Raw genomic sequence first — 576,716 nt, 5'->3', positions numbered from 1 at the left:
TAACTACTTACCATGACAGGGAGGGCAGAAGACAGAGGAGGAAAACTAGATTTCTGCCAGTTCTGAGTCACAGCTCAGACTGTGGGTGAAACTTGCACTTTAATAGTATCACTGTTTGAGAATAGTAGAGAATGGTACCCCCAAAGATAAATCAGGGCACTAATATGCCGTTAAATGTGTTGCCAAAAAATTCCTCATGATGAAATCTTATGTCTGTAAAGTGGTTTTTATCATCTCAATAACAAAATTTATTCACATTTTATGAATGAGCAATATAAAATTTAGCAAGATTAAATTCAAAATCACATAGTGAAAAACAGAATTGGAGCTTTAATTTCTGTTTACCACTCTAAAATCAATATTCTTTCCACTATGCAATTCTTCCAAGTCTCCTGCTCAATAGGAGTAAGAGACCATTTTTCAGAGTGTGAAAGAAAAGCATTTTACTAAAAGCTTGATTTGGACAAATGCAAATATATAGTTTGATGTTCTTACTCATGTTCCTAATATTAAGATGGACATCAAAATAGAAAGAGATATTAAGATCACAGTGCAAACATCTTACAGACAACTCCCTCCCCTAACCCTGGTCTTTCAGCCTATAAACTCCTCCCCAGCTAAAGACAAAATCCACAGGTAAGAAACAGCTACCTCCTCCTGTACAATGGTCATAACATTACCATTACAACAATATCCCTGGGAGAAAAGAGGCAAATTTCATCCAGAAAATTAATCAGCTATAATGACGATCTTATTTACTATCCCTGGCAAGTGGTGCAAATCCACATAAAACTCCTGACAATCTTCCAGTGTTCATTTGCAGTAAATAAGAGCACAGATCTATTTTAGGAAAATAATTTTTTCCAAACCAAAATCACAAACCTTCTATTCCTAGAACATCTCATTGAAAGTACCAACTTATCACATGTGCCATAATTTGTTTTTGAAAAATTGCTTATATATGTGATCTTTCCATGTATCAGTTCTCAAAGATATCTTATTTTTTACTGACTCCTTTATTATCTATTTGTTACTACAGATTTATGTTCAGGAGAGATATAACTTAAGAAGAAGAATGTGAAATAAGAGTACAGAATAATGAGACCCAAAGGAGACATATTTGAAAGAAGGGGAAATGTGTATTTGTCATCTTCCCTATGCATGAAGCTCCCACCATTTTAGGGAAATCCAGTGTGGGCAAATACCAGCCCAGGTGGAAGGAACAAAATTTCATTTCACTGGGAAGTAACAGAGTATAGTAGATAAAGCTGACTCTTGAGTCAAATAAACTAGTATTTAAATCTTACCTCTGCTGATTGATAGCTGTAAAATGGTCAAGTGTCTTAACATGCTTTAATCTGTCTGTTCATCTAAAACAGAGATTGATAAAACCCCAATTTTCCAAGATTCTTGGGAACACTAGAGATAATATATCTCAATTGCTTGACACACAGTAGATGGTCAAAAAAAAAAGCAAATGAAAGCAAACAATTGCTGTTCCTGAGGCCCTCTATACAGTCCAGAGCTCCTGGACATTGACTACTCAGTCATTTCTGATAGCTTTGAACCTGGACACAGGGTCTGGTTCTTGCATTTACCATGCTGGAATCCTGGCACCTAGACACATACTTTCCTGATCCTAATCCAAGATATGACTCCTCCACTCACAGGTTATTAGTCATGAAATCCTCTCATTCACATTTGATCTTCTTTGTGCTTTCATCTTAGCCTTGAGAGCTCACATTAACACCTCCTCAATGTCTTCATTCATGTCAAAATGAGAGCCATAATGCTAATAGAAAGAGCACTTAAGTGCAACGAGATCTAGAGGAAAAGGCAAAATAGATTGTATTAACCATTTGCTGCTCAATACCTTTTTTAAAAAAGATTTATTTATTTTTATTTCTCTCCCCTCCCCCCCATGTCTGTTTTCTATGTCCATTCACTGTGTGCTCTGTGTCCACTTGCATTTTGCATTCTTGTCAGCAGCACCAGGAATCTGTGTCTCTTTTTGTTGTGTCATCTTGCTACGTCAGCTCTCCATGTGTGCAGTACCACTCCTTGGCAGGCTGAGTTTTTTTCACGTGGGGCAGCTCTCCTTATGCGGTAGACTCCTTGCGTTTGGGACTCCCCCAGATGGAGGACACCCCTGCATGGCATGGCACTCCTTGTGTGCATCAGCAGTGCGCGTGGGCCAGCTCACCATATGGGTCAGGAGGCCCTGGGTTTGAACCCTGGACCTCCCATGTGATAGGCGGACGCTCTATCAGTTGAGACAAATCTGCTTCCCAATACCTTTCTGAACCCAGTATTACAGTGTCAGTCTATCTGGTGGAAGCTTAAAGTCTGAACAAGGAAACTTCTCTTGGTATCACCATACCAGAATTTGCGTTGTCCTTATAGAACAGCTTGCAGACAGTTTAAGAATGACTAAATTGAAGTGGCTTGGAACAAAGGAATACTTACAAAGTGAAATAAAAATACCTATTAAGTCAAACAATACAGCATCCAGAAGGGGGCGAAAGCCTATTTCAAGGGAGTAGAGGGGGCATTTGAATTCCTGTAAACTGTAAATGGGGAAATTTTAGGATAAGAGTAAACATAAACCCAGGAAAAGAAGCAGGTTCCAAGCTGGCTCGGATAAGATGAAGAGGACCCTGAATTTCATATTCACCCCAGGCAAATCTTCTTTTTATTTTTAATTATTTTTTTTATTTTTTAAGAAGCTTTAGATTACATGACTCTTACAATAAAATATATAAGGTATTCCCATATGCCCTGCTCCCTCCCTCTCCCACACTTTCCCACCTTAGCAACATCCTTCACTAGTGTGGTACATTTTATACAATGAATGAAAACATATTGTAGTATTGCTAGTAACCAGGGACTACAATTTATATTATAGTTTACACTCTATCCCAAGCAATTTGGTAGGTTATGACAAAATATACAATGGCCTGTATCCATCACTGCAATTCCATGCAGGACAAACTCCAATATCCTAAAAATGCCCCCATATTAAACCTATTCTTCCCACTTCCATCCCTCAGAACCTCTGGTGGCCACTGCCTTTATATCAATGACAAGAGTTCTTCCACTGCTAGAATAATAAAACTATAGTTGAATAATAATATTTCCATTTTAGTCCATTGTTCATTCCCCAATCTTGAGGATTTTGGGAATGGTGATGTCCACTCTGCTTCTAACTGAGAGGGAGCTTAGATCATATGGGGTAGATGGATGGAACTATCTTGCTTGCAGTTGCAGACACTCTCTGTTCCTTGGAACTGGCATTGTCCCTCATCATCTTCTTGTTAGTTTTCCTTGCTGAGTCCAAAATATGGAAAAGTAGGTGTGGTGACTCTGCTGAAATTCAGGCCTCAACTGGCATATGGAGAGACCAAAGATTTCAGTTTCTAGGACATATATTTATCAAGTTCAAATAAAAAGGGCTGAAGAGCCATGTGTGGAGAATCTATAAAGGAGCCTAACTCTATTATACTGGGGAGCATAAATTCCAAATTAAGGCCCACTGACAGTGTGCTGAATTCCTGAGCTGTCTGCCCTGCTTATAGTTTCTGGATGTCTCTAGAGCCCTCAGGAACTGTGCTATTTGAAGCACTGTTTACTGAGGCAGTCAATGAGATTCTGCTGAGACTTTCATAAGATAACCTTGGGAATGACCTCCTGAGCCACTTTGAAATCTCTCAGCCATAAAAACTCAATTGTATTTACCATTTCCCCCTTTTAGTCTAGATCTTTTTCCAGATACATTGCTAGTTGGCACCTGGTAATAATCCCTTGGTGCCAGGGAAGCTCATCCCCAGGAGACATATCCCAAAATGGGGGAAGGCCGTGCATTTATATGCTGAGATTGTCTTCACGAGAGGTCACATTTGTGCAACAAGGAGGCTAGGAGGTAACTCTTAGGCAGTGTAATACCAGCCTAGGTTTCAGTTTCACAAGGATAGGTTCATAAGTACAATCATCAATATCAAGGGCCTGGAGTAATGATCTGTCTTCCTTCACTAGGCACTGTCCTTGTATTCAGGGGCCATCCTATTAAAGAATGTAGCAGAACTCTCCAGGATGGGAATTCAATATTCTTTCTGTTATTGTGTGGCTCTCCATCCACAAAGCCAATACCCTATGAACACCTGAACATATTCACATGCCTTAGAGGCATGCCTCAGGTGAACCCCTTCCCACGCATCCCCCCAATACTGACACCCTGCATCAGTGACCCTCCCCTGTCACTGTTGTGATCCTTCTGTGATCCAAAACCTCTCCAAAAATGAAACCAACAAAATAACCAAATAAATGTAAAAAGAAAATGAAATAATAATTTTTAAAATAAGCAATAAAACAAAATTTTCTAAAATTTACAATAAAAAATTTTAGACATTGTATTTTTCATCACTGTGAGAACTGTTGTCTTCTATGTACAGTGACATTTTCTTCCATATATTCCCCCAGTATCTTATTTTTCTCATTTTATCTTCAAAGAAGCTTTAGGATACAGAAAAGGATTCCCTTATACCCAATGCCCTCCCCATTTTCCCCTCTCTCCTATTAATATTTTACATATGGATGGTACATTTGTTACAATTGATGTACAAATATTGAAGCATTGCTACTAAACATGGTTAATGGTTTACATTATGGTTTACATTTTGGATCATACACTTTTATAGGTTTTGATGAAATTTGAAGTGGCCTGTATCTGTTATTGCAAGATCATGCTGAACAATTCTAATACCCTAAAAATGCCCTACATTCAATTTCTTCTATTCTTGAAAGGACAGCTAAGCTATAAAGGACAGCTAAGGAAACCAACAAGCAAGACAGAATCAATCTGCAAAGACTGAAAGTGCTTTTTAAAATTGCTTTGTTTGTTTGTGTTAGCTCCTGGCCCTCAAGGAAATCTCTGACATGTCAATAACTGGATACAAACTAAAGGAATACACAGTTCATGGACTGAATCCCAGAGTAAACACATTAAAATATTAAAATGTAAATGTGAAAAACAAAAGAATACAAGACAAATAAACAGGCAAAAATCCAGAAACCATCAAAAAACCATCAAATAGTTTAAAAAATGATCTTCAGTATGCTCATGAAGATAATGTGACACATGAAGAAAGAACTAGAAGATATCAGGAAAATGATGACTGAACAATATAAGAATCTAAATAGAGACAAATAAATTTCTAAAAAGGAATCAAACAGGAACACTGGCGTAGAAGACCAAAAGAACTGAAATGAATATTTCCCTAGAGGGGTTCAGCAACACATTGGAGATGGCAGGAGAAAGAACTAGTGAACTGAATGACAATAAAATTGAAATGATTTAGGCTGATGAGCAGAAAGAATTTTTAAAAGCAAAGAAAATTTCAGAAACCTGTGGGACACCATCAAGTATAACAATATATGCATTATGGGATTCCCAAAATAAGGAGAAAGAAAGAATGGGACAGAAGGAATGTTCAAAGCAATAATGGTATAAAGTATCTCCAAATTAAGGAATGATATGGATATGCATTTTAAAGAAGCCCAACAAACCCAAAAATAGGAAAAACTCAAGGATAACCAGGCCCAGCTGTGTACTAATCAAACTTTGTAATGCCAAGAACAAGGAAAGAGTTCTGAACACAGCAATAGAAAAGCAATAAGTTATGTACAAAAGGACCCTAATAAAGTTAAGTGCTGACTTCTCATAAAAAAACTATGGAGGCAAGAAGGCAGTGAAATGGCATATTTAAAGTGTTGAAAGAAAATAATTGCCAACCAAGAATTTTATATTCTGTGAGACTTTCTTTTAAAAATGAGGGAGAAATTAACACATTCCCAGATGAACAAAAGCTATATCTGCACTACAAGCAAGACTACAAGGAGTTATTCAAGCTAAAAGGGAAGGACACTAGACATTGGATCAAAGCAGCATCAAGAAATAAAGACTTCTGGTAAAGGTAACCATATTAGTAATTATAAATTTCAGTACTACTGTAATGTATTTTTTGTATGTACCACTTCTTTTTACTTCTATCAGGATCTAAAATACAAAGGCATAACAAGTAACAGTAAATCTATGGTTTTGGATATAAAATGTACAAAATTATATTTGTAGCAAGTACAAACAAAAGGTGGGGGACAAAGGGGTATAAGAAGTCTATGTGTATGCAATTGAAGTTAAGTTGGTATCTAATCAAATGTGATTGTTATAGATTTGATTAACTTTAAGCCTCATGGAAACTACAATGAAAATATCTGGAAAATATACACAGAAAGAAATTAGAAAGGGTACAAAATAGTACAAAACAAATAATAAAATAAATGTGAAAGTAGACATTAATGGAAGAATTGAGGAAATGTTCATGTATAAGACTTACAAAGCCAAATAGCAAAATGGCAGAAGTCCTGCGATATTAGTAGTTACAATAACTATAAATGGATTAAACTGTCCAGTTAAAAGCAAAAATTGACAAAATGGATAAAAAGCATGACTAACCATATGCTGTTAAAAGAAACTCACATTAAATTCAATGACACAAGTAAGCTGAAATTGAAAGCATGGAAAAATACATATGTACTGCCATTAGCAACCAAAGAAAGCTGGGGTGGCTATACTAAATCAGATAAAACAAATTTTCAGTCAAAAATTCTTAAGAGGGGCAAAGATGGTCACTTTATACTGTTAAAGGGGTCATTTCAATGAGAAAAAGTAACAATTATAAATATGTATCCACCTAATCAGAGCCCCAAAATATATGAAGCAAATATTAACAGATTTGAAGGGATAAAAAGATGGTTCTACATCAATTGTAGAAGGCTTCAATACACCATTTCAATAACAATAACACATCATGGCAGAAGATCAATAACAAAATAGAAAGTCTTAATGATCCTCCAAATGAACTAGAATAGAGGTATATAGAACATTTCAACCAACAGGAGCACATTATACATTCTTATCTAGTATACATGGATCATTTTCCAGGAGAGACCATATGCTACATCACAAAAAAAGTCTCAATAAATTAAAAAAATATTTAAATCATACAATATATCTTCTCTGACAACAAATGAATGAAGCTAATAAATCAATAACAGAGAGAGAAATGGAATATTCACAAATATATGGAAATTAAACAATACACTCTCAAATGGCGAATAAGAAATCACAAGGGAAATTTAGGAAGTATTTTGAGGCAAATGAAAATACAACATACCGCAATTTATGGGCTGCAGCAAAGGTAGTGCTAAGAGGGAAATTTATAGTTTTAAATATGTACATTAAAAAGGAGAAAGATCTCAAATTAAAAGTCTGTCCTCATAACTGGAAGGTCTACAAAAATAAGAGCAAATTAAAGCCAAAGTGAACAAAGGACAATATAATAAAGATCAGATTGGAGATGAATGAAATAGAGAATTAAAAAAACAACAACAGAGAGAAGCAACAAAGAAAAAAAAAGTAGGCTTTTTAAAATAATCAATAAAATTGACAAAACTTTAGCTAGAATGACAAAGAAAAAAGATAAAGGACACAGTAACTAAAATTAGAAATGATTGCTACCTACCCCACAGAAATAAAAAGGATTGTAAGAGGATACTATAAACAATTATATGTCAACAAATTAGATAATCTTGAGTAAATGTACAAATTCCTAGAAACACACAGACTAATATCACTGACTCAAGAAGATAAAAAAGAGTTCAACTGGCCAGTAACTAGTGAAGAGGTTGAACCAGTAATCAAATATCTCCTAACAAAGAAAACCCCAAGACCAGATGGCTTCACTGCTAAATTTTACCAAATATTACAAGAAAAATGAACACCAATCCTGCTCAAACTTTTCAAAGAAATTTAAGAGAAGTGAACACTCCCTAATTCATTTTATGAAGCCAACATCCCTGTAATATAATGGCCAGATAAATATACCACAAGAAAGGAAAATTGCAGGCCAATATCCTTTATGAGAATAGATGCAAAAATCCTTACCAAAATACTAGCAAACTGAATCCAACAGCACATAAAAGAATTAAACACCAAGATCAAAGGGGATTTATTACAGATATGCAAGAGTAGTTCAACACAAGAGACTTAATTAATGTAATACACCTCATTAGGGAAAAAGGGAAAAATGCATGATCATCCCAATTGTCACAGAAAAGGCATTTGACAAAATTCAGCACCCTTTCTTGATTTGAAAGAAGAACCGTCCTCAACATGATAAAGGGCATATATGAAAAACCAATTGCTAACGTCATACTCCATGTTGGAAGACTGAAGGCTTTCCTTCTAAGAGTAGTAACAAAGCAAAAAAGCCCACTGTCACTGCTGTTTTTCAGCATTGCACTGGAAGTTCCAGCTAAGGCAATTAGACAAGAAAAAGAAATGAAATGCCTCCAAAGTGGAAAGTGATAAGTAAACTTCCCCTATTTGCAATAACATGATCCTAGATATAGAATATCCTGAAAATTTCACAACAAAGCTAAGAGAACTAATAAACAAATTCAGCAGAGTGATGGGGTACAAGTTCAACTTGGAAAAATTAGTAGTGTTCCTATACACCAGAATTGAACAATCTCAAAAGGAAATTGAGAAAAAAATTCCTTTTTCAATAGAACCTAAAATAGTAAAATATCTAAGAAGTAATTTAACCAAGGATGTACACTGAAAACTATAAAACATTGCTAAAAACAAGTTAAAGAAGGCCTATATAAATGGAAGGATATTCCATGTTAATGAATTAGAAGATGAGATATTTTTAAGATGTCAATTCTACACAAAATTATTTACAGAATCAATGGAATCCCAATAAAAATTTCAACCTTCCTTGCAGAAATGGAAAAGACAATCATCAAATTTATATGAAAGAGTAAGGAGCCCAAAAGAGCCAAAACCATCTTGAAAAAGAAGAATGAAGTTAAAGGACTCATATTTCCAAATTTAAAATTTATTATAAAGCTACAGTAACCAAAACAGTGTAATACTTACGCAAGGACAGACATAAAGAACTATGGAATAGAACTGAGAGTTCAGAAATAAAAGACCAGATCTATTGCCAATTGATTTTTTACAAAGGCACCAAGTCCACTCAAAGGGGAATAGTCTCTTCAACAAATGTTGCTGGGAAAACTCAACATCCATATGCAAAAGAATGAAGGTAGACCCCTACCTCACAACATATAGATAAATTAACTCAAAATCATTCAAAGAACTAAATATCAGAACTAAAGTTATAAGACTCTTAAAAGAAAATGTAGAGAATGGTTTCTTATCATTTACACCCAAAGTGTAAGCAAAAAAAGAAAAAACAGATAAATGGGACCTCATCAAAATTAAGAGGTTTTGTGCATTAAAGAACTTTATCATGAAAGAAAAATTGTAACTTATAGAATGAGAGAAAATATTTGGAATCTACACATCCAATAAGGGTTTCATATACAGAATCTATAAAGAAACCCTTTGATTTAAAAACATAAAGATAAATAACCTAATTTAAAAATGGGCAAAAGACTTCAATAGATGGTTCTTCAAAGAAGATTTACAAATGTCAAAAATAAAAAATACACATAAGATAATCAACATCATAGCCATTAGGGAAATGCAAATCAAAATCACAATGAGATACCAGTTCTTAATTGTTAGAATGGTCGCTATAGAAAAAATGGAAAATAACGAGTGATGGAGAGAATGTAGAAAAACAGAAACACTTATTCACTGTAGGTGGGAATGTAAAATGGGAAAGCTACTGTGGTGTTTCTTTCTATAATTATGTATAGAGTTACAATATGGCCTAGTAATCCCACTTCTAGGTATATAGTAAAAGAAGTGAAAGCAAGGACTCGGACAGATATTTGCACATGGATGTTTATAGTAGCATTACTCACATTTTCCAAAAGATGGTAGTAACCCAAGCATCCATTAACAGATTAATGGATGAACAAAATATTATTCAGCTGTAAAAAATGAAGTTCTGATACATGCTACAACATGGTTGAACTATGAAGACCTCATGTCAACTGAAATATGCTAGACACAAAAGAACAAATATATGATCTCACTAACATGAAATAATCAGAATAAGCCAATTCATAGGGTGAGAAACTAGAATACAGGTTACCAGGGGCTGCAGTGGGTGTTGGGATTGGAGAGTTAATGCTTAATTGGCACAACATTGTTGGAGGTGAAGAAAATATTTTGGTGATGGATGGTGATTATGGAAGCACAACATTGTGAATGTGATTAATACCAATAAATTATATATTTCAGTATAGTTAAAAGGGAACATTTAGGCTGTATTTATGTTACTAGAATAAAATTTTTTTAAAAGCCAAAAGACTGTACAATACAAACAATGAACTCTAATGTAAACTATAAACAGATACTAGTATAATTATAAAAATATTACTTCATTGATTTTAATAAAATTACCACAGTAATGCCAAGTAGTAATAATAGAAAAAACTCTGTGTGAGGGGGGTTATATGGGAACACTATTTTCTGCATGATTTTTCTGTAAACTAACAATTTCTTAAGAAAAAAATGATATTGTTAACTGCTAATATTTTAAGCATTGTGCATGTGAGTTCTGAGCAGTGCCACATAGTTATGAAGCTAGAGAAGCTGCTCTTTCATTCTCTAAAATTTCATTTTGAATGCAAAGAACAAATCACTGAAGTGTCTGAAGTTCTTAGGAATGTAGAAACATGCATCTTCATGGGCTGGCAGAGGGCAGAAATAAATGCTTACCAGCAATAATACATGGGATAAAAGGTTAGTGATTGGAGTTAAGTGTTTAAAGTGGGGAGTGGATGTGCCTCAGGCGATTGAGCACCTTCTTACATGGCAGGTTCCGCGTTCAGTTGCTGGTGCCTACTGAAAAATAAAAACAAAAAAATTAAAAAGTGTGTAAAGTCCTTGTATTGAGTAATAATAGATATTTTCAAATCATATATGTTTCAAAATTTGACGAAACTGGAAACGGTAGAGTAGATTTTAAAAAACTATCATATCAACGTTAAATCTGAAGTTGTTAAATATTCTGTACTTTCATCACAGAATTGTCTTATTCTTTAAGGTACACACAAACATATGTAGGGTTAAAGGATCATTGTGTATGCAATCTAATCTTAAATGTTTCAGAAAAAATTGTATCTGTATCTATATTTCTATCATATATCTGTTACCTATCTAATCTTTCTTCTGTCTCACTGCTTACCTATATAGAGAGAAAGGACAAAGGGAGACAGAGAAGAGAGAGAAAATGATAAAGTAAATGGGGCAAATTTGCTACCAGAAAATGAATTTGGATAAAAAAGTATCTGTTCCATATATATTCTTACAACATTTCTTAAGTTTGAAATTATTTCCAAGTAAAAAGAGAAAAAAGTCTAAATTTACCAGGAAGATATAATAGTTCTAAACTCATTTATGCTCAATGGAAGTATATTAAAAATTGACACAGACAACCAGCAAGATGGTGGCAGAGTAAGGAGCTCCTAGAGTCAGCTCCTGCTACAGGGCAGTTAGTAAGCACCCAAAACTATCTGGAGCTAGCTGAAGCACCTGTTTGGGGAATCCAGGAGGCCAGAAGAACATCCTGCAACATACTTGAAGGAATGGAAGGAGGAGACTGCCCATCTGCAGAGAAGACTCCTAAGTAGAGCACTCCATGCCAAGGAGGTTGTTGTCCATCCTCCACTGGAAGCACAAGCCACCTTGGAAGCTGTTCTGTGACTGTAACTGAAAGCTCCACTTCCCAAAAACAGGGGAGAAAGAGACAGGTGGGCAACAACTTCAGCTACTGATGAGTAAATTCAGTGGGCTAAAGTATAATCCTGAGAACAGCTAAAGTTTGAAATTGTTCAAGTCAGAAAGAGGCCGGTAGCTGCCATCTTAACTCCACGCCTGGTGCAAGGGGAAGTGGGGCAGACTGAAAATCACAGTGCTGGTGGAGACCAGCTTCCTTACATCAAGATCAGATTGCAGCTCTAGCCTAGGCCCCAGAGCCTCCTCCAGCAGGAAGGAGGCTACAGGGACCTGTGCCAGCCTCTCTGGGAATTTATCAGCCAAGCTGCAGAAGGTGGTGATTATCCTACTCTGGCAGCATGAGCCACCCCAGGAGCAATTCTGCAGCTGGAATTGGAAGCTCCATTTTCCAAAAACAGGGGAAGAGGAGGTGGTTCGTTGCCAATTTCAGCTAGTGATTGGTAGACTCAGCTGGCTAAGGCATAACCCTGGGAACATTTGGATGTGACTCTGTCCAAGTCAGAAAGAGGCTGGTGGCCACCATTTTGACTCTGCCCTCAGCCTAGGGGAAGCTCGGTTGATCAAAAATCAAAGTGACTGTAGGAACTAATTTATTTCACCCAGATCAGCCTGCAGCCCTAGACTGGGCTTCAGCCCCACCTCTGACAGGGAGGAGGCTGGCAGGCCCCACACCAGCCTATCCAGGTAACTGCAGGTACCTTTGGCTGGCACAGACTGAATAATCAGTAGTCTAATGGGGCAACTGCAATCATCTTGGACCTGCACTGCATATATTGCTGCCCACATCTGCAGCTCCATCCCCGCCCCAGGCAGGGGAGAAAGGGCATGAAGCTTCATCAGTCTCTCTAGACAACTACAGTCTAGGCCTGCATGACTTGGATTATTCCACACAGCTGTGACTATTTCCCTATCCCGGGCAAAGGGAGTAAGTTGGGAGAAGCTTAATTGGTCCTTGGCACAATAGGGGCAGCTTGAGCCTCCACAGCTTATAGCACCAATTAAAATGTTGGCTCCTACTATTCAATCAGCAAGGGAGGAAGAAAAGGAAGCCCTTAATAAAGAGAAAAACTGCACACAGAATAAATACTCTAGTAAGCCGGATGCAAGGACACAAAAAGTTAAAATCCACACCAATAAACAGGAAGCTATGGCCCAGTTAAGGAAAAAGACAAGCCTCCAGATGACATAAAGGAGTTGAGACAACTCATCATAGATGTTCAAACATATCTCCTTAATAAATTCAATGAGATAGCTAAAGCTTTAAGGATTTTAAGAAGACACTGGATGAGCACAAAGAAGAATTTGAAAGCATATATGGAAAAATGGCAGATCTTATGGGAATGAAAGGTGTAATAAATGAAATTTAAAAACCATTGGAATCGTATAATAGCAGATTTGAGGAGACAGGAGAAAGGACTGGTGAGCTTGAAGAAATGGCCTCTGAAAGTGAACATACAAAAGAAGAGATGAAGAAAAGAATGGAAAAAATTGAACAAGTTCTTAGGGAACTAAATGACAGCAAAAGGTGTGAAAACGCATGGATGTCCCAGAAGGAGAAGAAAAAGGAAAAGGGACAGAAGGAATATTTGAAAATTTCCTAACCCTTTGAAGGACATAGATATCCATGTCCAAAAAGCACAAAGTACTCCCACCTGAAAAAATCCAAATAGACCAACTCTGAGACACATACTCATCAGAATGCCAAATGCCAAAGACAAAGAGAGAATTCTGAAAACAGCAAGAGAAAAGGAATGCATAACACATAAGGGATACCCGATAAGATTAGGTGCTGATTTCTTACCAGAAACCTTGAAGGCAATAAGACAGTGGTCTGATATATTTAAGATACTACAAGAGAAAAACTTCCAGCCAAAAATCTTATATCCAGCAGGACTGTCTTCAAAAATGAGGTCAAGATTAGAATATTCACAGATAAACAGAAACTGAGAGAATTTCTAAGCCAAGAGACCTGATTTTCAGGAAATACTGAAGGGTGTACTAGATCCTGAAAAGAAAAGAAAGAAAAGTGAGGCCTGGAAGACAGTCTGGAAATGAAGATTATATTAATAAAAGTAACTAAAAGTGCCAAAATCATGGTGAAAATAAAATATGACAGATAAAACTCAAATAGTCCGGAATAAATTTAACCAATGATGTAAAGCACTTGTATTCAGAAAACTGCAACTCAATGTTAAAAGAAATCAAAAAAGGGCTAAATAACTGAAGAACATTCCATGCTCATGGATTGGAAGACTAAATATCATTAAGATGTCAATTCTACTCAAATTGATATACAGATTCAATGCAATCCCAATAAAAATGCCACCAGCATTAAAAAAAAATTGAAAACATGATCATCAAGTCTATTTGGAAGGGTAAGGGGTACTGAATAGCCAGAAACATCATAAAAAGGAAAAACAAACCCTCATCTCCAGACTTTAAATCATATTTCCTATATATAGTGGTAAAAACAGCATGGTACTGGCATAAAGACAGACACATAGACCAATGGAACCAAATTGATGTTTCAGAAACAGACTCATGCATGCATGGTTGCCACAGGAATGAAAAACTCACACACCAAAACTCATATGCATGGAGGGCCCTGTCTGGTTTATTTCTCTTGCTTATATATCATGTATTTTTGGACTTGGCCAAGAGCTGTGGTTAAAGTTAAATTTCCCAAGGATATTTTGTCTTTGAACAAGAAACCTTGTCTCTAGACTCACATCCTATCTAGCAGCAGAAAGGGCAAGAAGAAGCCGTTTTCAAACTTCAAGTGAAAAGAGATAGCTTGTTGAGAGATAAGCAATGACAGAGCTATTTTCGCTCTGAAGCAAGAAGAGATGAGCTTTAATTATCATTTAACCATCCCTTGCCAAGGTGGAAGCAAGTGATTTTGGTCAAGTGATTTTTGACTAGCCTGTCAAACTCGCAGCTCAGGAAATATAGTCCGTTCAAAAAATGGTGCTGAAAGAGTTGGATATCCATAGCCAAACCGTATCCAAAATGTAACTAAAAATGGATCAAAAACCTAAAAATAAAAGCAAGAACCATAAAACATCTAGAAGAAATTGTAGGAAAATATCTTCAAGACCTGGTGGTAGGTGGTGGATTCTTAAAGGAGATAAAAGGAAGACTGAGATGGACTGCTGATGTTTAATGTATGTAGAAGTTTTAATTAGCTTTCCTGTAAAATTGTGGAAATGTTTAGAGTGGATGGTACCACATATTGAATAACAGCTAGTATGTAAATGGGGACGTGGCTGAAAATGGTAGTCCTGGTATATAAGTGCCAATTGACAGAATGCTAGAGAATAATCTAGGAACTGAATAGCACAGTAAACCAAGAGATGGATGAGAATTGTGGTTGATGGTATAAATGCAAGAATGTCCTTTGTGAGCTAGAGCAAATGTACATCACTACTGCAGGGTGTTGGGAATGTGGAGAACCATGGGAAAAATACAGCTGGAGAGACCTATGGACTGTGGTTAGCAGTAATAATATAATATTCTAGCATCTATGAGAAAGTTGTACTGTGTTGATACTGAGGCAGTATGGAAAATGTGAGCCAAATGTACCTCACGGACATGGTAACAATCAGATGATAATATCTTATCTGTAGCAAATGTTCCACCACCATGTGGTGTGTTGATGGAGGGGTGTTTTGGGGAATTCTGCACATGTGCATGATTGTTTTATAAGTTTACAACTTCTGTCATAAAAAAATATATTTAAAAAATAATAATAGGGTGTGTTAGGGGAAAACACACCAAATTTAAGATAAGGACTATGATTAGTAGTAAGATTTTGACAATATTCTTTCATAATTTTTTTCTCTCCCCTCCCCCCCCCAGTTGTCTGCTCTCTGTGTCCATTCACTTTGTGTTCTTCTGTGTCCACTTCTATTCTTGTCAGCAGCCCGAGAATCTGTGTCTCTTTTGGTTGTGTCATCTTGCTGCATCAGCTCTCCATGTGTGTGCAGTGCCACTCCTGGGCAGGCTGGACTTTCTTTAGTCTGGGCAGCTCTACTTATGGGTGCACTCCTTGCACGTGGGGCTCCCCTATGTGGGATACACCCCTGTGCAGCATGGTACTCCTTGCACATGGCAGCACTGCACATGGGCCAGCTCCACACGGGTCAAGGAGGTCCTGGGTTTAAACCACAGACCTCCCATGTGATAGGGAGATGCTCTGTCTGTTGAGCCAAGTCCGCTTTCATCTTTCATAATTTTTAACAAACGTCTCACGACAACACAAGGTGTTGGTCGAGGATTGATGTATGGGACCCCTGTATGATGTTATGCATGTTTGCTTTGTAAGTTCACAACTTTTACTATACACTTGTTTATGTAAGTTCATACATAAATGATATAAAGATAATAATAATAGGGTTTAATTGTTTATGTAAGTTCATATATAAATGATATAAAGATAATAATAATAGGGTTGGTTGGGAGAAAAATACTTTGGTTAGTAGTAGTATTTTGACAATGCTCTTTAATCATTAGTTAAAAAGGTTTAACAACAATGCAAGGTATTGGTGGTACGGTGAGTTATGTGTCCTGTATGATGTTATATATGTTAGTTTTGTAAGTTCACAACTATTATCTTACACTTATTATTTATGTATGTTTATGTATGAGTGCTATACTTCAATAAATTAATTTTTAAAAAATAAATGATAAAAATATAACTTTTCAAACCTCTTAAGTTTGGGGATTTTGAAGTTATTCTGATCATGATGAAAATTCTTATAGCTCAAAATAGTAAAATACTGAATATCTATTATATACCACATTTGCATTTGTGAAATGAATAAAGAATGATATTAGAAGGAAATTAATAGCCTTAAATTTTTAGTTTGTTGGGGAGGGGATTCGTTGTTGAAAATTAAGGCGTTAACAATCTACCCTAATAAGTTGAAAGAGGAACAAAAGCTATACACAGAAATATTGAAGAAAAAATACACTTAAGAACAGATTTTCTTGGAATACTAAACAAACATAAAATAGAACTAATCAACAAAGTCAAAAGACATTTTAAAATGAACAATATTTGAAACCAAAATGGGTTACATTTAAAGACAAAGTGACATTGAAAAGATAATAGAAATAATATTTTTGTAAAATTTTGTCAATAAACTTGAAAACTCGAACAAATTTAAAATTGCCTATAAAATTGTTAAACATAACTTAATAAGAAATAAAAATTGGAACATAACTGAAACCAAAAATTGACTTAGTACTTAAAACTCTAATCAATACTCCTTCCTCAGAAAATCACCAAGGCTTGAGGGCTTACTGATAATTTGTACCAAATAGTCAAATGTTTTACAAACTCTTCCAGAGTACAGAAAATAAGGAAAGCTTCAATGATTTATTTTACAAGGCTAGCAAAACCTTGCCCTAAAATCAGACAAGAACAGTTATTGAAATGAAAATTATAGGTCAAGCCCTCTTAAAAAATAAAGCATATATCCTAAATGATATGCTGGCAAGACAAATTTAAATATATAAAAACATATTTCACCATATACAGCCATAATAATCAAATTGGATGTATAGTAGAGATGCTAGAATGATTTAACATTAGAAAATCTACACTAGAAAAGTTAGTATAATTTTCCACACTAAGAGTTTAAAGGAGAAAAAATATATAGTCATCTCAATAGACAGAGATAAAGCATTCAGTAAAACTGAACACTGTTCATAATAGAAATTAAGTCTAGAAGGGAATTTTTTCAATCTAATAAAAACATATCTATAAATACCTATAGTAAACATACAATCAATAAAAATCCATTTTTAAAATCAAGAATGGGACAATATGGAGACCTCATATTTTTTTAACTTTACATTAAAAAATAAATAAAAAAAAAAGAATGGGACAAATATGGTGCAAATTTGATGGTTTGAGTCAATCTTCTAAGAAAAATTTTAAATAGCAATAAACAAACAAATATATAAAGTAGTATAAGAATTGGAGAACTTAAGGGAAACTGCAGAACAATTGTAGAATTTATAATTTAGTTTAGCAAATTTGCGGAATATAAGATCAAAACATAAAAATCTATTGCATCTGGCATACTGACAATAGTTTGAAATTTTAATCTTTAGAAAGATACTTGTTAGGGTATAGGCTGAGCTTTTATAACAGAGAGACCCAAAACAACAGTGGCTTAAAAAAGATATGATTGCAGCTCTCTCATCAGACCAAGGCTGATGACGTGGTTAGGCATCCTCTACATGCGGACTCCATCGCTAGGTACAAGGTGGCTGCTGTACAGCTAGCCATCTCCCACACAGACAGAAGTGGGCAGAAGCATGTAAGCTCTTTACATTTGGGGGGCGTTGCCTGGAAGAAGTGCACTCCTCTCCTCTTCATATCTTAATAACTGGCATCTGATCATATGCCAAGCCAAGCTACAAGGGACAGGGGTAAACAATCTCTAGCTGGGCAGCCTGGGCATAGATGTTCTATTATTAGAAAATGGGAGAATTGGTATTGGTGGACAACTAACAATCTTTGTCACAAATATGTGTGTGTGTATACATATATAAATGTTGGAAAACAGATAAAATATGTGGGATGCTTTTTGAACAAAATTATAAAACTTTAAAAATGTACTAACGACATACAATTATAAATACATCATGTTTATAATTATAAAGACAGTAGTTAAAGATAATCTTCCTAAATTAATCTATAAATTTACACAATTCCAATCAAAACCCTGACAAAGTTTTTATGGAGAATGATAAGCTAATTTAAAAAGTTGTATGGAACAATAAAAGATCAAAAATACTTTAAAAAATGAATAATTAAAAAGGGAATGTTACCCAACCATTAGCAAGATTTATTAAACCAAACTAATTTAGACAGTGCACTTGTAGTACAGGGATCTAAAAACAGACTAATACAATACAATACAAGGCACAGAATCTAACCTGCACATATAAACAAATGTGATATATAACAGAGGTGTCATTGCAAATCAATGGGCATTGCAAATAAATGGTGTTGGAAAAATTTCACACATACAAAAGTGAAACTGGATTCCTACCTCACACTACACACAAAACACAATTCCAATTACACGAAAACTGTCAATATAAAAGCAAAACATGAACACTTTAAGAAAGCTCTGTCACCTCCCCTCCCTTGCCATTCCTTTTGTGTGCTAGTTTGGCACTGACCTGGCACCTCTTTTGTGAAACAGCAGCTGAAACTACTCCAGCATTCAACTTGGCCAATGAAAAATCCACGTAAGGAATAAAGAAGAAGAATCAAGTTAATTTGATGTGGCAGGAGAGGAGCTATGATACAGTGTAAGCTTAAGATTTTATAACACTTAGTAAACTCATGAAAACATACTATGAACAATAGGGCTCGTCAATGAGATAGATCAGCTCCTGAGTTGGTAGACAGTCAGTCACCTACAGACCTGGAAACAGACACACCTGCAAAGCTGGAAATGGAGAACAAAAATGCCATTGGTGCATTCTAGCAGCAGACAGGGGGTGTCTACTAAATGGAGAAAGAACTTGCTAATTTTCTCTAGAATTGTGCTCCTGTGAAAGACAATGTATTCTCAATTAGAAAGCCATTACCTGGTTTCACGCATTTTAATTCTATGGTATGTTTTCTTTAGTATTTTATTTTCCCCATTTCCAATCCTTTTTTTGTACCTAAAGTAACTGATATACGCACACAGGTGCGTTGCATTTTATTTGAGAACTAGACAATGATACTCAAGCCCTTAGAACAGGGGTTCTTAATAACCTTTTTTGTTCTACAGACCCCTTTGCCAGTCAGGTGAAAAGCACAGACCCCTTACTAAGTCCACCCTACACTGTGTATTATTTAATAAATATGTCACACCCACACCAACATGTCCCCACAAGAATAATGATTTTTTGAATTTCAATTCAAGCTCATGGACCACTTGTTAAGAACCTCTCTGCCTGAGAAGTTCTGATGCAACCCTCATTCCCTCAAGCCTTTGTAATTAGTCCTTCCTAAACAATTCTCCTCATTATCCTAATTTGAATGTGGCATCTGTTTCCTCAGACCCTGTTTGGTATGCCCTTTTTTTTTGTTTCAGGCTTGGCACTAAATCAGGATTTTGGGTGGCAAAATCTGTGTGAGGGTCCACCAGTTAACATAATCGGTTCTGGCTGAGGTCTGTAATTCTAAATGCTCAGAAAAGAAAACAGAATTTGATAGCTGGCAGCCTTGCAGCCCAGCCCATATAAATCCATAAGTGTGTTTCTAGGAAGTAGAACAAGAGACAATGAAGTAAGATCTTAAGTAACACTGTTCTATACACAGGAAAACATCCACATAAAACTTACTTTTATTCCATAGATTGCAGAACGGAAGCAGGTATATTAGTTACCTGTGTATCCCAGTAACAGCCAGATTTCTCTCTTTCTTGCATAAATTTGAAAGTTATGCAAATAAATTTTCGAATCTTTTGGTATATGAAGAAATGTGTTAATAATGAGGAAATACATTCATAAAGTTATAAAATTTCATTGTTCATATAGATTTTTTAAATCAAAACAAGGAAACTAAAATATTTTTAATTAATAAAATGCTGTATTTCTCTAGTCTAAAAGGCATTTTAACCTTCAGACACTGAAGACTCCTCATATGCTGTGATTGCAAGATCAGGAGACCACTGAGGTGCTAATCCGCTGGAGGCTAATGAAGCTCAAAAACCTGATGCTCACACATCACAGGTGGGAGGACTTGTTTTGTTTTTCCTGCTTTCAGATAGTTGAAGCATTTAAATTATATTTTTTCATACCCTCTGCTCTTCTCCCAGACTGTGAACTTTTAAAAATTTATTTCGAATATTAATAAAAGAAGACATTTCACAAGAAAACTCCAATGACCTCTTCAGGGTCCTCTCCTATCTCTCCGACTGTCCCCAATCTCTCCCTTTTCCCCCGCACACCATGAATCTTGGTAGTCCCAGCGTCCCTAGTGTTGCTTACAATTTACACTCTCTTGACAATGTACCTAATATCCCCTGTATCTGGAATGTCTTTCCTCCTGTTCAAAGACTTTTTAAAATGATTTTGTTGACCCTCAACTCCCACCTGCTCCTTTATGTTTTATTTCCACACCTTTTCATGTTGAATTGTCTTAGGGCTTTGGTATAATCAGGGAACAGAAGTTCCTTCTATTCTTCCTATGTACTCCTGGGCAGCATTGTCTGTCCTGCCCGGAAATATTGTATTAGCTTTTACAACCAACCTACTTTGATGTTGCAAGAACCCATTGTATGCCAGGTACCCGTCTAAGTTATGGCAATAGAAAGATTGCTACTGAGACAGAGCACAGAAGTTGGGAGGTGACAGGCACTTGGGCAAATATCCCTATTGTGACGATCTACTCATGGAGGCATGTACAAGTGAATGTGGCTCAACTGATAGAGCGTCCATCTACCATATGGAGGGTCCAGGGTTCAATCCCCAGGGCCTCCTGACCATGTGGTAAGCTGGCCCATGCACAGTGCTATCGTGCACAAGGAGTACCATGCCACACAGGGGTGTCCCCCGTGTAGGGGTGCCCAATGCACAAGGAGTGTGCCCTGCAAGGAGAGCCATCCCACATGAGAAAATTGCAGCCTGCCCAGGAATGGCGTCACACACACAGAGAGCTGACGCAAGATGATGCAACTAAAAAGAGACGCGGTTTCCCAGTGCCACCAGATAATGCAAGTGGACACAGAAGAACGCACAGCAAAGAGAGCAAACGGGGGGGGGGGGGGGGGGGAGGGAGAGAAATAAATAAAATAAATCTTTTTAAAAAGATACAGTCAGAAAAGAAAGGGGGGAAGTTATGACTGACCCACAGAAATAAAAAGAATCATAAGAGTATACTATTTTTTTTTTTTAATTTTTTAAGACTATAAGAACGCTGATGCTGAAAAAAAAAAAGATGCTCAAATACAGTGGGCAGGAATGAATTAACACATTTCCTTCTGGTCCAGATCTGCAACTTTTTATTGTAAAGTCACATTTAGTAGTTTCTGCTCATTTATGACCGAAAATAAATAAAAGGATCTTAGAGAAAGCCATCTGTTCTCTGGTAGATATTGATGTTCCACAGCCTTCTCTTCCTCCCCAAAATCACATGGAAAGGATTGTTCTCCCTTTTGAGAACACAAGATCCCCTTTGTGACTGTATCAAATCCTCTTTGCAAGGCTCATTGCACCAGGTCTCTCTCCCTCCTAGCACTTGACATAGCTTCACTTTTGAATTTTTTAAAAACATGATTACTTGATTTTTCATAATACTGGACTATAAAAGCAACTGGGCCAGGTCTGTACTTGTTTTTCCATCTTTGTCTCTTCAGCCCCTAATACAATGCCTGCCACATAAAAATGCTCAATAAATACATTTCGAAAAGAAAGCCAATAAATGTCAATATTATTACCAGCTAACTAGTTACCTATATTTATACATACTATCTCATGTAATCCTCATAAATCCTACTAGAAAGTTGAGATAACTGAGCTTTCGAGTGCTGGAAAATGGCAACTTCAAGATTTGAACCCTGGGAAGCAGATTTGGCTCAACTAATCGAGTGTCCGCCTACCACATTGGTGGTCCAGGGTTCAAAACCAGGCCCTCCTGGCCCGTGTGATGAGCTGGCCCACATACAGTGCTGATGCGTGCAATGAGAGCCATGCCAGGCAGGGGTGTCCCCTGTGTAAGGGATCCCTACACGCAAGGAATGCACCCCGTATGGAGAGCCACCCTGCGCAGAAAAAGTGCAGCCTGCCCAGGAGTGGCACCGCACACACGGAGAGCTGACACAGCAAGATGACGCAACAAAAAGAGATACAGATTCCTGGTGCTGATGACAAGCTGACACAGAAGAACACATAACAAATGGATACAGAGAACCGACAACTTGGGGTGGGGGAAGGGGAGAGAAATAAACAACAACAACAACAACAACAAAAATATATATATAAATGAAAAAGATTTGAACAAATCTGTCTGGCCTAGCTACAGGCCGCACTCTTAGCCTTGAGCTACACTCTCTTATAATAAGATCCATCTTCTTACTGGAAAAGGGGGAAGATGTTTGGTACAGCACATTTCCAGAAATAGCAGGGGTTGGGAGCAACAGGCAGAATGAAGAGTCAGTCTTAACAAGTCCACCCGTCACGGTGAAGTGCTGAATTCCTACTGCTTCCTATTCCACAAAGACATGTTGGAAACTACTTAAATATCTAAAATAAGAAATTTGTTAAGTCAATTACAGTACATCTGTGTGATGGAATACTATTCAGCCACTGAAAGCCATGTTTTATAAGAGTATCAATACCATAGGAAAATGTTCAAGATACATCATTTTACCTTGTACCATATATCTCTATATATCATGGTCCTAATTTAAAGTATGTGTTACATGCATATTTTAACAAATGGTGTACATCACTCATATTTTAGAAGAATATAGACCAAAATGGCATTAGTGGTAGTGTGTAGTAGAGTTAAGGTGATTTTATTTTTCTATTTTTTATTTTTCTCATATTTTCTGTAATTATCACACACTACTTTTTAAATCTTGCAAATATGAGTTATGGTGAATCTATGGATAAAGTAAATGAAGCTAAACATAATATTAACAGCAATTACCTCTTGATGATAAAATCATTATTTTATTTATTAATAACCTTTCTGTATTTATAAAATTAAAGCGATGAAAATAGTCCCCTAAACAAGCTTAACAACACGCAAGCTGCAAATAGAATTGCCTACTCTTCCCTCCTACTCTTCCCTATATAATTCTGCTTCTCAAATTGGTGTTTTTAGATAATTGTTCACAACATATGTTCATAGTTGCATTAAAATTTGAAGTTGTGGACATCTGTTTAATAGTGATATCTTTATCACTATATTATATACTGAAATATATATGCCAAAAATATGGACCCTCGAATAAGTAAAGAAATCGTTTGCTTCCATAGCATTGCTAACTATCCCAGGATCAAAATACTGACAAAATACTAAGTTTATTTTCACAGCCAGATTTGCCTTTTGACTGCCCTGGGTCCTGGCCTCATTTCCCGACTGGGTCTTGGCTCCTGCTAGTAGTCAACTAACTGCTGAAAAAGCCGAGGCTCTAAAAGCCAAAAGACTGGAAAAAGTAGAGCTTGAAGAATGCGCCAGCCTGTCAGCTAGCCAACAGTTGTATCTGGCCCAAGAGGGCAAAACAGAAGCCCCTGCCAAACATCATGCGGATTCCAGGGTGGACCACAGCACATCTGGGACAAGCTTTAGGGAGTTTAGGGGTGGGGACTGTTCCAAACCTGAATCCTGACTATGATCTAATTGTGATTCTTTGCATTTGATCAAGTCTCATTAGTTTCTCGCTTTTTATCTCTCAGATCCCTGAGACACTGCTCAGTTTTTCTGTTTTTCCTTATCTTTTCTTCGGATTGATTTTCTTCTGTATGATTTCAATTGTCCTCTCTTCTAGTTTGAGGATTCTTTCTTCTGCCTGTTCAAATCTGTTTTATATATGCTCTCATGTATTTTTAATCTCTACTCTTGTGGCTTTGATCCCCATAATTTCTGTTATGTTTTTTTTATACTTTCAAATTCTTCTCTGAACACATACATTGTCTTCTTAATATCCTGTATCTCTTTATGCATATTTACCTTCATCTCCTTGAACTGATTTAAGATATTTGTTAGAACACCATTGATTTGGTGTTCCAACTTCTGAGTCTTCTCTGAAGTTTTCATTTGTTCCCTTGGCTGAGAGATATCTTCCTGTTAATACATCTTGTAATTTTTTACTGATGTTTAGGCATCTGATTATCTTGTTAACTCTGAAAGTCCTTTATTTCTATCCAATTTTTTATTGTTGATTGGTTTTGTATCAAGGCTCTGCTTTGGCACTTTGTCCAACTTATTCTAGATCTTTAGAATAGCCTGTGTTTGTTCATTTTTTCTTAGCTCTTCTTCATCTGATTCTTGCCCTGGATATTCAGTCCAATTTTTAAGATTACACTTTTTGTGCAATTGTTTCACCTCCAAGAGAGAGCTTCCTTTCCTCTATTTCTTCTATGGGAATTTTGATCTGTTCCATTTGTTTTTGTGCAGACTGTGTGAATCCCAAGGTGCATGGGACTGAGTGATGGGGAAGGGAACAGTAATCAATCAGAGTTCCAGAATGGAGTTCTTCTTCCTGAGATGTTTCTTTTTCTTTGATTCAGAATTTGTGGAGTCCTTCTCCAGTCTCTACCACCCTCTAGAGTTCTAAGCAAATGGAATTTGTCCTTTTATTCATTAAATCTCTGGAGAGGCTTTTTCAGGGGATATCTTATATTGCCATGTTGATGACATCACTTTTCAATACTTTGCTCTTAATTTAACCTATGCCAAACATTTGATTTAATACTACTTTTCTTCATTTGCTGGGACATTCTATATGTCTAAATATTTAAAAGTAATAAATCCATAAGGGATCCTCATGCTACTGCTGTTATTCAATGTCTTGACTGTGGTGTGGTAAACACACAAATCTACACAAGTGATAAAATGCATAGAACATAACACACACACACACACAAATGAGTACAATTAAAACTGGGGAAAGGTGTGTAAGATCAGTGGACCATATATCAATGTCAATTTCCTGGTTGTATTATCATACTATAGTTTTGTAAAATGTTAGCATTGGAATACTCTCGGCAAAGTATACAAGGGATCGTTTCATATTATTTCTTACATGTGAAACTACAATTATCTCAATTTAAAAATTAATCTTAAAAAGCAATAAATCAAGCTAGCAACCTGATGAATATAGCTTTTATCCTCCTAACTTGAAAAATGTACTTCCTAATTACCTGTAATGCCAGGTTCAATTTTCAAACTTTTTGACTCCTTGGAGTTTTGCACTAAAATATCACTGCCCTAGGAAAGGTGCATCCGAGGTGTACCCCTCCTCTCTTTTTACCTGGGTCTCTACCTGCACATCATGAGATGTCTGAGACACACATTTGTGAACACCCAGCTGAGCATAGAAGCTCCATTCACACCCCTCCCACTCTACAAGCATCCCCTCCTTGGTCACTCCATGCAAGCCTGGAAAGCAAACTCAGGGCCTTATAGACATGAAATCCTGGGGCCTAAGATATCCTGAGCTTGGTCTGTGGGGAAGTAGAACAGCAGCTTCAGATTCTGGGTGGGCATATTTCCTGGGCCCTGCTGACTCTTCATGTTCTGCAGAAAGGCACAGCCAGGAAAGCATCAGCAGGGCCCAGGGCAGGATTTCTCTTGTCAAAGTCTAATGGGGTAAGTGGATTTGACCCAATGGATAGGGCATCCACCTACCACAGGGGAGGTCCAGGGTTCAAACCCAGGGCCTCCTGACCCGTGTGATGAGCCGGCCCATGTACAGTGTTGATGCATGCAAGGAGTGACGTGCCATGAAGAGGTTATGATGCACTGTTTTGGTGTAAAATGTCCATTAGGAACTGTCTTCAAAGAGTCCACAAGGTCTTTCTTATATTTTGCAGCTGTCAAAATTATGAGTGGGATATACAAGTTGCCTTTCTTTGGCCTCGTGTCCTTCATTTGACGGTACAGATTATTATTTGATATTGAATTCAATTCAACAGACATTCATTGGGAAGTTGTACTACAGTATTTAGATACTTATTATTTGCAGGGTCAGCTCATTAATCTTGGTTTATGCTGGTGCCAACCCAGCAGGACATAAAAAATAGATGCTAAACTTATCTAAGTCCATTATTCAGAAACCATTATAAAGAGTAAGTACTTTGCCAAGCATTTCTGAGACACTTCTGGAGTCTGTTGCATTTTTCATTACCAAGAAATTTCTCTCTAATTCTTAAAGAAAAATTAAGTGGGGAGGATGAAGTACTCACCCCATCCCCGCCTTCCATTGGGTGTGAATATGGAAAAGAGATAGACAAGAGGAAGGAGGACTGGGAGTGAAGTGCAAGTGAAGGACAATAACAGAAAGCTGAAGAGTCTTTAGAAATGCTTTCTAATTTGTCAAAGACAGTCCTCCAACGACCTCTAACTTCTCAGCTTAAAAGCATGCCAGATATATCCTTGTTATTTCTGGCCAGAATGGCCCAGTCTGGCCCTTCAGGTGTTCTCAATATTTCCTGCTGATTGAGTGGATTAGACAGATTGGGACTGACTCCACTTCATCACAGGTTAGTGCACTGAGAGGGCCGTCCCAACAGCTGGGGAGAAGCAAATGACTCTTCACACTCACGGAGAATAAGATCCCTAGAAAGAAGAAAGGAGGGAAACTTCTCCCTTTCAAAATGTATCTTGGCAATTTATCACGTACTCTTCTACTTGCCATTTGTGAATATCAGGCTGTAAGGGGAAACATGGACTTTAGGGCATGGATTTGGGACTTCTTTTCTAGCGGCACAGAGGCTGACTCTTCTGGATTATCTCCTGCACTCCATTTACTGAGGTTTGGAATCAGAGATCTCCAGATAAGAAAAAAATTACTGTAATAAGCTATAATCATAAAAATTTAGCAATCATTATTTTACTTCTCAAAACATGCTGATTTGTTTGCAAAACCCAGGAATGCTAAACTACTTGAAATGGTGAAGAGAATTCACCTGCAATATTTTCTCCAGTGTTAAATATGCTGGATATGAACAATATTAGTTAGTGACATGAGCTGGATCTTGAAGGATCGATATGACAATAATTAGAACAGTGAGATAATGCCAAGAAAGGGGATCAGAGCAAAGTTAATGAGGCAGGAATATGTGAGATGCATAATAGTGAATCTTCTGAACTGAACAGTTGCAATAGTGCCTCATGGCCTCTTGCCTCCATATTTGCCCTACTCCCTTCTATCTTGAACACAATGTCAGTCCCCCCAGGGTTTCCCATCACACTTAAAATGAAACCCAAAGCCACATGGCTTGCAGGATCTGGGCCCTGACCAGCTCTTCAAGTGCTTTTCCTACCACTCTCTCTGCTACTTTATTCCACTCAAGCCACTTTGCCCTCCTTGCTATTCCACAAATATCTCAAGAACAGTTCCACTTCAAGAAACTTGAACTTACTATACCCTCTGCCTGGAATGCTCTTTCCCTGCATATTCACACTACTCTCTTTCTCTCTCAATTATTCAGTCTCTATTCAAATGCCCCTCCAAAAAATCTTCCTTGACTATCTAAAATAGCACACATAATATGAGGTGCAGAGGTGCCCAAAGATGTACTTACCAAATCCAATGGATGTGTCATGATGATGGGAACGAGTGTTGTTGGGGGGGGGGGGGGGAGAGGGGGGTGGGGGGGTGGGGTTGAATGGGACCTCACATATATATTTTTAATGTAATATTATTACAAAGTCAATAAAAAAAAAAAAATAAAAAAAAAAAAAAAAAAAAAAAAAAAAAAAAAAAATAAAATAGCACACATATTCCCCTAAATTGTTCTTTCTCCTCCTATCCTTCCTATTATTTTTCTTCAAAATGATGGTTATTAACTGATACTGCGTTATTTTATTTTACTTTAAAATTCACGAAAGCAGGGCATTTTTCAGATTGCTTTTGTGTGTGCGGTGCCTACTATAGTACCCAGCAGGTGGAAAGCAAGAATCTTTAGAATGAATAAACGAGGTGGAGTGGATGATTCACAACAACTATTATGTGGGAAGTAAATCTTCCCAGGTGGGTGAGGTTAAATCATCTAAAGACTTTTAACATAGAATGAGTTTAGATGTCGATGCAATAGTTTTATAAGATCAGAGTTCAAGCCAGAGGACACAGCATACTTCCTGGCATGCAGTGGCTTTCATTAAATGTTTCATGAGGATGTTAAGTTGGATGTGAAACAAAATGGAGGAATCCACTTCTGTCCCATAGAAGGGCAAGAAGAATATACTCACCCAGATTACAAGATTGACATTCTCTGAATTCCTCCTCACCAGTATAGAATATGGAGCCTTCTGATATTTCAGTTTCACAAAATGTAAGAACTTCTTGCCTTCTCAAGGAGTCTACTGAGAACCCTACCCTACCCTACCCTGGGTGAGACAAAATGGTAAGTGGGATGGAGGAGGGGAGAGTTAACAGGGGTGTTTGCCTTAGACACACTGGCTATAAGTCACCTATTTATCATGGAGACAGCTAGTATGTGGACCCCATTATAAGTGCCCTCTGGAGATGCATTATGGGAAGAGCATCTAATTTCCTTTGGGACAAGCATCCAGATTTCAGTGTTACATTTTCTCACAGATGAGGAAGTCTGTCCTCATCTGCTTGTATCAGTGTTCTAAGACACTCTAAGGAAAGCATTTTAAATTGCTTCCCTGATCAGAACCATATTTTGACCCAACGTGTTGTCTGCATTTTTTTTTTTACTACAAAGAATGTGTAACAATTTAGTAGCCATAAAAGTTATTAAGATTAATTTTAAAATAAGGAAAAGCAGGATACATATACATATATGTGTGTGTATGCATGTATATCATTAAGGTAAATATGTTTAAAATCCATTATAAAATACCTTTAGTAAATAGCAAGTCATCAACAGTGGTTATATTTGAGTGTTGAGAGCTAATGCTTACTGAATAGTTATTGGAGCCAGAAGATTTACCTTAATAATTCATTCAATCTCACAGCAACCTTATGGTATAATTACTATTATCTTCTCCATTTTATAAGTAAAGAAATTGAGGCACAGATAAGTTACATTCCCAAAGACAGTTAGTAGATATCACAGCAAGAATTTGAACCTAGTCAATTAGATCCTTGAAATTATTTTATGAATCCCAAAAAGAGAAAGACTCCTGTGGGTGCGAGACATTTTTCATTTTGACTATTGACTACCTCAGTTAAGCCTTTACCCTTTTGCTGGGTCTGATAAAAAAAAAAAAAAACGGAGACACACTGGGAAAGAGAGCTCTGCCAGTTTGGATCCTGCCACGTGACAGAAAGGAGAGGCTCAAGCTGCTGAGGCCCCAGGGAGAGAAGAGCCAATTGCATGATAGCTTGCAGCTGAAATTGGGAAGAAAACAAAGCAGCCTCTTTCTTCCTGAGAGAAGAGGCCTGGTAAGAGAGAAGCCCCTCTTATAGTGCCTTGAGTTGGACTTTTCACAGCGTTGCAGCTATAAGCCTTTACCCCAAATAAATACCCTTTATAAAAGTGAGCACATTTCTGGTACTTTGCCTCAGCAACCCTTTGAAAGAAAACAAAGACAATCCTAAAGTCTGTGCTCTAAAAACCATTACATGCACTATTAAATTTATGGGGTTTTATTCTTTCTACTTCTCTAATTTTTGTATAATAAGCATACACTCCTATCACAATAAATTTTTAATCTCCATATTTCTTGTTTGTCATGTAGAGAAATAAAATTGTATTTATGGAATTTACCAAATTCAAGGTGATGTACAAAATGTATCTTAAAATTAGAGCAAGTTTTATAGATCTCTGCCTAGCATGGATAAAATTCCATGGCCTATTTCTTGCCAAGACTGAATTTAGAAAACAGTCAACTACATATATCCTTAGGGAATAACCCATAACTTAGAAAGATAACCTGGTGTGATGGCATCTTCAGTCTGAATCTTAATATTCAAAAGAATTCAACTAGAAAAAATAAACCTAGATGGCATAAAACATGCGATTTGAAGAAAAAGAATTAGTGCTGACAGCATTTTTTCTTTTTAAATATTCTTTAATGCTACCTAAATATTGTTTCTGTAAAAAAAAAAAAACCAACACCATTTAAAATTAAGCCTTTTTCATGGGACTGTATAACACAGGGAACCCTGTGATGGAGGATGGACTAAGTTAACAGAACAACTATGAGAATGTTCTTTCATGAATGATAATTATATAATATTAATAGAGGATGTTAATAATCGGGTCGGCTGGGGGATAGATACACCAAATATAAGATATGGATTAGGGAAGTGGACTTGGCTCAATGAATAGAGCACCCACCTACCACATGGGAGGTCCAGGGTTCAAACCCAGGGCTTCCTGACCTGTGTGGTGAGCTGGCCCACAAGCAGTGCGGATGCACGCAAGGAGTGCCGTGCCATGCAGGGGTGTCCCCCGCAGAGGGGAGCCCCATGCACAAGGAGTGCACCCCATAAGGAGAGCCGCCCCACACAAAAGAAAATCCAGCATGCCCAGGAGCGGCACCGCACACACAGAGAGCTGACTCAACAAGATGATGCAACAAAACCAGATACAGATTCCCAGTGCCGCTGACAAGAATACAAGCGGACACAGAAGAACACAGTGAATGGACACAGCAGACAGCTGGGGGAGGGGAGGGGAAAGGGAGAGAAATAAATAAAAATTAATTTTAAAAAAATAAGATATAGATTAGAGTTAATAGTAATATTCGATGATGCTTTCATAGTGTATAACAAAAGTTTCACAACAATGCAGGGTGTTGGTGGTGGGGTGATATATGGGAGCCCTGTATGATAGTATACATGTTTGCTTTATAAATTCACACCTTTTACTATATACTTATTGTTTATATATGTTCCTATAGGAATGATATACTTAAATAAAAATTTTTAATGAAAAAATAAGACTTTTTAATGTTATAATTTTCTAAAAGAGATACTGATCTTCTAAGTAAGAAAAATTAAACAAGCTGTCATGGCATCAATTGAAACACTATAATAATAAAGCTTTTTAGAAAGAAATTTAAAGAGAAAGGAGTGTATTAGAATCTGTATATGATGCATACTCTAAGAATCATTAAATATAAGTTCCATTTTACACAAGACCCAGTTTAGATACTGATCTAAGAAAAACACAATTTGGGGTGAATTCTGGTAGTACAGCCAAAAGATATTATATATTCTATACTGCTGCTGTGTCTCAATTGCATATTTTACATAATCTTAAGAAGGAGATTAAAGGCTTTTTTAAGTTTACATCCCCAATTCAATGTTACATCAAATGAAATATATACATATATTGGAGACTGGATAGTAGCTTTTTAGTTATTTACTTAAATATTTATTCAGAGTTGGAAAAGATACATCTGACTATTCTTCTATAAATAGTGTATCTTGCATAAGCAGATAGTTTACAATGACTGTTACTTTCTTTTCTCCTTGCTGTTAATTGCTACAGAGTTGATTAAACTACAAACATAAACTCCACCTAGGTATGAGTATAAAATAAAATCTTTCCAAATGACAACCAAGGTTGTAATTCTTAGAACTGTAGAAAACCAGTTTTGTTTAATTAAGATGGATTCCTCCTTATCAGATCATGACAGGACGTACTTAAAATGTCATAGGCATAATTATAAATTTAATAGTTTTTAACTATTGTGATGGTTAGGTGTATGTGTCAACTTGGCCAGCTATTAGTGCCCTGTTGTTTGGTTGAGCACTGAGGTAAGAACCAGATATAAAAGGCATCTAAACTGGAAAAGAAGTGGAAAAATTTCACTATTTGCAGATGACATGATCCTATACATAGAAAGCCCTGAAAAATCTACAACAAAGCTTCTAGAACTTATAAATGAGTTCAGTAAAGTTGCAGGTTATAAGATCAATGCACAAAAATCAGTAGCATTTCTGTACACCAATAATGAGCAATCTGAGGAGGAAATAAAGAAAAAAATACATTTACAAAAGTAAATAAAAAAATCAAATACCTAAGAATAAATTTAACTAAAGATGTAAAAGACTTATATACAGAAAACTACACAACACTGTTAGGGGAAATCAAAGAAGACTTTAATAAATGGAAGAATATTCCTTGTTCATGGGTAGGAAGACAAAATATCATCAGGATGTCTATCCTACCCAAACTGATCTACACATTTAATGCAACCCCAATAAAAATCAACACAGCATTTTTAATGAACTGGAAAAGCTAACTATGGAATTTATTTGGAAGGGAAATAGGCCCAAATAACCAAAGACATATTGAAAAAGAAAAAAGAAATTGGAGGAATCATACTACCTGACTTTAAAACATACTACAAAGCTATTGTGGTTAAAATGGCATGGTATTGGCACAAGGATAAACATAATGATGAATGGAACCAAATTGAGAGTTCTGATATAGATCCTCACATGTACAGTCATCTGATATTTGACAAGGTCACCAACCTACTCAACTGGGAGAGAATGGCTTCTTCAACAAATGGTGCTTGGAGAATTGGATATCCACATGCAAAAGAATAAGAGAGGATTACCATCTCATACCTTATGCAAAAATTAACTCAAGATGGATCAAAGATCTAAATATAAAATCCAAGATCATAAAGACCTTGGAAGACAATGTAGGGAAGCATCTTCAGGGCCTTGTGATAGGAAATGGTTTCATGAATTTCACACCCAAAGCACAAGCAGCAAAAGAAAAAATAGATAAATGGGACCTCCTCGAAATTAAAACCTTTTGCACCTCAAAGGAGTTTATCAAGAAAGTGAAAAGACAGCCTACCCAATGGGAGAAAATATTTGGTAACCATATATCTGATAGGAGCCTAATAGCAAGCATATATAAAGAAATCTTATATCTCAAAAATAAAAAGACAACCCATTCAAAAATGGGCAGGAGATTTGAATAGATGCTTCTCCAAAGAAGAAATACAAATGACTAAAAAGCACATGAAAAGATGCTCAACATCACTAGCTATTAGAGAAATGCAAATCAAAAACTACAATGAGATACCATCTTACACCCATTAGACTGGTGGCTATTAAAAAAAACCAAGACTACAACTGTTGGAGAGTATGTGGAGGAATGGGATCCCCATCCACTGCTGGTGGGAATGTAGAAGGATCCAGCCATTCTGGAGGATAGTTTGGAAGTTCCTCAAAAAACTAGCTATAGATTTGCCATATGACCCAGCAATTCCTCTGCTGGCTATATACCCAGAAGAACTGAAAACAAGGACACAAACTGATATATGCACACCAATGTTCAGAGTTGCATTATTCACTATTGCAAAAGTTAGAATCAACCCAAATGCTCATCAATAGATGAATGGATAAACAAAATGTGGTATATACATACAATGGAATACTACTCAGCTATAAGAAGGAATACAGTACTAACACATGGGATAACATGGATGAATCTTGAGGCCCTTATGTTGAGTGAAGCAAGCTAGGCATTGAAGGACAAATACTCCATGACCTCTTTGATATGAATTAAGGAAATTAATCTGTCTCAGAAGGCTAGAGACTGACGATGGGCTTACAGGAAACAGGGGGGAGAGAAAGGTGTGAGCCAAAACCCACATGTGTGAAATCTATGATAAAATGGAGGTAAGTAGTTGCACAGTGAAGGGATAAGACGGGGGCATAGGGTTACTATTAGCTTTGCAGGCTTGAGGGGGGGCTAGGGTTGGAGGATGGGTCAGATGGTCCATGGAACTGGGGGGAGGGTTTGGGGGAAGCAGGTGAACACGAGAGTTTGTCAGGTATGTGGTTGAAACTATAATGTTGAGAAAACTCTTTAGAAGATATAATAGGGGGAAAGGATGTGGTTTAACCAATTAGGATCCCATCTACCATATAGGAAGTCCAGGATTTGATGCCCAGGGCATCCTGGTGAGGGCAAGGTTGCCCAATGGATAGCCAGCCCATGCAGGAATGCGGCCTAATGCAGGAGAGCCACCCTGTCTGAGAATGCTGCCTAGCACAGGAAAGCCACCCTGCACAGGAGTGCTGGCTGACACGGAGAGCTGGCACAGCAAGATGACACAATAAGAGGCACAGAAGAGAGAAAATAAGAAAACATAGCAGAACATGGGAGCAGAGGAGGTACAAGAGAGTAATCGCTTCTCTGCCATTCTGGAAGGTCCCAGTATTGTTTCCTGGAGCTACCTAATGAGAATACAAGCAGACACAGAAGATCACACAGAGAGCAGACAACGTGGGGGACAGGGAGGGGGAGAAATAAATAAAAATAAATAAATCTTAAAAAAAAAAAGAAAATATAATAGGGAAACGTTACTTGTTTAAGGTGTTTGATGGGGTGCATCTGGCAGAGGGTGCACCTGAGGCTGGCTTCTAGGGAGCGTGTGAGTGCTCATCAGGCCATAGTGTGTTATATCGCTGGGTGGAGTCCCATACAATGAGTGGGAAGGTTTTGTACCCCCATCCTGGGGAGGCCTGGTGTTCTCAAACAGAGGAGAGGGTGTCTCTCAAGAGCATGGGTGGCTCCCAATAGGGGAGGACAGACTAGTGTGTCAAGCCCTCAGCATTGTTGCAAGTGTATGAATCTTGTCCTTCAAGCAGTGAAGCTTGGTTGTCACTGTGGGCCCCGAGGGGAGGAGAAGAGAGGAATAGAATAGATGGAAGAGAGGGTAACTGGGGGGCAATGGAAGTGTTCTGCAAGATCATGCAACGATGGATATAGCAATGTTAAATTTCACCAAAAATATATAAAAGTGTATAGTCTAAAATGTAAACTGTAATGTAAACCATCATTTAGAAAAATGTACAATCTAAAATATAAACCATAATGTAAACCATAACAGAACCATGGTTAGTAGTTATGTTTCAATATCTGTAGATCAGCTGTAGCAAATATAACATCCATGTGTAAAAAATCATTGCTGGGGAAGAGGGAAAAGGTTTTGATGTTGGTTATATGGGAGTCACCTATATTGTATATGTGACTATACTGTGGTCTAAAACTTTTTTGAAGACAAAATTAAAAATTAAAAAAAAAAGAAGATGTAAACCCTGAGGAAGAAAGAATGGAAGAGACTGCCTTGCCACCGTACATATAGGGCAACACCTATTATAGTGATGAAAGGCAAAATGTCAAAAACAAAGTTTTATGATATTTCTCATTTTTTAATACCCCAACTTATTTTTTACTTTATTTTAGTTTTTCTAAATTATTATGTATTCTATTTCTAATCTTTAAACCTATCATTACTATTTCATTTTCCTACTGCCTATTGCCAAATTGAGTTTGGCAATATATTAGGCTTCATTTTTTAAGAAGTTTTGAATCACAGAGGGGTTCAACTATGGCAAGGGAGGGGCATTGGTGTGGGGTGTCATTGATGGGGGATGCATGGGTGGGAGGGAGTTCCCCAGGGCCTGTATGTAGGGTATATAAATATGTTCAGATATTCTTTGGGTATTGTCATAGTAGGTAGAGTTACACACGACAACTGAGGGAGTGCTGAGTTCCTAGATGGAGGAGCTCTGTCGCCTTCCACTTGGAAGAACAACAATCCCCAAGTGCAAGGGCCAAGACCAGTGAAGAAGGATGATCCAATGATGGGCCCTTGATACTGATGACTATGCTTATGAGCCTGTGTGCTTGAAATTTCAGATAGGTCTAGAGCTGCCGGGTGCCTAAGAATTACTTCTTGAGAGCCTCCATGTTGCTCAAATGTGATCACTCTCTAAGCCAAACTCAGGATGTAAATGCATTACCTTCCCCCCAGCATGAGACATGACCCCCGGGGATGAGAGTCCCTGGCACTGAGTGATTACTACCAAGCACCAGCTGGTCATGCAACTAGAAATAAACTTAAATAAAAGGGGGAAATGGAAAAGACAAATGAGTTTATATGGCTAAGAGACTTCAAAATGAGTCCAGAGGTCATGGAGTGGTTGCCCTTATGCACATCTCAGCAGGATCCCAGAGAGCCAAAGTAGATACAACCCCAGGTAGGGGTGCTCCTGAGGGCTACGGAGACTCCCAGGTCCTATGGTCAAGGCAGGTGGCTTTGGAGTTCAGTGCCTTGCCAGTGGGCCCTACTTTGGAATTTGTCTACTGAGTGTGATAGAGTTGGACTCAGATATGACCTCTCTACATATGCCTCTTCTGTCACTTTTACTGAACATACAGTTGGTGCTGGGATTGGTGTATGCTCAGGAGACTTGAATCTCTGGACTGTCCATGTGCCAGCTGGCCCTGAGCCTCAACAGAGTTGCAACACCTATACTTTGGTTTGTTGGACTTACCCAAGTCAGCTAGCAGTGAGGTGAGGATGGTCAACCACCATACCAGGGAACTGAGAGAGTCTACAGCTGCCAGCAGGAGAATCACATACTTCAGTCATGTGGAATCTAAGCCCCCTCTCGATTTAGAGGTGGAATGGACCTCACCATTCCAGGATCCACAGGATGGAGGAATAAAGCATAGATTAGAGTAGACTTATTTGTATTCTACTATAGATCTACTGAGACTCTAGCAATGGAAGAAATTGTATCATTGATGTGGAGACAGTGACCACGGGAGTTACTGAGGGCAAGAAGAGGTGAGATATTGGGGCATTTTCAGAACTTGGAGTTGTCCTGAATGATATTGCAGGGACTGACACAGGACATTATATATCCTGCCATAACCCATTGAATGGAATGGGGGGGAGTGTCAACTACAATGTAAAGTATAATCCATGCAGCATAGCAGTGCTCCAAAATGCATTCACCAAATGCAATGAATGTGTGACAGTGATGAAAGAAGTTGATGTGGGAGGGGTGGGGGGTGGAGGGGGTGGAGTGGTATAAATGGGAACCTCTTATATTTTTTATCGTATCATTTTGTGTGATCTATGTATTTTTTTTTAAAAGACAATAGAAAAATTTGCTAAAAAAAAGAAATTACTGGGAGGAGTGGCTATAGCTCAAGTGGTTGAGCACCTGCTTCCCATATACAAGGTCCTGGGTTTGATTCCTAGTACCTCCTAAAATCAAAACAAGCAAAAAAACCAACTCTCACTGGGGAGTGTATGTATCTCAGTGGTTGAGCACCTGCTTTCCATGTATGACGTCCTGAGTTCAATCCCTGGTACCTCCTTTAAAAAAAAAGCACTAGCCTAATGCTTACTATGAGGACATTTTGTTGACCTAAATCATTGAGAAGCAGAATGTGTCCATGAGTGATGTAATAACTACAATCAACTAAGGAGATCAACTTCAGCAATGAGACATGTCTTATCAAATCAGTTGAAGGCCTTAAAAGGAGAAGTGATGATTTCAGCAGTTAAAAGAGATAGAGGGAGTGATTTAGCTCACCTGATAGAGCATCCACCTACCACATGGGAGGTTCAGGGTTCAAACCCTGGGCCACCTGAACCATGTGGAACTGGCCCACATGCAGTGCTGATGTGTGCAAGGAGTGACATGCCACGCAAGGGTGTCCCCCATGTAGGAGAACCCCATCCTCAAGGAGTGTGCCCCATAAGGAGAACCACCCTGTGCAAAAAAAAAAAAAAAAGTGCAGCCTGCCCAGGAGTGACACCACACACACACAGAGCTGATGCAGCAAGATCACGCAACAAAAAGAGACACAATTTCCCAGTGCCACAGACAAGAATACAAGCAGACACAGAAATACACATAGCGAATGGACAGAGATAGCAGACAACTGGCGGAGGTGGGAAGAAGGGGAGAGAAATAAATAAAATAAATCTAGAAAAAAAAGAGAGAGAATTTTCATCTATAGCTCACCCAGCCATTTCTTCATGGGGAATTCATTGGGGACCTTCATTAGAATTCCTGGCTTGTAGCATGGCATACAAAATTTGGACTTGTACACTCCACAGTTGCTTGAGAAATCTTATAAAATCTCAAAATATTTACAGATATCTCCTGTCAGTTCTGTTTCCCTCGAGATCCCTGACTAACACAGCTGTGAAATGAAATTTCAAACTTAACTATACATATTAATTCTCGTGTCCATCTTGCTATCGTACTATGAAGACCTATGAACAACCTGTAAAACTGATATCTGGTTATGTGAAAAACAAATGGAACATAATCTGTATCCTGAATCCTGTCTTACTCTGACTATAAAAAATGTTAATCAATTTACTAAACCAATTTCAATCAATCGAAAAAAATCCCAAGATCTCATTAGGGATGATTTTCCAAAATTATGTTGCATGTTACGTTTAATAATTAACTGAATATATTTAGAAGAATAACGTAAACTTTTATTTTAAAATGTTGATTTTTTTCAAATACAAGATTTTTTTTCAAGTTTTTAATCTTAAGTGTCTGTTTTAGTTTGCCAAAGGGCTGCTGATGCAAAGTACCAGAAATGGGTTGGCTTTATAAAGGGGATTTAGTTGGGGGTAAAGCTTACAGTTCCAAAGCCATGAAATGTACAAGCCAAGGCACCATCAGAGATACTTTCTCACTAAAGTCACCTACAGTTGATCTCTGCTGAGGCCCCTGCCTTCCCCTCCAGAATCTACCATCTCCTGGAGCTCAGTCATGGGCAACCAAGCATAGGGCTTGTCTCTTTCCAGGTCTCTTCTGTCAGTATCTACTGCTCTTTCTTCCCAAGTTCAGCTACAAGCTATCAGGCATATGGCTCATCTCTCCCTGAGCCTCTCAGGGGTTTCTCTTTTCCTGCCTTCCTATGTCTCACATGGCAGGATCAATAGATTGGCTTCCTCTTTCATTATGTCTCAGTTCATATCGGACCCAGCCAGAGGGTAGAGATCCAAGCAGGCTTATGCATCACAGATGTAATCCAATCAAAAGGTTCTCACATGCAGGAATGGGTTGTTTCAAAAGCATAATCTTTTTCTTTTTGGGATTCATAAAACAAATTTAAACTGTCACAGTATCCATTTTAAAATGCCTGGGCATTGGGAGTGGATGTGGGTCAAGCATAAAACAAATGAAAAAACCAACATAGGGAAGCTGATGTGGCTCAGTGGTTGAGTGCCAACTTACTACATAAGAGGTCTTGGGTTCAATCCCCTCCCCCTGGTACCACCAAAAAAAAAAAAATTTCAGGGGGGAATTTAGGGGGAAAACAGTGCAGAACATTCCAGTAAAGATTTTTAATGTAATTCTTAGTGCAATGGAAAGTCCTTAGAGGCTTATAATGAGGTTCCTGAAGTGAGAAGATTCATACTCTAAAAGATCATCTTGACTAATATAGAGAAAAAGTTGGGAGAAGAGGTAGAAGAGCAAAAGCAGAGAGATAGTCAGAAAGAAATTGTAGTAATCTTCAAGAGAATGAATGGTGGCTCAGACAATGGTGAGAGCTATAAAGACTGAGAGAGCTGGGTGGCTATGACATGTATTTTGGAGATAGAACCAACATAACTTACTGATGGGTTTTATGTAGACCAAGTGAGTCAATGGAATAACTCAGAGGTTGTTGTTCTGTTTTGTTTTAATTGAGCAATTAGGCAGATGGTAAAGTAATTTGATGAGTTAGGAAGACTGGGGAAGGTCAGAGTCAAGTAGCCTATTGTATATGAGTTTGAAACTGATAGACATAAGAGCTGGAGATATACATTTGTGATTTATATACATTATAAGTTTGAGATTTATCAATGTCAGATAATATTTAAATCCATAGGACTAGATGAAACCACCTATACAGTGACAAGGAATAAAGAGGAGAACCAATTGACTAAATCCAAAACACTCCATTATTTGAGGGTTGGATAAAGGAGGGAACACCTGTTAAGGAGAGCAAAAAGGAGTAGCCAACAAAGTAGGAGGAAAAACAAAAGTATAGAATCCCAGGAGCCAAAGGGAAAAATCTTTTCAAGAATAGGTTCATTAAAGTCATTATCTGAACCATACTTTATATCTGTCCATCCCTGAAATGTGTCATTTAGAGCAAAAAGGTTTAAATAAGAAATAAACAAATAATTTTGTAAAAAAGAAAAGAAGGGAATAAAAAGTGAAATCATTTGGGTGATGATTAAAGGAACATTTAACCCTTTTATTTGTTAATCTAATATTTATTAACCAGTAATCAAGTTTGGGCTTGAAAACCTGAGACCAAGAAGTAGGAAGTCCAGAAAGCTTTTATCAATTCTCTTGGTAGGCCAGAATCTTTGAGAACAATCCTAAAGAAGCCTCCTCCACCTGCACAACAGTAGTTACTTGAGGTCATAACTAGAACAATTAGTGCCAGGTTTGACATTCAGAAACATCAGAAAAAGACAAACCAAAAATAAATAAAATATGGAAGCGGTTGTGGCTCAACCGATAGAGCATCTGCCTACCATATAGGAGGTGCAGTGTTCAGTACCCAGGGTCTCCTGACCTGTGTGGTGAGCTGGCCCAAGCACAGTGCTGCCACATGCAAGGAGTGCCAAACCATGCAGGGGTGTCCCCCACATAGGGGTGCCCCATACGCAAGGAATGCACCCCACAAGGAGAGCTGCCCCACGTGAGAAAAGCTCAGCCCACCCAACACACACGGAGAGCTGATGCAGAAGATGATGCAACAAAAAAGCAACGCAGTTTCCTAGTGCCATATGACAAGAATGCAAGTGGACACAAAAGAACCCACACAGCGAATGGATACAGAGAGCAGACAATGGGGAGGAAGAGGAGATAGATAAATAAAATGAAAACAGCATATAAGTGAGATGAAAGCAGTGTTCTCTCTTTCTCTCTCTTCACCAATCCACTCAATTACCATAAATATTTGCATGAAGCAATGAGAGAGTATATATCCATTTACCATTTAAGTTAGCAATTTGCCTTAAAATTAAAAACAAAAAGTTCTCTTACTTGTGAAAAGAGGTTCCTACCACCTGGTAAAAAAAGAAAAAATAAAACATTGGGGACACTGAAATTTTGTACAAATAAACATCATGGATTTTCAATGTATTGGTCCTAGGCAGATAGCATTCCTTGTTCTTTTCCATAGTCATTATTTGATTTGGAAATATGTGTCTATGTTAAATAGTGAGATGAATTATATAGGATAATAAAGGCATTTATATTAAAGAAAAAGTATATTTTTTAAAAGCCACTTTTATCCAACAATTTAACAAATAAATCCTGAGTACTTCTGTATTTCATTTGTTGAGTAAGCAACAGGCTAACCAAAAAGACTAAGACAGCCAGTCCTCCTAAGGTATTCAGAGTCTAGCTGGGAAGAAAATTTGTACATCTTTTAACTTTTGTATAAATGAATAACAAGAAGAAGGAATGTCTTAATTCTTATATGAATAGTTTGTAGTTTCACAGGTTTTTATAGTTATTTTGCTTTAATTTCATACTTTAAATATTTTTCCAACTATGATGTGACTGGAAACCAAAACATTAAGTTCTGAGCAGAAACTTAAAATGTAAAAATTTCTATGTGTCTAATTCATGGCGAATAGTTTTTAATAATGTGAAAATCTAGCACAGAAATCAGTAAAATTTTCTAATGGAAAGTGTGGCAGTTTGAGATATTTATGAATTCCAAAAAGAGAGATTATGTTTGTAAACTGGTCAGTTCCTCTGGGCATGATACCCTTTGATTGTATTAGATTCAGCTGAGATGTCTTTGATTAAATTATGTTATGATTAGGGCTTTGATTTGACCAAGTCATTAGGGTATACAAGGTTGAGTCCCTGTACTCTTGGTGGGCTATGTAAACAGAAGCTCAGTCAAGAACACAGCAGAAGTAGATACACAGAGAAGATACACAGAAGAAGAAAAACAACTTCATAGACACAGCAGAGGCCCCAGGAAGAGACATGAGTCATTTGCCTGATAATTTACAGCTGTCCTTGTGAAGAGATCAGAGCAGCTGAGCCCAGAAAGAAACGAGCCCAGGGAAGAGAGAAGAGCCTATGCCAGCCTACAGCTAAAATCAGAAGAAGCTGGACCCACAGAGCCTTAAGAAGGAAGAGGAAAGCTGAACCCTCACAGACGTCACTTGCCATCTTGCTTGAACATGTGGCAACAGAGTTTGGTCATCTTGAGTTGGACTCCTTAAGGTCTTGTGACTGTAAGCTTTTACCCCAAATAAATACCCTTTATAAAAGCCAACAGATTTCAGGTACTCGGCATCAGCATCCTTTTGGCTGACTAATACAGAAAGTTTGAAAAGAAAATTTAATTTGAAGGCTGGCCAAACTCAACTCCTTGTCTGTAAGCTAAGATGAAAAATTGGAGGAAATATTACAAACGGATGATCAGTCTTCTAGTTCTCCTGGCCCCAAAACGCACCTAGTCAAGTTGACTTCCCATTCCAAACAAGAAATTATTTTCTTAATCAAGGATAAAGACATTTTTAAAATATGTGAGTGTCCTAAAGTAGAGCCACAATTGTTAGGGTATATGGCACTTGGATTTTCTACTTTCTAAAACTGTGAAAAGCCTCATGTACAAAAAAGCCTCATTTCACGTCACATTTGTACAACTCTGTGCATCTAAGTGTGGGAAATAAAAGATCTTTGGTGTCTTTCAGATAAGAGTTTGAGTTTCTCCTCTATCATTGTACATCCTAAGGGAATGAAAGTAACAATTCCAAATCCTGTATGCCTCATCATGAAATCATCATAAAATGTACAGTGCTATTATGAGAATGCAAAAAAAAAATTAATGCACAGGACATGATAAAATACATAAACTTCCTAATTTGAAGTAGGAAATCATTAAGAATTCATTTCCTTCCATTCTCATGAAAAAACAAAACAAAACACTATATTATGCAGTATAGGTTTATGTCTTAGTTTCCAGGCTGCTATGGCAAAGACATACAATGGGTCAGCTTAACAACAGAGGCTGGAAAACTTGCTTCTTCCCTAGATCGGTTGCATTCTGGCTGGCTGACAATCCTTGGATTCCTTAGTTTTCCTGACTCATGGAGATATTCTCCTTTTTCTCCTGGGTTCCCATTAACTTCCAGTTTCTGCTTCTCTCCATGACTTCCTCTTTCTATTCTGAATTTCTTTTGTTCATAAAGGACTCAGGTAAACCAGATTAAGGCCTAACCTCATTCATTTGGGCCACAGTGTGTAATATCATCTTCAGGAGACCCTATTTATAATGGGTTAACATACCCACAGGAAAATAGATTAAGAACATGTTGAAATTGGAGTATGTCATTCAACCCACCACAACGAGGTAAGCAGTTTTTAAAGTCTTAAAAATTATTGAGACCATAAAGAGCTTTTGACAGATTATACCTGTCACTATTTACCATATTAGAAAATAAAACAAAATTTTTTAAAAGATGTGTTTATGAAATAACTTTAACATAACAATAAAATCCCACTACATTAAGAAAATTTTAATTAGATTTTGAAAATCACCTATATTTTCAAAAACTGTGAGAAAACTAGCCTTGTTTTATATTTTTGAAAATCCCTTTAATATCAGACTTAATAGCATATGACTAGATTCTCCTATATGTTCCTCGTTCATTGTGGTTTAACATGCTGTTTTGGTTGAAGTATATATAGAAATTCTGTCTTAGCACAGATTTTAACTGTCTTTTCGGATAATTATGGATATTCTTCTCTGATACTACACCAAAGCTCAATAGTTGACAGTTTATTTAGATCAGTTACAGTGTTGAATCTGAAACCATATCAATTAACTTTTCATACTGTTATAATCCATTGACTGATCTTTCACTTTGAATGGATCTTTTTTCATGCACAATTTTATAACATCCTATGCTAATCAGTTGTAAAATATTGGTTCACAAAATTATGTAGATCTTCCAAATGACATATTTCATTATCCAACATTAAAATAAAAAATGTATTTGTCCTTATTGCTATGAACTTATCAGAAGAGTCTTTAAGTACTGGGAAGCTGGCTAATTCATGTAGCATATACAAGTTTTTCAAAATTCTAATTTTCACTTGAAAACTTGAATCTGTCATTGGCAACACATATTGTCAGTTGTTTTCCATAAAGTGACAAGTCCACTTTCTTCATTTTTGAAAAAATGTCTGCCAAATACCCAAGTCAGAATAACCATAGCTATCTATCAGTCACTCTTTCATGTAAAAATGGTGTTCTATGAAAAACGTGACACATTCTTTTCACAACACAATCACCCAAGTGCTCTTCCTTGAGATAGCTATCAGACTTCAGTGGGTAGGGGAAGTATTTTATGTGTACTTCTTATTTTATCACATCAAATATTTTAAGAGATGTATTTAATGGTAAGATTTAATAAAATTAATATATTTTAGTCCTTATCAAGAACATTCTTAAGTGAAATTGGATTTTTTTATCGTGAATAAGTGATGGTGAAGAACAAAATGATTATTAGCATAACTTGGTGGTAGTAAAGTCTGGTAAACTAAAGAACTATAGAAATGTAATATATTATTGCGCTGAAACCTATTAAGGATAATATCCTAGTTCTAACCCATTTTATAATAATAGGGGCAATTTTAATGATCCTAATAAATTAAAATCTAATATTAAATGATATGATGCATATGGTTTACTTCAAAATAATTCAGAGGAAAGGAAGTGGAGGACATTATAGATGAAAAAGATTTAGATATGAGGGAAGCAGATGTGGCTCAAGTGATTGGGCTCCCATCTAGTATATGGGAGGTCCCAAGTTCGATTCCCAGGGCTTCCTGTTGAAAGCAAGCTGGTCCGTGTGGAGACATGGCTTGCACAGAGAACTGGCCCGTGCAAAGAGCTGACTCAACAAGACAACACAACAAAGGACATACGGGGGAGACAATGAGAGATATAGCAAATCAGGGAGCTGAGGTGATTCAAGCAATTGAGTGCCTCTCTCCTACATCTAAGGTCCCAGGATTGGTTCCCCTTGCCTCCTAAAGAGAAGACGAGAAGAGAAGACAAGCAGACACAGAGCATGCGAATGGACACAGAGAGCAGACAGTGAGCACAGAAACCCAACGGGGGTAGGGGAATAAATAAATAAATAATAAATCTTTAAAAAACAAAAGAGTAGATATGAACTGATAATTAGCATTCTTGGTGATGGTTGCATGTTAATTAGATTACCCCCTTGTATATATTTTTTAAATTTACAATAATATAAAGTTAATATATGTTATTTGAACTCTTCCATGGAGTCCATAAATTTTAAGATTTTGCTTCTGGGTCCTAATACAGATAATTAAGAACCACATCTTTCTTATATTTAATTTAATGGTTTAGAGAAGTAAAAAAAATCTATCTTTATGGACTGTTCAGGGCTACACAATACCTTGACTTCTCATACTCTTCTCAAGTAGAAATTTTCTTTTATAAATACCACCTAAAAGACTTTATCCTTACCTTTAGTCAGAACTCAGAAATCTGAAAAAGAAATTATTATAATACCATCTATAGTTTACAAAAAAAAAAAAGCAAACTGTTTAATATATAGTCAAACTTTTTTTCAGTATTCGATTTTCATTCCAAATTTTACATAAAAGTATATTTTCTTTACTTGAGGAAATTTCAAACTTTTCACAAGTACATCTGTTGAATTGTTGTTTCCTTTAACCCAGAAATTTCTTTTGTTCTCAACTTAAGAAAATAATACCAACACAGTTTTTTATGTCTTAATGACATCTTTGCCTTTTAAAAAATCAGATAATTTATCTATTGAATTTCAGACATTTAAAGGAAAATTTTAAAAAGATGACTCCCCACACCCAAAACAGCACTTTTTTTAAATTGGAGGATTATTCTCTATGCTTTCTAATCTTTATATAGAACTGATAGCTAGTTAAAAGTATTAGTTAAGTAAGGTGGGAAAGAGAAAGGTTAATTTGTGCTCTTTAAGAATGTTCTCTGCCGGTATCATAAAGAACTCATGAGATTTTATACCTTTTAAGTTTAAAGTCTTACCGAAGTGTATAAATAAAAAGTAAATAGCTCTTCTATATGATTTGTGCACTTCTGTTCCAAATGTTTTTTTAAAAGATATTTCTTTAATCTTCTTTAATCTAGAATAGTTGCTCAATCTTTTTTTTTAACTTTCGTGACTTTGATATTTTTAGAGTCCTGGCCAGTTTTGCAATGTTTTGCAAAATTTCCCTCAGTTTGGGTTTGTCTGAGTGCTTATGAATAGATCCAATTTAAGGGTTTTGGGCAGAAATTTGTACTTAGGTAATGTCATGTTCTTGTAGTACATCTTACCGGGGCAGAAAATGGCAGTTTGTACTTTATTGGTAATGGCAAGTTTGATCATTTGTAAAGGTGATATCTGCCAGACTTCTCTATTGTAAAGGTAACTTTTCCCATTTTAATTAACTGTTTGTTAAGGTTTATATAACTTTAATGCAATGATTTTAACATCCATTGATGACTCATTCCTGTATCAGTTATTACTATGGTGGCTATAAAATGGTTATTTTTCCATTTCCATTACACCTTCTACATTTGATTAGCATTCTTCTCCAAAGAGCTCTCAAAACCCCCAACTTTTAGTTTATTTTTAGGTTATTATAACTATAGACTCATGAGTTCTTTTTTTTCCTTCAATGAGCTATGACCAATTTTAGTAATTATTCATTCAATTATCGATTTGCCATATCTGGCCCTGGGGCCCTTTTAAGTATCACCTCTTGCCACTTTCCCACTTCTGAAGTTCAGGCAGTTCTACCTTCTCCTTGTGCTTTCTCTGTCCCAACTCTAGAATCATCTATTTCTCCAAGAAGCCCTGGACCCTTTTGGTGAAGAATAGTATTTCTAAATAAAGATCTGGACACCAGGTGTGCATATGGCTGCTGGGGTATAATTTATTCTAGGTCCTTTGAGTGGATAGAAATAGGAAATATATTCCTTTAATACCAACACAACACTACAATGTTCTAACCCTCCTTTCCCCATTTCATATTCATATATGTAAGAACCCTGAGTCATGGTTTACTCATTTGCTTTATCCAAAAATATATGCAAGGCATACCTGATATGACTATTTGAATATCACTATCGTGATTTTGTTCAGGATAGATCTGTAGTTTTCTTTATCCTTAGAATGGAAGTATGTCTAGTCAGAGTATTGTATTAAGAATAAATTATTTCTTTTTTGGGGGGTGGTTATATTGTCCACTTTATATGTAGTTATGTTCTTTTCTTTCTGATTGTAATTAATTTTAACTTTACTTTTTTATCCTTATTTTTAATCAGCATTATTTTTTAAATACAGTATGTAAAACATTTTGTTGGTCAGAAAGCCAAAATTTATATTAAAAAGTAAACACAGAAAAGTTTTGTTTTCATCTTGTTCCCATCCTTCCCATTTAGGTAACCATTTTCATGAGTTTCTAGTTTATAAGTCCTGTTTCGTTTTTGACAAACATATATATATGTATTTATCTTTATTCCCCTTTCCTTCTTAAACAAAAATTTTTCTGTAATATAATCTTTTATACTTCTTTTTTTCAACTTAATATATCTGGAATTCATTTCATATCATTTCCTAGAGATCTTCCTCAAATTATTTTTTTAGCTGCAAATTACTCCTTTGTGTATATGTGCCAAAGTGTATTCAAATAGTTTCCTTCAGATGGGCATTAAGGTATTTCCAGTCTTTTGTGTTTATAAAAATGCTGAATGAATATAATATTTTGTTGCACATTTATGGAGGTGGATCTCCAGTATAAATTCCTAGAGTAGGTTTGCTGGGTCAAAGAATAAATGAATATGTAGTCTTATTAAATACTGCCAAATTTTCTTTCCATCAGAATTCTACCATTTTTGCATCACCACCAGTGAAGTATGAGTGGCTGTTTCTCCACAGCCTTGCCAGCAAACGTATGGTCAAACTTTTAAAAATTTTTGTAGGTTAAAAATGACACATCAGTGTTGTTTTACTTAGCACTCCTCCTATTATGAGTGAAATTGAGCATATTTTATATGTTTGAGGACAATTATAAATTTTTCTCTAAAAATTCTGTATTCATATCTATCTTTGTCCATATTCTACTAAGTGTTTGGTCTTTTTTTCTAGTTTTAAAAACGTTTTATTTATTAAGGAAATTCATCTTTTACCTGGAATATATTTTGCAAATATTTTGACCCAGTTTGTCATTTGACATAACTATGACTTCATTTTAACATGCTAAACATTTGTTGGTATCAAATCGATTTATCTTTACTTTTATTTCGCTTGGATTTAGAGCCAAAGATAAAGATAAAGTTATATAGGAATTCATCTTAGTTATATAAAGTTTAAAGAAATAGACCATAATTTAAAAGGAATTCATCCAAGTCTTCTCCTAACACATGACTTTTTTTAACTTTGATATCTCTGATCCATTTGCAGTTGTTTCTTGCGTATGATACCGACGTAGGTACAATTTTACTTTTTTTTCCAAATGACCACCATCACCATAATACCATGTATTTTTAAATCCATATTTTCCCCACAGAGATTTAAGAAACCATATGTGGCAGTTTGACATTATGTATCAATTCCAAAAAAAAATACTGATTATGTTTATAAACTGATCTGACACAGATTTCACTTTTACTTGATTAAGTAATGATTAAGGCTTTGACTGGGCCACGTCAGTAGGACATTGCATCCCCACCTTGGTGGGCAGGGACTCACAGAGAAACTGCACCACAGAGAAAGGAGTTTGGGGTTTTGATCTTGGAGCCCCGGAAGTAAACACCCAGAGAAGCAGATACGTGAGGAAGGAGAGAAGTCTCCATTAAACACAGGCAGAAGCCTCAGAGAGAGAGACAGAGCAGTTCGCCTGTTAGTCTACAGCTGACCTTGTGGAGAAAGCAGAGCAGCTGAGCCCAGAGAGAAATGAGCCCCGGGAAGAGAGGAACCCAGGAAGCCTGAACCCTGGCAGATGTCGGCAGCCATCTTGCTCCAACATGTGGCAATAGACTTTGGCGAGGGAAGTAACTTACACTTTATGGCCTGGTAACTGTAGGCTTCTACCCCAAATAAATACCCTTTATAAAAACCAACCAAGGGAAATGGATGTGGCTCAACTGATAGGGCATCTGCCTACCACATGGGAGGTCCAAGGTTCAAACCCAAGGCCTCCTGGCCTGTGTGGTGAGCTGGCCCACATGCAAGGAGTGTCGTACCACGCAGGGGTGTCCCCTATGTAGTGGAGCCCCACACACAAGGAGTGTACCCCTCAAGGAGAGCCACCCCATGTGAAAAAAGTGCAGCCTGCCCCGGAGTGGTACCACACACACGGAGAGCTGGCACAGCAAGATGGCACAACAAAAAAAGATACAGATTCCCAGTTCTGCTGACAACAATACAGGCAGACACAGAATACACAGCAAATTGACACAGAGAGCAGGCAATGGCGGGGGGGGGGGGGGGGGAGGGCGGGGATGGGGAGAGAAATAAATTTTAAAAAAACTTAAAAAAAAAATTTTCTGGTATTTTGCATCAGCACCCCTTTGGTTGACTAATACACCTTACTTCAGTCTCTTTCTGGATTTGATATTCTCTCTTTTAGTCTGCCTATTATCCACAAGAACCATGATGTTTTCATTATAGAATCTTTTTAATACATTTTAATATCTGGTAGGGTTAATCCCTCTCATTGATTTTTTTTAAACAGGGATTTCATAATTATTCTTGTAAGCTTATTTTTCATATAAACCTTAGAATCAACTTGTCTTATACCAGAAAGGCTTGTGGTATTTTCATTGGTGTATCATTAAATGTATACTGACTTGAGGAGATTGACAGTTGTATGTCTTAGAGACATCCTATGCATAAAGATGTCTTTCCATTTGTTCAAGTCTATTTTTGCTCTCAAAACTGTTTTAAAGTTTTCCTTGCATGGAATTTGCATATTTCTTGTCAGTTTTTTCCTTTAGTATTTTGTCTTTTTCATTGCTATTCTTAAAAAAAATATTTTTCTTTTATTAAATCTGCTGTGAATAATAGTTTAAATGTCAAAAGCTGTATGTTACATTTCTCTTGACATGCTTCAGTAAAATAATTTAATTCCTCCAGGGAAAATGGATGCCTATGGCTGACTAGACACAAAATTCACAAATCGTACTCTAGAAAACAAAACAGAACATCTTTCTTCCCAGAAAGTTAGCTTGTTTGATAAGGCCTTTTCCGATCATTTCAGTGCCAGAGTGACATCTAGTGGCCCACTCTAGCATAAGCACTGGTAGATCCAGTTAACCTATTCTGTTAACTACATGTGCACAAACATTGCACATGTTTGAATGTTAGGTGATTTTTTAAATAGTTAACTCTTACATAATTAATGGTAAGAACAATATCCTCAATGACTGTATATTAATAAAGGATCATTGCTCTAAGCAATACAAGTTTTCCCTTTGAAAAATAATTTATAAATATTCACCGTTTCAAATGTTTTACTATCTCACTTCTTTTTACTTTATTTTTTATTTTTATTTTTTTCTTTATTAGAGAAGTTGTGTGTTCACATAATAATCGTGCATAAAATACAGGATTCCCATACACCACCCCACCATCAATAACTTTCAGTGGTGTGGAATATTTGTGATAATTGATAATAACATATTTTTATAATTGTACTATTAATTAGGGTTTACTGTATAGTGTAGTTCCATGGATATTTTAAATCTCCCTTCTTTTTATTAGTTCCCTGTCTATAATCAGTAGTTGACGATTTTTTTCAAGAAGTAAAGTAAATAGAAACAGCTCCGGTTTTGCAATTAGACAAACTTGATTTACGTCCCTGGCCCATCACTGTGTTCTCTTAAACAAACTACTTATCCTGTATGACTAGTTTTTGGGGGGAAATTGAGGAAAGCAGTTTTTGTCTCACATCTGGGTCTTTGGTGACCACAAGAAAGAGCAATCATGGAAAGCAAGATATAAGTGAGATCAACAGTTCAGCAGGAATCAGGAGAGTGGAGCCAGAGGTGGTGAAAAGAAATGTGAGCTACCCACCACTCTCTCCCATGAAGAATTCTCGGAGAGATGGTGGGACTCACTGCATGGGTGGAATTTTCAATCAATCTTAGGCAAATCTCAAAAGGACATTTAGCCAACATCTGGATGACATATATAAAGTACCTGACTTATGATAAATCCTCCATAAGTCTGGTTCTGTATCCACATTTCCTTCATCTTAATGAATGAACTTGAATAAATATATAAATTACTTTGTTGTTTTTCATGTCATAAGCCATAAAAGGCCAGAAAAAAGTAATGTAAATAATTAAAATATCAAAGAACAAATTTTGGAAGATGATGGAAACCTCTAATTAAGAAGAACACTCCTCGTTCTCACAGTAGCGTACTCAGTGCGGGAGATTGAATCACGTACTCCAACAACAGACACTGCCAAAGAAAAACTGCTCGGCAACACTATACAAGCAAGGGTGACTTTGTATTCAGGAGGCTGCTGTAGCAGGGAAGAGTAGAACTCAATTCAGTCTAAACTTAGGACAGCAAGCTTTTCAAGGGCAGGGAGTGGGTTGGAAGAAAAGCACTGGAAGATAGTAGTGGAGCTTGGTCTTCTGAGGTAGGTGAGGGATTTACTGAGATTGTACTTAGGACAGTTTGATTCCAGGGAGATAGGTGAGGAATTTACAGACGTTGTGATTAGGACCACCTGGGAATGTTTTCCTTTGCAATAACTGGGCCACCTGGAGTCTGTAAGGGCTGGGAGAGAGCAGGGAGGAGATAAGGAACTGGGTGGTTGGGAGCCTCTCAGATGCCTCAGTAATAAGGGCCAGGGTGAGCTGGAGAGGGAATGAGTTTGATATTTAGAATAGTTAGGGTCTGAAGTTGTCTTCCCCCCTTTTTTCCTGCACTCCGAGTTTGTTTGTTTTCTGCACTCCCTCAGCTGCAAGATTAGTTTGAAGGTAGTCAGAATGGGGGGAGGTTGTGGGTGGGGGTCCATGAGGAGTAAGGCTGGCAACTTGGTCAAGAGAAAGAAACAAATTCTTGGTCAGCACGTTCTTAATCTTAACCCACACGCCTATGGATGTGAACCCCTTTATAAATAGGATATTTTGAGAATGTTATTAATAGTGATGGTGTGGCAAAATTGAATTGGGGTGGGTCTTAATCCATTTTACTGGAGGCCTTCAAAAACCAGGAAATCTAAAGAATATGAGCAGATGCCACAAGCTGACACAATGAGCTAATGCAACAAGAAGTGAGCAGATGTGGCTCAAGTGGTTGGGCACTCACCTCCCATGTGGGAGGTCCTGGGTTCAGTCCCCAGTGCCCCCTAAAGAAGACAGCAGACAGTAAGCGGACACATGAACAGACAACAAGCACACAACAAGCAGACAGATAAGGGAGCCATCCCAAGGGCGGACAAAAAGAAAAACTTGTAACTTAAAAAAAAAAAAAAGAAAGACAGCAAATCCAGGTAGTCTGTTGAAAACACAAACTGGAAGAAGACAGAAGACAGAGAAAGCCACAGGAAGAGAGGATGAAACAGATTGCATAAAATGGAAGACTGTCATTACCAGAATGCTACCCATTCTGGGAGAAAGCATGGCCTTGCTCACATCTTGCTTTTGGTTTTCTGACCTTCAAAATCATGAGACAATAAATGCCATTGTTAAGCCTATTATGTGGTGTTGGCCATAATAGCTCTGGCAAACTGGACACACACATGTGCACATGCACACCTGATCTAAAGTACACAAATGAAGAGTCCTTAAAAGAGGGGGAAGTTGGAGGAGAACGAAAGGATGCTGATTTTAAACAGTGGAAAAATATTGTCAATTCTGATGAGACTGATGGATGCAAAAGACATATTGCTTATTTGCGAGATGACCCAGCATTCTGATTTGAGTGGGAAATTTCTTGAGTATGTAATCTGCGGTCAGCAGATTGTCACCATGGATGACTTCGTGAAGAGATGCTGCTCTAAAATAAAGAGATCCCTCACATGACCCAGAAAATGGTCATGCATTTTAGGTTATTTGTGAATAACAATATATTAATTGAGTCCTTTAACAAATGTAATTAATTTGCAAGAGAAAAATTCACAAATTATCCAGAAAGGTGCATTTCTCAGGCAGGCAGGGATATAGAAAAACATGATCTGGTTTTTTCTCCCATTCTGCCTATCCTGGCCCTTATATTAACAGATGTGCAATATTACCTATTTATATGTGCATTATCAAAAATAACCTAACTATGAAAGGAAGGCTAGCACGCCTTGCTTTCTACAGATCCTAAAATGTCAAGGTGACACATGCAGAATGGATCTGGCTCCCACTTCTTTAAGAGTTGTAAGAGAGTTGGAACTTTAAAAATAAAGTTCTACCTCAACTGGGTAGAAAGCAGAATGCTTCCCAAACACAACCAATTCAGGGTGGATCCCCACATTTGAATAATGGGATCAAGATATACTACAAAATGTAAATTTTCAAGAAGAATCATAGTTTGTGAATTAGAAGAAATACTTGTCGTTTGTCTTGTTAAAGAATAATTTTTACAGTATAATAATAACTTTCATACAAATGTAAGATATACCTTGTCAAAGATTTTATTTAATTCATTAATGAATGAGGGAACCAGTAAGTTTGTATAACCTGTTCAAAGGAGAATTCAAAGAACCATACATAAATAGTCAGGTAAGGAATGGTGAAACGAAATGGATCAATAATCAATTACATTACAGCAGACACAACTTATTTGCATTTCTATGGACAAAATCATTGTGTTATTATAAGTTTTCTACTGATATTTTACAACTCTCCTATTTCAAAAGTTTTGAAAATCAGAGATAACCCAAAAGAGTGCATGAGACAAGAATCATGGTAACCCGTTTTTTCCCATTTCAAAGTCTTCCAAAATTTTTTCTGACAATTTCCAATTGATGAATGATTACTGATTAAACACCTGTTATATACATATACAGTGTCAGACTAAGTGAGGAGAAAAGAAAAGAAAGTTGCATACCCCAAGGGACTTAAAATACATTTGATAAAACAAAGATAATGCCTGAGCCAAATCCTTTGTAATATCAACAGGGTCTTTATAATTCCTTCCTTCCTTTTCCCCTTTTTCCTTTACTTCCATCGAATAAACTCTACTGATTTCATGGTAAATTTACCATATTTCCTGGTAAATACTTCCTAGACACTTGGTATTCAACATGAAAGAGAGACATGCTTTCTTCTCTTCTCTTGTGGTGTTTTTCTGCTGGTGGGGGAATATGGACAATTAACAGATAACTAAAAATTCAAGGTGGAGGAAGTAGTTGTGGCTCAAGTAACTGAGATCCCATTCACCATAGGGAGGACCCAGTTTTGATCTCGGGACCTCCTGGTAAAAAAGAAAAAAAGAAGCTATTTTACATAGGGACTTGAACTTTGGTGGCTAGCATATATGGATGCAAAACAAAGTTGCAGAATGCGGAAGAATATTTGATGAAAATTAGTAAAGACGTGACATTTTTTAAAGCATCCTTGGGGTTGATTGAAGTCTAATGAGGATTTTGATGTTCCTAAATGGCAGCCTCATTTTGAATGAGGCTGTCTTTTGAGAGACCAGTTGGCTGTGAAGTTCCTTCCAAGGGCTCATACCATGAGCTTAATTTTGAAAAAACTGGCAATGAAAATCAACCAGAAAAAGCCCTTCATTTTACAGACATGGAAAGGAAACATGCACATGTGATCTGTTTTTATTGACATTGATTTTTAATTTTGTAAATGGATAATGAAACTTTACGCAGGTTAATATGTAGATAAAAGTCAAACATTTTCGGTTAACCTTACTCTAGAGTCACAAGCTATTAACAATTTGCTAAAGGTGAGAACCTAGTAAATGCAATGCCACTTTAAAATTGTAGTTTGAATAAATTGAGAAGCATGTAAAGCAAAAAGAAAGAAAGAAAAAAGTGTCCCAGACCAGTGCAGAAAAGGTGCAGGCCCCCACCGTGCAGTAAAGACGACGCACCAAAAAAAAAGATGACACGATGAGATAGAAAAAAAAAAAATCAAGGTGGATATTCCTTTGATACCTTGATCTGACAATTTCTCAACTTTTTCAAAACCAATGACCTTCACTTTCTTACTCCTGATGTTTCCCACCTGTATAGAATCTGGTATTAGATTGATTATTTTCAAATCTTGGCTCCACCTTCTACTTAAGCATGTTACTTAACCACGCTGTGCTTCAGCTTTCTTATCTGTTAAATGGGGATATTGGTATCTACCTCATAGGATGAGTATTAAAAGGATATTATATGTATTTGTGGCAAGAATGTCCAACACATCACTCAGTGCTTAATAAAAGTTAGTAATGCTATTAGTATTACTATAACCTTGAATTTTATCACTTCTTGGAAAATCTTGAGACCTACAATTTCCCTCTCTTGATTCAATTTCAGAATCCACATGTATTGTTCATGCATTTATTCAACGAAAACTTTTAAAGTATCTATCACATGCCCAGATATGGTACTAAACACTATAAATACAAATATAAGGAAGGTTTTAAAATGCACAAAAATAATATGCACGCTGTGTTTGGGAATCTGCCAACAGTTAAATGTGACTAGAGTATAAGGCGCAAGGTAGGAAAGCTGAACAAAAGGTCTATACACAATGCCAGAAGTTATATTATGAAAAAAATCCTCCAAATCGTGTGTAAGATATTGGGCATTTTCCCAAGTATTATGGGAAGCCATTGAGATCTTCAGCAGAAAAATGACATAATCTGATTTGTGCCACAGAAAATCAATCTGGTACCCGTGTGAAGAATAGATTGGAAATTAGAGAAAGACAGAAGGTGGACTCCAGGTTGAAAGGCTGGCACAATAGTCTAGATGAGAAATGGCGAAGGCCTAAAGTAGGCAGTGATATGGGAAGGAGAGAGAAGGAGACAAATTTAAGAAACAGCTAAGGAAAGTGAGTATCTCCAAACCTCACCAGCCTGTGGATACATATTGATGCACCCTAACTCATTTTCTAATTTGCTAATTTGCTAGCTCCAAGTCCCACTTGCTCAAACAGGATTTTCCTTTCTTTACATTCCCTCCAAAATATTTCTTGGAGTTCACAATAGATTTCTTACATGTACTTACAGAACAACAAAAACACAGGCTGCCACTTGCTACCAGCGTCTTCTGCTAGTTTGCCCTGGCAACTGGTACATTCAGTCCTCCGAGTGCAATCTCTTTTGAACTGAAAAGGAGTGTCCTCCCTCCACCCCCCACTAATGTATCCCATTGGGGGTCTGTAGAGCAGGTTAGTTAGAGCTCTGATGTGTAATACTTTAGTGCAAGAGGTCTTCAAGACACATGCCTTCCATATCTTCCAAGGGAAACACATACTATCAGAATAGTTGGTGTTTTAGTCTGCCAAGGGGGAGCTGATACAAAGTACCAGAAATCTGTTGGCTTTTATAAAGGATAAAAGCTTACAGTTACAAGGCCCTCTGAGCAATGAGGTGGAGACTTTACTCTCCCCAATCTATGGGGAACAGGCCCACCCCCACCAGGGAATGTGCTCCACCCTCTCTGTAGGGAGGGCGACCAAATTCTCCATGAACAGTGGACTGGAACATCCACCCATTTCAAATGCCAGTATAAACTCACCATCTCCATACACATGGGTGGGGTCCCTTTCTTGGCCCAATGAGATGTCTTAATTTCAGATCTCAGCTTCCACAGTTTTTCTCTTAAAGCTGTTTTCGCTTCCATCTATTCCCTCCATGTCCCTTTTAATCCAGGCTGACAGTGGTTTTATTTCATACAGGTTTCACAAAAAGCTTGTTGGTTTAGCATGCAGGAAGCAGGGGTCCAAGCCATCAGACAGTAAGACTTTCCACAAGTCTTTCCTGGAGAACTGCATTTTCAATCCTGGTGTACACATTCTAAGTTTAGTTAATTCCTTGAATGGGGCACTATTGTATGGGGGCTTGGTTTCTAGAAGCTTGGAAATTCCAGAATCAGTATCATTTCTTTCTGCCCAACAATTCAGTTCTCAGCTTCTCTCTCTACTCTTGCATTTTGCTGTAAGCTACAAGGAGAAGCCAGGCCACTTTTTCCACATTAACTTTGGAAATCTCCTTGTCTAAATATCCCAGTTTGTTATTTTCAAAGTGTGCCTTCCATGTAACATCAGGAGTTAATCTTGCTCAGTCCCTGCAATGTTAAAACACAGTTCACCTTTCCTCCAGTTTCCAATAATATTTTTATCATTTCCTTCTAAGGCCTTATCAGAAATAACTTTAGGCACCTTATTCCTAACTACAGTCTCTTCAAAGCAATCTAGGCCTTTTCCATCAAGCATCTCACAGTTCCTCCAAAAATACCCCTTACCCGTTTATAAAACCATACTAGCATTTTGGTAATTACAACAGACTGTACCCCACTCTCCTGGTACCAAATTCTGCCAAAGGGTGCTAATGCAAAGTACCAGAAATCCATTGGCTTTTATAAAAGGTTTTTATTGTGGGTAAAATCTTACAGTTACAAGGCCCTAAAGAATCCAACTCAAGGTTGTTTTCTCACCAAAGCCAGTTGCCACATGTTGAAGCAAGATGGGGGTAAAAAAAAAAAAGAAGCAAGATGGTTGCTGATCTCTTCAAGGGTTCAGTCTTCTGTTCTGGGCTTCCTCTCTCTCAGTTGCAGGCTGGCATAGGGCTTGTCTGTCAGGGCTTCCTCTCTCTCTTGGCATAGGCCTCATTTCTTTCCAGGTTTTCTGTATCAGTCTCAGCTCTCTTCCCAAGGTTAGCTATAAGCTATCAGGCAAATGGCTCATCTCTCCCTTAGTTGTTGGAGCCTTCTCCTTTCTGTCACATGGTAGGATCAAAATAACGAAGTTCTCTCCTCTTCCCCTGTGTCTTCTTGAGTGAGTGTCTGTTTATATCAGCACACCAAGGGGCCAGGACTCAACCTCAGTCATGCCTTACTGATGTGGGCAAATCAAAGCCCTACTCTTAACAGGTAATTTAAGCAAAGACCCCTCAACTGAACCCAGTATAATCAAAGGGTATCACACCCAGAAGAATAGATTAGTTTACAAACATAATCTTTCTCTTTTGGGGATTCATAATCTCAAACTGTCACAGGTGGGTTGGGATGGTTTCATATACCAACCACTACCCTGAACCTGAGCCTTTCACTGCTCTGACCCTCAGGCTTTGAGGTTGAATCAGAAAGTTCATGCTAGATACCTTTTTCCCTAAGAATGAACTCTACCTTTGTGAACCCATTTTCCATGCCTACAACCTTAGTCTCAATCTGGTAGTCATGTCCAAATGCAGGAAGGGTTCATGCTTTGCATGCTTTAGTGTACTCAGTGCTCATGGAAATCAGTCAGTGAGAACAATTAGAGGTCAAGGAGAAAAGGGGGAAAGGACCTAGTTCTAAACCAGCTGAAAAGCCTGTTATGCTTCTGACAACACAGACACCATTAATCAATTAAATGCAGGGTCTGAGGGAAAGTTAATAGGTAAGGATGATGCCAAGGTATGTTACTTTGGAGATTATGAGGTTCCATTTAAAAATAAGAGAGAGAATACAAGTGGAGAAGCAGATTTTGGGAGTTAAGAGGATTGATTCAGTTTGAAAGATATCTTAAATTTAATGAGGGTAGTGGAAGATTCAAGTGGAAATAGCCAAAGAATTAGAGATTCTTCAACTATGATGTATATCAAAATCACCTGGGAGGCCTTTTAAATACATCTGGGAAACTTGTGTGGGGGTTTTTTGTTTGTTTGTTTTGTTTGTTTGTTTTTAGGAGGTACCAGGGATTTAACCCAGGACCTCATATACGGGAAGCAGGTGCTCAACTACTGAGCTACAGCCACTCCCCAGTGAGAGTTGTTTTTTTCACTTTGTTTGTTTGTTTTTAGGAGGTACCAGGGATCAAACCCAGAACCTCATACGTGGGAAGCAGGTGCTCAACCACTTGAGTTACAGCCATTCCCCAAGACATCTCCATTTTTAACAATTTTCCCTAGATGATTCAAATGTCGGGAAAAGATGTGGGAAAACATTGGTTAGGGCATGAGACCTTAGTGAAAAGCCATTTAGTGTATAATTTGTGAAGTGGATTCTAAGCAGAATTACTTTCTAACTCTGTGATATAATTTGGGGTTTTTAAGACAGGTCTTTACTCCTAAATAGTTATTTCCCTCATTACATTGTACTTTTGTCCTTCAATATGCATATTGAATTAATATAAATATATATATATGACTACAACATTTAATTAAAGGCATCAAATAATTACAAGTCCCCTTAAAATTCACCATAATGACAGTGGTTGTCTCTGGAAGTGAGCACTTCAGGCAGGTTTCGCAGTTGTAAGCAGAGAGAAAAAAAAAACACAGAAAAAAATAACTATAATTTAAACAGAACAGAGATTTATTTGAGGAGGATTTTAGATAAATCTTAAAATCATAAGGACTGGGGGCGGGGTCACAAAGGTTTAAGACACCAGCTCAGCAAACCAGAAGCTATGTTCAAAATCATCCCAAACCCAGTTCAGTCAAGTTTCCACTAATCCAGACATTTTCTGGAAACTATCCCAGTTGCTGAAAGATATAGATATAAAGATCCAAGAAATTCAATCAACCCCAATAGCCCCAATGTCCTGGGCAATGGACAGGGCAGCTAGAACGACCAGAGCCACCTATGTCACTCACCATGCTGTCTCAGAAGCCAAAGGTGATTACCACTCTGCTGTGGCACTTCCTACCAGCGTGGATTCTCTTCTCCCCCTGCTTTCTCTTCCTAGTTTTCAAATGCAAGCCTGTGGCACAGCCTCAGGCATTTGCCACACTCTGCCCTGACTCCAGACCTCGCAAAAAGAAGTAGGGAAAAAGGCATTTCTACCTCCACAGAGACTGGAGGTTCTGATTGTGGGCTGCAGCAAAGAATGAAAAATGCTTAGAACAGTAATATTTTAAGTGATGTTTTCTTATTCTTTATGATTTTGCATGTACATGTGTTCTACATTTCCTACAAAAATAGTATTACATAACCGGATAAAAAAATCGTTAAAAATTAACTTTTTATCATGGAATTCTTTTTCATCCTTTCTTTTACCATGTCTGTCTGGTATCACCTCCCCACCTAGTGGAGATAAAGAGATAATCAATGACTTGCTCTTCTGTCTTCTGATTTTTTGTGGAGGATACGGTTAGAGTTAAATGGACAAATAAACTTCATAGATGAATAAACTGAAGCTGAGAGATAAGAGACATGATTTACTAAAAATCACATGTAAAATTAATGGTTAGAGCCACCCCTACAATCAGGATATCTTGATTTAGGCTTCCATTTTATCCACTCTCACACACTATAAAAGGCAGCCTTATGGCATGATGGGGGATGAGGGAGAGGGGCATTCAGAAATCCTGCCTCGACCCCCTGTTTTCTTTTTTAAGAGAGAAAGAATGAGATATGGCTGAAATAGAAAGTTGGATTCAGCAGTTAGCACCAATGTTCCATCTTCTATGAAAATAAATTAGAGAGGAAGTGTAGTTCAGTGGTTAAGAGCACAAACCCTGAAAGAAAACATCCTGGATTTGAACCCCAGCTCTACCATTTGCTGGTGTATGACCTTTGGTAAGTAACTTAATGACACTTTAGTTCAGTTTTCCTGTTTGTAAAATGGGAACAATAATAGCAGTTTCCATAGGGGTTATTTAATAAATGAGTTAATATTTGCAAAGAATATAGAACAATACCTGGTAACTAGAAAGCATTAAACCAATATTTACAAAATAAAACTTAGTAAGATAAAGGACAGAGGTCTCACTTTATACTGACCTGATCTTTGCTGAAGCGTTAAAAAATAATTTAATGACTGACTCTTCTATCTTCTGATAATGGAGAAGTAGCTTGGATATCAAACTACCCACAGATATAAGATATAAAATTTGAACAAATATTTAAAAAGAAAAACTATTTGTAGGCTTTGGAGAGCAACTAAAAGCAGGTAGAAACTGGATGGGAGTACACCCTTGAAAAAACAGGCATTACTCCCAGTAAAATTGGGCAATTTGCAGCAATCTCTGATCTGCACAGTAGCTCAGGGCAGCAGAGAGCCTAACCCTTCCTGATTTGAAATCTAAGAGGCCAGAGGTTAGGACTTGGAGAGCAGCTAAGGGAGAGTTTTAAGGGAAGGATCCACACAGGCGAAGAGTCCCAAAATATGTAACCAAAATTAGTCAAAATTGTTGGCTGACTATTAAACCAATATTCTCAGAGGAACCATAAACAAACACACAAACAAACAAATAGAAGTAGCAGCTGAAAACTAAAAGAGCTGAGAAAAATATCAAATACTGATTCCAAAGGAGACAGTTTACTGTCAACTAGAATAGAAGTCACTTTTCCAAGTGTCTATTATGCATTATTATAATATCTAGTATCCAATCAAAATTCAGCCAATATACAAAGAAACAGAAACGTGTGATCTATATGCAACATATGTGCCTCGCAATAGAGGAGGGAAAGTCAGATAATGCTGAAAAAACTGGATAATCGTATAGAAAAATAGTGTGTCAACTCTGCTTCATGCCACACAAAAAATTAATCCAAAATGTACCATAGTCCTATATGTATAAACTAAAACTATAAAGGTTTTAAAAGAAAATAGAGGAGAATATATTTGTTATGTGGAAGAAGGTGAACATTTCATAGGCAGTACCCAGACAGTAATAACCATAAGAGAAAAAAAAAATGATAAATTATACTTCATCAAAATTTAAACTTCTGGTTACCAAAAGACATCATTAGAAAATTAATAGGCAAACTTAGTGTCATAGAAAAAATCAAGAAATCTTGATAGAAATATAGGCAAAAAGTACAGTCTCTGTCAGTGCCTCTTGTTCTGTACTTAAATCCATTTACACAATTGCCCAATGATCTGAGAACAATGTAGCTGTGACTATGCTGCTCACATAATTTATAAACACACATCCACAAACACACAAGATCTTTGATGCACAGGTCGACAGATCTGTGAGTGGTATAGAATAACAAAGAATTTAGAAATAAACACAACTTCCTATGGGGCTTAAATTCATTAATAAAATATTGTTATAAACGGTAGAATGTTAAAATTGTAGAGAAAAGATAAGTTATTTTATAAATAGTGCTGAAGCAACTGGCTAGGCTGTGAGAAAAAGGGGAGAAAAGATGGATTACTGTGTTGTGTTTTAGAACAAAAATATCACCACATTAATTCATACAAAATAAAAGAAATATAAAAATAATATAAGAAAACATAGGAATCCAAAACAAAAGATAAATAAATTAGAATTTTGGCATAGAAACAAAGTTAAAAGGTAATTATAAACTGGGGAAAATATTTACAATACTCCATAATGACTAATTTCCAATATATAAACAGACTGTAGATTGGGTATATAATTGGAGATCCCCATAATCAATTTGGCATGGTCAAATAAATAAATATATTGGGGATTCCTGGTTTTCCACTGTTGGAGAAGGGAGTTACAAATCCAAAAAGGGAAAAAGCTAGCATTAACCTTGTCACGTTGGATTGGAATTGGAAATACTGTTATGAAATAGATACAGATGTACTGTGTGCATATATGCATCCATACTTACACTCCCTAACTCTGTCCTTTGGGAGCGCCAGAGAAGTGAACCTCAATCAATGAACACACTTAGTGTTCAGATCTTGAGTTTCTCAATGCCCTTCTCAACTAAAAGGAATCAAGTTTCCTTTGAGAAATGGCTGATTCTAGGAATGGGTCAGGGAAGATACAAGATGAACCTGGAATAACTTTTATGCCAGAAGTAAGGACATGCTCAAAAAATAATGGAGAACATGTCAAAAGGACACAGAAGCAGCTTATATCAGTACCCACTAGAAAAATCAGGGAAAATTTAAGTATCAAAACAAATAAAGATAGTAATGGATTATAACCCATAAAACAGAAATTGAGTTCTTTCTCATATAAAGAAATGAAAACTTTTAAAATTTTTTAGTGGTCAGCCTAGAGTTTGAAATATACATTTACAACCAATGTCCACTTTTAAAGTAACACTATACTGCTTCAGGGCAGTACCTTACAACAGAATATTCCCAATTCCTTCCTCCCTTCCTTCCCTCATAACATTGTTGACATTCATTTCATTTATCCATATGCTATAATCATCCAATACATTGTTTCTATTATCACTTTGAACAATTAACTATATCAATTAAACATAAGAAAAATAAAAGATTTTATTTAAGCTTCATGTATTCCTTCTCCAGTGCTCTTTCTTTAAGTAGATCCAAGTTTTTTACTTACATAATTTTCTCTTTGGAAAACTCCTTTTAAAATTTCTTGCAAGGCAGATCTACTAGGCACAAATTTCCTCCGTTTTTGCTTGAAAAAGTCTTTATTTCACCTGTCACTTTTGAAGTATAATTTTACTAGATATAGAATTCCAGGAATTCTAGGTTGGTGCTTTTTTTCTTTCAGCACTTCAAATATTTCATTCTATTCTCCTCTTGCTTGCATGGTTTCTGACATGAAACCTTATATAATTCTTATCCTTGTTCCTCTTTAGTAAGGTATTTTTTTCTTCTCTGACTTCTTTCAAGATTTTCTATTTGTCTTTGGTTTTCTGTAGTTTGAATATGGTAAGACAAAGTCTGTCTATCTATCTGTCTGTCTGTCTATCTTTATAAACATTTTTGTTTTCTTTCTTTTTTGAGGTACCAGGGCCAGCGATTGAATCCAGGACCTCATATGTGGGAAGACAGTGTTCAACCACTGTGCTACACCACCTCCCCCAAGCTGGTTTTTCTCATATGTTTGTTTTGTTTTTAGATGGTACCAGGGATTGAACCCGGGACCCCATACATGGGAAGCAGACACTCAACCACATGAGCTACATCCTTTTCCCAATTTTTTTTTTTTTTTTTTTGTGTGTGTGTGTGGTAATTATCCTGTTTGGTTTTCTCTGAGCTTCCCAGATCTGTGTTTTGGTGTCTTTCATTAATTTTGGAAAATTCTCAATTCAAATATTTCTTCTGTTCCTTCCTCTCTTCTTCTGCTAATCCAATTAAGAATATGTTATACCTTTTATAATTGTCCCACAGTTCCTGAATATTCTGTTCTTTCACTATTTTTTCTTTTTGCTATTCAGTTTGGGAAATTTTTACTGACATAACTTCATATTCACGATTCTCTTCGCAGCAATGGCCAGTCTACTGATAAAGAACTCTTCATTTCTGTTACAGTATTCTTGATTTCTAGCATTTTCCTTTTGATTATTTTTTAGAGTTTCCATCTCTGCTTACATTATCTATCAATTCATATATGTTGTCTACTTTTCCATTACAGCCACTAACATATTAATCACAGTTATTCTAATTCTGCTATCTGACAATTCCAGTGTGTGTTGTATGTGAGTCTGATTCTGATGTTTTATTGTCTCTACAGATTGTGGTTTTTCTCACCTTTTATCATGTCTTGCAATTTCTTTTTGAAATTTGGACATTTTATATTGAGTAATAGGAACTGAGATAAATAGACTTTAAATGTGAAGTTTGTGTTAATTCAACTAGGAACTGAGCTATTTGTAAAGTTTACTTTAGCTGTAAATGCCAGGGTCTTCAGTTTCTTCTAGTGTCCTCTGCTGGTTTCGTATTACACTCAGGAGTTCTTTTTAAATAAATTCTGCCTGGCAGCTCTGTTTATTGTAATCCATTGTCATTATGCTATAGAGCTGTTGATATGTTGGTAAAGTGGGGGTGGGGCACCATTTTATAATCTTATGATTAAATTTCAGTCTTTTGTTGGGTCTAAGTCGCCGGGCTGTAACCTTCAGAAGAGTTTCTTAGCATTTTTTTTCTCCCCTTAGACATGAAAGGATAAAAGGTCTAGAGTTGGCTAATTGGCCTTCCACCAGTCAAATAGAGTTCCAGTAAGTGATTTCCCTTGGAAAGTAGGTATTTTTATGGAGAACACTCTTGGAATATTTCTGAAGTAGTTTCCCTTCCTCTACCCAAAACATGAAGGATTTGTAGGAGATAAAACCTCAAAAGTTTGGGGACTCCTTTAAGTCATGGCCCCCAGGAGTTTTCCATTCTCAAAACTAGTCCACATTTATCCTCCAACAATTTATTGAAATTGCCATCTAAGTGTTCTTATTAGTTTATGGCTCAAGCAGCTTAAGCTCCAAGTAAGCAGATCTCAGCTGTGGTTCTGTTTATTAACATGTCTCTCCAGATTTGGAGGTTGTGTCCTGCCCTTTGATCTCAGTTCTTTGATGGATCTAAGAAAAGTTACTATTTTTCAATATGCTTAGCTTTTCTCTTATTGTGAGGAAAGTAGTGAACAGATCTACATGTTACATTTTACATTTATCAGCTGTCCAGTATCATTCCATCCTTCACTGTTTTCAAATCTCCTCCTCCAAAACTCCACTCCCCATTTAGATCTTACCCCTATCTCCATTCCACCAAAATAGGTAACACCTATCATAGACATCCTGGTCAATGAATGCATAGAAACCCAAAACTCTGATGACTTCTATTTACTATTTCCTTATTCTCTGCCACATTCTGTTGTCCCATAAATGAGTACATCTTGCATGCTCTAAGTGTGTATATAACAATAATTTGTCTGTCTCCACTGCCTATCAATTCTACTTGACCTCATGATCGGTGCTCCCAATTTTTACTCTGCATAGAAATCACCTTGTTAACATGCAATTCTGATTCAGTAGGTCTGGAGTAGGGCCTGAGACTCTGCATTACTAACAAACTGCCAAGTGATACTGAGGATGCTGGTCCCAGACTATACCTTGAAAAGAAGAGATCTTTTGTATTGAGGTTATATGCTCCCAAGAGGAGATAGTCCGAACACATAACCTTATCCTTAATCTCACTCTCCTTTTTCTCTGTTCTTATGCTTGATGATCTCTCCTCTTACCTTGCCTAAAGCAAAAGATTGTACAAGCTTGGACAATCAATATAAAAACTCCCTTTGAGAATATTACATCCTGGTGATTTTAAAACTTGTTACGAGTCATTTGACAATCTACCCATCAAAAGGGCAAAAAGGAAAGTCTGAGTCCCCTCTTCTGGAATGTGGAGCCACCTTAGAAACTCACTACAAAATAGTAGAGAGTGAAGGAAGCAATGCTGAGTAATATCCAAGACTAGGCCACAAAGACTAAGTCGGAAGACTTCCAAGACTAGGACATCAAGAGAGCCAAACAGAAGCTGGGCTTATGTAGGCTTATGCCTTTGGGGCCCTGGTTCATCAGGAAAGATATCTGCTACCCTGAAGCTGCCAGGCTGGAGAGAACTCAGAGATATAGACACATGAGGGCCTTCAGTTATTCCAGGTTTTTGAGTCCTCCCAGCCCAAGGCGCAAGATAAGGCCTTCAGAAGATTCAAGCAGCAGCAGCTGTCTGGAAGCAACTGCACAAGCAATCTAGAGACAGGACCTCCCAGTTGAGCCAGAGGTAGCCCACAGAGCTATAAGATATAAACTATTATAATAATAAATGATTGTTAGTTCTTGAAGTTTTGAAGTGGTTTGTTATGCAGCAAAAGAGAATTGGAATGTATCACATTCCCACTTTGCCCTAAACTGCCAAAACCCTCAGAACTAAATTTGACACATAATCACTCCAACCATACTAGGTCTTGTGGTTATCATGTTGCTTCTTCCTCTCTTCTAAATGCTGATTTCTTTCTCTTTTTATTAACTTTTTTTATTCCTGGGCCCTGCTTTGTAAGCTACTGCAAGTTCTTTTAGAAAATAGACAAGGTATAAATAAACAATGATTTTCTCCTTGTCGCCTGTTTGCCTCTTCATTCTCATGTCTCAAGTTATTTCTTTCATTCTTTTATGCCTCAGAAAAAAATAAATGTCCTTGTTTCTTTTCCCTTTTCCAAGTATCTTTAATGTTTGCCACCTTGTCTCCTTGCCATTTCATTGTAAATAAGTACAAAGCTCTTCTATCATTAAAAACACAAAACAAAACAAATACCTTTACTCCTTCACAACTACCATATTTATTACCTTTTTTCATAGTCAGTTTTTTGGCAAATGCTTCACTTCTATTTTACTGAAGTTCAAACCGAGTTTGTACTGGTATATCAGTGTGTGAATTTCAACAGCTTCTATAAGTAAACATGTGGGTAGAGTTGGTGTTCCAATATGAAACGGGAGAATATCAATAGATTGCTTCTTTTGTTACACATAAAAAAAGATTCCTTGGTCAGCATTCAAAAACACCTCTTTAATTACTGTAGGTATCTACAGTGGGCATTGCTTGCCCATCTATTCTTTAGCAATTTGTGAAAGTATATTTTATCAAAATACTGTTAATTCCATCTCCAGCATTTATCCACACAGACATAAAATTATAGATCTTCCACTGTGTAGTGTAGTATATTATCTTTGCCAAACAAAAGCATGCATGACAGGAAAAGTGACATTTCTCGTTATAGGTTGTATGTATGATAACACCATAAATACTCCCTCTGTGATACTGTCATAACGTATTACAATTTAATGTCTCCTCATGCTTTACTATGACAACATCAGTCCCCAAGACTGATAAGCACAAATGAGGAGTGCTGGGGCTTGTTTCTGAGTAGAGAAGGGAAGATCTATGCAAAACCCAGTCTAGAACCAGAAACAGGTTTTACAACATCTATGGGAATGGATGTCGTGGATTTCAACAAGAATATCAGATCACATACTCACATCTAAAGAGTCTTGTCTTTTGGAGCCTTTACTTTGAGAAGATGATTATTTATTCCATAATGCTATTTTTGGAATTATTAAATCTCTCTTTAAAACCTTTCAATGGTTATTATTCCCCTCAGTGAGATCCTTGGCCTGGCCTACAAGATCTGCCTTATCCAGTCTGATCTTTGCCTGTTTATCTGCTTCATCCTCATTTCCCAACTGACAGGCAGGCTTATTCTGTTTCTGCCAAACTGAACTACTTGTTTGCCCACAAATGCAAAACATTCTGTTTCATACCCAAGCTTTGTAGATGCTGTTCTCTCTGTCTACCTTTCCCTCTCCTATTCTTACTCCCCACAATCTGAAGTACCATTTGTCTGATTATCACCTATTACCCTATCAGTTCTCAGCTGGGTTGTCAACCCTCCAGAATGCCTTTCTGACTGCCCTTGCCTGTGTTAAGTACCCTTCAGTTAGACCATCCCATCATATGACTATACACACCACACTGAACTTGACTTCTCACATGTCTGCCATCCCTATGGAGTCCCTCTGAGGGCTCGCTGAGGAAGGGACCAAGGTTTTTACCTTGTTTCCCTGCACCTCAGAACTCATCACAATCCTAGCATATGACACAATGGCAATGAATGTTATGAGTTGAATGAGAACTGCATGTTCATTCTTTTCCATATCTTAACAACAGGACATTTTATGCCTTTGAAGGTAGAAAGTAAGTTTGATTTTCTGAAGTAGTCAAAGTTATTTGGATTTTTAGAGCACAGGACGTCTGGGTTTGGAGTAAACTCCTGTGTAGTGTGCAATGAGAGAGAGATTTCAAAATGGATGATATTGAGAAGGGCAAGAAGATTTTTGTTCAGAAATGTGCCCAGTGCCACACCGGGGAAAAGGGAGGCAAGCACAAGACTGGGCCAAATCTGCATGGTCTCTGGGCGGAAGACAGGTCAGTCCCCTGGATTCTCTTACACAGATGCCAACAAGAACAAAAGCATCACCTGGGGAGAGGAGACACTGATGGAGTATTTGGAGAATCCCCAAAAGTGTACCCCTGGAACAAAAATGATCTTTGCTGGTATTAAGAAGAAGGCAGAAAGGAGAGACTTGGTAGCTTATCTCAAAAGAGCTACTAATGAGTAATAGTTGGGCACTGCATTATTTATTACAAAACAAAAATGTCTTATGACTTTTGTACATGTACCGTATTTAAATTGATCTCATACACCAGAATCCAGATCATGAATGGCTGATAGGATATTTTTGTTGGACAAACCTGAGTTAAATAATATTGGCTTATAGTTAAATGTATATGATCAAGCTTTTTGAATTTTGATAGTAATTCTGGTCCAGCAAGTGCTATCACTGTTTCCCCCTTCTAAAGATATAATTGGACTCAAAGCTAGGTTGCATTTGTAGTGTTCAACTTTTCACAAAAATGGAGAATGCCAACTCACAACTTATAGGAGATTGGTTTTATATTTAGATTTATATAATGGTTTTATGAATATATTTAAATACTAAGGGAAATCCCTTCACTGTCTCATACAGCAAGACTGACCTTTGTTTCAATTGGTGTTCATCAGCCTGTTTAAAGGCAGGTGCTGAAAATAAGGTTGCTATGTCCACTTTATCTGTTTGGTCTTAACTGTATCAATCTAATTAAAATTCCCTGTATCTGAAATGTCACCTTTCAGTTAACAAAAGGCATTTTGGTTTGGTTTATGTAAGTTACCAAATAATGACTGCTGAACACTTCTTACATTAAAAAAAAAAAAGTTATTTGGATTAAGTAAGATAAATAAAGAAAATTATCACACTTAATAAAAGCATTTTGGAGGGAAAACAATATAACCACTCCCTCCATCCTCAACTCCCCCCCCCCAAAAAAAAATTTCAATTATAGAATAATGAGACTAACAGGGACTGAGTTTATGACCTTGGGAAAGACTCTGCCTTTTGTTTCCTTCCCCATCTGCAAAGGGATGGACTAACAGGTGCTGCTTATCAGGGCATCACTGCCCTGTGGGCACCTTGGCTGGGCACTGAATGCCAAGAGCAATCCCAGTCATGGTGTATCAATCAAGGCTCATACAGTCAACATTTGTGGGGACTGAATATATAGGATTTATTATAAGGAATAGGTTCTAATGATTGTGGGGATTAACAAGTCCAAATTCATAGGGTAGGCCAGAGACTGGAAATCCTAGGGAAAGTGATATTGTATTTTAACTTTTAAAAAATTAGAACAGCTATAGGTTTATCTAAAAATCAGATGTTGAATTCTTGAGTCCAAATTCTTTAGGGTGGAAACTCAGGGAGGAATGGAAGATGTGATCTTGAGGCAGAATTCCTTCTGATCTCTGGAACCCTCAATTCTTGCATCTCCAACTGATTGGATGAGGTCCATCCACATTATTATGGGTAATCTCCTTTACTTAAAGTCACCTGATTGTAGATGCTGACCCCAGCTACAAAATACCTCTACCAGACAACTAAGCCAGTGTTTGGCCAAACAACTGAACAATATATCCTAGCCAAGCTGACACATAAAATTAACCATCACACTCTGTGACAACTAAAATGCCCCAGAGCTGCTCCCAATAAGGAACTACTGACTGAAGATCTTTAAGTCCCCCCCCATTCTGTCACTCTGCAAAAGAAAAAGAGACTTTTTTAATTTGAGTAGACTTTTTTATCAGTCACTTTTGTTTGCACACATGAGAGGTCTCAGGAGTTTGAGCAAATCAGATTCCTTTCTTGAAGGTTAATCTTGTTTATCATTTTGGTCCTGTTTTGTGATATCTGAATTTCATCACCAGATTCTTAATCTGGGTTTAAACACCAAGATTTTAGGACTCTTGTGCATGCATTAGAGCCCCCAAGAGACTCAAATTATTGACTTAAATGGAGATATGTTGTTATCTGGTGGGAAAGAAGGGCTCATCAATAAGGAAAAATAGTTTAAGATTGAGAAGTGTTTGGTAAGGTTTTGGGAATTAGAAAATACTTCCCTCTTAGGAAAAGAGATGAAGACAGTATGCAGAGGCCAGCTAGTGCACCATCTCAAAATGCCTTGATCCACAGCTAAGGGATGCAGAAAAATTCAATACCTCTGACCTTTCCTGGATTATATAATGGAGAATAAATAGTTAAAATGAAAAGACAGAGAGGGTACTAGGGGAGCAAAAAGATCACTAGAGCCAAATGTTAACTGGGGAGAACTTCTTCCTAGACTTTCACACTATTGTTCTGTAAGAGAGTAGTAGGGTCTTATAAACTGCCCATTGCCTTTTCTTCAGAAGGTAAATATTAGTAGAGGTTCATTAAATATTTGTTGAATGAATAAAAGAGCCTAAACATTTCTTTTTTTTTTTTTTTAATTTTTTTATTTTTTATTGACTTTGTAATAATATTACATTAAAAATATATATGTGAGGTCCCATTCAACCCCACCCCCCCACCCCTCCTCTCCCCCCCCCCAACAACACTCGTTCCCATCATCATGACACATCCATTGGATCTGGTAAGTACATCTTTGGGCACCTCCGCACCTCATATACATTGGTTCACATCATGGCCCATACTCTCCTCCATTCCATCATGTAGGCCCTGTGAGGATTCACAATGTCCGGTGATTACCTCTGAAGCACCATCCAGGGCAGCTCCATGTCCCGAAGACGCCTCCACCTCTCATCTCCTCCTGCCTTTCCCCATACCCCCCGTCCATTATGTCCACTTTTCCCAATCCAATGCCACCTCTTCTATGTGGACACTGGATTGGTTCCTAAACATTTCTTGATTGTGTACCTAAATGAATAACAGGAAGGAATAACTCATCAGCACCATTGGCCTATGAGGATAGACCAATGAGAAAAATTGAGACACAAAGCTCTCTCTGATGAAATGGGATTTAGGAAGGGGAAATTAAGGAACAGAGTGCTCTCAGGGATTCAGTAAGTTTAAGATAGAGAAAAATAAATAAACTGGCTGAAAGATCCCAAAAAGTAAGTGTTACACCAGCTTCTCTCAATTGACAAGTTTGTCAACCAACCAGACCTGCTAATAAGCCATTTCTGGCAATACCATTCTATGGTGACCAAGGAGATTTGGGCTTACCCTTAATCATTTCTTAAGTCCTAACTCAAAGTGATGTAATTTAATAGATATGAAAAACCTATAAATCAGTGGACTAAGCATAAGTTTTGGTGTTCGGCAGATGCAGTTTTAAACCACAAAGAAGGAATGGGCATCACCATGTTGCCTTCACCCACTTTATACCTGCCCACCCTGCCCCCACTTCAGGAGCAGAGGTATTGCATTGGAGGAGCCTAATCTGTGTGATTATAGCACTTATAATTTATCTTTGTGCTTAATTTTTATCTTTATGAAAAATATGAAATATTATGATAGTCTCAAAAATAGAGCTTTACTAATGTTTTATATATAGGGTGGTATTTGCAATCATGTATGTATACTCAAGTACCATCACAATTTATTATCACATTCTCAATAGTTATACTTTTTCTCCCTTGGGCACATTAAGAGGTGATGTGGTGTGCCACACTGGAAACCGGGGTGGCAGCGTGAGGGGGCATTGTTAAGAGGAGCTTGTGATCACCCACTTCATCACCAACACCAAGTTACACCATTACTGAAACATTGTACTTACATGACCCTGCGTATATTACGTAACCTCTCTGAGCCTCAGTTTCCTCATTTGTAAAAGGGAAATAATAACTTTACAACAAAAACAATATATAGAGCTTGGTATGTGTTAGGTCGTACTCTGAATGCTTTACATTACATTTCCTAATCCTTGTAACCCTCCCAGGTTTATAGAAAAAGAAACCTGTGGTCCAGATCATTTAAATACCTTGCCCAAGGTAACAGAGCTTTAGGTAGGGGAGGCTGCCAGTGATGGTTTGAAGCTTTGTGTATCCCAGAAAAGAGTGTTTCTAAAGTCAATCCATCTCTGTGGGTGTGGACCCATTTAAGTAGGACCTTTTGGTGAGTAGGATCTTAAAATGTGACTCACCTCATTCTGGATGGGTCTTAATCCTCTTACTAGAGTCCTTTATAAAAGAATGAAATTCAGACCAAAAAAAAAAGCCATAGAAGCAAGAAGCTAAAAGCAATGAAACCTGGAAGAAAAGGGAGAGATCAGCAGACGCCACCATGGGTCTTGCCACATGACAGAGGAGTCCAGGATTGCTAGCAGCCAGTCTTTGGGAAGATGCCTTAATTTGGGCATTTTTCTCAGCCTCAAAACCGTAATCTTGCAAGTTAAAAAATTCGCTTTGTTTAAAGCCAACCCATTTCAGAGTATCTGCATTTTGGCAGTGTAGCAAACTAGAACACTGCCCTACTTAACTGCCTAGCTCTGGGGTCCAAGTTTTTAGTCACTGTACTACAGCTACATCTAATAAATCACAGAAGGCAGTGAGATGATATGATAAAAGCACTTAGCACAGTGCCTGAAACACAGTGGACTCTCGGAGACTGGTGGTTATACTGTCCAGACCAAGTTTCAACCCTTCAGAAAGGCAACATGATATAAAGGAAAGCATAAGGGCTTTGAAATTAAATGGCCCCTGTTTAATGACCAGCAATATGGCTTCCTAGGTATACGATATTAGGCAAACTTTGCTCTTTTCATATTTTTATAATGGGATGATAATACTCATTTCTTAAGATCGTCCTAAGATCTAAATTCAAGATGATGCACATGGTGTATTGAGTACAGTATAGAAACACTATGTAAAAGGTGTTCTGCTGGAGAGCTGGGGTACCCCAGAGACTCTGTAGGCCATTTCTCCCCATTTGTTCTCACCAACCTCCAGTCCAAATACCTTGATTAAATGAATAACTGAGTCTGAGCCAAAAACCCAGTTCTTTCCTAAATTAGTAACAATCACAGGCCAACTTAGATACAGAAAACGAGTACTTTTGCCTCCACTCTTGCTCACCTCCAAAAGAATATCATACAGCAGTCATTACAATCAAATTCTATTGTTACCCTATTTTAAAACCCCACAATATGGGTTAGGGGAGAAATACACTAAATGTAAGATATTGGCTATAGTTAGTAGTGATGTTTTAATGATGCTCTTTCATAGTTTGTAACAAGTGTTTCACAACAATGCAAGGTATTTGTTGTGGGGTAATGTGTGGGATTCTATATGATGATATGCATGTGTGTTTTGCAAGTTCACAACTTATAGTATACATTTATTGTTTATAGATGTTCACGTATGAATAATAAACTTCAATTAAAAGGAAAAGTTAAAAAAAAAACTTACAACACTCATGCTGCTTGGGGAAAATAATCAAATTTTCTGAAGTTTCTAAAGATAGCCTATGCAGTATACCAGAAACGGACTGGCTTTTATAAGGGAATTTATTAGGTTAAAAGCTCACAGTTCTGAGGTCATGAAAAATGTAAAAATCAAAGCATCATAAGAGATGCTGTCTCACTGAAGGTCAGCTGCTGGCAATCCTGGACTCCTGCTATGTGGTAAGACGCGAGGGTGGCCAGGCATGTAAGTGCTCTTGCCCTTCTCCTCTGGGTCTTGTATTTTCTAGGCTCCTGGGGGTTTCTCTGTCTCTGCTCTTTTTCACTGTGTGTCTCTGCTTTCAGTCCTCTGTTTATAAAGGACTCCAGCTAGAGGACTAAGACACACCCTGGGTCACACCTCACTGAGGCAAGCCAATCCAGTGTCCCCAACTGAATCCAATCAAATAAAAGGGTCCAACACCCACATGAATGTATTAGTCCTAAGAGCATAACCTTTTTTGGGGTCCACAAAAACTTTCAAACTGTCATGGGCCCTGAATGACCTGATACTGCCTGCATCTCCAGCCTCTCTCACTCATACAATTCATATTCCCTGCTAACACTTCCTTGGATACTTTCTCCTATATATAATAAATATAAATATTATAGTTTAGGAGCAGATGTGGCTCAAGCAGGTGGGCACCCGCCTCCCAAACAGGAGGTCCTAGGTTTGGTTCCCAGTGCATCCTAAAGAAAATGAGCAGACACAATGAACAGACACAAAAAACATACACAATGAGCAGACACAGAGAGCAGACAACAAGCAGAAACAATGAGCAAACAATTAGAAACAAGGAGCAGACAGACAAGGGAGCAATCTCAGGGTGGGGAAAATAAAATAAAATGAAGTAATACCATCTTCACAGTTCTGACCTTTAAAAAAATATTATAGTTTAATCAAAATAGGATCACACCAAACATATCATTGTGTTGCCTGATTTTTCTGTTTAATAATGTATCATGAACATATTTTCAAGTCCATACATACACTTTTGCAACCTCATTTTTGCTACAAAGGAACTTAACTCATCCCCTACAGTTGAACTATCATAAAAACATTTTTATTATTATATGAAATACTGCATCAAGAATTTCTTTGTGGCTAAAACTTCATATAATCCTTAATTTTCTTAGGAAATTTTTCTAAAGTTTAAATTATTGACTCAAAGGATGTATACACGTTCAAGGCATTTAGTACATATCACAATTGCCCTTCAAAATCATTTTACTGATGTTCATCTGCATTAGCAAAACATATGTGTGTATGCCTTTTCAGGTTGTCATCAATGTTGAATATTATCCTTCTGTTTTATTTTGGTCAAATTGATAGGCCACAAAAAATGAACTATCCAGCATGCTGTTTAATTTTCATTTTATTTGAATATTAGTGAGAACAGCTTTTCTTTTTTTTACCCTCCCCCTCCCCTCCCCCTCCCCTTCCTCCTTACCCTGCTGTCTTTGCTGTCTGTGTCCATTCACTGTGTGATCTTCTGTGTCTATTTGTCTTTTTGTCTTTTCTTCTTGTTTCTTCTCCTCTAGGATTCACTGAGATGTGGTCCTGTGGACCTCTGATGTGGAGAAAGTTTCCCGGTCACTTGCACCTCTTCAATTCCTGGTTTCTGTCTCGCCTCGCCTTGCTCTTCCCTTTGTCTCTCTTTTGTTGTGTCATCATCTTGCTGTGTGACTCACGTGCATGGGCAGTGGCTCACTATGTGGGCATTCCTTTTTTTTTTTTTACCAAGAGGCCCCAGGGATCGAACCCAGATCCTCCCATATTGTAGGCAGAAGCCCAATTACTTGAGCCACACCTGCTTCCTGAGAATAGCTTTTCTTATATTTATTAGATATTTGTGATTCTGGGCAAAATGCCTGTTTATTCCCTTTGATTATTTTAAAATTGGATTATTTGTCTTTAACCTGTTGGTTTATAAGACCTCATTTGTTTCTTCATCAGACATCTATTTAGCATGTATACCACTTACGCTGGCATTGTAATACAATTGAGTTTATGAACTTATAAGAAATCATGCAGATACCAAATGATTATTGAGAAAATGAAAATTCTTTCATAATCAATTCCATTCCCATTCACTTTCCCACCCTACACAGACCAAGATAAGCTCTTTTGTTTGTTTTCACATGAGAGAGGTATTTTATGAGCCAGAGACTAGAATTATCAAGGAAACAGCTGATAAATTTTATTGTGTATAATATAAATCATCTGCACAAGAAATCCATTATAAACAAAGTTAAGTGCAAATAACTAAGCTGGAAAAATTCTTTCATCTCATGTTAAAACTTATTATGATCTGGGATGGTGTCAGTCAATCTGGGATGGTCAGCCAAAAGGGTACTCATGTAAAATACCAGATATCAGTTGGTTTTTATAAAGGGTATTTGGGATAGAAGCTTACAGTTACCAGGCCATAAAGCATAAGTTACTTCCTTCACCAAAGACTGTTGCCATGTGTTGGAGCAAGATGGCTGCAGATGTCTGCAAGAATTCAGGCTCCCTCTTCCTGTCTTGGCTCCATGGTCCCAGCTTCTTCCAATCTCAGGTGCAGGCTGAAGCAAGTCTCATCTCTCTCCCAGGGCTTGTTCCTCTCTGGGCTCAGCTACTCTGTTCTGTCTACAATGTCAGCTGTAGACTATCAGGCAAATGGCTTGTTGCTCCTCCGAGGCCTCTGCTGTGTCTAATGGAGCCTTCTCTCTTTCCTCAGATATCTGCTTTTCTCTGTATTTACTTCCAGGGCTCCAGCTCAAAACTCCAACCTCCTTTTTCTGCAGTGCAGTTTATCTTAGTGGGCGGGGACTCAACACCCTACTGACATGGCTCAATCAAAGCCTTAATCATTATTTATTCAAGTAAGAGTGAAACCTCTGAATCCAGTACAAGCTAATGTATCATTAACCCAGAGAAACAGACCAGTTTACAGACATAGTCAGTATTTCTTTCTTGGAATTCATCAATAATATCAAACGACAACAGATAGATTAAAGATGGCAGCAAATTCTTTGTGATTCCTCCATTCCATTTAGAGGTAGAGTTTATTTCCCCTCCCCTGAATCTGGTTTGGCCCTGTGAAAGCTTAACTAATAGAAGTGGCAGAAATGACACTACCAGTTTTGGGCCTAAACCTTAAGAAGGCTTGGCGGCTTCCATTTTTGTGCTTGACAAATCCTAAGCTGCCATACAAAAACTTCAACTCTTTTCTGAAGAGAGAGTATGAAGAAACCACATGGAGAAGCCAGAGAAAGGAAAGGCCCTGAGACTGCACAGAGAGAGAGAGAGGACCAGGCGTCGAAGCATACCAGTCAAGCCAGCAGGGATTCCAGTCCGAGATGCTAGTGGATTGAACCCTTGTGGGATACCCCAAGTGAAACAGCAGAACTACCCCGCCGAGCCCAGGCAACCCCAGAATCAGGAGAGATAATACAGTGAGTGAGGTTTAATGTGGCAATCAATAACAAATGAGATTGCGTAGCAAGACGTGCTGTTGTAATAATAAGCCTAAAACAGGTAGCATTTGTGTTGGGACTAGTTGAGGGGCCAAAGCTGAAAGGATTTCAAGGAAATTGTAAGTTTTAATTCTAAAAGTAGAAGGAAAAGGAGGAGGAAGAGAAGGAAGAGTGGGGAAGAAGAAGACAGAAAGAAAGGGTGTTGAGGGAGGGGAAATACATGGCTAAAAAAGTTCTTTAGCATATCTAAGTTTTAAAGATTTACTAATACCTCTGAGAATTTCATGGTTTCTTTTTTTTTTAAACTTGTAAATCTTTAGTTCATTTGAAATTCTCATTCTTTAAGATACAAGTTAGGATCTAACTATATATTTTTATAAGTGGTTAACTGGTAATATAATTTTAGTTATGCATTTAATTTGCAAATGAATATTTATTAAGCACCTACTATGTCCTAAGTACTCTGGTACTCACTGAGCATACAGTGGTAAAAGAAATGAGATCAGTCACTGCCATAAAGAGCTTTTAAGAGTCCAGTGGTAGAAGCAAGTAAATAAGCAAATGTTATATGCACAAGGTTGATATATGCCATAAGAGGAAAATTGGGGTCTGTAATGAGAAAACAGGGAGGGAAATAATGGTAACAAAAACTTAGAACCAAACAAATTTGGAATAAGAGTAGAATCAATTGAGTAGATTCCTACACAGGAATATGAAAGGATAATTTGGTGGATAAAGAGTGAGAAAATGGGAGATGTGTTTGTTTGAAGCTGTATGTGTCTCTGAAAAGCATGTTGTTAAGCTACTTCATTCTCGTGGGTATAAACCCATTGTAAGTAGGGCCTTTTGATGAGACTACTTCAGTTAAGGCATGACCCACTTCATTCAGGATGGATTTATTACTGGAGTCCTTTATAAACAGAATGATTGGGGGTAGAGGGTGGAGTAAAAGCCACAAAAAGAAGAAACTGAAATCAGTGAAACCCAGAAGAAAGGAGACCAAGAGATGCCATCAAGTGCCTTGCCATGTGGCAGAAGAGCCATAATCACTGGCAGCCAGTCTTCAGAAAGAGAGCCTCACCTTGATGATGTCTTGATTTGGAAATTTTTCTTGGATCTAACCATAAACAAATTCCCATTGTTTAAGCCAAACCCTTTCATGGTTTTTGCCTGGAACAGCCTAGGAAAGTAAAACAGGACATAATCTGGATTAGTTCTGAGGATGGAATGTTGAGAACTGAGGAGAGTTTTTAGTATCCATGGAATGAGCTGGATTCAATTAAAGGGCCAAGATATGAAAGATAATATAAAGGAAAACACTGCGTAGGATGACAACTAGGACTCTCCTAAAAATGATGACATCATGCAGAATAACTGAAAGTAATTCAAATTCAAAAGCCATGATTTCTATATGATACCCTTTTCCTGTTTTTCATACATCTTCTCCTTTCATTAGATTGGTTAAAACAAAATATATGAAAGTTTGTTGAAGTAGCTATATCCAAATGTAAGACAGTGTTGCTGTTATAAATTGGAGTTGAGTTCTCATTCTTGAATTGATTTTCTCAGGATAACAAATACAGTACTAGGATACTAACTATAAACTATTCCTTGACTCTTTCTGGAAGGTTAATATAATTAAGTTCTGGTAATTAACCTTCCCTTCATGTCAGAGTGTGCTAAAATCCTTGGGACAGTTTTCTTCTGGAAACTTCCTTTTGCTGTTGATTAAGTAGACAATGTTGCAGTCCTTTATATAGACTGCTGCGGAGAATTCACACGGAGATGCAAAATCTGAACTGCATCTGGATTTTTCATTCTATAACATTGTCCCAGGTAATTATTCTGCTCTTACATGAAGCACTTAAAGCATAGAAAATAACTAGGCTTGACCTCATATTTTTCATAATGTAATTTAAAAAAATAAATAAATAAATAATTTAAAAAAAAAAAAAAAGAAAATAACTAGGCTTGGTCACTGTTGTAGTAACAACTTGAAATTGCTTCAATGTTCACTTTTTTTAAGACCAAAATTGTTATCATTTAAAAATATGTTGACTTGTGTTTTCTTATTTTGCTTTCAGTATAGGCACTTCCAAAACATGAAAAAGAAATGCATTTGACCTTGAAATCAGATGTTAGAAAAATAGCCTGTCTAAATGTTGCTTTTTACCTAAAATATTATATTAGAGGGTTGCCCAATAGAACCGTTATAATTAAGAATCTGCCATCATTCTTTTCAAGTCAGTTTCACAGACTTAAAACTTCTTTAAAAGTCAGACCAAGGATCTTTAAGCCCTCTGCCTATTCAGAAAGGAATACACACCCACACACACACACACATTTATATAAAATTGTTTATGTATACAATTTTCATTTTTTAAACCAAATGCTGCTCCAGATATGTGTTTATAGAAACATTAAGCCCTTGATTTGAGTAATGAGCAAGATGTTACTAGCATGGATTCAGCTTTTACTGAAGTGGGACAGAGTGGTGGGAAGGCTACTGAGCTAAATGGTTTCTATTTGAGCCCGGTTCTCTTCTAACAGATTGAACAACCTTGAGTAAATTCACTAATTATTTAGGCCTTCTATTCTCCTAGCTAAAAATGTGGTGTTAGATTTGATAATGTTTAAAATTATATAATTTTTTAATTAGGGCTTTAGCTGAATAGTATGAAAATTAAAAGTCCGTGATTTCTGTCCCCAATGACTGATCAGATGGACAATTTTTCAGTCTCTACAAGTGGTCATGTTGCCGGGTATTTTCATCATGTTGATATTGCATAGTCTTTGTTTGAAGGGTGATAATCTGGTGAAAGAATGCATGTGAAATGTCAACAGTCAATGCTAAATTCTTATTATCCACTGGCAACTTTAGTTGCAAACAACAGAAACCCACTCCAGAGGTTTCAGCAGAAAAAGAATTTATTTAGGTATATTGTGAGAACTGCCAAGGTAAAGAAATAACAGTTTGGAACTATTTGGTGAAAACATGAATGGCACTGCTATTGGGCACAGGCAGCAGATCTCTCACTGCTGCTTGCTGGGCACTTGGACCCTATCTCTAGATATACCACCCCTGTTGTCTCTGGAAGCAGAGGTCTCTGCTACTAAGTCGACTGAATTCTGCAAGGCACGTACTTAGTTAGTGCTAAATTTTGTCTCACATGGGTGCATAAGATTGGTGAGCCTAGATCACATGCTTGAACCTGGCTTCAAGGAAAACTGGTTAAAAAAAGTTTCTACTATTCTCTTGAGAAGGTAGACATGAGTAAAGTGAGAAATTTCTCCCAAAATAGGAATAACGTTCCAGTAGCTTGGGAAGCTCAAACAAAACACAGGCGGAAGACTTGGCCCAGTGGTTAGGGCGTCCGTCTACCACATGGGAGGTCCGCGGTTCAAACCCCGGGTCTCCTTGACCCGTGTGGAGCTGGCCCATGCTCAGTGCTGATGTGCACAAGGAGTGCCCTACCATGCAGGGGTGTCCCCGCGTAGGGGAGCCCTATGCATAAGGAGTGCACCCCGTAAGGAGAGCCGCCCAGCGCGAAAGAAAGTTCAGCCTGCCCAAGAATGGTGCCGCACACACGGAGAGCTGACACAACAAGATGACGCAACAAAAAGAAACACAGATTCCCATGCCACTGACAACAGAAGCGGACAAAGAAGAAGACACAGCAAAAAGACACAAAGAACAGACAACCGGGGTGGGGGCTGGGGGCTGGGGGCTGGGAGCTGGGGGGTAGGGACTGGGGGAAGGGGGAGAGAAATGAATAAATAAATAAATCTTTAAAAAAAAACAAAACAAAAAACCCCCCACAAATGTCCACTACAATCTTCTTATAGCATATTTTTAGAATGAATTTTATTCACATCTTTCCTTCTTTTTTTTTAAAGATTTATTTATTTTGTATTTATTTCTCTCCCTTCTCCCCCCGCCCCCCCCCCCCCCCAGCCATTGTCTGCTCTCTGAGTCCATTCGCTGTGTGTTCTTTTGTGTCCACCTCTATTCTTGTCAGCGGCATGGGAATCTGTGTCTCTTTTTGTTGCATCATCTTGCTGCATCAGCTTTCCGTGTGTGTGATGCCATTCCTGGGCAGGCTGCACTTTCTTTTGCACTGGGCAGCTCTCCTTACAGGGTGCCCTCCTTCTGCGAGGGGCTCCCCTATGCGAGAGACACCCCTGTGCAGGACAGCACTCCTTGCACACATCAGCACTGTGCATGGGCCAGCTCCACACGGGTCAAGGAGGTCCTGGGTTTGAACCGCAGACCTCCCGTCTGGTAGGCAGACGCCCTACCCATTGAGCCAAGTCCGCTTCCCTTTCCTTATTTTTTGCTAAACGTTTAATTTTGAAATAATTTCAAACCTATATAACAGTTGCAAAAATAAAACAAAACCAATATAGAGGACTCCTATATACCCCCTACCCAGATACCCAGTTTACCAACTCTTAACATTTTGCCACATTTGCTACATAATTCTATATCTACCAATCATCTATCTGTCATCTTCTAAATATTTGAGAATATGTTGCATACACCATGCTCCTTGAATACTTAATACTTCCATGTATATTTCCTAAGAAAAATATATAAACTTACATTTAAGTACTTTATTAAGTACAGTTACCAAGTTCAAGAAATTTAATGATATAAAGCATACAGACTGTATATTATTTTTTCAATTGTGCCTATAATATCTTTTTGGGCCTTATCTCCTCCATTATTAGATTCAGTCCAGGATCAAGTATTGAATTCAATTGTCATAGTCTATTTAGTCTCTTTCTTTTTTTAATTATGAAAACATAAAAATGTAAAATTTCCCATCTCATCCATTCCCAACTGTACAATTCAGTGGTATAAACCATATTCACAAGGTTGTCCTACCATCCACTACAAAAGCCCTTCCATCACCCCAAGCAGAAACCCACACCCATTATGCATTAACTCCCTCATTGCCCCTTTTCCCAACCCTAGTAGCCTATGCCTTACTTCCTCTCTCTGTTAATGTACATATTCTAGTTATTTCATATAGTTGGAATCATAAGTTAGGTCCCTTTGTGTCTGACTTATTTCACTCAATATGATGTCTCCAAGGTTCATCCATGCTGTAGCCTGTATCAGAAGTTCATTCCTTTCTATGGCTGAATAATATTCCATTCTATGTATTTATTCATTTTCTGCTTATTCATTCATTTTTTGATGGACACTTTGGTGGCTTCCACCTTTTGACTACTAGGAATAATATTGCTAGGAACATGGGTCTACAGATAGCTGTTCAAGTCCTTGTTTTCAATTCTTTGGGGCATATAACTAGAAGTGAAATTGTCTAGGTCATATAGTAGTTCTATTTGTAATTTTTAAGGAAACACCAAGCTGTTTTCCAGTGCAGTGGCACCATTTTACATTCCCAACAACAATATTTAGAATTCTTATTTCACTGTATCCTTGACAGCACTTGTTATTTTTTTTTAATTGTTTTGTTTTTTCAAAAACCAGCCATTCTAATTTAAGTGTGAGACAGTATCTCAGTAATTTTGATTTGTATTTCCCTAATGGCTAGTGAGGTTGAGGATCTTTTCATGTGTCAATATTTTCTTGCACATAAATCTTAGCTGGTATTATTTTTGTTTTTTTCTTTTTTCATTTTTGTTTTTTATTTTTATTTTTTATTTTTGCATTTCTAGTTTCTTTTTTGTATTTTTTAGCTGTTATTTTCATTGTAAGTGTGATATGAGTGAAATTAGAATTTACAACAAACTTGGGCTATATTTTCTTTTTCAAAAAACTAATGTTAATTTAGTACTGTTTCTTATTTGCTTAATATTTTAGTGCTTATTTTTTCCAGTGTTCACACAGACCCATCAGTTGTCTGTCAACCATTTTCTAAGAGCTCCTACAGATCAAATAATCTGTCAATTCCACTTTTTTCCCCCACTAGAGACTCTCTACTATATCCTTTTATTTCCTTCCAGTGTGGACTGGCTGCTTTCTGGACTCAGAACACATGTCTCGTTCTGGGCTTTCCTTTCACCACTTTTCCATGTTGACTCCCTATTCCCATAATTCCTGGGTATCCTATTTCCCTACTTCTTGTTTCATTTCCTTATTTTGCTGAAGATATCTTCCATGAGGTCCTAAAAAGTATGTATGGCAGGTTTATTTAGTCTCATATGTTATGAGAACGTCTTATACTTGTTTGATAATTTGGCTGGATATAGAATTCTAGGTTGAAAATAATTTTTCCTCAAAATTTCCTCAAAAACACTGTTTTCTAGTATCCAATCTAGTATCTAGTATTGTTTGCTGAAAAGTCTAAGACAGTAAAAGTCTTCTTTGTAGGAACTTCTCCTTTGAAGCTTTTAGAACCTGCTTGTCCTCCCCAGAATTTCATAACTTCATAATAACCTAACTTGATATGCTTTTATTTTTTGCTTTCATATGGATTTTTGGCAGAGACTGCTGAGCACTGTCTGTCCACTGCCACCTCCTCTGGACACAGAACGTCCAGTGATGGATAAAAATGATCTGGTGCAGAAGGCCAAACTGGCTGAGCAGGCTGAGCAGTATGAGGACATAGAAGCCCGCATGAAGTCTGAAAATGAGCAAGCAGTTGAATTATCCAAGAAGGAGAGAATATTCTCTCATTTGCTTATAAAAATGTTGTAGTAGTTTGTAGATCATCCTGGAGGGTCATCACAAGTATTGAGCAAAACACAGAAAGTGCTGAGGATAAACAGCAGATGGCTCGAAAATAGAGAAAATTGAAACTGAGCTAAGAGATATCTGCAATGATGGACTTTCTCTTTTGGAAAAGTTCTTGATCCCCATTGCCTCACCAGCAGAGAGAAAAGTCTTCTATTTGAAAATGAAAGGAGACTAAGGTGGTTACTTGGCCAAAATTGCTACTGGTGATAATAAGAAAGGGATTATGGATCAGTCACAACAAGCATACTGTGGCAGTTTGAGATTATTTTATGAATCCTAAAAAGGGAAAGATTATGTTTGTAAACTAATCTGTTCTTCTTGGTGAGACACCCTTTGATTACATCAATTCAGCTGAGGTATATGATTAGATTGCCAGTTAAGATTAGGGCTTTTGATTTGACCATGTCAAGGGGCGTAACTCAGGTTGAGTACCCAATCCCTTGTTGGGTCTGATATAAAGGGACGCTCACAGATAGACAGACGCACAGGAAGAGAGAGCTCATTTATTTTTTATCTGGCCATGTGACAGAAAGAAGAGGGCACAAACAGCTAAAGCCTTGGGGAGAGATGAACCATTTTGCCATTTACAGCTGCCCTTGGGAAGAGAGCCAAGACAGATATAGGAAGCCCTATGCCAGGGTGCAGCTCACACCAGGGAGAAGCTGGGCCCACGTTGCTTCAAGAGGAAAAGGAACCCCGGAGAGGAAGGCAGAGTCCAGTCAGAGATCAAGACCATCTTGCTTCAAAACGTGGCAACTGACTTTGGTGACAAAGCAACCTTGAACTGGAATTTTTATGGCCTTGTAACTGTAAGCTTTTACCCAAATAAATACTCTTTATAAAAGTCAGCATATTTCTGGTACTTTGCATCGACAGCCCTTTGGCAAACTAATACATATAAGAAGAAGTAGCTGAAATCAGTAAAAAGAAGAGAATGAGAGGTAAAGATTTGTCTATTATTATTATTATTATTATTGAAATAATGAAAATGCTCTAATAGTGATTGAAGCGATGAGTGCACAACTATGTGATTATGCCAAATACCATTGGTTGTACACATTGGATGAACTGTATGCTTTATTAATATTTATTAATAAAATTGATTTGTTAAAAAAAAAGAGGAAAGCATTTATCATAACAATAAAAGTATTTAAAAAAAGGAAATGCAATCAATGCATCCTATCAGATTGGATCTGGCCCTTAACGTTTCTGTGTTCTATTATGAGATTCTGAACTCCCCAGAGAAAGCCTGCTCTCTTGCAAAGATAACTTTTGATGAAGCCATTGTTAAACTTGATAAACTAAGTGAAACGTCATACAAAGACAGCACACTAATAATGCAATTAGTGAGAGACAACCTAACATTGTGGACATCAGATACCAAAGGAGATGTGGGAAAAGGAGGGGAAAATTATCCCATCTTCCAACTTTCATCTGCCTCATTCTAAAATTTACGCAGTAGGCCATTTTTCATCCATGCTGTCCTATAAATATTTTTTTGTTTACAATTTATGACAGGTTTATGTTATTTCTATTGGAATTTCTATATTTCCCATGTGGTTTTTATGGTTAATATTAGGGGAGTAGGACCAGTCAATATTTAGGGAGTTATCTGTTTTCATCTTGAGGTGGCCAATATGGGGATATAGAATTTTTATACAAGTTATATATGTTTGGCATAGTACTTTGGGTACAATGTGGCTTCACAAGGGCCAGTGTTAAAACTGCTTTCCTGTCTAAGCAAACTGCCTACATAATGATCTTTTGGCAGGGAACAAAAATAATTGGTTCCAGTCACAAGTGTAGCTGTTGTAGGTACTTTAAGGTTTGGAGCATTTTCAAGGCTGTGGTAGAAATAGATATCCCATGGATATTACATGGTGAACCATGTGTATCTATGGAATACATAATCTGAATGTACACACCTTTGAATACAACTGCAGAAGCGTTCCTTTTTGACAAAGTTATGAACCAATTTATTCTGGGCAGGGTGGAAACGGTTCACATTCCATTATTTGTAAAGTTACCTACTGTTTGCTTTCATAACATTTTTGCTACACTCATTTTATTTGAATTCAAATGTTTTAGGCAACTTAAGAACAAATGGGGAAACGGACTTTGGCCCAGTGGTTAGGGCGTCCGTCTACCACATGGGAGGTCCGCGGTTCAAGTCCCGGGCCTCCTTGACCCGTGTGGAGCTGGCCCGTGTGCAGTGCTGATGCGCGCAAGGAGTGCCGTGCTACACAGGGGTGTCCCCCGCGTAGGGGAGCCCCACGCGCAAGGAGTGCGCCCATAAGGAGAGCCGCCCAGTGCGAAGGAGGGAGCAGCCTGCCCAGGAATGGCGCCGCCCACACTTCCCGTGCCGCTGACGACAACAGAAGCGGACAAAGAAACAGACAAAAGAAACAAGACGCAGCAAAAAGACACAGAAAACAGACAACCGGGGGAGGGGAGGGGAATTAAATAAATTTAAAAAAAGTAAATCTTAAAAAAAAAAAAAAAAAAGAACAAATGTACAAGTAACAATGCAGGAAAAATGACTTGTTTGATATCCATTACTTCATGTATATGAAGCACAACAATTAAAAAAAAAACATGTGTTTAGCATTTTTTAGGCTTTTTGCTTTCGTGATTTTTTTTTTTGATACTTGCCTAATATGCATGTGTGGTAAAAATAGTTAACAAGAAAATAACTTGATAAAGGCTAGCTTTCTTTAATGTCTTAAGAAATTTTCATGAATAATCCAAGCATAATTGTTAAGAACATGTATATTAAATTGATATAAGTGGAATAAAAGTTTTATGAATGAACTTTTCAACTACTTTTGCTTATCATGTAAATTAGTCTTTTGGTTCTGAGACTTCTCTAAAAGAAATTGTGCCTTTTTGGAAATTTATTCCTTATTCCTTTTTGTCAGCTAATGGGTATTTACCAAGTTGAAATATAAAATTTATCAAAAAGACAAAAATACTACTCTTGTACTACTATTCCCAACCATGTCCCATACCCTTTCTCACCCTCCTTCTCCTCTCCCCGCCACAAAAAAAATCATTTTCTTTTTTTGAGGGGCAGGCTGTCAATTGGATAAAAGTAACACGTTCCTTTTAAAATTTTTTGGTATATGGCATTTTCTAACTTAGGAAGCAACAAGCCACAATGTTTTTGATCCATTATGATGTTGGGTAACACTGAACTACCCAAAGTTTTATGCTTCTACTTTTGGTTTTTAAAAATTTCTTGATACTCTTGTATCCTTTATTCTATTTGTCAGGTGCACAGGATTACCTTCCTTTTTTTAGGCTTCTTCTGTCTCATTCCTACTTAATGGCCCGGTATTTGGAAAAAGGTAGCATGATCTCTCTGGCTCCACTCAATGTCTAAGAAACTACCCTACTTCCTTTGCTTGCGTCCCACAACTATTTCCCTCATTCTATTTACTGCAACAAATGTCTTCTTAGTTGATAAGATTGTTTATCTCCCTTTACCTATCTTGAATTGTCTGTCATTGTCTGCTTTAAATCCTTCTTCTTCCTCTATTTTCTAAATAATTATGGGGCTAAGTTATATCCAAATTTCACCCTACAGACTAGTTCCTTAGTACCTTGCAGAAAACACCAAACAAAAATAACATTTTTAAAAGAGGTGTAGAAAAGCAGATGTGGCTCAACTGATAGAGCATCCACCTACCATATGAGAGGTCCAGGGTTCAAACCCAGGGCCTCCTGACCAGTGTGATGAGCTGGCCCATGCACAGTACTGCCATGTGCAAGAAGTGCCATGCCACGCAGAGGTGACCCTGTGTAGGGGAGCCCCACACGCAAGGAGTGCACCCCACAAGAAGAGCCGCCCTGCATGAAAAGTGCAGCCCGCCCGGGAGTGGCAACCGCACACACAAGATGTGATGCGGCAAGATGATGCAACAAAAAAAGAGACACAGATTCCCATGCCACCTGATGAGAATGCAAGCAGACAAAGAAGAACACACAGCAAATGGACACAAGAGAGCACACAAGGGGGGGTGGGGGGGAGAGAAATAAAATCTTTTTAAAAAAATAAAATAACAGAGGTGTATTTTTTTCTTTTAAAATATAAGCTCCCCAAGAGCAGGGACAGTGTTTTCTGTGTGTTCTATTATCCCTAGTACACTGTAAATGCTCAATAAACATTGAAAATGGGGAAAAAATAAGGATTTTTGTTTGTTTTCTTTTTAATGATATTAGTTGAAGAAAAAAATTGGCAACCCTATGTTTGTCTTCCCTATATACAGATAAATATATATACATATACTGATCTATGAAATCTTAAAGTTTGAGAACTGCTTAGAGCAGGAATCTGCAGCAAGCCATTTATGATTGGCTGGTCCCCTAGTCTCAATGTTAGGAATCTCTAGACAGTGAAAATTCATAGATATACACATTGTGATCTCATAAAACCTTGTAGAAAGGAGAGAACCTGCCCTGAAGAACAAGGCACCTCCCTCTAGGCATTAGGTCTGCAGTTTTAGTGTCTAGTCTTGGTCACTCAAAAGGTGGTTTGTTACCTAGTCACCTATTAACAAGCCAGAGAGAGAGAAAGAGATACTCCATCTCTGTGCCTCTGCAGAACAGAATTATTTTAATAATTCTGATGTTTCACATGTGCATATTGCTTACAATTTACAGGTGGCATTCCCTCACAGGTAAAAATAATGTATTTCAGAACGATTGTGTGATGCTTATACTCACATAGCTAGTGGCCAGTCCAAAATTCACAAATCACAAACCTCTGGCTCTTTTCTTGAATTTTCAGTAACTTCAGCTTCTTAAGAAAAGAAAGGTTCTGTTGAGAGAATTTTCTGAGATTATCTGCTGAGACACAAAAAGTGTAAATAATTTCAAATTACTATTGTGATGACTGTACAAATGAGGTACCTGACCCTACTTTTCTTTTTTAATTTGTGAAATTTTATCCTGGTAGTATATTCCTTAATATGATCCCTGGACTACCTGGGCACTGAAGTGTTTTGCATTCTTTTGTTGAGTTATATTACACTGGAGATAAATACATTCTGGTCTTACTACTTAATTCTGCATGTTTAAGTGGATGTCTCTCTAATTCCTAGCTATATATTTTCAAATTTACATACAGTAAAATTTACACTTTTTGGAGTACTGAGGACTTCAGTTATTAGAAGAATTTATATCTCTATTTCAGCTAGCCCATTTTTCTTGGGGAATTCAATGATCAACTTCAATGGCGTTTCCAACTTGCAGCATGCCCTACAAAATTCAGATGTGCCAATTCCCAGGGTTTTATGATCCAATTCCTATAATATATTTCTTCCTATTTACAATATGTATTTACAAATATATATCTTGTTGATTCAGTTTCTCAAGAGAACCCTGACTAAAACATATCTCTTAGAATGATTCTCTAGTTTTCTTATCTTTTCTTTCCCATTGCCAATCACTTTAACTTTTTCATTTACTTTCAGAAAGATGGTCTTATCCTGATTTCTCAACTCTTCCATTAAAATGGATACTATTTTTACATTTTTAATTTTCAAAAGAACTTTTTCTTTATTCCTTTTTGAAAAATGTAATGTCATATTCTTGTTTATAGATGCAATTTCTCTTTTCCCTAACAATACTTTAATATAGTTTTTTGAAATTTTATTTTGCTTCCTGAACTGTCTCTGTGTCTTTCTTTTCTCTCTTCTGGTTGATATGTTTTAGTCTCTTTCACACTGGAAGTTTTCATTATGATTTTGGCAATCCTTTACTTTTTATTAAGAGAGAAGACCCTAAAAACTGAGTGGACATTATGTAAGAACTGGACTTGTCAAATAGTGACCTTAACAATCAAATGGGGACTCACTTTAAAAACAAACACATTTATAAAACTACAAATGTCACTATCTTGATGCCTTATTCTGGGAACATTCAATTTTCTTGTGAAAAAAAAATACCTCCAAATGTCCTTCACAGGGGTTAAATCTCTGGCTGTCAGCTTTCTTACTGCTCAATGCACCATCAGAATGCTGGCATTCCTGTTCATTAAGTAAGTTTTGGCTTAATATTCAGTATGACTTTCATTGGTTGAGCAGAACCTGGAATTTTTCTGTACCTATTGTTGGGAGTGGGATGGGTTTGGGGTGGGTAAGAATATTACTTCTACGCAAACTGTCAAAAGAAGCTATTGGGAATTGGGAATTGTGGGAAGATGGTGTTGGATTAGACAGATAAGGCTCAGCTCTCTCATAAAAACAACAGAGAAAAGAACCAAAAAGCTGCCAGAGGGGCCTGCTTTGGGGGCCAGCAGACCAGGACATTGCTTCACAGTCCCCAGGCAGGTGAGGGACAGAGAGACAAACAAGCTGAGACAACAAACTCTGATTTTCTAAACCTCCTGGCTTTTGGAAAGGGCTCCCCTTCACCACCCTTGAAATATTCAGTGGCAGTTAAACCTCTGGCTCGAGGCAGCTAACTGAGAGGGTATCATTCTTCTTCCTCCCTGCCAGCTGTTACAAGGGAAAAGGGAGGGGGAGTCCAGGGCTTTTCTTCATTGAATTCAGCCATTGCAGCCTGCTTTAAATTTCGGGTCTAGCTAGACAGAACACAAGAAAACTGAGAGAAACACCTCAGTGAACCTGTGTGCCAACAAGTACCATCTGCTGGTCAATCTGGAAAGTACAAGGACAAAACCGCTTTTAGAACTCTCTTTACCCCATACCTGGGAGAAAGTCTGCACCCCCACAGTGAGTCCCTGGCATGATTTTGGTAAGTTAAGCTGAGCAATCTTAAAGACTTAGGATAAGTTAAGCCAAATATCAAAGAAGAGCTGTGAAAAGATGACAATAGATAAGAGAGAGAAATTGGCCATCAGAGTAAATTAACCAACATATCAGATACCTAGACATCAGCAAAAAATTCCAAGCCATACTAGGAAACAGGAAGAGATGGCCCAAACAAAGAAACAAACCAAATGTCTTGAAGAGATCCAGAATTAAAACAATGATAATCACACAATTTTCCTAAATTACTTCAAAGAATTTAAAGAAAATATGACTAAAGAGATAAAGGATATTAAGACAACATTAGGTGAGCATAAAGAACAATTTGAAAGTCTGCAAAGAAAAGAAACAGACCTTATGGGAATGAAAGATGTGATGGATGAGATTAAAAAACACTAGAGACAAGTAAGATCTGATTTGAATTGCTTGAAGGTAGAATTAGTGGCTTTGAAGACAGAACATCTGAACTGGAAAAGACAGAAGAACAGAAGGAGAAGAGAACAGGAAAAATAAAACAGGTTCTCAAGGAATTGATTGACAATGAAAACGCAAAAACATATGCATTATTGGTATCCCAGAAGGAGAAGAAAATAGAAAAGGGGCAGAAAGAATATTTGAGGAAATAATGACTGAAAATTTCTTTCCCCTTACGAGAGACATAAATATGACTATTCACAAAGGACAATGCAACCCAAACAGAATAAAACCAAATAGAACTATTCAGAATGACAAATAGCAGAGACAAAGAAAAGATTTTGAAAGCAGCAAGAGAAAAGCAAAGCATCACATACAAGGGAACGTTGATAAGATTAAGTGCCAACCTCTCATCAGAAACCATAGAGGAGAAGGTGGTATGATATATTTAAAATAACAAAAGAGAAAAACTACCAGTCAAGAATTCTGAATCTGGCAAAGTTGTCCTTCAAAAATGAAGGGGAGTTCAAAGTCTTCACAGAAAAATAATAACTGATAGAATATGTTACCAAAAGACCAGAATTACAAGAGATACTAAAGGGAGTGCTGCAACCTGAAAGGAAAAAGCAAGAGGAAGAGACTAGGAGAAGAGTATAGAAATGAAGATTATTAGAAAGGGTAAATTAAAGGGTAAAAAAGATATTACAACAGAAAGCCAAGGGTCAAAATGGATGACATAAGTAATGCCTTTGCTGTTATAATATTGACTGTTAATGGCTTAAACTCCCCAATCAAAACACATAAACTGGTAGAATGGATAAAAATATGAGCTATCTATATGTTGTCTACAAGAAACTTGTCTCAGACATAAGGACACAAAACCAGGTTAAAAGTGAAAGGTTGGAAAAAGGTATCCCACACAAATAGTAACCAAAAAAGAGCTGGAATCATGATACTAATATCAGAAAAACTGTTATAAGGGATGAAGAAGGTCTTTATATATTAATAAAAGGGGCAATTCAACAAGATGTAATAACTATTCTAAATATTTATGCACTTAACCTTAGTGCCCCAAGATACATGAGGCACACAATGACAAAACTGAAGGGTGAAATAGACATCTCTACAATAAGAATTGGAGACTCAATACACCACTCTCAGTATTGGATTGAACAACTGTACAGAGGATAAATAAAGAAACAGAGAATTTGAATAGTATGAAAAAGTAACTAGACCTAACAGACATCTATAGAGCATTGTACCCCAAAACAGCAGGTTATACCTTCTTTTCAAGTGCTCATGGATCCTTCTCCAAGATAGACCATTGCTTGTGTCATAAGACAAGTCTCAATAAATTTAAAAAGATGGAAACAATACAAAACATTTTCTCTTATCAAACATAATGAAGCTGGAAATCAATAATGGATAGAAAAAGGGAAAATTCATAAATATATGCAGATTAAACAACACCCTCTTAAAAGAATCAGTGGGTCAAAGAGGAGATGTCAAGAGAATTCAGCAAATGTCTTGAGACAAATGAAAATGAGAACCATTACATATCTAAACCTATGGGACACAGCAAAGGCAGTGCTGAGAGGAAATATATAGCCCTTACTGCTTATATTAAAAAAAAAAAAAAAGGAAGGAGCTAAAATTGATGATCTAACTGCACACCTGGAAGAACTAGAAAAAGAACAGCACACTAATCCCAAAGCAAGCTGAAGGAAAGAAATAGTAAAGAGCAGAGCAGAAACAAATTAAATCTAGAACTAAAAACAATAGAGAGAATCAACAAAACCAAAGTTGTTTCTTTGAGAAGATCAACAAAATCAACAAATCCTTTGCTAGACTGACAAAAAAAGAGAGAAGACATAAATAAATTAGAAATGTGAGAGGGGACATTACCACTGACCCTGCAAAAATAAGAGAGACCATAAGATGATACAATGAACAACTGTGTGCCAAAAAACTAGAAAATGTAGATGAGATGGACAAATTTTGAGAAAAACATGAATGACATGCACTGATTTAAGAAGAAATAGAAGACCTCAACAAACAACAAGAGATTGAAACAGTCATCAAAAACCTCCAAAAGATGAAAAGCCCAGGATCAGATTGTTTCATAGCTGAATTCTACCAATCATTCCAAGATGAACTAATACTGATCTTGCTCAAGCTCTTCCAAAAATTGAACAGGAAAGAATGCTATCAAACTCATTCTATGAAGCCAATATCACCCTAATATCAAAACAAAATAAAGATACTATGGAAAAAAATTACAGAACAATATCTCTAATGAATATAAATGCTAAAATCCTCAACAAAATACTAGGAAACTGAATCCAAAAGCACATTAAAAGAATTATACGCCACGATCAAGTGCATTTTATCCCAGGTATGCAAAGGTGGTTTAATACAAGAAAACCAATTAGCCTAATAAACTGCATTAATAAATTGAAGAAGAAAAATCACATCACCCTTTCCATTGATGCAAAAAAGGCATTTGACAAAATACAGTATGCTTTCTCGATAAAAACTCTCCAAAAGATAGGAATATGGTAAATTCCCAATATGGTAAAGTGCATATATGAAAAACCTACAGCTACCATTGTACTCAGGGATGAAGACTGAAAGCTTTCCTGCTGAGATCAGGAACAAGACAAGGATGCTCATGTCACCATTACTATTCAATATTGTGTTAGAAATTCTTGCTAATAGCAATATTATAGCAATATAGGCTAGATAAAGCCTATAATAGCAATATAGGCTAGATAAAGAAATAAAATGCACCCAAGTAGGAAAGGAAGAAGTAAAACTTTCACTATTTGCTAATGACATGATCCTATATCTAGAAAATCCTGAGAAATCCACAAGAAAGCTACTGGATAATAGACAAGTTCAGCAAAGTAGCAGAATATACAAAGTAGCAGATTAATATACAAAAATCAATATCCTTTCAATATACTATTGATGTGCTATCTGAGGAGGAAAACAGAAAAAAAAATCCATTTATAATAGTGACTAAAACTATCAAATATTTAGAAATAAACAAGGATATAAAGGACCTGTATTTGGAAAACTACAAAACACTGCTAAAAGAAACTGAAGATCTTTTTTTCAAAGATTTATTTATATTTATTTATTTATTCACCTCAATGCAATCCCATAAAAATCCCAACACCTTTTCTGCAGAAATCAAAAATCCAATAATCAAATTTATTTGGAAGGGTAAAAGGGCCCTGAATAGCCAAAAAATGTCTTTAAAAAAAGAATAACAATGTTGGAGGACTCTCATTTCCTGACTTTAAAGCATATTCCTTAGCTTTGGTGGTAAAAACAGCATGGTACTGGTATAAGGAGAGACAGATTGACCAATGGAACTGAATAGAGAACTCAGAAATTGACCCTCACATCTACAGTAAAGTGATTTTTGACAAGGCTGTTAATCCCTCACTCCTGGGTCAGAACAGTCTATGAACAAATGTTGCTAGGAGAACTGGACAGCCATACCCAAAAGAAAGAAAGAAGACCCCTTTCTTAAACCTTATTCAAAAAATTAACTCAAAATGGATCAAGGACCTACATATAAAAGCAACAACCATAACTACCAGAAGAAAATGTAGGAAAACATCTTCAAGATCTTGTGGCAGACAGTAGTTTCTCCGATGCTCCAAGCACGAGCAACAAAAGAAAAAGTAGATAAATGGAACCTCCTCAAAATTCAACACTTTTGCACATCAAAGGACACTGTCAAAAGGGTGAAAAGGCAGCTGACTCAGTGGGAGACAATATTTTCCAATTACATATCTGATAAGGGTTTAATATCCATGATATATAAGATCATTCAACTCAACCAAAAAAAGACAAAGTATCAGATTAAAAAACGGGCAAAAGACAACTGTCCAAAGAAGAAATACAAATGGTGAAGAAACACATGAAAGAATGTTCATCATCACTAGTGATTAGGGAAGTGCCATTCAAAACTACCCTGAGAAATCATTTCATACCTATTAAACTGGCCAGTGTTTAAAAATCGGAAAGCTCTAAGTGTTTGAGAGGCTGTGGAGAGATTGGAACGCTTATTCACTGTTGGTGGGAATGTAGAATGGTACAGCTACTGTGGAGGACTGTTTGGCAGTTCCTAAGAAAGTACAATACAGACTTGCCATGGGACCTGGTAATGCCACTGCAAGGTATATACTCAGAAAAACTGAGAGCAGTGACATGAACAGACATCTGCACACTGGTATTCATAGTGGTGTCCATCAACAGATGAATGGATAAACAAATTGTATTGTATACACACAATGGAGTATTATGCAGCATTTAGAAGAAATGAGGTCATGAAAGATATGACAATATGGATGAACCTTGAGGACATTATGTTGAGTGAAGCAAGCCAGACACAAAAGGACAAATACTGTATGACTGCTGGATTATGAACTAAATAGATTTTGTGAAATATAAATATATTATGTGACATATGAATATGGGTAAATTACATATATAAGGCCATTTTTCTTTAAAGATGAACAAACATAAATTAATTCTACAATGTTAATATCGGACAAAAAAAACCCACAACCATACTAAGTGAAGAGACCAGACACACAGTACTACATATTGTATGAGTCCATTTATATAAAATATAAATATAAATCAATTTATAAAGATGAAATGAGATGAGAGGATATGTAGGTGTGGGGAAGGAATGCTAAGAGGTGTGCAGCCTTTTTTTCTTCAAGTAATGAAATTGTTCTAAAATTTTTAAGTTGATGAATGTACTAGAAAAGACATTGATTATAAACTTTGAATAGAATAGCCTAAAATAGCAGCTATGTACAGTGGGGGAAGCACAGAGAGATTAAAAAGTGAGGAAATATTTTGTTCATTTGTCTGTTTTTTGTTTATTATTATTATTGAAATAATGAAAATATTCTAATAGTGATTGAAGTGATGAATGCACAACTATGTGATTATACCAAATACCATTGATTGTACATTTCAGATGAATTGTACACTTTATTGTGTCAATAAGATTGATTTGTTTAAAAAACAGAAAAAGAAGCTACAAAGAAGAATTGCCTAAATCTAGATTTTGAAGTAAAAAAGGGAATTATCAAACTGATTAAAGTGCGTGGAAGGCAGGAATAAGTAGAGAAAAATTTGCAGGTGAATTATCTGTGTAGAATCGGAGAGCTTGGAAGAGCATGGTCCATTTCTGAAGCAGTAAGGAGCTAAATGTATCTGGTATTTAATATGCAGATCAGGGAAGAATATTAACATGTCATCTGGTTTAAAGAAAAACATATGTAATCTGTTTTTATTTTTAAGTATCTAAGTCATTTGTCTTTAAAATTATAAATTTAAAACTTTGTTTTCTTAGTTCAGTCTATACTGATCAATGTAGTCCAAATCTACCAATTGCTACTTTTATCTAATCATTTAACATCTTTGATCTCAATTTTTGCAACTTTAAAATGGAGAAGTCTACTTGTCTCTGTCAGAGTTTTTATTTGTATGCAAAAGAAAGCAACACTAAGCAGAGTAAGATTTCATAAAAGGATACTGGGGGAAGAGGATGTGGCTCAAGGAATTGGGCTCCCATCTACCATATAGAAGATCCAGGGTTTGATACCCAGGGCCTCCTGGTGAAGGCAAGCTGGCCCGTGTGGCGACCTGGCCCACGCAGAATGTTGCCCTGTGCAGGAGTGCTGCCCCATGCAGTAGTGCTGGCCCACACAGAGAGCTGGCACAGCAGGATGACGCAACCAAAAGAGACACAGAGAAGCGGTAATAAGAGACGCAGCAGACCAGGGAGCTGAGATGACACAAGAGAATGATTGCCTCTCTCCCACTCTGGAAGTCCCAGGATCAGTTCCCAGAGCCACCCAATGACACAGAATAACACACAGCGAATGGACACAGAGAGCAGACAATGGAGGGATGAGGGAATAAATAAATAAATAAATAAATAAATAAATAAATAAATAAATTTTTTTTTTAAAGTAAAGGCTTCAAAAAAAAAAAAAAAGGGATATTGGATCTCTCTTAGGAAATGGAAACCAAAGTGTTTCTATGTCCTCTGTGCAGTGGACTACATAAAAGTAAGCAACAGCACTGCTTTACAGCTTCAACTGGAGGAAATAGACTCTGCATCATAAAGGGTGGTGGGGATTTTCCAAACCTAGGAAATAGGCAGATACTAGATAGTCAAAAAGAATAACAAATGTCCACATAGTCCAAGCTACCTTGTAAGGTTTTTGGAAGATAAGCAAGCCATGGTAATGCAGAAATTCTGAAAATGACTGAGATAATTAGTATTATTGTCTTTAGCACATTATCAGGGAAGTGTTCTGAATACATTCTGTATTAGTTATCTATTGTTATGTAACAAATTACCCCAAAACTTAGTGTCTTAAAACATAAGCATTTATTATTGCAGAGTATTCGTGGGCCAGGGATTTATAAGTTATTTAGCAGGGCCTACTGGTGAGATTACAGTCAAAGTGCCGCTGGGGTTGTAGTCATCTGCAGGTTTGACTGGGGCCAGAGCCTCTATTTCCAAGAAGACACACTCATTAGATTGTTGGTGGGAAGTCTCAGTTCTTTATTGAATGGGCCTGCCCGTAAAGCTGCTCAAGAGTCCATACAACACGTCAGCAGCTCTCTTGCAGAAAAACTGATTCAAGAGAAAGAGAGAACATGATGGAAACTTTGCAATATAGCTTTATGGCCTACATTTGATAGTTACTTTCCATCATTTCTACCATATTTATTTGTTAGCAGGGAGTGACTACATATAGTCTACACATGAGAGGAGGGGAATTAAATGCCACCAAAGGGAGAAATAGCAAAAACTCTGTACACATTAAAACGGTCACAAATTATTTTTTATTATTTCATAAAATTGGACAAACTAATTTCCTCAGGCATTATTTCTATTCTTTTTAAAAAAATTTATTGAGGTGAAATTTACCGATCCTAAAATTAATCATTTTAAAGTCAACAGCTCAGTGGCATTTAGTACATTCCCAATGTTGTGCAACGACCCTTTATTTAGTTCCTAAAGGTTTCCATCACTCCAAAATAAAACCCCTTACCCATCAAGCAGTTTCCCCTCATTCCTCCCTCTACCCAGCCCTTGGCAACCACCAATTTCTATTCTGTCTCTATAGACTTACCTATTCTGAGTATTTCTTATTCATTTTTGTATTAAAGTGTCTCAGAGAATCTATTCTGAATTAAAGTTAAATTGCCACATCCCTCCAAGGATATTTATTTTATCTGGCAAAAATCTTTCAGTGCTTAAAAATGGGAGGGGGCACACTAGAAAGTGTCTTATCACCAAAGGAACACATTTCAATTATAAATGAAATATTTGTCCTTATGTTCAATCATATGAATCCTACAGTAGAGAGATAACAGATTATAAAGTAAAGCAACATTGCCTGGTTATCCCTATTGATGTGGTGGGAAAAAAAGGGAGAGGCATTTTGTAATTCAAGGAACTATTCTGACAGCACAAAAATATTTTAGGGACACAAACTTAAATTTCTTCATGGGCCAGATGGGTAATAGAAATCGGTGAAGAGTAGAGGGAATGGTGAGGCCTGTGACATTCAAATTCAATTAAAAGATATGATAACAGAATTTTAAAAAAAAATTAAATCCATGGAACTACACTACACAAACAGCAAATGGTAAGTTAAAACATGGACTTTAATTAATACTATAGTAATTATAAAAGCGTGCTATCATCAGTTGTAACAAATGTTCCACGCCAATGGTATTGGTGGTGGGGTGGTATGTGGGAATCCTGTGTTTTAGCATGATTTCTCTGTAAACTCACAACTTCTCTAACAAGGAAAACAAAAACAAAACAAACAAAAACCCCCACAGCAACAATGCTATGAGACCAGCCAAGAAAATAATCCGGAAGGGCCCAATTTGGCCCTCAGCTGCCTGAGTGCTCTTGTTGCTGAAGTTTACAAGCTCCAACTTGCTTTTCTTTGGTAGAAATAAGGATGTGAGGAACTACTGAGTGAAGAGGATCCTTTCAGTCCTCCCTTCAGTCCTACCCTGAGGATCAGCCACACATCCCCTCCCATCAGCTGCAGAGATGGGCTGAAGGCTCTCCTCATCTTCTCCCATCTCTGCACTAACACAGTGCTCCTGACCAAGGCAGTTGGTCCGATAAGGGCCAACTCTAAGAGCATGTGTTAACAACCACTTGGCTGCTTTGAATAGGCTATGATTACAGGTTAACCATTCAGTCCAGTTTTGATCATGTTGTGTTGTCTGCTCCTACTTCTGCCTCGACAGTAAAAAAATATTCACATACTGGAAACAAAAATGGATACAGGACTTCCAGGAAGATGGCAGACTAAAAAGACACAGGACTCTCTTCTCTCCCCCAAAAATAGCTACAGTACAGGCTGAAACGGTCTGGAAAAAAATCTTCTAGGGTTTAGGACATCAGGAGAAGACTGATGTCAGAAGAGAGAGGGACAGAGGAAAAGAATCGCCACAGCGAACTGGTTAAAACCAGCAACTGCTACAGCGGGCACCCTCCCCACACTAAGCACACTTTTGAATTCTCAGGCCTCTGGATCAGCTACAGACAAAGGGGCCCCAGGGAGCCACCACCCCAGGAAAGTGGAGAGAGAGGTGCACAGCCTAAGGCTGACTCAGCTTTTGCCCTACAAGCGGGTCTGCTGTGTCCCAGGAGCCGTTCCAGGCAGCATGGAGCCATGCCCTTGTTTGGCTTGGGAACAGGTAGGGCATGGAGGGGAGTGAGAAAAGGGAGGGGGCTGCCAGCAAAGACTAGAGACCTGTGTCTCAGAAAGTTTGAATTCAAGGCTCTTAGTCTCCAGGCAGGAACCTCTATCACATTGATCTGGTCCTTGTTGCAGGAGACACTCCCACCAGGCATTGAATGGAGAGGGCGGTCAAAGAGTGCCATCTGCTGGTAGACCAAAGAAGTGTACCTGAAGAAATTAAATAAGAAAGGCTTTCTCTGGCCTTTATAGCCTCCCTCCCCAATGCCCTAGGAAGCAGGCCTCATTACTGGACACAGAGTCCAGTTTTGAGCAACAAACAGGGACAATTCTAAAGATCCAGGTTGAACAAAAAAAAAAAATCAAAGAGCAGCAGTAACACAGTCTCCCACCATTAAATCCCTACAAAAGAGAGAGAAATTGAGCATCTGAGTAAACTACCACCCTAAACAGATGCCTAGACTTCAACAAAAAATTAAGAGCCATAGTAAGAAAATGGACAACATGGCCCAAGAAAAGGAATATATCAAAGCCCCAGAAGAGACACATGATTTGAAACAACTAATTAGTGAGACACACAAATTTTCAAAATCAAATTAATGAGCTGAAAGACAATACCGCTAAAGAGATAAATGGCATCAAGAAGACATTGAGAATCGATTGGGTAGTGTTGTGTGCGCCCTGGCCCAGGCCTGAGCTGCGCCAGATGAGGGACGGACATTCACGGTGAATGGGACCCCTCCCCTCACTCTGCCCGCGGGCGCCTCGCCTCTTTCCCTGCCTGCTTGGCGGGTGTGGGGATGGACAGGGTGTGGATCGGCCGTCCGACCGAGTGGCCTCCCCTTGTTTACCTGTCGGACTCTGCTTTTACGCCTGGCCGTCTGCACAGTGGCAGGGGCCTTCTCGCTGTTGGGCAGGCAAATGCGGCTCGCCAGCCCTCGCGGTGCCCCTGGAGCACTCCAGGTTGTGCCCCAGGTGCCCAAGGCCGAGCAGCGGTGTTGTCCCCATTCCCAGGTCCCCTTCGGCGGCCACTGCAGGTGCTCTTCCCGTGTTGTGCCGGAGAAGTCGGGGGGTTGAGGGTGGCAAGAAGCACTCCCCTGCGTGGGAGGGTGCCTGCGTGCGTCCCCGTGGCAGGGCCGGGGCCAGCTTCTGGCCGACTGCGAGGGCTCTCCCACCTTGCCTGAATTGCCTAAGGGCCCCCCCACACACACACGCACGCACGCCTGGTGTCTGCCAGAGCTTTAGTGTTGCACCTTCCCCTAGAAAATGCGTGAGGGTGGACGGGATCTGCGTGTGGTGTCTTTGGGTGCCAGGGGTGCCCTCGGGGTTCCTGTCGCGGTCCAGCCCGCCACATCGCGTGGAATGGATAGGGACCTCAGTGATCCCGGAGGGCCATGAGGCACCACGCCGAGTAGGAAGAGGTGTCATTCCTCTGGGCCTCTTGATGCCCTGGCAGAGCACCTCTCTCCCTCGTTGCCAGGCTTATTTTAAGAAATTATCCACATGCACCGGGGAAGGCAGAGAGAGAGAAAAAAAGAAGACATTGAGAGAGAACAAAGAAGAATTTGAAGTCCTGAATGGAAAAGGAACAGAACTCATGGGAATGATAGACACAAGAGCTGATTTGAAAAACACATTAGAGCATACAACACTGGACTCAAAATGATAGAGGAAAAAGTGATACCGAAGACATTGAAGAGGGAAAAGAACAGGGAGCAAAGAATGGAAAAAATCAAAAAATTGAGCAGGGCTCAGGGATTTGAATGACAACACGAAACAAACAATGTATGTGTCATGGGAGCTCCAGAAGGAGAAGAGAAGGGAAAAGGCAGAAAGAGTATCTGAGGGAATAATAGCTGAAAATTTCCCAGCTCTCATGAAAGAAATGAATTTACATGTCCAAGAATCAGAATAAAGGCAAGCAGACCTACTACAAGACACATACTACTCAGAAAGTCTAATGTCAAAGGTAAAGAGAAAATTCTGAGAGCAGAAAGAGAGAAGCAAACCATCACATACAAGGGATAAGGGATGCCCAGTAAGATTTACTACAGATTTCTCATGAGAATCAATGAAGGCAAGAAGACAGGGGTATGGTACAATGAGGATACTGAAAGAAAAAAACTGCCAGCTAAGAATTCTTTATCCAGCAAAATTGTCCTTCAAATATGAAAGTGAGTATAAAACATTCACAAACAGACAGAAACTGACAGAGCTCATAAAAAGGAATCCAACTTTGCAGGAAATATTAAAGGAGCCTTAGAGCCTGAAAGAAAAAGACAGGAGAGAGAGGCTTGGAGGACCATATAGAAGAAAGAATAATCAAAATAGTAAAAAGACAGACAAAAATATGATATATATGAAAACCAAAAAATAAAATGGTGGAAGTAAATAATGCATTTACAATAATATTATTGAATGTGAATGGATTAAACTCCCCAATCAAATGATATAGGTTGACAGAATGGATAAAAAAACATGAACTATCCATAAGCTGCTTACAAGAGACGCACCTTAGACCCAGGGATACAAACCAGCTGAAACTGAAAGATTGGAAAAACATATTACATGCAAATAATAACCAAAAATGAGCAGGGGTAGCTGTACTAATATTGGACAAAATAGACTTTAAATGCAAAGAAGTTACAGAGGCTACTGAAGGCCATTATATATTAATAAAAGGGACAATCCACAAGGGAGATATATAACAGTTATAAATATCTATGTACCTAACCAAGGTGCCCCAAAATACATGAGACAAACTCTGGCAAAACTGAAGGAAGAAATAGACATCTCTACAATAATCATTGGAGACTTCAACACACCACTCACATCATTAGCTAGAACAACTAGACAGAAGATCAACAAGGAACAGAGACCTTGAACAATGATAAACAAATTAGACCTAACAGACATATATAAAGAATGTTGCATCCAAACTCAGCAGATTTATACATTCTTCTCAAGTTCCCATGGATCTTTTTCCAGGGTAGACCACATTTTAGGGCACAACGCAGCTCTCAATAAATATACAAAGATTGAAATTGTACAAAGCACCTCCTCAAATCATAACGGAATGAAACTGGAAATCAATAATAGACAGGGAATAGGTAAATTTACAAATGTGTGGTGGCTAAACAACACACTCCTAAATAATCAGTGGGTCAAAGAAGAAATTGCAAGTGAAATCAGTAAAGATATTCAGACAAATGAAAATGAAAATACAATTTATCAAAACTTATAGGATACAGTGAAGGCAATTTTGAGAGAGAAATTTATTACCCTAAATACCTATATTAAAAAAGAAGAAATGACTAAACTCAAAGATTTAACTAAACAACTGGAGAAACTAGAAGAACAGCAAACCAATCCCAAAGCAAGCAGAAGGAAAGAAATAATAAAGATTAGAGCAGAAATAATTGAAATTGAGAACAACAACAAAAAACAATAGAGGAAATCAACAAAACCAAAAGCTGGTTCTTTGAGAAGATCAGTAAAATTGACAAACCCTTAGCTAGATAACAAAGAAAAAAAGAGAGAAGATGCAAATAAATAGAATCAGAAATGAAAGGGGGGAAATTATGACTTACCCCGCAGAAATAAAAAAGATCATAAGAAGATATTATGAGAAACTATATACCAACAAACTAGACAACCTAGATGAAATGGACAAATTCCTAGTGTTTTAGTCAGCCAAAGAGGTGCTGTTGTAAAGTACCAGAAATCTGTTGGCATTTATAAAGGCTATTAATTTGAGGTAGAAGCTTACCCTCACAAGGCTATAAAGTGTAAGTTACTTCCCTCACCAAATTCTGTTGCCATATGTTGGAGCAAGATGGCTGCTGGTCTCTACAAGGGTTCAGCCTTCTTCTTCCTCCCAAATGTGTCTCTCCCCAGGACTCATTTCTTTCCAGGCTCAGCTGCTCTGTTCTCTCCACAGGTCAGCTATAGACAATCAGGCTCGTTGTTATCCCACGGTTTCTGCCATGTCTATGGAGCTATCTCTATTCTTCTTTGTTCTTCTCCTGTGTCTTTACTCCCCGGGACTCCAGCATCAAAACTTAACTCTCTCCTCTGCTGTGTCATTTTCTCTGAGTTCCAGCTCATCCATTGGTTGGGAACTCAATATCTTACTGAAGTGCCCAAATCAAATCCCTAATCATAATGTAATCAAGTAAAAGTGAAACCTCTGAATTTAATACAATCTAATATGCCCAGAAGTACAAATCAGTTTACAAACACATTCCAATATCTATTTTTGTAAATCGTAAACAATACCAAACTACCACACCTAGAAATGCACAAATGACCTACACTGACACTACAAGAAATACAAGAACTTAACAAACCAATCACATTTAAAGAGATTGAATCTGCCATCAAAAAACTCCCAAAAAAGAAAAGTCCAGGACCAGATGGCTTTATAGGTGAATTTTACCAAATATTTTGAAAAGAATTAACACCAATCCTATTTAACCTCTTCCAAAAATTGAAGAGGGGGGAAAATAACCCAACATATTTTATGAAACAAACATCACCCTAATACCAAACTGGGTAAAGATACTACAAGGAAAGAAAATTACAGACCAATCTCTCGAATATAGATGCAAAACTTCTTAACAAAATAATTGCAAACCAAATCCAACAGCATATTAAAAGACTTATACATCATGACCAAGTGAGATTCATTCCTGGTACATAAGGCTGTTTCAACACAAGAAAATCAGTCAATGTAATACTTCCCATTAACAAATTAAAGGAAAAAAGACACATGATTATCTCAGTTGATGCAGAAAAGGCATTTGACAAAATCCAACATCCATTCTTGATAAAACCACTTCAAAAGATAAAAATGAAAGGGAAATTCCTCAATATTAGAAAAGGCATATATAAAAAACCCTCAGCCAACATCGTACTCATTAGGGGAAAAGATGAAAGCTTTCCCTGTAAGATCGGGAACAAGACAAGGATGCCCAATGTCACAATTGTTATTCAACATTTACAGAAGTTCTAACTGCAGCAATTATATGAGGGAAAAAAGAAAAGGCACCCAAAAAGGGAAAGCGGAAATAAAACTCTATTTGCAGATGACATGATCCTATATTTAGAAAATTCTGAACCATCTATGACAATGCTACTTGAGCTATAAATGAGTTCAGGAAAGTGGCAGGATACAAGATCAACATGCAATAGTCAGTGATGTTCTTTACATTAGTATTCATCAATCTGAGGAGGAAATCAGGGAAAAAATTCTATTTACAATAGCAACAAGAAGACTCAAATTCCCAGGAATCAGTTTAACCAAAGTAGTACAGGACCTATATGCAGAAAAGTACAAAACAACACTAAAATAAATCAATGAAGACCTAAACAAATGGAAAGATATTCCGTGTTCATGAATTGGAAGACATCATGAAGATGTCAATTCTACCCAAACTGATTTATAGAGTCAATGCAATACCAATCAAAATTCAAACAGCCTTCTTTAGAGAAATAGAAAAGGTAATTATCAAATTCATTTGCAAGGGAAAGCACACCTGAATAGCTAAAAACATTCTGAAAAAGAAGAGCTGTTTAGGAGGACTTTCACTGCCTGAGCTTGAAACATTACAAAGCTACACTGGTCAAAGCAGCATGGTACTAGCGTAAAGACAGACACATTGATCAGTGGAATAGAAATGAGTGTCCAGAAATAAACCCTTACCTCTAGAGCCAACTGGTTTTTGAGAAACATACCAAGACCATATTAATAGGACATAACAATCTCTTTAATAAATGGTGCTGGGAGAACTGAGAAGCTATAACCAAAAGAACGAAAGAGGACCTCTATCTCACTCCCTATACAAGAATCAACTCAAAATGCATCAATGACCAAAATATCAAAACCAGGACCAGAAAACTACTAGAAGAAAAGGTAGGGAAACATCTTAAAGACCTTGTGGTAGGTGGTGGTTTCTTGGAACTTATACCCAAAGCACAAGCAACCAAAGAAAAAAAATAGGTAAGTGGGGCCTCCGCAAAATTAAACACTTTTGTACCTCACAGGACTTTGTCAAAAGGGTGAAAAGGCAGATGACTCAATGAGATAAAATATTTGGAAATCACATGTCCAATAAAGGTTTAATATCCATCATATATAAAAAGATGTAACAACTCAATTATAAAAAGACAAATGACCCAATTAAAAAATGGGCAAAAGACTTAAATAGACATTTGTCCAAAGAAGAAATATAAATGGCAAAAAAAACATGAAAAAATGTTTGACATCATTAATGAATAGGGAAATACATATTAAAGCTACAACGAGATATCATTTCACACCTTTCAGAATGGCCACTATTAAAAAGACAAACTACAAATGTTGGAGAGGATGTGGAAAGATAAGAGCACTTATCCATTGTTGGTGGGAATGTAGAATGGTATAGCCATTGTGAAGCACTCTTTGGTAGTTCCTAAAGAAGTTGAATATAGATTTGCCACGTCACCCTGCAATACCACTACAGGGTATATACCCAGAAGAACTGAGAGCAGTGACACAACAGACTTCTGCACATCGATATTCATAGTGGTATTATTCATGATTGCCAAAAGTTGGAAACAACCCAGGTGCTCACCAACTAATGAATGGATAAACAAACTGTGGTGTATTCACGTGATGGAATATTATGCATCTATAAGAAGAAATGAAGTCGTAAAGAATATGAGAACATGGATAAAATTGGAGGACACTATGTTGAATGAAGCAAGCCAGACACAAAAGGACAAATACTGTATGATTGTGTTATCAACTAAATATATTGTGTCACATTTTGTATGATTCCATTTATATAAAATGTAAATATAAATCTATTTATAAAGATGAATTTTGACTAGTGGTTATGTAGGGCTAGGGAAGGCATGTTAAATGGTGTGGAGTTTTGCTTTTTGGAGTAATGAAGTAGTTCTAAAATATTTTGTGATGATGAGTGCACAACATTGTGATTATACTAAAAGCCATATATTATGCACTTCAGATAGCTCACTCACATACTTCTCAATAAAACTGCTTAAATAAATACATAACTGTCCAAAAATAGCCAGAAATAACAGCTATGTACATCAGGGGAAACAGAGAGAGATTGAGAGGTGAAGATTTTTCTTGTTTGTCTGTTTTTTGTTTACTATTATTGAAATAATGAAAATACTCTAATAGTGATTGAAGTGATGAATGCACAACTATGTGATTATACCAAATACTATTGATTGTACATTTTGGTTTTTTATTTATTTCTCTCCCCTTCCCCCCCCCCCCCACTACCCCCAGTTGTCTGTTCTCTGTGTCCATCTGCTTCATGTGTTCTTCTTCCATGTCTGCTTGTATTCTTGTCAGCAGCACCAGGAATCTGTGTCTCTTTTTGTTGTGTCATCTTGCTGCATCTGCTTTCTGTGTGTGTGGCACCACTCCTAGGCAGGCTGGACTTTCTTTCACATGGGGCAACTCTCCTTACCGGGTGCACTCCTTGCGTGTGGAGCTTCCCTACATGGGGTACACCCCTGTGTGGCATAGCACTCTTTGCGTGCATCAGCACTCACATGGGTTTGAACCCTGGACCTCCCACGTGGTAGGCAGACACTCTATCAGTTGAGCCAAGTCCACTTCCCTGTTGTACACTTTGGATGAATTGTATGCTTTTTAATATGTATCAATAAAATTGATTTGTTAAAAAATGAATATAATTCTGTCTTTCTTTCCTAGCTGCTAAAACATATACCATACAATGAGTTGGCATAAACAATGGAACTTTACTGACTCAAGATATTTGAGGCTAGCAGTCCAAAATTGAGGCTTCATTAAGGTTATGCTTTGTCCCCTAAGACACGTGCTCTGGGGCTTGCTGCTGGAGATGCTCCGGCCCTTGGCTTCTCTTCTCAGGTGGCTTTATCTCTACAAAGTCTTCAGTAATAGGATTAAGGCCTAGCCTCATTCAGCTGGGCCACACCTTAACTAAAAATAACATTTTCAAAAGATCCTATTTAAAATGGGTTCACACCCACAGGAATAGATTAATATTAAGAACATGTCTTTTCCTGGGATATGTAATTCACCCTGTCACAAATACTTTTCAAGCAATTGCTAAATTTCTGGGGAGATAATCAAGCTGTGGGTTTAGGCTATTTAGTATTCTGTTGTTAAATGGAGAAAAAATCTTTTCAGAAATTTTAGTTTGGATGTTGCAATTTAAATCTTTTGATAGACTTTATTTTTTAGAGTTGTAAATTTATAGAAAAATTATGCATATTCCCTCCTTACAAATACAGTTTTCCCTTTTATTAACATTTTGCATTATTAGTGTGGTACATTTGTAATGTTTGATGGAACAATATTATATAAGTATATTAACTAAAATCCATGCTTTACATTAGGTATCACCATTTATGTTGTATAGTTCTATGGGTTTTTTTAAAAAAGGATTTCTTGTGATAATAATGTATATAACATAAAATTTCCCATTTTAATCACTTCCAGGTATACACTTCAGTGGTGTTAATTACATTCAGAATATTGTGCTATCATCACCAACATCCATTACCAAAAGTTTCCCATCAACACAAATAGACACTTTGTAACCATTGAGCATTACATTTTCATTTCCCACCCCCCCTTTGGTAACCTGTACTCTACTTTCTATCTCTACGAATTTTCATATTCTGTCTATTTCATATAAGTGAGATCATATAATACTTGTCCTTTTGTGTCTTATTTCACACCACATGTTGTCTTCAAGGCTTATCCATGTTGTTGCATGTTTCAGAAACTTTTCCCTTGTTAACAACTGAATAATATCCGAAGTCCTTTACATCCTTGGTTAAATGTATTTCTATTTAATTCTTTTAGTTGCTATCATAAATGGAATTGATTTGTTGAATTCTTTTCTGGATTATTCTTCATTGATGTATACAAAGACAGTTGATCTTTGTGTGTTAATCTTTTATCCTGACACTTTGCTGAATTTTCTTTGTTTGGAGATTTTTGATTAATGATTCGATCTCTTATCTTGTTATAGGTGTGTTGTTATATTTGTTCTTGAGTCAATGCAGGCAAGTTATGTCTTTCTGGGAATTTGTCCATTTCCTCTAGATTATCTAATTTATTGATGTAACCCTTTGTTTTAGTTTTCAAAGGCTGCCAATGCAAAATACCAGAAGTGGGTTGGCTTTTGTAATGGGAATTTACTAGGGTAAGAGATTACAATTCTGAGGCTGTGAAAATGTCCAAACCAAGGCATCAACAGAGATGCTGTCTCACCAAAGGTTGGCTGCTGGCAATCCTGGACTCCTGCCACTTGGCAAGGCAAAATGGTAGCTTGTCTCTGCCTTTTCCTCAAGGCTCCCTTTCTCCCTGAGCTCAGCTGAGATCAGGCATATGACTTGGGGTTTCTCTGTCTTCCTGTAGCTACAGGCAATATTGGAGTCCCCTCTCACAAGGGAGGGTAAAATGGCAGCTCTCTTTCTCTGTGTGTCTCTGCATGTTTCTCATATTTATAAAGGACTCCAGCAAAAGGATCAAGACCCACTCTGGGTCATGCCTCATTGAAGTATTCCAATCAAAAGCCCCCAACTGAATTCAATCCAATCAAAGGGTCCCATGTCCACAGGAATGGACCAATTTAAGAACACAATTTTCCTGGGTCCACAAAAAACTCAAACCAGCACAGCCTTTCACTATTTTCTGGAGCTCTGAGAAAGATGGAGCCATCAGCTTTTGCTAGATTTTTAAAAGTTCTGTAGGGAGATGGACTCTACCATCTTGGTGACATCACTCTCACGATTTAATTTTTTCTCTGTAAAGGATACCTCTAGGTCAGCTTTTATTGACTTCTTATTAGCCTAAGGATTAAGATTGGTAAAAATTAGGAGATTTATGTGCTTCAAAATGCAGTTAGGTATACATTTTTTCTTTCATTCAGTATTTCATTCACTACTTAACAAATAATTATTGAGTAATTACTCAGTAGCTAAATTCTATGCTAGTAAGTGGAGATAGGATGGTGTACAATCAAATACAGTCTCTACCCATCTGAAGCTAATGATAATCTAGTGCATTAAATTAGCAAACACTACAAATTTGTATATTTAATCCTCATGCTAGGATCAGAGAAATTGACTTTCTCATACACTGTTGCAAATAATGGTTTTAACTCTCGGAAATCAACTTGGAAAGATATATTTAGAGGCATAAAAAATGGTGATACATCTTGACTTAATAAGTCTGCTTCTTGGAATTTTGCCTCACAGAATATTCAACACAGTATATTTTAGTGAAAAATTGGAAACAAATGCCCAGCATGTGAGAAATAGGAATATTATGAAACATTTACTTGGTGGTCTAATATGTAGCTATTAAAAATGAAGACAATGTATCAATATAGAAAATTTTTTGTAGTGTAGTATTATAAAAGTATATCAATTGTATCTCTATAGTGATTATAAATATGTAAACAATATATTACAATCAAAGAAAAACATAATAACATAGAGTTAGTGGTTGTTTTAGATTGGTATGACTGGAGCTATATATTTTCCTCTTCCCTATTTTTTATATTTATTTTCAAGTAGTTAAATCTTAGAAAATAAACACATGATATATATATAGCCAATTAAGAACTTTTAAGTTAACCTAGGGAGATTACAACATTTTATTTGGTTGAACCAGAAATAATATTGCATATCATGTGGTTTGTGCTTTGCAGTTTAAAAATCTTTTCCAGTTATAGTATCTTATCTAATTACACATGAATCAGAAACCAGAAAGGTAGACCTTTACCATAACCAATAGCTACTATATCAGAATCAGAGAAAGACTTATAGATCAATGCACAGTTAAACCTTCTTCCTCTTTGTGGTGGGCTTTTAAGAAAGATCATTTGAAGACCTCCATTTCATCCCATAAACCAGGCACAGGAAATGATCCCTACGCTTTATAGATTAAACTGGTGGATAAGTCATTCTGCCGTTGCTACCTACTGACCGGCCAGGGGCAAGAAATTCTGCTTCTGAATGCATTGGTTTTGATCCAAAAGGGTCTTGGTCTATATAATCCAGCTTCTCCACTTAACAGATGAGAATCTGACCTGGTGCCCCGTTATGGTTTTTGGGGGCCCTAGGGACTTTTGACTTCATGGGCCCCTTCCTCCATTAAAAAAAAAATCTAATAAGTACATTTTATGATGCCAAATAAAAAATAAATCAGACTTAGATAAGGAGTCTGATTTATTTGAAAAGAGTGGAAAAAAACTATTGCATTGGGGCAATAGGGGACAGTTTTAACTGGGAGAATACTCTGATCCTGAGATACGCAAGTATCTTAAAGGTTAGGCAAAAAAAAAGCATTTTCTTTTATTTAGAGAAGTAAACAACAGTAGAAAGAACCACTGGAGAGGTAGTGGGATGACCAAGGGTAGTATGATTTTGCTGATCAGAGTTTACCCTGAGGTCAGCCTGTTCTCAGGTGGGGCAGTATGCTGGCTCAGGCTGAAGGAAGGAGAGGCTTATCTAAAGTTTGGTCAGGTTAAGTTGGCAGGTATTTGTCAGATTGGTAAGTATAGACAATTCAGCCAATCATTTATGATGCGAAGAATGGGAATTGGGAGAACCCGTGCCTAGCCCTGTCATAAGCGACTTTTATCCAAGTCATATGGGGAAGAATTGTTCCTTGCTGTAAGCCATCTCTGGAACAGAAAGGGGTAGGGGGATTTTTTTAAAAAAATCCTTTTGTTTTCCAGGATGATAGGGCTCAGGTAAAGTTCACTACCGTCAATGCCTTCATTGGTATTGCACAAGGAAATGTGAAGTGTAACCTCAGAGACCTGAATTTGTGATCCTCCCACTTAGGCCTGGCCAAATGTCCTCAAGATTTGGGAAGACAGGTATTATGAAAAGGGAGTGGTAAAAAATCTCTCCCCACCTGCTTCCAGGCGTCTTAGAATCCACAACTAGGAAGCCCATACGGTTAGTAAAGTAAAATAACTGAAACCCTGAGAAAAGCAAACAATCCCTGCCATTTTTCTGAACTACTCAGGCATGGTACTCGGCCCACCGAGGCGGGCTAAGAAGCTGGTTTCCGCGTTGAATGTTTTGTTCACCCTAGATACCAGGAATCGCACTCTCCAGGGTAATTTCCTCCCATCCCTGAAAAAGGTCTTGGGGCTTCCAAAAGGCAGTGCCCCGGGGTCAAGAGTTCACGCTCCGCCTCCACTTGGGCTACCAGGATTTTTCCCATCCCAGCTTGGTTTTATCTAGTCCCGGAAGGCGGGGCACTTGACCGCCCGGCCGGGCCAGCTCCTGGAGTCACCGCCAGCCTGGACGCAAGGCGGCCCGGGCCGGACAGAACCAGGGCGCGCGGTGGGAGGGCCGGGGCGGGGTCGCGCGGGCCCGCGGCGCCTCTGAGCGCGGCCGGCGAGCGGCTGCCCCGCGCTTGCTGCTGCGCTGCGCCCGCTCGGCGGCTCGGGTAAGGCGGGCTCCTTCCGCGCTGCGGGCCGGCCTCCTCTTCCCGGGTTGCGGGTGTTTGGGTGCCCTGGGCTTCTGCGCGCTCGGCCTCCAGCTCGCAGAGCCCGGCGGTGCGGCGGTCTGGCCTGACCCGGTGTTTGGAAGCCCTGGGGGCGCGGGAGGAAGGTGGGCGCAGTGTAATAGCTGCTCTAACCTCCTCGTTTCGCATCGAGTTCTTGCACGTGGAAAAGTCCCTTTTCAGTCTCTTTTCTAGATATCGCACCGGCAGTGAGCGAAGCCGCGCGTCTGTCCCCTCGGTCCTGTCGGGGAGTTTGCGGAGTGGGGGGCGGGGGCGCAGCATTCCTGCCTGCGGAACTGGGAGGCGCCTGCGCCGGGTACTTGTAGGGACCTGCCTGCCCCGTTTGGGAGAGTTTCCTGGGACCCGGGACTTCTGTGGAGTTGGTTGAGTTGTTTTCAAAACTGAGTTCAGTGACAGCATACTCTCTGTCCTGCAATCCCTGTGGCTGGAAGAGAGACGGAGAGTGGGCGCGGGCCGGCTCCGGTGTGCCAGTCCTCTTAGGGCTGAGTCCCGGCGGGCCCCGGGGGAAACTTTCTGCCGCGCGCTTGCAGCAGAACCAGTAAAGACTGTGGACACGAGGGTTTCGTTATTTGTAAGCTTGGAAGGGGAGAAAGTTGGCGTTGATAAAAATCTACAAGAGGTGACCTAGTGAGAATATCCCCTTCGGGAACGGGTGCTTCCTTACCCCCCTTCCTCCCTCTTGCATTTTTATGCTACGGGAGTTCAAGGTCACTTGTGGGAGACTAGGTCACCTGTTGGGAATATTTGTACCTGAAAAAAAAGTTTAGAAACTTTTATTTGCTCCTTTCATACTCTTCCTATGCCCCAATACCAGATGCAGTTATTCTCTACCTACCCTCCTTAATCCTCACCACTTAAAAACCAAGAAGCAAGCACTTCTGTTATTCAAGTATGTTAATTTGGTCTTGTGACTTTTTTGTAAATATCACTTCTTCCTTAGCCTTCTTTTAGTTCCTTCAATATTAAAATATACCAATAATGTTTTCTGTAAAGAATGCAAAGGGTTGGAGGAAAAAGAGAAGCAATTTTGTCCTGAAGTGGCCATGAAGAGATTTCAGAGCACACCCCCACTCTCAAATTAGTACTGTGTTGAGTTCTAATATTTTCACCTCTTTACAAAAAGATAGTTTAAAATTTCAGTTATTTTATCATGAATAAAATATCAATTGTTAAGCTTCTCCATGTCAGTGAAATCTTATAGTAACAATTTCTACCCAATGGAGTGAATGCTTTCAATATCTGAGGTTCTAGTTTATAGAGACCAGTTGGAATGGAAGAATATATTTAAGCTATAAAATAATTTAATGGAACCATGAAAGTAATGGTATCAGGAATTTACAAGGTTTCAAGATTGCCACCTTCAGATATCTTGTGGCTTGACAATTCATTTATTCTATCTGCTACTTAATAATGGTGCACACAGTATGGGGCAATTTTTATTAAGAATTGTCAGCATATCTTAAAAGACAGCTCTTTGGAGTTCTGTTCTAAAGGTATGGTTATTTTTTTTTAATAGTCCCCAGTTTTTAAAAGTTTTACATTCAAGTCTGCTTTAGGCTGAAGTAGAGAGAGGGAGATGATGTGGAGACTGGAACTGAATGTTATCTGTGGACAGAGTTCTAGCTCCAGATCAGCTTTCGAGACCTCGCAAGTTCCTTCATTAACTTTGGGGTTCCAGCAAATCACTTAATTTCAGTGTGCCATTTTTCTTATTACAGAATGAGGGGATTGGTCAGAAAGGGCAGTAGGAGCCTTTTGGACTTGGCTAAAAATGATAATCTTCCTTTCTAGAGCTAGGTGTTCCTGCTCTGGATGAGTGTCACCTCTAGGGTTCGCTTTAATTTCCGGAGGATGAGCTAACATGTTGGTCACCCCTGATGCACCCAAGCAGGAGGTCCGGTGGAGCAGCATTTAGAGTGTGAGTTTTCGAGACTGAGGGTCCTGTCTCTAGCTCTGATCTTGGGCAAGTACTTATGTTCTTTAAGCCTCATTTTCCTTGTATTTGGAATGCAGATAATAATAATGCCTAGGGTCATTATGAAGATCAGATGAAGTGAAGCACATAATGTAACTGGCATAGTGCCTAAAACATAATAAATTGTCAACAAATGGTAGTACTGCCTGATTTCCTCTAGGTTCTTGGCTATGTTACATAAAAGAATTTAAGAACATGCCGGTTTAGTTAGACCAGTAGTTTATTAAGGAAATGAGGGAAGAGAGTAGAAATGGGAGAAAATAACAGATTACAGGTTCCCAAGTATCCTTATGGACTAGTTCAGCCAGAGAAGGGAAAAAAGAGATAATTTTGCCTCTGCACTTGCTTTTTAAACCATTAATTATTCCTCCCACTTGCTAATGTTTAGGAGAAGGGTTCCAATTGTTTGCTGTTTTGATTGACTACCCCACCTGTCAGTTCCCCTGGGTAGGGGTAGGGGAGAGGCAATAATAAGATCCTTTGAGAATATCCGGGGCTTTTTCTTAATCGAGGATGAAATCCCATTCTCAATGTGGGCAGGGTGGGGGAGTTCTCATGGGTTCGTCCAGCAGCTTTCTTGTGGGGCTCTTTCTCTCAGAGGATTTCCAGATGGAATTCAGGGCCACCCATTCACAGCGGTGGTTTTCTGCTAGGTCCTAGATATATCTTTTCATTCCCTAAATTAACCTGCCTTAGTAGTAATTTGATTCTTCAACACTGACATCCCTACTCTTTTTCTTTCCATTAAGATGCTATTTAACTCTGAAAAATGTAACATCCTACACATAGGTGTTTAGAAAAATAAGCAAGTATGAGATGAGGGAGTTGTAACTTATTGAACCATTTATCTCATTGGCTAATTGACTATATTTTCTGTGGGTCAGCTTTGAGTTTTGTAGACTTAAAAAGCTGTTATGATTTCAGGCTGCTTTAGTAGAAATTAGCATGCATGTGTATAGCTGAGTATATATATTTTTTATCTGCCTTTTGCTCTTTGCAGAATTCAGAGTTACATTCTTCCATTTACAGACTGGTTTGTCTTTGGGAATGAGAAGTGACTTTGAAGGCATAACAAATAAAGATTTCTTCACAATGAATTCATAACAATAACATTAATTCTATGATTCCTCCTTATATTTATTTTTAATACCTTGTTATGGATAAAAGTCCCTGCCAGCAGAATGCAAAAGAAAGGGAACAGGTTCCTGCCCTGGCATTCACAGTTCAATTATAGTTCAGATAACAGACTCAGGGTGATAAGTGCTTGGATATAGGGAGATAAAAGAGTGCTGGGGAGAAAAAGGAGAAAAACAGTCCTGGGAGTTAAGGAGTGCTGAATAACAACCAGGGGAGACTGAAAAGAAGTTAAAATTTAATTCCACTTTTGAAGGTTGGGTAGATTGCTAGGAGGAATTCTAAGGAAGAGCATCCAAGGCCAAGGGAAAAGTTTGCAGGGAAGGTATGATAGGATGAGAAAGAGTGCATGACAAATGGAGACCACAAATCACAGCAGGCTGTCCCCAAGCTGTCATGGCCATATACTTTACAGGCTACTTGACCTTGGCAAATTATCTTACCTCTCTGAACTTTAGTTTCCTCAAATTTAAATTGGGGATCATATTGTTATTTTTGCATTAATGGGCACTAATTTACTCTTCAAGTGTATCTGAAAAGGGTGTCTGCCTCGCATCATTGTTGGAAGGTTTATTCCCATGTAAAACGCTAGCCTGTCAGATGCACTCCACCTATATGGTCCACTATACCTCTCTCCTTTCCTTGATTAGAAACAAGGGAACACTACTCTCAATCATCCTTGAGTAATGAGAGGATTTACAGCTTTCATGCATATTATAAAAAGCAGAACAGAAAATGTTTTAGAGTGAAGTAGGTATGGCATTATCTAGTCCATCCATCACTACCCCTGTTCCCCAGCCACTACAGGCTTTTCTTCATGTAAGGCAGTGGAATTAGCTATTTTAGGGCAATATTCTGACTGCCCACTTTTGAGTGTTCTTTTGCTGAAAAAGTCTACATTTTTACATTTGCATGTTTAGGATCTCAGACCGTCTTAGGCCTTGTTTCAGGCTTTAGTCATTGTTTCAGTATGAGTTATTGAAATGAGTCTTAGAAAAAATTTGAGTGTGGAAATTAGGGGAGTGGATATGGCTCAAGTGTTGGGCACCTGCCTTCCACATGGGAGGTCCTGAGTTTGGTTCCTGGTGCTTTCTAAAGAAGACAGACAATGAGCAGACATTGAGCAAAAAAAAAAAAAAAAAAACCAAGCAGACAGCAAGCAAAAATGAGCAAGACAATGAGCAGACAATGAGCAAAAAAAAATAAAATGAGCAGGGAGCAGATATGACTGAAGTAGTTGAGCACCCACCACCATGGGAAGTCCTGGGTTCAGTTCCTGCTGAACCTAAAGGAAAAAAAACCCACAAACAGACAAGAAACAGACAAAGAGCAAACAGATGAGGGAGCCATCTAAGGGGGTGGGGGGGAGGAAAGAAAATTAGTTATATTGGGACACCAAAATGGAAATTAGGAGGAATTTGTTATAATATTTTGCACTCTTTAAATTTTTCTTTGGTGGTGTTAATGCTTAAAATTCTTTGACATATGGAAAAATTTGCCTTAAAATTCTAACTTGATTATGCATGAGTCATCTCTCTTGCAAACATTATTGTAAAAATGTGCAGAACAGTTAAATACCTAGACTTTTCCCCATAGGTACTTTCTTCCACATTGGTTTCAAAGGAAAAACCTGAGGCAACTTTTAATTTTTGTTTGTGTTTGTTGTTGTTTTTGCAATACCTATAGAAACCCTCATCTATATTTAACTTAAAGGTGGAAAAATTCTATGTGCTATGTGGGAAGGAGCAGACAAAAGGGTTTAATCACTTCAGCTTTTGGTCATTGTAGGAAAAAAAAATAGTTGTTTAGGGCATGAGACCAGGGTGGTGGACAATGGAAGGCCCACACAAGACGGTATTGAAATCTTACCAGGCCATGAAGCCTGGGCCCTAAAACCTTTTTAGGGAGTTGCTCTTTTTGGTCTTACGTTAATTCATTAACTGAATACTTATTTTAACAAGCGTTGAATCTGTGCATGGGGAGGGAAAGTGTTGAGACTGAATCTAGTTCCTTGGCTCAAGGATAACAGTTTCTAACTTGAGCTTGAATGAGGATCTCTTTGTAGAGCTAGTTAAAAAGGCAGATTCCTGGACCCTATCTCAGAGGTTCTGATCCATTACATCTGATTTTGAACCTGGAAACCCTGCATTTTAATAAGCCTGGCCGGTGATTCTGATGGTGATCTGAAGTTTTCTTCTTTCAGCCAGTGTTCTTCCAGTGTTGGTGTACAAATTTACATAGGCTTTTGGGAGTACTGCCCGATCCCTCTGCCCAGGCCTCCTCCTCGCTCTTCTGTTGTCTAAACAAAATCAGGCTGGTCCCCAGGGCTGCTTTTAACTAAGTCAACTTACTTTTCTGTTGCTGTTTTTAATCCATAAAATAGGGATTTGGGCTAGATTACTATGAAGTTCCACACAGCTCTTTAATTTGATGCTTTTGTTTCTTCTGAATCTAACATCCAGATTACACTATAAGAATTTTTGAGCACTTACAGATTAAGGTCCTTTTTTGAGGAAATGAACTGTTGAGTGAAATTTATCCCAAGTCCTTTAAAATCTTTGGATTCTTCAGGGTATCAGTACATCTGATTTCTTTATTGCCGCCTTCTTAGGTAGCTGTAATGGAGTTGTGACTTCAGTATGAAGGTGGGAAGTTTTGGTTTATAAGAGACCTGGTTAGAGACTGAGTTCCTTTCTTATTTTTGATTTCAAGAATTGTGGATGTAAATAACCAGCCAAATGGGTCAGTAGTTGAACTTCCCTTTGAGAAGCCCTCGCCAGGCAGAATTGAGCATGGCCTCCCCGTGCTCTCCAGGCATCCTGTGGGAACGAGGCTGCATCCTTCCTCTGTGATGGAGGTTTCTTGGTCTGGCTGCGCTGTCCGCATTGTGCGGCAGGAATTGGAGCCTTCATCTCAGTCTCCCAAGTGGTGAGCAACGTTGGGTACACAGAAGATGCTTGATAAATATTTGTTAAGTGAATGAATATTAACTGGCACTTTCAAAACCCCTGTTAAAACAGGCCAGTTATTTTCTGTAATGAATTTCATAATTTTCTTCTCCTTTTGTAAATGTGAAGAACTCTATTAATTCTTCATGCCTGCTTTTGAGAAATGCAGTGCATTCAATTGCGGTTGTTATTTAGAAGCTGAAAATAAAAGGAATTTTAATAGCATTGTAATTTTCTTTTAGTTAAGGGAAACAGTGATTGTGGTTGTGATTAACAGCCCATGATACCACACAGATAGGGAGATATTTATTTCTCCTGTTCTTGAGGCACTGGGAGGAGAATATGTGAAACATTTTTTTATGTGCATTTTGATTTCCTATTGAACAAAAAACACAAACAAAAGGAGCTTCCTTTTTTTTTCCCCCTAGATAAACCAACTTAGAACATCTCTCTTGAATAGCTAATGTCTGTCACCCAGCGAAGGAGAAAATTATTTTCTGCCCTCTATGTTGATGTGTATAGAACATGTGTTGTGAGTAGCTGCTATTTTCACTGCCTCTTTTTCCAGTTGAGGTGCAACATAAACTATTTTAATTAATATTGTGTCACCAAAAGGGATTGAAATAGCCAATTGAATTCTGCCAAGATAGAGTCTTTTGATGAAAACATATCTTTATTGATTGTGGACGAAGAAAATCATTCTTAAAATGAAATCCAGAGAAAAATCATATCCCTCAGAGAAAATTTCTGAGTGGCAGGCCAAGATTAACATCATAAAATTGAATTTGTGCTGCAAGCCTTTGATGTAATCAGCAGCTGGGAGATGGTGTTGCCCTTGCCGTGCTCCCTCTGATTGTGGTGAATTATTGTGTGGAATGAAATAAGTGTTTCTTGTGTCCCTCCTCCAAGAAATACAAACAAGGTATTACTAGGTAGTTTCTTGCTAGTTAAAATGGGCTGGATCGATTCCAGGCCTCTCAGGCTCTCCCACACCCAGGAACTATAGGAGTTGGGCATTTATTTATGCCAGAGACAGAATTTTTGATATCACTGGACGATGCTTTCTTCGGTTAGGAGACACCTGGCAGAGCAGAGACCAAAGGAATCCCCCTTACCAGGGCCTTTTTTTTAGATAAACAGAGGCAAGGACCTGTTAGAACATGCCACATCTGTTGACCTATAGGTCCAGTCAAGCCAGTGTCTCCCTCTGCTAGTTCTTGTAACATACACTGCATTGAAAACACTGTGATGTTTAAATTTCACTGTGTATTGTGAGTCTAGTTCCATGACACCAGTGCTACAATGGGCTTTTAATCGTTTTCTATTTAGTCCCGATGCTTTGAAAACACTCTTGCCCCTGTATGTACTCCCACGCATGTAATGAGTAGGTTTTGTGGATTAAGTAGAGAAAATCTGTCTGTAGCTTTACCCTCTGACTAAAAGAGTGATTTGACACCTTAACCACCCTGTAGTTGAACCTGAGGCTTTGTTTTTGTTTTTGTTTCTAATAGGTGGACTGGCTTGTCTGAGTGTGGAGTTGCAAACAGGTAGTGGTGTCGTTATCCTGTCCACTCAGGCCCTTTGAAGAGTGGGATGGGCTTTGAATTCAGACAGCCCAAGGGATATTATCCTAGCTGAGACATTTAAATTTACCAGGCCTCCTTTTCCTAATAACACTAATGTGGGTGTGGAAATAAATGAGACAATGCATGGAAAAGCCCCTAGCACATTGTCTGGAATACAGATAGCATTCAGAAAACACTTGTTGAATTGAATTTACAACACTGGCTTAAGGCTAGTTAAAAGGGGAAATGAGAATTAAAGCAAAAAAGTGAGGATATGTTCTGGAATAAGGAAAAGTAGGAGGAGCTAGGACTAGCTAATGTTGAGTAATGAGATGAAATGGTAGAATAAGAAAAGTAGGTGGGGCTTACAACAAAGATGAGAAGAATGGTTACAAACTGCCTACCTTCTGTGTCCTGAATTCGTGTTAGAACTGACTGGACATTCCAGAAAATATCTTCCAAAAAAACTAAGCATTCAGGTAATGCTAAGATTCCTTTGGATTATGATCCTCATGTTGTCTCTTCCTAGCCTTCTCTCCAAGCTACCCTGGAATTTTGCCGTTGCAAGTGTGTTGGTTTGAAACTGTATGTACCCCAGAAAAGCATGCTCTTGAAACTAATTCATTCCTGTGTGTGTAAACCCATTGTAAGTAAGACCTTTTGATGAGGTTATTTCAGTTAAGGCATGGCCAGGGCAGGTCTTAATCCTTTTACTGGAGTCCTTTAGAAACTGGATGAATGCAGAGAGAAGGCCATGGAAGCAAGAAGCTGAAGAAAGCAGGGAAACCTGGAAAAAAAGGGGGAAGAGACTGTGGGCAAGCCGCCGACGCCTTGTTAGACGTAGGAAAACCTCTCTAACTATAAGGCCTTTGGGGTTCCACCCAAAAGATGGTGCCAAGGCATGCGGCGGACATGCCTGGGCATGTCCCTTGGAAATCTGCCTTCCTCCCAGCAACTAGAGCACATGAACCAATCAGCCTCGCTAAATTACCATAGCCAGTAGGCTGCTTGCACGTTGCCTCATGGTCTATAAAAGCTACTACACTTCCTCAGTAAATTGGACCTGCGCCACCAGCCTGCCAGTCCAGAGCTGTTAGTGTGTGTTGTCTTGCTCTGTTCGTCCTTGCCTCTTCAGGAGCGGAGCCACTGGATGGAACCACAACAAGAGACCAGCAGATGCCACCATGTACCTGGCCATGTGGCAGGAGTCCAGGATTTCCAGCAGCTGGGGAAGCAAGCATTACGTGATGATGCCTTGATTTGTACATTTTTCTCAGCCTAAAAACTGTAAGCTTGTACACTAATAAATTCCTATTGTTACAGCCAACACATTTCATGATATCTGCTTTGATCACCTTAGCAAACTAAAGCAACAAGCCTTCCAGACGTAAATCAGTTTTGACCAAACTTCTCCTTGGATTCCAGAGTGCAAGAGGGTGATTAAACCAGCTTCCCTGGCACAGGTATCCTTGGTTGTTTGGCATGGTTGGAAAGCACTGGAATCATGGGCATTAGGGAGACTTATGCCTATGCTATGGGCAGGGGTGGGGGCGGGTATGGCATGGGCCACGAAGGCAGATAGTCCTACCTGTGAAAGTTCCTTTCATCTAGGAGGAAAAGATTGTCATAATGGCCATGGACTGACTACTACTGTCATTTATCCTGAAATTGATAAGAAGGAAGTAGATGTCAGGACTAAGGAAAGAGCTAACTTGCCCCCCAGAAATACAAGGAATTTTCTGAGAGAGTAGTCGGGTTGTAAGGGATGCACCATTGTCTGCTATGGGAGTGAAGCTCACTTTGCTGATGAACCTCTGAAATCCTTATCCCTCCTACTTTAACTCAGTGAATTAAGTACCCAGGATGTATAGGTTGTGAATTCCTAGAGAGCAGGACCATGTGTTTTTCCCTCCTTCGTTCAGTAGGGCCTTAGTAAATACCTATTGAATGAATAAATGAATATTTTCTCTACTCAGCCTATAATGTGCATGGAAAGGATCTCTATTATACAAAAGAAATAGAGAATAGAATTTGATATATGACTAACTGTGTGATTTGTACTAAAATTTAAGCATATATTTCTTATTTAGATGTATGTTCTAACTAGAAAAAAGCAAAATCTGGCAGATGGGAAGGTGGTAGAATTTGTTTTACTTTGCCAATTTCATGCCTTTGAACTCTTCATTTTCCCTGTTTAATTCATCTAGTAGATAGGGTTTACTATAAATTATGAATAATAAAGCAAAGGATTATGAATGACAAGGACTCTACTCATTGAACCACGGTTTACTTAGCAGAATTTATACTCAAATATTGAGATTACAAAAAGCCTTCCAATAATAATGCGTAGCGTTTTTTGAATATTTACTATCTGATGCTTTCAATTGGTTATCTAATTTAACTCTCACATTAACCCTATTAGATTGGTATTTTATTTATTCCCATTTTATTGATGAAGGAACAGAGTCATCTATAGTAGTGGAGTTGGCTCTTAAATACAGGCTGTCTGACTTAAGGACCTAATCACTAGCTATATGCTGCCTTACTCTCATTACAGCCATGTGAGATAGGTATTATTTCCATTTCATGGATGAGGAAATTAAAGTTCAGAGTAACTAGGAACAAGTACATAAGATTTGGGATTTGAACATAGATATTATCTACCAGGGGAAACATATTTTTTCTCCAGATACTCTTGCATTTATCCTTAACATAGTGGTAATCACACTGTGTGGTAAACCAGGATGTGCCTATCTCCTTAGTAGCCTTTAGCAGGATGGATCTAAGCTCTTTGATAATTTGTCTTTCTTGTCTACATCTCCAGCATCTTGCGTATTCTCTGGCACATGGTAGATACTCAATAAATATTTGTTACCTGAGTGTATATAAATAAAGGCAAATGGGCAATAGAACAAAAGAGACCAGTTGAAGATACCAGAAAGAAAGTTTAATAGAGGGTATGGCAGTTTGAAGCTTTTGTGGACCACAGAAAATCCTATTCTTAAAACTAACCTATCTTATGCATATAATAAACCTATTGTAGATGGGACCTTTGGTTAAATTCAATTAAGAGCCTCTGGGTTAGATTGTGTGACCCAGTGTAGATCTTAATCCTCTTATTGGAGTCCTTTATAAATGGAGGAAGAAAAAGCCACAGACACAGAAAAAGAGCTGCAGAGATACAGAGAAGATACGGAAGCTGAGAGGAAGCCACTTTAGCCGGAAGCTAAAAGCACCATGTTCCAGAGGAGAGGGGAGAGACTAGCAGATGCTGCCGTGTGCCTACCGGCACAAAGCTGCCCTTTTTCTCATGATGCCACCATTGCCTGATCACCTGCAGCCACAGTTTGGGGAGAAAGAATCCCTGACGATGCCTAGATTTGGACACATTCACAGCCTCAGAACTGTAAGCTTGTAAGTTAATACATTCTCATTGTAAAAGCCAGCCCATTTCTGATATATTCTCCCAGTAGTCTTTTGCAAACTAAAACAGAGGAATTAAGTGAAGTAGCAAAAGATGAAATCTGGGGCAAAGACAAAAATGTTATTGTACACATATTTCAAAAAGATGGGTTAAAAATAAGGAAAAGATACAGAACGTTGAAATGCTAAGAAGAAGCTCATGCCTGAATGCCTTGATTTTCTTGGTTAATTAGAAGGATCACTAGCAGTTCATGGTGAGGTGTAGGAATTGTTTGGGTTCGGGTGGGGATTTGAAAAGGTGAAGAAGAGTATTTGACTGTGGGAGAAGGTGAAAACAAAGTTTCCCAAGATTTTAGGTGGTACATTGAAAACATTTTTTAATAGGTAAGTGATTATTTTAATGTGCATTTTGAAAAATATAACCATTGCATCAGCTATCATGTTTTTGTGGGTACTAATGATTAAGATGATTTTAAAGGAAATACTTATATAATTTCTACTTAATTTAATATATAATTAGCTCATTTTATAAAGTGAGTTTTTAAAGAAATGTACTAAGCAAATAGTTTTACAGTGGATATGGCAAAGAAAAATATGACTAAAGATTGGAAATAGTTTTATAAAATAATAAACATACAAAAATAAACTCTTTCATACAGTAGTGTGATGGTTTGATCCCAGAAAAGATTATATTCTTGGAACTAATCCATTCCTACGGGTGTGGGACCCTTTGATTGCGTTAGGTTCAGTTAAGAAACTTTTCAGTTAGATCACTTTTATTAGATTGCTTTAGGTCCTTTCATTGGACTATGCCAGTGAGGCATGGCTCTTGGTGAGTCTTAAACCTTTTACCGGAGTATTATGTAAATAGAGACACACAGAAAAAGAGAACTGCAAGCCATTTTGATCCTTTCATATGGGAGAGAGGACTCCAGGATCGCCTATAGCTGCGGAAAGTCAGAGAAACTCTGAGAGGCAGAAACAGAGAGGCTGGAGGCTGGAATCAGTGGAGCAGCCCAAAGCTAAAGAGACAGGCCTGGGAAGAGACAAGTCATATGACTGATCTCCCACAGCTAAGCTTGGGGAGAAAGTGAGCCTGGAGGAGAAAGCAGAGGTTGGCTGCCATCTTAATCACCAGAAGCTGACCTTTGGTGCATTGGAATCTCTGCTCATGCCTTGATTTGGACATTTCATAGCTGTGAACTGTAAGCTTTTGCCCTAATGAATTGCCTTTATAGAAGCCAACCTATTTCTGGTATTCTGCTCCCAGCAGCTTTGGCAAATAAAACAAATGGAATGAGTTACTTTGTTAAAACTTATCAGAAGATGACTAAGTTGTAAATACTTTGAAAGGGGCATGGTGTTTTTCTCTTCTTTGTATTCTCTGCAACCCAATCAACCATCTTGAATATATTTGGTTTTCAGTAAATATTTGCTGAATTTAATTAACAGTAGGTTAGAACTGTAGAACTATTTTTGTACGTGTTAGACACCTCAAAGTCAAACAAAACAAAACAAAAAAACCCTGAGACATTGACTATACATATTCAAATAGTTAAATGTAGTCTAAGCTAAAAATAAAATACAAGCCTCTTCAAAAGCCTAAGACTTTGAGGTTTTAGGATAGAAAATTATAGTTCCTGAAGTTGTTCACTGATTGAATATAAATAAAAGTGAAGGAGGCACCCAGGAGAACATGAGTTGTCCTTCTCATGTTCTTTACCACCCTAAAACTCATCTTTTTGACAACTGTAAAATTGTAAATGAAATGTACTTGGCATTAATTTGGCAGTTTTAGCTCTGCCCACTGCAGCTTAATGAGCAAGGAGATTGAAAATGCTTTGTGAAAATCTTTGACTCACAGGGCTGGGAGAACAGTGAGTTGTGATGGAAGCCTCATTGTGACAGAATTTATAGGATGGATTGCCTGGCCAACTGATTTCTTCCTTGTTTTCTTTTATAAACATTGTAAATCATGGGAGTTGTAGTTCAGGTATTAATTGGCATATCTGCTAAACTTCTTCCATGATCTCTGGGTTACTTATCATTAACATTACCTGTCAAGATAGTCCCTACCTAAAATACATGGCATTCCAGAGTTTCTTAAATGGCAGCTAATCACTCTGTAATAATATTTTGGAGGAGCTTAGTTTTGCTGCTGGCTAGGGATTAATTCTGAAATAGTCATGCTTCAGTGGGTAGACCAGGTAGAATTTTGTGTGTTATTCAAAAACCTCTTGGGCAGCCTTTGCGTTTGTAGAAACAAATTTTTACCTCTTAAAGGAGTGATCTTATTACAGTCTGTTGATAAAATAAGAACATTTTCTTCAGGAGCATCTGAAAACAGACAGCTTTGGGGGACTGGGCTTCTACTGAAACCGCTCCGGCTGTGCGTGAGCTCTAGGTTTCCTACGGGCTCCTGAGGCGGCTTGCTTCTTACTCCCCAAAGGCTAAAGTGGTTCTCACTCTGGCTTACTCTGGTACCCAGTTGCTTTTCCTCCGTCTTTAGTTTATTTCTGTTCCTTGATCCTCCTGAAGGCCTCTTTTGCCTTTCCCAAATTTTTTACTGTCACTTACTAGCTAGCAATGTGATGCTGACCAAGCTCCTTTACTCACATCTCCAATTTCTCCCTCTACCTGTTTTTTCAACTTTTTAAAGGTATAGTCTGCATACAAGAAACTGCACTGAAAGTGTACAATTTGAAATTTAATAGCCCAATTTCTTAATCTCCAAAGTTAGAAACAAAACTCCCTCTGGTTTCAAGATTACAAAATATTATTCATTTTTGTCCTACATAATGCCTAGGTACGACTTTGGAAAACAGTAGGTGGGGGTGGTATTTTGAAGCTATATGTACCCCAGAAAAATGTGTTCTTTAATCCACTCTTGTGGGTGTGAACCCAGTGTAAGTAGGAGATTCTGAAGAGGCTACTTCAGTTGAGGTGTGAACCAGCCCAATCAGGATGGGTCTTAATCCTGTTACTGGAGTCCTTTATAAGTGGAAGGCAATTCAGACATACAGAGAGAAAGCCATAGGAAGTAAGAAGCTGAGCATCACTGGAGTCCAGGAGAGAACAGAGAGGCCAGGAGAGGCTGCCATGTTCATTACCATGTGACAGAGCAGCCAAGACAAGAATCACCAGTGGCCAGCTCCAGAAGTCTAGTCTTTGGGAAGAAAGCATTGCCTCGATGACTCCTTGATCGGGATTTTCTTTTAGTCTTAAAACTGTGAACAAATAAATTCTTCTATTGTTTAGCCATTTCATACTATTTGCTTGAGCAGCCAAGGAAGCTAAAGGATGGGCTACAAAAAGGTTACACAACTATAAGGGAGAAATCTGAGATTCACACCCAGGTCTGTTGTCTCCTGAGGCTCATATTATTAACTATTACACTGTTTTTACTTTTATTTCATTCAGGTGGTTTTTGTCAATTCATGCTTTCTAGGTGAGGATTCATTCTTTGTATTTTTTTTGTTGTTGTTGGCTGTCTTCAGTCAAGGAGCTTGAGATTTGTCTGTGAGGCTGCTGTGGCAGGGACTTGGTTCTGGATGTGTCTCTGAAGAAAGCTATTTTTGACCAAACAATTCCAGTGTTTAGTAGACACCAGCCACAAAACCACACTTGTATCACACTCATTATTCTTTAGTCTCAGACAAGTCACAAAGTTAAAAACAAATTGTTATAGGGAAGAAGATGAAGGTAGGAAGGAGAATGGGAGCTGTAATGATGTGTTGACCTTTCTTGGTGCTTGCTAGGTATTGTATTTCTGTAGAAAGTACCAGGGAGTGTAGGCCAGCTTTGAAGGCAATACATGCCACATTGGAGCCTGGATGACTACGAGGTTGTAATTGTTATTTTGTTTGACTTTTTGATAATTTTTTTAAAGAACAGTCAATAACAATGGAAGGTTGCCTTGCAGATAACCAAGGCTTTGATGGTGAGGTCTGAGCAATCATTGTTATGTGCAGGGCAGGGTTGGGTGGCCGGGTATAGTTGTGGATGGGTTGTCAGGAGTCCTGATTCTGATTCTGGTTCTGCTACTATCTTCTTGGGTTACCTTTGCCAAGTAATCAACCTTCCTGATCCTTCATTTCCTCATCTGTGAAAGGGTATGTGTGTGTGATTGTGTCCCCAAGTTTCCCCATTTTTTTGTGTTTTTTTGGCTTTAGCCAAGGGCCAGTGGCCCTAGGACACTTAAACAGGATGCTAAGTTAATTTGAATTTCATATAAACAATGGATTTTAAAAAAATAAGTGTGTCCCAAGAAATAAATAGTAATTACATTTTTAGTATAAGAATGTCCCAAATATTGCTTGGGACATTCTTAATACTTAAAAAAAAAAAGTGTTTATCTGAAATTCAAATTTAACTGGGCATCGTATATTTTTATTTGATAAATCTGGCAACTCTAATTTGGCCTGAAGTCTTTGGTTAAAGGATCATCATAGAGGGAAGTGGATGTGGCCTCTGCCTAACATATGGGAGGACCCGGGTTCGATCCCTGGGGTGTCTTGGTGAAAAAGGAGAGAAAGTGACTGTGCGGCATGCGAGTGCCCACTCAGCGAGCCAAGTGCCCATGTGAGTACCTGTGTGGTGAGTCAGTGCCCACACGGTGAGCCAGTGCCCATGCAAGTGAGTCATGCAGCAAGATGATGATGCAACAAGGGAGAGACAAGGGCAGAATCAAGGTGAAGTGCAGCAGAGACCAGGAACTGAGGTGGTGCAATTGACAGGGAACCTCTCTCCACATCAGAGGTCCCCAGGATTGAATCCCAGGGAATTCTAGAGAGGAGAAAGATGAGAAGAGAAGACAAAAGGAAATAGATACAGAAGATCACACAGCAAGTGGACACAGACAGCAAAAACAGCAGGGTGGGGGCGGGGGAGGGGAAGAGAGGGGGAAAAAATTTTAAAAAATCATAGAGTTTAGAAGTTATAATAGTATATTTTCATGACCAACTGTTCTAGTATATGCCCACAGTATTTTTGAGAAAATAAACTGTCATGGCGAAATTATTAAAGTGACAGAAGGAAATCTCACACCAATAGAGGTAGATTGCTAGAAAGCAACAGTGACAATCTCTATCCAACAGTGTAAAATTATAACTAATTTTATTCAGTAAAACTTAGTGCCAATTATGAACGGGATCACCTATCTTCACAATTCACCAAGGTAATTACTATCCCCACTTGATAAGAAACTGAGCCTGAAAGAATATTTGCAATCTAGTAAGCAGGGAATAAGACCAAGATTTATCTGACTCTTTCCTTTATATTTTCTTGCTTCTTTTCTTTACAATAAAAATACGTTTTGAATTATGTTAATGGATACTGTGGTATACTGGGTACAACCTAATGGCCAACCTGGGAATTGGAAACCTAATATTTCCACACATTTTTGTGGAGTACAACATGGGGAATTAGTGTGTTTAATTTCCCTAGAATGTAAATTCCACCAGAACAGGAAGATTCTCTGGTCTTAGGGAAGTCATATCACCTTTCCTCCATTTCCTACTCAGAAAATAAGAGTTGAACTCCACATTCTTAAAGTTTCTTCTAGTTTCTAGTGAACCTTGCTCTGTTTTCAAGGTTAAATACAGTCACTTAAGAAATACCTATTGAATGTTACCTATGTGACAGGCAGTGTGCTAGGGACTATGGATCAGAGATGAAGACATATTCCTCCCTGCACCCTATAATTTGCAGCTTTGCAAGGCATTTCCTCACTGTTGATTTAACAGCCCCTATGGGTTCAGGAGGTCCTCACTGACATTGTTAGAGTTGGTAGCCATTGCTATTTCTATTTAAAGATATATTATTAAAGAAATATTTCTCTTTAAAATGAAGGGGTTTGTTAGCTTCCAGGTGCTCATCATGATAGTTTGTGCAGCAGTTAGTGGCTGTCAACACGACAGCATCACCAGAAGGCTCATTACTTAGTTGCAAACATTGAATGATTTGAGCTTTACATTTTTATGTTGCTACACAGGTTTTACTTAATTCAGTGCTTCCCATCCTTCCCAAGGCCTAAACAGTTGATGGTCATCTTTGTCCACATATTGGGTTGAGTGTCTTCGGTATCTCCTATCACTTTAAGAATGTGGAGTTCCACTTTTTATTTTGCTGATGAGAAAATGGAGGAAAAGTGATGTGACTTTCCTAGGACCGGAGAGTCTTCTTCTTCTGGCCGAATTGATGTTCTGGAGAAATTAACCACACTAATTCCCCTTTTTGTGTTCCGCCAAAGTGGATGGAAATATTAGATTGCTGTTTCCTGGTTGGCCATTAGATTGTACTCGTGTAAACTACCATGTGCCTTGGCATACCACTGGGAAGCTCTGATTTATTAAATTTATTTCATAGTGGACCACTGGTTATAAAGAAGAAACAGGGACTCTATTGTTGAAATTCTGTATTAGTGAGAATGAAAACAGCAAAAATTCTGCAGATTCACTTCATGAAGGTGGGCCTTAGATCTGTGAGGTATATTCATCTGATAAAGTTTCTTATGTAGCCACCACAGGTACTTTATAAATAATATATATATATATTTTAGATTTATTTATTTTTCTCTCTCCCCTTCCCCCCTGCCCCAGTTGTCTGTTCTCTGTGAATATTTGCTGCGTGTTCTTCTTTGTCCGCTTCTGTCGTTGTCAGTGGCACGGGAATCTGTGTTTCTTTTTGTTGTGTCAGCTCTTTGTGTTGTGCGGCATGATTCCTGGGCAGGCTGAACTTTCTTTCGCGCTAGGCGGCTCTCCTTATTTGGCGCACTCCTTGCGTGTGGGGCTCCCCTACACGGGGGACACCCCTTCGTGGCAGGGCACTCCTTGCGTGCATCAGCACTGCGCATGGGCCAGCTGCACACGGGTCAAGGAGGCCTGGGGTTTGAATTGCGTACTTCCCATGTGGTAGACGGATGCCCTAACCACTGGGCCAAGTCTGCTTCCCTATAAATAATATTAAAAAGGGTGAAGTCATAAAGATTTCAATGAATATGGGTATTTTTCTTAAAAAAAGTAAAGGTATTTGCAAACTTCATGTTGCATTGACTAAGAAGCATTTGCAAGTAACAGCTTGAAACCTTCTACCCTACCACTTAGAGACAAAATGTGGAAATTATAGAAATGAACAATTGACTACTTCAATAATCAGAAAAGGGAGGAAATCCAAACATTATGTCACTAATATAGGTTTGGTCTTACTCGATATATACCTAATCTGTACTTTAGTATGTAATATTAATATAGCATGTTTAAACTTAAATTATACTTTTCTCTCATAGTTAATGCATAAATTGAATTTGAATTTATACATAATGAATATATTTAAACTGTATCAAACCTGATTTATAATGCATACTTTATTGATAACTAGAATCTAAAATGACTTTTTTCCTCTAAATTATTTTTTCATTAGACCATTCAGAAATGACAAATAATACATATATATGAAAAGGGCATTGAGAGACTATAACTGAAGAAGGGGACAAAAATCAAAAGGATGAGAAGGCTAATGAAACACTGGCTACTCTCTGTACATCTCACCACACTCTCTGACTGTGTTCCCATAGCACTTAACCAGAGTACTTGATAGACAGTATTAAAGCCACTTTGGAAAAAGTGGTGGGGTATAAGTAAATGCACCTGCATAACTAGCAAGTAAATCATTCACATGTCGTATTCTACCTGCAGGCTGTGAGCATTTTTTTTTTTTTGCCTTCACTTTATTTTTTTAATGTTAAATTAAAAAAATATGAGGTCCCCAAATACCCCCCCAACCCCCTCACCCCACTCCTCCCCCCATAACAACAACCTACTCCATCATCATGAGACATTCATTGCACTTGGTGAATACATCTCTGAGCACCGGTGCACCTTTGATCTCATCCTGGGAATCCATTATGGTATCTGAGTACACTACAGTCAGAATTTGGGTAGCAATTGAAAGTCACTTAAGAGTACAGTTTTATCATTGAGTAGACTTCACCGGTGAAGTCATTTGGGCCTGGAGTTTTCAGTGTGGGGACATTTTTAACTACAACTTCAATTTCTTTAATTACTTTAGAATTGCTCATGTTCTTTACTTCAACTTGAGTGATAACTGTTTGCATCTTCCAACAATAAGTTAGTCCGTTTTTCTAAGCTTTATTAATAAAAAAAAAAACAAAAAATAAAGAATACAGTTTTATGTTTGTGGGTCTGTGTGTCTGTGTTTATATATAATTACTTTAATAGCTATATTGCTTATATGATAAAATAGTGATTATATTGCTCATGTAATTAACAATGCATATCAAAATTTTAAGTTGTACTTGGTGCTGTGACTAGATCCCAATGAGGGAAATTTATTTGCCTTTGACAGTATAGTCTGTAACTGTATCCCTGTCTGTGGAAATGCTTCTTTTTAATGTCCACTTTTTTTTTTTAAACTGAAGTGTTTATTTTTAATTATCTTTGGTATAGACCAGATTTAAAAACCATTTAAGGACATGTAAACATATATCCATTGTACACTTGTTTTGGGCATTTGAAAATAACATTCAGTCATTCATATCTGAGATACGATAATTATAATTTGGGACTGTGATGGAGATCTGTAATTTCTTTCTAAAAATTTTAAGGCTTGACTAGACACATAATTATTTGAAATGGAATAGCTAGACTCTGTCATGGGCATAACCTTCTCCTGAATACTGGGTTCCCTTCCAATGCAGAGAGCCCACAATAAATGGTTTTTATCCTTGAGGTTTATTTTTAATGGAGATTTCTGGTAAGTTGTAAAGAATCTCAGAAGACATGAATTCACTTTGATGACCAGGAACTATGTTTCTGCAGCTACCTTTTTGACTTTTCTGAAAAAAGAAAGAAAAAAAAAAAAAGAGCCTTGAAAAAAACAACTTCTGGGATGTACGACTTTTTAATCAGCTGCTTATCCTCCCTGTGCAATTCATTTAGTCTCTCTCAATCTCAGAAGTGATCTGAAGAATTATTTAGGCCACCCTGCTTATTTTCAGCTTTCTTATAAGTGAGAGGGATTGGATTAATCATCCCCAAGGCTACTTCTAGCCCTAAATTCTAGAATTATGGGGTTTAATAAGCTAATGTAATGATAGCATAAATTTATGTTTATGCCTGTATGCTTTTATTTACATCATTCAAATTATTCCTCATACAAATACTGAGATGTAGGTAGCACAGGTGATATTATACCAGTTTTACTATTTACTACTTTTAGAATCTCGCAATGCAGGTAATAAGTGGTAAAACCAGTCCTAGAACCAGGTCTTTGAATTCCAGTTCTGTTTTCGTTTAACACTTAGCAATCTGGATTGTTCAGGATGAATTTTGTTTGCAATCTCATTTCTTGTGGCTTTGGCATTGGTGTACCTAATTTGGTGTATGTGCTTGAAATCCTTTGGCTATTAAGGGTTATATGAATGCAAAGCAGATAATTTTAAGGGAGATGCAAAACTAGAGTAATACATAGTGGCTGGTTTTTGGGTAGGTGATATCACAATGATTCAAGTAAGAGAGGCTAATTTTCCAGAAAAATAGGAATATAAATAACTAGCCTCAGGAATTATCTTTAGCATAATGTTAGTTAATGATTACAAATACATTCATTCCCTAAAATATTTTCTCCTGCAGTTCTACTTAGCAGGCTAGACAAATTTCCTTGACGACAGGTTCCTAGGTAAAGTGAAAAAGGTGACAGGCATGTCCTTGAACCCGAGCCAAAGTGCACAAACAATTCTCAGTTTCCTTTGGAGCGACGTGACCACCAGCACTCCCTCTTTCTGCCTCTCCTAGGTTCTGAGATGCACACGTTAGCCAAGCCAAGAGTGGTGGTCAAAATGCAAGCGAGGTTTGAATGGTGATTTTAGTTATAATATAAGCTATAGTTAAGAGTCATGGAAAGTCCAGAGTAGTATTGCTTAGTAGCAGAATATTTATACCTGTACATGTAGGTTCTTCCTCATTACTTCTTTGCAATTTTCAGTTGTATCACATTTGTCTAGCAGTCACTGGAATGAGTTTTTCCCCAAAAGTGAATTTTCCTGATAAATGAAACATGTCATCTATTTAATACTTTGTCTTAGAAGTTGCTACAATTAGGTTTTCTGCTTTCCTACATTCTTTAAACATATATCTACCATCTTGTCATCTTTTATTCAGCCAGGTAAGAGCCATTATGGGCAGTGATTGTCCTGGGCTTGGAATACCAGTGGAACCCTCCATAGCGGTAGAGATTTAGATCAATTTGCCCTTACACTAAGTGCCCCAAGACTGCCAGACACTAAAGACAAGTTTTCTCTTATGTCTCAAGTCTTTGTCTGCTCTGATTTACTTTTTTCCTGTACTTAACTTCAGTTGGAATTCGTTATGTTCCTACTTCCGTTGCTTCTTACACCCTCCCTCTTTCTCAGCCAGTGTTTTTAATATAAGTGAGCTGTTAAATGAGCAGTCATTTTACTTGGCTGAATTATCTTAGGCCTATCCTATTTGTTTTCATATGTAAAATGTACCTGCTAATTTCCTAAGATTACATACCGCAATATGAAGTTTTTGCTAAAATGGGTATATTATCAAGATTGTTGCACATGACTATCATTTAACTTCCCTTGTGTTAGTCAATTTCAGTCAGTCTACATAGTTCTAAATTCATTTTATTAGTGTTATTGTATACACACCTAGACCTAGAGACTGTTGGGGGGCATTTCTCAATGACATGTAATTTATTAATTTATAAATGCAATGTCTTAGAATAATAGTAAAGGTGATAGTAACTAAGGAAAAGCAAATTTTAAAAATTCATTTAATTTCTGCTTCATATATAGAAGCTCCGGAGTTTTAGATTTTCATGGAACCAGACTTATCCATTTTTGTATGGTTTCTATGAGGTTTTGTCTAGTAAATCCTTCCTGTCCCATTGTCTTAATGATTATCTCTTATATATCCTATTAAAAGTTTTTAAAGTATTGTCTTTAAGATGTACCTCTTTATTCAGTATGATATCAATTTTTATGTATGTAAGCTCTGAGTTTTGGGATTAATTTTATTTTCTCATGTGAATTGCCATTTCTCCTAGTCAGAGTAAAGGAATAGTAAATTTAATTTCTCAGTGATACATATGGACATCTTTGCCATATGCCAAATTATCACCCCCCTGCCCACATGCTTTTGGGTTCTATTATTATATTCTGTTTGTTAGTCCACTTGAAAACCTCTGGGCCTGTACCACATGATTTTAATTATTGTAGCGTCTCCTTCCTTTCCTTATTCTTCTTCAAAATGTCTTTGTTTTCCTTGCCTCTTTACTCTTTGATATGAATTTTGGGATAAACATCAGTTTCCTTAACAAAAATCTATTGGGAATTTGATTGCAATTGGTTGAATTTATAGGTGAATTATGGAAAATTGCCATCTGTGTGGCACTGAGTTTTCCTTTCATTAATATAACATTAAATGTTAAATTCTTTCATTGATTAAAGTCTTTATTATTTAAAGACAATTTACAATTTTACCTCTAAACACCTTGCACATGTTCTGTTACATTTATTTTTCAGGACTCTATAGCTTCTGTTGCTCTATATTTGCTCCTTATTTATTTAACAGCTTTTATAACCCAAAGTGTACCATAACATTCATTGGTTCTTAGTATATTCAGAGTTGTGCAACCATCCCCACAATCAATTATTGAAGATTTTTATCCCCTCAAAAAGAAACTCTAAGATGTGCTGTGGCATCTATTTTTATTTTAGCCTCCTTAAAACTTATGGCTTCTTGAATATAAGTTTTCATGTCTTTGAAACTTTCTGGAAAATTGTCAGCGGTTAATTTTTTAAATAATTTTTGAAGCAATCTCAAACTTACAGATAAGAAGCAAGTAAAGTAGAAAGTACTATTTTCCAAAAACTGTTTGAGAATACATCACCAACCTGTTACCCCAAATTCTGAGAATACTTTAATGTATATTTCCCAAGAATAAGGACAGTCTTCTACACAATCATAATAAAAAACATCAAAATTAGGATATAACATTGACATACTACTACCTTCAATTTTTAGGCCCCATTCAGATTTTGCCAGTTGTCCTAGTAATACAGTCTAGAATCTCTAGAGTCACATGTTGAATTTAGTTCTCATATCTCTTTTTTTGTCTTTATTTTTTTAATGTTACATTCAAAAATATGAGGTCCCCATATGCTCCCCACACCCCTCATCCCACTCCTCCCCCCATAACAACAACCTCCTCCATCATCATGAGACATTCATTACACTTGGTGAATACATCTCTGAGCACTGCTGCACCTCATGGTCAACGGTCCACACCATAGCCCACACTCTCCCACAGTCCACCCAGTGGGCCATGGGAGGACATACAATGTCCGGTAACTGTCCCTGCAGCACCATCCAGGACAATTCCAACCCCCGAAAATGCCCCCACATCACATCTCTTTCTCCCACTCCTTACCCCCAGCAGCCACCATGGCCACTTTCTCCACACCAATGCCACATTTTCTTCCATTACTAGTCACAATAGTTCATGAATAGAATATCAGTAAGTCCACTGTAATCCATACTCTATTCCTCCATCCTGTGGACCTTAGAATGGTTGTGTCCACTCCACATCTATATCAAGAGGGAGCTTAGATTCCACATGGATGCTGGATGCAATTCTCCTCCTCTCAGTTGTAGGCACTCTCGGCTCCCTGGTGTGGTGGTTGACCTTCTTCACCTCCATGTTAGCTGAGTGGGGTAAGTCCAATAAACCAGAGTGTAGGAGTTGCAAGTCTGTTGAGGCTTAGGGCCTGGCTATCACATGGTCAGTCCAGAGATTCAGGTCCTCTCTTGAATCTCTAGTTGGGGAGCAGTTCGTTAGTCTTTCTTTGGCTTTTATGATCTTGAAGATAACAGGTCGCTATTTTGTAGTGTCACCTATTTTGGGTTTGTCATGATTAAATTCAGGCATGCATCTTTGTAGGAGTATACAGAAGTGATGCTGTGTTCTTCTCATTCCATCTTATCTATTGGCACGTACATTTGATTTGTCTCATCACTGGTGACATTAACTTTCATCACTTGATTTTAGATAGTGTCTGCCAGGCTTTTCTACTGTAAAGACACTCTTCTCTCCCATTGTAAGCAATACATATTTTGTGGGGAGATATTTTGAAACCATATAAGTACCTCTTTTCTCATCTAACTTTAATGTATATATTTATTTTGCATAAGTGTGGACTCATCGTTTCCTATTTTATATAGGAATTATATAATTTGTTACTAGCATTTTAATTTTGATTCTCAAATTGTCCTCGATTTGACCAGTGGGTACCCCTTCAAACTGGCCTCTGTGTCCTTTTGCTATATCCCCTTGTCCTTTGGAGAATTTTTTTTGCCTTTAACATGTTCCAGGCTCATCTTGTGTTTTTCCTGCTCCAGGCCTGTAATCAACCGTTTTCCCCAGAAGCTCTGGCTCCTTTTAATGAAGAATAATAGTTATTAGAAGGTAAGATTAGGTGAGTTAGGTGAGCCCATTATTATTGGGGTGTGCTGGTCCCAGGCCCTTTTAGTGAATAGAACTAGAGAATGTGTGTGTGTGTGTGTTTACCTCTATGTTTATTTCACAACAGTGCCTTTGATTTTACTCCAACACCACAGGGACTGGGATTATTCCAATTTTCTCCCTTTACGTATTTCTACCTTCCTTTTCTGACAGTAAGAAACTTGCTTCCTGTTATCCTTAATATCTTAGTTACTTGCTCAATTACACTGTATGTGACCAGTCTCCCACAGGTGCTACTGCTCCATCCTCTATACAGATGCTCTCCTTTTCATCCCCTGTGGAGCTGCCCATGACCACACAAGTGAATACCCTCCTCATCCATCTGTGTTCCAGTGTGTTGTTGTACTTTGGGGCAGTAGCCCTCCTTACCCCACCAGGACTCTGAAACCCTGTGCTGAATGTCCTCCAGTGTGATGGCCTTCCTCATCCTCCTTGGACACCAGCACTCTGTGCCCAACTGTCCTTGTAAATGGAAGCTCCTTCCTCACTGTGCTCAGGCTCTGAATCCCCTGTGCCAGTGCCTCCTTACGTGGAGTGAACACCATCATCACGCTGTTTGAGTTTCTGTACACCTTCTCACACAGGCTCTGACATGCCATGTCACAGGTTCTTACCCCTCTGAGGCTGTTGGCAGCCCTTGTTGAACCACCCCCTCATGGAGCCTTCCCTTGATCAGGCTCCAGTATCCATTGCTTTACTATCTTGTACATATTATCTCTCTTTACCCTGGTTGGGCTCTGAAACTCACACTGGACACCCTACCCACCCTTCCTGGGTGCTGACTCTGCATGCCGTCCTATGTGGATGTCCTTTGTGCTCTATTCCAATTCTGCTACTCTACTTCTGGTCCCTGCTGCATCTGGTCCCTCTGCTCTACCTGATGGCTTTAGGACTGCATTGGTTAGGGAGAAGAGATCTACCCTTTTTTGGCACATTAATATTAAATAAAAGTTGGTTCTTTTCATCCTATCATCCATATCTCTTAATTTCCCTTGTTAATCTTTCTAATTTTTATATTCAGCATTTTCTATTCCTCTACCTCTCCATGCTGTATTTTGGATAATTTCCTGAAAATTACTTTAAAGTCCATTGATTCTCTCTTCTTGTGAATCCATTTGGGGGGCAGGGTATATAAAAATAATAACAAAAAAAATGTCGTAATTCAAAGCAGAAGAGATCCAAGTTAAGGTTACAATGTTAATGAAATCAGAACTCTTTGGTTAGTTTAGTAATATGGTTAATTTTTGTGGTTCTGTTATTTTGAAATGGAATGCTGAAGCATTTTTCTATAGAAACCTGGGTTCATGGTACTTGGGTACTATAGTAAGAATAGTACAGGTAACTATAGGTTAGATAGACTTGTGAACTGGCTTAAGATGTGAACTTTGGGAAACTAGGAACTAAATTCCATAGTATAAGTACAAATTTTAATTCAACCAGTTTGTGGGTTAGGCAATACCCATATTAAATTTGTGTTAATGTTGTCAGTGCTTACACATGTATGTATATTTATGGATATATATGTGCATAATAGAACATTAAAAATAATATGCACTATAATTTTTTTAAATTTACATTGGTATTCATACTTTATATGCTTCAGTATCTAGAAGTCCTGCAGGACAGAAGGGTTTCAATTTCCTAACTTTCCAAGGCAAATGTGGGGTGTAAGCCTGTACTTCCACCTCTTTCCTATTTGACAGATTTAATGGGCTTAAATATGTACTGCTAAATTACAGGAGAAAACCTACTAATTTATTCTGAGGACTTAAGGTAGTATTCATCCCAAAATTATTTCTGTTTCAGAAAAGAATTCTTATGTGGACAGGAAACTTAACTCAATGTTTTATAGAATGGACTGCAAATATTACTGGCTGATATTTCAGATCATTTTGGGTGGTTCACAGAGAAACTCTTTTAGTAATTATTTTAACACATGAAGCTAGTGATCTCATGAATATTATTGTTTAGAAAAATGTCATCTACAAAAATGGATCTAATAAAAGTTATTAAAATTGTTATTTAAAATAGGACAGGTAGAACATGAATATGGCAGAAATCATGACAGTCATACCTGCGTCTTTGAAGACCAGGAAACTCTGTTATGAAAAAGATTTAATAGCAAACTTCAGGCATTAGGCACCTAGGTGAGGTGACATTATATTATGTAGACACCTTTATTCTTGAAGGACCCCACTGCCCTTCAGAACAGGATGTGGTGAGAGCTGGGTATGGAGTGAATAGACTATTCCTATCCTTCTCTTCATCAACATCAGCAATCAGGAGTTGGAAGAACAGTCCTTCCTCTGGGATCATTAACACGGGGCATGGTAACTTCATTGTCTGATGGTTATTTTATCTCTTAATTTATGGAAGAGTTCCAGGAGAAAATCTTGTTATTAAAGTTTGTGTCCTCAAATATCTACTTTGTAATATGTTCCGTTTCCTAATATTTAAGGATGACGACCTTGTATCCATTTGACCATGTTCTCTTCTCTGTTTGTCCAGATTGGCCCAACATGAGGTCCTCCCTGCAGGCAGTGGCGCTATGGGGAAAAATGGCCCCACTTCACAGCATCACTGCCATCATGATCACCGATGACCAACAAACGATTGTCACTGGAAGTCAAGAGGGTCAGCTCTGTCTCTGGAATCTCTCATCTGAACTAAAGGTTAGTGAACCCTACTGATAATGAAATGCACAGAGCTCACAAAATAAGCACACCATGCTTCTACATGCAATGACATGAAAGCTTTGCATAATTGTTAAAAATATGTTTACTGAAGTAATAAATTGATTTTACTTCTGAATTTGGAAAAATATTATATGCTGGATCAAAATAATTTATGAAAATGATATTATGAATATTGCTAATCTTAGCTACCTGCTAGGTGTTATCATCCTCTAAACCATGCTGAGTTTTTCTATTTTATATCCTGAATTATATGTTTAAGTAACTGAACTCAGACATTTAAGTGTAATTCTGAAAATTATGGCTCATTGATCTAAACAAAGGGCATCCTTGAAAACCACTATTAGCTAACTGAGTAATATCTTAATTATCTGAGTGTTTCTGTCAGTTTGGCCTTCTTGCTATTCTTTTAGTTGTGCTTGCCTGTGATTTTTACAAGTTGCATCAAAGCTCTAAATCCAATTTACAATTGTCTTTCTTTTATTTCAGAACCTGACCTCACCTAGGATTTGGCTCATTGATTAGCAATTAATTGTCCCTGTCCCAAGTCATAAACATTTAACATATTGGAATAGATATTTGCTTAACTCTAGCAGCCTCTAGACCCAATTTGAACATTTAAACTAATGATGTACTTAAAGTATACTGCCCTCATTAAGTAGCCTTTTAAAGATCAAAGACTATTTTTAGCCTTTAAAGTTTGTCACTTTAAAACCTAAATTAACAATTAATTGTAATTCTATTTTATAGTGTAATTAATTAACATCTTCTATTACTGAACAGTTCTGCTACAGGACTGCCAAGAACTGCATAGCACACCGGCTCAATGTTTGTGAACTATCTTGAAGGAAACATTGCAACAGTTGTGCTTTGAATATGGTGGCCCTCACATTTAATTTTCTATTACAGTGTAAATTTAGACTTCTAAGTGGTTTAAAATGTCTTGCTACTCTTTAATGTTGAAGCAGTGTTTTCTGGTAGGAGAAGTTATTTTGTAATATGTAGGTTTCTATTACTTTAAGAAATTTGGAATCCTAGTATCTGTATCTTTTTTTATATGTTCTTGGTATTTATTCAGCAGGGGTTTGTTCAGTGCACAGTTTAGGTTAGGCAGTATGGTAGGTGCCTGAGTTCAAACATGAGTGAGAAGCCCGTGATTGGCTACCAAGGAAGTTGCAGCATAGTAGAGAGGAAGGACATAGACTAACGATAGTGAAATAATGCCAATAATACAAGGTATGGCATAGCACAAAGTAGGGAGTGATCTGCAATGCATCTTCAGTGGGGGAAGTTATGCCATACTTCTCGTAGGAGCAAATCTTATGCTTGGGATTAGAGCATTGGTTCTTAATGGAGAGACAGGGTAGAAGGCTGGGAGAGGGTGTTTTTTGTGCCATAAAAGACATTTGGCAATGTCTTCAGACGTTTTTGGTTGTCACAACTTGGGTAGTGGAGGCCACTACTGGTATCTTAGTGGGTAGAAGCCAGCCAGGGATTCTGTAAATATCCTACTGTGCACAGGGCAGACTCCCATAACAAATAATTATCTGGTCCAAAATGTCAGTAGTCTCAGATGGTGATAAACCCCTGGATTAGAGATATAGAGTGGTAATGGAGACCAGCTAGAGTAAGAGAAAGACCATTTCACATCAGGGAAGCTGCAGGTGTTTGAAGAACTGTGTCTGTTGTTGGAGCCTAGGTGTAATCAAGGCTAAGAGAGAATTGAGGCCCAGAGGGGGCCTGGTCATAGAGGACTTCGGGAAACAAAGGAGTTTGGATAGAGTCCTCTAGGTCAGTCAGATGAAAACCACGGACCCTTTTCTGAATAAAGTGGCAGATAGTTTTAGGCCTCTCAACATCAGAAGTCAGAGAAAATAAAGATAAGTTGATTTTTTTTTTCCATCCAAGCTCATGGACGCCCTTAAATCTTTACACAGACCCCTGTGGGTCCCTGGACCCGGTTAAGAAACCATGCTCTAGACAAAGAAAGCCATTGACATTTAAATAGCTGATGGGATAAGCTTTGTGTTTAGGAAATAGCACTGTAGGGACATTGCAAAAAAGTCAACAACATGAATAAGACATTGATTTGTTTGAATGTGAGATATGCCACACAAAAATTTTCCTTGGTGTTTTCTATGGCCAACCATAGGACCAGAATGAATAAACATAGCTACTCTTGTTTTCCCATGACTCTCACCCCTACCTGACAACTAGTCATACAGTAGAAGGGAAAAACTCCTGACTTTTCAAAAACTCAAGGTCAATTTTGAGTTCCCAACAAATATTTTTCTTATCCGTAAAAAGGTCAAGTGAGTGTTCCATAATTGTGATTTTAATGTTTGTGGTTTAATTTGATTTTTAAAAACTGAGCGTTTAAAGAAATAATTTGGGCAAAGGAGGAAGAAGATAGGGCTTGAGAACATGGGGACTGTAAAAGGAGATATGATTGCCCATGGTGCCTTGAGTGTCTGTAAAGGGGAAGGACAATAAAAAAGGGAAATCGGAAATTGTAGGGCAGCAGGATGTAAAGTGAACTGGGAGCCATTTATTTCCTCATCCTGTAAATTGAAGAGCCTTCTCTCCTTTCAAAAAAGGTTTAGAGAAAAGAATACATGCAATTCCATGGTCTTTAACACTTACCACCATGAGCTGTAAAGTAGAAAAACAAATCCAGGGACTTTAGTTTATTCATTCATTAGATAGATTAGATAGGAGGTTTTGGTATATTCTAGGCACAGGACACCCCTTCAAGTTGCACAGTGTCTCACATAGGAGACACACTTGTACAGAGGAAGTCGTAAAGCAGTGCCATCAGTGCTGTCATAGGAATTGGCTGAAGAGTATATAGTACAGTGAAGGAGCACATCACACCACCTAGGAGATCAAGGAAAGACTTTCTGAGGGTGGTTCTAGAGCTGAGTTTTAAAGGGTGCCCAGGAGTTAACAGGAGGGAAAGGTGGGAGGAGATTGTAGGCAGGGGAAATGATGTGTGTGAAAGTTAAAAGCCTTTGCCTTGAGGGAACTGTAAAATAGTTGGGTAGCCCTGGACCAAAGAGGGTAAGTTGGGAGGTGATCAGCGTGTCTGCCTCAAGCTGCACAGGCCCAGTGGAATCTGCCACATTAAAGGGTTAACGTATTTTAATTAGCAAAGCTAACACCAGGTACTAACTAAAAGCGGGGGTGATATTAAGGGATTTTGATGTTTTAAGCGAGGTGATGAAAGAATACTATTTTATTATATTCAAATTTTAGAATATCACTTGGTGATATTGGAGAGCCTATGAAGTGAGGGAGAGATGAGATGAGGGAGAGGGAAGAGGCAATGAAACCTGGAAAGATACTTAGAAGAGAAAAATGCACAGAACTTAGTAACTGACTGGCAGTGGGGTAAAGGAGAAGGAACAAAAGATACCTTCCAGATTTGGGGCTTGGGTGGTGGATGGGATTAGTGTAATGATGGTATCATTTATTTGTATAGGGAGTCGAGGGGATTAGAGAATAGGAGTAGGGAGAGAAAGAAGGTGATTCAAATTTCTGAGCATCTTAGAGTATCCAGGTATTCACTAAAGTCTTGTATACACATCTCCGTCTACTCTTTGCTGCCATGGGTGGTGGGATGGGAGGGTGCAGGAGAGCTAGGAAATGAATGTCTCCCTTGCCTGGGCTTCTCAGCACATACATGCTGACTCCAGGTCCAGGGTCTTTTGATCACATGCCTAGGGTCTGCACGCTGCCTCTAGGTCCATGGTCTGGCTTCCACAGAACTTTTCTCTTTAGAAGCCTCTCTACTTCGTGTGTTAGGAACTTCCTCATTTGGGAGTTTTTCATCTTTGTGATGGTAATTGGTGGTATTCATCATTACCAATAAGCTTAGAGGAAGGTAAGGTGAGCATTCTCTCAGGCATATTTCCTTAGTATTGCTGTGTTCCATTTTCCTCCAGTCTAATATTCAGAAGAAAACACAAAGACAAAATCTTTGAACACCAGCAATGTTGTGTGAGACATTGGGCAAATGACTTATCATCTTTGAGCTTTAATTTCATCATCTGTGAGTTGGGATTTAAACACCATCTGTGGAAAGTTGCACGAGTGCCTGGGATAAAGTAGGCACTATATTGATGCTCATTGAATTGTGTGTCCATTTCCTCTTCCCCGTTGTGATACTAAAAGTTCTTAGGGGGTGGGGTAGGGAAAACCAGTACTTCACAGAGGTAGAGTCAATGAATAAAAGAAAAGTTCCCCTGGATTACATAATAATAATGCCAAAGTATGGTAGTAGATTTTTTCAATTTTGTTATTCTTTATAGCAGCTCTCGAAGATGGTAAAAGGAGGTTATAGTAAAGTGACCCAGCTTGATCCAAGTACAGGTGGGGATTTATTAGCAAAATGAGGGCTTCATACGAAAGACAACGGAGTTCCATTCTATGTATCCATAGTGAATCGGAGAAAATGTCTTGATATACCCTGATTCATTGCTCAGTTCTAATTCTAATAGATTAGAAAGGGGTTGAGTTCACAGGGGTGTGAGTCCCCAAATTGATGAAGAGGGAAAATTGTGTGCTATTTTCTGAGGTAGAATCTTCTGGATTTCCCAGGAGAAAGACAAAGTCAGAATTTTGGCTATAAGTGATTCTAATGGACCACAAAAAGTCTGTTTATACCATTAAATATTTAACACAACGAGAAACTTTTTAAAGAATTATTTTTGGTTATGATCAGAATAATATAAATGCAGAGAATAATTATGATGTAAAATAGTTTGTAGTCATTGATATGGTTTGGTAATCATTTACATATATACTTGCATAGCTCAGAAGAAAGCATAGTGAATATTAATTAATTTGGAAAAAGACTGTCATTACCAGTGTGTTCTGGCATGTTTTCTATTTTGTGGTTGTTTTTGTAAACTTGTTTTACTTGATAATGAGGAGCAGACTTTTTCATATTTGAGAAAATGGAAGAATGAGCTTTTAATATCATATATTTTCAATTCACATCTAAGTGAAAAACATTGATATTTTAAATGATAACTTAGTTAAAAATTTTTCTTGAATGTTCAAAAGTTAATTTTCCTATTTCTGAGACAAGAAGCTAAAGAAGGTATTTTAATGGTTACAAAGAGGTTAATATTTTCTCTTGTATTATTTGGTAAACTCTTTTTGAATTCTGAAATTTGCATGTCAATATGCTACTATTATTTGGGGACCTTTTGTGAAAAATAAACATCAACACTGACTTATTTGTATTCAAAACTTGGATGTTGTAAAGCAAGTCTGGTAATTATCTAGGTTTCATGATGGCTATGAAACAAAATGAAAAAATGTGTACAACACAATTCCTTTACCTGAAAGTTTATTATTTCATGGATTTTGATATGCCATCCATCAGAGTTTTTCTGAAACTTAGGTATAGTAAAAAATATAATGGGGTTTTCTGAGTAGAATTATGAATACTGTTTAATATGATATTTATGTTCTTCAACTAAAAACAGTTTACAGTTATTTAAGAGCTTGCTGTCATCATTTTCAGATTTCAGCTAAAGGACTTCTATTTGGTCATTCGGCTTCAGTAACATGTTTGGCAAGAGCAAGGGACTTCTCAAAACAGCCTTATGTCGTTAGTGCTGCTGAAAACGGGTAGGTAAGACTTGTAGAACTTTGTCCCCTTCTCCATTTCTGCCACTCTCCCCGCCCTTAAAAATGATGGTGGGATACAGAATTTTATGGCTGAAGGAATCCTTAATTATCAATATGATATTAGATCTTCAGTGGCTGAATAACTTGTGTGACAGCCCCAAGGAATGTAATTAGTACTGTGATGCCTAGCGTAGGTGTCATTTTGTTGGATTGGGGCTGTAATACAGCCGAGTACAGGTGTCAGGCCTGTGGCAGCCTCAATGTGTGAAGGGTACTGGCAAATGCCATCGCTCTTAGCGGCTATTATAGAACGGGAAATGGAAAGAAGCCTGGGTTCTAGTCTTTTTTTCACATTGTAGCTCACTTTGAATTCTTAATCAAACCCATCTGAGCCTCCATAGTTTTGTAAAACAATTCAGTAGTTAACAATCTCCATGTTGCACCTTTGTCTAATGTCATTATAAAACTAAGGAAGGAGAGGACTTGGTTTAAAGTGGAATGTAGGAGAGAGAAGGGCAAGGAACAGAGATAGTGGTTTGAGTATGGTATCGTGGAAACTGGGATTGCTCCAGTGAAATAGGACTTAACTGTGGGGAAAAGCCCCACTGATGGAAAAACTTCTATGTGCTATGTGCTTTACTCTGCTGATTAGTTATTTGCCAACGTATACTCAGGAATGTGGCATCTATTCAGCACTCTTTTGTGAATAAGGGATTGGGTTGCTGGTTGAAACAAGAAAACCTCCTCCTTTCTTTTTTCAACTCAAGGAATAATTATATGATTCTGAATTCTGAGAACCTAAAGAATATTGAGGAATCAAGTGTCCTAATTTGTAGAAGCAGAATGGCAAGTGGGATAGCTTTCAAAGAGGTACCTATTCTCATAGCTTAGAGTAAAGGAATAATTGTTATATTTAGAGAGATTGAACTTTGGATAAGTCTAAATTGAAATGCCCCAGTACACTCTTTTTTTTTAGAATTTGCCAGTAGCCTTCAATCGCTAGGGCTGCCACAAAGCCTGCTACACAATCTAGAGGATTTGGCAGATGATGTGAGTTTTCTGGGATTACTCAGTCGAGAAGAAAGGGCTTAATGGTGAAGTGAGAATCAGATCTGAAAAGTAGCTGAGGGGAAACGGACTTTGGCCCAGTGGTTAGGGCGTCCGTCTACCACATGGGAGGTCCGCGGTTCAAACCCCGGGCCTCCTTGACCCGTGTGGAGCTGGCCATGCGCAGTGCTGATGCGCGCAAGGAGTGCCGTGCCACGCAGGGGTGACCCCCGCGTGGGGGAGCCCCACGCGCAAGGAGTGCGCCCGTGAGGAGAGCCGCCCAGCGTGAAAAGAAAGAGCAGCCTGCCCAGGAATGGCGCCGCCCACACTTCCCGTGCCGCTGACGACAACAGAAGCGGACAAAGAAACAAGACGCAGCAAATAGACACCAAGAACAGACAACCAGGGGAGGGGGGGAAATTAAATAAATAAATAAATCTTTAAAAAAAAAAAAAAAAAAAAAAAAAAAAAAAAAAAAAAAAGTAGCTGAGTCCCACTTTGATGATTTTGCTCACAGTGGTCTAGCTCCAAAAAGATCCTAGGATTAATGGGCATGCGCTCAATGATGGATGAATTCAAAACTGTATAACTCCTATAAGAATGATTGTTAATGGACCTGAGAGTCTAGGTTGGCTGACCACCATCTTTCTTTTCCAAGATGATTTGAATTTTCTAAAACTTTGTTCCCTTGAGGTCCCCAAAGAAACTTTCTCTACTGCTTATCTATCAAATCCAAATTTAATCTGCTGAAAGTTATTACCCTTACTAAGTTTGGCCTACATATCCCCCAAACTACAATAATTTTTAGCTTTGAGAAGTCCCAGTAAGTGGCTGTCGGTTTAGCATTTTTGCCTTCAGGATGATCAGAAGAGACTCAAAGTTGTTTCAAGGCTAAGCTTTTAAATTTTTTTCACAAAGTATAATTTAGGGATATCAAAGAATCACTGAGGATTCAGACATCCTCAGATTCAGGAATACTAGTGAGTTCTAGGGTAAATGAAAGGAAATAAACACTTTAAGATCTGACTTAAAAGTTGTGAGTCAGAAAGGGCAAGTATTTACAAAGGGATGAAAATTAGACTGAAAGTTGACTCAACAGTAAAAAAGGAAACCAGCTTCAAAAAGTTGAGAGAAAATATCTGTCAAATTAGAATTTATGTATCCAGCGAAAATATCTTCCACAAATGAGGGCAAAATACAAATACTGAAACTACAAATATGGAACAAAAACCCGGCAAATTTTTAGAAAATCCAAATGAACACAGACTATAAAACATAAATTTATACGTACACACACAGTCCTAATTAATAATAGCATATAATAGAGTACTGATCTGATTCCACATGTTCTGGTGTTCTAGATGCATGTAGAGATATTGATTAACTTCAGGCTTTAAGTTAGTTATACATGTTGCCATTTCCAGGGTAGCTAGTAAAAGAAATAAAGTATATAACTTCCAATTGAAAAAAAAAAAAGGTGTTTAGTTCAAAGAAGACCAAAAAAAAAAAAAAAAGGCAAAATGAGACAAATAGAAAGCACAAAAACAAGATAGTTCAAATAAATATGAATAAAACAGTAATCTCAATTACATAAAGAGATCCTCCAGTTAAATCAGTTAAATTGCATAGATTGCCAGACTGAATTAAAAAACAAAACCAGCATAAGGACAAGAAAAATTTAGAAGTGAACGGTTGGAAAAATTTTTATCAAAAAAATACTGAGCAGAGTAAACTTGGAGTAGCTGTATTAATATTTTATATTAATGATTGTAAGTACTTAATAAAACTTTAGGCAGAAAAGCATTGATACTAATAAAGAGAATTACTACTTATTAATAAAAGTTTCAATCACCAGCAAGAGATGAGGCTAAAGAGATGGGCTAGAGAGGTAGGCAGGCTTCCAGGACAGTGGTTCTCAAACCTGAGCATTCATTAGAATCATCTGCTTGTTTAAATATAGATTTCTGGGTGCTACTCCCAGAGATATTGGCTTAGTAGATTTGGGCAGAGCTCTGAGAACTTGTGTTTCTACGGAGTTCTTGTTTAATGATGATGCTGGTCCAGAGACCCTACTTGGAGTAGCAAGTAGGCCACAGTTCAGGCAGTGAGAGAAAGTGTGGGGTCAAGAATGACTTGGGAAATTCATTGGTGATGATACCATTCACTGAGATAGGAAACAAAGTAGGGAAGATGCTGTGTTACATTTTGAACATAATGACTGTGAAGTTCCTGCAAGTCATCAAAATGAAGGTATCTATGAACTAATTACATATGGAAATCTACAGCTCAGGGAAGAGTTCTGGCCATAGAGGTGGATGAAGACATAGGAGTAGATAATCCAATGAGGGAATGAGGAATGAGAATATAAAAATGCCTAAGACATGAAGATAAAATAACCATTTAAGAAACAGGCTGAAGAAGAGGAGTATAATGGAAGAAAAGGGAAAGAAAAGTATGAAGAAAGTCATGGATTTACAATTCAAGATGGTGAACCAAGCATTCATGTTTATTTCCTCTTCCTCCAGGCATTTCACTATAATTTGAGGGAAGCAATAATAATATTATAAATAGAGAATGGGAATGTAGCCAAGAGAAAGTGTATTTCTGAAAGATGGAAGATGGTTGAAAGAGTGGTAACTGATCTATTTGTTATCCTTTGCATGAATTGTTAGTGAGGTGCTGAGGTGGAAATGTACAGATACATACAACAAAAGGCCCTTTTTCAAGGAACTTGTTGTAAGAATTTGACAATTAACAGTTCTCTAATTTTATATAGCACAGATGGTTTCCTCTTTATTGAAATAAAAATTTAATAATTAAAATTTGGTAATCATTAAATGTCATTTATTTAGAATCAAAGATAATTTAATTTCTGTAAAAACTTTGGAAACAATATTTGAAAAACAAAAGGAAGAATATACATTTCAATAGATTTCATTTCTTACTCCTTGTTAGGCATGTCATTTGTGTAGTTCCATGTAAAATACCAATGCTACCTTTGAAACAGAGAATTTGCTTTCTTAAATAGAATTGATAGGCAAAGAGTCCATGTTTATTTGTGATATTTTTGTATTTTTTCAAATTTATGATAGGAAATAAGATGATAAACAGAGAAATTATTCAGAATCCAAGATGATTTAAAAACATTAGTATCACTAGGGGATCTTTTACTGATGCCCAGGCTCTAATCCTAGAAAATGTGGTTTAATTAGCCAGACTTGAGGTCTGGATTAGGTCCCAGACATCAGGATTTTTAAAAAGCTCCCTGATGACTGTAGGCTGCCAGAATTGAGAACCACTGGCTTCGAGTTAGACCTATCTAGAGACTGGAGGGTTCAAAACCACACATGCAAGATTCCAACCCAGAGCTGTGGAATTAGACTCTCTGTAGGAACCAGAGAGCAGTGATTTTTGAAATATTCACAGGTGATTGTTGATGCACAGAAAGTTATATAAACTCCCAAATTTTATGTTGATGGCTGCTTAATGTTCATTTAAGTCGTATAATATCTTCACTGTTGAGATATATTATTTCAGTTTCTACCCTTCTCCCAGTCTTCCTTTTCAGGTACCCATACATGTACACACATAATTTTTCTCCTGATCTCTTGAATTATGTATCCTTTCATCTTACCTCACATCCTTTTTAGAACAAGAGTAAATATAAACAGAAATTTAAAAAACGTATGAATTGTTGTTTTCTGTATCTAGACAGGGTTTCTTCACCCGTGAAATGAGAGGTTGGCCTACCTGATTTTATCAGTGTGTGTCTTTTAGGCAGGGGTTTCTCAGCTCTCTGTTGACCTTTTGGACCAGATTACTTGGTGTTGTGGGGGTCTGTCCTGTGCATTGTAGGATGTTTAGAGCATCCCTTCCCGCTATCCACTAGAGCCAGGACTAAGTAACTGCCCAGTTATGACAACCACAAATATCTCAAGACATTGCCACATGTCCTTTGGGAGGTAATATCACCTGAGAACTACTGATCGAGAAGAGCGAGTTCCAGTGTTTGGTTAGAAAAAGAAAAGAGCCTACAAATCACCAAATGCATATAATATTTAACATTATTAGTCTTTTGTTTCTTATTAGTAGCTTCTTCCTCAAAGCCAATAAGGCTTTGATTTTTCTTCCATGGAAGTTTTTGTTTTTTTGTGTCAAACCTCTCAAAACTGAAGAATATTGCCCAACAACTCTGAAGCAGCCATTCTGGGTTTTGTGAATGTAAATAACATAGATTTAAACTCTCTCCCCCACTGGGTGTATTTTATAACTGTATCTGCATCTTTGTAAACAAGTCAGAGTTTTCTAAACATAAGAGTTATAAATATTAAACAGCAAGGATGATTTCAGGATCAAGTAGCGCTTTTATGTTTGAATGAGAAGCAAAGAAATAAAAGGGCCAGCAATCCTGAAATCATCCTTGCTGTTGAATGGTAGACCAAATATGGCCTCTTGGTGGCACTGTTTATTTTTAACAAAAATGAAACCTTGGCTCCAGACATGCTGCGTTTGATGCATTATGCGTTTCAGAGTATGTAGTTTAAGTTCAGTGAAATAAATCATTTTCAAGAGGATGTAGTTTCCACGGAAGGACTGTTGTATTGTCACTCGAATAGACTGCAATGGCTGTATCCCCACAATTTGTTGTAGGCCAGATTGCCCTTAAAGTAAGTTTTGCAAGCTGGTGGCAGGGTATAATTATCCAAACAAAAAAACTACAGATACAGTATGTCATCCCCTGCTAATGACCACAACATTTTCTTGCCCAGTAATCTGTAACAAAAAGCCACATAAATGATCGGGCTGCACTTAAGTGCAGCACTAAAGAAAAACTTGGTGGCACAAAAATTATTCCAGCCAATTGAGTGGAAATGACCGAGAATAATTCGAAGTTATCTTTGCTAGGGAGATGTGTGTTTGGAATGTCACCAACGGGCAGTGCGTGGAGAAGGCCACACTTCCTTACAGGCACACAGCAATCAGTGTAAGTATGCTAACTTCCTGCAGAACATTTGCTTCTACAAATCATTTAGAGATTTGCTCTGCGCACATTTAAAGAAATGTCTTTGGAGAATATTCTTTCCTTAAATTTTTATTTAGTCAGAAGAAGGTATTATCAATCATCATCTGCTCTTTTGGCATCTTGATTTCCCAAAAGTTAATACTGAAGCAATTTTTTTCTCAATCTTTCTTTCATTTCTGTGTATTTCTAATATATATAAATTTGAGGACAGTTTCCATATATTAGTCACATGCACACATACATGTAAATACACAGAAAGATTCCATTTTAATGAGGTTCTGTTTTATGAAGCAAAAACACTTATTTCTCATTTTCCAACTCAGCCTATTTTTTGATGCATACTTTTGAATTTCTGAATTTATTATTTATGAAAGAGAGCAAGTAGTCTAAAGATTACCTTTGTAATCACTTTCCAATATTTAAATTTTTGCTTTTGGTAGATGGGTCCCAAGATACATGTAAATTTAGTTACATTATTCCAATAGTGCTGATGGTGTTTTTCCTACTTAACTGTTTGTGTTTAGAGTTGATGGGTTGCATTGCAACATTCACAAACTACTTTTTATTCTTCTGGCACCAAACTGCACAGTGAAGGAACTCATGAAGGGTAGAATGTATTACTCCATCTTTTATAAGAACCACCAATACCTTCATTGACAGTTGATAAAACCAAAATTCAGAGAAGTCCTCAGCACACCCAGGATTATGGTAATTGCTAATGATGGAATTATATTTTTGCTTTCGAATTCCATTTGCATAGTATTACCACTGCTCCTTCCGGATGACAGGAGAAGGCTGGCTTCTGTGTTGTGGAGAATATCAAGATGTCCTCATAATTGATGCCAAATCTTTGGCTGTTGTTCACACTTTTACATCCTCACAGTCACCCGACTGGGTCAACTGCATGTGCATTGTTCACTCCATGAGAATTCAAGGTAATAAGTTGGGTAAAGTATAACATTAGAGATTGCATATAGTATCCACTTTTGAAACATTCACTAAAGCATGTTAATTCTTTATATTTATCTGTTAGTGGGGTTAGCTGTCTAAACCATATCAAGTAAAACTAAGAATACCAACCAGTGGTTTAAGCCATTATAAAGGCAGCAAGAGGGTAAGATGAAGGAAGTGGAAAGTGGAGCATCTTGGTCCTCATAACCCAGTTCAGCTTGGTAAACTTCAAAAGTGACAAGTGGGTATTTGCTGTAGATTAACAGGACTCTTGGAACTTTCTCCCTACTGCATCTTCTGGATGTGGTGATGAAGATAATTCCATTTCTGTAATGAGTGACTAGACAGGAAAGAGAAGGCCCCTCTGTTATTCCCCAAATTGGAAGGCATGCTATCACCAACATGATGGCTCACAGTATGGTTTTGCTTTTAGTAGTGCTTTCTTTTTACATGGGCATCCATCTGAAATATTAAAACAAATTTGAAACATGATCAAAAACATGTCTTATTTTATTTTAAAAAACCACAGCTGAATATTTACCACCTATACAGCCTTGCATAGTCCTTAAATGACTGTGAAATGATTGTTACAGAAACCAGTTTCAGCAGTATTTGGCTCATATGTGACTTTTGTTCTTTTTACAGAAGATTCTCTCTTGGTGGTAACAGAAGCTGGTGAGCTGAAAGTATGGGATCTCTCTTCATCTATCAACAGCATTCAGGTTGGCTTGTGATACTCCCTTTTTTCTCCTATTTGAAACATATTTATTAAAATTTTTAAATTATAAAAGCATTATGTGCTCACTGTTAAAAGTGCAGTTACACAGAGCTATGTACATTTTACTGTCATGTACTTCCCCCATCCGTCTTCCCAGGGGTAAGCAATTAGTGATATGGATAGTATTCCTACCTTTTCTCTATGCATACACAACTGTTTTTATTTACATACCCATTACATTGATTACATTTTTAATTTTAAAAAATTACCTATCTTAGCAGAATACCTCTGTCCCTTATAGCAGAAGATACCTTTTCTTCTGGGTGTGTGTGAGCCGTGGTAGGGAGATGGTTTTGAGTAGGTGGGGTCATCCACTGGGGTTCTCTAACATGTTTACCTGCTCCCTGGCCTCAGGTTTCCAGTCAAGGTGATGGGTAGAACAGCAACTGTATTTGTGTTGGTGGCAAAATTGTATCAGCTGCCCCATGGAGCTCTGGGGTCTTCTTAGGGATTTCTCTGTTGAAGAAGCCTAGGAAAATTGTGTTAGGATGCTGAGCTCAAGAAATACACACCCAATATTATCAGAGACTTAATGGGAATATAGTATTCTATGTATTCTGTGACAACTACTCTTTTGTCTTTAAAAAGCACTTTGTTCCTTTTTATATTTTAGCAATCAAGGTATTGCAGTGTTTGATTTTTGCTTTTTTTTGAGGTACCGAGAGCAGGGATTAAACCCAGGATCTCATATGTGGGAGGCTGATGCTCAACCAATGAGCCACATTGGCTCCCCTGAGTTGGCCTCCTCATCTGTTTGTTTATTTGCTCATTGTTAGCTCATTGTTTGCTTGTTTGGTTTTGTTTGCTGTTTTCTTGTTGTTTTTGCTCATTGCTTGTTGTTTTTTCCTTGTCTGCTATTGTTTTTATTTGTTTGTTTATTTATTTTCCTCCCTTGTTGCTTACTTGCTGTCTGCTCTCTGTGTCCATTTGCTGTGTGTTCTTCTGTGTCTGCTTGTCTCCCTATGTGGCATCATTGTGCTACGCCAGCCCTCCACAGGTGCAGGCCGTCAGTTCTCCATGGGTGTGGGCCATCAGCTCTCTGCAGGCCAGCTTGCCTTCAGAAGGAGGCCTCAGGACATAAACCCAGGACCTTCCATATGGTAGATGGGAGCCCCATCGATTGAGCCACAGCTGCGTCCTTCGTAGTTTTTGCTCGTTGTCTCCTTGTTGTTGTTTTTCTCATTATCTGCTCATTGTTTTGCTCATTGTATGTTTGTTTTCTTTAGGAGGTACTGGAACTGAACCCAGGAACTTCCATGTGAGAAGTGGATGCTCAACTTGTTGAGCCACATCTGCTCTTTTAAAATTTTAAAAGTCTTGTTTTCTCTTACTCTTTCTACCTTGTATCAAAGTTAGCAACTTATTATCTTTACATTCTCAGCATCTATTATGGTCCCCCACACAATGTTTGTTTAATTATTGTATATAAAGAGTCCTTGCATCCAAATAGGTTTCCTGCTCACAGCTTCTTTTGCAAAGTAACTTTTTAGTTCAGAAAACTCAAAAGGAAACTGGGGTACTTTTCATTTATGATAGTGGTGTGATCTACTTCAAGTATATGTGGAGCAGATCTTCCGATGGTCATATATAAATTATTTAGAACTAGTACTAAAATGTTTTCATTCCTTTTGAAGGAAAAACAAGATGTCTATGAAAAAGAATCTAAATATCTGGACTCCCTGAACTGCCAGACAATACGATTTTGCCCATATACGGAGAGACTTCTATTGGTGGTATTTTCCAAATGTTGGAAGGTATTATAGAATAACATCACAAATACCAGTGATGTAGAAATGTAGTCTTCTTTTTCTTGTTCAGTGTATCAATTAAAATAATATTGTTTAAATAAGACACAAAATCTTGATGATATTATTATAAGAGCATGAAATGACTTCTCAATTTTATGATTGTTTTGTAAGCTTTCCATTCACTGCATTCAGCTGTTTTGCTTTCCAGTATATGTTCAGTAGTAAATCCTAATTTGATTAATAACAAAGTATAATAATAATGAACGTTTTTCTCTCTACATAAATTATTTTCAAAAGTTGATGCCTGCCTTTCAGAATTAAAAAGAAAAGTAATACTTTTCACTTGCATAGATTAATCTTATTGAATGGGGTTTTCTCTTCTGCTTGCTACATTTGTTTCTTGTGAATATAAATGCTTTTCTTGTGAATATATTCATTAAATTCTACAAGAAGAAAGAAAAACTAAATTACCATCAATTGATAATGTCTTTTTTCTATTAATGTTTCATTTAAATGGCTCAGTTATCAAAAATAAACTCTCTTATTGTATGGTGATTTTATATTTCTAAATGAAAATTTAAAGGTACATGGCCTAACAAAGGGTTTCTGCTTTATAAACATTTTTTTGTATAGTAAATTTTCAAATGTTAAATTTGGATTATATGCAAAAATATAAAATTATATAGAAATGTTGAGAATTCAGGTCTCTGTGCTTCATTGGCACGTCTGAAATGGCATTGCCAGGTATACTCTATCTACTGGAACCTACCTTAGAATAATATGAGAAAATATGTGCTAGTAAAATATCATTTTGATACACGAATACAGTATAACTTCTTAACACTTAATATGCTGTTGCATTAATATTGCCATCGGAATAGTCTTTACAAGCGTAATTTATCTCTCCTCTCATTGGCAGATTGGATTTTAAACTTTTATTAATGTGCTTCATTAACTTTGTATTTAGGTTTATGATTATTGTGATTTTTCCCTCCTGCGAACTGAAGTTAGTACAAGTGGGCAGTTCTTTGCTGGTGGAGAGGTGCTTGCTGCTCACAGAATCATCATCTGGACAGAAGATGGTCACAGTTATATCTATCAGCTGCTGAACAGGTGGGCTCAGATGGGAGCGGCATACAAAACAGTCAGGTAGAAAATGAACTTTGGGAGGTTTATTATGGAAAAATCCCTGCATGCGGCCTATGATCAAAAACCAGAACAAAACAACTTTGGCACTAGAAGATTTACCCTGGGCTTGGTAGGCTTCAGCCTTTGTGTAAAACAGCAGGGGATGAAGGAATGAGATTAACCATGTATAACTTGTACAGCTGGTGCTGGGTTTTAAAAAAGTCACTTGTAATTATTAACCCAACAATTTCTAACTAGAGTTAGAAACTTGGTTCTACCGGGCTCAGAGAGAGAAAAAATACAAACGAATAAAGAACCCCAAAGTTCTAAACTTTGCTTTTTATTTTTGCCATGCAGTGGGCTTTCAAAAAGCATATACCCTGCTGATGGAAGAGTACTTAAAGAGACCGTTTATCCTCATTTACTGTGCTCTACTTCTGTGCAAGAAAACAAGGTAATGCAGGAAAAAGAGTGACTGCCCCAAAGCTGTTTTACTTGGTTTCTTAGATAAGTGTTGCTTTGTTTGTAACATAGTCAGACTTAAAAAAAAATTGAAGCATCACCTCAAGTAGTTAATGAGAAAATCAACTTGATTTTCTTACTAATGGCTAGTGAAAAGAGAATTTTGTCTTTAAAAATTTCTTATTTTTAGGTCTAGCTAAATGATCTGTGTTTTTTATGGAAAACTATAAAGGTTGAAAAGGATAAAGGAGAAATAAAAAAACTTGACCCCAGCACTATAATGCTTTCACCATGAATATTTTTTATTTTGTTTGGAACATTTTCAGATAATTGGAAACAATTCATAAATAGTACAGTGATCACTTATATCCCTTTCACGTAGATTCATCAGTCAATATTTTGGCACATTTACTCTCTATATATTAATATATCTTTATATATATACACACATGCACTCACAAATAAACATACACATATAGACTACACACTAATTTTTTTTTTTCACTGACCCTTTTGATAGATAGTTTGACAGATCATTGTTAATGTTTTGATGTATCTACTCCAGTTTGAAACTTTATGAGATGGTCTATATCCTGTTTAGTTTTTTTTTTTTTAACTTTGCATTGAGATCATTTTTACATGTATTTAGCTGTTCTTCTGAATAATTTATTTGTTTAAACAAATATAATTAAGATTCCTGGCAGAGGCTTGGGGATATAATTGCAAGATTGTTACTTGACTGAAGTATACCTTTTGACATTCTATGAAGTGTGAAAATATAAGCAGTTTTTTTTTTATTTCAGTAATGTTACCCAAAGGTAGTTTTTTGTTTGTTTGTTTGTTTGTTTGTTTGTTTGTTTGTTTTTTACCTAGTGGTCTTAATTGTAAGTTAATTATCCAGAATGGTATTTTGTGGAGATGAAAGGATTTTGAATTATTGATGTATCAGCCAAGAAAGCATGTTGCTTTTTACAGAATGATGGTTTGCTTAATTAGGCAGCATAGATGTTAGAAAACTTAATAATTCAGTTTTTGTCCCTTTAACCTATCCAGGAGGTTTTGCTACAAAATCTTGACTAAGAAGGTGTTGGCCAAAATTTAGAGCTCCTGGGGCCACAAGGGCATAGGCAAACTTTAGAATTATGGCATATGGATGGCAGTGGAGCCTTGTTTTGCTCTTGATCACACCAGAAAGGTATTTTTAGTTTTATTTTATATTTTAAAAGACTGCCCTTTCCTCTTTTATAGCTCCAGAATGTATTTATACAAAGTACAGTTTATTAGTCAGGGCTCTATAGGGAAACAGAACCAACAGGAGATAATCTGTAAATATTATCAGATTTTATAACATTGTCTTATGTGACTGTGGGAATCCACAAGTCCAAATTCCATAGGGCAGGCTGCAAGCTGGGAACTCTGATAAAGGTTTTTGTTGAATTTCCCAGGAGAAGATGACTGACTGATGTAGAGATGGAAATTTTCTCTTCTGACTGATGAAATCATCACTGTTCTGTCTCATTGTTGAAGGCAGTCTCCTCAGTTGATTGTGGATGCAGTCAGCCATAGATGCAATTCAACTTACTGATGATTTAAGGTCAAGAAATGTCCTCACAGTAATGATCAGGGCAGTGCTTGATTAACCAAACAACTGGGCACCATTTCATGGCCAAGTTGATACATGAACCTAACCATCACATGCCATTTGCCCTAAAATATGATGCTAAGTCCTATCCTTTAGGAGCTTCTAGTCTGCTGCAAGCATCAAGATCTTTTACCAATAATTCTTTTTTAGATAGCCACAGTTGTTTCTGTATCTCAAAAGTGGGAAGTGCCTGGAAGTTATTAAAATATGAATAGAATAATCTGAAACTAAACAAACTTGGCTTACTATGCTTAGTCCCATTCCTTTGTCCAACCAAGGAATTAAAGTCATTCATTACTCTCCTCATTCAAAATGTCACCACTATCCACAAAATATAAGATTTCCTAGTCTCTCTTGCAGTTAGAAGGTAAAGAAAGCTTTGTGGTGGGTGCAGAAGTGAGATTGATAAAATGAGCTTAGGAAAGGGTATTTTGAAAACATGTAGTAGTGACCTGATTTAGTTTTTTGAGAGATACCATAAAATTAGTTCTCATTGTTTCAAAGTACCATATTCCTAGTTACAATTTGTGATGCCCGGAACCTATATGCTGATCGATCTCTAGTAGCAGGAAGGAGGATTTCTCCTGTCTTCAGTAGCTTTTTGAGGGTCTCTCTAGCTTCAAATCAAAGATGGGGGTGCTGAGACCTGTGCCAGGCGTACTGGCTGTTGAGCTGAGGAACTGGACAAACTAGGGTCAAGGAGTGAGGAGGAAGACTGCAGTGCTGAGGTGGGAGAAGCTGGGGTAGAAAGAGCCTGAGGCTTCGAGATAAGGAATTTGGGTGCATGTTGATAGCTAACTTGTACTGAGCCCCTGTTGCTGTCAAATGTACTTTTTAGCTCATTTACTTTAGTTCCCACCATGACCCCATTTTGAAACTGCTGCTCAGTGAGGTTAATTCCTAGGACCTGAACCCTGGCAGTTTATGCCCAGAGATTGGTAACAGATCCTTGGGTTGAAATGTTCAGTTCCTCTGAGAAAAGGATGATAAGAATAGTTAATATTTATTACACACCTACTAAATGCCAGGCACCATTCTAAGCACCTTACATTTATCATCTCATTAATCTTCATAACAATACCATATATTAGGTGCTTTATTAGCCCTCTTTTACAGTTAGGGAAAATGAAATGTAGAGAGTTTAAGTCAATTGCCTAAATTAAGTAACTATTTCTTTTAATAGAGCTGGTTTGTGATAAAACCAGGATTTGAAACCAGGCATTTAGCCCCTTTAAGAGACTTACTCTTAATCACTGTATTTTATTGCCTCATAAGGGATGGGTTCTCCCTGTGATGGACACTGGGTACTGTGGTGAAAAATCAGAATTCATATGGGTAAGGGATTATAGGGGGTTTTCTGCTGTACTGGGAAAAAGGTGTACAGAGAGTTCAAGGAATGGGTAATCACCAAGTGAGGAACAGCTGTGTGCACAGTGATAGCAGAGGGCAGAGGGGGACAACAGCAGTCCTGGGGGGCATCAGCTCTGTGGGCAGAGCACTAGGCTGGGACGGAAGACATGGCACCAGCCTGGGCGACCCACAGTCTCTCCGAGGCTTCATTTCCATATCAGAATAATGAGGGAGTTGGATGAATAAAGTCTGTGGTTCCTAAAAGGCTGGGAGTTTTAACAAGCTGATTTAACCAAATTTTATCAAGGCCATTTCTAACACCTACCAAATCATGGCCTTGAGAACTGTAAGACCCCAGAGTGCCTTCTGAATATAAAAAAAGAAAGGAAGACAGAAAAGTATTTTTTCAGATAACTGACTTTATTGGCACTGTTTTCTCTTTCGAGTGGTTTCATTTCTTGGGACTATCTTGGTTAAATAGTTGAGTGATCTTGGCCTTGTTTCTTATCCTCTTGGTGTCTTAGTTGTCTCATTTCCATGACAAGGATAATAACAATACTTATTTTACAACATTGTAAGGATTAAATACAGCAGTATTTTGGCCCTTAATATTCTTTGGAGATGGATTATAGAATCTTTATATTAATATATCTAAATCTTGACCTTAAAACGTGTATTTTCAGACTAGGAACCAGCATTTTTTAGACTTCTTTAATTCAGGCAACAGCAGTTAGTTTTCTTTTCAGAGTACTTTTTATTTGTACATCAAAAGGTGTTTTTGTTTTTCTAATCACTTAATCATTTTGGTCTCTTGTGCATAATCTTTATATATGAGCTTGTGCAAGCAACAACACTGCACTGAGGTGCTTGGCAGATTCTAAACATTTGAAAACACTTCTTTCAAGGCATTTGTGACCAACATTCACACTCTGCCTCAAGAAAATTATAAATTATGGACTCATTTTTCTTTGTGATCACTTGGGAAATTTGAAATCAAGTATGTTAAACCTGAAAAGTGCTATTGGTCAACAGAAAGTGTAAGCATATTAACACAAAATTACCATACCAATATTAATTGTTGGTAATTAATAGACAATGGGAAGTGCAAGGGACTTTAAGGAAACCAAGCTTCCTTGGTGGGCAGAAGAGTATTGCCATTAAAATGTGGCTTATCACTCACTGAATGGACTGAGAGAGAGTATAAACTACAGTGTAAACTATAATCCATGCTGTGTAGCAGTGCTCCAAAATGTCATCAAATGCAATTTGAATGTGCCACATTGATGAAAGAGGTTGTTGATATGGGAGGAGTGGGGGTGTGGGGGGGTGGGGAGTGGGGCTATATGGGAAACTCCTATATTTTTTAATGTAACATTTTTTTGTGATCTATGTATCTTAATAAAAAAGATAATTTAAAAATCTTTAAAAAAATAAGTAAAAAAGAGTTATGGACTTAGATCCCAGTTAATGGACTTAGATCCCAGTTCTACCCCTTAGTGTCTATATCACCTTGGACAGATCAACCTCTTCACTCTCAGTTTACTTGTCTGTAAAATGAAGACAACTTTAGAGGAATGAGGAATATTGTGAGGTGTATTTAACCAAGTACATGTAAAGCCCCTGGTGGTATGTGTAATACATACATAGAACATGTTTAATAAATGTTAGATATTCTTATTAACTCTTAGAAGTATAGCTGATGACTTTGCTTCTTGTTTTTTAACACATTTTTATTTTATTTTATTTATTTATTTTTATTTTTTTTAGGAGGAACCTCATATGTGGGAAGCAGATGCTCAACCACTGAGCTACACCTGCTCCCTGCTTCTTGTTTTATAAAGACTCCTTTTTTGTATGAGTCAAGGATTATATCATTTAATTTACTTGGACATTTTGAAACAACTTGGAAATAAGTTGAAAAGATTTAGTTCAGCTATGAAGTCTTATACCTCAATTTAAAAACTTGCTGGTAGCCTAAACTTTGTAGTTTGATATTTTCCTACATAAGATTTACCTCTTTGTTTCTGACCAGCGCCTTCCCTTTGTTATGGGCTACATGAATGAAAGGAAAGAGCCTTTCTATAAGGTACTTTTCTCTGGAGAAGTCTCAGGAAGAATTACTTTGTGGCACATCCCGGATGTTCCTGTATCCAAGTTTGATGGTTCTCCTAAAGGTAAGTTTCCATTTCCAATCACATCTCTATTGAGAATTAGTTTATAATTAATTCACTGTTCTTCTAAGTTGAGTAATATGCTATAAACAGGAAAAATTTTCTCATGTACCACTATGCATTAAATTATTTTAAGTGTAATGTTGTCTAATATATGGAAATATAAAAATGGATATAAACATAATGCTTATAGATCTTAAACAACCAGTATAATTCAGATTAACATCAATTTAACATAACAAGTCATTTATTGAAATGAAATGAATGCTGGTAATATGAATATGGGATAGGCTGATACACAATCTTCATATTTTTGAGTTGATCAGGTGAGTACCCTGTACCTCTTTTCAATCAATTTCTCCATTGGAATTTATGACAGTTGCTTGGAACTGTCAGCACAAAAATAAACTTGGCCACTAAAACACTTATTGATTGTCCAGATGATTTTATATTTGCTTATTTTAATTTCTCTTGGGTTACAGAACTGAAATAATCAAAGTAAAATTATTGCGGCAAATGATCAAATTCCTGAGGATATGTACTCCAAAATGAGGAATCCAGTGCTGGCTCCTGGCTCTTTTCCCTTTATTCCAGAATAAATGAGTTGGCAGTGAGTCTTCACTGTCTCGGGGCACAGCAGAAATAGCAGAAATAGCAGAAATTTTCCCCATTACTTGAATTTCTAAGTACACATTCCCATTAGTTAACAAGTTTACTGATATGTCTTTTAGTTTCTCTCACCCAAATGTTTTCAGAATGGTTCATAATATACCTGGATTACTAAGAAATGGATCAAGAAACTGACTTAGAACTTGGTATGGCATGTAGAAAATTTTCTTACAAGTTCAATTTTAGGTTTAAAAGTTAATGCCAGCCCAATACTGAGGTTGTTTGATGATGCTGTAGGGTTTCTCATGTCTGTTTTCCCTCTAGAAGCAGAATTAAGGCTCTACTCAATCTTATGTATTTTTAGAAGTCTGTGACAACTCTTAGTGCTAGTCTAAGATTGGTGGTTCAAGTTTTCACAGTCACTGTGGCTTTCTATTGCAAGTGAGGTCGTTTCCCGTAGAGAGGCAGGTTGACTTTAACTTGCTTCCTTAATTCCTGGATGACCAGCCTCTCTCCTTTCCAAGACCTAGTTCAAATGCCTAGGTGGTCAACCAAGTAAAATGATCACTCTTGATGGTTACAGATGGTTGCCTGGGGGCTCAATATGATTTTGAGATTCTCAGATCTTTGACGTTAAAGAATAAATTTCTTCTATTTACCTTATCTAACTAAAAGACACACAGTTTTCCCTCAAAACATGCTAAGGCAAATGAGATTGGTCCACCAGTTGACATCACTGCAAGAATTTCTCATTTTGTTTCAGTTGGCCTAAGTCTAAAATGAGTGTGCTAATACACACCTGTTCTCAGTTTGTTTCTGTTGGCCCAAGTTTAAAATGAGTGTGCTAATACACACCTGTTCTCTGGGGTGCCTGAAGGATGGAGGACCAGTACAATGGAATTTTGAGTGAAGACAATGGATGGCAGGAGGGTTCTCCTGCTTACAGACCACTGTTAGGATGGCAAGAGAGCCTTGATAATATTTACTGTATCTATGATGTAATTAATAACTGAAATTTTCCATTTTTGTGTGTTTTCCCTTTAGAAATACCAATAACTACCACTTGGACCCTTCAAGATAATTTTGATAAGCATCTTACAATGTCACAAAGTATTATTGACCATCTCTCTGAGTGTAAAGGTGGAGCAGGAACTGCAATAGTCACTTCATCAGAGTATGTTCCAAGTCTTGATAAACTAATCTGTGGCTGTGAAGATGGGAGAATTTTCATTACACAGGCTTTGAATGCTGCCAAAGCAGGACTCCTAGACGGCGGTTCTTTATTAAAAGGTCGTTGAATTTTTATGACCCTATTTATTTAATTTATCTAAGCTTCAACTTCATCAAAGTGTAGTAAATCAGCTATTACCTAATTAAATGAAGATCATTATACAGAGGCTTAAAAAGTTTGCTGGCATTTGCTGATAAATTTTTTCCACATTTTGATTTTAAAGTAAAACATACATACAGTTTTTTTTAAAGTCAAGCAGAAGGTTATATAGTGAAGTATGTTTCCTTCCTTGATCTTCCAGTCCCCTTCACAAAGGCAACTACTAATAAGGCTAACTTTCTTTATACCCTTCTTGAAGTTTTTGTGCATATGCAAGCATATCAGCATAGAAGTATACGTTCCTTTTATTTTGTTACACAAATAGGAACATACTCTACAAACTTTACTGAAACTTCTTTAAAAAAATCTTGATATGCTATCTAGGAGCTTATTCTTTATGAGCTCATTTCAAATGATTAATAATAATCAAAATTTAATTTTAAAAATACTTCCTTTTAATAGGTATTTAGATTTTTCTAGTCTTTGGCAATTGTGAACAATGCAAAACTGACAATATTTATATATGTATCTGAGTATATTTGTAGTATTAATTCCCAGGTATAGAATACTGGATCAAAATTTATGTGCATTTTTAATTTTGAAAATATATCTAAAGTGTTCTCCAAAGGGCTGACATCAGTATATATGCATGTCTACTAATAGCCTATGGAAATGCCCTTTTCCCTAAACCTTGCCAATTCTGTGTGCTTTGAGATGTTTTAATCTCTGCCAATCAGGAGAAAAATGGTATCTTTTAGTTTCAATTTTTATTTTTTTGTTAATCAAATATATATATGTGTGTTTTTACATATATTTGTACATCGTCAGAGCTAATACCTAATTAAATTAAAGATCATTATGCAGTAGGTTGTCTTATATAAGGGAAGAAATAGAGGAGGTGATTGAGAAAAAAATTGTGTTCCATTCTCAATTGTGTTTTCCTCTTGGACTGTTAAGTCTTTAAGGGTATAGACCTAATCTCAATTAAATTTTTTTTTGTTACTTTGCCTACTATGTTCTGAACTTACTTTGGCTACAATTAAATATTACTGATTTACTGATTGAAATAGGGGAGTGAATGGCAATGAATCATAGAGAGAGAATTTACTGGTATAGAGCTAAATGGCTGCTGTTAAAACATAGAGAAAAAGCTTAGACCTTAGCATTTTTTATCTAGGTAGACTTATCTTAATATCCAGGAAATAGAAACCTGCATTTGTTTCGTAGCCTCTGAATTACCATTCGTCATGGTTTCCTGAGGGATACAAAGTAAAGGTGTACATGATAGAGCAGAAGTAACTAAAGTATAATGATGCTTTGGGATTCATTTTCAACTTGAATAGATTGTGGGCTGTGATTCTTTTCAATATTTTTTAGGCTTAGCTAATGATAAAGGGAAAAGCAGTATGGTTAGTGAAAAGAGTAATGAATTGGATGTCAGAGACTTGGGTACATGGTTGGTATAAAATGCCCATGTGCCTGCCACGTACCAGAATATTAGTGCTAAGGAAATTTAGACAGTATCTTATTTATTCCACACAACAGTCTTGTGTGAAATAAGGACTATTATTCCAATTATTTGGACTTTGTACCTGTGATTTAGAGAGAAAAAGTAACTTTGCTCTTGGTATTACACCAGTAAGAGATAGAACCAGAAAAACAAAGCCAGATTTGTTTAATAGCAAAGCCATACTCTTAAACATTCGGCTGTGCTTTTCACACTTGGATGCAAGTCACTTCTCTGAGCCTCAGATACTTATCTTTAAAACAAAGGGGTAGAGCTAGGTAATTTCTGTCTTCTTTCAAAGCAAAAAAGTTTTATGAAACTTCACTTTTCTTTTGGTCACACTATTAATAATTTAAAGAACAACGGTAATTCTGAGCTTATTTTTGTGGAGGCAAAATGTTTGAATTTTTCACTCTTTTACAACAGTGTTTACTATTTCATGACCAAGGAATTGGTCACTTGCTGATGTCATTAAAGAATTAACAGGCAGCCTTTGATCAATCAGCTTTAGTGCTTCATCAAAGTATGGTCTGGTTTATGATAAGGAACTTGGCTTTTGAGATGATCCAAAGGATGTTCTTTAATTTTCTTAGTCAAGTACATAGCTTTAATTGTGTGTCGATTTCTTATATTAAAAATTATAAAAGAAAATCTCAGGACAATTTTCTGCACAAAAATAACTTTTTAGTTAATTTTAAATAATTCTTTGATCCATTAATTTTCCAGATTCCCTCCCTCACAAAGTTCTTAAAGGCCATTACCACAGTGTTACTTCATTGCTATATCCACATGGTCTTTCTTCAAAATTAGACCAAAGTTGGATGGTTTCTGGGGACCAGGACTCATGTGTCATCCTGTGGGATATCTTTACTGAAGAAATTTTGCATAAATTCTTTTTGGAAGCTGGTCCAATAACAAGTCTTTTGATGTTACCAGAGCACTTCAAAGTAAGTTAAGACAAAGAGTGAAACATAACAGAGAAATCTGAAAATTATGTAATATTACAAGAAGTTTAGAAGACAGAAAAATTGATCCATATTCTCAAAGAAAAGAAAATTATGTGTACCCATCCATAATACAACTGGATGATTTTTAGTTATTCCTTTTGAATATTTTATTATTACAGTTTATATTACACAAATAATTTGGTTCTAAAACAAAGTACTTACCTATTTTTCCTTTCCCGCCTGGTTATTTTTCATGGAATTTTTCATGGAATTATCTCCCTGAGATGGCTCCCTCATCTGTCTGCTCTTTGTCTGATTGCTGTGTCTGATCGTTGTGTCTGCTTGTCTTCTTTTGGAGGCACTGGGAACTGAACCTGGGACCTCCCATGTGGAAGGCAGGCGCCCAAGTGCTTGAGCCACATCTGCTCCCCTCTTTTTTTTATTATGAAAGTGACAGATATTTGATATAAAAAAGTTCATACAATACTGGAATCTATAGATTAGAAATTATCTTTAGCCTTCAGCAGTTTTCTCTAATATGGATACATTGTCACATTCTTTTTTAATTAATTAATTTTCTTTTATTTATCCTAACCCTCCCCCCCTCCCCCCACTGCTGACTTCGCTTGCTGTCTGTTCTGTGTCCATTCACTGTACATTCTTCTGTGTCTGCTTGTCATCTCTTCTTGTCTTCTCTTTAGGAAGCACGAGGAACCAATCCTGAGATCCCTGACATGGGAGAGAGGCATTCAGTTGCTTGAGCCACCTCAGCTCCCTGGTTTACTGAGACTCTCATTGTCTTTCCTCTGTGCCTATTTTCTGTTGCTTTATCTTGTTGCATATCAGCTTGCAGGTTAGGCCAGCTCTGCGTGGCATGGGCCAGCTTGCCTTCACCAGTTGGCCCCGGGAACCAAGCCCAGGACCTCCCATATGGTAGACGGTAGCCCAATTGCTTGAGCCAAATCCACTCCCTTTTTTAATTTTTTTAAGTAAATTTTTACTTGCTCATTCATTTATTTAACAAATAATGAGTATCAACAAAGTTATGAGTGTCTTGTGCTGGGCAAAATGAAAAATTTAGGTACAATTTTTCTATGAAATGTCAATTTAAATTCACCTTCCAAGTTGAAATATCTCTATTAAGACCTGACCATGTACCCTACTCCCCAAACCCCACTCCTCCCACATCAACAACTTCTTCCAATTGTTTATCAACAACGTTATTATCTCATAGCTACTGTGGGTCAAGAATCCCAGGCTGGCTTCCCTCGGGGGCTCTGGCAAGGCCGCAGCCAAGGGGGTCTGCCAGGCTGTCTGCTTACCCACAGCATCCTCCAGGGAAGGCACCGCTTCCATGCTCACATGTGCTCTGAGCCAACAGCCAAACCTTCACTCACCACGAGACAGCGCAGGTCTGCCAAGCCTGCCTTTGTTCAGCCTTGGTCTGACTATGCCATCCCAGTCTCTGGCACCTACCCTTTCTCCGCAGCTGTGGGCTCCCCTGCATTCTGCATCTTGTCTCTCCTGAAAGGACAGTCTCTTCTGTAAATGAAGGCTCATGCTGACCTTTTATTTTAATGTATTTGTTTCCCACCCCCCCTGCCCAAGTTATCTGCTTTCTGTGTCCATTCGCTGTGTGATCTGTGTCCGTTTGTATTCTTGTCAGCAGCACCCGGAATCTGCACGTGGAATCTCTGTCTCATTTTGTTGCATCATCTTGCTGCGTCAGCTCTCCGTGTGTGCGGTGCCATTCCTGGGCAGGCTGCACTTTTTTTCGCTCTGGGTGGCTCTCCTTCTGGGGTGCACCCCTTGCGCGTGGGGCTTCCCTATGTGGGGAACACCCCTACGTGGCACAGCAGTCCTTGTGCGCATCAGCACTGCACATGGGCCAGCTCATCACATGGGTCAGGAAGCCCTGGGTTTGAACCTTGGACCTTCCGTATAGTAGGCGGACACCCTATCCACTGGGCCAAATCCGCTTCCCCATGCTGGCCTTTTGAGCAGCTGCATAAGATGCTATAGTAAGAGCTGCTAGAATAAATGGCTTTTGGGCTGTGATGCCAGGCTTTGTATAGATTTCATTCCACAAATCAAAGTGGCTAGGAAATACATCTGAATTTCTAAATAAAAAAAAAGACATGACCAGCTAACGTTTGGGTTTTCCTTGAAATAAAAGCACATGGTTAACAAAAAATGGCATTGTAAATTAGTTATTTGGCTTATAAAAACGACTTCTCTATTAGTAATATAAAAAATTAACTACAAAGGAAACTCAGAGAAAGCATATATTTTTTTCCCACCTTGAGGGAAAACAGTATTTCAGCTACACAAATGATTAAACAAAATAGTGAAATAAAGTTAAGTAATGTTTTAAAAACTTGAATGTGATGGTTTGAGATACCTTGATATGCCTTTTATTCTTTAGGCAAGATTCCTCTCCTCCTTCTTCTTTTTTTTTTTTTTAATAATTTTTTCCCTCTCGTTTCCAGGACACTAGTCCAAGTCAGTTCTTGTGTTGACTTGGAGTAGACACTCCTTCCTTGCCCCTTTTTGCCTGCCTACCCCCTCTTATTTCTTAGTCATGGATGATTTAACTGTAAGAATCAGAAGCCCATTTAAACTAAGTCAAATCAAAAGGGATTTTTTAAGACCTCCTTATACGTTTCAAAATACCACAAACAGGCACACAGTGGATCTTGACCTATAAATTCAGAAACCAAGGTCATTCTTCAAATCATTCTACCCCAAAGTGTCTGCTCTTCTGTGATTGCTTTAGTCTTATTTCTCCCTGTATCTTCTTACTGCTTCACAATTTCAAATTCCTAGAAAACAGAATAATCTGATTGGCCTAGTGAGAGTAATTAGTGTTTGTCCACTCCTGGCAACGGGATTTGTGTTTACTGTGTGTGTGTCTCTGTGTGCTTGTGTGTGAGGATCCTGAAGCACATCAGGCTGCTTGTTCTAGAAACTGTGAGTTGGGCCTGTTCTCCAGGGAGGTAAACAATTATGTCTGGCCCCTTTTACAAATTTAGGTTCCAGATCTGTCACACCTGCCATTTTGTAAATTTTTTCTCAGCTTTCCTATAGTCTCTCAAAAAAGTTAGGAAAGATAATATGTTCCTCAGTGCCTCGCAGAGAGAAGTTAATGATAGATAATTGGGAGTCTCAAGGACTCCCTACACCTGCTTAAAACATAGCAGCCTTAGAGAAAGTAGGAGCTTCCACCTGGTAAGGAAGTCAGAGAAGATGCAGGTTGAGAAGAGACATTACACCGTCCCTCTTCCTGTGCCCCCACTAATGGGCTAATAGGGGGGCCTCATGGTGGAGGACAGAGCTGCCCTGTAAACTACTCGCAGCTTCATCTCAGCAGCACCCAGCATGGAAGGTTATTGTCTTAAACTCTGCTGGAGGTACCATATGCTACCTATTTTTAGAGTATCTTAAGGATACTTTGTTCCTTGTATCTTTGAGGCTGTACATTCAGTTGGAACTACCTAATGCTTACCTTTTTTAGATTGTGTCTACACTGAATTTCCTGTTTGGATTAGAATCTGTATAGTTCTGGGAACAGCACCAAATCACAATTTGAGGCTGTAAGTGGAAAATATCTGTTTATGATACCCTTGGGCCTAAGCTTGTGTCTACAAATAGCTTCTTTTTCTGGCAACAAATTAGTTCTGGGGTTTGCTTTATTCTGCATTATTTCCGATGTCTGCCTTACTGCCTGAATTCGCTGAGTGATGGTGAACCCTTCATTTATCTTATAAGTAGATCGGGCCTGGAATTCTCCTTTTTGCTTGTGTCTCTTGACCTTCCCGATAGGTTGTGGAGTTTAAAATCTACTTGGTATTTAAAGCTCCTCATTAGAGCATTAGGTGGAGAAGTGCTGTACAAAGCAGAAATGCTTTGTAAATGGAGCTCTGAACAAAATTTCTTTTTATTACTGAGGAAAAAAATCTGATATAACCACGAAGAACGCATTTGACTATTTGCTTACAGAAGAATGCTGTTTTCTTCACAGCTAAGAGGTGATCAGATAATTTGCTGTGTGTGCAGTGACCATTCTGTGGCACTCCTCCACCTTGAGGGAAAGAGTTGTCTCCTGCGTGCCCGGAAGCACCTTTTCCCTGTGAGGACGATAAAATGGCGCCCTGTTGAGAATTTTTTAATTGTTGGATGTGCAGATGACTCTGTTTACATCTGGGAAATTGAAACAGGTAAATTGAAATTTTATTCCCTTTCTTCCTTTGTGTATTTATGGCACCAAAGCATTTGGCAGGGTGGAGGATTCCAAAGAAGGTACAGTAATGACCTCATTTGCTTTAACCTTTGGTTGGACTACATTTAATGGCTTCAATTGAAAGCATGTGGATAAAATAAAACACAATGACCACTAAGTCAGATCCTGACCGACCTGATGATTAGCTGACAGGGCAGTGCACAGGAATGAGCCGGATATTTCTGGAAGCTATAAATAAAAACATAAGTTATCTACTTTAATTATTAACAAGAGAAAAATTTAGTGTCCTACCAGTCTCAAATTATCATTAAATTCTGCTTTCTTCAGTATGCTCACCATCTCAGCAATATTTTGAGCTAATTGATGATCCGTAATAATGGAAGGTACTTAATTATAAAACTCCAGAAAGTTGAGTCAGGGAAACAAAACTGAGTGGCTTAGTTAAACTTTTGATATCATAGGGTAGAAAATGTATAGTTTGAACTTCAAAGTTAAAAAAAAAAAATTCACTTTATAATTGAAGATTGACACTAACACATTTCAGGCAAATGCTGGCAACATACCAAATAAGGCAAGGGAGTTTGCCTGAGAGTCCATTCCGTGAAACTCTTGCATGAATTTTTATTGATCAGTCGGTGGTTTTATGTTGGTTGTGATTAACAGACTGGATAGTTTATACTATTATAGTTTAATGCCATACTTCACTAAAATAATTGCTGTTTTCTTTACATTTGACTCACATGTGTTAGTGTTGATTGCTAAACGTACCAGCGTATTGAGGATGCAATGTAATACTGCCTTACATTGAACCATTCTTTATGGCTTTGAAGGGCTTTCATGTTCATTTTTTCATTATATGTTCACCATTTCTGGGGTAGGCAGTAGAGGTGTTATTTCTCATTTTATTGGTGAGGAATCTGCAACTCTGAGAGGTCAAGTAAATGTGCAGGATCATAGAACTGATAAGTGCTGGAGCCAATATGAGGGTCGCCATTTGTTCTTGACATGATATACACAAAACTAAGAGATTTTTGGGATTTTTGGATAATCTGTTAACCTGAAAGGCAGTTGAGTATACTGATTAGAAGTACAGAATCTAAAGCCTGACATAGCTACATGCCTTTCTACATGCCAATTTCCTCATCTATAAAATGGAAGTAATGATACTGCCTTTCTGTCAGGATTAAATGAGGTAATTGCTGTGATGCTTGTAAAGAGCACCTCAGTAATAGTTAAATATGATTTCACTATTAAATTTTTTTTATTATCAAGGACTGCATCAAAATCTTGACTTTGGTTTGTGCAAACTGTATTATAAAACACATGTACATGTAAATGAGTGCCAATTTCCTCTGTGAAAATTTGGTAATCTAAGATATTTTCCTTGCAAAGTAGAATCCAGCAAGTCTAAAGAAGTATATGGACATTTCTGAGTGTTCACAGTCCCATTTCCCCATTAGAAGCCATTTTTCAGGCAAGGCAACTTTCTATGTGCTTTTTGATAGAGTGGAAAGTAAAAGAGGGAAGACAGAATGCTATATTATCTCTTGAGACCTTTATTCCCATTTTTAATTTTAATTTTCTTATTTCTCTTTTTACTCCCCAAATCAACCAAATGTTTTAGAACATTTGAAAAGTATAGAGAAGCATCAAGAAAAGCAAATAATCCTATCTCACCACTTAAAGATAACTGGGATAAATATTATTATTTACGTTCTGTCAGAAATCTGTGCATGTCAATAAATAGATGTTTGTATTGTGTATCAGTTATGGTCCTGGCAGGAAACTGAATTCAATGCAGCTGGGTCAAATGAAGAAATTTTAATGAAAAGACTATTTACAGAGGAATTAGGGAACAGACAGAAATGGATGGCAAAGCCCTGAGCACTCAGGCACTGGTGCTTTCAGAAAGTTCTGACCAATTCTAAGGCTGAAGGGACAAGGGCCAAAGTATAGGAGCAGAGGTCATGGGAGAGAAATAGCTCCTGCAGGAAATGCAGGCTGAAACTCGGAGGTTGCATAGGAGAAAATCTCTTCTCTCTTCTGAAGATGCCTCCATTGGTTTACTCCAACTGGAAGCCTGAGGGTAGGGGAGGCAGTTTTAAGCGTCAGCCTCCACATATACAGGGCAAGACAGTGATGGGTGGAGAAAGGATGGAGAGGGTTGTGAGATGGACAATAATAAGTACAATGGCCATTATGGACATGCATAATTCAATTCAAACATCTCATAGTTGGTTATCTGTATTGTTTCCTATACTTCATCAGCTTTGGAGTTGCTGTATCAAATATTATGCACATGTTTAGTACCAAATTACAGTACAGAATATTTGTTTCAAATGGAGCTGTTTATCTCTTGGTTATCTATATTAATAGGTTATAAACAGCCTCAACGCAACTCAAGATGGAGATTATACTTGGTGATAGTATTATTAACAATTGTTTAAATGCCTTTACATTTGCAATGTACCTCTTCAGATTTTCAAGACACCATTCCATGGGCCAACTCATCTGAGCCCCCTGACACCTGATGGCCCTACTCTCCTCACCACAGCTATTCCTTTTGAACAAGTTTAAGTTGTTCCTTTTTGTCTTGTGTCTGATATTGGCTTTATTGTGGGGGTTACTATTAACCTCTGCAATTCCAATTTTGCTTAAGATTTAATGAACTAAGCAATTTTTTTCAACAAGCCAATTTCAGCTGGCTGAAAAGCTCCCATCACGCTTACCCTACTTGATTTCTATTCTCTCCTTTTACTGCAAAGGTGGGAAAAAATGCTGGGCCCAGGAAGTCTTTCCATTTATATTTCCCATAAAGTTAGGGGAAAGAATTCAATTGAGAACAGAAAAATTAGACAAAATCTTTATGAGGGTATGGAATGTGACTGCTCACTGATGTGCCTGGTATATGAATGAATGAATGTGAACAAATGAATTAACCCAAATGTTCTTGGTGCTCAGTAGATTTAGTACAAATGGGTTTGCTTTACATTAGCTAGCGTTGGTAGCTTCTAGATTTAAGATGTGTAAGTGTAGTCCTTAGCTTTCTCCAAGTCTCTCCTAGGATTTCTGGGTTTCTGGAGTTCACAGAGCGTGTCTCACCTCCTCAGGTGTAAGTCTGTGCATTTTTCACTCCAGTCAATTTTTCATGGGCCACCACTTCCTCTGCCTTTTAGCTTTGCTTATGGCTATTTATTTTTTCCATAGGGTTCAAACAGTTCCGTGGCGGAACAGACCTTTTCTTTGCTTCATTTTTCCAGTACTCCTTCCATATATACATGAAGGAGACTTAAATTTACGCTAAGAGATCTTTCAGCACTTAGGGAAACTCTAGGGATAGGGATTTTGGGGAAAGGGACCTAGAAAGAAAAGGCAGGGGAAAGGGCTTAAAGCTAAGAATAATTAATTCTCAACCGTGCCGGAGGACTGTCTTGGGAGGGTAGTGAGGAGGGCTGGGTTTTGGGGTCAGTCCCCAAGTCACTCTCCCCTAGGTGTGAGGGATAGGACATGAGACCTCTTCAGTTTTTCTCAAATGCTTCGTATCAGCCTCTTTTTGCTTTATTCATGAGTCTCTTTGTTAGACTGCACAAGCATATTCTAGAATCACACCTCCCCCCATGCCCATTTTATATTGAAATTGTCATGGGTGCTTCTTTTTCTGTGACAGATAGCATAGTTAGAGACGTGCCAAGGTATAGTCTGGGACCATAGGTGGGCATGCCAATCTCACTGCATCCGCGAACAACCAAAGTAGAGAAGTGTTTGTGAGGTGCTGAGGGCCCTCGTCTTCTGGCTAAAAATGCAGCACTGCCAGGTTGGAAGTGATGAGGGCATCCAGTTTTGCTTATTGATTTGTTGGGTATCCCATGATGTTTGGGCCTGATTAGGAAGGAGAAATATTGGCGATGTCATTTTGATTAATATTTGAGCTCCCACAGTGTGTTTGGCACTGAAAACTCTGGCAGCTTTGTTCCACCATTGCTGTGAGACACAATAGGGATAATACATTGCTGATTTTTTCCTCTCTAAAATATACACCATAAATAAATCTCAATTCTGTTATTCTTTTAAGAATTGAATTTAAAATAATTCTGAGAACTTTTCTGTTCACAGTAATGGATGTACATAGCTGAAAATTTGTGTAATAAATTTCTTGTGTGCTAATTATATAATAATTATTACTATTTCTGTTAAGCTTATGGACTGTGCTGTAAAATATGTTATATTAAGTCCCTGGATTTTCTTTGTGGGGAAGTGAACCCTTGTTTGCTTTCAACTAAAACATTTCTTGGTAAGATAATCAGGAAAACTTTTAATGTAAAGGGCGAGATAGTAATTATTTTGAGCTTTGTGGACCAGTATCTATAGCAACTCTTTTTCTCTGCCATTGTAGAACCGAGGAAGCCATGGGCAATATGCAAAGGAGTAGGTAAGGTTTTGTTCTAATAAACCTTTACTTACAAAAACAGGCAGCCAGCTGGGTTTGGTCTGTGGGAAAACCTGTGTAGATCCCTGAGACTAATGATAGTTCTTTTAAAGACCATTATTTTCATAACAACTCATTCTTAAAGCAGTTTATAACTTTTAATACATTATGCCTCACTGTATCCGTATGGATACAGGGTGGGTATGATTATACCCATTTTATTTTTGAGAAAATGGGACACAGAGAGGTTTTGTGAGTCTGAATTTCCCCAGGATAGCACTAGGACATGTATTGCCCTCTTTTTTTCCAGTGTTTTCTTCATTGCACCGTACAGCAAGAACACCCCTTGCAGATGGAGGTCAGCTTTTTGAGACTGTCAAGCAATGAGTCAGATAAGAAAACCTCTGAGAATAAAAGAAATGGCTGCCAGGAAACCTCTATATGCTCTCCTGCAGGAGAAGGTCTCTGGCTATCTCTCAGAGCTTGGCTCTTAATTTACACACAGTTCTAACAGCTCTGGTCATCTGATTTCTCAGATGACAGATTAGAAACAGCAAATTACAAGTGGCGAGGCCGTTAGTGGCAGGCACTCAGATAGGAGAAGCAATAGCTGACAGGAAGGGATGAGAGGCACAAAGCTTTGTATCACTGCTCGGCAGTGCTTCCTGTGCTCATACGAAGACAGTTGCCCAAATATGCTGGAATTGTTTCCAATGTTCAGGAAGCTCTTGCTTAGTGGCTGCGCATGCCATGGGCAGCTGCCAGTCTACTTCTCACGACTCGACTGGGCTTCTTCCTTTCTGGGTTCTGCTGGGCTCCAGGAGATGATTACTCAGAGGTGGTAAATCTAGGGTATATTCTAAGACCCCAGGAAATCTTAGACACAGCTTAGGGCCTAGAGTTCAAGGTCGCTTAATTCTTGGTTCAATGACTGGGAAGAACTTGGGTCCATGTGAGTCTATTTTTCTTCATTCCTTCAAGTCCTGCTCAGTTAATATGAGCTTTGTGACCTAGAGCAGAGAGCTTGACTTCCATAACAAGAAGACAAGAAGGTAGATAAGGCGAAGATAATGCAATTCCAGAGTTATTGTCATGACCCATGTTAAATTTCCTGTTAATTTCTTTTTCTTATTGGAATTAGCTGCAGTTTACTAGAAAATTATTCTGTCTTAGAATATCTCAAGTGTTTAATGTTCTACTATAGGTTTGAGTTTGCTTTAATTGTTTAGGGTGAAGGATATAGGGAATGTATACAGGACCCAGTTTCCCCGAAATTTACAGTCATATTTTTCCAAATAGAGTTGTATAGTTAAATTTTTATTTTGCCACACTGAAATGTCACACAAGATCACTACATTGAGAAATAATTTTCCAGTCCACAAATCTTACTAGGCCACCTTCTTGTAGAATACATATATAGTCTAGTATAACTATATAGATGAAATGAAATTTTAAAAATTATACTAGTTATCAACTGTACCATTCTGAAGGACGATTTTACTTGGTTTTCTCATCAGGGTCACCACTTTGTAATGTAGGGGTAAACTTAGGTCTTTTGACTGCCTTGTCAGCACAGCCACTGTACAACAACTTTCATTATATACATGTTAAAGGCAGATTTTGGATATGTAGCATCCAGCAGGTAATAGACCTTCCAGTATGTCATTTTCTCAAAACCACATTATTTTCTTGTGGTAGGTTACAGATGGAACCCTCTTGGGATGATTGTTTTTAGAAAAGAAAAATAGGATGCATTAAAGTACAGGGTGGGGTTTTTCCTATAGCACCTTTCCCAAGCCCTTTTCTTCTTTATTATAATAATTACTGATGTTATTACTCAACATGTGTTTTCAGTTTACTCCAGCCCTTGCTGCCTATTTTTCAAATCTTTATTTCTTCCTCCTCGCCCCTGGTTATTACAGCTACACTATAATTTGTGATTTTGATTCATGTAGTATTTTGCACTTGTATATACATATGTGCTTGTGTATATGAAATTTATCATCAGTTTAGCTATTAAACCATTGTGATGGTTAAAAATAATTCTCTTGAGTAGTATGTAGTATATAGAGGGTTTATGACCATGAGCCCTGTGAGTCAGACTACCAGAGTTTGAATTCTCGTTCTACCCCTTATAATCTTTATTACCTTAGTCAAGCTTTAATGCTTCCAAGGCTCACTTACCATATCTAAATGTCACATAGTATTGAATAAATATTAACTATTTTGTAGTACAAATCCATATATTACCATGCCAGTTTGTACTGAAGCTTCCACTGTCTTCTCCCTTCTTTCTCCATCTTTCCATTTCTAGTTGAGCTCAACAATTATTTCTTACTTCATGAAATGCATACAGTTGCAAAGGATTCTACAAGCATCACATGTGGCCATACTTCTTAAAGAGCTTCCAATATAATCACAGAAAATTTATGTTTTTGAAACAATTTAAAAAATATAGGGCAACATATAAAAAAATGGTATATGGAAAATACTTAAGTGCCCAAATGTACACAATATTTGTAAAAAAAATGAAATAGGTTATTATATTTAAGAGTGCTGACTGTATTTATATTAATTAAAAACTATATATATGCTATATGTTTTCTATAATAAAAGGAAACCAAAAATGCAGAAGGTATAAAGAAGATATTTTAAAAAAGCAATAGAGGGGAGCAGATGTAGCTCAAGTGGTTGATGCCTGCTTCCTACATACAAAGTCGTGAGTTCAGTCCACGGCCCAGTACCTCAGGAAAAAAAAAGGCAATAGAATCCCAACATTTGCAGATAACCATTATTCACGGCTTGGTGTATATTACTTTCAGTGTTTTTCTTTCTTTCACACACTGAGTCTTTTGTAGAGTGTTATCCAAGTATCAATTCATTATTTTCATTACTAATGTAACATCCCGGGGGATATAATGGGTAGGTTTATAGGCCATTTTGCTTCACCTGGGTGCCATAAGTCCCTTTTTAAAGGGTTTGTGAAGCTTGGATTGGAAAAAAATTGCATCTTCATCTATACTGACATCTAACTGAAATTAGGCATTTCCTTCAGTTTTGAATGTAGGGAGCACATAACAGCAGGATTTGCAATACCTCTGGTTTTGTTACCAATAGACATCAGATATCTTCATTTCTCATTAAAGTTGTCACTGATTTCTCAAACTATCATTTATGTTCATAAATTTGTAGCTCTTTTTATTTAATATATTAATAACCATACATTTAATTTTTAAAATATTTTGATTATATTTCAATATAACTGATTACTTTTGTAGTCCTATGTATTTTCTTTAAAACGTTTTAAACCATTTTTTTTGTGGGAAGTCCTTCACTGACTTCCCAGAGTGCTGAAAGGATTTATGGCATAATAAAGGTTAAGAACTACTGTTAGTCTAAAAGAATTTTAATGTGGGTGACATGGAGGTTGCTCAGTGGTAGCAGTACAACTCTGGAGTCTAAGTTGATATCTGCTTTTTCACTTTCCAGGATGTTTGCATTTGCTCTCATATCTCCTTCTAATTCTTTTTTTTTTTTTTTTAACAGAGCAACTTTACAAAAAATAATACAGAATTTGATCTTATTTTTTACCTAATTAAATCCAGCAGTTAACACTACATCATTGAAGAGAAGTACATAAATCTCATTATAAAATGAGGCTCTTTTTTTTTTGGTCCTTCAGTTTAAGGCCCTGGTTGACACCTGTGCGTGCATATTGATGCAGACACACATGAGTGTGCACACATGCTTCCCACACATGTGTAGAAGCATGCTCCCCTCACACACATGTGGACACACCTGCGTACACGCACACTTTTCTTCTGTACTCCTATTGGGAAACATGAGTCTCTCAACTTGGGTGAAATTATATAAATGTAACTTTTGGCCTTATAATTTTATATGCTTTTCAAGGTGAGGAAATTCCAAGGATGATGTAGTAAAATTAAAGAAAAAGATGATTTGCATCGGGCAGTTTCTGCTGTGCCTTTTGAAATCCAGAGATCACATTGAAAGGCTATTGACAAAACAAGCACAAGTAATACTCTTTTCCCAAATTTGGATTGTTTCTTTATTAGTTATAAACATTTAAACAATTATCTACCTTTTAATTATGTAATCCTACTTAAAATGAACATACTTCTATATTGTTTTTAGATAACCGTAGCTTTTATCTTTAAAATTCTACATTATATGTTTAAATTTTATTGGGTGAAACACTCAGGTTAATTGTCTGTTTTTGTGCCCATTTTAATTTAGGTAATATTCAATTTCATCTTTTCTTGATCTCCTGGCATCTTGATAAACATTAGGCATATTTTTGTGATATTTTCAGGATATCTTTGGAACACTTTGTATGTTCAAAAAGAAATATTAAAATCAATACAGCCTCATTCTAGCGATAAAAATATTTTCTGCTCTTAAAATATGTAGACCAATTAAATCCTACCCTTCACTGCCTTTATTGAGTCCTTTGGCAGTTGCTATCATCCTTATTTTTCCTTCAGTAAAGAAAATACCTGCTCTAATGAGCTTTAGCTGATTCCTATGGTCTGATGGACATTCGGATCAAGTGCTGGCTGAATATGTTTGTTAGGTATCTGCATTTAATATTCAAGGGGGCCTATTCTACAGCAGCAGAAAACAACGTATCGGGATGGGTGCTCTGGGACTCCTCCTCTTTTATGCCCCATTTTGTATGGGCATTTGGATCTTCAGTGGGTTTCACAATTGCAATGTTTCGTGGAAATAAACCCGAAGGAGCCATCTGCCCTCTTCACGCTTCCTCCTTTCAATTCCCTAGCCTCTTCCCAGTCGCCAGCTGCCACAGACACGATTGGAAAAGCAAGACTCAGTGGGCTGTAGTGATTGTTATTCACTGGGAAAGTAGGTTTTCTGATTTGTTTGAGAGTTAAAGGATATTGGATGTACTTGATTCATCTGAGTATATCAATAATATCCAGCTTCTACCTTTAACTTACTTGTTAGGATTTTATGGGAAAGGTCTTTGGTGTTTCTAGGGATGAACCAGATGAAAACAGAGCCAAAGGTCAAGTCCTTGACTTGGGAGAGTTGAGGAGAGCATTTGACTATGGGAATGTTGTCAGATGTTACTTTGTGTGCTTCAAAAAAATGTTGGTTGTTAATCTCACCCTTGTCAATAAGTCCTGGATATGGACTAACTCACGACTTTCTGCAGTCTTTTTTGCATTTAAGTGCAAGCAGATTCATTTCACTTTAGGCTCATGTTAAGGAGAATGTGAGGCTGTTTTTTTCAGCCCTTTAGAAGCATCGGAGCATCAGCAACTTCACTGAGGGACACAAGATGTCAGTGTCACATCCTCAGGGATTTCCAGGCCATCATCTGAGCAGATAGCAGTGTGTTATTTTAAATTTCTTAAGTGAGTTGTACCTTATGCTGATACATTAAAATTGAGAAAATGTAATCTCAATTTTACAGGAAGAGAATTGGAATAAGATGTTGTAAAAACAATTCACTTTTGACCCATGATTTGCACTGGAAATTATCTTTATTTTATCACATTTTGCTTATTTCCAGAAGCATCAACTCTAACTCTAGTTGGCAAATCACACTCTTACATATTACTTTTTGTATGTCTATCATTTTTTAAGAAATGTCTTTGTGCAAACAGGACAGTTTTCCCAAGGTTGGTCTAATAGCAAAATTATCTCTTATCAATGATTTTCTAAAAGAAATGACATAGGCATAAAAGTCATCCAAACTTGGAGTTTAGAACTGGATGACTAAGCATTACATGTATACATATAAAGTGAAATTAAATGCATTATCTGATAGCCTGAGTTTTAGAAAACTGAGAGCATCATGTTATTCCAGAGAATCTCTCTATGGTTAGCTCTGACTTCCCATTTACCAATTTTTTAGTATACAAGTCCACATTTCCTTAGCCACATTTAGAGATCCAAAAAGCTCTGAGGACAAAAGTTTTTTTTTTGTTTTCAGTGTCTGGTAAGCCAATGAAACTAGACGTTAACTCATATGAGGTCATTTATTCTACTAAGTATGGATATTCTCTTTTTTTTTTTTTTTTTTTTTTTTAATTTTTTTATTTTTTATTGACTTTGTAATAATATTACATCAAAAATATATATGTGAGGTCCCATTCAACCCCACCCCCCCACCCCCCCTCTCCCCCCCCCCCCCAACAACACTCGTTCCCATCATCATGACACATCCATTGGATTTGGTAAGTACATCTTTGGGCACCTCTGCACCTCATATACATTGGTTCACATCATGGCCCATACTCTCCTCTATTCCATCATGTAGGCCCTGTGAGGATTTACAATGTCCGGTGATTACCTCTGAAGCACCATCCAGGGCAGCTCCATGTCCCGAAGACGCCTCCACCTCTCATCTCTTCCTGCCTTTCCCCATACCCTTTGTCCATTATGTCCACTTTTCCCAATCCAATGCCACCTCTTCTATGTGGACACTGGATTGGTTGTGTCCATTGCACCTTTATGTCAAGAGGAGGCTCAGATTCCACCTGGATGCTGGATGCAATCCTCCCATTTTCAGTTGTAATCACTCTAGGCTCCATGGTGTGGTGGTTGTCCTTCACCTCCATCTTAGCTGAGTGTGGTAAGTCCAATAAATCAGATTGTAGGTGCTGGAGTCTGTTGAGGCTCAGGATCTGGCTATCACATTGTCAGTCCAGAGATTCAAATCCCCTAAATATATCTTAAACCCCAACATTAACTGCACCTCCAGCACATTAGCATGAAAGTCTTATGAAGGGAGATCCCATCTGAGTCCAGATTCATCACACATAAACACCATTTCCAAAGAGGGGCCATCTGCCCTGGTAGTTAACCCCATCGGCCATGACCATAACTCCCATGGGTCTCTTTAGCCCTCAAAGGAACCAATATCTGGGGGTTGTATCTGCTTTATCTGTCTCTCTGACTCTGCTCAGTTGTGCATGAGGGCAAACCTTCTGCCAGCCTCCAGACTCTTTTTTAGAAACTCGTAGCCATATAAACTCATTTCTCCTTTCCATTTCCCCCTTACTTTAGGTCAAACAGCATTTTAAAGTCATGGTATTTTATGTAGACATGGATATTCTGCTGATCCGCATTGAACCTTCCATATAAGGTCATTTTCCAGTTGCATCATCAGTTGGTAGTTGATAGTGGTCCCTCGTTGCCAGGGAGGCTCATCCCCGGGTGTCATGTCCCACGCTGGGGGGAAGGCATTGCATTTACATGCTGAGTTTGGCTTCGAGACTGGCCACATTTGAGTAACATGAAGGCTGACAGAAGGAAATTCCCAGGCACAAAGTTGCTCTAGGCCTTGTTATTATTTTGGGTTTATCAGCTCACAAGCATAGTCATTAGTATCAGGGGCTCACTGTTGAACCCTCACTCCCTCCCGGTCCCCACCACTGTACCTGGGAGACTGTCGCTGCTCCCCTAGGGACCACGACAGAGCACCACTGGCCGGGAACCCAGTACCCCCCCTACTGTGGTTTTTAATTGTTGCCACTATGAGTATATCCAAACATTACCATGCACCCTGGACATATGTTCTGTACAGCTCCCTGTCAGTCATATATCATCTGTCATTGGTATCCCATACCAGTATCCCTCCATTGCCATTGTTGAAACACTCTGTGATCCAGAACTCCCCGAAATTTGAAGCCCAATATAATGTCATGGTCCCTTACTAGGGAATGGCATATAGCGATGAGTTTAAAGGATAGATAAAGAACTTGGATAAAGTTAGATAAAGAACTTAGATAAAGAATGTTGACTTGAAAAAATTCCACATCCTATTTTTTTTTTTTTTTCCCCCCCCCCCCCCTAATTATTCAACTTTTCTTCACAGGAGTCCTAGACCACAGCAATGTATATATATAATATACAGCACTCCCACACATCCACCAGAAAACCTTTTCCCTTCCACAGTGATACTCTTACGCCCTATTCATATCATATTTACTTAAAGTGATGTACAGAGTCTGAGACATTAGCTTTCTAACAAGGTGACATCTGTATTTACATTATGGTGCATACTTTAGGATACACAGTTCTTTACATTTTTAGTTATCCTATGTTTTACATTATGGTTTACATTATCAGTCTGTCATCTCCTATATGTTATGGTGTAATATTACATGTTTTATATCCATCCTTGTGTACTCTCAAGAAACTCCTCTCTTACCCCCCATTTACTTTGGTTCCACACATTTAACGTCCATTTTCCCTTCCACCTTAGTGCCCTCAGTGATAGCCAACCTCCGTTTCCTGAGGAGCCACTTCCAGAGATAGATGGAATAGTGTTCAGGGCCTAACTTGCTCAACTGCCCCAATGCCCTGGGAGCCACCCTTTCTCTCGAGGGATACAGTTCCCTCTATTGGATGGCATTAGTCCTCCCCAGGATGTGGGTCCACCCCCACTCTCACTACTTGGGTTTCTACCCCATGGTGTCACCCACTCTGGCAGAATGAGCATTTAGACATTCCCCAGGAGCCCGTCCTGCATCAGACCCTCCCCTCCGAGCATTCTAAACAGGTAACCCTCTTTATTATATTTTGATATGATTTGCTCGGCATTTTACTCTCCACCAACACCTGACCCTCTCCTGGTTCGTATGCTACCCCTCCCTCCCCCCACTTTTGGGCAACGTTACCCACCCGTCCCTCCCCAGCCACCCTCAAACCCGCAAAGCCCCAAGCAAAGGCAACCCCTTGCCCCCCTTTTATCTCTTCTTTGTGTTCATACTTACCACCATCTCGTCTTAAATTCCACCCCTGCAGACATCGGCTCATATCCTTCCTCCACCCTCCGATTTCCTGCAAGCCTATCGTTCAGTCTCTTGCTATCTAGGGCAGCTTGTTTATTTCATATCATTGAGGTCATGTAGTATTTGTCCTTCAATGTCTGGGTTGCTTCACTCAACATAAGGTTCTCAAGATTCATCCATGTTATCACATGTGTTTGTAGTGTGTTTGTTCTTACAGCCGAGTAGTATTCCATTGTGTGTATATACCACATTTTATTGATCCACTCGTCTGTTGATGGGCATTTGGGTTGATTCCAACTTTTGGCAATAGTGAACAATGCTGCTATGAACATTGGTGTACATATATTGGTTTGTGTTCTTGTTTTCAGTTCTGCTGGGTATATTCCCAGCAGTGGTATTGCTGGGTCATATGGCAAATCTATGGCTAGTTTTTTGAGAAACCGCCATACTGTTCTCCAGAATGGTTGGATCCTTCTGCATTCCCACCAGCAGTGGATGAGTGTTCCCCTTCCTTCACATCCTCTCCAGCACTTGTATTCTTCTGTTTTTTTCATAGCTGCCAATCTTATGGGTGTAAGATGGTATCTCATTGTGGTTTTGATTTGCATTTCCCTGATAGCTAGAGATTTGGAACATTTTTTCATGTGCTTTCTTGCCATTTGTATTTCTTCTTCGGAGAAGTGTCTGTTTAAGTCTTTTTCCCATTTTTTAAATGGATTGTTTATCTTTTTATTTTCAAGATGTAGGAGTTCTTTATATATGCAAGTTATAAGTTTCTTATCAGATATATGATTGCCAAATATTTTCTCCCACTGTGTGGGCTCCCTTTTTACTTTCTTGACAAACTCCTTTGAGGTGCAGAAGGCTTTAATTTTGAGGAAGTCCCATTTATCTATTAGTTCTTTTGCTGCTCGTGCTTTTGGTGAGATATTCATAAATCCATTACCTATTACAAGGTCCTGTAGATGTTTCCCTACACTGCTTTCTAAGGTTTTTATGGTCTTGGCTTTTATATTTAGGTCTTTGATCCATCTTGAGTTGATCTTTGTATAAGGTGTGAGATGGTAATCCTCTTTCATTCTTCTACATATGGCTATCCAGTTCTCCAGACACCATTTCTTGAATAGGCCACTCTCTCCCAGTTGAGAGGGTTTGGTGGCTTTATCGAATATTATGTGGTTGTATATGTGAGGTTCTATATCAGAGCTTTCAATTCGATTCCATTGGTCTATATGTCTCTCCTTATGCCAATATCATGCTGTTTTCACCACCGTAGCTTTATAGTATGTTTTGAAGTCAGGTAGTGTGATTCCTCCAATTTCGTTTTTCTTTTTCAGTATGTCTTTGGCTATTCGGGGTCTCTTTCCTTTCCAAATAAATTTCATAGTTAGTTTTTCTAATTCCTTAAAGAAGGCTGCATTGATTTTTATTGGGATTGCATTGAATGTGTAGATCAATTTTGGTAGGATAGACATCTTAATAATGTTCAGTCTTCCTATCCATGAACAAGGAATAGTCTTCCATTTATTTAGGTCTTCTTTGATTTCCTTGAACAATCTTGTATAGTTCTCAGTGTATAAGTTCTTTACCTCTTTAGTTAAATTTATTCCTAAGTATTTGATTTTTTTATTTACTATTGTGAATGGTATTTGTTTCTTGATTTCCTCCTGATCTTGCTCATTATTGGTGTACAGAAATGCTACTGATTTTTGCGCATTGATCTTATAACCTGCGACTTTACTAAACTCATTTATGAGTTCTAGAATCTTCGTTGTAGATCTCTCAGGGTTTTCTATGTATAGGATCATGTCATCTGCAAATAATGAAATTTTGACTTCTTCCTTTCCAATTTGAATGCCTTTTATTTCTGGTTCTTGCCTCAGTGCTCGAGCAAGTACTTCTAAGACAATGTTAAATAGGAGCGGCGACAGTGGGCATCCTTGTCTTGTTCCTGAGTTTAGAGGGAAGGAGTCTAGGATTTCTCCATTGTAAACAATATTGGCTTTAGGTTTTTCATATATACTCTTTATCATGTTCAAAAAATTTCCTTGTATTCCAATCATTTGGAGTGTTTTTATCAAGAAAGGGTGCTGTATTTTGTCAAATGCTTTTTCTGCATCAATAGATATAATCATGTGATTTTTTTCCTTCAATCTGTTTATATGGTGTATTACGTTGATTGATTTTCTTATGTTGAACCATCCTTGCATACCTGGGATGAATCCCACTTGGTCGTGGTGTATAATTCGTTTAATGTGTTGTTGAATACGATTAGCAAGTATTTTGTTAAGTATTTTTGCGTCTAGGTTCATTAGAGAAATTGGTCTGTAATTTTCCTTTCTTGTGATGTCTTTGTTTGGCTTTGGTACTAGGGTAATGTTGGCATCATAGAAGGAGTTGGGTAATGTTCTTTCTGTTTCGATGGTTTGGAATAGTTTCAGCAGGATTGGTGTCAGTTCTTTCCGGAATGTTTTATAGAATTCACCTGTGAAGCCATCTGGCCCTGGGCTCTTCTTATTTGGGAGATTTTTAATAACTGATTCTATCTCTCTGCTTGTGATTGGTTTGTTAAGATCATCAATTTCTTCTTTTGTCAATATGGGCTGTTTATGTGTTTCTAGGAATTTGTCCATTTCCTCTAGATTGTCATTTTTGTTGGAATATAGTTTTTCAAAATATCCTCTTATGATAGTCTTTATTTCTGTGGGGTCAGTGGTGATATCGCCTTTCTCATTTCTTATTTTGTGTATTTGCATCTTCTCTCTTTTTTTCTTTGTTAGTGTTGCTAAAGGTTTGTCAATTTTGTTAATCTTCTCAAAAAACCAGCTCTTGGTCTTGTTTATCTGTTCAAGTGCTTTCTTATTTTCTATTTCATTTAGTTCTGCTCTTATCTTTGTTATTTCCTTCCTTCTTCTTCCTGTTGGGTTACTTTGTTGTTGTTTTTCTAATTCCTTCAAATGTGCAGTTAGTTCTTCAATTTTTGCTCTTTCTTCTTTTTTGATATATGAATTTATGGCTATAAACTTCCCTCTCAGTACTGCTTTTGCTGCATCCCATAAATTTTGGTATGTTGTGTTATCATTATCATTTGTTTCAAGGTAGTCATTGATTTCTTTTGAGATTTCCTCTTTGACCCACTGTTTTTCTAAGAGTGTGTTGTTTAATTTCCAAATCGTGGTGTGAAATCTGGGCTTCTTTCCCTTGCAAATCTCCAGCTTGACTCCACTGTGGTCAGAGATAATGTTTTGTATGATTTCAATCTTTCTGAATTCGTTCAGCCTTTCTTTGTGGCCTAGCATATGATCTATCTTGGAGAATGATCCATGTGCACTTGAGAAAAATGTATATCCTGCTGTGTTTGGGTGTAGCGATCTATATATGTCTATTAGATCGAGCTCCTCTAATATACTATTCAGATGTTTTGTGTCTTTGGTGATTCTCTTTTGAGATGTTCTGTCCAGAATTGATAGTGGTGTATTAAAATCCCCCACTATAATTGTAGATGTATCTATTCTTTCACTTAGTTTTCCCAGCGTTTGCCTGACGTATTTAGAGGCACCCTTGTTAGGGGCATAGATATTTATGATTGTTCGATCTTCTTGACAGATTTTCCCTTTGACTAAAATGTAGTATCCTTCTTTGTCTCTCACAATTGTTTCACATTTAAAGTCTATTTTGTCTGATATTAATATAGCTACTCCTGCCTTTTTTTGGTTATTGTTAGCTTGTATGATTGTTTTCCAGCCTTTCACTTTCAATCTCCATGCGTCTCTGGGTCTAAGATGTGTCTCTTGTAGACAGCATATGGATGGGTCATATTTCCTTATCCAGTGTCCCAGTCTGAATCTTTTGATAGGTGAGTTTAATCCATTGACATTCAGTGTTATTACTATCAAAGAATTATTTGTGTTAGCCATATTTTGATTGGATTTGTGTTTGTCATATTTTGTTTGTATATTTTTTTTTGTCTTTTTTGTTGTTGTTGTTGGTCTTATACTCTCCTCCAACTTTGCCTTTCCTGTTTTTTCCTTTCTTCCTGCAGAACTCCCTTTAGAATTTCTTGAAGGGGAGGTTTCTTGTTGGTATACTCTTTCAGTTTCTGTTTGTCTGCGAATATTTTGAACTCTCCATCATGTTTGAATGCTAGTTTAGCTGGGTAGAGTATTCTTGGTTGGAAATTTTTTTCCTTTAGTACCTTGACTATATCATACCACTGTCTTCTTGCCTCCATGGTTTCAGAAGAGAAATCAGCACTTAATCTAATTGAGCTTCCCTTGTATGTGATGGTTTTCTTTTCTCTTGCTGCTTTTAGGATCTTCTCTTTGTCTTGAGCATTGGATAATTTGACAAGTATATGTCTTGGGGTGGGCCTGTTGGGGTTTATGACTTGTGGAGTGCGCTGTGCTTCTTGGATATGTACATCTGTCTCTTTCAGTAGATTTGGGAAGTTTTCAGTCATTATTTCCTGCAACACTCTTTCTGACCCCTTTCCCTTCTCTTCACCTTCTGGAATGCCTATAATACGTATGTTTGAGCGTTTTGCATTGTCATTCAGGTCCCTAAATCCTAATTGGATTTTTTCTATCTTCTTATTGACCCCTTCTACTATCTGTTTGATTTCTGATGTACTGTCTTCCACATCACTAATTCTCTGCTCTGTCTCTTCTAGTCTGCTGATATTTGCTGCAAGTGTATTTTTGATTTCTTGAACTGTGGTGTTCATTCCCATCATATCTGTTATGTTTTTGCGTATGTCTGCAATTTCCCCTCCAAGTGATGTCTTCATGTTGTTAACCTCTTTCATTACTGCATCAAATTTGTCAGTGATAAATGTTCTGAGATCTTTCATTGCTTGTGCCAAGTTTTGCTCCCCTTCGTGATTATTGGTTTGTTGATTGGATTCAGCCATGTTTTCCTGATTACTGGTTTGGTTCGTAGATTTTTGTTGCTTTCTGGTCATCTCTTTATTTTGACGAATTTAATCAGTTCCTTAGCTTCTTTGTCTGCTCTTGGAGGTTAATTAGTTGTTATTTTTGCACAGGTGTTATATCTTCTCTTTGTCACTTTTTTCTTCTTATTCTAGTTACTTGTTGTTGGTTAAGTTCACTTTAGAGGAAAGTATTAGTGTTGGGGAAAGGCAATTGTGTAAGCAAGGGAAAAGTGTAAAGTTGTATTGGTGATGTTTGTTAATAAAGCAGGAATATGAGATCTGGAAGGATGGAGGTTAGATTCATGTAGATTGTATAGAGTTATAGCTGTAGGTAGAGTACCTTTTATGAAGTTGATGACTGAATTTGGGAGGAATATGGTATGAACTACACAGCTATTGTTTTCATGAGAGAGGGAAAAAGAAAAGAAAGGTAATAGTTTCAAGAGTGGATAATAGACAGAAAACAGAACAAAGGTATTAGAAATTAAGAGTTAGACACTTTGTGGATCAAAGAACGGGAGGTGGGGGGTGGAATATAGGAGAGACAGTAGATGATAGTGGATATCAAGATGCAGGGGAAGGGGGATAGTGTAGGTAGCCTAAATCAGTTCACACAGAAATGAGGCAGTGGAGGATGGGAAAACCCAGCAAATGTGAGGTGTTCCCTGTAGCACCTATTGTATACTTGAATTAAAGTAAAAATAAGTGGAAGATGAGGGACAAGAGGGAAAGAGAAAACCGAAAAAAAAACACAAACAAAAAAAAAAAAAAAAAAACAAACTAATTATAATAGAGAAAAAAGAAAGGCAAGAAGAAAGGAAGAAAAAAAAAGAGGATGGGCAAACGGTGGGGAACGGATAGGGAGAAGAGAGATACAGGTACACACGTGTCACAATTGCAACACTATCTAAAACAACAACTTCCCCCCGCTTTGCCCTAAAACCCCCCCGTCTGTCTGCCCAAATGGGTCTGCAAGCACCTCCCTTCCCACAAACCCCCAATAGGCCGCCCAGGGCCCACGAACTCCCCAGTACTGCAGATGCTCAAAAAAAAAAAAAAAAAAAAAAAAAAAAAAAAAAATTTAAGTAAAATTAAAAAACAAACAAACAAACAAACAAACAAACAAAAAAAAACAGAAACCCCTCCGCAGGCCCGGCTCCGCCCGCCGCGGAGGCTTGGACCGGCTCTGCCCGGCTCCTCACGCCGCCTTGGCCTGGCCTGGCTCCGCCCAGCTCCGCTCGCTACAGCGGCCCAGCCGGCTCCGGCATCCACCTCCCGCCACCGCGGCCTGGACCGGCCCTGCCCGGCTCCGTACCTGCCGCGGCCTGACCCGGGCCCGCCCGGCTCCAAACGCTACCGCGGCCCGCAGCCGGGGCCTGAACCGGCCCCGCCCGGCTCCAAGCGCTACCGTGGCCCGCAGCCGGGGTCTGCACCGGCCCCGCCCGGCTCCAAGCGCTACCGCGGCCCGCAGCCGGGGCCTGCACCGGCCCCGCCCGGCTCCAAGCGCTACCGCGGCCCGCAGCCGGGGCCTGCACCGGCCCCGCCCGGCTCCAAGCGCTACCGCGGCCCGCAGCGGGGGCCTGCACCGGCCCCGCCCGGCTCCAAGCGCTACCGCGGCCCGCAGCCGGGGCCTGCACCGGCCCCGCCCGGCTCCAAGCGCTACCGCGGCCCGCAGCCGGGGCCTGCACCGGCCCCGCCCGGCTCCAAGCGCTACCTCGGCCCGCAGCCGGGGCCTGCACCGGCCCCGCCCGGCTCCAAGCGCTACCGCGGCCCGCAGCCGGGGCCTGCACCGGCCCCGCCCGGCTCCAAGCGCTACCGCGGCCCGCAGCCGGGGCCTGCACCGGCCCCGCCCGGCTCCAAGCGCTACCGCGGCCCGCAGCCGGGGCCTGCACCGGCCCCGCCCGGCTCCAAGCGCTACCGCGGCCCGCAGCCGGGGCCTGCACCGGCCCCGCCCGGTTCCAAGCGCTACCGCGGCCCGCAGCCGGGGCCTGCACCGGCCCCGCCCGGCTCCAAACGCTACCGCGGCCCGGCCCGGCCTGGCTCAGCCCCACCGAGCGGGGCTAGATGCCTCGTCTCCGCCTACCCAAGAAGGGAATCCTCTGCAGGTAGCTGGGATCTCCGTGTATATTTCACAGACGAATCCTCTCTGTTACCTTCCCTCCAAATCGATGTCCAGACACCTCCGGACCAGCAAAAATCCCGAAACAATCCGGTCCCAAAGAGTCTCCAACGCCGCCCAGCCGATTCCCTGCAGAAGACTCTAACAGGGATGTTCACTCAGCCGCCATCTTGCCCCCTCCTCCGACTATTGTCGATATTCTCTTTTTTTTTCCTGCAAATACATTAACATGTTTGATTACCATCTGCTATTGTAGACCCTGCTGACAGTGATATATAATATGCATGTATGCATTATGTAATTGCTCCAAATTTGAAAAACCCTGCCTTCTGAAACCCTGTGGTTCAAGTGTTTTCAATCAGTGATTGGAGGTATCTTTATTTGTCTCTGCTATTTTGTCTAATGTAATTGATGGTTTTCTACAAAATGTCATTGATACTTTTTTTTTTTTGCCTTCCATTCATTTAACACATTTTAATCTGATTTCTATCTCACTGTTCCAGTAGAACTGTTCTTGAGCTAACCTCACTGTCAAGTTCAGTTGTCATTCTCTGGGTCTCAGATACTTGACGTGTCTGCAGTCACTCCATGCTCTTCTTTTTCCCTCTCTCTCCACCTCAGCCTTTCATGATATTGCCTTCTTCTGGTGGCCACTGGCCACTCTTTCTCAGGTTGCCGTACTTCTTCATGCTTCCTCCATACTTCCTTTTTTTCTCTCTCAATGCACTTTTCTCTTTATTCTCTGTATTTTTGTTGAGCTATCTTATCAACACATGTACTCTTCACCACCATCTGCACATCGTGACAGGTAGAGTATGGTTCATTGTGTCACAATAGTAGCAGCTACCCACACTGGGATCTTTACCAGGCAGGAGGCCACAAAAGGGAGGAAGGGTGGATTGATTCTAATTCAGAATAGGTTTGGACAATGACTGATGCCAGGAAACCTACCTATATTCTACAAGACACCTTCCATGGTATAAGGTATATATCACTGTACACAAGCCAGCTAGAGGAAGTGGCCACAGGGACTATGAACTACAGAAACAGTACTGGTGGCGAGAAGGAATAAGATAGAATGTTCTGGCCAAAGAAGAAGGAAAAGGAAATGGTTTTAAGAGCTTATGAAAGGCCCCTGTCTTTATAGGAAACCTATATAGCCATTCAATGAAAGTCCTAATCAAAAACTCTATAGGCATTGCAGTTTCTTAGCCCCAATGTTATCAACAGTGTCTAGTGATGAACTTGGATCCATTTGAAAACTAAGTCATATGCTGAATTTATTTTGCAAATCCCAGTAAAACAGGGAAAAACATTAAAAGAAAAACATTTTAAGATCCATTGGATTGGGATCATCATAGTTCATATGAATATTGAATATTCTCCTAACTGATTGCTTTACCAGTCAATTTCTTTCTTCAGTTCTCTACTCCATATGGCCAGCCAAACATTTTCTCCTTTAAATCCAGCCCTGAACATGGCAGTCCCCAATGTCTGTGGTAGAAAGCTAAAACCATTGCATGACATTAAGACCCTTTCCTAACTTTTAAGTCAAAATACCTTCTCCATCCAGAGAACATACAAATAGTCTATCACTTAACCTTTCTAAACTTTTATTTCTCTGTACCTTGCTGGGTTTTATATATATTTTAGCTGAGAAGTTGTGACTTTACAAAACAATCATGCATAATGTGTAGAATTCCCATACAGCACCCCTCCACCAACACCTTACATTGTTGTGGAACATTTGTTACAGGTTATTAAAAAACATGATCAGACTATTCCCACTAACTATGGTCCATAGTGTACATTTGGCATATTTTTTCCATACCCCCTATTATTAACACAATACGTCTTTGGCATTGATGCAAGAATATTACAGCATTGCTGTTAACTGTAGTCCATAATTACATTAATTTTATTTTTCCCATGCATCTCCATATTCTTACACCTTGTAATAGTGATGTACATTTGTTCTAGTTCATAGAAGAACAATTTTGTATTTGTACTATTAGCCACAATCCTCATCCATACCCAGATTCTTGTTGTTCAGTCCCTAGATTATTCTCTGACTTTCTTTCAATTGACATTTGCATCCCTTTAAATTAGATATATGTTTATAAGTGCAAAGCAAAACACCTTAGCTTTCAATTAGTTTAAAAACTATTCAGTTAATGGTAGATAATGGCAATTTTGATGATGATGATAAATAGGGAGGAGTAGCATGAGAAAACAATATCTTATTTCTTACATATGATTTTATCTTAAATATTTGAGTACTTTTAAAGGCATTTTCTAGTGTGGTTTCTGATCATTCAATCACCAGCTATTTAGTGAGTGTCTGCATGGTCCCGGTACTCAGAGTGAGGGTCAGAGAAGGGGTTATAAAAGAAGTATTCAATGTCTAACCAGCCTTTAAAGTTATTTGTTTTTATGCAGTTATGTATTTCATTATTTATTTTATTTAAGAACCAAGACTTTCACATATAAAATAGTGATACAAGAATAAAGGATTTGAGGTCCAGAACTGTGGACCACAGTACAAGTACTACCTCAAATCCTTGGCTGTATTAGTTTCTTATTGCTGCATAACAACCACAAACTTAGTGATTTGAAACAACACCCATTTATTATCTCACAGTTCAGCAGGTTAGACCTCTAGGCAAGCTCAACTGGGTTCTCTGCTCAGGGTCTCTGAAGTCAAGGTGTCAACCACCTGGGCTGTCATCTGGAGGCTGTGGGGAAGAATTCACTTCCAGCCCATTCAGGTTTGATTCTTCGTGGCTGTGGGATTGAAGTCCCTGTTTCCTTGCTGGCTTTGCATGGGGTATGGGGTGTGGGAGTATGTAGAGGGAGGCTCAGCTCCTTGATGCTGCTCTCTGATTCTTGCACATGGCCTCCTTCATCTTCAAAGCCAGCAACATTGCATTGAATCTTTCTTATATCAAATCTCTGACTTTCCTTTCTTCCACCAACTGGAGAAAACTCTGCTCTTTAAAAGTGCTCACCTGATTAGGCCTATACCTTGATAATCTACCAGTTTTAAGGCTACCTGATTAGTAACTTTAATTACATCTACAAAGTTCCATTTGCCTTGTATCATGACATAATCATGTTATATTTATAGGGAAGGGTGTAGTTCACTGGGGATCATTCTTAGAATCTGCTTATCATAGTAGTTTTCAGGTAGGATGGTTTCTGGAGGTCTCCATTGGCAATTGAGTCCATGGAATGGGAGCAAATAGATGGGAGAGCCTTTTCAGGTCATTGAGTGCAGCAGACATGTGGCATGGAATGTAACAGGAAGCATTGAGGAACCAAGACTACAGTGAGGCTAAATTTGCTGCTTTCAAAATAAGCTCTGAAATGCTTGCTGGAACTTTGATCACCCATTATTTGCCTAAGACAAACTACTGTTATGTTCCAAGTGAAAACTGATCGTGGTTAAAATGTTTTTGTCCTCCCATCTCCATCCCCTCCTCTAAAAAAAAAATTCTCATTTGACTTCATCTCTTATCCAGCACCTCATTCAGGAGACCCTACTCCAAGTCATGCTTTGCTACAGTGCTCTTCCGAGGAAAAGCAGTGTGAATTATAATAAATCAATTGCTGCCTCAAATTTATTCATGTATAATTTTTAAGTAAATGAAACATATATAGTATGATAAAACGTTAATCTATCTGGGTGATGTTTTTGAATCTTAATTTACTCTTGATCATTTGCAGATTGATTCCTCAAGTGACTAATTTCTTTTTTTAACCATTTCTTTCCCTGTTGGAATAGTACATATTCCTTTCTTCCCAGACCTACTGGATTCAGGCATTAGTTTGTAGAAAGAAGTTTTATCTGACTGGGGTTTAAATATATAATTTAAATTCATCCATTGGTAGTAGGCTATAATAGTTTTGCTGATTTGGGGGAAGCAAATATCATTGGGAGCTGAAAAAAAAAGTATGGAAACTTTGCAAGGAGAATAAAATCAAGGGGGCAAGAATTAAGAACAACTCCTGGCTGTTTGGAAGGGAATTAAAGAATTTATTTATGTATAAGTTCAAGTCTAATGACATCTGAAAGCATATTTCATCACCTAAAAATATTTTTTTTATCCTCTGTCTTGCTTTTGTATCACATTTGAGGACACTATCCTGGCTTATATATGTATCTTGCTTTCAGACTTTAAAATCAGATTTTATAACAGGCACATCACAAAGTAATTATTTGCCCTATTTATAAACAAAACAAAAAACAAATGAGCAAAAGACTGTAGGTGCCTGTAAATATTGACAGTGCTAATGCATTAAAATATAGCTGTATTAACAACAACAACAAACTAAAAAGAATAGCTGTATTTTATTGACATGCTGATTTACAACAGGCTCTGCATCTTTCTACTCTCCTTTCCTTTTTATGTGCAGAAGCTAAAGGTTTTGTGCTGATGTCTTTGCACATCTCCCAATTCTCTTAGAGGTGGCATTCTTGCATTGGAATTTAATCCTCACCCACCTGCTGATAATGCTTCAGCTTTTATCTTCCTGCTCTGATCTCTATCTGGAACTCTATATGCTTCAACTGCTAACTTTGCATCTTTATGTGGGTGGCCTTTTCAGCAATAGCAACATCTCTTCTGTCCTGTCTTAATTAGTGCCCTTTTGGTAGCCAGCAAGCATTAGAAGCCAAGCAAAGTTGACTGAATCAGAAAAGGGCATTTATTGTGAGGGTGTATTGCAGACTTCAGAGTCAGTAACACCTCCAATCCATAGGAAGGGACTAAAAACAGAAAATGGAAAATTGAAAGGTCTTTTTTTTCCTCCTCCATCTTTTCTCTCTGTCTCTGTCTCATCCTTCTATCTCTAGCTCTTTATCTCCTTCTCCCTCTCCTTCCCTCTCTACAGTACAATACCTCCTTCCTTCTCTCTTTCCTTATTACTGTCCCTTCCTTTCTCTTCCTCTTTTCTTCCCTCTCCCTCCGTCTTCCATCTCTGTGTCTCTGTGTGTTTTCATTTTTTTCTCTCTGTAGACTCACATATGTTGCTTCTTAGTCCACTGGGTAAGTGGTGGCTACTCCACATGTCAAATGAACATGTCACATCAAGAGATTTGGCGTGCTGCTTCCAATTCCAAATCCTAGGGGAGATCAGGAACAAGCTGGCAGTATAGCCGAGAGCTGGGACAGGTACTGGGGATGTGTATACTACTCTCCAGGTATTGGCCCCTCTGTGCTCTAGGGTCTGAATTTATAAGGGGTATAGTGTGCCAATAGCTCCTGTGACACTGCGACTTTGGCATCTTTTGAAGTTTTTATAGCAACATCCTTTCACTGCTTTCAAGGAAAGGGACCAATTTAATTTGTTCATTTAGTGAACATTTATTGTGCCCTGCTTTGCACCAAGCACAAAAAATACATACTTGTGCACAAAGACTTTAGCATGTGGTAGGGAAGCAGCCTTGAATCTAAGAAAGCAAATAAAATGCAATAATTACAAATGTAGTCAATGCAATAAAGAAAGCAAAGTAACTGAAATAGAAAACAAGGAAAGATAGAGAAATCTACTTTAGAAAGGCCTCTTTGAGGACCGATGTTAAGCTACTACCTCAAGGATAAATTGCAGCTAGCAGAAAAGAATTTATTTTCAGGGAACTTAATAAAAAAAAAAGATCACATTTGTGAGCAAGGAGAGAGAGTGAGCAAGGGGAAATGACATGGGAGAAAGCTGGAGAAATAAGCAAAGCAAGAATGTGACATGTAGGTCAAGGAGATTGAATTTAATTGCAGATGTAAAAAAACCATTGTCCTGGTTACCGATGTCTTGTAATTCATTAGAAAATATTTATTTATCACTTCATTTGTGCCTCATTCTTGTTTACTGTGGAGAATTAAAAAAAAAAAAAGATCTAATATGTAATCCTATTCTTTATTTTGATTACAGCCTAGCCTGAGAGGCAAGGGTGATTGAGGAGGTATAACTCTTAAGTATAAGGCAGTGGGGCCTGCGCTGGCCTTAGGTCCAATAAACTTGGCCCTGGGTGTCAGACAGATTCTGGAGCCACAGAGCAGAGGACATTTGTTAAGTTCTCACAGGGGCTGAGTGAGAACCCCTGATGTATGTCAGAATGGGCTCAAGGAAGGTTCAGCAGTCTCTCATTTCCAAGACAGCAGTTTTAGGAAGGCTAGTAGGCCATGAGGACCACGTGGGAAAGGTCCTCTTTATTTACTTAGAAAGTACCTATGTAGCATAGCACTCATTGTGTGCCAGAAACTTCTCTACACTTTTCAAATATATACTCAGTCCACATAATACTCTGTGATGGAAAAACTGTTATTACCCCCACTGTACAGATGAGGAAACTGAGGCACAGAAAGTTTAAACCATTTGCTCAAGCAACACAACTGGTAAGGATAAAACACAGATTTGAGCACAGGGCAATCTGGCTCCAGAGTGTATGTTCTTATCCACCATGCAGTGATGTCTTCTTGCTGTCAGCTTGACAGGGAGACAAGACAACAGTAGACTAAGGTTTCTAAATGGCCTCATAAGGCTCTGGTTTTTAAAAAAACGAGTGATTAGGCAAGATTTGGACGGTGTTAAGTTGGCAGTGAAAACAAGACATTTGAGTGAAAATATTCTCACTATGGGCCTTGGTCTCTACAAAGAGGAGTTGGGCTGCTGCTTACATTGCTGTACTCTGGCTTTTTTGAGGAATAGGCCCTTTTGGATCAGTGTTAACTGCTTCAAAGGCTTGCTGGGGCTGCCTTCCCTTCACCTTCTATCAGGATTAATTGTTCTACTCTCTCTTTTCTTATGACTGGCTCCCTTCTCTAATGTATTATTATTATATAGTTTAGGATTGAAATAAATTATAGCAAAACTCATCCTAATAAAATGAGTAATAGGAAAAATGCAAAACATTTACTGAAAAGCCTTTTTATACAATGAAGATTTTGCTTTGGGTAGATATAATGGCATTATTTGCATAGCATCTGCTTTGAAGGAGGAAATGGTATAACTATCGATAATATTTAACACACATATATTTCTACATCTTTGCTTATCAAGTACATTCTGGTTCAGATGAAGAGGAAAGAGGAAATGTATGTTAACTCATATTCTTGATCTAGCACAGTGCAAAAATAATTCTAATTGTCCTTGAATTTGCTTTGGAAAAAAAAAATTATCCTGAAATTGAAAGTTGGATCAAAGCAATTTTGTAAACTTTCACTTTTTTTTTTTTTTCATATCAGGAGGCAGTGACTATTCTGTCTCTTGACAAAGGGAGCTTGTTATTTTAGTATTGCTGAGGCAACCTCTGGTGGAAATCTTCCTCGTGGTCATATCCTCCCCCAGTTGGTTAATGTTTTTGTTACAGAGTTCCTGGAACAATTTGAATAGCTCCCTCAAGTTATGTAAATTCCATTGGTTTACCATGATCGGGTTCAAGGTAACTTTGTGCAAATGAAGGGCCTTGGCCATCACCCTCCATTACACAAAATTTGGAAAAGTACAAGGTGCAAGGCATTCTTTCATTAACCAATTACAAAGGTTGTTAATGATCCATTCTTTACGAGTGCCACAGAAAAGCATGTCCTTAAACCTAACCATTCCTGTGGGTGTGAACCATTGTAAGTAAGACCTTTTGATAAGGTTGCTTCCCTTAAGGTGTGACTCATCCCAATCTAGAAGGGTCTTAATGCTATCACTGGAGTCTTATATAAGCAGAATGACATTCAGGGATATAAAGCCACCAGGAAACAAAAACTGAAAGTCAATAGGATTTGGAAGAGAACAGAGAGGTCAGGAGAGGCTGCCGTGTGCATTGCCATGTGATAGAGTAGCCAAAGGCCAAAGATCACTGGTAGCCAGCCCCAGAGTGCCAGTTTCTGGGAAGAAAGCATCACCTTGATGGTGCCTTGATTTGGACTTTCTTTTAGCTTCAAAATGAGCTAATACATTCCCATTGTTTAAGCCAGGCTATTGCACGGTATTTGCTTGAGCAGCCAAGGAAACTGAAACACCTTTGTTTCTTTCAAGGACAAATTAAAGTTATAGGTAGGTTGTTTTCATTCCAGTTCAGCACCATTATCCACATAACTAAATCTAGACCTTAGAAAACCACATTTAATCTGGGTAGTTGGCTCTTGTGAGGTAGATGGTAAAGCAAACTAAAAATGTTTTTGCTACTTTCTTCCTCAGTCACACCCATTTCTGATTTAAGGAATTTCACCTACTATTTTGGAAAGAAAATTAAATATAACAAAGAACTGAATACAGGGAATTGGCTAGTAAGAAGTACAAGGACTTGTAGATATATGGGAATAGCAGATATAAGGGGTGGATACTACCCCTAGGTCTGAGATAGCATGCCCAAGGAAGAGGACCCCTCCCCCAGGGCTAAGATCCTGACTTGTTGGAGAAAATGAGGCGGTGGCTCACTGGATGTCAGAGAAGCTGCTATAGCAGTGCAAGTGGACCCTGCCAGAAATATGTCCTCTAGGGTGCCAGGAAAGCTGGTCTTAGGAGTTGTCTTGCTGGAAGCACTCTGCTACAACATTGCCCAACGTGTGTGCTAGGGGCATCTGCTGACTGCTGGGTGCTGTTGATGGCTGTGTACTGTAGGAACTGGGTACTGGAGGCATCAACTGCTGGGGAAGCTACCCATGCTGCAGGAACTGGAGATGCTACCCATGGTGCTGTCAGAAGCATATCAGAACCAAGGAGGAAAATCTCTTCCTTCTACTATGTCTTTCTAGCAACTCTCTGCCCACCAAGGTGAATGTCAACTGGCAAAGGAGCCCAGACCCATTTTCACAGAGCAGGCAATAAAGGATGAGTCTAGAACTGAGAAGCAATAAATTGATAAGTGGCAGAAACAAGAAACTCTATCCATTGTCAGGGCTTCTGAAAACTGTTGTCCTGAACTTAGTGCAAAATGAACTCATTGTTTTGAACTTTGAGTTTACATATGTCTGTCTATGATACCTTTTGAAAAAACTGGTTCTGATCACCTAAGTCACACTTGTATTTCAACAGTTCCTTTGAAGCAAAATAATAGCTAATCATTTTGTGAATATTTCATAATTCATCATGTTGAAAACATAATACCAAGTGCCCAATGTTTTGTTAGAATGGGAGATTTTTAGTTTTGGTTTGAAATAGCTTTTGCTAATATTATAGTGAATTAGTTTTCAGATATTTCTTGCTTTTGCTCTGCCATTAGATTTCAGGTAAGCCTCCAGGAAGACTTATCTGATCTTGCTTACTGTTACATTGTTAGCTTATGCCCAATGACTGGCACATAGTAGATGCTCACACAGATTAGTTATTTATATATGAGCAAAAATGAGTTAGTATTGCCAAATTTTATAAGTAAACGATCCCTCACTGAAAAACAAAAGAGGGGTAGCAAAATGTCTGAAATAATTCTGTTTGTGGAAGACATTAGGTATAGAACAAAACATGTTAAATATCTAGTATAAGGCACATACACATGTGTTAAGCTGCTATAAACGCTTGCGAGAATTTTCAAAATATTGTTCAAATATTATAGTTGGAGAAGCCACAGAAAACATGAGAAGAAAATACCTATGATGATGTCATATTCAAAGAGAAATTTCTCAGGAAGACAGTGAATTTTCTCAGGTGCCACAGTTGCAAGTTCTGGAATACTGTCATTTTCAGGAATCAGTAATAACTATTATCTTTGGTATGGGAAATTCTTTTCCTGTTGCCTTCCTTGAGGGGAAGGGTTTTCTCGATGTTGAGGCCAGTTTCATTTGTTGAAAATGTATTGGTCTTAGTGGAAAGGAAAAGCTTAGAGGAATAACATGTTTATAAGTTTTATATGTTAGAAATGTTTGTGAATATAGAAATATTATAATGAAAAATATTGTTGTTAAGAGACTAGAGACTAAGTTCTACTTAATATTTTAATTGTTACTGATCTGGAATCCAGTGCACCAACTGATAGTAGTTTAGTTGCTGTAAAAAGATAAGGAAGAGAGAGAAGGGGAAATGAGAAAGGATTGGATATTTATAATCTTGAAATCACTCTCTCTCTCTGTCTCTTTCTCCCCTTTTCTCTTTCCCTATTAACCTATCTATATTTTTCCTGCGTAAGAGACATAGTTGTATGAAATTATTATTTATATATCCTTATTTTATTATCAAAAGAGTTACTTTAAATGGATATTTTCTTACTATTATTAATGATAATAATCTTTCTTCTTCCTAACAATGGTATACATACTTTCTCATTAGTAGCCAAGGGATTTAAATGAAATCTGTTTTTAGGTATTGTATATCATGTTAATTTTTCTTAGCATCCTTACTCAGCAGAATACGTTTTATATTTAACATAGTATAAATAATGTAAATGAACTCATCACTGATATGAGAGACAGTGGTCATCATTAATTCATATTTATTAGGATTTCACTGAGCTGGGCATAATATTTTATAAAAACAATGAACTATTTGTGAATTACATTTACTCTTTTTTATACTTGTTCCTTTTAACTTTCAATTGAATGTCCCAGCAACTCTAAATTCTGAAACTGTGAAAGAATGGACAGGGAAGGGTGCAAAGGTTTTTTTTTCTCCCTATTGGTTAAGAAATCTAACAACAACAAAGGCAATAACAAACCAGTTAGCCTGCATTCCTGCAGCACTGGTGGCACTCAGGGAAGAGAGGTGGCCATACAAAGCATTTGTGTTCTTACTTGCCCTACTTATTTAAATTACATATTACTAAGAGAAACATTTTGAGCCTGGGAACCCAGGCAAAATACTATAGATTCTCCGTTGTTTTTGAATTGAGACACTAGGGGTCAGCACTAAAATATTCCATAGTTGTTTGTTATTGATCACTTGCATAGTGTATAATAAGTAAAAGATTTTACTGTTAAAGACTATTGAATGTCCTGTTGATTTCAGTAGTTGAGAAAGCACAGAGAGGAAGATGAGATTTCCAAGTCTATAATTTCAGCCTTTGTAAGAGGATGATTTGAATAATTGAGAGAAAGCTCCCTGGCTTTTTTTTTTTTTTTTTGGTTGCAAGAAGGTAGTAAGGCATAATCATGTAGAGAATTTTGATTCATCTATTGAGTGTTTTATTTTGTCTTAGAATAAATATTTTGCATACATTTTTTTATTTCTAATCTTGTTTTTCAAGGCACTTTGGAAAGACATGAAACAGGAGAAAGAGCAAGAATCATTCTTAGTTGTGATGATTCATTGTTTCTAAAGCCTGAGCCTGTACTTCCAGTTACCTCAGAGCCACATAAGCACAAAACGGTGGAGCAGAGACCCTCCAGCTCCTACCATCTTGGGCCAATAACTTGTCCTGGTCCACAGGTGGAGTCTTCAAGGAAGGTAAGTTCAGATCAGGCTGATGTGCTTACAGAACTTTACCAGTACTAATAAGAATTAATATGCCTTCATAATAAAATAAATATCAGCAGAAAAACAAGAACTCAGAGGTGATTCATTTGCCAGACATTTGTTCCTAGTGACCATGGTGAATTGGGATAACTTTTCAAGTGACTATTATTCTACAGCATTCTTTAGAATAAAATACGTTCTGGCTTATCAAGTTTTGAGCCAATTTTGTTTTAATTCTTGAATTCTAAATGGTTCTCCATGAGGAGGAAGAAAATATTTCTGTGGTTTGGATCCATTTTTATTTTTCAGTTGAGACCATTTGTTTTCTTCTTAAAATGCTTAAGACAAACAACTGTATTGGAAGAACTGAACAATTTTTTTAATCCTGATATACTTAGCTTCTATCTATAGGACCACTAGCTCTTTTGGATTTCAAGCCTCAGACAATACACAGTGATAGAGTTTGTATTTATTTTCCTAAATCAAGTCAATCATCTCAGTAGAAATTTGGGTTAGCTTTATTACTATTTAGTTCTAAGCATGATACAGTAATTTAATCTGATTTCTCTAAGGGACTCTTTTCCATTGTTTTGTCTTCTGTTCTTCCAAGTGTATCCCTTCATCATGTTGGCTAACTATGCCATTTGCATACACATATTTAACATAGTATCTTTTTCATGTGAACATAATTTCATAATATTATCCAATACATAAATGATACTTTTTAATGGCTGTTTCGATTGTATTCTTTGCATATACTCTTGTTTATCTAATTTATGTTCCTATGGCTCAGTATTTGGATTGTTTTTTATAATGTTTCAACTTTGATGAATAACACATTTATGAGCCTAAAACCATTTTCATATCATAGTATATAATAGGATATACTTCCAGGTATGAGATTTTTGAATCAAGGTGGAGCTGATTTTTAATCACATATTGTTAGCATTTTCTGTTATTATAGTGATATTATCAGGGCTGTTGAAATACCATTAATAAGGATTTTACAGAAGACCCTGTTTTATGACACGTATACATTTTATAGTAAGAGGCAGAAGGATGTGCCATCATCCAGGAAGACCACAGGGCTGCTTAAGCCAAGCCTTAGAGTGGCAGTTGAGAACAGGGTCATGCAAGAATGATCTTGACCTTTTAAGTTTAGAGATCTGATTTAGATTTTTATCAGTGAGGCCAGGTGTGGTAGATTGAATTGCATTTCCCAGTTTAGATCTGTTCTTGGTCTTGGTCCTCATTATGGTGGGTGTGGACCCATTGTGAATAAGTTTGCCTCAAGATGTTCCTTCAGTTAAGGTATAGCCCAAATGAATCGGGTTGGGTTTTAATCCAGATTTTTGGAGCCCTTTATAAGGGGAGTGAGAGTTAGAAATAGAAGCCACAGGAAGCAGCCAGAACCTGGAAGTGAATGAAACCTAGAGGAGAAAGGAGAAAACATTACCATGTGACAGAAAAGTCAAGGAACCCCAAAGATTGTCAGCGAGCCAGAAGATATACTGACCCCAGGAGGAACTAAGCCTTCTAGGATCTGAAGCCTTGAGCCAATAAACTCCTGTTGTTAAGCCAACCCATTGTATGTTATCTGTTTTAGTAGCTGGGAAACTAAAACACCAGAGTTTTCAATCTTTTGAGAACTGAGCCACTAGTGTTACTCAAACCCTGAAGCCCCAAGCTCCTAAGAAAAAAATATATAGACTAAAATGATATTTCTTTACTTTGCTATGATATATATAATTGGAATTCTGTCCATTGCTCAACACATTCCCATAACAAAACTGCAGAAGGAAGGGTAAATTGTAACAGTGGGTACTTGCTGAGCATGGTCTCATGAGCAGGGGTACCTCCTTGGATGAGCTTATATCATGAGCCCTGAGAGTTGAATGTAGTCATCTCTTTCAGCCCGACAGTGTACCATCTACTTGGTCAAACTGATGTACATGGGAAAATTCCTGAACTTTGGATATTTCTTTTTAAAATCCTGTTTAGACTGCCCACTTTGGTTTATGCTTTCCTCCTTGAGATACAAAGACCAGTGATGAGGCTGCAGCTTTTGTTTGCTTCCCTCAATGAGTCAAATTGTTTTTAGATTTCCAAAACCTGTTCATCTTTTTAACTTGAAAGAGACCATGTCTTTTTTTTCCCTCTCACCACCCCTCCCCCAGTTGTCTGCTCTCTGTCTCCATTCACTGTGTGTTCTTCTGTGTCTGCTTGTATTCTTGTCAGTGGCACCAGGAATCTATGTCTCTTTTTGTTGTGTCATCTTGCTGTGTCAGCTCTCCATGTGCACGGCGCCACTCCTGGGCAGGCTGGACTTTATTTTGCGTGAGGTGACTCTCCTTATGGGGTGCACTGCTTGCACGTGGGGCTCCCCTATGTGAGGGACACCCCTGCGTGGCACGGCACTCCTTGTGCACATTGGCACTGCACATGGGCCAGCTCACTACACAGGTCAGGAGGCCTGGGTTTGAACCCTGGACTTTCCGTGTGGTAGGCAGACGCCCTATCCGTTGGGCCAAATCCGCTTCCCAAGACCATGTCTTTTAAGGACAATTATATACATGGGATGAAACTTAACCATTCACAACTGAACATGGAAAGTGATTTGGTCTCAGTATCCCAAAACAGGAAATTGAATCAAACTTACATACTATAAGTTTGCAGTAAAGCCCAGTAAGTAACTGCACTGACTGCCTAGCATCCACATCTTCATGTAGCTTTGTTGTATTCTATGTGTGCATTTTATGGTTGAAATTATATGTTACCATAGTAGATGAGAATTTGGGAATGTCTCCTGACTTGTGCATTTAAGAGGGTCTGCAGGGACAAATCTTAATTCATCGAGTCTAGTTTTACAGTTTAATTCCCAGATGGTAAATTGATTGCTCTTTCTTTCAGCTTCTTGGTGTAGACCTCAAAGCTACCATTTGTATAGTGATAATAGTATATATAAATTTCATTTTCCGTATGTATGTATGTGTGTATGTGTGCATATTTGCTTTCTTGACTCTGGAAAGCAATAAAATCCCAACATCTTGTTTTCTTCTCTTAGGCTCATACCAATTTTATTTTCTAGTTGCTGCTTTTTACTTTAGAGGACTACAATTTCTAATTTCTCTACATAGTTGGAGAGGAACTTAATTAGACAGGACTATTGCCTCCGTTGTTCTAAATGCCGTACTTCTATTGATATTGAGCTTACTGTTAACCATAGCTATTTTTATTTGCGCTGCTCCTAAATCATATCTTCTCCAATCATGTACTAAATATTTTCATTGCATACCATACATTTGTCCTTTTAACATTGTTTAATCTTAGCTTTCTATTTACAAGTCTGAAAAAGCATAAAATTTCAAGGTAGTTTGTTAAGTTCTTCATTCCCTTTGTTATAAATATTTTAAAATTCAGTATGAGTTTTAATAACAGACAAATCAGTTTTAAAGAAGAGCATTGGAATCATTACCAATTTTATGGCTGGGAAAAAAATGAAGGACAGTAAAGTATCTGAAAATTAGATCTGTTTATGGTTACGTTTGCATTTCAGGATTATTTTTAAATTTCTTATCACAGTAATATATATACATCTCAAAATTACCCATTTTAACCACTTTCAAATATACAATTCAGTTTTATTAATTGGATTCACAGTACTGTGCTATCATTACCAACATCCATTACCCCACCTTTTCCATCATCTCACACAGAAACTCTACATCTGTTAATACTCCCTTTTCCCCTCCCCCATCATCTTCCCCCCAACACCAGCCCCTGTAATCTATAATCTGCTGTCTGACTCTAGGAAATTTGCTTATTGTAGATATTTCACATAAGTGAGATCATACAATATTTGTCATTTTGTGTCTGAAATAGGATTTTCCATTTGAGTGTATCAGTGAGATACAAGAAAATATTCTCCAACATAAAGTGAACTGTTTAAATGGAGGAATGCATGTAAAATCTATATAGTGAACTCTGTTTTTGGTGATATTTGTATTTTATTAAAATGCTGTATTCACTTTTCAGCTTGCGTTTGAAGATGGCATATGGATTTTGGAAAAGGTTTTAAAGGGGGCAACAAATACAGTAAAAACATGTTGAAAATATGTCTAATTTGAAATGCTAGAGGAGTTGAATTTGTGCAGCTAGACAAAGAAAAATCTTTGGAGTAGGAGAGGTCCAGAGTCTTAAAGGATTTAAAGGAATACAATATCATATTAGTGATGGGGAACCACTTTTCTCAGATTCTGTTGAGGATAAAACAAGATACAACCTTTTTAAATTGCACTGGGAGGAATTTAGCTTCTGAAGTAGGGAATAAACAACCTTGCTAAAACTATCCTACAGGGCAGACAGCTTGGTAGCTTCTTCAAATTTTAAGGAGGAAGGGCTTTTTTGGTTTATTGATTGGTTGATTGGCTTTAACTTCTTTCTCTGGACTTTTGTCTATAAAATGAGTAAAAGGATAAACAGGATTAATTTAACTGCCACAATTTCAGCTCATTAGAGTGTCGTGGGAATACTTTTTAAAATTTTTTAACTTCAATTTTTGAAAAACGTTTAACTGGCTTTCTGTAGAATGGGTGCCCTAACAGCTCTCCGTGGTTGATATTTAGCGCTGCCCTACCAATAGCCATATGGTGGTCATTAGCCACATGCAGCCATTGAATACTTGAAATGTTGCTAGCTCCACAGGCTAAAATGATAATATTTTGGCTATATAAACTTAAATAAAATGTATTATTAAAATCAGTTTCACCTAGTTTCTTTTAGATTTTTTTTAAAAAAATATGGCTACTGGACAATTTAAAATTACATATGTGGTTTGCATTATATTTTTATTGGACAATGATAAACTAGACAGGGATAAGCAAACTTTTTTTGTAAAGCTCCAGATGGTAGGTATTTTAGACTTTGCAGACCAGCTCTTCACTGTTGTTCTCTGCTGAAGCAGCCAAAGATAATCCCTATACAAATGAGTGTGGCTGTGTCCCAACTTCATTTACAAAAACAGGCAGTGAACCAAATTTTGGCCCCCTGGCAGTATTTTGCCATTTTCTGACCTAGATGGTCCTCTCTGGGCTTGGAAATAATGAGATACTACGAGGAACTGGCAAGATAGCCAACATTGCCCTTTGCCCACCTTATCTGGAGTTTTTAACAAAACAGATTTTCCCAACTTCCTCTGCTCTGTGTGGAATGTAATCCAAAAGACCTCATAACAAGTCTTTTCTCTGAGAGAACCCATGAATTCAAATGTGTTTGGCAAATTGCCCTTTGTAGACTGACAAATATGCACATATCCCCAATTCAAATTGCATATTTAATGGACTTTCATTTAAATAAAGCACATATATATGCATCTTTTTCTAAACATATGAAATTGATTATAAATCAAGAATGCATTTACATTCCAGCTGAGCTTTCTAGAAAGACAGTTGTATTTTTTTTTTAACCTTTAGCTAACCTTAGGGTGGTGTCTATTTAGTATTATTTGCTGAAAAATCTTACTAGAGCTTTATCCTGCTACTTCTCCTAAAACACAGATGGTACACTGATAGGCCACCAATAAAAATTGGATCCTGCTTCTATCTCTTACCTTTCAGAGCAAAAAGTTAGTTATTTTATATTTTATAACACACAAACAGTACCCAAAATGGAACATGTATAGTTTCTAAATTGTGAAACTTGAAAATTTCACCTACAAATTTTACATGTAAGTTATTAAATAATAATTCATTGTGACAACATTATGTGTTGCAGGTTAACACTTCACTAAGCTATCTATATTTTTATTAAAATTTCATCACCACAGAGAAGATCATATTATATATTTGAAAACAGTGACTTTTATCATGTAAGATAAATTCTCAATGTTGAATGGCACTTTTCAATTTTAATCAGTAGTTAGCTTTTGGTATGTTCATTTTAATGTGTGGAAAATATTTTACATCAGTTTTGTATAATTTTGAAAGAAAATATATTTTTATTATTAAACATGTCGGTAATTTATGAAAATATATATGTATTTCCCCTCTGTGAGCATTGGATTAAGATTTTTGTTTTGAGTGTTTTGACCTAGTTGAATCCCAACTTGAACGCCTAACCAGTAACACCTGTCCTGGTAGGCTAGTCTAGTGGAGAAACATACAAAGCAATTTGCGTTTTGAACACCTGTGAAGTGATGCAAGTTTTTGATAGTGTATTACTATTTCTCAGAAGCATTTGATATGTATTTTAACTATTGTAAGTTAAATGAAAATGATTTCATTGTACTCTATAATACTTTGTAGCTGCTTTGTAAAGAATGCACCTTTTCTCACTTTGTTGCATGATTTTAAACTTTTTTTTGATATAAAGTTACCTCCATGATGAGGAAAACTATGAAAAACATATTACAGCTTTGTTTCAAAACCAATTCAGGAGGTCTCAGAGTCACTGTGAAAAGTAGGAAAGAACCATTAAATAACCCCAGCTGTCTGCCCCTTAGACAGAAGCAACTCTGAATTTCCTCACAGGACTTCAAAGCCTTGCTTGTATCTAAACATTCGCTGGCCATGTAAATTAGAGGCACAAAAGGAGAATATGCGTGTTTCATGGTGTGCGGCTGGTTTAAGCCCGCTTTGTGCTGCACGTGCCGGTGGGGAGTGCCAGCAACAGAAGGGCACTGTTCAGACTTGTGTGACAAATGTAGTTAACACCAGATCCATATTAATGTTGTCAAGTCCCCTTGATGTATTTAAACAGGTTTTAATTATTTTCAGCATCCAAAGGCCTGAAATATATAGCTTAATAGTTCTTCAAAGAAAGCTTACTTAATGTGTGAATGTAAAACCTCTCATAAAACGAAACTTTTATATTGGCCTTAGTCATTGACATAGGTTATTCATCAAGTCAGCAATTTGTGTGGCAAAGTGCCATTTGAATAGTGTATTGTTAGGATACTTATGGTCCACTTGACAAGGGCTCTTGCTGTAAATAGTGCAATTTGACTCCAGCTGTTAAAGAGTGGCTTTGACAGCAGCCAAATAGAAAGGAGATGCTTTACTGCACCACCGAAAAATCAATATTGGGTTTTTGTTCATAGTAACCTGTTCTTTTCTCTTCTGTAGATTTATAAAGGACTATCAAGGGTTTATAAGTGGAAGTTTAAATATTATTTTAAATGTGATTCATTTTGAGTTTCAAATGAAGACTTGTGATAAATGGTACAAGGGCTGAGTTTTAGGATATTATTCCATCCCCTGGTTCATGTTTAGTCACAATTACAGTTGAGTTACATTCAGATTCTCTAGCCTAAACACAAAAGAGGTAGTGTAAAACACGGACTCAAAATTGTGAACCTATTGTATATTGCCAGTGCAATTATTTCTTTTTGATTTTTTCCCCATCAATTTATCTTGTGTGTCCATCTTTTTGTATAGATGCAGGGTTCTTTGTGGCTGTGCCCTTAGCAACACTCACAGATGTGGACAGCCAGTAATGTCCCTGGTGTTGTCATAGGTTTTCTTAAAGCAGAGTCTTGCTGGTTTTGAAGAGGTTTCTAGCAGTTTTCTGCAATACAAGGTTGCTATGATACCTGACTGGTGCAATAGATATTGAATCTCTTAATTACAATAAGTACACACAAGGGTTCTTTTTTGATCGGATTTCTCTACTATTGGTAGCTTTCAAGTTTAAGATAAAATGTAAGAGGAAGCAAAATTATATATTCAGAATGAGAAAAAAAGTGTTGCCGGGGTTTAACTTGAATTGTCATATTGAATCAAAAGAAAGAAAAAGAAAAGTTTTCCAGTTATAAAAACAGTTTGATTGACAGAATGGAAGAAATAATATATTTAAATCATTGTAGGTTTGACCAAATTTGCTTTTTAGTTTTCACTCTTGTTTATTTATCTGAGATGCTTTAAGTCTTTGCCTAAGGTGTGCTGAGTAAAATTTTTAATAGTCATTTTTAACATATGGAAAATGCTGCTATAAAGTGTATATTCTCAAATGCCTTTTTCAGTGAAGGCTGTTAAAATAACTATCTTCCTATTACTGACAACTCTGCATTTATTGAATCTGTGGCTTAGATAGCAACTGAAAATTCATAAAGCTGATAATATAATTATACAAAGACCTTTAAGGCTGATTCTAGGTCACTGTTATAGTCTTTCTAATTGCTGATAGGCAGTTGTGATTTCTACCAGAGAAAGGTTTGTTCTGTTTTGGTTTTAGCTAGCTTCAAAAACTGTAATATCTTCTGTTAATGCTAAAGACATCTTTTTTCACTGAATAAATGTTTATATCATTTTTCTAGTACTATATTTAGCCTACAAAGAAAGGACCTGTTGTGCGGGCAGAATTTTACTGAGTCAATGTTTACCTCAAAACCTACTCCTCCCTCCTTCCCTCATCCTCATTTCACCAACCCTGGAAAAAACATGGAGACATAATATTATAACTTTCTTCTTGAATTAAAAATTCTGTTTAAAATAAAATCATCACTTGACTGGACAAGGTGAGGGACTTCTCACCATAGATAAAAATTAAACATACCAGGCATTTCGATTTTGAATTTAGCTTAATCTAGGGACAGTACTAGCAAAACTTATCAAAGCATGTCTTAGATCTGCTCCATTTACATTAATTTTATATAGATATTTTAGAAACTATGAATTACATAACCATGTGCATACCATACTATCCACCTATTTCTAACCATCTAGGTACTTTGAACCCTTATTTCTTATTTCTTTTCCTTTTCTTTTTTGTTGCAGTTATAAATCGTTTTTGGTTTTCATAAACCTGTTACTTTTCAAAATTTGCTAAGATCTTGCTTCTTGTGGGTCCCAAAGGATGGACCTATTGAGCCTACTGAAAGAGATCTATATTTTTATATTCTGATACAAATTCACCCTAGTGGATTTGGATGTACTTTTAGTGAGCAATTTGCTAGCTCTAATTAGAAGGTGGTGATAAATGTTGTCACCCCTTTCAAGAAATTTAGAACTGTCTTAACAATTAAGCCATTATCTTACATCAGGACTATCTCATGTTTATAGTCTTTTTTTTTTTTTTTAATGAATAAAGCATTGAATGATAGTTTCAGGAGTAGAAAGTGAAGTTTGGTGAACTTCAGATATTGAAGTTAATCAAAAGGGTTAGTTACTTGTAATAGGAAAGAAAAAAGGAAAATAAAATCTTTCTTCTTGAAAGCTGTTAATATCACTTATTGATTGAGAGTACCATCTGGACCCATTTAAAGGAATCCCAACAGGAGTACTATTTCTGTACCAGTGACTTATGTTGAAACTGGCCCTAAGAGAACAGCAAATGCAAAATAGTAACAGGAAGCAGTTCTCAGAAATGAAAGCATTTATTCTCATAGAATATTTTCCCTATAATGTTAAAAACAAAATGTGTTAAGACTTTCATTTTTTCATTGGAATTCAGAGCATGAATTTATTAAAAAATTTATCCGGCTACTGTTTCCATTCATTTTTCTGAATTGAGTTTTAATCGTGACATCCTGACAGCACCATCAGTTCTCTGCAGCCCCAAATGACATTCACTTTTTTGTAATAGTCTACATACTGTAAAGCTTGTATTGCTCTGAAAACAGCTGTTTTAGTCCTAAATTAAAATATTCTGCATAACCTTTTGGTTCAGGTATTATTTCTGCCATGTATAAAACTATCTTATGAGGATGTGTGAGGGGTTTTCTTATGCACATATTTATTGCTGTGTACATGCAGATAGAACTGAACATTTTAGTTGTTTTTTGTCTTCACATGTTGTGCTAAACCTGAGGGTTTCCAGATAGCCATTATGAAAGTTTATGCAAGGAAGAGTCTTGTTCACCTTCTTTACTTTCTTCACCACTCCCACTAGAGGTCTCTGGGCATTATACAAAACTTGGTTTTCTCATTCCTTCTCTTATAGTAATTGTTTTCTTTTACCTTTTGGTCCTTTTTTTTTTTTTTAAGACTTATTTATTTATTTCTCTCTCCCACCCTGACTCCACCCCTTTTGTCTGTTCTCTGTTCATTCACTGTGTGTTCTTCTGTGTCTGCTTGTATTCTCATCAGGCAGCTCTGGGGATCTGTGTTTTTTTGTGTGCGTCATCTTGCTGTGTCAGCTCTGTGTGTGTGTATGTGGCACCACTCCTGGGTGGGCTGCGGTTTCATGTCAGGTGGCTCTCCTTGTGCAGGGGCCACTCCTTGCGCAGGGGGCACCTTTATGGAGGGGCATCCCTGCGTGTGCCAGCACTCTTTGAGTGCAGCAGCACTGCATGTGGGCCAGCTCACCACACGAGCCAGGAAGCCCTGGGTATCGAACCCTTGGACTTCCTATATGGTAGGCGGACGCTCTATCTGTTGAGCCACATCTGGTCCCCCCTTTTTAGTCCTTGAACTAAAATAGTATCTTGACACATTAAGAGTAGTGATTGATTAGAGTGGCTTGCTGATATTCTATTCATGAACTATTGTGATTAGTAATCAAAGAAAGTGTGGCATTGGTGTGGAGAAAGTGGACATGGTGGCTGCTGGGCGTAGGGAGTGGGAGGAAGAGATGTGATGTGGGGGCGTTTTCAAGACCTGGAGTTGTCCTGGGTGGTGCTGCGGGAACAGTTACTGGACATTGTATGTCCTCCCATGGCCCACTGGGTGGACTGTGGGAGAGTGTGGGCTATGATGTGGACCATTGACTATGAGGTGTAGTAGTGCTCAGAGATGTATTCACCAAGTGCAATGAATGTCTCATGATGATTGAGGAGGTTGTTGTTATGGGGGGAGGAGTGGGGTGAGGGGGATGGGGGGTATATGGGGAACTCATATTTTTTTAATGTAACATTAAAAAAATAAATACAAAAAAAGAGAGTAGTGATGTAGGGGTACAGTTCCCTCAGAACACTTCATCTCTGGTTGTAGCAATATAGATTGTTGGAACTAGAAGTGGTTTAATTACCTATCCATTCCATTCCTTTCTTAAATTCCTTAAGAGGACTTTGGAGTCCAGCCTTGATGAAATCGTTCAATGAGGTTTAGAACTAGAACTGAGACTCCTTGGTTCCTGCTTCTGCTCTCTTTGTCCATGTTATCTGAATCCACTAATGGAAGGACCCTATAGCCAGGCTTAGGTCTGCCAAATTTCTCTCACTGCTGAGTTTCCATGTTATCCTGTCTTTGCATCCCCACCCTATTTTCTTGGATGTTCATGGTCAAATAGAAGGCCTATACAAACATTTAGCTCTGGATGTTTCTGTAGTCCCAGAATTTCAGCCTTCCCTGCTTTTGCAGTGATGAGCTGATAGGATTTAAGTTCTGCTGGGAGCTGGGCTTTCCTCTGCCTATTACTCTGCTTAGTATAGCTCTTCCTTTGGGATGGCCTCTCTAGCATGAGGTTCCTCATCTCACAGCTATCACAGAGGCCTGCCTTTGCCTGGAACCTTCCAAACGATGGTGTCTTAGTTTGCTATTGTTGTGTAACAAATAACCACAAGCTTAGAGGCTTAGAAAAATATTATATTGTATCATAGTTTTCATTGGTCAGGAGTCTGGTAGGGCATAGCTCAGTTTCCTTTGCAGTATCTCACATGGGTCTTGGACCAAGGTCGCCATTTTCTTGCTGGCTGTCAACTGGGGGCCACATATTCCTTGCCACATTGTCCCCTTATCGTCAAGCCAGCAACAGAGAAGCGTCACTCCCCCTCGTGCTTTAATTCTGACTTCTCCATCTGCCACCTGCCATAGAAAATTCTCTGCTTTCAAAAGCACGTGATTAACTGGACCTTAATTACATAAGCGTAATGTCTTCACAGCAGTAACAAACCAGGTTTTGCTTGAATAACTGGGAGAAGGTGTGTGTAAACCAGGGGCCAAGAATCTTGCAGGCAATCTTTGAATTCTGCCTGCACTAGCAGGGTAGGCATTTTAACTCAGGCTGACTGCTCCCTTAGGAATTTACACTGTTCTCCTGGTTCTGGAACATTTAACCTCTGCCTGAGTCCCTTGACTGGGTGTCTTGATTCTAATCATTTCTAAAATTTGAACCCAGACTTCTGCTTCTTGGGACCTCTTCAGCTTGTCTGTTTCTGCTGGGGAGTTTGCATGTATTGTGGCAGGTCTGTCTTCGCCTTGCCTCTCTGGCCAATGTCTCTTTTAAAGTAGTCATGGCATGGCACCGATCCTGTGATGGTAGAATGTAGAAAGAATAACATGGATCCTTTGTCTTACTGCATGATTATCACGAGGCTTAAATAAGAGAGTTATTTGACGGTTAAAGTGGCTCTCCATTTCTAAGCTACCTGAATCTAGGACTTTCACAAAGTGTTCATATAACTGACAGTCCAAATCTTTAATTACCAAGGACTCATCCTTATATAAGGCATGAGACCAGGCAGAAATACTCAACCCTGTCAATTGTAGTTAGCCAAGTTTACAGATGGTAACAAATTGTTTGTCTTTAAGATCTCTTAAACATGTTTTTCCTTTATGCTTTTGACTTTAGTACTGTTTAGTTATGTTAATGATTAGCCATCTTTAGAACTTTCATTACCTTAGGCTTGAAGTTTCTGATATTATTAAGGATATCTATGATACAGAAGAAAACTCCCAGTTTTGAGTGCATTTTGTAATTATTTTGTCTTTATGATAATTGCATTAATCATAATAAATTATGTCCATAAATATACATTTGATTTAAGTGATCTACTTTCCTATCTCTGTCAAGGTAATGGTTGGAGTCAAATATAGAAATTTCCAATGAGTGGCACCATGGTAAGTGTCTGGATAAAGAGAAAGTGTCCAACACCCCAGCAGGTAGTTTGCTTTGCTGCTCTTACTGGCCCATGAGAGAAGGCCTGGCTGTGGGGCCACAGCTTGGCATTTTTGCCTTCACCTAATATTCAGTGTTCATTGATTCTAGGAATATGCTCTTACATTTTTAAAACATTGTGGAAACAGATGTGGCTCAAGTGATAAGGACCCTGCTTACTGTATGGGAGGACCCGGGTTCAATTCCTGGGGCCTCCTGGTAAAAAAGAAAATAAAGCATGCCTGCATGGTGAGCAAGTGCCTGCTTGGCAAGCCAGTGCCCCCATGGTGAGCTGAGTGCCCACGCAGTAAACTGAGTGCCTGTGCGGTGAGCCAAGTACCCGTGTGGGTGCTGACGCAGCGAACTGAGTGCCCACATGGTGAACCGAGTGCCCATGTGAGTGCCTATATGGCAAGCTGAGTGCCCACGTGAGTGCCTGTGTCATGAGCCAGTGCCCCCACAGTGAGCCAGTGCCCTGTGAGTGCCCGTATGGCAAGCAGTGTGCCCACGCAGCAAGCCAAGTGCCCACATGGTGAGCCAGTGCCCACGCAAGTGATCCACACAGCAAGATGATGATGCAAAAAAAGAGAGACAAAGGGGAGAGTCAAGGTGAAGGGAGGCAGAGATCAGGAACTGAGGTGGCACAATTGACAGGGAACTTCTCTCCACATCAGAGGTCCCCAGGATTGAGTCCCCGTGAATCATAGAGGAGAAAGATGAGAAGACAAAAGGAGAAATAAATGCAGAAGATCACACAGTGAATGGACACAGACAGCAAAAACAGCAGGGCCGGGGAGGGGGAGAAGGAAAATAAACCATTGCATTATTCTTTTTTATGAGAATTCTGTTTCTTAACAGGAAGTAATTGTCAAAATTTACTTCTCCATCAGAAATGGATAAAACCTAACGATGTTTGCCCTTATTTTATCTATCTGCAAAAAGGGCCATAATAAGTAGGTGCTTAATTCATAAGCAAATCATTAAGTTTAATAGAACCAAGCAAGATAATCTACAAGATTCTAAGCACTTCATTATATATGTATGATACATCATATTCCCTTAAAGCTTTTGTGGCCCTCTTGCGGTTACCTAATATCTTCTTGATAAATCATTTAATTTGGTTGCTTTTAATTCCCATTTTCAGTATATGCTGAATTCAGAGTAAACATGTAACATCATATTATAATTAAAAGTTTCCTCACTTGAGAATTAGAGCATGAGTGAAACATGGGAAAGGATTTTAAATGAGTTTTCCTTTCCATTTTCTCCTTGTGACTTTTTGTTTTTTTCCAAATTCTGAATGCCTTGATATATAATCAAAACCTAGGAAATATCCCCTTTAATGTTTTAGAATGTTTTTAAAATTCAAATTGCTAGCTACTGTTATTATTATGTAATTTTTATTTTATCTCCTGAACTGGGAAATATATCTACTTTTTTCTTAGAAAGAATAGCTTCTGAGTTGTAAATTTGATTTTCTACCTTTCTTGGGGATAGAAGGAATGTTCTGTAAGTATTACACATATTCTTCAGCTGTATGAGTTCCTAGTCTTTGAACTCACATTACAGTTAATGAAATAGCCTTTGCGACTTCCACCAGCATGACCTGGATGGGAAGAAAAGAGCCTAGGAAATGGACATTCAGTTGTTATTAATCTGGGTGTATTCATCCTCAGAGTAAAAGCCAAAATTATAAAAGCATACATGAAGAAGATATTGAAAAGTGTTAACTGTAGATTTGAGACCATTTGAGACCAGATATTTAATCCCCAGGCATTTGGCCTCATTGAAGGAACTCAATATTCCAGCTACTACTAGTCTTCTGCCAGAATGTTCTTCCCTGATTTCCTCACCATCAAGTCATAGCCTCAGTGTCACCTCCCCATTACAAAGGTGTCCCCTATCTCCCATTATTCTCCTCCACATTCTATTTATTTCATTTTTTAATCTTCCCCACTTTCCTCTAAAGCATGAGCTCAAAGAAGGCAGTGACATGACCTGCTTATCATGGTACATTCAACACTTAGCGTATGTCTGGCATGTGGTAGGCATTCCACAATAATTATTGAATAGACACAGGGACTAAAAACTAATAAAATCTAAACATGAAAAATAGATGGTAAGAAAGTGGGAGAAACTTCCATTTTTTAATTGTATGGGACAAAAAAGAAAATAATAACTACTAGGAAAAAAAACATGTATTGATTTTGCCATTCAATTGCTCCAAGTCCATATTGGGTTTACATGTGACTTGATCTTACAGAGGGGAGTGACCTAGCAAAAAATAGTCAATAATAGGAAAGATCCTATTGAAATACAGCAGTCACCCCACTGGTATTTAGACACCAGTCTCAATCAATTCAAAAGTTTATAAGGCATATCAATATTTAGACCAGTCCAAATCAGTTTAGAAGTTTATAAGGAAAAAAGGTTATTAAATACCAGTGATGAAATTTAGGATGTTTGGCCCATTAGCAAGGAATGATACACAAAAAGATGAGCACAGCAGTGAGCTGAGAAACATTAGGAAGATTAAAAGACAGTGTGGTTATAATTGCACCTTAGACCAGCAAAGTTTGCATTATTCCTGCATTTGCTTGCCCTTAAATCTTAGATTCTTTTTTCTAGTAACAGTTATCTAAAATAAATACTCAAAAATAGCCTGAGGATTGTACTGTATATCATAAGCCCTCTGCTTCCACCAAATAATTACTTAAGTAAGCCCTTTTCTTTCCTCAATATGAAACCCCGAAGCCAGCAACACCCTAATCAACAGGTTTGTAATAACTTTCAGATATATAAGTGTAATAAATATGAAGAGGCCTGATTTATGTTTCATTTCCCAGATGTAAAGTCTCTGGCACAGATCTGCATCCCTCAAGTGGCAAACATAATAGAAGCTTCTTGCTTTTGCAGATCATTTAAAACATGCTTCCCTCCTCCTTTCCCCAGAGGAGGGTGAGGAGAGGGCTAACAGTGCTCCATGATGTATGACCTTACATGCTTTTAGGTAACTCTTTATTCTGGGAACACAGGGCAACATGCTAGAGTAGCAACCCCAGGAGATGCCCAGCCTCATAGGATTTATTTCTTTTCCTGTCCTTTAACACCCCATTTTGATCCCAGCGAGGAGGCTTCTCAGGGATTGCAGGTCAGCAATGCTCCTTGGCTTGGCTGGCCCTGCTGACTCTGCTCTCCATGCTTCTCTTCTACCTAATTCATATTCTTTCCACTTAGTCAAATCCTACCCTGTACCATGCTGTCTGACATGCATGCTTGTCAAATACTTGAAAAATAAATATGAATTCCTCAGTTATTTTACAAGTATTTGTCTAATCTTCCCATTTTGGCCTCAAGCTCCTTGAAAGCAAGGATTGCTATGTTTTTTATGGAATACAGAATAAAACACTACTCATTCAGCAAATATTTTTTGGGCACCTACTATGTGCCCTGCTCATTTCTTGATACTAGGAATTTCAGCAAGGTCCTGACACTTATAGGGCATACACCTCAAGAGAGAACAGACAGATCATTAAAAAAAGGTAAAAAGTATATCAGTGTCAAATAGTGATAAAGGCTTAGCAGGTAATTAAAGTCAGGTGATGTAATAGACAGTTCCTGGCGTTTACTGTAGACTGAATACTCAGAAAAGGCCTCTTAGAAGATGGAGCATTTGAACTAAATTTGCACGGCAAGAAAGAGCCAGGCCTGTGATGGCTGGAGAGGAGAATATTCTAGGCACAGCAAATGGCTACTGAAAATGGCCTAACATGGGAATGAGCCCGATGTATTCAATGAAGTAGAGGCTGGAGAAAAGTATATGGGGGAAATAATTAGGAGTCACTATTGGAGAGTAATATAGGAACAAGAATATGTATGGTTTGATAATCTAGAGAATGGAGTTTGAGTTTTATTCTAAATACAAAGGTATTTCATGTTTTACTCAAAGAGAGTGATCTGATCTGATTTATCTTTTGAAAAGATTACTTTGATTGCTATGTGGAAAATTAGATTAGAGGAGGCTATTGCATAGTTGAAACAAGAGAAGGAAATTGTTGGTGTTGAGTTGAATTTTTTAACATTAAATTGTAAAAGTCATGATATATATGACATCTAGTAGTACAGCATATATGCACCTCTGGAAGTCCAGTATCTCAAAGTGTGCCTGGAGCCCTGTAGATGGAGGCCAATTGTATCCATAGAATGCAGGAAGATATGTTGGGTCTAAATCTTGATAGATGAATCGGGTTTTACTGTAAGGAACTGCAGGGCCAAAACCCCCAAAACATAAAGATGGGTAGTGAGTAGGGGACTGATAAGAAGTTGATCTGAGTAGACATAGAACTCCTACAGGAAAATTTTAGGAAGTCTTTAACCTTAGAGTTGAACTTCTGAGAACAACTTTTATTTGTCGTGGAAGGTCACACAGTGACAAAAAATAACCAAGGACCTCTGTTAAAATGTAATTTACCAGAATCAAGAAGATTTTATACTTTAAATTGAACACTTTGTTTTTGTAGTTTTGCCTACAAAAAATGTTTTTATATGCATTTAATCTCCCCATTAATTTAGGATAGGGCAGCTGTCTACAAACTTTCTCTAAAGGACCAGAAAGTAAATCTTCTTGGCTGTGGGGGTCATACAGTCTTTGTCACAACTACTGAGTTGCCTTTGGAGTGCAAAAGTACATAAAAATATGAGCATTGCTGTGTTCCAGTTAAATTTTATTTATGAAAAGAGGTGGCAGACAGGACTTGGACTATGAACAATGGTTTGCTGACCCCTGCAATAGGCGATACTGTGATTAGATTCTGTAATAATTAAGTGAAATAGGTCACAGGAATGGGAGTGTAAACTTTCTACCAGAAAGAACTGTATTCGGCTATTTTGTCATCAGCATATTTTCTTGTTTTGTTCTTTCTTTGCTAAAAGTTCCCACTCTTTCCACTTAACTTTAGAGTCTTAGTTTGTGAAATCAATTTCAGCTTTTTAGATAAGGTTTTTGTTTATTTCCCCTGCTTCTTATTTCTTTAAGATAGTTCACAGACTTAGTATAGTCAATCAATTTCCAGAGGTGTGAGAAGTTATTGTGGTATGGTCCTTGGAAAATACCCACATCGTCAGTTATGCTCTTCATATTCTTTAGTTTAAATTATATACTTTTCTTTAGGTGAGAATACTTTTTAGACATTGATTTCAATTTAATAAGTATGTGTTGCATTGACTAAAGTATCTGGTGGCCACACATAGACATATGCCTAAAATAAATGCTGTGGCTGGATATTCTTTATGGAAATACACATAAGAATCATTCTGAAGGGAAGCAGCACTTTTTCCCCCTTTTGGTCTACCTAGAGAAAAACCAATTTTGACTAAGTTATTTTTCCTGCAGACCCTTTCTGACCTTTGGCCAATTATAAGCTTATTAGCATGATGTTTAAAAAGAATCAACATGATACCTCTGACTTACATATCATAGTTGGCAAGCAAAGGTGTTTGGAATAAGTCAAATTAGCATATCTATGGCACATCTCTTTTAATTAGTTTTCATCCCTCAGGAGTGAGTGCAGAGTGATTTAGCAACACATACTTGTTACCTTAATTGACAATTATATACAGAAAAAAAAGGTAAAAAAAAATTAAAGGAACAGTTGCTATTAAAGAGAGCATATAGAACTAAGTATCTTTCTCACCACATGTAATTTGGCTTTTTAATGAAATTATTTTTGAATGTGAGATTGAGTACTTTCTTTTTCTGTTCATGTCAATGAATTTCTTGTAGGATACAGATTAAACCAAAGTGTGTGTTTAAGAAGTTGCCAGCACCTGTCAGAAAATGAAAAAGGTAGTGTCTGTGTCTTCTAGTAGTTGCTAGGGGACAAAAAGCAGGTGGGCATGAGAGACCCTATTTTATGTAGTGGAAAGAGCCCTGAGAATAGGCACTGTATTTCCTGATTTCAACCACCCTTCAGTAGTTTGGCTGATTAATGAACGAGGGTTATGACTTTGAATCGCTCACCTAGCCTATTTTTTTTCCTTTTTTAAAAATTATTATCTTTAAAGAAGCCTTCGATTATATAAATATTACATCAAAAATAGAGGGGATTCCCTTATACCCCACCTTCTCCCCCTCCCACACTTTTCCCCATTAACACCACTTTTCATTAGTGTGGTACATTTGTAACAATTGATGAACACATATTGAAGCATTGATCCTAATCATGATCTATAGTTTACATTATGGTTCACCCTTTGCATTACACAATGTTATAGGTTTTGACAAAATGTATAATGGCCTGTATCCATAATTGCAGTGTCATGCAGAACAAGTCCAATGTTCCAAAAATGTCCCATGTTATAGCTTTTCTTCCCTCTCTCTCCCCCCAGAACCTCTAGTGACCACTGTCTTTATATCAATGTTACAAGTTCTTCCATTACTAGAATAATATTGTCTACTTTAGTCCATAGTTGCCTTCCCTGTCTTAGGTTTGTTCATTCCTCGATCTTGAGGATTTGGGGATGGTGATGGCCACTCTGCTTCCTGTTGAGAAGGTTTAAATCCCATGGGGCAGAAGAGTGGAACTGTCTTGCTTGCAGTTGTAGATATGCTCTGTTTTGGGGGATGGACGTTGTTCATCATTATCCTTTTGTTAGTTGTCCTAGGTGAGTCTGATGAATTGGAGGGTAGGTGTTGGCTGCAACTCTGCTGAGAGTCAGGCACCTAGCCTTGACAGTTTCCCTGTCTATTCATCCATCTATTGTTGGAAACAATGTCTACATCAGGATAGGCTAGGTATATACTTTTGTCACACACAAAGATGCTCTAAATCTCAGTAGCTAAAAACAGTGCAAATTTACCTCTCACTCACTCCATGCATCCATCTCACACAGAATTGACTGACAGAGCAGGAACCATGCATTGGGAAGGATAAAAAATGGAAGTATTTGGTAAATGAACTACTGATTGCACAGATAATAATCACTAAGACCCTTTATGTCTAAATTTCTATGACATTATGTGGGAAGGCGTAGTTTCTTTCAAGACTCCTTCAGAAAGTTAAATATCTTCCTAGAAATTGTGATTATGGGTGATTTTAATTTTCTTTTTATCTGTAATTTCTAATACAGTATAAATAGTATTAATATTGTTTATTAAAGGCAAAAGTGATATAACAAATTGTTTTTTTTAAGTTAAGGGTGTCTTTTAAGTGCCGCTTATTTATTATACTAACTTTTAAAATTGATGAATGTACCTGTAGTCTCTTCCATAATTCAGGATTTATTAACTGAGCTCACATTTAATCTTCTGTACTATTTGTCATTTTATAATAAGTGGATGTATCTTTTTCAAGTTTCCAGACCGAGTCATATTATTTTTTTAGTGGGTCTGTGTACAAAGTAATTACACCACTTTCCATTTTGTTCTTGAGATGTGGTCTGATACAACCAGCATTCTCATCAGAGTCCTCACTGTACTGCCCTAGGATATTCCCTTCTATCTTGCTTTTAGTACTGATGATGCCCTACAATTTGAAGGAATTAGCTTCAGTAGAATATTAGGGAAATTTTATCAGAAAAGAACTTGGAGTTCCTACATCTCACCCATTAAAAAATAATAAGTTAACTATTCTCCCTAATTCCTACACCTCAATTTGCTTGCTTTTAATTTTTTTTTTTAAATGCACTCTCTTAAGAGTCTTTTTCCTGTGACTTTGACATTTCACTGCCGAGAGAGAGAAGTTATCTGGAAATTTCACTGGGCATCCCCTTTTCAGGATCATTTTTAAAACCCTGAAATGTAATTTCAATCCTTTCCCAGAAGTTAAGGTTGTAGTTCTGTTTTCGTAAGGGAGGGTACATTTATCCTTGCTGGTTGCCAATCCAAGATGTCCTGAAACATTCTTTCTGACACCTTAGTAATTTTGTTTACCCTTCTTCCTCTCTCTCCCTGACTTTATGAATTTTTCAGCAGTGGTGAGTGGTTTATTTTACTCTAAATCAATTATTTTTATTATTTCTCACTTCCCTGCAACTAAATTTGTCACCTTATAGAAATTTAGTTGATTGCTAAGGGATTATTTTGGAAATACCATAACAACATGCTAGTTGCATGGACTTCGTAAGCACAAAATATAGAAATACATGTGGATTACTTAGTAAAAGTTCTCATAATGGGGACTTTGGTTATTTTTAAAATTTTGCTTCATATAAAAATGTTTTGAGCCTTAGAAGTACTAACCAAATTGAACCTGAGAATTAAAAACAAAAACAAAAACAAAAACCTTGCATCTTATTTTAGTCATTTAAGAATTAACTGAGGGAGTTATCATAGGGATTTATAGAACAATAGTTGCATTTCAAGAGCAATACATAAACTGACTTTTTTTTAGTAAGCATACTCTGTCACAGTCCTTCAAGGTAGGGCAACCACACATCCACAGTTGCTGGAGTAGTCCTGGTTTATGCCTGCTCCAGTGTAGTTGAAATATGCACTATATCACTCTCAAAATGTCCTGTTTTGAGTGATAAATTATGTGTTCACTTTACTGAAGTAAATGTATATATAAACTTACAATCAAACTTAAGAGAAAAGGTATGCCTAAGGCAAATTAAAATCTTCATTTTTACTTCTTCCAACATTTACAGTTTCTTAGTTTTTTCTGTATATGGCATAACTTTCTTAGTGCATCATTAATTAAGAAACAGCACGCAATAAGATCATAGCAGAATAAATATATACTGCATTTAAAATTGGTTATTTTTATATTAATTTAAAATGTAACCAATTAATGCTTACTCATTCTTTTCAAAATTCTGCCATTCCTCAGGCTTTAAAAAAAACAAAAACCCTACAATTAGAAAAGAAACATTTTGTCCATTAGCTGGGGTCAGATTATGTACTTTAAAACTGAAGGTTTTGTAGGACACACTAACAATATTTTACACTCATAAACCAGTTTAAAGCCTGAAACACAATTTCATTTATCTTTATATTCTAAGCTTTATAGTGTCATGGAAAGTATCCATCTGTTCAGCTGAGATTGCTTCAAATAGTGAGTGGTCAGAAAGACTTAGATTGGAGAGGTCAAAGGAGCCTCTTGACCCCTGTGATACTTGCCAAAGCAATTGGAGCATTGGGGCTGATATACAGTTAGATACAGTTCTTTAAAGCAGACTCCACTTTAATTGGTAATGATAGCAAGAATACACAGTAAAGTCATTGCTGAGAGAAAACACAAAGTATCCAATATAGTAATTTATTACCAGTCAGTAGGTTTCACGCACTGGGTTGTTTTACCCCTGCCGTGGCAAGAGAAAGCAAAAAGGTACTCTAACACTTAGCTGAAAATGGATGCCCTGCTGATACCCAGGATGTGTAGTGGCCCCATGATTGCCTGTGCCATTAGCTTCCTAATGCTGTCTCTATTGTAAACTCAGCTCCCCACGTTCTTCCTGTACATCAGCGGCAAATTGAAGGCTTTCTCCTTTGTCCTCTCTCTGTGCTGCCAGTCATCGTGCTGCTGTCCACCCAACCCATTGGAGATAAACAGTTTTTACTACCAACAACTCCCTCCAGTTACCTAGGACTCAAAAGGATCTACAAAGGAATGGCCGGCACTTTCATTTACACCTTATTGTTTGATTTATGAGTTGCTAAGATATTTTTTCGTTCTTATCATTCCACCAATGGTGCCCAGATTTTTCATATCTCTGTAAGACGTATGCTTTTCCAAACTGGTATATCCTTACCTGCTTATGGTTTTCTATAAAATTAAGTCATTTGTTATGAATGTTGAAATATATTCAGTGCAATATGAGCAAAGCCCTTTGTAGATCTTTTTCATTTAGTCAATCAATAAAAAAAAAATCCTTTTAAAAATAGTTACTGGTTTCTGTCAGTGAAGATAAAATTCCCATGGAAAAATATAAATGAGCTCTTTTCAAACTCTAGAATTTTTTTCCACAAGAATACCTTAAGATAAAGTGTATAGCACTAAGAAAAGATAGATTAAAGCAGAGAATTTCTAATTGCAAGTACAGACAAGGTCAAATAAATCCTATTTCACATTTTCTATTGTAAATGAGAGGTTTAGTGTGTGTTTTTGGTTTGTTTCTTTGTCAGCTTTGAAATAGCACCACTATTATAGAATGGTAAAAATTTGTAAATTTGTGTATAATTTTACTTTCCTCAAACAGTTGCTTTTAATTCAAGGATTATTTCATGACTGATGGGCCACCTCTTTCCCCAAATCATGTTTGAAATTTATCCCTGAAATAATTATATAGAAAGCAATATTAATTTATTTACCATTAAACACAAAACTTAAGCTTGATTTTGTTTCTACAACTGAGGGTTCAGGTAGTGTATAAAAAAATTGTTACTATATGTATTTTAATGGATAAAGTAGTTTTTCATATATCTAGGTTGCATTATGAGATGAAATGACATGCAATTATTGTAATCTTTTACAGAAATATGTTTTCAATTAAAGATTTAAACATTTTAAGTTAGATCATGGAAATGAGTAAATTGTTGAGCAAAGTATTATTTTCTCTCTCTTTGTACGCTCATGTTTGGGTATGTGTACATATTCAAATACTCTTTCATACAAACTTGTTTCAGCTTTCAACTTCAGCACTGTTCTGAGATAACAACCTGTTCTGTGAGGAGCTAGAAAAACTCCAAAGCACATTAGCCTCTCTTCTGCAACTGCTTTTTTTTTTTAAACTTTATTTTTATAGAAGTTTAAATAACAGAAAAGTTAACAGAAAATAATATGGGATTCCCATATACCCTCCCCCTCCCCCTCTCATATTGTCCCCTATTAATAACATCTTATATTATTGTGCACATTTTCTGCAATTGAACACATTTTGAAGCATTGCTACTGTGGCAGTTTGATGTTGTTTATGAATTCCAAAAATAGATATTGGATTGTGATTGTAAACTGGCCAATCCCTCAGGGCATATTAGATTATATTGGACTTATAGGTTTCACTTTTACTTGATTAAGTAATGATTAAGGCTTTGATTGGGCCACATCAGTAGGACGTTGCATCCCTACCCTCTTGGTGGGCGGGGACTCACAGAGAAATGGAGAAAATAGAAACAGAAAACAGAGAAAGTTTTGATTCTGGAGCCTGGGAAGTAAACACATAAAGAAGCAGGTATATGAGGAAAGAGAGAAGGCTTGATTGGACATGGCAGAGGCCTGGGGAAGAGAGGTGAGCTGTTTGCCTGATAGTCTACAGTTGGCCTTATGGAGAGAGCAGAGTAGCTGAGCCCAGAGAGACAGGAGCCCTGGGAAGAGAGGAACCCAGGAAGCCTGAACCCTGGCAGGCATCAGCAGCCATCTTGCTCCAATATGTGGCAACAGACTTTGGTGAGGGAAGTAACATGCTTTATGGCCTGGTAACTGTAAGCTTCTACCCCAAATAAGTACCCTTTATAAAAGCCAACAGATTTCTGGTATTTTGCATCAGCTTTTGGCTGACTAATACAGCTACTAACAATGGTCTGTATTTTACATTATGGTTTACACTTTGCAACATACAATTTTATAGGTTTTGACAAAATGTATAATAGCCTGTTTCCATCATAGCAGTATTTTGATCATGTTGTCAGTAATATATTTGGTTACCCCAGAGGCAGATTGGTGGTGAGCATGTCCCAAGCAAGCTCCCATCTATCTTAGAAATCACAGTGCTTTGGGCTTTAAAACAACTAGCAACTTTAGTTTTGTTGGCTCAAATGGAGCTTTATCTACTTTCTAAGGACAGAGGAAAGCATTTTAGAACAGGAAAAAAAATCCTGATAACCTGTTTCTGTGCTGTGAGTGATTTTTTGACCTGCTGAATAAAAGTCTTCTATGCAATAAACATTTGTTATTATTACTTTAATTAATGTTAATTAATGAACTAATACACTGCTGGGTTGGAGACCAGGCACTCATTTCATAAATCCTCATAAACCCGAGAATTCTTAAGTCAATATCTGGCTAAGCCCTGAGTTCTATTTTTCAGGCCAAACAGTCCAATATGAGAATATGAGATTTCCATGAAAGAGTTTAAACACTGGATAAATGTTAATTCATTGTATTAGTCAGCTAAAGGGGTACTGGTGCAAAGTACAAGAAATCCGTTAGCTTTTACAAAGGGTATTTAGTTGGGGTAAAAGGGTTACTGTTACAAGACCCTAGAGTCCAACTCAAGGTTGCTTTCTCACCAAAGTCAGTTGCCACATGCTGAACCAAGATGGTTTCCAATCTCTGTGAGGGTTCAGCCTTCCTCTCTTTCAGCTACAGTCTGACAAAGGGCTTGTTTCTTTCTGTGCTTTCTCAGCACTGCAAACTATCGGGCAAATGGCTCATCTCTCTTCCCTGGGTTGCAGGATCAAAGTTGTCTCCTCTGCCTTCTAGGGAGCTCTCTCTCCTCCTGTGTGTTTTCCTGAATGAGTGCCCTTTTATATCAGCCCACTAAGGGTGCCGGGACTCAACCTGAGTTGTGTTCTACTGACATGGTCAACTCAAAGCCCTGATCTTAACAGGTAACTTAATCAAAGATATCTCAGGTGCATCTAATACAGTCAAAGGGCATCATACCCAGAGAAACAGACCAGTTTACAAACATAATCTCTCTTTTTAGGGTTCATAAATAATCTCAAACTGCTACATTCATCATTACATTTATTAAGAGTTCTTTCACTTTTTTTCTAATATGCGCTTTTTTTTTAACCTTAGAATCAGCAGTAGGGTAAGACAGTAGGCTAAGAATAAGAATAAGAGCTTGTTCTTCAGGGTGTATGTCTTATTAAGAAAATGGCTAGTATCTTAGGAAAGAGGGTTAAGGAGAGGTAAACCAATATAGGACTCTCCATCAGCTAATGGAAATGTGTATTTTAAGGGAGGTAGCAGAGTTCCCAGAATAAGTTGGATCCCAGTTGTAAACAGCCTTCAGAGACAAGAAGGGAGATAGGTAAAATAGCATTTAAGTTGTACTTTCCATGAAATTTTTATGTGGTTATATGTATTAAATCCGTTAAAGTAGATGGCATGTCTTGATGCATTTGAGGGGGGAAATATAAAAGCATTTTCTTTTCCTGGATATCATGTCAGTAATATATACAGTAACGTGACTTTTCAGGTATAGTTTATGTTGCAATTTAAGACTCTCCAAAATATAATGTAGAAGTATTGGTTTTCATGTATCACTAATGGATCAGGCTGAATTTAGGAACTGAGTGCTTGACAGTACAGGGAGGACCCTGACAATTATGGATAGTAAAGAAATCTCTATGACTCTTTAAACCATAGCCCTCGGTTTAGCTTCTGTTATTTTGATGCTGTTTATATATTCCTTTCTAGACTATAAAATAAAAATGTGTGATATGTCTGTACGTGGGTGTGTATGTAAATTTCTTATATATATTTATATAAGGAGATGTGATTATACTATATATTCTGTTCTGCAACTTTGTTCAGTTAAAAATATTTGGCAGACATCTTTCTGTTTCAGTACATATGTTCTACCTTGATTAGATTTTTAGCTAAGTATCCAAAAAATACTATTTTAGTTTTCTCTTTCAGAAAATCTCGAAGGGGATAGTCTTTTAGGATTATATGTTAATATGCAACTGTTACCAGCTTGCTCTATTAAAATGGACCTGGTATTCTGTTGTTAACCTGATATTATTGCATAAATAAAATGTAAGCAGTAAGGATTAAAGAGGGATTGTTATTCACATAAGTGGAGCTAAGAAAAGCATTCTAATTCATCTAATATTAAGAAAATACAGAGTTTAAAAAACAGTAATAATCATACCAATTGCAATTTCAATAATCTTCCATCCTCATGTTATTTACCTTTTTTTCTGGCAGGTTTTTTTTTTTTTTTTTTTGCAGATGTCATAAGGTAAGGAAAATAAGAATAAAAGTAGACAGAATGAGAAAAAATTACTGTTACTCAAATATAGCAATAGTGGATTCTCTATATTAAATGTAATAAAACTTAATAAAATTAAAAAATAAAGTTAAGCATGGTGGTTGAATGTGAACAAAACTCATATGCTAATATATATATATATATATATATATATATATATATATATATATATATATATATATATAGGCTACTGGTTAAAAAATATAATGAAAATAAAAATTCCATTTATAATGGCAATAGAAATGTATACAATTCACCAGAAATTCCAAAACCCATATGAAAATATGTTTACTAAAGGGCTTAAAAATATTTTGTAGTAACTTAATGTAGTCACAGAGTGAAAGCACATTTTAAAGATTTTCATAATCAAAAAATTAATCTATACATTTAATAACCACAACTCAAAATCTCATTGGTGGGGAAACGGACTTTGGCCCAGTGGTTAGGGCTTCCGTCTACCATATGGGAGGTCCGCGGTTCAAACCCCGGGCCTCCTCGACCCGTGTGGAGCTGGCCATGCGCAGTGCTGATGTGCGCAAGGAGTGTCGTGCCACGCAAGGGTGTCCCCCGCGTGGGGGAGCCCCACGCGCAAGGAGTGCGCCCGTGAGGAAAGCCGCCCAGCGTGAAAAGAAAGTGCAGCCTGCCCAGGAATGGCGCCGCCCACACTTCCCGTTCGGCTGACGACAACAGAAGCGGACAAAGAAACAAAAGCAGACAAAGAAACAAGACGCAACAAATAGACACCAAGAACAGACAACCAGGGGAGGGGGGGGAAATTAAATAAATAAATAAATCTTTAAAAAAAACTCATTGGTGGTTTTTGAGAAGTCAGTGAGTTGATTACAAAATTCTTCTGGAGAAATAAACACGTAAAATGAGCTAAGAAAAATTAGAAACTATAGTGATACGGGGTTGCTTCCTTCTTGGACATCAAACATTATGGAGAACTATAGTTTGGTTTGGTACTGGTTCAAGAATAGACAAATAGCGCAATGGAAAAGAAAAGAGAGCCCAGGTATGAGCATGTATAAAAGTCATAATTTGCTCTTAGAAAAAGATGGCACTTACTATCACTGAGAAAAGTTAAGTTCCTTCATAAGTGGTATTTGTATAATCCTCTGTAATTTTTAGATAAAGATAAAATTACATTTTTACTTACTAACTTTCAAAAAATAAACTTCAGATGAATAAATTTTAAATACTAGATTTAAAAATTTAAATAACAAATTTTAAATTGCTAGAAGAAAATATTTGATGATATCTTCAATAACCAGATTATAAGGAGCCTATCAAAATATGGAAAAATTACCAAAAGATTCATGGCAACATTTTAGTTTTGACAGCTTAAAAATGAAAAATAAAATTGTTTCACAAAAACTGCAAAACCCAATAATGTAACTTAAAATCCTAATGACAGACTTGAAAACTGTTTGCAGTATATACAACAGAGGGTTACTATCCTTACAAAGGGGCTCTTAAAATAAGAAAGGAAAAGTTAAATAGTAAAATATGGAATTGGGAAGATTTCAACACTTAATTCACCAAAAAATACAAATCATCATTAATTTGTTTACACTTAATGAAAATGTCCTATAGTTAGATTAATATTAAAAGAAATGCCAAACTCTTTAAGGAAATGATAAAATGGTATCTTGTCTAGAATTACTGTTGTTTAAAGAGTGTTTTGACACAATCTTGATGGAGCATTGTCTAATGGATTTTTTTTAACAACTTGCTTTTATTGATATATGCTAATAAAGCATAAATCCATGCAAAGTATACAATCAGTGCTATTCAGTATAATCATATGGTTGTGCATTCATCACTCCATTTTTAGAGCATTTTCATTTTTCCAGTAATAATAATAATAGACAAAAACCAGCCAAACAAAAACTCATGACATCACAATCTCTCTGTGCTTCCCTTGCCCTATATAGCTGCTATTGTTTCCTTCTCTCTAGTATATTTTGTATTTATATTTTGTAAAAACACTTTTATATATGCAATATCACTCTTTTACATATTTTACGTTAGTTTTCACTAGGTTATACATTCCCATGTTACATTTTTTAGCTTTCCTTCTAGTAATATAAATATCCTTAGGCTTTCCCTTACAACCACTATCATACCTATATAATATCTCTGCTAGTCACAGCTTGATATGCTCTCACCATTTCCATTTATTTTCAAAGATTTATTAACAATCTTTTAATCAATTCTGCACTGAATAACTGTCAGCTTTCCATTTTCTACCCTCATTCTATTTTCTGGTGACTTGTATTCTAATTATTAATTCCGCAAGTTTACATAATATATTTAGTTCATAATAACACAGTCATACAGTATTTGTCCTTTTTGTCTGGCTTGCTTCACTCAACATAATGTCCTCCAGGTTCAATTATGTTGTCATATGCTTCATGATTTCTTTTCTTCTTACTGCTGCATAATATTCCATCACATATATACACCACAATTTGTTTATCCACTCATCAGTTGATGGACAGGTGGGTTGTTTCCAACTTTGGGCTATTATGAATAACATTGCTATGAACATCGGTATGCAAATGTCTATTCGTGTCACTGCTCTCAGTTCTCCTGGGTGTATACCTAGTAGTGGTATTGCCAAGTCACATGACAAGTCTATATTCAACTTCCTTAGAAACTGCCGAACAGTTCTCCACAGTGGCTGTACCATTCTACATTCCCACCAACAATGAATAAGCATTCCTATCTTTCCATGTCCTCTCCAACACTTTACAGTTTTCTGACTTAATAGTGGCCAGTCTAATAATAGGTGTGAAATATCTCATTGTAGTTTTAATTTGCATTTCACTAATCGCTAGTGATGTTGAACATTTTTTCGTGTGTATCTTTGCCATTTGTATTTCTTCTTTGAACTATTGTGTTCAAGTCTTTTGCCCATTTTTTTTTAATGGAATAGTTTGGATTTTTATTGTTGAGTTGTAGTTTCTCTTCATATATCATGGATAGTAACCCTTATTGGGTATGCAATTTCCAAATATTCCTTCCCATTGAGTTGGCTGCCTTTTCACCCTTTTGACAACATCCTTTGAGGTACTAAAAGTGTTTAATTTTGAGGAGGTCCCATTGATCCTTTTTTTCCTGTTACTTGTGCTTTGGGTGTAAGGTTTAAGAAACTACCACCTACCGCATGATCTTGAATATGTTTTCCTACATTTTCTTCTAGGAGTTTTATGGTTGTTATTTTTTTTTTTTTATTAATATTTAGGTCCTTGGTCCATATTGAGTTAATTTTTGTATAAGGTATAAGACAAGAGGTCCTCTTAAGTTCTTTTGGATATGGCTATTCAGTTCTCCCACCATTTGTTGAATAACTGTTCTGATCTAGCTGGGTGGGCTTAACAGCCTTGTCAAAAACCTTTGACCATAGATGTGAGGGTCTATTCTGAGTCCTCAATTCAGTCCATTGGTCAATCTGTCTTTCTGCCAGATTTATGCCCTAATAGTTGAATCAACATATTAAAGGTCCATATCCTTTGATCCTCTAATTCCACTTCAAAGAATTAAGAACTAAAAAATGGTTAATGATTTTAGTTATATTATTTGGAGTTATGAAAATTTGGAAATCACATTAATGTCCTTATGAGTGTCCTTGGTTACATACATTGTTTCATGCATAAATATTAGTTGCTAAAATAAATATCTAGTTAAAATAGATACTTCTAATTATTATGGAAATATGTCCATATTATATTCCTTAGTGCAAAAAGCAGTCTACATAGCAATAAATATATATAAAATTATCTCCTTTACGAGCTTATATAAAAATGTGTGTACATGTAAAAACAGTTATGTGCAATTTAAAAAAGATCAGGAAAGTTTTAAATGCATTGTCAGTAGTGGTTATCTCTGGAAACATGGGGATAGCGACATGATGACAGTGATAACTTTCAACATTTACTCTGTCTCTTATTTTTAAAACCTTTTACTGTGGTGATGTATATACAACTCGTAATTCCCCATTTTAACCACTCTCAAGTGTACAATTTAGTAGTCTTAATTATATTCACAACATTGTACTACCATCACCAATATTCATTGTCCCAAATTTTTCATCACCTCAGACAGAAACTCTGCAAAAACTGCCTCTTCACTTTATCCCCATGCCTCAATAAATATATTTTATAATACGTTTGCAAGAATATCAGAATAATATTTCCATTTTAGGTGCATTTTATTAATAAGCATTTTTCTCAAGCCTTAAGTTAGCTTAAAACACGTGGAAATTATCTATAATTTAGAATTTCACTTAGAAAATATTAGAGTTCAGAGAAGGGATAGAAAACGTGGCTCTTTTGTAATCTATGGATAAATGGTTTCTATAGCAATTCTTTTGTTCTTTTCCAAAGTAACCCAAATTGTGTATCAGGAAGATTTTGAGGAGAAATAGTTCAAAGTCAGGGCAATGACATCTGAGTATACCAGGACCCAAGATTTGGGGCACCGTCCTGAAGCTCCAGGTCATGGGCACATGCTGATGAAGGCAATCTGTTTATACAAGAAGGTGGCTCTTGTCTGACCTTTTAATTAGGTGCTTTCATGAGATGGAGATGTGAAACATTTATTTTTCACTAAGGCGACAGTTTTTTAAATGAATTTCTCTAGTCAGACAGACGTTAGAGATGGGCCTACCAAAATGTACAACTCTAAAACCCAATTGCTAAACACTAAGTTACCATAGACAAAAGCATACTTAGTAAATGAAGATGTGCTGGCTTTAATTTTTAAAGAGAACTAGAATAGCATCTTCAGCCATTATAGTTCTTACTGGGTTGTTACTAGAGGAGAATGCCATTAAATCAGGAAATGTTTGTACCCAGTGGTTATTTGACTCATTTATCTGACACTTTTTGCTCAATAAAGCCTTTTATTAAAAAAAAGCCCATGTATTTTGAACACTTAACAGATTCCTGTTGCCGTGATGCAGTGAGGTTGAGGCACACTCAATGTACTAGAGTTTAGTGTCTGCGAAGAATTATGACAAGTTATGATGATGACAACGTAAATGTCGGAAAAGAAAAAAGCATCATATAAAGCCCAGTGAAGGCAGGATAACAGCTGAAAGGGGAGATTTAAAAAGTTTTATGGATGGGAAAGCAGATATGGCTCAAGTGATTGAGCTCCTGCCTACCACACTGGAGGTCCCGGGTTCAGTTTCTGATGCCTCCTGGAGAAGTCAAGCAAGACAGAGTTGGCATGACAGTCTGGCACAGTGAGCTGATGCAACAAGATGACACAACGAGGAGACATAAAGAGGAAACACAATGAGAGACACAACAAAGCAGAAAACTGAGGTGACTGAAGCGACTGAGTGCCTCTTTCCTACATGGGAGGTCCCAGGTTTGGTTTCTGGTGCCTCCTAAAGAGAAGAGGAGAGAACACACAGCAAATGGACACAGAGCATAGACAGTGAGCACACACAATGAGGTGGGGGGGGAATAAACAAATAAAATCTTATTTTAAAATGAAGTTTATGGACGGAGGTGTCTTGACGAAATGAACTTTATTTTATCAGGGTTAGAATTCCTGTAGATGGCTATTAGGATATTTTCAGCATGAAGAGAGACCCAGAGACAGAAATCAGAAAAGATTATAAGGTCAAGTCAAACTGTTTCTAGAAGAGTAATCAGGCAGCTGGACCAAGCAAATAGGAGAAAAAGCTGGGAAAGATTTTGAGTGAGATAAATTAGACTGAAAGTTGCGTGCTTCAGGGAGTGTGTCTGGCTCACTGATGAGTCTTCCACACATGGAATCAATTCATGATTGGTTAAAATGAGTAAAGGGGGCATGTGAGAGAAGCCTTGAAGAAAGGGAAGGCTCCTGGAGAAAACCATATCCAGACTTAAGCCTGGTTGCCTAGAAGAATGTTGCTGCCATTATAAGCAGCGGAGATGTCTAGAGCTGGAGTGGACTTTCTTAGTGAGGAACTAAGTGTTGCAGTAACATAGTAGGCACACTTTAGAGTACAAATAAGATGTTGTCGATATTTAAATTTAGAAGCATTTTCTGACTTTTCAATTTACATCCCTATAATTTGGTGAAAGGCCAATGTGCCAAAGCAATAACATGATTAGAAGGAAGCATACAATCCTGATTACAAACCTAGAAGGATATTTTATTTGTTGAAATACCAGTGACTAAATGTCACTTTTCTTGATTTCCTGGACCATGTTTGTAGACGTCGTTCCTATGTCAACATGGAGTAGAAATCTGTCATTGTTCTTCCATGTCATTTGTTTCTACTCTAGGGTGACCCTCTGTTTTATGAATGGAAGTAAATCAAAGCCCTGATAGAATGGGAATTAGACCTAAGAATCACTTAGTTTGCTAAGGCACTGGGAATATATGGCAATGATGGAGCTGCCTGTAAGGATTGCCTCCACTGTGGTTTTTTTTCATTGCACCTCTGAAATAAGATGGCCTTATGGTATAGCTAAGAAGTTGGACACACTAATCTTGAGAATTATTCTTAGCTCTTTTATTGTGAAGTGGTGATAGAAAAGTTTTCATTTGTTCTCTTCCTGTCGTTGAACTAAAGGGAAACAAACTGCTTCATTAATTAGTTCTTTATCATGCCTTCATTGTTCTTGTTGTGTAGGAGTTGTAAAATTTTTGCCATTAGTGAATTTTCTTCAGCAATACTGTTTGCAAAGTGTTGATTTGGGAAGTCCCCCCCCACCCCCCCCCCAAAAAAAATCAGCTATGAATCTTGCTCTCAAATAGTTCACACTGGAAGATATAATTTCTAGATATAAGGAGCTTTACTCCTTAGGGAAGATTAAACTTTCACGTATGAAAAATTCTGTGACTGCTTACTTGTGGAAATGTATGAGTCATAAACAATCAATTCAGAACAGAAGTTTGACTAGAGGAGTAGCTGCATTAGATAGCCAAAGGAGAAAAGACTTGACTGGAAGTCTGGGTATGCCAACCTAACAAATTTGGACTTAATTCTGAGGGAAGGGAAAAATTAACTTAGATTATCTGGCAGTGCTGTGCAGGCTAGGTTTGAGGTAGGCAACAGGTAAAGATATTCTAGGGAAACCATATTAAATGATAAAGGTCTCTGGACTCAAATGGTAAAATGAGAAAGGAAATGTTTTCGCTAAGAAGAGATCTAAGATCCTCATGTTACAGATTTTTGTCTTCAAATATAGGATTATTTTCCTAGTGTACAATTAATTAGGGATTTAGCAATAAAAGAGAATATAAGACTGATACATGGTACAACATGAATGAATCTCAAAAACATTATGCTCAGTGAAAGATGCACAAAAGTCTATATATTGTATGACCTCATTTATATGAATGTCCACAGAAAGTAAATTATAGAGAAAAAAAGTATAGTCATGGTTGCCTGGAGCTGGGGAAGAAATGGGGAGTAATAGCAAATGGGCACAAGAGATCTTTTTGGGGTGATGACAATATTCTTGAACTGGATTGTGGTGATGGTTGCACAGCTCTGTAATTTTAATAAGAATCTTTGACTGGTATATTTACAAAAAATGAATTTTAGAGTATGCAAATGATACCTCAATAAAGACATTTAAAAAGAAAAAACATGTATCATGTGACACATGAGCTTGGAGTTAGGTTTACTTGAATTTGAATCTTGGCTCTACTAAATGTTACCTGTATGACTGTAGATTAGGACAGAAAACTAAGTTTCAATATTCTTCTTAAATATAACCAACAATACCTACTACTTCATTGGGTTTTTTAAAGGATTAACGACTTGAGCGTAATAAGCTCTCATGTGGTGGCTTCTAAAAGTAAAATTATATCAAGAAGGAGATTAGACAGTTGATTTAGAATTACTTAATCTCAAAGCTTCATTTTATATATAATTTATAATATAACATGTTTATAATTCATATGTTGTAGAAAATATGGTAACATATTTAATTGGGAGAATATTTTTGTTTCAATATACTTAATTTGGATATTCATTTTAAAGGTTTATCTGGATACTTAATTTTAAAAACTTATTTTGTCTTTATAATCACTTGTTTTGCAATTTATTGTGTTTTGGTATGGTAGGTCAGGTTATGATGGTTATAGGCACTTTCAACTCGATTTCTAGTACTCTGTGTTGACAGTGAAGTAGCCTTAACAGGAATGTTGATATAGAAAACTTTCCCCTTTATTGAAAAGACTTATTAAAAATGAATGGCACATGACTGCATTTGAGACTTTAATAAAAGTTTGTCCAAACTAAGTAGTAGTAAAGTTTAACTTAATGCCTGGCCTCATCAATAGATGCATTGAAATAATAATTTAAAAAATAATAATAACATGCAAGCAGTTCCCAATATGAAAATATATTACCAAAATTTGCCTGTAAATTGTTGCTTGGGGCTTTGATTGTATTTTCCCTAAGAAACATTGACTAAAGGGTGAATTGCTTTTTATCACTTTCAACTCAAGTTGTAAATGACACACTGCTATTAACAGCAGCCTTTTAAACTCTACCAAGCCACCCCTTATAGTGAAGAATCTTTTAAGAAAATTTATTCCAAGGCCCTCCCAAGGAAAGCAGGAATTCTAAGTGCTTCCCATTTTCCTGGGTGTATGGTTAGTAAAAATGGCCCCAGGACACCATGAAATTATCATTTTCATAAGGGAAAGGATCTCCCTAAGTTTGCTTCCTAAGCTGAGTTGTTCTGATGGAAAAATTGCCTCATTGGTGTAGGTGTGTTTCCTAGGCTCTTTCAGTGAGGCCTACTTTTTGGTCTACTCTGGTACATATCCAGGCTTCTCCCTCTGGCTGAGGGAAGGTGAAGGATGGTAGAAATAAAATGTCTGTGGTTTTGGCAATTTCTCCTTATAATTTTGACTTTTTGATCCTTTTACGTTTCTTTTAATACAAAAACTTTATTTTTAAAGAGGTTTTAGACTACAGAACAATTAAATATAAGGGATTCCCAAATACCCCAACCCGCTACACATCTTCCCCTATTAATTAATATCATCTTACAATTGTGTGGTACATTTGTTTCAGTTGAAGAATAAAGATTAAAGCATTGCTACTAACCAAGGTCTATAGTTGAATTGTGATTTACACTTAATTCCAGTGCCCTGAAAATGCCCTATGTTCCACCTGTTATTTCCTCCTCCTCCCCTCAGAACCTCTGGTAATTAACCACTATTTTTATATCAGTGAGAAGTGTGGAACGTTTCACGGATTTGTGTGTCATCCTTGTGCAGGGCCATGCTAATCTTCCCTGTATCATTCTAATTTTATTGTAGGTGCTACCGAAGCAAGCACTAATCTTTTTATGTTTTGATTATTATTCCCTAGAGTTTTAGAACTACCTTTTCTAAGATGGGAAAAAAGTTATCATTTTTTTAAATGTAGTTAATATTAAATATAGCTCATCAACTCCTGCACTTACATATTTATTTATACTGCACCTTCTCTGTGGTTCATTTTCTAGTTAATGTTTCAGATAGAATCTATAGATAGTAAACTTCCTTAGGTTTACAAAAGTCTGAAAAAAAGTATATATTTTGCCCTCATTTTCTTGAATAAATATTATAGCTGAGTATAGAGTTCTAGATTGACTTAATTTGCCTCAAAACTTTGACAATAATTTTCCAACATTTTATGACCTCCAGTTGATGTCATTAAATTTAGTCATTCTAATTGCCAAATTCTTCAGGTAATTGCCTTTTTTCTGATAGCTTTTAAAATAATTTCTCTTTAAGCTTTTAATATGTGCATTTTCAAGATGCTGTGTCTATATGTTCATTTATTTTTATTTATCCAGCTTAGTATTGTCATATAACACTTCCTGTCTGAGGACCAATGTCTTTCTTTAATTTTGGAACATTCTGAGCTCTTCTCTTCTCTTCCCTTTAGTCTCTTTGGGGATTTCTGCTGAACTTATTGGATCCTTCCAATTTCCCCTCAGTGTCACTTACTTGCTTTTTCATAATTTTTATTTCTTCATGTTTGTGCTGTGCTCCGTGTGACTTTTTTAGTATAATTTTCTAATTCACTTATTTTTCTTCAAATACCATCTATTGTACTTTTTCTTTCTTTTTTTAAATTCACCCTTTTAAAGTGTACAATTTAGTGGATCTTATATATTCACAAGTTTGTGCAACTTTCTCTACTACCTAATTTTATAATATTTCATCACTCTAAATGGAAACTTCATATCCATTAGCAGTTACTCCCTCCTCCTGTCTCCTTCACAGCCTCCAGCAACCACTAATTCACTTTTCTGGCTCTATGGACTTGCCATTTCTGGATATATCTTATAAATGGAATCTTAAAATATATGGAGAGAGGGGGGTAAAAAATATATATATATATATAAATGTATATGGACTTACATTTATGGCTTCTTTCACTTAGCATAATATTTTAAAAGTTCATACATGTTCTAGTATCTTTTTGCTGAATAATATTCTATTATATGGTATAGTGAGTTAAGTAGTATCCCCTGAAATTCACATCTAACCAAAACTGCAGAATGTGACTTTATCTGGGATCTTTGCAGATGTATTTAGCCAAGGATCTTGAAATGAATTACCCTGGATTTAAATGACTCATCACCACAGTGTCTTTGCAGTGGAAGCTGAGAGGATTCAGTGATCATGTATTGAAGGCTAGGACTCAGGAATCTCTGAGAAGGAAGATTATTTATGACCAGCCAGGGCCCGCGGACTCCTGTTCAAAAAGCCGAGCCCTGAGTAGGGGTTTTAGGTTATTTTTATACAAGAAACACATGGGTGGGAACAGGAGAGGTTTAGGGGTTCGTTTAAATACCAGCTAAGCTTGAATTAACGTATTGCCCACATTCCAGGTAAGCTTGAATTAACATATTGCCTATGTTCCGTCTGGATGTAACTTTGAATACACATTCAGTTTACATCCTTTCTGAATATTTAAAGCCTATAGGTCTTGTATTACTTAATTGGCTTTCTAGAAACTAGACGCTCTTGGATACAGAATTAGATAAGTTTGAATTCATGCACAGGCTATATTATCTTTAGAGATTAGTATAATAAACTTTGTTTTCTTAGGAACTAAGTTTTATATGTAGATTTCATTGATTCTACATATCTCATTAAAATATGTAATTAAAGTTTTACAGTGCACCTGGAAAAAGAAAGTTGAGAACAAATAGAGATATAATAGCTGGAAAGCAAATCATTCAGGTGCTGGGAGTAAAAGTGTAGAAAGTAGAAATTACTCTACCAGTGGTCAGAGGGATGAGAGAGCACTGGTTAATCTGGCTTGTTGAGTTGAGGTTGGATAAGAGAAGTGAAAAAAAAATTTACTTAAAAGCAAAATTAAAAATATGAAAAATTTAAAAAATTTTATAGTATCAGTTCCTTAGAGAACAAAAATATGAATATTTGTTAAATATTGTACATTTAACAAAATTTAAGTTATGATTACAACTAAGCTCAAATTCTTTAAATGGCTAAAGAATGGATCAAGTCAGTTTTGTTTCAGGTATTTTTTTCTAACTTAATTATATGATACCCATCTTTTATTTCATGTTTGAATTTTCAAAAGGAATAATAGAAAAGTATTTGAAGGATAGTCAAGTTTTCCACAGGCCTCTCTTGCACATTTTATATTAAATTATTTTTCATTTGAAGCATCTGAGTTTATTTTCTTCATTTACCAACTGTTCTCCCTCTACCAGATTATTTGACAGTGGCATTGGCTGTGATTCACATAGTTCTTCTATAAAATTGTCAAGGACTTTGTGAAATCCTACCTCTTTAATAGTATTTGAAATCTACTTTGCAATTGAATTACACCATTTGATAGTCAGAGACAAGACTATTGGACAAATGGAATAGTCCTTTATGTAACAAGAGGAGGAGTATTTGGGTACTAGATTTTTTTTTTTTAATTAGAGAAGTTGTTGATTTACAGAAAAAAATCATACATAAAATATTGAGTTCCCATGTATTACCCTATTATTAACACCTTGAATTAGCATGGTACATTTTTTGCAAGTGATGAAAGAACATTTTTATAGTTGTACTGTTATTGTAGTATATAGTTCAGCTTAGGGTTAACTGTTTGTATTGTACAGTCCTTTGGATTTCCTTTTTATTTTTATTTTAAAATTTTTATTCTAGTTACATTTGTGCAACCAAAATTTCCCATTTTTAGCCATGGGTACTAATTTTATAAGTGATCAATTCATTAGTGAATATTTTCATGTGACAACTTTTTCTTCACTATATAGCTTTGTGAATTTGGTGTCTCATTAAAGGAATACTTGGATAATGAGGACCCCTTATATGTCTTAGAAATAATAAACAGGAATCATCATTCTAGTCTTTGAAGAGTTTAAGTGGAGACTGTCATGTGTAAAATAGTTGAAAAAAATAAAAAAATTTAAAAAACAGACTTGGAAATCCCTAGCTTGGCTATTAACTATATGGATAACAAGTCATTTCATTTTCCGGGTCTCACTTTCAGTTAGCTTTTTTTAAAAAATTTAATATTTATCTATCTATATATCTATCTATCTATCTGTCTGTCTGTCTGTCTGTCTGTCTGTCTATCTATCTATCTATTCCTCCCCTTCATTGTTTGCAGTCGCTGTCTGCTCTCCTGTGTCTGTTTGTTGTCTGCTCTTTTTGCCTGCACATCATCTTTTAGGAGGCACTGGGAACCAACCTAGGACCTCCCATGTGGGAGAGAGGCACCCAATTGCTTGAGCCACATCCTTTCCCTGCTTTTTGTACCTCTTGTGTTTCCTCATTGCATCATCTCAATGCATCAACTTGCCTCACTATCCGGTTAAATCAGCTCACTGTTATACTCATTTTCTTTAGGAGGCACCAGGAACCTGACCTGGACTTCCCATGTGGGAGGCGGGCACCCAGGTGCTTGGGCCACATTTGTTCTGTCACTTAGCTTTAAGAGGATGGAGTTAGATTAGATAACTTCTAAATTCTTCTTCCTCTAATATAACTACATGTCTGAAATGCTTTGGTAACTATTATCTGCATGTGATTTCACTGAATATTTAAAATGTTGGTATTAAGTATTGTTGCTCAAAGTTACAAAAGTGAAAAGATGAGGATAGTTTTAGGCTTCAGTCTTATCAGTGTTCTGTGGGGGTTCTAGGACTGGCCAATCAAACCCTTCAGTGCCAAACTTAGTGGGGGATCCAATGTTTTTTTCAGAGAGTAGTTCTGTCTGAACATGTTTTCAAAAGTAAGTACATTTCCACCTTCAAAGGTGGAGGGTAAAACATCTTGTTCAAACATTTTGTCTTTCTGAATCAAGTAGAAAAGAAAGGGATGCCAGTTGAGTACGATTAAAGGGAAAAATAATGAATAGACCTTTTTTTTTTTTAAATGAAGGTGTTAGACTTACATTTTCACACCTATTCTTTTTTCCCTCCCACCTTCTGGGTCTTTTTGTTTTCCTTTTTATATGTCTGTTGGGTCACTGCAAATGAATTTTATGTTGCTCAGTGTAGTTTTGTCATTTTTTCTGGGTTCTTGAGGAGAAGGGCAAAGGTGTAGTGGAATAATTTCTGCCCACCGACCATCTGGGATTTCACTTGCAGGCTTTCTGACTCAGCAATTTTTCCGAAATCTGTGAACTTCAGACAGAGAGCTCCACTTTTTGTGCCTCTTCTTACTCCCACCTGCTGTTTACAGCATTCAAATGTAGATGTATCCACCCAGTTTTGCTTCCCAACCCCACTGGAGTGCCAAGGTTGGAATGGATCATTGAGCTACTCCTTACAGCCCTCAGGGCGAATACCACCTCCTCTCTGGCGTCAGTCTAGAACGTCTTAGTAGGACTAAAAATGATGTTAAATTGGAGAAATTATCAGCACCTTCTCTAAGTATGCAAAGCCAGGAAAGCACATTTTGGGGAGTGATCTGTCCAGCAATTAGATAACGTTCTATACCTGAACTAATGGACTAATACCTAAAATTTATTTGCAGTGACACAGTGACCGAAATACTTTTTGTACTTGTGCTAGACTTTTTTATTGTAACCAGATTGATGAAATGCTTACAAAGCTCTTTTGTTATATGATGTTTTAGATACATTGGTTCACTTTAAAATTAATTTATATATGTTTTTTCATATCAGTCATGACTTAACAGGCTACTTTTAATAGAGTCATTGTCTGAGAAATATATTGTGTATATTCAAAATAAATAAAGTTAAGATATATTACATCCCTTGCTCAGCACTACTAAATATTGGGAATGCCCAATCTACACATAAGAACTCAGGAATTACATTATAAGCATTTTTTTTGGTCATGTGTTCTATTTTAATTATATTCAAAATAATGGTAACTATTGCCTTCAAGCCGTATAATTTAAAAACTATACCCCCTATTTCTTAATAGAATTTAAAAATTTCAAACAATTATGACAGTCTAAAATGATAATATTGTATCATTTTGGTACATTAAAACATAATAATGGTTTATATTCCAAATGGAAACCAACTTTGTTGTATGTTGAATGAATTTAGAATAGCATTTATGATTTGGAAATAACACAAAATGTCCAGTTATTCCTGAGGCTAATGGTGAGCATATTAAGTGACAGAAATTTAGGATTTTTATTTACTGTAGTGAAGGCTTGTTGTTCCTGTGTGGATCATAAAATAAGAAAATGAGAGTAAGGATTGTATCCTGTTGCTGAAATCATTGCTGTGATTTTGGTTTTCCTGCTAATTGAGGAGATCTGGACTGTGAACGGAAAGGATTGTAGCTTTGGGGATGTGGAGGTGTAGGGAGGCCCAACCCCTGTTTGATTAGGCAGTAATCCAGAGGAAGAAACTACCACTTTGTTTTGAATAGGTGACTTTCTGGGTTAGATACCCCTTCGAGGTCATAACTGCTCCTAGTATACATTTGAAATGCAACAGAGTTTACAAGGCTCTGTATAATCTGCCTCTTTCTCCTGTCTGGCTCTTACCTCTACACTCAACTTATTCTGTGCTCCATACGTGCTCTAACTTTCTCAGCCATCTTTCAGGTATGGTCTTGGGTCTTCTCAAGCTCTTCCCTTTGCCTGTAATACTCTGCCTCCCAGGATTCTTTACTCCATTGTTCCTTAATCTTTCAGATCCTAGTTTTGTTGTCATTTGTTCTTACAATCCTTGATGCCTCAAGGCTGAATGTGGGGTGCCTGCTTCTCACCCTTTTAATTTCTTTTTTTTTGCCCTTACAGTGTTCTTATCCAAGCCATGTGCTTTTTGCTTGGTATTTCTCTCTTGCTTAGTGTAAAGGGTATAAGCTGCATCAGTGTGAGTACTGGGTCTTGCTCCCTATTGTGTGGTCAGGTACTCACACAGTGCCCTACTTCATAGGCACCCAGAAAGGACCTTTTGAATGAATGCTGAATAAATGAAGACAGGGACAAATCCAAAGAATGAAACTGGAAATAGTGGCCTCTAAGAACATGAAGTAGCATTTGGATTAGATGAGTTAGTGCTGAATACTTTTAAGGCCTTTATGTTCCATTCTTCAGTGACCTTTCTAATGAGTATTAGCTGATGTCTCACTGTGATATTGTTTTTCATTTCTCTAATGGCTAATGCTGTTGAACACCTTTTCATGTACATATTGGCTATTTGTATATCTTCTTTGGAGAAATGTCTATTCAAATTTTTTGCGTATTTTTTAATTGGTCTGTTTGTTCTTTTGTTACATTGTAAGAGTTCTTTATATATTCTAGATATTAAACCCATATCAGATACATAGTTTACAAATGTTTTCTCTCATTCTGTTGGTTGTCTTTTTACTTTCTTAGTAATGTCCTTTGATGCACAGAAGTTTTTAATGTTGTCCCATTTATCTATTTTTCCTTTTGTTGTTTGTGCTTTCAATGTAAAGTCTAAGAATTCTTGCTTTATACAAGGTCCTGAAGATAATTCCTATGTTTTCATCAAAGAGTTGTCTAGTTTTAGCTCTTATATTTAGGTTGCTGATCTATTTTGAGTTAATTTTTATATATGGTGTGAGGTAGGGATCTACTTTCATTCTTTCATATATGGATATCTGGTTTTTCCATTTGTTAAAAAGTCTCTTCTTTCCCCATTGAGTGGACTTGCCACCCTTCTCGAAAATCAGTTGGCCATAGAATTGTGTGTGTGTGGCTTTTTCCCCTCTCAATTCCATTCCATTAGTCTATGTGTCTGTTCCTGAGCCTGAACTACATTGTTTTGATTACGTAGCTTTGTGATCAGTTTTTAAATTGATATAAATGAGTCCTCTAATTTAGTTCTTTTTCAAGATGGTTTGGCTGTAAGGGGTCCTTGCCCTTCCATGTGAATTTGATGGTAAGCTTTTCCATTTCTGCAAAGAAGACTTTTGGAATTTTTATTGTGATCGTGTTGCATCTGTAAATTGTTTTGAGTATTATTGCCACCTTAATGATATTAAGTCTTCCAGTTCATGAATATGAGATATCTTTCTACTTGTTCAAGTCTTGTTTAATTTCTTTTGCAATGATTTATAGTTTTTCATGTACAAGTCTTTTTCATCCCTGACTAAATTTATTCCTAGATATTTTATTCTTTTAGTTGTTATTGCAAATGGAATTGCTTCCTTGGTTTCCTTTTTTGGATTGTTAATTTCTGGCATTTAGAAACATCACTGATTTTTTATACTGATTTTTAACAGTGCCATTTTGCTGAATTCACTTATTAGCTCTAGTAGTGTTGTTACGGATTCTTCAGGATTTTTATTTATATATGATCCTTTTATCTATGTATAATGCTAATTTTACATTTTTTTAAAAAAAGGACTAAAGAGAACTTCTAGAAATTCAGTGGATAAATAATGGGTCATATTAGAGACAGGTGAGAAGACAGTTGGTTAACTTAAACAAAATTTTCAAGATATTACCCAGCATGTGGCACAGAGACAGAGAGACAAAAAACAGAAAAAGGGAATATAAAATCTGACAATAGCTAATCAGAGTTCCGTATGGGGATAACTGAATGGGGAAAGAGAATATTTAGAAAGATAAGGTTAAGAACACAAAATATTTTAAAGATAGAAATACTCAAATACTATGTAGAATTCCTGAAAAACATTCACACCTAGAAGAATTGTAGTGAAGCTGCAGAATAAACATTAAAGACAAAAAAATCTAAAAAACATTAGAGAGAAAAGACAGATGGAGTAACAGATTGCCAGCTGACATCTCAACTGCATCAGAAGAAGCCAGAAGAATGAGAATAATATCTTCAAAAATGCTGTGAGTAAATAAGTCCAGCTAAAATTGTAAACTCAGTGAACCTATCTTTCAAGAAAAAGACTATTCCATTGAGAGGTTCAACAAAACCAAAAGTTGATTCTTTGAAAAGAATGTCAAAACTAAACTTCTAGCAAAAAAAAAAGAGTCAGCCAAAATAGTATCACAAATGAAAAAAAAAAAAAGATCCATAGTTACAGGTGGTAAAGACGGAAAAAAATGTAAAAGCAGATAATAAACATTTTTGAACAATTATAAAACTATCAAAGGAAACTAAAGGTGTTCTGTATAAGTGGGAAATATAGTCCTGAACTTGACAAACTTATTCTGAAGTTTATTTGAGAGAATATTGTTTGGTCAAACATAGCAAACTTATCCTAAAATTTATGTGGAAGAGAAAAAACCATCAAAAGACAAGACAGAGGAAGCTGCCTAACCAGATGTTAATTTTTTGGTAAAGCTATTTTACAATGTAGTATTATGCAGCAATTGAGAAATTATTAATGTCCCAAGTAATAGAGATCAGAGAGGACAGGGCAAGTTCACAAATGATGTTGAAACAGTTGAATAGCAAAACCCAACATGAAAAATTGTTTCTATTTCAAACCAAACCAAGAATGGGAAAAAAAAAATGTACTAAAGATTTTAAAAGTTAAGCAAAACTTTAAATTTTAGGGAAGAGTATAGTTTCTTTCTTTTCAAGGATAACTCAAAATGTACACTCTTTAAATAAATGTTTCCTAAATTTGGCTGAATTAGAATAGAAACTTAATGTTCATCAGAGAACACTATTAAAAATAGTGAAAAGACAAGCCACAAACAGAGAAAGGCTTTTGGAACACATAACCAAAAATATTACTTCTCAAATAAATATTTAGCTCCTAAAAACCAGTAAGAGAACGACAATCAAGTGGAAAGTTTATAAAACATCATAAAGAGGCATTTTTTAGAATAAATATGAAAGGTTAATGATATATTGCGGTGATATTCAATCCTTTCAATAATTAAGGAAATGAAAATTAAAACTACAAGGAATGCCAATTTATATCTCCCAAATTGACAAAATGAGAATACCAGTATTAATGAGGATGTGAAACAATTGAAACTTTATATAATGTTAGTGGGATTATGAATTGGTACAACTATTTGGGAAAATAATTTGAGATTTTCTAATAGAGTTGAAGATATGCATATCCTATGAATTATCAGTTTCATTCTATAAAGTCTTGCAAATATGCACCAGAATTTTTTACAAGAATGTTTACAGTAGCTTTTAAAATAAATTTGTTGCAGTAAATCCTGAAAATAATTTCAGTCTCCATTTAAAAGCAGTGGATAAATAAACTGTAATTTTCATGTAGTGTAATACTTTACAAATAGTGAATGTGAAAGATACAGCTATAAGCATTAACAGTTACTAGTCTCACAGGTATAATATTTAACATAAATATGGAAAATGAAGGAAAATTATAAACAGTTTAATAGCATTCATATCAAAATATCAACTGATGAATGGGTAAACAAAATGTGGTATGTACACACAATGGGATGCTATTCAGCTGTAACAAGAAATGAAATCAGGATGCACATGACAACCTGAGTGAACCTAGAGAACATTGTGTTGAGTGAAGTAAGGCAGACACAAAAGGACAAATATTGTATGGTCTCAGTAATAGGAACTAAATACAATGAATAAACTCACTGAGGTAAACTCTAGAGTATAGGATACTAGAAATAGAAAATAGGTTGAGAATGGGAGATGATGCTTAATGTATGTAGCATTATTAATAAGGTTAATTGTAAAAGTGTGGAAATGAATAGAATTGAGAGTAACACATTCTAATGAGTATAACACTGCCAATTTGTAAATGTGATTGTGGCTGAAAGGGATATTGTGGTTAGAAATGTCAATTGAAAGGAAATCTGAGAATAACCTAGGGTATGTATAACAGTGATTTCAGTGGTGGATGAAGACTGTTGTTAATAGTATAAATATAAGAATGCTCTTCTTTTGCAAAGTGCTAAGAATATGGTGATACATGCAAAAATTACAACTAACGTAATTTATGGATGATAGTTAACTGTAATATTGTAATATTTTACAGCAATGGCAAGAAGATATTTCTTCAGTCCTAAGGGACAGCAATAGGGGGATATAAGAGGATGTGGGATTTTTCCTTTTGGAGTAATGAAAACATTCTAAAAGTGACTGAGGTGATGTCAGCACAACTCTGTGATGAAAATGAGAGCCAATGAGTATACAGTTTGAATGAATTGTACAATGCATGGGACTGTATAACACAGGGAATCCAGTGGTGAATGATGGACTATGGTTAACAGGACAAATATGAGAATGTTTTCTCCTGAACTATAACAAATATATAATGTTATTAATAATTGGGTAGTTTGCAGGAAAATATACCGAATGTAAGGTATAGGCCCTAGTTAGTAGTAATATTCTGCTCTTTCGTGGTTTGTAATAAATGTTTCACAACAATGCAAGGTGTTGGTGATGCAGAGATGTATGGCAACCTTGTATGATGATATGCGTGTTTATTTTGTAAATTCACAAATTTTACCGTACATTTATTGTTTATGTATGTTCATGTATGAATAATACATACACTTCAATAAAATTTTATTCAAAAAAATCAAAATCATGCAAGATTACATGGGTAATAAGGAATACATCTGTAAAGTTAAAACATTAAATGAAAACTAAGAAATCATAAACATGAAATTCAGACTATTGGCTACCTCTGCCCATAGATAGGGATATAGAAATGGGACTGTTTCTAATTTTTAACCCAGATGGAGACACTTTGCTAATATTCCTTATACATTTCCTTTATATTATTCATTTACTATGAAATGTATAACTCAGAGGAAAAAGTACACCAAAACAAAACGTACAGCTTAATGAATTCTCACAAAGCAAGCATCTACATAATCACCACACAGATCAAGAAATAAAATGTACTCCAGAAACTATATTCTTCCTCTTCCATATGCATCCACTATCTTACAGTTTTATTATCTATGCACACATCCCCAAACCCTATTGTTTTGTTATCTCATGGTTTTTGAACTTGACATAAATGAAATCAACATTAAGTTTGTGAAATTCAGACATGTTGTTGAATGTAGCTATAGTTCTTTCATTTTACTGTTGTATAGTAATATTCCATGTTTGGGTATATCACAAAGTCTTTATCCATTCTACGGTTGATGGACATTTTGGCTGTTTCAAGTGTGGGACAATTATGAATAATGTTTCCATACAGGTTTATCTGTTTTTTGGTACATATGTTTACATAATTCTGGTTTATGCATGGATAATTCTGGAGAGACCTAGTATAAGGTTTATATATTATTTGTATGCATTAAACATTACATAATAAAATAATGCTAAATTAATAGGCAATAAATGGAATTATCTTAATTTTACTTCTTGGGTCACTATTGGTGGTGAACATGTTCTCATATTTTAATGTTTTTAATTAGAGAAGTTGTAGGTGTGTAGAACAATCATGCATAACACATAATATCTCCATATACCACCGCATTATTGACACCTTGCATTTGTGTGATACATTTGTTACAATTGATGGTAGCACATTTTTATAATTGTTCTATTAGCTATAGTCCATGGTTTAACTTAGGGTTCTCTGTGTTGTACAGTTCCATGAATTTTAAAGTTTTTATTCTCATAATTATGTATTTTAAACACATTCAAATATATAATTAAGATCACAGTGATGTCCTATCATCATCACTATCCATTACCAAAACTTGCTCATTGCCCTATAGAGAAACTCTGTACATTTTATGCCTGTGTATTTATTTAGGGGATAGGGAGTTAAAGCTCATATTTTAATTTGAATGTTATTAGTTTTTAAATGCTGTTGATGTTCTTTTATTTGACTTGAAAAAATTATTTATTTATTAAATTTACTAACCCTAGTACTATCTTATTGGTGAAAAAATATGTATTTTTGCTTATTTTATTCTCTTTTGTTGTTTACCTTTTATAATTTTTGTTGGTTAGCTTTTTAAATTTTCTGTTTTTAGGAGTGTAAATAAAAGGCATCATCAAAGCAAAAAATTAAAAAAATTTTTAAAAACTCATGCAGTGTAAATAAAGATTATTTTAATCCCCTCTTCCAAATTACTCTTAACATCTTGGGGCATGTCTTTGATGAGCTTTTGCATATATAAATGTATTTTGTATTTGTGTGTGTGTGTGTATATATATGCTTATATCAACATGTAGTTTTATGCACACCCATAGTTTTACATAAAGGTGATTAATTCTCCCTTGTAATAAATACAATTCTACACCACTGTTTAAAATATTTGAATGGTATTCTGTTATATAAATACACTATTTATTTTGAAAATATTTATTGAGAAACTAATAACGTTGTAGAGTGGCATCATTTTGTAGGTATTGGGAACAGAACAATGTCCAAACATCCAAAGCTCTGCCAAGCTGATGATTATTCATTCTAGCACAGAAAACATCCATTAATCAAATAAATATTTCATGTTATATACAGTAATCACAAATTCTAAGAAATAAAAAGACAAAAAGAGGATACTGAGTGATGGGTTGGACTAAGGGTTAGGGTACTTTAAGAAGGCCTCATCAATAATTAGGAACATAATTGATGAACATAATTGATGAGAACCCACTGTGCCCATATTTAGGGCAAAATCATTTTAGGCAGAGAAAGGACAAATGCAAAGTCTATAGGGTGAGACTTTTTTTCAAAACAGCAGTCTGATATTAATTAATAGGTTACTTCCAAATATTTAAAATATTTTAAAAATTTAGAGCGATCATACCTGTCAAAATAGTCCTTAATTTTTCCAAGTGTTCTAACCAGTGTTATCCTTAATTTTCAAACCTACCTTTTCCTTATTGTTTGTCTTCGTGGCCATCATAATAGGAAGATAGGAAAATTTATATCAAAGGATGCTAAGTTGATGCCATCTTACTTTATGTCACTTTAATGCCATGGGACCGCTAAGAAAATAATTTAAAAAACAAAACCAAAAACTGACATAATTTTTTTTTTTTAAATTTCTCTTAGGTTGTTGATGCCAAGTCTTTCTCAGGGCCTTTTAACGTCCTACCTGTGAAGACAAAATGGAGTAACATTGGCTTTCACATTCTTTTATTTGATCTGGAAAACCTTGTTGAACTTCTGCTGCCAACTCTACTCAGTAATGTTGACCCTTCCAATTCATTCTATGGAATTGAAATTCTAAGAAGAGCCAGAAGCACAGTCGAGAAGAAACTGACACTGAAAAGAAATAAGACTGCTTGTGGTCCTCTCACAGAAGAGGCACAAGCCATGTCTGTTAGTGAAAGCCTGGTCCAAGGAGATAACACCATCAAATCCTTAGAAGAAAGCGATGGCATTAAAAGGCAGAAGAAAATGAAGAGCTCCAAAAAGACGTACCCTAAGACATCAAGGAAAGTTGATGCCAACCTTATAATAGATGCAGCTAAATTGCTCCTGTCTTGTCTTTTGCCATGGGGAGTGGATAAAGAATTAGATAATCTCTGCATTAAACATCTCAATATTTTAAAGCTTCAGGGTCCTGTTTCTTTAGGACTTGCTTCAAATGAAGACCACTTCTCACTGATGCTTCCAGGTTGGGATTTATGCAATGATGACATGAAGAAAGATTATTCAACAGTGAATTTATTTTCCAGGAAAGTTTTGGACTTATCAAATAAATACACAGCTACTCTTCCAGGCCAGGCTGAGATGCCAAGAAGACTGGAAAATAATTGTGATTCTCTGCAAGAGTCAAGCACTATAATTTATTTATTGAGCAGACTATTTTTAGTTAATAAGTTAGTTAACATGCCTTTAGAATTGGCTTGTGAAATTGACAGGTAAGACATGCCTAGAGAATTTGATTAGTCTTATTTAGGACATTAAAAAATTATCATTATATGCTGTTATGCTGTATTCAGTTCTTTGGTTTCTGCCTCCCTTCTTCCCTCTTCTCCCTCCCTTCCTCCTCCCCCCCCCCCACACACACACTTCTTCTTTCCTTCTGATGAGCACTATATATATGCAACTACTCCTTTAGTTAAAAAATATATTTATATTCCTTTTAATTCTTGGGGACTGGAGGATAATTTGAGCAATAAATCTGTATGTTTTAAAATTCATTCTTTCAACAAATATCCATTGCTTTCATAAAATGTGCTAGTAATATCATTGTGCTATATGCTGAATGATTCTCTCTCTCCTTGAAATCATACCATTTAGTTTATAAACTCTTTTGTATTAAAATAGAAAAGGATATCTAGTAATTCATTTATAGAAAGCACAGTATAGTAATACTAAACAATTCTTTGAGCGTTTAATATCTGTTTGTCACTGTGCAAGTCCTTCACATGTAATATATGTGTTGTGCATATTCAGCACAACAAAGTTGGGATACAGGTACTATTTTTTTGCTCATTGTATGGAAAAGGATATTGAGGCTTATGGAGAAAATGTATCAAGCCTAAGTTTATTCAGCTCCTTAGATGCTGATTCAGAACTAATCCAGACCTGTCTAATCCAGAGCCTGATTAATTACTAATTTCTTTTCTGTGTGTGTTTTCCTTCTCCACTGCTAAAATTCATTATAATTTTTCAACTCACCAAGTACTTACTAAACTTCCCCAAAGAATGAGAAAAAAATATATATGTATATATTTATGTGCACTCATCCTGGTGTCTGAATACCTGAGATTGCTTCCTGGTTTTGTTGTTTAGCCATGTGACTTTGAACTGGTTACTTAGCCCCTCTGGGCCTTACTTTCCTCATTTACAGAAGAGGTAACTGCGTAGGTGAAGGTTAAGATTTCTTCAAATTCCTAGAGACTTGGGCTGCTAAGTTTAAAAATCTTGTTCCCTTAATCATGATGCCACAGAGCAGATGAGGAAATCAGCTATCAGTTGTCAGAGGTTTTCATTACAAATGTGTTCCTGATACAGAGGAAGTAGATGGTATGCCTGGTGCCCTCCAGAGGGGCTTTCAGCAAGACCTTCTATTGTTGACACACATTCATTAATTGTTAAAAAAAAAACAAAAAATTTCATTGAAACAAACTATAGGATGGAGGTGTCAGGATTAGAGATTTCTTCCCTAAATAAGTCAGCACACATTTGATCGCTTTCAGAGCCTGTCTATCACTTTCAGGAAATCAAAATAAAGTTCCTGGCTTTGGCACACCAAATCCTTCCAGCATATTAGACCATTTGTTTAATATTTCACAGTTGTGAAAGTTGAGGAATTTTTGTGTGTTAACAACTGGGTGCACAACATAACTGAATTTTAAGGAAAGAACTATCTGCCTATGAGAACATCACTGCTAGTACCTGAAAATTCCTATGACGGAATCACTGCATTAAGGTAAAGCTTTCCTTCATCATCTTGATGGTATATACCTGGGGAGAATTCATTAGTAAATGTCAACATATTAGGATTCATAAATTTATTACAGTATGCAGAAGTTACCTAAAGTCACAAGACCCATTCTATAAAAATATGTCAGAACACAATTCTGGTAAACTGTGATTCCCAATACAGTTGGAATTGAGGTTTTAGGTGTGAGCAGAGTAGAAAAATAAAGTTTGAAAAGGAGATTAATGTAGAAGAGTTTGCTTAAAATAATGTGTTCATTTCACAAATTTGCTACGATAGGCATGGGCCCAATCTTCAATTTATTTCCTCAAAGTATTTGTCATACTTCTTTAATAATATCTTTTACATCTTTTTTTTTTTTTTCAACAGAACCTTCAAAATGGAATCTGTACATAATAAGGCAAAAAGTCCTGGGAATAATATTTTGAATATTTCAAACATCAAAAGTTACTTAAGAAATGGTAAGGAAGAGAGTTTTAGATTCAGATATTGTTTTAGTTTCCCAGCTGCTAACACAAATACCCTACAATAGGTTGGCTTAACAACAGGCATTTATTTGCTCACAGTTTCAGAGGCTAGAAGGCTTGCGTCAGTCTGGGGTCAGTATCTTCTGGCCGGCTGTCAGTCTTGGGGTTCTTTGGTTTTTCTGGTCATAAGGCAGTTCACATGGTGGCATCTTCTCCCTTCTCTTCTATATTCTATGTGATTTCAGCCTCTGACTGTTCTCTGTGGCTTCTTTCCATGTCCAATTTCCTTTGCTTACAAGACTTAAGCCATGCAGGGTTAAGGCCCACCTCATTCAGTTTGGACACACCTTAACTAATAACATCTTCAAAGATCCTGTTTACAAGGGGTTAGAGCCTGAACATGGCTTTTGTGGGGGCCATGATTCAATCTCTAGCAGATATGATCTGTTTTTTCTTCCCTATGAAATAGTCTTTCTGTAACTGGAAAGCACTTTACGGTTTAGAATAAAGAATGTATATTTATCATTTGATTTAGTCTACAATTCACATACTTATGGTTTGTATTCTGCTTATATTTGAAATAGCTATGAGTATTTTTATTAAAATAAGTAACATCATATAAGAGATATATTGGGATAGAGTTCATCAACTGAAGTTTGAAATGCCTGAAAGTCTGCAAATGTTCAACGAAGGAAATAACTGGATATTAACTGAGGTCATATATAATCAGTGGGAAGTTTATAGCATCAATGCCTTTAATACCAAATAAATGATCATTATTTTAGAGAATTTTAGAGTTATTTCAGAAGGTTATGTAATGGTCGTTGAGTTTCTCTGAGTGAAAATCCTGGTGTTTAGGTTTTCTTTTGATGCGAAATAGCTAGTTAATCTTCAAACATGCTCCTCCTTTTCCATATCAGTTAAGAGAAATGTTATCCTTCAAGTTGCTCAGGCTAAGAACGTTTGCCATTTTTACTTTCCCCTTTCTCTCACATGCCACATCCTGTCTTTCAGTAATCATGGTTAGTTAGTCTTCCTTCATAATACATCCCTTAGTCTATCTGCTTCTCACCACCTGCAGAAGCCTGCTGATGTGAGCCTCTATCCTCTCTTGCCCAGGTGACCACAACAGCCTCCAAACTACACTTATTTCCAACCGAACAACCAGAGTGCTCTGAAACTAAATGAGAGCCTCACCCTTATGCTTAAAACCTTCCGGTGGCTTCTTTTTCACTCAGTATATGAACCACAGTGCTTGTAGTGGTTCACAGGGCCCTACATCCTCCTGCTACACCTTTATTTTCACCTCCACCTGGCCTTACCTCTTTCTACTCACCCTCTGCTTTACCCTTTCCAGCTATGGTAGCCTATTTGCTCTTATCCTAAAATGGCTGGCAGTTCTTAGCACTGGCTGTTGCCTGTACCGGGAATGTTCTTTCCCTAGATACCTATATAGCTCAATCTGTCCCTCTGCTCTCACCTCCCCAACCTTCAAGTCCTGCTCAAATGTCACTTTTTCAGTGAAAGTGTCCTTCCTCCCCAGCACTCCCTGCCACCTTCTGTCTTTACCATTCCCCATAAACTGTATCATTATCTGGCATAATATATATATGTATAAATTTTTCATTTGTCATCTAACTCTACCTACTAAAATGTAACCTCCCCCAGGGTTATGTTTTTATAACAGTTTTGTGCACTACTTTGTCCTCCATTTCTAGAATAATGCCTCGAAGGATTTAAATAAATATTTTTTTAAAGTAATGAAAACACAAATGAATTAGGTCAAAAGGTAATTCCTCGCATTCTATCTGCATATCCAAGGGGGTTACCTAAATGGTATGGGTCAATATGTAGTAATATCTGCATGCAATTGTAAGGTCCCAATAAATACAAAATAAGTAATGCTTTCGATTTTGTTGAGTCTCTTTATATACGTGAAATGGAACAATGGTTGATAGGTGACACAGAGGGCTGAGATGAAATACCCGGCTTTGCCACTACTTACTTTAACTTGGGCAAGTCATTTAGTCCTTTAAAAGTTCCATTGACTGTATTTGTAAAATAGGAATAAAATGCCGGAATTGATGTGGCTGTTGCTCCCGAAGTTGTGATATATATGATTTATACAGTGAATAACCTAAACAATGGTGTGGCCTTCACGGGGCTATTGAAAACAGTATTCGGGATATTTTAAAGTGAGCTTATTAAAGATTCCAATTATTGAGTACCTGCTACGTATCAAGACTTTTACTAATGGCTTTACATACATTATCTCAATTAATATATAACAACCCTTTATATTAGCAGGCAGTATCTCTGTTTTACCCTTAGAAAAATAGGAGTTAGCAAAGTTAAATGATTCACAGTCACACAGCTTTAAAGCAGAAGAACTAGGATTCCAATCCAAATCTGTCTGATTTCAAACCCCTTGTATTTCTACTATATTAGGCCACTGGTTCAATTTCAGATTACATGTAGTGTTCCCACTATTTGGCCTCCATCTGCATTGCCTGCCTTCTCCTTAGGTAGTAGCCCTTATTAGGGTTATTTATCCCAGTTTTCACTTTATTTTTTAAGATTGGTTTATTTCTCCTCTCCACCCCCACCCCCCGTTCCCCCCATTGTCTGCTGTCCATTTGCTTTGTGTTCTTCTGTGTCTGCTTGCTTTCTCATTAGGTGGCTCCGGGAACCGATCCCAGGACCTTCTGGAGTGGGAGAGAAGTGATTAAACTCTTGCACCACCTCATCTCCCTGTTCTGCTACATCTTATTTTCTCTCCTCTGTGTCTGTTGTTGCATCATCTTGCTGCACCAGCGTTGGCTGGCACTCCTACACAGAGTGGCTTTCCTGTGCTGAGCGGCATTTCCGTGCAGGGGGCACTCCTGCATGGGGCAGCCATTCCAGTGTGTGGGCCAGCTTACCATGTAGGCCAACTTGCCCTCACCAGGAGGCCCTGGGCATTGAGCCCTGGACCTATATAGGTAGATGGGAGCCCAATTGGTTGAGTCACATCTGTTTCCCCCAGTTTTCACTTTTTATAACACTCATGAAACTCCCCAAACGTATGGATTATTGTCAGGGCTGGGGAAGGGGTTGGTGTTCAAGGCTTAACGTAATTATTTCTGCCATGACTTAAGGAATTGTTGCCCAGATCCAAGGAGGCCCCTGGATTTTCCTGTGACCACCCTAACCAACCTAAAGAAACCTTGAGCAATTACGATTTTTAATGGGATAATTTCCATTTGTTTAGAGTTGACATTTATAGCATTTAAAATTCAGTTAGGCAGTAAGGAAACTTTGTTTTTTGTTTGAATAATAGGATGATGGGATATTGGAGGGAAAGAAGGGATTCAAAACCTGAAGAATAAAATGATACTCTGAGTTGCTCATTTCTAAAGGGTTGTTGACAGGAACCAATACACACAGTCAACAGTGACTGTGTAATATTAAGCATATTGGTACTTTGTTTATTTTTATCTTCTCTCTTGAAGTTGCAATTAATTCTTTAACTAACTGACATTGCCAAGAAAATTTAGCTCTTATTTCTGTCTAATATTAAAACTTGAACATCACGTTAAAGTGTACTGGGGAGTACCATATAATGCCAGCAAATAGTTGCAGTTGAGACCAGTACTTAGCTTTGATGTTTGAATCACAAGGCCCACAAAATGAGGGGAAGGAAAGAGATCAAGGAAAATTTTCTCATACTTATGCTCATGAAGAAATGGAAAATATGACTTAAAATCATAGTGCCCCATCACACTTGCATGTTTTATGCGTTGTTCTTGGTCATTTCAAATTCACATTATGTGTTCCATCAGGAAAAAAGATCTTAAAAATGGATCACTGTCTTTCCGACTCTAACTCTCTAATCTGCTTGATTTGTTTAATTCATATCAATGAGGTCATATAATATTTGTCCTTCAATGTCTGGCTTACTTCACTCAACATTAGGTCCTCAAGATTCATCCATGTTATCCTGTGTGTTAGTACTGTATTCCTTCTTACAGCTGAGTAATATTCCATTGTTATGTATATACCACATAGAAGTTTCTTATATATTTTTACATGTTCTCAATTTGCATTATATCTTATAGCTTCTGTTGCCTTTACTTGAGTACTGTTATAGATGTAAATTAGTGATTTAGTGAAAATCATATTGGACTCATTTAAATAGTTAACAGGACTTCAAACATAAATTAATACATTAATTTAAATAGGCAGTCATGGCAGCAATTTTCCAATTAGGATAAGCTCTCACTGTCCTTCCATCTCTCACCCGCAGGATTTGGCACCTAGATAATATATTTAAGCCATCAGAAAGCTTTAACTCATTGATTTCATTTGGATGATAATATGTACATTTTCAGTTGATAAAAAGGCATTTATTAAGTGCTTTTTCTGTGCAGGAGACTTCTGGACACTGTGGATCAATTTAAATAGACCAAGTCCTAGCTTACTCTTAAATTTAACGCTGAATATTAAGGCAAGTAGATAGAAAGGACATTCAAGAGGGCAAACTTAAAGGGAACAATACATAACAAAATGGCTCAAATTATAACATTAGCATTATATCTATTGATCATAGGGTTATAGCTGGGTAAAGACAAATCAAGGGAAGTCTGATTTTCTATGTGAAATACACCGATTCAGGGAATGTAGAATTTCAGGAAAAAGGAATTGTAAAATTTGGTGATATATGTTGGGTGGACGATATTGCCATAGCATTCAGTTAGCAAAAAGATACAAAGAGATGTTCAAGATGTAAAGATAAATTTTATTTGATGTAAATATGAGTTATAATTGTTAGATATAAATATATGTACATTAACGGTTCTCAACTCTAGCTGCACATGGAAATCACTTGAGGAGCTTTTACAAAGTAGGAAGTGCTTGCCCATCCCCATCCTAGACCTATTACAATCTCCTGAGGAATAAATCTCTTCATTGGTGTTTGCTAAAGAATGCTCTCCAGATAGTTCTAATGAGCAACCAAGGTTGTGTTACATCTGTTTTTAATCCTCTTAAGATATAACCATGTCCTGTATATCTCTAGGTAGGAATGAATTCCATGTATCTGAGGCTGACCTTCCCCTTGTGAAGCTAGTTTCCTGTTGGAGAGACCAGTCTGTGCAGGTATGATACTTTTCAAAGTTCTTGAAGTTGCTGCTGTGGTTCATTCATACATCCCTTTACAAGTTTTTGCTCTTGTCCTCATGTATCTTCCCGAGGCATTTCATTTACCAGGCCTAATGCAGAGACAGAGATGACACCATAGGCTAGGGTGCTCCAAAGCTGTATATAAATGGAGTGGTCATGGAAGACTTATCAGATGAGGTGGTATTTGAGCAAAGAGCTTAATGTTGAATGAAGAGATGAAAATTACAGGTAGAAGGAATAGTACCCTTCAGAAGTAGAAATGGGCTTTGTGTGTCATGTAAAGAAAAAGAAGATCACTGTGGCTACATCAGGATGAGAAGGGGGGAAGTGATGGGAGATTAGGGCTGGCTGGGGTCAAATCATGTAGGAACTTGCAGGCCATGGTAACAAGTTTCCATAGCCATTCCAGTGGTGCATTCCAGTCAGTACTGCCCCTGCACTCTCCCCCACACCATGCCTCCAGTCAACGTCATGTTATCAGTTTTATTTTCTTTGTTGCACTTTGTTTTAATAGACATTATTTCATTTGCTGTTTGGCTTCCTTATTTTCTGTCTTCTCTATTATATTAGCTTGCCAAGAGTAGTAATCTTGTTTGTCTCACTCATTCCTCTTTCACCATTGCCCAGAGACGCATAGTGACAGTGGCCAATCAATAAATATTTAAGGAATGAAAGAATAGCTATGCCATAAATGCTAGTACATGTTGACTTTACCATCATATTAGCAGTCACTCTAAAAAAAGTCTAGCTATTAAAGGTGAGAGGTTTTTTGTTTTTGTTTCAGTAACCAAAGAAATCCTCAATGGGGGAAAACATCCTTAGGGAAAAGCAACTTAATATTTATGCAGAGTTGAGCTAATCTAAAGTTCTTTTGTAGTTATTTTTTTTGACCTTCATATACATTTTGAAGTATTTTGTGCATGTTTGGACTAATGGATCTTTAAGAGTCTAAGTTTCTATGAACTTGTATAAAATGCTGGCAACAGAGCAAAATAATATTATCAGAGCATTTACTACTCATTCTGCAGGCAGCCCAAGCCTCAAAGTTCTCCTTTCATCTTTGGCACTAGTCAAAGAAATGACTCTGGAAGACAGTTTTCACTTGTTGATTATTTTCTTTATGTGTAAAATAAGAGTTCCTGGGCACTCAGAACAACAGAGATTCTTGCAAGTATCTATTTAATACTTCCTTAACAAATCCTCAAATTCTGTATTAATCTGTTTATTTAAAAAGTTAGTAGGAAGATGTTAACTTTAACTTTGTATTGTATGAGCACCTGGTAGACATGGAATGGTTTTGTAAAACAGAGCAAAATCCATTTTCAAGAATTCAGCAATTACTTTTTAGGAAGGAGGTGAGAATGAGTTATTATTATTATTATTATTATTATTATTATTATTATTATTATTATTTGCAGGTGAATGAGTTTGTGCTGAGTTTGTCTTTTTTCCTTTCCACACATAGAGATAAATGCTTGAAAAAATACAGGAAAGTTTTAGGGTTGCTAATTTACATGTTACTGATACTTCTTAAATTCCTTTGGCTTTAATAATCTAATACCAGCAGGGGCAAATTATGATATCCAGGTCTTCAGGGAGAAGTGTTGCTTTTCCAGGAGACACTGAAAAAACCTGAAGGCCAGTGTGAGCCTGAGTAGGTGAAATGCTTTTATACCAGAAAATCCAGAGGTTGGAACAACAAGCAGGACAAGGTGGTTTCTATGAGTCTTCATGATGCACTGTGCTACTTTATGGGACTTTGCTGTTCCAAGATGTTAGTGAAAAACTGTTAAATATTCTAATTTGTTCATAGCATACTAATATATCTATTAATAAGGATATAACCCAAATTTATAGCTGACACTTTCCAGCCAAAGGATTTGTAAACCTTATTTTTTTTAATTTCTTTGTCTTTATTTTTTTTATGTTACATTAAAAAATATGACACCCCATATACACCCCCATCCCCCTCACCCCACTCCTTCCATAACAACAACCTCCTCCAACATCATGGGACATTCGTTGCGCTTGGTGTACACATCTCTGAGCACTGCTGCAACACATGGTCACTGGTCCACATTATAGTTTTTACTCTCCCCCAGTCCATCCAGTGGGCCATGGGAGGACATACAATGTCCAGTAACTGTCCCTGCAGTACCACCCAGGACAACTCCAAGTCCTGAAAATGACCCCACATCACATCTCTTCTTCCCACTCCCCACCCTCAGCAGCTACCTTGGCCACTTTCTCCATCTCAATGCTACATTTACTTCCATTACTAATCACAATAGGTCCAGAGTAGAGTATCAGTAAGACCACTCTAATCCATACTCTATCCCTCCATTCGGTAGACCCTGGTATGGTTATGTCCACTCCACCTGTGTATCAAGAGGGTGGCTTAGATTACACTTGGATGGTGGATGCAATTCTCCTGTTTGCAGTTGTAGGCACTCTTGGCTCCCTGGTGTGGTGCTTGACCTTCTTCACCTCCCTGTTAGCTGGTTGGGGTAATTCCAATAAACCAGAGGGTAGGAGTTGCAAGTCTGGTAAACCTTAGTTTGAATCTCTGCAGATTCCCTCATTAAAGAGTACAATACTTTGCATAGTTTTTTTTTTTTTTTCAGAGAAATTTATTTGTATGCATGTGGAATACAGTTTTATTGCCATGGGACTTTTGATCTTAGCTCATTATTAAATTCAATTATGTAAAATAATAAAACACTTTTTATTAGAGGAAAGTCTATATTGACCATCTTTGAAATTATGTCCTATAGCTATATACTTCAAGGAACTCAGATTGCATTTATTTAGTGCCCATTTTATACCCAATACATTGATAACATTATCGCAAGCTTATAAGATGAACCATTTCTCTATGGAGGGGAGCCATGTTAAGTACTTGAAACTAAAATGTGTATTTTGAGTTTATTTACAATATGGTATATGCCTTTCAGTGTTTACTTTTTGAGTTTTGTGGTTCTAAGTAGCCTGCTATTATGGCTAATATTTTCTGTATTGTTGATTTCTGTTCCTCCTTGCTTTTAGGTGATATTCATATTGATTATTTTTGTAATATACATTTTAGTGACAAATATTTTTTAAAATCCTAAAATTCAGAAGTTAAAAAATGTAAATTCATGCACATTTAAGTCTAATAATTCAAAATGTTAAATGGAATTATACAAACCCCTGCATATTTTTAAGAAAGAATAATGATCGTATTGTTACAGGGTTTTATATCCAGGAGTGTAGACATTCTAAATCCGCTGTCACCTCCTCAGAGACGAAAATCATCAGTGTCTGGGAGGGCAGCCATGAGCCCAGTAGAGCCATATGGCCAAGCCACCCATTCTGAGGGACATGCCGTAGTTGGACACAGTATGGTCTGAGGATATCCATTATCCCCCTTTAATTAAAGGTACAGACAGAAGCCAGCTCAACATAGTATTCTATTATCGAAAGCCCTCTTCTAAGCCTCTTTTGGACCCTCAAAGTCTCAGAGACTTTGTTTTTTAGAAACAAGGACATGAAGTCCTAGGAAACGTACATGACTTGTCAAAGGTTTTATTTGTAGTAACTATCATAGTTGGATCAGAAACTCTGGCATTCTCACTTTTGAGCCAGAGCTCTTTCTACAGCAAGATCCACATCTTGAAGACTGTTCTGTCAGATAAAATATGTGACAAAGTTAAAATGATACAAATTCATAGATGTGAAATTGATCATCATGAATAATTGATGCAGTATATCATGTGATAGTCATAAGTATGGTTCACCTATATTGTGATATACCATAGCATGTTAACAAATACATGCAGTTGTTAATGCAATATCATATATATCTCATCACATGGTAGGCATTAGTAGGCATGATTCACCAATTTAGTGATATTTAGAACTACATGATTGTATTCATGGTATGCGGTAACTATTACAATGCTGAATATCTCATCACATGATACTCCTAAGTAAGCGTCATTTACCTGTTTTATGATAAGCAGTACATGTTAGTATATGTGATATGCTATAGTAAAATTGTATTATTCATTAGCCTGTTTTCAAAACCCAACCAAGCATTTGAGTGTCAACTGTATAAGGACAGAGGGCTAATCAGAGATCTGGAGGAGCTACGATACTCCTTAGAAGTTTCATATATTTGTAAGTCAGGAGACCAGGTCCTTCTACTCCAGTAGTTGACTGAACATCTGCCATCAGCATAAGCTTTTTGGATGTCCCTGGAGCCTAAATATCTCACATGCTCCCATGACCTTAAAGTGACTTAATAAATGTGTAGATCAAACATTGTTTTTTTGTCCACAGCAACTTGAGATCACAACTCTCAGCCAATGTCATCCCAAAGCTCTAGTTCTGGGCATCCTATGGGCAGACTAGAGATAATGAAGAGGGGACAGTAGCAATTGTGGAATGTGGGCCATTTTGACAGAGACAGGCTTCTGAGGGGAAAAGTAGCAGGCAGTGGAGTGTGGTGTTAGTTAGAAGGTATCCCTAGTTGGCCTAGATTAGTGGTGCCCTTCCTTTCCTCTGACTGATTCTGCTCATGGCTTCCTTGGACTCTACCTGATTCCTGTACCTTGCCTCACCCTCTTGCCAGGAAGAGGCCTGGGCAGATTGTGACTAGTTTGTACTAAGAGATGAGGGTACAGAATCTTGGGCAGATAAGTGTTCCAGAATTGGATCAGAAGTTCTGTCCACCAAGGCTGTGTGACTGTGGGTGTCATATTCCAAATTTTTCATTTTAATAATAAAGATACTGGACTTATAGTTACTCTGTGATAAGCACCTCCCTATTCTGCACCTGACCAAATGTCCTGGATGTGTATGTACAATCAGAAGGCATGCCTTGTAGGATGTTAGGCTAGTGAAACCACATATACATATATACAGTCTAGTGAAATTTGTTATTAAAGTCCTTTCCTCAACTCTTTATGTTAACTTAGTTTAAATCCAGTGTTTTCAGCTAAATAATACTTTAGTGTTACACGTAACTCAAGAGGTATAGGGAGCTAAGCTTACCTTTAAAATCTATAGGAAATACTCAGTGTTTTTAAAATCTTCCACTGAAAATGAAAATAGCTTTGTTAAGAGGAAAAATTGAGAACTTTTAACTCTCCTTTAAGAATCTCTTGTGTTTGCCAGAAAATCAAAATGTGATGGTTTGGGAGTCCCATTTCTCACTATCTGCATTTCAGTTGTTTTGGAGGCTATTTCTAGTGGAATGGGGCATTATAATTTATGTGAAACCTGTTTCAAAAAAAATTCTAGGCTTTGGATTTTGTGCCAGACCCCCAAGCATTTGTAATAGTACTAAAATAATTCATCTAAAAAAGCAAAACAATAAACACAGAACTTTGCAGGTAACTGAAGCAATACAAGCTGTCCTCTTGGCAGAAGTTCAACAGCACTTGAAGACCTTGAGAAAGATTCCAATCAACAGTCAACCAGTGTCCGCTGCAGAGAATGGTGACCATGAGATGATACAGATCCTGTCAAAGAAGGAATGGGCCGAGCAGCTGGAGTTACAGTGCATTACACAAGTGCCTCCACAAAGTAAGTGCAAAATTTATTGGCAGGCTCTTTCCTCAGAACTTTTTCACCTACTTAGAATGTGTTGAGAATATGAGTTCACAATATATCATTTCTCTAACAGTCAAGCCAAGTGCCCTGTTTCTGACCTATTCTGCTATCAATTTCCTTTTATAATTATCAAATGTATAAAGTACCTCCAGTTCTATTATAATCAATAAATGTTTTCTAGAAGAAAAATTTATATTATTTATAAATATGTTTTTAAGTTAAGTGATTAAAAATGAAAACAGGATTATCAGTAATAGGTTAATGGGATGTTCATTACAAGGATACTCTGCTAATAACAGGTCCTAAATTTGTTTTCATTTTGTACCTTGATAATAGCTATGTGTCAGTTTGTCTTTTTAAGAAATAATAAGAAATGTAGTACAGCAAATTAAGCTAATTTTATAGTTGGACCATTTGATTTTATAACAAATGCTATCACTGTAACTTCTTAATAATGTTCATGGTTGGTTTACGGATAGCAAATGAATTTTCTGGTATAAAATGGTGACTTGAAAAAATGAAATTAAAGATAGATTAAAAAATGATAATTTTCAACTCAATTAGTGAGATTTTGATGAATATATTATATATATTGAAAATATGAATGATTTTGCATGCAAAAGAAATTTATAAGTGAATGTATGTTTTTGTCTGAGAAATGTTTTACAAACTTTTATATACTAAGTGGCTAAAAATTGCCAGCTACTTTTTATAGATTTTCTTTTTATTTATTTGGAACTCAGGGAAATGTGACTGTATTTAAAATGTTAAATCTTACAACATGTGTCATTCTTGAAAATGTATTATAATTTTATATTCTCATTTTTATAACACAGCTGAGTCGGAGAGCATTACATAGTGAGAGATAATACATAGTAGGAAAAGAGAAATTATCATTTGGTATATTCAGTGAAGGCCAAAAACCAAAATTGGTAGGATTTTTTCTAATGCCTGGTCAGTCACTGATGTTGATAAAGGCAACAAATAATTTCATAAAGCTAAATGGCTCTTGAAGGCCATCTTGTTTGTTTTTCCAGAAGTTAGCTTTAATTATTGGAATAGTCACTAGTGTCAAAAGAGCTCCTTTTAATCATATCACATAATTGTAGTTGTATAATACTTTTCAAGCAAGAAGTAGAAGAATTCTCTTTTAAAATAATTTTCCATGATTATATTAAGGTTCATATGGTCAAAGGCCCTGCTCTCCTCTAGTATTATTATTGAGAGGTTTCTTCCAAATCACATAGTAGGGTGGGTGACCTCTTCCAACCCTGCAAAGTTAGCTAATGTCATTCATCATCATATATACATTCTCATTGTGTCATTTTCAAGGCTTATCCTTAATTTTGAATATCTACCTCTTTTATTGGCCAATAGCCCTCTAATAGCCCTCTTTTCAGGGTAAGAAATCTGAGCAGGCTAGCAAGGTGAAACTTTAGATGGGTTTTTCTATCACATGGCAGACCAGCATTGAAGTTTCACCAGGTTGGACTCAGTTCTGTCCCCACTTCATTTTTAAGTGTAAGAACTGTTGATACTATGAAATTTAATCTTACTATGACTAAAGACATAAAGATTTTAAGTTTGATACTAGCTGCCTTTTGATCAATTATTGAATGATTCTATGTCAACAATGATAGAAAATTGAGGGTTAATTTGTTATAAGAATCAGAACACCAAAATAGTAAATGTATTTTGTATGTTAGTGGGTGAAACTTAGAATATTTTGTTTTAAAGAATAATAGCATATTCACAAAATGCTGAAAATATATTTTCTTGGAAAACTATGCCTTCAGGAAAATATTATCTGCTATTTTAGTTAAATAGGAAACATGTAACAAACACTAAAGAAGAAAATAGCTAAACAGTATTAACATTTTTGGTGTAGTATTGCCCTTTTTTTCCTTTTGGGAGAAGACTTGTTTTAAACTATATAGAGGAACTTAGTAAAATTAGAAGAAAAGATTTTAGACCTCAATTACAGTGGTATATACTGCAAAAAAAGCAAAAGAAAAAGGTTGTTTTCCCTATTTCAAGTCCCGAGACAAAAGGTAAAGAGGACAGTGTAGGTGCTTTTCACTGGGTACGATTCTTCCTCAAATTTTATATGCAGATTTACTTAGCCTAAGGGTCATTGCAACATATATCATTTTGCCAAATACTCTCTTAATAAAAAATGACAAAATGTTTAATTTCCTGTCAAGTCCTTGCTCATTTGTCCTCTGTGAGCTGCCTTTTTTTCCCCTCCTAGTTTCATTTTCTTGTTTCCTTGATGATGCGTCTTATTTGTGAATCATTTGGAAAATAACAGAAGATAAACTTTTTTATGCCAGGGTAGAGTATATTTGGTTTATTAGCATTGTGATAATCTGGCAATAAGGAGTTGTAAGGAAATAAAAAAACAACAACAACAACACTAGCAACAATAATAATTATTGAGTTCTTAATACACTCTAGCACCATGCCAGGCACTCTATGCAAGCTATCTTGTGTTTTCCTTTATTTCACAGGAATCCTTAAATCACAGGAATCCTGTGGCTCTTTCTACAAAATTTGAATAATTTGTGTAAGCAGTCTCATGATTTTTTAAATGTCCATGTTCACTGGAAATGCAGTTTCAGCCTACAGCTGAAAAGTTTTCTGGTCTTGAGAAAGAGCTTAAGAAGGTTCTACCAGAATGTCCTAAGCAAATAAATCTAAATTTGATAGACTAATTATGTATTTTCTGATACACATTAAATGAAATACTGTTAAAATAAAAAGTTCATCACTATACTAGCTAAAATAGCTTGCCTTTGAGACATGCTTCCTACTTTTTGAATGAAGAAACTGCAACAAGATTGGTTACATGGCTTGCCTACAATCACAAAATTACTAAATTCAGGGAAGCAAACCCAAACCCAGTTATTCTTTCTAAAACCATGCTCTTATCTAGTAAGCTACATTCTCATCCATGTAGCATGAAGGAAATTTGCCCTAAATCAGTTTGATCTAAAAATTGAAAAATTTATTGAGCGGTTTTATGTAGATTTTTATTCCTCTCTCATAAATCATATTTTCTATTACCAAAGAAAATGCAGTATTCAATCATTGCCATCTCAGCCCTCATAATAAAGAAAATCACCAGATTTCTTGACCTGTTTGTACATGAGCTGAATTTGAAAGTAATTTGGAAATCAAGTGATGTTTGAAGTATAATGTGTGTTTCCACTCTACAATTTTATATCTTATTTATTTTTCAGTGTTTCACTTGATACACTTCACAGCTTGTACTTTAGTTAAGGTCTTAATATTTGTGTAGCAGTGTTTTATGGGAGAGTAGTAGATTTTACATGAGTTAATAGTTTTATAATGATTACACTGCTCTCCTTGAATCTTTTTAATAGGAAATTATGAAATTAACATTTACATTTGAGGCTAGAATTCTTTACTTTAAAAACAGCACTGATTTCTATTATTAAAATGCATTTGAAAATTATTTTCTTTTATTATAGATATACATTTTGCTTGCTGTTTGGATCAGTTTAAACAAGTGCTGTAAAATGTTCCATTAAATAAATTGACTGAAATAGGAATGGAGGCTTTGTAGATAAAACTGTCACCTTGAAATTATTGGCTGAATTTAAATTTCATGTTGAACTGTGTTGTGAAGGTGATGTATCAAATATGGGCATTGCAAATAATCTATCACATGTATTGTTTTAAAAGACTTATCTACAAAATTAAATAATGGAATTGTGCTTCTTGTTTAAATAAAACTGCATTTATAGTAAATCAGTGAAAGAATCATTTAGTGAGCAGAAATGTTTCCTGGTTTTGGTGGCCATGAGCAGGATGGGCTCAGGGCAGCCTTCATCTGTCTACTGAGTTTGTCAGAAGGAAGTCTGCTAGTTAAGGAAAGCCTTTGACATGTAGTTGACAACCTCAAGCCCCTCTGTGGCTGGATTTATAGTAAATGCATCTTCCCTCACCCTCTGTGAGGTCTTCTGGCTTGAGTGAAAAGGCCAGATAGTTCTTCTTTATGACTACAACAGTTATTTAGGAAAGGGTTGTGTGATGGCGGTGCGCGAGGAACAGAGAAATAGTGGGAGCACATCTCAGATCTGGGGTATCGCTGTGAAAGCTTTCTCTTTGTGTGAGATGGGGAACTATTTGAGCAAAGTGGCAAATGTTTTCATGAAATCATGCTAGCTGTTGTAAAGAGGGTAAGGACAGAAACAGGGACACCATTTGGGAACTAATGCAGATGGTGGATGATGGTAGCTTGGAACCAGTATGGTAGCCTGGATGGAGATGGTGAGAAGTGACCAGGTTCTGAATGTATTTTGAAGATATAGCCAACTATATTTGCTGATGGTTGGCTGTGGGGGAAATAAGAGAATGAGTATATATATATATGTTATATACATACTTTTCTTTGTTACAGCAGTTGTGCATTTACAAAACAATCATGCGTAAAATACAGGATTCCCATACACCACCCTACCACCAATGCCTTGCTTTGATGTGGAACATTTTTTATAATTGATGATAAAATGTTTTTATAACTGTACTCTAAAGTCCATGGTTTAACTTAGGGTCCATTGTTTGTGTAGTGTAGTTCCATGAATTCTTTTTTAAAAAAAATTGTATCCTGTTATTGTATAATTTAGTTTGCCAAAGTCTGCTAATGCAAAGTACCTGAAATGGGTTGACTTTTTAAACGGGATTTATTTGGGGTAAAAGCTTACAGTTCTGAGTCTGTGAAATGTCTAAATTGAGGGACCATCTCAGGTGTTTTCTCACCAAAGTCAGCTGCCATGTGGGGAAGCAAGGTGGCTGCCAATCTCTGTTGAGGTCTCTGCCTTCCCATCCAGAATCAGCCATCATCTCCCAGAGCCTAACTGGGGGCAACTAGGTATAGGGCTTGTTTCTTTCCCAGCCTCCTCTATCAATGTCACTGCTTTGCTTTCTTCCTGGGTTCAGCTACAAGCTATCAGGCATGTGACTCATCTCTTCCTGGGCCTCAGGTCTTTGTGCCTCTTGAGGGGCTTCTCTCCTTGCAGCTCTGCTGTGGGCAAAACTGGAGTCCTTTCTTTCACATGGCAGGATCATATATGGTGACTTCCTTTTCCTCTGTGTGTATGTCTCTCTCTGTGTCTCCATTTATGTCAGACCTAGCAAGGGGGTGGAGACCCAAGCTGAGTCACGCCTTACTGACATAGTCCAATTAAAAGGCTCTTATACCTGCAGAAATGAATTAGTTCAAAACATACTCTTTCTCTTTTTGGGATTCATAAAACAATTTAAAACTGCCACACCATTTATTCAATTTCCCTTTTTGTGTTATGTTCACAGTGTTGTGCTACCATCAACATCATCCATTACCAGAAATTTTCCATCATTCCAAATAAGAAACCTGTACCTTTAACTTCCCATTCCCTATCCCCATGCCATCCCCGGTAACCAAATTCTAGATGCAGATTGACTTTTCCAATATATATTCTGCACTTATATATTTTTAAACAAAAAATAGTTGACACCTGCTTTGACCCTCAATGTCACGTATGGTATTTCAGGTTTTCCTGAATGAAGACTGGGAGATCCACTCGACAGAGGGCTATATCCAATTTCAAGTATACCTGGTTTTAAGTGATTGAAAGATTTTATTTTCTCATGTTAAAAAACCAACCCTCAGAATATGGGCAAGTGGTTTAAAAGTTCCTTGCTAACAAAGCATCAGTTAAAGACAATAATAATAATGCAAACTTAAGGAAGTAAGATATAAATGACATTGCCAAACTTCTCCTAAGCTACGTCAGGAAGTCTATATGTATACATATATCTCTCTGTGTGTTTTTATGTCTTCCTTTTGTTATTTCTATTTTTGTATATATATATATTTTAAATGGACATAATGTTGCTACACCAGTAACAGGCATATCATTGATAAACGTACATATATATACACTCATAGCACGTGCTTCCAAGTTCCTTCTTCTTATTTTCTACAACAGAGTCCCAACCATAGCCTTTGAGTGGATTGAGCTAGCAAAGCAAATGTGATAGATAGTCTTCTGGGGAATCATCTGACAAATGAATGCATGAATTAGGAACCAGGAAAACTATGTGTTTAGTTTCTTCCCTGTAGCCCTACTCTTTCCTGTTTGAATCTCACTGTGCCAACCACTTTCCTTTCAGCCTTCCAGAACAACAACAATAATATTAGCTAACACCAGTAAGACTTAGTATATGCCTCCCATACCTTCGCTAATTTAATCTAGACAGCAGTTCTATGGGAGTGGGTAGAATGTCTTGTTCATTTTATCATTGAGAAAACAGACACAATGAAGTTAAATAACTTACCCAAGGTCATATAGCCAGTACATGAACGTGGATTCTTCATCTACCAATTACCTGCAATTCTGCGTCACTATTTCTTAATTTGGCAAATATTTACCAACTTCCTTCTATGTGGCAGTTACAAGATAGATATTCTCCAAGTTGGGAATTGGAAGGTAACAAAAACACAGATAATTGGCATAAGAACAGACGACATTTCCTAGAAGGAATCAGCAAACAAACATTGAATACCTAATCTCTAAAAAGTCCTGGGTGTGATCCTCTAAGCTATTCCATTAAAAGATTCAATACTAATGATTTTCATTTGGAACATAAATTTATATAAGTATAAATTTTAGTGATTAGTTCATAGAAATTTTCATGACAATCTCCCCCCCGCCCCTGCTGAGATGGCTCCCTCACCTGTCTGCTTATTGTTTCCATTTGCTATTTGCACTTGTTGTATGCTCACTTTGTCTCCTCACTGTGTTCCTGTTAGGTCTAATCATTGTGTCTGCTTGTCTTCCTTAGGAAGCACTGGGAACTTCCCATGTGGGAGGCAGGCACCCAACCACTTAATTCACATTTGTTCCTGGTTCATTGTGTCTGCTCATTTGCCTCCTTGTTGCATCTGCTTGTTTGTCTGCTCATTGTGCCAGCTTGTTGCATCTGCTTGTCTTCTTTAGGAGTCACTGGGAACTGGAACCTGGGACCTCCCATATGGGAGACAGGTACCCAATTGCTTAAGCCACATCTGCTCTAACAATCTTTTATTCGTGGGAACTGTATATGTCAATTGTTAAATGCTAAAAATGTAAAAGACTTGCCATATACATATTAGTTGGAAAGGAGTAAGGGTTGGGGTGTGGGAAGAAGGACAAATGAAAAACTTCATTTTTGAAAGTTAATTTGAAATATCTGATAGTCCTATTTAAACATCAAGTTACTCATATGTTAGATGAAGACAGATTTATAAATAATAAACAAATAAATTATTTAGCATCTAGAATACATTACATCCTTTCCAAAACACACTGTAGTCATTTGGGTTTAATATATGTCCTGTCTTGTTTTTAGCTTCTTTTAAAATTGATGGAGAAATTTCATTTCCCCTTTTCCCCCATAGAAATGCTTCTGAACTTCCCCACTGCTTCTGCCCTCTCTGTATCATCTTAAAGACTGCATCGCCTTAGAAAGATTGATAGAATTCACTGCTCTTTTTCCAAAAGTAGTTTCATCTTTCACAGGGATTGAGATTGATGATTTTCATCTTGGCATATGAAGAACAGAGTATTTCATCGTCTTTTTTCCTCATGAGCAGTCAGAATGCCAGCCTGGCCCGACTGCACAGGCGGGAGCATCAAGGAGCTGAGTTAAATATTTCCTTGGTAACAGTTGTGCAGGCACCACTTTATTGATTATTGTCTGCCTACCCATTTAAATTTGTTGGCAAAGAAAAAGTTATCTAGATTCTGTCACTGAAATCAGTGTTTTGTCCTATTCTCCCAAGTTGAGACTGGCCTCTGGACACTGACCCTTTAAGGACAGGGATCAGGTCTGTTCATTTTTTTCCTCCCACCTCTTAGTATAGGCCTTCACTTAGTTGCTGGTAATAAGCTTTTTTTTTTTGGTGCCAGGGGCCAGGGAATGAACCTGGGGCCTCATATGTGGGAAGCCAGTGCTCAACCACTGCGCCACATTGGCTTCCCTGGGTTGGTTTATTCGTTTATTTTGCTTGTTGTTTGTTTTGTTTTTGTTTTTCCAAGAGGCACCAGGAACCGAACCCAGGACCTCCCATGCGGGAGGCAGGAGCTCAACCTCTTGAGTCATCTGTTCCCATAAACGTTTTATTGAATGGATGGAGGGATGGCTAGACAGAGGAATAGTTTGTACTACAGATTTAGGCAAATCCTTGCGAGTAAGAAAAAGAGGAGACAGAAATGGTCAACTAGTTGGTTTTCCTTAGCAGCTAGGTATAATCTTGAACACATGCTTTGTAAGGCAGTCCCCATCCCAGGACCAGGTAGTGCACACATGGCAAGCTCACAATAAATTAAAAATGGGTGCATGAGTGAATTTAGTTTGAAAGCCTCTAGAAAGCTTTTTCTTTCCTGTACGGTTATTTGGCTCTTGGCTCCTCATTTTGTCATGATCTGCTTCCATCTGAGTCATAGAGAGCCCTGAGTCTTGCCTGAAACTTCACCTTCCAGCTCCTTGTTTAGCTGCAGCTTCTCCATGGTTCATCCCATCAACCCCAGGTCTTGCTTGCCAGAAATATTTAAGGAGCCGCTTCCTCCAACATGGTTCCTCAGTATTTGGATACTCACCCCTGTGCTCTATTCTGCCGTTGCCTGACTCCTGACACCTTTCCTATGCCTCGTAACCAGTGGCCCCTATTCTGTTACCGGGAGCCTTTCTCGAGAACCCGGCTCACCTGGGTCAGCCTCCTGCCTAGTGGCCTCATCCCTCCTGAGCCTGGGACTTTGCAGCACAGTAGTTCCTCCCACAAAATGCAATTCCCCTCGCCAATATGGTATGCTTTCCTAGTTCTGGAAACAGTTTTGGTTAAGACTAAGAGCTCTGTTCCTTGAGTGAGAAAAGCAGGTATTTAGCCAGTTTTGTATTCTCAAAATGTGGCACATCTCAGTTACTGGAGACATAATGGTTGAAGAAAAAAGCTAACCATTTATCTCTATACTGTTAGAATATCCCATTTTCATCAGAATGAAAATCATCTTGCTGGCAGGTGTTCTCTTTCTATTTTAACTTTTCAGTGGACTGCCCAATTTTCAGCCTTGGAACAATTTGAATGAATTCAAAACATTCCTTATTAAGCACTGACTGTTTCTGAGATTCAATGTTGGGCACTGAATTTTTTTTTTACACTTCTCCACTCCTTGAGTATCCTTTTAAAAGAATGTTTATCACTTTGCACTCTTAATTGCTTGTTTATTTGCCTTTCTTCCTCACCATTCTGGACTCCTTCAGGGCAAAAGTTGCAATGTATTAATCTTGTGCTCCTAGCAGCTAATGCACTGCCTGGCACCTATCAGGGTGCTCGTTAGATGTTTGTTGCCTGAGCGAGCAGACAAGTGATAAATGACAGTGACAGGCATGTATCAGAGAAGGCTGGTCTAAGGCAGAATGGAAGAAATGCTAAATTATATGTTAATAGTCTGCAGGTAGAAAGAGAATGGAAAGATCATTAGTGGCCAGTCATTTTCTTCTGAGGCTGTAATCCAGGGGCATTTCTTTAAATGTATCCACTTAGTTCAGGAGTAACTTAATCTGTCTAGAGAACCATCCGGAAAAATTAATGCTGACTAAAGCAAGGGAGAACGCTTCATTTTCAACCCTCCAGAATAAGCTACAAGAAATGAAGATAATTAGTTCAAAGAAAAGGCATGGTTTAGTTTGCTTTGGTTTGGTTTCTTTTACCTGCTTCAGATGAATGTGGGCCCTTTATTTATAAATCTTTGCAAGAAAAAAAAAAATCTTTGCAGGAACACTTTTTCTCCAACCAGGCAACACTGCCAGTCTGTGACAGTGTGATAGCACTAGTTAATAGCTGAATATACGTAAGGTCCTGGTACATGTGAGCATTCTTCTAGCTTTTTAGCAGAGTGAGTGCAGCCAGGGCAGTCAGTCCAAGAGTTTATAATGCCTACTTTGTAATCTTAAAATCAAATTCATAAGTAGTACAAGCCCTCTGCACCCAATTTCTATACAATTTTAAAGGAAAAAATAAATAGTAACTATTTTTTTATAAAATAATGGGTGTTTAACAGGTAAAAGCCTGAGCATGACTTCACTAAAAGGTACAATAAAATGCTGACATATACACATCCCATCACTGAGAAGACCTCAGCTCCAAATGCAGACCCCTGTAACATATGGTGGTACTGTTGGTAGCAGTGGTTTTCCAAAGTGTATTTTTGTGGTAAACTTCTGGACAACAATTACAAAATATGTCATTCCTTGGTATTCAGGGTACTGACAGTCTAAAAAATTTAGGGCATATTAAAGCCTTGAAAAATTCCTGTGTGTTTTATATGTAAGTTAGATTCTGGGCTCAGAAAATTATAAACATGGTTTTCATGTCTGTGACTATCCACTGAAATACTCAGATATGATGTGAAATAATAGGACATTTTTATATCGTGAATTCAGGACTGTCCTGGGCAATGCAAGATATCTGGCAACTCTGGCCCTTACCCACAAAATGCCAGTAAGTGCTTCTACCATCACTGGGAAAATCAAGCCTCCTTGGTGTCAATAGTTTCCCAAACCTTCCCCTTGGGGGCAGTACTAACCCCTCTGATAGCTTCTGCCTTAGGAACAGGGATTCTATTCATTTGGAGGTCTTTGTTTTTGTCCCTCTCTTCTTTTAAAAGTATATGGGTGGGGTTAGCGGATGTGGCTCAGTGGTTGAGCACTGGCATCCTATATACGAGGTCTCCCACATGGGAGGTCCTGGGTTTGGTTCCTGGTGCCTCCTGGAAAAAACACAAAAAAACAAACAACAAGACCAAGTCAGGGAAGCCAGTGTGGCTCACTAGTTGAGCACCAGCTTCCCACATATGAGGTCCTGGGTTAATCCCTGTCCCTGGTACCTCAAAAAAAAAAAAATGTGTATAGGGAGACAGAAACCAAAACAGTAACCTTCAAGTAACCCAAATAGTTTCTCCCTTAACGCCCCCATGGTTGCGCCTTCTTTTGTGCTCTGCTTGGTTCATAGTATTTCCCAGGCTGTGTAGCAAATCATCTGATTACATATCTGTCTCCTCCACTAGAAAAGGAGTTTCTTGTCCTTGTCCTACTCATTCACTTACATCTTTATGTCCTCAAAGTCTAGGTCAGAGCCTGGCATAAATAAATATTGTTGGCTGACTAAATGAAGAGTGGATTTTACTCACCACTAAGTCTTGTCCAAGGAAACCACTAAAGAAAATGCTAAAATGTACAACTGAAATTAAATTATTTTACAATACAAAGTAAACATAGCACAACATAATTTTGAAAGTAGATGTGCTATTTTCCAATCTGTAAATTGAGAAAACTGGGATACAGTATAATGGGTGAAAAGAGATACACAGGTACATTCATTTAAATGATTGGGAACATAGTTCCAAACTTGGATTTAGAACATCCTAAATTTTGATGCCTCCTATCCTTAAAGTCCAATGGGCCATTAGTTCCATCGGTATATAGAAATTGTCTTTTGAGAAGTTCATAATACCCCTTGAAGTGTATGAGGTATATTCTTTGATATCTCTGTTCCAGAGTAGGGAATAACCATTCTGATCAGTTGGTAAGTCTATCCATCCATGCATGGATTCACTCTCCCTCTTTTGAATATACTACATATCAGGTGCTCTGTTTCCCAAGCTATGTTACTAAGAACCTGAGTATATAATGTGGTTTCTACTTTCCAAAATCCCAGCTCACAAGGCAGCGAGTTCTGTTAACATAATGAGAACACAGTGAGGTAAGAGATGTTTAAGTGCACAGTGCTGTGGCAGGATAAAAGTAGACCAGTTGCTTGGGGGTGGTATTTGGGGCATCACACAGGAGTAGACATTCACATGTGCTCTGGAGAGCATGCCCAACATGGAGAGATCCCTGACCGCATACATTCTGCTTTAGGAAAGCACTCCTTGCCCAGCTGTGAGCAATATGGCTAGCTTCCAGATGTTAGTGCCTTCAGGCTCTGTCCAACAATGGAGCAGAGGTCCTGCTCTTGGTTGGATCAATGACTGAGCATGGTGGTGGTGGTGGCTGAGGTCATGCTTTTCTAAGAGCAGCCCCAGCAATAACTGAGCAAGATGATAGTATTTCCGCCCAACATTGACCTCCTCTAATGGGCCAACTATGCTCTGAAGTTTCCAGTTGGGATGGTAGAGACTTTGTCAGATCTGTATAGTGGTCAGAGGAAGTCTCTTGCCCAACCCTTTTTTTCTTTCTTATGTATTACTCCCCAATAAACCTTTGCATTTCTAATTTCATTTCATCATCTACTTTTGTGGTACCCAACTGACACCGATGGGAAGGAATAAGTATCGGAAAGTATTTTAGGCAAAGGGAGCAACAAAAGAATAAACGCAGAGACATGCAGGAAATGGGGCATGGTCAGGAAATGGGGATGAGTGTGGTGAATAGGAAATGAGGGAGCTCCAGCTGGATCCAGAGAGAGACACATGGAGTGGAAAAGTTTTGTTTGGTAGCTTTTTCCTGGAAGTTATAGGGAGCCATTAAAATTATTTTAAGTGGAGGAGCGAGACCTTTCCAGTGCAAAGCAGAAAGAGATCAGAGGAGAAGATACAAAAGAACCTTCCACATTTTGCCAGAGTAAATAATTTTTAGTATTTTATTTGTAAAGCAGTACTTATTTTTCTGATTTTTTAAAAAAGTTTTTATTGCTTTATGATTTGCCTGTCTATCTTCATGAAATTTTACCTCCCTGCTATTAGACCAAGCATCTCAAATGTCTTTCCGGATTATCAAAGTCCACAGGATGTTGTAAAACCACCTAGGTTGCTGTGGTTCTTGGTGCCAATTTCAGGTTATTTCTTTATGTTTGGTCATTATCTCAGTCTCCCACCCTCTTTGAATCAGTTCTTAAATATTTCCCAACTTGTATACACTAATATTAGGTGTGGTTTCTCATCCCCTTTGGATGCACATGTATCATTTACCACTTACTGATAAATTTGGGTCTCACTATCCAGTTCCATTCCCCACCCCCCCTCTCTCTTCTTTTTCTTTTTTAGATTTATGCATATATTATTCACCTCCCTTTCTGCAAATATCCTTAACTGAAACACTAAGTAAGAAAGACCAGGCTCTTACCTGTTTACTATTAGAGCCTTTCCAACAATAGAATATATTAATTCTCTTTACCACTTTAAAAAATACTTCATTTAATAGAATTTTACCAGTAAAAGGTAACTTTAAAATGTGCTTTTCCATGTATTTATATTCAGTGAATAATTTCAAGGGTTAAACTTCGTGATCCATTTCTTCCAGCCATCTACTTAAATATAGTCATTACATCACCTGCTTCCCTTATGCCATTGATTTATATTTCCTTCAAACTGCTGAGATTGGACAGTGTAATTTATTTTTTATATGACATGCAGTGCTTCACAAGGTAATGGCAAAAATAACTGTGATGTAGTACAGAACTGCATACCCACCTGGTGGATCAGTAACATACCTGTTACCATATGCTTTGAGTTCTTAGAATATTTGGAGAAAATGAAAGGTTTTAAGTGGTCTCTTTTTGCAGAGAAAATGTAGGGGAAATCTCTAGGTAACATAGATAAAGTGGTTGTGTTTAATGTTGAGGGATGTAAAAGAAGCTTTTAGAATTTTTTTAGGAATCTCATACTTTGAGCTCCCCAGATTAGTTGATGTTGATTCAAACTATACTGTAGGGAAATATCAGTCTCTGGACCAAAATATATCTAATTTAACATTTCTGGTATTAAGAAATTACTAGTTCAGTGACTTTTCAAATGATTAGCATGGTTTTTTTAGTACTTACGTAACACTTTACTTTTGAAAGAGTTTTAGCCTATCTTTTTAATTTCTCTTTATAGATATCCTATGATGTGAACCTATTTCATTGAGAGGAAAATGATGCCTCCAATAGACTTACATAGCTTTGCTCTGGTGATATGCTGAGCTGGAAAATAGCAGTAGACTGGATTGCATGCTCCTGTTTGCTAACCCCAGTTTCTTTACTGTAAGTCACATTATTTCATAGAGTATCATGTGAAGGACGGGATTTACAAGAGAACAAGCTCATTTACTTATGAAAAATGATGTATTTCTCTCTAGCTAGATTTGGGCCTTTCCCTAGAAGAATATTACCATTTTTATATTTCCAGTGGCTCATTTTAACGGAAAATATATTACACATTAAAAAATGAGTTGAAAGATTTCTGCTGTTAATGGCCATCCAATGTTACGATATTCATATTAAAAAGCCAACTATTAGTCAAAAATATAGTTTGATGAATGCCATATTTTTATAAATTGAAGATAGTCATTTCATTTCTTCCATAGTAAATTTGCTTTAAATATTAGTTTATTATATATGTTGGCTTGTATTACAAATATTTCCAGTAAGTAAACACAAATCACTTTTATATTTAGCATTTAAAATGTATCTTAACATGACCATTAAATCATCTGTTAAATATTCCATTAAAGTGGGTTTTGATCCATTTTTTTAAATTAGTGGCCAGGTATTCGGGGAAACAAGCTTGCAATGTATTTCTAAAGCACAATTCACTTCATTTCTTGTTCTGTATATTTTGTCAGAGAACTCCTTAATGTAACAGAAATCAAATTTGGTGTGTATTTTTACACCAAATCAAATTGTGCAGGCGCCACCCTCAGCTTTCTTCAAAACATTATAAGGGATAAGATTCCACCACTATATGACTTAAGAAAGTAGTGCAGCCCGGTAAGAAGTCCACACATGCAAAGCATAGCCACGGGGGTAGCTTTTACTGGAAAACTACGTGTTCTATAACACCATTACAGAACTGGATTTTAAAAATAAGTTTAATTAGCTGAGTTCTGTCTCCTTCTGGAGTTTGTATGTAAGGCATATATGGTTTTCTAGTTATTCTGTAGGCATAAATCTCAAGTATGCAAGATACTGGAAGAAATGTAAGGATGAAGCTGCAGTGTAGTAGTGAGTAGTGGTATAAAGCACTTAGATTCTCAAGTTCTAAAAACTATATGAAGAGGATGAAGGCATCATAAGTCATTTTATTTATTACAATTGGCAGGTTTTCCTTTCTAGTATTGTTGAATAGAGTCTTGCTTTCCCTGTCCTCCCCTCACCCAAGCCTCATTTCCCCAAACTCAAACCCACATTTATAAATTTCAATATTTTATTTTTATTTTTTAAAGATTTATTTATTTATTTCTCTCCCCTTCCCCCCTCCCACCCCAGTTGTCAGTTCTCTGTGTCTATTTGCTGTGTGTTCTTTGTCCGCTTCTGTTATTGTAAGCGGCACGGGAATCTGTGTTTCTTTTTGTTACGTCGTCTTGCTGTCAGCTCTCCATGTGTGCAGCACCATTCCTGGGCAGGCTGCACTTTCTTTCACGCTGGGCGGCTCTCCTTATGGGGCGCACTCCTTGCACGTGAGGCTCCCCTACGCAGGGGACACCCCTGCATGGCAGGGCACTCCTTGGCACATCAGCACTGCGCATGGGCCAGCTCCACATGGGTCAAGGAGGCCCAGGGTTTGAACCGTGGACCTCCCATGTGGTAGACGGGTGCCCTAACCACTGGGCCAAGTCCACTTCCCAGATTTCAATATTTTAAAATCTGTTCTTTCAATGTATAGCAGTATTCCAACATTATTAATTCCTTTTTAAAAATCCAGAAGCCATCTGGATTAAAAATCCTGTTAAGCCTTCATAGGCTTTTTCTAGTATAAAGCATTACTGTATATCACAATTTGTAAATTTTCTATTTCTGATTCCTAGAAGTAAAAGCTGTATGCTAATACTTATAGTCTTATACACAGTTGCTTAAATATCAGAAAGTTACCAGAAAAATAATTTCTACGCTATAAAAGTGAGTTAGGTTGTTTTCAGTTTCATAGGGGCTTTTTGGAACAGTTATAGTACTATTTGAAACTTCCCAGAATATGAGAAAAGCTAAGCAAGGTTCATCAGTAACTTCCATCTCATATGTAAAGCATAGAAATGTCTAAAGATTTAGCAGTGTTCCTTTGGTTATTTTAGAAATGATCTAAATGGATAGTTTTAAAGTTTGGTAATTATTCAAACTGTAAAAATGACATCAATGAAATTGACAATATATTTTATTACCTTAAATTTATATCATAATCATATATTTATCATTTACATTTTACAAAGTTAAATACTGAGGACAAGAATATTTTAATAAATTATGAAATGTGAAATTAAGAGGGATAGACGTTAGTCATAAACTTTTGGTCTCAGCATCTAATTCGTTTTGGTATATGACATTGGGTACATGGTAGTGAGGTTTGGTATATGACCTTGGATACATGGTGGATACCTGATTCATCCTGGTAAGCAGAGTAGAATGTCAGTAGCCTTTGCTATTATAATTTTACCTGAATGAAACTGCCTGGACCTAATATTAAGAAACAACACCACTCTTATAATCAATGATATATTTATTAATTTAAATATAAGCACTGAGGTTAATCTTGGATCTACATAAAAACAAATTTATTTCATAGCACAAATCAGTATGTTCATGATTTCCACATTTATTAAAAATTAGTATAAAATAAAAGATTTTTGAAAACATCATAGTTCTTTAAAAATAGCTAGCCTATATAAATATATGTATTTAAAGAATATTTGAATCAAACAAATATGTAATTTCCTCTGAGAAAGGCTGAGATTTCAAGAATACAGTTTGGAAACTGCTGGTAATGTCATGAAGGCAGAGAATATATAATTTCTTCTTGTACACCCCTAAGCACCTAGAATAATATAATGGTAGTAAAACGTATACTTGACTATTTCCTAAATTTAATTTTTTCAAGGGCCCACTTAAAATTGTACATAAAAATAAAATAAAATAACCAAATCGGCTTATCTTGTAATTTGAATAATGTAGACTGTTTGCTGCCTTGTTTCAATGCCCAAATCATAAATCTCAGACTGTTTCACCCTGGAATAGCCCTTACATTTCCCTTCTACTCCCATAACAAACAGCACCTCAGTCTAGTGCCTAGTTCCTGTGCCAAGCAAGCTGCTGACTTGCACAGAGAGGAATTCCAGGAAATTGTTGGAGTGGGCCATTTTCCAATAATGCTCCCTGGCATGGGCTCAGTTCAGGGCTCTCTTGCAAATGGATATTATGCTGAGATCATGATGAGATTTCCTAGAAGTACACGCAATTCTTTTCTGAAATTTCCTAATCCAAAAGTTTTTTGTAAAAACAGGTTTTGCCCTGTGTTCCTAATGTCATACAATCCTATGTCACTACATGTTAGTGTCCCTATAAGGTTTGAAATGCTGAGATCCATTGAAACCATGCTTTTTAAAATTAAATTGTTATTATGTTTGTTACTTAGCATCATTTTGCTTTAAATGCTGAGCTTATACTATAGTGGATTTTTATGTCTTCAAGATGGCTGAAGAGTTCAGGAGTACTAAATTATTGTCTCTATTAATTCTGTCAATCAGCAGCAGTCACTGAGAGTTTATGGTGGGGCCAGTGTTGCAGTAAGTATTGTAGACATCTGGGCAGGCATCTTGGGTGATTTCAGATCAGATTGACCTGTCAGAGCCTACCATAGAGTCACTTGAGGAATCTAAAGCACATTATAAATTCTGACAGTGGTAGATGAGATCATCATGTAATATTCGGTGAAGTTGGAGTGTGAAGCAATAACAGAGTCCTCTCTTCTACCTGAAACTGAGAATTGACCACAGCTCTTGGTCCATACCCCTTGGTCTTTTTGTTATAGTCATTTGACTTGGAACATCTTTTTAGAGGGGTGGGTGATGGTGGTAAAGATTGGTGTAGGACTTGGCATCTGAGTGGTACTCAGACAACAAGACTCATAGGACCTTTGAATCAGGGTCGTTTAGGGGCCATTGAGACTAAGCCCTTGTTTTTCTGTCCAGAGGTTACTCAGCTGGTTAAGATGTGAGGCAGTATTCATACCTGACTCTTTCCAATATTTGCTAATTAAGATAATATAGCCTATCTAATTATTACTTGATATAGGAACTGTATAGCAGTGATTTTGTTGGTAGATGAAGTTTATTGTTAATAGTATTAGAATGTTCTTCTTCTACAAAGTGCTAAGAATGTGGTGATACACATGAAAACTACAACTAATGTAATTTATGAACAAGCGTTAACAGCAATATTGTGATATTTTTGCATCAATGACAAGAAGGTATTTCATTAGTTCTAAGGGAAACCAGAGAGGGATATAAGAGCATATGGGGTTTTTCCTTTTGAAATAATGGAAATGTTCTGAAATGGACTGAGGTGATGGCAGAACAATTCTGTGATGAAAATGAGAGCCACTGGGTATATACTTCATATAGATTGTGCAAAGCTTGGGACTATATAACACAGTGAATCCTGTAGTAGAAGATGGACTGTGGTTAAGAGAACAAATATGAGAATGTTCTCCCATGAACTATAACAAATATATAACATTAATACAGGGTGTCAATAATTGGGTAGGTTGGGGGAGAAATACACCAAATGTAAGATATTATAGTTAGTGGTAATATTTTGATGATGCTCTTTCACAGTTTGTAACAAATGTTTCACAACAATGCAAGGTGTTGGTGTTAGGTGATGTATGGGAATCCCATTTGATGATATGTGTGTTTGTTTTATAAATTCACAACTTTTACTATACACCTGTTGTTCACATCTGTTTGTATATGAATGATAAAATTATTAAATGAAATATATACACACACACACACATATTCGTATATATCCTGGTGTTCCCCATTTAGTATTTCACCCATTCCCTCTGGTTGTCCTTACTTGTCAGTCCAGCTTTATGTTTTCTCATTAACGGGCAGATAAACTGCATACAAAAAAAAAGATATAGAAATTCAGTTACATTCAGTCATTCCAATGGGTCCCTCTTGATGAGCTCAGATCCTCTAGGTTTAGATAAAACTTAAAAGAAGGGTGTTTTTCTCTCTCTTCCCGTCTTTAAAAGTTCCATCTTATTTATTTATAATACTTTTGTTTGTTTTACTCATTTTTCAATACATTTTCTAGTTGGCTATTGCCGTTATATGAGAAGGTTAGTGACTCTGGACTCTGGAATATCTATCTTGTACCTACATATTTTACCCCACTCCTCTTTTTTTAAACCTTAATTTTTAAAAATGATTCCAGAAATAAATAGAAATAATATCATACCTTAAACAAATAGAAATTGACCTAGAATGCAGATTATTTAGTTTAAATGTGATTCAGCACATTTCCAAAGTAATCCATGGCACTACACACAAAAAAATAATATACTAGTAAATGAAAAACAGTATCAGCTCAATAAACTCAGTATTCATTCCTAATAAAAACATCTTAAAAAATTAGGAATGTAAGTTAACATCAGGGGAAAATAATGGGGGAGGTCATAATGGGTTCAAAAATTCAGAAACAAAAGTGGGATTCTTATTCTCAGTTTTTGAAGTTTGGCCTGGCAACTAAGGAAAGGAAAAGAATATGTTGGATAGCACGTCTTTTGTTTCCCATTGATATATAGATGAATCTACGAGGACAACCATCCTTTGCTGGAGCTATTTTTCCTGGAATTTATCACATGAGTTCCAATATAAAGCAGCATTAAGTCACGCAGTAGAATATACCTCTAACCAGTTTCCCAAAAGGTACAAAAATGCTCTTAAAATATGACACTCTTCATATCAGCATTCTGTAAAGTCAAAGGACATGATATTGAGTCATAACTCAGGGAAGCCGTGTCTTTGATTGACTGAGATAATGTGGTTCAGGACATTATTTTCTGATGGTCTCAGAGTACAGGGATAGAATTTGGAATAGTGTCGGTAAATGGATAGTTAACATGCCCATTTAGGCTTTTTCTCTCAAATATCAAATATCTTAAATGAGTTTTGGAGAGGTGCTGGATTGCATTCAATTTGCAATCAAATTCCCTTAATAAGATCCTGCAGTACAGAAATTCTTCCTTGCTGATTAAAATGAAAGCCATAATTTTATGAACCAGGTACTGACCAAACTTATATTCTTGCACATTGAACCCACCATGAACAGCCAGAGTGATTACAAGGAGCATCCTCTCTTTTGGAAAGAACAATGACTCTTGTCAAGCTCAGTAGTTTAGCAGTAATTTCTAGACTGCCAAGTTTTGAGTTCTGTAGTAAAGAATCAGACTGGTCCCCTGTAGATGTATTATTTGATGTCCATAGTACTTTACAGAAAAAGACAACAACACAAAAAACAGTGCCATGGCTGTGTCAACATTTAAAAATCAGGAGATTTCACAAAATATTCTGGCTTTCCGGCCTCTTGAAAGACTGAAAGATCTGGCCATCCTGAACCACCATTTTAGTATGACAGCAGAAGGCTGGAGCTGAGTAGAAGTTAGTTATGACATAGACATTTTCCAACTATGCCTACATTCTCAAGGTCACTTCAGTATCCACCAAGCCTGCTTTGTTCCATTTTCACTAGGCTCCTATGAGAACTGGAGATTCTTTACTTGCTCAATACCATGTACCATATGCTAGATAACTTCAGCTTGGAAAAAAAGTAGGTTTATGGGGTGGAAGAAGAAGGGGGGTGGGAAGAAAATTATTAGACACTGTCCTCTTCCATAAAAAGCATTTAACAGTCCATCTAAATTTCACTTAATAAGAATGGGTACTGCACAAATTACCATGTGTTCAAAAAGGAATAAGACATAGGGGTATGTGAAGGTGTGTCCTCCATAGGGCAATGGGACTGGCTTCCCTGAACTCACCTGCTTATAAGGTTTCAGAGGATCTGGAGGCACTGTACCTTACTTCTCCTTTCTGAGCGTCCTTAAATTTAATTTCAAAATCTTCATTTTACTGATATACTCAGTGGTCTATGAAAGATGCTAACAAAAGGTTCTTCTTTCAGTGTGATTATCTTGGGAAGTGTGAAGAGGTTTACAGCCCTTGGCACTCAGTCTAGAGGGGGTTAGACACTTGGTGAACTAACTATATCATATGCGTAAGGACTATTTTAGAGGTGTAATTAGAAAAGCTCTCATAGGTGAGGGTGTGGAGCAGGCTTAAAGTAGAGATGGTACTGTTTATGAATTTTTTTTGCCTTGCCATGCTATAGTGCAGGTAGTAAGAAGTCTTCAGGCTTATAATTTAGGTATTTATTAGTGTTATAGACGGATCAACAATAAAAGGGGCTAATGCAGGGAGACCAAGTGTCTCGGTGGGTTCCAGGAATGTTTTCTTCCAGTCCTATAGAAATTGTTAACTGTCACTTCTACTCTCTGAGATAGCCGAATGTACAAAATGGTTGCATACAGTTAAAGTTAGCAATTAAATATACCTGTGTGTGGTGGTCATTGGCAGCAGATCTTGAAACGCACAGGTTAACTCTAATCCAGTTATGGGCATTGTTATTTAAGTTTAAATTTTTTTACCATTCCCCAACTTTAATAGTAACCTGGGAATTCTGTGTACTTTGTATACAGTATCTAATTTAATTTTGGTAACAATTTTGTGACCTAGGATCTATTATCCCCATGTTAAAGATGAAGAAAATGAGTTCAATTTCCTTCCTAATATCTATGAGCTGTTTCTATTTAAAAAAAATAAAAAATAATACACATGCTCAGGCTGTACCTTTTAAATACCAACACTTTAAGGCTTTTAAACCCTAGGTTGATTTTGTATTTGGTAATAAAGTTGTGTTAGGGTATATACAGGTTTACCTCATTTCAAAACAAGGTTGTTTGTGTTAATAATTAAAACTTTATTTGCAGAACAGTCCCTGGTTTTACTTTTTATTATTTCAGTCTGCAGAGCATGTAGCAAATAATATTGATTAAGGCTTAATTCATAAAGTGTCAGCACCCAGATATAAAGCATCTCCCTGGCATATTGTACAAACTGGCCATGAATCACTTCCCATGAACACCAAAGATTAAGTACACATTTACACATGAAGGTACATGCTCACTTGGCAGTTCTCAAACACAATTAGTAGTGATTCTTCTGTTAAGTTTGGAACATATGATATGTTAGTACTCTCATGAAAAAAAAAATTACTAATTTCTTTGCATTACTTTTTGAAATACATGCATTATCAAACCATATGTAAATTATATATACACATATATGTGCGTATAAATTATATTGCATATATTCTGTTTCATTTTAAGCAGCCTGTTTATATTCATTCTATTATAGGAGTATATCTCTTGGAAGATTTCCTTGCTTTGAACTGAGGGCTTAGGATGTGAATCGCTTCATGAACACCTATGTATTCCTTCCCTCTCCCTCAACCACATTAAATCTGGGTATGCAGAAAATAGAGGAAATAAATGTACTCTAGTCTATGGAAATTCTTTGTTAATTTGCTTCATAAAATAAGAAAAAGAAGAAAGAGGACAAGAACTAAGGATGTCTGGTTTTTATATCATTTGTTATATATAATTGCAGTATTTCTTTGCACTGGAAATTACATAATGAAAGAAACACCATTTCAAGAAAAGTATTGGAATATTAAAGTAGTCTCTTGGAGGAGTTTTAATAAAGTTAAATTTAAATGCATTAGAAATAGTTAAATTGGAAAATCTGAACGGACTCTAAAGCTACATCACTTTTTTTTCCCCTACTCTGAGATACAATTTTTATGTATTTCTCCACACTTAATCATTTCTGAAATCCGCATGCCTATTATAATGAAGAATATGAGCTCTCTGAGAGCAAATGTATTAGCTATTTTATTCACCTTATGTTCTCAGTACTTAGATCAATGCCTGGCATGTATTAGCCTCTAAATACAGATTTGTGGAATGAATGCGTGAAACAAAGTTAAAAGAAAGTTTCCAGTCCCCTAAAGAATGAGAGTCATTGCTTGTGCATGGACTTAGCTATGTATAGAAGGCATCTCTTCATTTTTCATCTCACCTGAATGATTTGCATTGGTGTTACCATTGCGGCTAAAAATTAACTCTGGATTTTTAATTGCGACTTGTCTTAAGAAGGATTACGTTGTGATACAGAACTGAAACAATACTGCTCTGTATACCGAAGATTGCCTATCACATCTAAAGATATGATTAAAGACAATCAAAATAACCAAATCTATTATAAAATGTCATCAAAATTTCAAACTGGGAATGTCTCTGTAACTGATTAATGCATTATAAAGGAGTTAGAGGTTTCCAGCTGAATTTCAAGAGGATCTATTACATATCCTGGGTTATGTTATTTGAATAAAAGAAGCAAAACTCATACAAAACTAGGACATTAACCAAATAGGAAATACAGATGGAACAGTTGATGTTAAAACTGCTAAAGGAATAAAATCACAAAAATCATGAAAGTAATTCAAGTCTCATTGTATAGAAAGTCAGCAACCAAAAGTGAATCAGAAAAACCATAGCCTTTGAACACATATGGGGTTATACTCAAACAAGGATTTTTGAAAAGATAGAGGCACAGAGTTGTCAATAAATGTATTCCATTGTAAATTGATACAAAAATATGGACAATTAATGTTGGATTTCCTTCTGTCTCAAAATTGATAACATATCTTACAATTGATGGTGTTTTAGAATGAAGGAAATGCAGACACACATTTGTATCCTTGGAGGTATCCTTTGAAGAAAATGGGGTACTTAGTTAAAGAGGAGCAAAGTTAACTCAGTTGATGTTTGAATGGCACAGAGATCTGATGAAATACCTTTTGACAAACATTAATTATTAGAGTTAGTTGGTCCTATTTAGAATCTATGGCCGTGGCATGGAGTCTCTTAATTGACACTCTACCACCTCTCCCTCTGGAAGGGCTCTGGTATTCAATATAGCAACACAATAGTGGTTTCCTTTGGTTTGATTTCCAATTAATATAAAAGAGCCACTGTGAAAAATTCCATTTCTGGCAAAATGATAGAAAATGTGGTATTCTGGAGAGTTCTACCTGCTGCTGCATGCCAACTCTCTCTAAGGATTAGAAACATTCCCAGAAGAGTAGTGACTGCAGCTTTACTCCCAGAAGGGAGTCTATCCTCACATTCATACTTGGATTAGAAGTTCAGTACCAGCTGCAATATTTATTGTCCCCTAGTATGGTGATGAGAGTCTAAATTAAACAGTTTTCCTGTTTAGCAGACAATACAGTTCTTTCCTGTGCCTATGTTTTGGAAACCTGGTTATTACAGGAGAACCCTATTTAGGTACAGCCAAAAAATTAAGTCCTCACTCAATTTATATTACTCAGGTATGAAAGACACTAAAAGAACATTTTTTCCTCCCTGCTCATTTTTTTAAATTTCTGTTTTTAAATTAAAATATAATTTATATACAGTACAATTAACTTTTTAGTGCTTTTTAAGAAACTGCCAAGCCATTTTCCAAAATGATTGTACCTTTTTGCTTTCCCACCAGCAATGTATGAGAAATTTAGCCCTTTGCGTCCTTTTCAGCATATGGTATTTTCAGGTTTTTAAATTTAAATTTTAGCCATTATAATAGGTATAATCTTAATATTGGGACTGTTATGAATAGCATAACTGCTATTAACATCTGCACTTAGGCCTTTGTGTGGACAGAAGTATTCATTTCTCTTGAGTAAAGACCCAGGAGTAGAATTGCTGGGTCATGTGGAAAGGGTATATTGAACTTTTTTCCAAGGTAGTTGTACCGTTTTGCATTCCCTCCAGTAATGTATGAGAGATGCAATTGGTCACATCTTACCAAACACTGGGTATTAACATCTTTTAATTTCAGTCATTCCAGAGGATATGCCATTGCATCTCATTGTGGTTCTTTCACTATTTTTTATTAAATGAGAGATATTGTAGATTTACAGAAAAATCATGTAGAAAGTACAGAGTTCCCATAAATTCCACATACACATGCAGTTTTCCCTGTTTTAACATTTTAAATTAGTGTAGTGTCGTTATTACAGTTGCTAAAACAATATTATTATAATTATACTATTAACTATAGTCCATAGTTTACATTAGGGTTCACTGTTTGATAATGTACTGTTTTATGGTTTCTTAAAATTCTTATTCTATTAACTTCTATACCACCTAAAATTTACCCTTTTAACCACATCCAGAGTTTATAATTCAGTGATATTAAGTACTTTCACAATATTATGCTACCATCACCACCATCCATTACTAAAACTTTTCCATCAACTCAAATAATCTCTGTACCAATTAAACATTAAGTACCCAGTCCTGACCTCTACCACAGTGCCTGGTAACCTGTATTCTAAATTCTGACTCTAGGAAATGGCATATTCTAGTAATTTCATATAAGTGGGGTCATATAATATTTGTCCTTTTGTGTTTTGCTTATTTCACTCAATGTCATGTCTTCAAGGTTCATCCTTGTTGCATGTATCAGAACTTCATTCCTTTTTACAGCTGAATATTATTCCATTGTATATACATACTACATTTTATTTATACATTCACCAGTTAATGGACATGGGTTGCTTCCATCTTTCAGCAGTTGTGAATAAGGCCTCTGAACATTGGTGTTTAAATATCTGTTTGAGTCCCTGTTCCCAATTCTTCTGGATATATACCTAGAAGTGGAATTGCTTGGTATTATAGCAATTCTATACTTAACTTTCTGAGGAACTGCCAAACTGCCTTCCACATTGGCTGCAGCATTTTTCATTTTCACCAACAAAAATTTAGTCTTTCTACTTCTCTCTATTCTCTCCAATACTTACTGTTTTCCCTTTTTTTTCTTAAACAATAGCCATTCTAGGGATGAAATGATATTTCATTGTTGTTTTAACTTGCATTTCTCTAATGGCTAATGATGTTGAGAATCTTTTCTTGTGCTTTTTGGCCATTTCTATATCCTCTTTGGTGAAATCTCTATTCAAATATTTTAGCCCTTTTTTTTTTTCATTAAGTTTTAATCCATGTTAAAAAAATGTTACTTAAAAACACTTTTGAACATCTTGTTTTAGAAAATAAAATATGCTGATCAAATTTAATTTTCTAAATACTTCTTTGGCACAAGAGATTTCTCCTAGATTCAACTTTGTAATCATGTTGTCGGCTTTTTGAGACCCACACCATAACAGCAAACTGTATAAATAATACAAGTAAAGCTTGTTAAAATGACTGTCACAAATGTACTACTAATTCAGAGAACACTGAATTACTGAATTCACTCATTTATTGAATTCATTTTATTCATTAATACATTCCCTTGAATGAAATATAATACGAATGCTTATCATGAAATAGTGGTTTCCAGTTTAATGAGAGACTAATGAACACTTAGAACATGGGAAAACTTCCATTTTAATTACATAAACATAATCACGTCTTAGGTCTGGCATCATCAATGCAGAAAAAGCACATTATCAAGAGGCAACAGCAAATTAGTAACATTGATAGAAAAATATGGTAAACCTAATGGTTATCAGAATTGTTTTAGAGATTTTAAGACAAAAGTTATAAACTTCCTTCAGGAATACTTTAAGCTTGAAAATTTCAGTTTACTCCTCAGATTTTGGTCTCATTGAATGAAGTTTCAAAAGTATTTAAACAACTGACAAAAAGTAAACTTCAGTTTGACTGGGAACTATAAATATTTAAAAGATAATTTTCAAAATGCAAGCCTTCAGAAAAATTGAAGGTAAAATTCATTTTAATCCCTCTTTCTTGATAATCCCTGGCAGTTCATTCCTTGCTTCCCAAAGTCCTTACAGAAACAAATATGTGGGGAAGCAGATTAGGGTCAATGGATAGAGCATCTGCCTACCGCAGTGGAGGGCCAGGGTTCAAACCCAGGGCCTCCTGACCCATGTGGTGAGCTGGCCCACGCGCAGTGCTGACATGCGCAAGGAGTGCCATGCCATGCAGGGGTGTCCCCCCCCCAGTAGGGGAGCCCCATGCGCAAAGAGTGAGCCCCTCAATGAGAGCTGCCCCATGCAATAAAAGCACAGCCTGCCCTGGAGTGGCACCGCACACACAGAGAGCTGATGCAGCAAGATGACAACAAAAAGAGACATAGATTCCCCGTGCTGCTGACAAGAATGCAAGTGGACAAAGAAGAACACACAGCAAATGGACACAGAGAGCAGACAACGGTGTGGGGTGGGGGGAAGGGCAAAGGGGAGAGAAATAAATAAAAATAAATCTTAAAAAAAAAAACAAATATGTAGATATAGAAAATAGTTTTCCTGTTCAAAGAATAAAGCCCAATTTTTAATTGGGTGGTTTGTCCTTTTGTCATTGAGTTGTAGGATTCATTTATATATTCTGGATATAAAACCTTTATTGGATATGTGGTTTCCAAATATTTTCTCCCATTCTGTAGGTTGTCTTTTACTTTCATAATGAAGTTCTTTAATGCCCCCTAATTTTTCATTTTGATAAAATCCCACTTAATCTATTTTTTTTCTTGTGTTGCTCATGCTTTGGGTGCAATGTCTAAGAAACCATTGCCTAACCCAAAGTCCTGAGGTAGCTTCCCCTGGTTTCTTCTAGGACTTGTATATTTTTTGTTCTTATATTTAGATCATTGCTCCATTTCAAGTAGATTTTTGTATATGGTATGAGGTAGGGTGTGTCTATTTTTTAATATCCACAGTCTTCTTGATTTCAAATCCTTCTTTCTTCAGAGTTGCTTAATAGTTTCCAAAATATATGTCTATTGTTTTAATCACAAAATGAGGATTAAAATTCCTGACTTTTGAAGATGTTTGTTCTAATTATTTGGACTTTTCCCCATACCTTAAACTCTTCTAATAGTGACTTTTCTGCCTCTTTACACATTTACCCTAATGGAATAAGGCTTGTGTTATAGCTTAAATTAAGAAGCAGTTGATGTGCTTGATGCCAGGACAAAAGGTTCTTCAGAATGTTTTGGACTCAGGTGAAAAAAAATTTTAAGTGAAAGATATACTCTTGATTTATTTTACTAAATCACAGATCCAACAGACTGGAGAGAATCACAGCTTTACCATTCATTCAGGCATTTACTCATTAATTTACTCCCCAATTCTGAATATTTATTTATTGAGTGCTTACTATACACTAGGCTCTTTTCTATGTGCTGGGGATAAAGAAGTGAACACAACATAGTAGCAAGTCTTTTCTGTATGTTGGTTAGGCCCCCAGGAGTTTCTTGTAACAGTACTTCCAGTCTCCCCCACAGAGCAAACTTAGCAGTTTTTCCTTTTATGGAATGTGCTTTTGTTCCCAGTCTAAGGATTCTTTGCTTAATCCTAGATTTCCACAATTTTCTTCTGTATTTTTTTTTTAAAATAAGCTTTTTTTCCTTAAAAAATAACATTTCAACATTAAAAGAGAGGAAAACAGAGAGATAGAGTGTATATACCTACAAATTCATGTTATCTTTGGTGGACCATAGTGTCACTTTTTTTTCTCCCCCCATCCTTCTCCCCTTCTCCCACCCTTGCTGTTTTTGCTGTATATGTCCATTCATTGTATGATCTTCTGTATCTATTTCTCTCCTTTTTTTTTTTTTTTGTCTTCTCTTCTCTTCTTTCTCCTCTAGGATTCACTGGGATTTGATCCTGGGGACCTCTGATGTAGAGAGAGGCTTCCTGTCAATTGCGCTACCTCAGTTCCTGGTTTCTGCTGCACTTCACCTTGATTCTCCCCTTTGTCTCTCTCTTGTTGCATCACCATCTTGCTCCGTGACTCACTTGTACAGGCACTGGCTCACCGCATGGGCACTCAGCTCACCGTGTGGGTACTCACACGGGCACTTGGCTTGCTACGCAGGCACTCATGTGGGCTCTCAGCTCACCATGTGGCACTTGGCTCACCGTGTGGGCACCTGGATCACCATGTGGGCACTTGGCTCATCGCATGGGCACTCAGCTCACCGCACAGGCACTGGCTTGCCGTGCAAGCATGCTTTCTCTTCTTTTTCACCAGGAGGCCCCAGGGATCAAACCCAGGTCCTCCTGTATGGTAGGTGGAGGCCTTGTCACTTAAGCTACATCTGCTTCCCCATAGTGTCACTTTCACTCAGTTGTTAAGTGTGAATCCCTGTCACATACCTTAATTGAAGACCACAAAACACACCTACATAAAATGTTTTTCATTTTTATAATTCAACCTTTAATGTGAAACAAAGATAAATTAAAACAGAAATGTGAAGACAAGCAGTGCAAACATAATATTCACTTATCCATAAAATGACATCCTAGAAGGCAAGATGAATGAGTTTATTACTTCTTTGAGAGCAAGCCTTGAATATTCTGAGAAGAGGGCTTAATTAAAAACACAGCAGGAGCAGAGGTGGCTCAAGCAGTTGCACATCTGCCTCTCACATGGGAGGTCCCTGGTTCAGTCCCAGTGCCTCCTGAAAAACAAAACAAACAACAAGTAAAACAAACAAACAAACAAAAAACAACTCAGGGAAGCCAATGTGGCTCAGTGGTCAAGCACCAGCTTCCCACATACAAGATTGGGTTCAATCCCTGGGCCCCAGTAGCTTAAAAAAAAAAAAAGAATTTAGGGGAGCATATGTGGCTCAAGCAGTTGAGCATCTGCTTCCCACATGGTCCCAGGTTACTGTTCCTGGTGCCTCCTAGGAAAAAAAATAAACAGCAAACAAACAAAAAAACCAGCTCAGGGGAGCTGATGTGGCTCAGTGATTGGGTACCAGTTTCCCACTTATGAGGTCCCAGGTTTAATCCCTTGTCCCTGATACCTCAAAACAAGCAAGCAAACAAACAAAAAAACCCCACAGCAACTGTATCTCCTTAAATATGTCTAGGTGCCTTGTATCTTGTGGCACCTACATTCTACGTTGTCTTGTGGCGCCTCATAAACCAATGAAAAAATATTAAATGGAGTTCCTTATATATTCGAATTCTTGTAATTTGAATGGGTGATTCAGCATACAACTGTTCTATGATGACATCAATCTTTGGCTCTCTATATTTAAAAAAATTTTTTTCTTAGAGAAATTTTATGTTTACAAAACAATCATGCATAAAATACAGGATGCCCGTTATACCCCCTGTGGTGGTTTGAAGTTGTATGTACCCCAGGAAAACATGTTATTAAAGTTAATCCATTCCTGTGGATGTAAATCCATTGCAAGCAGGATTTTTTTCTCTTCTTTTTTTAATTATCTTTTTTTTAAAGTTAATAGATCACATAAAACATTACATTGAAAAACATAAGAGGTTCCCATATACCCCGCTCCCCACCCCATTTATATCAATTTTTTTTATTATATTTTTCTGAGGATTCGTAGATCACAAAAAATGTTACGTTCAAAAAATATAAGAGGTTCCCATATACCCCACACACTCCTCCCACATCAGCAACCTCTTTCATCATTGTGGCACATTCATTGCTCTTGGTGAATATATTTGGGAGCACTGCTGCACCACATGGAATGTACTGGGGGAGAGTGTAAACTATAGTCGGATCTTTTGATGAGGCTACTTCAGTTAAAGTCTGACCCACCTCACTCAGGATGGGTCTTAATCCTATTACTGGAGTTCTTTATAAATGGAGGAATGAGTGCAGAGAGAGAAGAGAAATCCACAGAAGTAAAAGATGGAAGCAACAAAACCTGGAATAGAAGGGAGAGAACAGCAGATCCCGCCATGGGCCTTGCTATACAGCAGAAGGGCCAAGAATAGTGGCAGCTGGTCTTCAGGAAGAAAGCATCGCCTCAGTGATGCCTTCATTTGGACATTTTCCTGGCCTCAAACTGTATAAGCTAATAAATTCACATAGTTTAAGCCAATTCATTTCATGGTATCTCCTTTGAGCAATCTAGAAAACTAAACACCATTCTGCCACCCTCCCATTATTGATACCTTGTGGTCTACTTGTTACAACTAATGAAAACATTTTTTTTTAATTGTACTATTAACTATAGTCCATGGTTTAACTTCAGGTTCACTGTTGGTACAGTACAGTTTCATGGATTTTTAAAATTTTTTCATTCTATCACCATAAATATAACCTGACATTTCCCCTTCTAACCACATTCAGATATATGTTTCAGTGCAGTTAATTGCATTCAGTGTTGTGCTGCCATCACCACCATCTCTTAGGAAGGTATTACCATCATTCCAAATAGGAATTCTGAACATTTTAAGCATTTCCCTATTCCCTATCCCCACCCTATCCCCAGATAACCTATATTCTAGATTCTGACTCTATTAAGTTCACCTGTTTCCATATATTTCTAATATCATAAAATATTTGTCCTTTTGTAACTGGCATATTTCACTCAACATTGTGTTTTCAAGGTTCATCCATGTTGCTGCATGTATCAGGATTTTATTCCTTTTTATGGCTGAATATTGTTCCTTTGTATGTATATGTCATAATTTGTTTATCTCTTCATTGGTTGATGGACGCGAGTTGCTTCCATCTTTTGGCAATTATGGATAATGCTGCTATGAACATCAGTGTGAAAATATCTGTTTGAATCCCTACTTTCAGTTCTTTGGGTATATACCTAGAAGTGGGATTGCCAGGTCATATAGTAATTCTCTGTGTACTTTTCTGAGGAACCCTGGCTCTACATTTATCACCATGGCTTAGCTTAAAGAAGCATGCTTTTAAAAATATTACAATAGATATTCTTAAGGTGATTCTTCATTTTCACACATTCTTGTCTGTGGCTTTTTCAGATATTGTGTGCCTACTGCACAGATGCATGGACTGCTGGTCATATAACACCATGACTCCAGTCATCTCTGATTAGACCAATGTTGGGTGGAGATCTGGGGAAAAAATAAGATTTTCTGACCCAGGGATTAGAAACTGGGAATATAGAGGACCAGTTAGTTCCTATTGACACAGAAGACAAAGACCATATAATGTCAAGAATGGGCTGGCTTCAGATGATTCGAAGCATAGAAGACCCATTTGCAAGAGAGAGAGACAGAACAATCATGTGCAGAAAGAAACAGACCATAAGTCCTGTAAAGAGGAGCAAAAACCTTGGACTTTACGTATGTTTTCAATAAACTCTGCACTATGCTTAAATGCCATGAATTCTTCCAATTACCTAAGCTTGGTAAGCTTCATTTTACTAATTAATTTATTATAATTAATGTGTTTTCCCAAAAAAACATGTTCTTTATCTTAATTCATTCCTGTAAATGTGAACCCATTGTAAATAGCACCTTATGATGAGGCTCTCAGTTAATGTGTGGCCAACTGAGTCAGGATGGGTCTTAATTCTATTATTGGACACCTCACAAAGAAGGCTAAAACAGAGACACCACCAGGAGGGACCACAAGAGGGAAGTCACTATAACCCAGAAGGGGAAGGAGAAGATGCCATCACGTGTATTGCCATGTTACAGAAAAGCCAAGGACCAGGAGTCATCTGCACCCAGCCCAAGAATGCCACACTCAGCAGGAGTAAAGCAATGCCTTGCTGACACCTCAAATTTGGACTTCCCTTAGCCTCAAAAGTCTGCACCAATAAATTCCCAGATTTTTAGCTAACCCATAGTATGGTATTTGTTTTAGCAGCTGAGAAACTAAAACACCTACCCTTTGTGTTAAACTCCCAAAACAATGGAAATTTGTAAATGCCAACAGTGCATTAGAGCTATATATCTTACAATGTAAGGTTATATTGATGGAAGGTAAATGCCTAACTCATGGTAAATAAGAACCCTGCTCATGGAATTGTATGATATTTGAGACACAGACAGTCTGTCGTCCAGCTAGAGACAATCATAATGTTTTTCAAGTAGAAATTGTTGAAAGACTCTGATGACCATGTTGGGAGAAATGGGAATGTTTTCTCTCAGCAAATAAAATCTTGGGAGACATGATTGGTGACCACCTGAGTGAAAATGGAGAAGCCTGTTGGGTTGTTCCCAGAAACCAGAGCTAGTACCATTCTAGACCTGCAGGACACAGATTTTTGTATAATATTTAAGAGAAAATATTTGAATGCATAGATCTGTTGAATGATGACATTAGGTAGGAAGCTCATTAGGTAGGAAGCTCCCTGATGATGTTGTTCAAATAGTGGCTGTCAAGAAGTCAGACTCATTTGGAAAATCCCTATTTCCTCTCCAAAGAAATTGATTCCACTATTCTCAATCTCTTAAGGGACTTAAAAACAAAGGCTTATGTGCTTAAGAGGAGCTGCTCTTTAAAGCCCCTGTTTCCAACACACATACACATGTGCTAGATTTACACATATATGATTCACATATTAATTGTAAAGAACACTTTTACATTTGACATAAATAAGCCCACCTATTTTTAAAAATCACATAGCCGTTTACTGTTATTTAGAAATTCAGTATTGAGGAGGAAAATGCTTAAAATCAAACATTGATTTAGAACATTCTAAATAATCAAATTTTCTTTTTTGGGGGGGAGGCTAGGCTCCTTGCTTTTTATGTTCAACAATTGATGTTGAAGATAAAACTTGCTGAAATGGAGGAATATTGAAGCCATTTCTAATACAGCTTAGAAATAATTCTAAGCTTTTTGCCTATAATGTAAAAAATTTGGCTTTATAAAGTAAAAATTATTCACTAAAATTTTTGTTTTAGGTTTGCTTTAAGTATTAGTGTGGTATAGACTTTTGATTTTTTTTCAGAAGATTTTAATATTACTGCAATTTTATTTGTACAATTTTCAGAGCTTCTGTTCCTATAAAGATCAATGTAAACACATATAAAAGTGTTTATATTCTATATTTGGGTTTGACTGAAATTTTGAGCTTGGTGTATTCAAAGCGGAATTTAGTTTGCTAACACAGAAGATATTATTTGTGATTTACCAGACCGACTCTCTAAAGTAAACCAGACAATCAGTCCCATCTCTCCTGCCCACACCACACAACAGATATGTTATAGAGATTGACATTTTTAGAGAACTTATTCCTTTGAAAAAGAGGGGTGGTTTTTGTTTTGTTTTGTTTTGTTTTGTTTTAGGAGGAGTTTGGGAAGAGTGGGAAAGTGGAAACTTCTTGAGACTTTGAGAGTGAATCCATCAGTCCACTGACAGTGACTACATATTCCCCAAAATATATCGTATGAACTGCATATTATACAGTCTAGACAGTCTCAGAAAATCTATACTCATTTCTCAATTCCGAATGTGAAGGTCCCCCTTAAACCTAGAAGACTCCTTAGAAGGATTTACAGGGAAAATATAACAAGCCTGATTTTCCAACACATGTTGGACACACAGCTCACATAAACCTTCAGGGAGCCCTCTGTAGATTTATACGAAGTGGTGCACGGGAATTCTCCTTGCCACTGACTGCAACTCTCCTGCTTCTGAGTTATGTCAGGTACATAGGAATCACTCCCAGACACTCTCCCGGGACTACAGCAGTTGCCTTTAAATCCTCAATTTGACATTTTTCTGCATGGTTATTAGAGCTTTAAAGAAATACATCAGGATTCTCCACCAGCTTCAGGAAAGTGGTTTTCCCCTGGATTATCATGTCCATAAGACAGTGGTGAACTTATTCTTTCCTTGTGTTTGGGGATCATTTTTTGAATACACAGAATTTGAGTTTTCTGAGAAATAAAAAAGGTATTAATACTTTAATTTTTTGTCAAGTAGTCTCAAGTGGTTTTGTTTTATTTTGTTTTTATTTGGTTTTCCTTCCTTTCTTATCTCTTGGATCATTCTTAGACTCTTTCGTGCTCTGCACATCCTTGACCTGTTCCGTTGATACTGCTCACTGGGTGAGCTCATTCATTCCTATGACTTTCCAAGTATACTGACACCCGCAGGTACATCTCCAGAGCAGACTGTTTTCTTCTTTCCCAGGCAGTAGTGACATCCTCTATTATACATCCCATTGCTACCTCAAACTATATATCAAACTCATATCCCTCATACCCTACTCCTTGGTTTGAAGTTGTAAGTCTTCTTGAGGTTCCAATCTCAGCAGATAATGCTGAAATATTCCCTTTCCAGCATCTAGTCACCAAATTCTGTGAATTCTACCTCTGACAAATCAGCTGAATCAATTTTTCTCTGTCTTACAGAGGACATTGTAGTATCTAAAAGCACTTGCTCTGAGCTAACACTTCTCTGGATTTGAATTCCAGTTTTGCGTGCATGAATGTGGACAATTAACTTATGAGCCTGATTTTTTTTGTTGTTTCAAACAGAGATAACAGTAATACCCACCTGTGTTGTAATTTATATATGAGGTGATGCAATTTAAATGCTCCACACAGAGTGTGGCATGTAACATATGCCCCCTAAGGATGCCCTGCCACGTTCTGAGCTAACTGAAGCATAGCTTTCTAACTGCCCTTCCCGCTCCCTGTCTCACCCACTAGAATCTATCCATTTCCCATGTTGCAGTGGGGCCTGGCTTTCTAAAATGCAAGGCTAACCAGATGACTCCTCTTCTTAAGAGCTTTGATTTACCCTGTGGGTTCCTTCGTGGAGAACAAGGAAACAGTCACTCTCAAATACCTTGCAAATGGATATAGACTCAGTGGACAGTAATTTGGCAAAATCTACCACCAAGTTAAATGCTAATACTTTTTTGCTTATTTGTTTATTATTTTTATGCCCCACTCCACCTGGAGATGGCTCCCTCATCTGTCTGCTCATCTTTAGGAGGCCCTGAGAACCAAACCCAGAACCTCCCATGTGGGAGGCGGGCACCCAGTTGTTTCAGCCACATCCGTGCCCAACTGCTAATACTTTTTGATTCCACATTCTGTTTCTTGAAATTTAATAGATATGCACATATGTGACATGACTTAAGTACCAGTTCATTCCTTAGTGCATTACGTGTAAGAGGAAAAGTTTGGAACAACCTATTTGTCCATCAGCAGGTGACTGGTAAAGAAATTATGGTATATTTATATAGTGAAATACCATGCAGTGTTTAGAAAGAATGAGAAGAGGTGGTTCAATCTCCAAAATATATTAAGCTAAAAAAAGCAAGTTGCAGAACTTTGCATAGCATACTTTATTGCCTCATTTACTGGGGTAAGAAGTATTAAGATATATAGTAGTGCATTTCTGTATATGTATTTAATATCTCTGGAAAGACACACAAGAGACTCTTAAGGTGGTTTCCTCCAGAAAGAAATGGGTGACTGAGGAGGGGATAGAAGGAAAACTTTTCATTGTACATTCTTTCTATATATTTTGTTCCAAGCGAATGTGTTCAATAAATACTTCTTTTATTAAAGAGAAACAAATGTCCTTCATGACAGGCCTTTCTACTTCTTCAAATGCATCTTTTGTCTTAGCCTCCTGAGCTTTCTAGACTAAGCTGCCCAAGGTTCCCAGGAGCTCTTTTTCTCATGAGTTCCTGGCTAGGAGCACTTTACCACTCTTTCGTGCATCTGACCCAGGTTATGCCCGTGAAGTTTCTATTTCTCTAGCATCTTGTCCCAAAACAATTTCCTGTGTTTTAGGATTGAGTCAGGTTACTTTGCTGATATTACCCCAAAGCACCCAGCACTTATTCCTGGCACTTAGGAATCTGTAGTGGACATCGTGGGCTTCCTGCATTAGAATCATCCAGAGTTCACCCTAAAAAGGTCTATTTCTGGGCCCAATGCTAGATCTGTTGACTTGGAATCTGGGCCCCCAGAATTTTCACCTTTCATAAGCACCTGGGTGATTCTTTTGCACACTAAAGCTAAATATTGTAATTGCCCATTTGCCTATCTCTTTCCACTAGATTGTCAACACAATTTGTGTCATCTATGTATGCACTTAGCACTGCGCTTGGGACATAAGGATGTTCAATAAATGTTGAAGGAAAAAAGGTGACCCATCTGAATACGACTTTAGCTAGAACAGAAAATATTATAATTTCTGTGATACCAAAAATACATACTGATAGAGCAGCCAAGTGGCTTAGTCAAGGCCATACAGCAAATTGATCAGTACCTGGAGTCAAAGCCAGGCCTCCTAGATCCTGTGCCAGTTTCTTTTGGTGGGTATGTAGTTGACAGGAAGATAGGTGCTTTATAGTTGAATTTTAAATTCAAGTTCTTTTAATCTTAGGAAAAGAAACAAGAGAAAATTAATGTGTATTATGTCTACCAGGAAATTTGCATGATATCTTTAGACAAAATTCTAAGATCTGAGAGTATAGTGCACAACTAGGAATTTTGGATAGGCACTGGACATATTTAAACAATTGAAAATGTAAGAATTTAAATTATGTAGAACACTTGACACCTCAGGTTTATATTCCTAATAGTATCTAACTACTCTCCATATGAATTTGGTTCCAAAAATTCATTATCATATCGAACTCTTCTAGCCATACCATGAGATGATGGCCTTTAGATACCTTGATTATTAAATTTTGGTGCAGATAAAGGTGCCAGAAATAAATTAATAGCTGTTATAACAGCTTGGCTTTCTTGCTTACAAGAAAAATACCTTGAAATATTTTTTGACTCTGTGATTGGTCAACATTGCAAGGGTATAAATTAATCTTTTGAAGATTCTAAGGAATATCTTCCCTGGACACTTCACTTATACATCAAGTTGGCCATGTTAGCAATCTAATCACAAACCTGTAATTCAGTGGACAACAATTTCTTATTGTGAACAGCATAGCAGCTTTTACTATCATTTAGGTCAGACTAAGATTGCTGATGCACCGTATGTTTCAGGCCAGGGATGATGGATGGCGAGCTCTGATGCCCATCCCTAAGTGATTGGAAAGATTGAAGACACACAGTTCACTTAAGCTTGCTTACTATTACATCAAGTAATCAGTGTGATAGGCAAGCCCAGGCTCTTTATGTCATCTGACCAACTTTCTCCAGGAACAGTACTTCACATCAAAAAAAAAAACTTAAGAATTGTGTTCCAGCTGACATTCCTATTACTAGATTAATTTTTTAGTGAACAGTCTTACTTCAAACCTGCAGACATGGGGTGGGGGGGACAGAGAGGGCGGTATTAATGAACATTTTAAAAATACCTTCATTATAACGGGAAGATTTTGCTTTCCTTTAGTTTCCCAGGTCAAATCAGGTCATATGTAACCAAAGTTTTGCGTGAAAGATGCTAAGTTGTTTCTGTCAAACTTTGCTCACATGAGGAAGAGAAAAAGTTGTTAAAATAATTTCACATTTTCTATGCTGAATTTCCAGTGTAATAAATTAGTCTGTTAACTTTAAATCATAAAGTTGCAAAGCTTTGTCTTTGCTGAAACTGCGTCATATAAATTCTAGTCTCTCAGATTTCATCGGTTCAGTATCCAACACCAACAGTTAGGGGCATCTTCCTAGATAGTATTCTGTTTTGTGGGAATTTCTTTCCAAAAGCAATAAAGAAAAACCAAATGCGTATCTTAAATGGTCAGTTGTGTGCTAAAAGCATAAATCACTGAGATAAATTCAACAAAATTCCCTTGTTTTTATTGTTTTAGACGCTGTAATTTATAACTTCAAGTAGGATATTTAATGGAATAGTTAAATATATCATGATGTGATTTAAGTAATTTAGGGAACACAAAGCATAGGGGATCTTGAAATTGTTTATAATTGCTCATTCATTTTTTAAAGTGTAATATGTAGGTTTCTGTGACTTGGAGAATACTTTGCATATTCACCATTAGACACAGTCTAATTTTAGCTTGCTAGAGAAAAGAATGCTGAAGTCCATTTATCTGTTAGGAAGGGTTTGCAGTGGGTGAAAGAAATCACTTACTTGAACTTTTATTTTCTGTTCTAATTAACATCATTTATATATCATCATCCCTCTCTCCTTTCTTTCCTGTTTGTCTTTATGCATACGTTTTCTATTTACATAAATGCCTCGAGGAATCTCATAATAAAAACAGGTAACTTGATAAGAGTCATTTCAATTAATCTAACCCAGGGATTCTTAAAGCAGCAGCAGCAGCATCTGGGAACTTATCAGAAATACAAAATTTTGTAGCCCCAGACATACTAAATCAGCCATCTGGTTTTTAACAATTTTTCCAGTTAATTCTGATTCATGCTAAAGTTTAAGTCTCGCTCATCATTCTGAAGTCCAAACCAAAGCTAAGAACTAAGAAATGTAGGGTGTATGCGTGCATGTGTTCTTTCACTGTGTGTGTGTGTTGAGTGGGAGAATGGCAATTAAGAGAAAAGTAATCGACTGCTTGAGAAAAGCCTCAAGAAGTGAGCACACAAAGTACCCCTGAATGTCATTATAACGTAGACATTTAAGAGTATAAACTCTGTAGCCAGACAATGCTGGTTTAGATCCTTGGATGTTCTATTACTTATGAGCTATTTGACCTGGATCCAAGATATTCTACCCCTACTAGTCTTAATTTGTTTGTATGTAAAATGGGAAAAATGTCATTGCTTTCAGAGTTAAATGAGAAAAAATATATAAAAAGGACCTTAGTTGGCCCATGCGTAGTGCTGATGTGTATAAGGAGTGCCCTGCCACGCAGGGGTGTCCCCCATGTAGGGGAGACCCATGCACAAGGAGTGCGCCCTGTAAGGAGACCCTCCCAGGACGAAGGAGAGTGCAGCCTTCCTAAGAATGGTGCCACACACACGGAGAGCTGACACAACAAGATGACGCAACAAAAAGAAACAGATTCCCGGTGCTGCTGATAAGGATAGAAGCGGTCACAGAAGAACACACAGTGAATGGACACAGACAGCAGAGAACTCTGGGTGAGGGGAGAGAAATAAATAAAAAATAAATCTTAAAAAAAAATGTTATGAGAAAAAAGGAGCTTCGTGCTAGCATGGGGTATGTGTGAAGTACATTTTAACTTGTTTGTTGCTGTTAACATAAAATGATAGTTAAGATTATCATTTACCTATAAAGATTCATATTGACTACTTTTTTTTTTAAAGATTTATTTCTCTCCTCTTCCTTCCTCCCTCCCCAGTTGTCAGTTCTCTGTGTCTGTTTGCTGCGTCTTCTTTGTCCGCTTCTGTTGTTGTCAGCGGCATGGGAATCTGTGTTTCTTTTTGTTGCGTCATCTTGTTGTGGCAGCTCTCCACATGGGTGGCACCATTCTTAGGCAGGCTGCACTTTCTTTCACACTGGGCGGCTTTCCTTGCGGGGCGCACTCCTTGCGCATGGGGCTCCCCTACGCAGGGGACACCCCTGCGTGGCACAGCACTCCTTGCACGCATCAGCACTGTGCATGGGCCAGCTGCACACAGGTCAAGGAGGCCCAGGGTTTGAACCTCAGACCTCCCATGTGGTAGATGGACGTCCTAACCACTGGGCCAAGTCCGCTTCCCTCATATTGACTACTTGAGCTCCCTAGCAGCCAGTGTTAAAAGAGAAATACAACAGGTTACATAGCTTGATTAGAATAGTGGTTCCCAGCCCTGGATGCACATTTGAATCATCTGAGAAGCTTTTTGAAAAAATGCCAGTGCTTGAGCCATCTGGTCAGAAATTCTGGTTTAATTAGTCTATAGTGGGACCCTGGCATCTATATTTTTTGAGAGGTTCTCAGGTGAATCTAAAATTCAGTGAGGGTTGAGAACTATTTTATTAAAGCAGGGCCTCTCAATCTTGATTGTGCATATGAATCACCTGGGGATCTTATTAAAATGCCAGTTCTTACTCTGTGGAGTGAGGTGTGGATTTAAGTGATTTCCAAGTGACAGATGCTTTGAATAACAAGGAATTTAGGTATTGGAAAATATGCCAGTTCCTTGAGAGAAACAAACTATTCTTATCCCTTTAGCTCTAAGAGGAAATGGGGCCATAATACAGCAAAACATGTACTTGTTTTATGTAGAGGAACAGTCCCATTTCTGACAATTATAAGTGCAGTGAAAGTATGTCCAATTTTGATTATGTGTTTCACAATTACTTTGTTTTAGATTTTTTACTAGGAATATGAATTTGGGGTCTGGATAGAATAAAAGCTTTCAATGTCAGTTTTTTTGGTCAGGAAATGTAAAAACAGTTTACTTCCTAATTTTTTTGAGGGGAAGACTTATTGTGTTGTTTGCATATTTATGTTTTATGAATAAATATATCCTTATCAGAATTAATTTCAAATGAAATCTTTTTTCTTGAATATGCTATAGCACTTTCTTCATTTAGCAAAAGTAGAATTCCAAGTGTTCTGCAGAATGAGTTTATGATACTCAAAATCAAATAATGAAACTATAAAACACCAATAAAGGAATAGAACTTGAAGACCGATGATATTCTTACTTAAAAAAACGACTAGGGAAGTAATACCTTTAGGGAGAATGAAATCCATTTGGGAATGATGTATAGAGATTGTATGGAGGAATATAATCTTTTAAAATGATTCTAGAACAAGTACCTCTTTTCTGTCTCCCCATGTACTTTCTTTTATTTTGAAGACATATAAGAGTAATTCTAAAAGAATGCAGAGTGGTTTGAGGTTAATAAATTTAGTTGACAAAATCCAGTTAGAAATGAGGGTCAAAACCCTTCATTATTATTAACTCCTTAACAAAACAAATTTCAATCCTTGAAACCTACTAAAAGCAACTGAAGAGTTTATTACCTTTTCTCAAACAGGACTCCAAGAATGACTGTGCTCTATCTAAAACTCATTCACTATTTTAAAGCACAAAATTAAAATAAGAGTAAGGATAGCATCTTGATTCTTGGGGGAAATTCACTTTGCTTATTGGGGTCACAGTGCTTAATGTCCTTGCTTATGACTCGTTGGATTTACAACATGTGCCTGAAGCAAGAAGTGGGTCAAGCATGGGAAACCTGTGATAGCACTCTTCCTTTACATCATTTCACATCAGTTAAAACAGTCATGGGTAAGGACAAGTGAAGAATCTGAGCTTTTAACCAGTGCCATCTTCTGCCCTGTATCGTAAACCTTTTTTTTTCTTTAAGTGAAGATGGCAGACACTTGGTTAAACAGAGGACTGGTTGGTCAAGTCAACCATGTGCATCAGAAAGTGGCAGAATGTGGAGTAAGGTGCAACCTCAATCTGGACCGTAATAAAGTAGCTGTTCATCTGTGGTCAGAAAACGCTATGAAGGACCTTGAGTTCCGTCACTTTATTTTGCAGAAAGCCATCAGACAGCTTTGCATCATCTAGCTCTATCAATCAAGGACCTCAACCGCTGCTCACTGCTGAAAGCTTTCCTGTTTGGTCTGTTTTTTCACAGACAGCTCAATAACTTGTCTGTGGAGCTGTGATAAATGCGCCATGTGCTTCTAAACTGTCTCTTTAACACTGAACTGTTTTTCAATTTGCAATGCTTGTGACTAATTGCTTGTATCAAAGGCTTTTTATTTATTCGTAATGATTATCCAATAGGCTTATCATTTATATTTCTTCTCTTCATGAAGTGGTTTTATTTTAAAGTCACACACAACAGATTGTCAGGAAACGTCTAATGTAGCAGCTCTTGCTCAGTGAATAAGCTGTCGAGCTAAAAGAACATAATTGGCAAACCCTAGTACAACCAGAGTAAGCGCAAGCTCCTAATGATTTTTTTTTCTCTTTTTGTCATCACCACACATCAGCCATAGTTTTAAACACCAACTTTATGGCCACCTACTGTAGCTGTCGGAACAGAAGTTTCCTAGTGGTTTTTGTTCTCTTGTGTAAGAACAGTAGTCAGAATCACAAAACCTTCTTATTTGGGCATAATTGCCAGATTCTGCTAAGGACACCCCGAATACAGCTATTATAGTAAATGAATAACTTCTCACTTTGAAAGAAGGTTGTTCTTTCAGATCAGGTTGGAGGTCAGTGGCAGGGCAAGGAAAGGAAGCTCATATTGCAGCTGTCTGCAAATGAGCTTTCCCTACAGATACTGTAAGGAAAAATATGAGTCTGGTAGGGAAGCTTCTATTCACCTAATCTTTAATAATGTATATTTAAAAGAATGTGAAGCCTGCCGGCTTTTCTTAAACTTTCATTGTACTGTAGAGTTATCATCATTAAAATTTGTTCATGTTGGAAATAAAGAATGTTTCTCTCTTCCAAGCCCATGGCTAAAAGAATAAGGAACTTTACAGTAGCAACAAAGTCAGTGTCTTTTAATCCATTTTTTAAAAAGTGCTAATACTGCAGCAGAGAAATGCATAATAAGTTAATAAGTTCTAAGTACCTAACCATTTAAGGTTGCTATTGCTTTTTGGTTCTGATTCTGTTGACTAAATGCTTGGGTGCATTCATACATTGACAAACTGAAGAGATAACTGCTTGTCTGCATGCTTGAGATTTTAACTTACTAAGAGAGTAGGTTTAATAAAAAGTGTACATATCTAAGAATGCAAATAGAGTAAGTGAAGAAGTAAAATGTCCCATTTTAGAAAGGCCCAAAAGAAAATGTTTCACTAAGAGACTTTTATTTTGAAGCCATTTTATTGCACAAATGAAATCAAAAGGAAGATGCCATTTACTGTTATGAATCAGAATAGGTCAATCTTAGTCACTGGCTTGATTGGAAGGAAGAAGTTGCACATAAAATTTCTTTAAAAAATCATTTGCATAAGGTTTTGGAATGCATTACAGTGTCCTCTCTTATACAGCAACCTAGTGGGTGGACTTTAACTTTTTTGAATTTATAAATTAGGAAATCAATTCGATGTTGCATTAAACATACTTTAAATGGAGTGTTGAACTGCTGAGTCATCATTATGATAGGTAATCAAACAATCCTTGCTCCTCCTTCATTCCACCTCTAAGCCATTTCCCTAAAGATAAAAGATAGAAAGTAGTATCTATGAAATAATGTTTAATCAAGTTTCAATTGTGTAATGAAAATTGACATATAGAATTTAACTTTACGCTAACTTTACAGAAATTGTCTCCTTTTTTCTTAAATATCAGGGCTATCTTGTGCTTTATTTCTAATTTGGTTTGGCTTGAACCGTTGGTGTCTAGTAGAACAATTCCCAAAAGTGCTAGCTCATAGGAAGAGGCAGCCTGGAATAATATTTAAAATGTGAATAATTAAGGGTATTCTATTATAGGATAATTGTTTGCCATTGAGATTGGATAAAATGTTAAAATTGGTATTGGAATCTATAAATTCCTATTATAAAATGAGCAATAGATTCCAGGACAAATTTTTGTGAAAGTGGAACTTTGTTGATCAGTGTCTGTGAAAAGACCAAAAGATGGGGTTCTTGCCCAGAACTCTAGGCTGCCTCCGTGGACAACACTGTGGTTCAGCTCTTTTGTTCCGTGGCCCACAAAGCAGAAGAAAAGGTCTGGAGGAGAAAGGGCATCTCCCACTTTACTCTCTTTGGGGCTTCAAGATTTGATTCTGACTGGGGCCTTTTTCATTGAAAAAGAAATCCAGGAGACTGGGCCCACTTGGGTGAGAGACCCATCAACTGGTAGTGGCTCCCAGCATGATATGTTAGGAATAATCCATATTGTGTTGGGGTATAGCAAGAAAGACCACTCTGATATATTAGTGATATCTACCATGGGCAAGGAATGGGGGTTCAGGAGGTCAGGGGGCTGGCACTTGGCAATTGGTAGGTGTAAAAGTAGAAACTGTATTTGGCATGCTTGTAGAAATGTACATTTGTACATGTATGAGGCCATGTGCTAGTTGGATAGAGCCTAAAATTTGTATCCTCACGCCACTGCCTGTGTCACCTTGGTTAACCTCCTTGGACTTTAGTTTCTTTTTCTGCAAATTAATAATAAGGATATAGTAAATTAATATATGTAAATTTTTAATTGTAAAATTGCTATGCAAATATTACATGCTATAAATTATCTCAGAGTTAAAAGAGGACCTTGGAGATTATTGAGTACAGACCTTTCATTTGCAGATAAAGAAATGGAACCTCAGGGTGATTGAAGATAACTTTCCCAGGTTCACGGGGCTGGATCTCTCCTGACCTCAGCCCAGATCTTATTCCGCAGAAACACAGAAATATGCCATATAAACTGCCTCTTCTCCATCCCGTGCTCATGGCAGACATTGCTCATTGATCAAGGCATTGTTTCTTGCTGAATCCATATATAACGTTAGAAATTTTCTGAACATTTCCTTCCAGGCAGTCACTATAATTTGTTTGAATGTGGCATATATGATGAAACCCTGTCTAAGGGACCCTTTAGCTCACATAAAATAAGTTCCCACAGTGTGCCCTACTTTAGGTGTTCTTACTATTGTAAGAAGCACCACTCAACTGGTTTCTCCAAGATTTTCTGACAGTTCAGGAAATTGAATAAATTTTGAACACAGTATTGGTCTCTCTTCTTAGAAAACACTAAAGAACATCCTGACCTTAGAAAACTAAGTGTAATGATACTGTAATTGTTCATTTCTCTCTAACTGCTATAGCACTGCCCCTTGGCATCTAAGCTTTCTGGATAGCCAGATCTACTAAGAGCTAATAAAGTTAATTGCCTTTTAAAGGGCAAGCTCTTAATCTGAACAAGGCAACCTTGGCAATATCCAGTGTTTAATTTTTGAAGTAAAATTTCTATTGTCAATAAACCTTTTATTCCTTTTATCTTTTTTCTCCATTCAGAACAAAACTCCTTTTCATTTTTGCTCTAATAACCTGAATTCTTCATTCTATTAATGTGTCTCTTACAATTTTAATGAGTATATAACCTTTCTACATATATCCAGCATGCATTATGTCCATAACTTATACATACATGTGAGCTTTGTGAAGACCAGATTTATGCTATATTTTGGGAGCTTGAACCAGGTTATAGAATACCAGTAATAGCAATCTATATTCTTTGTCTTCTTTTAGATTGCTTGATTAGCCTGGTATTGGTGAATTGAATCTATTTACTATATTGCATTTGAATAATCAAAAAAGTATTCTCCATGATTTCCCAGTGCAATTGTTTTTATTCTTTAAACTTTTATTAAGGTAGTCAATTCACAGGGCTTGGTTCACCAGGTAATTGCCAGCTCAGTGCAAAGTCAGCCTTCTTCACATGGACAATTTGGGTGATACAGGTGACAGTTGATAAGTCAATTCTATCCATCCATGTACATGAACACTGCTGAACGTCACCCTGCTGATTTCCAGACCCTATGATAAGCAATGCTTCGAGAAATGTTATATGAATCCTGTGAAGTAAAAGATTAGAGGGAAAAGTAATTTCTTTGGAAAGTGATGAAAACAAAAATGAGAGAGGAAAGATAGTACTTAGTTCTAAAAGCAGTATTCCACCTTATGATTTTTTTCCTATACTGAAAAGTTTAAATGGTTATCGTCATAATAACCCAAATCCTCACACTAATGTTAGTTATCCAGACCTATTATTTAACGACTGGTAAAATGTTTTTTCTGTGTATGCCTCATTTATATATTTTGCCTCATCATGATGTTTCAGTTAAACATTTACATTGGCAAGTAAAGGAGAGCATTATTATTTGCATTTTCCATAGAGAAAAGATTCCCACCTAAACCTTTAATGTGGAATAAAAGGTATTCAAAAATTTTAGCGTGTATTTTGATTAATTTTATTTTAATTAGAGAAGTTGTGGGTTTACAGAACAATCACATAAAATACAGGATTCCTGTATTCCCAACACCTTGCATTGCTGTGGTACATTTGTTAAAATTGATGAAAGCAATTTTTTATAATTGTACTATTAACTATAGTCCTATAGTCCATGGTTTAGCTTAAGGCTCATCATTCATGTTGTGCAGTTACATGGATTTTTAAAAAAACGTATTCTAGTACTGTATATGCAACCCAACATTTCCCCTTTTAATCACATTCAGCTATATATTTCAGTGTTGTTAATTACATTCACAGTGTTGTGCTATCATCACCACCATTCATTCTAAAATATTTCCATCATTCCAAATTATATTTTGAGTCTAAAACTCTGCAATCTGGTAGAAAATATCATAGGATAATAAATGTGGAGATACAGATTCAAGCCTTAGTTCATTTTTTCATCTGTTGAAGAAAATTGCTTCACTCCTTTTTTTAACTTATTTTGTAAAATGAAAATAATAGTCTCATCTTCTGAAGATGTATTATAAAACTTTTCAAGCAATGGGTGGAAAACCCCTTGTCTTTTCAAAGTAGTAATATAAAGGAATGTTGGGAAACTTTTTTAATTGCTAACAACTGGCCCAGCAAAATAATGAAATGAGTAGCCTGAATGTAAAACACATAAAGCAGACATCATTTTAATTACTAGATGGTAGATGGTGGAGTAGAAGAGTGGTAGAGTTGAAAGAAATATGAAACTACAAAGAATACCACAAATAAGAAATTTATTAAGGCATGGGGGTGGGGGACGGAACTGGGAAAGAGCAAATAGGCCAAAAGAGAGACTCTTTCTTACATCGAGGAAAAGAGAGAGATGAAAAATACTATGGAATAATAGCCCCAACTTTTGTGAGATTTTGATATATTATGGTTGAAGACCTTCAACTACATGTTGCATTTTACTAATTATAAGAAAGAATCAGGATATTTTCTTTAATCCGCCTTATTGTCTGGATGAATTTAAGTCAAAGGCCAGAGGTTCCTCGCCCCTGCTCTAGATATTTAGTTCAGAATTCTGTTCAGTACTATTCAAAATCCACTACATGTAGCTCTGTTTACCTACAGAATAGTTCAACCATTTTGACCAGATTCATCTTGCAGTTCTGTCAGCCGAAAACAAATTTAATTGTTGTCTTGTTAAATGGGTTTTGTTTTGCTTCCTTTGTTTTTGAGTTAGTGGATTGGACCATTTGCCTCATCCGTTCTCTAAAAATGGTTCATTTGGTGTACAACCTCAGAGGAGCTTTATAGGAAAATAAGGAATCCAGAAAAAAGCAATTTTATTTAAGACTGCACCTGTTCCTAGCAGCCTTATACCACTGGATGGCCAGGGATATAAAAAGTACTTCATATATGCAAGCAAGACCTATTCACCTGCAGCATATTCTTTCTCATAAGTTCCTGCTTAGATAAGGGCCAAACAGTACTTAGGAAAAGGAGACAAATCTAGTCAGCGGGGTTTGGGACAAGCAGAGTCTGAGGCAGCATGTTTTTTTTTTTCTCGTAGAACCTTGCTAGCTCCCTCTTTGGTGCTCTTTCTTCTGGTGTGCGCTCTCTCTCTTTGTTTCTCACTCTCCTGCCTTTACATTCCAATCCCACCTCTTTCGATCTTGCTCTTCTCTCTGTGTCTGTGCTTTTGTCTCCTGCTATGTGACTTCCTCTGTGTCTGTGTCCACACTGAGGCTTCTGTGGATCTGCCCTGCCTGTCTCATGGCTATTGAAGGTGTGAGTGCTTCCCTGAGTCTGTACACAGCTACCTCACCCTTCTGGCACACACTCTTTCCTTCTTTTTGTTCTGAATGACTTTTCAGTGTAGAAAGGGGAAAAGAGTTCACAATAGAGTAATAAAAGGCGTCTGGTACCTGCCCTACTAGTCTTTTCCTCCTCCATTTCTGATGAAGGATGCTATTATCTGCCTTGTACCCAGTGGCATGCTAGAGCCAGCTAGCACCAGCATCTGTGATAAAATTACATTCACCTCTTCCCACATCTGTTCAGTGACATTACTTTGGTAATTTGAAAATCATTTATGGTGGGACTATCTGCACAGAAAATTAGGCAAAATGGCACAAATTAGAGTTATTGGGGGGGTATTTGTTTTTGGTTTTCACATGCATGTATGTGTGTGTTTGAGGGCAGCTTGGTAAGCATTTATCAGTTCATCATTGCCTAAATTCCACATAAGGTTGTACCAAGACTCAAATGAAATGTGAAGTTCTTTAAGGAGAGTAAGACTCTAAACTCACTTCTTGTCTTCTCCTGTATCATGGTTCAGCAGTAGTGTTCCATATCGTTAATTAGAGTGGGGCTTCACCATACATATACATGTAGTTGAAGTGTTTTTACTTTATAGAAAAGTTCAATGCCCATAAGACAAAAAATGTTTTCATATAACACAGTAATGCGTTACACATCACCAGAACCCTGCACGTCAGAAATGTTCTAGGTATATTTATTCTGTTGAATCAAGTTGAATCAACTTGAAACCAGTTGAACAACTAGCTTTGACTACCAATTTGTCTTTCCATTTTTAGCAGATATGAAGAATTGTGATGAATATGTGTTGAATATTATTGTTTTGTGTTTTTTTTTCCAATTTATTAACCCAAACTTAAAAATTTAGTTCAAAGCACTCTATTCAACTGTGTTTTAATAATGCAAGGGATATGATGTTATTTTACTAAATCACCCTTTTTGAAATTCAGAAATTGGCAAGGGTTTAATATGAAGAGTGAAGAAAAATATCATATTCAATTGAAAGGTGAAAGGATACCTAACAAGATGAATGTAATTAGCTAAACTGGAATTCAGCCAGGCCTCTGACACTTTTCATTTACAAGAACCCTGAGTAAACACAAGTTAAGTGCATTGTACATGTTCTTAATAAAGATGTCAAAATGAGATATATAAGGTATTTATTAAAATAATGTAAACATTTATGAAGTTGACTTTATAACAATTGATATTTCCCAAAAGTAATAGTGAAAATTTAAAAGATCAAATATATACTGACATATAGTTTAGTTAAAAACCATATTTCTTTTCTTATTTTTGTTGAAAATTCAAAGCATTTTACAGTATTAGATCATTCAAATCAGCTTAAAAAGCATTTCAGACAAATTACTGTACCAGAAATTTTAAAAAGGAAACTTTAATTTTTTTTGTCAGTGTTGAAACACTAAAGGAAATCGTGGTTAGGAGAAAGTTGTTGACCATTACTTCGATTTCTCCTAAACCTCACAGCTAAATAGTAGCATCAGAAATCAGGAAAGGAACCTCTTTAAAAACAACAATAAAAATATTTCTATAAATATCATTTTACATGCCACAACAGTTTTTAAAACCTATCCTCTCCTGTGCACGATGCACAAGATAGTGCCGCACCTACAACCTGGGTTAAGGCAGCTCATTAGCTGAGCTGTCTGTGCGTGTATGTCTGCCATCAGCATCTGGTGAAAGGGGAACACTGACCCTGCCAGATTTGGGTCATGAGGTCAACAGGTCTCATTTATTATTCAAAATTGCTTTCTGACCCTTTATCTGCTAGGTCAAAGGATGTTGTATTCTAGTTGGTTGGATTTTTTAATGATGAAGCCACTATCTTGCCAGTTAATAAAATTATTTCTCCCTTTTAGTGGGCAACATGATTTCTCCTCTTTCCTAAAAGTGAAATATTCTAAATCCTCACAAGAAAGCCATTAGTAGTCTTTTTTTTTTTTTTCATAAAATGTCTAGAGATTCAAATGATATTGACTGTTGACAGTGATTGAAGTCATTTTGTTTTTGCCTGTGATTTGAATCTTTCAGTCTACATTTAGAATTTTCCCACTCCTTGTAGATCTTCTGCATTGTCCAAAACAAGTAGTCATCATGCTGATCTCCCTGCATTTGGGTAGTCATTGATTTCCAAAGGAAAAGGGAGTGAAATCAAATGGCATTACGTTTTTACTGGTTAAGATTTGCTTCAAGAAGAGAAATAAGTGACAGATAAATGTGTAGCATGCTGTCCAAGTCATAGGAAGTTCAGGAGCATATATATATATATTATACAGGTTCTTCGTCATCTAAGAAAAATAATTTTCTGAACCACTTCTTTATTTTCTATATCTTATCCCATAAAACATAAGAAAAGAGAAGCAGCTTTAGATCCATTCCAATAAACAATAGATTTGAAAATATTCAGACATCTAGCCCTGTACTACAAAATTAGCTACAAACATTTACAAGCAATATTGCAGAAAATAGGGACTACATCATTAGCAGATTGGGGAGCTGTGCAAATAGACAATGTTTATAAAGAGTAGTTTTATTCTTTGCAAAAGAAGAAGCCAAAGGTCCCTTTGGTCTTTCCCTTGAAGCAGACATATGAGATGCGACCCTGTGCTTTGTGACACTGCAGTGATGAATATCTTCAACAAGCTAGTAAACAAATAGTGGAGAACATGTGGCATTCATGAGCCCATTGAAGCACTAATATACTGCACGAGCAAAGTTACAACTCTAAGTTTGTGTATATGGCTTTGTCACCAAAATGAAATTACCTGATAATGATTCTGTACTATTTTTTATTTTTACACCATTGTACACACACACACAGATAGATGTAGAATAACTCATTTGGGGATAGTCTGAACATGTCGGGTGACATTCCTAACAACCACACTCCTTTTCTTTCTCTGAATGTGCTCAACCACAGATGACCAAATGGTGGTCACTTCTTTCCTCTCTCCCCTCCCTGTTCTAACAGGATCATGATAGTAAAAGGAGATCAACTGCCAGACACCTCAGAGACCGCCTGCCCAGCACTGTGAGTGTGTGTGCAGGTGCACATGTGTGCACACGTGTGTTCTTAGTCTTCTTCCATATCTGAATTGTCACCCTACGCTGATTTTTGCCTCCCCTTTCATTGATGCTTCCCATTGGGTTAGCAAAATCCCTCCCAAGGGAGTTTCTACTTCTGGGTCCCTGCTTTCTTTGTCCAGACACTTTTAAGTTTGAATCTCAAAAGTCAGTTTTTTTATATAATGACTCTATATTTCATAATTGGGTCTCTGATTTTTGTGTTAGACTTGTATATAGCATTTCAACTGTGTGTTTCCATAAGGCAGCAAATTATGGTCATAAATGTGTCTAGTTAAATGCTGGGGGAAAGGAGAGATGATTTTCTCCCTTTTACCTTTTTCCTTGCCTTGTACAGGTTTGCTTAAAGGCACTTTTCCCGGATAAGGAGAGAGAAGGGGAAACATGGGGAATAAGTTTGTTCAGACTGCCCTTCCGAGCCATTTTTCACACAGCAGTGTGGTCTTTCACAAATATCAGCCTGATCCTGCCATCCCCTGAGTAAATTCTTTTGATGTCTTCTCAGTGCATTAAAGAAAAAAATACAAAAGTCTGAACAAGTTTTATTAGGCTTATGGGTTGAGCCCTCTACCTCTCCAACATCAACTCTTGCGAGTTGTTTCCCCATTTTCTGTACTCCGGTTGCACTGTCCTTCCATTGCCACATTCCTTCCTGCCTCTGGATTTTCACAAATCTTTTCAAGTAGGGCCCAGTCAACCAGTGACCTTCCCTATTATTGGGTCTTCACCTAAATTCTACCCATCCTTCAGGTCTTACTTTAAAGGTCACTTCCTTAGAGAGGCCTTTTCTGGCCTCCAAGCATCATTTGATTCTCTCCATTATTTATTCTCATAGCACTCTGTGATTTTCTTTCAGATCACTTTTGTTCTTGTGTAATAATAATTAGTTATACATTTTTGTATATGTATTTTTTTGTAATTCACACAGTAGCTTCTAAGTTGTACAGAGACAGGGATCATGCATGTTCTGTTTGCTGCTCCATCCACAAGACCTTTATGCCAGGGCCTGTCACATAGCATAGTAGGTGCTCAATGAATATTCCTTGTATTAATGTCTCTGTCAGTCTCTCTTCCCACTGATTTATAGCACTTATAAAATGGAGTCCTGTTTATCTGAGAAGATGATGTGTACAGAAAGTCTCTAACCATTTCCCTAATATATCTATGGAAGAAGTCAAAACACCTTTTTCTCTGCTGGACCAGGGTTGGGGTGGGATGGGGCTCTGAAGGGGAAGGCAGAATAAATTTTATATTTAAGTTAATGCTTACTAAGTAGAGGAATGGAGTGATGTATTATGTTATATTTCTAGGTTTAGAAGTTCTAATGAACTCTCCCCCCCAAGATGGCTCCCTCATCTGATCGCTTGTTGTTTTTACTCACTGTCTGCTTGTTTTTTCTTTAGGAGGCACCAGGAACCAAATCCAGGACCTTCCATGTGGGAGGCAGGTGCTCAACTGCTTGAGCCACATCCACTCCCTGCTCATTTTATGTTTTTTTACTCGTTGTCTGCTCATTGTCTGCTTGTTGTTTTCTTCATTTTTTTGTTTGTTGTCTGCTCATTGTTTTTGCTCATTGTCTGCTTGTTGTTTCTCTTGTCAGCTCATTCTTTTTGCTTGTCATTGTCTTGTTATTTTTGCATAATATCTCCTCATTGTTTACTTGTTGTTTGTCTTCTTTAGGAGTCACTGGGAACTGAACCCAGGACCTCCCATGTGAGAGGCAGGTGCTCAACTGCTTGAGCCATACCCAGGCCCCTCTAATGTACTTTTTTTTATCCCTCCCCTTGTGGTTTTTTTGCATGCTCTTTGCTCTCTGTGTCCATTTGCTATGCGTTCTTCTGAGTCTGAATTTATTTATCTTATTTCCCCTCCCCCTTTGTGGCTTGCTTGCTGTCTGCTCTCTGTGTCCATTCACTGCATGCTCTTCTGTGTTTTTGCTTGTCTCCCTTTTTTGTTGCATCACCTTGCTGAGTCGGCTCTCCGTGGCACTTGCGGGCTGGGCGGTGCTCTGTGGCATCTGTGGGCCGGGCGGTGCTCTGAGGCGCTTGAGGGTCGGGTGGCTCTCCACAGCGTGCAAGTGAGCCTGCCTTCACAAGGAGGTACTGGGACGCAAACCCAGGGCCTCCCATATGGTAGATGGGAGCCTAACGGATTGAGCCACAGCCGCTTCCCCTGATGTACTATTAATTCATACCAGCACCATCATTGTGCTGCGGATATCGGGGCTCAGCTGTGGCCTGAGAAATCAACCAAAGATGATCATAGTCAGGGGTCTCCAATCCATGGCCCATGGGTCACATCCAGACTGCCATCTTGTTTTTATAAAGTTTTATTGGAACACAGCCACACCCATTTTTTTAAACCATATTCTTTCATGCTACAACTGCAGAGTTGAGTAGTTGCCACAAAGAAACTATAAGACCCACAACCTAAAATAGTTGCCGCCTTATCCTTTAAGAAAAAGTTTGCCTCTCCCTGGTCAAGACCCACAGGAGGAAAAGCAGTCCTAGGGCACGATTGCGGGTGTTTTATCACGCCTGTTTCTTCAGTGTTTATCACAGTGCCTGCCACCAAGCAGGGCATTTAATACACAATGTTTGATTCAGTGAAGCCTAGATTTTTCTGGCACTCCCAGAAGTTCTGATTTGGAACTTATATTACTACAGAGGGCACCAGCAGTTCATCCGGGAAGATATCTGCGTGAATGGAAAGAAAAGCAAATGACCAGATTGGCAAGATACCTCTGGGAAATCCTGGGACCTTTCTCTGAGCGTACTTAAATTTGGATATGTATTAGAAAGCTGGGCACAAGAAGTAAGGCAAAAGTTCTAGTAATAGATTGTGTTTCCAGGCCAGAGCAGGGTCAGGAATTACCTGATTCCTAGATCCCTGGTTCCGTGGTTACCTGCAGCCGTCATTGGAAGGCTCAGGGAGAGAATGAACCAGATCAGCAAGTACTGCCAATAACAAGAGACACCCTACCTTTAAGTAGCTTAAGCCTGGGTTGAGGAAAAAAAAGTATATAAGGAGGAAACATTTAGAAAATAAAATCAGGAATATAATATGTTCTGTAAACTTCTAGCCAAGGCAGAGTATATTGTGGAAAATCTGAAAGCAGAGAGATGTATGTGGATTCTAACTTAGAAAAAGTGTTAGTTGGAACCTTTCTTATCCACAGCTTTGTTATGGGGCAGGGGACAGGGATGTAGGAGGGACCATTTATTAAACTTCTGCTACTACAGGTCTGCTACTCAGGCAAGTGCTTTAATAATTTCATTTAATCACCCTGGAAATGCTATGATGTAGGTCAATAGTCTTCAAGCCTGGTCCTAAGTGGAATCACCTGGACCTCACTGCCGCTACCCAAGATTTTTTTTTTTTCTGCTCATTTTTGTCCTTTTTTTAAAGACACATGGATCACACAAAATGTTACATTAAAAAATATAAGAGGGAAGCGGACTTGGCCCAGTGGTTAGGGTGTCCTTCTACCACATGGAAGGTCCATTGTTCAAACCCTGGGCCTCCTTGACCCGTGTGGAGCTGGCCCATGCGCAGTGCTGATGCGCGCAAGGAGTGCCCTACCACACAGGGGTGTCCTCCGCATAGGGGAGCCCCACATGCAAGGAGTGCGCCCCGTAAGGAGAGCCGCCCAGCATGAAAGAAAGTGCAGCCTGCCCAGGAATGGCGCTGCACACATGGAGAGCTGACACAACAAGATGATGCAACAAAAAGAAGCACAGATTCCCATGCTGCTGACAACAACAGAAGCGGACAAAGAAGACAGCAAATAGACACAGAGAATAGACAACTGGGGCGGGCAGAGGGGAGGGGAGAGAAATAAATAAATAAATCTTTAACAACAACAACAAAAAAATAAGAGTTTCCCATATACCCCAATCCCCACACCCCCAACTCTTCCCACATCGACAACTTTTTTCATTAGTGTGGTACATTCATTGTGTTTGATGAGTACATTTTGGAGTATTGCTGCACAGCATGGATTATAGTTTACATAGTAGTTTACACTCTCTCCCAGTCCATTCAGTGGGTTATGGCAAGATGTATAATGTCCTTCATCTGTCCCTGCAATATCATTCAGTACAGCTCCAAGTCCCGAAAATGCCCCAATATCACACCAAGATTATTATTTAATTGTTGTGAGTTGGGCCAGGCATAAGTACTTTCCTAAACTGCCCCAGGCGATTATAATACCCAGCTAGGTTTGCCTCCTCGGACGCACATGAAAATACTCTTGCCTTTGCTTCTGCGGAAACTCTGGCATTTGTCTTGGAGTAAAGGGAGAGACAGGGAAATGTCTTCAGAGAGTGCTTAGCACCCTAGCAAGGAGTTATATAAATTTTCAAAATGATCTTTACAGGATCTCTCTTAACCTCTTAATTCACTTGCAACCAGTCACTCTCTTACTGACTGTTCCTTACAGTAAAATAGAAATGCATATATTTGATCCTTCAAATATTGCTCTGTATAGAAATAAAACTCCAGTAAGTCTTCTTCTTGAGCTCTGCCCTCACATCTCTTCACACCCGTAGGTATCAAGTTAAATGAGCACTGTTTAATTTCCCTGTGGAAATGGTTCCCCCAAAAAAGTATAGAGTGGCTGAAGGGTTCCCAAACTCAAGTGTGCATCAGCGCGACCTGGGGCCTTGTTAAAACACAGATTGCTGCTCACCCTTCAATTTTTGCTTTTTTTTGTTGTTGTTGTTTGCTGGTTTGTTTGTTTTTGAGGTACCAGGGCCCAGGATTGACCTTGTAAGTGGGAAGCTGGTACTCAACCACTAAGCCAGATCAGCTTCTCTAAGTTGTTTTATTTTGCTGTTGTGGGTTTTTTTCCCCCATTTGTTTGCTTGTTGTTTCTTTCTGTGTTCAGGAGGCACCAGGAACCAAACCTGGGACCGTCCATGTGGGAAGCAGGCACTCAACCGTTTGAGCCTCATCCACTCCCTCACCCCTTCCGTTTTTGATTCAGTGGGCCCAGGGTCAGGCCTGAGAATTCACTTGCTCACAAGTTCCCAGGTGGCACTGCTGCTGCTGTTGCTGGTCCGGAGACCACACTTGAGGACCAGTGGTGTATCTGGTGCCAAAGTAGCTGTGGAAGCAACAAAGACCTACATGGGGCTCCTTCCCCGCCTCAGCTTTCCCATTAACTCCCTGAAAATGACACTTTCTTTGCAACCCACTGACTTCCAGTTGGGTATAGTTGGAGAGCTGTTCGGTTCCATACCTGTGGACCTTGCATTTCTAGGAGCACTGTGCTAATATGATTACTGACAAGTTAATTTCCTTCGCTTGGCATCACATTCAAAAGTGGGCATGGCTAGATGACACAACCAATGCCTAGATGCCTTTAGAAGGAAGCCTTCACCTTTAGATCAACTTAATTAACTATTAGTATGCTCTATGCCAAGAATGACCTTTCCATTCTTTGTCAGTCTATGTCCTACATCTTTTTTTTTTTTAATCTTTTCAAATCAGTTTCTTTTTGAAGCTGTCATTTTTTTTTTACAGCCTTGGTATTTACTTAAATGTATAGCGCATTTTACCTTAACATCTTTCAGTTTAAGTTTCCTCATCAAAAAATGGGGAAACATACAATATTGGCAGGGTTCCTTAAAGATTAAATGGCACAATATATGCACAGCATGTATATGTATGTCAACGACCAATCCTGAAAATTGACATCAGTTTCTAAACAGTCTGTTTCATTCTTGTTCTTACAAGAAACAAAATGGTTTAAAGTCCCCTTGGCACATTCTCGAAACGCCCTCTGTACTTACCCAGCCTGATTTTCATCACATGTTATTATAATTTCTTGTTTAATGTCTCATCCCCGTTAGACTACAAGATCTATGAGGATATCAACCATGCCTGTCTTTCATTGTTGCCTCTGCCCCCTAGCACGTTGGATAATACCTCATATACGAGGGTCTTCAAAATATATTGTTGAGTGAATAAAATGTTAAAAGAAATAAAATCCCTTAGAATAAATGAAATTGCATTGTCCATACTAAATTACTGCAAAGTCTTCTTAAGTAGATACTTGCTTTTTTTTGTGCTTAGAACACAGCTCTTTGTTCACTTTCTTCACTACTTTGCCCCAAAACCTTTATAAAGCTTCTTACCTGTCACTCCCAGCCTTCTCTGTGTTGGTAGTAAGATGATGAGAACAACAACAACAAACTAAGCTCTGTTTGCAGGTGCTGTCTATACTAATCCCTCTCTGTTAAATCTGAATCATAAAAACATCTTCTCTTATAACTACTTATGATTTTCCAATTTTAACTGGCCAGAACAATTTTTTAAAGATCTTATTATCACCTATAAACTACTAAACAACATGTAATGCAGTGTTTTGAAATCAAGTGACCTTCCCCTCGCAAAGCATAATTCATGACATTATCAGGAAATCATTAATACTCACTGCAGATGGTTCCCTCCGTCTTTACTTTTTAGCCTCACCCCAATTCCCATTGCCTTTATAAATTAGTAAATGGAGTTTACCAAAGATTAATGCCTTGCTTTCTCTTTTTCATGACTAACGTTCTTTCCTTGAAATCAGTCTTTGAAGTCAGCCGAAATCCTGCACATAGTCTATTTGCACAACAGGAATTCTGAGTCCAGTGTGTGATGGAAACTGCTGCAGCCCAGAGCTCAGCTCCCCCCCTCAGGCCTTCTCTGCTCACTCCATAGAAGACGACAGCCATGGCCATTTCTCTTTTTTTCTCTTTGGGAACTCTTCCCTGTGGAAGATACCTTACCACAGGTACATGCAAAGGAAGGTCAGAATTAAGGTGAAAATGCTACCATTTTCTGATTAATTTAAAGAAAGGATGATTCAGATAGAGGATGATCTACAATATAGGGAATGAGCAGAGTTGATGAATGTCCTATGATCATTTTATGCTTGTTAATTTTCAGTGCATAAGGTAAGTCTCACATGAAGTACAGGCTTGTGCAGCAGTCTTAAATCCAAGTGGTCAGTTACAAAGTCATGCAGTTTATTATAATAACCTTTAGAGGTCAGTGACATTTGTCCGTTTTTGCTGTCCAAATACCACTGTTGCCATAACATGCCAGTTTGCTTTTGTGCCTTCCAGCAGATAAAATAAGTTCATTCACCTTCCCACTTCAGACACTAAAGGCAAGCCTGACATACCTACCACCAGATCAGTTCCTTTGTCATTACTCCAGTATAGCCAAGGACTGGGCAGGTGCCCTTAGCTCCTCCAATCAGTTTTTCCCTTTTAAGGCTCACCTGGGCTGAGCAAGCAAAGGTGGAACAAGCAGTTGAAATCCATTCATTCTGGAAGTGGCATACAATAAAGACTTGTACAGGTCCTGCTATTAAGGAACTTTGAAGGTTGCCTGTTCCTATAGGTCTGGGCCTTATTTTTGAATCTGCCCTTGAGTGAGCATCTTTCTTGCAAATGGTCATGGTTTAGTGCTTAAAACCACTAAAACCTGAGGAATAAAGAAATTTTTTTGGTCACCACTGTATACCCAGAACTTAGTACAAGGACTGGCACCTAGTTAGCACTCATTAGTATTTTTTTTTTAAGATTTATTTATTTTATATCTCCCCCTTCCTCCATTGCATGCTCTCTTTGTCCATTGGCTGTATGTTCTGTGTCTGCTTGTATTCTCATTAGACAGCTCCAGGAACTGATTCTGAGACCTTCCAGAGTGGGAGGGAGGCACTCACTCTCTTGCTCCATGTCAGCTCCCTGGTCTGCTGCATCCTTGTTTCTCCTGTCTCTTTTTGTTGCGTCATCTTGCTGCACTAGCTCTCTGCATGGGCCAGCACTCCACGTCAGCCAGCTCACCACATGGGCTACTTTGCCTTCACCAGGATGCCCTGGGTATTGAACCCTAGACCTCCTATATGGTAGATGGGAGCCCAATTGCTTGAGCCACATCTGCTTCCCATTCATTAATATTTGATATTGTAATAGTTAACACTTGAGTTGTTCTTAAGATTAGGGCATGAAATAGCCCATGTAACTTTTTTTTTTTTTTTAGATTTATTTTATTTCTCCCACCCACCCCACCCCCTGTTGTTTGTGCTTGCTGTCTACTTTCTGTGTCTGTTTCTTGTGTGCTCTCTGTGTCTGCTCATCTTCTTTTTAGGAGGCACAGAGACCTGTTTGTTGTATGCTCTCTGTGTCTGCTCATCTTTTTAGGAAGTACAGGGACCTCCTTTAGGAGGCACAGGAGCCTGGGCAATCACTTGAGCCACATCCACTCCCTGCTTATTGTGTCTCTCATTGTGTTTCCTCATGTCTCCTCATTATATTTTCTTGTTGTGTTATCCTGTTGCATCATCTTGTTCTGTCAGCTCACCATGCCAGCCAGTCTTGCTCATCTTCTCTAGGAGGCACCAGAAACCAAACCCAGGACCTCCCATGTGGTAGGCAGGCACCCAACTGCTTAAGCCATATCCACTTCAATTTGTAACTTTTTTGACAAATCATTTCTAAACTTTTTGATTGAAATACCAGTCTACATATTCAGAAATTAAAAATAAAAACCTTTACATTAAAAAATCTATTTTCTCATGCAATGATTCTAATTCTTGGGAGCCTGAGTGCAGTTCACTGAACACTGAATTCTATCTAAGATCATCTTCTTTCTCTAAAATGGAATCCCTGTGAGTTAACATGTTTGAACTTAAGGTTTTTGGTTCTATTGTTTTTTCAATGTGTTTTAAGGCATAGGACTGGATTCAGTAAATCAAATGATTCAGTAACTTGCCCAAAGCCTCCCTTTAAAAGAATAAGACATGTCTTGCCATGTATTGAAGTCCACTTTTGTGTATTGTACATGTTTTAGAATTTTCCTCATGTAGTGCTTAGACATTTCTTATTGTTTACTTTTTATTTTAATTATTGTAAATAGGGACCTCTTTTCCATTTTATCTCCTACTGGTTTTGTTTGTATTTTTTTAAAATAACTTATCCACTGAATACTTTACTGAATTCTTTTTGTTTGCAGTGGTCTTCTCGTAGATTCTTTTGGGGTTTCCAGATAATATAATGATATATTCCAATAAAAAGTTTCACTTCTTCCTTTGCAGTTATTGTGGAACAAATTGCTTTCAATTGTCTCATTGCATGGATGAAACTTTGAACACAATGTTAAATAGTGCTTGGAGATAGTGGGCATCCTTGTTGCTTTCCTTACTCAGTGAGAAAATCACTGTTGCTTTTGTATTAAGTAAGGTGCTAGCTTATGGGTGAGACATATATTTTATCATATTAAGGAAATATCCAATAATTTTATTTTAGAAAGTCTTTTAAATAAATGGGTGTTGAATTTTGTCCAAAGTCTTTTTCTCTATTTCTTCTGTGGTAATTGTGTGTTGATACTTTTGAGCAAATCAGTAACTTATTTTTCCAGAAAATTTCTTACTTAATCTAGGTTTTCAAATTTATTTGTATAGAGATATGCAAAGCAAAATTAAAATTTCCCACTCTCATTTTTTAATGTTTGTATTTTTGCATTCTCCCTTTTCTTTTTGATTAGATTTGCTTGTTTGCTTTTTTGTTGTATTTGGTATTTTTAAAATTAATTTTAAAAAGCCACATTTGGAATTTCTTAGTTCTTCGGGTTTACTGTTTTCTAACTCAGTATCTTTATTAATTTTTTCCTTTTGGTTTCTCTTGGTTTACTTTATTGTTCTTTACCTTTTTCATTTGGATATTTGCACTTTTATTATTATAAGTATTTAATGCTATAAAATTTTATAGATTCTCTTATCTCATGTTTCCATTATTGTATTTTAATGAAATTCTTTAAGTTTGTATTGAATTTCCTTTTTGAACCAAGACTTACTAATGTTTTCTGAAATTTTCAGATGGAAAGACCTTTTCTATATATATTCTTATTAGTTTCTCGTTTTATTGCATTGTGATGAGAGAATGTTGTCTTTACTAGTTCTGCTCTTTGGAGTTTTTGTGGGGGACTACATTGGAGTTTTTAAAGTGGTCAGGGAAGTGGACTTGGCCCAATGGATAGGGCGTCCGTCTACCACATGGGAGGTCCACGGTTCAGACCACTGGCCTCCTTCACCCATGTGGAGCTGGCCCATGTGCAGTGCTGATGCGCGCAAGGAGTGCCGTGCCATGCAGGGGTGTGCCCCGCCTGGGGGAGTCCTACACGCGGGGAGTGCGCTTCATGGGGAGAGCCGCCCAGCGTGAGGGAAGTGCAGCCTGCCCAGGAATGGTGCTGCACAGACACAGAATTGATGCAGCAAGGTGACGCAATGGAGAGGGATGCAGATTCCCGGTGCGGCTGATGGGGATAGAGGTGGTCACGGAAGAACGTGCAGCAGGTGGACGCAGAGAGCAGACGGGGGAGGTGGGTGGGTAATAAAGTTGTATAAAGTTGTATCCTAGTAAAAAATAAAGTGGTCAGTTTTTGTGAATACTTTGTGTGTTCATGTGCACTTGTAAGCAATGTGTGGCATCTATTATTGTGATGCAGAGTTTCAGATCTTCCTTAGTTATGTAGGTTTACTTTGTCCTTGACAATTTTGGTCTCTCTTTTTCGTGTTTAGGAAAGTTTATATTTTGTTTTATGTTTGTTTTGAATTTTGTTTCAATGTTTGTCTTTATACTAATACCTCCATATAACATAATATTCTATTTTTTTATTTTAAAAATATGTATTTATTGCCATTGCCTCTTGGTTCCCAATTATGAATAATATAAATAAATTTCTTAGTAACATTTTGTCTTCCTTTCACCCAGCATATAATTTAAAATTCTCTTACTCTCAGGTAATCCCTATAATGTAATTAGTGAACTTATTTTGTTTTTCATACACTTTCCACATCCTTCTGATTGCCTCTATTTTTTTCATATTTTTCTACACCTGCATTGTCAGAGCATATAGCCATATTTCTGATAACCATAATTTAGTCTTAGTCCTACGGATAAGTATATATTTAGTGCTGACCAACAGTTCTTATGCTGATGTCTCTGCAATTGTTTTGGTTGTCTACAGCTCATTCTCTAATAGATCCCTCGGAAAAGGCTTATTCTAGTAATATTCCTGCGTGCTCATATCAGCCTACAGCCTTTATAGTAGAAGGTCAGTTTTGATGGATATAAAATCTTAGGAGCAGTAGAAATATCGAGGTCAAACTAGATGTGTTTATTAGCTATGGCCAGAGTAGGACACAAAATAATTCTTAACCTATTTTACCTTAAAAAAAACAAAACAAAAAAAAACACATACACACACAACTTGTCTTATTTTAAAGACAATGTACCTAAATAATTAAATACATATATATTTTTTCAGCTTTGTGATTGAATAAGATGGGTGTATGCATACTTTTTTCTAGGTTTGACCTGGTATTAAAGGAAAAGAGAGTTTTTTGGTTGTTTATATGATTTTTTATAGTCCTTTCTACCCTATAAATGAGAGAAATAGCCCCTATTTCTGTGTTTTAGTTGTGTCCTCCCTCAAATGACCTTCTCCCAGTAATATTTTTGCCTCTGATGGAGCTGAGCTCGATTAGACTTTCAATTTCAATACTAGCACATTCTCAAAACCTAATTTGTGAATGGAAACCAGTAAAAAGACAGGCAAAGGGTCATACATAAGTGATGGTGCAAGATCTGGGCTTAGTTTATGTCTTACGTTCAAATATAAAAGACAATAGCTGTTCATTTAAAAGGTTATGATCTAATTGTATCCATAATCTGAAATTCCTTTGTGTACATACAATAATTTAAATTTCCAAATCCAAATCAATTTCTTTATAAGGGTTATTCCTTTGTCATTTCTAAAGGATATTACCATGTCATCATTTCTATTCAAAGTAATTTAATTTATCAGGAAAAAGAAGCTATTTAGAATAACTTTCCATTGAGGCCCTGTTTTATGTAGTTAGCATTGTCAGATATGATATATATTTCCCTCCATATTCTGCATTCTTGATAGGAAAAAGGAGAAGAATTATTGATTACTTTGGGCAGGGTTTTATTTGGTTATAGATATCACCAAGTGAATACAAACCCACATACCTCCCTACACTATTAAAAAAAGATAGGCCACTAAAATTATCTTCTAGGTTACTGTAATCCTAAATGAAGTCCAAGTTTATATAAATATTTTTAATACTTTTCTTGTATTATTAGGTCAGAGAAATTTTAAGTATTACTATATTGCTAGTAAAATAATGTATCTTGATTTAAAGGCTTGACAGCTTATGATCATTTACATATATTTATAAGAAAGACCATAAGTAACAGTAGTAATAATATTGGATTTATTTAGGTCTTACTTCAAGCCATTCGTCTAGTACTTTGCATGTTTTAACTCATTTAATTCTAACAAATGTTATGTGCATCTGGTAGGCACCATCATATTATTATTTGTGGATGAAGAAACTGAGGCACAGGAAGATTAAGTAATTTAATGAAGATCACCCAGTTTGTGGATGAGCCAGGATTTTATTTGAACTCATTACTTTAATAGCATATGGATAAATTTCCATAACAATAAGCTACTTGTCTTTCATTTGTGAAAACCGTCTTCTTCAGTAGTATCCCTGAAACAGTGATTTTAAACAATGTTGAAGGAAACACTTATAAGAAACTAGCCAATTAGAAAAGAAAAGCAATATATATTCTTCTCTGAACATCTAATCATACTATATCATTCAATTAAACCATCACTCTTAGATGTAGAATCCCTGTATTGCCAAGTACAATCCTTGCCAAATATCCAGACACAATCATGGGCTTTAAGGATTACGAGTCACATAATAAAGGATAATGACCTAAAATTAAGCACACTGATACAGAAAGCTGAGACTGCCATGCTCAGTATAAGTCAGCAATCTATTAGATTTAATGTGAGATTAAGGAGCTGTGTAACCTGCAATTATGCTGTTTTTCATTAAGAAAAACTGTGGTGATGGTGCTCAGCAGGAGTCTTCCTTATATATACCTCTGTTTAATTGGATTGGGAACTGCTTAAACATCTTTGAGTTAGAGCTTATAAGAAGATGATCCCAGCTGTTTTTTCAAAGCTTAAGACAGCAGGCAGACAGCATGAGCATGTCAAGGCTCATGCAAACGCCTTAATCCTACTTTTTTCCATCAACCAGCTATTGCAGCCCTGTGTTTAACCTTGTAAGTACTAAATGTGCTTTGTCACTACTTTGGTAGATTTGTCATTGAATTGTTATCATTTAGTGCTTTTAACTTCACTGCCATTATAAGATCTCAATTTTCTCTGCTGCTAGGTATTGACCATATTATTATTAGGATTTTCAGCATTTTATGCTTTAATTTTAAAGTAGTCAGTGGTTGTCCACACTTTTAAAATGTCAAATCAAGAACAGTGATTTGTTTACTCACACAATAATTCACGCATTTATTCATGTGACAAATATCAAGCCCTGTTTATGTCTTGCTACAAACGTGGTAAACACAGGGAGAGCAAGCCTAAAGGTACCTTCCCTTTTCAGATGGCCCACAATCTTAACTAGCCCACCATCATATCATCTCAGCCAGCTCTTAGGAAACTCATTGTTGAAGTAAATAAAGTAATTTGGAATTCTCTTTCCCTTCTTTCTTTTTCCGACTCACTTTGCCTAACTTATATGTGCAGCATCTTAACCTAAGAACCATCAGCTGTAGTTTTAGCCAGATAAGCAATACCATAATATTTAAAGAATAAAGGTTTAATGGTCAAATTAACTTTCTCTATGGCTACACATGCTTTGGAGGGTGAGTGGTGAAGGGAAAAGGGAGTGGCTCTCTGGTTTGTACCAGTGACAAGCGGGCACCAACAGAAAAGCAGACACAGTTAATGCTGAGCTGCTAGACCAGTGAAACAAGCTACCAAGTCCCAGCTGTGCCTCTTGATGTTTTCTGATTGCACCTACTCCTCAATCTGTGAGCTGTTTTCTGGACCCAGACTCATCAAGCGCTGCGGCTTTAAAAATGCACGCGGGCAGGCATCCTAGGATACGCCATTATAAGCTGCTGCCAGGGGATCTTCTAGGAGATAAATGGAATCGGTGTGAAGTAAATTAGTGTGAACCAGTCAATCTGAGTGTCAGCCTTGAGCCATTTCCATGGATAACTAGCTGACTGACTGGAGGCCAGGGTCTTTTGCCATGTGTAGGCTGGAATCTCTGTAATTTTGTTCCAAGGATGGGGGGGTGGGGAGTGCTGGGGGCCTGCTTATTCTTGAAATAAGGCCAGTTTGACCTGAGTTTGAGATTTTCCAATGAAACGGACTTCTGAGGCATTTTTGTTTACTGCCCTGCTCTAGCTGTACCGAATACCTTTAAGTTGAACAACTTTACTGCAGGAAACATGAGAGAATTGCCATGGAAATAACCAGTTTCTCCTTGCTTGAACAGCCATTTTTCAGACTCCTGCTGTGCTATGCTTGGTTTGACCTTCCTGTCTAAGATCTTTAAGGTTTTAAAACAAAGTAATCATAATTTGGCAAAAATGAGTTTAATCCAAATCTTCTCCCCCCCTCCCCACTTTGTAAAAGGAATACATCTATTTGATCTTTAATTCATAAGGAGAAGGGGGTTCTAGCAAAGCCTGATGATCATGGTTTCCTGTAGATATCTTGTGTTGAAATTAGAATTTCATCTGTGGGGGTGGAGTGGGGAGAAGCCCCTCATTAATTAAACCCCTCCATGGGAAGAATTTAGAAACAAAAAGCATATGAATCAATAAAGCCATAAGAATTATATTTTTAAAATATTAAATGGTAAGTGTAAATGGTTCTATTATGTAAAAATCATGTTTCCATAATTCTGTGTTCTTTTAGAAATCATACTCTGTTCTTACATTAAGATCACAAGAATTCATTTTATCTAATTAAATTATGATGGATCATCTTTATTTCCTGTTTCCCTTTATTACTTTAATAAAAAATTTTATCACCTCCTTGGTAGAATGAAATATCAGTGATATGGTTAAACACGGAATAAAAATGTATAAAATAGAATGAGACCAAAGTTAGACTTTATATTTGGGGGAAATTTTTAAGAGCATTTTCTCTGGGGAAGCATTTTGCTTTTATAGGAGGGAAAAAGACTTGAAATAAGAAATGTGGAAAACAATAATTGCTTAAAAATTCAACTGTGAATAAGTCTCTTCTCTCTTTTTGGGCACTTTGTCTAGACTCAAGTGTCCGTAATGTAGCTTTTGAGTACTTTATGTGAAGATACCACCATTATGGGGCCCATGGAGACACATTCGATATATAAGCTACATTTCAGTATATAGAGTGCATCTGCAGATGTTAGATGGTATGAATCATAGCAAAGATCAAACCAAATGCTTTAAAAATTGAGTGACCCTTTCCTTGAACTAATGAAACAAAAATGAAATGTCCTGTGAGAACAAAGTTTGTTTTATGCCTGTACATTGATTTCAGAGAAATGAAATCCCTAGGGTAAATTTAACTTTATGATTTATGAGTGCAAGGAAAAGAGAACAGGAATCAGCAAATTTTCCCTTATGTTATAAGGGGTAGGTGTTATCTTTTGCAATGTCTGACTTTTATTTTATGAAGTTCTTGGGCAGGAAACAGAGTAAGTGTTACATAAATGATACTTTGGCCTTGAGATCTTGCTCAACCTGGTTCTCCTGATGTCTGCATAACCTCATTCAATGCAGAAGAATATAGTAAATGTCTTAAGCCATCACCATCCATAAGCAAGCTGTCTCATGAGCATTAGATCCAGCATGTTTGGGGAGCAAGCATAGTGTCTGTGAATTTCCAGCTTTCTGAGATGAGCAAGGGAGACCTATGGTCAGGCCTATGATTCCTCTAGCCCGGTCTTCTCACTGCAGCATCAGAGTTTCCACTGTAGAGAAGCAAATTTTTTCTTGTTGACATCAGCCTCCAACTTTCAGGATGTGTCAAAAAAATCTTGCTTCCCTACTAATATAGCCCAGTGGGGTGGTCAGACTTGAGGGCCAAAGAATGGAGGACAAAAGAGAAGATTCCTGTTAACTGGTGGGCTGATGAAGACTTCATGGAAAAGTTAGCATTTGATCTGAGCCTTGAATTAAGAATAGTATTTTGGCAAGCAGAGACTTGGTGGATGGGGTAGGAGAAAATCTTTCAAGCCATGGAATCTGCACAAAGACAGACACTGATAGAGAAAACAAGTGGCATATCCAGGCGACAGTGAGTGGTCTAGTCCAGATGTATATGATGTTGTGTCTGAGATGGGACAGGGTGGAAAGGGGATGGCATTAAGTGAGAAACTTCTAAATGTGAGTTGAGACTCTATCATGAAAGGTCTTGAAATCCACAGCTCCAGAATTCCCCACTGCAGACTGAAGAGAGGGACATTGGATTTTTTATGTGCATAGTACCTACGTGATCAGACCTATGTTTTAGGGATATCCCCATTTAAAAAATAACTAGAAGTAGAGACACCTATATCAGGCTATTGAAATAGGGGCATGACTATGGTAGTGGAAAATAGGGAGAAGGTATAATCATCTTGAAGGGTTGGAGGAATTAGAGGTAAGAAAACAGCAGTCTTAACTATAGATAACTTTTAACAGTTTTACAAATATCACTCATACACCTCTTCAGATTTACTTCCAGACTGGACTCTGGGTCTTCCTAATTTCTTATGTAAGCTCTCTTCCTTAACCTTTCACTTCCTCTGAGACTTTGGTTACCTTTTAAGTTCCATTATATCCTGTATGGGCTAAAATGACTGGAGGCACATGCAGTGTTTCAGATGCAGAGGCCCCATTGGTTCATTTGCTGGTTTTCTTACCCTCTTATGGGATTTCCCTCCCTAAAGTGCCAGCCTTCTACCAACTTTCTGCCTACATTCCATATTGGTCCAAAGTTCCTGTGTCAATCCAAAGTGATAGCTCAGAGCCATGTTTTTGGTTACATACATTTTGGATCATGTTTCCTTTAATTATGTTTCCCAGAACTTAAATAGGCTGAAATGTTATGTAACCTTTATTCCCATTGATTCGGCCTGATAATTGTGTTCTATAGCTTGTCTAATCAGTCTAACATTTCACAACTTAGAAATTCTTAGTGTCATCTGCACTTCTAGAGATTTTACCATGTAGTCTTCCAAATGATTTTTTTTAAAAAGCACATTGAGAGGAATATTTTACACTAATCTGAGAAACTAACACTGCCACATCTAGAAATATGTTTGTCTCTCCCTTTGATTCCTACTTCTTGCTTCTCTAATTATGATATCTCTCTTATATTGAACCTAGCTATTTAAAGTCTTATTAGATTATATTTATTGGTTTCCCTTTATCTACAAGAATGTTTGCTCCTTAAAACTCTGATTTCTTCAGGGGTGTCTTAGTCAACCAAAGGGGTATTGATGCAAAGTACCAGAAATCTGTTGGCTTTTATAAAGGGTATTTATTTGGGGTAGAAGCTTACAGTTACCAGGCCATAAAGCGTAAGTTACTTCCTTCACTGAAGTCTGTTTCCACATGTTGAGCAAGACGGCTGCCAGTCTCTGTGAGGGTTCAGGCATCCTCTTCCTCCTTAAGCTCCATGGTCGCAGCTCCTTCCTTTCTCAACTGTAGGTTAGCATAAGGCTTGTCTTTCTCCCCAGGGCTTATTTCTCTCCAGCCTCCACTTCTCTGCTCTCTCCACAAGGCCATCTATAAACTAACAGGCAAATGGCTTGTGTCTAATGGAGCCTCCTCTCTTTCCTCATGTATTCTGTTTCTTTGTGTGTTTACTTCCCAGGGTTCCAGCATCAAAACTCCCACTCTCTCCTCTGCTGTATAGTTTTCTCTATGAGTACCCACCCATCAAGGGGGTAGGGACTCAACATCCTACTAATGTGGCCCAGTCAAAGTCCTAGTCATAATTTAATCAAGTAAAAGTGAAACCTCTGAATTCAATGCAATCTAAGGGTCTCACTAGCCCAGAGGAACAGACCAGTTTACAAACAATATCTATTTCTTTGTGGAATCCATTAATAATATCAAATTGCAACAAGGAGTGTGTTTCTTATCCTTTTATTTATAGATTCCACTGCCTGCTTAATATCAAAATGAGATTTCTTACTATTTGTCAAAGATTTTTTTTCTATAATTTGGACAGCCATCTCTTAGAGATATTAGGCAAACACTGAAAGTTCTGCAGTGATGCGCCTTGGGGATTTGAGAAGGCATCTTTCAATTCTTTACTCCCTGCGAAATTAAAATTATGAAATGATTGGCAACATTTTATGTGTTACCCTATGAAGTAATCAGTGGTGAAAAACCGCCTATATTTTCTCTATCTGATGTGAACACATGTATGGGGTGTAGCATGTGAGAGAGCAATGCTTGTTCAAAGTAAACCACATTGTTAGCATTGGAGCATGCTTTCCGTTAAATTTCCGTAAGTTCTCAAGTATACTAATGTATCATTTTGATGTCACTCGAATAAAAATAAATTACATTTAGAGTAAGTAAACTAATGAAACAAAATTTGGTAACCTAGACCTTTTTCTTCCATGTATCCTTCTCAACATTGACAAAGAACTAGGAAATGAAGGAATAACTCAGATAATTTGATTTCCTTATTTTCCATTTCCTATCTAGGAAATGAAAGACCTCTGACACTTGACTAACCACCTGAGACAAACATTTCCTCCTGAGATAGAGACAGCTATCAGCTGAGAATTAGGGATTGCCTGTCAACCATTCCCACTAATGGTGTTGCCTTAGGTTTGGCCTGTGGAAAGGTTGCTGCCCTTAACAATTCCAATTCTAGTGCATTAAACAGTTTCTTCTACTACTGATTCAAGAGGGACATGTTACTGATATATTTCTTTAAGGAAAAAAACTGTAGACCACACTGTGGTTTAAAATGCCCTAATTGAATTGTATATTCTTAAATTCATATATAAATTATCATCTCTTTCTTAACTGCTAGCTTGATATTCTTTTGATTGAAGGATCCTTTTTAATTAGTTAATTAAGTTCTGTAAATTCACAACTTCTCTATTAAAAGTAAATAATTATAAAATTTTATTAATTTAATAATTAGAGAAGTTGTGAGTTTACAGTACAATCATGCATAAAATACAGGATTCCCATATACCACCCCACCACTGACACTTTGCATTGGTGTGGAAAATTTGTTACAGCCAATGACAGCACACTTATATAAATGTGCTGTTAACTACAGTCCATGGTTTAACCTACAACTTACTGTTGGTATGGTGCAGTTCCATGGATTATTTTAAAATTTTTATTCTATCACCATATATATAACCTGGCATTTCCCCTTTTAACCATATTCAGATATTATTTAGTGTTGTTAATAATGTTCATAATATTGTGCTACCATTCCCACCATCCATTTCCAAAATATTTCCATATTCCAAAGAGAAACCATGTATGTTTTAAGCCTAAATTCCCATTCTCTATCCACAGCCCTTCCCCTGGTAACCTATATTCTAGATTCTGACCCTATGAGTTTGCTTATTCTAATTGTTTACTACCACTGAGATCTTACAATATTTGTTCTTTTGTGTCTGGCTTTTTCATTCAACATGATGTCTTCAAGGTTCATATATGTTGTCACATGTATCAGAATTCCATTCCTTTTTATGGCTGAATAATATTCCATTGTGTGTATATACCATATTTTATTTATCTGTTCATTGGTTGATGGACACAGGTTGCTTCTATCTTTTGGCAATTGTGAATAATGATGCTATAAACATTATTGTGCAAATATCTGTTTGCATCTCCACTTTCACTTCTTTGGGTATACTGTTATCCCTTCCACATCACAGATTTCTCCGTTGCAGTTTCAGTATGTCATGGGTCGGCATAAGAAATTAAATGGGAATTTTCAGGGAGTTTTGCAGAAGCTACAAACAGCATGCAAAGGCCAGCAGATGACAGAAAAAGTTTAGAAACTCAGAAATGCATAACATATACTTACAGTATTGTGTAATATTGCCTGTGACTAAATACTTAAGCCAAATTTTACAATAAGGTACTGTAAATACCCCATATAATAAAAAGAAAAGTTCTTTATTCTTCTCTAGTACAAAGAGAGGGCTGAAAATTTTTATATGAATTGTCCAGGTTCAGGGCTAACCCCCATGATGTGGAAGGGATAACTGTACCTCACAGTGAGATTGCCAGATCATGTGGTAATTCTATACTTTCTGAGGAGGAACTGCCAAACTCTTCCACAGTGGCTGTAACATTATATAGTGCCACCAGGAATGAATGAGTGTTCCTATTTCTCCACATTCTTGCCCACACTTGTAAATTTCTGTTTTATAATAGCAGCCATTTTAATGGATATAGATGGTATCTCATTGGGGTTTTTACTTGCCTTCCCTGATGACTAATGATGTTGTGCATCTTTTCATGTGCTTTCTGGACATTTGAGATGCCTGCTCATGTCTTTTGCCTGCTTTTTAATTGGTTTATTTGTCTTTTTAAAATTGGTTTATTTGAAGGATTTCTTTATGTATTCTATATATTAATCCATTATTGGATAAATGGTTTCCAAATGTTTTCTCCCTTTGTGTAGGTTGTCATTTTACTTTGATGATAAAGCCCTTTGATGAGCAAAAGTTATAAATTTTGCTGAAGTTCTATTTATCTATCTCTCCTTTTATTGTTTGTGCTTTGAGTGTAAAGCCTAAGAAATCATTGCCTAACACAAGGTCCCTACGTTTCCTTCTAAGAGTTTGATAGTTTGGGCTTTTATATTTAGGTCTTTGTTCCATTTAGAGTTGATTTTTGTTTGTGGTGTGAAGTAGGGAGTCCTCCTCCCTTTTCTTTTCTTTTTTCTTTTTTTTGCAAATGTAGATCCAGCTTTACCAGCACCATTTGTTGAAGAGACTATTCTTTCCCAATTGAGAGGTCTTTGTCCCCTACTCATAAAGCAGTTGGCCATAAATGTGAGGATTGATTTCTGAGCTCTCAGATCAATACCCTTGGTCTATATGTCTTATAAATCTGTTCTTACGCCAATATCATGTTTTTTGTCTTTTACTTTATTGAAGTAATCACTCATACATAACCATTCATAAACAGTAAGTGTACAGTAATAGTTGTGAACTTACAAAGGAAACATATATAACATCATACTGGACTCTCGCACCTCACCTTACCACCAATACCTTGCATTGTTGTTAAACCTTTTTAACTAATGATTAAAGAGCATTATCAAAATATTACTACTAACCAAAGTATTTTCCCCAACCTCCCATTACTGTTATTATCTTTATATCATTTATATATGAACATACTTAAACAATAAATGTATAGTAAAAGTTGTGAACTTACAAAGCAAACATGCATAACATCATACGGGGTCCCATACATCAACCCTCCACCACCTTGCATTGTCCTGAGATGTTTTTTACAAATTATGAAAGAATATTTTCAAAATCTTACTACTAATCATAGTCCTTATCTTATATTTGGTGTATTTCCCCCCCAACCCACCCTATTATTATTTTTTAAATATATTTTTTACGACAGAAGTTGTAAAATTATAAAACAATCATGCACATGTGCAGAATTCCCGAACAACACTCCTCTATCAAAACACCACATTGTGGTGGAACATTTCCTACAAATAATATAACATCATCTGATCGTTATCACATCCATAGTATACATTTGGCACACCTTTTCCGTACTTCCCCATTATCAACACAGTACATCTTGCCATAGATGCAAGAATATTACATTATTTCTACTAACCACAGTCCATAGGTCACTCCAATTGTATCTTCCCCATGCTTCTCCACATTCCCAACACCCTGCAGTAGTGATTTACATTTGCTCTAACAAAGGACACTCTTGTATCTGTACCATCAACCACAATTCTCATCCACCTCTTGGTTTAACATGCTCTTCAGTTCCTAGATGATTCTCTAGCATTCTGTCAATTGGCATTTACATACCTAGACTACCATTTTCATCCATATCCCCATTTATAAACTAGCTGTTACTATGAGTTACCATCCACTCTATATATTTCCACACTTTTAGTGTAAAGCTAATTAAAACTTGTACATACATTAAACATCAGTAGTCCAACTCAGTCCTCCTCTTATCTCCCTTAAGGATCCACCCCCCTACCACCAGGTCTTGAAGCTATTTTCCTATAATTTCTTCTAGAAGCTTTATGGTTATTACTTTTATTTTTAGGTTTTTGATCCATTTTCAGTTAAATGTTGGATATGGTGTGAGATAGGGGTCCTCTTTCTTTTTTTTTTTTGGCTGTGGATGTCCAGTTTATTCAACATCATTTGTTGAATGGACTGTTCTGCCTGAGCTGTGTGGGTTTGACAGACTAGTCAGAAATCACTTGACCATATATGTGAGGGTTTGTTTCTGAACCATCAATTTGGTTCCATTGGTGTATGTGTCGGTCTTTATGCCAGTACCATGCTGTTTTTACCACTATAGCTAGGTAATATAATTTAAAGTCTAGAGAATAGAGTTTGCTTTTCCTTTTTAAGATGTTTCTGCCTATTCAGGACCACTTACGCTTCCAAATAAATTTGATTATCGCGTTTTCAATTTTAAAAAAATTCTGGTGGATTTTTTATTGGGGTTGCATTGAATCTGTATATCAATTTCAGTAGAATCAACATCTTAATGATATTTAGTATTCCCATCCATAAGCATGGAATGTTCTTACAGTTATTTAGGCCATTTTTTATTTCTTTTAACATTGAGTTGCAGTTTCGGGAATACAGGTGCTTTTCATCATTGGTTAAGTTTATCCCTGACTATTTGAGTTTTATCTATCATATTTTATTTTCACCACTCTTATGACACTTTTAGTTACTTTCATTGATATAATCTTCATTTCTAGACTATGTTCTACGCTTCTCTCCTTTCTTTTCAGGCTCTAGCACATCCTTTAGAATTTCCTGAAAATCTGGTCTTTTGCTTAGAAATTCTCTCAGTTTCTGTTTATCTGTGAACATTCTAAATTCACACTCATTTTGAAAGACAGTCTTGCTGGACATAAGGTTCTTGGCTGGAAGTTTTTCTCTTGTAGTATCTTAAATATATCAGACCACTGTCTTCTTGCCTTCATGGTTTCTGGAGAGAAATCAGAACTTAATCTTATTGGGTATCCAGTATATGTTATGCATTGCTTTTTTCTTGTCATTCTCAGAATTCTCTCTTTGTCTGTGGCATTTGACATTCTGCTTAGTATGAGTCTCAGAGTTGGTCTATTCAGATTTTTTCGGATGGTGGTACATTGTGCTTCTTGGACATGAATATCTATGTCCTTCAATAGGGTTGGGAAATTTTCTACCATTATTTCTTCAAGTATTCCTTCTGCCCCTTTCCCCTCCTCTTCTCCTTCTGCGACACCCATGACATGTATGTTTGCATGTCTTTTGCTGACTTTAAGTTCCCTGAGACCTTGTTCAATTTTTCCATTCTTTTCTTCATCTATTACTTTGTGTGTTCCCTTTCAGAAGCCATTTCTTAAAGCTCACCAATCCTTTCTTCTGCCTCTTCAAATCTGCTATTATGTGATTCCAATGTTTTTTTAAAATTTCATTTATTGTGCCTTTCATTCCCATAAGATCTGCTATTTTTCTATGTATGCTTTCAAATTCTTCTTTGTGCTCATCCCATGTCTTCTTAATATCCTTAATCTCTTTAGCCATCTCATTTAATTTATTAAGGAGATTTATTTGAACATCTATGATTAGTTGTCTCAACTCCTTTATGTAATCTGGAGGCTTGTCTTATTCCTTTAAGTGGGCCATAGCTTCCTATTTCTTGGTGTGGATTATAATTTTTTATTGTTATCTTGGTACCTGGCTTACTAGAGTATTGATTCTGGATGTAGTTTTTCTCTTTTGTTTAGGGCTTCTTGCCATTTCTCCCTTGCTGGTTGTGCAGTAGGAACCAAGGATGTATTTGGCACTATAAGCTGTGGAGGATCAAGCTGCCCTCATTACCCCAGGGACCAGTGAAGCTTCTCCCAAATTTCTCCTTGGCCAGGGATAGGCATAGAGTCACAGCTGTGTGGAATGATCCAAGTCATGCAGGCCTAGACTCTAGTTGCCCAGAGAGCCTGATGAAGCTTCACATCTCTTTCTCCCTTGCCTGGGTGGGGATGGAGTTGCAGGTGTGGGCAGCAGTCTCTTCAGCATGGATCCAAGATAACTGTGGTTGCCCCATTTGACTTTTGATTATTATGTCTGTGCCAGCCAAATGTATCTGCAGTTACCTGGATAGGCTGGTGTGGGCCTGCCCGCCTCCTCTCTGCAAGAAGTGAGACTGATGCCTAGGCTGGGGCTGCAGGCTGATCTGGGTGAAAAAAACTGGTTCCTACCATCACTGCGATTTCAGTCAGCCTGGCTTACCCTCTTGTTGACGGCAGAGTCAAAATGGCAGCTACCGGCCTATTTCTGACCTGGACAAGTAAAAACGTTAACTGTTCTTAGGGTTATACTCTAGCCTGCCAGATTCACCAATCAGTAGCTGAAATACATGGCCAATCATCTCTTCCTCCCCTGTTTTTGGGAAATGAAGCTTTCAATTCCAGCCACAGAATAGCTCCTGGGGCAGCTTCTGCTGCCAAAGTAGGATGATCACCAGCCTCCATGGCTTGGCCAGAATTTCCCAGATAAACTGGCTCATGTCCTCCCAGCTTCCTTCCTGCCGGAGAAGTGGTTGGGCCCTAGGATAGAGCTGCAATCTGATCTGGATGGAAGGAAACTGGTCCATAGCAGCACTATGATTTTCAGTCTGATCCACTTCCCCTCGTGCTAGGCGTGGAGTTAAGATGACGGCTACAAGCCTCTTTCTGGCTTGGACAGGTTCAAACTTTAGCTCTTCTCATGATTATACTTTAGTGCACTGAATTTACTCATCAATAGTTGAAGTTGGTGCCCAACCGTCCATTCTTCCCCCATTTTTGGGAAATAGAGCTTTCAATTCCAGCCATGGAATAGCTCCTGACATGGCTTGTACCTCCAGTGGAGGATGTGCACCAGCCTCAATGGCGTGGAGCTCTCTATTTGAGAGTCTTCTCTGCATATGGGCAGTCTCCTCCTTCCATTCCTTCAAATATATTGCAGGATGCTCTTTTGGTCTACTGAAGCCTCCAAACAGGTGTTTCAGCTAGCACCAGATAGCTCTCAGTGTTTACTAACTGTCCTGTGGCAGGAGCTGACTCTAGGAGCTCTTTACTCTGCTGCCATCTTGTTGATTCTTCTATCATGTGGTTTTGATTACTGTGACTTCGTAGTAAGATTTTAGATCAGGAAGTATCAGTTCTCCAGCTTCATTCTTCTTTTCAAGATGGTTTCAGCTATTTGAGGTCCCTTACCCTTCCATATAAATTTGATGATTGGCTTTTCCATTTCTGCAAAGAAGGTTCTTAAAATTTTTATTGTGATTACATTGAATCTATAAATCACTTTGAGTAAGATTGACAACAATATTTAGTCTTCTAGTCCATGAATATGGACTATATATAGAAACACTGCTGATTTTTTGGTGTTTATCCTGTAGCCTGCCACTTTGCTGAATTCATTTATTCAAACAATTCATTTAAGAAATCAAAGTGCCTTGTTGTGGATTTTTTTCAGGATTCTCAGTATATAAGATCATTTCACCTGCAAAGAGAAATTTTTACTTCTTCCTTTCTGATTTAGATACCTTTTATATCTTTTTTTCTTGCCTAATTGCTCTGGCAAGAACTTCCAGTACAATGTTGAATAACATTGTGGCAGTGACCATCCTTGTCTTGCTCCTGATCTTAGAGGGAATATTTTCAGTCTTTCAGAATTAACTAGGATGCTATCTGTGCTTTTTCATAGACACCTTTCATCATGTTAAGGAAACTTCCTTCTAGTCATAGTGTCTTAAGTGTTTTTATCATGAGGTAGTGCTAAAATTTGTCAGATACCTTTTCTGCATCAATTGAGATGATTATGTGTTTTATTTTCCTTTATTCTGTTAATGTGGTGTATTACATTAATTGATTTTCTTGTGTTAAACCACACTTGCACACTAGGGATAAACCCCACTTGATCATGGTGTATAATTCTTTTAATGTATTGTTGGATTCAGCTTGTTAGTATTTTGTTGAAGATTTTTGTATCTCTATTCATAAGAGATAGTGGTCTGTAACTTTCTTTTCTTGCCTTATCTGCCTTTAGATTGAGGATGATGTTGGCCTGTAGAATGAATTAGTAACTGTTCCCTCCTTTTTAAGTTTTTTGGAGAAGGTTGAGCAGAATTGGAGTTATGTCTTCTTGGAAAGTTTGATAAAATTTCTCTGTGAAACCATGTGGTCCTGGACTTTTCATTGTTGGGAGATTTTTGATTACTGATTCAATCTCTTTACTAGTAATTGGTTTGTTTAGATCTTCTATTTCTTCTTGAGTCAGTGTAGGTACTTTGTGTATTTCTAAGAATTTTTCCATTTCATCTGGGTTATCTAATTTATTGGTGTGCAGTTATTCATAGCATTCCCATATAGTCCTTTTTATTTCAGTGATGTCAGTAGTAATTTCCCCCTTTTCATTGCTGATTTTTGTTATTTGTATTCTTTCTCTTCTTTGTCAGTCTAGCTAAATGTCAATTTTATTTATCTTTTCAATGAAACAACTTTTGATTTTGTTGATTCTATTGTTTTTTATTGTTGTTATTGTTGTTCTCTTTTCTTCATCTCTGCTCTAATCTTAGTTATTTCCTTTCTTCTGCTTGCATTGGGCTTCATTTTTTCTTCTTTTTACAGTTCTTCCAGTTTTGATGTTACTGCTCTGATTTCTCTCATTTGAAGTCTTTCATCTTTTTTAATGTAAGCTTTTACTGCTACAAATTTGTCTGTCAGCACTGCCTTTGCTGCATCCCCTAAGTTTTTTGTATGTTTATTTTCATTTTTGCTCCCTCAAGATATTTCTTAGTTTTACTTGTGATTTTCTTTTTAACCCATTGGTTGCATTTATGAGTATGTTGTTTAATTTCCGCATATTAGTAAATTTTCCATTTCTATCTCTATTTGTTTCTAGCTTCATTCCATTGTAGTTGGAGAAGATATATTATATGATTTCAGAATTTTTTTTAAATTTATTGAAACTTGTTTTGTGACCTAAGATATGGTGTATCCTGGAGAATGATCCATGTGCACTCAAGAAGAATTTGTATTCTCTTGTTGTTGGATGAAATGTTCTCCATATGTCTGTTAGGTCTAATTGATTTAGAGTATAGTTCAAATCATGTATTTCCCTATGATTTTCTGACTAGATTTTATATCAATTATTAAAAGTAGTGTATTAAAGTCTGCTACTATTAATCTTCAATTTTCCCCGTCAAATCTGTCAGTATTTGCTTCATATATTTTGGGTCTCTGCTATTAAGTTCATATATATTTATATCTGTTTTGTCTTATTGTTAATTTGGCCCCTTTATCAGTATATAATGACCATCTTTTTCCCTCATAACTGTTTTATACTTAAAACCTATTTTATCTGATATTAGATAGCTACTCCAGCTCTCTCTCTCTCTTTTTTTTTTTTTTTTTTTACTACTTGCATGATATATTTTTCCATCCTTTCACTGTCAACCTTGTATCTTTGAATTTAAGGTAAGTCTCTTGCAGACAGCGTATTTGTCTCATACCTTTTTTGTCCCTCAATCTTCCATTAATGCCAACTTTTATGTTTATTTGCTTTTTTTGCTCTGTGCCATATTGAATGCCTTCTCTGTTCTATCTAGATATATTTTTCATATATTTTCTTTGTAGTTAACATGTTGTTTAACATCTTAAATATGTAACCATCATATTTGATTTGATACCAACCTGATTTCAATAGCATACACATATTTTTCCTATACCCTTCCATCTCCCTACCTTTTTTAATACTTATTACCACTTCTGTATTTGTACATTGTATATCCAAAACCATCTATTTATGTATTTGCACTTTAGAACCTGTAGGACGTAGGAAGTGGAATTACATACCAAACCATATAATGCAATAATACTGGTATTTATAATTACCCAAATCATTACCTTTACTGGAGGTCTTAATTTCTTTATGCTGCTTTTAACTGCTGTCTAGTGTCCTTTCCTTTCAGACTGAAGAACTCCCTTTAGCCTTGCTTATGTATGGCAGATCTAGTGGTGATGAACTCCCTCAACCTTTGTTTATCTAAAAATGTCTTACTCTCTCCCTCATTTTTGAAAGAAAATCTCACTGGATATAAAATTTTAGGTTAGCAGTTGTTTTCTTTCATCATGCAGTATTTCAGTCAACTGCCTTCTTGCCTCCATGGTTTCTGAAGAGAAACCAGCACTCTAATTGGTCTCCCTTGTACGTAACATGTTGCTTTTCTCGTGCAGCTTTCAGAAGGCTTTCCTTGTTCTTTGCCTTTGATAGTGTGATCAATATATGGCAGTGTGTCTTTTTCTTCATGTTAATCCTGTTTGGTTCTCTGGGTTTCTTGGATGTGTATATTCACTTCTTTTATTGAGTTTGGAAAGTTTCCTGTCATTATTTCTTTTAATATTCCTTCTACCCCTTTCTCTCTTTCATTTATTTTGGGACTCCAGTACTGCCTATATTGGTATGCTTGATGGTGTCCCAAAGGTATCTTAGGATATTTTTGCTTTTTATAGTTCTTTTTTCTTTCTGATACTCAGCCTGGATCATTTCACTTGTCTTTGAGTTTACTGATTCTTTCTTCTGCTACCTCAATCTGTTTTTGAAACCCTCTGGGGAGTTTTTAATTTCATTTATTGTGGTCTTCAATTCAACTACATTAGTTCTGTTTGGTTTCTTATTTAAATTTCTGTCTCTTTACTAAGATTCTCATCTTGCTCAATTTTTGTTGTCCCGATTTACTTTAATTCTTCCTCTGTATTTTCCTTTACCTCCTAGAGTATTTTTAAGATATATATATATATATATTTTAAGGCTTTGTTTGGTAAATTCACTTTCTGGTCTTTTTCTTGGGTGTTTTCTGCATTTTTATCCTCTTCCTTTGGATGGGCAATTATTTCCTGTTTGTTTGTCTTATACTCTGTTGCACACTATACATTTTAATAGTTTAGAATGTTAGACCTGGGATTTATTACTTGAGATGTCTATTTCTTAATTTTGTAACCAGTTGATGATAGGTCAGAGGTTTTCTTGAGCTCCAGCCATCCTATGAGGAAGGACTGCCCAAGGCAAATGCAGTGTGCAGGGTGCTCACTGGCTTTTCTGCCCCTCCTTCTTGTCCTGGACTTGTGCTTATTAGTTCTTTACAGGAGTTTGGTTGGCCCTTTTATTTCCCAGGAGATAGATCCCCCTTGCCCAGGTGTTTAAAGTTGGCAAGCCTTTGCCCAGGGCTATCAGCCTCTATAGTTTCTTTGGTTGTCTCAACCTGCTTTTGCCTGGAAGGCAAATTCTGGGAGGGGTATGCTGAAGAGGACTTTCCAAGACAGTCTTTCCCACCTAAAATAGGGCTAGGGACCCAGGAAGGCATCAGAGACTGGCTCCAAAATGCCCTGGGGAGGAGTCAAAAAGGGTGCCTGGAGCTTCTTCCCTGGCTCCCCAAAGCTGAACTTTCTTGACCTGTCTGGCAGATGGCAGCCCTTATACTTGTGCCCCACTGCCATGAGTAGACCATCCTTAAGACTCCTCCACAGTGACCTTTGTGTGGGGCAAGTTGGAGCAATGGTCGTCCTCAGAACCAGGCAATTCAAAGACACTTTTCAAAAGCCATGATCGGCTATTGGCTGTGGCTATTCCTAGTCTTAGGGAAGAGGATTTTTATGTCCCTTTCTGTCATTAAAGAGATAGCCAGGGGCTGGACCTCAAGGCAGCCTGCTGTGAAGAGTTGGGGATGGACACTGAGAAAGCAGTTTACTAGTCTTTACTGTAATTTACCAGCCTCTTCTTTCTGTTCTTCCTAAATCCTAGACAGTATTCTACTGGCCTCTGGATTTTCAAAATAGTTGCTTCAGACCATTCCTACCTGTTAAATAGTTGTTCTGGTGGAAGGACTGAATCCTGGAGCTACCTACTCTTGCCATTGTCCCATAATGAAAGGTTTCTTTTGTATTCCTTACCTTATTCTAGATTTTCTAATGCACACTGGGAAGTTTACTTTTAGTTCATCTTAGAATTCTCCCTTTTTTGACTGTCTACAATTTATCAATATATGGGGAGCTGTTTATTTTCTCCTTTAGAATCTATCTTTTCTTTTAGTATCTTTTCAAACTTCTGAACAGCAAAAGTAATGCTTTTCAGTATACCTCATGGGATTAGGATCCTTATGAGGAAAGTCAAATAACTTTTGCAAAACCTGAATTATATGAAGAGTGCAAATTAATTTCTGATACCTTCTTAGAACTCATTCATCACCTATACTTCCTTTCAGTGATGAAGAGAGGCTTTCAGATAAGGTGTTTCTGAGTCCCTTTGTCTTGAATAATTATCCTTATGGTTTAATATAGAAAGCTGTGTTTGATATTGCTGATTTAACCACTTTACCTCTTCCAACCAGAACTTCTCTTCTTTAACAAATAGGTAAAGGTATGAAAATAACAAGTAATGTATCCCTAAATTATTTTCAACAAGATTACTCTTAATTTACTCAGTAATGCTCAGAGACCAATGTTATGAAAATAATTCTGATTTGAAGTAAACAAGAAAAATACCTGCTTATCTACTCTCCACCTCTCTTCTCTTGAAACACTGCTTCCCAAGGAAATTGTACTCTAAAGGAGTAGGCTAAATCGCCTCCATAAAGAACTCTAGGAGAACTTCTCGTCAGTAACTCTGAGAGCTATCCTGGTTGGGAGTGAGGAAATACAGCAGAAAGAGAGGAAACAGTTGCTTCATTCCCCTTCCTTCCTTTCCCACTTCCCAGGCTATACATTTTCTCTGTCATCCTCTCTCCTCCTGATATGTGTGTCTCAGCTATAGAGTTTATGTAATTTGATTAGTGCTGGTTTTTATACCAGGGTTGACTAATATGAAATGACTTCTTGGGCCCCCATCCTTATATATGGAAGCAATATAAAGAGTTGGGACTCCTCTGCTTCTGTTAAGAGATTTGAACTAAGAAGGGAAGTACAATTCCACAGGAGTAGCACACCACTTGTTTTTTGTTTTTTTTTTTTTTAAAGATTTATTTATTTATTTAATTTCCCCCCCCTCCCCTGGTTGTCTGTTCTTGGTGTCCATTTGCTGCGTCTTGTTTCTTTGTCCGCTTCTGTTGTCATCAGCGGCACGGGAAGTGTGGGCGGCGCCATTCCTGGGCAGGCTGCTCTTTCTTTTCACGCTGGGCGGCTCTCCTCACGGGCGCACTCCTTGCGCGTGGGGCTCCCCCACGCGGGGGACACCCCTGTGTAGCAGGGCACTCCTTGCGCGCATCAGCACTGCGCATGGCCAGCTCCACACGGGTCAAGGAGGCCCGGGGTTTGAACCGCGGACCTCCCATATGGTAGACGGACGCCCTAACCACTGGGCCAAAGTCCGTTTCCCAGCACACCACTTTTTAACTCTGTCCCTTTATTCAAGAAACAATACATGACTGGGGAACTAAAACTAAGAAAGAGCCAGTTCTCAGAGCAGTCTTGGTGCTCATGCAACTAACCCTAGCTCAGACCATCCAACTTCTGGGCAGGTACTTTTCCACTACAATTATGCCTGTGGTTATTACATGGACTCCAACTTACTTTTGAATGATTCAAACTGTACTGAAAATCATATTTTCCCTATTGATTGGTAAAGAGAGAGGCTGTTTAGGAAATTACCAGCATAAATGTGATTCTAAGGACAAAGGTATAACTTATATTTTAGGTTTGCTTTTAAAGAATTTTGTCCACTATAGGTAACATCCAGCAGATGCTTACCTTTGAACAGGAATCACCTTGTTTATTCTTAGGAAAAGCCACACTACAGCCTCAGCCCTTCTGGTCACCTTCCATTGAGCTCCTTTACCTGGCAATCACAGACACCCAAGCATCTCTCTGCAGCTGCCCTGACTTTCTCTGTCCCTCAGTCAAATCAGATATCACCATTGTAGGAAGAAACCAATCTTACTTCCTTCAGAAAGGGCCTCAGAAATTCTTGCTCTTTCCAGGGTAGTGACATAGCCACATACCCCTTTGGTATCTTTTCATATGTCATCATGAGTAGTTAGGTGATCTTGAACTCATAACTGGTAGATTTTACATCTCCAAGCTGCCCAGAAAATAATATTCCACATCAGATTACAACTACAAGAAGATGGCAAACCCATATAAATCCAGTGTTAACTGATCTTCCTGAACTTCACATTAAAAAAGTATTACTTAGTTATAAAGAAGCATTAGATACCTTATTCAATTCTGATTTTTTTTTTCATTTTCCAATCCAGGTTGAAGAAGACAAAGTAAGCCTGAAGTCTGATGCAGGATGTAGCTATTCAAATATAATCAAGAAATCCTGTCACTTGATTATCTCAGTAGATATTCTTAAATAAGGGGTAATATGTACACAGCTCTTTAGCTGGATAGGTTTTCCTAATAAGACATCTGTGTAGTGAGAAACCACTTTGTAAAGTAAATTTGGGATCTCTTCAAATGACACCCTCTTGGTTTACAGATTTGGTGTTCATTTAAAGTACTTTGGCTGATTATGAGTCCCTCCAAGTTAAAATGTATTGCTTTCTTTTGTGATCTGTTAATATTGCCTTAATATTTATTTCTACTTGAATTTAATATTGGTTTTTTTTTTCTCTCAAGCCTGTACAATTTTTTTTTAAGTTGATATCATGATGACTTCTTAAGATTGTCATGGGATTGTCAAACAGGGAAGTGAGCAATTCTTGGCCACCATATTGAACTAATAGATTTGAACTCAGGCTTTGACTTCTTTTCTGCATCTCATTTCACAAGTCTGAGCTTTTACTATTGCCTGACCTCTGCAAAGTGTTGCATAAAATGGGATTAAGATTCTTTATTTGAGTTTTATCTAGTGCTATAGTGTTTTATTCTGCTTTAGCTGACCAACATTTCAAATGGTTTTATCTTTTTATTAATGAATGTCCCATAGATATCTCCAAAAAGCCCATGCATATGATGGATGGGATCTATTTTTAAACCATTCATAAGTGATTGTTTTGAAAACAGTACTTGGAACTGCAGATTTTATTCACACTGTAAATGATGTGGATTTTTAACATGTGCTTTATTTGTACTAGAATAGTGGAAGTGAACGGAGATTTTTTTCCAGTGGCCATTCTCTTGGTGGTGGGTGGGTATTTCTTGGAGTTGTTTGTTGCTGAGGCCTACTCACCTTCAACAGTTAATGTCCCTTTCTGCAAATTATGAGAAAGGGAAGGAAGGGAATTTTAAAGGATGACTAAAAACAAGATAGAGAATAGAAGGGAGCAATGGGAGAGCATTATAACCGAGAACAGGTGACCCTGTCACTGCAAGTTTTTGGATAGTAAGTCTTTGTATGGGTCTGCTTCATGTAATTATGTGGGTTTCCTCCTAGGGTGTTCTTGAATTTGGCTTAAAAACTACTGATTTCAAATTGCCTTGGACTAAGCCATTCATTTTTTTAGGATCTAAAAGAGTTACAATTTTAGTTAAAACACCATAATCAAACACATTCATGCAAAGGATCTGTCTAGCTACCAAAGATATTGCAAAGCTATTTAGAAGACTGGCCTTTCAGTTGTCAATTCTTTGAGGTGTGTGATGAGTAAACAGAACAGCCTTACATCTTTCAGGAGAGGAACTGTCAAGTGGAGTTTGGCTTTTTTGTCCCTATCCCCAAATGTTGACTATGTCAGAATTCATGAAAGAGGAAATAAACAGTTGGTTTTAAGTCGTAAGAATGAACTAGCAAAGATTTGTACTCTTATTGATGTCAAAAGTATCTTTCTGCTAAGTTCTAAAACATACTTTAGTAACTACTGAAATTATCCAAGAACTTTGTGATGAACTACAAATGGAGTTTAGTATTGATAAATAAAAGACGATATCTATGGTGAAAGGACAACTCACTGTGATAAATGGGCTCACCAGCAGTAAATATCAAATTATTGACTATCTAAGGACAAGGGGGAAAAAAAACCTGATTATAGCTAACCTCTACAGGTGAGAAGAATTAGCCATAAAAGCAGTTCAAGAAAAGTACAAAGAAAAATGTAAGGAGAATTCACTTAAAAATATACCAAAATATATAGCAACAGTCTGTTGACAAATACATTTGTGGCACTAGACTAATGGATTTCTTTGGCCATGCCTAGGTTCACCCTTATCCATAGGCTTCGAGCGAGCTTCTTGGGCTTCCCACATTTCCACTCAATGAGACCTAATGCAGATTTCGCTTCTGGGCCACCCTATTGCAGGGAAGTTCTTCTCTGCACTCCCAAAAGCCATGCCACTCTTGGAATGTTAACTCGAATACTCCTGCTAGTCACTTTTCCCTGTACTTCAGTTAGAGCACAAGTTGGATGAGGGTATATTAAAAGTGCCTTCAGTTTTATACCCTTCACCCAGCCCAGCACACCAGCACAGAGTCCTACCCATAATGAGTACTAGATCAATATTTGTTGATTCCATCATTTTTGAAATGATTCATTAGAGAAGTCTTGGTCACACATCATGTCTCAGTTTAATGATGAAACATCACAGAAAACACCCAAAAGAACAATTGCAAGGATTAACCTATCAGATTTTTTTTTTTAAAGTGGAATGGCAGTAATTAACTTCTCCCACATCTCTCTGTTGTTCCCAGTTGGTAGAAAGAAGGTCTATCTTCTACAGTATGTTTAACTGGATGCTCTATAAACTACCCAGTAAAAATAACAAATCTTGTACCATTTCAGATTGGGAAGTTAAAAAGGGAAATCAGAGGCAGTGCCAAAAAGGAAGCTGCATGGTACCTGCTAGTGTTAGTTTAGTGAAGATCATGAGGCTAAAACTGCATCTAATTTTTTTACTTTCTTGAGAGGTTTGGGATAATTCATCCTGGGATTATTGCCACTAAAAATGGCTGTAGACATTTCCATTATTGTTCTAATATCAAGTCCTCTTTCTCTTTAAGACAGGATCTTCTAAATATTTGGTACTTGATAAGTATTTGTTGGAGGAATGAATAAATGAAAGTTTTAAATTATGAAAGAAAATTTCATAGAATGACAAATGGAATGCATTTGCCCAAAGGCTGTTAGAAATTTAGCTGTATGATTAATTCTGTCTTTCAAATACCAATGTAAATGTCGCTAGAAATTAACAAATAAGATATATAGAGGTAAAAATCATTAAACTAGGCCAGGAAATCATAACCAATAAAATAGTGTTCTGCAACTTCGATGCATTTAACTATCCCACTTACACATTTCACAAAAATCTATGGATTTTTAAATAATTGGTAAATAGGACCTACACTAAGGGAAATTAAATTAAAGGAAGTTATACATCAATAACTATGTAGACTGTCCAATTTAAAGGCCTGAGTATTTTTTCCCTGTGTAGTTATCCTCCTTGCAAGTCATGGAATAACCTACACCACTATTTTACAGATATTCATCTTTGGTCTCAACTAGGCTTAAACAAGAAACTGAACAGATAGATAGATAACAAAAGATATTTTTAAATGGCTTTTAAAGATAATTTAAAGTATATATCCTCTTGGATCAGTAGGACATCTAGCATGGTACCTCTGCTTCATTCATTTGTTCATTAATTCATTCCACAAATCCTTAGAGACTACCTTCTATGGCTCAGACACTGGTTATATGAGGGGCTCAAGTTAGTGAATGCAGTAGATATGATCGCTACCTTTTTTTTCCCCCAGAAAATTCAAGTGTTCAAAATTGAAGTTTGGTTCACTCATTTAAAATGAGTATTTCAGATAGTTTTTTGTGTTGTTGTTCACATTTTGTTCCCAAAGGTTTTATTGAAGCAGTGAGTTCAAGCTTGATTTTCACTTCCATAGAAGTACCCTGTTCTCCTTGGTAAACTGTGTGGAGAAAGATTTCGACCAGAATTATGTTACTAGTCTCCTTAAAAGCATGTAGATGCGGCCCCAGGTTATGATTACCACAGCTGTGTACACCCTGTTTAAACAAGAGGCGGAATGGGGAAGGCGTGAGCACTGCTCGGGCAGCTCTGGGTCTCAGGCCGGCGGTGCTCCTTTTTGTCACTTAGTGAATGTGTGAAGTGACACAGCCTCCAGCCTTTGTGTTACCCTCTCATCTCCTGATGGAGGTTTAGTAACAGGGACCAGGCCCACCCTCCCGTGCCAACACGCATAGTATTTCATGCATGATTTATAAATACATAGTTAATTTACAGTTTATAAATAATATACTGTGTGTGTTATCAGAATGTGAAGAGACCGTGGTACCGTTTACAGGAGCAATTTCTAATAGATAAAGTTCCATGTACTCAAAGTTATATATATTTATAGTGTTTGGCTTCAGAGAAGCAAGTGGAACATAATTTTAATTATTGGAGTATTTCTTTGTTTTGTTTTCACTGTTTCTTTATGAAAACAGTCCACACTTGGCTGACAAAAGATTCCAGCATAAGTGCAACATGGAAATATGTTACTTATGGAGGTAACAATTGAAACTAAATATTACAACTTGTGGAAAAATATGGAACCCTGAATCTGTGATTCCCAAGCAAAATTGATGGGGGTGATGTCTTCCTAGAAAATTTTAGACTTCTGTAAATAGACGTAACATTCAAACCACCAACCCTCCTTATTATCATTTTCAGTATCATTTTCAGGATATGCATTCCACACGTCTATACTCTTTTAGGAGGTATTTTGTTTGTTTGTTCGCACTGTGGTTTTTATTTCATAAAGGGGACCAAAATATAAGCAAAGTGTTCATCAGCTGTGATTTCTGTGGTAAAAGGAACCGTTGTGTCAGTGTTGGGCTGGCCTTTCTAATTGACTAGCCTGATTGTCTTCTCTCTGTGTCCTGTTGCCGCTAATTGACTACATTGTTTTAGATTTATGCATTAAAAATAGGATTTCTACTTCTAAGGGATCACTTTGTTACTTTGTAGCTTTTAAGCTGATGCTGTGAACTTATTTTTCTTCTAAGATAAAGTCACATCTATAGATTTTTCAAACTAATTACATGTCTGCCAATAAATACTTAGAGGATACATTTTATTTCAATTTATTATTTGTATTTACATACTGTGTCCCTGGAAAGATCTGTGGAACTGAAAGAAAACATTTTAATGTTGTTTATTACTACTTTTTTTCATTGCTCTCTTTCTTTTCTTCTTATTTTTTTTTTTCCTCTTTCTCTCTTTTCTTTAATAGCTCCAGTCAGTCTGGTCAAGCATGACAGCAACTCAAACTCGGCAAACTTCCAAGATGCTGAGGACGTGCCTGACAGATGTGTCTTGGAAGAGTCTGAGAGTCCAGGTGAAAGCCATTTAAAAATAGTCAAGTATAAAATGATAAATTTGACACAGCTTTGGGGTCCTTGGAAGGGGGTGGGGGAGAGGACATTGTAATGCTGTTTTCTCTTAGCAGCTGCACTGTCAAATTAATGGTCACCTCCAGGGGTCACAGTGAGGAGCTGTTATCTTTTCCTCTTTCATCAAGAATTCAGTCCAAGAAGTACAAAGGCTTTATGACTGAGAAGGAAAGCTGACACTATTAGTTCATTATCATCAATTTTAGGCTAAACTGTTTAATAGAGGCAGATTCAGAACTGGAGAAATGGCAACATTTTTAATATTTCAAATAATGGGATCTAGCAAGAGTCAAGGGGAAATGGAGCTCACTGGAGAGAAAAGAAAATTGTCATCATTACAATTCTATTTGCCTTTCTAAATACAAATAGGGCTTGAGAGGGGATTGTAGCATGACAGTAATAGATGTTGTCAGCTGTTTAGAACAAAACAAAACAAAAGGAAAAGGTAACCCTTCTTCACACAATAAAATTCACTATGTTGAAGCTACTTACATTTATATTCCCTTTGTAGGAAAAATACACAGAGATGTGTTAGAAGGATCCAGTCAGAAACACTTAAGCATGGGATTTTGTTTCTATTTTTGCATTATTTTGAGGCATAGCTAGTCATAGCAACCAATTAATTTAAAAATACTATAAAAATTGGATGTCTTTCCTAAATCACTACAAAGCCATAGGAGGCTAGAAGGCACTTTATTACCATGAGTGGAAGAGTTAAATGTCACCCCACCCCAGTTCTCCCACTTGATATTTTTCTTTCCTATTTTATCTGGCCACTGTGTACCCTCTTCCCTCTCCCATCTTTGTGTGCTGATCCATGTATCATATTTTTGATTCATCCTCTCTGTGGCCTGTCAGCTTAGTTAAGAGATTTCCAAATCTTGTAGCCTCTGCTGACAGGGGGCAGCTGCAAACAGTCCCCTGATCCTTCCCCTAGGAGAGCTGCTGAGATTTAATTTTCAGTGAAAGGTGCAGCCTGCAATCTATGTCAGGTCCCTTAAGTCATCTCGGAACCCCAGTAGGCCCAGTGGCGATGGAATTGTATTTCAGCCCCTCCACTACACCAAGATTCCTCCAAAGATGCGCTGCCACGGTGCACCCAATCTCAAGCACTCTTCCCTGTAGCATCCGTGGAAGGGGGAAATGGCATCTATAGTAATGATAGTAATATTCAGTCAGCAAGTTACTCCCTGCCCTCGCCACAATTTCTGAAGGAAAAAATGTAAATCATTCTCATTCTAAAGGGAAGGAAGTAGTGATAGCGTTACATTTCTAAAATAAAAATTATTTTTAAATCACTTTTAGTTTTGGCTAAAATTGACTAGTTTTGACTACATTTTTTTAAATGTCTTGATAAACAGTTTCCTATGAACCGTTTTGTCAGAAAGTTAAATCAGTAAGTCAAGTTGTTTTACCTAAGTATCCATTGTTTCTGGTAAGAATAGGTCTGACTTTCACCATTTCAAAAGTAGAATAAATTTCAGTCATCGCTGCATTCAAATATACCATATTCTATCTGATTGATATAAACAAAAGGAGATATCAAAAAAAAAGGTAAGTTAGCATTCATATATACCATATTCTATCTGATTGATATAAACAAAAGGAGATATCAAAAAAAAAAGGTAAGTTAGAAAATACAGGTGCTGCTCTGATATAAAATCTAAACTTAAAAAGTGAGTTCTGTTCTATACATCGGACATCATTAAATTGGTAATAAAGAATGAATTACTCTGGCTTTTTCCTCTGTCCATTCCTGCATTTTAAGACATCTTGCCTTATAGGCCTAGAAACCTCTTGAGAGTTCACTACTGGTCTCACTGCCTTCCACTGAGAATTTGTGGCTTGGTTGTCATGGAGACATCGTATTTCTCCAAGAATTGCTCATATTGATCCGTGGCCAGGCGTAAATGGCCAGGCGAGTGTGAGGAATAAAGGGGGCTGGGCAGGACTATAAAATGACCAGGGCTTGGGGGTTGGAAATAAGCTCATAGCAAACACTTAGGTAAAAAGAAAGAAGCAGTTTTATTTTGTTTCAGGATTTCTTTCTGCACTTTGGGCCATTGTCTTCTTTCACTATGAACTAAAAGAAACTTGTTAGTCACTTGTCATGTCAGATCTTTGGTGCTTGTCCTGACACAGCTGTCAGCCTTCCAGCTCTGTGCAGTTCAGGGACACACAACAAAGAGGCAGCGACATGAATTATTTATTGCTCCTTGTGTGGATAAAATTCTGTGATAAGAAATTAAGACACTTCTGACAAAGGTGCTTGTTTAGTAAGGAGGATTTTGATGAGAGAGTGCATTTCCTTGAAGTATGAGCGTTTGAGAGACAAAATTCTTGAAACAACATGGAAGAAGATAAGTTTTGTAATTCTTACATGAATTTGGTGACATAGAGAGACTGCCTTGAACTGTGAAAATATGATCCTCCACTTTTCAATGGCTAAAAATGAACTTCAGAATATCAAGTTATTCAAATGCAGGGGCTCCAAAACCATACACATTATTTTGGTGGTTCAAATGACCTCTACTATGTGTGGGTGGTGTTTCTCTGGAAAGTCTTAACCACCTTAGTTAGAGCTCTGGGAAGCTTTCTTGAGTTGCTTCAGTAGCTAAGTATATAATCATACTAATATATTTGGAAAAGAGTACATTTAAATCTGAATGCATCTTTCTTACCATCCTCACCTAGAATATTGCCACTCATTTAAAATTCCTTTGAATATTTCCAGCTACATGCAAAATTTTCCACTTACAAGTTGGATGTGGTCAGTCTTCAAGTTTTAATGGATATTGACCTTACTTTGTTTTATCCATGTAATTGCTAAATGACTAATATATTTATTATATCATTTTTAATGAGTTGACCAGTTTCTTGTACAGCCTATAGAAAATGAAAGCAAAAATCATTTTCCCATTCAAGCACATTTCAAAAATATTGACTCATATACATTGTTCTTTACAAATAAAGCCCTTCCTTTTGCAAATCCTATAAACATCATTTTACTTTGGCACTTACAGCTTCATATTGCTAATACCAACTCATTTACATATGTAGAGATCAAGAGAGACAGTGAAAAACAGAAAAATCTGAAATAAGTTTTTGAAAAAAGGCAAAGATACTATTTAAATGTTGATAGAGAATTTTAAAGTGTCGTTAATAAAACCAAAATTTTAGAATTTATATAAAATAGTCAGGTTGACTTCATGAACTGATTAGCTTTGAACACAATGACTTTTGAAGCCAGTATATAGCTTATTTTTACATTGCCATCACTGCTTCTTCAGCACTAAATTGACTGGGCTGACTCATTCGTAAATGGGCTGGAGTCTGCGTAGAGGTCACAGTTTAGATGCTGTGTGGTGTGGTTGCTCACCTGGTCTCTAGAGCCTCTACCTTATTCATCATGCTGTTGTGATCTCTTTATGGGTTCAAGCTGTATACCCAGGTGAGTGCCTCGATTCCATTAAGATTGGCAAAGCAACTTTTAGACCAGAGCATTTCTGTTACTTTGACCCTGCTAATGAACCTGGAGGTCGTGCCTGATAGGTGAAGATCTCCCAGCAGTGCCTTATCTTTGGAATAATTCATTAGCAAAGAGTTTTGACTCACAGGTGAATCCGAGATTGAAGTTTCTGGCTTGGATTCTGTAAAGTCTACTTGCTTCTTCACTGGCACTTAAACATTCCTGAAACCTTGGGAATAACTTTCATGTCTGGTAATAGAAGCAAGGAGACAACATCTTGAACTTGCAGCTCCCTTTTTGAGATTTTAGGGCCATTAGGCTCTTTAGGGCCTCGTCCCTTCTGAACCCGAAATATATCATAAAAGTGGTTCAATTTAGTTGTTGGCCCATTAACTGTTTTCTATACAGTGATTAAAGCTTCATCCCCATTCTCCAGAAAAATTGTCAGTTGCCTCTCAGTTTTGCACTTGCAATACAAAATTTAGTGTGACATTGAAAATTTTTCTGCAAGTGTTAATGAGAGTCCTTAAGCATTTATTACCTTACCGGCTTAGAAAATTAAGAATTTTATTTCCTAGTTCATAGGGACAGTAGACTCAAAAGGACCTTCAACTGAAAATAATAGTGACAAGAGCTAGGAAGTCCAAACAAATGTATTCAAATAAGAATTTTCATGTCATTCTGAAGGAGTTTATAATTAGTATGCATTGTGCCATTAATAGAACATTTCGGTGGTTTTTATATAGCACATTACGTGTGTAGATCTGTATACATCATTGTCAATCAATATACATTTGCATGAATCTGATGAACAAAACTAGCTTTCTCACAGAGTTTCCAAGGGATACTACATTGTGAAAACCAAGGTGGATTTTTTTCCTTACTATTCTGGCTCATGAATCAACAGCAAAAATCAGGTAACAGAAAGTAGGACAGATTCAGGACTGGAGTATAGGAGATGGCTGATGATGATGCATGAAGCTGAAAAAAATGTGGAATGTGTGAGCAACCCATCAGTCATAGCCATCAGGAACACACTGCTTATGGTTAGTACTAAAAAAAAGTGTTTGAGAAGAAGGAACACTTTCAGTAGTAAAAACATATAAGCTGATCTCCCTGTTAGGTTTAATAATATAATTTTTTTTATTTGCCCAGTGGGAAAAAATGTAAGCAAATCAACCTAATAATGTTTAAGAGTAGGCTAAGATTAAACATTTAATAAGTATATATTCTGCCTCATATACAGTACTGGTTTAATTAAACCCAAGAAACCATTTTTTGGAATTTTTGCCGGTAGAGTGGGAGTTAATATGCATGGTCACAGCGTTAGAATAAATGTGTTCAGAAATAGTTAACTAAGGCAAAGTGCTCAAATTACTTTGATCATCAAATTAAGTCATGTGATTTTTTAGCCTACGATACAAACATCCAAGTAGTCTGAGAAATAAATGCTCTTTTGAATCTGTAAGTCAAACCATATTTCTAACATCATAGGGTTCAGTGCTAAAACTGCAGTTGTGGATTATTCTAAGAACAATTTAGCTACTTGAAATTTTTGGAAATTTACTCTTTCAAAACAGATACATCTTGGTGAAACTTTTCATCATCCTTGAAAGTTTTTTTTAAAAATCTAGCTATATTAGTAATTTATGCAATTAAAATGTATTTAACTGGGACACTAGTGATTTATATGATAAGAATACCTTTATTATGTCATCATTTCATTTTGGGGTAATTAAGAAATATAAAAATAAAGGCAATTCTTCCCCCCCTCCCCCTTTCTCCCTTCCTTCCTTTCTTCTTTTTGTTCTTTCTTTATTTCACCATATAACCCAAATATCCATTTTCCTGCTAGGTGAGAAGACATATCATTCATGGATAGCAATGGTGTGCTCCTGCAAAGTGTGCTAAGTGGAATCTCATCTATAGAAATTGGATTTTGACAAATTAAGAAACCCAAAACATGGCATTTGTTTATCATTGGATATAAGGACTCTTATTATTCGTTAAGTATTAGGCTTCAATGAATTTGCTAATACTTTAACCAGAGTGTATTGAAATTGTAATTGCTGATTAAAAATACCCAAATTTATTTAAATCATTGTCTAACTCACTCTATATTCCCATTTCTTTTCTTTTAAGATTTCCAATAAGGAATGCCAGCTATCAGACACACATGTTTTCCTTTTTTAGATTTTCTTCCATCTTTTCAGTTCTGAATTATATAATCAGCAACATTTAAGCCAATTGTAACACATTTTTCATTGTTGATTCAATATATTTGATATAAAACTTTACCACATTGTTTGATCGGTTAGGTTCAGACATTTGTTTAAGTAGATACTTCAATTCTGATCAATCACTCTGCTGCAGTTAATCTCATTCTATGCATTATATGTTGTCAAAAAATAGCCAATCCCATTTAGTCATAAATTAGCCCAAGTAAGTGAGACACTATATAACAGGGACCAACCTTGTATGGTCTAGTTAATTTGGACTTCTAATGACATAGAGGCTAATGTCTCTAGCTAAATGTTGATCTTGTTGACCATAGAGAAGTGAACTAGGGAAGGAGAATCTATGACATCTCACAATTGATCCTTATAGTGTGTAAACTTTTGTAGTTCTCTTCCCAGAAAGAAACTTGACTAGCAGGAATTCTGAAACTAAAATATGTGAAGAAATATAAATAGAAGCAGACAGTACTCATTATTAAGGCCTTTAGTGATCTGGTTTATTTGCCATAATTTATATATACAATTCCTGGATTTATAGAAAATTATCGAAAATATTATTTATGTGCATGTATTATAAATATATATTATTTAGTCCTTAGAAAAATGGAACTGGTGTTATATACATGGTTCATATCTCATCTATCATCTCTCTATCTAAAATGGGGAAGTGAAAGCCACTTCAGCTCAACATTTTTTACACCAGCATCATACAATAGGCCCTGTGCTAGGACACAGTGGGTAGGGGAGATGGAGAGATTGAGAAGAGAACTATGTATTTTAAATAGCGTGACCTCTACCCTCAAGGAGCTTCTAATTAATGACTAACCTGAAATGAATATACCAGAATATAGACATGAAATGAGTGTGACTCCTTTAAAGTCAATTAAAATATATGTCCTTTACTTTCTAAAACTTTTAAGAGTTGTACTTCAGAAACTGTAACATTTTTTATATGAATAGTTATGGATAATTGTAATGCTTTGAAAATGGCCCTGTATACTCCCTCTCACCCTTTGGAGACAGCCAAAGCCACTTTGAATAAATTTCAAAATAAAGAAAGATAGCAAACCAGGCAATGGAATGGCATTTTCTAGCATGCTATGTATTGGTTCTAAAAGCCTTCACAAGAAGTGCTACCAACAACATTTTGAGTGACGGTAATATTAAATAAGTATGTCTTCTCAAAAGGGCAATTTTTATAGCTAAAACATATTTGGGTGTGCAAATTCTGGTATGTATATTAAAAATAAGTATCATTACTTTGTACCTACTTCCAACTATTTCCTTTTCAAAGAAGAATTAAAAATAAATTTTTAAAAGTTGCCATAATTAGTATTTTTCATATTTAGGGATACCAGTATTGAATCCCTGGTAAGTACTTTAGGATATCACTAACCGTAAGAAATTAGAACTGTCATAATCCTACAATTACTAAGGGGAGTATTTAAAAGATTTTTTGCATCATATTTTTTAGTAGGTAGAATTTTAAAATGAATTTTAAATGACTTTAATTAAAATCTTCTGTCATTATGAATTTTACAGACCAACACTATTAACTATCAAAACATAATCTCTAAAAATGAGTTTTAGAGGTTGATATCTACATAATGCTGTCCTAACATCCATATGCAAGTATGCTTATGACACAAATCTACTAGACTGTTTAGAAATGATTTCTCTTACTTATATTGACTTACATTCAACATGATTCAGTAATTTCTGTCATGAGGAGATTTAAAATAGCAGATTGCATGCAATTAAATGGATTAACCACAGGGTGATCCTAACCATTTGGTATCACAGTGAGAAACTCAAAATTGACTGCCTTTTGATTAGGTATGTGTCGTTAGCACTTCTAGCCTTGAACAAGTATAGGTATAGTAACTGTATTAGCAAGTGTCTTTGTATCCAGAGTCTTCCTTGTCTTTGTAATAAATAATTCATTGAATAACATTCTCTTGTGTTTCCTTTTTTTTTGTAATTATATTGGTGATTCTTATGATTATATATATTTCACCGTAAAGAAATACCATCTTTTCACATTTGCAGGTCTGGATTATATTATTCATTGTGAAAATACATGTTGGCTTTGTTGCAGTGGAAGTGCAACCTTCCATTATACTATATTGCAGTGGAAGGTTCAGGGTGGAGTGGAGGCCTCACTGCTCTGTCTCCCAGCAGTGTGTCCTTCCTGTGCTTTGCAGAGCCTCATTTCGTCATCTGGGTCACCAGTCTCCCTCTCGGGGTTCACACAATGGAGTTCTATGAGGTATTATGGAGAAAGCAATCTGAAAACTGTAAAAACACTTCAAATATAAGGTACAATTTATAGTTTTATAAAGACACCATTAGAGAGGTTATCACAGACCTAAAACATCATTGCTATCTTAGGAACTAAGTTAAGGTTACTTTGAACATGTCACTCTAGGAAAATGACAAGAAAACATTTTGCTAAACCTTAACATTCTAACTCTAGACGGTCATGTCTGGGGTGATTTTGATTTGCTGTTTTATACATTTCTCTCTCATTGTTCTGTATTTTTTAAAAATCTTTTCTAATTATTTAAAAACATAATTTTAGAAAAGGGTACTCTTTGCATCAAGCTTTAGAAGGCACATTAAAATAATCCAATTATTATTAAATTATTAAATAATTACCTAAAATTATTAAGTTATTTAAAAATTGAATGATGGAAGGTTCAAAACACATTCTTTCAATTGATTTTTTTTTTAAGATTTATTTATTTATTTCTCTCCCCTCCCCGCCTCCACCCCGGTTGTCTGTTCTCTGTGTCTTTTTGCTGCATCTTCTTTATCCACTTCTGTTGTTGTCGGCGGCACGGGAATCTGTGTTTCTTTTTGTTGCGTCATCTTGTGTCAGCTCTGGGCTCCCCTATGCAGGGGACACCCCTGTGTGGCACGGCACTCCTTACGCACATCAGCACTGCGCATGGGCCAGCTCCACATGGGTCAAGGAGGCCCGGGGTTTGAACCACAGACTTTCCATATGGTAGACGGACGCCCTAGCCACTGGGCCAAGTCCACCGCCCTCCAATTGATTTTAAAGTCTTTCACAGAGTGGAAACATGCATGCAATTTTTCAAAATGTTTATGTGGCACACATCAAAGATTGCGCAGTTATTTAAATTCAGTGCTAAGTACCCTTTGATACTTTACAAAAAGGTCTTTTACAAGTAAACCGCCCATAGTGGTTTAATTTCTCAAGAAAGCCACTGCTTTGTAAACACTTGCAAAGTTTTTTCTAATATTTTCAAAATTAGCTGTAATCTAGAAAATTGAGCTAAAAGTTTAAGTGGATGTGTTTCTGATGAGTTTACAGATTCTCTGGATTCTCAACCACTTTGTGGTTTGATCAACAAGGGTCTGCAGATGACATGTATGAGAAAAATGTCACCTGGCAATTAACAGATCCCAGGAAAAACATGACACTGGAAGTCCCCATCCAAGTTGTGGTCCTCTGGAAGACAGATGCATCATTTCATCAGCTCATTGGCAGGGCCAGGACTAGAGTGAGGCACGTGTGGCCTGCAGTGGCAGGACTCCCTCATACATCTCAACCTTATTCCAACCCTCTCAATTCTGTCTTTATTTAATTTTGCATTTTTTTCATCATTATAGATTTTTTTGAATTTAGGTTTTTAAAAAATATATTGTATTAGAATATTATACATCTTTATGACTATTTTACCATCCCCTAATCCTTAGCCTTGTTCATTAAGTCCATGTCACCTTTGCGCAGGTAAGTGGACTATGGCAATTGCATCATCATGATGCATCATGGTTATAATGATACTAATAGCATGAAACAGTTATTTCAACAACATGTGAAGACTACAGCCACGGACCATTGAAAATGTTTGAAATTGCTTCTCGTGGTGTACAAGGGGAAATGTTGAGCATATACAGTTCTTTAGACACTGTTTCTCCAAATGCCTTTTTTTCTATGCACAAAGTATACTTTCCTATTATCAATTTTAGGGATGCTCTTTTGTCATTCACTATCTACTAGTGGAAGAATGGTGGTGATTTTTATGGAAGGACACAAGGTTTTTAACACTGAAGGTAACCAGTACATCTGTAACTACCAAATGCCCACGGAATGCCAAAATTCAAAACATACAATAGTTGGCACATGCTTACCAAACCTATTCTTTATTCACATAGCAATCATTTCTATTGTAATTATCTGTAAGTTCATCTTTCTGTTCTTGGATGTGTATTTTCTAGGGAAAGAGTGTTTTCACGTAGCTTTGTGACAGAATCATGACCATCTGAGATGAAGGCACTGTCTATGATGTGTTCTCGACATATCACTAAGTTCCTTTAGACTTTTAAAGAGATTTCCTGTTAATTCTGAAGTAGTAAACATACTTTCTATCAGAAAAAACCTACCTATAGCAAAGGAGTTCTAAAATCTAGGTTATCTCCATTTGTATCAATTTCTAGTCATAACTGAGGGAAAACTGTTTTGCTCCCCCCTCTTCCTCCTCCCCCCCAAAAAAGAAGTGGCAGCACAGTTTAGAAGGTTCATCCTCTCCCTGAGACAATCATAGATTGCCATGAGGCACAAGTTGCATTTGGTGAAGTTTTTATAAGGAAGAATTGCTTGAATCAGCCCCTATTTCATATAATACGAGTATTCCCACAAACTAAGCAAAACCAGTTAGTCAAATTTCTGCAAAAATTTGAGATAGGCAGTATGTTGAAAATAGCAAGTACTATCATCTCATTTGTTATTGAAGTAGTCAAGTAAAGAAACAAATTAGCAGATTTCCAAAGTTATGTTTGCAGACTGCAACTGACTGAGGGCTGGAGTGGTGCTGGGTTTTGTTTGCAGTCTTCCTGCCATGTAGGTGGCAGCAACACTCAAGGCAGGAGGTTTGCTCTCATATTTCCTTAGCTCTATTCCAAAGCATATTTCTAAAAATCCTTGTGGAAGAGAAAAAGCTTAAAGTGTAGAGACAAATTTCTCTATGTCTTCACATATCTCTAAAGCACTATTTTAAGGTTGTACTTAAAATGGTTCCCATAATGTGAAAACATTCATCATTTTCCTTAATACAGAAGTCATTCTGCTCCCATACATGCTGGTTTATTTACTAGGATCTTCTTAACCTTCTCTCAGGCTAAAGCTTTTCTCTGAACAAAAAGAAAGAAAACTGCTTTATTCCACTACCACCTGAGCTTTTCTCAGAAAGAGTAAAAGACTATCCCTTTATTCTTTGTAATCATCTAAGAATCCTGGGGACTTAGTAAATGTGGAGAGACTTTCCATAGTCTTCTAAACGAACCTGTTTTCTCTGGTTATCCTAAACGAGAGGTAACTGCATTCATGTTCTTTGTGCAAATCAAGTAAAGGCTGTCTCCAAGAAGAAAGGCCCAGGTACTTGAGGGGAAGGCCAGAAGAATTGAACAGAAGACACATCGGCTAAAGTTGTCAGTAGTCTGGTGTCCTTGCGTGGACTTGAGCCACTGCCCAAAGAAAACAACTGGATCCTGAACCCAGGTTGAAATGAAGCCAGGGTATCCCTTTATAAGCAAGTTTGCTCTTCCTTCGTGTTAGAAACTAATGAGCAGCTTTCACTTCCTGGTGTTTTGGCTAGGCTGCTTTTGTAAATAATCTTTAGAGTTCTTTTTATATATGGACAGTAAATGTTGGCGAAACGTCAAGGAAATGTATACAATTCCAGGGCCAAATGAAGCAGATAGCAATTAAATCCCCAGGTTATGAAGTGTTTCTGACTGAATAGTTTGGGGGAAGGTGAGGAGAGTGTTCTAGATCTACTATCTTTCAATCTAGTTTATATCCCTCCTCACTTCTTTTGTCCTTCCAGTGCCTTGATCCCTTTCCCTACATCCCTATGCAGTTGAAGCAAGTATTTTGAGAAAAGAGCTCTGCATTGTGGTGATGTCTGAATAGGGATTGTGTACCAGCACCTTCATTTTCTCACTAGCTGATTGACTTTAGATAGGCAATTTCATACATATACAATGAGACTAATATATCCAATTTCTCAAGCACCATATGGATGCACTATTATTATTGAATATATTACAAATATTTGAAATTACTAAATATTTTTTAATTGCCTGGTTCAAATCTTAATTATGGCCAATCTTAATGGCACTCCAGTTTGAGCAGTCTTTTTATCAGGTTGAAAAAAATACTTTGCTATAAACAAGGTAAATATGTTTTCTAATAACAGTTTATTTTTTAAAAGTGTTTCATGTTGGCTGACTATTCTCAGGATTAAGGGTTAGGTTTCAACTTTTATGACTATTTATTTAAAGGTCAAGGCTTTCACCAGCTCAATGGGTAATAACAAAGAGTAAATAGTTTCTCTCCTGGGTCCTGAAAAATAATCTTCTGGGAAAGTTTTATGTCAGCATAGGATAGGCCATAGTTACCTAAGATTGTACAAAATGACAAGTAGGTTCCCTCTTGACTTACTTCAGTCTGTGTATTAGTCAGATGGTATTGAGAAGCACGTTTCTATAGCTTGATATGGGTGCAATGAAAGAGAGACCAATACTCATAAGTACATCCAAAGAGATGTCCTGAAACGTCAGAAGTCAAAGAGCTCCTGAGTGACTGTGTGTAAAGCAAAACAGTGTAAATCAAATTCTACCTGCCTATCAAAGATACTATCAAAGCAGTATGTCTCATGTTTCCCCCCTGGACAAGAATCTGAAACTGCATGAACTGGATGGACGTCTGAGTCAAGGAAGGGTTAATGTGGAGGCTGCCTGAGCGACATCCAGGCAGCAAGCACCACAAGGATATTTCTGAAAAGGCAAGAGCTCCTTATTTTACTGTAATAAATCTTAGTGAAATGGTCTTATCAGAACTCTGCCTCTGCCTCTGTCTTCTTTCTCCCTTTCTCTAAATGGTAAAAAAAATAGAGTATGTGTTCAGAATAATAATAATATTGGCTCTAGTAATAATAAATGACTATATTTAATAATAATAAATGGCAGATTAGAAACATATTCATCTCTACCCTCTTCTGAAACCCCATTGAAATAATGGGATTGCATAAACCAAAAAGAAAAATAGAGAATGGGAAAAGGAATAACAAAAGAAACATTTTAAAAACTGGAAAGTAGATGGGATGATGCCAAGAAGAAAACTGGTTAGTGCTGCAGAGCTTCTTAAAGACTCAGAAAGCAGAGTCAACGGAGACCTCAGAAAGTAAGGGTACTGGTCTGATGGAAATCAGACCTGTTTGAAGAAAACGGTCAACTATCTTAATTCCCAGCCCTGTTTCCCATGGAGCCAAACAATTGTCCATTCTCATCCCATGCTGAAGCAGGAGGTTTCCTCTCCAGACAGGTTAACAGGAACAATTCCAGACTCAGGGACCATAGGCCCTGCTGACAGCAGGGGCATCATCCTGAAAACAGGATAGGTGAATGAAAAATCTACAGACTGAATTGGCACAGCCTCACCCCCAGGTCCCTGTGTTTTGCTTCAGAAATGTTAATACCATTTTTATTATGCCTGGATAAGAGACAAGGATTTCTTTCTGGTAAAACAACCAGCCTGAGGAAGAAGCCCCGCAGATGTTGACTGCTTGAGTTCCTCCAGTGAAACACCCTAATCAGATAACCCCACGGGGAAGCCCAGTACCAAAGCCTACCCAGGAACACAAAGTGCGATATTTTGGGGCCTCACTCTTTGAGTGAAAAGTCAAGGATCACCAGATATATGAAGAAAGCAAATGATAAAAAAACCAGAGACCAAAGCAAACAAGTAAGAAAGAAAAATACAGCAAAGGTAGGCAATGTGGGGTCTTATAAGAAAATCCCCATCTATAATTAATATAATTAGAGAAATAAGAGACTCTGTCCAGATTGGAGTAGAAAGTGGAAGGCTCCAGTAGACCTGTCTCTGGGATGACAAAGAAACTGTTAGATCCCTTCTTGATAAGCCTGACTGTATTGGGAGTGATATACTAGAGTTCTTTGATGAGTTTGATGATGAATCAGTGGCAGGTATTGTGTACAACAGAAACATTAAACAAATGAAAAAAGAAAGAAAAAGTAAGAATCATAGTATTTTACATGGCCCAACTGTATATAACAGTTACAAAATAATTATTATTGCAAAAATAATACTCTAACAAGTATTTTAAGTGATATACCTTTTAGGAGGGATGAGGCATGTGTGTGAGGGGGGAAGGAAATAGGGCAAGGAAAGCTAAATCCTCATCCTCTATTTGAAAATTAAAGACAAAATATGAGAGAAATAGCTAAACAATTATGGGACTCGCTAAAATTCAGAATTTCAAGTAACCTGAAAATGTGCACAAATTCCCCCTTTACAAATTTTGCTGTCACAAATTTTATTTTATTTTATTTTTTTATTCATTTTTTTAAAAATATTACATTAAAAAAATATGAAGTCCCATTCACCCCACCGCCCCCACCCCCCACTCCCACCACAGCAACACTCTCTCCCATCATCATGACACATCCATTGCATTTGGTAAGTACATCTCTGGGTATCGCTGCACCTCATAGTTAATGGTCCACATCATAGCCCACACTCTCCCACGTTCCATCCAGTGGGCCCTGGGGGGATCTAAAATGTCCCATAATTGTCCGTGGAGCACCACCCAGGACAACTCCAAGTCCCGAAAACGCCTCCCCATCTCATCTCTTTCTCCCATTCCCCGCACCCAGCAGCCACCATGGCCACCCTTCCCACACCAATGCCACATTTTCTCTGTGGACATTGGATTGGTTGTGTCCATTGCACATCTATGTCAAGAGGGGGCTTAGATTCTACATGGATACTGGATGCAATCCTCCTGCTTTCAGTTGTCGGCACTCTAGGCTTCACGGTGTGGTGGTTGACATTCTTCAACTCCATGTTAGCGGAGTGGGGTAAGTCCAATAAATCAGAGTGTAGGAGTTGAAGTCTGTTGAGGTTCAGGGTGTGGCTATCATATTGTGAGTCCAGAGATTCAAATCCCCTAAATATATCTTAAACCCCAACACCAACTACAATTCCAGTAAAGTAGCATGAAAGTCTTGTGAAAAGAGATCCCATCTGAGTCCAGTTCCATCACGCAGAAACACCGGCTCCAAAGAAGGGCCAACTGACATGGCAGTGAACCCCATCTGCCATGACCATAGAACCCGTGGGTCTCTTTAGCCCTCAAAAGAACCAATACCTGGGGTTGTATCTACTTTATCTGTCTCTGAGACTCTGCTTAGGTGTGCATAAGGGCAATCCTTCTGACAACCTCCAGACTCTTTTTTAGAGACTCATAGCCATATAAACTCATTTCTCCTTTCCATTTCCCCCTTACATTAGGTCAAACAGCATTTTAAAGTCATGTTATTATATGTAGACAGGGATATTCTGCTGATCTGCATTGAACCTTTAATTCAAGATCATTTTCTAGTTGCATCATCAGCTGGTATTTGGTAGTGATCCCTCGGTGCCAGGGAGGCTCATCCCCAGGTGTCACGTCCCACGCTGGGGGGAATGCACTGCATCTACATGCTGAGTTTGGCTTTGAGACTGGCCACATTTGAGTAACATGAAGGCTGTCAGGAGGAAACTCCCAGGCACAATGCTGCTCTAGGCCTTGTTCTTATTTCAGACGTATAGGCTCACAAGCATAGTCATTAGTATCAGGAGCCCACTGTTGGACCCTCATTCCTTCCTGGTTCTTACCATTGCACCTGGGGGACTGCTGCTGCTCCCCTAGGGACCACGACAGAGCCCCCCCCCGGCCAGGAACCCAGTACCCCCCCAGCTGTTGTTTTTAATTGTTTCCACTATGAGTATATCCAAACATTACCATGCACCCTGGACATATGCCCTGTATAATTCCCTGTCAACCATATATAGCCTGTCAATAACATCCCATACCAGTATTCCTCCGCCGCCATTGTTGAACCACTCTGTGATCCAAAACTTCCTGTAAAGCGAATCCCAATATAATGTCAGGTTCCCTTACTAGTAAAATGGAATATAGCGATGAGTTTAAAGGTTAGATCTAGAGTATGTATTGATTTGGAAAAATTTCTACATCTATCTTTTTCTTTTCTTTTTTCCTAATTATTGAGCTTCTCTTCACAAGAGTCTTAGATCACAGTAATTCATATATACAATATACAGTACTCCCACACATCCACCATAAAACCTTTTCCCTTCCACAGTGATAATCTTTTAACTTATTCATATCATATTTACTGAAACTGATGTACAGACTCTGAAACAATAGCTTTCAAACAAGGTGACATCTGTGCTTACAATGTGGTCCATACTTTAGGATATACAGTTTTCTAAATTTTTTAGTTATCCTATGTTTTACATTATGGTTTACATTATTAGTCTGTCGTCCCCTATATGTTTTTGGTGTAATATTACATGTTTTATATTCATCCTCGTGTACTCTCGTGAAACTCCTCTCTTGCCCCCACATTTACCTTGGTTCCATCCATTCAACATCCATTTTCCTCTCCCCTTGGGGCACACAGCGACAGCCAATCTCCATTTCCCTAGGAGCCACGTCTAGAGATACTTGCAACAGTGTTCAGGGCCTGACTTGCTCAACTGCCCTAATGCCCTGGGAGCCACCCTTTCTCTCAAGAGATACAGTTCCCTCTATTTGATGGCATTAGTCCTCCCCAGGATGTGGGTCCACCCCAACTCTCACTTCTTGGGTCTCTACCCAATGGTACAACCCACCCTGGCAAAATGAGCATTCAGACAGTCCCCAGGAGTCCGTCCCGCATCAGACCATCCCCTCCGAGCATCCTAAACAGGTAACCCTCCTAATTAAATTTTGATATAATTTTCTCAGCATTTTACTCTCAACCAACACCTGACACTCTCCTATGTTTGTATGTTGCTCCTCCCTCCCCCCAGTTTTTTGGGCAATATTACCCATCCGCCCAGCCCCAGCCCCCCTCAAACCCGCAAAGCCCCACCAAAGGCAACCCCTTGCCCCCATTGTATCTTTTCTTTGTGCTCATACTTACCGCCAGCTCGTCATAGATTCCACCCCTGCAGACGTTGGCTCACATCCTTCCTCCACCCCCCGATTTCCTGTAAGCCTATTTTCCAGTTTCTAGCTCTCTGAGGCAGCTTGCTTATTTCATATCATTGAGGTCATGTAGTATTTGTCCTTCAATGCCCGGGTTGCTTCACTCAACATAAGGTTCTCAAGATTCATCCATGTTATCACGTGTGTTTGTAGTGTATTTGTTCTTACAGCTGAGTAGTATTCCATTGTGTGTATATACCACATTTTATTGATCCACTTGTCTGTTGATGGGCATTTGGGTTGATTCCAACTTTTGGCAATAGTGAACAATGCTGCTATGAACATTGGTGTACATATATCGGTTTGTGTCCTTGTTTTCAGTTCTGCTGGCTATATACCCAGCAGTGGTATTCCTGGGTCATATGGCAAATCTATGGTTAGTTTTTTGAGGAACCGCCAAACTGTCCTCCAGAATGGTTGGATCCTTCTGCATTCCCACCAGCAGTGGATGAGTGTTCCCCTTTCTTCACATCCTCTCCAGCATTTGTATTCTTCTGTTTTTTTCATAGCTGCCAATCTTATGGGAGTAAGATGGTATCTCATTGTAGTTTTGATTTGCATTTCCCTGATAGCTAGAGATTTGGAGCATGTTTTCATGTGCTTTTTAGCCATTTGTATTTCTTCTTTGGAGAAGTGTCTGTTTAAATCTTTTTCCCATTTTTTAAATGGGTTGTTTATCTTTTTATTTTCAAGATATATGAGTTCTTTATATATGCAAGTTATAAGTCTCTTATCAGATATATGGTTCCCAAATATTTTCTCCCATTGTGTGGGTTCCCTTTTTACTTTCTTGACAAACTCCTTTGAGGTACAGAAGGCTTTAATTTTGAGGAAGTCCCATTTATCTATTTGTTCTTTTGCTGCTCGCACAAATTTTAGTACATTGATTTTATTTACAAAAAGGCATCTGCTTGCCCTGTATATGGACTTGTCTTTGTATCTCTCTGGTTATTTAGGGCCATAGCTCAAGAAATTACCCATCTAACAGTTCCTCTGAACTCCATTGTTATGACACCCAGCTGATACCATTCTATCACAATTGGCCAGAACCCAGTCTTTGGAGTAATCCAGCAAGCATGGCTTCTGGACGGGGTATTTTCTTGACATCTGGCACAGTTGTTAACGATCTTGCTTTATAACATGATTAGTGAATGTAACAGGTGTGAGATGGTGAAACTTTCAACAGCTGAATATAATGTGGAGTATCTGGTTATTCATAAGATTTTGTGGACAGCATCTAATATTATTGGTCAAAAACATTCTGTGCCTGCATAGCTGTCCAGTGGATTAGAAGGCCACCTATATTTGTGCTTCTCAAAAATTTACACCAAAGTGTTCTCTGAAGAAAAGCAAAATAGTACACAAAAGTTGCCCCAAAGTGACCCACTGTAAATGTGAACTTTTGGTAAAATCTTGCAGTTTATATTTAAAATTCATTTAAATTTTGCCTATACATCAGTGCTTGCTAAATATATAAAATACTAATAGTTGACATTTACTGAACATTTTCTGGGTGCACTGTATCAAGTATTTTACAAACAGTTTTTCATTTATTCCTTGCAGGAATTTTATGAGATAGGTTCTACCGTTACCCTCATTTTGTAGATAAGGAAACGGGCACAGAAAAGCCAAGTAATTTGTCAAAGATCACACAATTAGTAAGTAATGACAAAAGGATTCAAACTTTACAGTGATGGTTGTAAGTATGCAGTTACTGCATTCAGATTCGTTGGAGTCATTTAGAGTCTGTTATTATTACCTGCCTTGTCTGTGGTTCCCGGTTTTTCATTAGGGGTAGAACTATGGTTTGAAATGCATGAATCTACTTTATCTACTCCCCTTTGCTATGCAGAAACGAATGCAATCAATAGCGAGAATACCCCCACTTTTTAACAAATATTGACGAGCAAATTATTGATTTTGTTCTAAAAAGAAATAGGTATTATCATTCTCCCAGCATTAATACAGTAAATACCTTTGTGTCAATTATCTGGAAGTCCATGGAAAAGGATCACTTTGGAACCAGTGGGCTGGATCTAGATCATCTTTTGCTCCATTGATACCATACTCTACTAACTAGTCTCCTAAAGCACATGTAGATGACATTTATTGAGAGTCTACCATGCACCAGTCGCTCCACTAGCTCTCTGTGTGATATTTGATTTACTCCCAACCACAACTCTTTGAGATAGGTACTTTTTTATCCCCATTTTACAGATGAGAAAGGTGCAGCACATGGAGAATAAGTAATTTGTTTAGCATCACTCAACTGAGTCAAAGGACCAGCAGTCAAGCCCAGGCTGCAGCATTAACAACTCATGCTCTTAACCACTATGCTGTGTTGCTGAACACCTTTGTCATCTCTCTCTCCCCATACTTGACAATTCAATAGATACATTTAATGGTCATTTTTAAGACTCCAGTTTTTAGATGTCCTTGGTTGCCTATGCCTTCCATCTGTTCCCATGATATAAAACTTGGCATCTTTACATCAACTGCTAACCTACATTATGAAATTCACTGGGTAAAATTGCCCTACTTTCTCGGGGCTCTCAATGTTGTATCCTCCTAGAGTTCTCCTGTGCACAAAGGGCTTTCTGACCAGGTAAGTAGCCTTCTGAGCTAGAAAAGCTAACTGGAATAGAACTTTCCAGGCAGGATACCAAGATTCTTTCATGCATTACATCGAAGACCTTCTGCAGTGTTTCTTGATCAGAAAAACAATTTAAGGATGATTTCAGCTCTTTCAACAAAATTGTTAGCTCAATTGTCTAAGGCAGGGGTTTCTCAACCTTGGCACTATCGACATGTTAGGCTGGATAATTCTTTGTTAGTGGCTGTCCTGTGAACTGTAGGATACTTAGCAGCATTTCTGGCCTCTATCTCTAGAGGTCAGTAGCAACTCCCTGCTCCTTCCTCCAGTTATGACAACAAAAAATGTCTCCAAACATTACCAAATGTCTCCTGGGAGTATAAAATTGCCCCCAGTTGAGAAACATTGATTTAAGGGAAAAACTGTTCCTATTTAAATTCCCAAGTGAAAATTCATAAAGTGTTATATTGTTTTATTTACTCCAAAATAATACCATTTAGCCTGATTTCAATTAAGACTTACTCAGGTTATATTTACATCTATTGAGAAACTAAGAGAAAGTAGTCACTGTATTTCCCTCCTCTTTTTCTTAATGCTTGCTTGCTTACTTCCTCTAACTCATATCTTTCCAGCACACCTTCATGTCAAGCTCCAAAACTATATTCACCTGAATCATCATTGTCTTCTTTACATCCCATAGGAACCTCAACCTGATGTGCCCCAGACTCAACTTATTCTCTATCTCAACACATCTCTTATTTCCTCACTCCCATAGTTCAATTGGTCATCAAATATTTCCTGTTTGATTTCCTAAATGACCCTCATACTTGTCCTCTTGGTGTCACTTACTCAGGTCAGACTCGTTTCCCCTCCAAACTGTCACAGGATCCTCCTCAATAGGCCATCTGCACACTACTGCCCAGGCTAACTTCCTGAAACGCAGATCTCAATAGTTTCCTTCCTTGAATGTAGTTAACCCTCTTAGGAAGGCTTGTTAAAGTCTTCTTAAAGCCTCCCTTGCTTTCTAACATTTTATAATAATAAAATTAATGAGGATTACTTTTGATGCTAGCATAAAGGAAATATAAAGATTTGAGCCAGAAGTTTAATACATAAAATATTGAAACTTTATAGATCCTACTATATTCAGGTGATAGCTTGCACATAGTCTAGTGGACTTGAGGATATAAACTCCTGAGGTCTAGGTGTCTTTTAAAATAGGGTAGATGTGAAGTCTCAGTATACACTCTCAGGGTATGCCAAAATGCAACCTGATTTTCTCTATAAATTAATTTAATTTCTATTTTAGATTCCCTTCCTTTTTTTTTCCAGGTGGAAGATACTTAATCTCAACCAGCTCAGGCTTCCCATCCCCTCCCCTGTGCTGCATTCTATGTTCTAAGGAAATAGCTAGATGACCACATAGTGTTCATTCCAAACTAGAACACTTTCTAGAAGCAGAGGGAACTTGGTTTAACAATTTTGCCTGAGGGAACAGGCATGTATCAGAACTATCCTGGGCAAATTGAGGCATAAGGTCACCTGTGGCTTAGTAATGTCAAGGCATCCGGTAATAGAGGGACAGGAGCTGGGATTATTTAGTCGTCGTCATCTTCCCATGCTGATAGACAGATGATATTATTTCCAGATACAACAATGTCTAGAGGGGAAAAGTATTCTGCTTTATTCCTATCGGGTGCCTAGTCATCGGTCCATACATAGGTCGGATGCTTCATCCCTCACTTCCAGCATCAGGCATCTCTGGTCTTTCTCACTTTTAGCTCCCTCCATGCCCCATTGAGATGAACCATGAATAGAAAAGCTTTGACTCTTCTACACTTCACTGAGGTGGAGCATGGAATCTCTACTCAATCACTTGCATCTTGCTGGAAAATTCTGTGGGACTTGCAATCTTCCTGTGCTCGACACAGAAATTCAGATAGAACTCTCCACTGTTCTTGAATTTGGAGTTCTATAACTGGTTTCTATCCCCAACCCACCCTTGACTAGAAAATAGACCGTGTGGGACACAGGATTACAGGATGGCTTTTCAGGAACCCACTTTTTCTTTGCCTTCCTCACGTAGTGTTTACCTCTTCTGGAATGAGATAGTCTGATTTGTTGTCTCTTTCTCAGATCTTTTGTTTGTGACACAAACATACCCTAGCATTATAGAGCTAAGGATTTCAAAATGAAAAAGCCTATTGAAACTCAATGGTGCTTGCTTTGCTTGTGTGTCTTGTCATCACATCTCTCCTCTGAGGCAATGGATGTCAGTTGAGGTATAGGAGAAAAGGAAAACGTATAAGATAAAAAAAACCCAAACTCATAATACACATAACAACATATTAGATTATTTCATCTACTGAAGGTAGATGTAACCTAAAGTAGTAAAAATGTGGATTCCAGACATCAGTAGTCCTGGACCATCATTGAAAACAGATCAGTGATTTGATATCAACAAACAGTTCAAGAATGATAAAGAAAGTGATATCTGTTCGAGAATCTCAGACTTGGCATGACTTAAGGAGTAAGAGGTAATCCATGTTATCAAAGCTATGAAGAGATCAGAGAGAGAAAATAATATCAATAATGACTCCATGGAGTAGTCATTTAAACCAGATTGCTTAGGTTAAATTAAAAACTAAGTGTTAAGAGAGATACAGTGAGTAGAGATGTCACTAATTCTAAGACTAGAGCACTAAAAGTAAAAAGGAAGTAGGAGGGAGCTGAGAAGTCCAATTTCAGTTTCTCAGTCACTTGATTTAAGAGTGAGAGTACCTACCTGAAAAGAATCCCTTGTTCCCTTGCCAAGAAGGAGGCCCTGAGTGACTGGTTAAGGGCCTGGCTTCGTCCTTACCCTCAGAGCACAGAGTGAAAATTCTAAAGCTTTAATAAGGCTGGCAAATTATTCACTTCTTTAAGAGTTTAAGAGACAGAAAGCAAGTCATTGATCCTATTCATAGGTGACAGAAAAGTACTTACTAAAATCCAATATCCATTTCTGATTTTAATTTAAAAAACTATAACCATAAATGAAGTAACAATAATAAAAAGTCTAAATCTTTTAATGAACTAGGAAGACAAAGAAATTTCCTCAATATGATAACAAAAACTGACCATAAATCTATAGCAAATTTCATATTTAACCATGAGACACTCAAGGCATTTCATTTTAATCAGATACAAATATAAAGACATCAGCTGTTACCACTCTTCAGGATGATTCTGGTGATCCACCAAGCAAAAAGACAAAATAATAAACAGATATAAACTTTGAAACCGAAGAAAAAACAATTGCAAATTATATAAATGAAACCCAAGAGGACCAAATGAAATAAATGTGTGGTAGGCTGCTCAAATATAAGATAAATTTAGCAATTTTAGATTATTTTGTGAATCCCCAAAAGAGAAAGATTATGTTTATACACTAAACTATTCCTCTGGGTGTAATAGCCTTTGATTGAAATAAGTTCAGTTGAGGGGCCTTGGATTAGATTATTTGATAAGATCACTTTAGGGCTTTCATTGGACTATGTCAGTGAGGCATGAGTCAGGTTGAGTCTCCTCTCCCTTGCTGGATATGATATAAACAGAGACACAGGAAAAGGAAGCCGCCATACTTGAGCCTGCCTGGTAGAAGAGAGGATCACTTAAGCAAGGGGCCCCAAGAGTCTGGGCCCTTGGAGAAGTTCGAGAAGAGAGTGTGAACCTGGAGGGGAAGACTCAGTAGAGACTGGTGGCCATCTTGCTTCATCATGTGGCAACACACCAGGATCAACAGTAACTGACTTTGGTGAGACAGTATCTCTGATGATTCCTTGGTTTAGACTTTTCACAGACTCAGAACTGTAAAGTTTTTACCCCAAATAAATCCCTTTCATGAAAGCCAACCCATTTCTGGACTTTGCATCAGCTGCCCTTTGACAAATCAAAACAGTAAATATACAGAATAGCTATCTTATTCACTGGAAATAACCAAGCAGAAAATAAAACCAAAAGAGACCCCATTCACAATACCAAAAAAATTTACCAAAATACTAGGATAAATAAAACAATGCAAAATGTATGTGAAGAATTTTAGGGGGGAAAAACTATAAAACTTCACTGTATCATATAAAACAAGACTGGAAAAATGATGAGACATTATATTTCTGGATGGGAAGAATAAAAATTATAAAGGTTTCAATTATCCTTAATAAATCTCTCTAATAAAATTCCAATCAAAACATATATACATGTATGTTCTGCCTTATAATTTGATGATTGTCTGGGGAAAAAGTGTAATTACTTAAAATTAACTCACAAAGAAATAGAATATCTATATAAGGGAATAAACATAGAACAATTTTACAAACTTTTTTTTTTTTTTTGAGGTACCAGGGTACCAGGGATTAAATCTGGGACCTCATAAGTGGGAAGCCATCACTCAACCATTGAGCCACATCAGCTCACCTGAGTTGGCTTTTTTGTTTGTTTGCTTGTTGTTTGTTTTTGTTTTAAGGAGGCACCAGGAACCAAATCCAGGACCTCCCATGCATGAAACAGGCTTTCAACCACTTGAACCATATTTGCTCCCCCAATTTTACAAATTGTTTAACAAGTACCTCCTCTTCACAAAACAGAAAATCAAAATGGTATCATTGGGTAATTCTGCAAACACTTCAAGAAACAGATTATTTGTGTGCTATTTAAATAGAGAAGTAAAAAGAGCTTCTTATTTTTTAATACATATTTTTAATTACAGAAGTTGTGAATTTACAAAATAATCATCATAATGTGCAGAATTCCCCTATAACACCACATCTACCAACACCTTACACTGTTGTGAAACATTTGTTACAACTTATGAAAGAACATCATCAGACTATTATCACCATGATCTATAATGTACATTTGGTATATTTTTTCCATACCCTCCATTAACACCATGTATTAATATTGTACACTTGTTATAGTTCATGAGAACACTCTCATATTTGTACTGTTAACCACAATTCCTCTTCTACCACATGATTCACTGTGAAACAGTCCCATGCCTTATATAATCTATACAAAGTATACACAGTGGCTCTCACTTTTGTCACAGAATTGTGCAGTCATTGCCTTAGTAAATTTTTGAATGTCCAAAAAAAAATCCCATATCCCCTTATATTGACATTTAGTGTTGCTATAGTACTTCCTTGACATTGATGCAAGAATATTACAATATTGCTATTAACCATAGTCTATAAATTACTTTAATTGCATTTTCCCATGCATCACCATATTCTTACCACCTTGTAATAGTGCATACATTTGGTCTAGTTCACAGAAGAACATTCTTGTAATTGTACTATTAACCACAATCCTCATCCACCTCCAGGTTCACTGTGTTATTCAGTACCTAGGTTATTCTCCAGCTTTCTTTCAGTTGAAATTTACAATCCCTTTCAACCACAATCCCATTTATAAATGAGGTATGTTAGTTATACTCACTATCATGTGTTACCATCAACTCTATTTCCACATATTTACAGTCAAGCTAATTAAAAATTCTACATTCATTAAGCGTCAGTACCCGTTTCAGCCATCATCCTATTCCTAGTAACCTAGACTCTAGATTTGAACTCAATGTGTTTATCTGTATTTAGTTCTTATGGGTGAGACTATACAATAGTTGTCCTTTTGTGCCTGGTTTATTTCACTCAACATAATGTCTTCAAGATTCATCCATGTTATCATATGCATCCCATTTCATTTCTTTTCAAAACAGCATAGTATTCCATTGCATATATATACCACACTTTGTTTATCCATTCATCAGTTGATGGACACTTGAGTTGTTTCCATCTTTTGGCAATTGTGTATAATGCCACTATGAACATCAGTGTGCAAATGTCTGTTTGCATCACTATTTTCAGTTCTTCTGGATATATTCCTAATAGAGGGATTACAGATCTTATGGCAATTCTAAATTTAGTTTACTGAGGAACCGACAAACTAGCTACCAAAGAGGCAGAACCATTCTACATTTCCACTATCAGTGAAGAAGTATTCCTATTTCTCCACATCCTCTCCAGCACTTATTGCTTTCTGTTTTTTAAATAATGATCATTGTATGAGTTATGAGATGTTTTGCCTTTCCCTAATAGCAAGTGTTATTAAACATTTTTTCATGTGCTTTTTCGTTATTTGTATTTCCTCTCTGGATAAATGTCTAAATATTTCACCCATTTTTTAATTGGATGGAGTGCTCTTTTATTGTTCAGTTTTATGTTCTCTTTATATAGAATGGAAATCAAACCCTTATTGGATATATGGCTTCCAAATATTTTCTCCCATGGAGTAGGCTGCCTTTCTATCTGCTTGACAAAGTCCTTTGAATCGCAAAAGTGATTAAGTTTGAGAAGGTCCCATTTATCCATCTTTTTCTTTCTTTGCTCCTGCTTTTGGTGTAAGGCTTAAGAAACCACCACCTACCACCAGGTTATGAAGATGTTTACCTACATTTTCTTCTAGGAGTTTTCTGGTTTTAGCTTTTATATTTAGGTCTTTGATTCATTTTGAGTTAATTTTGTATAAGGCGTGAGAGAGGGATCCTCTTTCTTTCTTTTGAATATAGATATCCAGTTGTCCCAGCACCATTTGTTGAATAGACTATTCTGCCCCAGCTGGGTAGGTTTGACAGCCTTGTCAAAAATCACTTGGCCAGGGAAGTGGACTCGGCACAATGGATAGGGTGTCTGTCTACCACATGGGAGGTCCATGGTTCCAACCCCAGGCCTCCTTGACTCATGTGGAGCTGGCCCACATGCTGCGCTGATGTGCACAAAAGGAGTGCCATGCCACGCAGGGGTGTCGCCCACATAGGGGAGCCCCACACGCAAGGAGTGCGCCCCGTAAGGAGAGCCGCCCAGTGTGAAAGGAAGTTCAGCCTGCCCAGGAGTGAGTGACAGCCGCACACACAGAGAGCTGACACAGCAAGATGATGCAACAAAAAGAGACACAGATTCCCAGTTCCACTGACAACAACAGAAGTAGACAAAGAAGAACACACAGCAAATGGACACAGAGAACAGATAAGTGGGGCGAGGGGGGTAGGGGAGAGAAATAAATAAAATAAATCTTTACCAAAAAAAAATCACTTGGCTATAGATGTGAAGGGTCTGTTTCAGAACCATCAATTTGGTTCCATTAGTCTATATGTCTATCTTTATGCCAGTACTATGCTGCTTTTACCACTGTAGCTAGGTAATATGATTCAGAGTCCAGGAATGAGGGTCCTCCAAGTCATTCTTCCTTTTTAAGATGTTTATGGCTGTTTGGAACCTTCCCCTTCCAAATAAATTTGATAATTTGGTTTTCCATTTCTTAAAAAAAAAAAATGCTGTTGGAATTTTATCAGGATTGCACTGAATCTGTATGTCTATTTGGGTATTTAACAATATTTAGTCCTCCATTCCATGAATATGGAATGTTCTCCATTTGTTTGGGTCTTTGATTTATTTTAGCAATGCATTGTAGTTTTCAGAATACAAGTGCTTTATGTCCTTTGTTAAGTTTATTCCTAAGTATTTTATTCTTTTCTTGTTATTGTAAATGGAATTTTTTTCCTGACTTCCTCCTCAGATTGCTCATTACTAGTGTATAGAAACACTCTTGACCTTTGTGTATTAATCTTGTATCCTGCCACTCTGCTGAACTTGTTTATTAGCTCTTAGTAACTTTGCTGTAGATTCTTTGTGATTCTCTAGGTATAGGATCATATCATCTGCAAATAGTGAAGGTTTGCTTCTTTCTTTCCAATTTGAATGCCTTTTATTTATTTTTCTTTCTCATTTCTCTATCCAGAACCTCTAGCACTATACTGAACAACAGTGGTGACAGTGGGCATTCCTGCATTGTTTCCAATATCAGTGGAAAAGTTTTCCGTATTTCAGCATTGAGTACAATGTTAGCTGTGGGATTTCCATATATGCCCTTTATCATGTTGCAAAAGTTTCCTTCAATTCCTATCTTATAGAATGTTTTTTATTAAGAAAGGATGGTGATTTTTTTCAAATGCCTTTTCTGCACCAATCAATATGATCATGTGATTTTTCTTCTTTGATTTATAAATGTGGCCTATTATGTTGATTGATTTTCTTGTGTGGTTCAACACAAGAAAACCCCATTTGATCATGATGAATAATTGTTTAATGTGCTGTTGGATTTGATTAGCGAGTATTTTTTTGAGGAGTTTTGCATCTGTATTCATTAGGGAAATGGGTCTGTAATTTTCTTTTATCATAATATCTTTAAATGGCTTTGGTATTAGGGTAATATTGACTTCATAGAATGAGCTTGGTAGCATTCCTTCTTTTTCAATTTTTTAAAAGAGTTTGAGTAAGATTGGTATTAAATCTTCTTTGAATGCTTGGTGGAATTCACCTGTGAAGTCATCTGATCTTGGGCTTTTCATGTTGGGGAGTTTTTTGATGACTGTTTTAATCTCTTTTCTTGTGATTGATTTGTTGAGGTCTTCTATTTTTTCTAGGGTCAGTGTAGGTTGCTGTATGTTCCTAAGAATTTTTCACTTTCATCTACATTATCCAGTTTGTTGGTGTACAGTTGTTTATAGTATCTTCTTATGATCTCTTTTATTTCTGTGGGGTTAATAGTACTGTCCTCATATTCATTTCTGATTTTTTATTTATTTACATCTTCTCTGTTGTTTTCTTTGTCATTCTAGCTAAGGGTTTGTCAATTTTGCTAATTTACTCTAAGAACCAACTTTTGGTTTTATTAATTCTCTCTATTGCTTTTTGTTGTTGTTGTTTTTGTAGATTTTTTTTTTTTTTCCTGCTCTGGGCTTTGTTATTTCATTCCTTCTGCCTTCTTTGGGAATGGTTTTCTATTCTTTTTCTAATTCCTCAAGCTGTGTAGTTAAGCCATTGATTTCAGTGCTTTCTTCTTTTTTAATGTAAGTATCGAGGGCTATAAATGTCCCGCTCAGCAATTCCTTCACTGCATCCCATAGATTCTGATATGCTGTGTTCTTGTTTTCATTCATCTTGAAATATTTATTGATTTCTCCTACAATTTCTTCTTTGGTCCACTGATTATTTAAGCATGTGTTGTTTAATCTCCATATATTTGTGAATTTTCCCTTTTTCTGCTTTTTGTTGATTTCCAGCTTTATTCCATTATGATCGGAGAAAATACTTCCTATAATTTTTATCTTTTAAAATTTATTGAGACTTGTTTTGTGACCCAACATATGTTTTATCCTAGAGAAAAGTCCATGAGCACTTGAGAAGAATGTATACCCTGCTGTTTTGGGGATGGTATATGTCTATTAGGTGTAGTTCATTTATCATATTATTCAAGTTCTCTGTTTCTTTATTGATCCTCTGCCTAGATGTTCTAGTCAGTGGTAAAAGTAGTTTACTGGAGTCTCCAACTATTTATGTAGAGATATCTATTTCTCCCTTCAGTTTTGCCAGTGCTTGCCTCATGTAATTTGGTGCATCCTCACTAGGTAAATCTATATTTAGGATTGTTGTTTCTTCTTGGTATATTGCCCCTTTTATTAATCTATAATGTCCTTCCTTATCTCTAATAACTGCTTTGCTTCTAAAGTCTATTTCATGTGATGTAAGTATAGCTACTCCAGCTTTTTTGCATGTGGTTTTTACCACATGCATGGAACTCTTTTTCTAGCCTTTCACTTTCAATCTATTTGTATCCTTGGGTCTAGATTGAGTCTCTTGTAAACAGCATAGAGATGGCTCATATTTTCTCATCCATCTGCTAGTCTGTGTCTCTTGCTTAGGGAGTTTAATCCATTAAATTTCAATGTTATTTCTGTAAAGGAAGTTCTTACTTCACCCATTTTTTACCTTTGGGTTTTATCTGTCATATATTATTTTCACCATTACTTTGACACTTTTAGTTATTTTTAATACTATAATCTTCATTTCTAGACTCTCTTCCAAGCTTCTCTATCCTGTTTGTTTTCTTTTTTCTTTTCTTTTCAGGCTGTAGCACTCTCTTTGGTATTTCCTACAAAACCAGTGTCTTCATTACAAACTCTCTCTTCCATTTATCTGTGAATATTCTAAACTCACCCTCATTTCTGAAAGACAGTCTTGCCGGATATAAGATTCTTAGTTGGTAGTTTTTCTCTTTCAGTATCTTAAATTTATCATATCACTGCTTTCTTGCTTCCATGGTTTCTGATGAGAAATCAGTACTTAATCTTATTGGGCATCCCTTGTATGTGATTCATAACTTTTCTCTTGCTGCTCTCAGGATTCTCTCTTTGTCTTTGGCCTTTGACATTCTAATTAGTATGTGTCTTGGAGTGGGTCTATTTGGATTTATTTAGATGGGAGTATGTTTTGCTTCTTGGACATGTATATCTATGTCTTTCATTAAGTTGGAAGATTTTCTACCATTATTTCCTCAAATATTCATTCTGCACCTTTTCCCTTCTCTTATCCTTCTGGGACACCCATGACACATACGTTTGCATGTCTCTGATTTCATTTAGTTCCCTGAGACCCTGTTCAATTTTTTCCATTCTATTCTTTATCTGTTCTTTTGTATATTCTCTTTCAAAGACCATGTCTTCAAGACCACTGATTTTTTCTTATGTCTCTTCAAATCTGTTTTTATATGTCTCCAGTATATATGTATATATATATATGTACATGCTGTTCTGTTCTGGTATGCATTATTTTATGGTGACTCTGGGTATTAATTTTTTTAACAAATCAACTTTATTGATACATATTAGTAAAGCATAAATCCACCCAAAGAGTACAATCAGTAGTATTCAGTGCTATTGCATATTGGTGTAATATGCAAAAGGGTGATATTCATCACCCCATTCTTAGAGCACTTTAATTATTCCAATAATAATAATAAACAAAAAACAAACAAACAAAACCCATCACCTCCCAATTTCTCTATGCTTCCCCGCATTGTACATAGCTGCTATTCTTTTTCTTCTTTCTAGTATATTTGTATTTATATTTTGTAAAAATATATATGCATTATCACCCATATTCACATTTTACATGAAGTTTTACTCTCTTATACGGTCACATGTTACAGTTTTTAGCTTTCCTTGTAGTACTATACATGACCTTAGACTTTCCCTTTCAACCTCCAGTGTATTTTAAAATTTCATTTATTGTGCCTTTCAGTCCCGTAAGACCTACTATAGTTCTATGTGTACTTTCAAATTCTTCTTTTTTCTCATCTAGTGTCTTCTTGATATTCTTAATCTCTTTAGCCATCTCACTGAATTTATTAAGGAGATTTGTTTGAATATCTATGATTTGTTGTCTCAACTCCTTTATGTCATCTGAAGGCTTAGCTTGTTCCTTTGACTGGACCTATCTTATGATTTCTTGGTATAGATTGTAATTTTTTGTTGGTGTCTTGGCATCTGATACACTGGATTTTTTTTCTGAGTGCAGTTTCTGTCTTTATTTTAGGGCTTTCTATTTCATTGGTGGCTTTGTGCTATAGCCCCTCTTTTATACTTGGTTCCACTCAATCTGGAATTTTTAGTGACTTGTGTTTAGCCAATCTGATTTTTTTCAACTCTTTTTCATCTATTTCTTGCCCTTTTTCCCTTGTTGGTTGCATAGTAGGAGCCAAGGATGCATTGATACTGTAGGCCATAGAGGCTGAAGTTGCTCACATTGTTCCAGAAACCAGTGAAGCTTTTACCACCTTTCTCCCCTGCCAGGCATAGAGGTGGAGCCTCAGCCATGTGCAGTAATCCAAGTCATGCAGGCCAAGACTACCTATAGTTGCCTGGAGTCAGTGATGATGTTCCATGCTCTTTTCTTTTTTTTAAGATTTATTTATTTATTTAATTCCACCCCCTCCCCCGGTTGTCTGTTCTCTGTGTCTGTTTGCTGCATCTTGTTTCTTTGTCCGCTTCTGTTGTCGTCAGCAGCACGGGAAGTGTGGGCGGCGCCATTCCTGGGCAGGCTGCACTTTCTTTCGCGCTGGGCGGCTCTTCTTACGGGGCGCACTCCTTGTGCGTGGGGCTCCCCTACACGGGGGACACCTCTGCATGGCACGGCACTCCTTGCATGCATTAGCACTGCGCATGGGCCAGCTCCACACTGGTCAAGGAGGCCCGGGGTTTGAACCGCGGAGCGCCCATGTGGTAGACGGACGCCTTAAGCACTGGGCCAAGTCTGTTTCCCGCCATGCTCTTTTCTTCCCTGCCTAGGGTGGGGATGGAGCCACAGGTGTAGGAAATAAACTAAGACGTGTGGATCAAAGTTGACCATGGTTGCCTAGGTGAACTGATAGAGCCTAAGGAATGCCCCACAATCTAGTCTGTGCAGGCCAGGCACAGCTGCAGTTTCCCAGAGAGGCTGAGGGAGCACTGCCCCTCTTCATGACTGTCAGGGCAAAGATGGTACCACAAATGTGTCCAACAATCTAGTTTGTGCAGGCCAAAAGCAGCAGCAGTTGCCCAGGGAGGCTGAGGAAATACCTTCCTATTGGTGGTGGAAATGTAGCCACAGGTTTGCCCAACAATCTAGGCAATGCAGGCTGAAAGGGCCTGCAGTTACCCAGAGAGGTTGAGACTATCTCCCCCTCCGATCCTATTGGGATACCTGTGGGGATGGAGCCACAGGTACCAAACAATCTAGTCTGTGTGGTCCAAAAGCAACTACAGTTGCCAGGAGAGGCTGGTGCAGTGCTCACAGCTTCCTCCCTGCCAGAGGAATTTCCTTGAAAGAGCATCATTATGATATATATGATATATACACACACACATATCTATACCATAACACATGTATATGTGCCTGTATGTATACATACACATATACACCAAGATCTCACTCTAGCACTGATCCAAGGTGAGGGGATAATTTCTATAGAACATTGTCTTTAGCATAAACTTTAAAGCTACAGCAGCTATCTGTCTAGTTCTCTGGTCATAAAACCTCTGATTATTTACTCTCTCTTTCAGTGTGTCTGTGTCTGTCTGTCTCTCTTTCATTTTCGTTAAAAGATATTTACAACAGAGGTCAACAAACTTCTCCTGTAAGGCGCCAGACAGTAAATAGGTGGGATTTTCCCTGAAGGCCATAGTTTGCCAAACCCTTGTCTAGAGTAAAAGTACAGTGAGTGAAAACCCAGTTGCTAAGTAGAAAGTCTATAACCCATGAAACTTATATTCTTAAACATAGTTGAAGAATGAGTAGATGCCCATCTGATAAAATGGTTTAGTCACAAAGCAGAATGTAAATCCTAGTGGCATGTTCATGGTGTGAGCATGGTGGCAGTTGCTTGGCCCACACAGAGCTTACTGTAGGAGTGCATACCATGGACACTGCTTTCTTCCACCACTTGTTTCTTTTTACTGAAAAAGTCTTGTAATCATTAGAACCTGAATACCTTCCACTGACAGGAAGACAAGACAAACTATACCTATGCATTCTTTTCTCAATACCTCTGTAATTAAGAGAATGTTCTCTTCCCAGTTTCTGTGCTACTCATATGAGATACATGTTCCATAAGTTGAGTTTTCAGAAATTTCTTTTGTTGAAAGAGAAAATTAATTGTAAGAGAAGAAAAATAGATACTCTTAGTCCTTAAAGAAAGCAGCAGGACCACATTCTATAAGCTTTCACAGTAATGATTTTTGGGTTGGGATTTATTCTTACTTTCCCTGTGTGAAAAAATCTTTTTGCTGAGCTGTAGTGCACATCGTACAATCTAGACCTATATTGTCCACTTGAAATATAATGCAACCCACATATGTAATTACAACTATTCTAGAATCCACATTAAATAGGTAAAGAGAAATAGGAAAATTTAATTTTAATAATGTATTTTATTCAACCCCATATAGCCAAAATATTGTCATTTTAGCATGTATGCACTATAAAAACAATTAATGAGCTGTTTTGCATTAGTTTTTTTTGAACTAAGTCTTCAAAACTCTGTGTGTTCTTTACATAGAGCTCATCTCAAGTTGGACTAGCCAGACTAGTGGCTACCACATTGGACAACACAGAGCTAGACAGAGATGTGTTTTGAGAAAGATTTAAGGAGGCAATTCTGTGCATTATCATAGACTCATATTTTATTAGAACAGGGAAATATTATTGAGGATAATCCTTTGGTCTGACACCTTCATTACACAAATAGGAAAACAAAACCCAAAGAGGTTAAATGATTTTCTGGTAATCATTCAGTAAAACCAAAGTGGCAGAATCAAGACAACTGCCAACATTTCTGATTCTCAAGTGCAAACTTTAAATAAATTCACATCAGAATTAAAAGAGCTATATATTAGGCCAACCTACAGTATCAGCAGTTAGGACTATGAGAAACCAAAACCATGATCAAGTAAGCTTTAAACAATAATGAATCATGTTATCTAGCACAAGATCCCCAGGTTTATTTTCAGAGGCTCTAAGGTGTCATTAAAAATTCCAGTTCTTTTCATCTCTCTGCTCTGCCCTCCTCTTTATGTCAGCTTTGCCTTCAAACTGGCTGTGGCAATTCAAGACAAAACCTCCAGTGAGAGTAATGAACAGGAAAGAAAGGAGTAGCCCCTTTCTTTGGAGGAAGGAAACTTATTCCAGTAGCCCTGAAACAGCAAAATTACCCTCTTATCTAAAATTTTTTTAAAGATTTATTTGTTTGTTTATTCCACCCCACTCCCCCCGCCCCAGTTGTCTGCTCTCTGTGTTCATTCACTGTGTGTTCTTCTGTGACCGCTTCTATCCTTATCAGCGGCACTGGGAACCTGTGTTTCTTTCTTTCTTTTTTTTTTTAATATACGTGTTGCTTATCTGAAATTTTTTTTTTATTATTTGTTTTTTACTTATTTCTCTCCCCTTCCCTACCAGTTTTCTGCTCTCTCTGTCCATTTGCTGTGTTTTCTGTGACTGCTTCTATCCTTATCAGTGGCACCAGGAATCTGTATTTCTTTTTGTTGCATCGTCTTGTCATCTTGTTGTGTCAGCTCGTCGTGTGTGTGGTGCCATTCTTGAGCAGGCTGCACTTTTGCGCTGGGCAGCTCTCCTTACAGGGCGCACTCCTTGTGCGTGGGGCTCCCCTACACGGGGGACACCCCTACATGGCATGGCAATCCTTGCGTGCATCAGCACTGCACATGGGCCAGCTCCACACGGGTCAAGGGGGCCCAGGGTTTGAACCGCGGACCTCCCATGTGGTAGGTGTACACCCTATCCATTGGGCCAAGTCCGCTTGCCCTTCTTATCTAAATTATCAGAACTGGGAGGAATGCTTATTCCTAAAACAATCACTGGTAAAATGAATAGGATTACCAGGAATCTTTTAGATTAATCACCTGAGAGCAGAATGGATGTTGGGGGAACCAACCACAAAGGCTACCACACCTCTGACTTAAATCAATAGCTGAAAATATATTTGTAGTGGAAATATAGTAATATCCATAACCTCAGAATTCTATAAACAGATGCCTTCTATTAGCCCCAAACTCCATTTCGGTTTTAATATACTAATGGCTCAATGGATATACATGAAATTACCTAACTGATATCATGGTCATATTTCTTGATCTAAACTCCAGAATTATGAGACAGGAAGCTCCCATTAGGTTAAAACAGAGATTCAACAAATCTTTAGTAAAGGTTTACTATGCAGTGGGTACTGGTTTAGTCACTGCCACATATGTTTAATCCTTATGACTGCTCCATGAAATGACTATTAAAACCATTTCTGTATTAGCCTGGCCCTCAGAGAAGTTGATGATTTCCTCGAGGTCAAACAGCTCTGAGGTTATGTAGGGCCCAATTTCAAATCCAACTTTTTGACACCATTCAAGTCTAGTGTTATTTGAGTCCAGTGATATTGCTAATCCAGTAGTTGATACTTGATTAAAAAATTTTCCCCATTTGGTAGCTTAGTTTAGGAAGCTGCACAGAAGTTATTTTCTCTTCTAATTTCAGTAATTAAACTTTGTGAAAATTTAACCAATAGAGTGAGTCCATAAAGAGACTCCAAATGAAAAAGAATTACAGAAAAATATAGCAGAGGTTGGCAAATGGCAACCCACCCACTGCCTAGTTTGTAAATAAAGTTTTATTGGAACCCTGCCATTCATTTATCTATTATTTATGGCTGCTTTCTTTCTGCAGGGCAGGCTAGAATATTTGTGACAGAAACCATATTGGTCCACAAAGCCTACAATATTTACTATCTAGCCCTTTATAGGAAAAGTGTCACAATCCCTGGTAGAAAGCAAAGCACTTGGAATTTGAAATCAAGACCCCTGAATTTGAAATCGAGTTCTGACTAGATTTACTGGTTGTTTTCTCTTGGTTATTTCACTTAAGTTCTTTGAATTCAGATTCCTTATCTGAAAAGTATGGCAACTGCTTAATCCAATAAATTTTGAGATTTATATAAGCTAATGTGTCTGAGTGGTTTGTAATGGAAAAATCATAACCAATGCATATGAATAGGAGAGCAATTTTTGTCAAGTTTCACAGGGAAAAAAAGGGAAATATTATTTCTCTACTATAACGGGGTTTTCCTAATCCTGTAGCATAAATCTAAACTGTAGCCAAACTGGAATAAAAAGAGTAGAGATATTTTGCTTCCCAAGGTAGCATTATTGGCTGAACTATAGCTGATTGTGAAGAGATCAGTGACACCAGGGTAAGGCAAGGACATGTTTCTCAAGTGGCTTCTTGCAAAAGCTTGAAGAATAAATACATAATGAAGTCCACTAACAGCGGGTGGGTAGTACAATTGGCTAAGCCAAGTAATTCAGGGCCTAAATGATCATCCTAAAAGATTTCAAAGTTAGACTGAAAACATCAAGACATTGCATTAAATCTCATTTTCTACCAATAAAATGTGTGCATTCCAACTATAGTGGTTGCACTGTAAGAAGATAAGAAAAATTTTACAAGCACAAATGCCACATTCTAGCAATTTTTAATTTTCTCTTTTGTGTTTTTACTTTATTTAAGATGCATTCATATAAATTCCTTTCTTGCTGTTCACCTTGACTGCTATATGAAAAGTAATCATTTTTCTATTTTGGGGCCTTGTCAGCAAATCTCTTCCTCTCTCTTCTAGGCCACCCTGGATTATAGGGCAAAACCCAGTAAAATATGTAGCAAGGCATAGCAAACAAAGCCATTTACACTGCTGTTCTGATTGCTATTACCTGCAGTAACTACCATCTCTAAATTGTTCGACGGTGGTCCATACCAGTAAGTGGAAACATTTCTTGTAAGTGCGATATAATAATATCTGACACATGTATAGCAACTTTCATCTGTAAGAATTCCAAAGTGCCGTATGGAGTATCCTAGGGTCACATCATCTACTAAAGAAATACAACAGCCTCTGGAGTGTGAAATGACAATCCTTACGTTCCCATCATATCCCACAGTCCTTTTCTTCTTGGGGAGAAGGTCTCAAGGAAAAGTAAATCTAACCCTTTTAGTGGATAAGTTTGTGGACTAAAAACCTGTCCAGACCCCATCTAGAGATCTATACATTTGCTTTTGTTTCCTATATACAACCCGGGCACCCAAAAGATAAACTCCTCTACTTTGTTACTTTTTGCTTCAGTGGGAAAGCTGATTCTTGAAAAACAGTGGGGATTGGAAGAAAACTTACTAAATGCTGATTTATTCTGACTGCTCTTTATTTAAAGAAGAATTTGTGGGAATTAATTAAAACACAATAGTAAAATGCCTTTGAAACCCACACTATTTTTGACAGCTCGCTCTGCGGCTTTATAGGCCTGGATTTGGAGCAGGCTTCTTAATTCCTCGCAGCTCATTTTTCTCGTTTTAAAAAATGGTAATGAAACTACCTACTTCAAGGGAGCTTACAAATTTAAAGTGATTAGCAGAGTGATCAAGAGAGCTTAGACACAAAATAAATGCGACTTTCCTCCAATTCCAGGGAAACAGTCCACGTTCATTACTGGAATCAGTGGTGGTGATGGTGGTTGTGACGCGCAGGGAGAGTGCTGTTCCTTAACAGAGACGTTTACTTTACTAAGAGTGATGTTATGCATTAGGAGCCAGGCATCTGTTTAAAAATTTTGTGGTGTGTCAATTATTTGATGTCTCCAATGAACCCTGTCTACCAAAAGGAGAAACTAAGATCCCTTACTCTCCTCAGTAAGGACTTAGGGGATAAATTGAATAGTGTTTGTGATACAGCTCACCTTTCTGGGGAAATGGTACTGTGTAAAGATAATGGAGCATTGCTCTGGTTATGATTGCTAACCAAGGCCAGATTAGAAAGGAAATGATGAAAGAAGGGAAAAGATTCAGAAAGCTTATATTAAAGTCAACCAATGACGAGGAGTACAAATGTAGCTCCATAACTCTCCCCACCCCACCCCACAAATACATTGCAGAGGCTCACAAAGAAGTAGAAAAGCAACCACATGGTTTTTCTGAACTATGGCATATTCATTTAAGAAATATTTACCAAAATGTTACTGTGTGCAGAGTTTGGCAATAACAGCGTTTCATTCTCAGATCAAACTGAAAAGTATTCAGGTTTTCAAACATTCTTTGATGTCTTCTATGGGCAAAGCACCATGCTCAGAAATAATGAGCTAGGTAGATGAAAAAAGCTCCTTCCTCCACAAAAAGGGTGAGACAATAGATAGATGTCAGTGCAGATATGTGTGTAAACATACATGCACATGTTATAGAAAACAAAATGTAAAATGTATAACATAATTGTAAAAATGATGAGCTTTGGGATAGGCTAATTGATTAAAAATCAATTACCATTGACTTACTATGTGACTTTCTCTAATGTCTCTCTGTTTCCTCATACTTAACTCACAGAGTTGTTTTAAGTGTGAAATAAGTTTATGTGTGAAAGTGTTTTCCAAAGGGCCTGGCCTAGAGTAATCATCCAAAAGATATTAGCTTAAAATATGGTGGTCTTGCCATTATTATTTACTAGTAATAGGGAATAAAATAGATTTAGAGTGGTGGTTCTCAGTTGGGCGTGATTTTACTTCCCCCACCCAGGAACATTGGTGATGTCTAGAGATACTTTTGGTCATGAAAACTGGGAGAGGAAAGAGCAGATGTAACTCGTAGAGGGTGGTGAACAGAACACAGGATCCAGAACAGAACTTGGTACCAGTGACCAAAGATTGAAGTGCACTATTTTTAAGGTATTAAAGACAGAAAGCAGGGTGTTGCTATTACAAAGTATAACAATATTAGTGATGCCTGCTTACTCTGTCTTTGAAAGGAGAATACAAGGAGAAAAAGAAAGTCATGGAAACACAGGACACTTAGGCTGGTGAAACTTATATGGAGAGTAACATTTACAATCCAGTTTCAGGTTCTTGCTGCTTTACTGAAGGGAAAATGAGAGAAAATCTGAAGTACCATAGAAAGAATTGCTACTGTGTTTCCTTGGGGAATGGGCCTCCTATTCAAGTAAATAACTCAGTATGATATGGAGGGTGAGAATGAGAAAGAGGTAACAATACAATCAGTCTCCCAAGGGGCAGATGGTGGGTGGAGAGACCTTGGGAGGGCAGGCAGCACAGGAAAGCACCCAGGAGCCAAAGGGAGCATGGAGGCACCTAGGCTGGGAAAGAGTGAAGGCATAGGTCGAGACAGCATCAGTGGATTGTATTTTATGTAGCTGCATCAGATGAAGTTGCAGAAGAGGAAAGGAGTCTGGCTAGGGTAAACAGTGTTGGAAAAAGGAATGAAAGCTTATAAGAAGTTGTCACCCATAGCTTAGTAATATAATAAATGGACATTGAGGAAATGTAGTACAAGTTCCTAAGTGCAGAACAAATTTCCAAAAGAGAGCTAAAAATAAAAAGGAATTTAGAATATAATAACAATGATACTTCCAAGAGGTGAGGTATAGATGGACCTTTTTTAACAATTCAATTTTATTGACACATATTAGTAAAGCATAAATCCATCCAAAGTGTATAATCAATGGTATTTGGTATAATCACATTGTTGTATATTCATCACTTCAGTCTCTTTTAGAGTATTTTCATTATTCTAGTAATAATAATAATAAACAAAAACCAAACAAACAAAACTCATTACTTCTCAATCTCTATGCTTCCCCTGCTCTACATAGCTGCTATTATGTTTCCTTCTCTCTAGTTTGTTTGTATTTATATTTTGTAAAAAACAGTCTTATGTATGCAATATTACCCATATTCCTATTTCATATGAAGTTTCACTATTATACAGTTTCATGTTAACTTTTTAGTTTTCCTTCTAGTAATATACATGTCCTTAGACTTTGCCTTTCAATAACTGTCATACCCACATGTAGCAATTTGATATGATTTATGAATTCCAAAAATAGATATTGGATTATATTTGTAAACTGGTCTGTACCTGTACATGATTAAATTTTGATTAGGGCTTTGATTGGACCACATCAGTAGGACATTGAGTATGGGTGGGAAATCACAGATAAAACTACATGGCAGAGCAGAGGAGTTAGTTGGAGTTTTGATGCCAGAATTTTGAGCTGGAGCCCAGGAAGTAAGCACAAAGAGGAGTAGAGTAGCTGAGTCCAGAGAGAATCCAGCCCTAGGGAGAGAGAGAAGCAGGGGTGTTGGTATCTCACGTTTGTCATTTTGGGTTCTTCATCTCTGTCCCTCAGTCTCCTGGGAGTTGTATAGCACTGTCCTGGTCTGCTGATGCCCCTCAGACAGCTTTTGGATCTTTCTTCATTGTTTTTGTGAGAGAGTTGAGGCCTACCTGCCTTCTCCAGTGCCATCTTCCCACAATCCCTGTAGATGAACTTTTTACTAAATGGTGTTAGGACCACTGGTAGCCACTTAGAAGATAAATTACCTATCACATACCAGTATATACTCCAAATGAATCAAAATTTTAAATGTAAAAATGAAATCTTAAACTTAGAGCAGAAACTATAACTCTGTATGCGAACAAGGATGGATATCTTAGCCCGAGTGTTTAGCATTTCCTGAGAATGGGTGCCAGTACCAAGGTCTTAACTCCACACCCACTCTCCTGGATCCTGCTTTGTGTGCAGCTGGGCCTGAGACCATGCAAATTCCATATCTACATTGCCAGCCACTTCAAAAGGGGGCACCAAAGGGAGGCTGCAAGGCTTGGGAGGGAGCAGGGACTTGTTCCTTCCTTCCTGTGGGTGTTCTGTTCTTGCTAGTGGCACCTCAGTCTTGCTGTTTCACACTGGGAATGTCACGGGTTCCAGGAACAGCCACTGAATCCACTTTGCTGTTACCAGTTTCTCACTGCTTGAGAAGGGGCCACATCACACTCTCAGGGGAGCAGTGCCTCTTCCTCAGAGGCCTGAGTTTCAGATCTAAGAGGTCTCTTCTCCAAGCCTCTACATTTTAATAATCATAAACTCTTCCCCTTGTTTCCTCAATCCCAAGGCTTGATGCTGCTTTGTTCAGTTGTCACCTCCAGAATACCTTAGTGTTTGTTCTTTCTTGCTGTTCCAATTCTCCAAAACCTAGTCAACAATTCTTTACATTAAATTCTCTCTGTTAAAATACTAGTGTGACTACTGTCCCTTACCAGGAGCCTGAAGGATGCTGGAGAGTGCCCGGCCTCAGAACCTCCACACCCGATCTCGTTGTGAGGATGCCCCTTGGCTTGGGTGTATCCTAACTGTTGACTACACAAATGAGTCCTGGGGTCACCCTTCATGTGTCCACACCACCTCTCCTAAATACTCCATATATGGAGTAAGTTGACGGACCTCTCTACAAGGCTGTAGATGGAGAGGACCAAAGTGTGGCCTTGGACCCCTGCTTTCTGCAAAAGGACCCAGACCCATTTTGCTATGATTCAAGTGTCCAAGGTACCCTGCGTTCTAGCTCATTATACCTGTCTCCCCCATGTGCCCTATGTTCCTCAAAATCATAATTTGTGAAAAATTTCTCTAATATGTAATAAGTATAGAAAAGGGCAATAATAATATTACCTAACATTTATTAAACATTTACCATAGACCACACAGGACAGAGGTCCTCCTTTAATCCTCAAAACAAATTTATTTTATAGATGAGAAGGACAAATTTCAGAGAGGTAAAATCCTTTGCTCAGGGCCACATCGCTAATACACGAAGAAACCAAGATTTGATCCAGGCAGACTGACCTAATGCTTTCCCGCTGACCATCAGAAGTCACATTAACTATGGGACATCTCAGAAACTTGTGACTTTTTAAAAAGACAATGGGGTTATGGTATTCTTACTAGAATTAAATGTGGTATATCTATGTATGCAGAGTATATATGAGCTCTGAATTTTGAAGGGCATAAGTCTTTAGAATTTGAGAAAGAGAAAAATTTTTCGAAAGGCCTTGCTACAGCCTATAGTAAAACCAGAGGTCAAGAGTGAGGGAAGAGAGGATCATCACAGAAAAAAATAGTTAACTGCCCATTTCTCTTGGCAGCACCTGGATGATTGCTGGTTTTTTGGCATTAATCACTTGTCAGAAATTACCTTCCCCACACCTGACACTCCTACCTTGACAATTTTCACCTCCTTTGCTCATGAGTGATGGGCTGATAGTTAGGCCCTATCCATCATGCATTTTGATCAGACTGTCAGCCTTTGGTGACATACATCTCCTGCCAGGCCTGGGCCCCAAAGATGTCAGCCCCAAAGTGATATTGTGTGATGGTTGGGTAGACGGTCTGGGGGCAGGTTGATTGCAATCTGGGTTTGTTGTGTGTCAACGCCAGCTTGCTTGCTGTGACACATGAGCTATCAGCCTGTATAAAAGTACAGCACAGAAACCATGCTGGCCCAGGCCTGCATCTTTAGCATCAGGATGAGCCTAATTGGATAGATGCTCAGCTGTGCCTCATCTGGGGGTCAAGGCTGGGTCAGAGAAGGACAGGATGCTGAACTAGTAAGGAGGCAGTTTCAACGTTGTCTGAACAAATGACTCAGAACACGTATGATGCAAACATTGGGAAAGAAAGAATTGGAAGCTTACAATAAGGTTTGGTGGCTTCTGAAGACCAAAGGACCCCAAATAACCAATGTTGGGGGGTTAAATCGTGAAGATCTAAGAGTAGACTCTGCTATCGGAAGTAATATTAATTTGCAGTTAGCATTACATTCTGTGGTTGAAAACGTCAGTGAAATCCTTATCCAATGGGGAAGCCCAAAATGTACTTTTGTTTTGGCTTGGTTTTCTTTTGCTTCTTTAAACCATTTCAGAGTCCCTGATCTTTTATCAGCATTTGATAGTGTTGCTTCTTTCTTCTTGAACTTCTCCTTATCCATTGCTTACTAATCTAGACCCACCTAAAATTCATTCTCCAGTCCTAACCCCTTATTAAGCCTTGTTATTCTTACTTAAATCCATGTTGCACCTTTGGTCTTTAGTATACAAATTGCATACTATATCATCATACTCTACTCACTGTGTTTTATTGGAAAACTGTTTTACAAACTTGTCTTCTGACTTTGGGTTTACATCATTTGCCTCCCAGTTGACTGGAAGGTCTGTGAAATTAGGGATATTATATACATCTCTGGGTTCCCAGGATTTTGCACTAGTATATACTCCAGGAATGTTCATTGATTGATGGCATTTAAACTGTTGTCCTCTGCTGACACCTAACACTCAGGTAGGCACCAAGAAACTAAGTAAAAGCTTATTGCCAGGGGAGAACTAGCAAGATGGTGGCAAAGTAAAGAGCTCCCAGAGTCAACTCCTGTTATAGGGCAGTTAGCAAACACCCCGAGCTCTCCGGAACAGGCTGGAACACCTGTTTGAGGGCTCCAGGAGACCAGAAGAGCATCCTGCAACATCCTGGAAGGAGTGGAAGGAAGAGGCTGCCCGTCTGCAGAGAAGACTTGTAAGTAGAGTGCTCCATGCTCTGGAGGCCGGTACCCATCCTCCACTGGAGGCACAAGTCACTTCTGGACCCGTTCTGTGGCTGGAACTGAAAGCTCCACTTCCCCAAAATGGGGGAGGAAGAGACGGTTGGGCACCAATTTCAGCTATGATGAGTAAATTCAGCGGGCTACAGTATAATCCTGAGAACAGCTAAAGTTTGAGCCTATCCAAGTCAGAAAGAGGCTGGGAGCCACCATCTTAACAGTGTACCTGACATGAGGGGGAGCAGGGCAGACTGAAAATCGCAGTGCTGGTGGGGACCGGCTTCTTTCCATCCAGATCATATTGCAGCTCTAGCATAGGACCCAGTGACAATTCCAGCAAGGAGGAAGCTGTGAGGACCTGTGCCAGGCTTTCCAGGAAATTACCAGCCAAGTTGCAGAGGCAGATGATTATCCTACTCTGGCGGCATGAGCTTCCCCAGGAAATATTCTGTGGCTGGAATTGGAAGCTCCATTTCCCAGAAACAGGGGAGGAGGAGACGATTGGCTGCCAATTTTGGCTCCTGATTGGTAGACTTGGCTGGTTAAGAGATAACCCTGGAAACAGCAGGGGTGAACCAGCTCAAATCAGAAAGAGGCCAGAAGCCAGCCTTTTGACCTCACCCCCAACCTGAGGGGAAGCTGAGCTGACTGAAACTCTCAGTGTAGGCAGGAATCAGTTTCTTTCACACACATCAGCCTGCAGCCCTAGCCTAGGCTTCAGCCCCACCTCTGGCAGGTAGGAGGCTGAGGAGCCCTGCACCAGCCTATACAGGTAACTGCAGGTAACTTTGACTGACACAGACTGAAAATCAGTAGTCTACTGGCGCAACTGAGGTCATCTTGGACCTGCACTGCATAGACTGCTGCCCACACCTGCAACTCCATCCCCACCCCAGGTAGGGGAGAAAGGGATGTGAAGCTTCATCAGTCTCTCTAGACAACTACAGTCTAGGCCTGCACTTGGATTATTCTACACAGCTGTGACTCTGTCCCTACCCCTGGCAAAGGAGAAAGTTGGAAGAAACTTCATTGGTCCGTGGCACAATGAGGGCAGCTTGAGCCTCCACAGCTTACAGCACCAACTACTGTAACTACTAGGCTCCTACTGCACAACCAGCAAGAGAGAAAGGATAGGAAGCCTTAAACTAAAGAGAAAAACTGCACCCAGAAAAAATATACTAGTAAGTCAGATGTGAAGACACCAACAAAATTACAATCCACACCAAGAAACAGGAAGCTATGGCCCAGTTAAAGAACAAGGTAAGCCTCCAGATTACATAAAGGAATTGAGACAACTAATCATAGATGTTCAAACAAATTTTAATAAATTCAATGAGATGGCTAAAGAGATTAAGGATATTAAGAAGACATTGGAGGAGCACAAAGGAGAATTTGAAAGTATACATAGAAAAAGGGCAGATCTTATGGGAATAAAAGGTGTAATAAATGAAATTTTTTAAAAAATTGGAATCATATAATAGCAGATTTGAGGAGGCAGAAAAAACGATTGGTGAGCTTGAAGAAATGGCCTCTGAAAGTGAACATACAGAAGAACAGATGAAAAGAATGGAAAAAATTGAACAAAGTCTCAGGGAACTAAATGACAGCAAAAGGCATGCAAACATATGTGTCATGGGTGTCCCAGAAGGAGGAGAGAAGGGAAAAGGGGCAGAAGGAATATATGAAGAAATAATGGTAGAAAATTTCCCAGCCCTATTGAAGGACATAGACATGCCTGTCCAAGAAGCACAATATACTCCCACCCAAAAAAATATGAACAGACCAACTCCAAGACACATACTTATCAGAATGTCAAATGCCAAAGACAAAGAGAGAATTCTGAGAACAGCAAGAGAAAAGCAATGCATAACATATAAGGGATATCCAATAAGATTAAGTGCTGATTTCTCACCAGAAACCACGGAGGCAAGAAGACAGTGGTCTGATATTACAAGTAGTCTGATATTACAGGAGAAAAACTTCCAGCCAAGAATCTTACATCCAGCAAGACTGTCTTTCAAAAATAAGAGTGAGATTAGAATATTCACAGGTAAACAGAAACTGAGAGAATTTCTAAGCAAAAGACCAGATTTTCAGGAAATTCTAAAGGGTGTGCTAGAGCCTGAATAGAAAAGAAACAAAGAGAGGCCTGGAATACAGTCTAGAAGTGAAGGTTATATCAATAAAAGTAACTAAAAGTATCAAAAGAGTGGTGAAAATAAAACATGACAGATAAAACTGAAATAGTCAGGAATAAACTTAACCAAGGATGTAAAGCACTTGTATTCAGAAAACTGCAACCCAGGGTTAAAAGAAGTGAAAAAAAGTCCTAACTAACTGGAAGAACATTCCATGCTCATGGATTGGAAGACTAAATATCATTAAGATGTCAATTCTACTCAAATTGATGTACAGATTTAAAGCAATCCTGATAAAAATTCCACCAGCATTAAAGAAAAAATTGAAAACATGATCATTAAATTTATTTGGAAGGGTAAGGAGTCCTGAATAACCATAAAAAGGAAATGTGAACCCTCATCTCCAGACTTTAAATCATAATACCTACCTATAGCGGTAAAAACAGCATGGTACTGGCCTAAAGACAGACACAATAGACCAATGGAACCAAATTTATGGTTCAGAAACAGACAGGTATGGTCAAGTGATTTTTTACTAGCCTGTCAAACTCACATAGTTTGGGCAGAACAATCCATTCAACAAATGATGCTGAAGGAATTGGACATCCATAGCTGAAAGAAGGAAAGAGGACCCCTATCTCACTCCTTATCCAAAAATTAACTCAAAATGGATCAAAAAACTAAAAATAAAAGCAAGAAAAATAAAACTTCTAGAAGAAATTATTGGAAAATACCTTCAAAACCTGGTGGTAGGTGGTGGATTCTTAAAGGAGATAAGAGGAGGACTGAGTGGACCACTGATGTTTAATGTATGTAGAAGTTTTAATTAGCTTTACTGTAAAAGTGTGGAAATGTATAGAGTGGATGGTAACACACGGTGAGTAACAGCTAGTTTATAAATGGGGATGTGACTGAAAAAGGTAGTCTAGTTATATAAATGTCAATTGACAGAATGCTAGAGAATAATCTAGGAACTGGATAGCACAGTAAACCAAGAGGTGGGTGAGAATTGTGGTTGATGGTACAGATGCAAGAGTGTCCTTTGTGAGCTAGAGCAAATGTACATAACTACTGCAGGGTGTTGGGAATGTGGAGAAGCATGGGAAAAATATAGCTAGAGTGACCTCTGGACTGTGGTTAGAAGTAATAATATAATATTCTTACATCTATGTGAAAGATGTACTGTGAGGCAGTATGGAAAATGTGAGCCAAATGTACACTATGGATGTGGTAACAATCAGATGATATTTTATCTGTAGCAAATGACACACCACATTGTGGTGTGTTGATGGAGGAGTGTTGTTTGGGAATTCTGTTTACAACTTCTGTCATATAAAATATATTTCAAAAATAATTATAGGATGGGTTCGGGGAAAAACACACCAAATGTAAGATAAGGACTATGATTAGTAGTAAGATTTTGACAATATTCTTTCATAATTTGTAACAAACATCTCATGACCTGCAAGATGTTAGTGGAGGGTTGAAGTATGGGACCCCAGTATGATGTTATGCATGTTTGCTTTGTAAGTTCACAACTTTTATTATACACTTAATTGTTTATGTATGTCCATATATAAATGATATAAAGATAATAGGATTGGTTGGGGGAAAATACTTTGTTTAGTAGTAATATTTCGACAATGCTCTTTAATCATTAGTTAAAAAGGTTTAACAATAATACAAGTTATTGGTGGTAGGGTGAGTTATGAGAGTCTGTATGATGTTATATATGTTTGTTTTCTAAGTTCTCAACTATTGTTATACACTTATTGTTTATGTATGAGTGATATACTTCAATAATTTTTTTTTTTAATCTTATTGCCAGGTTCAGGTAGTGGCTGATGACTTGTTCAGATCTGTGTCCCTGAACCTTCTGCACGAAACATTCTGCACCTCTTTCTGGATACACAGATGCCATTTCTATTCCCAAGGTCTTGAAATACAGCAAATTGAAAATATTTCTCAGGTCTCACTCAGTAAACTCTTTGCAGTTTAAATTGTATCTGTTTCAAATGCTACTTATAGGAGACAATAATAATACAAGGGCTTGATCTTGACAGCAGAGAAAAGTGCTAACTTTCCCAATGTGCCATATTTTCTGTAATTTTGAGTAAATTTCACTGTCTTTCTCTTTACTACTCTATTTCAGCTCTTTCATCTGGAGAGTAATTTCTTCAGAACACTGTATGAGCTAACAAGGGGCCTCATGTCCTGCTTTGATTTCTGATATTGCCCTGTGCCTGATACTTAGTCTCCTTTTATTTTTCTAATTCTTACCACTAAATTCTTGTTCATTCATTCATTTTCTTCTCTGATTACTCATTCACTCTTTCTCACACACATTCATTTACTAAACACCTGCTCCTGCCATTAACCCTCGTATTTTTTACTATTTACTAGCTATGTGACATTGGTCTCTTCTGCGACCCAGGTCTCTCATCCATAGGTGTGTGTGTAACTATGATTAATGCCTGGTATATTCTAAGGATTTTTTGTTATTTTTATCTTCAGAAAGAACAGCACCAAATATATTGGAAGGGAAATTCTAAGCCTCCAGAGCATCATCTGTTTCTTCTTTCAACCTAAAATGTATACCAACAGCAGATTAATATTTCCCAAGTAGAACTTTTATCATACTGTTCTCGTCACAAAACTTCTGGTACAGGCAAGGTAGAAATATCATGGCAGAGGGTTGGCTAGTGGGAAAATCCAGACTGCTCGGTGTAGACACCGTTTGCATGGAATACTTGTGTTTTAGCCAAAGGGGTGCTGATGCAAAATACCAGAAATCTGTTGGCTTTTATAGAGTATTTATTTGGCATAGACGCTTACAGTTACCAGGCCATAAAGTGTAAGTTACTTCCCTTACCAGCTCCACGTGGTGGAGCAAGATGGCTGCCAATATCTGCATGGGTTCAGGCTTCCTGGATTCCTCTCTTTCTGGGGTGCCTCTCTCTGGGCTTAGCTGCTCATTCTCTGGTCTCTGCATCTATCTGCAAACTCTCAAGTGAAAGGCTTCTCTCTCTTCCCGGGGCCTTCTCTCCTTCCTCATGACCAAGCTCCTCTGTGTGCTTACTTCCAGGGGCTCCACCTGAAAACTCCAGCCTCCCTTCTGCCATGTCGTTTTCTCTGTGAGTCCCCACTCACCAAGGGGGCGGGGATGCAACATCCTACGGTCCTGGCCCAAGCTAAGCCTTAATCATTATTTAATCAAGTAAAAGTAAAACCTCTGAATCCAGTATACTCTGATATGCCCAGAGGAAAAGCCCAGTTTACAAACATAATCCAATATTTCTTTTTGAAATTCATCAATAATATGAAACTGCTAACAACTTGCTCATTTATTGATCTGCTAAACTGTCCATCAGGTAATTTACAAGTATCTCTGTCTGTGATCATGATTCCTTGCTGCGTAATAGAAGTGGACCATTTAAGATGTAGAAGGATGTAAAAAGATAAAATAAAAACATGCAAACAAAAAGTAGGTGCTGAGCCAGTGTTCTCCAAAACTGAGTCCTGAAGAATTCTGGCTCCTTAGAAATTTATATAGGAAGTACATTCTCTTGGTCAAAATGTTTGGGAAACCTTAAACTAAGCAGGTTAGCCTTCCTGAGTGCTGCCATCCTAGTCAGTTTTGAATCAGTCTCTTGTGGATTACTGCTATGATCGCCTGCTTAGACTCTGGCTCTCATTTTCTTCCTCCCTCTTGTGTTGCCAGAGGATTGTCCTCAGATGTAGACTTGATCACCCCACTCCTTTGAAACCATGGGTAGCTACTCATAGCCTATAGTATTGAATCCAGATTTCTTACCAAGATTTACAAAGCCTTTTGATATCTGGGCCAAAAACTGTTTCCAATCCCTTGTCAAACAGTTCACACCAGAGGTTTGCTCTTCCTTGACATTCCATGGCTGTCCATTCAATTTTCTCTGGCTGGAATCACCTTTCCATTTGACATGCACTAACTCATTTAATACTCACAGCAATACTATGGAGTAGATGCTATTAACCCAGTTTATTGTTGAGTAAACTGAGGTGCAGAGTGGAGCAATTTGCCAGACGTTGAGCAAATTGCATAGGTCATAAAGCAGTGGATTGGAACCCAGGCAATCTAGCTCTGGAGCAGGTGCTTTTAAACCTTATGCACTCCTGACTCTGGGAAGTTGACAGAGAGAAAAAAGATAGCAAACTCCTACGAATCCAGCTAAAGCAAGTTTCTTTCTGACCGAAGAAGACACTCTCTCTCCTTCTTCCCAAAGAATGAATAAATTTTCCCACCATGCATTTACGTTTAATGCTATACATGCATATCATAACACTTACCGCCCTAAATTGTAATTTGTTTTGTTTCCCCTACAAGACTGTGAGCTCTTCAGGACAGAAACCTTTTATAAATATCTTGACACCCATATAAGACGGGGTGTATGTTAGGCACTTAAATCTTTGTGGAGGTGAATTAAAATGAATCTGCTTGAAGGTAATGGGACATTGTGGTGACAGCTTGGTTACAATTCCTGTCTAACAGTTCCTAGACTCACAACTGATAAATGCAAGCCCCTTGTCAAAAATGACAGTGCCTGCTTAGCTATGTGTTGCAAGCGTTTCTGAACTGTAATTGTCGCAGCAGGGTTTTGAAATGGAAGTCAAAGTACTTTTGAGAGAGTCCACCTTAGTCAAGAGCTCCTTCCCCTGAAATGGCCTTGGAAAATCAATTTTAGCTTCCTGTTTGAGATTTCTTGGTTACTTCTAACAGAGCTAGGTGCCCTTGGTATGCACTAGCTCTTCCACAGTCCTTTCAAGTTCAGAATCAATCCCCGGCCCCTAGGTGTGGTTACCACTCAGGGTTTCATGTCACATGAAGGCCCTCCAACAGCCCAGGAGGCATGATTCCCCCATACTTCCCTCATCTGTTGAGCACTTCTTATATATCAGGCTCTGTGCTGGGGCTGAGGGCACAGAAGTGGATAGGACAGAGCCTCTGCCCTAAAAAAAATTCAATCTTATAGAAGGCAGACAAGGAAGTCAATATTCTGATATGTCACATTGTGGAAGCACGTTGTAGACTGCTTAGAGAACAGGAGGGGCCTCTAACCCTGAGGGATTGAGCACTCTTCACGGTAGCTTTGTAGGAAAAGCAATGCTAGCCAGAGCCTAAAGGAAGTAGGAATTAATCAGAAAGATGGTAAGGAGCATCATTTGCAATGTTAATTCTAGTCCCTGAATCCATCCACTATCATCACTTCACTGGTCAACCAGAATAGCCTCCTAAGTAGCTGCTCCACCTGCTTTTTCTCTTTTCTAGTCTTTCATTCATCACACCAGTGCCAGAGCAAACTTGTAAAACTGTAAATTGAATCATTTTATCCTTTGCTTAAATCCAACCCAAAGCTTCCAATTGCTCTTAGAATAAAACTCCTAGCTAGGAGCTGGCCCTGCATGATACGACACCTCGCTACACCTTTATCTTCATGTCACCCACACTTACCGTGCTCCAACTACACTAATCCTTATTGAATTCCTTGAACCTGAGAAGGCCTTTCATACCTTCAAACCTGCATGTGCCCTCTGTCTGATTGCTCTTTGCCAGGGTCTTCTCCTGGCAGACTCTTAGCCTTTATGTCTCAGCTGAAATGTCACCACCTCAAAGAGGTCTTCTCTGACACCTAAGGGATGCCCATTTTAATCTCTATCGGAACAATCTGGATTTTTCCCTTCCCAGCACCTATCATAATTTGTAATTATGGTGTGTGTGTGCTATTTTCTCTATTATCCCTGCTAGACTATACATTGCATGAGGCCTTGAATCATGTTGTCTAGTTCATCATTCATTGGTAGCCCTTGGCACAGTGCCTGGCACATATAGGTGTCCAATATTTATTAAATGAATGAATTTAAAAAGGAATGGCAGTTTAGGGATACAGTCTACTTTGGAGCCATGACAATTAGCTGTGATACAATTGTGATGATAGGTAGATATGTGGATATCAGGTTACGAGACAGAAGAGGTGAGCAAGGGAAGGTTGTGAAGTATCTTGTAATGCCACCCGAATCACCAGAACATCATCCTCAAAATAATGGGGAATTGCTGAGAAATTGTTAAAGTGGTGAATATCTGGACACATAATGAAGTTTTGGTGTTTTTTCTGAGGTCACCCATGTGAAAAATAGGACCTTGGAAAGAGAGAATGCTCAGCAGTTGTCCAGGCCCTGCCCTGTGGACTTTTAACAGAATTTTGAAGAGAAATACTGTGTCCCACTATTGGCCTAAACACAGCAACTACTTCCTGTTCAAACTATATTATTGCTTATTTTTTTCCCACCAAGGAACAACTTTGGGAATAGGGGGTAAACAGGGCAATTTCTGATCTTATTTGTTAAATGGTGACAAGAATTTAAAAGGCAGTGTGACTGTTGTACACCATTTTCTGCCTTCCATTCCCACCTGAAACATTAAAAAAATTTATATGTAATCATTTATCATTTTCACACTCTGACAAACCCTTTCCATATTTTTATTACCAAAATACTGTAAAGTGTACAAAGTGCACATGATATAGTGAAGGTTTTATGTCACTTTCCAAACTGACTCTATTGCAAAAAAAACCAAGCAGGCAGTCTCCTAAAATATATTTGTACGAGGACTGGGATAACATGCAATATATTCTGGATTCTCCTCCTTCCCAACCCCCAATTATTTGACCAATGGGTAGCTTTTCATTATTTGAACTGAAAATGTCCCTTTGATTCATTTGTACACATTTCAGCTTTACTTGGGAAAGGTATCTGTTGCTAGTATTTTCTGGGAAAAGCAATATGTTGAATCTGAAAAAAATATTTTCACTGGGCAATAATTATCAAAAAGTAAATCATGAGAAGGTCATATATTAATGGTCCTTATGGAGTCCCTTTATATCCTTGAAATGTAACTGGTAGAGAGTAATTGAGAAATGCTACCCAGAAACCTACTTGTTTAAACCGACACCACGAGACATTGTCAAAATAGCAACAGGAGGACCAGGGAAGATAACAAATATCCTCCCATCCCATATTTAATTCCTGGTAATGAATTACATTTAGTTTCTCTTTTGTAAAACTTTTAGTTTTATCCCCGTGGTTTTTTAGGAACTCAACTAATAGTTTCATTTTAGGTAAAATTTAAACAAAATTGAATCCCAAACTATCAGAAGATTTTCATTTTAGTTAGATTTTTATTAGCCACAGTTTTCTTATCTTAGAACTTTAAAACATCTGCTTTTCCTGCCCAAATCTGAACAGTCCCAGTCTGGGACTGCTCCCAGATCTGAGGACCTGTGGTTATTTTTCTTGGGCAAATTTCGTTTCTGGAGCCCTCTAAGTCTGTTTCTTGGGGTACCATGACGTGCCTTTGCTCTTGATTGTCTTATCCAGGTCGAGATGCATGACAAAGAAAAGCCTCCTCTATTCAAAACTAAAGAAACCCAGAATCAAAATATGGGAACCAATCAGGGTTTATTTGCATATATTTTATCTGAATGTAAATGCAGGCGAGATCTCACTGGAAGTTGAATATATGAATCCACTAGACTAGGCAAAGCATTTGCTTTTAGCGCTATGAATTTCTCAGTGAGATTTGTGATTCGGAGGCTTCTGCTAGAGTAAACATCTCGCTGCACCAAAATAGTTCCCACAAGGTAACTCACTGTGTTTTCATCAACTTTGAGCATGTGCTACACACTGAAGAAGCTACATCAGGGTAATGGAGTGGGGGGGTGGGGGTTGTCCAGATTGCACTTTCCACTTTCATTTTTCAAGAGCAAACCTGTTATTGTCAAGTAACTGAAATTCCACCTTGAGATGAAACTGAAATTGAGCTCTGAAAACCTCCACTGAAAAGCACCAAATTATAGGAGAATTTATGTCTAAATACTAAACTCACTAGTTCACTAGTTTTCTGATCATTTCTTATGGGCAGGGGCAGGAAGTGTGTACTCAGAATCTAGGAGAGCCATCTAGCTCACCTCCCTCTCTCTGGTCATAACCACATTTTTTCCCCTAACATTATGGTATGTCATACCCCAAACATGGAGACTGCATCTTCTATGCGTAATTTGTTACAGGCCCCACAATAAATATTCATATCAAAATTACCTTGCTTACATTTAACTTACCTGATTAAATAGACTATTTTGATTTTCTAAAAACAATGAGGCAATGTTTTATTGAATATGAATGCTTGGAATGAAATTAAAAGGTATCATACAGATTTAACATTAAGGGCATTCCAGGATGGCCATGGGAGAAGGAGACAAGAAGATTTCTGTGGTCACCTTGAGAGAAGGTGCCATTCTCTTCTTTTTTTTTTTTTTTAGCAGATTTTTTAAATTGTCTTTTTTTAAAAGATACATAGATCACACAAAATGTGACATTAAAAAATATGAGAGGTTCTCATATACCCCACTCCCTACACCCCCCACTCCTCCCACATCAACAACCTCTTTCATCAGTGTGGCATATTCATTGCATTTGGTGAATACATTTTGGAGCTGCACCATATGGCTTATAGTTTACGTTGCAGTTTACACCCTCCCCCAGTCCATTCAATGGGTTATGGCAGGATATATAATGTCCTGCATCTGTCCCTGCAATATCATCCAGGACAACTCCAAGTCCTGAAAATGCCCCCATATCACACCTCTTCTTCTCTCTCCCAGCCCTCAGCAACTCTCATGGCCACTGTCTCCACATCGATGATACAATTTCTTCCATTGCTAGACTCACAATAGTTCTATAGGAGAATACCAGTAAAGTCGCAGGTTACAAGATCAATGTGCAAAAATCAGTAGCACTTCTCTACATGAATAATGAGCATTCTGAGGAGGAAATCAAGAAAAAATTACCATTTACAATAGTAAATTAAAAAAATCAAATACCTAGGAATAAATTTAACTAAAAATGTAAAATACTTATACATAAAAAACTATACAACACTGTTAAAGGAAATCAAAAAAGACTTAAATAAATGGAAGAATATTCCCTGCTCATGGATAGGAAGCCTAAATATCATCAAGATGTCTATCCTACCCATTCTCTTCTGATGAAGCTTTTTGGGAAGGAGACATATCAGAAAATCTTCCATTATCTAAACCTTCTTTGTAAAGTGGACCCAAATATCTGAATCCCACCCAAGTAAGTCATTTTTATTGTTGATAAAATTTTCCGTTCTCCTAATCAGGAAACAGAATTGCTCTTAAAATAGTGGTTGCCTTTCATTCTATTTTAGGGCCAGTTACAAGTATTAATCAATTCGATAGGCTTGATGTGGACTTTGGGTGGGAGGCTCTTTGTCTCTTCAGAGATAACCTTAACCTAAGTTGTCTGTCCTGACCTGTGGGTGTGGGACGGTGAGAGGCTGCAGCCCTGCCCTTGGTGACCATGGCAATGACTCCAGTACCAGGAAACAGTTTAACAATGCCAAGTCTATAAACTTTAAATATTCAGGGAAAATGCAAACCAAATGTGCTAAAAGCTAATCTAGAATGCATGAAGTCCATGTTAAAAGCTTACCAAGGATGTGGAAGATAAATGCTAATTCAAGCCTATTGAGAACTGAAACAAAAGGACCATTTGGCCTTTCCTCTCTGTATAACAGGAACTTGAAAATCTTATTTGGGGCTCGGGATTGAAACAGAAAGCTCCTGAGTCCGGCCGACCATCAATAAACCATTTTTCCTTCTCAAAATCATTCCTGAGTCCTGGCCTCTCTATATGCAAATAATTGAAACTCTTTCAAATTCTACAACAGGCTCAGCCAGGAGGTGCGTTCAGGGCTACCAGGATAACAGAGACGAAGTGGCTCCCTAGGCATGTGCTATGGGAGAGAGGAGTGCTGGACGTTTTCTATTTGCCTCTGCAGATCCACTCTTCACCCTTCTCTACCCTACTCTGTGCCTGCGAGGCTAACCCAGGTGGATGGCATCAAGCACCCTTGCCTGCTGGTTTCCAGTTGGTTCTGTCAATGAGGGGGCAGCAGTAGGCAGCAGAGGGTGGGAGGAGCGTGCTGGTGAGGAATTCTTCCCTCAGTTCTCTCTTCCAGGTCATGGTGGGTTAGCTGAGTCTCTGCCAAACACCGAGCTACTGGCAGTCAGTTCTCTTCATTCAGTGACCCTCAGTGGATTCCAGAAACTGCTCCCACCCCTTCCTTCTTCAAGACTAGGGATGGTAACTGCACCCACTACTCTTAGACCCTGGGTTCTGCAGTTTGTTTTCCAAAACACTGCCCAAATCTTTGAAAATATTTCCAATATCAAACTTGCCTCAGTTATGAAGATTGTGATGTTTCTTTCCTACTAATTAAAGGAGAAGAGCCAACGAAAGAGCAGTACAGTCCCTTTCCCAGGAGCATGGCAAAGTCAAAGTCCTATTGTACAAAGTAAATTTTTTTTCTGTAAAAAAAGAAAAATTGGCAATTTATCTTAAATTTCAGGAGTTTATCAGAAATCAAGGATGATTGCATTTCCACTGCAGAACAAATTCTTTTTGCTGAAATGGGAGAAAATAAGAAGAACTGAGAACAAACCAAAAGTCTATCCAACAACAATAAATTCCTGTTTGCCTGCTGGGGAGGTGTCCAAGAAAGCTTGTTTAGTTAAAATGTCTAAAAACAACCAAGACACCTCTAAGCAAGCTTCTTCACCATGAGTCCTAGGATCTGAGAATATCTGGAGTAAGAGGGATCTGAGACATTACTTCCTTAAATTCCCTTTCCAAAACTTGAATACCAGAGGTGACAGCTCTGCCAAAGGAGGGCTCAGGCTTTGCTTGCACTTTTCTGGTACCTGGCTTCTAACGAGCTCCTGAGACAACTTACTCCAATGTGGACAGATCTAATAGTTTAAAAAGCTCTTCCTTCCCTGGAGCCTTGGCATCCCTTGCTGTAGCTTCCAGCCACTGAGCCCTAGTTCATCCCTCAAGGGCAGCACAGAGTGAGCCTAATCTGTCTTCTCCCTGACAATTTTCCAGAAGGCAAAGACAGCAGTCATGTTCACCCTGCATTTTTTCATCTCCAGTCCCAAATCCCTAGTTCTTGGTGGTGGAGTCATGACCCTCTGGACAGAGAAGATATTTTGTTTCATCAATGTCCTGGACTAAATGTTGTGTTTGAGGTACGGTCTGACCAGCACATAGTGGCACCATCCCTTCTACTTCCAAACACTATTACTATCAATGTACGCTCAGAGGGCGTTCTATTCACAACAGCCCAAACACCGTTAAATGCGCAGAGGTAGAAAGGCACGTTGTTTGAAATACTGGGCTAAGAGAATTTGGAAGAGGTTTTAAATTATACCTAGATATCTAGCGCCCCCTATGAAGGTAGATGGAGTGTTAAAATAATAATAATAAATGGCAGTAATAAATAAGTTGTGAAGTTTTGGGATTTCTCCACAAATTTTCAAACTAAATCAAGGGTAAGGTGACTCACACAGAGTGCCAAAGGTGCTGTGACAATTTGTCTATCCCCTAATGCCAGGTCCCCTTTCCTGGACAGACAAGCTGGTTCAGAAATACCACAGCAGAGTCCTAGGTATCAGAAGACCCGAATTCCAATCAATTTGCCTGAGTCCCTGAGGATCAATTCATCCTTTGCAATGGCTGGGTCCTCATCTATAAATTGGGGGTGATAAACGAAGCAGAGTTGTTATGATTATGAAATGAGAGAGTGCCATTGACAGTGCTCCAGAAATCCGAAAGTGAATAGAGGCAAGCATGCCATGTGTAGGGGAGACAACCACAAAGAGCTTTTACTGATATTGGTTCAGATGAAACATTCTTTATTTATTGGGCGATATTGTTGGCCATTATCTCGACCAGTTCCTGAGAGGTGGTCATTTTACTCTGATTTCAGGTGGTTTGCAAATTTGCAGCTCAGATGCACACTAAAAACACTGATATTGTGACTACTATTATTCTGAATAATTTTATTTTTTCTGCCTTCAAAATGTCCCATTTACATCAAGGAAGGAAAGTCATATCTGAGAAGCTAAACCATTAAAGAAGGAAGAGTGGCTATACACCTAAATTCTCTCTTTCCTCATGCAAACACCCCAAAGTGAAGAAAACAAAATGTCCTCCTTCCCTGGACTAGAAAGATTCATGTGCAAATATTCTGTGGCTACTCAAACAACTGAGTTTACAGCTATCCAGCAATGATATTTTTAGGACTGGCCACTTTGCATAAAAGGAAGGAACTGGGAGATGTCTTTGTAAAGTTTATTGAATGTTGGTCCTTGTCAATTTGTGTCTACATGGGTTCTAGAATTGACAAGGCAGGGGGTTCTGCACGACAAGAGTTAGTATCTGTACAAGCAGTACACTGCAGCCTTCTCTACTACTATTTGGACCAGTTTTTGAACAACAGGGCTTTTTGTTTATTTGTTTTTTCCATTTAATAGATTCTGAATCTGATATTTTCTATTTACCTAGAAAAGAGATCAATGGAAACAGACTAATCCCAATTGATATTTGACAGTTTTCAAGTAAAATTGAACCACATATGGAGTACTGAAAGCACTTGAAATGGGGGATAGAGCACTGTTCATAGTATTAACAGTTTGAAAATCAAAAGATGCAGCAGTGCCAAGATAATTATGGCATTACTTAGACCAGGTTTAAATAAGTTTTTAAAAAGAAAACTTATGTTCATTTTCTAGAAAAGAAGAAAACAAATTTTTGTTTCAATTCCTTTTTGTACTGTCTCAGCTGGTTCTCTGTAGACCTCATAACATAGTCAGAATAGGACTGCATTATTCCCATTTTACAGATGAGTAATCTGAGTTCCAAGGGTATAAGGCATTTAATTAATCTTACACAGGGACTGTTATATAACTAGGTTTAAAAAAATATATTGTTGGAATGATTGAATAACTACATTGGTAACTAATGATTAGACAGCAATAGGTGTAGATAGGACTTGAGGCCAGGTTCCCTGACTTTGGGGTCAAATTGTTTTTTATCACACCAACATTATTCAAACCTGAGTAATATGTGAACCCTTTTGCAAGAAGAGAATTTCAATAGGAATTATAGTTATAATATTATAACACACAGTTATAATGTTATAATACACAGCATTCCAACTCTCCTCATGAAGGAATTGGTGAAGTCATTTTAAATTATTTTGTCATTAAGATTTTACATGGTCCACTTGCTCTGTGTTCTTTAATTTTGTTTCATATCATTCTGCACTGTACGTATAGCTTCCTCTTATCATTGGCTTTTCATACCAATTGCAGAGAATTCTGTCTTTCCTTCAGCAGTTGTACATGGTTCAGATTTTAAATCAATTTTTAGTTATTACAAAGCTAAAAGTACTGGTGTTTTCAACTCCACAATTCATGACATTAGGACAGAAGGACAATCTCTTAAAAATGCCCACTCCTGGGGTGAGGGGGATGGGGGGTATATGGGGACCTCATATTTTTTAAATGTAATATTAAAAAAATAAAGAAAAAAAATGCCCACTCCAGTGGCCTCATTTCTCTGTTTTTCCAGTGCAACAAACCCACTTTTCATTTTTTAATTCTGTGATTTGCATCTCTTCACATTTGCAGCCCTATGGAATTATACTGCTCAAAGGGTTATTCTTTGCTCTTCTGGGAGGTGAACACTTAGAACAGATTTCAGGATAAAATAGCTGCTGCCTTGTATTTAAATCAGGGATGCCATTAACACCACCAGGATCCCTCTCTGCCACTCATTTCCACCCAAATTTTGACCACAGGTACTTGGGTTTGCCCTCTTTAAGCAGAGGTTTTAAAGGTCTAAACAGTCACTGTTCTCCAAGCCGCATTAGAACTGATCAAAAGACCCTACTTTCAAGAAGTTTACAACATACTTGGATTTTAAGATTAAACACATATGACATAAACAAAGGACAGTCAATTGTCATGCCTAGTATTAACTACAATTAAAATAGTTCAGAGAATGGAGAAATTCTGTGAGTTGAAGTGATTGAGAAAGGATTCTTGAGAATCTGGGGGCTAAGCAAGATCTTGGAAAGTAAATAGAATTCCTACAGGGGATGAGAATGGTAAGGGTGTCACAAGTGGAAGAGTGGCACCAATAAAAAGCACCTAGGAAGAACATAGTGTGTTCATGATCCAATGTGCAGTGTGGCCTGGCTATATGACCAATTAAGAGGAAACTGGGAAAGTAAAATGTAGAGAGAAAGTTGGAAAGGGTAGATACGGACTGAAAGGACTGGCAAATAGGGAGGAGCCATGCAGCTTCCAGAGCAATGGAGTGACAGAAGACCTGCACTTTGAAAGTTCCACCTGGAAGCGATACTCACACGTACAGGTTCTTTTTTTTTTTCAGGTTCTGGGGTCAGGGATTGAGTTCACCTACTGAGCCACATTGGCTCCCCTGAGTTAGGTTTTACATTTGTTTGCTTTTTGTTTTTGTTTTTGTTTCTGTTTTTGTTTTTAGAAGGAACTAGAGACTAAACCTGGGGCCTACCATGTGGGAAGCAGGCACTCAACCTCTTGAGCCATATCTGCTTCCCTCATATAGGCTCTTTAGTCCACAGAGGATAAAGTCCAACTTGAATAAATAAATATGGAATGCATTACTGCTCATAATCTGGCCCCAAGCATCATTATTGCCTTTTTGTCCACGTTAACATTTGAAATACAAAGACCACTGGACATTGCCTGGACACTGCATAGACTTTAATGCCTCTCTGTCTTTGCTTCTCTTTCCATCTTCATTCCTGCAGATTTCCTCTTCATTCTTCTAGGCCCCTATCAAATGCTATCATTTTGTTCATTCATTATCAGTTGTTAATTGAGTATATACAGTAACATACTATGTTAGGCACTAGGAATTTTATAAAAGTACCTCTCTATCTACAGATATATAGAGAGGAATAATGCAGACCTAGGCTTGAACTGGCACAGCATCACTTCTGTGCCAGGTTTTGGCCAATTGGTCAAAGCAACTTAAAATATTTTGCCAGGGAAATAGGCTTTACATCTTGATGGTGGCAAGTGTGTTCTTGGTTGGGAAGAATTGTTGGTGGCCATCTATGCTGACTGATAAAATAAGGTAATATGATAGGGAATTGACCACAGAAGTCATAAGTGACCCTGTCTATGACCTTTTCTGTCAAGTAATTGGGTCAAAAGCTACTTGGATTCAAGAGAGAATGGGAGGAGAAGAGTCAAAGGCAGCAGGTAAAGGGGAGCAGGAAAAGCTATGCAATAGAGAAGAGGGTTGTATAGCAAGAGATCAAGAAATTCTTTCTAAACACAAGAGAAATAATTATATGTTTATATGGTGATGGGAATAATTGAGTAGGTTGGAAAAATTTGATTGTATGAAAGAATAGGGGATAATTATTGGAATGATGTCTTTGAATAAAGGGGAGGAAGGGAAAGCAAGGGGTGGGGAGTGATGTGCTATGAACAAGTGGAGAATTTTGCCTTAGTCAGAAGCAAGTATAGTCCAAACAGTGTTAACGGCAAGAATATGGATTCAAACACAAGTAGGTGGGCAGACAAGGAGTGGTAACACATGGAAGTTCTATTCTGATTGCTTACACTTCCTCAGTAAAAAGGAAGCCAGGCTATTATCAGAGAAAGAAGAGAGAAAGTGTTGGGAGCTTTGAGGAAAGAATAAAAGGTATGGAGCAGTCATTTAGGAGAAAAAGAATGTACCAGGAGAGCTTTAAGCAGCACTAAGAGCCTACTATCTAAGTTAGACGCTATAGCTTTAAAGGGAAATAGGCAGCTTGAATTTGTGTTTCCCAAGACTTTCAGTATAGCCACACAGTAAAAGGAGAATTTGATTTAACCAGGCCTAGGAATTTTGAAGGGAGGATGATAAAGAGAAATTTGGACAATGGTGTACAAGGTGAAATCAAGAGATATTATAAGGGTTGACCCTGAAATTTAAGTTGAGCAAGAAGGGAAGTGATGACACGAGCTGAAGGAAGGGCAGAGTCAAAGGTGATAATCAATGGATTGGAAGGCCGTGATGCTTGAAGATTTGTGGGAATAAGAATATTGGAGGGAATTACTTGAAAAAGTAGTAGGACGGTTTGAAACTGACATTATGAAGGGGGTGCAGTTATTGGACATGACAAGCCTAGCGTGTAACCATGGGAATGATGGACTGAGGTAGGGTGAAGGACAAGACTATTGAAAGACAGGAGGTTGAAGAACTGAGAGTAATCACCTAGGTAGAAATTGAAATCACCAATAATTATCACATAGATTGTATTGGAGGGAGTGGCTGATTTCCAGATGCTAAAAAAATTCTTAAGAAAAGAGGGAAATGCACTGTGAGTTTGTAAATGGCAGTTCCTAGGGAAGGTAGCAAGTAATAGTCTGGGGCTTGATTTTCAGGGAGTGAAAGGAGGGAGAATGGTCTGGAAGAAGTGGCAAGGAGGAGCAAAGAGGACACTTACTCCATTTTAGTCAGTGTGAAATAGAAAACAGGCATCCCTTGAGAGAGCTGCAGGAAAGCAGTGTTCCCAGGGGAGAGCTGGGTTTTACTTAGAGCAAGAAGAGGAAGGGAAGAGCTGGCAGTACTCTCAGAGCTGGCTGGGCAAGGCCCTGTCATGGGTGACAGAGCAGAGGTCTCTGCTCTTGCCCTTCATTGTCTGCACCCTGACCCATGGAGTGAGGGGTGTGTGGGGTCAAAGAGAAGTACCCACTCGGAAGCAGGGTACCCCTTCTAGACCGGACTCCAGGAACCAAGACCCTAGAATTTCCTGCCCACCCATATCCAAGCCTGACCTTTGGCCCTGTGCTCACTCTTCCACAGTCCATTCTCTTAAGGACTGACCAATCTGCCAGGTTCCAAGCACACAGACCCTTCCCAATGCAAGGAGGAACTGAGGAGGAAGTAGAAGATGGGTTAGCTTAAAGCAGGAGCCAGGAGCTGGGGCTGGGGGCTGCTCTCCCACTATCATGTGAAACCCTAGAAATCAAATCCAAATTTGGTTCCCTAGGTTGATATTATTTTATATTTGTCAATGTGTGAAGATAAAACAATTTATTTATCAGTCTGTTAGCTTGATTTATAAATTTTAAACACTTGGACTTTCTGCTTCCTGGGCCTCAATTTCTACTCTTGTCAGGGGTGGATGGCCACGAGGAAAATAATGGATGGCACTGTCCTCAGGGCTTCTATTAAATGGTGATCATAATTAAACTACTGGTATATCCTTAGCCTATTATGCCATAGTCATATGGGGGCTATCCTTCCATTGCACTGAGTTCCAGGAGGAGTGAGACTGTCGGCATCGTTTACATGGCCTTGGCCCTCAGACACAATGTTTGGCACATTATGTTCCCTAAAAATAGAAGTTGATATAGAAATGAATTGGATCCAACAGAGTTCAGATCATTGAAGAATCGAGGCAATATATATTTGTTTTCCAGTTGATATAGATGAAATAGCTCAAAAATACAAAGTCATATCCACATATAAGATTGGTTCTGACCACCACCCTTCAGATTTTCAGTCTGCACGGGACTTGAAAGCACCTCGATCACAGTTTATCAATTTTAATGGCCAGTACAATTTTTAAAAGGAAAACTCTTTGACGTAGACCAATTCACTGAGATGGAGCTTTCTTTGAAGAGTCTAATGCATGCTGCCCTTTGCTTGGCCATCTCCTATTGTGGCATTTTTGTCGGTAATTGATGTGGCCGTTTCAGATTAAGATGAAATTTTGGGTGTCGGCTCTTGACTGCTTCAATGGCCATGATCAGTTAGCTCTCAGTTTACCAATTTGTGTTCCACTGTGTTGAACAGTAAAAATCCGTGGTAGTTTACCTGAAAGGCCATGATGATGACTTATGGGCCTCAGCACACAATATTTCTTTCCTGTACTTTATCTAGACAAATAAGTGCTTATAACTCTGGATTCAGGAAAGACTGTTTATTCTTCAGAACTGACATCCCATTAAAAAGGAAATAAAGTAAGGATCAGGATTAGTCCCCTAAGCTTCCATCACGTCTTTTGCCATGAATGTCTGTGTGTTTTTCTTCTGTCAGTTCCTGACACTCAATACACATTTTTCTCCAGAAGATTACATCATGTTACTCTTTTTTCTTCCCTCTACGTTTACCACTCTTCCCCCACCTCTCTCAAAACTATCAAACCATAGACTTTCTATCCCGGAAGGCAGCAAGCAGTCAGGAGCTTGTTTGTGCACAGGATTGAGGAGAAAAAGAGGGCGGGCTTCAGGCACACCCACTTCATCTGCCAGCGTTGAGTTTACAGCCCTTGAGGGGTCTCCTCTGGTCATTTCAAATGGCCTCGAGAAAGTTCTTCCCAAACTGAAAGCAGAGTTTTTAATATTTGATTGTTCTGACTAGATACCTCTGTTCTCTCCCAGTCAGGCAGTGCTTCCTGAGAAAGTTGTGAGGGCGTGCTCAGGGGATCTAGACTATACTTACAGGATGTTTTGATCTGGGAGTGGGAGGAACCTGTTCTGAGGGTCTGAGAGAATAGGGCCCTGAGAATCTTGATCCTTGTCTATGGAAGAGCCTTTGGGACTGTGCGTGTGGCTGTTTGCATGTTTGTGGGGGGGGGGTGTGTGAAGAGGAGGACCTTCACCTTTGTAAGAGAAGAGTATGTGGAAGGGAGCTGAAGATTCTTCCAGAAGTTTGGATGGTCCATTAAATTCAATAAACACTTATATGTGTTTGGTTTGAGCTGGCCTTGAAGACTGGTGGGACTTAGGAGGCTCAGATGCCAGGGGATTGTGGAGATAAGGAAAATAGAAGTAGCTGAAGTAAGGGAAACACAAGAAAATTCAGGACTTGTTCAATAAAATATCTGAGTCAGGCAGTTTGGCTGGACCCTATGTTCCTGAGCTGGTTGCAGAGGAAAATGTAAGTTTGCTTGTGCCCAAATTATAGAGGGTTTGGAAAACCAGTCAGAAAAGGTAGGAAGAAAATTTATTCAATCATTCCCGAAATATATGTGAGTACAGCTATGTGCCAGACACATTTCTGGGTATGTGGAGTACAACAAGGAAGAAAATAGATGAAAAGCCCTGCCCTGATGAAGTTTACGTTGTAGGGATGACAACCTATTGCTGTATGCCAGTGGCTCCTCATGTTCAGGAACTGATTTAATCTTCTCAGCCACTCTGCTTGGTAAATACTATTATTAGCCTTCTTTTACAGATGAGAAAATTGAGGTACAGAGAGGTTAAGCATCTTGCCCAAAGTCACACAGCAGGCAATGTCTTGAGTCGTTCTTTTTTTTTTAAGATTATTTTTTAATTTATTTCTCTACCCCTCTCACCCCTGTTGTCTGCTCTTCGTCCATTCATTGTGTGTTCTTCTGTGTCCACTTGCATTCTCAGTGGCACCGGGAATCTGTGTCTCATTTTACTACATCATCTTGCTGCGTCAGCTGTCCATGTATGCAGTGCCACTCCTGGGCGGGCTGCGCTTTTTTTGCATGAGGCAGTTCTCCTTGCAGGGCACACTCTTTGTGTGTGGGGCTCCCCTATGCAGGGGACACCCCTGCGTGGGGTGGCACTCCTTGCGTGGCAGGTCTGTGCATAGCCAGCTCACCACACGGGCCAAGAGGCCCTGGGTTTGAACTCTGGACCTCCCATATGGTAGGCAGACACTATCAGTTGAGCCACATCCACTTCCCTTGAGTCACTCTTAACCACTGCATTACACTAGTTGCAAGAACAGAGGGAGAAGAATTTCAAAGTGAGACTTTTCGGGTAGGAGGGGTTGGTGAGACATCAACAACTGCAAGTGTGCAGGAAAGATTAACACTTAAAATTCTCTAGGACTTGTCCATGCTTGGTACCTCTGTGTGCTTTCTTATTTAATGTTCTCCATAGCTCTAGGAGGCAGGCAGTATCCTCCCATTTTTCAAATTGTGGAAAATGACGTTGAGAGAAGGTAAACAACTCCTCCATTTATTGGTGACCCCTGAATGAAACCCCCAGGTCATCTCTTCATACAGCACCACACTGCCCCCCTGCTGCCAGCACCTAGGCCTGAAAGAGGAGGGGCTCTCAGCCTGGCAAGACGCTCTTACACTAAAGAACCTGAGCAGCCTCCTGCTGGCCCTGAGCCCTACAGGGACCACCCCTCCACCTCAGCAAATGCATTCTGGAGAGGACATGTAAGGAGAGCTTGACCCACCTGGCCACCTGCATTTCTCTTGAAAGTGGAGAATTTATATAAATGTAAGAAAGATGATTTTTTAAGGGTCATGCACAGTAGGAGTTTGTTGAAGAACAAAAGAAAATTGGCCCAGTGGTTAGGGCGTCCGTCTACCATATGGGAGGTCCGCGGTTCAAACCCCGGGCCTCCTTGACCCGTGTGGAGCTGGCCATGCGCAGCGCTGATGCGCGCAAGGAGTGCCGTGCCACGCAAGGGTGTCCCCCGCGTGGGGGAGCCCCATGCGCAAGGAGTGCGCCCGTGAGGAAAGCCGCCCAGCGTGAAAAGAAAGAGCAGCCTGCCCAGGAATGGCGCCGCCCACACTTCCCATGCCGCTGACGACAACAGAAGCGGACAAAGAAACAAGACGCAGCAAATAGACACCAAGAACAGACAACCAGGGGAGGGGGGGAAGTTAAATAAATAAATAAATCTTTAAAAAAAAAAAAAATAGGAGAGAATTTCCCAGGTTAGAATTACTTAATTATTTGGGGAAATTAAAATGTGTTGTCTACATGTGGGGAAATTGGAACCTTCTTTTTTCACAACCACCTTTCATGGGCTCATTTTTTAAAATGCCTTCATTCTTTCACTAATTTCTTCATGGTCTGCTATGAGCATGTCCCGTAAATACAGTAAGGGCTAAGGAAAATGTGTTTGAAATTGCTGTGACAAGCTTCTGGAAAATGCTGTGAAAGGGGAGACTGAGGTTAAGATTGTGAGAAACAGCGGGTGGATGTTTCCGTGTCTAAAGTACACTTTGATCTTTCCACCCTGTCTATCTGGTTTTTCTAGATAGAGCTAATCAGAGTTTAGATGCCTAGAAACTGACTTGCCCCTCAGGTGACAAGAAGTAAACATTAGCAGCATTTTATCACTCAGATCTTGAGGACCAACAGTAGTGGGAAAGGTAAATCAGGTGGGAGCTAAACTGAACAGCTCATATTTGAACAAGTTAACATGGTTTCTCTTCAACTCAGAATATGCAACATGGAAACATGGGTTTGATATGAGAAAATTATTTAGTGAGCTAATATTTGTCTCCTCAAAATCTAATAGTTCATCTTTGCTTTTGCTCACTCTCAGATCCAACACTTAATTGAACAGTTCCTATGCATTTGAAGGATTCATATGTTATATGATTTAATCTTCACAATGCCTACTAAAGTGTAGTTATTTCCATCTCACAAATGAGGAAACTGATGCTCAGAGAAATGAATGACTTGCCCCAGTTCTGTCTCCTCTAAGTTCACTGAGGATGCTGCCCACAGTTTCATCACCTCTCCAGAGCTCAGTGAAGTACCCACTGCACAGGAGATGTTCAACATTGTTTGTGAAATTATGGAAAAGTAACAGAGCCAGATCTCAAACTCAGATCTTTGGCACTTAAAGCAGCACTTTTCTTAGAACAGTAGGGTGATTTCTCATTTGGTAATACTAGAATTATTTTTCTTTTAGGTAATAATACAGAAGCATTAGACTCACAATTGCAGTATCCATTTGGATTTTTCTACCCTTTTAAATACTCAAGGAATACATGTGCATTGTATAGTCCTTAACAAATGAACAAGAACCAAAGCAGCAAGAAATTTAAATTACTTGAAATCAGTCCACTCAGAAATAACTGTGCCTGTACTTCAACAACCTTTGCTATAATAAAATCTATATTCTGCCCCCAGTGTTATCAGAAATTATGTCAAAATTGGTGAGGAGGGAACAAAAGGACAGAGCATAGAGGTATCTGAGGGGCTCTTATCCCTGCAGTAAGTCTCCCACTGAGTTTAGAAGGAAAGCCCTTCATGAGTTTGATATACTAACATTTTCTTCTCTCTCCTGACTCTTGTGCTACCTACTCCCATCCCTGAGGTGAGTCCTCCATTCTTAAAGAAGCTTCGCTTGATCGAATCTCAAATCTGTGTGCACATACAGGAGTTGGAGAGTGATCACACCTTTATTTGTTTTCTTCTGAGGATACTAAAATTGAAGTTCTTCCCTACCAGTGCTCCCTGAGGAGAGCCAAGACGTGGTCTCTTGTATTACTCATGGTTCTCTAGGGAAAAAGAACTGTCATGAGATATCTGTAAATATTATGGGATTTTATAAAGTTGTCTCATGTGACTGTGAAGGTGCACAAGTCCAAATTCTGTAGGGCAAGCTGTGAACTCTTATGGAGGTTTTTGATGAATTCTCCAGGAAAAACCATCCCGCTGAAGTAGAGATGGAAATTCTCTTCTGATTGCTGAAATCATCACTTCTCTTTTTAAGTCCTTTAGCTGATTGGATGAGAAGTCTCTCATTGCAGAAGGTGATCACCTCAGTTGATTGTAGATGTAATCAGCTATAGACACAATCAATTTATTGATGATTTAAGTCCATAAAATGTCCTCACAGTAACAATTAGGCCAGTGCTCCCTTGACTGAACAACTGGGCACGATTATCTGGCCAAGTTGACACATGAAGCTAACCATCACATCTTTCCAGCTCCTCACTGTCACGATTGGATGCATTCTGAGGGCCTGAGTCCACTTGCTGCTACTACATGTACCTTTTCATCATGGGGAATGGATTGGAGAACAGCCTCATTGTGTCCAGAGATCAGATGCTGTGGCTTCAAATCCAATCTTGCCTTTATTTTAGCCTTTTATTTCTGTACTAATTATTGTCTTGGAAGGTGTATTAGTCAGCCAAAAGGGTGCTGATGCAAAATACCAGAAATTGGTTGGTTTTTATAAAGGATATTTATTTGGGGTAGGAGTTTACGGATACCAGGGCATAAAGCATAAGTTACTTTCCTCACCAAAGTCTATTTGGAGCAAGATGGCTGCCAGCGTCTGCAAGGGTTCAGGCTTCCTGGGTTCCTGCGTTCCTGGTGCTTGCTTTTCTCTGGGTTCAAGGTTCCTTTCTTCCTGAGGCTGGCTTCTCTTTCCTCTGTGAGGTTACTTCCCAGGGCTCCAGCTTAAGTCTTCAGCATCAAACTCCAACATCAAAACTCCAACATCAGAAAACCCTCAACTCTATTCTTTACCATGCCTTTTATCTGTGAGGCCCCACCCACCAAGGGGTGGGGACACAATGCCCTAATCATAACTCAATCATGCCCAGGTACAGATCAGATTACAAGCATAATCCAATATTTCTTTTTGGAATTCATCAATAATATTAAACTGCCACAGATGGGAAATTGATGAGTCATCTAATTAAAGCATATGAAATTTCATTCCTACCAAAATACTCCCAGAGAAGATAGGCATCTCACATAATTAGAAGTATTTCAATAACATCAACCTACACTGATATCATGTACTCTAGTTTACAAGGCACTTTCACACCTATTACTTCAGATTATACTTGTAATAAACCAACCCTGTGAGGAAGAGCTGGGAAACTATAATTAGCCCTTTAAAAGTAAAGATTCTAAGAGAGGTTGGCTAAGTGATTTGGGCTTATAAGTGGCAGAACTGAATCTACTGATGAAAAAATGAAGGGAAGGGCTTTTAGGAGGGGAGTGGGAAAAGGTAAGTAGAAAGGCCCTGGGTGCTACACTAGAAGAACTATATGGTCGTATATATAGTTTTTTCCTAAAAAACCAGAATTTCATTATCTCATAAGCATCAGCTCATTTAATTAAAGTATAGTGACTCCTGGATGAAATAACCTCTACCAATCAGCTTTCTGATCTCTTTCTGACCCTTGAGAGCTTCCCTGAACTTCTACTCTTGCTACCATGGAAACACTACTGCTAGAGAAATCCAATCTGATCCTATCTCTATCCTATCCTATCCTATCCTATCCTATCCTATCCTATCCTATCCTATCCTAATCATATCATATCATATCATATCATATCATATCATATCATCATATCATAACATAACATATCATATCAATCATCCTCCTACATGAAACCTTTCAATGGTGTTCCATTGCCCTTAGGATAAAGTCCAAGCCATAAAATGACCCATAATGAGGACCAGCCTCACCCTGTCCCCAAATGTCTTCTTCTGCCTTCCCTTACCTCATAGCCACCCTCACTCTCTCCAATCTGCCTATGCTATCTTTGCTTGAGTACACCATGCCTGTGTGTGTGTGTATGGGGTGGGGAGTGCCCATGACATTTCCTGCTGCCTGAATGTTCTTTCTTCACCTACTTTTAAGATCTACTTTTCCTTTGGCTCCAAGCTAAACCAGCACTTCCTCAGGTAACTACCCCCCTCACATTCCTGACCAGGCTGCACAACCCTATTAGAGGTTCTCATAGTCCCATGCCTCTCTCCTTGGAGGGCTTAGTGATTTGCATTTTGTGTATGTGTGTATTTGTGTGTGTGATTAGTTGATTATAGTCTCCATCCTCATCAACACTGAGAGATATCTGGTGTGGGTCACTATTATATTGCCAGTACCTATGAGCACACCTGGCATACAGTAGGTACTCAGTAAATATTGACTGAATGAATGAACACATGAATAAGTGTGGAATGAAGGAGATTTTCCAAACCAGTTAATCCTCATTAAAATTTAAACTTCAATAGAAATGTATGTTCTTCTTGCTAATTGTCCCAAAGATGAAATGGGCAATGAGTAGATGTGGCCTCTTTCTGTGTTTTGCTGCAAAATATTATGAACCAGATTGTAGTCCAAAAGATTGACAGAGGAATTCTTATGTAAGTGCTTTTCATTGAGAGTGATCTTCTCTTGCTTACTCTGCTTCTCCTCCCCACCCTAAGGAATAACCTTATCTTTTTAAAATGATGAGTAAAATGGTGAGCAATTCTTTGCTAGCAGGAAACTCTTGATGGTAGGTTACACTGGTTAAGTGCCTACCTGTGTGTGTGTGTGTGTGTGTGTGTGTGAGAGAGAGACAGACAGACAGACAGACAGACAGAGACAGAGAAAGAGAGACAGAGAGAGAGAGAGAAAGAGAGAGAGAGATTTATCTTAACGTGGGCAGTGTTCCTCAAAGGATAGGATGTTGAGGGAGAAAAAGCTGAGAAAAAGGCCGCCTTTCTTTTTCACATTCCTGGCTCTTTAGGAACCTCCCTCATCTTAAGCTGATTTACATTGAGAAAGGCTTTTACAGCAGATACATACCTGTTCCAAAACATCCCCTAGGGGGGAGCTGTGAGTTTTCCTCATGAAAGGGTTTGTTCACACATAACTTGTAAGTCTGACCCAAAAAGATAAATGAATAAAAAGAGCTTAAAAAAAAAGAAGAAACAGCTCTGTCAAAAGAAATGGCTGAGAGAAGAGTTTAAAGGCAAAAAAAAAAAAAAAAAAAGGCACGAAAATAAATAATAGGTAATCTTTAAGAAACCATGTAGAGCAGCGCTTTGTTTCCTAAAGCAGAAATGAACGTCTCTTTTCTTCTGTATCAGACTGCTCAGAGAGAAAAATGTAGCTCAGCAGATTAAACTGGCATTTGCACAATGGTCTTTAAGTCACTAACTCTTGGGGAAGGGGAGGGGGTGCAGGTGGGAAAGAAGACTTCAAATTGGCTAATTTGGGGCTGTCGTTGGATAACGCCAATACATTTGTGCCAGGAGTCAGGAAAGGATTTAGCCCTCCACTTGATCTGTGGATGTGCCTGAGGGGCAGCGAAGTTGAGAAGGAAACAAACCAATGGAGGATTTGTGTTTCGCTCCATCAGTCTGGACCTAAGAATCCAAGAAGGAGCTTGTAGCCCTGTCTTCCCTCTTAACAGATTTTTTTGCTTTGAATCATGGCAACATGTAAAGCCCTGACACCTAGGATATCCTGAGGGGGGAAAGCGAGAGAGAAGGATGTAATTGTGCCAATTCGTCTGGCCAGGAGACTGAGGGCAGAATGTCCTTTGGACAGAATAAATTGTTATTTTGGGACCTTGTGTTGATCATTTTGGCAGTAATGTCCTGGAGGGACAAATTCAGACTTGCAGAAAGATGTTTGGGTGCCTGGGGCAGGAAATCAATTAGTTATAAGGTTCTTCTTTCCCTTACCTAAGTTTATACAGGTTGAATGTCCATTAAAGGACTACTTCAATGAAGTGGTATCTGATTTATCTTTAAGAGCCTCTAATGCCTAATTTTAAAAGCCTATGATGTTCTCTACTTCATTAATGTGTCTTGTATGTAAATAAAAATAAATCTTTACATTTTATAATTTGCAGCATTTAACATACAGCAAAATGCTTAAATAAGAAAGTCCATATATCTAATCAGTAGAAGACGGATGTCTTACAATATTCAAGATCTGGTTCTCTTTCTTTTAGAAAATGTTTTTATTGTGGTAACATATGTACATATTGTAGTAAAAATTTTGAGCACTTTCAAGTGTACAATTTAATGGTATTAATTACATTCACAATGTTGTGCTACCACCACCACCACCCATTAACAAAAGTTCTGACTCTCTATCTCCTCAATTCCCTTCTTATACTTGATAACAGTGTTTACATAATATTTTTTAAGGAGAAACTTTTTGTTTCATTTCTGTAAAGCCATCTGGACTTTATTTCCAATTATTCCTGCAACTGTGAATTTCCACTGCCATTCATGATCACTATTGAATTAAATACAGTTCTCACATTTAAGGATGAAGAAATTAACAATGTAAGCAATTTAAACTCTTGAAACAAAGAAACAAATGCTCTACAACAAAATCTACTCTAGGAAATTTCCTTATTTTGGATGGTGCTCTTTCCACACTCTAAAACACTTTAGACACACTCTAGCCACACCTTGCTGCCAGTGAAAGTCACCCCACTTCTATCCAGGCCCGGGCCCTCGCCATCGTCCAGAGGTAAAGGATGGACACAGCAGAATCCAGGGCACAGGTGGGGACTGAGCAGCAGTGCCCTGGGCCCTCAAGTTCACCAGGAGGATGGGAAATGGGGACATTGGGGTGTTGAGAATATGTGACTCTCCTTTTCCAGAAGATGCCTTTCTTTTTTCCTTTGTTCAAATTGCTGCCTCTCAGATCGTGCTTTTGTTCATCTTCCTTTTTAAAATAAGACAGTCTCTAATTACTAGACTAGAGGATCCAGTGGCTATGGAGGTCCTTGACTGGACTGGACCTATACTGAGGCAAAGTGCCCAGGAGATTGGAGAGAGGAAAGACAAATGAGGTTTCTGCCCCCATAGAAGCTGGAGAAATGCCACCATCGACAAAAAAAAGGAGAATGGAGTTGACTACAGGAAGATGGGACAACTTCTTTTTGGTGTGTTTTAGTGTGTGCCTTTCATATTCAACTGAAGTAAATAATATTTATCTCACATTTTCCATTATATAATGTATAATCTATTTTTTCTGTATTTATTTAGAAAATGCATGTCCTTCCTGGTTGACATTGCATGCCTAATGCAATCTCTTTCATCTGCGCTGATATTGACCTTTCACCTGAGATACTTTCCTCCTTGTTTGACCCATTCCACATGTCATTAGAGCATCTTGATAGTTAAATTTTTACATGATGGAGAATGCATCATTGAAGAACAAACATTTTTGAGATTTTTTGGATCTGTTTTAAAACTGCAGCTTGGATATTATCAGATTCACATGTTTACACTTGGCTGTGTCCCACCAACTTGTAAATATTTGATAAATGTTACCTTTTAATTCCTGATAACATTATGAAAGCGTTAAGAAATGTTTGGCTGATAACCTCTTTCTGAGCCTAAGACTCACATTTACCATGTAGAGTTATTGATTGACTAGTGCAAAAAGATTTCGTTTTCAGGGAAACAAAGTCTCTCAGAGGCCACATTCAAACTTTCCCTTCATTTAATTGTATGTTTTCCAAGGACAGAGATAAGGTTTTCTCTTTCCTTTCTGACTCTCACGCAGGTCAACCTGGGTCTGCCAAGACCAAATATTTATGGACATATGTGGGTATGCAGTTCCCTAATGACAAATGTGTGATAATATGTCAGAATGAAAGATTTTTGAGACAGTAATGTTGACTGTCTGAGTTGAGCATTTACTCAAGCTGTGTTGCTGGGAAGCAAGTACCTGGCCTTCAATTAAATAAAGCATTTTCTAATGAATGAGTCCACATTCTGAAGTGTTACCTCTAAGATCGGGACATCAAGCACAAAGGCAGTGTCCTATGTAGAAAGAGTTAAGAGATTTCTGTGCAAGCCTGGGAAAGCTTCATACCAAGCCTAGGCTTAATAGTGGATTGACCTTTGCTGGCTTCGTTTAATGAAGAAAGCACAGTAATGAATGAAAATTTTCTGAGACAATGTTTTAAAAATCTTCATGCAAAACAGTATGTGCTATATGACTCTGTTTATGTAAAATACAAAGACATCTAAAGTTCTAAAGGTATGGCCTATCAGAATATAAGATATTGGTTACCCTGGGGGGAAGTGACTAGAAGTGACATGATACAGAGATTCAGGGGTTCTGATTATGTTCTGTTTCTTAATCAGGGCACTGGTTACATAAATGTGTGCAGTTTGTAAAAGATCATTGAGTTCTACAGTTATGATATGCCTCTGTGTGTATGTGCATATACTTGATAAAAATTTTCCTTTTCAATTTTATATATATATTTGATAAAAATTATATATGCATATATATGCACATACATCTAAAAAGTGCATATGTTTGGTAGCTTTTAGTTCTATTCTTCTTTATAGAAAGATGTATTTTCTTTCACATTCAAAGTGATCTTTTTGAGTGAATATACTTCTGTTCTCCTTGAGGTTGGCATGTGTACACTCACATTCCTTGAATGAATCTCTTATTATATCCAACTTAGGTTTTGGTAATAGTCTATATGAGGGAAAACTTGTTCTCATTCCATCGCCAGGCTCTGAGCTCCTGAGGCAGGGGTCATGTCATGTCTACACCCTTGGAGCCTGGCATATGATAGACAGTCGATAATTATTGAATTAGATCCAAAAGATCAGGCAAAGCAGCAGTCCCAATGTTACCCAACCCTGACCCCAGTCCTTTCAGTCTATTTCTGCTTGGTAGTTCATAACACCGAATATGAAAGGGAGTTAAAGCATAACTACTTCTGCTATGCCCAGGTTACTTGATCTGCAGGCATCCAATTCCAAATCAGGAGATATTGCACAATGGCCAGGAAGGAGCCAAGGACAAGAACTGAGTAACTTCATCATAGTTGGGTAAACAGCAACTAGCAAAATGGCTATGCAAAACAGGACAAGCTCAAAGGGCAGTGTCATGGCCAGATGTCTTTCATTGGAATGGACACAGGTCCTTTAGCAGTCAATTAATATTTACCAAGTGCTTTATGGGTTATATGATGGCATGAGCTTTGTCTATTTTAATCTCACAATAATTTTGTGGTATAGGCAATGTTATTCCCATTTTATAATGAGGAGACTGAAGCTCAGAAAGTTAAGCAATATACTTTTGGTTACGAAGTACATGACAGAACTGTAACTCAACCCTAAACCTGGTTGACTCAAAGTCCCATTAACTGATGGCACCACACATTTAAAAACATCCATAAGTATAAGTTGAGACTTCAAAAAAAGAAAAACAGGTGGGGGAGATTTGGGACTCTTCTACATAATATTTTATCTTTAGATGATTTTGTGATTAAAAAGGGGGGTTAAAAGAGGCACTGTCCTTGTTTTCTTTTCAAGAACACCTAATATCTATTCAGGTCCTGTGCTATGTATAAAGTATCTCATTGTATCCCTTATAGCAATTCTGGAAAGTAGGTACTATATAATCTTCATTCAGTAATGACCCAAATGAGGATCTGAAAGATTAAGTCACTTGCCCAGGGCTGCTCAGTTAATAAGTGGTATTGTCAGGTTTAGAAACTAGGACTCTTCAACTCCAAAGCTCACAGTTCACTCCACTGAGGATGCCAAGTAGGTTTCCTCCTTGGAGCCTGCCCTGATAGGGGTAGTGACTGCCTGGAGTCCTGTGCTGAAATGGATTGTGAGCCACTGCAGAGCCTCATGGGAAAAGAGGCTGGAATCTACTAGCCACGCTGTGCATTTGCCATCCCTGGGCTACCCTGTTCCCACAACCCACCACCCTTAAGCAGCTGGGTGTCCAGTGGCACTTAATTATCACAAGCTTTGTTACGCTTTCCAGCTTGCAACGCACAGACATGAGGACCAACATCCTACTGGATCATCTCGATATTTGTCTGCTCCAAAGACACTGCATCCATTCCATAACTGTGTGGCAGGTAAAGAGGTTTCAAGTGTTTCTACCTAGGTTTTAAATTCAAAGGAGACATTTAAATCAATTATGCAAACATAGACTGCGATGATTAATATAACCCCAGTTCAATTTGAATGAAAACAATTGTTAAGGGCCTACACTATTTTGTGAAAACAAGAAGCAGACTAGGACCAATAAAAAGAACTAAATTGGAGTCAGGAATATCAGCCCAAGTCCTAACACTCATTAGTTCTGCAGCCTTGGACTAATCACTCAAAAGTATGGGTTTTGGGGTCAGACCTGGATTTGAATACTAGTCCTAGCATTTACAAAGGCTATCTCCTATGCAGTTTGCTGTATTTTCTAAAGCTTCAGTTTTCTCATCTTTAAAATGTGAATAAAAATTACTACTACACTGGGTCATTATAAAATTCATGGACCTGTTACATGTTAACTGCTTAGCATAGTTCTTGGCATATTAAAGTCCTCAATAAATACTAGCTGTCATCATCTTCCATGTGACTCAGTTTCCTCATCTATACAATTTGATTATAAGGCAACATTTCCTGAGATTTTGAGAGGATAAAATTAGATCGTGCATGTGAATAGGTTTCAGAGAACTGAAAAGCAGTAAAGAAATAGGTTATTGTTTTAGTTGACTGTGTAAGTCAGGGCCAAAAGTATAGTGAGACAAGTGAGTCTCCAAAGGTACAAAATTTAAGGAGCCATTGAGCACAACTCTGAGAGTGTGTCTCTTTAAATTTTACACCCTAGGTATCTCACTTGCCTCATCCCCATCCTGGGTCTGGGACAAAAAGACAGCAAAACAGGTGTTTCTAAATGGAGAAAAAAGTATGAGGGCAAATAATGAGACATGAGGGCACAGTGATAAATCCAGCTAATGACAGACTATAAAGCACAAAGCAATGAGTCTGGACCAATGAGATAGTAGAGCTACTTGAGGTTTTGGAGAAGGAAATTTGCATGTGTTTTGGCTTGAACATGTGACAACATGTTCAGTTGATTTCTGGAACATATACCAACTAGGTTTACAGAAGAAGTTAATAATGCTCCATTTTATTACAGGGTTGAAGAGAAAATGAAATTATGTACAGAATTGCATGCCACATTTAAAAATTCTAAATTAATGAAAATCACTCAGCACTTATAAAGAATTGCTAATTCACACTCTATCACTGTGGTGCTGGGGATCAACAGGTAACTCATGACAAAGAAATGCTATCTGCCATTGGTACAATTGAGCTACTAAAAGGGGAAATAGCATTGGAATAAGCCAGTATTTTAGTACAGTAATTACTGAAACACAGAACTACCTAGATACAAATTTAGAGCAAAGCAGATCTGGAACCCACAAAGTGTCAATGGGCTGAGTGTCCAGATATGTAAGTGAAGAGATTTTAATTCTATCCTGATGGAGTTAGGAAAAAGCTTATAGGGTCATGGAGGGTAAGAGACCCCAATTTAACAAAAGACATGAATATACGCATCCAAGATGTTCACCAAGCTACAAACAGGATAAACCCAAATAGACCCAAACTGTGCCGTGTTATAATCAAAATGTCAAATCCTAAAGATAAAGAGAGAATTCTGAAAGCTGCAAGAGAGAAGCAACATGTCACATCCAAAGGATCTTCAATAAGATTAAGTGATGATTTCTCATAGGTATCCAGGGAGGCAAGAAGGCAGTGAGATGATGTATTTAATTTAAAGTGCTGAAAGCAAAAAATTACCAACCAAGAATTCTATATCTAGCAAAACTGTCTTTCAAGTATAAGGGGAAGATTAAGATATTATCAGATAAACAAAAGCTGAGGAAGTTTGCCACGACTAGACCAGTCCTACAAGAGATGTGAAAGAGAGTTCTGCAAGCTGAAAGGAAAGAACAATACACAATAGATCAAAACCACCTGAAGAAATAAAGATCTCTTGTAAGAGTAACAACATGGGTAAATATAAACACCAATACTATTGCATTTTAGTTTGTAACTCCACTTTTCACTTCCTATGGGATTTAACTGGCAAATACATAAATGTAATGAGAAATCAATGATTTGGGCTCATAATGTATAAACATAATTTGTGATAAGAACTACATAAACATGGGGGGGGAGAATAGAAACATAGTTTGTGTGTACTACTGAAGTTAAGTTGGAATCAAAGTAAATGAGATTGTTATAGATTTAGGATGTTAAATGTAAGCCCCATGGTAACTACAAGGAAAATATTGGAGAATGTGCAAACTCATAGAGATAGAAATTAGACTGATGGTTGCCAGGAGCAGTGGACAAGGAGAATGAATAATAAACCATGGCGGCTGCTGGGTGTGGGGAATGGGAGGAAGAGATGAGATGTGGAGGCGTTTTCAGGACTTGGAGTTGTTCTGGGTGATGCTGCAGGGACAGTTACCAGACATTGTATGTCCTCCCATGGCCCACTGGATGGAACGTGGGAGAGTGTGGGCTATAATGTGGTCCATTGACCATGAGGTGCAGCGGTGCTCAGAGATGTATTCACCAAATGCATTGAATGTCTCATGATGATGGAGGAGATTGTTGCTATGGGGGGAGGAGTGGGGTGAGGGGAGTGGGGAGTATACGGGGACCTCATATTTTTTTAATGTAATAGTAAAAAAATAAATAAAGACAAAAAAAGAAACGCATAATAGATTTAGGGTTTCTGTTTGTGGAGATGGTATGTTTTAACAATAGAAGGTGCTGGTGGAGATGGGACGTTTCAGCAATAGAAGGTGATATGGGCACTGTAATATTGTGAATGTGATTAATTCCATGAAATTGTTGTTTTAGTCTCCTAGGCAATTTAAAGCAGATACCATAAAATGGATTGGTTTAAACAATGAGGATTTATTAGTTTACAGTTCAAGGCCAACAAAATGTCCAAGTGAAGGTATTATGAAGGCAATGCTTTCTTCCTAAAGACTGGTTGCCAGAGATCCTGGGTTCCTTTGTCACATGTCAAGGCACGTGGCAGCATCTACTGGTCTCTCCCTTCTTTTCTGGGTTTTATTGATTTCAGCTTCTTGCTTCTGTGGCTTTCTTTCTCTGTGCATTCCATTTATGAAGGACTCCAGTAAGATGATTAAGATCCATCCTGAATGAGGTAGGTCACACTTTAATTGAAGTAGTTTATTCACAAGATCCTACTTACAACGGGTTTATACCCACAGGATTGGATTAAGCGTAACACATGTTTCACTGGGGTGCATAGAGCTTCAATCCACCACAATGGTATACTGGGATTGGCTGAGATAGGAAGGTTAAGGTTGTAAATATTTTCTCACAATAAAAAAGAACAACTAAAGATATAATAACAATTAAATGCAATGCATGATCCTAGATGGGATGTAGCAAGGGAAGATTTGAAAAGGCTCAAATGGTTATTGAGCTTTATATCAATGCTGAAAGTCTTGAACTTGATACATACGTGAATATCCTTGTTCTTGGGAAATATACATGGTAGTATTAGGTGGTCAAAGAGTGTGATGTATACAACCTACACTCAAGTATTCAGAAAATGTTTGGTATTTATCAGGGACTGAAAGGTGATAGAGAGATGATGATGATGATGATAGATGGATAGATAGATGGATAGATAGACAATAGATGATAGATTAGATAGATAAATACAGAAAAGAAAGGAAGGAAGGGAGGAAAAGGGGAAGGAAGGGAAAGAAAGAGAAAGAAAGAGAGAGAGAAAGAAAGAGAGAAAGAGAGAAAGAGAGAAAGAGAGAAAGAAAGAAAGAAAGAAAGAAAGAAAGAAAGAAAGAAAGAAAGAAAGAAAGAAAGAAAGAAAGAAAGAAAGAAAGAAAGAAAGAAAGAAAGAAAGAAAGAAAGAAAGAAAGAAAGAAAGAAAGAGAAAAAGATTGAGCAAATGGGGCAAAATGTTAAAATTGGATCTGGTATTTGGAGAGGGAGGGGGAGGTTAGAGTTTCTCTGTATTATTTCTGTAACTGTCTTGTATCTTTGAAAATATTTCAAAAGAAAAAATTTAAACAAATGGCTGTTGGAACACTCCAAATGAAGGATTGTGAGGCTTCAGCCAGGTGTAGCAGGAAGGAGCCACAACTGACTAGCAATGTCTGTCACAAGTGCAGCATTGATAAATTGCATCATGGTTCTGTGGAGATGATTCTCCTGAATTAGTTAACCCCTTTATTTTCTATTGATAAAGTTAAGTCTCTACAAAGGGAAGTAACTTATTCAAAGCCATACAGAAGGTAGTTGAATAAGTAAAAATTCAAACTCAAGTTCTCCAAATGATGTAATTCCTTCACATTTCACTTCTCATCAAATGAGTCACAGAATATTTTTTCTGTTTATAGCTTTTGTTTTTTATTTTGGTCCATAGTGGAAGATTCAGCATCTCAGGGTTACACTTTTCTTCAGGATGTTTTTACTCTAGCTTAAACCACATCACTTCTAGTCTACTTTACCAGAAAAGCAAGATAATGGGAGCCTTTGCTGAATATGAAACAGATTCCTCGAAAACAAGCAGGCATTGATTTGTTTTTATTGATGTGCTTTTACTAACTGACAGGAAGTGTTCTTTGAACACCTCTTTCCCAAACATTCCACTCCAATAAGTCGCTGAGTTTGATCATTTCCAACACATGGTCCATCCATTGTCTGGAGAAGGGAGAGTTTGACCAGCCGCGGGGCTAAGTGAGGCAACAGTCATTCTAGTCTACACCATTGGCTTGGGGTGTTCCCTGATGTGGGGTTTGCATCCTAACCTGAAGATAACCCACCTATTTTGGGTAGTGTGAGTAGGAAATGGACTGGGTTGTGGATACGTCAGAAAACCATTGGTCTTTAGAAAGAGAGAAAGATTGTGCTAGGAAAAAACTTGCAATTGTGGAACACACAAATCCAGCATACAAGGAAAGGCAGGTATTTCTGAGGAAAAAGGTTATCAAATGAAAGGGGAAATAGCAGGATTTTTTAAAAAACCTTTGAGTCTGAATATTATCTCCTTACGATTAAGTATTTAGCACTTTGTAGGATCCTAAGCTTCTGTTACTTTCTCTAAGGAAATCAACCGCACAGGGCCTATGATGTGGGTTTTTCTGTTTTTTGTTTTATCTCTTTTTTTTTATTAAATTGTCTTTTTATAAAGTACATAGATCACAAAAAATGTTACATTAAAAAATATACATACCCCACCCTCCACCCCCACTCCTCCCACATCAACAACCTCTTTCATCATTGTGGCACATTCATTGCATTTGGTGAATACATTTTGGAGCACTGCTGCACCCCATGGATTATAGTTACATTGTAGTTTACACTCTCCCCCAGTACATTCAGTGGGTTATGGCAGGATAATGTCCAGCATCTGTCCCTGCAACATCATTTAGGACAACTCCAAGTCCCGATAATGCCCCCACATCTCATCTCTTCTTTCCTCTCCCTGCCCTCAGCAACTACTGTGGCCACTTTCTCCAGATCAATGTTGCAGTTTCTTCCATTACTAGTCACAATAGTTCTATAATACTATAGAATGTATAGTATAGAATGTACTAATCCATATTTTATTCCTCCGTCCTGTGGACCTGGGTTGGTGATGTCCACTCAACCTCTATACTGAGAGGGGAATTAGATCCCATATGGTTGATGGATGCAATTCTCCTGCTTGGAGTTGTAGGCACTCTCGGTTCCCTGGTGTGGTGGTTGACCATCTTCACCTCCCTGTGAGCCGACCTGTGCAAGTCCAGCAAACTGGAGAGTAGGAGCTGCAACTCTGCTAAGGCTCAGGGCCCAGCTGGCACATGGCCAGTCCAGAGATTGAAGTCTCCTCAGTATACACCAACCCCAGCACCAACCACAGGTTCAGTAAAAGTGACAAAAGAGGCATGTGTTGAAAGTTCACATCTGAGTCCAGCTCCATCACACTCAGGAGCACAAATTCCCAAGTAGGGCCCACTGACAAGGCTCTGAACTCCAGAGCCCATATCATGTTTTGAAGACTGAGCTGGGAGGACACTGGGTCTCTGCTGTTGGGAATAGAGTGAAATGTCTCCTCTGGGGTAGAAGAAGACCACTGGGGCCATTTAATTCCAATTTACTTCTAAGTGCTGGAGAAACAAATGAGGAAATTCTAATAATTTTTTTTTAAATCCTTCTTTTTGAATGTTATTTTCACCCACCAAAAAGAGTTTCTCAGGGCTTATTTTTCCCTATTTTTAAAATTAGTACAATGTCCAAATCACTAACAACTGGAATAGAAAGGAAAAACAATTTTACCTATAATCCTGCTATCTAAAAAAAAAACTATTAGTAGCATTCTAGTGTATTTCTTTTGGGGATGCTTTCCTAGATGTTCATTTTTTCACAGCTGTAACTTACTGTTTTTTACTTAACCCCACAGTATTTGTTCTTTTCATATTTCTTTAACCATTATTTCTTTTTTCCAATGCCATTTTTTTCTAATAGCTTTGTAATATGTTATCAAGTGTATGCCCATAGTTTATCTTTTATTGCATTCTTTATTGCTAGATATTTAGGTTATTTACAATTTCTGGTTATCCTAAGTAATTCTCTCATGAACATCTTTGTGCATAACAGATTAACCATAGTTGTGACGTTTCCCTAGCCTAGATTTCTTTGATTAGTTTCTCCTCTCATTCTAGCTCTCATTTTCATTCCAAAACATACATTTTTTTCTTTTTGAAAACTGTTAAATTATTTGAACTTTTGTCAAAATCTTGTCTACTGTTTTCTTAGTTATTCATTCCTTAATGTGAACGCATATAGTTTTTGCTTCCCATATTCACGTTTGGGGGTCGGCTTTCCTATAAAGAGAGAGAGTGTTTGGAGCCTCTTCGGACAGCCTCAGTGACAAGCTAGGTAGAGCGATCCTCTCTGTTGGTTGCCCTAGCGGGGACATCACTGAGAGTTCTACCCGAAATAAAAATGGCACTTTTATGGTCATGGATGTGTTTGTCCAAAGACCATTTAATCACTCTGAAGGTTTTTTCCCCTTGTCTGTAGTAAGCAGCATTTTGTAACTGTAGAGTTCTGCTAATGCACACTTCTGCCGGGAAGCTTCCCAGGGTGGGGCACAAAAGATGCTAAGTGGCAGGGGGGAGATGGGGAGAAAGCCATTAACACTCCAGCAGCGAGGTCAGATTTGATGTTTCCTTTTGTTTGCAGGATCCAAATTAAGAAGCTGCTTCTGTGCTTTCGCTGTTGCCTTCCACCTAAACACACTCTTGGGTCATCTCACTCTGGTCACATCTTTTGACAATTAGCCACCCATTAACAGGATGATTGAAAAGGAGCCAGAGTGGTTTACACATAAAGTGCTTACTCTTTTCCAGGAAGAACACATATCTCTACAGTTTAATGCTTTGGCCGATTAGCACGCAAAATAAAATATTTGTTCTCTAGAAAGCACTAGTAAAAGGAAAAAAGAAGTGGGGCAGGAAGGAAGAAAATTAAGGCACCAAAATAACCCTCAGAGGTTTTTCTTCTTTTTTTCCCTTTTTGCAAGCATGTTTCAAAAAAAGGGTAAGGGTGGGGGAGGGCTTTCTTCTATCTTTTTCTACCTTTAAAGCCAGTATTACCAGCCATTTTACTTGTACTTTACTATTATTATCTGGGTGATGGCTGTGACATGTTGATCATATATGGCAGTGAGAAAATTGATTTCCCTCAACAGAAATGCTTCCAATTTTCCCAGGGCCATAATTTTATGTCCACAACAAAATAAAAGGGTCATTTTCCTTAAGATGAGGGGAATTGAAATCTTTGATAAAAGCTATGGTAAATGTTGTACTTTTGATTGCGGAAACTGCAGTTTTCACAAACATCTGGCCTGGCTGATTTGGGGTTGTAAGTTGGGGGCAGGGGAGGAGGGTTGGAAGGCAAAAAATTGTTGTTGTTATTTTTCTTTAAAGAGCTGAATTTGCTTTAAGACAGCGCAGTAAGTCCACCGCTTCACTCTAAGTGTTCATATTCCCATTACGGGGAAGCCGCAGGGGTGCTGCTTTGAGCTACCTGCCAACAGGCGGACTAAAAAAGCCACAGTCACTCGGATCGCACTTTCTCAAAGAATGAACACCTGTGCAGGCCTCAGTTCATAGACAGCTGATCAGAAGATAGATTCATGAACTCACTGATGTTGCTTTGCAAGCCAAAGATGTTTTCATACGAAAGAAGGTGGAGGATGCGAGAATTGAGGCTGTGGACAATTCAACATTGCAAAAGCCCAGGAAGAATGAAAATGAGGCTGTTTTCTGGCTGGAGCCCTCACTGCTGCTTTGTTTGATTACCAGGTTTGACCCAATCTGATGGCAACTGACTTCCAAGTAGTCGATGGAGCAACATTTACCAACAAATATTTAATTTAAGACCTTTGCTTCACCCAGAATCCACACACAGGGTTAAACTGTAAGCTTTTTAACCAAAAAGCCAAGGATTTTATTTGACATTTGATTTATCAATAAAAAAAGTCTAAAAAAAACTTGGCTATAGACATGTGAGAGAAGAGAAAAGATCAAGTGGTTTTAAATGATAATTGTTTTTTCTTATTTTTATTTTTTAATTAAGTTGTCTTTTTAAAAAGATACATAGATCACAAAAAATGTTACATTAAAATAAATAAGAGGTTCCCATATACCCCACCCTCCACCCCCCACTCCTCCCACATCAGCAATCTCTTGAACCAGAAATAATCTAATGCTTCTACATATTTTCAATGTAGTAGTACAATAAACAAATATAACTTTCGTAAACAGGGAAAGTAATTTCCATGATGGTATGTCCTTATATAATTAATTATATTATTTGTTTACAAATTTATTATAAATATAAATACAAATAAATACATATACAGAATTTCTTAGATAGCAAAGTTCACAATTCATTATTAATTTGAGAGTACGTTTGGGAAAAACTTAACTCCAAGAGTTGTTAAAGTACAAGAAACAGCACAGAAATCTTTCTCAAAGCACATATTGTAAGAAAAATGGTCTTGATGTCTCTTGATTTGTTTTTTTTCCCTTAGATATTCTCCTTCTAATGCTACAAAAATAAAATCTGAAATTACTAGTAGTGACACACTGAGATAGTTGTTCTATATGCGTTTTCATGGTTCAGCTGATTTTCTCATCAGATCAGGTGGACTGAGTTCATATTGATAAAGAACTTGAAAATGAAATATAAGCAAAGAGGTTATATGTCTTATTTTCAAAACTATGAGTTAAAGTCAGTAAACTGTGGCCTGCAGGCCAAATACAGCCCACCACCTGTTTCTGTGTGACTTGAGAACCAAGAATTGTTTTTACATTTTTCAATTGTTGAAATAAATCTAAAGGATAATATTTCGTGACACCTGACAATTATATGAAATTCAAATTACAGTGTCTGTAAATAGAATTTTAGTTTGGCATAGTCACACCCATCATTCATGTGTTGTCCATGCTGCCCCTGCATTATGACTGCAGAGTTAAGTAATTATAACAGTGACCATATGGACCATAAAGCCTAAAATATCTACTAACTGGACCTTCAACTTACACATTCCTTTCTCTATAAAAGAAGCTTATTAGATGATTATCCCAAAGCACTTTGTGGGTACAAGTAATCACATAAACACACCCATAAATATGTCTTTTATGTAGGCATGACTTTTAACTTTTGATATGGATAAAGCTCATTGATAGGTATGAAACTATCAAGAAATCTTCCATTTCCAACTCACAATTTGGACAAAGTCTAAATCTGTAGATTTTGCATCTGGGGTACAAATAATCTTTCAATCTTACTGAGGTGCCAATCTTGAAAAGCGAGTGAGACAGTTTCAAGGGGACTTTTCAAATAATAGAAATTCTCAGAGCACTTAGAAATGTCTGTACCCAGAAGAAATATAAGGGCTTACACTTCACTGGATAAGAGTATTTATATTCCTATATTCAGAGGTGTAGGTAATAGGAGAAGAAAACTCACTTCATTTCTTAGGAGCTATGTTCTTTGAACATCCAGCTCATTTTAGTATGGCTTAGAGGTCAGCAATTATAAATGATTCTGAGGACCCTGGCCCAGGCAGGGTGAGTGACAAGCCATAAGTAAGTGACACTCATTTGAATCCATGGTCCTGCCTCTTTAATGTGAAAAGGTCCCTGCATTTAGAATAGGAACAATGAATTAGAGTAACTTGCCTGCCTCATTAACATGTGGTCTGATCTAGGTAAATCAATTTGGAGGATGTCAGCGTATTTAATCCTTCCCAAGGGTGAATTGTGGCTTTTTCCAATTTGTTGATCTTATAGCTACGCCCAGCAGAGTTCTTCATCTCATCCCAAGTCTGCCTCGGATACTGAGCATGTTTGTGCTGAACCAGGAACATGAATGAGTCCCTTTGCATTTATTCTGGCCAACACAGAGGGTTAGTACAAACTGAAATGCTAAGGAAGATTCTAGTGTTTGCTCAGGAAATGATTATCCCATACTAAAAACACACATCCTCAGAGCAGTTTTGAAGTGGTGCTTCTCTTTGCTGGTGTGGAATCAGACTTCTTGTGTCAATTGTACTTCTTCAGGGTCAGCATCAGAGAAATTGCAGAGCACGGTCATGTCTTCAGGAGAGGAGGATTTGCAAGGCAACTGTAATTTGGGAGTCCAAATGGACTTCTTAGATTTTTACAATACCTCAAATATTGGTTCCATGGTATGTGATTTGCATGGGTGGTCACATTTCTGGATCAAAATCATTCAGACTGCCATGCATATCTGCTCAGTGTTGGCTCCCACTGAGGATGACTGTGTCATGCCTGCAATAACCAGTGACGTATGGCACTACGGGGCCTCCTCTTTCCTTGGCTGACAGCACCCTGTTTGTAAACAGCTATGTGTTTACAAACTGTATTCTCTTAAATCAGTGCTTCATGACATGTGACTAGGTATCCAATGGGGTAAAAAAAAACTGATCCAGAGACAAATAAATTTGGGAAATTCTGGGTGAAATAATGTTAAACAAATTTCCCTACTGTACTCTTCCTCAGAGGCTTTAATACAGTTATATGCCCCGAGCATCTTTTAGAGGATAATATTATATGCCTCTCCAAAACTTATTTGCCCAGAAATACTTTTTAAAATCACCAATTAGATTTCCAAGACACACCATTTGGGTAAAGCTGAATTAAGGCTTTAGGCAGTCAAGGGGGTGAAAAGCTCTTATCCAACTAGTGAGTAGGCATTACCTCAACTAATAGTATCATTGACTGTTAAAGGTGGAATGGCTCTCACTAGTTTTCTAAAAAGTTCTCAAACTTACCACAGTGGATTCCTGGAAGACATTACAGTTATTGCAAATTCATGTACTCACATGTCTTATATATGCATGTTCTATAATTTTCCAAAAACATGTCAATTGTTTCTGTAATTAATTATGTAGGAATTGATTTTAAAGCAGTAATGAATTCATAAGAGCTTTTTGTCATCTATTAAGCAATAATACAATCATTTTGGTGTCTGGACATCTTTTGCAAGTAAAAAGGGATCTCTTACTTGGAAAGGTTCGGAGACAACTATCTAGTCCAGCCTCCTCATCCCATGTATGAGGGGTTGACATTAGTCCTATTAGAATATAGTCAGAGAAGTTCTCTCATAATTTCTTGGTAATCTCCATTCTTGCTGGGGTTGGGCAAGTCTTCTTTGAATCAGTAATTTTTGAACAGTTGAGAATAGAAGTGGTTTGTAGAGATAGTTTTCAGACATTGGGGTTTCAATCTGACCAAGGAACAAACAGAGTTGGTTGCTCCTCCATTTGACAGGAGATAAGATTGTTGGTGATGGAGTTGGGATATTTCAGGGATTCCAAAAACACCTGTGTCATTTGGGTTACTTGCATGGGAACAGGATGTGGAGGGAGTCTTTGGGTGGTTAGGGATGGTATTAGACAGAACAGATGATAGATTAGAATACTTTGTCCATAAGTCAGTGTACACCAAACAAGGGCATAAAAAGAAGCATGTTCACTAATGTGAGCAGACAAAATGAGCCACCTAGTAAATATGCATCAGGTGATTATTTAATCCCGATGTTAAAGTTTAGGTCCAATTAGGATACATATTGGAAGTCTCATATTAATAAAGATAATAAAAAGGAATAAAGTATATTTAGGTATACAAATCTATTTTAGTTAATTTATTGCTTGAGCATAAACTACAGACTGTCTTTGTCATACGCTGGTTGATGGGCTACAGACATGAGAAAGACATGGTTCTTACCCTCAAAGAGCTTTTCACCTTGGTTGAACAGGGACTTAACGGAAGAGACATTTACTGTATTGTGTGATAAGTGCTACAAGAGAAGGATGAACGAGTTGTTCCATGGAAGGGGAACTTCTCTTGATCAGGTGGGAGGCAGGATGAGAAATCAAGCAAAATTTTTTAGAGGAAGTAACAGGTTAGCTAAGGGCTGAAGGATATCTTGGATCCTCAGATAAAAGAAGATGGTGTGAAACAGTTATTGCTTGAGAAAATCGTCGGCAAAAGAGGTGAGTGACACTGATGGTAGATTAGTTTGGAAAACTGAAAGCTTTGAAATGTTTGTGTTTGGAATGGTGGAGGAGAAGGCAAGGCATGTGGTGGGTACATCAGGTGAAACTACATTGGTAAGAAACAATCACTAAAAGCTGGGTTGTATATGTTAAGGTGAGTGATAACATTATTATCAGAGCAAAGGGAAACTTGAGGAATTTTAAGCAAAGTGACATGGTCACAACATATTTCAGAAAGATCAATCTGGACATGAAAGGAATTGGGTTTGGTGGCATGAGGGGTCCAGTTGGAGAAAGAGATGAGATGTAATCCAGAAGAAAGTGTAGTTAGTGTGGTGGGGGAGGGGTGGCTGGGAGGGGCTTATTTGGAGAGAATAGACAGGCTTCAGAGATAGTTTGAAGGTAAACTCGATAGGACATAGAGATTGATTGGATGTGGAAATTGAAAGGCAGAGTAAGAGCCCGACAGTGCCCAGGTCTCTAGAGGCCTTGGGTACATGTGGGGATGGAACTGCCATTTACTGAGCACCTGAGCAGGTATATCCTTCCGGGTGAGATGGGACTGAGGAGAGGGCTAGCTAAAACATTTTTGTTTTAATTTTTCTTAATTAACTTTTATTTAACTTTTTATTGTGGTAACATATATAAAACTCAAAATTTCCCATTTTAGCCACTTTCATGTGTACAATTCTGTGGTATTAGTTGCATTCCCACCGGTTTCATCCCCCAGCTGCTAAAGCAAACACCATACAATGGGTTGGCTTACCACAAGGAATTTATTGGCTATTGTTTCAGAGACTAGATGCTTGGTTCCTCCTGGGGTCCACATCTTCTAGCTGTGGCAGTCTTTGGGTTTCCTTGGCTTTTCTGTTGCCTTGGCTGTACACATGGCAGCATCTTCTTTCTCTTCCAGGTCCCCTTGACTTCCAGCTTCCAGCTGTTCTCTGTGGCTTCTTTCCAAGTCCTCTTTCCTTTGCTTATAAGTACTTCAGTCATGTTGTATTATGGCCTACCCTCATTTAGTGTGGGCACACCTCAACTAATAACTTCAAAGATCCTGCTTACAAATGACGTCACAGCCGCAGGACCAGGGGTTGGGACTGGAGTGTGCCTTCTGTGAAGGACATAATTCAGTCTCCAACACCACTCTTCTCTGCGCCCCTTGGACCCTGGTAACCTCTACTCTACTCTTTTCTGTCCCTATGAAATTTTTATTTTTGGTATTTCATATAATTGAAATCAAACAATAATTGTCATTTTGTATAGTTTTTAATTTTTAGCTCAATGTTTTATTAAAAATAATAAAAAATGTATCTACCTTTTATTGCTGTTGTTTCTCTCATACTGACTTTTCTTAGAGAATAGCAAAGTAACCCTTACATTTTCAATGCCCATATTTAAGCTTATATTTTTCTATTGCTATCTACACTTATTCAAAAGCAGCCATCTGAAAATAATGAGTTCACTTCCTGTTCACTCAGTTCGAAAAAAAGCCACAGACTAAGAGAAAATATTTGCAAAATAAACATTCAATAAAGGACTTATGTTTAAGATATATAAATAAGTTTTATACTTCATCTAATAAAAAGACAAACAGCCCAATAAAAAATAGGCAAAATTTGAACAGGTACTTCACCACAGAAGATAAACAATTGGCTACCGACCACATGAAAAGATGTTCAAAATCAATAGGCATACAGTACAATTAAATAGACTGACCATACCCAGAGTTGTTGAGATTATGGAGCAAATGGAACTTTCATGCACTGGTGGTAAGAATGGTAAATATTACACTTTGGAAAGCTAATTGGCAATTTCATAAAATGTCGAACATACACTGATTCAATGATCCAGGCTTTCTATTCCTAGGTATTTACCCAAGAAAAGTGAAAGTATATGTGTTCACACAAGGGCTTTTATAAAAATGTTAATGACTCTGTTCATAGTAGGCCCAGACTGGAAACAACCCAAATGACTTTAAACATGATTATGGATAAACAAATTGTGTTATGTCCATATAATGAAATATTGCACAGTAATAAAAAGAATGAATTGTTGACACTTGCAACAACTTGAATAAATCTCAGAATAATTGTGCTTTGTGAAAGAAACCAGACAAAAAGAGTACATACTGTATGACTTCATTTATGTAAAATTCTAGGAAATACAAAATAATCTATCATGACAGAAAGCAGATCAATGATTGTCTGGGGAAGTGAATGAAGTGTTATGGATGGTAGAAGGCAGGAATTATCAGGGTACAAAAAGATTTTCAGGAGTGGTAGATATATTTATGACCTTGATTGTGCTTTATGGGTATATACATATATCAAAACGTATAAAATTGTATATTTTTAATATGTGCGGTTTATTCTGTCAGTTATATCTCAATAAAGCTGTAAAAATATAATATAAATAAGTGTAATTCACTACATTAAATAAAAAATGGAGAAAAACTTCAAACTTCAGTATCACCTTGATAAATGTACTAAAATTGTTTAAATTTCAGTACCTATTCATAGCTAAAATTTTTAAAAAATTGTGTAGAACATTAGGATTAGAAGAAAACTTCCGTAATCTGATGAAGAATGTCCACAAAAATCTTAAACAAATACCACATTTAATGTATTTGAAAGCATTTCTAATGAGATTGGAAATGACCTACAGTGATCACTTATATTCAATATTGTAGTAAAGGCTTTAGTTAATGCAATAAGGCAAGAAAAAAAATGAATAAAAGATATAAATGTTGAAAATGAAGAAATAATGTCATAATCCACAGATGACATAATAATATCTGTAGAAAATATAAAGTAATCTATAAACTGCTAGAATTAGAATTTAGCAATGTCACTAGATATAAGATCAATATATAAAAATCAATTATATTTCTACATTCCAGCAATAAATGAATGGAAAATGCAATTTTTAAATTGATGCAATCTAAAATGAAATAAAAATATCAGATTCCTAGGAATAAATCAAATTCCTAGTAAACTATAAAACTTTGTTGAGAGAAACTAAAAAATTGAGGATTTATCATGCCAGTGCAGCAGAAGAATGTATATGGATACATGGAGATACAAAGAAAAGAGGTATTTAAGTGATGAACCATGCATTTTAAGAATTACTTAGCAAATAGGGAATAAGTGTAGGAAATGAAAGTTAAAAGGGGTGTTTGTGGGGAGGTGCTGGATGATAGGAAGGACTAAAGATCTAGCACATCTTTAGTTTCATAATAATTGTTTTTTTTACTCATTCCCTGCATCTCACCAGGCATTAAATTTTACATTTCCTTGGAAATTTTCTGCAAATACATTCCTCTCTTAGTTCAATTGCCATATCAGTCTACACCCAATAAACTTTACATCTAAACTTTTCTCAAAAATAGAAAATTCAGGACAAAGACGATTTGGGGTGGAGGAGAATGATGAGTTAGTTTGGGGATATGCTGCTGGTCTTAAGAAAATGGCAGGGCAAAGGGCACTGAGTTGGAGAGGCAGATTTGAAAGTTATCCACATTGTGATAGCATTGAAACCCAAAACTAGGTAAATACTCTATGGTGAGACTGTGGAGAAATAAGAGTTGATGGTCAAGGACTGTGGTCCCTACATGAGATAGGCTCAGAGAGATGGAAGAGAACCAAAAGAAAGAGCAGAGAGGGCATCATTTGTCAGGAAGTTTCATGAGAAGATTCAAGAATGGTCATCACTGTTAGCAGCTGAGCTTCAAAAAGAGGACACAGAGACTAAAGACCAAATGACATTTCTTAGATTTAGCAAAAAGGAGGTCTTCAGTAATCCTGAAGAAAATTACTATGGTGGCTAGGTGGGGCAAGATGACGTCTGAATGAGTGCACCCTTGTCATCTCTCCTGCAAAAAACTGGTTGAGTGGGGATGGAATCCTTCCCAGGTGAGCTGTTTTGCGAACCCACAAAGCAGGAGGTTTCTGGACATCAATTTGGAGAGACTGTGAGAACAGAAGTGCTTGCTCAAGGTACAACCAGGGATTTCTGGCTTTTGTGCCCAAAACTGTGGGAAGGCTAAACCCTTTCCCTAAGGCTGATAGCCACAGCATTCCCTGAATACCAATGGTTGCACAGTGGCATTCCTGTGCCCCTTGTTCCCCAAATCCACGATCCCCAAACCTGCATTTCCCAAACCCCACATTCCCCAAATCTCCATCCCTGAGCCCACATTCCCCGAGCCCGCAACTCTGAACCCAGTGCTCCCCAAACCACAGCATTCCTGAGCCCACTGGTCTTGAACAAACTCTGAGAGTGGGAGGGTCCTGGTGAGGGGTGCAGAGGGGCCTGAGGAGTGTGGGTTCAATTGTCTGGTCCCCCTTTTTTGAGCTTGGAGGAACAGGCCAGCTGGCTTGGGGAGGGGCTACAAAGAGAGGAGAGGTGAATCTGCTGAGGCATCCTGATTTACCTAAATGCCCTGGGATAGAGAAAATTGGTTTGGGAGAAGGTGGAGTCAGACAATTAACTAGTCCTGTGTAGCACACCTAAGGGAGGAGGACAGTAGGATGTGCTTGGTAGGCTACCAATAGCATATTTAGGGTTCCCAAGTTGTGGGTGCTAGCTCTCAAAGAGACTGAGACTCATTATTTTCTGTGGTGAGTTGGTTCACCAAGGTCCCATTTGAATCTTGGAGGAGACCTCTCACATGGGCTTCCTGCTGCCCTGGGAAAGAGAAGTGAGGAGGGGAGAAAGGGGGAAGGACAGATTCCTAAGCAGTTTATTCAATTGCAAAGAGGACTCCTTGCTTAAGGGCCTGTATGGTTTTCTTTGTTTTCTTGTATCTCCATCCTATTTATCCCCCCACTGCCCTTTATTTTTCTTTTTTCCTTTCTTTTTTTCTATTAGGTACTGCAGGCAGTGTTTCTTGTTTACTGTGCTATCTCATCTTCCATTTCCTCTTTTCTGTGTGTACTGATTTTGGCTACCAATGCTATGCCCTTTCCCTTACATCTATCTTCCATCTTCTGTTGTTGCTCTTACCTTCTACCTCTCTTTGTTTAGCCCCCAATTTTTCTGGCTTTTTATTTCTAACACCTGTATTCTGTTTTCTATCTTTCATTCACTCTTTGTTATTGTACTTTCTTTTCTCTTTCTCTCTCTCCTGATCACACTGGCCTTTTAATTCATACTATATCTTCTCCATATTCAGTTTCCCATCTCATTGTAGGTACTCCACTTTTTTATTGTTATAACTCTACACAGCTTACACGAGTTTAAAATCATTCTCCTACATTTTATACAGTTCTTCTGCTAACATTTACTATCAATACCACTATTATACTTTTTCTTTTCTTGCCTCTTTTGCTTTCCCTGGCTGTAATCTTTTTCTTTCAAGGGAACTTAGACAACAATAAGGAAATAGAATAAGAAGAACAAAGTGTCAAAGAGAAGACCTAACACACAAATAAAAACAGTACCTGAACAAACTCATCAAGATAAAATGACCAGACAGCAACAAAAAATTACAAATCATACTGATAACCAGGAAGACATGGCCCAATCCAATGAAAAAACTAAAACTCAGGAAGAGGAACAGAACATCAAACATCTATTCAAAGCTCTGCAAATAAATATTGTGGGCCAACTTAATTAGTGAAGGACGAGATTAAGGATATTAAGAAGGCATACAGAAGAAATTATAAATGTGCACAAAAAGATAATGGATATGAAGGTGATGAATGGCACAACCAAAGAAATAAAAAATACCCTCTCAGCAAATAACAGCAGATTTGAACAGGCAGAGGAAAGAATTAGTGATGTGGAAGACAGTACATCTGAAATCAAACAGATAGGAGAATTGATCAATTAAAAGTTAGAAAAAATTTCATCAGGGACTTAGGGATCTAAATGACAACACCAAATGTACAAACATACACATTATATTCATCCCAGAAGGAAGACAGAAGGGAAGGGGAACAGAGGGGGCACTGGAGAAAATAATGGCTGAAAACTTCCCAAACCTATTAAGGGAGATGGATGTACATGTCCAGGAAGTGCATTGCACCCCAAACAGCATAAATCCCAACAAGTCTACCCCAAGACATATACTTGTGAAATTATGACAAAGGAAAATACTGAAGGAGCAAGAGAAAAGAGAATCATCACATAAAAGGGAAGATCAATAAGATTAAGTGCTGATTTCTCACATGAAACCATTGAGGCAAGAAGGCAGTGGTATGACAAGTCAAGGTACTAAAAGAAAAAAAAAATCCAGCCAAGAACACTCTATCCAGCAAAGCTTGCATTCAAAAATGATGGAGAGTTCAAAATATTCACAGATAAACAGAAACTAGGAGAGTATGCCAACAAGAAACCTGACCTTCAAGAACTACTAAAGGGAGTTCTGGAGGATGAAAGAAAAAAGCAGGAGAGACAGAGTTGGAGAAGAGTGTAAGAACAGTTAAAAAGAGAAAAAGAGAAATAAAAACAACATATGACATACACGAATCCAAAGAAAATATGGATAATGTAAGTAATTCCTTGAGAGAAATAACACCGAATGTCAATGCATTAAAATCACCTGTCAAGAGACACACATTGGCAGAATGGATAAGGAAATATGACCCATCTATATGCTTTCCACAGGAAACCCATCTAAGACTGAGGGATTCAAGGAGGTTGAAAGTAAACAGATGGAAAAAAATCTTGCAAGCAAACTATAACCAAAAAAGGGCAGGAGTAGCTATATAATATCAGACAAAATAGACTTTCAAAGCAAAACTATTGTGAGACACAAAGATAGACCCTACATGTTAGTAAAGGGGATAATCTTTCAAGAAGAAAGAACAATCATAAACATTTATGCTCCTAATCAGGGCACCTCCAAATATGTGAGGCAAACACTGGAAAAAATAAGTGAAGGAATGATGCCTGTACAATTATAGTGGAGGATTTTAATACACCATTATCATCATTGGACAGAACATCTTAAAAGAGAATCAAACAAACAAAGACTTTGAATAATATATTAGAGGATCTGGACCTAATAGACATATACAGAACACTACACCCAAATACAGCAGGATATACATTCTTCTCAGGCACACATGGATCATTCTCCAAGCTAGACCACATGCTAAGCCACAGCAAAAGTTTCAATAAATTCAGAAAGTTAGAAATCATACAAAATAGTTTCCCTGAGCACAGTGGAATGAAGCTGGACATTGGCAAGAGCCAGAGAAACATATTAGGCAAAAAGATATGGAAGTTAAGCAACACACTCTTAGACAAACAGTAAGTCAAGGAGGAAATCTCAAAAGAAATCAGTAACTACCTAGAAGCCAATGAAAATGACTAGACAACATATCAAAACTTATGGGATGCAGCAAAAGCTGTACTGAGAGGGAAATTCATAGCCATCTATTCATACATCAAAATAGAAGAAAGAGCTAAAATTGAAGACCTAACTGCACACTTGGAGGAATTAATAAAGAAACAACAAACTAACCTCAAATGAAGAAGAAAGAAAGAAATAACAAAGGTCAAAGCAGAACTAAATGAAGTAGGAAAAAGAAAGCACTAGAAAAAATAAATGAAACCAAGAGCTGGTTCTTTGAGAAGATCAATAAAATTGACAAACCTTTAGCTAGACTAACAAAGAAAAAAAGAGAGAAGATGCAAATACACAAAATAAGGAATGAGAAAGGGGATATGGCACTGACCCCACAGAAATAAAGATTATCATAAAAGGATAATTTGTAAAGCTATATGCCAACAAGAACCACTCAAATGGGAGAAAATGACCTCTTCACAAATGGTGCTGGGAGAACTGGGCATTCATATGCAAAAGAATGAAAGAGGATTACCATATCATACCTTATGCAAAAAACAACTCAAGGTGGATCAAAGACCTAAATATAAAGCCAGGACATAAAGACCTTGGAAAACAATGTAGGGAAGCATCTATAGGACCTTGTAATAGGAAATGGCTTCATGAATATCACACCCAAAGCATGAGCAGCAAAAGAAAAAATAGATAAATAGGACCTCCTCAAAATTAAAGCCTTTTGCACCTCAAAGGAGTTTATCAAGAAAGTGAAAAGATAGCCTACCCAATTGGAGAAAAATGTTTGGTAGCCATATATCTGATAGGAGACAAGTATCCAGCATATTAAAGATCCTATATCTCACAAATATAAAGAAAAACAACCCATTTAAAAATGGGCAAGAGATTTGAACAGATGGTCCTCCAAAGAAGAAATACAATGGCTAAGAAGCCCATGAAAAGATGCTCAACATCACAAGTTACTAGGGAAATGCAATCAAAACTACAATGAGGTTCCATTTTACACCCATTAGACTAGTGGCTATTAAAAAAACAGAAGACCACAAGTGTTGGAGAGGATGTGGAGGAATGTGAACCCTCATCCACTGCTAGTGAGAATGGAGAAGGATCCAGCCATTGTGGAGGACAGTTTGGTGGTTCCTCAACAAACTAGATATAGATTTGCCATATGACCCAGCAATTCTACTGCTGGTTATATACCCAGAAGTACTGAAAACAAGGACACAAACCAATACGTGCACACAATGTTCATAGCAGCATTATTCACTATTGCCAAAAGTTGGGATCAATCCAAATGCCCATCAACAGATGAATGGATAAACAATATGTGGTATATACATACAATGGAATACTACCCAGCTGTTAGAAGGAATACAGTACTAGCACGTGGGATAACATGGGTGAATCTTGAAGACCTTGTGTTGAGTGAAGCAAACCAGGCATTGAAGGACAAATACTACATGACCTCTTTGATATTAAGAAAATCAAGCTCTCTCAGAGAGCTAGAGACTGGATGGCCACTGGAAACTGGGGGGAGAAGAAGGTTGTGAACTGATTCCTACATGGGTGAAATCTATGATAAAGTGGAGGTAAGTAGTTGTGCAAAGAATGGATAAGAAAGGGGCATAGGGATACTATTGCATGGGGCTTTGCAGGCTTGAGGGGGTTATGTTTGGGAGGATGGGTCAGATGGTCCATGGAACTGGGGGGAGGTTTTGGTGGGAGCAGGTGAACATGGGAGATTGTCAGGTGTGTGGCTGAAACTATAATGTTTAGAAAACTCTTTAGAAATTATAATAAGGAAGTGTCACTTGTTTAAGGTGTTTGATGGAGGGCATCTGGCACAGGGTGCACCTGGGGCAGGCTTCTAGGGAGTTTGTGAATGCTCATCTTGTCATAGTGTGTTATATCATTGGGTAGAGACCCATACAATGAATGGGAACTTGTTATACCCCCATCCTGGAGAAGCCTGATGTTCTCAAACAGAGGGAAGGGTGTCTCTTGTGAGAATTGGTAGCTCTCAACTGGGGAGGACAGTCTAGTGTGTCAAGCCCTCAGCATTGCTGCAAGTATCTATTAATCTGGTCCTTCAAGCAATGAAGCTTGGTTGTCACTGTGGGCCCTGAGTGGGGGAGAGAGGACATAGATGGAAGAGAGAGATGGAATAGATGGAAGAGGGGGTAACTGGGGGCAATGGCAGTGTTCCAAAAGATCATGCAATGATCTTTACATAACATAGGCCATGTTAAATTTCACCAAAAATTTTTGGAAGCGTATAGTCTAAAATGTAAACCATAATGTAAACCATAATGTAACTAAAAATTTAGAAAATTGTACAGTCCAAAATATAAACCATAATGTAAACCAAAACAGAACCATGGTTAATAGCTATGTTTCAATATCTGTACATCAGTTGTAGCAAATTTATAACATCCACATGTAAAAAGATCATTGCTGGGGAAGGGGGAAAAGGGTTTGATGTTGGGTATATAGGAGTCCCCTATATTATATATGTAACTTTACTGTGACATAAAACTTTTTCAAAGACAAAATTTAAAAAAAAAGGATGTAGACACTGAAGAAGGAATGGAAGAGATTGCCTTGCCAGAGTATATATAGAGCTATACTTATTACAGTGATGAAAGACAAAACATCAAAAACAATGTTTTATGATATTTTTCATTTTTAATACCCCAATTTATTCTTTATTTTAGTTTTTCTAAATTAGTATGTATTCTATTTCTAACTTTTAAACTTATCATTACTATTTCATTTTCCTGCTAATTGAATTTGGCAGTATATTAGGCTTCATTTTTTCAGAAGTTTTGGATCACAGAGGGGTTCAACTATGGCAGGGGAGGAGGACCATTGTGGGCTGTCATTGATGGGGGACACACGGTTGGGAGGTAGTTCGCCAGGGCATGTATACAAGGTATATAAAAATGTTTGGATATTCATTGGGTATTGTCATAGTAGTAGAGTTACACATGACAACTGAGGGAGTGCTGAGTTCCTAGCCAGGGAGCTCTGTCACATTCCCCAGTGGACAGCCACAAGTGCAAGGGAAAAGACCAGTGAAGAAGGATGGCCCAATTATGGGCCCTTGATACTGATGATTATGCTTATGAGCATGTGTGGTTGAAATTTTAACTAGACCTAGAACTGTAGGATGCCTAAGAGTTATCTCCTGAGAGCCTCTATGTTGCTCAATTGTGGCCACTCTCTGAGCCAAACTCGGCATGTAAATGCATTACCTTCCCCCTCAGCGTGCGTGGGGCATGACTCCTGGGGATGAGCCTCCTTGGCACTGAGGGATTACTACCAATTACCAGCTGGCGATGCAAGTAGAAAAACACCTTGAATAAAAGGGGGAAATGGTAAAGACAAATGAGTTTATATGGCTAAGAGACTTCAAAATGAGTTAGGAGGTCAACAGAGGGGTTGTACATACACATGTCTCAGCAAGATCCCAGAGACAGCCAAAGTAGATAAAACCCCAGGTACTGGTGCTTCTGAGGGCTATGGAGATACACAGGTTCTATGATCATGACGGATGGCTCTGGAGTTCAGTGCCTTGTGAGTGGGCCCTACTTTGGAATTTGTGCTCCTGAGTCAGATGGAGTTGGACTCAGATGTGAACTTTCTACACATGCCTCTTCTGTCACTTTCACTGAACCTGTGGTTGTCACTGGGATTGATGTATACTCAGGACACTTGAATCTCTGGACAGGCCATGTGCCAGCTGGGCCCTGAGCCTCAGCAGAGTTGCAACACCTACTCTCTGGTTTGTTGGACTTACCCAAGTTGGCTAACAGGGAGGTGAAGATGATCAACCATCACAACAGGGAACCAAGAGAGTGTACAACTGCAAGCAGGAGAATCACATCCATCAGTCATGTGGGATCTAAGCCCCCTCTTGATTTAGAGGAGGAGTGAACATCACCATCCCAGGGTCCACAGGATAGAGGAATAAAATATGGATTAGAGTGGACTTACAAGTATTCTACTATAGAACTATTATGACTCTAGCAATGGAAGAAATTATATCATTGATGTGGAGACAGTGGCTAGAGGAGTTGTTGAGGGCAGGGAGAGGGAAGAAAAGGTGTGATGTGGGGGCATTTTTGGGACTTGGAGTTGTTCTGAATGATATTGCAGGGTCAGATGCAGGACATTTATATCCTGTCATAATCCACTGAATGGAATTGGGGAGAGTGTAAACTATAACCCATGTGGTGGAGTGGTGCTCAAAAGTGTATTCACCAAATGCAGTGAATATGCCACGCTGATGAAAGAGATTCTTGAGGTGGAAGAAGTGGGGTAGGGAGAGGTGTAGGGTATATGGGAACCTCCTATATATATATATGTATTTTTTGTTAAGATTTATTTATTTTTTATTTATTTCTCTCTCCCTCCTCCCCACCCCAGTTGTCTGTTCTCTGTGTCTATTTTTGCTGTGTGTTCTTCATTTTGTCCACTTCTGTTGTTGTCAGTGGCACAGGAATCTGTGTTTCTTTTTGTTGCATCATCTTGCTGTCAGCTCTCTGTGTGCACAGCGCCATTCTTGGGCAAGCTGTACTTTCTTTCACGCTGGGTAGCTCTCCTTATGGGGCACACTCCTTGCACATGGGGCTCCCCTACGCAGGGGACACCCCTGCGCGGCAGGGCACTCCTTACGTACATCAGCACTGCACATGACCAGCTCCACATGGGTCAAGGAGGCCCCGGGTTTGAACCGCGGACCTCCCATGTGGTAGGCAGATGCCCTATCTACTGGGCCAAGTCCGCTTCCTTTATATTTTTTAATGTAACATTTTTTGTGATCTGTGTATCTTTTTTTTTAAAAAGACAAAAATAAAAATTTTTTTGAAAAGAATAAATAATATTTAAATAAAAAAATTGCTATGGTGGATAACCGAGGATCACAGTTTGTAAAAAAAAAAAAGCAACATTAGTTTCACTGAAGATGGCCATATTATACAGACCACCACAGTTTAATGTAGTCCACACTCAATGTTATTTGGATGATGTAATTATATGGTATATGCATGACCTAGAATGGAAAGTGGTAGGAAACCATGGAAATTTTCAGTTCAGGTAAAAATCAATTAAGGAGAATTTTCCACCTATCTTCTTTTAGTCAGAATATTTGAAGGGGGCAGGGTATACTTCGATGATAGAAAAAGAAGAAAAAAATGGAGTTATCTGGACCCACGCCATGGCTTTAGGTTCAAAAAGGAATAGGAGAAGAACATTTATGCCTACGTTTGTTGGGCCAATCCAACAGCAATGTGAATTCCAACATATTGTTGGGTGCTTTGCTTGGGAAGTCAATCATATGATTTTTCCACTGAGTTAGTAAGTTAAATGGGGGAAGGATGTCATGATGGTGGATCTCAGGAACCTGGTCTTGCTCTGCTCAGTCAAAATATCTTTCATATAACTTGCCATCTCAAGGTCAGACAGAGTTAAGTCCCAGGATTCAGTTACATTTCTCCAAATTTTGGCTTATTAAAGAAGATCAGGAAAAAGAGGCTCTTAAGGAAATTATTCTCAGTGAGAATTCTTCCATCAATGCCTTTGGTGTTAGTGAGAGGTGGCTGATTGGAAGCCTGCAATGGAGGCCCTGAAGGACTGGCATGAGCAGAGAAGAAAGATCGTATTAACAGAGAAGCCTAATTTCTAGATGGCTAAGATGCTGAATAAGAATATCAAGCCTCAGTGGGTTGAAAGATGCACAGATGTTTTCGGAAAGGATTCTGATGCATTGGCAACAATAACCAGGCAATGGGAAAGTGTATGGTTTATAGAAGCTGGCCTGTCCAAGATGGATGGTATTCTTGAATAGACAGACACTTAGGTGCTATTAGAATACAGATAAAGAATAGGACTGAGTGAATGGGGCAGGGTTTGAAGATGGCCTATATCATCACAAAAAATACAAACCCACTCCGCAACTCATCCCTTTGTACTAGAACCTCACCTGGTCTCTAACAATATAATGGGAGGAAAAGCTTTAACTTTATAAGAGCAAGGGTTTCTCTCATATAATGACTGAATCTTAATTTTAGAAATTAAAATGTTATTTCAGGGGAAAAAAATAAGTATCCATCTCTTCCCACTGCTGTTTCTCATGATCTCCAGTTTTCTCCATATCTAGCATGAGAAGCAGTACATGGCTCTTGTTAAACATGTTTGCATGGTTTCAAAACCCATCTTTATAACTTTGTTACAGGTTACCCAAAATCTCTGAGCTTGAGTTTATTAATGTGTAAAATGACACTAATGATACTGTCTACTTCAAAGACTTGTTAGGGTAAAGTGCCTAATGTGAGACCTAGAACACAGTAAGTCCTCACTGAGTAGTTGTAATTATTGCTGCTGTTATTGTATTAGCTAACACTGCAGTCCGCTAGAATGAAAACTGAACCAGGAAATGGGCCTAGGCTCCAATTCCAAATGAACCACTCCCAACCTTTAAAGGCCCATCTTTTAAATGGGAGTAATGTCTGGAGCAAGCCATCTCCTGGACTTGTACTGTAAATGAAGAGAATAATGACTGTTTTCACTTTGTAAAAGATATTTAAACATAAGGTATAGAAAAGAAATAAACATTTACCATCACAGTCCTATTTCTACTTCTAACACTAGCATATGACATCTGGGTAGTTGAGACCTTACCTGATGGCTATCGTTTATCCAATGGAAGCATATAGTTTTCATTCTGCCAGAGATTTTTAAACCAGTTCAATGAGTCTATCTTAAGTCAATGTTGGATAAAATAAGAAATGCCTTGAAGTTGCATTTTCTTTAATTGCCTATTGATAATATAATAAAGTACAATGGCCATTTTTAAATGCCTACTATGTACTATGCATAATCTAGTAGTAAAAGTTAGATATAGGGAGTTAGGACCCTTGAATTGTACCTCTTGTAATAATTTGCAGTGCCATGGACCTTATAATGTATGTGTTTCCATCGAGTCATCTATTAAAAGACTATTATGATACTTATCTACTATGCAAAGGAACCATAAATTGGATAGAATGTTAAGCATCACTCAGGAAAAACACTATCTAAGCAAAAGCCTCCCCATTGTGTCATTCCTGAATTTGGTGCCATACTTAATAGATGCAAAGTACAAACCCCTGAATTATGCATTTGCCAGTACAATTCTGCCCCAGAGAAAGGTTTTGTTGGAAGCCATCCCAATGAAGGGCAGTGGAAAAAGGGCCCGGTTTTGAAACACTGATGAGGAGAGGATGTGATGTGCAATGAAAAGTAGACTCAGAGAAACTCACTCTGAGGCTATGTCCATGGACAAAACCTCTGCCACTGGTTATAAGCCAGTATTTTAACCAAACTGATTGATTGACTAAGAATATTAAGAGACAGTCTCACAGGAAATGCACTCGGACAAACCACTTCATGAAAAGATGATCTGACCAAAATAAACAATCCATGTAAGGTATAGGGAGAAAGAGAGGGTTCAACTTTTTTACAAAAGTCTCTGTTGTATGAATGGAAGTCCCCAAACAGTAAACAATGTTGATACATCACTCCACAGCTTATAAACCCTTTCAACTGCAGAATCACAATTAACCCAATGGCTCATGAGTTTTTATGAGTCTACATTCTGGGCCAGGAGAAGTTGCAACCCCTTTTCTATTTGTGCTTCAGGTTCATTCTAATTTCAGTCCTTAAAACAAATGCTGTTATGAGCTGCCACCTTTCTCACTTGCCTGGACAGTATACCTCTGGACTCTGGCTAAGGTCAGACTCTTTGCTCTTATTAGCAGACAGGGTCATACTCTGTCACTTTCATTTTATCCATGTATCTCATTTCTCCAGCTCCTTTTCTTATGTGCCACAAGACTATACAATTCAGTTTCCTGAAATCTTCAGATCACCTAGGTTTAATTGAACTTTTCATAGCCTCAGAAGCTGAGAGTTGGAAGAAACCACTGAGGTCCTTTGGTTAAACCTTCTATCCTTAGTAGGAACTCCCCCTGTAACACTTCTGACTGCTGGTCACTCAGTCTCCGTGCAAATGGCCCCAGAGAAAAAGAGTTCATTTTACGAAGTATGACATTCTATCAGATTGTATTTTCCTAACAGACCACAGTGATATCTCCCATTTCACATGTCTCCTTTTTATGTGGCTTTGAGGCTTCTCCCAGGAAGATTCTAGGTTTCCTCCATCTGAATATGGACAGATCTTGGGACTGCTGCAACTGATGGTTTGCAGCAGAAGTGAGGTTATGTGACTTCTGGGGTCAGCTCATAAATAGACTTCAACTTCCAGCCGGCTCACTTTTTTTCAGACTTTTGTTCTGGGGAAGCCAGCCATTATTCTGTGAGGAAGCCCATACTCACCACAAAAAGAGATCACCTAGAAAGGACCGAATGGAGAAAATCTGAGGCCTCCAGCCACAAAACAACATTGGACACCAGACCTGTGAGTGAACTGCACTTCAGGCGTTTCTATCCCTTATCCTTAGGGCCACCATATCTGATGCCTAGTGGAACAGAGATGAGCTATCCACTGGGAGTCTTTTGTCTTTAGTTCACAGATCTTCATATCAAGAGAAACAATGTTCAACTGGACCTGATTTAGTTGATGAGATCCTCGATTTTAAGCTGATGTCTTGATAGGATGAGACTTGGAGACTAGGAGGGAAAGGATGAGTGTATTTTGCATGTGGGAGGGATGCAAATTTTTGTGGCCAGAAGGTGGACTATGGCAGATTGTATTTTCCTAACAGCAATGATATCTCCCATTCTACTTAATCATCTAATAATGCAATATCAAGGTTCCTCCCATTGAGAGTTTACATCTATGTTTCCTCTTCTTGCATCTGGACAGGGACTAGTGACCACCTCAACCAACAGAGTAAGGCAGCAGTGTTGCTATGTGACTTCTAAGGCTAAATCTTTTAAAGATGCTTGCCCCGAGAAAGCCAACCATCATGTTGCAAGGAAGTCCAAATGAGCTCAGGTGGAGAGAACACAGGGAGAGACCCCAGGGAAAGGACCAGAGGCCCCAGCCAATATCCGACATTAACCACCAGTCATGTGAGTGAGGAAGTCTCCAGATGATTACAACTCCCAGATTTTTTTTGTCTTTATTTATTTTTTTAATGTTACATTCAAAACAACTCCCAGATTTTAAGCTGCCCAGCTAATGCTTAGTGACACAGAGATGAGCTATTTGCGATAAATAATGTTATTGTTTTGAGCCACTAATTTTGAGGGTAATGTATTATGCAATCAAGAACTAGAACAGAAGTAAATATTGGGGTGGAGTCTTGAATTTGAGGGTAGAGCCCTCTATTAGATAGAGTTCTGTATTAGGGCAGTGTGGCAGTTCAGCCTTGGATTAGGATCTGTAATGAGGTTTTATTTCTGCATTAGGGGTAGAGCTCTATAATGAGGGTGCAGCCATCTATGAGAATAGAGCCCCATATCAAGAGGGAGAAGTGGGGAAACGGACTTTGGCCCAGTGGTTAGGGCATCCGTCTACCACATGGGAGGTCCGCGGTTCAAACCCCGGGCCTCCTTGACCCGTGTGGAGCTGGCCCATGCGCAGTGCTGATGTGCGCAAGGAGTGCCCTGCCACGCAGGGGTGTCCCCCGCGTAGGGGACCCCCACGCGCAAGGAGTGTGCCCCATAAGGAGAGCCGCCCAGCACGAAGGAAAGTGCAGCCTGCCCAGGAATGGCGCCGCACACACTTCCCGTGCCGCTGACGACAACAGAAGCGGACAAAGAAACAAGACGCAGCAAAAAGACACAGAAAACAGACAACCGGGGAAGGGGAGGGGAATTAAATAAATAAAAATAAATCTTTTTAAAAAAAAAGAGAGAGAGAGGGAGAAGTGCAGAGTGTCAGCCTTCCCTGTACTCCTAGTTAGGAAACCTTGGACAAGACACCTAATGTCTCAGGATTTTATGTGCCTCATTTTCAAAACTGAGATGATACACTATTCATCTGAAAGGAGACTATACCAGATAATCTCTTAAGATTAGATCAGATACTGCTTTAGACTTTATGATTCTAAATTGCTATTCATTCATCCAAATGTCCATTGTCATTGTGACCTGCCACTGTGACCCAAGTTGGAGTTTATTTCCAAACAGAAAGCCTCTACTGAGCAGTATCAAAAATCCTCATCTCTTGGGTCTTTGTGTTTTCTAAGCTACTCCCTCACCAATCCTCACCCCATATCCTATTCATATATAGATCTTTACCTGAGGCTATTTTTATAACGTAAAAGCAAATGCAATTCTTGCAGCACCTCCAAAGAAAATAGCATATGTGTGTGTTTATTTTCCTATCAAAACAAAACACTGACAAAGTGCAAGGCTTACTCTTCTCTCTCACAATTAGACCCCATGCTGAAAAAAGTGTCCTAATTATCCAGGGTTCTAGCGGATAATATCCTTTGCCAGAGGAGACCTACATAGCCAATGCAAAGCAATATTCTTAACTAATTTTCCATCTGGAGTCTTAAAGTGTGATGTTATTTAGTAAAAAATCCCTGATACAATAGAAAGACAGGAGCTTTGCTAAGTGGTTTGTCAAAATGAAAGAGAAGGTCACCTGCTTGAATAGAACCCAAACATGTAAATCATGAAGTAAAAGTACCAAACACTGTAGAATTACTGGGCTCAACTGAAAGTGTTTCCACTGTTGATCCAGAATAAGGGATTTAGATAAGGACATGCCTTATCATATACTACATTTACTCTCCAAATAAAAAGAAACCCCATTTCTCTAGGCTATGTACTTCAGATGTCACTGGCAAAAGTGGCACCCATCCAGATGAAAAGGGCTTCTTGGGGCTCCCCCTGCTTCCTGACCTGAACTTCTTCGTGTTCTCCCATTTTTTGCACACCCTCAACCTTCACCCAAAAGACAGATCTTTAGATGTTTTCGTGGTTTTTTTCCCCTAAATTGATCATTTTGTTGTCAGGTCATTTTGGAATCAGTGATTAGTGAATATGATAAATTACCAGTAGCATGTTTGCTTCTGTGGGTTTGAAGTTTTGATGCATTATTTATTTCCACCCAGGAAAATTATAACTCTGAACAACATCAAGTTCTATAGCTTCAGGTAGAAAACTAGTTTGGTAAAGAACATTGCTTTGTGTTTGGAAATGTCAGTCCTTTATATTGACAAGATCTAAATTTGCAATATTATTGGCACCTGCTGTCTTACAAATTATTTTCAAATGCTACTATTTTTAAAAATATTTTCTCCTCAATTTGTCTCACTGAGTATGGAGATATTTCTTCTATATAAATCAGTTTGGTTTTTTACCATACAGCACAGTATCCTTTTTCTGAGATATGTGTGTGATACAGTTTAATTTCTTAGCGTTTGTTCCAGAATTGGCAGGTCTGCCATCTCTTTGTTACATGCTTGTCCTCCCTTTAGGAGGGTCTTTTGGACAATGGGGTTAACAACCTTCACATAAAGCACATGCCTAGATGTTTATATTCCTAGGCTGTTGTTTACACAAATTTTTTAGTGTTTGTGATTATGGGTGTCCCACTCTGAGATGTGAGGGGTTGAGGCAGGCTTGTTTACATGAACTCCTTTCTAGGAATACACATGGATTTCCATTAGAAGCAGTAGGAGGATTTTCAGGGGAGAGAATTTCAGGACAGTGTACAGAATCGGAGCCGGGAGGTCATGACCTTGCCTATTGATCCAGCCTCTCTAATTTCCCCAGCTTGCTGAGGCTTGTTCTTCCAGCCTGCTGGTGTACATTAGAGCAGAAATCCATAACATGGCCATGTTCATCCAAGCACAGGAAGAAACTAAATTAAATGTTAAAAAACAATCTGAGGCTAGAGTTGGAGACAATTCATCATGATCCTAGACTCCAGGCAGGTGGGATGACCAAGGATTCCTCAGCCAATACACCCCCAAACAGAATATGGAAGGGCCTTGGTGCCTCATTTATCAGGTATGGAGCAGAGAGCCTGAAAACGCACGAAGGTCAGCTCTTTAGGCCACAACATATTTTTTCCCCTCAAAAATGAGATATTACAAGTCTGAAAAGTATAACTGAAGTAAACCATCAGAAAGAATTGGGAGAAATGAACGGAATTCCTTATGAAAAGCTTATTTGGGTGTTTGGGAAATTCTCAAAGCCAGTGACGCTTCAGCGCTGGCCTTGGTGTTGTCAGCTCACTGTATTCCAGGGCCAGCTTGTTACATTCATGCTGTAGAAAGGACATCACCTCACTGGAGTCCTGACCTTTCTTCTGGCAGAGGGAGACTGAGAACATAGCACCTCTGGCACCTCAAAATGAAGTCGGCGTGTTGAGGTAAAGGATGCCAGACGTTCAGATATTTTGGAACATTGTTCACTTTTCCTCTGGATATTTCACCCCAAGCAGGCACGGTAGAAGACAGCACTTTTTAAGGCCTGTGGGACAATGCCGAAACTGCCCTTTTCTGCTTCTTCAGTTGATCTCATTTATATTGGACATGGGGCCCATGCCATTTATTTGCCATTTACTTATTGATTCATCTAAAATGTTTAACCTGAAGGAGGCATCACAAATGGCAGGTTGTTCTGTTGGGAGCTGCCTCAAATGCTGGGATGCATTTCTCAAAAGGCATTATCCTGGTAAAATCCCATTTTAATGAGCAGGATTGCAACAGAGCATGGCCCTATTTAGGGAGACCCATCCCCATTTGGGTGATGGCCTGCAGTAAGGGCAATTTAAAAGTTTACGGAACGCTATAAAACAATGCAGCAGCACTCCCTTAGAACAGATCCAGGCAGTCCTTCATCCCAGCTCTCAGCTTACCTACAAAGGGAGGGGAGGGGGGGAGTTGGCGCCGAGGCAAACTTCAGGCTGAAGTTCTGTTCGAGTGTGAATAGCTCACTGGGCTCCAACAGATTTTTTTTTTTTTAGGAAATTAGGGCAGGGACAAATATTGGGAAAGGGAGCTCAAGGTGAATCAGCACATCCAGGCTGGATAAGAATGTGAGATCTAAAAGGGTCAAAAATCAGAGGCTTCGGGAGGTGGGCTGTGACAGTGTGCGGCTTCCTGCACTGTGGTGGTTGAGAGCTCGCCTTCGGCATTCAAGGGGCTGGGCTCCAGTTGTCTTCTGTCTCTATGGCTTAGTACCTATGCAGACTTTGGGCCTGTGAAGTTGTCTGTCTGGACTATGGTTTTTCTTATCTGTAAATTGGGGGTAATAATAGTATTCTGTTAGTGTTATAGAATGCTAATATTCTATTAGTATTACCTCTAACATTCCTGGCTTCCAGTAAACTCTTAACAGTTGGCGTTGTTATTCTCTGCTGCCTTTTTTTGCCCTGTAAGGGCCTCTAGCCATGCTTAGTTTTTATTTATGCATTCATTTTAAGTTAACACATCCATACAGAAAAGTGCTTAAATTGTAACTATACAGTGCAGTGAATTTTCACAAAGCTGACACAACAACCACATAACTTCTACCCAGAGAAAAAACAGAAATTTCCAGAAGCCCTACCAGCCACATCTGTTCCCCCAATCAAATGTAACCACTGACTGGTCATCTTTTTTTCTATGTCTATTGATTTTACCTGTTTTTGAACTTTATATAAATGGAATCACCCCATATTCATTTCTTTTTTGGGTCTGGTTGCTTCTTTTCAATATTATGATTATGAGACCCATCACTTATTATTATTATGTAGCAGTAATTTGTTCATTTTCATGGCTGAAAATTTCCTTAATTATAACCTCACAAAATACAGTGTCTTTCAAACAGTTGTGAGGAAAGTAAGAAGTGGTTCATTAGTTAAAATAGTCAGAGTATCAAAGTTGGGTATTATTTACTTTAAAATTTTATTTAAATTAGAGATCATTCAAAGTTTTGCCTAAAGGATTTTCACTTAGTCATTTGCACAGTGAAAGGTTTTATTGAATCTGAGTGAAGTGAGAGTTCCAGCTGGTACCTTACTTTCTCCAAGCTAATAATGCACTACTGTCACTGATTTACCATCATCATTAAAGCCATTGGCAAATTGTTAGTATACTTTGAGCTTTGTTAAATCTGGGTACACCAAAGAGAATCTTTTATGAATGCCATCCATGAAGGGCATGACTTGGGAAGGAAGGGTTGTGAACTATTGACCAAGTCTCAAATCTTCATTTTCCGGATGGGAGTAAATTATCCCTCTAGGATCATGCAGCCTGTGAGTAGCAAAGTTAGGACTGAATGGAAAGAAAGTAAAAGAGCAGAGGAACTGAGATGTTGCTGCAACCTGCAACAAAAGCACAACTACTGGAACCATGGCACTGCCATCTTGAACCCAACTCTTTGCATAAGGGCCGCTTACCTTGCAGCCCAAGAGTTCCTTAAACAGTGTAAAGCGCCCCAGAACCTGCTGTTACTCACAGCTACAGAGCACAATGGAGGGTTTGATGTAGTTAAATTAAAAGGTAAAAATCCCATATTCTGAAGACAGTAAATATCAGCTGCCACTTAAATATAATTTGCATTTTCAAAAGAAAATGTGGTGTCTGATCCAATAAAACAGTTTTTTTTTTCCCCCACAATAGAAATTTTATCTGATAGTATCACCAGCTTTTGTTATCTCTGTGGCAAAAAGAGACATTGAGCATTTCTTCAAGAAGATGAATTTCTGTGCTCATATTTAACTCAATAGGTTCATTAAGAAGTGGAAGGTAATGTAATGTAATTTTAATCACAAAGTTCTATCAGATCATGTATATGGCATTATAGATAAGGTTCTGTTTTATCAAGTCTATTGGTATTATATAATCTAGTCTTCTAAAATATGACAGGACACAAAGAGGAAATCTCAAAAGAAATCAATGACTACCTTGAAACAAATGATAATGATAACACAACATACCAAAATTTATGGGATGCAGCAAAAGCAGTACTGAGAGGGAAGTTTATAGCCATAAATTCATATATCAAAAAAGAAGAAAGAGCAAAAATTGAAGAACTAACTGCACATTTGAAGGAATTAGAAAAACAACAACAAAGTAACCCAACAGGAAGAAGAAGGAAGGAAATAACAAAGATAAGAGCAGAACTAAATGAAATAGAAAATAAGAAAGCACTTGAACAGATAAACAAGACCAAGAGCTGGTTTTTTGAGAAGATTAACAAAATTGACAAACCTTTAGCAACACTAACAAAGAAAAAAAGAGAGAAGATGCAAATACACAAAATAAGAAATGAGAAAGGCGATATCACCACTGACCCCACAGAAATAAAGACTATCATAAGAGGATATTTTGAAAAACTATATTCCAACAAAAATGACAATCTAGAGGAAATGGACAAATTCCTAGAAACACATAAACAGCCCATATTGACAAAAGAAGAAATTGATGATCTTAACAAACCAATCACAAGCAGAGAGATAGAATCAGTTATTAAAAATCTCCCAACTAAGAAGAGCCCAGGGCCAGATGGCTTCACAGGTGAATTCTATAAAACATTCAGGAAAGAACTGACACCAATCCTGCTGAAACTATTCCAAACCATCGAAACAGAAAGAACATTACCCAACTCCTTCTATGATGCCAACATTACCCTAGTACCAAAGCCAAACAAAGACATCACAAGAAAGGAAAATTACAGACCAATTTCTCTAATGAACCTAGACGCAAAAATACTTAACAAAATACTTGCTAATCGTATTCAACAACACATTAAACGAATTATACACCACGACCAAGTGGGATTCATCCCAGGTATGCAAGGATGGTTCAACATAAGAAAATCAATCAACGTAATACACCATATAAACAGATTGAAGGAAAAAAATCACATGATTATATCTATTGATGCAGAAAAAGCATTTGACAAAATACAGCACCCTTTCTTGATAAAAACACTCCAAATGATTGGAATACAAGGAAATTTTTTGAACATGATAAAGAGTATATATGAAAAACCTAAAGCCAATATTGTTTACAATGGAGAAATCCTAGACTCCTTCCCTCTAAACTCAGGAACAAGACAAGGATGCCCACTGTCGCCGCTCCTATTTAACATTGTCTTAGAAGTACTTGCTCGAGCACTGAGGCAAGAACCAGAAATAAAAGGCATTCAAATTGGAAAGGAAGAAGTCAAAATTTCATTATTTGCAGATGACATGATCCTATACATAGAAAACCCTGAGAGATCTACAACGAAGATTCTAGAACTCATAAATGAGTTTAGTAAAGTCGCAGGTTATAAGATCAATGCGCAAAAATCAGTAGCATTTCTGTACACCAATAATGAGCAAGATCAGGAGGAAATCAAGAAACAAATACCATTCACAATAGTAAATAAAAAAATCAAATACTTAGGAATAAATTTAACTAAAGAGGTAAAGAACTTATACACTGAGAACTATACAAGATTGTTCAAGGAAATCAAAGAAGACCTAAATAAATGGAAGACTATTCCTTGTTCATGGATAGGAAGACTGAACATTATTAAGATGTCTATCCTACCAAAATTGATCTACACATTCAATGCAATCCCAATAAAAATCAATGCAGCCTTCTTTAAGGAACTAGAAAAACTAACTATGAAATTTATTTGGAAAGGAAAGAGACCCCGAATAGCCAAAGACATACTGAAAAAGAAAAACGAAATTGGAGGAATCACACTACCTGACTTCAAAACATACTATAAAGCTACGGTGGTGAAAACAGCATGGTATTGGCATAAGGAGAGACATATAGACCAATGGAATCGAATTGAAAGCTCTGATATAGAACCTCACATATACAACCACATAATATTCGATAAAGCCACCAAACCCTCTCAACTGGGAGAGAGTGGCCTATTCAACAAATGGTGTCTGGAGAACTGGATAGCCATATGTAGAAGAATGAAAGAGGATTACCATCTCACACCTTATACAAAGATCAACTCAAGATGGATCAAAGACCTAAATATAAGAGCCAAGATCATAAAAACCTTAGAAAGCAGTGTAGGGAAACATCTACAGGACCTTGTAATAGGTAATGGATTTATGAATATCTCACCAAAAGCATGAGCAGCAAAAGAACTAATAGATAAATGGGACTTCCTCAAAATTAAAGCCTTCTGCACCTCAAAGGAGTTTGTCAAGAAAGTAAAAAGGGAGCCCACACAGTGGGAGAAAATATTTGGCAATCATATATCTGATAAGAAACTTATAACTTGCATATATAAAGAACTCCTACATCTTGAAAATAAAAAGATAAACAATCCATTTAAAAAATGGGAAAAAGACTTAAACAGACACTTCTCCGAAGAAGAAATACAAATGGCAAGAAAGCACATGAAAAAATGTTCCAAATCTCTAGCTATCAGGGAAATGCAAATCAAAACCACAATGAGATACCATCTTACACCCATAAGATTGGCAGCTATGAAAAAAACAGAAGAATACAAGTGCTGGAGAGGATGTGAAGGAAGGGGAACACTCATCCACTGCTGGTGGGAATGCAGAAGGATCCAACCATTCTGGAGAACAGTATGGCGGTTTCTCAAAAAACTAGCCATAGATTTGCCATATGACCCAGCAATACCACTGCTGGGAATATACCCAGCAGAACTGAAAACAAGAACACAAACCAATATATGTACATCAATGTTCATAGCAGCATTGTTCACTATTGCCAAAAGTTGGAATCAACCCAAATGCCCATCAACAGACGAGTGGATCAATAAAATGTGGTATATACACACAATGGAATACTACTCGGCTGTAAGAACAAACACACTACAAACACATGTGATAACATGGATGAATCTTGAGAACCTTATGTTGAGTGAAGCAACCCAGACATTGAAGGACAAATACTACATGACCTCAATGATATGAAATAAACAAGCTGCCCTAGATAGCAAGAGACTGAACGATAGGCTTGCAGGAAATCGGAGGGTGGAGGAAGGATATGAGCCGATGTCTGCAGGGGTGGAATTTAAGACGAGATGGTGGTAAGTATGAACACAAAGAAGAGATAAAAGGGGGGCAAGGGGTTGCCTTTGCTTGGGGCTTTGCGGGTTTGAGGGTGGCTGGGGAGGGACGGGTGGGTAACGTTGCCCAAAAGTGGGGGGAGGGAGGGGTAGCATACGAACCAGGAGAGGGTCAGGTGTTGGTGGAGAGTAAAATGCCGAGAAAATCATATCAAAATATAATAAAGAGGGTTACCTGTTTAGAATGCTCGGAGGGGAGGGTCTGATGCAGGACGGGCTCCTGGGGAATGTCTAAATGCTCATTCTGCCAGAGTGGGTGACACCATGGGGTAGAAACCCAAGTAGTGAGAGTGGGGGTGGACCCACATCCTGGGGAGGACTAATGCCATCCAATAGAGGGAACTGTATCCCTCGAGAGAAAGGGTGGCTCCCAGGGCATTGGGGCAGTTGAGCAAGTTAGGCCCTGAACACTATTCCATCTATCTCTGGAAGTGGCTCCTCAGGAAACGGAGGTTGGCTATCACTGAGGGCACCAAGGTGGAAGGGAAAATGGACGTTAAATGTGTGGAACCAAAGTAAATGGGGGGTAAGAGAGGAGTTTCTTGAGAGTACACAAGGATGGATATAAAACATGTAATATTACACCATAACATATAGGAGATGACAGACTGATAATGTAAACCATAATGTAAAACATAGGATAACTAAAAATGTAAAGAACTGTGTATCCTAAAGTATGCACCATAATGTAAACACAGATATCACCTTGTTAGAAAGCTAATGTCTCAGACTCTGTACATCACTTTAAGTAAATATGATATGAATAGGGCGTAAGAGTATCACTGTGGAAGGGAAAAGGTTTTCTGGTGGATGTGTGGGAGTGCTGTATATTATATATATACATTGCTGTGGTCTAGGACTCCTGTGAAGAAAAGCTGAATAATTAGGGGGGGGGGGGGAAAAAAAAAAAAAAAGAAAAAAATAGGATGTGGAATTTTTTCAAGTCAACATTCTTTATCTAAGTTCTTTATCTAACTTTATCCAAGTTCTTTATCTATCCTTTAAACTCATCGCTATATGCCATTCCCTAGTAAGGGACCATGACATTATATTGGGCTTCAAATTTCGGGGAGTTCTGGATCACAGAGTGTTTCAACAATGGCAATGGAGGGATACTGGTATGGGATACCAATGACAGGTGATATATGACTGACAGGGAGCTGTACAGAACATATGTCCAGGGTGCATGGTAATGTTTGGATATACTCATAGTGGCAACAATTAAAAACCACAGTAGGGGGGGTACTGGGTTCCTGGCCAGTGGTGCTCTGTCGTGGTCCCTAGGGGAGCAGCGACAGTCTCCCAGGTACAGTGGTGGGGACCGGGAGGGAGTGAGGGTTCAACAGTGAGCCCCTGATACTAATGACTATGCTTGTGAGCTGATAAACCCAAAATAATAACAAGGCCTAGAGCAACTTTGTGCCTGGGAATTTCCTTCTGTCTGCCTTCATGTTACTCAAATGTGGCCAGTCTCGAAGCCAAACTCAGCATGTAAATGCAATGCCTTCCCCCCAGCGTGGGACATGACACCCGGGGATGAGCCTCCCTGGCAACGAGGGACCACTATCAACTACCAACTGATGATGCAACTGGAAAATGACCTTATACGGAAGGTTCAATGCGGATCAGCAGAATATCCATGTCTACATAAAATACCATGACTTTAAAATGCTGTTTGACCTAAAGTAAGGGGGAAATGGAAAGGAGAAATGAGTTTATATGGCTACGAGTTTCTAAAAAAGAGTCTGGAGGCTGGCAGAAGGTTTGCCCTCATGCACAACTGAGCAGAGTCAGAGAGACAGATAAAGCAGATACAACCCCCAGATATTGGTTCCTTTGAGGGCTAAAGAGACCCATGGGAGTTATGGTCATGGCCGATGGGGTTAACTACCAGGGCAGATGGCCCCTCTTTGGAAATGGTGTTTATGTGTGATGAATCTGGACTCAGATGGGATCTCCCTTCATAAGACTTTCATGCTAATGTGCTGGAGGTGCAGTTAATGTTGGGGTTTAAGATATATTTAGGGGATTTGAATCTCTGGACTGACAGTGTGATAGCCAGATCCTGAGCCTCAACAGACTCCAGCACCTACAATCTGATTTATTGGACTTACCACACTCAGCTAAGATGGAGGTGAGGAGGGACAACCACCACACCATGGAGCCTAGAGTGATTACAACTGAAAATGGGAGGATTGCATCCAGCATCCAGGTGGAATCTGAGCCTCCTCTTGACATAAAGGTGCAATGGACACAACCAATCCAGTGTCCACATAGAAGAGGTGGCATTGGATTGGGAAAAGTGGACATAATGGACAAAGGGTATGGGGAAAGGCAGGAAGAGATGAGAGGTGGAGGCGTCTTCGGGACATGGAGCTGCCCTGGATGGTGCTTCAGAGGTAATCACCGGACATTGTAAATCCTCACAGGGCCTACATGATGGAATAGAGGAGAGTATGGGCCATGATGTGAACCAATGTATATGAGGTGCAGAGGTGCCCAAAGATGTACTTACCAAATCCAATGGATGTGTCATGATGATGGGAACGAGTGTTGTTGGGGGAGGGGAGAGGGGGGGTGGGGGGGTGGGGTTGAATGGGACCTCACATATATATTTTTAATGTAATATTATTACAAAGTCAATAAAAAATAAAAAAATTAAAAAAAAATATGACAGGACAGATTTTTAAGTTTCTTAGTCTTCAGCAAAGGTGAAACATACTTGAACATCTCTCAATGATAAGAAGGTCTGCACCTCTGCCAGTTAAGCAGAAATCAAACCCCTCACGTAGAAATGAATTTTCCCTACTGAGAGTCAAGAGGAGTAGATAGAACCCACCCACAAGGGATGGGAAAGGTTGTGCTCAGAACCTGGATTTATCAGTGATCTGTCCTCTGAGTCTAAAAACAAATACATATTGATTTAACTCTTTTGCTTCTGTTTCTCCACCTTGTACAATCTAATTGAACTCCTCTGTCACTGAAAAGTCCAAGTTGGAAATACATTTTTATCTGAAGATTTTTGTTTTGGTCTCTGATTTCCACGTGGAAAAATACTTTATATATTTGCATTGCAATGTCTTTGTTTCTATGTTGCATGTTTCTATTTTCATGCTTTCTGTACTTATTCTGAAACCTTATTCTATAAACATTTCCTTTCTTCTTACAAAATGCCTTTTTTTGGGGATACTTTATCCTATATTTTTCTGTAAATTTAATGTTTTAATGTAATTTCAGGTTTTGAAACTTTTTAAAAATATATGTTCCAAATATAATATGAGGTTTTAATGTAAAACACTTTTTCCACTCTGAATGGGTAGTGGACCAGAGTTGATCCTTTCTATTCAAATGAGAAATAAACAAAAACCAACCAGATAAATGCAATATATACATGTGTGCATGAATGTATGTATGTGCATAGATGGGGGGATGGAGTTATATGATGATGATGATGAGAAAGAAAGAAAGAAAGATGATAGATTAAAAAAATCTTCTCTTAAAAAATATTTAAAAAAAAACTTCTCTTGGTGCAAAATAGAAAAACAAAACAGAAACAAAAAGGTATAATTTCTAAAAATATACTTTTTTCATTTGTTTCTTTATACCTGGTCATGAGGTACCATAATTATGGGTGATCAGTTTGCATTAACTCAACTTACATGTGGCCAATTCAATGCAGTTGTTAAAGTTATGGAATAGCTAAGATGCCATTCCCAATTTACCTGAATTTGAAAGAACAAGTGAGTGTCTTTGAGGAATGGAGTGACTAACATTAAATTCATAGCAATTAAAAGATAGGCAATGGGATAAAAGTAGAGATAGCCTCTTTGGTATGGTCACTAATCAGAGGGGGAACTTCACATGTGCTCAGTGAAAAAAGAATTATTGGTCCTGAAGTGGCTGGCACCCTCTTGCCTGCCCCCCTTCCCTTCACACACGTACAATTCCCTGATTGTAATTACAATCGGGAAGACTCACTTTCTAGAACTAGGAAAAGGAATAGGCCCCTGGGACCCACCTGGGCTATATCTACCCAGCATGGTTATGACTCTATTGATGATGACCAAAGAAGTGTTTTTGGTCATCATGAGGGCCGACTGCCATTAATGGTGAAACAATCAATGAGATTGATGTTATTTCAAAGATCTTAACGACTGAATTGGATCAACCATGCATGTGTCCATAGACAGCTCATTGACTGGCTGTTATTGCGGCTGGTAAAACCAAGTCAACTGGAAAAGAGCTCTTTCAGTCTGGCCTTGTAGACAATCTTAAAGTCTTCACCGTGGAACCATCCAAAATGATTAGCCTGAAAGAATGAAGCCCTTTGAAGCAGCAATTGGCATGAGCCTGGAAGAATTATGACCACAACAGGGGCCCTAGCACTGAAAGTCAAGCCGAAAAGAGCTCAAGGTTTTGCATATAGGCACTTGAGAGCATTCATCAATTGGCTTATCAAGGCTGAACTAATTAAATCTCTGGGCATTTACCCTTCTGGCAGCATGGTAGACAAGAGAGAATATGGCAGACTTCACTGAATGGCTTGAATGAAGTCATTATCAGTCCAAACTAGTGGAAGAAGTCTCTCTAAATTCCCAAGCCCAAGCTTTCTTTGCTGCAGAAGCCCCTGGTAGAGCCAGAGAGAGGTGTAGACCTATAGGAATAGGTAGGGCACACTTCAGCTACCATTCCCAGAATGCTACCAGACCACTCAGGAGAAGGAGGGATTTGGATATTGTGTAAGGCCATTGCTTACTAGCCCTTGATATTGGGTTTAGATTTCTCTATATACACCAGCATGAGTATCATAGGGAGACAGGCTGCCCCTTTCATGGCAATACACCCTTTTATCTATCACAGGTATTCATGGGTTTTGTCAGGGACTAAGAGGCTCAAACTGAAAAGATCAGGAATATAAGCAGATCCAAAGAAGTTCCTAAAACCAATGGCAATTATAAGTCCTGGAATGTCCTGGTTTGTATGGAACAGTTTTGACTTACACCTGTTGTTGCAGTAAAAACCTCATTGTTTTTAGATGGTGCACTTGATATTAATAATAAAAACAATAGCCACCATTGTCAGGTACTCCTGTCCTCCCAAAACAGTGAATCAAAGCAAAGCTGACTCCACTAAGATGGAGGAAAAAGATGGGAAGGGGATAGGACACAGAAGCAGGCTAAATAAACTTATGTATGCTTGACTGAAAACATCTGAAATTATTGTTATATGGCAGGCACTGTTCCCTGTGTACACTGCCACACAGTCCTTTCATGAGATTTATTTTATAGATAAAGAAATTATAACTCAGAGTGGTTAAGTGACTTGCTTAGTCTCCCACAGCAAACACAAAACTTGGTTCTGGCTTACGTGATTTCCACCATACCTTACTAAGACAGGTAATAGATTCTTTACCCCTTCTGACCTTCTAGGCCCTTCGTAGGTCCTGGAAAGAAAGCCAAAAGCTGGCCCGTTTCTTCAAGAGTTCCTTCAGCTGTGTCCTTCCAGGTATTGGCCTGAGTTCTCTCTGAATTTCAAGAGCCTCCTTCCATCCAACTGGCTTTTAAGATACATATCTTTGGCCCATGTCCCCATTGCAAGATTCCCTGCATTCTCAGCCATGCCAATCAAGAGAAAAAGCAAAGTAAGTTCCTATTCTAGAAATGTAAGCAGATCCCCCAGCCCCCAGGCACACACATACAAACATGCACACATGGACGTACATATCTGCTAGGGTTGCTGATAAAATACAGGGCATCCAGCTAAATCTGAATTCAGATAAACATCTGACTTTTTAAAAATATATGTATGTTTCAAATATTGCATGGGATATACTTATCCTAAAAATGTTTTTTTATTGTTCATCTGAAATTTAAATTTAATTTGGTATCCTGTATTTTTGTTGTTGTTGTTTTTTTTTTGCTAAATCTGGCAACTCCAATACTTGCCCTTTCTTCCCATATCACATATATCCCTATATACAGATGAACAGACACTCACGTGCACACACACACACACGAGTTACACAAACTCTTAAATGTAAGGGGTACGCATTTGTTTCACATAACTCAGGTGGAAAAACAAACAACTTCAAAAAAGCTCTATATGTTCTAAATGAAATTGAATATGGCTCTGAGCTTCTATCATCCTGTTGTGGTGTTATAATCTCAGTGTGTTTTGGGATGCCCCTTCACCTCCCTAGAGTTGTATGAGAATCTGGCAAGGGGAAGCCATGTTGTTCTGGGAATGTGGGAGATGGGCCCCTGGTAGTGAGCCATGTCATGAAGTCGAGGGGAGAGGCTCCACTCACACGGGACCACGAGTGGCAGGGGGCTCTTTCTTGGCAGCTCCCACCAAGAGCCTGGTGTCCAGGCAGCCAGCCAGGCACCATTCCCATCTCAGCCCCCACTGGGGTTCATGGTGGGAGTAAGGCATAGAAATTCCCCTCCCCTACAGAAACATGTCATCCGCTGTCATCTTCCAAGTATTCTCCTGAAAAACCCAGTTTTATTTCCTCTATAAGCTGAGACTTTCCACAACAAACCTGTATTTATTCTCCCTGGACCAAGAGAAGCCCCTAACCTTCTGATTGTTCTGATAGAAGAGAGTAGGCAGTTTTTAAATGCCCTGCATATAACTCCCAAAAATCCTTTGATTATCCATAATTGACAGATGAGAAACCAGAGGCAGAGAAGGAATAAGTTAACTTAAACCAAACCGCTTAGCTAGTAAGTTGCTATGTTCAATGTTGTATGTATGACAGAGGCTGGGATCTCAGTAAGCCTGGGGGACTGGGGAACACCTGGGAGGCAGCTAGGAAGAAGCAGGGATTGAACTAAGAGTCCTGAAGAATGAGCAGGAGAGGAAAGGAATCCTACCTTGAGGAAATTTTAGGAGTGCTGCACAGAGTGTGAACCTGCATGCTGTTTGGGGAACTGCAGGTCATCTGCTGTGATAGAAGGTGTGGCAAAAAATGGGGTAGAGGAAGATCTAGAAGCTTGAACTTTATCCTGGAACCTAAGAGTAGTTATTGAAACAGAGGAGTGACATGATGAATTTGTGATCTGGAAAGGTGATTCTGTGAGCTGTCCAGAGGACAGATCTGACAGAGGCAAGACCAGTTGGGAAGCTGTTGCAATCACCCAGGCAAGATGTTCTAAGTATTTGATCTCAGGCAGAGACAATAGAAGTAAAAAGTAGTGCACAGAGATTTTAAGGAAGTAGAATCTACCAGACTTGGTAACTGATTAGACTGAAAGTGTGATGGAGAGGAGTCTATGCTATTAGTTATAAAATTGCTGAGTGTGCCTCTGTTGAGTCAAAGAAATATGTTGGAAAACAACTCAGTTGTCATCTCCTTGTTTGAAATTTGACTTAAAAAAACTGACTTAGGTGAAATCACAAGCGAGACTCCATATTATCTATCTTGTATGCCATTCATCCATTCATCTTTTAAATTTACTCATCCTTTCATCAGATAATTACTGAGCATTCATTGAGAACAAAGCTCAATGCTGGACACAGGGATGTATTGTGAATGACACCACTTTGGCCTTTGCCCTCTCAGGGAAGATAAATATAAGAGCACTTGATGTGACAGGTATATACACATATACAATATATGTTCACAATTTTCTGGATGGTTACATAAGGTACATCTTAATAGCTAAAATTTTGTTTAACAAATATATGTTGAGCACCTATGATATATCAGGATCTGTGCCAGGAGTAAAACAAATGAATAAACAAGAAAACTCTCACAGTAAATTGCTCTAGGAAGGAAACAAAACTGGGTGATGCTATAGCACATGACAGGAGAGGCACAGTGGATATTCCAGTTTGGTTGATCATCAGGGACAACCTCTCTGAGGAGGTGACATAAAGATGAGGCCTGAAACGACAAGAAGGGATTGGTCGGGCAAGCACCTGGAGGCAGAGGGCACAGTTAGTGCCAATACCCCGAGATGGACATTGCACGGTGTTGGTGAGATACGAAAGGTCATTATGACCAGATGCGACCAGAGCAAGAGCAGAAGTCAGGCAGGAAGCCACAGACCAGTCCATGTAGGGCATCATAGGCGATGGCACAGAGGGCATTTTAGGAAACAAGTAAAAGTTAGCGTGTGTCCACTCAGCAAAGCTTTCTCAGATGATTCTTGGGTTCCCCTCTCTCTCTTCCTCTCTCTCTCTCTCTGATACTCCCTACCATTTTTCACTCTTGAATTTCTCACCCAAATGGAAATTATATTTAAGCTAATCCTTTACTTCTCTTTCCCCTTGGAGGATAGAAAGTATATACTACAACCTCCATAATTTATTCATTCATGGTAACTTATATTTATTTAGTGTATAATGCATTATACGTTTTCACCATTTTCAGCTTAATAAAAGGAGTTTCCTTTTAAAAGGAAACTCTAACTTAAGAAATTAAATCTTCTTATTGAAAACATCTTTCAAATGCTAATTATCACTGCAAAAGACAAATTTCATTTATAAGTGGTAGAAATGTATTTTTAAAATTACAATCAACTGAATATATAAAATTTTTAAAATCTCCTGGAACCTCAACAGTCATGTCCACGGATCTCCAGAGGCCTTACCTTCAGCATGTGTGAGGAGCACTGCCTGTTGATCTGATCAGCATTGAAATGAGTTTTATCTTTTCAAAGGGGAGAACCCAAAACTCCCGTGATTTAAGGGGATTTCAAAGTTGCATAGCTGGATGGCCTAGTATCAAGACTCTAGCCTGGGGCTTTTGACTTCAAACCAATACACTTTTTACTGTAATACCTTCTATACAGTTTGCCTAGAATAGCTCCTTGGAAAATGTTGAATCTTATTGAATATTGGAAAGAATAACAGGAAAAAGTTGGCCTTAGTCAATGCTTTCCAAACTTTTATTCAATGCATCACCTTCACACTTTTTGCTGTATCAACACAATATTATTATTATTATTCATTTTTTTCTTTAAATCTACTCGCTTTTTTTCTTACCAAAACAAATTTATTCCAAAAGGAAATGTCATATTGCAAATTTAAAGCACTAGTAAATTTTTTCCCCTAATAATCATTATAATGAATATATATTTAAAAGTGTTCACTATTAAGTGCAGGGGTTCTTAATAAGGGGTCCATGAGCTTGAATTGAAATTCAAAGAAACATTATTCTTGTGGGGACATGTTGGTGTGGGTGTGATTTCTTTATTAAATAATACACAGTATAGTGTGGACTTAGTAAGGGGTCCATGGTTTTCACCTGTCAAAGGGGTCCGTGGAAACAAAAAGGGTGAGAACCCCAAGTTAAAGTCATCTCAGGTAACTTACCCTGAGAAACTCTAGTTTCTTAATGACAGCTTTTGCTTTGGAGTCAGATAGGCCTGGGTTTTCTATATCCAGTTCTACAACTTACTGGCTGAGTGTCCTCGAAAAGTTACTGAACTGCTGTAAACCCAATTTTTTCTCATCTGTAAAATGGGAACACTCAAACCTATTTCATAAGTCTTTTTTAAAGACAAAAGAGATGATGTATGGAAGGCATTTGCCAATCTGACTGCCACAGGGAATAATTCTTAATGTTTTACTTTTATTATTTGAATAGTGTTGAGAAATGAGTCCTAGTCAGGGCCAGAGGTGGATCAATGGTTTTGTAGAGATGTATGGAAAAGACACCCAGAGATTGAGAATACCTGGGGTCTCCACTACGAGGGATTTCAAAGGAGAATCAATGCACCAGTGTTCTTAATGTTTCCTCAACAGGTGTGACTTTAGTAGGAAGAGTTTAGTAGAAGTTACTAAACATACACATGCACACACACATGCACAGTACCAACAAAAAAGTTGACTAAGTAAACTTGGAGAACACTGGGTTAAACAAAGATAACACTTCTTCAGGATACTCTTAAAAATCCTTAAGGATAAAGTAAAATGAGAACCTTTAAGATGAAGTATGGGAGGCACTTACCAAACTGACCGCCACAGAAAAAGTTTGCATCATTCCATTCCCACACATGACAGGTAGCTTCACCCCAGTGAGCGCTCTAAGAAGCCATAGGAAGTGTATATTAGAAGTGCTTCCTTAGAGTAGAAAGGAGAAGATGTTTATCATCAGCTCCTATTCCCCATTGATCAAAAGTTTGTTCATGGGGTGTTAATACCCCCTTACTCCTGGCTGCACATGGAAAGTCAAATGGATGGGTTCCTGTGGTGACCCTTGAGGCAGCAGACCAGGATCAGGAGGCAAGAGATACAGCAAGTGTTCAAGTACAAATGCTCTCAGGTAGCATCTGCACTATCCTGAACTCCTGTCATCTCTTCAACAGACTTTCTATAATTCCCATCTAACTGGGACACCTTGTGTGAACATCTATCCCTTCTCCCTTCGGTAGTATCTTCTCTCAGTTTAATGCTCTCCTTGATGGAACAACAAAGACCAGATGCTCTTCCATCTGTGACATTATCTAAGGGGTCCTAAAAATAGCTACAATAGCTTTTGACAAGGAAGTAACTGCAGCTTAGAACTCATATAAATTGGTTTTAGCAATAGCTCCTTTGGAATTGCTAAACAAATGTGTGTTTTTTTCCTAAACAAATTTCCCAATAATGCTTTAACCACTTTATGCACCCAGAAAGAGGCAATTGGGATCCAGAGAAACTACATGACAGAATCTTTTTTGGCATTTTTGCAAGATGATAAAGAGCCTGCAGCAAGGCCTGGACTAGAAGACACATCCAGCTTAATTGGCAGCATAATGTGTGTCAATTTTAATTTATTATATCCTTTTGTTCTTATAATACTCTTCTATTAAATGAACATTGGTGGATGTTTTCAGTGTGAAAATTCCTCAAGGGAGCAAAATTGGCCCATATATTCTGGATTGGTAAAGAATTCATAAATCAGGTACTGAGCTTGTCAGGGACTCTTTGCCACCATCCCTCCAGCCCCAACCTTGCCCACATGCAGGTTCAATCTATCTCATCCACTCTATAAGCAAGATAAGAATGTGCTTTTCCTCAATCTCCACATCTCAAGGTGAGTGTGACCTGTCCCCAGCTACCAATCTATCATGGCTCATCCATCCATCCCCTCTGCCCACTGGTAGTAACACTGACAGTGGGTGTTTCTCCTACTTCCTTGTTCCCTCTGCTCACCAAACATCTCTTTCCAGTGAGTGCTTTAGGCAATAGGCTTCTTGAAGGCAGATCCTGCATCTTAGCTCTCTTTGCATCACCCACATTCACCGCAAATACTGACACTTGATAGGTGTTCAATAACTGTCTGTTCAACTGAAAGGAGCTCAATCCTGAGGGTTCTCTGTATGCCAAAGGTAATTCATTGTACTTCCTCCTACCCCTTCTTTCCGTGGAGGTTCTCAGTGAGCGAACAGAGTAAAGAGAAGATAGTATGGAAGAGGGCCCAACTTGAGACTCACCTCAAAGATGTCACAGACATTCTCCTATAGAGAAAGTTAATTTACATTATGTTTATCACATATTCACAATTTTCAATGTTTCTTGCCCAGGACCTTGCTCTCCTGTCTCTTTGCTGTTTGAAAACATTTTATCAAAAAGTAGTCTGGACTTCCATATCTAGCAATCTACCACTCAAAATAGAAAAGGAAAAGCAGAAAAAAAAGATATATCAATGAGACACAAGGCAATAATATTAGATAATTAACAGTCTATATAAATCTTCACCAACAGTTGCTCTACAGATGTGATAAAAGTTTCTAGAATTCAAAGGAAAGTCATAAGAACATGGTGACCAGCCTTCCAAGAGAACAAGGTACTTCTTTTTAACTGCCAGAATCATGCGGCCTCTAAACAAATTGTCAGAAGCTCGGGGTTCAAGCCTTAGTTCTGTCATTTCTGAGCTGTGGGACTACAGACCATTTAGTTTCACTGGTCCTCAGGTACCTCAGTTATAAAAGAGTGTCTAAATTGCCTTCTCTACCTTCTTCACATGTTTACTGTACAAGTGACATTACTTAATTCTTTAGTCAAAGCACTTTGTACCTACCTTTTAGAAAGCCTGCATCACTGGACCATAAGTATTTGTGTCACTGTTAGTCTCTCTGAATAGATTTTACGAACATTGACGAAAGAGTTGGTATTCAGGTCTGCTCTCTACTTCCAAGGCCTACCACAGTGGCTGGCACAAAATAGATGCTCAGTGCTTGTTACATAGAAGCTGGGGAGGTAATGACAAAAATACTTCAAAGCTGGGCATCTCTTCAGCTTTAATGATATCTCTCAGCCTCTTGCCATCCCTATGCTAAAAACTGGGGTTAGCAGAGAAAATTTGGCAGGGCCCCTATAGTGGGTTGAACGTAGGTCCCAAAAAGATATGTCCAAGAGCCTGTGAATGTAAACTATGTGGGAAAGGGGTCTTTGCAGATATAATTAAGGCTCTCTAGATAAGATTATTCTGGATTTCAGGTGGGCCCTAAATCCAATGACAAGAATCCTTATAAGAGACAGGAGAGAGTCCTTGACACACAGGATCAAAATAGTGGAGTGGGACATTTCAGGGCTCCATCCAACCACAGAAGCTTTTACAACCAGTAAGAACTGGCAGAAACATCTTCTCAAAACTCTAACAAACTGAAGTAATAGAGCTAGTGCCAAATTTTAGAAAAAGGCTATTTGAAAGCAACAGGATCCAGTGGCCCCTCCCCCACCCCTCAATGGCTGAGCTGGGAAGCAGCCTGTGTTCCCAGTGCAGATCCCTGGTTCCAGTTCCAGATGGAGCATAGTAACCCTCTTGTGTATGCTGGGCACTTGTATGTCTGGCCCAGTCTGTCTGGTGGTAGCCCAAGGGGATCTTAGAACTTGACCTGTGTATGGAAGGCAGCTCAGGGAACTCTTCTACAGAATGCTGTAAGAGAGCAGTCAAGTCATGCTGCCTGCGGGAAGGGACTGCTGGCTGTTGGACATACAGTGCATGCCCAGGACCATGAGCAAACTGTTTCCTAGGGAAGAAGGGACATTTGGAAGCATGAAAATGTAGATTCCTAGGGCCACATGTGCATTCCCAAGATAAGACATATACACATAAAGGATTAGGAGGGCACCCTATGTTTTGGCCTGGAGCTACTCTCTAAACTCACTGTACTGCGTGACTAAGTCCTGAAGGAGAGTGCTTGCACAGGTCATTCTGCTATGCCTGGAAAAGATGTTCTCTTTTTATTTTATTTTTTAGCTCCTGGCAGTCAAGGCAAGCTCTATCATATTTTCTGGATACAAGCTTAAAGCACAGATCTCTCAGACTCTAAATTCCAGCATAATACATTAAATATCAAAATGTAAAGGTTTCAACAAAAGGTTGCAAAACATACAAAGAAACCAGAAGCAAAGGCCCAGGCAAAGGATGACATTAAAGCATTAGAAACCATTATTGAGGAGGATCATACCTGTGACATGTCAGAAAAAGACTTTTAAAAAGTGGTCCTAAATATGCCCAAAAGCTAAAGGAAAATATGAACAAAGAATTAAGAATATCATGAAAAAGTAGATGAACACAAAGAGAGTATCAATAGGATGGAAATTATGAAAAGAACCAAAGAGAGCTGAAAACCACAGTAAAAGAAATTTAAAATTCCCTAGAGGGGTTCAATAGCAGATTGGAGCTGGCAGAAGAAAGATTCAGTGAACTTAAAGATAAAAGAATTAAAATCATATAATCTGAGAAGCAGAAAGAAGAAAAGCTATCAAAGCCTGAGAAATCTGTGGGACACCATCAAGACAATACATGCATTGTAGGAGTCCCAGCAGGAGAAGAAAGAGAGAAAGGAGCAGAAAAAATATTTGAAGAATTAATGACTGGACACTCCCTAAATTTAACAAAAGACATAGATATGCACATTCAAAACACTCTGCAAACTCCAAACAGCATATTATAATCAAACTATTGAATGCCAAAGATAATGAGAGAATTCTGAAAGCCAAGAGAAAAGCAGCATGTCACACATAAGGGATCTTTAGTCAGTAGGTGCCAATTTTTCATTGGAAATCATGGAGGCAAAAAGGTTGTGAGATGACATATTTAAAGTGCTGAAAGCAAAAAAACTGCCAACCAAGAATTCCATATCAGGCAAAAGTGTCTTTCAAATATGAGGGAGAGATTAAGATACTTCCAGATAAACAAAAGCTGAGGGAGTTCATCACCACTGAACTGACCCTATAAGAGATGCTAACGAGATTTCTGCAGGTTGAAAAGAAAGGACAATAGACAATAGATTGAAGCCACATGAAGAAATAAAGATCTTCAGTGAGGGGGAAGCAGATTTGGCTCAATGGATAGAGCATCCGGCTACGACATGGGAGGTCCAGGGTTCAAACCCAGGGCCTCCTGACCCATGTGATGAGCTGGCCCATGTGCAGTGCTGATGTGCACAAGGAGTGCCATGCCATGCAGGGGTGTTCCCCACGTAGGGGAGCCCCATGTACAAGGAGTGTGCCCCACAAGGAGAGCTGCCCAGCATGAAAAAGTGCAGCCTGCCCAGGAGTGGCGCCGCACACACAGAGAGCTGATGCAGCAAGATGACGCAACAAAAAGAGACACAGATTCCCGGGGCCGCTGACACAGAAGAACACACAGCGACTAGACACAGAGAGCAGACAATGGGGCGGAGGGGGTTTGGGGGTGGGCAGGGAAGGGGAGAGAAATTTAAAGGAAATCTTTAAAAAATAAAAATCTTCAGTGAGGGTGACAGCTTGGATAAATATAATCACCAGTACTATTATATTTTTAGTTTGTAACTCAACTTTTTTACTTCCTATGGGATCTAAGAGGCAAATAAATAAAATGCAATGAGAAATCAATGGTTTCAGGTTCATTATGTAAAAATAATTTGTGACAAGAAGTACATAAAGTTGTGGGGACGGATGGTAATGGTGACATAGTTTATATATAATATTGAAGTTTACTTGGTATCAAAGCAAACAAGATTGTTAACAGATTTAGGATGCTAAATTTAAGCCCCATATTACAAAGAAAATACCAGAGAATATGCTAGCTCATAGAAGAGTACAGGTTGCCAGGGGTGGGGTACAGGGGGAATGGGAAGTTAATGCAAAATGGTTTTAGAGTTCCTATTTGGGGAGATGGGATGGTACGATTCCATTAAGTTGTTGAGATGGGAAAGTTTATGTTGTAAATATGTCCCCGCAATAAAATAAAATTTAAAAAAGAAAGAACAACTAAAGAGACCATGACAATTAAAGGTAATTCATGATCCTGGACAAGATCTAACAAGGGAAGAGAGAAGGCTCAAAAGGATATTATTGGTATATATGAAAACATTGGAATATAGACTGTAAGATTTATATCAACGTTAAATTCCTTGAACTTGATAACTGCCCTTAAGGTGAATACATAAGTGAATATCTTTATTTTCAGGAAATGTGCATGACAGTATTAAGTGTTCAGGGAGCATAATGTATACAACCTACACTCAAGTATTCAGAAAATGAATTGCAAAATAGACAGACCAACAAACAGACGAAATGATAGACTGATGGCTAGATAGAATGATATAACAAATGAGGCGAAAAGTTAAAATTGAGTATCTGGGAGTGTAAGGAAATGTTGGAGTTCTCTGTGTGGGGTTTGTATTGTTTTGGTAACTGTCCTGTAAATTTGAAAGTATTTCAAAATTAAAAATTTTAAATTAGAGAGAGACAGAAGCAGAGAAGACACAGGGAGGAAAGAAGGCATGTAAAGATGTAGGCAAAGATTGGAGTTAGGCAGCCACAGCCAAGATACTCCTAGAGCCACCAGAAGCTGGAAGAGGCAAGGAGGAATTCTCCCCTACAGTCTTTGGAGGGAGCTTGGATCTGCCAACACCACGGTTTTGGATTTCTGGCCTCCAGTAGAGGGAGTTGTTTTAAACCACCCAGTTTGTGGCAGTTTGTCATAGCAGCCCTAGGAAACTGATGAAGCCCCAAACCTTCAAGGTCTGCTCCTGCCTGATCTGATTCTCACAGCAGCTTCACGGCCTCGGGGCTTCAAAGGGACCACACAGACTTGTCATCCAGCCATGGTCGGTGGTGAGGTGTGGAGGGAACTGTCAAAGAGGCCTCTGAAGGGGGTGCGCCTGGACGGGCCATTCAAATGCAGTTCACACAGCGGCCCTTGGAAGCCTAGTCTCCCTGATGTGAATACATTCAAAGTTTCATTTGTTGGCAAGAGTTAGAAGGTGACAGGGAATTCAGAGTAATGTGATTTGTCATCCAGGGAAGTAACCAGATGTGAAGTCACCAATTACTGGCTTGCTCAGCAGAGGGAAATGAAAAATAATTGTTGGAGATAAACAAAAGCCTCCCCAAACAGAGAGGCTCCCATTTCTGGGACACCAGCCTCTGAGAGAGATAAAGCTTCTGGCATGTAATTGTTTTTCTGAATATTATAACAAAGGCCTGTGCCCTTTACAGGTGAAATATGGCAAAGGAAAATTGTTACATGGATTTTGTGTGACTCTTCTATTGGTTTATGTACAACATTATCTAAAGAGCTCATGAATGGTTAGTTGATTCTCTCTAAGTCTCAGTTTCCTCACCTGTAAAATGAAGACAACAATAGTACATACTCTCAGGTTTTTGGTAGAATTAAATGAGATAATTTTTATAAGTAGCACAGTATCAGAGCATAACATTCAATAAGTGGAGTCATTATTATTACTGTTATTTTTACCTAGGTCAGAAGACAGTGAGGCAAAATTTGAGCAGAGTGATTAAACTCACACTATGGCATCAAGCAGTCGGGGGTTTGAATGTTTACTCCATCACATATGAATGGTATGATATTAAAGAAATCACTAAGCCTCAGTTTTCTCACTTGTAAAATGAGGATAACAGTAGAGTTATCCATCCCTATCACAGAGTTGTTAAGAAAAATATGATAGATGTAGAGCATTTGACATAATGTCACATGGTCATTCATGGTCCATCTTGCTCGCCCTTTAGAATTAAATTTCACTCATTCATTCCACACATATTTTATAAGTAGTTTATGTCAAACACTAGTGGTTTAACAATTTAAGAGATGGTTGTGGTCCCTGCTCTCCTGGAACTCACCTTCCAGTGGGAGAGACAGGTATTAACCAACCATGTGACAGATGCAGATGATTGCATTTACAAGAAACCCTTTAGATACCCTGTGCTTTTTGTGTGTGTGTTTTTGTTGTAGTTTTTTGTTTGTTTGTTTTCAAGAGAAATGCATTGACAGGCCTGTTTGGGGTAGACTATAGAAACTAAGTGAACCTGAATGTTAGTGGAATCATTTGTGAACTCTTCTGGCTCTCAAACTGACGAAATAATAGATTACACCTAAGGTGCAGGAAGAAAGAGCATGAAGCCCTTAACATTGTGAGAAATCAAGGAGAGTCTCTGAGATGGGGATACTGAAACCATGATGAGGATGAGATGGAGCAGCCCCATGAAAACCTGCCAGGCAATGGGACTTACATGTGCAAAGGTTGTGGGGCCTGGAGGCAAGTGTTATGTTAGAGGAAATGCACAAAGACCACAGATGTAGAGTGGTGAAGTGGTGAGCAAAGGGGACTATGGACTGGGAGGAGACTGGAGAGATTAGTAGGGGCCGCTCATGCAAAATCTTGGAAACCAAGGAAAGACTCGTAGGTAAATGTCCTCTTGAGAGCAACACTTCTCAGAGACCTGTGGAAGCCTGAGCTTCTGAGACATTTAACCATGCTACAAGTCAGAATAGGGTTTCAAGAAATGGGTAAACTATAAATATTTATATTTAACAAATTAACATTTGCCACCCCCAAAATACGATGTATAATTATGACATCCCCAGAGAATTTATTTTTAAAAGTGAACAATTCATAGTGCACTATAGGTTGTGTGATCTGGAATTAACTCACTTATAAAGATATAATTATTATTATTATGTCTCTAAAACCTCATTTAAAGATAAGGTCAGAAATGAACTTTTGCAGGCCTGGTTACTGGGAGGGCTTCCCTCACGCTGTCTCTCCACCCCTACCCCTGGCGCTCTGATGGGCCTTGCTTAAGGAATCTGAGACCTAAGAGTTTTCAGAAAGAGATATATTTATCTAAACAGCTTGAGCCTCGGCAGGACTCATGCACAGTCCCAAGCACAGCACGTAGCTCACAATAGATCCTCTTCAGATATTTGACGAGTGAGTAACCATTCACAAATGATTGGGTGTTGGCACACTTGCCTCTTGCACAAAAGCACCATTCCATGGGAAGTGACTGACTGCCCTATAGCAAAAAAGAAAGAAAACCAAAACGAAACTCAGAAACTATAAACAGATTAGATGCCCCAGACATGCCTTTGAATTGTCAGCTTTTCCAACACTGTTTTCTAACCCTTTGCTACTGTAGTTTAAAATGGGGAATGTGGTAGACTTTAAGCACCAATAAATAACCACATAATTCCATTTGGTTTCTGCTCTCCTGGGGCCCTGCTAGCTTTGGACCGCAACCCCAGGCTTCTCCCCTTACAGGCAGAAGGTAGCTTTGTAAGGACATGCTGTTACTCAGAGCTGTGTTCTCATTTTCACTGTCTGGGAGAGGAAATGAAAAGTTCCATCTTGGATAATTTATAAGAATATCTCATCTCTACTCTGAGACTCATTTATAGAAGTTGTATTTATTAACTTGCTGTATGACCTTGAGCAAGTCAGTTAACCTCCTTGGGACTCTTGATAAAGTCCAAATTATATAGAATTTACCTCAGGAGACTGTTGTTAGGCTTCTATGAGAAAAGCATTTGGTAAATGAATGATAAATTGCAGGGGCAGATCCAGATTTTCTGGGAACTGAAACTATCACAATTTAGAGAGACTTCTTTAAGGAAAAAAATGGTAATTATCAAGTACAAGGTCTTAGAACGGGCTGTGTAGGAGAGGGGCCATGAATCTTAAGTTTCCCGGCCATTTTACCTCTGGCAGAATGATGAGCAGATAAGAATTCTTTAACACAGTATTAACACAAACCTTTTTGGTCTTTCTAGAAAGGTGCAGGCTAGAAGGGGGAATTTCTGACCATGCTGCAGTTGCTCAAAGAAAGGAAAATTTGCCTTCGCCATGAGGGCCTTAGTGGCTCTTTTGCTGCCCAGAGAAGCTATTTTACTCAAGCTGAACTCAGACGGCAAGTTTCCCCCTAAAAGGACAAGGCCAGCAAGAATGTCTCAGGGCATGACGTAAATCGATTCAATTCAGAGCATGTCTCTGACGTCCATGCTGAGAAGACCTTGTGTTCTTCTCTGTGAAGCTGACTTAGGGAAGAAGGATCCAGAACAAGCATAGGACAGGCCTTCTGCATTCAAATACTTGTAGTCTGCCTCAGCAGACCACCCTGACACCTGTTGAATAAGTTGAGAAAATGCTGTTATAGTATAATAGCTAACGTGAATCCTGCTTATCTCGTTCTCACTCTCATTTGAGGACAAGTTTAAATCTCTCTTGCAAATTCTTCGCCAACTCTCCAGCCCACAGACTCTCTGCCTCCACTAAATTCATATCATACTTAAGGCCCAAAGCACTCATTTGTTATTTATTGCTTTCTGTCCCATAACATTCAAGATATTGGTGTCTTGCTATTTAATTGTGTGTGTGTTTATGTGTTGTTGTTGTTTCCTCAATAATATAAACTCTTTGAGGGTAAGAACCAGGTCATTTGCTTCCATGTGGTCCCACAGGCCCTGTTCAGTCACACTAAATGAATGAATATGCATCAGATGTCAACACACGGCCTTCAGACTTGGCGCACTGTGCGCGATAGGCTGTTAGGAAGAGAAGAGAACACTGTTGGTCAGGGGCATTAGGGGGACTTTCAGGGAGGGGTTGGAGTTAAATCTTCCTGAATCTCATCTCAGAGTTAGTGCATTTCCGCCTAGCTATACCACTCACTATTCTTACCTTCCAGCCTTATGTGCCAATTAGGACTTCTATAAAGAATTTGAAAGAAAGGGAGTGGGATGATTTGCCACCCTGAGGGGGAGATTTGTACAAACCGGGGTGTGACTAGAGGAATGTGACAGAGGCCTAAAATGGAAAAGAATACGTTTGTTACAGCCCTTTTTAAGCTTATTTGTAGACATGAGGAGGGGCCAGGGAGCCAGGCATAGTGAGACACTGGGTGGTCTGGCAAAGACCAGTACAGAGTCTGCGGCTGGAGGGTAAGGGTGCAGAACTGTAGGAAGTCATCACCACACTCAGTGGAGATGAAAGCGCGAAGCATGTGGCAGCCAGATTAAGGACCGAGTGTGGGAGAGCAGTGTTCCACTAAAAGCCACCACAGCCACCTCATACACGCTCTGAAGACTATGAATGGAGAGCCTCACCCAGAAATTAGTCCTACTCACTCCCAATGGAGCCCACACCTTCAGGCAGAGCGGTATCCTGTTTATCCATGGGCTTGCTGTGGACCTTTGTGCATTCAGAAGTCAGTGCCAGGAATGTGAACCTGCCCTCAGTCTCTCTTGTCTTTCAAGGTCCACCTTAACCCTCCTACCTCAGTGGTGTGCCCAGCCAGTCCCCAGTGACATCACAGGTCTCTGAACCCTGTACTCCCGAAGTTCCAGAAGGAATGCACGGCTCCCACAGCCTTTACCTAAGAATTATTCTTTTCTGTCATGGAATGCTGCCCTCTTCAATCAATGGAGCAATGGAAGAAAGAAAGGCCCACTGAGTCAGCTCATTAAGACCAGCTGAATCATCAACTTGCCAAATATCACATGAGTGGAAACTCTACCGAAGATGAACCTCCTTCCCATCAACCCAGTGCAGGAGTGTCTGTACCGCTTACATCTGCATTTAATCCCACACTCTCTTGCACTGTTATCAAAATATCTTGAGCCTTAGACATAGAGTGGGTACTCAAAAAATTCAGGGGAATCTTTGAGCCCAACATTCAGGTTTGAAGTTTCCCAGAGTTCCATGATCACAGGGTTTTGTGATCACAAAAGATGACCTTCTCATCCAATGCTCTTTCTATCACATTTCCCCTACCTTTTCCCATCAATGAGACCCTCGGGGTTGGATGCAGGATAGAAGTATCCCCTGCTGCGGGAAGGCTCAAATTTCTCTGCAGGCTAATTCCATTCTGGGTACAGAAAACCCTGCTGTTGAGGTAGGGCCCCCTCTCACAAACCTGGGAAGGCAAAACTAAGTGCCACTTTATGGACTCCACGGCTCTGAAGGCAAAGCTATTCTTTAATGAAACCCCATTTGGTACAGGGTAGCCCCGGATATTCTCTTTGCTGGATCTTCCTGTTCTGATTGTCTCTTCCAAAGGGACCCCTGGGGACTGCAAGAGACTGTCGACTGTCGGCAGCCAATAAATGCAGTCTTCAAAGCCACTCATCCATTCTTAATGGACAGCCAGTTAATTTGAGGTCTAGGTCATGAATTTGAATGCTATGCACTGAACACCTCTTCAGCAAGAAAGCCTGGTTTTGCCTCAGGGTAAATGGTGATTCATTAATTGTAATTAAATTAGGCTGGTGGCTTAAACTGGATGTGACAAAATGAAAATCCCTATATAAAACCTGAGATGCATATCACAGGCCTTCTGTCAATAACATCTAGTTTTTGTCTAAGTGGATTTAGAGAGAATAAGATGCCTCTTCTTTAAGGAAAAAAAAAACTGTCTAAGTTAAAAAGGAAAATAAATAACTTCTGAGTGATTTTCTATTTCTTTTTCATTCAGGTCCTGCTACCCAAACCTAGAGGAACAATAATCAGGGTTTGTTAAGTTTGCCGTGCCTTTTGGTAAGGGAATCAGCAGCTCCTTGCAGGTTGGTTCTAAGTTTAGCCCCCACTGGGCTGGCTGTGAAGCTATCCACACCCTGCTGGTCTTGGGGTAGAATCTGAGTACTCTTGGCCCAACCATATGATTGTCTCTTAAAACAGTGGGTGTATCAGCCAAAACCTTGACTGTAAGTCTGGAGCCCTGAGATCGCATCGCACCTCATTCACTAGCTCATTGTTAACTTTAGGCCTCTGTCCCTGAGTTTCCTCATTTGTGAAACGGGAGGGTTAGTTGCTTTTACAGCAAATGTACCATTCCCTAAAATAAACAAATAAATAAAACTAAGCAGAAAGCCAATGTGAAACATAAAGTTTCTCAACTAGGCCAGAGTGGAAGAGCCTCATCTGCTGAGTCCCACTGCCCCACGTCCGAGTTCCAGAAGGGTCTCAGAGGAACTAGGATGATGGTGGAGCAAAGTCTGAAAACCACTCACCTGAGTATTTGAAATTTCTTCTGGCTCCAAAGTTTGTGAAAGTATACTCACTCTGCTCCCATATACGGGCCATTTACCTTATCTTTCTGGGGAAAGTACCTGGGCTTATATTTACTGAATGAAAATATAGGCGCTAATGTATCCTAAATAATGATGGAATAACAATTTTTATAGAGAATAAGTAATTGTTTTATTGAGGTAATAGCACTTTGGTTGTATGCAACGAAGTCAACTTGAAAATATTGCTGGTGTGTGCCAGCCCTGGGTATAAAGGCTCCATGCCCAGTGAATGAAATTAGTCAAGGCCTTTAAAAAGCCTTCAGTCCAGGGGTCATGAGTCCAAATGCTTTCAGGGACCAGGCCCAAAGTTTAAATTGAGCAAAGAGGGCCCACTGGAGAGGAAGGAAACTGAGAATTCCATGCATCCTTCCAAAGAGCAGGTGTGACTCAGCTGCAGCTGATTGTGGTCATGGGGAAGCTGGGGAGCAGGGTGATAAAATCTTCAGTGTTTTCCTGAGAGACTGGATATCCAGATTATGGCATTTTAAAAAGAACACAGTATAATACTGTTTCAGAATGGGAGGATTGCATCCAGCATCCAGGTGGAATCTGAGCCTCCTCTTGACATAAAGGTGCAATGGACACAACCAATCCAGTGTCCACATAGAAGAGGTGGCATTGGATTGGGAAAAGTGGACATAATGGACAAAGGGTATGGGGAAAGGCAGGAAGAGATGAGAGGTGGAGGCGTCTTCGGGACATGGAGCTGCCCTGGATGGTGCTTCAGAGGTAATCACCGGACATTGTAAATCCTCACAGGGCCTACATGATGGAATAGAGGAGAGTATGGGCCATGATGTGAACCAATGTATATGAGGTGCAGAGGTGCCCAAAGATGTACTTACCAAATCCAATGGATGTGTCATGATGATGGGAATGAGTGTTGTGGGGGGGGGGAGAGGGGGGGTGGGGGGGTGGGGTTGAATGGGACCTCACATATATATTTTTAATGTAATATTATTACAAAGTCAATAAAAAATAAAAAAATTAAAAAAAAAATACTGTTTCAGTCAGAGTTTGATCAGAGAAGCAGACCTAATGTAAGTGGTATACAATAGGGGATTCTTAATAGGGATTAAATCTTAAAAAATTGTGGAAAGTGGGTAGTCTCTACTTCCTTGCTGCTGACTATTTGCTTAGCCATGTGTTTGTTTATTTGCCTCAAAGACCATTCCTCTGGGTCAATGACAATAATTAAAATAATAATAATAACAATTGCTATTTGAACACTATTTGCTAATCTCTTTTCCTATATTATTTTATTTAATCTTTATAACTTGGTAGATGTCATTATTCCCAATTTACAGATGTAGAAATGCTCACAACAAGGAACATAAGGATCTTACACCAGTTCTCACAGCTGATGAGTAGCGGAGCGAGATTTCAAACTGAAATTTATTAGCTTTCAAATACCACTGTTTTCAGTATTATGCCCTAGAAAAAAAAAGTAACATGCATTTATTTTAATAAAGTTAGTTGCATGCCTAGCCATGGGCACAAAGCTTGGGTGCTTCTTTGGTCAGAGATCTGATGAACAATGGGAATCCTGAAGGCATGTGGACCAGGCAGGTCATTCAAATGGTTGTCCAAGTTGTTGAAGAGACTCAGCAGCTGGGAGGGCTGTGGAAAGAAGGCACTGTAGTAACATGATAGAATAGAAAGAGTGTGGCTGTTTAATTGGTATAATTTTAGCACATCAATAAAATATCTGTTGCATCATCTGTTAAATGGGGAAAATATTAAAACCTCTTTCACAAGGATTTTGAAAGGAGTCAACAATATGTAAATGAGCCTGCTAAGCTGTGAAATGCTGTACTAAATGCCATTATTATTATCTGCATGAAGCAGGGGGCCAAATAGCCAAGCATTGAATCAGTGGTAATTACAGTGACCAGGCATGTATGTGCTGGTTTCCTGAGGGCAGTCCTGGTTTATCACTGTTGACTCGTTGTCCCATTTGGGCTAGCATGTTAGGACTCTCAAAAGTAGCCTGGTTTGAACAATTAATGATTAGGGAACCAGAGAATCAGGAGTGGAGCAAGCCAGCTATTCTACAGGTATAGAAGTAAACTGTTAGCCTAGTTTCAGCTCCCTGTTACTTTGCTCCTCCTGGAGGGAACAAAACCTCAGTGAGCCCCACAAGGATTTCAGGAACTTTCAGGCTGGAAGGGGCATGCAAGTGGGGGAAAGCAGACTGAAAAAGAATTCTGTGACAGTCTGGCTGGTTTCCACCAGATCCAGGAAATAAGGTCCACTGCAAAAATAATAAATGCTTATATAGTATTACTTATGCACCAGGCCTGGTTCAATGTGCTTTATGTTATCAGCACATTTAATCTCCACGACAACCCTATGAGGCAGGTTATCATCCCCATTTACAGATGAGAAATTGATGTATGGAGAATTGAGTATGGAAAGTTAGGTCCTTTCTCCAAGATCACACAGCTAGGATGCAACAGGGAAGCGGAATTTGAGCATAGGTCAAGTGGCTGCAGAGTTTAGACTCTGCACATTCAGCCATTCTGCTTCACACTCTCTTGGGTCCAGAGAGAAGAAGACTAACAAACATACCTTGGGTAGAGTATAAAGGAAAGATTGGGTGGAGCTTCCACTTTGGGATACCTGAGGCTTTTGAAGAGCAGGATTCTTTTCCATTTATGGTCATGGCACTCCACAGTGTGTGTTGAGAATTGAATCATCCTTCTCATAAAGAAATGTTCAAGTCTTAATCTGTGGTCCTGTGTGTGAACCCATTTGTAAATAGGACCTTTGAGGATATAATTAGTTAATGTGTGGATTCAGGGTGGGCCTTAACCCATGTGACTGAAGTCCTTATCAGGCAGAGGAAATTCAGACACAAGCAGAAGAAACCAGAAGCCAGCAGTCAGAGGAAGTCAGAGGAGCAGACACAGGAGAGGTGTGGTCGAGGCCTTCCAGAAAGCTACAGGCTCTGGGGGGGAAATAAACCATGCCCATACCTTGATGTTGGATTTCTAACCTCCAAAACTGTGAGACAATAAATTTCTGTTGTTACCAAACCCATTCTGTGGTATTTGTCAAAAGCAGCCCTGGCAAACTAAGTTTTGCTAACTGCCTCATCCATAATAAGGTACTAAACTGTCTTGACTTGAGAAGTATTTGGAGCTGGGGACTGTGAGTATGAAGATTTGTGAAAATATTTCTTCTTTCTACATCAATGAAGGCTTACTAAGGTAAGGTGAGTATTTCTAATCACACTGGTTTGAAGAAAACTTGTATGGCCCATTCCTGTTGAAGAATTTGTGGGAGAGGATGAAGTTGGAGATGGATGGAAGATCCATCACTTGGTGTCATAAAGAGCCTTTGAACAGGAATTCTTTGGGTGAACTAGATTGTGAAAGAGGTAAGACGGGTCACCCAGTCTAGTTAAATTTGGATCCCAGGAGTCAGGACATTTGAGACTTCAGTCCTAGTGCTATTCTAAGTTGGCTGTGTGGCCTCATGTCATTCATAGTCTGTGTGCTTCCTAAAACAGGAGTTTTCTGAGGAGGGAGGAGAGAATCGATGCCAAATGACTTGGGATCAGTTAAAAACTGTGTTCAAAATGTAAAGTCCCTGAGTAAGACCTCAGAGAAGGAAAAGCAAAATAGATTAACCTACCAGAAGAACTGTGTTAAATGAGCCAGGAGGAACTGAGAATTGGACTAGCCTGGGCTTTGTAAGATATTTGCAGCCACACACACATGTAGAATGAGATTTTTACAGTTTTTGTTTTTACACATTTATCATAATATTCATGCTTAGTGTGAAGATAAATGGAAACTCTGGTAATCATGCCACAGAACAGTAACTGAACAAGCTCTGCCCATTTGGCCTTCTTGAACTGCCTCCTAGTCAATGGCAACATTCCTTAGTGTTTTAGGCTGTACCTATCATTAACTTTCCCCGACCCCAAGCAGACCTGGCCATACTGAAGTCATCACCAACTTCCTTTAAAGAAGCCAGATTGGCCTTCCTACAAGAATTTCCCACATCACAGGTCCTCATCTGTCATTTGCAGAGATGCTGCCTGACTCCTAGGATCTAAAAATAGAGGGACATTGGAGGGGCAAAATGAAGCAGTATCTCAGGGAAAGTCATCCCAGATGTCAGCGTCAGCTTCGGCACGCAGGGCTGGGAGGAGCTGAAGGGCTGGGAGTGTGCTGACAGCCAGCTGACCATCCCAGATCCATGCTCCCTCCTCTCAGTGTCCAGTTGTTGCTGGGGAGTGGCTGCCCAGTCAGGGTTACATGTCACAACTACCTGGCATCCAGGTGTGGACAAGCAACTAATTTCCAGGAATGGAATGTGGCTGGAAGTGATGTGTGGCCCTTCTGAGTCTGAGTGGATAAACAGCAGATACACCTTCCCCCTGCTTTGTTCCTGCCTGTTAGTGAGTGGAGAGGACCCTAAGGATCTAGAAGAGGGAAAGTCCACAAGGCGGAAGGAGCCTGGGCCCTGAAGGCCATGTGGAAAGCCGCTGTCAGCCAGGAGCATCTGCACTGGACTTTTTCATGTGAGAAAAATCTATATTGTGTTTAGCCACTGAGATTTGGGGGTTTGTTTGTTACATGGTCTAATTATTGTGGTCATTACCATAGGAACTGAACCCTTGTACACCCCAGTGGAGTTCCCATTTTTGCCTTTGAGACAAAAAACACTCTGAAAACTTGTAACCCAGCATAGGATGGACTAATCTAACCACACAGAAATGACAGTATGCATTAGAATTTCCCCTTTCCTGCGGGCCAGTGCAATGCTCCTTCTCTCAGGCCTAGGCGAACATTTCCCTTTACCCTTCCCAGGATGCAATATGCAAAGGGCAGAGGAGGACCAGGAGTCCACACACAGGAATAATCCAAGAGAAGTTAAACCTTCCTGGTCACCAGGGTTTGACAACACGTGCTCCTGGGTAGCCTGGATTCAGAGCTTGCACCTCACTAAGGGGGACCTAGGTGAAGGTCATACTATGAAAACCTTTCCCGTTCTACTACGTAAGCTGTTGAGGGCCCTTCTCTTCTGGCTCAGCTATTCAAAAGTGGAACTGACCACCATTGGTCTTGTCACTTGATTTGGCTTAAAACTGAGCCGGGAAGGATAAATTTCAGGAAAGGGAAAGGATATAATGTTATTCCTTTGAGTTAATTTTTATCCCAAAAAGCATCCATGCCAGAGAAGATGCCTCACATTATCCTCCTGGGTGGTTTCTCCTCCCACTCCTGCAAGGAGTAGAGAATGATCAATCTCCTTCCAGCTCCTTCCTGGCACGGGCCTCTGCAGCACATGTCAGAATCCTGGGCAGCAGCCCCCAAGACCTGCCAGGGGCCAGCACAGGCTGCATGTGCCCAGGTGTGCGGGGTGCCCTCTCATCACAGCTGCGCCTGACACCGAGGGAGCCTTTTCATTGCTAATTTCTCTTCCATGCTGAGCTACATGGTGGAGAATAATTGCCTTCACTCTGAGCTCTGACATTCCCTCATTCAAGCATCTGCTGTCCCACTGTTTTCCCAGTAGGAAGACAATTTTCGCCACACTTGGTATTTCCTTGGTAGAAAACCTGCTGATTAGAGAGAAACACTCTGAAAGAGACTGTTCGGGGCCTGAGGATGTAGTCAGGGCCACAGCCACATTTTGAAAGACTGGTTGGCATTCCCCCTGACCAATGTAATATAAACTATGGTGAGAATTCTCTGGAGGTGCTGAATAAAGTGTAGAATTCTCTGGAGCTTCTCAGCCCCTCTAAGTCTCTTAAGAGGTCCCAGCCTTGTCAGAGGAAACAAATTAGGAAAGCCTAAATCCAGTGAAAATGAAAACCAAGTGATGGTCATTCAATGATACCATGTTGAATCTATCAGAAGTTTTCTCCAAGAGACTCAGAGCTATTCTGTTCCTGCTAGAGAGTTGGTATCAATTGATTTCTTTTAAGATGAGAGTTCTCATTCTAGGTTATAAGGTGTGACACTTTAGCAGTTACTAATCTTGGCAAGGCTTGGGGCCAGTGTAGAGGTATCTCGTGGGAGTAGGGCAAGATGATCTAAGATTCTAGATGTAAGCCACCCCTCTTAAGAAACCATAGACAAGGAAAGGAAAAGCTCTATCTTTTCCTTTTATCACCTCCAAAAGAGCCAACTACTAAGTCTTAAGATTACCCATGTGTGCCAATTTTATTTCTATTTTTATAAATGTCTGTATTTGTTAATCATGCAAGTAATAGAATTTCAGTATAGAAATATTAGAGCAGGGGTTGGCAATCTCTGACCTGCAGGCCAAATCTGGCCACCACTTATTTTTGTAAGTAAAACTATCGAAACATGGCCCATTTGTTCATGCATTGTCTATGGCTGCTTTCACATTACAAAGGCAGAGTTAAGTTGTGACCTTATGGCCTAAAATATTTACTATCTGGCTCTTTACAGAAAAAATTTGCTGATACCTGCTTTAGATTAAACTGATACGTAAAAAAGAAAAAGAAAGCACTTATAATCCCATCATTGAAAAATTATTAATGCTTAATAGAATCCAGTCCCCCCATTGCTTTTTCACCTGTGTAGCCACTCTGAAGAAACAGGATGGGCTTTCACCTAAAATCTGGCTCAAATGTTAACATTGGTGAACCACACACACAGCAAGACGGTATGAAAAGTTGATTCATTACATGATTGAAGCTGTCTGTAAAGAGCAGGGCAGCCTGCAAAGCTGGTCCAATAATAGCTTGCTCCTTGTTGCTCCCATGCCCCTCTTTTCCTGGCTTGTCTCAAAAAAGGGGAAGACACCTTCTGCTGGGGACAGAGGCGCCACCTCTGTGACAGCCAGGAATGAAGGGTTTATGCTAGTTCTGCTCTAAGCCTTAGGGAAAAGTTATGTCTTTCTCCTTTTCCTTCCTTTAATTTATTTTTCCTCATAATGAAAGTCAAAATATCTATAGATGCAAAATTAGGATTTGGGCCCAAAGGAAGAATCTTAGCAGTTACTCAGCTGCTGAGGCCTTAGGCCTCCTCTCATCTGGGAGACAGGAATCCTGTCGATCCTGCAGTGCGGCCGGGCTCACTGGGAGCCCGCACTGGGGTCCAGATTTAGTCTCAGCGCATAAAGGCACATTTGCCTGGTGATATCCTCCTTGCTAGATCTCTTTAGGGGCTTCACCAAGTAGCGGCTGAGGGGAGGATGCAGGGGTCCTGGGTTGCCAGAACCCTTGGATTACTCCCTACCTGGAACATATTTAATGGAAAGGTAGAACTGGGTACCATGAGAGCTCCGAGGAGGGGAAGGAGAGAGAAGATAGAATAGTGGGAGAGAAGGGGAAATAACAATTATCTGCCATATATTAGGTGCTTTATATACACATTACCTTTTATGAAAATATTCTTATCATGGAAATGTTTAAACATATGCAAAAGCAGAATAGTAGGGTGAGCCCCATATACTCATTACTCAGTGTTAAAAGTTACTGTCTGATATTACTTTATAATCTGTACCCCGCGAAGTGGGTGCTATTTGTACCCTGATTTGCAGGTTTGAGGATCTTAGGTTACTTGTCTAAGGTCAGAGGGCAGAGAAAATGGCTGTTCTCTTTGCCTCTAAACCCCAAGTCCTTTCACTCTCCCGTTCCCTCCTGGGAAGGCTTTGTGAAAGAGGTGGGACTTAAACTGGGCCAGAAACATCAAAGAAGAGGCATGAAGGCATTTTGGGAAGGAGCAAGAGGTTGAGTCCAGACCCAGCAACAGAGGTGAGGAAAGAGGTGTGGCATAGCCACTAGCTGTCTCAGAAAAAAATCTTCTGAGACTCACTGCAGTGATGTTTGAAAGATTCACATCACTGCCACCACATTGAAACATTGAACCTTCATGTTCCATCCCAAATGGTGTCCTTCAGACCCCATGTCCCTATTGTGTGGCTGCTTGCTAAGTAAGGTTAACCCTTCCTTCGAAGAGGAAAGAGACATTCATATGTGTCTTGTTATAAAGTCCAGAGTGGGTGGCCTTTCTCAGCTTCCTGAGTGTATATTTAAGTGATGTCTCATCACCAGCATAATTTTATTTTATTTATTTTTTGCCACCAGATTGAATATTGCTCAGCCATTTCAGCAGAGGCTTGTGTTTGCCGCTTCCTGCTCTGTTTATTATTGAGTGCTTCCAAATAAGGAACAGGAGCCTACGGAAAGGGAAATGATTCTTTGAAACTGCAAGAGGATGCTAGAGGACATCTTCAGCAATTTTAATAATAGCTTTGGAACAGATGTCTGTATGATCTTGAAATTATGACAGATGAAACCCTAAAAAGGTTTATTGTCTCAGGGAAGGTGGAGTCAAAATTGGGAAAGATGGATTTTAAATACATAGAATAAGAAGTTAAAAGCCCACTTTTGAATTGGATTTAGTAAGTAATTAAATTAAGGATTAGGTAAGTATATGCATGTCTATTTTTTAATCCAAAATGTAGACATTTCATAAATATTTTTTATATTATATATCATTTAGAAAATATTTGTTTATATTTATAATATTTAACCTAAAATATATTTGAACTTTCAGTACATATATGAAAAAATATACAACCAAATATTCTTGTGCTTTCTAAATTCTGAGATGAAATTGCAAAGGATGTGACTCCTTGGCCCACATACAAAAAAGAAAATCTCATCTATAGTTTATTAGAGGCATCAAAATCAATCCTACTAGGCCTCAGATTCCAGTAGCATTTTAAAATTTTCAGTGCGTTTGAGTCAGTTTCTCCCTGGATGGCCCTCAAACAAATCTAGTCAAGTCTGGAAGTGTACATCTTGGAGAAAATTCTGTGTATCATTCCGAAAGGTGAAGGTGACCTCCATTTCTAAATCCCACGGAATGTTAGCTGTCCCAGATAAGGGGCACATGCCCGTTAGGGATAGCACTTCAGGCCTGAGATAGATGAGACACACATACAGAGGGAGGAAGAAGAAAAGGATAATTTCATCTCTAAAATTTTCTTCCTTTATTGTTTTAACAAAACAGAAACTTGCTGACCCCAGGCACGGCTTATTGCTTACCCCTTCGCTCTGTTTGGAGAAGAGGTATAAGGGTAAAGGATGATGCTTGTTACGGCGAGGTTTTGATGTCCCTGGGATATTGAGAGATAGTGGATGTCCTTCAAGAGGGCCTTTTCATATGTTCCTCTAAGGATTGCAAGGGAAGGATGACAGGACGAGCAAAATGACATGAGCCAAAATGACACACAGGAGAAAACTTAGCTTATGAGTTTTCTGGTGGGACCAAGAAATTTGAACCATCTGTACTAGACGTAAAGCCACATGGGGACAGTGTAAATGAGTTTCACTGCCACTGTTCCCAAAGGGGCAGAAAAACTGCTGTTAGAGGGGAATTGAGCCTATTCTGCCCTGGCAGTCAGTAGGCTTATCTGGTGATGCACAAATGCCCAAGCACATGCAGAATGCTTGACTAGTCCAATGGCCCAGGGGCTTGGGGATGGTATCCTTGAAGAAATGGTATCCCAGCTGCTCTTCATTTGCATAAACTATTCTTTAATTTCACTTCGAATATTACTGGTGTCCTCTCCATGCTTTTTCAGGCCTTTTCATCAAATGTCATAGAATAGTGCATTGTGCTAAGTACAGGCTGAATTTAAGTAGATATTTGAATTTGTAGTTCAATAATTCTTAGGAAAGATATTGTTATAATTGAAAGATTAATAATGTATTGTTGTTTTCCTGCCTAAGTGTGTCTTAATAGTTTTCATTTCTTCTGGAGATAAAAATCCTAAGTTTTCAGACCTTCTATATTTTATGTTTTAATATTGGCCAATGTGGAAAAAATGCATATTTAATAATAAATATTTTAAAATATTGTCCCATTACAGTAGAAAATGAGCAAAGGACAAGAACAGGCAATGCACAAAGAAATACATGTGACTTACATACACACAGACATGTATATGTCTGATGTCTACCCTTATAAGAAATCCAAGAAATGTAAATCAAGACAATGATGAAATGTACATTTTTTCCTTGTCATATTGGCAAACATAAAAATGAATGATAAATACCAAGTTTGTAGGTGTATGAGGGGAAATGGACATGTCCTTTCTCTGGTGTTAAAAGTATGGATTGTATATTTCTGTGGGGTGATTTAAATATGCATATAAAATATAAACATAACTACTTTTTAACCCTGTGAGTTAACTTCTAGAATTAATTCTAAGGATAAAATCAGAAACTTATGCTAAGATAATTGTATACAGAGACTGAAGAAAGCATTAGGTATATTACAAAACCATTGAAACATCTTAAATGTTTATCAATAAGGGAATGCTTAAATAATTTATGGTACAGAATACTATGCAATACCTAGAATTTGAAATATAAAACTATATTATGGAATATATATACAATATATTGTTGTTTTAAGGTGCTTGCTCATCAATTTTTGTGGGTGGAAGAATATTTATCAAAATGAGAATAGTGATAGTGTCATGGGGGGCTGGTCACAATGGCACATTGTTTACATACTTTGGGGAAATTATGTGGAGCAACTGAAAGACATCTGCTGTTTATAAATGTGTTCTTATTGGGTGCCCTCCTTTATTTCCTTCTTTAATTCATATTTTTTTGAATTCTGCTCGTGTTAATGTTCCATGACTTTTTGTCCCAGGAAAAATTAATCAGATTATAGGAAAAGGCTGTAGCAAGTTTAAAAGGCAGAAGGGATAATAATGAGTTCCCATCGTATCTATTCTTTCAGTGTTAATCATAATGTTCTTGTGTGCACAGAGACAAATGTCAAAGACAATTGGGATCTTTAAGCATGATAATGAAGTTTAGGATATTGAGGACAAAGAAATATGTATCCAGCAATTATCTTCCACCTGTTTTCCCAAATGAAGTGGGTGAGGACTTTGTGAGGGATTAGGTCACTAAGGGCAACAGATAAGGAATTAATGCATACGAAGATTAATATCAGAAATGCTCACGATAAACTTAAAGTATTATTAACAATCACAGCCTAATACCTTTTTTAAGTAGATAAGCACACATACAGTTTTGAACTAGCAGAATAAGGACCATTTAAGAAGATCCTCATAGGAAGTTTATTGCTTGAACTTTTAAGCTTGCTGCTGAAACAAAAACAACCACTGTTTCCTTTAACTAGATTCCATAGTGACATAATTAAATATTCTATCAGATGCTCCAATCAACTTGTGGGAGCATGGAATAGTATCCCAAAATTCTGTTTGGTTTTGTTTTCAAGTATGTCACTGCTATCTGGTTTCAAGTTTCATATACCAAGAACCTGCTTCCTCATCAGTAAAATGGACATATTAACATTTGTCACCAAACCAGCTCTCAGAAATGATTTGTGAGCCAGAGAGAATTTGAGCTAAATGACTTGAGTCTCCTGTATAAAAAAAATTTAAATAGCATGTATGCTCAGCTTCTCAATAGCTTTTTGACAGGGAAGCTTTAATGATAAAGACACAAAACTCCTTCCTTCAGACTCAGAACAATGAAAAGGACAAAAAGGAACTGATATTTATTTTTGTATACCTTATTTTAACCTCACCACTATGTAAGAAAAGTAATAATTATTGCGATTTTAGAGATATAATTGAGACAGACACATGAAAAAACTTGTCCAAGTTCATATAGCCAGTAAAGAGCAGAGTCAGAATTCAAACCCAGATTTTATTGACTCTACATCATGCTTTATGATCAAAAGGACAAAGATTCCTTTTCCTAGAAACCATCCAAAGTAACATGTTGCTTTAGGCTGTGTCATCCCTCCCCAGCCTCCCTTCCCCCAAATTATGTCAGATCCTTTATCAGAGGATCTTTGAGGCTTCCAATAAAGTGTTTTCTAAGTAAACTTATTAATCTTTTAGGTTACTCATATAGTTCCCAGCCTATCTCAGCATATCTAATTATCCCTTTTTCCAGGCAGTTTTCAATTGTTTGTGCCTAAATAGCTTGTCTCTCCTATTAGAGTATAAAAGGTACAAAGACAGGCACCATAACTGAACTTGACTATGCACTGCTCCTCAGATAAGCAGATCCACAGCACGTGGAATAAATGGTACAGTGTCTCCTTCCTTAAGAGGGTAGCTCTGATTTGAATGCAGAGCCAAAGACTTCTTGTCCTGTTTTTGAGGTTTCAGGGAGCTAGAAGTTCACTCAAAGCTGCTCCAAACAAAGGAGAATATTAATATGCATTTTCAGAGAGGTTTCATGGGAATCCAGACAAAGCTGAGCAACTGTGCCTCTGGAAGGGTCAGAGCTGCCAAGAGCTGTTGTTGTTGATGATGTTGTTCGTTTGTTTTACCTCTAGTACACACCCCACTGAAACTTCTCATTCTGTCTCACAGGTCACATTATTGAGAGAAAATCTGGTTTCCCAGTTTGTCTTTTCAAGCTAGGACACATAATCTTTGGTCACCCACTAGTTTTGGATAGGGCACCTCTGATTAGAGGACCTCTCTGGTCAATTGCCTATGGTTAGGGGACAAGTTCAAGTCTGCTGGTCCACCATCCACTCTCTTCCTAAAAGGACACGCATGGATGGGCAGTCACCATGAATAATATCTTATGCATGCAGAGGCTCAAGTCCAGGACTCCTCCCTCATGAGAAGGCTTGCCATCCCATCTCTTTTCCAAAGCATGGAGATAGATCAGATCCTTGACCTCAGCCTGATTTCTAATTGAGTTTCAGCCCTTCTCAGAAAGGATGTTTTTGGAGTAAATGGAGTCACTTCACAAAATGAATTGTTAAGACATAAAACAAAAAACCAAAGTTAAAAATTAAAGGGATTTTAAGGAAGAAACAGCTCATATACATCAATTTTCAATCTTGTTCTAGCAAAGGCCTTTCAAGCCATATCGAAACAGAACCACGTGGCTGAGCATTTGGAAATCATTTTGCAGTTTTCAGATTGTCTCAGCCTGAGACTTGAGAAAAGGATGGCTCTCCAGTAAGTTGAATTCAGTCAGGAAAATGGCTGAAAAAATTAGCTACAATCCTAGGACTTAGGGTTATGTTAGCAATTAAATTTGATGAACAATTTGTTCATCTGTTAATATCTGGGGCTGGTTTAAAATCTGAACTGGTCCCCCAACACTTAACCATTAATATTCTATCAATACAACAATGGTGTGCATTGACATAAAATGCATTTTTGTAACCTATCCTTTTCAATATTCACTTTGCAATTCCATTACTGAGTAACTCTGATGGCAGGTGTAGTACAATTTTATGGGCGATCTTTTCCTTTTGTGGAGCTTTTCATCTGAAATATTAGAGAGTTGGGATTAGAGATTTCATAGACACAAATTCTTTCATTCATAAATCTTTTATCTTAAAATCGAAAGCATTATCTTTAAATGTATTCTGCAGATCTTTCATGAGAATAAAAGGTCATTTATGAACTGTATGCGAGGTGACCAAGAGAAGTATACTTTATGAAGTTTTTGGACCATTAACTCTAGATTTTGAGTTTTCTTCATTAAAAAATGACACCTTTGAATGTTTTGAGAGTATAATGGGAAAACCAGCTTCAACGAATTTTCTCTTTGTGGTCACTGAGGTAGGTCATCAAGGTGATTGAAGTCTCCCAGCAGACTTTTAAATATTTGAAACCGAAAATACTAAAGGGTGCACCAAATGAGTAGTGGTTTAATTTTTATTTATATTCTATTTTTGGTGTGGCTGTGATTATAGCCCTACCGAAGACGGGTGATCAGTAATGAATGTGTCCTGTTGGCAGATCCCTCCAGGGTTCTGATTCAATCTTTTGAGTTATGAGATGAGGACAAAATGAACTATTTTTCAAGCTTGTAAATATGTGACAAATGACAGTGCAAGAACTATTGATTCCAATCACAGTGATACAATGTTTCATAGTCAAGACTGACTCTGGCTTTACAAATTACTTGCAAGTTGAACGGTAAACCCATGCACAACATGCTTCAAACTGGATCAATCTTCAGGAATATTTGTGTCAGTATTCGCCTTCATTTGAATTAATTCCCAAATTGAAATGGACTTTTTTTGTATTTTCTACATTAAAGGATGCTGTTGGGTTTTCACTCAAATTTAAAAAAGGAAGAGGGACACAGAACCTTTATAAAATCCCCGTGACTCTATGCTCATTTGTCTGCTTTTATCTTTATTAGTTAAATGTCATAATCTAAATATAACTGAAAAGTGCCTTGCAAGAACATGAATCTTGAAAGAGTTAAAAAAAAATCAGAGGTACTGCCTAGTTTAGTACCCAAATCCTATTCAAACATATCTGGAGAAAGAAATAAAAATAATAAGTTGAAATATAAGGTAATCCAGTAGCCATTTTGGTTCTGTTTGGGGCAATTGGGTCTGATCATTTTTAAAAAGCCCTTTACATGTCAGGCATTTCTATGTGAAGGCAGACCCTCTTAATACCCCCTCACCTGGACTGTGAGCACTCTGCATTACACAAATCCAGTAAAATATACTTTTGGGAACCAGAAGTCAATTTGCTGCAGTTATGGGAAGGCAGCACCTGTGCCTACCTCCACCCCTGCCCCATTGCTAAACAGCATTGCAAACTTGCCCTCAGGTTGTCACGGTACATTTATGCAGGACTGACCTTCCCAGGGACTCTGCATGCTGATGTATTATTGAACTTCTTCCCCACTGCTTACTCAAACAGGCCATCTGGGTACCAGAATGGTACAGGGAATATGTCCAACTTTCCAGACCAGGATAAAAATGAATAAAAAAAGGGGTGAGGCGGGGTAGAGTGGGGGAAGGTAGACCCATTAGCTTGGATTCTGGATTCGTTTATCCATACATGACTGGTGTGGATCTGTCCAAAGCACATTTTCCTTCTTTGTCTAACCCACCGGCCTTTTTGTCCCTCCCCCACGATTGGTCTCCATCAAAGTGTGATGAGCCACAGAGCAAGAAAGGGATGGAGTCTCAGCAAGGCCCCTGCCAGCGCCTCATCAAGGAGTTACACTTCTGGTAAGGTTGGAATTAACCAGAGTGTGGGTGTGGCCACGGAGCCATGGCAGACCTGACCTCAGCCCTGTCCGTGCGGACAAGGGAGGCCTACCTCTTCCTCCCATCCCTGCTACGCCCTGAATGGGCACTGGGCCTCTGGGCCCAGGCGAGAATCTGCGGGGGCCGACTGTCATTGCCAGGCTACTCTCACCCAGTTGAATCACGAAGAGCTCGGCCTTGCCAAGACCAACCAGGCACATGGACAGCGACCCCAGGGAATTTTACCCAGGCTCCAATCCATTTTTAGCAGCTTCACTTGGTTAATCAATGGTTTTCATTCAATGGCGATATTGACTTAGGAAACTAGCTCAGAATGTCAGGGGCAGTTCATACAGAGCCACTCTCCAGGATGCGAAGAGAATCGTGAGCTCTTTGCAGCACAGGAGCACCACAAATGGGGAAAGGAATGAGGCCTGTTCATCTACAATTTAGTTGAGGAAAATAAATTATTTTTAAAAGATAAATTTTAAATTTTTTATATTAAAAATAGTGGTTTCCCACTTATTCAACTTTAATAGTGTCCTTGGCATCATACTGTGAACCTCTGTCATCTGCCTACTGTCATCTCCATCCACACTGCCAAATCCTCATCTCAACCTGGGTCAAGTCTCATCTGTATGCTTCTAGTGTCTTCTCTTTGGGCCTCTATTTATCAAATATCACTAATATTCTAGGAAATGTAGAAAGCACACAGAATTAGAATATTAGTGCCAGACAGGGCCTTTAAAATCATCTAGCCCAACTCTCTCAACTTGTTATAGAGGAAACTGAAAGGCACAGTGACATGGAAAGTTAGAGAAACATTAAATCCAGGTCTTCCAATCCCCCTCCCCCGCCCTGTGAGTCATCTCATATTTCTTATATTGTCTGTCCTAAGTGAGCTTATGATTGCTCCTTCTCAACCTACTTCAAAGTCTCCTGCTCTGCCTTGACCCAGGTAAATAGAGGTGATCACCTCCAACTTTGAGCCAACAAAGTACCTCTCTTACAGGTCTTCCCATTGTGGGGTTTATTTAGTTGATGAAGACTTCCTGTCACTCAATACCGGAGGCTCCTGAGGGCACTTGTTAATACTAGATCCTGGATAAATATTTTGTGAGTAAATGAATAAATGGGTGAAAGACGAAGGGATAGAGCAAGGAAATAAGTGAGGAAGGGAAAGGAGCAGAAAGGGAGGCAGAGAAGGGAAAAGAGGAGATATGAAGAAGCGAACTTCTCCGCAGTTGTCTGACACTGTGCTCAAGGTTTGGCGTTACTTTGCTAAACCAGCTTCTGCCTCTGTATTGTAAAACCAAGAAGGCATGCCTGGGGACATTATCTATTCAGTGATTCCTTTGGAAGACTCCACTGTTTATTGAGACATATCAAAGTATTCTTAAAGATTCTGCCAAAAGGAGGAAGGGATAGGCCTTCCCAATCAGGTTTGATGTGCTGTTTTAAAAACCTTTACTTGGGCACCTCCTGATTATAGACCACGTGATGTATTGAAGAAGGACGAGAACTGAGAAAACTGCTAGTGGGGACTGAACGGGCTCAAAATTAACTGGTTTCCAACATTTTCACAAATCCTTGGGTCTTCACCATTGCATATCCAAGGTTGTCATTTGTGCCATTGAATCTTTTAAACTAAGATTTTGCTGACACCACTAAAATATACCTATGTGAGAGGCATAAGAAAATCTTCCTCAAATGAGGAAATGGTGGGAATTGTTTTTCTCCATATTGAAACATTCCAGTGAGTGAAAATTATCCTTTGGGTGAGGGGTACATATTGAGGGAAGAGACTGCTCCACTGGTGAAGTTATATGTACTCTTAAGGGTATTTTGCATGTGACTATTTCTGAAGATATCCCTTTAAAAAAATCTAGCACTATTATAGATGCATTTCATTAGTTAAAAGGGTGACAGTTTTCTATATTAATGAAATAGAGTTAAGATCCAATCAGATGAACCTGACATAAATATCCAATTCTAACTGATAGGGTTTTTACATTTTCATTGATGATAAATGGCTTCCTGATTAACAGAGAAATTCTAGCTGCTTCCTAGAAGAACAGTTGGGAGGAAAAGGAACATAAAATAAAGATGTATTGCAGAGGATAGCAGAGCTATGTGAGTTTCACATTTTTCTTAAATGCATATGACAGGGCTCTAGTGGAAAGCTCTCTGGGAAATAATTTACAACAGGTAAAACCAAGGCTCAGATAAGTTAATTGAACTTGCCCAAGTCACTCTGCAAATTTGTGGCAGGAAGGGATTTGAACCCAGAGCCACTGAGTTATGATGCTGTTGCTTACTTAGGAAACTCAGGCTACACAGAAAATCAGGTGCATTATTACAAATGTTAAAACAAGAAAATCTGGCTGCTAAAGTTGAATTCTATAGCTAATTATTCTACTGGGCCACATCCCGCTGTGCCCTGGTAGTCTATTAGGTTGTGCTGCTGGCTGCTCATTTGTCATTCTCCTGTCCAGATTAGAATGTGGTCTAAAGCTACAGTCATTTGTTTTTATAGTTTATTGTTTTAATGCTGTTTGCTTGTTTTGAAATTAAAGGGAAACGAAAAACTTGCCATCTGCAGTTAAATTTTCCTGACTTACACCCCATTAAATTCAGGATTTGTGGTAATTCAACCAAAACTGAGGGTGAATTCTGTGCTTCTTTTGAAGAAAAGCTGAGCTAAGCAAATTAATAGTTAAATAAGGACATATTTAATTACTTAGTTCCTGACCTACAGCGGGAACCTAGACCCTCCTAAGCATCTGATGAAGGATATAGCTTCTCTCACCAAGAGAAAACACACACTCAGCGTGCTGTATATGATTTCGGGGGGCTTTTGGACTACAGAACTACCCCACTGCCTATTTATAAATGTCTTCTTTTGTGTTCATAAAAGCACGTCATCCTTCTGGAACTATGGTTCCAGAAGGTAGCAGTATGGTTTTTAGATAACTGTGTGTTAGAAAGTGATACAACATGCTTATTTGCAAATAGATGAATTCTGACTTTCCATTAATTTCTCCTTAGTTCACATTCACATAGTTTTATTGTACAAAGATAGAATTTAGCATATCCCTGTTATATGATAATTTATCTAACTATTTCATTTTATTACATGATATTCTGGTTGTTCTTTGAATTAAGCTAATGGGAAGCTGGGAAGCAGTCTGGCAGTAGGGTGGCAGTAAGATGCTGGTGTCCAGACCAGAGGCTACGGATTGGAGGCTAAAGGCAGATAATGCCATGCAGAACCATATTGGAATGTGAAGCAAAAAGAAAAGTCAGTAATACTGATATTGTCTTCATTTAAGTTTTGATATTCTGTTCTCACGAATTTTTTTGCATTATTTTGATTTCTTAAAATATTATTTATCTTGATTATTGAATTTCTTTGGCACCCCTTACATTTTATACCTCGGACAAATACCTCACTTGCCTCACCCTAGTCCCAGCCCTAGCAGAAGGGGACAATGTGGCCAGCAGAATGTTTTTAGAAGTGGAACACTTCTCAAAAAAATCAGGATTTCTGGCATCTCTTGGGGGAAAAAAAGGAATATCGGGCAACATTGGACTTGCATTTCCACACAACCAAAAGAAAAGGCCTCACCCAAGTGGCAGCTGCCTCCAGAGGGGGTAGGTATTCCCTAGTTCTCTGCAGCCCCCACCATTCATTGGCCAGTTCAGTATTGCCTGGCCCCTATAGGCATTTGAGTTGAGCACTGTGAGGCTAGGCCAAATGGTGGGTATATCAAGATTATCCTCTAACCTTCACAAAATGCACTCTGCCCCAGCATGTAACTTTCCATCAGGATTACTGATGTGCCACCATTGACATTAAATCACAAGACAAGATCACTGCCAGCAAGACCGTGGAAAAACACATTGACTAGCAGTGAAACATCAGAGATCACAGTGCCAAGTGCATATTTCACATGTATTGCCTGCATAGCAAACATTATGTTGTTTTTATATCAAGGACTTAGGCTAGCAAGTACTTTTATCATCGCTAAGATTTTCTGAGCACTTACAAAGTATTTAACTCTGCAGATATATGATTGCATGTAATCATATGTGATATAATAATACCCCCATTTTATTACTGCACAAACTGGGTTTCTGAAAGGTTAAAAAAAATTGCTCAAGGACTCTCAGGTAGTAAATGGAAGAACCTGAATTCAACCGAGATGTATGACCCTAAAATCCTAGGCGCTTTACCACTGTGCACTCTGCCGTCCTCTTTAATAACAGACACCAAGCTTCCTAAATTCACTGACTGCTCTTTGCTGTCAATGACATTAGCATTGCATAAGCACATGGAGTCTGATCCAAGTGCATACAACAGCTGCCTATTGTATTCAATTCACTTTGAGAGTCTCTAGTCCTTGTTTCTGTGCCTTTTTTCAAGATTAATTTTTCAAGGGTTAATCACAAGACACTTTAATTATGCCTCTCTAGTCACAACAAATGACAGCATTTGACTTCCTGTTGCCTTCCTTTGTATTGTGTGACCAATGAGATTATTAATAAATGCCTTTTTATTATGTAGCCATGCTGTAGGTGCCCACGGGGTACTGGCCTGCCTCATGCATTTTACTCTGGGTGCAGTGTTGGCAGGACCTTGCAGATTTGCTAATGAGCTAAATCTGGTTAGTGCCACATGCCCTGGACTGCTAGAAATCTTTTAAGTACATTATTGCTCTCAGAGACTCAGCTGGGTTCAGTTTATGAGAGATTAACTTCTCATTCCAATTAGTGGGAGTCACACTGCTGGAGAAAGGGCTGCTGATGGAGCCCCAAACCCCAAACCCTCTGACTGATGAATCATGGACTAGTCAACAACAACCCCCTGCCTAGGAAAGGGTGGCCTCGAGAAAGGATTTTTTTTATTATTGTTTGTTTAGTGTGCGACTTGGAGATCTCCTTAATGGTGTAGGTAATCGCGGGGGCGAGGTGGGGTCAGGAGGCTGTTTTGTCGCTCATGTGGACAGCAACTGAGCAGGAAATCTACTTTGGCTTTTTTTCTAGAATGAGGAAAGGATAGAAATCAAGGGGGAGAATTAAAATAAACTTGAAATTGGGTATTTAGAATCTCTGACCAGATTCCTCCACCATAAAACATGGGTAAAATGCCCTTCTAAATTCCATGTTTCAGCTTATTTCCAATTAATAGTAATAAAAAAAATAGCCAGCAACTATTGGGCACTCACAGGGTCAGGCACTCTTAAAATTGCTCTGTATGTATTAATTAGTTTAATCCTCACAACAACCCATGGGGAGAGATACAATTATCCTCCTACATTGTTCTTTTTCTAACAAAATTCGTGAGATAATTTTGTTTGGAGCAGATGTGTCTCTTCTCACATCTCCTTCTTGAGTTCAATTAATGTTTGAGCTGTGCATGCGGCTATTCCATGTTTTTGTTCAGAGGGCAAATGAATAGTTATTTTAAAGTGGGTTGCCTTTTAGGGTGACAGTCAAGTTCAGTCCAAATCAGCCATGTGGACATGAGAGGAAGAAGAAAGTTCCACAGACCCAGAGAAATGTGGGGGGCAGCAGGTAATGTGCTTTTTATTGAGTATAATTTTTGAGGAGAAAAAGATGTGCATAATAAAATATTCAGCCTAGAGCTAATAAAAGAGTAGAAATGCACATCTTCTTTTCATTTAAGATTAAAAATGGTTCAGAAAAATATAATCTAAAACATGCTCCCTAGTAAAGTAAAAATATCCTGTTTAGATTAAAATTATCTCACCATAACTCTGTTATTAAGACAGGCAAACTGACCCATCTAAAGAGAACTCCAGAGGTATTCCTGAATAGAAATCAATGCACACACCCTAAACCACAGCCCATCTAAAAATCAATGAGATTTTTTTTTTTAAACTTGTTTTACAAGAGAATATATTCTTTGGAAGCCATGAAAACCTAAGGAACTAATTTGAGGGTATTTCTTCTTTCTTTTTTCAAAAGTAATAGCCTATCTTTAAAGAGTGGGTATCATAATCCTTATTTGTTTAACAGAAGGTAAAGATAAGGCAGGATTTTAAATGTAAAAATGTTTTCTGAGGCTACGATTCCACACATACACACACACACACACACATAATGGCTTTAAAAGGGCCTGCCTATCTAGACGCAGCCAAAGGCAAAGCTTGCTAGGGGAAAGGGTTTGAATGGACATGCAAAGTGTCCATAAATGTGCTTTTTCAAGAGTGTAATTGCTTCCTTATCCTTAATGTCTGCAGGGGAGTCAGAGTGGCTGATGCTTGAACATACAGCCGAGCAAACAAAGGATCCACTTGAAAAAATCATATGAGGAGATTTAATGGGTGTGTATTCACATGCAGGGAGTGGGAGTGGGGGAGTGGGGCACTTGTGTGGTGTGCAGGCTGGAGGGATACAGGCACTAACCAACAAACAAAAATCTTAAGGGTCTCCTGGTCTCATGTTTGACCTTATTACAGCAACAGTTAAATTTTTTGAAGGAAGCCCATTTGTTCCCTGTATTTCTTAAACGGGTCTTGCTTACCATGTAGGTCCTAAGAAGCCTCATTTTCTTTTTTATCCTTTATGAAATGCAACCTCAGGAGGATTCACTCAGTGACAAGTAAAAATGACTTCTTTCTGTGGGTTGGGGAGCCCCCATCTCTCTTCTGGACTCCGCTGGTCAGGACAGCTGGTTGGAAACTGCCTCTGGAGCACCAGGGCTGGATCTTGATCACCCATGTGTCCCCTGAACACAGGACTCATTTGTGGCATGGAGAGTGATGTTTTACTAAATGAAGAAAGATTCTGGTTAATTCCTAGAAATTTGTTTATTGAACTTGGTAAAGAGGAAAGGAGGGATGTGTATATGATATCCGTTAGGCTGCATAACTTCATTTTCAAAATCAGGATGAGTTGGTTTTTTCCCCACCCATAGATCAAACACTGCAAAACCTCATTTGTCAAATAATTAATAGAAATCTAAGATATAAATAATTTGCCTGAAATATGTGTTTAGCTAAAAAATAGTCCTGAGACAGTTGTCTTTGATGGCCAAAAATGGAGAGTACAGGAAACCTGGTGAAAGCAGGTAGGTTTTCAGGTTTTTGGTTTTCATGTTGAAACCCTGGAGAGTTCATACCTTGATGGAGTTAACAGCAGCTCAGAGACTGGTCTTATAGACTGGTAGGTCTAGAAACTTCAGGCTGGGGCCCTCATGGAAATAACTGAACACAAACTTGTGGTTTGTGATCCTCAAATTCACTTAATAGTTCTGATTTGTATCAGAACTTAGATTGATCAATTTATACTACAAACATTTTTTCCATTTTTTTTTTAGAAAAGTTGTAGGCTTATGGAAAAATCACGCATAAAATACCGAGAACACATCTACCACCCTATTATTAATACTTTGCATTAGTATGTTACCTTTGTTACAATTCATGGATGAACAGTTTTATAATTGTACTATTAACTATAGCCCATCATTTTCAACAAACATTTTTAAGTGTTGAGTACGTGCCAGACATTGTGTTACCAATGGGCCAAGACAGGCCTCCAATCTTCCACCAGGTTTTCAGTCTAGTGAGAGATGGACAAGTAAGTAACTACCTTAGGTCCTCAATGTGTGATATCCAGATCAGCAGGATCAACATTATTTGGGAGATTGTTAGAAATGCAAGGTTCTGATGATTCAGAAGCTCTGGAATGAGGTCAAGCAATCTGGTTTTTAACAAGCCCTTCAAATAGTTCTGTTATATATTAAAACGTGAGACTCATTAACCAAAACACCTATTAGATAGTTCGATTCTCAGCCCTGGCTGCAAGTTAGAATCACCTGATGCATTGGCCCCACACTCCACTCCATAGCAATTAAAATGGATCCGCTGTTCATTGGCCTTTCCTTTCTAATCACTGCTTTTTTCACCTAGATTTAATGGCTCCATGGTCTTCTAACACTTGGCTAGAGATGCCACTGTCAACATTTACAGTGCCCAGTGATCTTACTGAAATTTGTCGTGTTAGATTTTTCTTAGATTTTTTTTTTTTAGCTCATACCTAATATAAAGATCTAACTAACTTTCTAGGATTTATTTCAGATACCCAAGAAGATTCCAAATGTGCCCAGAGATCTTATCTTAGCTACCACTTGATTTTCCCCTTTTGAGATCTTTTGAGATTTACCCCTTTAGCTTGAAGCTTTATTTTTTCTTTTCAGATGAACTCCCGCTGAGAGGAAAAACAATAATCAGTAATTGCAACTTGTAAGTAAAGATTCCAATACTAAAAAAAAAGAAAAGCCCAATGAAAAACATTGAAAAGTCTGCAAAGGCTAACTAGAATTCTTTGCTTTTGGCTGTATGATAAACCTAGTTATCTTATACTGATAAAATGTGATGGGCATTTGTGTATGTATTTGGCAAAAACAATCTGAAAATGAATTAATAAAAAAAACTTAGTAATCAAAAATCTTTCAAAACATGGCTTCCATGGAGGGGAAAGTAATAAATAGTGTCCTTCATGATAAAATGGTTAAGAATCACTGCTTTAAGTTATCAGTCATAGATATGGGAGGAAAAGGTGATTCTGAGGGCAGCAGGTTTGTACGGGGTAAGGAGGAAAGTACGGGTTAAATACTGAGAGAGGAAAAGAGTGTATCCCCTTACCTTAAAAAATGGAGACTGGGGCTTTCAGGGACAGGGCAGAGTTACTGACCTGGTAATATACTTATAGTCTATATGGTTTTTACAGCCTGGGGCCGAGTTTGGGGAACCTGTTGCCTGAGACTTTAGTGTGAGGTTCCAGGTAGTTGCTAGAAGCAGTGTCCTGTGAGAGTGCAGGGTCAAAACCAGGAAGATAGTATAAGATCAGGACACATGTTTATTTAGGGCTGGACAAAGAGAGAGAGAGCTCAGAAATGAAGTCAAATAAGACAGATGAGAAAAGAAGTATGAAGCTGATCCTTGGAATAGCAGAGCCGAGAGCAATCTCAAGGAGAAGGAAACAAACAGCTTGGAGGCTACAAGCAAATTTTCCAGCTTCACTTTAGAGTTAACCCTGAATGGCCAAGTCAGAAATCTTAAGTGAGACAGAAAGAGCCCTCTTCAATCCCTGAAAGATAACGTACACAACCTCAGCCCCATTTGGGCAGCTGTGGACAAACCTGCTAGGACCTGAGCCTTGTCTGTGAATGGATACTATTGCTCACTGGGGATTTTGCTGAAATGATCAGATTCATTTTGCTTGGGTTTGCAATGGCAATAATGACATTAAAAACACCACCCATAAAATAGCTATCATTATCTAATTCATTTTTTGACATGTACTTATGTTTTGTGGTAGTTTGAAAATATCACGGTGAAGTTAATGTCTCATTACTTGGAACCTCTAAGGTTAGCTCTATCAACCTAAATTGAATCACAAAAATACATTTACAGCTAATTCACATATTAGAACAGCTTCTATCAATCATCATTTGCGCACTTAGAGATTTGCATACACCTCATATACTTTCCAAAGCTCTCTCCCCTCCAACCATCCAATTTTCAGGAAATCCATCACACTTGGAAAACCATGCAATGGGAAATACAGCTGGAAACTGCAGGGGTAAAGGGAGAGGCCCAACTTAAACTGGAGACACTACCTCAACCACAGGGTAAGGGACAGGGTGATGTGAAGCTTTGCAAATATAAAGACCCAAGCTATACAACTTAACTTCTTTGTGCCCCAATATGTTCATCTTTTAAGTAGAAATAATGCCCTTAACCACTGTGTACTATGCCTCCAAGTTCCCTGTAGTAAGAGCACCCCTGGGTCTGTTATCCATTCATCCTTCATCATGAAGACAAGTTAAGGATAGCATTTTTCAGACAGCAGAGCCAGAACCCTGCTTGTATGGACTTCTTTGCAAACAGGGCAACTTCCTAAAAGGCAAAACAATTCAGAGAAGAGGGCTGACAGAGCAGACACCTCTGGGGAAGGAACGACAGCGCCTCACAAGCCTACGTGTTGAGTAAGATTTACCATGGTCTGCGTAATGGTGAACAATACATCTTCCACATGGATGCCAAACAGAAAGTGATTCCTTTGGCATAAAGAACTTCAATGCCCTTTCCATTATAATATTATACAAAAGAATGCTGGGCTTATTTGAGAGGACAGGCAGTCAAGACACATGAATGGAGACTTTCAGGTTAGAGAGGCAGCAAGCCTGGCATTTTGCAGGACCTACTGACAGGAAACATGATCTCACAAAACTCAGTTCAGATTTCTCACCTAAAGTCTGAGCAAATGCAAAAACGATGTCTCAAATCAGAATAAGGCAGACAAAATTGTATATAACCACTTGGGACAAACTGTATACAGTTCTGATTATGGGTAACACAAATTATAGGAGTAGTCTCTTACTCAGTGCTTACTATGTGAATTCATTTAATCCTTCCAACCAGTCTTGGAGGTAAATACTGGTATGCCTATTTTAAAGATGAGGAAAGTGAGGCTCAAGAGGTGACATGAATTGCCTAAGGTCACACAGTTGAATAAGTGGTGGTACTGGGGTTTGGTCCCATGTCTTTCTGACTTCATGCTCGTAATTGTTATGAAATCTATCTGCAGTGTATGAAGTCAACTATTTCCAACAGACTTCTCAACTTCAGAATGCCTCAAGCTAATGAGTACTTTTATATAAACTGACAAGACTGTACTCAACTATCTCAGTCACATTTCAGGCATACAGAATTTCTAGTTTTTTTAAAAAGTGGTTTGACCCTGGATTTATGTCCTCTTCTTTCAGAGATCCCAGGATAAAAATAATAAAAGGAAAAACTAAAATGTCAATCACTAGGTAAATGGGAGAAGTCCACCAGCAGGAGGAAGGTTTTGACAAGTTAAGATAATGGAGGAGTGGTAACTGATGAAGCAAGAAGAGAAAGTCATAGCCCAGAATAAACACAGAGAGATGTAGTTAAGGATGACACCAATAGTCTGGCAAAACTACAGAAAGATTTAGACTTATTCAGGAAACAACAAGAATAACAGAGGCTGATGTGAGGGCTGGAGTAAGATGTGGAACTGCAAACACATTGTAATTATTTGAGAGTTTGTAATTAGACAGTGCATCACTACCTCTAATTCTTCCCCTACTCTTGCATGCAGCACCTGTCAGACAGTCAGGCATCTACCCCTCACGCAAAGATATCAGAGGGTCTCTGTTAAGAAATTCTTAAGACGGTCCCAAGAGAAGACCCTTAGAGGTTAGGGCTCCTGTAACTGTGAGCTCTGTGCCTTATCACACTTTAAAAGAATCCCACCAGTTAAATACTCCACTAATAAACACACAAATCCCCAATTAGCTTTTTGCTATCCCTCTTTTACACATGAGCAAACAAACTAAGGTCACCAGATATTTGAGGAAAACCACGAGCATGTTAAACAAAGATGAACAGTAGAAAACATGGACCTCGGAAAAAAACAAAGATAACTTGCAACATAGAGAAAACTTCAATCAGTATCCATAAAGAGATCTGAGAAGACAGTACATCCATAAATTCATACAAAAACAAAACAAATCAGGCTTTAGATGCTGGAAGTATGTTAGATAATATTTTGAAAGTCCTACCCTCTGCAAAATCCTTAGATGCTATGTCAATAGCATCACATATACTTACACATTTCTGAGCTCAAGAGAAAATGAGGGAACTCACTAAAAAGGAGTTGAAAAAAGAGTGTTAAGTAAATAAAGATATCAAGTTTGCTCTGATGACAAAATGCGAATAACCAGAATCTAGAGCTCAGAGATTAATGGTCATGGGTGGAATCTAAGACTGCGTTTTAGGACTGTGCGAAGTGGGAGTTGAATCTGAAAACTCCACACAAAGTTACTGCACCTGAGGATGCTGCAGACTCAGTGAAGTGATAGATAACAATTCACATACAGCAGAGTGAGCCGACCGGGAAACTTATCTGTCTTCATCATACTTCTAGAGAAAAAATAATGATGCTGATGATAGTAGTAGTAGTAGTAATAGTGATAGTGATAGTAATAATATATTCTGAGAATTTTAAACCACAGACCTCCCTCTCAATGGGTCTGAGGCTCAAATTTTTGCTTTATATTCAGTCCTGGAAACACCATATAAGGAATTAAATAAGAGATCCCAGTTTGACAGTGCCCCTGAAAACTAAAAGAAGCAAACATTAATTTTCTCTTAAAGAATGCATCACCAAACCAGGGCTTTGAGAAATCAATTAAATTCAAGCAAATATAAACTTCATTAAAAAATATTATACCACACATATAAAGAAGTAAGCCATACAACTGAGAGTCAGCAGAAACAACCAATCACAAAACTTAGACCCTGAAGGATCTCAGATATTGGAATGATCAAACACAGACTATAAAATTAACTGTGAATGAAATATTTTTAAAAAGTCACTATGAACAAGGAACAAGAGATTATAAAAAATGATCAAAATTAGGAAATGAGTCCAAAAAGCTTTTAAAAAAATATAATCTTTAGAGTTAAAAACTTATTGGACAGCTTAAAAAGCAGCTTAGCTATAGCTGAAAGAAGAATTAGAGGTACTTTGGTTAGGGTGGAGTAGCTCAGAAAAGGCTAACATTCATGAAAATTGTGTTTTTACATGCATTAGAGCCCTGTGCTAGTGAAACGTACTAGAGCAGGGGTTTTAACCAAGGGTACACAGATCCCAAGGGGTCTGTGGAAAGATTTCAGGGGTCCATAAGCTTGAACTGAAAATTCAAAAAAATATTTTTCTTGTGGGGGACATGTTGGTGTAGGTGTAATATATTTATTAAATAATATACAGTATAGAAGGGACTTAGCAAAGGGTCTGTGGTTTTCACCAGACTAGCAAAGGGATCCATGGAACAAAAAAGGTTAAGAACTCCCATACTAGAGGGATTAAATTGAGAAAGAAAAACTACATACCAAAATTTGTGGGATGTAGTTAATGCAATACTTTAAGAGAAACTTAGAGCCTTAAATGTAGGCTATACACATAAGTGTAAGAAAAGTAGACAGGCTGAAATTAACAGAGCTCTCAAATTTTTGTTTCTCTGAAAAGGATCTTTATTTCACATTTAATTTTCAAGGTTATTTTTATTGGATATAGAATTTTACATTGGCAATTACTTTCAGAGCTATAAAAACACCCTTCTGTTATTTTCTTGTTTTTATAGTTTCTTTTGAGAAGTCAGCTATCAGTTTTACTGCTACTCCTTTGAAAGTAATGTCTCCTTTTATTTTCTGATAGCTTTTAAGACTTTTATTTTTGTATCATTTACCTTGGAATGATTTTCTTGTATATAGACAGTTGGGGGTTTGTAAAGATTCTTGAAACCAAGAACTGATGGTTTTCTTCAGTTTTTGGACGATTCATGGCTTGTATCTCTACCAATATTGTTTCTACCTATTCTTTACTTTCATGCTGGGACTTCAATTATACATTTGTTAGACATAGATAATATGTCCTATGTCTCTTATACTCTGTTTTTTGACATTTTTATAAATGTTTTAAAAATTTTTATTATCTTTTTTTTAAGATAAATGAATCTTATACTATTAATGATTTTCTATGCCTTTTCCCCCCTTATACTTCAGTCTGGATAGTTTCTATTAATCTGACTTCTGGTTTCCTAATCTGTCTTCTTCTGTATCTGATTTCTTGTTAAACTGATCTATTGAGTCCTTAATTTCAATTATTGTATATTTTAGCTCTAGGATTTCCATTTGATTTTTTTAAATACATTCCAGTTCTCTGGAGAATTTATCTATCTTGTCCATCTATTTCCTTGAGATATAAATCAGTTAATTTAATATTTGTATCTGAATTCTCTAACATATCACCTATAGGTCTGTTTCTATTACCAGTTTATTTTAGTTTTTGAACATTTGATCCTGTCTTTTGGTATACCTGTTAATTTTTTATTGAATGTTATACATGGTATAGAAAAATTATAGAGATAATTTGAGGTTCTGTTGGTGTTATCGTTCTCCAGAGAATATTTTTTGCTTTCCATCAACTGATAAAATAAGAGCAGATCACCTAAGTCCTTGATTGGAACTGAGCTTGTTTGAAGCTTGTTTGTGCTCTTTTCTGAGTGTTGTTCTACTTCTGGCTTATCCAACCATCTAGGGTATAATTCTCTAAGGATTCCTAACTAGAAGTCTGAGATTATTAATAGCACCCTTCCTCACCCATTCTGAATTCTGCTTTTGTCTCCCCAAGTCCATAATACTGAAGAAAGTACATGTCAGTTTCCCAGCCACTGAGCGACCACATTTTTGCTCTGCTTGTTAGCCTTTCAGCCCCATTTCTCTTACAAATCAGCAAACTTCTCAAAGAGAAAAATACTGTAGATTATCTTACTCCATGGGCTTTCAATCACTCTGAACTTTTTTTTTCTCAAGTCCTGGAAGTCTTGGAAACTCTCTGATGTCTTCAGAAAAGATTCTTAATATTTTGCCTAACTTTTCTAGTTCCTATTTATGAAAAAGTTGGTTTTCAAAAAGTGATTCCACCATTAGTGGAAGTAAAACAAATCCATATTTTTAAATAAAGATAAAATACATCACAAACTCATACTGATACTTTAAATTCAGGAATACATTATTTTTACTTTACCTCATTGATCTTTTATCTGTATCTCCATTCTCCCACATCAAATATCACAGTTCTCAATAACTAACATTTTATTCATAAACATTTTACTTTATCCCACAATACGTATAGTAAGAGTCAGACAAAAATACTAACTCTATCAGTAAAAATACAATTACTGAAAACAGTTCAATTTTATTTTAAAAGATATATTTAATTGTGTTTTGTAATTATGTAAACTATTTACAGGATTCTAAACTCAAATCCCTAAAGCAAAGTGTATTTTAAAATATCTGTTTTATATTCCCATTTTTTCATTTTATTCTGTCCTTGCTTCATTTTAATGGTTTGTCCTTCCATTGTAATATCAACATAATAAAATGCATATATATTTTTATAAACCTTTTTTTCTTAAATAAATCGTAGTGTAATATGCAGATAATCCTTTACCTTTCTTTATTTCACTTACCATTATATCTTTGGTTATTCTATTGTAGTATATAATGATATTTTGCATTCCTTTCACCTCTGTATAGTAATCCTTTGTCAGTTTTCCCAATGGTTTGCCTGATTCCAATTTAATTCATTATTTACTTATATATTTATCATTTTAATGATTTATTATTATTTCATTTAAACATTTATTATTAATTTATTATTTCCTTCCTTTTACTTACTTTGGTCTGCTTTGTTCTTGTTTATTTAATTTTTAAGGTATAACTTTGGGTATTGATTTTAGAGGTACCCGAAGGCTTAGGGAGATTGGAATACTAGAGTGGATTCATCATATAAGGACTCCAGTCAACCCCAGTAAACTTCCTTTACCAAGGCTGTGAGAAGTACCTTTATGAAAGGAGTCCCAGCATCTTGAAAGAGCTCTGTAGGGCTATTGTGGGTCAGAAGTGATGGTGGGCACTGCTATCACCACAATGGGGTCCCTGAATGCAATGGAGATGATCAGTTTCCGGGGAGCAAGGGCCATGGGATGGCACTACCTCATCAAAGAATGTGCATGGCCAACACAGCCAAAACAGTAATCAAAATCCACAGATATCAGCATTGTCTAGCTGAACTTGATAACCTTAGAATTGGAATAGATAGACAAACTACTGAAGACTTACTTGGCTGTTATAAGTGGAAAAGCTCTAGTTCTGGTAAACTGGAAATCTGACTTGAAATACCACAATAGAGAGTAACCAAGTCTCAAGGTTGGGGCAGTTCAGACCCAAAAGCCCTTGAATGAGGAGTGTGGATCCCCTTGAAGAAAGGCCCTATTACACTGCCAGCAATTTATACTATGTATCTTTCTCCTCAGTCTTCTCCAAAGGAACCTATGGATATTTACCAGAATATGCATTAAGGAAAGGGATCACTGGATAATGGCTTTGAATTGACACTAATTCCTAGAGACCCAAAATATTACTACGGTCTACCAGTCAGAGTTGGGGCTTGGGGAGGTCAGATGATCATTCATTGGAATTTGAACTCCAATCCATCTCACTGTTGAGATAGATTGTAGATAGATAGATAATAGATATAGATAGATGAATGTATATGTGTGGTAACTTGTTGAATTATCAAGTGGTGGATATTGCTGAATGCATCATATCTTAAAGTATACTTTAACAAAATAAGAAAAGCATAAGCTAAAACATAGAAAATATAATCACAATAAGACAATAGTTAACTAAACCTAGTCAAATATTCATGTTTGCAAATATCTAAATGACAGGTTTTGTATTAGAAAAACCTCTGTGGGGAATGCCCTGAATTTTTCACCTCTCCACCAGACCTTATGGCAATGAAAAACATGCTGATTGATAGAGTTCTCTTTCAGGGAGCAAAAGGAAAGCACCAGAAATCACAATTTCAAAGCTTCACCCGTATTTCGCTGTCATGAAGATACTAAAATATACCAAGGATAGAAAATGAGTTTCTCACTCTTCAATGACATATAATGTGAGGGGTGAAACTTGCTCCCTCCTCTTTAATAACTGTGGAGAATTACTTTGTCTGACAGTAGTAGTATGAGATTTTTAAAAATCTGATAGTGCTTTTTTAAGTCCCTGTTTGAAAATTTACTTTGTTTCCTCAAACTTTTCTCCCTATATCTCGTGTACCCATATCTTCTGGTTAGCCCAGGACCATCCCACTTAACTGCTGGGCCCTGACATCTCATGCAAGTAGAGTGCACAACACTCTTATAAAAATGATCCCCATCTGGAGGATCAATTAAATGATCACTCTACCTATAAATCATAGAAGAGCTTTTATTAATGTGAAGTTTCATGATCTTTTTTGAAAAAAGGAAAAAATAAAAGGAGACTTTGTTATAAGATTGGCAAAAGATCAAATGTCCTTTGGTCAAATAGAATAAGGTGAAAGTCTTACTCTTGTGCTCATGTTCTTGAGTACATAAAGTGCAATACAGGGTGAGATTTTCACCCCAGTTGTCTAGGAGAGTGATTTCTTATGTCAAGAGACAACTTCAACCTCGTGGTAAATTAGAAGAAAACAAATGTAAAAGTCTGTTTGTACTCTCACTTTTAAACCAGTTTGGCAATAAATTAATCCCATGCATGGCCTTTTTGTAAGTTATCTCCAAGTCACAAGAGTGAGGTCTCTTAAGTGCTGCAGAGGTGCCTGGGTCCATGTTCAAAGTCTCCCTTTTCACTAATCTGCTATATGTCTCAGGAGTGACATTAGGCAGAACCCATCACTGCCCAAGTCACAAACTCTCATATATCAACATCTGAAGTAGAAGCGGTGAAGTCGGATGCTTCGGGTGGGAAAGCAGTCTCCAGATTCAGACTAGAACACTTGTGAGTAAAAAGAGTCATTGAGTGAGATGGGGACTTTCAAACAAAGAATAGCTGAAATGTGGTCATATCAAACATTGCATTTATTCTGTCCTTCCATTTTTCCCACTTAAGTCTGTGAGATATCGTCCTATCCTTAAAGGGTCAAGTAGAATAGTACCTCTTCCAGGATACCTTCCCCATTTTCTCAGTTCTACATCTGTAATATTTTATGCCACCTCCTAGTTCTTACTCATTCTGCCTTAAATTCATGTAGCTCCATGCATACATGCTTCCCACAACCAATCAGTGTAAGCACCTTGAGAACAGGAGCATGTTTGGTTTTTTTTAAAGATTTATTTTTATTTATTTAATTCCCCTCCCCTCCCCCAGTTGTCTGTTTTCTGTGTCTTTTTGCTGCGTCTTGTTTCTTTGTCCGCTGATGTTGTCGTCAGCGGCACCGGAAGTGTGGGCGGCGCCATTCCTGGGCAGGCTGCTCCCTCCTTCGCCCTGGGCAGCTCTCCTTATGGGTGCACTCCTTGCGCGTGGGGCTCCCCTACGCCGGGGACACCCCTGCGTGGCGCGGCACTCCTTGCGCGCATCAGCACTGCGCATGGGCCAGCTCCACACGGGTCAAGGAGGCCCTGGGTTTGAACCGCAGACCTCCCATGTAGTAGACGGACGCCCTAACCACTGGGCCAAAGTCGGTTTCCCAAGAGAACAGGAGCATGTTATGATCATCTTTGAAATCACTTCAGCTCCTAGAATAGAGTCTACTATAAAAGTAAATATTTGTAAGTGAGAACAGTGTGCTCACAGTTACAGTGTAGATGCCAGACTGCTGTTGACTCATTTGGAAAGATTCTCCCAAGTATCTAGTTGAGAACTCAAGCTATAAGCACATCTTAAGGTATAAAGCAACTGCCCCTAGATTTCCTCTACAGTGTTGTGTAGTTTTCCTAATACTATCTATAAAAAGTAGAGTCTTTAGAAAGTAACACCCAGTGCATTTAAAATATTTCTATTAAGATAATTGTGTAATTCTTGATTAGAGCGCACATGATACATGAAAATTTAAATGATCAGGCTCTGCCATATTCAATGCTGGGGCATTTTTTGCCTTTTTCCTCTATTTAAAAAATTGGAGTTTAACATAAGCAGTAAAATACAATATCCTCAAATATATAACTGGATGATTTTACATATAAATACACTCATTTAACTACCACCAGAATTAAAATGGAGAATACTTCCATTTCAGAAGGAGCTCTTTCTTTCTTAACATGAATAAAAAACCACCCCACCTCCACCAAAATAACCATTATTCTGACTTCCTTAACTATAGATTAGTTTTGGTTCGTTATTATGCAGTTTTTTTTTTCTGAACATGTCCTCTCTAGACCAACACTGGGTTTGTCTACGCTAATTAGAAACTCTTGGATGTGATTACTTGTCAATTATAACTGCCATTTATTAATTTCAGGTTGGAGGTAAGATATGGGCATTGGAAGTAAAGAAACAAACAGTAAAGACCAGCAAAGTCTTTTTGTTGTTATCGAAGGGAAAATATCTGTTCTGAGAGAACAATGGGTCTGTTTTCCAGGCTTGAGCTATAGAAAATGGAGCCTGCCTTCTATCTTTTACGTGTATGTGGATGGGTGTATGTGTCCCGCCTTGTCCAGACCTGCCGCCTCCTGGCCCTCCCTGACTTGCTCACGAGCTGCCTAAGCTGCCTCTTCCCATTAGCCCTCCTCTTCCAGAGCTCAGTTACTTGTCTGAATGCAGTGGTGATTCCCTAGAGTTTATCTTCTGAGATGGCCGTGTTCCCAGGGCTCTGCTACCCCGCTGAACTGAAAGGTATTTGCTTTCCCAGTTCCACTTATGAAGAGGGAGTTTTGTATTTGACGGAATGCTTGAGTTCTAATCATTATCTGCTTTTATAGGATTGCTTCTCTTCCACAGAAATATGTTAGAGCCAGTAGGATCTGATTGCTCAGTCTGATCCAAGGCCCTTACTTAGCAAATGAAGAAGCAGAAGTTCAGAGAGGTGAAAGGAACTGCTGGGAATGTATGACCAGATAGCAGTAGACCTGGAGTGGGAATCTAGACATCCTGGCCCCTGCATCTCAGCACTGGGCTATAGTTAAATAAAATAAATGTAAATAAATATATATCAGTGTAAATAAACATAAAGAAATAAATGTAAATGTGAATGAATAGGTTTCTAAAATAATAATTTTTTAAAAAGCTCCTAAATGTTACCCACCTCTACCAACCCTTGCTTGTCACAACTTGTTTATAGAAAATAATATGGATTAAAATACTCCTTCTATGGTTTGGACTCTGTTAGCCAGTTCTGAATAATTTCACATCAAGCTGCAAATTAGGAAGTATCTCTGAAAATTTGCCCATTTAGCTGTAGAAGAAAACACTTTAAAATATCCATGTATTTTGCACAAAATGCAATAAACTCTTTTTTTGTTGTTGTTGTTACTCCTTGAGTTTGGCCTGAATTTCTAGAAAGAACATTGTATTGTCCTTGAATTCTGATTTAGAAAATTAACAAAAATTTTAGTTCTGAAGGTGACCTGAAGTACACTGGGAAATAAAATGCTTCCCTTCAAAGTTGGGGATCATTTCAATTGGCTGGGGAATTCAGCCCTTCTTGGAGATTTTATGCAGACCAGCAAAATGCATGGGGATAATTGCTACCACTTTTTGTTTAGTCATTGTTTACTTGCCCTCATACTGAAACTACTGAAGGGGAGAAATATATCGTTTAGGGAATAAAGTTGTTTTGGTAGCTAATCTGGTTCTTTGACGTTCAGGCAAAAGATATAAATCTGCATAATAGGAACCCAGGGACCGACAGCACAGTGAAGGTGATAGCTGGGATGAGGAAGAATAAAGACATAGAAAGAGAAAGTCACTATATCAAAATAAAGTTTGATTCATCTGCTTATCAAACTTAAGTGCTTCATGAGGTTTTGTAAGTTTACACATACAAACACACTTCCTCCTCCCCAGTCTTTTCTATAATATGACAATTGGCAGTTTGAAGTCAACACGACAGCATCTGATGGCTCTTTTGACTGGTAATACACCCACTGGTCTATGTATTAGTAATTAGCTGATAACCCCCATAAACAAAAACAGAATGGACACACTGAGTTCCCTAATGCCCAAGAAAGCTGGACTCATAAAGGTAACTGTTAGCTTCTTCCTTTGGGTGCATTGTATTTCTCACAGATCCTCCCTAATAGTTCACCACAGCCGTTAAATTAAGGTTGTTGATGGCTACTCCTTGGGATTATTTAAAGAGCTGTTCCCTAGTGAACAGGGCAAATGTCACCTATAGCAGATCAGGCTGTAGGATACTAGGTCTTCCTCAATTAAATACAGATGGTCCTCCCACCCCAGTTTCATAATGCACCCTGGGTAGTGGGAGAGAGCCCAAGGCTCTCAAGTAAAGGGACAGATAATTACCATTCCTTGCTTCTGAGCTAAACTTTGAATTCATTCATTGGATTTCTTTATCTCTATAAGAAATGTGTTGGTCAGTTATAAGTACTGTTTCTATTTTCAAGATTATTGATTGCTACTTTAAAAAATAAAGCAACTTCTTTCTCAAACCAATGGCCAAATGAGACTCAGTTAATTTTTTGCCCCTTAGCAATCATAGAAAATGAGAAAAATTGCTAAGAAGCAAAGATGACCACCATTTTAAAAATATATATATATATTGTTCCTGGCTTCCCTGCACGTGAAACTGAACTCCTGAAGTTGTATTCATACTCTCATCACATTTATCTGAGTGGTCAATCCATCAGAGAAAGGCTCCTCTATTTCATCCATTCATTGAAGGGGACAAATGTGCAGTTTTGTACAGGACAGGATTTTGATAGCTGCCATGGTTTTCTCCATTTAAGAATTGAGCCATTGGCATTTTAAATGTAAAACACCATCTCTGTTATGGTATCGCCTGGAGTGCAGGAAAGAACATTAGGCTAGGAAATAGAAGAATTTAAATCCCTGATTTGTTAATACTGTGTGAACACTGACTATGATTCAAGTACTCTGAGCCTCAGTACCTTCATCGGTGACATGGATACAAACACCTCTGAGGATTAAATATGTATGTGACAATGTTTTCTAAAGCCTAAGATCCTATAGAAAGAAGGCACTGTTGTTATTTTATTATTATTAATTATAATATATATAATTATTATTAATTATAATTCCTAGTACAATCTATGTTCCTAGTGATTATGATCCTTAAATTCCTGCTTACATAGTAGAAACAATGAAGTCCTAACATCAGTGATATTTGGGGAGCCAATAAGCAATACCCAGGAGCAAACCCTAGATCTTATTCTAAAGTGTTTCAGAAGCCAGACTGGATTGGAAAAAGGGGAAAGATCAAGGTAAGGAAACCAGTTGGAAGACTGTTGGTGATAATCCAGAAGATGGATAATGGTGACCTGAGCTTATCCTAGGGGATGGAGAAAAGTAGATTGGGTGAAAGATGGAAAGTAGAATTGACAGAAATTGGTGATTAATTGGATGTGAGTATTGAGAGAAAGGGAAGGAAAGGTATGCTATGTCCTTCCCAGAGATAGGCAGGAGGGTCTGAAGCATATGCAAGGGATGGGATGAGTTCAATGTTTAACATGTTGGGTTTGACATGTCAGTTGAACATCCAAATGGTGATCCCAATAGGGAGCTGCATATATGGGTCATCTGAAGCTCAGGGGAGAGATCTAAGCTCAAGCTCTAAAGAGTCATGTACACATGTAGTAGTTGAAGTCAGTGGTATCTTGGATGAGAGTATCCAAGGGACAGAACAGAGAAGAGGGCCCATGACAGACCACTGAGGAACTCTATTTATTGGACAGGTGGGGGAAGATAATCCTACAAAGAGACTTAAGGTGAGTCACCATAGATTGAGGTAGAAAACCAAGAAAATATACTTTCAGAAGAGGCAAGGAGAGGGAATTCCTAAAGGGAGGCAATAGTGAACATTGTCAGATGCTACATGGAGAGCATATAAGCAAAATGTCCACTGTTGTTAACAACAGAAGGCTACTTGTAATTTTTATAATCAGCTTTATTTTAAATGTGCAATTTAATGGCCTTGACAAATGTATACAGTCATGTAATCCTCCACAATCATGTTTGAGAACAATTCTGTGAACCCAAATAGTTCCCTCAACCCACTTTGAAGTCAATTGCCTCCCCCCACTCCTAGTCATAGCAATGACTTATCTACTTTCTGGCACTGTAATTGTGCCTTTTCTAGAATTTCATATAAATGGAATGCTAGTATTTTGTGCCTGCTTCTTTAATTTAGCATAAAGCTTTTGAGATTCAACCATGCTGTTGTGTGCATCAGTACTTTTTTTAAAAAATTACTGAATCCCATTCCATTGTATGGGTAACATAATACCTTTATGCATTCACCACTTTTTGGTTATAATGGATAAAGCCATTATAAACATCCATGTGAAGGATGAACACATGCCTCCATTTCTCTTCAATACTAAGATTGGCATGGCTGACTTTTATGGTAACTCTTATTATATGTTTAACTTTGCAAGAAACTGCCAATTGTTTCCTAAAGAGGCAGAACTATTTTTGAATTCTTACCTGCAGTGCAGGAGCATTCCAGCTGCTCCACGTCCTTACCCACACTGGCAATTATCAGTATTTTTATTATTACCCAATCTACTGGGTAAGTAGTGGTATTGCTTTGGTTTTCATTTGCATTTCCCTAATAAATACTGATGTTTCTCATATGTTTATATTATATTTGAGCAAGTGTCTATTCAAATTTTTTATCCATTTTTATTGGGTTGCTTGTCTTCATAATATAGATTTATAAGAGCCATTTATATATTTTGGATCTTTTAGGGGTTTTGAAAATATTTTCATCCTTTGGTGATCCCTGTTCCTTATTGACTAATATCTTAAGTTTTGAAAACCATTGCTTTTTTATTTTTTTCAGGTGGAAGGATAAATTTTGACTTTGTTACTTATGTTGGCCAGAAGGAGAAGCCTCTATGCTTCATGTTGGATACATTTTTTGCTATCTTCAAGTTCAGTAAACTTTTCTTCTTTTGTGTCTTATCTTTTGTTATACCATCTACTTTAGTTTCCGGGTGCTAAAACAAATGTCATACAATGGGTTGGCTAAACAACAGGATTTAACCGTCTCACAGTTTTGAAACTAAAAGAAGGTCAGCATTGAGGCATCAGCAAGGCAAGGCTTTCTTCCAGAAAACTTTGGCATTCTGGGGCTGGAAACCAGTGATCCTTGATCCTTGGCTTTTCTGATACATGGCAGTGCACATTGCAGCATCTTCTCCTTTCTCTTCTAGGATCTGTTGACTTCCAGCATCTGGCTTCTCCCCATGGCTTCTCTCTCTGTAGCCTCGTTTATAAGTCCTCCAGTAATAGAACTAGGATGCACCCAAAATTAGTTGGGCCAAACCTTAACTGAGGTAATCTCATCAAAATTCCTATTTTTGATGGGCTCCACATCCACAGGAATGGATTAAGATTAAGAACTTGCTTTTCTCAGGTAAGTAAATGCAAGCCACCACACATCTATGTATTTTTATTTCCAATATTGTATTTCCATACTTAGATGTTCTATTTGGATCATCTGGATATCTCCCATTTTTCTCATCATGCTCACGTTTCTTTCTATATTCCTTAACCTATGGAACATATTGATAATAGCTGTTTTTACATCCTGCTAGCTCCATCACATTTGTCATTTCTCTGTCTGCTTCTATTGATTGGCGTGTCTCTTAATTGTGGGTAATAATTTCCCACTTTTTTTATGCCAGATATAATAAATTTTACATTGTTGGTTCCTGAAATATTTTATATAAAATGTTTGATTTTATTTTCATGTAATTAAGTTTCTTGAAGTACATTTGATACTTTCATGGCTTGCTTTTAAGCCTTGTTAGGATAGGTCCAGAACAACCCTTTGAATAGGGTTTACTTAGCCCCACTATAAATGACCTTTCTGATCATCCTTCCTAAAGCCCTGGGTATTGTAAGATGTTTCCACCTGGCTTACAGTAACACAAACTATTCCTAGCCTGGTATATCCTTTTGGAAGTGTTTGACTTTTCCTAGCCTTGATTGTTTTCCTTTCTCATGTGTGCAGAGTGTAGCCAAAGACCGAATGAGTCTTCTTTGAAAATCTTCAGCACTCTCCCTCTCTCTATGATGTTTCCTTCCCTCTGATTTTCTGTTTTACAAATGATAATATCCTTGTCCTCTTTTAACTCTCAGCTCTGTCTCTTCAACTCAGTGAGACTGCCTGTCTATGTAGAATGTCTATGTAGAATGACCTGTCTATGTAGAATGACCTAGAAACTGCCTTAGGACTAAGCCAGTGAGATTGTAGGGCTCAACTTATTTGTTTCCTTTTTATCAGTCATCATAGTATTGTGCTGCCCTTTGTCCAAAGTCTAAAAACTGTTATTTTATATATTTTGCCTAGTCTTCTATTTGTTTAAGATGGTAAAGTAAATCCAGTAGCTGTTTCTCCACCTTGGTAAGAGGCAGAAATTCAACACATCATTTTAGTGACAGTGGTTTCATTGATGTGCTAGGGTTATATAATTATATTACTTAAGTTTGAGGAATTAGTGGGAGGTGAGGAAAGACAGGTAGACAAATATTTTCAAATATGTTTTTATGAAGGAAATATGGAAGATAAAGTCCTATCTTGTGTAGAAGGACATTATCAAAGGGGAAGGTTATTAAACTTGAATATTTTTATGTATCATAGGGAAGTAGACTATATAGAGAAAGAGGAAAATACAAATGAAAATGTGCTAGAGGCCTGGGAAAGATGGGGACACAAAAGTAAGGATTATCTTTAAATAGGGGAGTGTATTGCTTCTCATGTCTTATAGACAAATGCTATTTTCCATTGTTGCATGGCCACCTAAGCATAGGCATGGAGAAGACTAGTAGGTGAATAATTTCAGAATGAGAATGGGATGGAGAGTTCGTGCTGCATTTGTTTTCATTGTGGGGAGGGAATTTAGGGGAATTTCAGAATGAGAATGGGATGGAGAGTTCGTGCTGCATTTGTTTTCATTGTGGGGAGGGAATTCAAGGGAAAGAAGTCTACAAGAGGAAAGTCACAAGCAAAGGTACTGCATAGAGAGGTGCATGTGGGTGACTGAAAGAAGGTCAGTGTGTCTGTAGTGGGAGAGTGACCAGAAGCATGGTTCAGGATGAGGCTGTAGAAATAGGAGTGGCCCACCCTACAAGGCTTCATGGAACATGTTAAGTAGTTTTGATTTGATCCCTTTGGGGATATTGTTGAAGTGTTTTAAGTAGGCATGGGGACCATATGAATAGATTTATTTTGAAACGATCTCTCCAGCTACAGTGTAGAAGGCAAATGGAATGAGTACTCCAGGGAGGTTATTAGTGAAACATTTAGAATGTTAGTTTCTTTTTGTTTCACTAGTTCATCTGGGAAATGACAGTATCATGAATGAGAATGGCAACAAGATTTGGAATGATCTGAGAAACTGCAAGAAGTAAAATATACAGGACTTAATCCTGGATCATATGAGGTTAGTGAGGGAAAGAGCTACTTTTCTGGCTTACATTACTAGCTGCATGGTGGTCCCCTTCCCTATGGAATGGAACTTTGAAAGAAGTCAGGTTTGGGCAAAGGAGGTTCAGTATGGGGCATATAAATTTGAAATGACTTTGAAACATACAAGAGGAAGTAACAAGTAAAGAGGAGGATATATCGGGTCTGGTGATACAAACATAATATCGAGAAAAAGACTGAAAAATTAAAATAGTTTAGACAAGCAGAGACAGGAAGTAGTTTATGGGGAAGGAGTAGAGATGTCAAGGGACTGAGATCTTAATAAGGTCAAAAACAGTTACAGTGGGAATAAGTGAGAAAGAAAATAGAAGGACAGGCAATTGAGATAAAAGGATGGGATTCCAGAAAATCATAATTAGATAACTTCTGGGAGTAGATAGCTGAAGTAGAGCTAGGGTAAAGGTCACTGAAGGAGTACAGTGAGAAAATTGGGAAGCAAATATGTTGGGTACAGCATTCATATCAAATTGAAGTCATCCACAATGGCAGGAGAGTAATAGGGAGAGAAGACTGCAATTCAGGTGCTCCTATTTTCATGAATGAGAAGTAATTGAGATATTGGAAGGACACAGTAATGGGAAGGTATAGGAAGTAGTTACACTGTGATACAAGTGTCAAGGAGCAGGGATTTACCAGGAGAATATTGGCCCTATCTCCTGATTCTCAGACACATGGCTGGCTCAGGGAGAAAAAGATGCTTTCCCTTGAGAATCTGAAGGGGAAGGGCACCCTAAAGGAGAAGTCACATGTGTTGTGGGAAAGAGGTGAAAGAAATGTTCAGTGAATAGGGCAAAAAAGGTTGTTAATCAAGGAACTAGGTTCATGTGTTCGAGGTAGAAAGATTAGGCCTAGAGGAAGATTGGATGAAGAAAAAACATGGAAGAGGAGAGGGATGAAGGTTTTGGAAAAGATGGGTGGCCAGAGAACTTGTGCCAAGGTGGCCACCTGCTGTTTAGGAATGTGAAACTTGGTGGATCTAGCCAGCTAAAGGCTGCCAGGAGAAAGTAACCACAAAATTTCTGGTGGAGGATAGGTACCCAGGCATCCCAGGAGTCAAATGAAGTTTGCAAAGATTGTACTCTAGATCCCAGGCTCAGATGGATGAAGTGATGTTAGTCTTTATTTCAGGATCAGATTGATTGTGTCCCAGGAAGAAAGCCTTACGTTATGATTTACACTTTGCACCTCACAATTTTATAAATTTTGATAAAACGTATAATGGCCTGTGTCCATCATTGCAATATTGTGCAGAATAATTTCAGTGTCCAAAAAAGCCCTATGTTACACCTATTCTCCTCTCCCTCCCCTCAGAACCTCTGGTGACCATTATCTTTATATCAATGTTATGAGTTCTTCTGTTATTAGAATAATAAGTCTACTTTAGTCCATAGTTGCATTATCCCCTTATGTTTGTTCATTCCTCAATCTTGATTTTGGGATGGTGATGCTCACTCCCCTAGTTGAGAGGAGGCTTAGATCCCATGGGGCAGATGGGTAGAGCTCTCTTGCTTGCATCATCATCCTTTTGTTAGTTATCCTGGATGAGACCAATAAATTGGAGGGTAGGTGTTGGCTGCAACTCTGCTGAGATTCAGGGCTCAATCAGTATATGAACAGCCAGAAGATTTAAGTTTCTGAGACACATATTTAATAGGTGTAGTGCTAATTATAGGTTCAAATAAAAGGGTCATAAGAACAACATATAGAATTATAAATAAGTCCAACTCCAATACATTGGGGGGATAGGTTATCATATAGTCCAAAGTAAGGCCCACTGATAGGATGCCGTTTTCCTGGGGTTATCTGCCCTAACTATAGTGTCCAGATATCTGTAGAGCCCTCAGGGGCCTGCTGCTTGAAGCACTATTTACTGCAGCAGTCATAAGTGTAGCCTCTGGAATGAACTCCTGACTCATTTTGAAATCTCTTAACCCTAAAAACTCATTAGTATTTAATATTTTCCCCTTTGGGCCAAGGTCTTTTTCCAAATGCATGGGAGTTGTCACTTGGAAATAATCCTTCAGTGCCAGAGAGTCTCATCCCTGGGTGTTATGTCCCATGCTGGGGCAAGGCAGTGAGCTTATATGCCAAGTTTGGCTTAGAGAGAGGCCACATTAGAGCAACATGGAGGCTCTCAGAAGATAACTCTTAGGCAATGAATAAAACTAGGTTATGCTTCAATTTCACAAAAATAAAGTTCATAAGTTCAAGCTTCAATATCAAGGGCCTGGCGTATTGGTCTATCTTCCTTCACTAGGCACTACCTATGTACTCTAGAGATTCTTGCCACTCTATTAGAAAATGTAGCAGGACTCCCAGGATGGGAATTCAATATTCTTTTGGTTATTGTATGTCTCCACTCACTGAGACAATACCCCACAATCACTTGAACACATTTATATTCCATAAAGGTATGCCCCCAGGTGTACCCAGCCCCACATAACCTCCACCAACAACAACCTGCACCAGTGATCCTCCCCTGCCACAGTTGTGACTCCTCTGAAATCCAAAACTACCCTAAAAACAAAGTCTAAAAATAAATAAAAACAACAAAAAATTAAAAATAATGTGAAAACTACATATATAATTTTTAAAATCAAAAATAATTTTACATTGTCTTTCATTCCTATAAAATCTACTATCTTTTATATACAGTGACAATTTCTTCTGTATGTTACCCCAGTGTCTCTTTTTCCCACTTTATTTTCAGAGAAGCTTTAGATAAGTCACATAGAAAATACAGGGAATTCCATATTTACCACTATTAATAACATATTTACCACTATTAATAACATCTTACATGAGTATGGTACATTTGTTACAGTTGATGGACAAATATTGAAGCATTGTCACTAACCATTGTCAGTGGTTTATATTATGGTTCACTTTCTGCACTGCACATTTTTTATAAGTTCTAACAAAATGAATAATGGCTTACATCCATCCTTGCAGAATCATGCAGAACAATCCCAATGTCCTAAAAATGCCCTATGCTCCATCCATTCTTCCATCCTCCCCTGCAACCCACGATAACCACTTAGTTGCAATTTTGGAAGAATAAGGTTCATAGTTACATGCATTAATATTGAGGACTTGACATATTGCTCTGTCTTCTTTGGTTAGGCATTACCTACGTTCTTGAGAGACTCTTGCTCCCCTATCTGAGAACCTTGCAACACTCCCCAGGCCGGGAGTGGATTGTGTGGATCTCCACCCACTGAGATAACACCCTATGACAAGAGGAACTCTTTCATATTCCATAGACACATGCCCCAGGTGTGCCTTTTCCCACATATCCCCCTACCCTGATGCCCTACACCAATACCCCTCCCTTGCCATATTTCCTAAAATATTCCCACCTTTGTAGTTTTAACCACAGACCTAAAAGTCCCCAGAGTTCATCTGTTCCTTCCTCCAGCCCTTCCTCCAGTTCCATAGAGTTTCCTGACCCTGCTCACCCTTACATTCCAGCACCATCAGCCCCACTCAAATCCTGCACCACTATCACTCCCATCCACTGCCAAACCACCACTTTCACCTTATCATAGGTTTTGTCTATATTGAGCATCAGTTTATCACACTCTACTCCCTTTCTGTCTCCTGATAAGTTATCTTCCAGGCTCTATCTCTGGGAGTCTGCTCAATTTGCTAGTCATATCAGTAAGGTCACATAATATTTGTCCTTTAGTAACTGGCTTGCATCACTCAACAGAAAGTCTTCAAGATACATCTATGTCGTCTGAGTGTCAACTTTTGGCAATAGTGAATGATGCCACTTTGAACAATGGTGAACATATATCTAATATCTATTCATGTCCCTGCTTTCAATACTTCTGGGTATATACCCAGGGGTGGGATTGCTGGATCATGTGACAGTCTACAGTTAGCTTCCTGAGGATCGGCCAATCTGTCCTCCACAGTGGCTGCCCCATTCTGCATTCCTACCAGCAGAGGATGAGGCTTCCTTTTCCCCCACATCTTTCCAACACTTGTCCTCTTTTTTAAAAAACTATCTGCCAGGCTAATTGGAGTAAGATATGTCATTGTAGTTTTAATTTGCATTTCCCTAATAATTAGTGATGTTGAGCATCTTTACATATGCTCTTTAGTCATTTGTATTTTCTCTTTGGAAAAGTAGCTTTCTTGCCCATTTTTTAAGTGGGTTGTTTGTTTATTTATATTCAAGATGTAGGATTTCTTTATATATGCTCGATATTAGGCCCTTATCAGATAAATGGTTACCAAATATTTTCTCCCATTGAATAGGCTACCTTTTCACTTTCTTAACAAACTCCTTTGAAGTGCAAAAGTTCTTAATTTTGAGGAAATTCCACTTACTGAATTTTTCTTTTGTTGCTCACACTTTGGGTGCAAAGTTTATGAAACCATTTCTTATTGAAAGATCTCATAGATTCTTCCCTTTATTATCTTCTAGGAGCTTTATGATCTTGGCTCTTCTATTTAGATTTTTGATCCATTGTGAGTTAGTTTTTGTATAGGGCATGAGATAGTGAGTCTGTCTCATTCTTTTGGATATGGATATCCAGTTCCTCCAGCACCATTTATTGAAGAGACCATTCTGACCCAGATTAGAGGGCATGGGGGCCTTGTTGAATATCTGTCGACCATATATGTGATGATCTGTTTCAGAAATCTCAACTTAGCTCCATTGATCAGTATGTCTATTCTTGTGCCAGTATTATGACCACTGCAGCTTTGTAGCTTTATAACATGCTTGCAAGTCAGGTAGCATGATTCCTCCAATTTCTTTTTTTTTTTTCCCAATACATTTTTGGCTATTCGGGGCCCCTTGCCCTTCCAAATAAGTTTCATAATTAGCTTTTCCAATTCTGTAAAAAATGTTGTTGTAATTTTTATTGGAATTCATTAACTCCTTAAATCAATTTGAGTAGGACGGACATCTTAAGGATGTTTAGTCTTCCAACTAAACATGGACTATTCTTCTATTTATTTAGGTCTTCTTTGATTTACCTTAACAATGTTGTGTGGTTTTCTGTGTACAAGTCCTTTACATCCTTATTTAACTTTATTCCTAGGAATTTGATTCTTTCAGTTGTTATTGTAAATGGAATTTTTTTTCTTGATTTCCTCCTCAGGTTGTTCATTATTGTTGTACAAAAATGCTACTGATTTTTGCGTGTTGATCTTATATTCTTTCACTTTACTGAACTTGTTCATCAAACCTAGAAGCTTTGTTGTAGATTTTTCAGGGCAATCTATGAATTGATCCTTTCATCTGTAAATAGTGAAATCTAATTCTTCCTTTCCAATTTGGTTGACTTTTATATCTTTTTCCTGTCTGAGTGCTTGAGCAAGTACTTCGGACACAATGTTGAATAAGAGCAGTGACAGTGGGCATCCTTGTTTTGTTCCAGATTTTAGAGGGAAAATCTTTGCCATTTCACCATTGAATATAGTGTTAGCTGTGAGTTTTTCATATATAGCCTTTATCATGTTGAGGAAGTTTCCTTCTATTCCTATTTTTGAAGTGCTTTTATCAAGAAAGTCTGCTGTATTTTGTCAATTGTTGTTTCTGCATCAATAGAGATGATCATGTGATATTTTTTCTATCTGTTGATATGATGTGTTCCATTGATTGATTTTTCTTATGTTGAACCATCCTTGCATACAAGGGATGAAAACCATTTGATCATAGTGTATAATTTGTTTGACGTGATGTTGAATATATAAGCAAATACTTTGTTGAGAATTTTAGCAACCAGTTTCTTTAGAGAGATTGGCCTGTAGTTTTTTTTCCTTGTAGTGTCTTTATGGAGCTTTGGTATTAATGTGATTTTGTGTCATAGAATGAGTTAGGCAATGTTCCCTTTACTTCTCTTTTTGGGAAGAGTTTAAGCAGGATTGGTGTTGGTTCTTTCTCGAATTATAGATAGAATTCAACTGTGTTGCTGACAGCTTGATTTTGAAAGTAAGCCTTGCTGATGTCTTCTTCTATCCTCAAAGCCATGAGCCAATAAATTCCTGTTCTTAAGTCAAAACCAGCTTTTAGTATTTGTGATGGCATCTCAGGCAAATAAGACAAGTGCTCTCTCTCTCTCTAAATATATATGGACACATACAATTTCTTGGCTAAAACATTAAGAAGAAGAAATTTCAGCTAAAATAATAGAAGCTATTTCAATTTATCTTTGGAACAAGCAAAGAAGGTTATTTTGAATAAGTGAATGAATGAATAGATTACATATGAGTCAATGGACAATTAGAATGAAAATTATAGCTCAAGTTAAAGGGAAAATGATATTTGCCGTATTTCACCAGTTTAAAGATGTGTATTTTTCACATTTTAATATATCTGAAATCAAGAGGTCTCTTAAAGTCAATGGGTCTTATAATAACTTTCAACATGGCAGGTTGGGCTTAAACCAGTGCTTCTAAAAAAGGCTCCCCCACCCCCATCAGCATCAGCCTTTCCTGGGAACTTATTAGAAATGCAAATTCTCAGGTCTCACTCAGACTTACTGCATTAGAAACTCTCATCCAGCAATCTGTTTTTATTTTTTATTAGTTTATTTATATATATTTATTTTTTATTAGAGAAGATAAAGGTTTACAGAAAATCACTCAGAAAATAGAGTGCCTATATACTCCCCTCAAACAGTTTTTCCTATTATTAACGATTTGCATTAGTGTGTTATCTTTCTTAAAATTGATGAAACAAATATTATTATAATTATACTATTAACAATATCGTCCATAGTTTACATTAGGGTTCACTGTGTTGTACAGTGCTATGATTTTTTTAAAAATTTTTATTCTAATAACATATATACAACTAAAATTTCTCCTCTTAACAACATCCAAATATATAATTCAGTGGTGTTATGAACATTTATAATGTTATACTATCACCACCACCATCCATTCCTACTAACAATGAACAAGTGTTCATATGTCTCCACATCCTCTTCAACAGTTGTTATTTTCCAGTTTTTTAAAAGAAGCCATTCCTACAGAGATGAAATTGTATATCATTGTGGTTTTATTTTGCCATTCCCCAATGACTATTGATAATGAGCATCTTTTCATGGGCTTATTGGCCATAAAATAAATTTTGTATATCTATTTTTGGAGAAATTTCCATTCAAGTCTTTTGGCAATTATTTAAATTGGGTTGTCTTTCTTTGTTGAGTTATAGGGTTTCTTTATTTAATCTGGATATTAAACCTTCCCATTCTGTAGGTTGTCTTTTTATTTTCATGATGAAGCCCTCTGATGAACAAAAGCTTTTAATCATGATGAAGTCTCATTTATCTATTTTTTTCTTTTGTTGCTCATTCTTTGGGGGTAAGTCTAAGAAACCCATTGCCTAACACTAAGCTCTGAAGTTGCTGCCCTATGTTTTCTTTTGCAATTTTATAGTTTTGGTTCTATATTTAGGTCTTGGATCTATTTTTAAATTTTTGTATATGGTATGAGGGAGGGGTTCACCTTCATTCTTTTGCATATTGATATCCAGTTTTCCCAGTATCATTGTTGAAGAGACTATTCTTTCCCCATTGAGTAGACTTGGCACTCTTGTCAAAAATCAACTGGCCATAGCAGTGAGTGTTTATTTCTGAACACTCAATTTGATTCCATTGGTTTATATGTATCTCTTTGTGCCAGTACCAAATTCTTTTATTATGGTAGTTTTGTAAAAAGTTTTAAAATTGAAAAAAGTGAGTTTTCCAACTTGTTATTCTTTTTCAAGATGTCTTTGGCTATGCAGGACACCTACACTTCCATATATATATTTTTTTATATATTGGATAAGTTGTGGGTTTACAGAACAATCATTTATGTAAAATGCGTTTCCCATATACCTCTCTAACACCAATACTTTGCATTGTTGTGGAACATTGTTACAATTGATAATAACACTTTTAAAAATTGTACTATTAATTAAGGTCCATGGTTTAACTGAGGGATTATTGTTTGTGTAGTGTAGTTCCACGGATTTTTAAAAAAATTTTATTCTGTTACCACATAGCATTTCCCCCTTTTAATCATATTCAGATATGTTATTTGTGCTGTTATTTGGATTCACAACGTTGTTCTACTATCACCACCATCCATTACCAAAGCATTTCCATCATTCCTAACAGGAACCCTGTACATTTTAAACATTAACTTCCCATTTCCTATTCCCACCTCCTTTCATATAAATTTGATGATTAGCCCTTCCATTTCTCTAAAAAGGCTGCTGGAATTTTGATTGGGAGGGAATTGAATCTGTAAATCATTTTGTGTAGCATTGATATTTTAAAAATATTTAATCTCCCAATCCATGACTATAGGAATTTCCTTCTGTTTATTTACATTGTCTTTGATTTCTTTCAGCAATGCTTTTTTTCCTGTGTAAAAGTCCTTTATAGTCTTGATTAAATTTATTACTAAATATTTGATTCTTTATTTTCTAGTAAATGGAAAATTTTTAATACCCTCTTCAGATTGTTTATTACTAGTATTTTGAAACACTACTGATTTTTTAAATGTTGATCCTGTATTTTGCCACTTTGCTGAATTTATCTGCTCCAGTATCTTTTTTGTGGATTTTTTTGGGTTTTCTATATATAGGAACATGTCATCAACAATTACGGAAAGTTTTACTTCTTCCTTACCAATTTGGATGTTTTTTATTTCTTTTTCTTGTCTAGTTGCTTTAGCTATAACTTCCAATACAATGTTGAATAACAGTGGTGAGAGTGGGCATCCTTGTCTTTTTCCTCATCTTCACTAATAATTATTGTGCTGGTTGTGGGTTTTTCATATATGTCCTTTATTATTTTGAGGAAGTTTCCTTCTATCCCTAGTTTTCTAAGAGTTTTCATCAAGAAAGGGTGCTGTATTTTCTCAAGTACCTTTTCTGACTCAACTGAGATGATTATATGATATTTCCCTTTGTTCTTCTAATGTGGCTTATTACATTAATTGATTTCTTTAGGTCAAACCACCCTTGCATAACTGGGATAAATCCTACTTGAGTATAATGCATAATTCTTTCAATGTGATGTTGGATTCATTTTACTAGTGTTTTATTGAGGATTTTTTCTTCTATATTCATAAAGGATATTGATCTGTAATATTCTTTTCTTGTAGTATCTTTATCTAGCTTTCTTATTAGGGTGATGTTGACCTTATAGAGTGAGTAAGAAAGAGTTTCCTTCTCTTCAATTCTTTCAATAAGTTGAGCAGAATTGGTTCAAGTTCACTGATTCTTTCTTCTGCCAGCTTTAATCTACTGTTGAAACACTCTAGAATTTTTTTTTTTTTCATTTATGTTATTGCTGTCTTAAACTCCAGTATTTCTACATGGTTCCTTTTAAAATTTCCATCTCCTCATTGAAAATCATACTGTCCATTCATCATTTTCCTAATATCCTTTAGATTTTCTCTGTGTTTTCCTTTACCTCCTCAAGCATATTGAAAGTCACTTTCTAAAAGGTTTTGTCTAATATGTCCAAAGTCTGGTCCTCTTCATTGATGATTTCAAATTTTTATCTTATTCCTTTGGAAGGGCTATCATATCCTATTTCTTTGTCTTATACTCTTCGTTGCACACTACACTTTTTAATATTTTAATTTGTTAACCCTGGGATTTAGCACCTGAGCCATCTATTCCTTAAGTTTTATCCAACTAGTGATAACACAGAGATTTCCTTAAATGCTGGGAGATAACAAAAACAAACCAATACAAAAAAACAACATTCACAATCTTTGCAAATTAGTCTTTGTGTTGGTTGGTGCTTTCTCACAGAGTAAAGATCTCTGATCAAGAAGGTCAGACCAAGGCAAAGTGAATTGCAGGGTTCTCTCCATCTTTTCTGAGCTTGCATCTTACCCTGGGCTTATGCTTTTTCATGGCCTTTGCAATTCCACCATTTATAGGAATCAAAATATCTTATTTAACTCCCTGTGAAATAGCTCCCCTCTCCAAGGGGCTATATTGTATGTCTTAAGTCATAATCCTTTGTCCCAAGTCACTTTGAATTAATTGTATATTACCCTGCTTTAGCTGTACTCAAGCTGCTTCTTTATCTAGGGAAAGTTGTGGGAGGGTGAGCCAGAGATGAATTTCTTGGTTCAGTCTTTCTTTCTACCACCTGCTATATTGGCTCCAACATACAGTAACCCCAGTATGCAAAGGTTACTCTGCTCTCTGTGGAATAGGGCCAGGGTTCAACAATGAAAGTACAGGCTGGCTCCACACTGTACAGGGAGAATATAGGAGAGGCGCCAGCAAGAGCATTATGAGCTTTTTAAACCTATGTTGTCTTGACTTGACACGTGCCCAGTTACTGCAACCCTTTAACTGTTCTTTGGAGTTTAAAATAAGATGCTTCTGTCTGTTTTTGCTAGTTGCCCACAGATTTTGTGGGGAACAGAAATCTAGGTTGTCTTACACCACCATATTGGTTGACCAGACGAGCAATCTGTGTTTTAACAAGCTTTCTGGATGATTCTGCTGCATAATCATGATTCAGAACCGCTAACTTGTTGCTTAAAAGAACATAAGAGTACCAGTATCAAAACCAGCTCCAGTGGGTATTAGAGACTTGGAAGAACATCTAGGAGACAATAATGAAGCATTCTTTTAACTTCTAAGAAACAAGTCATTGTGTGAAGGGGGTGGGGAAGAGGGTGAATTAGTAAAATTTCCAAAGCTAGGCTGTCTCTACCTAATTGCAAAGCCAGTGTTGTATCACAGAGCAAATGACTCTTAGATGATGGATTTCTTTAAGGAGATACTCCATCTACAATGCTTTTGAAGGCACAGAGAATGATATTTTGTGGAAAAGCATAGTTAGAAATTACTTAGTGTAAAAATGCAAATTCAGGAGAGTAAGGCTCTAAATGTGAAGAAGTTTAACAAATGTCATAAATTTTTTCTTATATTTTCCTTTTCACATATATATGTAAACTGTAAAAATTGATGTTTAGTGGACTTTCAATAAACTTCTTGAAAAAATTTGAAATAATTCTGAGTGATAAGTATTATATCAATTTAATTGGCAGCCTTTTCTCTTACCTATAGTGTACATGAAATAATGGTACATTTCACAATCATGAAACTTCATTTGTAGGCCATTTTTAGTATAGCTGTCCAAGAGGGCTCTACCCAGAAGAACAAAAAAGGGAGGCCCTTGGTGACTGGCTTAAAGGAATGAACTTGCCCAAAAGGGTCAACCCAGATTTTATTCTGATGAATTCTGAGGAAAATTTCAAAACCATGTTAAAAAATCCAGAAAATAAGTCAATTAAAAGAGTCTTTCTAATCACATGTCACATAATCAAAATGAAAATACTTTTTCATTAGGGAAAAGTATTTCAGAAGTGTAATTCTTATAGATGGTGAAGATCTTTGAAGGAAATGAGACAAACATATTTCAAAGCAACTTATCCAACTCATCCAGCCTTGTTTGAATCAAAAAGGAAATTATTTTTCTTTCTTGAATCAGTGTCCAGATCATTACAAAAAAACTTGTATCGACTCCTCAGAGAGCCTCTTCCTTGATAAATAATGTAAGCACAGAAAGATAAAGAGAGCATCTGGAAGGAACTATGTCACACAGATTTAGGATTTATTTTTTTCCTCTGCAGAATGCTGAAGGTGATGAGGTTAGGAAATCAGAAGTGTACGGCCAGTTCTGAAAGACAGGAAGCATATAACTGTAATCCAAATAATATCTGCCTTTGCATCCTTTGCTTTAATTGTTGATCTGCAGGAATCTCTGAACAATAATTTGAAATCTATGAAGTCTAAAAGAAGTGTGTTTAAATAAAGTACACACACAAGATACACATGATAGATGATAGATCAATAGATATATAGATAGAGGATAGACAGGTAGATACAAAGATAGATGACAGAACAGATAGTTATAGAGATAGATAATAGAATAGATGGATTTAGAGATATGATAGATAATAGATTTCTGGATGATAGATGTAGAAAAAGATAATGATGATAGAAAGAAACATGGTTGATAGATTAGATAGTAGATAGAAGGTTGATAAATACAGAGATAGATTAGATTAGATTGACTGATGATAGAGATAGATAGATAGATAGATAGATAGATAGATAGATAGATAGATAGATAGATAGATAGATAGATAGAGCAATCTACTGGCCTTCTTTATGTTACCAAGACTGTGGATTATCTAAGTGAATTTTTTACTTCAATCAAGTGTTCCCTGGTCCTACTATTTCTTCTCATGCTTCTTCTTTTTCTCTTGATTCATTATGAAATAATAGGCACTAAAGAAAACTAGTTTCACTAAAAATTTAAACCATGATGAAAAGCCAATTTCCCAAAATGTTAAAGCTCTAAATTCAAATACAAACATATTTGAGAAAGACAGTTGTTTTGAAGATGAAGATGAAGCTAATAGTGACAGTTTGAGATTATGTTTGTGAATCCCCAAAGGAGAAAGATTATGTTTGCAAACTAATGTGTTCCTCTGGGTGTGTTGTAATACAATGCCCTTTGATTGTATTAAATTCAGTGAGAAATCTCTGATTCAGTTCATTTGATAAACTCAATTTAGGGCTTCTGATTGGGCATAAGTCAGGTTGAGTCCCCACCACCTTGGTGGGCTGATATAAATGAACATTCGCTCAAGAAAACATGCAGGAAGAGAGAAAACTCTGTCATTTTTTATCCTGGGGCTCCAGGGAGAGATGAGCCATTTGCCTGATAGTTTGCAGCTAACCTTGGGAAGAGAGCCAAGATGAGTATAGAAGGCCCAGAAAGAAATGAGCCCTATGCCAGGAGAGAGGGGAAGCCCTGAGAGAAAAAGCCCTATGCCAGCCTGCATCTGAGAGAGAGGAAGCCCAGAGGGGAAGGCTGAGCCCTTGCAGAGGTCAGCAACCATCTTGCTCCAATACGTGACTTCTGACTTTGGTGAGAAAATAACCTTGAGTTGGACACTTAGGGCCCTGTAATTACATTTTAGCCCCAAATTAATATTCTTTATAAAAGCCAACAGGTTTCTGGTACTTTGCTTTAGCACCCTTTTGGCAAACTAGTACACTAATTATGCTGTACTACATTGCTGGTAAAGAGGGAGGTTAATTTGCAAATCCTGAGTAAATTTTGACATACCTATTCCTTTCATGGGACCAGTATGGATTCATGGTTTCACCTCAGCTTTTCAGGTTCAAAAACTTGCTTTAAGCTGTTCCACCAGGAATGATCTTATCCTCAGAATAACCAAACTCACAAGTGGCTGATTTATAAACCAAACGGTCAAATTGCTTACAACACAGAACCAGAGCCCTTGTGCCATTTCCCCAAGCATCCTTATTTTTCTCCATCAATACACTCTACAAATGGAATATCTAATTAGAAGGTTGTTTCTACATGACAGAATTAGAGCAAAGATAGCCAGATGGCAGGGATGCGTTCTATATCTTTGTATCCCCACAGTATCTTGTCTGATGCCAACAAATGTTCATTAAATTAAAGCTGTTATGTTTTATCCATGCTATAGTCTACTTAAGAGCACAACTGTCTAGTGACCAGGACACCACTCCTCTCTCACATGCATAGGATTGTTCACCAAAAGCACTGCTCCTTTATAGACTTTGGGGACATGGAATAGAATAGGATATATACTAGTTACTGGTCCCGTCATGAGCATATCTACAATCTGTCCTTTAATGAGGGTCGCCTCTGCTAACCCGTGACATTCTTATTAATGCATTCTATTTTTACTAGTTCTAGTTTCAAAATATTATGTTTTCCTGACTTTGTTTCAAATTTTCTTTCAGGTATACTATATGATAGCCTGACCACAGACTGCACAGAATCTTAAAATCTATTTTAAAGACAATCATCTTTCGCTTGAGTCCTCTTCTTGCCACGTCAACTTTTGTAATCATATGGAGTCTATTTATTTACCCGAACTTATGGGAAAACATCCTTATGGGTTTGATATTTCTGCTGAACACAAAAACCCAACAAAGACATAAATTCACCGTAATATTATTGACTGCTTTGTTGTTATTTTTCAAAAGACATCCTTCCTCACCATACAGTTTCTGCCTCTTCAGATAAAAGAGAAAGAAATCAGTTTTGTGTTTGGTTTGGTTTGGTTTTGTATTTTTTCTCTCGCTACCTGTCTTAAGATGGTTTCCTGTTTGGGGCAGCTGTTCTAAAGTGAAAAGTGTCCTGCAGCCAATATTTTCTTCCTGGAATTAACATCTCCTGATGGGAAAGTCAGCACCTGATATTTGAACCAGCTCTGACCCCCATCAGTCAGGCAGTCTGGTCGGCTCATTAGGACCTGAGGGAAGTTTGGATTAAGGGTAAACAAGGATGAACCCAGAGATGAGTCTTGTGGCCTGCGAAGGGCTAAAAACAATCATTTGCAGACAACACCGTCCTAGTGCTCCCTGCCCGAAGGCTAACGTAAGAGACCTTGGAAATGGAGCAGATCAGTTCAAGGAAGAAGTACTTAGATATTGGGCATATGGATTATTTAGAACCACTTTGATTTTTCAGACTGACATACTGTTACAGAAGACTGAGCGCATGCAGATGAAAAGGCAGATGAAAGTGTCAAAATCAGAAACTTACTGCTCAGTGGGAAAAAAAGACAGAGGGTTTTAGGATGGGGAAATATTGCCCACTTACTTGCTCTCTCTTTTTCTCCCAGGTCCCAACTAAAGAAAGTACTTGAGGAAGCAAAAAGAGGATTCAGCCATATTTAACATATACCCAATTCTTTGGCATACTGATGTGTGTCTGACAAGGGAAAACGTGAATACATAAAACAGACTCAATCAATGAGTAGCTAACAGTGTGTTTCAGTTTATTATAGATATATTTGGTAAACTTGTATTAACAAGAGCTGTGCTGAGTACTGGAAATAGAAAAAGAAGCATAACTTGATTTCTTTCCTTAAAGAGATGATGGTCTGGTGGGGGTGGGGTGGGGAACAGACAAGTACACCCTAATGGAATGTGTGATTGTATGATTAAGACAAAGATGATCTCCAAAGCCATCAAAGTTTTGCCTAACTCAGTTTGGATGAGACCTGGGAAGGGTGTTGAAGAAGGTATATTACTGCCTCTTCCATCTGTTTTTAAAAATAGACTTAAATTTTTGTAATAGTTTTAGATTTACAGAAACATTTCAAAGATAGTACAGAGTGTACTCAATTTCCCTTGTTTTTAACATTTTATTGTATTGTGGTACATTGGTTAAAATTAATGAACCAATATAAATGCATTTTTATTAAGCAAAATCTATCATTTATTCAGATTTTCTTAGGTTTTACTTAATGTCTCTTCTGTTCCAGGGTCCCATCCATGGGATACCACATTACATTTAGTCATCATGTCTCCTTAGATTCCTTTCTGCTCTAATAGTTTCTCAAATATTCCTTGTTTTTAATGACCTTGGCAGTTTCCAGAGGTCAGATATTTTGCAGAATGTCCCTCTATTGGGATTTTGTCTGTGATTTTCTCATGATGAGATTAGAATTAGGGGTTTGGAGGAAGAAGACCACAGAGGTAAGGTGGCATTTTCACCCTACCAGAGAGGGTTCATAGACCAATATGAATTCTATGTTGATGTTGACCTTGATCACCTGGCTGCAGTAGTGCTTGTCCAGTTTCTCCACTGTAAAGTGATTCCCCTATGCCTGGCCCGGTCCCATTTCCATGCTGTGCTGCTCTGTGGAAGGAAGTCAGCTACGCACGACCCACACAGCCTAGGAGTAGGAAGTTAAGCACCACCTCCTTGGAGGGAGAGTGCCTACATAAAGGATTTAGAATTCTTCTGCACAGGAGATTTATCTCTTCTCCCCCACTTATTTACTTATTCAATCATTTATTTATATCAGTATGGACTCACAGATATTTATTTTATACTTTGAGCTATAATCCAATACTATTTTATTTATTTTCTTGCTCAAATTGTCCCAGCTTTGGCCATGGGGAGCTCTTTCATTTGACTCCTGTGTCCTTTTGACATATACCCTCATCATTGTGGGTATCGTTTTGTTTTGTTTTGTTGAACACGTCTTTATTTTCTGGTACTAGAAGATGCCCAGGCTCATTTTGTATATTTCCTACCTCTCTTCTATCTTTTAAAATACAAATAGAATCAGGTCTCCTATAATGCTTATTCTGAAAATGTGAACTTGTTCCAATGTGATTCATATTTTAGGGAATCATTTGAGCATGACACTAGTTTAGCATTTGCTTATGCCTGAGAAACACTGGGATAAAGAGAGAAATGCACTCTGCTGAAATGCGTTAAGGTGGTATAAACAAAACATACATGTGCACACATTGCAAATCCATGCAATAGCTACCTCAGTTTATTGCATGTGTTATCAGCTACACCCATCCACATCTGGAGTTAGAATTTTCCATCAGATTTCACCAACTTCCTTCCACCAATTCACAATAACTCACAAACTACAGTCCTTCTGCTGCCCACTTCCACAAGCAGTCTTCTGGTCTTTTTTCAAGGTGAAGTGCCACGTTTATTACAATATTTATGCTTTCCCTGACTGTTGGGGATTGAACCATGTCTTGTAAAAAGACACATTCAGGTCCCAACCCCTGGTCCTATCGGTGTGAATCCATTTGTAAATAGGAACTGTGAAGATGTTATTAGTTCAGGGGTGCCCAAGCTAATGAGGATGGGCCTTAATCCAATATGGCAGAAATTCTTATAAGCAAAGGAAATTGGACACGGAAAAAGAAGCCACAGGGAGTGGCCAGAAGCTGGAAGTCAATGGAGAAGGAAGAGAAAGGAGAAGATATTGGCCATGTGCACTGTCATGTGACAGAAAACCTAAGGAACCCCAAAGATTTGTAGCCAGCTAAACGATACCAACCCAGGAGGAAACATGCCTTCTTGCCTTTGAAACCATGAGCCCATAACTTCCTGTTATTAAGCCAACCCAGTGTTTGGTATTTGTTTCAGCAGCTGGAAGTTAAAACACTGACCATTTAACATAGGTAAAATTGTGCTACTGCTTTTATTAGCTTCTTATCTTATTTTTATATGCATCACTTAGGAAGTTTTTGGGTGTTCTACCCCATGCACGTTTTTTTTTTGTTTTGTTTTGCTTTTTATTGTGAAACTTTTGATAGCTCAATATTTTTAGGAATACATGTCATGTAATAACAGAACTGGCTAGATGTTCCTGAATGTAAAGAACAGAAAGAATGTTTGGGACAGAGAAGGCGTAGAGCTGTGAAACAAAATTATATGTGTGCTGAGCTATCCCTCATTTTGTGTTGCTGGAGTTTAAAAGGAGATGGTGAGATGAGGCCAAAGGGGTAAACAGGAACAAAAGCAAGAGCAATCATTTGTTACAACAAAGTTGGACATTAATCCTATAGCTGTTAGGACTTACTTGAAAAATTATGAACATTGCATTGACAAGCACAAATATCCATTTTATGTAAATTTCTTATTCTCATCACTACAAAGAGGCTGGCAGGGTAGGAGGCTTTTTCCATAGGCTCGAGGCATAGAATATTACAGAAGTAAATGGAATGAATTGAAATAGATATGCTAATGAAATTTTTTGTAGAGAGAGTTGATGGAGCTGGGTAATTGTTGCACATGGTAGGTGGAGGTGAAGGGCAATTTGGGCTGGTGAGGGGATCTGGTAACCTTCTTGATTTCTGCCTTGAGCACATTGATGGATGGCTGTGCTATTTACTGCATTTGGGAATATAGCAAGAGCAAAAATTTGGCAGGGGTTTTGGGGTGAGGGATGAGACTTGTGAATTGGAGTTGGTAAACCAGATATGAGACAATTTTAGATATAGATCTAGAGCTGTCTGGCACACACTTGGATATTCAGATTTGAGCTTGGAATTCATATGTGAGCATGCTTTCTCCTAAGCATGGAAAAGAATACTTCAGAAACTAATGCAATAAGGATTTGTTTTGCCCACTGTCTTTTCACATAACTGGCTCCTTCTCACCTTTCAAATGTTTGCTTAAATTCACCTCTTCAGAGAGATCTCCTTTAACCACTTGTGAAAGTCCTTAGAAGCTGACCCTAAGGATTCATAGGCAAGTGAATTACTTAGAAAGGGATTTGGGGAAAGGGGACAGAGCTAGGGAAGAAGCCAGGCAAGGGTGCTGTTTCAGGCAAAGGCTCTGGGGAAGGTAACTTCAGCCTTATCCCACAGGAGAACTCTGGAAGATAAAGTGTGCAAGGGAGCTGGGCTTCTGTAATCCCCAGCTCACCACTCACTGGGGAGCCACTAACCTGGGAGGGTAGAAGCTCCCAGGCACTTCTGGCACTAAGCTGTATAAGGCAAAGCAGCTCCATAGCCCAAAAACTGACCTCCAAAGTACCGAGTTACAAGTGTATCATTAGTACTGAAGGAAAAGAAGGGTGGAAGCAGAAATGTTTGGGTTTTTTTTTTTCAAAAAAAGGATCCGCACACCGTAATGCTTAGGTCAAATCCAGCTCACTGCCTGTTTTGTATGTGTGTGTGTGTTATTTTGTTTTTTTATAACTTTCTTGATATAAAATTTACTTATTGTAAAGTTCACCCATTGAAATTGTATCGTTTAATGGTTTTTAATATATTTACACCAGCATAGCTATAACATTTTCATTACACGAAAGAGAAAGCTTTTATCTGCCGTTAATAATGAGTCCTCGTTCACTACTCCCCAAACCCCACCCTCCCCTACCTCCCTCATTCCCCACCCCTACCCTGCAAGCCTTAAGGAAACACTCATCTACTTGCTGTCTCTGTAGATTTGCCTATTCTGAACATTTCATATAAATGGGATCATACAATTGTGGTCTTTTGTGATTGGCTTCTGTGGTAGTTTGAGAATGTATGTACCCCAGAAAATCATGTTCTTGAAACTGGTCCATTGCTGTGGATGTGAACTTATTATGGTTTGGGACCATTTGCTTAGATTACTTCATTAAAGTGTGACCCTTGGTGGGTTTTAGTCATCTTACTGGAGTTCTTTATAAATAAATGAATTTGAAGAGAGAGAGCCACAAAGACACACAGAAGCTCAGAGAGAAACCCCCAGAGGCTGAGAGAGAAGGTCCCAAAGGCAAAAGGCAGGAACTGGCAGAGCACAGAGGCACAGAAAGAGGCACCCTGGAAGCGGAAAGAGAAAGCTTCAGAGCAGGAAGCTGTGGGCGACAGAGCCAGAGAAAAAAGCAGAGACCAGCAGACATTGCCATGTGCCTTGCCAGGCAGCAGAGCATCCCCTGATGAAGTCCTTAGGTGAACCTATTTCTGGTATATTGCCTTGGCAGTCTTTAGCAAACTAAAATAGCTTCTTTCACTTAGCATAATGTTTTCAAGGTTCATCCATGTTGTAGCATGTATCAGAACTTCATTCCTTATCATTGATCCGTATGTTTCCATTATATGGATATTCTACATGTTGTTTATCCAGTAACAAATTAATGGGAATTTGAATTGTTTCCACTTTTTGGCTACCGCAAATAATGCTATGAATGTTTGTTTACAATGTTTTGCGTGAACATATTTTCCTTTATCTTGGGTAGATACCTGGGAGTTGAATTGCTGACTCATATAGTAAACTCTATGCTTAACATTTTGAGGAACTGCCGAACTATTTTCAAAAGTGGCTGCACCATTTGCATTCCCGCTAGCAATATACGAGTGTTCCTGTTCCTCCACATCCTTGCCAATACTGTTTGTCTACTGTTTTTCTTTTTTTAATTATTTATTTCTCTCCCCTTCTCCATACCACCCCCCCCCCCAAGTTGTCTGCTTTCTGTGTCCATTCGCTGTGTTCTTCTGTGTCCACTTGTATTTTATCAGCGGCACCGGAATCTGTGTCTCCTTTTGCTTGTGTCATTTTGTTATGTCAGCTCTTGGTGTGTGCAGCGCCATTCCTGGGCAGCCTGCACCTTTCTCCTGCTGGGCGGCTCTCCTTTTGGTGCGCACTCCTTGCGAGTGGGGATCCCCTACGCAGGGGACACTCTTGTGTGGCGGGACACTCCTTGCCCGCATCAGCACTGCGCATGGGCCAGCTCACCATACGGGTCAGGGGACCTCCCATGTGGTAGGCAGACGCCCTATCTGTTGGGCCAAATCCGCTTCCCCTATTTTTTTATTGTAGCCACTCTAGTGACTGGTATCTCATTGCCTTTCCCTAAAGGGGAAGCATTTTTTCATGTGTTTATTAACTATTTCGATATCTTTTTTGGAGAAATGCATATTCAGATTCATTGTCTATTTTTAACTGGGTTATCTGCTGCCTGTTTTCGTAAGTAAATTTTCATTGGAACACAGCCATGTTCATTGATGTATTGTTTATGGCTGCTTTCATGCTATAACAGCACAGTTGAGTAAGTGCAACTGAGTCTGTATAGTCTGAAAAACATAAAATATTTACTATCTGGTCCTTTACAGAAAAAAATTTGCCAACTCCTGTTGTAGACTCTACCCCTGATGGAATGTTAACCCCTGCAAGGACTGTGGCTAGTCACTAAGGTACCTTTGGGGCATGGAGCTGTCACTGAGTCTTCATCCTTTCCACCATCTCTCTAGAAGCCCCCAGTGGAATATGTACTACTTTTATTTTTATATTTCCAGGACCTACTGCAGCACCTTGAATATAACAGGCACTCAATAAGTCTATGTGGATTTAATATATAAATAAAATGAAGGCTGAACAAGTGGAATGTTTTTGAAGGATACTTTAGTAATAAAAAAAAAAAATGGTGACTCCAAGAGAATCAAATTTCCTGCTCTACATAGTGCTTGTAATGGTTTCATCTTAAGTGTTTTGTTAATGAAATTCATATCTTTAAAGCATGTAAATTCCTTGATAAAATAACTTTAGACTAATAGAATAGGCCATATAATTTTCCAAATTTATTTTTATTCATTAAAGCTGTAGGTTTCCAGAAAAATCATGCAGAAAATATAGGTTATAGCATTTTTTAAAAGTGAATTAGACACCTTTCTTCTACCTATAAAAAAATCCTCATTGACCCTTATTAGTTTAGTGAACTTGTTCTGGAGGTTTTATGTAGATTAGATGCAGTAGTAACCATTGCACGTTATTTGGCCAAAAGATTGCAATATTGAATCCTCTCTGAAATATAGTGTATAGCATGGAGATATTAGTGTCTCATGGCTTTTCCACAAGAGCCAGCCTTAACCATCTCCCTGGCCCAGAAAGCAACAAACCCCCTAGCCATGTAAACATTTTGTACATCTCTTCCCACCATGGCCTTCCACTCATGCAGGAAGCAAAATAGCACTGTTGGGAAAGAAGTAAGCAGGGAAGAGAAGCCCACCCTCTCCTCATTCCCCAGTGGGGGTATAGGAGGTCACATATGGAGTTGTTATCATAATATGGTTCTGGATATTCTATATTCTGAATTGAGATTTGTTTGTGACTTAAAGTGGCTCTAAGTCTCTCCATTACCTTAGAGTAAGCTGTAAAGTCAGGACCTTGCCCAAATTTCTTTCAGGGACAGAAAAAGATTACTCACATTGAATAAAGTTCAAGTAGAGGAGAGGGGAAAGAAAGTAATAAACTTATAGTATGATTACCTCTGGGTTGTGCTTGTTCAATTTACTCGTTACCTGCATAGGTGAGATTCTAGCTCTAGATGAATAAATGTTTGCCAAATAAGTTAAGGACCACTTGGTCCCTAAACAAAATGAAATGCAAAATCTTCCTCATGTATCTAATGTTTCATTCAGGAAGACTCACTGTTTGTGCTTATTGCACTCAGCATATCTCCACATTTTGATGATCAGGAAGATGATGTAACAGGACACATACTATTTTGATCTATTAGATGTTTCCTCTTTCAACATCTTCCCTGAAAGCCCACTTCTCCCTTTCCCTCTGAGCTCCTCCATCTCTTCTCCTCTTCTGGGCAGGTCATGAGCTCCTCCTCAGTGTTGCCAAAGATCTTAGGACCTCTACTTATCAAGTCTCCTATCATATTGGGTTTTAATTGTCAAGTGTCTTGTCTGTTTCTCCTACCAGTCTGGTTGTTCCTCAAGGGCAAAGACTATATCTTGTTTCCTGATAAGATCCAGCATAGTGTTTGACAAAGTAAGCTGGTATTTATTTAAATCACATATTGCATAAATAACTAATTCATGGTCAAATGTGGTATGATTAGGTGTAGCCACTGACTTGCCCTTCAAATGCCCCCCAAAGTGACTACCATGTTACCGAAGAGAAGAAGGAGGAAAGGGGGACTGACCAGTACAAATTCACTACTTTCCCTGATAAACCAGAAAGTGGATCTTTAGAATCCTCTTGACAGTTAGGGTATTGACAAATACCGGAGCAACATACTTCATATTCCACACAAACTCATCTGAAAGCCTTTTTCGCCTTTAGCTGCTGCTATGTTTCTGAAGTGAAGTTAGATAAAGCAACTTCTCTCAGCGCCTTTGAGCAGCTTTAATTGATGTGGATCACCGACCCATTGATGTGGATGCAGCAGTCAGTATCAATTGGAAGACAGCTAAAGTAAGAGGATCAGCTATCCTGCAATCTGGTTTGCCAGCCACATATAGCTAGAGCTCGGACAATTGATCTTTGCTGCTTTAAGTGATCAAACTGCAACCTAGTCAAGATGCATATGATTTCAAAGGCTCCCAAATGCTGATGTCGGTCTCTGCTAAAAGGGGAATAATGAGCCTAGCACCACTAAAGTTGGAGTCAATTAGCAGAGTCAGGAGACTGACATTGTGTGTTTCTAAGTATAATTTGCCTCCTTTGTATCTATAATAAAACTTTAGTGATTTTCCTGTAGCTTGATCATTCTCCAAGGACTCACATTTGTGGATAGGTAGAGTAGTTTGTGGGGTGGCATGAGGAGTACTATGAAGTTACTGCCTGCAGAGCTTTAATGCCATGCCTAAAATTCTACCCTTAAAGTTTTTAAGCTAAAGATTGTCTTCTCTGTGCCAGCTTTTCCAGGGTGTGTTTGCAGAATATTATTTCCATGGGAAGTGATACATTACTTGAGAAAATGTTCACATGGCCAAAGAAACATGGGAAACCCTGTATTAGATTAAATTGAAGTGGTCTCTTGATTTTAGGACTTTTCAGTGTTAATGAGTATTTTGTACTATGAATTATGTATATGTATATATATATATATTATACATATATGTAGGAAGGAATAGAGTTGCCCAAACATTTCACCAATGAACATTTTATCAGGAAGTGCATAGTGGATTCTTTTCTAGGAACATACTGCTTAGAAAAACACTGCAGGGATGACTCCACATTGCGTCTGCCAAAAAATCCTTACTATAAGGGAGATTTCTAGGCGATTTTTTACCTCCATATATTTGATTTTGTACATTTAAATTTTAAATTTTTAAAAATAAACTTCATTTTTGAATAATTTCAGATGTATAGAAAAGTTCCAAAGTATACAGAGCGAGTTTAATATTCCCCTCTACCAGTGTTTCCTATTATTAACACCTTACATAACCATAGTACATTTGTCACAACTAAGAAAACAACCCTGGTACATTAATTACTATTAAATGAACTTCATACTTTATTTGGACGTTATTAGATTTTCCCTAATACTCTTTCTATATCCCATTTTACATTCAGTCACATTGTCTCCTTTGGTCTATGACAATGTATCAGTCAGCCAAAGGGGTGCTGATGCAAAATACCAGAAATTGGTTGGTTTTTATCAAAAGTATTTATTTGGGGTAGGAGCTTACAGATACCAGGCCATAAGGCATAATTTACTTCCCTCACCAAAGTTTATTTTCATGTGTTGGAGCAAGATGGCTGCTGATGTCTGTGAGGATTTAGGCTTCCTGGGTTCCTCCCTTCCAGGGTCTTACTTCTCCCTGGGTTCAGGGTTCCTCTTTTCCTGGGACTCCAGCTTAAGGCTTCAGCATCAAACTCCAACATCAAAAACTTTCAACTCTATTCTTTGCCATGCCTTTTATCTGTGAGTCCCCACCCACCAAGGGGTGGGGACTCAACACCCTAATCATAACTCAATCATGCCCAGGTACAGATCAGATTGCAAACATAATCCAATATCTATTTTTGGAATTCATAGCCATATCAAACTGCTACAGACAGTTTCTCACAATGTCCTTGTTTTTATGACCTGATAGTTTCGCTTCTTAATAATTAATACCAGGAAAACAAAGAAACTGGAAATCTTGTGGAAGGAAAGGGTATGGAGGAAGTTTGAAAGGGCAGAAAAAATACAAGAAGCTAGAAATGCAGGAGACAAATTGTATTGACTCTTCAGTTTTACAAGATTAACCATGTCTATAAAGTAATTTTGTGGAAATGTAAGATGGATGCAAATCATATTTTTAAAATTTATATCAAATCATATCATTTTCTCCTAAAATGCTGCTTGGTGTAGTTTAAAAGAAAAAAAGCAAATAACAAACCAAAATCAAATGACAAGGTAAGACCCAATGAAATGTAAGCCAAGAAAGGCAGAAGTGGCTTGAGATGGCCAAACAATAGGAAGGAGTTTGGAAGCTACAAGTACCCTGAGATTTTTCCATTAAGATGACAGCCCTTTCACTCGGGTTGGTAGCTTTTGAAGCACTATATTTTGTTCCATTTCTCTTCATTCTCAAAAAATTTCAAAATTGTGAAATAGGAAAACTCTTAGAGGAACTGGTTCTTGGTTTCTTGGGCGAGGGAGAAAACAATGACTCCTAATGACTGTTTTTCCCTTCCCCAAATCAAAAAAGTACATTTTCTCTTCCATTATACTGACCAGATAGATAGACTCCAGGAAAACCATAACAGCATATGACCAGTAAGATGTGGTGATTTATTGGGTCAAGCTTAATCATCAGCTACCACAGCCATGGCATGCAACATGATCCAGGAGACTATTACCTGGTGATCAGTGGCCAGGGTAGAGTTTTTCAGTGCAATGGCCTGAGATCTGATTTGGATGTGGTAGCAGATATTATTCATGGTCTATTAGTTAGGATAAAGCTAAATTGTTTGGGATTGAATAAACACAAAAAGATTTGTCCCCACAAAAGGCATGTTCAGGTCTCAACCCCTGGTCCTGTGGGTGTGAACCCGTTTGTAAATAGGACCTCTGAAGATGGTGTGCCCACACTGAAGGAGGGGGAGCCTTAACCCAATATGACTGAAGTCTTTAGAAGCAAAGGAAATTGGACACAGAGAAGTCATGGGATGCAGACAGAAGCTGAAAATCAAAGAATCTGGAAGAGAAAGGGCAAGATGCTGCCATGGTCATTGTCATTTGACAGAAATGCCAAGGGCCAAAGACTAAGGATTACCAGCAGCCAGCTCTAGATAGCCACAGTCTTTCGGAAGAATGCATCGCCTTGTGCACACCTCAATTTTGAACTTCTCCTAGCTTCAAATCCGTGATCTGATAAATTCCCATTGTTTAAGCATCCCATTGTATGGTGTATATTTTAGCAGCCAGGAAATGAAAACTGTTTTAACAAAGACTAAAAATGTCCTTAACCAAGCAAAATAGAAAGGATCCATTTCCCTCTCAAGTTATAGTCCAAAGGTCATCAAGAGCTAGTAGTCAATTCTGCAATGTTCAATGCTGGGTTCTAAGAAGTGCATCAGTTCTTGCTATTTCCAGGATTCAAGAGGAGGACAAAAGGCAAGGCAATCCCACCACCAATCATTTTACAGACCAAACATCACTTCTACCCAAATCCACCAGCCTGAACTTAGTCACATGGCCACATCTAGTGGCAAAGGAGGCTGGGAAATGTAGCCTTTAGTTGAGTGACCATGTGCCAGCTAATATTTTACTACTATGGCAGAAATCAAGAACACATATTGTGGAACAACTTGCCATCTGCCACAGTTGTTTGCCCATTCTCCATCCCTCCTTTATTCTAGTTCGTAGAAGTGCAATGTTGTCTGAGGAAGCCATGTGCCCCACTAATGGCTTTTTTTTTCAGCCTGCCTTGAGATTGGAACATGCCATATGGCACAGTTCTGGCCAATGAGGAAAAAAAACAGAAGTCTGCTGAAGGTTTTATGTGGTTTTGCTATACTACTAAAAGGGGATAGACAAAGTTAGTGCTGCCCTTCCCAATTCTTCTTTCCTGCAATGCAGATGTAATGGTTGGAGCTGCTGCTGTCAAACTGTGAATATGAGGAAAGGCCAAGAGAATGTCAGAAACATCTATTCTAGCATCTAGCTGCTGGACCAATACTAACAGCTGCTGCTTCTAAACCTGTGGCATCTAGAAAAATGAAACTCCTTCCTTTGTAAGCTTGTATTAGATTTTCTATTGCATGTAGCTGATTTCATTTTTAATTGATGCAGAAGATAAGGTGCTAGAACAAGAGAAACTTTGCGAGCAGATAAGCAGCAGCTCAGCAGGCAAGAGGACCACATAGGAAAGTCTGATCAATTCAGTGTGGCATTATGTACAAAGATGTAGAATTCAAAGAACAAAAAGTAATAAATAACAATAAAAATAGGCAAACAGCTGCATTGGAAGAGATCTCAGAATATTTGCTACTAGAGCAGTAAAGGCTGTGAAATATAATGTTGGAATGTTTAATAAATGCAGACCAACTACAGGGTAAACTGTTTTCTGTGTAGTGCAGCAGTGCCCCAAAACGTGTTCACCAAGTGCGATGAGAGTGCTGCAATGATGGGGAGGTTGTTGGTGTGGGCGGAGCGGGGTGGGGGGTGGGGGTTATACAGGAACCTCTTATATTTTTTAGTGTACCTTTTTTGTGTGATGTATATATCTTCAAAAAAATACAATTTACAAAAATGATGTGGTGGGTGTGGGGAGTGGGTTATATATGGGAACCTCTTATGTTTCTTGTTTTTTTAAGTTTTTTAGTGTAACATTCCTTGTGATCTATTACCTTTAATTTTAAAAAATTTAAAAAAAGAAAAAAATAATAAAAATTTTAAAAATGTTTAAAAATAAATAATAAATGCAGACAGAATCCCTTAAAACATATATACATGAGAGTGAATAAGTGATTAGAATTAAATGACATATTTATTAGAAATAGAGCCACACCTGTAACTAAAAGACTTTGTGTAACTTCCTATTGAGGAGGAGTTGATGAACAATGAAAACAATAGCACATATCACACAGAATGAAACCTGTATTAAATATTGGTAATTAAGTTAAAATGCTCAACATAACATTCTAGGAAAACCTGTTTAGAGTTCCTCTTTGGTGGTTCTGAATTTCTTTCAAATAACTTCTAAATTGCTTTTAAAATCATGTTTAAGGACGTCATTCAGTTACACCTGTCATAGGGTTGTAGTGGAGCGGAGTGGTCATAAGCCCACATTTCGGCATTAGAATATTTAGGTTGGAATCCGAGCCTGATCACTTATTCTCTGTATGATCATGGCAAGCTGTCAACCTTTTTGCACTTCAATTTAATTATCTGAAGAACTTTGATGACAGCAATATTTCCTTCATAGGGTTGTAAGAATCAAATGACACATGTAACTAACTGGAGCATAGCAAATGCCCAATAAATATTACCATTTTTGGTGTTGGGAAATAACTAAATCCAAATCAACTATTCAGTTCTATATTGGGTGGATGCCCAGGCAGAGAGAGGAATCATTGTGAAGTTCTAGAAGCATACACAGCACGATATATTCCCTTGAAGTTTCACCTGTCAGGTGGCATGGAGGGCAGAGGTCTGAAGAGCCCCAGGGCACAGATACCACTGTTACAGGGACAGGGTCATATCTCATGTGCAAACCCTCCAAGTTGGGGATTTGAATTCTGTTTTCCTTTAGCTGATGTTTTCATACCCTTCTACCGATTTGCTTCTAAACCCAGTGTCTTTCGAAGCTTTATCATTTACTTAGAAAAGATAGCTAAAATGGTTAAGGTAAAGAAGAGAAAAGACTGAAGGTTAGCCTTTCTTAACAACTGAAAAAAAATTCATTCACTTTTCTCTATTATCAAGAAATGATTATAGGGAAACGGACTTGGCCCAGTGGTTAGGGCATCCGTCTACCACATGGGAGGTCCGCGGTTCAAACCCCAGGCCTCCTTGACCCGTGTGGAGCTGGCCCATGCGCAGTGCTGATGCGCGCAAGGAGTACCCTGCCACGCAGGGGTGTCCCCTGCATAGGGGAGCCCCATGCGCAAGGAGTGCGCCCCGTAAAGAGAGCCGCCCAGTGTGAAAGAAAGTGCAGCCTGCCCAGGAATGGCGCCGCCCACACTTCCTGTGCCGCTGACGACAACAGAAGTGGACAAAGAAACAAGACGCAGCAAATAGACACAGAGAACAGACAACTGGGGGAGGAGGGGGAATTAAATAAATAAATAAATCTTTAAAAAAAAAAAAGAAAGAAAGAAAAATGATTATAATGTTCCCGTCTATAAAAGAAGGCTCTGGAAAGGAAATCAAGATGGTAGACCAGGTAGATTCATGCCAGGTGGATAATACTAGGTCAGAGATGACAATTAGAATGATTGGTTCAAATAAAGACTTTGTTTTTTACCAAGTGACAGTTAACCTGATTGTGCCATCAGCCCCACCACACCCAACAATTGATGAATACACAGAGCATATAACTTTTACCTTCATGCATCCCCATACATAGGTCAGTGAGGGAGCATCATACCAATGGGATGAAACAATCTATGTTGCGTTAGGTTACACAAAATTCCTTGGAGAATTGAATTATATAACACAGCAAAAGTTCTATAAAGGGGAAAATTCCAGAAAAGTTATTATTTTATAAGTATTTTTTTCTGCCTTGTAAATATAATTCCCTGTGAAGGAAATAAATAATTATTGTCACTGAATACTCAAAGCCATTCAGTGCACTGCAACACTGAAAGATTTTTCACTAGCCACCAGATGACTCATTTATTTTCCTTATTTGCCAAATGAGCATCATTATAATAAAATGTTGCACAAATTTTTTTTAGCAAATCAATTTTATTGATGCATATTAATAAAGCATAAATCCATCCACAAGGTTACAATTAGTGGTTTATGGTATAATCACATAGTTGTTCATTCATCACTTCAATCATAATTAGGGCATTTTCATCATCCCAATAATAATAATAAACAGGCAAACAAACAAATAAACAAAAAAACTCATCATCTCTCAATCTCTCTATGCTTTCCCTGCCATACATAGCTGTTAATCTACTTCCATCTTTCTAGTCTATTTGTATTTTCATTTTGTAAGGAGTCTTATATATGCAATATTACCCATATTTTTATTTCACATGAGGTTTCACTATGTTATACAGTCCCATGTTCATTTTTTACCTTCCCTTCTAGTAATATACATGTCCTTTCAACCACTGTCATACCCACATAATAGCTCTGCTAGTTACAAACACTATGATGTGCTTTTATCATTTCTATTCATTTCCAAAGATTTATAATTTACAAATTCTGCACAGATTAACCATCAGCTTTCCATTCTCTACTCTCATTCTATTTTCTGGTGACCTATATTCTAATTATTAACTCCATGAATTTACACAATATGTTTACTTCATAATAGCACAATCATACAGTATTTAGTCCTTTTGTGCCTGGTTTGCTTCAATCAACATAATGTCCTCCAGGTTCATCCATGTTGTCATATGCTTCATGACTTCATTTCTTCTTACAGGTGCATAATATTCCATCTTGTGTATACACCACTATTTGTTTATCCATTAATCGGTTGATGGACACCTGAGCTGTTTGCATCTATTGGCAATTGTGAATAACGCTGTTAGAGAACATCAGTGTGCAGATGTCTGTCTCTGTCATTGCTGTCAGTTCTTCTGAGTATATGCCTAGTAGTGATATTGCCAGGTCACATGGCAAGCCTATATTCAACTTCCTTAGGAACTGCAAACAGTCCTCCACAATGGCTGTACCATTCTCCATTTCCACCAATAGTGAATGAGCATTCCTATCTTTCCACATCTTCTCAAACATTTACAGTTTTCTGACTTTTTAACAGTGGCCATTCTAATAAGTATGAAATGATATCTCATAGTTTTGATTTGCATTTCCCTAATTGCTAGTGATGTTGAACAATTTTTCATGTGTTGTTGTTGATGTTTTGTCATTTTTTTGCTTCTTTGGACAATTATCTATTCAAGACATTTACCCATTTTTCTAATCATGTAGTTTGTCTTTTAATGTTGAGTTGTAGTTCCTCTTTATATACCATGGCTATTAAACCCTTATTAGATATGTAATTTCCAAATATTCTCTCCCATTGAGGTCACTGCTTTTTCACCCTTTTGACAAAGTCCTTTGAGGTGCAAAAGTGTTTAATTTTGAGGAGGCCTCATTGATCTATTTTTTCTTTTGTTCCTCATGCTTTGTGTGTAAGGTTTAAGAAACTACCACCTACCACAAGATCTTGAAGATGTTTTCCTACAATTTCTTCTAGGAGTTTTATGATTGTCGCTTTTATGTTGAGGTCTTTGATCCATTTGGATTTACTTTTTGTAAATCAGGATATGGATATCCAGTTCTCCTAGCACCATTTGTTAAACAGACTGTTCTGACCCAGCTGGGAGAGATCGACAGCCTTTTCAAAAGTAACTTGATGGTAGATGTGATGGTCTATTTTTGAGTTCTTGATTCAGTTCCATTGGTCAATCTGTTTGTCTTTATGCCAATACCATGCTGTTTTTACCACTATAGCTAAGAAATATGCATTAAAATCAGTAAGTGAGAGTCCTTTAACTTCCTTCTTCTTTTTAAAGACATTTTTGGTTATTCAGGGATCCTTACCCTTCCAAATAAATTAGATAATCAGCTTTTCCATTTCTGAAAAAAAAAAAGGCTGTTGGGATTTTTATTGGGATTTCATTGAATCTGTAAATCAGTTTGGGTATAATTGGCATCTTAACGATATTTAGTCTTCCAGTTCATGAACATGGAATGTCCTTCCATTTATTTAAGTCTTTGGTTTCTTTAGGCAATGTTTTGTAGTTTTCTTAATAGAGGTTCTTTACCTTTGCAAAATTTAAACCTAAATATTTGATTCTTTTAGTCACTACTGTAAACGGAATTTTTTTTACTTCCTTCTCAGGCTACTCATCAGCAGAATATAGAGACACTATTGATTTTTGAACATTAATCTTGTATCCCACCACTGTGCTAAACTCATCTATTAGTTCCAATAGCTTTGCTATGGAAATTTCAGGATTTTCTAGATATTGGATCATATCACCAGTGAATAATGTAAGATATACTTCTTCCTTTCCTATTGGGGTGCATTTTATTTCTTTATCTAGCCTATTTTCTCTTGCTAGAACTTCTAACACATTATTGAATAACAGTAGTGACAGTGGGCATCCTTGTCTTGATCCTGATCTCAGTGGGAAAACTTTCAGGCATTCACTATTGAATACAATGCTAGCTGTTGGTTTTTCATATATCCACTTTACCATATTGAAAAAACTTCCTTCTATTCCTCTTTAATGAATGTTTTTTTAATCAAAAAAGGATGCTGTATTTTCTCAAATGCCTTTTATGTATCAATCAAGGGGTTCAAGTGACTTTTCTTCAATTTATTAATGTGGTTTATTACACTAATTTATTTTTTTGTGTGTTGAACCACCCTTCCATACCTGTGTATAATTCTCTTAGTGTGCTTTTGGATTCTGTTTGCAAATATTTTGTTGAGGATTTTTGCATTTATATTCATCAGAGATATTGGTCTGCAATGTTCTTTTTTCATAGTATCTTTATCTGGTTTTGGTATTAGAGTGATGCGGCTTTGTAGAATGAGTCTGTTGATGTTCTTTCTTGTTCAATTATTTGGAAGAGCTTGAGAAAAATTGGTATTAGATCATCTCTAAATAATTGGTAGAATTCACCTGTGAAGACATCTGGTCCTGGACTTTTCATGTTTGGGAAATTTTTGATGACTGTTTCAACCTCTTTGTTTTTTGTTGCTTTGTTAAGGTCTTCTCTTTCTTCTAGGGTCAGTGTAGGTTGTTTGAGTGTTTCTAGAAATTTGTCCATCTCATCTATGTTGTCTAGTTTTTTGGCATACAGTTGTTCACAGTATCCTCTTACGATCTCTCTCATTTCTGGGGAATCAGTCATAATATCTCCCTCCCATTTCCATTTTATTTGTATACACCTCTCTTTTTTACCTTGTCAGTCTAGCTGAGGGTTTGTCAATTTTGTTGATCTTTTTTGAAGAACCAACTTTGGGTATGGTTGATTCTCTCTATTGTTTTCTTTTTTCTCTCTCTCTCAATTTCATTTATTTCTGCTCTGATCTTTACTATTTCTTTCTTTTGACTTGGTTTGGGATTAGTCTGCTGTTGCCATTCTTTTTCTAATTCTTCCAGATGTGCAGCTAGATCTTCAATTTTAGCTTTCTCCTTTTTACATTTAGCTTTCTCCTTTTACATTTTTAAATGTAAGCATTGAGGGTTATAAATTTCACTTTTAGCACTGCTTTAGTGGTGTCCCATAGGTTTTGATGTGTTCTCATTTTCATTCATCTCAAGATATTTACTGAATCCTCTTGCAATTTCTTCTTTCACCCACTGATTATTTAAAAGTGTGTTGTTTAATCTCCATATATTTATGAATTTTCCCTTTTTCGATCCATTATTGACTTCCAGCTTCATTCTCTTATGATCACAGAATGTGTTTTGTAAAATTTCAGTCTTTTAAAATTTATTAAGACTCATCTTGTGACCCAGCATATGGTCTATCCTGAGAAGGATGCATGAGAAGTTGAAAAGAATGTGTATCCTGCTGTTTTCATGTGTAATACTTTATAAATGTCTATTAGGTCTAGTTCATTTATCATATTATTCAAGCTCTCTGTTTCTTTGTCATCTCTATCCAGATGTTCTATCCAATACTGAGAGTGAAGTTTCCAACTGTTATTGTAGAAACATCTATTTCTCCCTTCAGTTTTGCCAGCATGTGCTTCATGTATCTTGGGACTTGCACATTAGGTGCATAAATATTTATACTTATTTCTTCTTGTTGAATTGCCTCTTTTATTAATATAGAATAACCATCTTCATCCCTTATAATAGTTTTGCATTAAAATCTGTTTTGTCCAATATTAGTATTGCTAGTCCATTTCTTTTTTGGCTACTACTTACATGGAATATCATTTTTCAATCTTTCCTTTAAACCTGGTTGTGTCCTTACATCTGAGGTGAGTCTCTTGTAGACAGCATATAGAAGGTTAATATTTTTTAATCCATCCTGTCATACTATGTCTTTTGATTGGGTAGTTCGAGTCATTAATATTCAATGTCATTACTGTAAAGGCATTACTTACTTCGTCCATTTTGTCCTTTGGCTTTCCATTGTCATATCTTACTATTGTCTGTCTTTTTACCCTTTAAGTTACCTTACAAATAATCTTCATTTCTACTCTCTTCTCCAAGTCTCTCACCTTTGTTGTATTTTTTCCATTCAGGCTGCAGTCCTCCCTTATTATCTCTTGCAATTCTGGTCTTTTGGTAGTATACTGTCTCAGTTTTTGTTTGTCTGAAAACATTAAACTCGCTCTCACTTTTGAAGGACAGTTTTGCCAAATATAGAAATTTGGTTGGTAGCTTTTCTCTTTCATAACTTTAAAACATCATACCACTTTCACCTCCATGGTTTATGTTGAGAGGTCAGCATCTAATCTTACTGAGGTTCTTTTGTATGTGATGTTTTGCTCTTCTCTTGCTGTTTTCAGAATTCCTTCTTTATGTCTGATATTTGTCATTCTGAATAGTAGGTGTCTCAGGGTAGGTCTATTCTGATTTATTCTGTTTGGGGTGTGTTGTCTTTCTTGGACATTGATATTTATAAGGGTTGGGAAGTTTTCAATCATTATTTCCTCAAATATTCCTTCTGCCCCTTTTCCATTCTCTTCTCCTTCTGGGATACAGATGATGCTTATGTTGTGTGTTTCACATTGTCATTCTAAGATCCTAAGATCCTGTTCCATTTTTTTCATTATTTTCTCTTTCTGTTCCCGTCTTATCCAGTTCAGATGTTCTATCCTCAAACTCATTAATTCTGTCTTTGAGCAATTCAAATCTGTTGTTACATGCCTCTAATGTATTTTTCAAAAGATTTGTTTATTTATTTATTCAAACCCCCCCCCCCTTTGTTGTTTGCATTTGCTGTTTGCTCTCTATCTGTTCATTGTGTACTCTCTGTGTCTGCTTATCTTCTTAAGGTGGTGGGAACTAAACCTCAATCCTCCCATGTGGGAGGGAGGCACCCAATCATTTGAGCCACATCCACTCCCTGCTTATTGTGTCTCTCATTGTGTTTCCTCATTGTGCCTCCTCATTGTGTCATCTTGTTGCATCAACTTGTGCTGCACCAGCCTGTTGCATCAGCTTGCTGTCTTGCTCATCTTCTTTAGGAGACACCAGGAACCAAACCTGGGACCTCCCATGTGGTAATTAGCAACCAAAATGCTGACCCACATTTGCTTCCTTCTCTAATGTATTTTTTAAAGATTTATTTATTTATCCCCCCCCTCCCGTTGTCTGCTTTCTGTGTCCATTTGCTGTTTGTTCTTCTGTGTCTGCTTATATTCTCATTAGGCAGCTCCAGGAATGGACCTTGGGACCTTCTGGGAACTTCTGGAGTGGGAAAGAGGCAATCATTCTCTTGCACCACCTCAGCTCCCTGATCTGCGGCATCTCTTATTACCTTTCCTCTGTGTCTCTTTATGTTGCATCATCTTGCTGCACCAGCTATCCATGTGGGCCAGCACTTCTGCATGGGGCAGTACTCCACATGGGCCAGCTCACCACACAGGCCAGTTTGCCTTCACCAGGAGGCCCTGGGCATCGAACCCTGGACCTCCTATATGGTAGACAGGAGACTAATTGCTTGAGCTACATCCACTTCCCTCTAATGTATTTTTAATTTCATCCATTGTGTCTTTCTTTCCCATACACTTTGTTACTTTTCTTTGCAGCCTTTCAAATTGTTCTTTATGTTCACCCAATCTTAATATCCTTTATTTCAGTCATATTTTCCTTCAATCATTTGAATTGGTTTAGGAGATTTGTGTGATGATCATTGATTAGTTGTCTTAAATCCCATCTCTTGTCAGGGTATTTGGTTTGTTTCTTTGGCTAGACCATCTCTTCCTGTTTCCTAGTATGGTTTGTAATTTTTGCTGATGTCTAGGCATTTGAATATGTTGGTGAATTTACTCTGATGGTCAATCTCTCTCTCTCTCTCTCTCTCTCTCTCTCTCTCTCTCTCTCTCTCTCTCTCTCTCTCTTTGAGGTACCAGGGTGGGGATTGAACTCAGGATCTGTGGGAAACTAGTGCTCAACCACTGGACCACATCAGCTTCTCTGAGTTGTTTTTTTAAATTTGTTTTGCTTGTTGTTTGTTTTTGTGTTTTTGTAGGAGGTGCCAAAAACCCAACCCAGGACCTCCCATGTGGGAGGCAGGCATTCAATCACTAGAGCCACATCCACTTCCTCTCTCTTGTATGGTGTGTTTTTTTTCACAGCTCTTCTTTGATTTTGGCTCAACTTATTCTAAGTTTTAAAAATTACCCAGCATAAGTTATCAAAATTAGGCCAGGGATTCACTAATGGGGCACAGATTTACTCCCAGGGACGGGGCTAAAGAGAGACCTAAAAATAGTTTTTCCCCTTGCAATTTCCTGACTAGGCAGCAAATGGTGTTTGTCAGCAGACCTTTCCACTGAGGTGTTTCTTTCAATGTCAGCTTTCCTGTGTTTTGTTGTACGGCCAGAGCCAATATTCAAAGCAGGCTCTGCTGATCAAATTCACTAAAGACAAGCCTTCTAACTCACCCTCCCACTTCCCTTGTGGATTAGATATTGGACACTCAGATATCTCAAGGGAAAACGGTGAGCCTGCCTCACGAGGCTGTTGTGAGGAGTAAATGAAATAATGTGCTCAGTGCTGGAATAGGCAAATGCTTGCAAAATGGAATTGTCATCATGGTCACCAGGCAGGGTGACCCCTGGACCTGGAGAGAGGATGCACCCAACCTTGCCATCTGCACACAGGGAAGATGCACCTCAGGCAGATGCTACGTGCATCTGCTAAGTCATTGGAGTAAAAATGCAGATGGAAGGAGTCCTCCTCTCCAAGAAAATTTAAGAGAGAGAATTTGCCTGGAGAAAGGCACATCACATAGGGAATTTATGTTATGGAGCTTAGTCTTAGGATTCTTAAACATCATGATGCATGGAAACAACACTCAATGCATAATCAGAAGCTTGAAATGTGAGCTCTCTGAGGGCAGGATTCATTGATCTTATTCACCACTGTATCCTGAAACAGAGGCTGGTGTGGGGGAGATATTCAATCCATACTCATTTACTTAGTGACTGAATGAATCAAACCATCACTTTGTCTCTTGTTTTGGAAGTTTGATCTTGGAGAAATTAATTAACTTCTCCAAATCTCTGTTTTAGGGGCTGCAATATGGGACAAAGAATAACATATACTCCACAGGATTATTCAAGCATTAAGAGAAGCAATACCCCAGTGTGGGACATGACTCCCAGGGATGAACCTCCCTGGCACTGAGGGGTTACTACCCCATACCAACTATCAATGCAACTGGAAAAAGACCTTGACCAAAAGGGAAAAAGTGTAGACACAAATGAGTTTATATGGCTAAGAGACTTGAAAATGACTCAGGAGTTTATTTCAGAGGTTATGATTATGCACATGTCAGCAGGAAGTCATAGACTATCAAAGTAAATATTACCTGAAATACCAGGGCTCCTGAGGGTTCAGGAGACATCCAGGCACTATAGGCAGGACAGACAGCTCAGAAACAAGAAAAACTCCAGGGCTTCAGCCAGAAGCCAGAGAGGCAAGAAGTGAAAAACCTCTCTTGGGAAGCGGACTTGGCCCAGTAGTGAGGGCGTCCGTCTACCACATGGGAGGTCCGTGGTTCAAACCCCAGGCTTCCTTGACCCGTGTGGAGCTGGCTCACATGCAGTGCCAATGCGTGCAATGAGTGCCCTGCCACGCAGGAGTGTCCCTGCATAGGGGAGCCCAACGCGCAAGAAGTGTGCCCTGTAAGGAGAGCCACCCAGCACGAAAGAAAGTTCAGCCTGCCCAGGAATGGTGCCGCACACATGGAGAGCTGACACAAGAAGATGATGCAATAAAAAAAGAAACACAGATTCCCGTGCCACTGACAACAGAAGTGGATGAAGAACATGCAGCAAAATAGACACAGAGAACAGACAACTGGGGCAGGGGAGAAGGGGAGAGAAATAAATAAATAAATAAATCTTTAAAAAGAAAACCTCTCAATGAAGGACCTGTGTCTGCAGATTGGTGGTCTTCTGTGCCTGTGTGGTTCTCAAACCCACTTTTTTAAAAAAAATTAATTTATTGAAGTATATCACTCATACATAAACATACATAAATAATAAGTGTATAATAATAGTTGTGAACTTACAAAACAAACATACATAACATCATATAGGACTCTCATAACTCATCCTACCACCAGTAACTTTGCGTTGTTGTTAAACCTTTTTAACTAATGATTAAAGAGCATTCTCAAAATATTACAACTAATCCAAGTGTTCTTTCCCCAACCAACCCTATTATTATCTTTATATAATTTATTTGTGAACTTATGTAAACAATTAAATGTATAGTAAAAGTTGTGAACTTACAAAGCAAACATGCATAAAATCATACAGGGATCCCATACATCGACCCTCCACCAACACCTTGCATTGTTATGAGATGTTTGTTATATATTATGAAAGAATATCATCAAAATCTTACTACTAATCATAGTCCTTATCTTACATTTGGTGTGGTTTTCCCCCAACCTACCTTATTATTATTTTTAAATATATTTTTTATGACAGAAGTTGTAAAATTATAAAACAATCATGCACATGTGCAGAATTCCCAAACAACACCCCTCCATCAACACACCACACTGTGGTGGAACATTTGCTACAGATAAGATAATATCCTCTGATTGTTACCATGTCCATAGTTTACATTTGCCTCACATTTTCCATACTGCCTCAATATCAACACAGTACATCTTTCGCATAGATGTAAGAACAATATATTATTACTACTAACCACAGTCCATAGGTAACTTCAGCTGTATTTTTCCCATGCTTCTCCACATTCCCAACACCCTGCAGTAGTGATATACATTCCCTCTAGCTCACAAAGGACACTCTTGCATCTGCACCATCAACCACAATTCTCATCCACCTCTGGGTTTACTATACTATTCAGTTCCTAGGTTATTCTCTAGCATTCTGTCAATTGGCATTTACATCCCTTGACTACCATTTTCAGCCACATCCCTAATTAAAAACTAGCTGTTACTCACTATGTGTTACCATCCACTCTATACATTTCCACACTTTTACAGTAAAGCTAATTAAAAGTGCTACATGCATTAAACATCAGTAGTCCATCTCAGTCCTCCTCTTATCTCCTTCAAGAATCCACCACCTATCACCAAAGCTTGAAGATATTTTTCCTACAATTTCTTCTAGAAATTTTATGGTTCTTGCTTTTATTTTGAGATTTCTGATCCATTTTGAGTTAATTTTTGGATAAGATGTGAGATAGGGGTCCTCTCCTTCTTTTGACTACAGGTATCCAATTCTTTCAGCACCATTTGTTGAATGGAATGTTCTGCTCAAGCTGTGTGGGTTTGACAGGCTTGTCAAAAATCACTTGACCACACACATGAGGGTCTGTTTTGAACCATTCATTTGGTTCGATTATTCTATGTGTCTGTCTTTATGCCAGTACCATGTTGTTTTTACCACTATAGCTAGGTAATATGATTTAAAGTCTGGAAATGAGGGATTGCTTTCCTTTTTATGATGTTTCTGGCTATTCAGGATCCTTTTCCCTTCCAAATAAATTTAATGACCATGTTTTCAAATTTTTTTTTAAATACTGGTGGAATATTTATCAGGATTGCATTGAATCTGTATATCAATTTGAGTAGAACTGAATCTTCATGATATTTAGTCTTCCAATCCATGAGCATGGAATGTTCTTCCAGTTATTTAGGTCATTTTCGATTTCTTTTAACATTGAGTTACAGTTTTCTGAATACAAGTGCTTTACATCATTGGTTAAGTTTATTCCTATTTCCGTTTTATCTGTCATCTTTTATTTTCACCACTCTTTTGACACTTTTGGTTACTTTTATTACTATAATCTTCATTTCTAGATTCTCTTCCAGGCCTCTCTGTCCTGTCTTTTCTTTTCAGGTTCTAGCACACACTTTAGGATTTCCTGAAAATCTGGTCTCTTACTCAGAAATTCTCTCAGTTTCTGTTTATCTGTGAATATTCTAACCTTGTCCTTATTTTTGAAAGACAGTCTTGCTGTATATAAGATTCTTGTCTGGAAGTTTTTGTCTTGTAGTATCTTAAATATATCAGATTACAGTCTTCTTGCCTTCATGGTTTCTGGTGAGAAATCAGCACTTAATCTTATTGGGTACCCCTGATATGCTATGCATTGTCTTTCTCTTGCTGTTCTCAGAATTCTCTTTGTCTTTGGCATTTGACATTCTGATGAGTATGTGTCTCAAAGTTGGTCTATTTGGATTTTTCGGACGGGAATACATTGTGCTTCTTGGACAGGGACATCTATGTCCTTCAGTAGGTTTGGGAAATTTTCTACCAATATTTCTTCAAATATTCCTTCTGCCCCCTTTTCCCTTTATCCTTCTGGGAAACCCATGAGACATATGCTTGCATGCCTTTTGCTGTCTTTTAGTTCCCTGAGACCTTGTTCAATTTTTTCCATTCTTTTCTTCATCTGTTCTTTTGTATGTTCACTTTCAGAGGCCATTTCTTCAAGCTCACCCATCCTTTCATCTGCCTCCTCAAATCTGCTGTTATATGATTCCAGTGTTTTTTCAATTTCATTTATTGCACCTTTCATTCCCATAAGATCCGCTATTTTTCTATGCATGCTTTCAAATTCTTCTTGTGCTCATCCAGTGTCTTCTTATTATCCTTAATCTCTTTAGCCATCTCATTGAATTTATTAAGGAGATTTGTTTGAACATCTATGATTAGTTGTCTCAACTCCTTTATGTCATCTGGAGGCTTATCTTGTTCCTTTAATTGGGCCATGGCTTCCTGTTTCTTGATGTGGATTGTATTTTTTCCTTGGTGTCTTGGCATCTGGATTACTAGAGTATTTATTCTGGGTGCATTTTTCCCTCTTTAGTTTAGGGCTTCCTGCCCTTTCTCCCTTGCCAGTTGTGCAGTACGAGCCAAAGTTGTAATTGGTGCTATAAGCTGTGGAGGCTCAAGCTGCCCTCATTGTGCCAGGGACCAATGAAGCTTCTCCCAACTTTTTCCTTTGCCAGGAGTAGGGACACAGTCACAGCTGTGTGGAATAATCCAAGTCATGCAGGCCTAGACTGTAGTTGCCCAGAGAGATGATTAAGCTTCACGCCCCTTTCTCTTCATGCCCTGCCTTGGGCGGGGATGGAGCTGCAGGGGTGGGCAGCAATCTATGCAGTGCAGGTTGAAGATGACCACAGTTGCCCCAGTATATTTCTGGTTTTCAGTCTGTGTCAGCTAAAGTTACCTGCAGTTACGTGGAAAAGCTGGTACAGGGCCCGCCAGCCTCCTCCCTCCCAGAGGCATGGCTGAAGCCTAGGTTAGGTCTGCAGACTGATCTAGATTAAAGAAATTGGTTCCTACTGTCACTGCGTATTTCAGTCAGCCCGGTTTCCCCTCAGGCTGGGGCAGAGTCAAAATGGCGGCCACCAACTTCTTTCTGACTTGGGCAGATTCATACCCCAGCTATTCCCAGGGTTATATCTTTTCCAGCAGAGTCTACCAATCAGTACCCTAAAACTACAGCCAACCATCTCCTCCTCCCCTGCTTTTGGGAAATGGTCCAATTCCAGCCACAGAATAGCTCCTGGGGTGGCTTGTGCTGCCAGAGTAGGATAATCACCAGTCTCCACGGCTTGGCTGGTAATTTCCTGGAAAGCCTGGTGCAGGTCCCCACAGCTTCCTTGCTACTGGAGGTGGGGCTGGGGCCTAGGGTAGAGCTGCAATCTGGCCTGGATGGAAAGAAGCCCACCAGCACTGTGATTTTCAGTCCGACCCACTTCCCCTCATGCCAAGTTCAGAGTTAAGATGGTGGCTCCCGGCCTTTTTCTGACTTGGACAGGCTCAAACTTTAGCAGTTCTTAGGATTATACTTTAGCCCACTGAATTTACTCATCAGTAGCTGAAATTGGTGCCCAACCATCTCTTCCTCCCCCGTTTTTGGGAAGTAGAGCTTTCAATTCCAGCCAAGGAACAGCTCCTGATGCAGCTTATGCCTCCAGTGGAGGATGAGCACCAGCCTCCATGGCGTGGAGCACTCACTTACGAGTCTTCTCTGCAAAGGGGCAGTTTCCCCCTTCCATTCCTTCAAGGATGTGGCAGGATGCTCTTCTGACCTCCTGGAGCACCCAAACAGGTGCTTCAGATAGCTCCAGTTAGCTCTGAGTGTTTACTAACTCCCCTGTAGCAGGACCTGACTCTAGGAGCTCCTTATTCCACTGCCATCTTGCTGGTTGTCCCCTCAAACCCTCTTTAATGCCATCCCATCATGCCATTTTGACATTGGCACTACAGAAGCCCAAACCTCTCTGCCAGAGCCACCATTCATCAATCTCGTGCAGCCTAGTCCTAAGCCTTCTGGGAGCCTGGGCTCTAGTGAACTACATGTCTGAGTAATTAATCTTCTTGGTCCCAGAGCCCTTATATGTGGGCAGCTTCCACCAAAGCCAAGAGGGATGTTGCAGATTTGTTGTTTAAGTACAGCCTGGAAGCTGCCTTCCCGGTGCAGTGGTACTAATCAAGGCTCACAGCCCGCCATGACGGGTACTTTGTCAGAGAAGCAAGAAGTTAATTATGGCTTTGGCACTATTTTGGAATTTGTTGATTAACTCCCAGGGGGATTGATTAGTTCGCAAAATAGAAACATCTATTATTTTGGGTAAGCCCAAATATTAGGAATTCTCTCCTGATCTTGGCTCTATTTTATATCAATTGGGTCATAAAAAGATTACTGGATGTTAAATGAAGACAATTAAGCAAACTGACATTTTTTAAACAGCAATTACTCTCTCTCTTTTTTTTTTTTTCTTCTGTTACTACCAAAGAAAACTCAGATACAGGGAATAAAATGAAGAACACAGCAAAATTATTTTACATTATAAATCAAAAGAAAGGCATAACTCCACTGACTTAAAGTTTCAGACATTAGTTCATTTTATTCTTTTTGAATTAGAATAGAATGTAAATGTAATGATTTTACTTAAATTTGATTTTTCCCTCTCTTAACACATTTAATGTAATAGTTTAACTACCTTGTATGGCTGGTAACATCTTTAGTAAATGTACTAATTATGTAAAAACATTTCATTTTGACCTGAATGGGAGTGAAAACTGTAACTGGGGTCATTATTTGAGTTCTTATAAAAGTTCCATTAACATTTTCCCCTGTACCAAATTTACTGCTGTCATATTTAGCATAATAAGAAATGAGAAACAAGTAGTACGAGCTAGGAAAAAGTAATATGCTCTGTAAGCAAACATTTAGACAAAGTTTATGTCTACCTATGACCACCACTCAGTTTTAAATCAGCCTAGCAATTTTGGGCAGATTTATTGACCAAACTCTACAGAATCATTGTCATTGAAATGGTTCTAAATTGTGACTTTGTCCATGTGCATGCATTTTGCGTGTATGTGTGTGTATGCATGGAAAGAGAGCATTTTATTTTCTAATTCCTCCCCCAATTATTCAATCACATGTTCATTACAAACAATTTTGGGAGAGCAGAAAAGCAAGAAAAAGAAGGGGAAAACATTCCAATCTAATAAAAGTCTAGCTTTATAAGGTTTAAGCAGTCAAGGAGGAAGTGAGGCCATAACTATAGTGGATACCCTCCTCCTTGATCTAGCTCAAGAGAGAAAAATTTTCAGATTACCCAAGGGAAAATCCTATAAATGGTAATTTCAGGATTATAAATTGCATCCTATAAATGTGATTACATCTAAGAATGATAATTTATATTTAATGAATGTTTACTAAGTGTCAGGTATTTTATGGGTATTCCTTTATTACATTTTCCCAACCAGCCTATAATGTGAGGTTATTATTCTCATCATTTTAGAGTTGAGAACTTTGAGGCTTATAAACATTGAAATAACTTCATGGTCATTTCCAGAAAGTGGTGAAGGCAGGATGTGAACCTAACACTCTGACTAAGAGCTCATGTTGTCAACTACCATATTATTTGCCTCTGTTCTATTTTTAGAATGAACTTATACCAGTTTCAAAGATGATTGCAAATAACTGCAAAATTCCAGGCAAAAATTGCAAATCTGAAACTCTATAGGTTGATACTACTCTCGCTTGCAGTAATGTGTGAAAACTTTTCCTCAGGTAATCTTTGAAACTTGTGTTTAAAATACCAAAAGGCAAGAATGATCTACACCTTATGTCCAATTGCATATTGCCAAAGGTGACTTCGAATGATCTCAGTTTTTACTTAACGGCAAAAAGATGAAGATATTGGGCTACTGTCTCCAAACACAGGTTTCAGTGGTCATGGTATTATCCTTATACCTGAAAATGCAGTTGCTCATTCATGTAAGAGGAATAGTTTTACCAGACCTTCACCAGTTAAATAGAATATATCTTATTTCCTCAATTCTACGATGCATTTTTTTCTCTTATTAGTATTTCTGATCGAGTAGTTTATCTAATAATCAATGCATACCTTTAGTTGGGGTTTTCTCCCAAAGCTGTAATAAACTTGATGTTGCAGTTTACTATCCAGGAAAGAGTCTGTTCTTTGGCTTTTCCTCTCAAAACCCTTCCCCAGCGTTAACCCTCAGCCCTGGCCTGGTGAAGGTAAGCCATCGCAGATGCATTTCCCCATGTTGTGCAAACATGAAGAGCTAGTCTGTGGATCTAAAGAGGAGAAACACATTAAGAGTCAACCTGGGAGCAGGAAGAAAACTTCTCAGTCACTATCAAAATAAATATCTGTACAGCCCCTTCCCAAGTTAAGACACAAAAGCTGCTGCAGCAAACCATTTGTCCCTGTGTGTAACACTGCAGAACTGACTAAAAATACTCGTACCTGCCTATTTCATTATGGGCTTTCATTATTTGAGCTATAAGTACTCAGCCATTAGTATGTAGATATATACAAAATAGACAATTGCTGGAAAATTCTGTCTAAGTATAATGTTGCATAATATCACAAATATTCCCAAGATTCCAAAATATTTGCGCCAGTTGTAGCCCATTCTGCACAGAGAAAGCATCTCCTGCACGATTGCAGGTACTGCCAACTACGGTAGATTTAAAACTAAAATGGCTTACAAGTTTCTAAATAATCCCCTAGGAAACAGTTTAGTCTAGACCATTATCTTGATAGTTCATAATTAGGTTCAATAATAAAGCTTGTTTTGCTGACCTAGGTCAGATTGGCGTGTCCACAGCATCTGGGCGCAGTGACCTTGCTTTGAGAGGGTATTGTTAGAAAATCCATTATTATCATCACATACACTTCAGAGAAGTGGCTGTTTTGTGAATTGATGGTGTGATGTTGCCACTTTAGATAAAAGAGTCCATGAATTATTGACTTAATGAGTTAATGTTGCTTGATTTCACAACAAAGTCTTTATAGTCTCAATGCTATTTACTGAACACATAATCACAGTATATGAAGGAAAGCACAGGTAATAGATTGTGCTGAGCATTTATGAGCCACATCAAATCTGAAAAAGGCATGAACCTCATGGAGGTGTCACCGCCTCGCTCTCAAAGGCATGACACCTTGGTCAGTGTGTCTAAGGCCAACTCGTGAGCAGTCTCTTGAGATGGCTTTCTTTCCTATTATTTTGCCCTGTAGACACAGAGCAGTTAATTGCTTTTTCCCCTTCCTCAGAATCTGTTTTGAGCCCCAGGCAAGGCCTCAGGATCAGTCCTTTGTAATCAACGTGGCTGTTGCTGGGTACAAATTCAAAGAGAGCCCAAAGAGAGTGCTCTATCACAAGGACTATGCCAGTATCCTGATGCTCACCACGGCAAAGTGATATGTTTTACCCGAGAGTACACAGATCTTGGGGGGGACTCTAAAAACCCAGGCACAATGCAGGTGGCAGATTTGCCAGAGAAACTGGTGATCAGGTGAAGCGCACTGATTCAGCAGACCATTCCTAATTATTATTCGCTACCATTTATGGAGTGCTTTTATCTGTCAAGGGTATTATATGCAGTATTTCATTCAGGCCTTGCAGCAAACTTTAAAAGTAGGTATTATTTTTCCTGTTTTACAGATAAGGAAACTGAGCCCCATAGAGGAGTAACTTGCTCAGAGTTGCAAAAGTAGTAGGTGAAAAGTCAGGAATCAGAGCAGTGTTTGACTGACTCCAAAGCCCATACAGGGAAGCGGATGTGGCTCAACTGATGGAGCATCTGCCTACAATATAGGATGTCCAGGGTTCAAACC

The 576,716-nt window shown here is 37.9% G+C and overlaps 1 protein-coding gene, 1 long non-coding RNA gene, 1 other non-coding gene and 1 pseudogene across 3 annotated transcripts; 2 read left to right on the top strand and 2 right to left on the bottom strand.

Annotated features, from left to right (window-relative positions):
- Positions 1-84,419: 84,419 nt before the first annotated feature.
- LOC105745197 (14-3-3 protein zeta/delta pseudogene) lies at positions 84,420-86,062 on the top strand (annotated as a pseudogene).
- Positions 86,063-112,978: 26,916 nt separating this feature from the next.
- Positions 112,979-361,845, top strand: WDR72 (WD repeat domain 72). Its single transcript, XM_058294228.2, has 22 exons — positions 112,979-113,068; positions 114,938-115,064; positions 137,637-137,703; positions 140,269-140,432; positions 145,987-146,093; positions 152,046-152,124; positions 152,924-153,098; positions 153,760-153,836; positions 155,527-155,646; positions 156,608-156,753; positions 157,126-157,222; positions 162,255-162,396; positions 164,047-164,292; positions 166,566-166,786; positions 170,808-171,003; positions 202,455-202,654; positions 251,779-252,593; positions 254,492-254,583; positions 259,646-259,725; positions 265,125-265,317; positions 354,027-354,131; positions 359,511-361,845. The coding sequence occupies exons 4-22, from the start codon at positions 140,280-140,282 to the stop codon at positions 359,564-359,566; spliced, it is 3,300 nt and encodes a 1,099-aa protein (XP_058150211.1). The 5' UTR covers positions 112,979-113,068; positions 114,938-115,064; positions 137,637-137,703; positions 140,269-140,279; the 3' UTR covers positions 359,567-361,845.
- Positions 238,619-238,724, bottom strand: LOC111761933 (U6 spliceosomal RNA). Its single transcript, XR_002795160.1, has one exon. It is a non-coding gene; the product is annotated as a U6 spliceosomal RNA (small nuclear RNA).
- Positions 294,498-303,455, bottom strand: LOC139438030 (uncharacterized). Its single transcript, XR_011647895.1, has 3 exons — positions 303,340-303,455; positions 302,289-302,400; positions 294,498-294,756 (listed from the first exon to the last, which is right to left on the bottom strand). It is a non-coding gene; the product is annotated as an uncharacterized lncRNA (long non-coding RNA).
- Positions 361,846-576,716: the final 214,871 nt, after the last annotated feature.

The sequence above is a fragment of the Dasypus novemcinctus genome, chromosome 3, assembly GCF_030445035.2.
Source record: "Dasypus novemcinctus isolate mDasNov1 chromosome 3, mDasNov1.1.hap2, whole genome shotgun sequence".
Lineage (NCBI taxonomy): Eukaryota > Metazoa > Chordata > Mammalia > Cingulata > Dasypodidae > Dasypus > Dasypus novemcinctus.
This window is presented reverse-complemented; position numbering and strand designations above follow the sequence as displayed.

Excerpts from the sequence above, each read along its gene's own strand:
- WDR72 (XM_058294228.2), top strand. The coding sequence starts at position 140,280 with ATGAGGTCCTCCCTGCAGGCAGTGGCGCTATGGGGAAAAATGGCCCCA. Across the intron at positions 155,647-156,607 it reads TATTTTCCAAATGTTGGAAG|GTTTATGATTATTGTGATTT; the intron begins GTATTATAGAAT and ends CTTTGTATTTAG. Across the intron at positions 171,004-202,454 it reads CATCTGGGAAATTGAAACAG|GCACTTTGGAAAGACATGAA; the intron begins GTAAATTGAAAT and ends TTGTTTTTCAAG.